The sequence below is a fragment of the Lissotriton vulgaris genome, chromosome 4_1 (genome assembly GCF_964263255.1).
Source record: "Lissotriton vulgaris chromosome 4_1, aLisVul1.2, whole genome shotgun sequence".
Classification (NCBI taxonomy): Eukaryota; Metazoa; Chordata; class Amphibia; order Caudata; family Salamandridae; genus Lissotriton; species Lissotriton vulgaris.
The window spans coordinates 325565620-326142335 of record NC_141691.1 but is presented as its reverse complement, the minus strand read 5'-3'; the positions used below and the strand labels follow the sequence as shown (position 1 = coordinate 326142335).

At 46.0% G+C, this 576716-nt stretch overlaps 2 protein-coding genes across 2 annotated transcripts; both read left to right on the top strand.

Annotated features, from left to right (window-relative positions):
• The first annotated feature begins 210237 nt into the window (after positions 1 to 210237).
• Positions 210238 to 477233, top strand: CCDC160 (coiled-coil domain containing 160). Its single transcript, XM_086918696.1, has 3 exons — positions 210238 to 210315; positions 271837 to 271897; positions 476157 to 477233. Exon 3 carries the CDS (start codon positions 476180 to 476182, stop codon positions 477146 to 477148), a length of 969 nt encoding a protein of 322 aa, XP_086774822.1. The 5' UTR covers positions 210238 to 210315; positions 271837 to 271897; positions 476157 to 476179; the 3' UTR covers positions 477149 to 477233.
• Positions 210243 to 356707, top strand: LOC147718712 (coiled-coil domain-containing protein 160-like). The gene is made up of 3 exons (XM_086918697.1): positions 210243 to 210315; positions 271837 to 271897; positions 355663 to 356707. The coding sequence occupies exon 3, from the start codon at positions 355682 to 355684 to the stop codon at positions 356576 to 356578; it is 897 nt and encodes a 298-aa protein (XP_086774823.1). The 5' UTR covers positions 210243 to 210315; positions 271837 to 271897; positions 355663 to 355681; the 3' UTR covers positions 356579 to 356707.
• Positions 477234 to 576716: the final 99483 nt, after the last annotated feature.

Sequence of the window (576716 nt, the reverse complement as noted above, 5' to 3'; positions counted from 1 at the left end):
GCAGCTGCGCGCGCATCCAGGCCTCAGATTTCTGCTGACATTACAAGATTCTGCTTTGTTGCCACCCACTTGTGACACCTACCTGTGACGTTTCTAGCACACACCTCTATGTTCACGCCTAGTTCACGCCTTCTAATTACGTATCACTACCACGTGTGTGTTTTATCTTGTTTCTCTCAGCTGTTACGCCTACTGTATTGGTTTCTATAATGTGACTTAAGTATATAAGCTATGTATTGTCAATAAAATATTGCTCTATCCCTTCCTGCACCCCAGTGGTGGCAGGAACATGATATCCGGTCTGACCATTCCTTTTTAAGGAATAAAACCCCTAAGAACTCTAACACCACGGACTCTGCCTCTTTTTTTCCGATTGAGTTATTATTGATTAAGTACTTACCTGCATAGAAATTAGGACGGTAAATCAAATATTTACCACAACAGGAGAAGAGAAGAGAGCAGGGAGTTAAAGAAGGAGGCGGGTGGAAGGGAGCAGCAGATCAGCACAGGAGAAGAGAACAGGGAGTTAGAGAAAGAGGTGGGTGGAAGAGAACAGCAGATTAGCACGGAAGAAGAGAACAGGGAGTAAAAGAAGGAAGTGGGGTGGAAGAGAGCAGCAGACCAGCACAGGAGAAGAGAACAGGGAATTAAAGAAGGAGGTGGGTAGAAGAGAACAGAAGATCGGCACAGGAGAAGAGAACAGGGAGCTAGAGAAAGAGGCAGGTGGAAGAGAACAGCAGATTGGCACAGGAGAAGAGAACAGGGAGTTAAAGACGGAGATGGGTGGAATTGAGCAGTAGATCAGCACAGGAGAAGAGAACAGGGAGTTAAAGAAGGAGGCGGGTGGAAGAGAACAGCAGATCGGCACAGGAGAAGAGAACACGGAGCTAGAGAAGGAGGCGGTGGAAGAGAGCAGCAGATCAGTACGGGAGAAGAGATGAGAACAGGGAATTAGAGAAGGATGTGGGTGGAAGAGAGCATAAGATCAGCAGAGCAGAAGAGAACAGGGAGTTAAAGAAGGTGGTGGGGTGGAAGAGAGCAGCAGATCAGCAGAAGAGAACAGGTAAGTTAGAGAATGGGCGGGTGGAAGAGAGCAGCAGATCAGCACGGAAGAACAGAACAGGGAGTTAAGGAAGGAGGCGGGTGCAAGAGAGCAGCAGATCAGCACAGTAGAAGAGAAGAGAACAGGGAGTTAAAGAAGGAGGTGGGGTGGAAGAGAGCAGCAGATCAGTACAAGAGAAGATAACAGGGAGTTAAAGAAGGAGGCAGGTGGAAGAGAACAGTAGATCAGCGCGGGAAAAAAGAACAGGGAGTTAAAGACAGATACGGGGTGGAAGAGAGCAGCAGATCACCACAGGAGAAGAGAACAGGGAGTTAAAGAAGGAGGTGGGGTGGGTGGAAGAGAGCAGTAGATCAGCACAGGGGAAGAGAACAGGGAGTTAAAGAAGGAGGCGGGTGGAAGAGAGCAGCAGATCAGCACAGGAGAAGGGAACAGGGAGTTAAAGGAGGAGGCCGGGTGGAAGAGAACAGTAAGTCGGCGCAGGAGAAGAGAACAGGGAGTTACAGAAGGAAGCGGGTGGAAGAGAACAGCAGATTAGCACAGGAGAAGAGAAGAGAACAGGGAGTTAGAGAAGAAGGCGGGGTAGAAGAGAGCAGCAGATCAGCACAGGAGAAGAGAAGAGAACAGGGAGTTAGAGAAGGATGTATGTGGAAGAGAGCAGCAGAGTGGAAGAGAGCAGCAGACCAGCACAAGAGAAGAGAACAGGGAATTAAAGAAGGAGGTGGGTAGAAGAGAACAGAAGATTGGCACAGGAGAAGAGAACAGGGAGCTAGAGAAAGAGGCAGGTGGAAGAGAACAGCAGATTGGCACAGGAGAAGAGAACAGGGAGTTAAAGACGGAGATGGGTGGAATTGAGCAGTAGATCAGCACAGGAGAAGAGAACAGGGAGTTAAAGAAGGAGGCGGGTGGAAGAGAACAGCAGATCGCCACAGGAGAAGAGAACAGGGAGCTAGAGAAGGAGGCGGTGGAAGAGAGCAGCAGATCAGTACGGGAGAAGAGATGAGAACAGGGAGTTAAAGAAGGTGGTGGGGTGGAAGAGAGCAGCAGATCAGCAGAAGAGAACAGGTAAGTTAGAGAATGGGCGGGTGGAAGAGAGCAGCAGATCAGCACGGAAGAACAGAACAGGGAGTTAAGGAAGGAGGCGGGTGCAAGAGAGCAGCAGATCAGCACAGTAGAAGAGAAGAGAACAGGGAGTTAAAGAAGGAGGTGGGGTGGAAGAGAGCAGCAGATCAGTACAAGAGAAGATAACAGGGAGTTAAAGAAGGAGGCAGGTGGAAGAGAACAGTAGATCAGCGCGGGAAAAAAGAACAGGGAGTTAAAGACAGATACGGGGTGGAAGAGAGCAGCAGATCACCACAGGAGAAGAGAACAGGGAGTTAAAGAAGGAGGTGGGGTGGGTGGAAGAGAGCAGTAGATCAGCACAGGGGAAGAGAACAGGGAGTTAAAGAAGGAGGCGGGTGGAAGAGAGCAGCAGATCAGCACAGGAGAAGGGAACAGGGAGTTAAAGGAGGAGGCCGGGTGGAAGAGAACAGTAAGTCGGCGCAGGAGAAGAGAACAGGGAGTTACAGAAGGAAGCGGGTGGAAGAGAACAGCAGATTAGCACAGGAGAAGAGAAGAGAACAGGGAGTTAGAGAAGAAGGCGGGGTAGAAGAGAGCAGCAGATCAGCACAGGAGAAGAGAAGAGAACAGGGAGTTAGAGAAGGATGTATGTGGAAGAGAGCAGCAGATCAGCACAAGAGAAGAGAACAGGGAGTTAAAGAAGGAGGCAGTTGGAAGAGAACAGTAGATCAGCGCGGGAGAAAAGAACAGGGAGTTAAAGTAGGAGGCCGGGTAGAAGAGAGCAGCAGATCAGCACAGGAGAAGAGAACGGGGAGTTAAAGAAGGAGGTGGGGTGGAAGAGAGCAGTAGATCAGCACAGGAGAAGAAACAGGGAGTTAAAGAAGGAGGGGGTGGAAGAGAGCCGCAGATCAGCACAGGAGAAGAGAACAGGGAGTTAAAGAAGGAGGCGGGTGGAAGAGAACAGCAAATCGGCGCAGGAGAAGAGAACAGGGAGCTACAGAAGGAAGCGGGTGGAAGAGAACAGCAGATTAGCACAGGAGAAGAGAAGAGAGCAGGGAGTTAAAGAAGGAGGCGGGTGGAAGGGAGCAGCAGATAAGCACTGGAGAAGAGAACATGGAGTTAGAGAAAGAGGTGGGTGGAAGAGAACAGCAGATTAGCACAGAAGAAGAGAACAGGGAGTAAAAGATGGAAGTGGGGTGGAAGAGAGCAGCAGATCAGCACAGGAGAAGAGAACAGGGAATGAAAAAAGGAGATGGGTAGAAGAGAACAGAAGATCGGCACAGGAGAAGAGAACAGGGAGCTAGAGAAAGAGGCAGGTGGAAGAGAACAGCAGATTGGCACAGGAGAAGAGAACAGGGAGTTAAAGACGGAGGTGGGTGGAATTGAGCAGCAGATCAGCACAGGAGAAGAGAACAGGGAGTTAAAGAAGGAGGTGGGGTGGAAGAGAGGAGCAGATCCGCACAGGACAAGAGAACAGGGAGTTAAAGAAGGAGGTGGGGTAGAAGAGAGCAGTAGATCAGCACAGGAGAAGAGAACAGGGAGTTAAAGAAGGAGGCGGGTGGAAGAGAACAGCAGATCGGCACAGGAGAAGAGAACAGGGAGCTAGAGAAGGAGGCGGTGGAAGAGAGCAGCAGATCAGTACGGGAGAAGAGAAGAGAACAGGGAATTAGAGAAGCATGTCGGTGGAAGAGAGCAGCAGATCAGCACAGCAAAAGAGAACAGGCAGTTAAAGAAGGAGGCGGGTGGAAGAGAGCAGCTGATCAACACAGGAGAAGAGAACAGGGAGTTAAAGAAGGAGGTGGGGTGGAAGAGAGCAGCAGATCAGCACAGGAGAAGAGAACAGGGAGTTAAAGAAGGAGGTGGGGTGGAAGAGAGCAGTAGATCAGCACAGGAGAAGAGAACAGGGAGTTAAAGAAGGAGGCCGTGGAAGAGAACAGCAGATCGGCACAGGAGAAGAGAACAGGGAGCTAGAGAAAGAGGCGGGTGGAAGAGAGCAGCAGATTGGCACCGGAGAAGAGAACAGGGAGTTAAAGAAGGAGGCGGTGGAATAGAGCAGCAGATCAGCACTGGAGAAGAGAACAGGGAGTTAAAGAAGGAGGTGGGTGGAAGAGAGCAGCAGATCAGCACAGGAGAAGAGTACAGGGAGTTAAAGAAGGAGGCGGGTGGAAGAGAACAGCAGATCGGCACAGGAAAAGAGAAGAGAACAGGGAGCTAGAGAAGGAGGCGGTGGACGAGAGCAGCAGATCAGTACGGGAGAAGAGAAGAGAACAGGGAATTAGAGAAGGATGTGGGTGGAAGAGAGCAGCAGATCAGCTCAGCAAAAGAGAACAGGGAGTTAAAGAAGGAGGCGGGTGGAAGAGAGCAGCTGATCAGCACAGGAGAAGAAAACAGGGAGTTAAAGAAGGAGGTGGGGTGTAAGAGAGCAGCAGATGAGCACAGGAGAAGAGAACAGGGAGTTAAAGAAGGAGGCTGGTGGAAGGGAGCAGCAGATCAGCCCAGCTAACGAGAACAGGGAGTTAAAGAAAGAGGTGGGGTGGAAGAGAGCAGCAGATCAGCACAGCTAACGAGAACAGGGATTTAAAGAAGGAGGTGGGGTGGAAGAGAGCAGCAGATCAGCACAGAAGAAGAGAGGAGAACAGGGAGTTAGAGAAGGAGGCAGGGTGGAAGAGAGCAGCAGATCAGCATGAGAGAAGAGAAGAGAACAGGGAATTAGAGAAGGAGGTTGGTGGAAGAGAGGAACAGATCAGCACAGCAGAAGAGAACAGGGAGTTAAAGAAGGAGTTGGGGTGGAAGAGAGCAGCAGATCAGCACAGTAGAAGAGAATAGAACAAGGAGTTAGAGAAGGAGGTGAGGTGGAAGAGCGCAGCAGATCAGCAGAAGTTAACAGGGAGTTAAAGGAGGAGGCGGGGTGGAAAAGAGCAACAGATCAGCACAGGAGAAGAGAATAGAACAGGGAGTTAGAGAATGAGGCAGGTGGAAGAGAGCACCTGATCAACACAGGAGAAGAGAAGAGAACACGGAGGTATAGAAGGAGGTGGGTGGAAGAGAACAGCAGATCAGCACAGCAGAAGAGAACATGGAGTTAAAGTATAAGGTAGGGTGGAATAGAGCAGCAGATCAGCACAGGAGAAGAAAAGAGAACAGGGAGTAAGAGAAGGAGGTGACATGGAAGAGAGCAACAGACCAGCACAGCTGAAGAGAACAGGGAGTTAAAGAAGGAGGTGGGGTGGAAGAGAGCAGCAGAACAGCATGGGAGAAGAGAACAGGAAGGTGGAAGAGAACAGCAAATCAGCACAAGAGAAGAGAACAGGGAGTTAAAGAAGGAGGTGGGTGGATGAGAGCAGCAGATCAGCACAGGAGAAGAGAACAGGGAGTTCAAGAAGGAGGCAGGGGAAAAGAACAGCAGATCAGTACAGGAGAAGAGAACAGGGAGTTAGAGAAGAAGGCGGATGGAATAGAGAAAAAAGATCTTCACAGGAGAAGGCAACAAGGAGTTAGAGAATGAGTCAGGGTGGAAGAGAAGAGCAGATCAGCACAGGAGAAGAGAGCAAGGAGTTAGAGAAGGGGGCAGGTGGAAGAGAGCAGCAGATCAGCACGGAGAACAGAACAGGGAGTTAAAGAAGGAGGCGGGTGTAAGAGAGTAACAGATCAGCACAGGAGAAGAGAAGAGAACAGGGAGTTAAAGAAGGAGGCGGGTGGAAGAGAGCAGCAGATCAGCACAGGAGAAGAGAACAGGGGGTTAAAGAAGGAGGCGGGTGGAAGAGAACAGCAGATCAGCACAGGAGAAGAGAACAGAGAGTTAAGGAAGGAAGCGGGTGCAAGAGAACAGCATATTAGCACAGGAGAAGGGAACCGGGAGTTAGAGAAGGAGGTGGTGCAAGGGAGCAGCAGATCAGCACAGGAGAAGAGAACAGGGAGTTAAGGAAGGAAACGGTGGAATAGAACAGCATATTAGCACAGGAGTAGAGAACAGGGAGGTAGAGAAGGAGGCGGGTGAAAGAGAACAGCAGATCAGCATAGGTGAGGAGAACAGGGAGTTAGAGAATGAGGTGGGAGGAAGAGAACAGCAGATCGGCATGGGGTAAGAGAACAGTGAGTTAGATAAGGAGGAGGGTGAAAAGGGAACAGCAGGTCAGCACAGGAGAAGAGGGCAGGGAGTTAGAACAGCAGGCTGGGAGGGAGAGGGCTGCAGATTAGCAACTGTTGCCAATTTAGCTCTGTCACTTAAACGATTGGTTTGCCCCTCTGCCATGATGTGCAGCCAGTAGTTTGTTTTCCTGCCTGGCTGTGTCTTCCATCCTTCCGAGGTTGGTATTTGAAGTATGATTAAAAGCTGGTAATAGCAGTAATGGCTATTTACAGCGCTTACAATCTGCAAACCGTACAGACAGCAAATGTGTATTTGAAACATTTTTGCTATGTTGTGTCCTAAGCCTGTTGGTGTAGGCAGGTATGAATTTGTTGACAGTTCAGTCCATAGTAGGGATGACATTCATTATAGACACTAAAAGCAACAAGAGAGACGAACTGCCAGGAGCAACGAGGAGCCAGCACGCAGGAGGTGTGGGTGGGAGATACGACAGAGGGATTCACAGGGAGGGAAAGCACCGTGCAGTTCCTCTGAGTGCTAAATGTCAAATTCTGTGCGTGATGATTGCATTCCACAGAGGCAAAATCGCCCCTCATGCACAACAGGGCAAAGACAGGGGCTGGGAGGCAACCGCAGGAGGGTGGAATAGGTGGTAGCAACAAGGAGCTGACATACAGGGGAAAAGGTGGTGGTGGAAGAATACACCTAGATGTGGACACACAAAGAGCCGTAACCCCCACTGAGCGCTAAAAGCCAAATGCTATGTGGGATGGGAGTGTACGTCATGGAGGTAAAATCAACCCTCGATCATTACAATAGAGGTAAACTCAATGTGGAACAACAGGGAAAAGAAGGAGTGGTGGGAGGAATTACAAAATGGAGCGACGGTCAGATGCAAAGAAGAGCTGCCACCCAGGTGAAAAGGAGGGGAGGGAGAAACTGGATGCAAACAAGGGAAAAATGAAAGGGCCATGCGGGTTCCACTGAGTGCATAAGGCAAATGCATTAGGAACACGCAAAAAGGACAAGGAGGCAATCAACACATGCCATGTAAAGAAGGGAAAAAAATGGATGAGGTTCAAGAAAGGGGTCACATGGATGGTAAAGGAGAGTTCCATGACGAGAAGTACATATGGTCCAGAGAGCTAAACGGGAAGAGGAGGAACTATGAACAAGCCCTCACCCAAAGAAAAAAAGGAAAAAAACGCGCAGCCGCTAAAGTGAAAAAAAATGCGGGGACTCGAAAGTGATCGCGATCAAGCTTGCAGTGCATGTTCGCGAGTGTGTGAGCATTTCGCAGCTGCTTTGATGTTCTCAGTGGCCACGTGGCTCACTGAGAACATCAAAGCGGCCGTGAAATTGCTCCCAAAGCTGCAGGCATACAGATGGTGTGCGCGCGCCCGGCGCACATGCCCTGTGTCCGATCTGCAGACTTTTGGAGCATTTTTGGAAGCCCTACTATACTCACACAGAAGCAACGCATGCGCGTTGGCTTCATCGTGACCTAAAAACGAAGGCTGAGATGCAAGCAGGTGAAGATCAGTGTACTGTGCCAACAGAGGCTGGGTGTGTGCTGCAGAACTTCATTCAGCTCGTCCAGAAAGTCCACAGTAGGGGAGAAATGTATCACAGAGCGAACATCCCCTAATGTGTACCACTATTGCAGAAACACAGGTGTTACAGGGCTCTATTGTATTGGACCATGCTTTATCAGACATTTCATCATTTAAAAAGAATGAGGAAGTAACAAACGTGGTATTATTGCCTGAGACGCTCAAGAGGTTGAAAACACATTTAAAAACTATTTCTAGTACCCCAATCCACACAGCCTTTGTCTTATGAAATATTTCAGGGTCCCCTGATTTGTTATTGACCCTGTTGAGTATTATCCCACCAGATTATGTGTTTCTCTAACTCATTGATAAGCCTTGAACATGTTTTGTCATACATTTTTTCTATACTGGAAAAAACTACTGATAGTTCCGATCATATCTTAGATATTTGGTCAGTGATACTCAAGGAATTTCCCCTAAAGGTGAGATTAGCGTTGTGAGTGTTGAAAACTTGGGTCCAAGTAGTAGGGAGATGGAAGTCAAAACCTTGGTCCCCGAATTGGAATTCTAAATAAGGGCTAACAAGTGTGAAATGTAAGCTGACCTATCTCAGATGGAATCCTTGTTTAGATAACAAAATTGTTCAGGAAAAGATGGCTCCAGGAAGGGGGAGGAACGCCCAGATCCTATACCGGATATAAGGAAAAATATTAAAAAATATAAAAAAGAGTAAGAAGTCAGAACCTGTTAGCATGTCAGGCATACAAAAGAGAAAAGGAAAATTTTGTAGGCTGAAAAAGAAAAGAGGAAGACTACCGTCTACTGGTACTCTTTTCCTTAGTGACAATCTCAACTTAAACTGGTTTTCTCTCTCAAACTTAAAACAAACTACATCTGAGTCTAGCATCAGGTTCCTATTGAGGTAATAAAACTCTTGTTTCCAAATTAAAAGATTGTAGACTAACTATACTTATAAGTCCCTTTTCCCTTGATGGGCGTCTGTCTTAATTTTGTCTCCTTATCGCAGGCAATGGTCTCCTCCCTTATTGGAGCAGTACTAATAAACCAATGTAGTAAAATAAGAAAATACGCGCATAATGAAGTGCCTCCTGATGCTGTCTTTTTAATTTTGACTTATGAGTTCTACTCGCTACCACCATCCCCCAGATTACTTTATTACGCACCTGGGTAAGCCACGTCTTCCTAGAGCATGGACAGATTGAACTCTCCTCTGGCGGTGGTCTGTCTGTTGCACGCCTTCGTCCTCCTCTTTAGCCGATAGGGCTTGTTCAGCAGGGTTCTAATTCAGGTCTGTAGGCTTCGATTATGCTTCACCTTCCTTTACTGCAAAATCACAGCAGCCAACTGTATGAAAGTGGGTTTCTGTTGCAGTAACACCCCACAAACTTTTTTCCAGATTGCTGCTGCACTTTACTTGATGTGCGCTGGGTCCCTGCCAATCAGGTTTCCAGCGCGTGGGTTCTTTCCCAAAACTGTACCTTTGTACCCACAATTGGCACTTCTCTGGCCACAGGTAAGCCCCCTGTAAAAGGTACCATGGGTACTAATGGCATTGTAACCAGGGAAGGCCTCTAAGGGCTGCAGCACCTATTGTACTACCCTTAGAGGCCCTGTACCTTAACACCCACAAACTGCCATTGCAAGCTGCGTGTTTTGGTGTAGAGAAAAGTGAAGAGTCGACATTGCACACATTCATGTGTGCCATGCCTACAACCTACTGCATGAGGCCTAGGTAAGCCACTCCTCTTGCAGGGTACACAAGCCCTCTGGTGAAGGTACAATGGCACGAGCCCTGTACCCCTACAGTGTCTAAGTCTATTCTTAGACATTGTAAGTGTAGTAAAGCCATAAATAGTATATGGTCTGGGAGTTGGTCATTATGAACTCCACAGCTCCATAATGGCTTTACTTAAACCTGGGAAGTGTGATAGCAAACGTGTCAGTACATTAAACCCACGCTAATGCCAGCATGGGATTTATTGTACAATTCACTCAGATGGCATCTTAGAGATGCTTCCTGAAAAATGACTAGCCCTGGTGTGGTTCCTTAATGGCTACCTGCCATTTGCACAACCAGATGAGTTTCTAGACCCCTGGGTAGACAGCCTCTGCTCTCTGCGTCCAGAGAAAAAGCACATCCTGGGCAGAGGTGTTATGCCTCCTCTCCTAGAATGGGCTTTGTCCATGAAGGGGAAGCTTCTAAGGCTTGCCACCTTTAGAAGCTGTCCTTGCCTTTTGCTGCCCCCAGCAACTGGCTCCCACGGTTCTGCCCCCCACTTTGGGTGGTAGAATTGGCAGAAAAACCAAGCTAGGAAGAGAGGTGTGCCTACCTTACTTCCCCCTCCCAGGAGAGGGAGGTGAAGCACACTTCTTAGTCCCCTCCATCTTGAAGATGAGGGGAGTCAGCCAATTAGGAAGAGGCTCATGCTCCCTCCCACTGGAGGGTGGCATGACAGGGGGTGTACCCACATCAAGGAAGGTAACCATTTGTCCCGACCTTCACACCCCTGTTAACGCCCCTAAATTTAGTATTTAGGAGACCCTGAACCTTGCCTCCTCAGATTCGAGGAAGAAAGTTGAAGGACTGAAGAGGAAGAAGAGGATACCAACTACTTTTGCACCAGCCCTACCGGCCTGTCCCATCTCCGACCCGCCTACAGCAGGACACCCTGCGAGGCCAGCAACCCCTAGAGCACAGAGGACCTGCCCTGCAATCCCCTTAAAGATTCTGTCCCCTGTGAGCACAGGATTTGCTCAAGCCAAGACTCACCCCCAGGATCCGGATTCTGCACCCAAAGCCCACGGCCCGAGTTCGAGTGGCCCAACACCCCGAGGGCGTCTTCCCTGTGATCCTGACCTGGGGTCTGGTGATCCCTTATCTCCCTTAAGCCCCAAGATGACACCTGTAGCCTCAGCCTGAAGGGTCTCCCCGACCGCAACCGGAGCTGGTAAGAAAACCCAACGCCAGAAGACCCCCCTGCACCCAACGCCCCACGGCCTTGAGTAGCCAAACCGACGGTGTCTAGGCTTTCCCCAAGAATCCAACTTACCTCTCCAATTAGTGGTTGCTTTCAAGAAGTCTCCCTGCCCGAGCCTGAAGCAACTTTGCCAACCGAAGGTCTCCATTGAGAATCCAGAGTCCCTGATGTCTCCTTGGCGCATTGAACCCGGCTGCTGCAGTGCCTCTGGTGGTGTAGCTCCTGTGCTGATTGTTGGCCCCTGAACTGCTGACCTTAACCTCAGGAGCTTCTCTCCCATGCCGAGTGACCTGCTTGTAAGTTGCTCCTAACCGAAGGTCCCCTTAGCCCAATTGCTAACATTGGGCCCCTGCACTCTGCACCCGGCTCCCCAGTACTGCTGGTGGTGCAACTCAAGTGCCTACCTGGACTTTGGGAAGTCTTGGTCCTAACCCCCAAAACTCCCACTTGTTATGTTTACGTACCTGTGACACTGATAACCATTTTTCTCCCATAGAAACCCATGTTTTGAGAAACGTTCTATGTTGAACTTTTGTTTTGTATGGGGAAAACAGTAACTCGAATTCAAGCCAAGAAAAGTCTTACGTACCTTGTATTGTGAGATTCTTAGGCGTGATATCAAGGCATACCACCCGCAGTACTCCATTGAATCTAAAAGTAATCAAAACGTATTCTAAAAGTAATTACTGTGTAATATAACCTGCTTTTTAAAACCATACCAGCCTGTAACAATTGCTAATCCATTCCCAATTGAATAAATGGTTGTAAAGGTTCACAATTGAAAGTACATTTTACCTATGTGTACCAAGTTGTGCTTTGTTCTAGAAATAAAATATAAGTACACCTTTTTTATACTTACCCAATTGGTCTTGATTCTGTTTCTGAGTGTGTGTGTAATCAGTCCATGAGTGAGTGAATCCAATAAATGCTTAGGACACCCTCTGGATAAGCCTAACTGCTCGTCCACATTACCACAAAGAGAGCTGTTAGTACTTACCTAATTTAGCCTCTGCTATACCTCTTGGGACTCCCTGTACTCTGTGCACAGTATACTTTACTTTGGTATGGTATATACAGAGCTAGCTTCCTACACCAATAAAAACGTTTTAACAATAAACACAAACTAAATCTTCCATGAAACGCCCTCAATCCTGGGCCAGTAGTCGATACAACAGAGTGCACCACCATCTTAAGAGCCTCTTTTTATGCTGCTCACAGCCGAGATAAGTGACTTTTATGATGTTGCTCTTCTGCCTTGTGGATCATTTGTTATCATCATTTCTTAAACGTAAATGATTGTGGTCATAGTTTTGAAATGTGGATTTGCTTTACTGTGTGAAGATGCCAGTTTTCACATGGCACTCGCAGTACAGATAAAGTGAGATTGAAAATCCACCACCTGCAGAAGGGTTTGTCTTAAATAGATCAGATTCTCTTTACTGAGGAAGTAAAAGAAGAACACCATTGGTGGTTGGGACACGTGGATGCATGGAACGGCAGACATCTTCGAGTCCCAACCAGAGGTAATAATAGAGTTCGATGCAAGCCGTTGGGGATTGGGAGCGCGTTGTGGAGATGTCTCCACGGGATGCAGGTGGTCTCCCCAAGAGTTATCCCTTCATATTAACTGCCTGGAGTTGTTGGCAGGATCGTTTGCGATCAGAACACTTTCTCCCAAGAAAAAATCTTGTTACATCCTTCCTTCTAAGGATAGATAAGATATCAGCAGTGAGGTACATGAGTCATCAAATTTCAGTGATAATGGAGTACAATCCAGGGCAGTCCAGTGTGGTAGCAGATTGGAACTCCAGGTATCTGACAGATTACAGCAATTGGCAGCTCCAGGCACCTTTGTTTCAGGAGAGACAATCGATTTGGGGTCCTTGCACAATCGATCGTTTTGTCTCCAGACTGAACCGGCAATTGGAGACTTTCTTCAGCTGGAGGCCGAATCCGATGGCGAAAGCGATGAATGCGTTCTCTCAGGATGGGTCAGGGATAGTGAATTGTGCCTTTTCCCCATTCGCACTGATACCCATAATGGCGACTCAGATCACCCGCCAAACAGTAGAAGAGGTGCTGGTCACACCCCTGTGAAAGCCACAGTCCTTGTTTCCAATTCTTTTGGAGAGGATGAATGATTACCCTCTTGTTCTGCCTTGGTCTCAGACGATGCTCAAGGGCCATCTGGGAGAACTGCGCCAAATGGTAACATCGGGCAGTTCTACCTGATGGTCTGGAGGCTTTCAGGTGACAGTGGAGTCTGCCAGGCATTTCGGAGGCAGCTTCAGAATTCATCAAACGAGTCTGGGCACCCTCCACTAGGAGAGGTATTTCTCAGCATGGCAGAGCTGGATGGGTTGGTGCTTGCAACAGCACGTGGATCCCGTGGCTGCAGAATTATCCATCATTGTAAATTTCATGACTCAAAAGGCTGCGATTGGTTTATCTTACAGGTCTGTGAATAATTTTCATTTGGCTACTTCAGCAGGTCAAAAGCAAATTGATGGTAAGCCGGTAGGAATGCACCCTATCATTTGTAAACTTCTGAAAGGTATTAGAGTGGCTAAATACTCATTCCTATGGGATGTTTCACTGGTGCTGATTCTTCTTTATAGATGACTAGATAAGGCTCATCTATCAAGAAAACAGTTGTTGGCTAAATTGACTATCCTCTTATTCTTGACTGCTTGTAGACGAACTTTGGATGTGAGAGTTCTGGATTTAGCAGGTAACGTTTTTTCTCTGAAAGGGGTTTCATTTACCATTACTGATTGAAAAAGAAGTTTTTCTGGCTGTATTGAATATAATGCCTTTCCTAATAACGACAAATTATGTGTGGTTCAATGTTTGAAAGTCTATGAAGAGTGTACTTGTACGTTGCGACCAGTTGGTATTGCACAACTGCAAAATCCATTTAAACCGTTATCCTCTACCACTGTTACAGATGGCTGAAATCAATTATGGCAGAAGCGGGTATTGACACTAGCGTTTTTGGGGCTCATTATGTTCGAGGGACTATGGCATCTAAATCTGTTATGATGGGTTCAGTCAAGTATAGTTATCAAAAAACAAGGGAACCCGTAAAGGTAGCGAAGGACCCCGGTAATACCATCACGCTGACCCGTCTGGTCAGCGTGATGGCTGGTCACGCTGACCAGACGGGACCCATCCTTTCGTCCCAACACGTTCACATTGCGGTTCGTCTTGAAGAGGCTCACGCTATTCAGCGCATTGCCTAAACATCCAGTATTCACTGATTAAGGTTCTCTGAAACTCCAGGAAACATGTTTGCGGTCCCAGTCAAAACCGCGACGATGCCTACGCAATAAAGCCAGGCACCCTTGAAGAGACATTGCTGCACCGCCATCCAAAGACGTGAACGCACTCCAAGTGCGACGGCTTATATAATTGCAATCAATCAGGCAAAGCTCTTTATTGTAGTCCTGAAGATGATCCCAACATAACCTTGGAGATAGGGATCGAAACGTTCGTCGACTGTTTGTACAGTACTGCTCCGTTTGCAATTTGTAACTTGTGTTTCAGTTACTGTGGGTCAGAGCTTATTTAAGTTTTTATTGTATTGTAAGCCACCTCTTTCTCTAATTTGTTTGCCTGTTATTTTCTCCTCTCACTGCTCCTTCTTCTACTTATTGTTCTCCTTTGACTCGGTACAGGCTTGTTCAATGTGTGACTTGCTTCACTTTATAAAATGTATGATTTTGTCAAATCTTCTAAATAAATACTTCTATGTCCGGCTGGACCCTGAAGAGAAAAACACACAGTCCTTATTCTAAGCCTGTGTTTATCATTTTCTTAAAATATTTTTGAAGCCCAGGACCTTTGTTAACTTAAAAAAAGGGTTCAGTCAAGTAGCATATTATGAGGTTGGCTGATTGGTCGTCTGAGTCTACTTTTAAACAATTTTACTATAAACCAATGGGTGATATCACTTCTTTGGTTTTCGATAAGTGTTAAACTAGCATAATTTGAACCTCCGGTCCTGAAATAGAATATATAATGTGCTAGCATTCGCCCCAAGTATTTTCAATTCTATTACGGACACGGAGGCGAGGATTATCCCTCCCAGTATTATCAGTAATTCATTGATTATCATGATGTCATTGTATTTTCTCTTGATATTTGCCCACCAATATATAGTCAGTGATATTTGGATATTAACGATTTGCTTTTCCTTCCAGGTATGGATCAGAAATCAGAGTTACCTGTTGACAGCCTTCAGGTTGATATCAGCATTTTGTGCTCCAGTTCCTGGATGAGCGAACTCTTCCATGAGTGTTGACCATTGAAGTGGTCCTGTGGAAGCCATTAGTTTCATCTTACAGTTTCAACTGATGGACTGTTCGGAACAGCACAAGAGTCTCTTCAGATGTTGGTGCCTACTGTTATATGGACTACTGAACCATGATTAGTGGGTGTGAGCAGGGTTTCATATGAGATGTAATTTGTGTGTCTTGTTGAAACGTTTTTTATCGGCTGCTGTGATTTTGCAGTAAAAGAAAAGAAGCATAATCCTCGTCGCCGTATCCTTAATAAAATTGAAAATTCTTGGCGTGAATGCTAGCAAATCTTTTACTCTCTTCAGTAGAGCCTGTCTCTCTTCGCAGCAATTCTTTCAGCATCTTCTCTCTTGAAAGCCGCTTTCAGCGTTCTTTTCACTCATTTTTGACTTATAACTACAGCCCTTCTCCTGATCCCTACTTTCCTCTGGTCCTATCTCGCTGTCTTCACTCTCCTCTCCTCCCTGTAAAAGTAATAGTCTTTTCTCTGATTTTGTTCTTATAGTCGGCTCTTGTCCATCCTCTCTGCTTTTAGCCCTTTCCTTCTGTGATTGTCCAAGTCCAACTTGGGAGTTCCGGTAACTCCTCAGTTTCTTATCCTGGACCGCATCATGACAGGAGGTGTCCAATTTTATGCTGCTACGAACGGAGAGCATTAGTGCACAAACAGAAAAGAGTGAGGCAACAACAAGTAGTCAGTTGAGAGTAGAAACATATTTGGCAAGGAGAAAAGTGTTAATTCAAATTCTACGGATGTAACTTTTGTAGATTGAGATGCATACATCAGAACAACAAATTCTTTAGGTAGTCATTTAATTACTTCAAAAAATAAATAATTTGGGGAGGTGAATATATGGAGGCTCAGCAATGGAATAGACTCCCGCGGGGGCTTCGAATGGAGACATCAGAGGTGACCTCCCGTAAAAAGCTGAAAACTCCCCTTTTGCCAAATGAGTAGCTTCTATTGCTGCCATCTGATAGAGAGGTGACCTGAGAATGATGTTTTTCCTTGGCTTATGTACCGCAGCGCGGAGACACACTAGTAAAGTGTAGCCAAGCGCTTTATAAATGTCATTATTACCATCATTTATTTAAAGTACTTATCAGAGAAATACTGGCTAAAGAGGGAGCAAAAAAGAATAGAGATAATTAGCAAAGAGGCTTAAGTTGCAAGTAGACCTTCTTTGTATCAGTATATCAAAGTCTTTCTTCATGCCAACATGAGTTTTAGTGGGTTGGCATGGTTCATATATGATGAAGCTTTCAGAATCTGAAAAAATGAGATGATAAGTGTCTGTTTAGGTCTGAACGGTTGCTCGTAATCCGATCTGCTGCTCGATATACAGGTGACTGTTTCCTGAAGCCACAATGTCACCACATACTGTAATATGTGGAAGGCAAGTGCCTTCTAAAAGCTGCTACCTTCTCAGGAGGTAAAAGTCAAAGATTTAAAAAACTCCTTATCAGGATGATGAAGACTGCAGCAGAGGTTGGAAAAAAATTAGCAGTTCGGAATCCAAAATGGAATTCTACAGGAGCGAGGAGTCAGAATGAGCAAGTGGAGGGAGCAAGGAAACCAGTGAAGGAACACAGCTTTGTTACAATGCCCCTTCTCCTCAACCAGACTTTAGCCTTTATATAATCAAAGAACAGGAAAATGCAATGACATCAAACATCACACAACAAGCAATACAAAGGAGTCGGAAAACCAGAAAATATAAAAGGAAAAAACATCCGTGATGAAAAAAGGAAAGAAACAGGAACGGAAAGCCTGAACTGACTAGCTGTGGAGCAGCTTAAAAAGGCTGATGCAAGCCCTCAGGTAAGTATTTGCCTTTTTGGAGCTGGAGGAACAATGAGCATCAGTTAAAAATTCAGGAGCACAAGGGACGGTGTCCCTAGGTGAGTAAAACCCACATCCCACAGCTACAGGCTTCATGCAGCATTTCCCGAGACCTAGGAATCATGCTAGGTACCGTGGTTCTCATATGCCACTGTTGCAGCGGTGTCTGGTTTTGGAGGACAATGATTTAAGGTTGTGTGCATGGCTCTAACACAGCATTTGCCAGCAATTCCCACTGTGGTTTGCTGCTGCCAATTCTCTCTCTCTCAATCCTTTGGAGTGTGCTCCCCCTAGGGAAGGGTAGTATATTTTTGAAATGCGGGGTTTCAAAGCAAAGGAGCTGTTGTTCTTTTAATAGAGTATTTTGCACCCGTTTACAATTTACATTTAAACATGTATTTTCAAATTGCATTGGAAGAAGTCACATGGTGCTCTGCTTTAGAACAGCAAAGGGCAGGTTCCTGGGTGACCGAGGGGGGACTGGGGATAATTGAAAAATATATTACTAGAAAACGATGATACTCCAGTTAAGTTAGCGGCTACATTAAGTTGGTTAGAAATATAGTCCAACAGTTCGAATGCAATTAAATTGGAGGAAGGTTTTATGATTTCCCATTAGGATCCAATGTGAGAAGATGGGCTAGTATTTCTTCAACAATTAGAGCACAGGAAAGTTTGCTGCTGGAAAAACTTCGGAAAGGAACTAAAGAAATCAGAATGGTGGGTATTCACAAATAACTACCTTTAGAGAATGTGATTGTTTCGCAAAAAGGCATTATGCTAAAAAAGACATACATAGAATAGAGTTTATGTTATAATTTGGCTTGGCCATTGTGAGTGTCCCCTTGAGGGCCAAAGTATGCCAATGGGAAACTCAATGTTGTGGCATAACTAAAATATTCAGTTCTTTCCTAGAATAGGCTGTGAGATTTAATAGAGGTTGCAATACAATAATTCATTTTTAGATTGTTTTTGTGCTTGTGGAGAAGAAGAGTATTATAGAGTAGTGTAGACACCAATTTGAGAGTTTGTTGTATTTAGCAGATACACTTGGAATACCTCCAGTGGCAGATAAGAAGAGATGACAGAAGGTCCAGTGAGTATTTTAGTATGTCTGGGCATTTTTAGACTGCCCAAGGACGGAGTCCGTCCGACATTGGTTAGGAACTGGATCCAAACTATCTGTGTCAGAAAGGCGAACACAAAGAGGCTGTGGGAATCTGCCATTGTAATCCCTCGGCCGGAAAGAGCTAGCCAGGATTACTAAAGGCTGTCCGAATAGCATATGGGCTCTCTGAGCCCATCGAATGCCATTCGGAAATCCGATTTGGATTCCCTTCCGACCGACCCCATCAAAATGGAAAGAAATCTGACCAGCCGATTAAGATGCGGGCTGAAGGGCTCCGATCGACAGTCTGAGCCATTTCAGCCCGCATCATCGGAGCCATTTCAGCCCGTATCATAATCGTGCCCTATGTGTGAGTGACAGAAAGGATAAGAAAGGACCTGAAGTTATTGCATATGCTACTGAGTATTTTAATGGAAGCATGTGACTTGATGAAGAAATACACTAGTGGCAATGTGAGATTAGTTTGGCAGTATCTAGAGACGAGGAACAAGCAATATTGGAGGAACGGGATGTAATCCTAATCTTCAATCTGTCCTCCTTTAAGCTTGAGCCCTCTGATTTGTCTCTCCTGTCCAAAGGCCTATCTTTCGTCCCACATACAAGAGTGAACATTTTTGAACTTTATCAAGATATCCACTCTTTTCTGAGAAAAATAAGATTAAAGAAGTTTTTCCTACAAAATGATCCCTTGGATCTAGATAATATAAGCAACAATATTGTGGCCTTACCATCAACCTTTACTCCCACACTTCAGCAGGTAGGACCCGAAGTAGGTATTTTTGAGAAAGTCATCTTGAGACGACTTGACCAAGTTTTAAAATTCATACCAAAACCTAGATATAACATATCCAGAGAAGAACATGAATCCCTAGAAAGGTTAAAAAATAATGACACCATTATAATCAAGAATAGCGACAAAGGTGGAGGTATAGTCCTAGTGGACTGTAATGTATATGAGGAAAATATGAATAAAATGCTTAATGATCCTTCATTTTATAAAAAAATCAGGACTAACCCTACTGAGAAAATAGTGAAGACAATAAATAAGCTAACCACAAAAGCGTTAAATGAAGGCATAATAAACAAGAAAGAGTTTGAATTTTTGAACACATCAGAGAAAAAGGTTTCCTGTATCTATGGTCTACCTAAGATCCACAAGGACCAGAGAAATCCACCATATCGACCAATTGTTTCTACAATTGGTACCCCTTTGGAAGCCCTGTCAAAATACTTAGATCAAATATTGCGCCCCTATATCTCACTATCAAAATCATATGTAAAAGATACTGGCGACATGATCGTCAAAGTTGAGAATATAGCTTTTAATGAAGGTAATGATATCCTCGTAACCCTTGACGTGGAGTCATTATATAGCAATATACCTCAGGCAGAAGCAATAGAGGCCACAATGTGGTTTATTGATCAGCACAAAATTCCTTGCTCCAAGCCATTCATCAAACATTGTTTGACTTTGGTGCTAAAAGAAAATTTCTTTGAATTCGGCGAAGAATTGTTTCTACAGATCAAGGGTGTAAGCATGGGGGCCTCTATGGCCCCATCAATAGCGAACATCTATATGATTCTGTTTGAAAGTAAATTCATCCATAATGAAGTTGCACCGCTCTTCGAATCTGTCTCCCATTGGCACCGCTACATCGATGACATCTTCTTTGTGTTGACCGATGGGAGACAGACTTTGGATGAATTTCTGTTGTGGCTGAATTTAACAGATGATAATCTCAAATTCACTGCACATACCAGTGAATCTAAAATCGAGTTCCTTGATATAAACATTAAAAACAGAGATGGGATTCTGGAAGTGGATTTATACACCAAGCCCACTGCCCGTAACACCCTTTTGCACTTCAAAAGCTACCATCCACGTTGTCAGAAAGACAGCATTCCCTTCTCTCAGTTTCTGAGAGTAAGGCGAAACTGTACCAGCATACATGACTTTGACATCCAAGCTGAGATCATGAAGCGCAAATTTATTGATAGGGGATACCCGCACAGGTTAGTCAGAGGAGCATACAAGAGAGCCCGATTTTACGATCGGGACTCTCTTTTACACTCACAGAAACAAAAAACAGATCCTAAACTAGTATGCATAACGAAACATTCAACTATGGACTCTACTATAAGACAAATAATTAATTCGAATTGGCACCTACTGAATGTTAATGACAACGACCAAAAATTACAGAAACCCATGTTCGCCCACAAGCGAAATAACAACTTAAATGATCAAATAGTCCATTCCCGCCATAAAGGGAACATTAGAAGTACCCCTTTTGTTCAGAAATCTATTAATGGAGCAAATGCCATTAAAGGAACATCTCGCTGTGGTTCCTGTCAATTCTGCGAAAGCATTATTGTAGGCGAAAAAATGGAATTTAACAAAACAGAAATCAGAGCTAAGGAACTCTGGAACTGCAACACAAAGAACGTTGTATACTTAATTGTCTGCCCCTGTAACCTTGGTTACGTTGGCGAAACATCCCGTGCGATAAAAACCAGATTAACAGAGCATAAGTCAGCCATCAAAACTGGAAAAACATCTGCACCTTTAGTGAGTCATTGTCTAGAGTACAACCATAAACCAGAAGAACTTAAATGGCGCATTCTGGAAAGGATACAGCTGCAAAAGAACCAAGGTGGGGACAAAATCCGCAAAAAGAGAGAGGTCTTTTGGATCTTTACTCTTGGTACCTTTAATCATGGATTAAATCATGAGTTACCATGGGAGAATGCGATAATTTAGTCCCATTATAATTTTAATATAAGTAGGATCAAGTCTAGATAGATGGATTTATATCCATATGCTGAATCGTCACCTATGACTGGTCTCTCGAATCAGAAAATACCTCTGTGGTTTTCCATAGTCCAGAGTTTAAAATTAGCAACCCCTCTTCCGTTTTTATTCATAGGTAATATGCTGCCCAATACTGGCGCTTTTAGTCAAGACACGCATAAATAGAGTATTGCTTTAAAAATGGGCGGAACATTCCCAGGACGCTGTTAGGGAGGCGGAGCCTATCCAGGAAATAAAAGAGTGCCTCTTGTGCACCATAGCCAACCATTACCGCTGTGACGAGGAGGTGGGAGAGATCGATGCGCTACAGCACCAAGACTAAGGTAATGACTCAGAGATCTATGCGGGAACCCCTGGCTAGCGGTATCACTACTTGGTAACCCGCACCCGCACTCGCTAGCTCGGACTTTGTTGTTTTTTTAAAAGCCCCACTCCGTTTTCTCGGCTAAGTCCGGGTTTACGGAATGCTCTGCTCAAGCTGAGCTTGTTTAATTCTTTTAAATCCAGTTTGAAACTTACAACTCGTACTCGTGATTTTGGAGGTTGTTTACTTAAAGCCCCGATTTGTTGTTAGGCTAATACCGGCTTGACGAAATGCACAGTCAAGGCTGTGTTTTTATTTTATTTTATCCTAAGAATCCGTCTGAAAATTACCTTCCCGGGTCTCCAATCCCTCATGGATATATCTTTCTATCCTCAGAGGCCGTATTCTAACCATAAAAAATAACAGAAGAGTGCCGTCCGAGAACCTGGGCGTGTGTGAAAGCACACAACGGTCTCCTTTGCGTTGTCACGCTTCAGATTACCGACAGCAGCATTTGAGGACTGCGCCTCCCTACCCGAATAAAACAAATGTAAGAAACAAAACCATAATATCCAACTGGTAATATATCATTCGTGAAGTATGTTCTTTTTACAACTATGATTTTATTTTCAGCCACAAACATCCCTGTGCACTATTCGCTATAAGACGACCTAAGTGGATCTGAATGCCTGAGACCTCTCTCCCTTGTCTTTACATTTTTAAAGGAATGACGAAGAATAATGATAGGTAGTAGTAAGATGGAGGCAGTGAACACTGACTAAACAGGTGAGATCAGCACCTAACACAATCAGTTTATTTTATAAGGATGAATAATGTGGAATTAAGAAACTTTAACAGTAATCTAAATATGTTTTTTCTATTTAGTTATCACATACCGAATCCAAATATTATGAAGGAAAGGTGCCTTACTCCCTAGAACTACTGTATATCCTTCTGGCATTTTATCAATTTTGGTAAGAAAAGTTTTATGTGGATGATTTAGCCAAACCATATGCAGAAAATATGCCTTAGCCTCATCTTTGACTAAATATTAGCCCAACTCTCTATAAATTCAGGGAGTTTTTAAATAATTTAGAGAACAACAGATGCATCTCCCTTAATAAACAACTGTCCGATTCTACCTATAACCCATATTTATCTACAGATAAACTCAGGTAATTTACAAAAATTAGACACAATCATATATAGGCCGCCTTTTCATATAAATGACTTTAAATAATTTGGCAGATGTACTAAAATAGGAAACATAAATTGGGTTTTGAACTTAATAGTTTTTTAATAAGCTTTAGGGTGACCTTTTTAAAACATTAGACTTTATGAATGACACACCGACTTCTATGAAGTCACAGCACATGTCTGCAGTTTAACTGCTAAAGATAAGGTCTTTCTTTGATTAATTGTGGCACAATGATCAATGTATGCTCTTTTCCAACCACATCTTTAAAAATGCTATGTATTATTACATTAGTCTGGCTGAGATATTTTGAAAATGTCTTATAATAATTTTATTATTCATAAAAAAGCAATGCACTGTGATTTTAAATCTATTCAAATATTACCATTGTATATCTTTCTTGTTTAGAAAAACTGGCTGAACATCCGTTTCTGTCCTGACGAAGACAACCAAGTTTGTCGAAACGCGTTGACACATGATATACAGCCATATGTTATGAAAGAAAAGGATTTTAAAAAAAATACTTTATGAAGATGTTTTGATAACAAACAAATGAACTTCATGAAATGTCTATTGTGTAATTTGTTTACTTTTTATGTATACGTCTACCCTATATTTATATTAAAGTGTATTTTTTGATATCATTTCAGTCCATTGCTTAAATCATTCTTTATATCAATTTTGTGCTATTTTAACACTGTCTTTACAGTCAGCCAGCTTTTGTATTTTTTCAGTCTGCCTGGGTATTTATCCCTACATGAGATTAGTTTGGCTGCATGTGCTCAAGGATTTGGTGTATTTTGAGATAGAGCTTGGGGTGCAGAAGAATGTCCGGAAGAATGGAAAAGATATACTAACAGTATAGCCGATTTAGAATTCCATTCAGTGGTCAGTGCTTTTTATTTATGAGAGATACACTGGTTAACGTGAGCATGGACATGGGCAAATACAATTGTATATGTGATCAATACATTTTCAACACAGATGAATGGATGGAAACGATGATGCATAAAGTCGTTTTGATTTGTTTGAACAGAAATATTTTATTTCATGCTAGACATTAGCCATGAAAAAAAAATTTTGATAGCTGATGCTCTATCGTTTGCTGTGGGCAAGATTCTGTCGGCTCAAGTAGTAGAAGTTTAAATGGCCTGTCCAACTTTGGGTACATTTTGGCGTTCCTAGACAGAAGTCATATATGGTGGAACAAAACAGAGAGGTGGTGACCAGAGAAGTTTGAGAGGAAAAACGATTTTGAGTTCTGTCTCTTGGGATTGTTTGGCAGACATCTGGCCCCCGTCACAGTTGCTGGGAAGATGTCAGTTATTTCATTTTGGGAGGAAATGGGAAGGGGCTGTAACTTGATGCAAGGTGAAGTGCGTAAAAGGGTGGCCGAAGGTTGGTCAAGTATGAGGGGTAAAAGTGCTGATCCTAGAAAGACACTTTTGCTTAGTTTATTGGAAAACATTTTGAGTAATATGTTGAAAGTTTGCATTTCAGATTGTAAATGTTGTTTTTTGGTACTTTAACACATTGTTTTCTGGGAGGTTTCTTGTTTCGGAGATGATACAATGGAAAAAATTACCAGGTTGGCATGTTAATGCTTTAATTACTGTGGGTAATCCCCATTACTCTTAGTCCTACTCGTCCTCGACCCAGTCATAACACATGAGGTATTCCACACGACAGGAAACCAAACAGGAAACACTTTTAGACTCCACCCACCCTCCTGTCAGGTGCTATAATACACCTCACCACCAGAAGCAAATCCTGATGTACCAAGCACCAAAGGCCCGGAAAGGGAGGGCGGGCGGGATGTATGACTGGGTCGAGGACGAGTAGGACTAAGAGTAATGGGGATTACTCCCAGTAATCAAAGCATTACCTCTACGTCCCTCGTCCTCGACCCAGTCATAACACATGAGGCATACCAAAGCAACCCCAAAAAGGCCTTTGGCACACCACAAACAGAAACAGAACAGACACCAAGGAGTGCAGCAAGACAGAGTTTAATAATAAACAGAAACAAACAGAATCAAACAGGGGGGGGGACCCCCACAGCTTGCAACACTCCAGAACCAAAATTAGGGCGGCCAGACAGAGCACAATTTAAACGATAATGTCGCACAAAAGTGGACTCGGACACCCAGGTCCCCGCCCTACAAATCTCCTCAAGGGGAACTCCATGGAAAGTTGCCCAAGAAGCAGACACACCCCTGGGAGATCTCGCCTGAACATCAGACGGGCAAGGCAAACCAGAGCCCTGGTATGCCAAAGAGATCACAGCCTTGATCCAACGACCCAAAGTAAGGCGAGAGGTAGCTTTACCCCTACCAGCCAAACCAAAGGTCACGAAGAGGGAGTCAGAAGACCGAAACCCAGCAGAACGTGCAACATAAAAAGACAAAGCACGCCTCACATCAAAAGAATGGAGCAAGATGTCAGAAGGCGAGGAAGGAGAAGGACAGAGAGAAGGAAGAATCAATTCCTGGGAGGAATGGAAACAGGAACAAACTTTAGGCAAAAACCCAGGGTCCAAAGAAAGGACCACTGCGTTGTCCATAAACCTCAAAAAGGGGGGAGAACAGCGCAATGCCGTAAGCTCGCCCAACCTCCGAGCAGAAACAACAGCGACCAAAAAGGCCACCTTGAAAGACAGGAATTTCAATTCCACGGACTCCAAAGGCTCAAAGGGAGGGGACTGCAAGGCAACCAAAACCAAAGAAAGATCCCAAGGAGGAACCGGAGAGCGGACAGAAGGAGCAGAAAGAGAGAAACTCCTAAACAGACGGGAAACCAACAACCCGTCCGAAGGCAGAAGAGAAGCCGGATCCCGAAAGGCCCGGATAGCAGCCCACTGACCCTTCAAAGTGGACAACGCATAGTGTTTATGAAAGCGATCCAAAAAAAACTGAAGAACAGAAGAAACATCACAGGAGGCAGGGGACAGGCCCAGGGCAGCACACCAAGAAGAAAAGGAAACCCAGTGCTTGGAATAGGAGGAAAGAGTGGACTTCCGACGAGAAGCCTGCATCACAGTGATGAGGTGGTCGGGCAAACCCCGGACTCCAAGAGACAGCCGTTCAACCTCCAGACCGCCAAGGCGAGAGAAACCAACAGGGAGGAAGACGGGGAACCCAGAGGGACGGGTAGCAGGGCAGGCCCCACGGAGAGCCCACCGACAAACTCAGCAGCAGAGGAAACCAGGAGCGGCGAGGCCAATAAGGGACAACAGCCACCACCTGAGCCCCCACCCGCTGAACTTTCAGCAAGAAAGCAGGGATCAGAGGAAAGGGGGAAAGCATAGAGGAACCAAGGAGGCCAAAGGACAAACAAGGCATCCACTCCCCAAGCCCCCAACTCCGGAGTCCTGGAACAGAACAGGGGAAGTAGGGCATTGGACCGGGAGGCAAACAGGTCCAGCACTGGAGTCCCGAACCTCCAGCAGAGCAACCTGAAAATCCGAGGGGCCAGACACAGGGAGAGAGAGGATGGGTTTAAAAAAAAGTATTTATGGGGTGTGTAGATGGCCATGTATTCATGCAAAATGTAAATTACATTTTATCTACACATGCCTGTTGGCGGGGAGGGTCGAGGTGGCTCCTAGAGTCCAGGCCCATGTATCCAGACATTTATCTCCTGTTGCTCTCAGCTATCTTCATCCCTATGTGCTTGCCAACGTTTTTTGTGAGTTGGTGCATGAGTGAGATTGTTGAATATTGTGTTTTGTATGCACTGCCACGTTTAAAATTATTTTGGAGGGCTAATTGATGTTGCCTTGGGCTATTTGAGGCGAGAGCATTTTTAAAGTTTATTTCATCTTCTTTTCTTATCTGATGTTGTTAAATAACTGATGATGGGGAAGGCCCAATGTAGTCACATGGTTGGGCCTAGGCACATTTTGGGTATCTATAATTGTGTAATTTGTTTTACAGCAATGATATATGATTTGTTTTTTGTGTGGGTGAGTGAAGGGGGTGAAGGCACTTGAGGCAGGATAGGGCCATCTTGTCCTTTGTTCTCCATGCCTCTTTCTTTGCTGGCCATACAGTGACCATCATTTTGTGGAGCTACTCAGTGTTTAGTGGCTAATTTGAAGTTGGCTGATAAAGGAAGCGCATGCCATTTTTGTTCATTTTTTTGTTTTTTTCCTGATATACTTATCTATGTTTGTGGCTAATTGTAGTAGTCTGCAGTACACAGATGTTGTTTTGATTAATGTATTCAATTTTCCCCTGCTTTCCAGGTGTCCTGGAAGGATAGGAGAATGCCAGATATTTTTTATTGATTTATTCAATTTGTACCTGCCTCACACAATAAATTATTTATGTAATTTATTCAATTTTTTTCCTGCCTCTCAAACTGGTTCCAAAGGCCCTTGAGGGACACCAGCACTTATTTATTTAATTAATGTAATGTTTGCGTGCCCCCCTTACCATTAAAAGGAATCTCTTGGGCCCTGGAGCAACTCCAGCATATTGCAATATATCTGTTTATTCCTTTATATCTAAAACTAAACAGACAATACAACACAGCGTTCCAAACAACACAGCTTTCCAAACCTTTCATGTTGGTGACACATCGTTTTGTAATTTTTTTTTCAGGCACACGGTAACGCGAGCGAGCGCAGCGAGCTAGCCCGAACCACCCACAACCCCACACACAACCCAAACACACAACCCCACACAACCCTGTGAAAGTTGAAGGAATTGATGTACATAGACAGCATTCATTCCCCTTCTTCTCCCACTCCTCTCTCTGTGAGCACCATGAATACCGTAAATTATTGACCGTATCACTCTGCCAGTAAGAGCCCATACCCCTATGCATATGTACAGCCATTCTAGGCACCATGGCCTTTTACCCATTGGAATCCCCGGCTTCCCTCCTGCGCATATCCTAAACCCCCTCTCTCATGCGTAGGCCATGAAACCCTCTCCCCCTGTGCGACCCTGCTGCGAAAGGCGACTCTCCTGCTTGACCCGCACAAACCCCCCATTCCCTCTTGAAGAGGCATCCTTCGCCTTGGCTGACGTAGCCCTCTCCAGCTGCACCTGACTGCCCCCGCTCTCTCATGTACGGGTCATCAGATCTCTCTCTCTCTGTGTGACTCTGTCCCTGTGTCCACCCTGGCTACCCCTCCCTTCTCCTCACATGGGCAAGTCATAAGCCTTCTTCTTCTGCAAGGCCCTGTCCTTGAGAGTCACGGCCGCGCCTGACCAACACCTCCTTCCCTTCCATGAATGCCCCTCTGTTGACAAGCCTTCCCTCCGCGCTCGATTGTCCACGCGGCATGAATACCACTCCTTTGATGACCCCTTCCCCCGAGTCCGGCTGACCACACATGTCCGAGGCCATCGCCTGAGCCAGGAGATACCATTTACTGCCCTTATTGTATGAAGTCACTCCTCTTCAAAGGATCCACTATTGGTCCTAGCCACCCCACCCCCTGGGCTATGATCAGGCGTACACATCCTACGGAACACTCAGCTGTGTGATTGCCCTCCCCTCTTATCAGCAGGTCAAGGGTCCCCATTGTGAACATATGTGGGGTAGGATTGACACGAGGATTATAGGGATGTCTTTCTTTTGCGTCACACTGTCCTGATTGTACTATCAAGTGTTTTGTAAGGTATAAAAGCAAGAGTCTCAGCTCACTTGTTAGAGCACCTCCCGAAAGACACTGTGTTTCGTGTCCGAAATGACTGGCTCTCCTCATGAGAATTAAACTCTGTTCTTGATTCCTGCTGCCAGCGCCCGTCTCTTTATTTGGTAATTATTCAACATGGGAACTAAGAGGCGGTTTGCGCCAGCGGCCTGGGCATCGATAGAATTATGGGCTCATTTTCCACAACCCCACACACACAACCCCACACACACACCCACACACACCCACACACACACCCCCACACACACCCACACACAATCCCACCCACAACCCCACACACACCCCCACACACACACCCCCACAGCCTCACACACATCCCCTCCCAGATAATTTACGTATGTTTGTATGGATCTGAAGAAAACCCACATGGTTGGTAACAGTGCATGAACAGGAGATTTGAACATTTGTGATATTACATTTTATATATTTACAATCACGTTACATTGCACACATATTTACAATTTTATGCACAGTGAGGTCAACTAATTTGCCCAGTTTAAAGTAAGTGCCAGAGCTGGAATTAAAACCAAAAGTTCCAGATCACTAGGTCACCAGTTTCGGCACTAGACTAAATCTCTGTGGTCTAGACTCCCAAAATGTTGCATGTTCTTGGAGGAATTCTGTCTCGTAAAATTCTGCTCTTCATCGCCACACTTTTGATCTAGTATCCTGGCTGCAGCTGGGTTTGCTTTTCCACACAAAACTCAAGCCTATTCTTGCCACATAGAAGTAGGACTACGGTTTGAACTAACCATCGACATAAAAGTAGGACTATTCGACAGCTATCAGACATAGAAATCTGAGAGACAGTGGTTATAGAGACTTGAGGGGCACTGTTAAAGGGTACTAGTGAGGGAATCAGTGGCGGAGGTGGCTTTTCCCTCCATCTGTCTCCCTCCGACTGTCTCCCTCCCTTTCTGTCTCACTCCCTCTCTGTCTCCCTGCCTGTCTGTCTTCCTCCCTCTGTCTTACTCCCTCTCCCTCCGACTGTCTCCCTCCCTCTGTCTCCCTCCCTCCCTCTCTGTCTCACTCCCTCTCCCCCTGACTGTCTCCCTCCGTCTCCCTCCGTCTCACTCTCTCTCCCTCCGTCTCCCTCTGTCTGCCTCACTCTCTCTGTCTCACTCTCTCTGTCTCCCTCCCTGTCTGTCTCCCTCTGTCTTACTCTCTCTCTTTGTCTTCCTCCCTCTTTGTCTCACTCCCTCCTTCTCTGTCTCCCTCCCTCCCTCTCTGTCTCACTCCCTCTCCCTCTGACTGTCTCACTCCGTCTCACTATCTCTCCCTCCGTCTCCCTCTGTCTGTCTCACTCTCTCTGTCTCACTCTCTCTGTCTCCCTCCCTGTCTGTCTCCCTTCGTCTCCCTCTCTCTCTCTGTCTTCCTCCCTCTGTGTCTCACTCCCTCCTTCTCTGTCTCACTCCCTCCCTCTCCCCCTGACCAACATATTCTGTGGGTTCCATAAGGGCCTGTGACAAAGAGGAAAGCATGTTGCTTTCATTCTTAAATCGTTTTAATATATTCCTGTATTGGTGGTGCGCAGGTGCACAGCGCCCCTCCCCACTCCCTCCCCCGCACTCCTCCATGCCCATGGCTCACAAGGGCATTCTCCATTGAACTGAATCGTTTATGTTTTTGTTTACGTAAGGTCACAAGCCGCAGCGTGCAGAATCATGTAAATGTGAAAGCTTCTATAGGGCTTCTTGGCAGCTTTTCTTTCCAATGCACCCCGATCCCCGGGCTGCCCCAAACACCAGGTCAACCCCCTGGACCCAATAACCCACCGTATTCGCCCATTGAAGGGCCCTTTGCCAAATGGACTATCCACAAATGAATCCCTCCCCCCCAGCCTCCCTCCGTCGTGGGTGTTAGTCCCGGCTCAGACGGCTCCCGGGCACACACACAGGTCTTTAAAAGACCATTTAACGTGCCAATAAGGCTATGATATTAATCATATTAGAGCCCCTGTAGCGCCACTCTGCCTGTTGGTGGAAGGCCGGCAGAAGTGATCTAAACAGTATGCTAATCGCGCGACACACCTACGCATGGGGCGCGACACAGTAACGTGTCGCGCCACACAGTTTGGAAAGCTGTGAAATACAACAAAGGTAGAACATCAAGGCAGCATATAGCAAGAATGTAAAACAACATTGGCTTACATCAAGACAACCGGACCCAATTAGTGATGTAGTGATGTACAGTGTTAAGTTTCAAAAGAAAGAGTCTCAATCTCTGTCATTTATAGAGCCTGAACGCCATGGGCCCCAGATCTTTTGATTCTTGGAGCCACATCCTCTCCATTTGTAAATTTCTTTTTCTGCTCTACAACAATAGCCCATTCAGGGAGCAAGGGGTCAAGGGATCTCCAGCATCTGATAACCAATTCCGGCTAACAGCCTCGGTATCTAGTGTGTGCCCAGCCCTTAATTATCCCCAGTAGGGCCACTCTAGTGTCCATCACCTCCATAGTCTGTATGAGGCATGCAAGTGGGTTTTGAATTGTGTACCAGCATGTAGGTATGACTGGGAAGGCCCATATGACATGGAAAAAGGACCTATCTGGATACCTACATTGTAGCTGACTCAACCCGCCTCGTTTTCCACAACCAGTCTGAGTTGTAGTATATTCGGTGGAAGAAATTAAACATTATGGGCCCGATGTAGGTAATCTCGATTTACCTACTCTTAAATACCGAATCATACCGATTCGGTATTTAAGAGTAGGTAAATTGGAAGTAGGCAGATGTAGGTAATTTTTCTTTTTCAATTACCGAATCTGTAAGATTCGGTATTTACCGATTCGGTAAATACCGAATCAGTATTTGCTATTGATTCCTATGGGCCTTGAAGCCCATAGGAATCAATGGCAAATACCGATTCGGTAATTACCGAATCGGTAAATACCGAATCCTGCCAGGGGGAACGGGGTGTCACTTTGACACCCTGTAGCACCCCAATGTCAGGCTTGTGTGCCATGTGGCACACATACATGCCCTAAGGGCATGTATGTGTGTCACATGGCACAGGTGTACATGCACAGATGTGCATGTACACAGAAATTCGTTATTTACCATGCCATTGTATTTCATGGTAAATAACGAATTCCTAAGGGCCTGTGGCACTGTTTCCAGTGCCACCTACATCCCATATTACCGATTCTGTACATTTACCGATTCGGTAAATTTACCGATTCGGTAAATATACAGAATCTGTAATTTTCTGGCCCCCTACATCTGAAACTACAAATACCGGTCGATAACGGCCAAAATCGGCCGTTACCGACCGGTATTTGGCCACCTACATATGGCCCACTATGTGGTCATAGTCCCATAGATCACCCAGCAATGAGATCCCATTCAGATCCCACCTGTGAAGGCCCATCAGCTGAGTCACATGTTCTTGCCATGTCCCAGTCGACAGCAGAGTTTGGGCCATTGACCTTCCCAGTCATTTAATATGGGACAGGCCAGATCTCCAACACAATAGTGGGATCCTAGAGATGTCGGGGAGAGAGGCAGAAGGGCGACCCCATAGGGCACACCATACACACTCCAATGTTCAAGGATTGACAACTCCAAGTGTCAGGAGGAGTTGAGGCGTTCTTTAAATACCCAGTCCCCTAGTGGGACCATCTGTACTGCCCAGTAATTCAAGCTCCGGTGCACCCTGTTCATGTGGTTGGTTGACTAGTGGAAACGCTGCAGCTGTGCATCAATCCTAATCCACACTGCCAGTGGCTCCATTATGAGGACAAGGAGCAAGAGAGGGCAGCCCTGCATTTTCCATCATTGAACGTCAAACAGGAATGAAAGCCTCCCATTTATGTGCGCCCTTGCACATGGAGAGTCATAGAGTGTCTCAAATCAGAGTTGAAAATCTTGGGTAAAAATGAATTTTGTGCAGAATGTGGAGGATGAAGGGCCAAGGGACCGTATTGAATGTTTTTTTCTAATCAACCAGAAGCAGGGCAGCTAGACCTTGTAGTTGGTCAAGCTGTAAAAGGGCAACCTGGAGCCTGTGTAAGCAGAGATGCTTCCCTCTGCCAGACATAAAACAATGTTGGCCCTCATGAACTAGCAATGTGATAAAGCTGGCCAGTCTAGAAATCATCATTTCGGTTAGGACCTTGCATTCAACATTTGGAAGGGAAATAGGTACACCATCACGTTTTAAATATAATGTATTTAATGTTTGACTGCCTTCCCTTTGCTCCCCAGGGGTTCCAACATAGGTCTTCCTATTTAATGTCTCGCAAAAATAAAGATAGGTGATGCCTGGGTGCACTATTGTGAAGCATTTACAATGATTGATGACAGCTTCTAATACATTAACTAGATTGCCCAAGTCTTACTGACTTCCTGCTTAATTCTTTTGCCTGTAGGTGCATGAGATTTCCGGCACGGTACTCAGATTAAAAGAAGTCTTCAAATTAGAGGACAGTGCATCAGAGTCTTCTGCTAAGTGCTTTTCCTTCTGCTGAGAGCTAAACTATGCATAAAGTAAGGAATTGGCCTCAAAGAAGGAGGTTCCTCTCAAGAAAGTGGCAAGGAAGGAGAAAAAGAAGTCTGTTGTCACCACTAACATCTAGCCCTCATTTAGCTAGAAACACAACACACCTCCTGCATCCTTGGGGCAGAAAGAGGCTGAGAGGAGATTCATTCCTGAATCAATGGTACCACCACCAAAACAAAATCCCATGCCTCTCAGCCGCAGTGGCTTCAGTCAATGAAACTAGCAGTAAGTCTGAAATGTATTTCTACTTGTAGCAAACTGAATATTCACAGGAAAGTTAAGTAGAGAACTCCAATGAGCACCTATTCTTCCAGAAGTAGGAGCAGAGCAGTAAATTGAACTTGCTGCTGAGCAATTTGTTGTTATGACTATTCTTCCATTGGACACATCAGCTTCACAAACTACTGAAAGAAAAGGAAAGAGCACAACTACATCTTCCCCAGGCCCCACTTCTGGTGATCAACTAATCCCTGTCATGAGAGACGAGGGAAAAGGAAGGTTACTGATAGCCTTTGAAGTCATGGAGGTGATCATGAACCAGTGATTGTTAGTGTAGAGAGTGGCACAGAGGAGGCACAGGCCACCTCTATTCAACCCTGAATAATGTAGTTTCACCAACACCACCTTCTTTCATCTTTCCAGAAAGACCCCAAAACATAAAGCAACTAACATCACTAACACAGTCACAGCCTTCCCTAGAGAAAGGCCAAACCAACTGTATAGTTCCATCTCAACAAGTTCTTCATGCATTGGCTCAATAAGAAAGCTCTTCACCTCAGTTTTGGATTTCTGAATGCTTAGTCCATGTGAGGAGCATATCACAAAATGCTCAATTTGCCTCAAAAATGTTTGTCTTGATAAGCCAGGTGGACATGATAGTACCAGGGCCAAGTGGCCCAAACATAATTAATGGTGGTGAGGAAGAAGAAGAAGATGTTAGCGTCTTCTGGGGTAGCCCTTTGAATGTAGCTTTTAGCGAGCAGGTTTCACCAGAAGCAACCCCAGAATGGAGCAAGAGACAGAGGGATACAGACACCCCAAATTTCCAAAGATGCCTACCTGCTCCCCATAGGTCCCTTGTGAATGTATCAAAAAGATAGCAATCATCTAACAAGGCTATGTTTACCAAGAGTTACTGTACAACCAAACCGATGAGAAAGCCCATACATACAATGGGAAGCTGACCAAAATGTTAGTAGTTGACTTCCTCCCTTTTCTTTTTTGGTAGGAGAGGGGTTTCCTGAATTTGAGGAGACCCTCTGACTAAAATGGAATTTTCCAAACCAGCACTACAGCATCAAGTGCTGTAATTGATTGGAAAAGCTATGGAAGAGAGCGCTGTTTAGTCCATCCACCGCACAAAGCCATTTTGCAACAGGTTACATGTGTATCACCTTTTACTAGATCCCCTTGAAAGGAGTGGAGCAACTGCTAACTGCTTATCTCACTGCTAATTATGCTCTTTGGACATTCAACAGCATGCAGCAGTGCGATGTTCACCATGGAGAAATTGCATACAGCTGCCAATATTTTGGAGAAATTTCATATCAATGTCTATAAATGTCCTCATCCCATAGTTTAAAAAAAATGTATTTAAGGAGTTTTATTTAGCGCTGGCCCGACCCAGGGGTATCGGAGCGCTTTACAGCAGTTTTTTGCAAGAGTCATATGATAGAGCCTGTTATCTTGTTATACATATTGGTTCGGAAGTCCAAGTGTGCTGTACAGTATTGAGGTAGTACGTGAGTCCTGAGATAGCCTCGATTAGTGCGCGTTGTCTTGGGTTGAACCACATCAGTTTTTTGCAAGAGTCATATAATAGAGCAGTGTTATACATATAGGTTCGGAGGTCCAAGTGTGCTGTGCAGTATTGAGGTAGTACGCGAGTCATGAGATAACCTCGATTGGTGCACTTTGTCTTGGGATGAACCTTTGGGGGGGGGGACAGGAGGACGTCAGAGAGCAGTTTTATACATATAGGATTGGGAACTCCAAGTGTGCTGTGAAGTATTGAGGTAGTACGTGTGACCTGAGATAACCTTGGTTAGTGCATTTTGTCTTGGGATGAACCCTTAGGGGGGACAGGTGGTGGTCAGAGAGCAGGTAGGTCTTTGTGATACAATGTCAGGGAGCAATGGCGAGTAGTGATTTGCGTTGAGGCAGCGGCTATCCCTTCTGGAGGCAGCGGTTGAAGAAAAGGACTTTGAGGTGTTTTTTTTAATTTTGTGAAGGACGAGATAGTTCTGATATACGCTGGGATTGAGTTCCAGATTTTAGGAGCATTTCCGGCAAAGGGTCGTGCAGTGGTTTTTTGTTTGTGTGTTTTCATAGGGATGAGAAGTAGGGTATTTGAGCTCCTGAGGTTTCTACTCTGACCAGCCCAGTTGAGTTTGGCGGCCCGGTAGTCGGGGTTTCCTGTGTGTAGAGCTTTGTGCGTGAGGCAGGCAGTTCTGAAGCTGGCACGCAGTTCGACTGGGAGCCATTTTAGTTCTCTGAGTGCTGGTGAAATCTGATCGTATTTCTATTGTACAGTGACCATTCTGGCTGCTGCCTTGAGTGTTGTTCTGAGGGGAGCTTGGTGGGATTTTGTTCTACCAGTGAGGGTTGCATTCCCATAGTCAAGTCTGGATAGTATCAGTGATTGGGTGGCTTGTTTGAGATCTTTAGTAGGGATGAATGGTTCAATTTTGTTGAGTAGCTTCAGATTGAGGAAGGCACTCTTGGCGGAGTGTTTGATGTGTTTGGCCATGTCGGGTTTTGGGTCTAGGGTGATTCCTAGTAATTTTACGGAGTTTGCCAGAGTGAGATTCCAGTTGAGAGCTTCCATCCCTTTTAGCCATTTTTCAATTTGAGGGTTCTCTTCTTTGCTGGAGATGAAGAGGCTCTAGGTTTTGTCTTGATTGAGTTTCAAGTGATTTAGAGACAGCCAATGTTGGATTTCTTTTAAAGTGTCATTTAGTCTGTGGATGTCATCTAAGGAGGAGGTTTCTAGATAGATCTGGATGTCATCCGCATATAGGTGGAATGGGATGTTGGCATTTTTAAGAATGGTGGTGAGGAGTTTGATGTAAATATTGAACAGTTGTAGTGAGAGCACTGAACCGAGGGGGAGCCTCGGTTGATGGGGTGTAGGTCGGAAGTAAAGTTTTTGATTTCTATCCTCTGCTAGCGTCTGTGTAAGAAGGGGGAGAACCAGCGTAGGACCACCTCATCAGTACCTACCCTTTCTTGTAGAGCCTTGATGAGTAGTTGGTGATCAACCGTGTCAAAGGCTGCCGATAGGTCCAGCAGAATGAGTAGGCAGCATTGATCGGTATTGAGGAATTTGTGGATATCGTCTGTGATGTTGAGGATCTCGGTCTCGGTGCTATAGCCTTTTCTGAACCCCGATTGGTAGGGGTCTAGAAGGTTGATGTTGCCCATATGCTGAGTCAGTTGTACAAGGATGCATTTTTCGAGGATTTTGAATAGGAAGGGGAGATTGGCAACAGGTCTGAAATTATTCAGATCCTTGGAGTCGAGGCGTGTTTTTTTTAGTAGTTTTATTTAGCTTGACTTGGCCAACTTTGAGGCATTCAGGTATCATGCCGGTTTCCAGGGAGCTGTTTATGATTCTGCACCAGAAAGGGGCTATGGAGAGTTTCAGTTTTATGGGCAGTTGGGTGGGTATAGAGTCAAGGACGTGGGAGGCGGGTTTGGAGGTATATATCAGCTTGAGGATCTCGGCTTCCGGGACAGGGGTCGAAGGACTCCCACGTTTTCATTGGGTGCATACACGTGCTGTCAATCTTCGTGATTTTTTCTTCAAAGAAGTCGGTGAAGTTTTGCACAATTCTTTGGAGGCCTGCATAGAGGATTCGAGAGACCTGGAGGTTTATTGCTTGATGATTTTAAACAGTTCGTTGGGCCTATTTTTTGAGTTGTCCAGTGCAGAGCAGAAAAAGGTGGATTTCTTGCTGCTGTTGTGTTTTTTGCACTTCCTTCGGGCTGCTTCGAGTTGTTCGAGTAGGCATGCGGAGGGGTTGCTCCTTCACAGTCTTTCTGTAGCTCTAAGTTGTCTCCTTTCGTTATTAATGTCCATGTTGAACCAGGATCTAGATGAGATGTTCCTGGGTTTTTTTAGTTTGTGGGTCTACTTGGTCTAGAATGGATGTCAAGGTTGTGTTGTAATGGGTAGTGAGTTCGGTGGTGGATAGCTCATGTGCGGAGGAGGTGAGGAGAGAGTTAACCCTTTCTTTAAGGTCAGTCATGTTGATCTGAGTGAGGTTTCTGGTCCATTTGGGAAGGTCTTGGGTGGGGGGGGTTGGAGAGTGATCAGTTGAGTGAGGTAGAAGAGGATTAAGGGGTGATCTAACCAATCCATGGGCAGGGTGTGGTTTATCGTGATTGCATTGCGTTTGGCGATAATGGCATTTAGGATTGCTCCTTTATTGTGAGTTTACTCTGTGCAGTGTTGAGTACGGTTGTTGTGTAGCAGCTCGTTCAGGTTTTGGATTAGAAGGTTGTTGTCTTCATTCCAGTGTAGGTTGAGGTCACCCTGAATTAAATTGTTCGCATCTCAGAGAGAGCAGTAGGCAATCAGGTCAGACAGGTGTTCCGTGAATGTGGTGGTGTTGCCTGGGGGCTGGTAGATAAGGTGGCAGATTAGTGTTTTGTTGTTGCTAGTGTTAATGTTGACAATTAGGCATTCAAAGGTAATATAGTTGAAGGTGTCTGTTTCCATCACTGAAATATTGTTTTTGTGGATGATTGCTATGCCTCCTCCTCTTTGGTCTTTTCTATCTTTGTTGGTGATTGTAAAGCCTGGGGGGGACAAGAGTATCCAGAAAAGGTAGGGAGGAATCATTTAGCCAGGTTTCAGTGATGAATGCTATGTCTATTTTGTGAGTGAGGATAGATTCCGCTAGCTCTGTGGTGTGCTTGGTGGCTGATCTGCAGTTTATGAGCATGCAGTTGGTGGGGGTCGTGTCTGTATTGGGTTTCTTCGCAGGGGGGGCCTTGGGTATGATAGTGCGGGTGACCGGGGTCTGGGGAATTTCGGAAGCGCCTTGTATCTGCCTAGTCCGGTGATCACCTGGATTTTAGATTGGAGGGTGACAGTAATGGGGTTGTTGAACGAGTAAGTGAGGTCTACTGCTTCACTCTCAGACATTGCATCTCTGATTCTTTGGGGTCTCTGTGTCTCCTTGGAGAGGGGGGTAGAGATCCATCTCTGGTGGGGGGCCTTTGAGGGCCTTTGTTGAGTAAAGGTGGGGAGGGTGGGGATACACGAGTTTTATGGGGCACGGTGAGGTTGGATAGGATTATGCTAAAACCCTGGATTATAGTTGCTATCTTGGTTTTAAGCAGGGTGAGTCACTGCCCAGTCTCTAAGTCGGTGTGGGAGTTCTGGGCAGGAATGTTAGACCTTGGGGGAGAGTCTCACGTTGTTGGGTTGCTGTTTTGTGGGTGTGCTGACCGTGTGGGTTCTGGGCGGGGCCGTGAGTGCAGTGCATAAGCCACAGCATTGGATTTGCTGTCACACACAAAAGCAATAATATAGTCAAAGTTATTGCTGATTGAGGATACGTCAGAGTCCTGTGTTTAGCATATTGCATAAACCTAACTGTGCCAGACTTCCAGAGCCAGCAACATACCGGTCACCCCCATTGCAAAATTGGCACTCATTTTAAATACTTGTTAAAAGCGCAGAGGCATATGAGGATCATTCAGTGTGCTATTAGAGTACATGTAAAAACATCATTCAGGATGTGCCGATGTGTTGGAACTCCACTTACTACATGGTGCAATGCCTGTATGAGGAGTAAAGGCTTATCATTGATTATGTTCTTCAAATGAGAGGGAATGCAACTGCCAAAGCCATGTCGATGAAGGTGAACAAATGGGGACTAGTGGAGGGCCTAATCCAAATACGACTCCCTTATTTAGAGTAGAATACCATGAGGCAAGTGATCCCATTGTTGCACCTGCTGCAGGAACATTTGCAAAAAGTAGAACAAACATTTAGCAATGTCAGTAAAGAATTAGCTGCCTAATCCTTTGCTTGATCACAAATCAAAGACTAAAAAAGAGATTGTGTCAAACCATTAGTCCATCTGTGCCACTATACTGGATCCATGGTTCAAAAATGACGGCCACTTTCGTTCCTTATTCAACATTAGATACCTCAATTTACAAGAATTGGATGGTCAGGAAGGCAAGTGATCTAGACTAAGAACGAGTGACGGGCAGCCTTCAATCTCAGGAGAGGGTGTTGAATTTGAGTCTTTCTGAAGCATAATGTCACAACTGTAGCAGCATTACCAAACACTATTGCTGACTTCTGCTGAACCGGCAGCATCAAACAGCTTTAATTCCAGCATCTGCAAGGGGTTGGTTTTAAATGGCAGGACTTAATCGAGAGTGCAGGCAACACAGATACAGCAAGCGGCAGCATCAATTATAATTGAGAAGATGGTCCAATACTATCTGGATGAACCAACAGAGGTGTACCTGGATCAAGACTCAGTGACCTATTGGTATGGGAAGAAGGAACATTGTCCACAACTCAGCAGGCTAACAATAACATATCTAGTTTGTCCGTTAGCCAGTGTGGGCCTGAGTCACAAAGGTAAACTTAGACCAAAAGTCTAAGTTTAGACCTGAAGTCTAAGTTTAGACCTAAAGTCTATCTTTACTACTTGTAAAGTTAGACTTTTGTTCTAAGTTCAGACCAAAAGTCTAACTTAAAACACAATTCTAACTTTACTACTAGTCTAATTTTAGTAGTAGTAAAGTTAGACTTTTGATCTAAACTTTTGTTGTGAATCAGGCCCTGTGTGTTTGAAGTATGTGTTCAGTGAAGCAGGGCAGTGGTCATGATCAGAAGGACCAGTGTATCTCCTCGAAACATGGAGAGACTTTGATAATAACGGGGCAAATGTGGTTATAGCTACACTAACTGTTACAGGAGGAGATGCCTAAAATTGCAAATTTGCCGACCTCACCGCTCCTACCTAGACAAGAAAGCGACATCATAGTGCAGAGAGTAAAGTTTAACAATGATTGGCCAATCATAGGTATTGTGCACATACTTCCACAATCTATTTCCCTTGGATTCTACTGCAGTAACATTCTACTGAGATTCGAGGGATTCATTATGCTTACTTTAGTAAATAATTCTACAATATGTTGCTAGATGCTTTATCATAATGGCCTGAGTTGAATTATAGACTCACTCTGTGTTTTCTTTTATTCTAGATGCCTGTAGTGCAGAATCCAGCATCATTCAGAATAAGAATACCCTTGTTTTTCCTGTGCTGCCTTGCCTTTTAGCAGCAGGCCACCATCAGCATTAAGGCCTTTAGGAAAAAGCCTGCATCAAAGCATACGGCTAAGTGTGGAGGTAGCAGACCTCAGTTTTTCAACTCTGGTGAAATAAGAAGTGCTAAGATTGGGGCAAGTAGCAAACATCACCTTTTCTACTCAGGTAAGAAAAGAAAGTCTAAGAACTGAAACGAGGGATTGGTGTTTTGGCTCTTTGTTGGCTGACGCCATTAGTAGTCAATATAGGTAAGAGGGTAGGGCAAGGGTAGTAAATACATAACTATTACTGATGGTAGGGTGGGTGATGCTTAGTCTCATCAAGTCATAATGTGGTAGCGTTGAGCACGACCATGATTAGTTTTCAAACACTTGTTTCAGGGGGGTGGATTGAAGGAGGCAAGGTAATCTACCTGACCTGGCAAGGAAGTGAGCACAGGTAGAGAGAGTCTAAAGAGTGGATGATGGGAATTGACGCAGTTGGACAATTACTTTGTGATTGGGCAGGGGCGGAGCTCAGCCTCTGTCATTACTACATTGGTGGAGCTACATTAACTAGTAATGCCTTGTAGCAAATTAAAAAGACATATTCAAGAAAAATTAAACCCATTTATTTACATAAAAAATAAAATGTAACTGACACACACAACTCACCTCACCGCTCCTTAAACTTTCAAAATTCACTTAAATAAACTAGAAACTAAACTACCTACCCCACTCCTAACTATTTTTCCAACCCTCAACTCACGCAACAGGCCCACCCTCTCCCTTAAATTTGCCTAAACTACTCAATCTATCCCCAACTGTCCTTCCTACTCTCACCTCCCACACAGTCCCACCCCCTCGCTAAAAAAGGTCCCTCTCCTGAGATTGCCTCTTGAGAATGGTGCACTGGTGCTTTGGAGGGCCTGCTGGTACTCCTTCTCCTCTTCTAGGCTTTTGATGACTTGCTGCAGGAGGGCCTCTGTGGTTATGGGGTGGCTGCTTTGGAGTTTGACGGCCGCTGCCTACAGTGGCGGTGACGGAATGGCATAGGTGCACCTGGCTGGTTATGCAAGTAAGCCACAGTCGCAGAGGCAATGGTTTCCTCCTCCTTATCCTGGACTCCGGGGCATGGCCCCAGAAGGAACAGCTAAATGATCCAAGGAAAGAAGAATAAAAACATACATTTTAGTAATCACCATAAATACTTGTTTGTGTATTCAAACAATCACACACCAATACAGCTCCCCTAAGACCACTGGAAATGTTTAATGTCATTCTTTATCACAGGCCAAAAGTCAATAAATTCCCTTCTGTCCTCTCATTAAATTTCAGATATCTTATTCACTCAACAAACACTGTAGATAGTAAGTGAGCGACATCTTTCGAACTGCTTAGAAATATGGACGTGTGGATGTTAGTTTGATGTTGGGATGTTAGGTTTGCATTGGTGTTAATAAGATGCAAATATAACGTCTTGGTTGGGTTTGATATAGGATCGCACTAGGTGAAGATGGCGCTTATACAAGTGAGGGGGGAACGGTTTTAGTGACATTACTCATTGGTCAGCAGTTCATATGTTTATGTTAATGAAATATAGGTGAGAGATTAGCCCCTTTAAATTTTGTTAGTTGTGAGCTGAAAATGCTTTTGGAAGGCAATGTTTGAAGGTCTATGAGAGAAAAAAGGCACGCTCTTGCTTGTTAGTGATTATTCTGTGTTGCTTGCAAAAGCAGGTTAGAAGGATGTGAAATTTCCATATAGCTTTTTGATCATAACTGTTGAATTTGAGCGTCAAGTGTTTTAATATTTTTAGGCGTTAGCAATTAAACTTTAGGTCACAGGAGAATATTCCTTCAGAATGTTTTGCTCATAGCAGTTGAATCTGAAGATTAAGTGCATTTACAGATTTTAGGTGTTAGCGGTTAGACTTTGGCTATTTTAGAAGTGGAGTAGGAGGATGCAACATATACCTAGAGCTTTTTGGTCATTGCTGCTAATTTATGAGGATTAAGTGCAGGAAGAAAGTCGTGATATAGTCCAAATGTTTTTTTGCCTCTAGTTGTAGATTTGTGAGAATTAAGTGAATTGATCGGAGATGAGATAAGGATTGTATTTTTTTGCCCCACGTTAGATTTTAGTTAAGGAACGCCACTGTTCAGATAGTTTGAACAATCGGAATATCTGGGTTTTAAGGCAGTTAAAGTGGTGTTCATGTGTGATCAGTGTATTGAGAAATGGTTTAATGCACATATTACTTTTTATAGGTATGAACTGAGGTTTGGCTATGATAGCTAAAGGATAGTAAGCCGTGTTAATTGATATTCTAGCTAAGTACTTCTATAGGTATTAACTGATGATCCAATATTTGACACTTTTCAATCATACAGAATCTGTTGACAGAATGTTTGTATCTAGAAGATATCTTGGTCTGCGACCTTGTTGTCAGACTCGGAATTTTGGTAAAGCTGGAGTGACAGATAGGGGGCAGTCCAGGGTCTGTCAGATCCCTCGAGTACGGTCGAGGGAGAGGTCTTTGAGGAGCCTCTTGAATTTTGAAAATGAGGAGATTGTTCTAACGTGGGGAGGAATGGAGTTCCAGATTTTGGGAGCGTTACCAGCAAAAGAGTTGGCTGTAGTTCTGTGCTTGCGAGATTTGGGCGGGATGAGTAGTAGAGAGCTGGATCTCCTGAGGTTTCTGGACTGGCCTGCCCTATTGAGTTTGGCGGCCAGGTATTCTGGTTTACCTGTATGCAGGGCTTTGTGCGTGATGCAGGCTGTTATGAAACTGGCTCGCATGTCCACTGGGAGTCATCTGAGTTCTTTGAGGGCTGGAGAGATGTGCTCAAATTTCTTAATTCTGGAGACCCTTCTTGCTGCTGTGTTGAGTGTCGTCTTCAAGGGGGCAAGGTGAGATTTTGACGTCCCTGTCAAGGTCACAATTCCATAGTCTATTCTGGAGAGGACTAAAGCCTGGGTGGCTTGTTGAAGGTCCTTGGGTGGGAGGAAGGGTTTTAGTTTGTATAGTAGTTTAAGGTTGAGAAAGGCACTTTTATCAGATCTTGAGATGTGTTTCTTCATGTCGAGTTTTGGGTCTAGGGTGATCCCTAGAGATTTCACCGAGTCTGCTAGGGAAAGGTTACCATTGAGGGCATCGATGGCTTTGAGCCATTCTTTGATTTGAGGGTTATCTTTGTTGGAAATAAGTAGTATTTCTGTTTTGTCTTGGTTCAGTTTCAAGTGATTGGTTGAGAGCCAGTCTTGTACCTCCTTGAGCGTGTTGTTTAGTCTCTGGATGTCCTTAATTGAGGTCGTTTCCAGATAGAGCTGTGTGTCGTCCGCATATAGATGAAAGGGGATGTTGGATTTTCTGAGTATAGAGGTGAGGTGAGGGGTTCGATATAGATGTTGAAGACCTGTGGGGAGAGTACAGACCCCTGAGGAACACCTCTGATGACCGGGTGGTGGTCGGATTCGAAGTTTTTGATTTTTATTCTCTCTGATCGGTTGTGAAGAAAGAAGGAGAACCATTGAAGGACTGTCTCTTGTAGACCAGCTCTTTCTTGAAGGACCCTTAGTAGTAGATTGTGGTTGACTGTATCGAATGCAGCTGATAGGTCTGGGAGGATGAGCAGGCAGCATTGATCCGAGTCGAGTGATTTGCGTAGGTCGTCAATGACGTTGAGGATTGCAGATTCAGTGCTGCATCCCTTTCTGAATCCCGATTAGTGGGGATCTAAAAATTTGATGTTTTCAAGGTGAAGGGTTAGCTGAGGGAGAACACATCTTTCCTTGATTTTAGCCAAAAAAGGAAGGTTTGAGACCGGTCTGAAATTGTTCAAATCTTCTATGTCTAGACCTGGCTTCTTTAATAGTGGTGTGACTTGCCCTACCTTGAGGCAGTCTCGAACGGTTCCAGAGCTCAAAGAGCTATTGATGATCTTGCACCATATTGGAGCTAGACTCGCTTTAGGTCTTTGGTCAGGAGAGGCGGTAGCTGGTCCAGGGTGTGTGCTGAGGGCTTGGCTTTGGAGATTAGATTGACTATCTACATTTCCTAAATGAAGGTCAGATTACATAAGTCATCTGCTTTATGAATTGTGGCATTTGATAGAATCTTGATTCTACTAACAAGAATTCTTTATAAAATAAATATTGATATTACACTATTTCAGTGATAATTTAATGAAGTTAGGTGTATCTAAAAGATATGTCGAAAATGGGTCTTCGTAGTATTCAAGTCTGATAGTTTGCGAGTCAATAATATAAAAGTTTGAATGGATGCAGATCATGTGTTATTTATTTAATTAGACGCCTGTGGGTGTTTAGTGTTAGTTATTGTTTGGTGTGGGTCATTTAAAGTTTATGTGAAGAATGGCTTGCTTTTCCTGTGAGTGGACATGCACTTTGGTGATATTTGTGTAACAGGGAGTTAGATTCTTATGAAAGGGTGTATGCAATGAATATGATATTTTATTAGAGGGTGAATGTTTTGTGCATGAGTATGTTGATTTGTTGTTTTATATAGATTAAATTCAATTTGGTGTCAGTGCAATATCTGTTTTTAACTGAAAAAAATTTGAGACACAATTGAATGTTTTTGGGAAAAACTATTATGTTTTGTCCTGCTGGGATTATACTTTATAATTATACTTATATTTATACTTACTTTATAACTTATGTTATAGATCATACTTTATATTTTGTCTTATGATAAGACATCCAGCAGGTTGTTGACGGGGCAATACTGCAGCATGGACAATGCTGGATCTTAGTGAGGCCTTCGATACTGTGTCCTACAGCCGTCTGCTTGAACATTTGTGGAATGGCGGAATCGGAGCTAAGGGCCTGCAATGGATAGAATCTTTTGTACAGAACCACATTTTCCATGTGGTTCAGAAACCTTTTTCATCTAATGTTTTTGCGCTGCAGCAGGGGGTGCGCCAGGGCAGAGCGGTGAGCTCTACTCTATTCAATCTTTAAATATGCCCAATAGACGTTATCATTGAGCGTTTCAGCTTTAACATTGATTTGTAGGCCAATGACACACAGCTTATTATCACTCTGTCACAGGATAAAGATAATACAGCGGCTCTGCTGAGATCCTGCTTGTCAGAGCTGGTTGAGTGGATGGACCTCAGTTGTCTGAAGCTAAATGCAGGAAAAATGTAGGTCCTTATCCTAGTAAGCAATCATCGCTTTGATCCTCTGCCTGGTAGCCAGATTCACTGGGGCCACACCCTGACCCTAAGTCAAAAGTCAAGAACCTTGGCATCTGTTTAGATGCAAGGCTCTGGTATGATAGTCAGATCACTAGTCTAACAGGAAAATGCTATGGGATTTTGAAAACTTTAAAAAAGATCCATGGACTTCATCCCAATGGCAATAGAAAGTCAGTAGTTCCAGCTCCAGTAATGCTCAGACTGGACTATTGCAATGTTTTGTGTCTGGGAGTCTCACAATTCAGACTTTTGAGACTCCAGAGAGTGCAGAATGCTGCAGCTCGACTCCTGCTGAATCTCCCGAGGCGATCGCCTTCACCATACTACATTGCCTGACTTTGGAAAAAGGAGTCTCCTTTAAAGCCATGTGTTACTGCCATTGAATCTTGAATAGAAGGGTCCCTGATTTCTGCACTCTTTCGTTAAACCTTATCGGTCTGGCAGAAATCTCAGATCTGTAGGGGTCTTCTTAACTTGTAGCCCTAAGGTGAAAAAAAGCATGCACAGAAGATGCTGTTTTTGTTTCCTAGCCTCCAAGATGGGAAACTCTCTGCCTCTGTCACTCAGACAGGAAGGTTCTGAATTAGCCTTAAAAAATAAAAATAAAACCTGGCTGTTCAGACGGACATGAATAGTCAGGTTTTGAGCGTACCTATCCGGTCCTGTTTCTGAAAGTAAAACCTTAGCGTGAGTAGTAACCAAGTGCTTTATAAATTAATGCATTGTTATTACTATTATTATAATACATCACAAACATTTATTTCTGTATTGTGTAACATGTTTCTAAACTATAAGGAAGACACATATTGGCTTAGTCCTAAAGAAGGTGGATTCTATCTACACCTACCACCAAATTGCATCTACAATATGATTTCTAACATTATCTACAAGCACTGGCCGTTGTCTGCATAGAAATTAAATTGTGTAAATGTCCAGTGACAGAAAAGTAGATGTGTATGTACCAAAGACATATTGATCAGTCTGCCTTAGTTCGTCCTTTTATTGTGTTATGAATTTCATGTATTGTCCCTTTGTGCTTTTTTTTCCAATTTTGAATAATATGGATGTATGATTTTACCAGATTTAAAAATATACATATATTTTTCTAGTACATTGTCATTCAAAGGTGGCTATATGATTAAGAGTTTATTTTGTGAATGAGGAGTGCTTGTGGAGTGAATGCGATACCTATCTGAAGTTTAATGAGTGGACTAAAGTAAATGTATTGATTTTTGTTTCTGATAATCCTCATTTCCTTGATATTGAGGGGTTCCTCTGTATTAATTGCTTGATTTTTTATCACACAGTGTTTTTTCCCATACAGAATTCACAAAATGTGCTATGTGGTCAGATTTAATCCATGGCCACCACCGTAATCAGAAATAGATATTTTGCTAACATGGATGAAAAGTTAAAAGTAATTAATGGGGGAAGACTTTCACCACCCCCTTAATGTATTATTAAAAATGTCTGTTAGGCCTCTGTGCACTATAACCCTGCTATCCAGTGGTAAAGCGCCTGTGATCCCCCTTTAAACATTGTTAAAGGCATATTCCTAATTCGTATATTTAACTAACACATATGTCTTTAGTATATGGCACAAAATGTACCCATTAGCTGTAAGTTAAATGTCACTAGTGGATTGCAGCACCTATTGTGTCATCTACTACAGTGACAGTGTAAAACATGGCTTCAGGCCTCCCTTTGTAGCCTGACTGTGGCAATTTTAACAATGCAATTCGACTTGTCACAATAAACCCTTTTGCAGATGAAACCTCCCTTTTAAATTTTTATGAAACATCCCTATGTAGGCCGTGTAGTCAGTAAGACAGGGTGTGTGATATATATAAAAGCAGTACAAATAATAATTGAACGTTCATATGTTTTTACAGTGACTAGCACTCTTAAGCAATTTTTCTCTGTGGCAGCCCTACCTGTCCTATGTAGCAAAAACCAGAGTACAAGTTATACATACTAATACTGTTTATCAGGAATTGGACTACCTAGTAAAACAATTTTTAATAGCTATTAGAACTATAATTCAATGGCAAAGTCAGAATTTTAATATATATTAAGTCAAAGTAACTTTTAGAATATTACCTTTTCCCTGCCGTAGGTTTCTTGAGTTCCTGAAGTTGCATTTGATCTCTAACTTCTCCCAGCCAAGGATTAACATTTGAATATGTGTGGAAAAGGTACGAAATGCCTTCCAGGATCAAGTAATAAACTGACCTGGCTATGCAGAGGCGACTTCTCTGATCTTAACAGCAAATGAAGAGAGTAGGCTACAAGCATTATTTTTGACATTACAGTGTCAATCTTACTTGAGTGTCAAATACTGCCTGACAAGGCTGCTGGGTTTATGTATAATACTGCAGGTTGTCACAGCCCCCTCATGCGCCCTCTGTGTAGTAGGCCTAGTGCGCATAGCTTACGATGTATTATCTCTGTGGTGTTTAATGGCATGCTATGATACCATGACTGATGTTCCCCAGAGCACTTGATTCCATTGCACTTGAAGTCTCTGTAAGCTTCCCCCAGAATCCTGTGACCTTGCACCCACTGTTGCTAGGTTTTTGGTGTTGTTTTCCATTACACGTTCAAGCGAAAACCATATATTTGTGTCCTGTTATTTGGTTCGAATAATTTATTTATTTATTTATTTATTTATTTATTTATTTATGGGTTTATATAGCGCTAGAATCGACTCCCGAAGGAACATCTCTGCGCTCAAACAACAGAAAATGAGTGGATGGTCTTGAGATCCTAGGGAGATGCTAAGTTTGAAACAAAAATTGTTTAAACAGTTTTCTAAATGCATAGTGATCTATACATAACCTGAGGCAGGCAGGGAGTTTGTTCCAAAGGCAGGGGCCAAGGTAGGAAAGAGCCTTTCCACCCAGTCTTGCCCTTCTGATTGGGGAAACTTGAAGAAGGGATTGATTGCTAGAGTGGAGAGCACATACTAGGACGTAGGAGACAAACTTCTCCGCCAGGTACGTGGGGCCCAGGTTGTGTATACCCTTGTGACCGACACAGTAGGTTTTGAATTTAATCCGTTGGCGGATAGGCAGACAATGGAGCTTTTTCAACAGGGGGTGTGATGGAGACCTAGGTGGTGCATTCAGGACTAACCTCGCAGCGGTGTTTTGGACCACCTGAAGTCTGCTAAGTAAGCTGTGATAAGTAGCCCATTACAATAATCCAGGTGACTGAGCACCAGAGCCTGGACGAGGGTTTTTCTGGTAAAATCCGGTAGTAACGGAAACACTCTTCGGAGTAGTCCAATTACATGAAAACAGGAGCCAGCTGTTTGGTTGACATGCTCTTTTAGAGATAAACCTTGATCCAAACGGACACCCAGTTTTTTCACCACCTGCTTGGGGATGGGGACGGGGCCCAGATCTAATGGCCACCAGTCCGGTGTCCACAACAGTGTGGCTTCCCCAAAGAGCAGTACCTCTGTTTTCCCTAAGTTGCACTGCAGGAAATTCGAGGCCATCCATTGTGATACAGCCCTCATGCCATCTGAAAAGGACTGTTTAACCGCCATGGTTAATGTCTTAAATGGGAAGAGAAGCTGAGTGTCGTCAGCATACGATACGGGGATGAATCCGTATGATCTCATGAGACTGGCAATGGGGGCCACATAAATGTTGAAAAGTGTGGGGCTCAAACATGAGCCCTGCGGCACCCCCTTGGTCAGCTCCACGGGTGCAGATCGGAATGAGCCCATACTGGCACTCTGTGTCCGGCCAGATAGGAAGTTCCTCATCCAAGACAACGCCGAACCCCGGAACCCCACCTCCTCCAAACGGCTGGGCAAAATATCATGGGATATAGTGTCAAACGCTGTGGACAGGTCCACCAGCACCAAAATCATGGAACTCCCTTTATCCTGGGACATTCTGATGTTATCAGTCACCGAAAGGAGCCCTGATTCGGTGCTATAGTTGGGGCTGAATCAGGACTGGGATTGATCTAAACGTCCAGATAGCTCAATAAAGTACGACAGATGAGTGTTAACATGCTTCTCCGTTAGCTTGCTCGGATACGGAAGAAGAGAAATGGGTCGGAGGTTGGACAATTCGGTCCAGGGAATGCTAGAGTTCTTGCGGATAGGTCTCACCTGAGCCATCTTCCACTCCTGTGGTACCTGGCCCTCGGAGAGGGAGAGATTGACTAGGGATTGGATCATGGGACCGAGTAACTTGCCCAAAGATGGAACAACTCTTGCAGGGATAAGGTCAACGGGGGAGCCAGACTTGACTTGACCAATTAATATTTCAACCTCAACCAAGTTGCATCTGCCCTTCCTGTGAGGTCAAAATGAGTATACCAACACTTGTTTTTTTCAAGGGTTCAAGAACCTTCCAGGCGGCCATGTGCCTCACGCACCACACGCGATCTAGCTACATACGTTGAGCCTTCAAGAGGGTGTATAAACCTCGCCCAACCCCAAGTTGTGGCTTGGCCTCGCTCCCTGCCGAACAAGCTTCACCCTTCCCAGTCACCTGAAGAATCCAGCCAGAACCGAGAAGGGCTCTAGTCTACTTTGAGTCCAAGCTGAACTGATGGTTTTCATGACTCCTGTTCCCTTTGCCTCCTTCAGCTCTCCCTCCTACACAGCTACTTCTGTCCCCTGCGATTCCCTGAGTCAAAGCTTTGAGTACTTCTTCGAGCTTCAGAGAAGTGGAAGAACTAGTCTAAGTACTTGATTTCAGGTTAGTGCACACTAATCCTCCTATAGTAGTAAGCAGGACTGGACAAAGTATCAGCATCACCAAAGACTAAACACTTTTCCTCCCATGCCCTCTCTGTGATTACCTCCAGCGCCTCCTGTATGTTCATGCTCCAGACCCCTCTTGCAACCTTGGCACTTGAACTGTCATTTCTCTGATGAACAGTAGTGCCGAGAGAAGGCACTATAAATCATTTGATATTTATGTGAACTTTGTACCAATCTGTATTCCAAGTTTAATCTTTGGGAGTACCAGTAACTCCAATCTGTGTTTAGATTTTAATCCTTGGGAGTGCCACACTCCAATCTGTGATTTTGGTTATTCTGCTCTCATGCAGTGCTGCTGATGAAACCTATAGGTGTAATACACTGAGGTCAATGCATGGTCATTGTATGTAGAGGCCTGTTAGTGTACTGATGGCAACTGCCTCCTCTTGTTAATTCAAGTGTATTAAACCAGAGGTTCTTGTCCAGTGCATATCCTCACAGACACAGAAGGTCTCTGAAGAGACAAATCCTGTTATGTATGCAGTGTCGAAAAGCTGCTGAGCAGATCCAGTACAGTAAGTCTCTCTTTTCTTATTTTATCCCAACCCCCTTACCCCAGGGAACAGTGTATGATATAAGGTTTGGTTCTTTGGCATGCGCTGTCCTCAGGAGGGATCGGCTCCAGTATTGACTCCGCAGTTGGGACTAGGTGAGTGGATGACACAGGTGCACTTGAAAAGAAGGGAAACCGAATGCCATGAGAATTCTTGTGCATTCAGTGTCTTGTTGCTATAAAACCCTGCTTTTATTCTACCGGACTTCTGTTTCTGGGTTTATGGGGGATACAGTGGCTGCCCCAAACTGGATTTTAGTGTTAGATGTAGGACACTAGAAAATTCCCCACACATACCAACTACCCTCAGAAGCCGTGTTGAGCATGGCAGAACACTTTCACCATTCTGAAAATGCAAAAAAGTGGGTAAGGATGGCTCAGGAATGTTTAACACATTAGTTAAGACAAGTCCTGAAGTAATTTATATCCACTAGCTTGTGCAAGGCATAAATGTGGCATCACCAGAGACCCACTTCAGAACACTCCTGGACCTGAGGAAGAACAGAAGAGGACTGAACCTGCTGTCTGTGACCTGAGAGGGTCTATGAAGGATTGGACCTTCTCCCTCTTATACTCAGGACAAGATGTGGACTCCAAGGGTCATAAGGCTGACCTCCTGTTAAAGCTACAGGGATGCAAGAAGCTACAATGCCTTTTCCTGCAACTGCCCAGCTGGCCAGAGGCTGTGTGCCTTCCCGGAAGTCCTGGGGAGGCTTTAGAAGTATATTCCTGTGGTGGATTGGGGCTTAAACGTCTAAGTCATGAAGTATAATAGTTGACCAAGATGAACCTGGTTAGTGTATCCAACTTGTGTTACATTAAACACACAAAAGGTGATAGGAGGAGGCTTGCACTAAGTCTAACCAATGACAATCACTTGGGGTAGCATTCCAACCCATCGTTCTTTTGCCTACCTTGCCACCTCAGATTAGACCCAGCCATATGTAAATCAGTCTTGACTCTGTTCTGATAGGGACAGTCCAGCCCGAACTGCTAAGCCAGGTCTTTTCGAAACCAGGACACAAGCAACCCAAGATTGATTTTGCCCTGATTGGGACTCTTCAGCCGGGTATAGCTTATTTCCAGTGGCAAAATGTACAAGGGAGCCGGTCACCCACGACTGGGCATACCCTTTGCCACTTAGGACGTTGCATCAAACAAATAAAAGGTGAAATAAGAATGTTTGCAGTAAGTGTAACTACTGGCAAGTGCTCGGATAGCATTTCAGCCCATTGCTCTTTTGCCTAATATAGTGTACCCTTGTATAGTAGGTAGGAAAACGTTTTGTATTACCAAAAAGGTACATTAAATCAACCACAATCGTAACAATGCTGTACAACCTATTGCTAAGTTTTACTATGACAGTCTAAAGCCCCTAGTTGTGAGGTTATTATTGTATTGCATTTAACTATAAAATATCAGCTTTTCTTTGCTCAACATTTTTTTAATACAAAATGCTTAAAAAATAGATATTTGAAGTGCAAAATCATTGTCATATAAAGTGCAATAATACCACCTTAATCAATTCCACAAGTCTCTATAATAGGTACCGAAAATGCTTAAGCGCTGGTGAGGCATCTGGAGTATAAGTAACCACATAATGTATTCCATAACATAACCATTTCATGAGAGGATTTGGCTTAACGGCTAGGGCGGTCGACCTCGAATCTGGGAAATGGGGTTTATGTCTCGGCAACAACGCTGGACATAATGTGATCCTGGGCAAATCACTTAAGCCCCCCGTGCCTAACAACAACAAAAAAATGAATTTGTCCCTATGGTGCTATGTAAAGTGCTCTGATACCCAATACCTTCAGGTCAAGTTTGCGCTTTCTAAAACTCTGTAAAAAAAAAGAAAATTAAGGGAAATCAACATCAATTAAGATTTATTTCTGTTCCCATTCGCAGCATAGTCTTCTTACTAGTAGTCTCCTTCTATAAATCAATAACTTATTAGGCCATTTTGGTTATCAAATATGTACCATTTCCAACGCAATCAACAATAAATTAGTAAAAGTATTTATAGACATGTGTGTGAAACCCAAACATTTTTCACATGGCAAACAACATTGAAACATAAGCTTGCCACGTTAGCCATGCAATTAAATATAATTGTTCAAAGGAAAATGCTAAATTATTTACAAAAATCCTCTTTTTTATTAAATAGCCTGTTGGACCTTGCCCTATCTGCAGGGTCACCCCAGATATTTGCCTGTGCAATTCTAAACTGCATTTCAACCTAGCAAAATAAAACTTTTTCCATTCTTAAACTTTCCATTTCAATACTTATTAGTATTTAAAATGTGGGACATAAGTGTTCAAGTTTTACATGTTCTGACAGTGGAAAACTCCTAAAGTTGTGTTTCACTGTTGTAAGGCCTATCTCTCAAATTGGGGAAACGGCAAATGCCACGACCAACGAACAACTTATTGCCTTTGCAAAGTGGGTGGTACAACAAATACGTCTGAACCACGCATTCAGTTTACAATGCAAGTCGTAACAACGACATGCGTTAGGCCAAGCGGCTTTGAACTTTAAAGTCCAAGGCTTTTTCTACTGTTGCAGGGACCAGATTTGGAATAGGAAATTATTATATTCTAAAGTCCAGGGCCCCCTAAGGCAAGTTGGTGTAATGACTTACTTTGTAAATGTAATGTGTTCCACCCGCGTTGTTAAGGAACAAGTGAGGAAGGAAAGCGTGGTTATGTCATACAACCACGCAAAGACTACCGTTGGGTTGTTTTATTACACTTAATAAGTCCTAACTTCAGATTGGGAGCAGATAGAGAAATTATGTTTACATTCAAATTAATTGTAATTTAAAATCCTCTTTCATGGTAAAGCTGGATTTCAAGTTACAATTTTGAAAATGCCACTTTTAGAAAGTTGGCTTTTATTTGCACAAACCAACTGTTCTTTTCTGCCGCTGTCAGGGGTCACATGGCTGTGAAAGGCTCTGTTGTTGTGAGTTGTGTATGCTTCTATACAGTGTGGCAAAGGAAATCTAGGTATGAGGGGAGAGGGTCTTCCTGACAGGAGGACTGGGGAGGAGCTGTACCCTTCCCTGATTACACTTCAAAGGGCTCTGCCTGCAGCACACACAAATGAACCTGACACCAGGCCTGCCCTCACCTTTGTTACCCTAGACAGTTTGGAGCTAATCCCAGGGGAAGGAAAAGACCTGACAAGAATGAGTTTTGTGGGTAGGTTAGGAAATTTCCCCACACAAAGGCTGGCGCCAGATATTCATGTTGCAACTTCAGAAACTCACATCAGAGCACTCCTGGACCTGTGGAAGAATCAGAAGAAGGACTTCCCTACTGTCTGAGAAAGAGGAACTGCTGTGCTGATTAAAGAAGGAGGGGAACTTTAACCCAGGCTACACAGAATTACTCCAACGGTCAGTTGGCTAATCTCCTGGGTGAGCTACAAGCACAAAACAAGCTTCCAGAAGCCTCCCTGCAACTGCCCAGCTGACAAGCACCAATTGGACCTGACTGAGCCCTGCTTCTGGCTTCTGCTGTTGTGAGGCCTGAACCCAAGAGGTGTTGATCCTAAGATGGCATCAGTGAGAACCCCTCTTGAAAAAAAAGTGAAATTCATAGGTTTCGGGCTCCTTGCGACTGTGAAGTGAGCTATATGTGCTGAGATTCAACCGGCCGCGCCAGCGCAAAGGTCTAGCAGGACCTTCTCTTCGCACCGACAGTGACCATCTGCACTGATCAACCAGCATGAAGCTCCAGCGATGACCGGCTCTATGCCCTAAAACATTGACCAGCCCCGATGCTAGACCTGCTCCTCATGCCAACAGCCTCCTCCTTGCAACCCCTGCCAACGCGAACTGTACTCTTCACGCAGACTTTGAAAAGGCAACTCTTCAGCAGGACCAACCTGGTCCCAGTATATCACAGTCAGCCTGAACTTGTGACTTTTCCCCAGCCTAGCACGACCAGATAACTCCAGGTGGTGCTTTCTGCTTCTTGGCGTTATTTTCACCTAAAACGTTTATATCTCATACATCTGGTGGTACTGATTGGATTTTTGACATTTTGCTGCCATTTATATTTATTAAAGTTTACTCTATTTTTCTAATTTGGTTTTGGATTTTTCTTGTGTTTTCACTTTACTACTGTTTGAATGCTGTATAAATATTTTACACATTGCCTCAAAGTTAAGCCTGACTGCTTATGTATCAGGCTACCGTAGGGTTAAGTACAGGTTAATTTAATGACTTTTTATGGTTCACCCTGACTGGATTGTGTTCATTATATGAGTGGTTCTCCTCCCCCCAAAAAATAACCCAATCTCTTACACCTCTGGTTCGAAAACCTACTTTTTGTAAAAAATGTAGATAGTTTGTAAAGAACCATCACTCATTAAACCCAGACAAGTTCGAACTCCTACGGCATTTCTAATTTTTCTACAACGGGAAAAATGTTCTCGAAGTGAATCAATATTTGTAGAAGGCTGTCGCTGAACCTATTAAGCAGAGTTGAAATTTATTAACCACTGTAATTATTCACTCCTATTTACACAATCTTAAAATTAATTAAAGAAAGGCATACATCCTAATCATCTGAGTCACCCCGCTGGTTAATCTCAGATGGTTTGTTTAATCACTTAGGGCCATATGTATCAAGCACAAATGCGTTCCGGCGTTTGCAAACGCATTTTTGCCAAATGGTATGTATGTAGCAAATCTGAGTGCAAAAAAAGGAATCGCAAATTTGCGATTCCTTATTTTGCGATTGCATTTGAGGAATCACAAATTTTGCGATTCCTTAAATGCAATGTAAGAAGCACCAGAAAAGTGCAATTCCGCCTTAAGGAATCGCAAAATACCACCAATTCCAAGTTGGGATAATTTGTGATTTCTTTCCACAAATGCACTTTTTTGCATTTGTGAAGGTGCCTTGTGGCGCACATTGCACCTTCCTGGCCTATAGAAATGAATGGGAAATTATTCCTTAATTGTGATTCGAATTTGCGAATCGCAATTAAGGAATTTTAAGAAATCACAAAATAAATTTGAGTTTCTACATACATCCCTATTTACAAATCTCAAATAGCGATTTCTAAAAAATCGCTATTTTAGATTCGCAAATCAGGATGTTGATACATCTGTCCCTAGAGTTATAGAATATTTTCCTGGGCAGGTTGGAGCAACCCCCAAAAACACTGCAAGCGTGAACTGAATATCCAGTAGAAGACATATAAAAGGAAGTACATGTTAAATTTTAAAAGGACCCATTAATATTAGGGGAATAGACATGACCTTGGAGTTATCTCCAACAGCATTCCCAAACTGATAATAATTACTAGACTTCCTGCATTAAATCTTTAAAAGAGCCTGCATTGAACGGGTGCTAATACAGCTCACCTAATATAGGAAATTACCTTCATTTTGTTCAGTGAACTAAACTGCTTCTCCATGAGCAAATATAAACTAATTTGGACACAGGAATTCTCATTATGGGTCCAATTTAAGAGACAAGCGCAAGGGTGAGCTGTGCAGGGGCGGCTCTAGGCTCATGGCGGCCCTGTGCAGGGAGCGTAGGTAGGGTGGCCCCCAGAGGAACGCAGGCGCGGAGGCCAGTGAAGGGGGGGGGGGGGGGTCATGGTGTTTGGAAGTGGAACAGATCCCTGCCAGGGGCCGCCACGCAAATATGTATCTATCCTCAGAGGATTATTATATTAAGGACATATATTGGCGTGGCGACCCCTGGGGTTTGGCGACCCTGTGCAGGTGCACAGCTTGCACATGCCTAAGGCCGCCCCTGAGCCGTGCACAAATGCAGCGTCACACAAATATAATTTGAGTGTAGAGTTGCTGAACTAGAACGAGTCTTCAGATACATGCATGAGCCATGTGTAAATGCCACAGGAAAAATCGTTAAGCATCTACACCAGTTATTTCAATGTCTGTCCTTATAGCTTACCACATGTAGGAAGTGGCATTTATACTAATTGACATTATCTTAATTTTTGAAAACTAAAGGGCTTCAAGAACAGTCTATGTTTATACGATACCTGTTAACGAAAATATAATGTTTTTGCTTTGGTGAACCTTAGTTAAGTGTTGATATTAACATTTGTCGTATTTTATAAAAGCAACGTATATCCATTTCAAATATTGTCATAAATCTTGGATACTTCTGATAAAATTACATCAACATTATCGCAATTGCCTACATCAAGCATATTGTGTATTGTAATAGGGCCACAACAAGAGTACATCAATATTTTCTCTGTTGCCTATATCAAACACATAGTAGATTTAAAATAGGCCACTTAATATGAACCATTTTTAGAGAAATAGTCAGAAGACATCAGCTAGATAAATATATCAATTACATCCTAATGCACAGGTTCTTGCAATAGCATTCTACAATTATTTCATCATAACAGTCGATATTTGTCCATGTGGAAGATGGATCTCTGACACATAGGAGATATCGTCTGTATATTGAGCCACTTATCTGCAGGTTCTATCCCCATACATTGCATTCAGTAACCGAACATAAAAACCAGTGGTCTAATAAACATGGCAAATAAGATTTGGAAGCAGGACGTGGCCAACTAATATCCTTCTGTCTTCCTCTCCTAAATCTGGCCCTGGAATCAGTATACAATCATTTTATCCAGTTTAATGTGTATGCACAAAAATCATCTTTTGAACTACCTGGAAGCAAAGGCTTTCTTGAGGACAACTGATGATACTGCTAGCCAAGCTCATCATATGAACCATCTATCACTTTCATTACATAGAAGTGTCTCCTCAAAGAATTTCCCACTGGGCTCCCTTGCACAAACACTGACTTCACTTTGATCTACCGCCCCTGTTGACTAAGACACACACTCTCCACAATCAACAACACCATTAATTATTTACTAGGCTTCTAGGCTCCCTTTCCAACCCATTATGTGCCTTTCATTCCATGGAAAATTCATAAAGAAGCAGTAGCTCACCAGCTTCAAGCTCACTCCTCGAAAACCTACCAGCCTGATTTTCGCCTGCAGTGTAGTATACAGACTGCCACTGCCAGGCAGTAGATGGTAATCTATCAACCACAAACAGTGGTGACCCTTTGATGTAAAGTTCATATGTTTCCTGCTTATATAGCCGGCATTGCATTTCATTTATTCATTTGTTTGAGTGTACATTTATCATTTATAAACGCATATTGCATTTAGTATTGTTAGCATGCATATATTGTTTAATATTTATTTCAATGTGATCTGTTAGTTCACCAATTGTTTATATAAGTAATTCACACAGTCAATAATGTTTCAAAGTCAAAAAGTCTTTTATTCGATTAATCATTTTGATAATCATAAAAAGTACACAGGTTGTTTAAAAAACATCATCATAAATAAGGCGCATAATTGTTATTACAATACATTATTACAGTACAGATTAAAATGAATAAATGAGAAAGAAATACATTCGGGTTCGCAAAACATGATAAATACAGATATACAGATATTCAAGTAGGGGTCAGTTCTATAGCTTTGCGAGTTGATAGACTTAATTTCAAAAACATAGCTAAGCTTTTTGCCACATATTGAGTATCAAGCTGTTGTAGCGCTAGAAACGCCGGGCGACAGGTCCTCAACCCCAACTGGCGCAGCACTGGTAAAACCCAGCGCCTACGTATTTCAGTGTAATAGTGGCAAAACAATACTGTATGCATGGTTGATTGCGAGGATACTTTATCACAAGGACATTTCCCCAGATCGTGAGTCCAAGTTGACATTTTTGGGAAAGAAACCAAACGAAAAAACAAATTAAATCGAAACCTGGTTAATAAATACCTTTCGTGATTAGTTATGTAATATGTAAGGTAAGGCTGTATGCCTGGCGACACTTGAAGCATCAGAATATGTACATTAGATTGCTTGGAAACTTCACCAGACAAGCGCAATTCCCTTAAATGACTGAGACATAGGTTTTTCAAGGATTTTCTGCTTATCCCACTGATAGAAGATGGCTCGATAATATACTCAGTAAGATCCAGATCTTTCAGGAAGTTAACCACGTACGCCAGCCACGGGATGTTTTTCCAGGCTGACATCTCTAAACATTCAGAGATCAGGGCACGTGTAAGATGACATTGTGGTTTGGACCAAACACGATGCCACAAGAGTACAGGTTGGCATTTGATGTAATCTACCAAATAGTCAATCCCGAGCTCGATGTGACATCCATAGGTGGGGGCACTCTGTGGAAGGGCCAGCAGATATTTGGTAAAGACATTTTGGACTTTTTGCAGTTCCATAACATTAGCGTAACCCCATACCCCAGCTCCGTATGTGGCGATACTCTGACATTTGGCTTGGAAGATCTTAAGGAGCGCTGATGGAGATGGTTTACCCAATTTTCTGGAAAATGAAACAAGGGCAGAGGTAGCTCGTTGAAAGAGTAATTTTCTGGTTACCAATGCCCTTTTCCATGTCAGGTGGTCATCTATTAAGATGCCCAAATAGGGGTATTCCCTCACACGTTCCAGTTTGGTAAGCTCGATACAGAGATGTTTGGAACTTTTTACCTTGGGCCCGGAGTGCATGACAAAGGTCTTGGTCTTGTTCACCTTTAGCCCAAGCGAAAGCATATAGGTACAATATTTGTCCAGCTGTTTCTGGAGCTGTACTAGGGTCCTAGCAAAGAGTACAGAATCGTCAGCGTAAAGTAACGCTGGAATAGGGCGATGATTAATGGTGGGTAGATCCTGACTCCCTTCTAGCATGGCTTCTTCCAAACCGTTAGTGTATAAGTTAAACAAGAAGGGAGCCAGGACACAACCCTGCCGTACTCCACGAGTTACTGGAAAGGAGGATGTTAACTCTCCACCCCTACCATATCTTACGCAAGCCGAGGCATCTGTGTAGAGCTCGCGCAAAAATTTGATGAGGGGAGGATCAACACCCAACTCCTCCAGGATGGACCACAGCTTGACGTGAATTACGCAGTCAAACGCCGCACTAAGGTCGACGTAGACCATGAATAGGTTGCCACGTTTTACTCCCACATATTTCCCAATAAGAAGGGTGAGATTCAGAGCCTGTTCAACAGTACCCAGTCCCTCCCGGAATCCATATTGGAGGTCAGTAATGATGTTCTTTTCTGCCGCCCAATCCTGTAAACGTTCCAGAATTAGGCGACCCGCGACCTTACCCAATGAATCCAGGAGGGAAATGGGTCTGTAGCAGGCGGGGTTGTTTCTTTCACCCTTCTTAAAAATTGGAAGGAGTATCGAGGAAGACCAAGAATCCAGAAGGCCGATGTTTAAGACTGCGGCCATCAGCTGCGTGATGACTGGGGACCATAGTTCCAAGTTACATATGAATATGTCGAGCGGTGCACCATCCGGGCCCGGCGCTTTACCTGTTTTAGAGGAAGAAAGTGCACTTATAACCTCTCCTAGGGTAAAATGAAGATCAATTGGATAAACCCTTTTTGTTGGGGAGTCGGTTATTGAGGTGGATTGTGCAGAGTGTTCCGGGGGTTGATCACTAAAGATCTTGGAAAAGTGAGACACCCACTCGTCGGCAGTCACGGCCACGTCCAGGTGTTGGTGTGAGCTAGCCTCCAGCAGGAATGGGGATTTAACAATCTGCCAGAACTGAATGCTGTCCTTACTCTGGCAGCTCTCATGTAATTGGGCCCACAGTTTATTTTTATGATCTTTTTTGCAACTCGTTTGGGCCTGTTTGTATTCTGTTCTTAATTTAGCTACAGTATCTTTATCTCTATTTGGATTGTGTAGCTCTTTTTTTAAGGCGGTTAGGGCTTTCCTACAAGCCACGTTGAACCATCGAGGCTCAGAGTGGTTACCTGGGTTGGGCTTTCGGGTTAATACCTTCTGGATGGTATTGAGGATTTCTCCGAAGCTAGTAATAATTTGCTCGTGGGAGGAGTCCTCATCAAGACAGGTGGAAATCCACGGGAGAGCCTTAGCTATGACCTTACTTGAGGTAACTGATGGGTCAACACTTGACCATTTCACAGAGTAACCATTTGTTTTATCCATAGTCAGTGCTTTTTGGGTCAGCAAACTCTTCTTCGGTGTATTGGAAGCAGTCGTAGGTAACTTGATCTTAATACTGTTAGGAAAATGATCGCCGGCTATTTCTGAGCCTGTAGTAAATTGGTGAAGCGTACCCATTACAGAATAAGAACAAAGTATAAAATCTATGGTACTACAACAACCTCTGCCATGAAACGTAGGTTTAAATTCCACAGGTGGGTTTACGAGTTCATTTGCGAACATCACTTCTAGGGACATTAGGCTATCATTAAAAGAGTCTCCTACAGGGGTATGGGTAAAGTGGGTCAACGGGGAATCATGTTCATCTAAGAGGCCACAGACAGTTTTCTTATAGTTAGGGCACAGTTGTACGTTAAAATCCCCTCCCCATATTACATTGCTCATAGCTGATGGATATCTAACACGTTGTTCAGTTATATACAAAGAAATATCAGACACAGTCTTTGCACAATCTGCTGGTGTTAAATTGTTGTAAAAGTTTATAAGAGTGTAAGATATACCATTTTTAAAAGTGAGCAAAATAATTTGATAATTTGGTGTAGTACGTAGAGTTATGGTTTTCTTTGCTGCTAAGGTGTTAGAAATATAAACCACAAGGCCCCCCATGGGTCTACCATGTGTTGTTGGACTGGCTGGGGAATGAAGTGTTATGAATCCTTGTATATGCAGTGGGTTAATAGTCCAGGTCTCTTGCAGGCAAATTATCTGATGCGTGTTGACAAAGTCTAACCAAGGTGCCAGTACGATCTTGGATCGGAGACCTGCAACATTCCAGAATATTATCGAAACTAGGTGGAACGACGGGGTTTCAGTACCATACGCTGGGCATCCTATATGCGAAGGAGTCTTAGTTGTTACGCATGGATCGGGATTTGGAGAGAGGGACAGGATGTCCCCTTGCGTGTTACATATGATAGCGGGACTGGGCTGAATATCAGAGCCTTGACAGAGGTTTATATCATCTGTGGCAGTTGTAGCTAATGTGGTTGATGGTGACTTTATTTGAGTCAATGGACTTGGGAGTTGGGAGGAACTTACAGGCGACAAGGATAGAGGGCTGGAGGGGGATATATTCCTGTCTTCCAAGACGGTGGAGAGTAGTGGTCAGTCCACCATTTCTAGGCAGTCAAACCTATTATAAGTAGGGACACCCCCCCAATCTAGGTATGGCATGTTATCTCTACCTCCTTGTCCTGCCCAGTTTGACCAATCCGAGTTACCATTCCAATTGCCTACCTGGGTCCAGTTCCACTCAGGGTTTGGTTGCACGGGTTTAGCTGGAGGATAGAAAAAGGCTAGTCTTTTAGTGCCGATTCCCTCAGGGGATGTTTGGGGACCCCAAGAGGAGATCAACTCGACAGTTTGGGGATCCTCAAAATTTATAATTATGCAATCTCCTGGGATCGTTTTTCGCTCCCTCCCGATCCACGGGACTCTGCGTACCGAAACAATTCTGTTATTAGAATATGGAGGAAGTGGGCGATTCAGTGACAACCAGTGGATTATTTTGTTTTTTAGGGACCATCCTGGTTCTTCAGAATTGGTACGCAAAACTGGGACCCCGGTCATAATGATGATGTACGGGGTCGCTTCTGGGGGAAGGTGAACCGGCCGGGCTCCGTTACGTCTTGTGTTATAAGAGACGTTTTTTAAGGCTGGGGTTTTTGTCGAGGATTTTGCCGGGGTTGTTGCGGTTATTGTGACGGGTTGGGCCTTTGCTACAGTAGGAGCAGGACGTGAAGAGGTGGGAGTGTTTTTAGCTGCGTTATTGGTTGGTATTTGCTGCGCTGGTTTGCTAGGTGATTTGGTGGGATTCTGGTGAACCACCACTGTGGTGGTCGCCACTTTCTGTGGTTTGGATGTTTGCAGAGAGTTGGTTTTACCTGCATTTTTAGGTTTTGAATTTTGAGGTTGAGGCACTGGGAGTGAGGGGGTTGGGATTATGGTCGGATTTTTCTGAACTTTTAGGTCATTTGTTAATGAGGCTAGGGATTTTAGAATTTTCGAAAGTGTTAGCTCAATGGGTTTCAGATGTAACTTAATTAAAGCCTCTATAGACACCAAAGAGAAAGTCTCATGTGTACTGGGAGCCAGTTCGCTATGTAAATTGCCACTTGGGTTTTGGTTAAGTGTGCCTGACGAAAGATTTATTATTTCAGGCGCAGTGATAAGCGTTGACTGTTGAAACAGTGCTGGGTAAGATGGGGATAAAGCTGAAGGGAGGGGGTGATCTGAGGGGGGTATCAGGGGATCCTGTTGTATGATGACGTTATTATGGGGGGGGTTTTTAGCACCCTTTTTCACTTTCCTCTTTTTCGGAATAGCCCCCTCCCTCTGACCCCTTGCATTTAAGGAGGGAGAAGAAGGAGAATCCTCCTCGGGAGGGATAGTAAAGAGAAGTGGAGTTCTCTCGAGTGACGGGGGAGTATGTGGTGCAGAAGGGGGTGAAATGTGAGTAGTGGAAAGATCGGTGGATACTGATAAATCCACTATTCCAGGGACAGTATGAGTCTCCGGTTGTAAACCAGCGTCTACAGAGCGTTGCGGAGTTTTGGCTGCCGCCAGTAGTCCCAAGGAGGAGCGTCTGGCTGCGGCCAAATCCTGGGAGACTCTCCTTTCAAGTAACAGAACACCTTGATTTATGGCATCGTTTGCTTTAGCAATAAATTGATCTATAGGCCCTTTGACCTGTGCAGCATGGGTAGGCTTGGTGTTTCTAGTAAGCCTAGGTGACATGATACGAAATTAATAAGTATAGCGCTAAGTTAATTGACCGGAAAGTCGGGGTTTACAATACAAGTGCTACAATCACAGCACAGGGGATACGCTATCAAGGGGGTGGCCCAGTCCAGTCTTACCCGGTCTTGAACGGGCTTAAACGGGCCCGCCCTTGGCCCGGGCTTCGCCCGGCGCCCTCCCGCGCGCTCCCGCGCAGCGGCACGTGTAGCTCCTTTTATAATGATGGGGAGAGTTTATGGGCGGGGTGGGCGGGGCCAGCAGGGAGAGCAGCCCAGGTGTTGCGAATAGGGCTCGCAGGGACTCCTGGTAAGGCGAGTCCCTGCTTCCAAGCTCGCAGCCCTGCCGGCAGCTCCTCACGCCCAAGATGACAGCTCCTCTCCCAGGAATGGCACAGGCTCCGAGTGCGGCGCTGCGGGACCCGCGCAGCGGGTCCGGCAAGGTCTCTCTCGCACACGACGGAAGTCAAAGGGGCAGCAGGTCAACACAGTTCAGCAGCAGGAATGGCCAGAAAACAGCAGGCTTGAGGGTCCCGTGTAGGCAAGTTCCTCTCCCGCTTTTCACTCCGTGGGCGGGTGGGCGGGGCCAGCAGGGAGAGCAGCCCAGGTGTTGCGAATAGGGCTCGCAGGGACTCCTGGTAAGGCGAGTCCCTGCTTCCAAGCTCGCAGCCCTGCCGGCAGCTCCTCACGCCCAAGATGACAGCTCCTCTCCCAGGAATGGCACAGGCTCCGAGTGCGGCGCTGCGGGACCCGCGCAGCGGGTCCGGCAAGGTCTCTCTCGCACACGACGGAAGTCAAAGGGGCAGCAGGTCAACACAGTTCAGCAGCAGGAATGGCCAGAAAACGGCCAGAAAACAGCAGGCTTGAGGGTCCCATATGTTTCATAGCAGCAAATGTAGGTGAAGGTGTATGTTGATTGTTATTCTTGATAACATTCAATAACAAGTTTGATATGTTGATTGTTGTTTTAGATAACATTCAATAAGGGGCTTGTTCGTTTCAAAACAATCTGTAAAGAGTAAATTAAGTTAAAGGTAGGCAAATATTAGGGAGAAAGGAATCTTCACACTCCCATGGAGGAGAGATACCAGGTTTGCACAGATGTAATTTGTAAATATCTGTTCAGAGGCCATGGGACTGCCAGACAAGCCTTTTCGGCTTGCTGAGTCACAAGCGATACAGATAGCTGTTGCATGTAGAGAGAGAGCCAACAGCTATACAGAACAGTGAGCCCTTTCCACTAAGGTATGAGAGTAAAAGGCAAGGCCACCTAGGAAATTGGTGCGAGCTCCTTTTGATGCTAGGATAGTTTGTAAGAGGTAAGAAGGGAGAGATTGGAGAAAAAATACAGGGAACTTCTAAAATGCTGTTGTAATATTGCAATTATGTTAATATTCTATTTATTAGCTGCTATCATTCCAATTATTCTGTTTGTTTTAATAGTCACAACTAATATGCATTAGCATAATACTTTGATTGTAATAACAGTCATGAAAATGTATTCTTAGTGTCTATTCTTGAGTGTATCAATTCATGGAGAAAAGAAGTTTGGATCCTACTAAGAACAGATACTCCTGTGGGCCTCAGAGGACTAATCGTTGTCCAGAACACACCATTCTGATATAATGTGCAGGTGGTACATGGGTGACAATCCACCAATTTCTCTAACTCAAGTTGGTATTATGACAAATTCTTTGATGCAAGAGGGTCTAGAGAGCCTAAAGCTCGGACCATATTTTGGAGAAGCTCAGAAAATGTATCACCTTGTCTCTTGATGGTGCTTTGTGTGGTACTTTTTTTCGTATGATTACATACTTTGATGAAAGGTATCCATAGAATTTGACAATCATTATTGCTTACTATTTGGTAACAGTGGAGCTCTGAGCCTCTACATTCCATACTATCTACCTGAAAATCTTTGGACTGCTCACCCCACTACCCCACACCATGGTACTGCGAACTCAGAACACACAACCAGATTAGCTGGCTGCAACATTAAAAGACATGGGTAAAACAAGTCTTACCCATCTTGCCATTAGAAAGGGAAAAGGTTTTAACATTAGAGCTGTTGTTGCATGCTTTGCACCTCCCACATTTGTGGAAACCTGGGAGTTCCCTCAACCAGGTCCCAAGCGTTTTAGACTTAGTGGAGACGTGGCTGTGCACGAGCATGTCCTGTAAGGACTGGCACTTTCTGTATGTCACATGCGGTATTGGGCTGACTAGTTTCCCAATTGTAACATCCTTTCTGACAATGTGCCAATGCTTCCATACTATCTGGTGGACAGTTTTATGACTTGGGGACTCGATATCCATGTGGAGAAAAAAAATAAGGAAAAGGGACCAGGGTAGGGGTACCCTGATGCCCTGTCCCTTGTGTTGGAGTCGCAGAGGGACACACCCTGGACTTAAATTCAAACAAGTTTTTTGTGTGGTGCCACTGTACTGCAGTACTACTGCGTAGCTAAGCACTGCCCTTTGTAATTCAACCGTAGTACTGCGGCACAGCCAAAAAAAGGGTGTTACCTTGGTGGGGGCTGCAGGACTATGGGAGTTGGCAAGCAACAGGTTCTTGGTCATCTGTGGGGGTTGGGCACAGGGCTTGGCTGCAGGCCAAACACCAGTTATTACCTCATGTATTGCATCACTCATGGCATGTTCTATGATATCATTGATAACATTAGTGTGACACCTGAAATTACATCATTTATGACAACACTGTGCATTGCAGGGGCACGAGTTATAGTCACTTCCGTTAACTGAAACTGGTTGAATTCAGAGTTTATTTTAGTTTAAAATGTAATGTTTTAACTGACAGTTTCACCCAACTATAACATTACTTTAACCTTTGTTTTTTTCAGTGAAAAATAAATAAATATATATATATATCATACCAAGAAACTCCTCTCTACATTCCTAGCCCACCCCATCGAGGGGTGGCGCGAAACCAGCGGAGAAGACCGATAATCAATATCCATTCAAAACGGAATTCCACTCGCGCTCTCAGTCCATTACTGACATCAAGGAACCACAAGAGTTTGGCAGCAAGTTGGGGGGGTTTATTGAAGTCATAAACCCGCTGTGACTCGTTTCACCCTCAAAAGGGCTTGTTCACACCAAACAATGTCAGTAATGGACTGAGAGCGTGAGTGGGATTCCGTCTTGAATGGATATACATATATATATATATATATATATATATATATATATATATATATATATATATATATATATATATATATATATATATATATATATATATATTCAATGAAAAAACCATAGGTTATAGACCATATATAGTTAGGAATTAGCATTTTCAAAACCATATTTTACTCGCATAAAACCATTGAAATTCCATATATAGTTAGTTGCCCTAACTATATATCGCGCACCCGCAATCCACTGCTGATGATGTCACATATTACATCATTCATGACATGGTCAGTGACATCGCTGATGACATCACTGATGACATCACTGATGACATCTCAAATGACATCACTGATGACATCTCAAATGACATCACTGATGACATCGCTGATGACATCTCATTTGACATTACTGATCACATCACTGATGATATCATTCATGTGATAATACGATGAACCTCTTCAGACTCTAATATAACCTTAGATACAATCAGTGTAAACAGACACTCACAGACTGTCACTCATCCAAGGAGTTACTCACACACCTAGTCAGTCATGCAAAGAATCTATCACACCTCCATTTCCTCAACTATACAGTTATACAAACTTTACTTATTCAAACATATACTAACACATATTTACTCTCTTATACAATCCCTGATACAAGTTCACAATGATCCATACAGCCGCTCACACATTCACTGGCTCTTATGCACAGTTATTTATATATGTCAACTCTCACATGTACTGTGTTTTACATATGTACTTACTTTGACATGTAGCACTGAGATATCCATTCACTCACCAATACACTCATGCACACAGTCAACCGCTCATACAGCTGTTTCCACATGCACTTTTGAACCCATACATCTAGTGAATCAACTGCTCACACATCAATGCACAGAGTCATACCCCTCCCAGCCACCCACACACACACTCAGTCTCCCATACAAATACTTGGGCAACCAATCAATAACCCATATACTTAATCATAAAGCTACTGATCAACACATGCAGCAGTTTACAGTACAACAGACATAATGATGCACAAATTAAGACAGTTTAGTCACTAACCCATGCACTCAGTGAGACACATTTAATCACTCACTCATACAGTCAGTGATACACCTACTAAATCCTTCATCCAGACACTTATTCATCCACTCATTCTTCAATATGTAAGACATATTTTAACTTTACAGAAACATACAGTCACAGGATGTTGTCATCAGTGATGTCATCAGTGATGTCATTTGAGATGTCATCAGTGATGTCATCAGTGATGTCACTGACCATGTCATGAATGATGTAATATGTGACATCATCAGCAGTGGATTGCGGGTGCGCGATATATAGTTAGGGCAACTAACTATATATGGAATTTCAATGGTTTTATGCGAGTAAAATATGGTTTTGAAAATGCTAATTCCTAACTATATATGGTCTATAACCTAAGGTTTTTTCATTGAATTTCAATGGTTTTTTAAAAGCTAATATCTGTAGCTGTAAAATGTCTTTTTCTTTATATCCCAAATTATATTTTATATGTTTATGATTATTTTTTTGAAAAATATTTTTCAGGTTCGCTCCTTTTTCGCGTACCGGGAAGCTTTCCGTTAGCTCAATTTGATGCCGCGACCCGGTCCGCTAACCGGTAAACGTTCCGTTCACGCAACTACCGCATCAGAAATCAACATCGTGACGCGTCGCGGAAACGCGACATATCACGTTGTCGCGTAATACGTCTTATGACGCGCCGCGTTAGCGCTCCCGAAAGTGCTCCGGAACGCGAACCGGAAGCGATTCGAAGCGCGGCGCGCTCCGCGTAACGTGAGCGGAACAGGTCATGTGACTTATTCATTAAAGTTTTCATTGGTTCATTTCACTTTTGGTTCCCTAATGATGTAACACTAGGTCATGTGACCTAAAAATAACACTTTTCATTGGTTTAGAACTATTTCTTTTCCCAAATGATGAAAGCCCCCACCTTTTGTCTCACTCTGACTTTCAACTTTGAGAAAGGAAGACCTGAAAATTTTCTCTGATGGCTTCAATAGTAGCTTCAGCTTCTGCACCCCCACCACCACCACCCCCATCTCCTAATAGGAAGAGAGGACCCCCTGCTCAATTTATTGGAAACATAGAGGAGGAAGAGGAAGAAGAAGACGGAGAGGAAGAAGAGGGACCACAATTTCTCCAAGAGTTACCCCGGTATCTCATCGGAAAGAAAGCTTCATCTGGCAATTTTTTAGCATTCCTTCTGGAGAAAAAAAAGTCAATGCACGGTATGCTACGTGCCTTATCTGCAAAGAGAAGTTATCCAGGGGAACAAATAAAAAATACAGTTTTGGAAATCACACGATGCACCGACATATGCAGAGGTGGCATCCAATTAACTATAGTCGTGCAGAGATGCGCGAACTACAACAAAACCCCCCAACTTCAGTGGCTAGAACATCTTCTGATCTCTCTTTGACAGTGGCAGAGGCGAACGAAACAGTGCCAAACATACAAAAAAAATTTGTGCATATGAAGCTGACATGCTTGTATTGTGGAACACTAATTTCATGCGCTAACATGAGTGTGAAATTGATTAATCTGGCTTTTGAGAAACACCAATGTTCCAAACGCAAGAAGTTTTAATTTTTTTTTTTTGCTCCTGTTGAGCCATTTTCAATGCCTCTTTCTGTTCTTTCCCTTTAAAAAAACAACAAAAAAAACAAAAAAGTGTTCAAAAAATACAAAAAAATGAAATAATGTTCAAAAAAGTAAAAAAATCTAAAAGAAAAAAATTTAAAAAAAGTTTTTTTCAGAACTACCTCCCCTTTTTACAAAAATTGCTAGAAAGTGTAACACTCTGGCAAGCTGTTTTTTTTAGTTCGCTTTCCGGTTAGCTCGCCGGTACGCGAACCGGGAGCTAACCCCAAATTTAAAAAAAAAAAAAATAAAGGAGTAAGTACAAGAGAAGAAAACAGAGAGTGATGTAAAAAGAAAGACAGCTATAGGATTTAAACCAGAAATGGTGTTTAATAGATTTATTTACCTAAGAAGAGAAGTAAAAGGATATAATTGTGGAAAACAAAATACATAAGGAAGTGAAAGAATGAAGCATTGAAAATGCAATAGGTTTCACAATAGAAGAGTTTGTTCGTTTGGTTTTGCAAATGGATGAGTGGCGTTGTGTGGATGAGAGGCATTGCATGGATAATTGGCGTTGTGTGGATTATTGGTATTGCGTCGATGAGTGGTATTGCGTGGATTAGTGGCATTGCGTGGATGAATTGCGTGTGTGAATGGCATAGTGTGTGTGAGTGATGTTGTATGTGTGAGTGGCGTTGTGTGTGTGAGAGGCGTTGCGTGTGTGAATGGTGTTGCGTGTGTGAATGGCGTTGCGTGTGTGAGTGACGTTACTGTGATGGGGGGGGGGGAGAGGAGAAATGCACACGGCAGACAGGAGAGGGGACGAAAAAAGGACAGTAGAATGAGAAGGTAAAGCAGCCGGGGCGTTTATAGTGAAGCTAAACTTCACTTCAAAGGTGTGGGAGGAGTATGCCTGAGGAAACAGACGGCGATTTGGTAATGTGCACACGCATTTTACGTCAATGCACTTGTGTATTGAACCAAAACCCACGGGCACAGCTCCAAATTTGCACATTTAAATACTCTTTGTTTAAAGCTCTATAGTCTGAAGCCCTAAAGTAGGTGAATGTGATTGAAATGTAACAAAAAGAGTAGAAATCATTTACCTTATAATTCTTGTTAATTGTTTCAATTCTTTTTTCATACTTTCAATCTGTGAAAGAGAGAACAAACATTTCCAAAAATATTAAAACATGTATTTAAAAATTAGAAAAGAGAAGGGAAAAGGTTAAAAAACAAACAGTTTTTCAACAACTTTGACATTTACAGAAGCCTCTGCTTCTCTACGTCCCCTACACAATCCTAAAGATATATATTTTAAACAAACAGTATCTTCATGCTGATGAAGTGAGGCCTTTTTTGGAACATGGTGCATCTTTTGCACTGCTGATGTCTCACAATAGCAGCGCAAAAGAGATGTAAAGCCATCATAAAATTGTGTTTAACATTGTAAATGATTGTTTCATGATGCAAATAAGATGTGTACAGTACCCAGAAGTGCAGCACTGTAAGCATTAACTTTGACACTTACAGAAGCCTCAGTTTCTCCATATCTACCTCACATTTCTAAATGTATATCATAAGTACAAAAAGTAGAACATTAATTATACATGTTAAATGGTTTATTTTTGCTGTTCTCAGAATGTATCAAATTTCACTTAAATCAGTGACTTGAAGGTATTCATCATGTAACAGCGGGGAAAAAAAAACACAATCAAAATGATTGTGTTTAAAAAACCCATAAAACCTAAGAAATCTGAATTCAAAACTCCTTAAAATTAACTTACTTTCCATAACGTCGAAGGATGTCCTATGAACAGCGTCCACTCTGTTGTGCTATAAATATTTTCAGCCCGCCACTTTCTGAAAGAAAACCTCCATCGTTTTGAAAAATATGTTACATACGATAAAAGACTTCTCACATTCTACCACATGTTTCCACTTGGCCAAATCATGTTGCAGCGATTCACAACTCTTGTAATTCTTCCAATCAAATCCCGTCATTTTCTATTTTCGCAACTTTCAAAAAGAAAACATTTAAGATTATTTTCACAATCCTGGAATACTAATATCTTACCCTTCTTTCTCACTCATGTTCTCCTTTTCCTATGACACTGATTCTGCTTACTAAGAAGCAGGCTTACTTGCATCAGGTTTATATAGTTGGATTTTTAAATTGACATTATAATTAAAAGTTTTGGACCAATAATCTAGATAGTATTGCAGACTTACATTCCCTCTACTGCATGAACCTTTTGCAATTCCTCAGAGGAAATCCCGAGATTCTTTCCTTAAAATTTTGGTTTTAAAAACACCAGGTAAGAATTTTTAAGGTCAAACGCAATTTTTTTTTTAAAGTTACAACAGAATCGTTGCAGAATGACCAGCCGTTTCGAGACTTTAAATAAGCTGTGTAATGTCCTGATGTTGTTGAAGGACCATCGTGATAGATAATTGCTACAGTTACAAAAGTCCTTCCTGATATTGACAGCTGAGAAGCCACAAATTTTTTTATTAAAGTTGACAATTTTGATCCATCAGGCCTACATCGTTGGATCATTAAAATGACATACTGGCCATATCTACGTATAAATAATGTTGACATCATTTTAGATTTACATTGGCTACACTCCATGTTGTGATCCGCTGCATTTACTAGCTTATTAAAGGAGACTGATTTACTGTCTGGCAAAGTTAAATATATAAATCTTTCTGAGTCTACACTAGTAGTACTTGATACCATACAGTTCTCGCAGTCATGCTGCCATAGATAAGAAAGCCCAAACAGGTGATCTACATCTACACCCTCATCTTGCAATACATCAAGCATATACATTAAAAACTCCTGACAATCCTGCTGATTATTTTCAGAGAAGTCTGTTTGACCTGAACATTCATCTAACAGATAACGAACTTCAGACACACTTTCTACTTTTGTTTGAGCAGTGCTACATTTGTCTAACACAGAATTCAACAAGCAGCATAAACTTTGTTCCGAATTGAACACAATCTGTTCTTTTAAAGTCTCTAGTGAAAAGAGAACATTAACCACTACATTTGCATAGCAGTTGACACCAGAACTGTTTTCAAATTGAAAACCTACAACATCTTCAACAGAATCCACTTTCTTTCTGCTTACAATTTCGGCTCATCGACTTTTGGGCTTTTTGCTACAACCTCCCTACTATTACTGATATTTCTTCGTTTCAGGCCTACCACACGTTTCTCAAACAAAGGATATTGAGGCAAATGTGGCGCATACTCTTTTCTTAACCTATTGTATTCCTTAACACAATCTAGATCCGCACAAATGTTTGTGACATCACAGTCAATCAGGTACAATCCCGATAAAGTTCTAACTCGTGACAATGCCACATATGCCATACCCTCCTTGAACACAGAACTGCCAATATTCACCAATGCAGTATCTACACTTAAACCTTGCGATTTATGGATTGTCACCGCATATGCCAAGCAAACAGGAAACTGTTTACGGCGAACATATAAATCTTTAACAAGCAAAAACCTAGCAGAACAACGACCAATTAGCTGTACTTCCTCAATGCCATCAAATTTAATTTTTAAAAATTCAATACCATCTCTACTTCTGTATTTCTCAAAATCAACAACATTACCCATTGATCCATTTACCAGACCTCTTTCAACATGTAAATTCCTTCTCAAAATGATTCGGCAATTTAAACACACATTTAAATACGTCTTGTGTTCCCTTCTTCTGCCCATTCCCACTTTCAGCGCGTGGACACGCCGGTGTGCGTAATCGCAGCGCTCAATAAATGTCCCAATAATAATAATAATAATAATTCAAAGTCTTTTCAAAACCCGCTGTTTTAGATATAGTCTTCTCTAATGAATCCAATTTTGATTTCAAATTCTCAGACAAAATAATTGTTGATCCAATATGCTCTATTTTGTCAATAGCTTCAAGTTTTACAATCTCTTGCTTTTCTAAATTCAACATTTTGTTGTTGAAGATGGCACATTCTGCAAGAGTTGGCATCAAACATATTCCGGATTTCTTCTCAGTAATTTTCTGAAAAATATTCTCAGGCCCAATGTCTTGTTCGGGATATAAATTTGACAGTAATCGTGCATTTAAAGCTTCTTTCCCATGCTCGGTCACTTTTCCAATTCTAATATCTTGTAGAATATTCTTGTAATCTTCATCCTTCGCCTGACGCATATTTTCATGCAGTTCAGCATAATTGAAATTTAACCATATATTAACGTTGCCAATGCTCCCTAGGCACTTCCTGGTATCTTCATGCGTGAGTATTTTGAACACAGGTTGTCCTTTCACTGGTGTCAGCTGCAGAAGATCTCCAAAAACAATGATGTGTTTGCCACCAAATAACACATCATATTCAGTTTTAAGAACTTCTTGCATTCTCAAATGCACAAAGGCAAGCATGACATTGGAAACCATGCTTACTTCGTCAATGATAAGAAGTTTCATTTTCCTCAAGATTCTTGAAACTTCACAACAAGCATCTCCAGATAACTTGTGGTATTGTAATTTGTTGTCATGCTCCACCGGCAGCATCAGTAGATGATGCAAAGTAATCCCTTTAATGTTATGTGCTGCCAATCCAGTAGGAGCAGTAACAACACAAGACAACGATGTCTCAGTCCTTTCCTGCAAATAACAAGAAATTGCTTTAATGAGGAAACTTTTTCCAGTTCCCGCTTCTCCACTCACGTACAGTCGGACAGGCTTCAACGATGTACATGAGCACTCTTTCTTCTCATGACTTAATCCATGCTCAATTTGCTTGGTAACTTCTTCATATATTTTCCTCTGCTCAACGTTGAGTTGTTTTTCCAAGTCTACTAAGTTAACTGCATCCTCCTGAGCATGTGCCATGGCTCTTTCCACTTCATTCATAGCAGTGGCAGCTTCATTTTCGATAATAGGTCCTCCTAGTGGATCCTGACTCAATGAAACAGAACTCTGACTGTCCTGAGAACTGTCTCTGGCAATCTCGGCTGCAATCGTTGCTTCCTGCTCAATTTCCAAAGTCAACATTTCTTGATATTTGGGAAAAGCAGGACATTCTATGGTCTCCTTAGCAGCAGTGAAAGAGTCTTCGTAACAGAGGAAATCTCCAAGCAGTTCCTCTTCTGCACGCCAAGGCTTGAAAAGTTGCAAAAGTGCTAAATAGAAGAACTCCTTTTTTTCTGAAGATTCGCCACTCAATTTTCGATGGTTTACTAATTGGCATTTTCTTTGCTTGACCAGACATCCCTCACTTCCAATTACAGCATACACTCCTTTCTCAATATCTTCTTTGATGTTCCTCTTGAATATATAATTTTGTAGAACCTCATATAGACAAACATTCTCAAGGTGCCTGCTTCGATTTGGATAATATGTATCCAACATGTTGGTCTTCAAAATGTCGGTACTGTTTGGTTCCTTTTCTGCCAAATACTCAATTTCCCGGACAGGTTTTAGAACTCGATTTCGCGTTGCAGCAAGACCAAGACTCGCCCAAACGATACTCCTGGATTTGGCATAGAGACTTGCTGAAGACAACCGGTCACAACATTCGTAAGCTCCGATTTCTCGATGCGACAACATCTTCAGACTGAAACTGTACAACTTCTTGCTGAGGCTCTTTTCATGGGAAATGTCCTCCCACATATCCTTCAATTCTGTCTTTTCTTTTTTGGTGATGTAAGATGTCACATACCGAGCCACAGCCATACAGTTGTCAGCCACAAACTGTATATCCATGTTAGCATTCCACATGGACAAAATCACTGGGTTGTAGTCGTTGATGTACATGGACTCTTCGTTCCTTTTCAAATTGTATGTATTTTTGGGTGATTTCCTCGTCACATTATGTCGCAGCGAAGACATCAAACTGTTCACTCTTCCTTTTGAAATCACCGGTCGTGGAAAGTTGAAACGACATTTGGTGTAGAACTTGTCCTTGTTTCTGAATTTACGACGACAGTACTTTCCACAACGATGGCTTTGGAAACGTAGAACTTGTTCTCTTAGGCTTTTCTTCTCCGTTGTGTTTGGAACAGCACACGTTCTATGAAATTCATCACTAAGTCATCCGGATCTGTTCCAAATTTAGGTGCATCCTTGATCCACAACAACATATGTATATGAGGAGCACCTCTTGCTTGGTACTCCTTTCTCCAGAAGAAATCCAACACCTCTCCAAGAGGTGGATTCTTGTTATTTGTGATGAAAGACATCATAGCTTCAAATCTATGATTGAAGTACCTGCATACATTCACTGGATCCAAAGAACACAGTTCTCCAGGTGTCTTGAATTCAATGTTTTCAATATTTCCATTTGCCTCTCGTAGAAATTCAAGTAAGTCTTCCCAGCCATACTCGGCACAGCTCAGAGTAAGGAACCATGTTGGAGTTCCTAAGTTCCTCAGCATACATTTTAAATCACCATGACGACGGTACCAGTACTCATTAGTACCACGCTGACACGCCATGAGATTAATTAAGTGAGAATCCAAAATACTGTCTTGGACATTGACTTTATGCATAAAGTCACTTGCCGAGATGTTTCGCATCTGTATACCACTTTTTAAGATGTGGTTCACTGCATATGACAGTCCAGACAGATTGCTTTCAAACAGGAGATGAAACAAATAGGGAATGCATTGACGAAACCTAGGATCTTCTGCATACAATCGTAAAGTCCGGTATTCAGACGCAGGAATTTGATGAGGTCGCTCATCATATCTTCCTCCTCGACCTGTGGGAAATAGCTGTGGGAAACACCGAGCTTCCAAACTTTCCTCCCAAACACTAATGGGACTCCCTTTGGCTTGTTTCATTTGAAACAACTCAAATGCATTCCCCATGACTTCCTTGGAATGCAAAGGATGAACACTATAATGTTCATATATTTCTTCACTTTTAGAGGCCTCTACTTTCTCAATTTGGCCAGCACACAAATCGCTATCCTCTTCATCACTTACTTCCTCTTCTGCAACATATACATTTATATAGTACTTATTATTTTTCTTCAAATACAATGTTGCCTTTTTGACTTTCCTAACATCCACTAAATCTTGCCATATTTTCTTATTCTTTGTCGGAACACCATTAACCAAGATAACCAAAGGTTCCTCTTCCACTTTTTCTACTCCAATTGTGTTAATGTTTTTGTTCAAATCTAGAGGCAAATAAACAACTCTTCCCTTTAATCCTCTCTGTAAATCTGCTGGAGGCAACTTCCCTGTCTTTGGCTCCATTCTTACAATAGCCTGAAAGGGATGGATACTTTGAATCAAAATAGATTCATAAGTATTTAAATCCTTCAATTCAGAAGGAATCTCAACCAATTCAAGATTATTATGAACTGCCCTAGCAGGCATCTGGTTTTTGTTTAATTTGTTACAACAATAAGTACACACACGTTGATCCGATCCCAAATTAAAAGAATTTTCTACCATCAAGTATGTGGCAAAATCCTTCCATTGACTATTATTTTCCCTTTCACTTTTTGCATATAAATCCACTAACTTAATCTGATTCTTGTAATAAGTGCGTCGACAACACACACAAGTGAAATTAGACCTCTCACTTGATTTCATCTGAAACGTGGCAATTTCCTTCTGAAAATTATCTGTACTGGAAACCTGTACATTATCTTCAACATTACCCTCTACTTCTGGGTCAATTTGAACATTCTCATCTTTACTACCAAAGTAACAAAACTCAATTTCTTCACAAATATTCTTCACATCTATTTCAGAACCATGCAAAAGAGCAGCACATAATTGTTTAAGCATAATTGCTGGACTCTTAGCATAATACAACATTCTCACTAATTTTCTCACTTTATTATGATGCACTGCTAGCATCCTGAAATGATGAACACTCTGGCATACTCTCCTGGAAAGACAAGCCAGTGAATGACCACGCAAACCTGTCATTTGTCTCACTCTGCAAGGATCTAAATCTTGCAACAACTTCATTTTCTGCTTCAAACTTTTCGTATTAAATGTCCGAATAAAATCACAAAGCAAATTGATGGAAACCTGTCGCACACTGCAAATAGAACTACACTTCCAAATGTACACAGGACCCTTAGGACGTCTTCCTAAAACCTCATCACTTAGCGCCTCTTCTGTCTCTGTTGTCACAAGTTTTTCTTTTTCAACTGTACAACCATCCTTCACTTCATAAGCTCGACCACTGGTGTCAACTGCAAACACCAAATCATTATCCTGAAAATAACTCTCCTCATTAAAAAATGCCTCACAACTTGAACTATGCATCCATTCTCCGGAAAAAACTTCACAAAAGTTACTCCGATTTACTACTCTCTTCCATCTACTTTTTGTTTTGAAATCAGAAATTACCTTGCTTAGTTTCCTAATTCTATTGATTACCAAAATAAACAACTTTCGCTTAATTTCAAAAGCATGATCAATAATTTTCTCTACATTTTTCTTCTTCTTATAAAATGCCACTTTCTGTTGGCCTTTCTTAATATTTTTTAATAAATTAACTATTATCCTATTGCGGAACATTCGTTTTCGAATGTCCCTAAACTGTTGTTTCCTTCTACTATCATGCACAGAGTTATCTCTTGCTCTACCAGTAACATTTTTGATTGGTCTTTCCTTACCATTTAAATTGCTTTTCTTTTTCTGAACTGAAACATTTTTTGGATAAATACTTTTTTTACTACAAATATTTCTTAAGAATGATTTCGTGCTCTTACCCGGAGCTTTCTTGGTGATTTCAAAAGTATTTTGGGAAGAGGACTGCTGCAATAAAAGATCATCCTGCTGTCTTTGACGTTTTCTAGCCTTTCTAATTCGATTTTTAGTTGGCATTTTTCAAATTTAGAAAAGATCTGCAGTTGAATCTGTGGAAAAATATAATATAAAATGTTATTAACCACTATTACCAAACAGTAAATGAATAACAGTCATCAAAAACTTAACGCCCTACTTATTATTTAACATAGCAAATCTTTTGCACCAGCACTGCGTCACAAAAATGACACACAGTGGTACAAAACAGGCATACACCTATCATAAATCTCTCCCTAACATTTTAAATGATTAATTCAGGATGATGAAAAGGTGTGGCCTATCTAAAGGTTTGTTTAGGCCCAGATCTTTGGACTGGGGTGAATGTGTGTCATTGATCCACATTCGGTCCATCACCTGTTTTGTTTGTTTGAGGTGAGGCCAACACATGGTTGCAGATAAGATTTTCACTGAAGAAAACAAAGGAGATAATACATGTGAAGGCCTACCAATGAAGTAAGTCATGTCCTCTTCACTCTTGAACAAAGGGCAGACCTCTTTTGAATCTGTGGTCACACCTAAACTTCATCTGCACAATGTCATTCATAAACTTAGGAAACACTAGTGATGTAATTGAAAAATGTGGAGTTTCTTTTCCTCATTTCAGAATTACATCACCTGTGTTTCCTCATTGACTTAAAATATCCTTAATACACATGAAAACGTTTTTTGGAATGCCCTAGCACCATTTTTGGGACATTATTAAAAAGGCTATGTAACTCCCATAATCAAAATCTAAATTTGCCAACCACAGGTGGGAGCGTATTTACAAGAAACTTGCCCCATGAGGAACGCTTTCCATTTAAAAAGGGTAAAATAACATAATAGACACTCAAATGCCTTATAAATATGACCCAAAACAACCTATGAAGCTCTAGCAGTACATATCCAGAAATGTAATTGATTTCAAAAAATCGTTTTTAAACACAGCATATAAATCAATTGTATACCTGCATTCAAGAGGAAATGACTGAAAATGTCCTTGAGACACATGAAAGCGTTTTTTGGAATGCCCTAGCACCATTTTTGGGACATTATTAACATGGCTATGTAACTCCCATAATCAAAATCTAAATTTGCCAACCGCAAGTGGGAGCATATTTACAAGAAACTTGCACCATGAGGAACGCTTTCCATTTAAAAAGGAAAAATAACATCATAGACACTCATATGCCTTATAAATATGACCCAAAACAACCTATAAAGCTCTAGCAGTACATATCCAGAAATGTAATTGATTTCAAAAAATCGTTTTTAAACACAGCATATAAATCAATTGTATACCTGCATTCAAGAGGAAATGACTGAAAATGTCCTTGAGACATATGAAAGCGTTTTTTGGAATGCCCTAGCACCATTTTTGAGACATTATTAACATGGCTATGTAACTCCCATAATCAAAATCTAAATTTGCCAAGCACAGGTGGGAGCGTATTTACAAGAAACTTGCCCCATGAGGAACGCTTTCCATTTAGAAAGGGAAAAATAACATCATAGACACTCAAATGCCTTATAAATATGACCCAAAACAACCTATGAAGCTCTAGCAGTACATATCCAGAAATGTAATTGATTTCAAAAAATCGTTTTTAAATACAGCATATAAATCAATTGTATACCTGCATTCAAGAGGAAATGACTGAAAATGTCCTTGAGACACATGAAAGCGTTTTTTGGAATGCCCTAGCACCATTTTTGAGACATTATTAACATGGCTATGTAACTCCCATAATCAAAATCTAAATTTGCCAAGCACAGGTGGGAGCGTATTTACAAGAAACTTGCCCCATGAGGAACGCTTTCCATTTAGAAAGGGAAAAAATAACATCATAGACACTCAAATGCCTTATAAATATGACCCAAAACAACCTATGAAGCTCTAGCAGTACATATCCCGAAATGTAATTGTTTTCAAAAATCGTTTTTAAAAACAACATATCTGTTTCAGCTTACATAAGAGACCATGGAATGGGCTCCATGTACAACAATAACTTGTGTTACTGCATGCCAGAATGCTACACCGAATATGCAATTAAAATTTAAAACCAAAATCTATTTGTATATCACTAGAGACAAAGTCACATTTCAAAAACACAGCTTTCTTCATCATTTTCTCCTTAAATCATACTATTCTCTATCTAAATTAAATAAATCTTTTCTCACCTTAGCAAATACTTTTTGAGTTTTGAAAACAGTCTCAGAAATACACCAAATTGTCTTCAGCAGAAGAAAGAGGATGCACTCCAGAGGCTGCAGCTATTGAAAGCACAGAAATACAGATATTCATTTCACATATCTCTCATATTAGCCAATCATAACTCTTCCCTCACTTTTTTCAAATCAAAACCCTTCCCCCCTCTGCCCTCTCTGCCTTTTTTCCATAGCAACCACCCCCTGGAAGACCTCTCATGTTTGCAAGTTCACACAACAATGTTTCAATTGAACTCTGAACTCTCAGTGCACCTGCGTATCCAGTGCAATCTTTCATTAAATGTTTCTTCCTTGACCATTCAAATTACATCTTTGAAAGAACACATCCATGCACCCTAACTTTCTGTTTTCAGAAATGGAAATGAACCAATCACTGCTAATGAATCATTAGCACTGGAAATCCACAGTTTTTTTTCTTTACAAACTCCTACTGTTTCAACTGCCCTTTCATTACCACACTTCATCTGACTGCAGCACAACCTTCTCCCACAATGTTTAAGGTCTAGATTGTTGGACATAGTTACATCCACTGGGCTCAAAGGTATGCTGAGAACAGAAATTTACCTAACCTCAATTTACAAGATGTGGAAATTAAATGGTTGGGCCAAAGAGGATTAAAATGTCACCAATTGATACCATTGGTGAAAACCTTTATGCATTTGCCAAAACCTGACCTGTTAATAGTGCACTGTGGAGGTAATGATTTGGGCACTTTGACTGGGGTAGGTCTGGAAATGCTTTTAAAGGACACCTTTGAGCAATTAATGGCACTTTTTCCTCAAACTGCCTTGGTATATTCCAATATATGCCAAAGACAGAAATGGAGGTGGTCCAACCAATTTTGTCCACAAATTGAGAAAGCGAGGAAGCATGTAAACAAATCTGTTTCAGCTTACATGAGAGACCATGGAATGGGCTCCTTGTACAACAATAACTTGCGTTACTACATGCAAGATATCTACAGAGGAGATGGAGTTCACTTCTCAGATGAGGGCAACAGAATTTTCATTCTGAATTTAAGACTGTGCATTGGTACCTACTTATAAGTACCTAAATGTACCATAAACCCAAGAGCTCTTCTCAGAGCTACCCTTCATCTGATCACTCACAATTATTATTTTTCTCTAACTTTTTTCTGTAATTTTCAACAAACTACGCTCAAAGAGCGCTACCCGGTACGCGAACTGGAAGCTAACCGCGCAAAATTTAAAAAAAAATGTTTTTTCTCCGCACATATGGTCCTCCTCAGCCACCCTCAGAAAACCTAGGGGGTCAAAATACTTGTACTGTGCCCCCTTCTACCCATTCTGAACATTATTTGCCCTCCATTTTATATCTTAATTCGACCGAAACACAAAATGGTGGACTCCCGTTACGCCCCTAGTTCGCGGACCGGACCGCTTCCCGGGAAGCGGTCCAAAAAAAAAGGTGGGAAAGTAATTCACAGAAAAACGACTGGAGACACTCTCACCAAATATAGATTAGCTTATACTACATAACAATCCCTTTCATTTTCACAACTTTGATTGAAATTCCATTTAGCCATTAAGTCTGTAGACCTCTCTAAATACCGTGAGGTAAATTACTTCACAAAACACATCTGAAGTGTTGGAATTGACAACCAATGAAAATGTTACTTTCATTTTCTACTGATATTACCTGACATTTGATTGGTTATATACCTGAATATATATAAAGGAAGAGAAGAAAACACAGCCATTTTGACTACTACTTCTTGTTGTACATCACATTTGAATAGCTACCAAACACTTCAACTTGTTTGTGAAGGTAAGTTGTTATTTTTAAAACTGAAGTATATTGTGCACTATAACTTAATATGGTAGACTTTTTCTGATAGATATACACTATCCCTCTGTAGTAGTTATGGATTTAGATAGACTTCTCTGTTATAGTTATGAATGGAATTAGGCTTGTCTTGGTTAAATCACATACACTTTTTTATAGTCCTATTTCCACTCTGATACTATACACTGCCAAAAGAAAAATTCACTGATAAAAACTGCCTATCTAAAATTAATCCCAACAGTGCCCTATCTCTACTAATATATATTTTTTAATCATAATTTCAGGCAAAATGGAAGGCGAGCAACAAGTTAAATTTACAATTCTACTGGAGGAGAGCAGCCAAGACAAAATTGATGATTTTATGGATCAAAGTAGAGACCAGGAACTATTACAATGTGTTGAAGCAGTGGATAACCTGCTTCAAAATGAGGACATGTTACACCCTATATTCAATTTTGAAATTTCTGACACTGAAATGTTAGAAAGTTTAATGAATTATGAAACACAATCAAAATAAAAAAAATACTTTAAAAATAAAGAAAACAAAAAAAACAACAAAAACAACAAACAATTAACATACAGTATTTGAAAAGTCTATCATTCTTTTTTCCTTATAGTACGCTGCCCAGAACGCTTTCCGGTTCGCGTACTGGGCGCTCACCACGCAAAAAAAAAAAACTTTTTTTTTTTTGCCCTGCTGGGACCTTTTAAAACCTCCACATAAAACCTAGGGGGTCAACGAGGATCTACTATGCGCCCTTATGGTAATTTCCCCCTTTATTTTGGCCTCCTCTTGTCTCTCGATCCTACCGAGAGACAAGATGGCAGCCGCTCCGGACTGTTTAGAATGTTGACAGACACCGGAAAGCCAATCAGCTTCGCATCGCAAAGTTCCGTTACGCGAAAAGTACGCGAACCGGATCGCTACCCGGAGCGCTGTTACAGATATATATCTTACTTTGAACGTTAAATTCTCAAAATCCACTGGAGCACATATATTGAGACCTAGCAAAGGCACATCGGGCTAACAGTCCCTACAATTTTGCCAAGTTTCGTGCAAATACATTCAGCCGTTCGGGCTAAAAGTGAGGCCAACCGCCCTATGGAAATTAACATGGGAAGAACGCGTTTTGGGACCCCCCTTTTTTCTCGGCACCCCCTTGCCAAACACCCCCCAAATTTTCAGGGGCTGCTCAGAAACAAAATGTGCAATTTTCGTGAAAATTTCAGCCAATTCCGTCCACAAACGCCAAAGTTATTAGACATAGAATTTTCAGAAATCCCATAGGGAAAAAATCCTAACTATATATACCTACTGGCGACCGCCAGTAGGTAATATATATATATATATATATATATATATATATATATATATATATATATATATATATATATATATATATATATGTATATCCATTCAAGACGGAATCCCACTCATGCTATATATATATATATATTCACTGAAAAAACCATAGGTTTCACACCAGTTATAGTTAGCTGGAAATTTTACTGATATAAAACCATTGAAATTCCCACGTTATAGTTAGTCGGACTCACTATAACTTGCGCGTACAATGCACTGCTGATGACATCACTCATGACATCACTGATGAGACCATCCAGTGAATGTGTGTCTTTCTGAAAAATAAATTTGTTTTATATATGTATTTGTAAAGGTCGATGGAAGAATAAATGTTTAAATAAGTGTGTAAATGGATGTTTTTTTAAAAAAAATTGGTTGGGTAACTGGCATATTATGTGTATCTTAGTGAATACATATATTAGCGAGTATTGTTTAAATATTTAAATGTTTGTATCAGTGTTTCTCTTTGTGTATAAGTGGCTGCATGGGGTTGGTGACTGACTCACTGTTTGTATGTGTTTTGAAGACAGCATATGTGCAGGACTGTATGGGTGGATGAGTGTATATATGTGTGTGTTAGTGAGTGAATGACTGTCTCACTAGTGTCTTCATTAGTAACGACATATGTTTTAATCTAGTATATGTGAGTATTGATGTATATAAGTGAGTATAGTATATATAGTGAGAGATTGTAGGAGTTCCTGTGTAAATAAGTATGTGTTTCTATAAGTGATTGTTTAAGAGAGTAAGTATGGGTAAGTTTCCTTAGAAGTAAGGTGGCAGTGTGTGTATAAATGTATATGCAAAGAAATGGATGTTTAATAGTTTATTTGCATGTGTGAGTATGTGTGTGAGTAACTTTTGGATGATTGCTGATGTGTAACAGGATGTGTAGGTGTATCACTACATATGATGAGTGAGTATATGTATGAGTGACTATATAGAACTGTTGGTGAATGAGTGGATGTGTATATAGATGGTGGAATTACTGAATTGGTTGTTGTTACTGGTTTGGGTATCTCCATTTTTTAGAAAATGTTTGTTTCTATTTTTGAATATGTGTTTCAAGCGTTACATTACACTGAAATTAGGTCTGTCACTCTGTCACAAGGATGGTGTCATCAGTGATGTCATGAGTGATGTCATCAGCAGTGCATTGTACGCGCAAGTTATAGTGAGTCCGACTAACTATAACGTGGGAATTTCAATGGTTTTATATCAGTAAAATTTCCAGCTAACTATAACTGGTGTGAAACCTATGGTTTTTTCAGTGAATTTCATAGGTTTTTTAAATGCTAATTCCTAACTATAACTGGTGTGAAACCTATGGTTTTTTCAGTGAATTTCATAGGTTTTTTTAATGCTAATTCCTTTGTATATCGAGTTTCTAACCTTTTTTTTTTTACAATTTGCTGTTTTTTTTAAGTATTCATTTTTTTTATAATTTTTTTCTTTTGCGCTCTGGGTGCGCGCTCCTGGAAGCTTTCAGCTAAGCTCTCCTGTAAGCTTCTCCGAGAGCTCATCTGAAAGCGCACCCAGAGCGCAACTGTCGTTCGTGAAAAAAAAATATGAATGAAAAGTTAATAATAATGCAAAACATTTCGTACCATACAAATAAAATTTGTTTTTTTTAATATTGAAAATGATTATGCATTTCTATTAAAGATTGATGACGTCACTTCAGCGCACAACGTACGTGCCCTCGGAAGCGCCTACGTGCGCGGCTCCTAAACGCACGCAAAAGCGCCTACGATCGCGCCACGTGTGCGCCCCGGAAGCGCCTACGATCGCGCCACGTGTGCGCCCCGGAAGCGCCTACGATCGCGCAGCGTAAACGCACCCGGAAGTGCACCCGAGCGCGCAGCGTAAGCGCGTCGAGTCATGTGACCCTAAAATAACACTTTTCATTGGTTGCTAACAGTTTTTTTTTACAATGAATGAAATCCCCACCCATTTCCTTCACTTCTTCTTTCACTTTTGTGACTGAAAGACCTGCTTTTTTGCTGCTCCTTTTTTCTTGGTTCATCATGGCTGCCAGATCATCCAGCAGTGAAGATGACTTCATTGATGAAGAGCCACCTACCCCAAAGGTGAAGGGACATTTCATTTGGAAATTTTTTAAGTTTCCAGAAGGCCAGAAGAAGGTGAATGCACCAAAAGTAGAGTGCAGGATCTGCAAAAAGGTCCTGTCACGGGGTAACCCCCTAAAAAAATACTCTTTTGGCAACTTCACGATGATTCGCCATGTGGAGACCAGGCACCCCCAGAATTTTGCCCGAGAAAGTGTCAGGGCTCTGGCACAGGAGGTTCCCTCTACATCAACAGGAGGAGCAACTTCTTCTGGAAGAGACCAATCTCAGGGGCAGGTAGCAAACATCCAACCTGCATTCAACCATGGGGTCGTCAGATGCAGATACTGCAATCAACTCCTCACCTATGGGGAGCAAAGTGTCCTGCTCATGGTTCGGGCATTAGAGAACCATCACTGCCCTTCCCACCCCTAATTTTTTTCTTTTCTTTTTGCTCCTGTTGAGCAGTTTCTATTCCCTGTTTTTGTTCCTCTTCAGTTAAAAGAAGAAAACCAAAAGTTCTTTTCAGAACTACCTCCAATTCTCATCAAAGAGCTATAATCTTAAAAAATGAAGAGTAAGTGAAATATAGTGCATTGATAATTGAAAGGAGAATGAGTAAGAAAGAACAGAAAGGTATGAGAGGTGAAAGGAAGTGAAGTAGGAGGACTGAAAGAAGGTGAGTGTTAGAAAAGAAATTTAGGACACAGTGAATAAACTGGAGGCCTCATTTCTGAAAAGTGACGCATCGCTACGTGAAAATAGCGATGCGTCACTTATCTGGACGCACTCCTTATGACATTCCACATATGTCATATTTAATATATGACTAATCAATTCGCAAGGAGTTACAGATATGTCAGTATTTCTGACATATCTCTAAACACAAAAGTAACGCATTGCAGGAGTGCGTCACAAAAGTGACGCAACTCCAGTAATGTGTCCTTTCACATGGAAAAAGCACCATGTGAAAGGTTTGCTGAGAAGCAGGCGCAAGATTTTGGCGCAACTGCATCCTAAAAGTGACGCACTGCGTCATTATTAGCAAGCTTTTTGCAAGGAACACCCCCTCTGCATGCATTATACCTGACACTATTTTTTAAAAAGTGACGCATCTAGGTACATGGGTCACTTTTTAAAACTCTGCGCCATATTGTATCTGCATCAGGTATAATGTATGCAGAGGGGGCAATCCCTCGCAAAAAGCTTGGTAATAACAACGTACTGAAATCTATGAGATTTCCCTGCGTCATTTTTTGGATGCTATTGCGTCAAAATTTTGCGCCGGCCTCGCATCACTTTTATGTTTACACATATGTCAGAAATACTGACGTATCTGTAACTCCTTGCAACATGATTCGTCATACATTAAATATGACACATCTGGAATGTCATAAGGACTGTGTACAGAAAAGTGACGCATCACACCAACAGTGTAATAAAATGTGCCTCGTTGCACTATATTTAAAGGATGCAACAGCATCCTAAAAGTGACGCAGTGAAATCTCAAACATTTCACTGCGTCGCTATTACAAAGCTTTTTGTGGGGGAACACCCCCTCTGCATACATTATACCTGACGCTATTTTTAAAAAGTGACGCATCTAGGTACATGGGTCACTTTTTAAAACTCTGCGCCATATTGTATCTGCAACATGATTCGTCATACATTAAATATGACACATCTGGAACGTCATAAGGAGTGCGCACAGAAAAGTGACGCATAACACCAGCAGTGTAATAAAATGTACCTCGTTGCACTATATTTAAAAAGTGACGCATCTAGATAGATGCGTCACTTTTTGAATATTGCATAACAATGCGCATTTTTTTACACCGCTGGTGCGTCACAAAAATTGACGCACAGGAAGCGCAAAACTAACAGCGCAAGGCCTTCATAAATATAGTCCTGGATTTAGGGGGTCAGAGGGGGTCTACTCTTCCCCCTTATGATCCAATCAGCTTCCTGCGCGCAAGTCGCTCGTCGCGCCTGGAGCGCTCTCCCGTGCGCGCACGGGAGAGCGCATATGCCCGCGCAAAACGAAAAAAATTTTTTAATGCCCTGCAGGACCCTATTTTAGTCCCTACATCAAACCTAGGGGGTCAGAGGGGGTCTACTCTTCCCCCTTATGGTCATTTGCCCCTTTTTTTTTCAAACCCCTTCTGTCTCGATTTTACCGAGACACAAGATGGCGGCCGCTCCGCACTGTTTAGAATGTTTACAGACAACTGAGATCCAATCAGCTTCCTGCGCGCAAGTCGCGTGTCGCGCCAGGAGCGCACTCCCGTGCGCGCACGGGAGCGCGGCTATAGATATATATATTTTTTTGAACCTTAATTACTTAAAATCCACTGGAGCACATATCTTGAGACATAGCAAAGGCACATCGGGCTACCAGTCCCTACAATTTTGCCAAGTTTGGTGGAAATCCATTCAGCCGTTCGGGCTAAAAGTGAAATCGACCGCCCTATGGAAATTAACATGGGGAAAACGCGTTTTGGGACCCCCCTTTTATCTCGGCCCCCGCTTGACGAATCCCCCCCAAACTTTCAGGGAAGGACCGGACCGCCATGAGACCATTTTCCTGAAAATTTCAGGCAGATTCGTCAACCGGCGCCAAAGTTATTCAAAATAGAATGTTGAGATTTAACATTGAAAATTATCCTAACTATAACTACCTACTGGCGACCGCCAGTAGGTAATATATATATATATATATATATATATACATATATATATATATATATATGCAAAATGTCTCATGCTGCTGAGGCGCAAGGAAGGTCGCACACAGGATTTCTTTGTTGCAAGAAAGTATTTATTGACTTGGCGCGTTTCGACAGCACGGTCTTTGTCAAAAAGTCATACAAAGATCAAAGGAAGACCATATCTTTTTAAAGCATTTTCAGGATAAACAATGGACATAGAAAACATATGCATTTCCTGTCTGTGTGGTCTATAGGAAAAAAGACTCGCACAAAACGTTATCAGTTCATTCTTGATAAATCAGGTGAGCAATTTAAAAATAACATATAGAAAGTGCATCATGATAGCTTTAAGGTTAGTGAAGTCAAAGCGTGCCCTATTCAAAGCATGAGGTGGTTGCAGCCCAGTGGCAGGCAACCCTCGGGGATGCAAACGCTAGCTCGCTGCAGAGCAAGAGGGGCACGCTGGAAGGGCAGGGCACAATTGCAGTAGTGCTCAATAGCCTTATGTATCATGTGTTATACAGAGTAGTGTGCCCGGCTGGAAATATCCCAATACAGATCACAGGCAGTCCAAAGGATGCAAGTCAAGGGATAAGGCCAACTATTGGTCTATTAAGGGGTTTGTAAATGAACATCGGATTTGCGGAGGAGCAGTGAATTCAAAAGTTGGTGGGGTGGGTAAGATGGCAAGACGCCTGGGGAAGTTAAAACAGTACTTTGTCAAGGTAAACAATAAATAATAAGGAATGGAGACTGACATGGGGGTAACAATAGTATATCAAAACTCACTGACGTGAGCAAGACAGTAACGTGGTACGTAGTAGCGCTTGAACATTATCAAGTATGTGTGAGTCCGAAAAGTTGGTGGGTGGGTACATGGCGGTATCCAATGGGTTACACATGGTAAGGTTGAGGGAGAGATGGTGAGCCCTCAAATTGCAGTTATGTAACTGGTGGACAGAGAACAGGTTAAGTATCAGCCCAGGTGGACATGGAGGTCCTCCTCATGGTTGAGGCCTCCCGGGGTCTTGCTCTGCAGTCTCACAATGCACTCAGATTCCAGGCGCCACAGATGACGTTCCCGATCTCCTCCTCTCGCTGACATTGGGACCCTGTCAATACTAAAGTATGAAATTTTAGTACTCATGTCCTTCACATCCGCATGTACCAGATCGCAGTGTTTCGCAATGGCATAGGCCATATCGCCATTTTTAATTGCGCGTAAGTGCTCTAAAACGTGCTTCTTCACTTGGAAGATTGTGCTTCCCACATAGCGTAGTCCACAAATACATGTTAAAATATAAACTACAAAATCAGTGTTGCAATTGATGAAATTCATGGTCTTACCCATCTTGCCATTAGGAAGGGAAAAGGTTTTAACATTAGAGCTGTTGTTGCATGCTTTGCACCTCCCACATTTGTGGAAACCTGGGAGTTCCCTCAACCAGGTCCCACGCGTTTTAGACTTAGTGGAGAGGTGGCTGTGCACCAGCATGTCCTGTAAGGACTGGCACTTTCTGTATGTCACATGCGGTATTGGGCTGACTGGTTTCCCAATTGTAACATCCTTTCTGACAATGTGCCAATGCTTCCGTACTATCTGGTGGATTTCCTGTGAAGCATGGTTAAAAGTGGTGATGAACCTAACTTCATGTTTCCCACCATCTTTTCCTTTGGGTATCAGTAAGCTGTTTCTGTTCCTTTTCTCCACTTTATCTGATGCTATCCAGATGTTTTTTCTAGAGTAGCCCCTACTTTTAAAACGCCCCCTCATGTTCTTGGCTTCCCTTTGATAGGAGTCAGTGGTGCTGCAATTCCGTTGGGCTCTTATTAGTTCACCATAAAGGATGATGTTCTTAAGACTAGTAGGGTAATAGCTCTGTGCATGTAGGATGCTGTTGCTGGATTTTGGCTTTCTATGGAGGCTGGTGTGTAATGTTCCCTGTTTTACCTCTACTAGGATGTCGAGGAACTCTATTGTGGTCTTGTCAGTTTTTACTGGTGAATTGTAAGTTTAATTCATTCACCGAGAGTCCTTGGATGAAAGTGTCCAAGGTGTCCTGTGGACCATCCCATATCAAAAAAATATTGTCTATGTAGTAGGTCCACAGGATACCAGTATTCATGTGTTGGGTGATGCCATCGTGCCACAGGTGCTCCACCTCCCACCACCCCATAAACATACACAGGCGTACAAAGGAGCAAAGCAACTTCCCATGGCAGTACCAGTGTTCTGTTCATACCAGTCCTCTTCAAACAGAAAGCAGTTATTATGTAGGCAAAAGTGTATTATGCGTAACAGTAGTGCCGTATGGTCATACATGGTGGCGAGTCTGTCTCTAAAATAGTATTTACATGCTTGTAGGCCTAGGTCATGTTCAATGCAAGTATACTGGGCAACAACATCTATTGTTGCCAAGATGTAGGTGTCTTTCCATGGATTTTCTTGCACTTTGGACAGGAAAGCCATGGTATCCCTCAGGCATGATGGTAGGTTAAGGACGTAAGGGCACAGAAAGTAATCTAGATAGATGGACGTATTCTCCAAAAGACTTTGGCTGGCCGATATGATAGGTCGACCAGGGGGGTCGATGGGATGTTTATGCACCTTTGGAAGCATGTAAAATACCGGAGTCACAGGTTTTTTGGCGAGTAAAAACAAAAATTCATTTTGACTTAGCATGTCGTTCTCATGCCAGTCATTCAACATTTTGTGATACGCCAGGATACTCTTGTTATACCTTGCCAGGCTGGATCTCAGGTAGCATCCCGAGAATTCAAGTTGCCTTTTGGCTTCTGTGCGGTATTTGTTGACATCCCATAGGACCATGTTGCCCCCCTTATCAGAGGGCTTGATTACGAAGGTGGACGCAAGTTTCAGTGACTGCAAGCCCGCTCTCTGTGCCGCCGTTACATTTTTGGCAAAGTGATTCTCATCTATTTTCCATAAGGATTATAAGACATATAAAACAGCTTCATGGAATGTATCTATTCCATCATGTGGGATTACCGGATTGAATCTGGATCTGGGTTTTATATCATTTCTGGATCTTTTGCTGATCTCCATATCCATGCTGATTAGGAGATCATCATCCGTCTCCCAGTTTCTTGTTTCTATCTGGAGTTCCCTCATGGCTGCCAGGGTTCCGATATCACCAATGAAAACAGTGGCATCCGTGGGGGTAGGGGATTGTCTGACTGTCTTGTGCCTGTGACATGTTTCAGCGAGTGTAGTTTCATGAACTTGAGTTTGCGCATGAATAAAAACAAATCAATGCAAATTTGGCAAAGTCCAAATTTGCTGTAGGGCAGAAAGACAGGCCTAATTCCAAGACAGATCTTTCTTCAGGGGTAATAATGTGAGGGGAAAGGTTGATGATAGTAAAGTTAGATTGCTCACCCATCATTTGTTCCTCTTCGAATATATAAGACTAAGAGACAAGGTCCTTTTTCATGGGACCACGAGCAATGCAAACGCTATTTAAACAAGTATTTAAATGGCAGGATTGCATTTTTTATGAGCAGATGTAACAGTGCTTTTGAAAGTGAAACCAGAAAATGGATGTTTTGACCACAATGTCCTCATGAAGGAACTATAAAAGGGAAAACGAATTGCGGTGGTGCAACAGTAAAGTGACATAACTTTCCTGGTGCATGTTGGGAATTGCAGTTTATTTGACGACTACATTGAAACCCAGTAGTCTGTGTGAGTATTTAACCACAATGCTCTGCTGCAACTGACAAAATGGCTCACCTGTGAACAATGCTTTCATCTAAGCCGAAACGCATCAGGACAGATAAGATCTAAATGAGCCTGCCATCATTCTGTGATTCATTAAAGTACTTGATTAGCTCCAGGTCCTGGTATGTGGGGCTCTTCTTTGTGTGTGGATGAAGAAAATGTGTTAGAAATGTTATATATAAATATATATATATATACAACAAAAGAACCCTGCAAGGCTCCCATCGGCGTACCAGATTCTCCACAGCACAGACAGCGTCCACGAGGATTTCTTCTTTTTTAGAGGTACTTTATTGTAACAACACCATTAGTGCAAATGTGTAAGGACGGTCAACGCGTTTCGGCGGATGCCTTCAACTATATATATATACAGCAATTCCAATTCCATGGTTGCAAATCTTAAGTGAAGTGAAACAGACGGGCACAGACTTCACAATTCGTAAGTGCTTCTTTATTGGAATGATTTCCGCATGTCCATGACGCGTTTGGACCGCCACACAGCGGCCTTGCTCAAATACGCGCTGCATCCTCATTCAAGTTTTTTTTAATACATTTTATAACCACACTAGCAGCCCGCCCCAGCGTTGCCTGGGGCAGAAGGGGGCTGGGGGCAGCATTTCTGGATTGCGGCAGCCTTGCCCGGGGCAGAAGGGGGCTGGGAGCAACATTTCAGGCTTGAGTGCACTCCCGCCCCGGCTCTCGCCCTCCCCGACATTGCCCAGACTGCCTATCGCCTCCCTCCCGCCTCCCGCCTGCCTCCCTCCTCCCGCCTCGCCTTTGCCTTTGCCTTACCTGAGCCACCGCTCTTCCCTGCGCTCCGGACTTCAACGCCACTCCTCGCTGCTCGTCACCGCACCTCCCCGCCTGTCTTCATCACGCACGTTGCAGACATCGCTAGGTCGCGGCCGGCGCTACTTTTAGGGGACTACTTTGTTTTTAAAGTTTAATTTTTTAATTTACCTTTTTTTAAATTTTATGCAGCCTATGTCCATCTACACACCCTGAGGATTACAACATGTATTGGGTGTGTGGATTGGCGCTGTGGTTCCCGAGTTTACCTTGCCAAAAGGTTTCTGTTCTCTCTTTATAATAGTAGTATAGATGAATGCTAACAAACTGCAACAGCTATGGACAAAGAAACAAGACTCATGTCTTCACCAGATCTTAGTGCACCATATCTATGTAAAATAAATATAGTCATTGTTCAATATATATCATGTTGAATAATCTAATATCTAAACATGAAAAAAACTTCAATATATATAGAATTCTCTTTTACAATCACTACCTGTGTATTAAATTGTCATTAGAAAATATTTATCGTTGGCTGAATATTAGTTTTGTCATCGGTATAATCTACATGTTTGATATCACAATACCATATGGACTGGCCCAAATGTGTCTGTGATATACTACCTAATTGCCACTTTACAAATGCATTAATAACGTGATTAATATTACTTAATATATCATATGCTGTGTGCGCAAGTCGTCAAAATTGAGCCCATGATTGACTTACTACATTCTTTATTGGCCTAATCTTCGACCTAAGGTAAATGGTATTGTAATTGTAATTGTAATTGTAATTGTAGTCACACTTATTGAGCGCAGCTGTCACCCAAAGGGTATCCTGACACATACTATACTACACAATGCTCTAGACCAACAATAAACTGCATCAGATTATTGTGAATCCAACTTACTAGCATGTTCTGTAGAGATAAGTGCATATCATTATATTATCAAATATACATCCTTGCTGTAAGTCGTTATCAAAATTGCTATGTGTTTAAAGTGCAACAACGTAGAGTCCATATACATAATAAAATTAAGCAGCAGTTATTTCTGTACATAATATAATAACTTACAACTATTGACCACATGCATACTCCAAATATTTAATGTTATTTATCTCTAGTAGCTATTCTCAAAAACTCATAGGATTAAAAGCCTGCAAAATTATCGATCCACCGCTGCTTCATGCCTGTTCTCTGCCGCCCGCCTTTTTTCCTGCTGTGACCGCTCCTCCCGCCGCTGCGCGCCTGCGGCCCTGCCCCCTGCTTTCCATTGGCCACCCTGCTCCCGCCTCCCAGCTGCTCCTCCCTCCCTCTCCCCCTCCTAAGGAGGCCGCGCAGCAGGCGCACCACTGGCGGCCAAAGGCAAGCCCATCTGTGCCCATCCGCACCTGGACCGCACCCAGCGCCAGAACCCCTGGACCCCGCGAACGCGACAACACCAGACTTCACTACGACGCCAGCACCCTCTACGCACTCAACACCGACCAAAACCACATCTGCTTCCAAGCCGCCCCGAAACGGACTCACGGACCTTTCTCCTTTCTGCAACACCTGCAGCTTCACCTACGACAGAACCACCAAACCTCCTAGGACTGGACCCAACCACCTCCACTGCATACTCCTCAACACCCGCTCCACACGCAAACACGCCGTCGAGCTCTGGGATCTGCTCGACACCTTCGCCCCAGACGTGGCCTTCCTGACCAAGACCTGGTGGAACGATTCCTTGGCACCCGACATCGCCATAGCCATCCCGGATGGCTACAAGATCACCTGCAGGGATCGCGCCAACGGAATTGGAGGAGGAATAGCCATCGTCCACAAGTCTACCCTCAAGGTCGCCACCCACGCAGACGACACCCTCAACACCGCCGAACACCTGCACTTCCGAATCCTAACCGACCCCAACACCACTCTCAGAGGAACACTCATCTACAGACCCCCCGGACCCCGGGCTCAGTTCAACGACTCCATCGCCGACCTCACCAGCACCCACGCACTCGCCTCCATGGACTACATCCTCCTCGTGGACCAGAATTTCCACCTCGAGAACAACAACAACGCCAACTCCGCCACCCTGATCGACAACCTCGCCAACCTCGGCCTCAGACAACTCGTCACCGCACCCACCCACGCCGCCGTCCTCACGCTGGACCCCGTCTTCTCCACAGGCACTCACGTCGCCTTCAACCTACCAAACCGAACTCCACTGGACCGACCACCGCTGCATCCATTTCACCTTCAAGAAACCAACCACGCACCACCGCACCCAACAGCTACCTCGCCGCTGCTGGAGCAAAGTCACCGAAGACCAGCTGATCACCACCCTCGCCCAAAACCCACCCACAATCACAATGATCTGATGCAGTTTATTGTTGGTCTAGAGCATTGTGTAGTATAGTATGTGTAGTAGTTGAACAATACCATTTACCTTAGGTCGAAGATTCTACACCCCCACCCACCAGCTCAGCTGCGCCAGGGGATCATCATCGACGAGGCTCGGATCCGCGGCGTGAAGGAGCTGTGTCCTAGATATCACGTCTGTCTGGTGCGATGTCCGGGTTGAACCGCTGGCCCTACCCCACTCGTCACTCAACCGTGGTCAATCTTCTGACGAGAAATGCCTTACTAATGACGACTTAACCCCTGACGTCCATACTGGACAGACTATCTGCCCCACATAAGAATATCCCGACTGTCCCCAGCTGTACCCCCTGCTGGCCGGGCTCAGAGCACTCAACGGCCACCTCTGCACTAGCCGCCCCTCATCGAGGAGGCGTATGATTGTTTCTACCAGGCATACTTAAATTGTACAGTCCTGATGATGTTCCCCTTGTAACCTTGAGCGCGGGATTGAAACGTCGACCTTTTACAGTAGTTATACAGTAAAACCATTGTGTATCAAAATCCTGTGTATACTACTCTGGCAAAACACTTGTAACTTCAATCCAAAAGTGTCCAGATTGCTCACTGCTCTCTTGCCTGCGATATCTTCCTCTTCTTATAACTATCCTTTATTCTTCACCTTCTCTGTTCTGTGGTTAAAGCACAGGATTGTGCTCTCTAAATGTTTTTTATGCATTATACAATTCCACTATTACTATGTAAATAAAATCCATGTCCGGCTGGACTTGGATAAAAATATAAGCAGCTCATCACGGCTTGTCTTATTATCTTCATTGTATATTTTTGAAAGTGCTCTGGACCGTTGTCCTTCCGAAACTGTTTTGTTTATATAAGTAATTCACACAGTCAACAATGTTTCATAGCAGCAAAAGTAGGTGAGGGTGTGTGTTGATTGCTATTCCTGATAACATTCAATAAGAAGTTTGATATGTTGATTGTTGTTTTTGATAACATTCAATAAGGGGCTTGTACATTTCAAAACAATCTGTAAAGAGTAAATTAAGTTAAAGGTAGGCAAATATTAGGGAGAAAGGAATCTTCACACTCCCATGGAGGAGAGATACCAGGTTTGCACAGATGTAATTTGTAAATATCTGTTGAGAGGCCATGGGACTGCCAGACACGCCTTATCGTCTTGCTGAGACACAAGCGATACAGAAAGCTGTTGCATGTAGAGAGAGAGCCAACAGCCATACAGAACAGTGAGCCCTTTCCACTAAGGTATGAGAGTAAAAGGCAAGGCCACCTAAGAAATTTGTGCGAGCTCCTTTTGATGCTAGGATAGTTTGTAAGAGGTAAGAAGGGAGAGATTGGAGAACAAATACAGGGAACTTCTAAAATGCTGTTGTAATATTGCAATGATGTTAATATTCTATTTATTAGCTGCTATCATTCTAATTATTCTGTTTGTTTTAATAGTCACAAATAATATGCATTAGTATAATACTTTGATTGTAATAACAGTCATGAAAATGTATTCTTAGTGTCTATTCTTGAGTGTATCAATTCATGGAGAAAAGAAGTTTGGATCCTACTGAGAACAGATACTCCTGTTGGCCTCAGAGGACTAATTGTTGTCCAGAACACACCATTCTGATATAACGTGCAGGTGACAATCCACCAATTTCTCTAACTCAAGTTGGTATTATGACAAATTCTTTGACGCAAGAGGGTCTAGAGAGCCTAAAGCTCGGACCATATTTTGGAGAAGCTCAGAAAATGTATCACCTTGTCTCTTGATGGTGCTTTGTGTGGTACTTTTTTTTCGTATGATTACATACTTTGATGTAAGATATCCATAGAATTTGACAGTCATTATTGCTTACTATTTGGTAAATGTGGAGCTCTGAGCCTCTACATTCCATACTATCTACCTGAAAATCTTTGGACTGCTCACCCCACTACCCCACACCATGGTACTGCGAACTCAGAACACTTTACCAGATTAGCTGGCTGCAACATTAAAAGAAAGTTGTGGCCATCAGTTTATGACTTGGGGACTCGATATCCATGTGGAAAAAAAAATAAGGAAAAGGGGCTAGGGTAGGGGTACCCTGATGCCCTGTCCCTTGTGTGGAGTCGCAGAGGGACACACCCTGGACTTAAATTCAAACAAGTTTTTTGTGTGGTGCCACTGTACTGCAGTACTACTGCGTAGCTAAGCACTGCCCTATGTAATTTAACCGTAACAGCCAAAAAAGGGGTGTTACCTTGGTGGGGGCTGCAGGACTATGGGAGTTGGCAAGCAACAGGGTCTTGGTCATCTGTGGGGGTTGGGCACAGGGCCTGGCTGCAGGCCAAACACTAGTTATTACCTCATGTATTGCATCACTCATGGCATGTTCTATGATATCATTGATAACATTAGTGTGACATCTGAAATTACATAATTTATGACAACACTGTGTATTGCAGGGGCACGAGTTATAGTTACTTCCGTTAACTAAAACTGGTTGAATTCAGAGTTTATTTTAGTTTAAAATGTAGATGTGATGGTGGGTGTGTCGCGGGCCGGAAAATCAGGCAAGGAGGCCGGATGTAGTGGGCTATGCCGGGGTTTATTAAACACAGTAGTCAAGAAACAGGAGAACTCCAGAATCCGTAGGATGGTCCGGGTCTTCCGTCAGGTCGGTTCTGCCTCCGGTCCGGGTGTTTCTTCGAGTCGGGTCTGTCGGTGGGGAGACACCTCAGAGGGCAACAAGAGACAATAAAGGCACCGTTAGTCCGTACGAGGAATCGCCAGTATGCCAACACCGACACCGGGACAGTGAGGGAATGAGAGAGAAGGGAGTCGTGAGGTAAGGGGATACCGCAACTGGGCGAGGGGAGGTCGAAGAAATAGGGGAACAGCAAGGGTGTCCGAAGCGTGAGTGAGGGGAAGAAGGGATTAATATGGTGAAGATGCTTTATACAACTATACAGTGTCCTTTCTACGTGCCGTTTAAAATGTAGATGTGATGGTGGGTGTGTCGCGGGCCGGAAAATCAGGCAAGGAGGCCGGATGTAGTGGGCTATGCCGGGGTTTATTAAACACAATAGTCAAGAAACAGGAGAACTCCAGAATCCGTAGGATGGTCCGGGTCTTCCGTCAGGTCGGTTCTGCCTCCGGTCCGGGTGTTTCTTCGAGTCGGGTCTGTCGGTGGGGAGACACCTCGGAGGGCAACAAGAGACAATAAAGGCACCGTTAGTCCGTACGAGGAATCGGCCAGTATGCCAACACCGACACCGGGACAGTGAGGGAATGAGAGAGAAGGGAGTCGTGAGGTAAGGGGATACCGCAACTGGGCGAGGGGAGGTCGAAGAAATAGGGGAACAGCAAGGGTGTCCGAAGCGTGAGTGAGGGGAAGAAGGGATTAATATGGTGAAGATGCTTTATACAACTATACAGTATCCTTTCTATGTGCCAAGTGACTAAGAGAGGGAAGGTCTATACACGATATATACACTGAGCACCTAGCGTGCTCTGAGGGAGTTTACTGGTACTCACACGGTTCGCCGTAGCTCTCCAGTGAGCTACGCCCGCTCTTCAGCCACCTCCTCAGGGACTCCACCGATCCTCCGACCACTCGTCTTCTTCGGGGTTCTCCTCTTCTCCAATTTCTGCGCAAGTCCGAGTGTCCTGCCACGATCCTCCGACGGCGTTCTGGCTGTTGTTGTCGGCTTTCACTGGTTCTGCCGCTGCCTCAGGGGTGGGACTTCCGGGGTCGGGACGAAGTGCTTCCTGTCGACGGCGGCCTCTGGTTGGCTCCTGCAATAGAGAGAGGGGCGGGGAACTTCGAGTCATGGTTACCGCTCTGGCAATGTTGTGGGTCACTGGAGGTCGGCTGAAAGGGCTTGTACTTGGCGCGCCAGATAGCGGTATGTTTCTAGGGGGATCCAGTCCTGGCGGGGGTGACAGCGGGACCGGATCACAGTAATGTTTTAACTGACATTTTCATCCAACTATAACATTACTTTAACCTTTGTTTTTTTCAGCGAAAAATAAATAAATATATATATATATCATACCAAGAAACTCCTCTCTGCATTCCTAGCCCACCCCATCGAGGGGTGGCGCGAAACCAGCGGAGAAGACCGATAATCAATATCCATTCAAAATGGAATTCCACTCGCGCTCTCAGTCCATTACTGACATCAAAGAACCACGAGAGTTTGGCAGCAAGTTGGGGGGGTTTATTCAAGTCATAAACCCGCTGTGACGCTTTTCACCCTCAAAAGGGCTTGTTCACACCAAACAATGTCAGTAATGGACTGAGAGCGTGAGTGGGATTCCGCTTTGAATGGATATACATATATATGTTTTTGCCATTGATGATTCACTCATGTAAATATTTGTACATATATCTATGACGCTGGTATCTACTAAAGGTATTTTACTGTTATGTAATTCATTTTATAAGAAGTTAACGCTACCATTCAGTAGCTGGAAGTATATCTTCCATGTCCATGCTAATGATATTCACAGGTGATACTCATTATTTATCGTCACTAGCACTTTAAAAGGGCTGTCCTACTATCAAAACGTTGTCATGTGAACAAGGCTCCGCTGAGCCGAAACGTCTTTGACAGTACCTCTGCAATAAAAGGAAAAGCAAGAGCCCATTTGGTCCGTGTCCGAGTTTCTTTTGTTGGCTGGCGAGACTCGTTGCAGCGCAATTCGAAAGCGGCATTCCTGATATATAGCTGGTTTTTCCGAACCAGCTTACACGGGACCCTTCTCAAGTTGGTCGGTGCTCAATCGGAGGATTTTTTCGAACTTGTTCGGAGAAGATTGCAACCCCGGAAGGAGTACAGCACCTGACCCCCACTCAACCGGAACTGGAAAAGGAATAAACAAAAACTACGGTGAACTGGTCGAAGAGGAGGCTCCTCAGGCGGAGAGCGGAGAGCGCCCGGCAGGGTGAATCGAGACCCGGCGATCAGAACGCGACCAAGTAAGCACCGCAATTGTATTGAGTGGGTGAGGAGTACGGCTAACAAGCGGGTTGCGCTAGCGGATATAATACAAAACACGAAGTGCAACAGCGTCCCAAAAAATCACCGTTTAAACGGCAGAGGGATGTCAGGTGATAACGTAAGGGACCGGGAAACTATATATATATACAAAATGTCTCGCGCTGCTGAGGCGCAAGGAAGGTCGCACACAGGATTTCTTTGTTGCAAGAAAGTATTTATTGACTTGACGCGTTTAGACAGCACGGTCTTTGTCAAAAAGTCATACAAAGATCAAAGGAAGACCATATCTTTTTAAAGCATTTCAGGATAAACAATGGACATAGAAAACATATGCATTTCCTGTTCTGTGTGGTCTGGTCTGTAGGAAAAAAGACTTGCACAAAACTTTATCAGTGCATTCTTGATAAATCAGGTGAGCAATTTAAAAAGCATGTCATGGTAACAACAACTGAAAATATTGGTTATTTAAACAATAACATATAGAAAGTGCATCATGATAGCTTTAAGGTTAGTGAAAGTCAAAGCGTGCCCTATTCAAAGCGTGGGGTGGTTGCAGCCCAGTGGCAGGCAACCCTCGGGGATGCAAACGCTAGCTCGCTGCAGAGCAAGGGGGGCGCGCTGGAAGGGCAGGGCACAATTGCAGTAGTGCTCAATAGCCCTATGTATCATGTGTTATACAGAGTAGTGTGTCCGGCTGGAAATATCCCAATACAGATCACAGGCAGTCCAAAGGATGCAAGTCAAGGGATAAGGCCAACTATTGGTCTATTAAGGGGTTTGTAAATGAACATCGGATTTGCGGAGGAGCAGTGAATTCAAAAGTTGGTGGGGTGGGTAAGATGGCAAGACGCCTGGGGAAGTTAAAACAGTACTTTGTCAAGGTAAACAATAAATAATAAAGAATGGAGACTGACATGGGGGTAACAATAGTGTATCAAAACTCACTGACATGAGCAAGACGGTAACGTGGTACGTAGTAGCACTTGAACATTATCAAGTATGTGTGAGTCCGAAAAGTTGGTGGGTGGGTACATGGCGGTATCCAATGGGTTACACATGTTAAGGTTGAGGGAGAGATGGAGAGCCCTCAAATTGCAGTTATGTAACTGGTGGACAGAGAACAGGTTAAGTATCAGCCCAGGTGGACATGGAGGTCCTCCTCATAGTTGAGGCCTCCCGGGGTCTTGCTCTGCAGTCTCACAATGCACTCAGATTCTAGGCGCCACAGATGACGTTCCCGATCTCCTCCTCTCGCTGACATTGGGACCCTGTCAATACCAAAGTATGAAATTTTAGTACTCATGTCCTTCACATCCGCATGTACCAGATCGCAGTGTTTCGCAATGGCATAGGCCATATCACCATTTTTAATTGCGCGTCAGTGCTCTAAAACGTGCTTCTTCACTTGGAAGTTTGTGCTTCCCACATAGCGTAGTCCACAAATACATGTTAAAAAATATAAACTACAAAATCAGTGTTGCAATTGATGAAATCCATGGTCTTACCCATCTTGCCATTAGGAAGGGAAAAGGTTTTAACATTAGAGCTGTTGTTGCATGCTTTGCACCTCCCACATTTGTGGAAACCTGGGAGTTCCCTCAACCAGGTCCCAATCGTTTTAGACTTAGTGGAGAGGTGGCTGTGCACCAGCATGTCCTGTAAGGACTGGCACTTTCTGTATGTCACATGCGGTATTGGGCTGACTAGTTTCCCAATTGTAACATCCTTTCTGACAATGTGCCAATGCTTCCGTACTATCTGGTGTATTTCCTGTGAAGCATGGTTAAAAGTGGTGATGAACCTAACTTCATGTTTCCCACCATCTTTTCCTTTGGGCATCAGTAAGCTGTTTCTGTTCCTTTTCTCCACTTTATCTGATGCTATCCAGATGGTTTTTCTAGAGTAGCCCCTACTTTTAAAAGGCCCCCTCATGTTCTTGGCTTCCCTTTGATATGAGTCAGTGGTGCTGCAATTCCGTTTGGCTCTTATTAGTTCGCCATAAAGGATGCTGTTCTTAAGACTAGTAGGGTAAAAGCTCTGTGCATGTAGGATGCTGTTGCTGGATTTTGGCTTTCTATAAAGGCTGGTGTGTAATGTTCCCTGTTTTACCTCTACTAGGATGTCAAGGAACTCTATTGTGGTCTTGTCAGTTTTTACTGGTTAATTGAAAGTTTAATTCATTCACCAAGAGTCCTTGGATGAAAGTGTCTAAGGTGTCCTGTGGACCATCCCATATCAGAAAAATATCGTCTATGTAGTAGGTCCACAGGATACCATTATTCATGTGTTGGGTGATGCCATAGTGCCACAGGTGATCCACCTCCCACCACCCCATAAACATATAGGCGTACAAAGGAGCAAAGCAACTTCCCATGGCAGTACCAGTGTTCTGTTCATACCAGTCCTCTTCAAACAGAAAGCAGTTATTATGTAGGCAAAAGTGTATTATGCGTAACAGTAGTGCTGTATGGTCATACATGGTGGCTGGTCTGTCTCTAAAATAGTATTTACATGCTTGTAGGCCTAGGTCATGTTCAATGCAAGTATACTGGGCAACAACATCTATAGTTGCCAAGATGTAGGTGTCTTTCCATGGATTTTCTTGCACTTTGGACAGGAAAGCCATGGTATCCCTGAGGTATGATGGTAGGTTAAGGAAGTAAGGGCACAGAAAGTAATCTAGATAGATGGACGTATTCTCCAAAAGACTTTGGCTGGCCGATATGATAGGTCGACCAGGGGGGTCGGTGGGATGTTTATGCACCTTCGGAAGCATGTAAAATACCGGAGTCACAGGTTTTTTGGCCAGTAAAAAGAAAAATTCATTTTTACTTAGTATGTCGTTCTTACGCCAGTCATTCAACATTTTGTGATACGCCAGGATACTCTTGTTATACCTTGCCAGGCTGGATCTCAGGTAGCATCCCGAGAATTCAAGTTGCCTTTTGGCTTCTGTGCGGTATTTGTTGACATCCCATAGGACCACGTTGCCCCCCTTATCAGAGGGCTTGTTTACGAACGTGGTCGCAAGTTTCAGTGACTGCAAGCCCGCTCTCTGTGCCGCTGTTACATTTTTGGCAAAGTGATTCTCATCTTTTTTCCATAATGATTATAAGACATATAAAACAGCTTCATGGAATGTATCAATTCCATCATGTGGGATTACCGGGTTGAATCTGGATCTGGGTTTTAAATCATTTCTGGATCTTTTGCTGACCTCCATATCCATGCTGATTAGGAGATCACGATCCGTCTCCCAGTTTCTTGTTTCTATCTGGAGTTCCCTCATGGCTGCCAGGGTTCCGATATCACCAATGAAAACAGTGGCATCCGTGGGGGTAGGGGGATTGTCTGACTGTCTTGTGCCTGTGACATGTTTCAGGGAGAGTAGTTTCATGAGCTTGAGTTTGCGCATGAATAAAAACAAATCAATGCGGGTTTTGGCAAAGTCCAAATTTGCTGTAGGGCAGAAAGACAGGCCTAATTCCAAGACCGATCTTTCTTCAGGGGTAATAATGTGAGGGGAAAGGTTGATGATAGTAAAGTTAGATTGCTCACCCATCATTTGTTCCTCTTCGAATATATAAGACTAGGAGACAAGGTTCTTTTTCATGGGACCACGAGCAATGCAAGCGCTATTTAAACAAGTATTTAAATGGCAGGATGGCATTTTTTATGACCACAATGTCCTCATAAAGGAACTATAAAAGGGAAAACGAATTGCGGTGGTGCAACAGTAAAGTGACATAACTTTCCTGGTGCATGTTGGGAATTGCAGTTTATTTGACAACTACATTGAAACCCAGTAGTCTGTGTGAATATTTAACCACAATGCTTTGCTGCAACTGACAAATGGCTCACCTGTGAACAATGCTTTCATCTAAGCCGAAACGCATCAGGACAGATAAGATCTAAATGAGCCTGCCATCACTCTATGATTCATTAAAGTACTTGATTACCTCAAGGTCCTGGTGTGTGGGGCTCTTCTTTGTGTGTGGATGAAGAAAATGTGTTAGAAATGTTATATATAAATATATATATATATACAACAAAAGAACCCTGCAAGGCTCCCATCGGCGTACCAGATTCTCCACAGCACAGACAGCGTACACGAGGATTTCTTCTTTTTTAGAGGTACTTTATTGTAACAACACCATTAGTGCAAACGTGTAAGGACGGTCAACGCGTTTCGGCGGATGCCTTCAACTATATATATATATATCCAGCAATTTCAATCCCATGGTTGCAAATCTTAAGTGAAGTGAAACAGACGGGCACAGACTTGTAAGTGCTACTTTATTGGAATGATTTCCATGACGCGTTTGGACCGCCACACAGCGGCCTTGCTCACATACGCGCTGCGTCCTCATTCAACTTTTTTTTAATACATTTTATAACCACACTAGCAGCCCGCCCCAGCCTTGCCTGGGGCAGAAGGGGGCTGGGGGCAGCATTTCCGGATTGCCGCAGCGTTGCCCGGGGCAGAAGGGGGCTGGGGCCAACATTTCAGGCTTGTGTGCACTCCCTCCCCAGCTCCCGCCCTCCCCGACATTGCCCAGACCGCCTCCCTCTTCCCTCTGGCCTATATTAGTTTTGTCATCGGTATAATCTACATGTTTGATATCACAATACCATATGGACTGGCCCAAATGTGTCTGTGATATACTGTCTAATTGCCACTTTACAAATGCACTAATAACGTGCTTTATATTACTTAATATATCATATGCTGTGTGCGCAAGTCGTCAAAATTGAGCCCATGATTGGCCTAATCTTCGACCTAAGGTAAATGGTATTGTTCAACTACTACACATACTATACTACACAATGCTCTAGACCAACAATAAACTGCATCAGATTATTGTGAATCCAACTTACTAGCATGTTCTGTAGAGATAAGTGCATATCCTTATATTATCAAATATACATCCTTGCTGTAAGTCGTTATCAAAATTGCTATGTGTTTAAAGTGCAACAACGTAAAGTCTATATACATAATAAAATTAAGCAGCAGTTATTTCTGTACATAATATAATAACTTACAACTATTGACCACATGCATACTCCAAATATTTAATGTTATTTATCTCTAGTAGCTATTCTCAAAAACTCATAGGATTAAAAGCCTGTAAAATTATCGATCCACAGCTGCTTCATGCCTGTTCTCTGCCGCCCATCTTTTTCCTGCTGTTACCGCTCCTCCCGCCGCTGCGCGCCTGCGGCCCTGCCCCCCTGCCCCCCTGCTTTCCATTGGCCACTCTGCTCCCGCCTCTCAGCTGCTCCTCCCTCCCTCTCCCCCTCCTATGGAGGCCGTGCAGCAGGCGCACCACTGGCGGCCAAAGGCAAGCCCATCTGTGCCCATCCGCACCTGGACCGCACCCAGCGCCAGAACCCCTGGACCCCGCGAACGCCAGAACACCAGACTCCACTACAACGCCAGCACCCTCTACGCACTCAACACTCACCAAAACCACATCTGCTTCCAAGCCGCCCCGAAACGGACTCACGGGCCTTTCTCCTGCAACACCTGCAGCTTCATCTACGACAGAACCACCAAATCTCCTAGGACTGGACCCAACCACCTTCACTGCATAGTCCTCAACACCCGCTCCACACGCAAACACGCCGTCGAGCTCTGGGATCTGCTCGACACCTTCGCCCCAGACGTGGCCTTCCTGACCGAGACCTGGCGGAACGATTCCTTGGCACCCGACATCACCATAGCCATCCCAGATGGCTACAAGATCATCTGCAGGGATCGCGCCAACGGAATTGGAGGAGGAATATCCATCGTCCACAAGTCTACCCTCAAGGTCGCCACCCACGCAGACGACACCCTCAACACCGCCGAACACCTGCACTTCCGGATCCAAACCGACCCCAACACCACTCTCAGAGGAACACTCATCTACAGACCCCCCGGACCTCGGGCTCAGTTCAGCGACTCCATCGTCGACCTCACCAGCACCCACGCACTCTCCTCCATGGACTACATCCTCCTCGTGGACAAGAATTTCCACCTCGAGAACAACAACAACGCCAACTCCGCCACCCTGATCGACAATCTCGCCAAACTCGGCCTCAGACAACTCGTCACCGCACCCACCCACGCGCCGGCCTCACGCTGGACCCCGTCTTCTCCACAGGCACCCACGTCGCCTTCAACCACACCACCGAACTCCACTGGACCGACCACCGCTGCATCCATTTCACCTTCAAGAAACCAACCACGCACCACCGCACCCAACAGCTACCTCGCTGCAGCTGGAGCAAAGTCACCGAAGACCAGCTGATCACCACCCTCGCCCAAAACCCACCCACAATCACAATAATCTGATGTAGTTTATTGTTGGTCTAGAGCATTGTGTAGTATAGTATGTGTAGTAGTTGAACAATACCATTTACTTTAGGTCGAAGATTCTACACCCCCACCCCCCAGCTCAGCTGCGCCAGGGGATCATCATCGACGAGGCTCGGATCCGCGGCGTGAAGGAGCTGTGTCCTAGATATCACGTCTGTCTGGTGCGATGTCCGGGTTAAACCGCTGGCCCTACCCCACAAGTCACTCAACCGTGGTCAATCTTCTGACGAGAAATGCCTTACTAATGACGACTTAACCCTTGGCCTCCATACTGGACGGACTATCTGCCCCACATAAGAATATCCCGACTGTCCCCAGCTGTACCCCCTGCTGGCCGGGCTCTGAGCACTCAACGGCCATCTCGGCACTCGCCGCCCCTCATCGAGGAGGCGTATGATTGTTTCTACCAGGCATACTTAAATTGTACAGTCCTGATGATGATCCCCTTGTAACCTTGAGCGCGGGGTCGAAACGTCGACCTTTTACAGTAGTTATACAGTAAAACTATTGTGTATCAAAATCCTGTATGTACTACTCTGGCAAAACACTTGTAACTTCAATCCAAAAGTGTCCAGATTGCTCACTCCTCTCTTGCCTGCGATATCTTCCTCTTCCTATAACTATCCTTTATTCTTCACCTTCTCTGTTAAAGCACAGGATTGTGCTCTCTAAATGTTTTTTATGCATTATACAATTCCACTATTACATGTAAGTAAAATCCATGTCCGGCTGGACTTGGATAAAAATATAAGCAGCTCATCACGGCTTGTCTTATTATCTTCATTGTATATTTTTAAAGTGCTCTGGACCACTGTCCTTCCGAAACTGACTTAAACCCTTGGTCCACAGCCACATATAGGGTCCCCCTTGTTGTTCTTAGGATCTTCGAGCAGTAGCGGCACCCCCTCCCCTCAGCGCCTTGAGACCCTCACGGGTAAGTAGCGTGCTTTACAAGTACTCTGATTGATTGATTGATTGTGCTTGTTTGAAGTGATGAGCCACAGGATAAGAAGGATCAGAGTTAATAATGGCTCTCAAGTGTTGTAATATTCTCAGGTGCACTTGCAGCTTGCTAACCCCACATACCGAAGCCGTCAAACGCATTCCAACGCATAAACAGCATCATCTGTTCTGCAAGTAAACAACCTAGCAGGGCTGATACCAAATCGGTAAGCCCTGCACGAACTACATTTAAAAAATCTCTTTCTAGCCGACAGCCATTTGGTGGTAGAGATTAGTTTAGGGCTACTTTTGACAAGTGTGTCCTTCATCGAATATGCTTGCCGGGATGTTATGTCAGGTTTTTTGCAGTAAAATGTGACCTAAAGTGGAATCAGTTAGTACTATCTGCCATTGTTTGTTTAGAATGTATCTAATACATTTTTCTTGTTTATTGTAGGTAGTTATCAGTCTGACATTTACCTCATCATGATCACTCATGATCTGGGGATTCGGTCTGTGCTCAGTATCCACCACTTCCCCGAATAAAATAGATTCTCTAGATTTTCATTGGCTTTTTTGATCGCTCGATCAATGTTTTTTTTCATATAACCTCGCTCTGACATTTACCTCATCATGATCACTCATGATCTGGGGATTCTGTCTGTGCTCAGTATCCACCACTTCCCCGAATAAAATAGATTCTCTAGATTTTTCATTGGCTTTTTTGATCGCTCGATCAATGGGTTTTTTCATATAACCTCGCTCTCTAAATCTTTGGGTGGCCTCAAGTTGGCATTGAACCTAATCACTACAAGACTGCATATTCTATGTAATCGCAGCATCTCCCCATTGGGATGCTGTCTAATAAGTGTCTGGGGTGGAGCTAGATGCATGGAGTTGCCTGCAGTGGGGTTTGCAGTGTAGTTTGGATTCTAATTTGTTCTTATTAGCATAAATCTGAACATCTAAGAAATCAAGGGTATGTGCGTTGATATCGCCCATGAATTCCAAATTCATAGTGTTATCATTGATTCTGGCCACAAATTTTTCTGCGCTTTCTTTTGTTCCTTCCAGACAACAAAAACATCATCTATAAATTTCAACTAACATACTATATGATCCTTCCAATCTATATGATGGTCCACCTTGAGTACCTCCCACCAGCCCATGTGTAAACACGCGTAACTGGGGGAGAAGCAGGCACCCATGGCCTTAATTGTTGAAGAACTTCCTTGCCAAACATAAAAATATTATTGTTCAAACATCAATTAAACCGTTGCGTGAGTCGGACGACCCCCAGCTGTCCGACGTCACAGTGGGCATGTGCAGAGGACTTCCGGGGGCTGTCCTAAACACACCCACTCATTAATTCCCCAGCACCGCAGCTGAATTTGCACCACGGTCAAGTTAATCATAGCTAAAATCATTCTGTTGTGATTATAAAGTCATATAGATCTATCTCTAAGAAAATATTCACAAGCTCTGAGTATATCAAGGTTTTGAATACTGGTGTAAAAGGATGTAATATCCAATGTCATCACCACATAGTATGCTGACCAGGTTATATCTTACAATTTCTTTAAAAATACTCTGCAGTATCTTTATTGTACATGGGTAATTTGATGACAAATTCTTGAAGGAAGTAATCCACATACTGTGAAATCCTTTTGAATGAACCATTCCTGGCTGAGATGATTGGACAGCGAGGTACTGGAGATGTTCCTTTGTGTATCTTCAGAATTAAATACATCACATGCATCACATGGAAATTGTTGCTTAAAAATTGAAATTCTTCCTTATAAAGTAAACCTTCATGTTTCCACTTGGTTAAATCAAGTTTCAAGTTATTTTTTATTTTCCCCACTTCTTGCATATTAGATCTTTTGTAGCACGTAGGATCATCCAGATGCCTAAACGCTTCCTTGAGGTACTCAAATCTTGGTCCCAGTACGATATTACCACCTTTCACTCATTTGTTTATGGCCACCTGGTTGTTTTTCAGTAATTTACATGTCAGATCAGTATTGCTTCTCTTGAAACCTGTATTTTCTCATTCTCAATTCAGTATTGTATTTAATGATTACATTTCTTCTACCACTACATCATTGATGATATCGACCGCATCTCTAGGCATCATTGGTATAAAGGTAGAAGCCAGTTTGAATGGACTCCTAGTAGAACCGGAAGTGACTATCATCTCTTGTTCTTTCAAAATTTGTTGAGTAGATTTAGTTGTTGTCAAATTATCCTCTTCAGTTTGTAAATCATGTAGGACAAGTATGGTTTGGATGTCTGATACTTGTAGATTGGCAGTGTCTACTTCAATCACTGATATTGCTCCATAAGACACAGTGCTCATTTGTTTCTTTTTAAAAAACTTTATTAACTTTAACTTTCTAATAAACTTAAATATGTCTATAATTGAAACTGCTCTCTGGACAAAACGTCAAACCCAAGGATGGCAATTGAGTCTCTGCATGACTGAGTGTAATATCGGAAAAATTAACCAGTGTGGTGTCAGGATTATCTACTTGCTGATTTTGCTTCTTATCGAAACGCTTTGGCTGTATTCACGAAATGCGCAGGAGCGCTGTGCAAGGTCCATAGATCCCACACTGGATGTTGGGGGTTCTAGATAGTAATTAATTCCAGAACATATACAATTTTGCTTTTCTTTGCTGTATCGGTCGTCTTACATCTTCTTCATTGGAGAGGCCTTCCATGTCCTAAAAACTGCCATGTTGTTAGTAAGTGGGGCAAGACTAATAGAATTAAGAATCTATTTACAACTACTTATGGATTTCTAATCAATGGTCTTTTCTCATCCTTACCTGCAGTGATCCCTGGGTAGACGACTCCTATTGCTTCTGTGAGGGTCCATACTAGATGACACCAGAACCCAACTACACGAGACGTCCCTATCTGGCAGTAGTTTATTATTTTATCCACTTCCCTTTTCCCTGAGTGTTCATGTCACTCTATGGGTGCTTGCTTCCTGGGGAAGAAGGGGGAATATCTGCGTATCATCGTTTCTGCTGATGTCAGAGGTTAGTGGTTATATATTTTGGGCCATTAACATCGTGACACCCACTTGCTGCCCAGCCTGCACAGAATGGTCACACCAAGGCACAGAATTCCATGGCCCCTGCAGCTCCCTTCCATACGCTCCCCACAAGACAGTCGACGACGTCCTGCTGAATTCTGCTGCCTGTTACCCTCAGAGGCTGCTATCTACTGCAAGTGGATTGCCAGAGGCTAGGTTGAGGGTTCGTTTCTGCAACCAATGTGCTACTTAGCGTGGCGGAGAGCTTCCAAGGGTCATATAGGCACAGTGCTCCAACCTGCAGGACTGGGCCCCTGTAGAGTGTAGACGCGATCCAAAACCGGGGCTGCCTGGACTCAAAATGGCACCCGAGAGACCTCACGTTTGAGACGGACTGGGAGAGGTGATACAGCCCACTCCGCGAGGACACCACAGCAGAGCTCGGGAGGTAGGCTGTGAGACCCCCTTGAGACGCCTGATGTCTCCCGTACGACCCCCCTATACTGACCTAGACTGGTCAGAGGCACGGCAGGAGGTCATCGCCTGACCTTAAGATGGCCGCCGGAACGACAGGTCTTCACCCAGCTTGATGCAACCTCCCTCCCCACTGATATCTTTGGAGTGAGGCCTCCCAGCGCCTGCCAGATGGACTGAGTTCCTGAGGCGCAATCCATCACCCGCGCATTGAGTACCCACGGGGAAGTGGGGTGTGGACTAACCTTGCCCGGAAGTGACTACTGAGGAGGAGGCCACACATGATTTTCTGAGCTGGGGAACCGCACACACAACAGACAGTGCACTACACTGGACCATCAGGTGACACCAGCTCCACACAGCATAATGGGGAAACCAAGGTTCTTACAGAATGCGACGGGACCAGAAACCACACCGGAAAACCAACCAAATACCTGCGCCTCATCAAGTCACCAGCGACCCCCTCGGACCCATAGTGGTCCTCTACCACGTTGTGCTACTACTATTGGTCATCGACCAGTCCTCAAGTATATCCCCAATCCGGCTCACCCATCAAGACATTGAATCTGCGAACTTGCCGCCGACCGTTGAGACCTAGCAGTTTGGCCGATGCCCAGTGGAGCTACCTTGATAGCTATAGAGGAGATGGGCTGTGGGCTCCCCCTCGGCCGTCACTTACCCAGCCGGACTTTGGACAGACTTTCCTTCGTCTCTCCGCTGTATCTCCCTCCTCCCTGCTCTACTCCTCTCCACTTTCCTGCTACTGACCTCTGCCCTCTCCTGTCCTGGCCCTTAGTCCCCACCCTGCTTATCTGTGAATTTTCCCTCGTCATTTGAGAGCTAGCTATTTTGTCTGATGCCCGATGGAGCTACCTGGTTTAGCTATAGGGGAGACAGGTCGGGGTTTCCCTCCTTGAACGTCACCTACCCAGTCGGTCTTTCGCCAGACTTCCTTTCGTCTCTCCTGTCGTCTCTTCCCGCATCTTCCTCTATTTATGTCACTCCTTCTCTCCTCTCTCAATGTATTGAGACTGAACTATTTTGTCTGATGCCTGATGGAGCTACCTGGTTTAGCTATAGAGGAGATGGGCCGTGGACTCCCTCCTTGGTCGTCACCTACCCAGTCGACCTTTAGACAGACTTAATTTCGTCTCTCCATGTTGTCTCTTCCCCTATCCTCCCTTTTCTCACCTTCCCTGCCTCCTTCCCTCTACGCTCCATTTATTTTGCCCTCCATGTTCTTTAAATGTTTCCCCATTGAGACCTAGCTATTTGGCCAATGCCCGGTGGAGCTACCTGATGGCTATAGAGGAGATGGGTTTTGGGACTTCCCCCTTGACCGTCACCTACCCAGCCGGACTTTGGGCAGACTTTCCTCTGTAATTCTGCCGTATCTCCCTCCTACCCCTTTACCCTTACCCCTTCACCTCTACACTTCTCTTATCTCGATTTCTATGCTCTTGTAATTGTTTGTCTAGCAACTGATGTAAATTGGAACTGATGTAATCTTATAATTTTGTAGAACCTCATGTAAAGCTCTCTGATACCTCCGGGTCTAGCCAGCGCTTTATAAAACTCTTAAAATAAATAAATAAAATTAATTTGTTGCCTTGTTGTTTCTTGTTTTTTGTACTGCTTGCATTTTCTCCTTTCCCGTCGTCTCTGGTTACGTCTCTGCCTTGATTGTGATTTGGAGGACGTAGACGGAGCGTTTACCGACGATCGCGGCATGAAAAATCAAGTTCTTCAGCAAGTGTTAAATTGCCAGGGCCTGCCACTCTATGATCAGCTGGACATCTACCGTCCTTGATGCTGTCTATTAAGTGTCTGGGGTTGAAGCTAGATGCATGGAGCATGGCGTTGCCTGCAGTGGGTTTGAAGTCTAGTTTGGATTTAAATTTGTTGTTATTAGCATAAATCTGAACATCTACACCCAACATACTATATGCTCCTTCAAATCTATATGATGGTCCACCTTGAGTACCTGCTCCTCTCACCAGGCCACGTGTAAACACACATAACTGGAGGAGAAGCAGGCACCCTTGGCCACCCCCCTCAGTTGTTGAGAACCTTCCTTGCTAACCATAAAAAAATTATTGTTGAAACACCAATTAATCATAGCTAAAATAATTCTGTTGTGATTATAAAGTCATAAAGATCTAGCTGTAAGAAAATATTCACAAGCTCTGAGTCCATCATGGTGTTGAATACTGGTGTAAAGCGATGTTATTTCCAATGTCATTAGCATATAATATATATATGTATCTAATGCAATAAAAAAACAAAAGGTTACAGGGACGTTTTAGTTAGATTCAGATTTTACACACATAAAACCATAGAAATGCATCAGTTATAGTTATCACAAATACTTGTGTCCTATGGTAGCTATAATTCACACCCCCGCCAGGCATAGTTTTCTCATCAATAATTTTACCGCAAATGTTGCAGTGATATTATCAATGATGTCATGAGTAATGCAATATGTGGGGTAATTAGCAATGCAAGCTGAGGTTGCGAGTTCTAGTTACTTCAGGGCACGAGTTATAGTTACTTGAGATAACTATAATTATAAACTGCTGAATTTCTATGGTTTTGTGTGTGTAAAATCTGAAACTAACATATAATATCCCTTTAACCTTAGTTTTTTTAAGTGAATTTCTATGTTTTTTGTTAATTCTATTTCCTAACTATCATGTCCCTATAACCTTTGATTTTTTTGGTGAATTCTATGGTTTTTAAATGCTATTTCCCAATTATAATGTCCCTGTAACCTGGGTGTGTCAGTGCATGTTTGACTGGCTGTGTGGGTCTGTTAGTGGGTATGAGTGGCTGTATGGATGTGCATGCAGTTGTGTGAGTGGTTGTGTGTGTACCTCTGTGAGTGGGTGTGTGAGTGGTTCTCTGGGTCTCTGAGTGGATGTGTGAGTGACTGTATAGATGTGTGAGTGGTTTATTGGGTCTTTGAGTGGGTGTGTGAGTGGCTGTATGGGAGTGTGAGTGGTTTTCCGGGTCTCTGGGTATTTGAGTGACTCTATGGTGTGTGAGTGGTTGTGTGGACGTGTGAGTGGGTGTGTAGGGGCATGTGTGATGGACTGGGTGGGTTTGTGAGTGGTTGTCTGGGTCTCTGAGTGGCTGTACAGGTGTGTGAGTGGGCATGTGGGTGGTTGAGGTGCCATCGGTGGATCAACATTTCGAGATATAAATACTTCTTTTTTTCCCTTAATTCACCAAAATGTACACCAAAGTACATAAAGCACTCTTTCTGGACCAAGATTTAGCTTTCTGCCACATATGGTGTAATTCCATTCTGTGGTTCGGACTGTGTCTAAAATCCCTGTGAGAAATTGCATAGGGAAAACATGTTTTGGGACTCTCCCTTTTCTCAACCCCTGCTTGACTAATTTACATAATACTTTTGAGACAGCAACCTAAGTGAGTGGTAAATTAATTTGGGAAGTTTCATGAAGATTCATTAAATGGTGCCAGGACAGGACCACACAAAACTGCTCCAATAATAAATATCTTTACTGGCAACCGGACGCGTTTCAAAGCACTATCTTCTTCCTCAGAGGTCACAGTAGATTTCAACGGTCCACAGGGAACTCCGCTGGTTACGTTATGTAACCTCTCCAACTGGCTGGTGCAGCTTGCAGTGAGTGCACCCTCACTCCTAAGTTGCCAACAAGCTGCGGAGCACCAAACCGAGAGGCGTGCCAGTATTCAAGCACCGACCACATATACTCCACCAATCCCGCTTCCAAGTAAAAACGGGCTGACACTTGCTCAGGTACGCTTCATGCTATGTTAAAAATTTGCCATTGCTGTAACACCTGGCAGACGTGTTTCGGCTCCTTGCCTTCCTCAAGTCCAGCTATGTGTGATGGAGAACGCAGTCGGGGATTTTGAATGGTCTCACATTAACTCCCATTTGAGGATACTTGCAGCCATAGAAAGAGGACTGCAGGTTCAAGTTAGTACTCACACCACCAGTTGTACGTATTGCCCCCTTTAACTCGCAATGTTCCAAAGTTCCTGAATGCAGCAGGATGTTGGCCAAGTCATGCCGCTTGTGAGGTAAACACAATCTAAATCCATGGACATAGTTCAGTAACTGTGTACTATGCATACGATAATGCCCTGAGTTCGTCAGCTGTCAGGCTGCATTCTACCCACTGTGGCAAATACGATGGTGATTTGGCTCACTCCGAAGCGTCCTGTCAGCAGACAATCTGCCGCTCTCTCCCCATCGTAACAACATGGATGCCGCTGCTGGGAGGGTGCCACGGTATGATATATATATCGATTCCGGCTTCCAATGTTAATGAAAAAGTACGCCACTATGTGTGCTGTCGCTTCAGTAAAATGTATTATGCTGAAAAAATCTGATCAAAATCAGGTCAACGCTTTACTGTTGGGGATTGGTTAGTGGTAACAATATCACAACCATACCAGGTGCACAGCTGATGTTTACGTTATTTCCCCCTCTTCAATAATTCTTCTAATTCAATCTTTGTTCTTGATTCTCATATGTATTCTGAGATTTTGTTTCACATGAATTACTTCAAATTGTATATCATTACATTCTTATTGCTAACTTAGCACAATGTTTTCCAATGCATGAAACTCAAAATCAAAAATATTATAGTACGTTTGTAACAAATAATCGACGATTGCTGAATTTGTTGGCCCGATGCATTTCGGGACCAGCGTCCCTTCTTCGGGGGCCTGTATGTGTTTGCAATCGTCTATATGAACCTCATTTTCTAGATGATGGGGCTGAACCGGGTTTCTATTCTGCTCTTCGTAATCCTAACAGCGTATCGGTAGTCTTGAAAAACGCGTTCGTAAAAGTCTTCCTTGGCTCTGCCTTTCGATCGGTGAGTTGCAGCTTTACTGTTGCCAGCTGCAACCTTGTTCACAATAAGGAAACCATGTTCATGATCAACATAAATACTTTGTATACGGTCATCATCAAAAACGAAGGACTGGATTATGCTACCTAACATAGTCGCCATCTTTAAACATACGAATATTCGTGCAATTCATCAGAATTAAACTATCATAATACTTAGGTATTTACCATTGCGGTACGATACCTTTTGATTAACAAATGATAACATCTATCAGATTGGGAATAACTCATTGGATAATTTGAAAAAAAATATATGTTCATATGCTGTTCTTATTAAAATACAAGCTGAACCATTCCTTACAATATTTCATAAACAGACCACATGATGGCCTGCTATGATGCACTATTATCATAAAGCCTGTCCTTTGGATTATTTATAAATGGCGTTTGACACATTAATCATCATGTAGCATTTTTGTGTCACTGAGACAGAAATACCAAATAAACAAATGACGTAACTTCAGAAGTCCTAATCATTCCACATCATCTTTATGACATTTAAAAAATGCTTATTTTTTTATTCACCTTCAAATTGCATTCATTACAGGTTTCATTATCAAGTGGTGCATGGTCAATACACTGTAAAAAAACATTGTAACTAGCAGTTGAAATGACTACTACCTGGATGGCAGAATTCTGTGTCTGTACCCAGAAATGAGCCAGATCGAGTAAGGATTTTTTGTTATAGCCCCTGAAATAATCCAAAAAGCATGTGGCTCCTTGCTGGATCAGACTTGTGTGCGTATGTGCCAGCAAGAAATCAAACACTGAATGGTGTATTTTTGCACCCCCTCACCACCAAAACCACCCTCCTCGAAGGAATGAAAGCCGTCGCAGAGTGGATGACGTACAGTCGCCTGAAGCTGAACTCGGACAAAACTGAGGTCCTCATCCTCGACTCCACCCCCTCGGCCTGGGTCGACCACACTGGGAGCAGCACCGACTCCCACCGACCAAGCACTCAACCTGGGGTTCATCCTCGACTCAACTCTCTCCATAACCAAGCAGGTCAACGCCGTCTCGTCCTCTTGCTTCAACACCCTCCGCATGCTCCACAAGATCTACAGGTGAATCCCCACCGAAACAAGAAGAACAGTCACCCAGGCCCTCGTCAGTAGCAGGTTGGACTACGGAAACGTTCTCTATGCAGGAGCCTCGGCCAAACCCCTGAATCAACTATAAAGCATACAGAACGCCTCTGCACGCCTGATCCTTGACATCCCTCGCCACCGCCACATCACACCCCAACTGAGAGACCTGAACTGGCTTCCAGTCAACAAGAGGATCACCTTCAAGCTCCTCACCCATGCACAGAAGGCACTCCACAACACCGGACCTGCTTACCTCAACAGACAACTCACCTTCTACACCCCGAACCGCCAGCTCCGCTCCGCCGACCACGCCCTCGCCCCATCCCCCGTATCCGAAGAGCACCCACTGGCGGCAGATCGTTCTCCCACCTCGCTGCAAAGACCTGGAACACCATCCCCATCCTCCTACGGCAGACCCAGGACCTGCTAACCTTCAGGAGGCCTCTCAAGACCTGGCTGTTCGAGCAGTAACAGCAGCCCTCCCCCTCCCTTCCCCAGTGCCTTAAGACCCTAATAGGTGAGTAGTGCGCTACAAAAATATTCTGATTGATTGATTGCAGTAAGAAAAATAATTCAGTGGTGGCTTGTCATCAGGGGTCTTAAAGTGGTGCCCCACTATCTCCTGTCAGTAGTCAGAGTGACACTTGCACATAAACCCATTTTGCCATGTTCAATATATGTGAATGTGCTACTGAGCCAAGCCACAGTGCAGAGGTTTAAAATAACAATCCAGCCACTTCGCAGGAGGACTGGTGCTACTGTCACCTGGAACTCTAGTACATACAGCGAAGCGCTGAATGATAATTGTTGTAGTGTAAATGAACTAAAGAGTGCATGTCAGGTAGAACGAGACAAGGCCAGTGCCAGTCTGGCATTTGCCCTTCAGTATCTTCCAACCTGCTCTGTTTCACAGAGTTGGAGGACAGAGAAGCAAGCTCTCTTTGTCTTGTATGGAGTGCTTGGTGTCCTTGCCCCAGCCAATCCAGATGCCTCTCTTAGACTCTTTATTACAAGATAGAACTTGAGAGAGGTATTGTGATTGGGTGACTGCAACACACCGGTCCTGTGCACGTGTGTGTGACTGACAAGCATCACAGGGCTGTGACCAACAATAACATTGCCAATCACTCTGAGGTTTTATTTTAAAGCTGCATAGTTATTGGCCATCTTTATTCTTTTCTGCCTCACAACTGCCTCCCTTTAAACCTTTTGTGAGCAAAAGATCCGCTATCTGCCTCCTCTGTCTCAAGGTGTGACCGGATCTGTTTACTGCCAACTTGTTAGCCCTTTAACACCTCATGACACAAACTTGAAGCAATTGCTAATTCTTCCTAGGGCTTCAGATGCAGGGAGAAACTCTCTGGACTCAAACACTGATATGACTTTTTGTAAGTCCATCAAAAAACACTCCAAAATGTATCGTTACTAAACCTTCTGTAAGTACAGACTAAATGCCAACTTACTAGCTAGAGCCAGGAAAGCCGATGGACTGTAGTCCAGGAGCCACCTAAGTATTACATGAAGATGGTCTATTCAGCTTAACGATCGGTCCTGTAGGTCTTCACATGTTTATTTGTTAGTAGTAGGTTCCAAATCTCTTTGCACCATGAATAGACATACAGAAGAATGTCAAATAAGAATTTGTTTTTTGATTTTATGAAATTCAATGTTGTGTCCTAGAGCATAAAATGTATATAGTTGTAACGGTGGCAATGAAAGCCATTAATAAACAGTATATTAAAAAGAATTGCTACATTGTAATGGTTCAGTATTCAGAATGCTCTTGCATGCAAAGGATAGGGTCTTTCTGCAACCTCCATCCCTTTTTGCGTCTAGCTAAGCTGTTTTAATACAGAAAACGCCTGGTCAAGTTTCCAAGGTGGCCTCTCAGCCGCATACCTTGATAGAACAACAAAAGTGTGAAGAAGGTTGCTATCTATCTCTGCTCAGTAAGTATGGCATTCCAGCAAGCTAGTAAGGCCGGGCTGGCTCTGAAAAGACTATTCCTGGCCTCCACGAATAGTCTTTATAGTTTCTGGTTGCTCAATCTAAGAGTCTCCCAGGAAGCTGAAGATTTATTCCTACCTTCCACTCATTTTGTGCCCACCTTAAATACACCCTTCTCATTAATATGAAAAGAGCAGACCTCACATTGAATGATGGCAAATGCAAGGATTAACATATTAATCCTCTTGCACCTTCACTTAAATCTATAGAGCTTATAAATCATGTGAATGCATACATGCATTATTACTCAACTATCAAACGTTCACAATGTACCAATGATGATGGTGTATTGCAGGGATAAATTCATAAACCAATATTCATGCCACAATGGAATAATTATTTGTTACTTTGATGCCGCTAGTATCAAACAACATTACATTAGTTGATTAATTAGACAAGCCTGTCAGCGTATCTTTTTCCATTCCATCATCTTTATAGATCTCAGGACAATGATAAGACAACAACGCAAGGTACAACATACAAATATAAGGCGTCAATACTTTTTACATCAATATAAATAGCCACAAAATCTCTGGACAATTTAAAGACAACGACACAACATAAAGTGTCATCACGTTTACCCTCAGTGCAAATACCCTCTAACAGTGGTCAAATTCATTATTAAAAAAAAAGTTTGTCTCCTTGCTGCCTTAGTGTTTTAAAATAAAGGTAGATGCAATGTTAGTAAAACTTTTATTCCACTAACAGGTAGCTGCAAAATAAAATAAGTCCTTGGGCAATGCCTCTTGGAATTCCCTTTATGACCGTACTATTCAGAGCTCCTTTGATTTTATTGGACACCCCCAATTGTACAGTCGATGTGTTTCGGCAATCCTTAGTAAAGGCCTCTTCAAGTCTAGTAAGACTGGAGAGCCTAAACTAAACCAATGCACATTTCAAGCATATATGTATGATTTATATATGTTAAGGGCACATAATTACACCTAACACTAATTCACCAAAGATCTAAAAAGTGCCAGTATTGGTGCCCAGCCTCCATGTACATCTCTACTGCCTTGAAATGGGTGTGACATATGTAAGAGACCCTTACCAATACACATGCTTGCATGCCTATATACAAAGCCACACTAGTAATGCACCCTCATTGTGAATAAGAACAAATATCAATATTCAAGAACAAATATCCAAATTACAGCAAGACATCTCCTTTTGGCCGCCCTTCCCCCTGTCTCTGTTGGGCAGGGCCGCCATCTTTAAAAAGGTGACATTGCCACGCCTCCTATACCAATTTTATCACTACCCCTTAAGGTCCCTGGTAGTGCCTTCAAATTAATTAATTCCCTCATGAAATGGAAGCTCCTGTTTGTGAACTAAATGTTCACTCATTAAAACCATAAATCTGATATAAATATTCTTAAACATGATTATGTCTTTCTCCAGCTTTTAGGAAGCTGAAAAAAAAACTAATTATGTTACCCTTCGTCCTTTTATTGGTTTCTTGCTTTCGTGAGTCCCAGCACACCTGAAAGAGTAGTCCTGTTCAGCACACCACACAATTGTTAGAGTTGTTTATTCATAACCCCTGGAATAGTAGCCAAATTATATTAACATTTTGCGTAAAATCACCATTTAACCCTTCTTTTTCAACATCCTACAGGAGGAGACATTTACTCCACACCACTATCAAAGTTTGCTGGTTGTCACTGGAGAAAAAAACAGCATCTACATCCTTGATGGAGCAGAGACATGTACCTCTGTGTAACACGGTTTCACCACATAATTCACATACACCCATACACAAACATGCCTCGGAGTAGACACTTGCCTTTGAAAGCTGAAAATTACACATTCTTTCAGAAGATGCCCCCCCACAACAGGCTGTGAGTTGATTTAGAAGAACTCCCAAAATAAGTTATATTTTGTTCCTCATTTTTCTGACAAACGCAGATTTCATCCTAAATTATATATATATTTTTTTTTACAGGATGGATTTATAACTGACATGTTAAAAGGACTCCTAGCGAAGGGTTTAGTATGACAGGTCACATAATACTTGCAGCATGTTTCTTTAAATGTACACTTTCAGTTCACTGCTAGATGTCCGACTCCTCTCTGTCTGGCTTCCGATGACATTCAAATACTTATTTAGCCTCTATTTTCTCGGTGTTAGGTCAGTCATGATAACTTTTTAACCATCCCCTGAACTTACTTCTAGACAAGTGATTATCTTCAAATGTAAGTTCTTGCCACTTCCTGTGCTAATAATGCACTCCTACCTTTTATGTCCATCATTTCTCCAGAAATGTCTTTCCTCGGCATTATTCCTGTCCCTCTGAAGTACTTCATTATTCTTCTGTTGACTCCAAGTATCCCTGAGCAGCACTATTCCCTCCATGCCTTGTACTTACTATAGAAGGGAGCCCCCAGTTACTCAATGCAATCCCTCTTAAATCCTCTATTTATTAAGGAAATATTTCACGGGGCACACTTATATTACTGTTTTCTATTCGTTCCACTTGTTTGAAACTTTTAGAGCTAGGACTATTCATTTATACGGACATAATAAGGTGTGAATCTTCAGAAAACCTTTGATAGAAAGAAATGTGCTTGCTGTTTTAAAGTTGCATGGCAATAGTCAAAGCAAATCCTAAAATACTGAAATTCACTCTGCTGAGGAGGGGAATGTCTTCAAACTATACTAATGCGTTTTTCTGTGAGCTCAAGTCGGGTATCATAAATTTGCTGGCCTTACCAACAAATAATGAGTACAGCTTGGAAGAGTCTCTTCAAAAGAAATTCAAAGAGAAGGACTGTCTGGGTTGTCTTGTCTCGACTGCTGGCTGCTGCTGGACAACTCAGCATAAGTCTCTGAACCCCACCAAAAACTGAGAAAGGCAGAAAAGAGAGAAAGAAGGGCGAAGAGAAAGATGGAAAATAGTGACAAAATGCGGAAGTATGTGGTGAAAAAGAACAAACATTTGCGAGATAAAGAAACAAGAAATGGAAAAAAAGAGTCAAATAAATGGTGGAATCAGGACTAGGCAGCCTTGGCCTTGGCCTCTGGTAACTCTGGGCCTCTGCACGTATGATTTTCACAAGTTAAGCATTGGCGTCTGCTTAAATGTTCACAGTACAACTCAACAAACGACTAGAGACCTGTTAAGATTGTTCTAGGCTATTATGCTTCCAAATTGGTAGGGCGCAGAAGTCCATATGGTAGGTCTAGCTCAGACCGCACTTGCACAAATGCTGCCTGCAATTTCTGTCAGAGGCCCCGCTTTTCAGTGTTCTGTGACCTCCGGCCCAGGGTCATGACCTGGATCTTCAGAAACTTTACTTGTAGGTGTTAGTTTTTGTGAGGTCCTCATTCACCGTGGACTAGCCAACTTTTTTTTTATTACCCATATTCTGAGGCCGGGAGAGCCCAATCTATTTAACGGACGAGTCTTTTTAAATGGAAATTTCGGGATTTTCTAAGAAACAGGGATTTTATTGTCAATCCTCGGTGCCCCTTGGAGAGGCTTATTTTTCAGCACAATAGTGTTTCTTCGTGTCACCACCCCTTTGATTTCGCATTTGTCACAGGCTCCTAAGGTCATGAAAAGTGCACCCTTTTGTTGGGAGAGGGCTCTTTTGAAATAATGCACGGGCAGTAATTTGAAGGTCCTTCTGGCGCCAAGTGATTACCCCGTTTGAATCTATCCAGGCTCTCTGCGAATTAGGAACTTCGGAAGCTGCTACGAGATACAGGGCGATGGTAAAACTATTGCTTACTTGAAATGTACTTAGTGTGTTTCATCTTTTAGGGGTCGATTGTCAACACTGGCTTCTGTAGAGGGGGCCTGTGCCCAAGCTGTATTTGTCCTGGCCCGGCTTGGGCCTCACCACCACAGCAGTGTTTGAATGTGCGAGGAGCAACTAAGAAAATAAAGAAGACACTACATCTTGCACATAGGTCAATTTGTCTAACTACCTTTCACTATGATCAGTATTGCTTAATATGTTCAAATCATATATATGCTGGGGGAGTCATGAGCCCCCCACTTTAGAAATTTTATCAGGAGGTGGGTGCCACTGTTCTGATTAACATAAAACATTAAGATTTTCGTTTATAGTTCCTTTTCCTTCGATCCGAGAGTGGTGGCATATAAACACCATCCCGGACACACCCTGGGCCTTATTTATGAAGCACTTGCGCCGCCGGTGCGTCACTTTTTCCCATGTTAAAAGTGACACACCGGCGGCGCAAGTGCTTCATAAATAAGGCCCCCTGTGAGAGGATAGGATAATGCAGCTATGGGGTGAAGGAACATTGAAACAAGTGAGAGAGGGGGAAGGGATGACAGATGGTGAGATGGATAGCTGGATGGATGTAAGCAGATATAAATGAGGGATGGATGGAGAGAAGGATAGATGGATAATGGATTGATGAGAGAAAGGATAAAGAGAAGAGTGCACACATGTAGAGAGATAATGGAGAGTAGAGTGGAAGGGTGAGATGGAGAGAAGAGTGGATGGATGCAGGAAAGGATAAATTATGAAGAGAGGGTCAGACAGATTTAAAGAAAACAGGAAGGAAAGATGGATATATTTTTGGATGGATGAATGTATGGGTGGAAAGAAGGAAGAGCGGAAGCACCTGTATGTATATATGGATGAATGAAGAAAGGAAGAGAGAGAAAAGATAGAAAGAGGGATATAGAGAAGGAATAAAGGATGAAAAAAGGATGTCGAGATTGAAGGATGGATGGGAGAGTGGAAGAAGGACAGAATGAAAGATGATAGAAGGAAGAAAAGCAGGTAAAAAGACTGAAAGAAGAATGGAGGGACTTAAGGACATTCCAGATTTCCCAAAGGGTAAGCAATCCACTGAATGATTGCTTGGCTCATCGCACTCACACGCTTATTGCTGTTTCCGATATCTTCCAAAGTGGGGGTATAATACCATCTGAACAAACCCCCAGCTCGATAGAAACCACAACCAAGTCCCCGGAAAGAGATGGGCAACCTACAAGTCTTAGATATTGGATTGTTGGTGGAACTGGAGACTCTCGAAAGAGAGGGTGATGGAGAGTCTGTCTCCGAGGAGGAGCTGATACTAGAACAGCTCACTCACGTTATTTAACTGAACTCTACATTTGTCTGAGTGCTACCCAGGGACTCCATATTTTCTTACCTAGTCGTGCAAGATCTCAAGTATCTGCACAGCAGTGTATATTGAAGCACGAGTACTACTGAGATTTCTCAGATGATCAAGTATGGCCAACTAAAGGAGAAATTGAGCAGAAGGAAAGGCATGCTTGTGCGGCAATCGCACAAGGGTGGAAATATTGTCCTGTGGCCACTGGAGATGTACACTATGAAGGTACTTACAAAATTGAATGATTTGGATTGTTATTGTAAAATTGACAAGACAGAGGTAGTGAATGTGAGAAAAGCATACCAAATCGAATTGTCACAGTCTAAAACAACACCACTGGGTTTGGGCTCCCAACAGCACAGCTTGCCACAAGCTAGTAATAAACAAAAGAAAATGCCCGTGCTGCTATTTGATTAATTGTCCTATTTTTGGCTAAACATAAGAGATAGAACAAATGTTTATTTCGATCAAAAAGTATTGTTTTTTTATTTTATTTTAATTTCAATCATTTATTCATTTTTTTGTTTGGAAAATTAAATTTGACCCAGTTCATCTTTTAAGACCTTATGTACAACAAAACAAAGAATGACATATATTCAAATGTCTATATACAATTAGAAAATTAGAAAATACATATCAACATAATCTCATTCACACAGTCAGTCAAACCACTTTCACACCACAATATATACAAAATATGTACAAACAGATAAACAAGAAAATATGTGAATTATTTCCAAATTGTAATCTGATAGATTACAATGAAGCCATGAATATTTCTTATATTTTACAACAACTTATTGATATTTTCACAATTTGTGGTTCTTTTTAGGCTTATAGAGTCTACGCGCTTCGAACTCATATGATTATTGAGTTCTCATCAGGACCAAAGTCTCTCAATCAATTCGAAACCAGAGGAGGTGTGGATATCTCCGTTGAAAAGAACAACCATTTGGTGTGTGGACACCCGGATCCAGCGTGTGTTTAGGAAGTCCGTGTGTTGGTTTATGTGCTCTTGGATCGGGGATTCAGGCTTTTAACCGAAGTGTGTAGCCTGCGCCGGCGAATCTCCGTTAGGCGCGTCAGTGTACAGCAATCTTCTCCGTGGATTTTGGTCGGCGTCTTCGTTCACCGATGCTTCCGGGACCGCAAATGGTTGTTCTTTTCAACTGAGATATCCACACCTCCTCTGGTTTCGAATTGATTGAGAGACTTTGGTCCTGATGAGAACTCAATAATCATACGAGTTCGAAACGCGTAGACTCTATAAGCCTAAAAAGAACCACAAATTGTGAAAATATCAATAAGTTGTTGTAAAATATAAGAAATATTCATGGCTTCATTATAATCTATCAGATTACAATTTGGAAATAATTCACATATTTTCTTGTTTATCTGTTTGTACATATTTTGTATATATTGTGGTGTGAAAGTGGTTTGACTGACTGTGTGAATGAGATTATGTTGATATGTATTTTCTAATTTTCTAATTGTATATAGACATTTGAATATATGTCATTCTTTGTTTTGTTGTACATAAGGTCTTAAAAGATGAACTTGGTCAAATTTAATTTTCCAAGCAAAAAAATGAATAAATGATTTAAATTAAAATAAAATAAAAAAACGATACTTTTTGATCGAAATAAACATTTGTTCTATCTCTTATGTTTAGCCAAAAATAGGGCAATTAATCAAACAGCAGCACGGGAATTGTCACAGTGGCAAGGAACTGGGCTAATCAGTCAGGAAGAATATCAGTTCTTGAGATCACATTCAACCATGATGCATATTTTACCTTATACCTAAGGTACGTAGTATGCGAAAGCACCCCCAGCAGACCCATTATTTCGGCCATTGGAGGGCTTTATGAAAGAACTCTAGGTATATTGATTTCTTTTTACCGAACTATGTTCAAAATTTGTCCTTCTAGTTCCAGGACACTGCAGATTTCTTCAGAAGGGTGTCTGACATTGCATGGGATGAGGTGTACGTCCTGGTTATGAAGGACGTTACGTCCTTATACACAAGCATTTCACAATGAAGACAGTTTGAGAGCTGTATAGTACTTTCTGAGCACCAGACCGATTTTCTTTTACAGACATACACAGGTGCTGCTTACAATGGTGCATTGGTGTCTTTACAATACTTTTTTCCTGTTTGGAAATTACATCTACAAACTGGTGAGAGGGACAGCCATGGGTACCTGCTTCGTCCTCACCTATGCTAATTTGCATTTGGCTGGTAGAGGAGCAGATGCTCGCGAAGGAGAATGAGCATGAATGCAGAGAACATAATTCTGTGGATGTGCTCATTGACGATTTATTCATCATTTGGAGGGGTACAGAAAACTCAGCGTGATCCTTCACTGAGAAACTGAAGGAAAATAACTTGAATCTGCACTTTGCAACTAACATTAGCAAGCAGCAGGTGCAATTTTTGAATCTCACATGTTATGTTGAGCAAAGCAAAATTCACACTAAAACCTACAGAAAACCCACAGCAGGCAACACAGCACTTCACATTCACAGTTTTCATCCCAATAAGCTTAAGCATAGTAGCCTTAATGCCGAAAATCTGCGCTACTTTAAAACTGCAGTAATCATCAGCAACTGAGGAAAATACAGTGCTGTGCAGTAGGTTCACAGACAAGGGATATAGGGTGGTACAGGCTGCCAGGAGCAAAGCCAATAGGAGGGTCCAAGCTTCAATCAAATAGAAAATGTAAAACAATGATAACCACAGCTCCATGAAACCACCCTATTCAATTATCAAAAGGTACAATTCCGATCCTCGGGGGACATCTCGAACTCCACCTCCCACACGTAAGTATTGTTTTTGGGATTGAAGCACTCTGCAATGTTGGGGTGGCAGGTAGTTGGGAATCCGTCTTGCAGGGGAGCAGGGGGTGAGGGGTGCAGTTTACGTTTGTGTTTGTTGTTTCTACGGTAGTTTTAAAAGAGTATTCACAGCTGATACACTTTGCCATCAGATCAATGCCACAAGGAGACATTAGAAACCCTATGTTCCCATGTCGACTGCTCGTTTACAAACGCTAGGGCACGTAACGCTCAGCCCTCCCCGGCCACAGCCTAAATACCAACACATACAGGGTTCCCCCCTAATGGTAATATCCTGGAATGTGAATGGACTGGGTAACAAAATCAAGAGGGGATTAGTATTACAATACCTTAAGCGACATGCCCCATCAGTCGCCCTCCTTCAAGAATCACACCTGGTCGGCACGGCGACTAAGGCGTTGGACAGATGTGGCTTTCAAATGGTAGTCCATGCCGACTTCACATCTAGTTCGAGAGGGGTGGCGATCCTGATCAAGAAAAGCTGCCCTCTAATAGTAATCAAGACCTGGACGGACGATCAAGGGTGCTTTGCAGCACTATCCTGTCAATGGGAGGGGCAACCGTACAATCTGATGACAGTTTACATTCCTCCGGTGCTCCACAGCCTCGTCCTCCTATCCTCCGGTAAGTTTCTGTTGGCACTGCCACCCGGGGAATTAATTATAGGAGGCAACTTTAACACCATCATGGACTCAGCACTAGATAGATACCCACATAGGGGCAAGAGACGCCACATCGCCCCTCCGGGAATTCCTGGACGCAATTGAGCTAGTGGATGTGTGGCGCACATGGAATCCCGATACACTCCAGTACACCTTCCACTCAGGGTCACACAATAGCATATCACGTATTGATTATGTATTTGCTTCCCCCGCAAGTATGGAGGGAATAGTAGAGATAAAACACCTCCCCAGAGGTATCTCTGATCATGGGCCCATATTTATGACATATACGTCGGACCTCATGGGAAGAAGACGTAAATACCCCCTACACCCGGGCTACCTCAAAGAACCCAACATTTGGAAACGCCTCCATAAGACCTCTGAACATTATTTTCAAGAAAACACACACTAAGTGGCCTTGCCTGTCACCCTATGGGAGGCTTTTACAACAGTCCTCCTCGGGCAAGCCATTTCATTAATCACTGCCCACAAACGGGACCATACACACCAGGTGGAGGAGCTTGAGCTGGTGGTTGGCCGAGCTGAAAGCGCGCATGCCGCTGATCTCACTAACAGCACGACCCACTCACTCAGCCTGGCGACACAAGCTTATAGAGACTACGTATGGGAGGGAGCCAAGGGGAAATTTACGAAAACGCAACACACCATCTATGAAATCGGGGACAAGGCGGGCAGGCTGTTAGCCTGGTTAGATGAAAAAGAACGGGCCAGTCGTTGGGTAGCTCACATTCGCCTGCCCTCTGGGGAAACACTAACAGACCCTTATGATATAGTCACAGCATTTGCACACCATTATGAAACAGTCTATACCCCCGTAGCAACGACCTCCATAGAAGAGAATCTGCATACATCAAAGACATACGTATGCCAAAATTGACATTGTAGGACACCCAGGTGTTAGAGGCGAGCCTTAAGGTTGGGGAAATCACTCAGCCATTAAAGGGCGTCAATCCGGGAATGCATTAGGTCCCACGGTATCCCAATAGAACTCTATAAGGAAGATTCCGACATGTTAGCACCCCACTTGCTGAGGATGTATGAGACTAGCCTTGAGAAGGGGATACTCCCTGGTGACCAGTGAGTAGCAACACTTATTGCAATTCCAAAACGGGGTAAGCCCCCACAAGACTGGGCCTTCTACCGCCTGATTTCGCTCCTCAACGCAGAGGCGAAAATCCTTGCGAAAATACTGGCAACCAGGCTGCAGCCCCACCTCACAACCTTAATACACCCCGACCAATTAGGCTTCATGCCGGGCAAAAACACGGCAATGAATCTCCGAAGACTACATGGGGTGTTGGCCAGAATACCCCCAATACAGGAAGATGCGGTCATTCTCTCTCTGGAAGCAAGTATGGCCTTCGACCGGGTTGAGTGGCCTTTCCTTTTTGCGGTACTGCAGCACCTCGGTTTCGGGGCCAATTTTTGTGTTTGGATTCGGCTGCTGTACACAAGACCAATGGCGCAGGTGGTAGTCAATGGGTGTCTGTCGGAGGAGTTCCTCTTGGGGCGTGGCACCAGGCAAGGGTGTCCCGTGGGTCCGCTCCTATTTGCCTTAGTGCTCGAGCCTTTGGCGGCATGGATTAAGTGAGACCCATTGATACAGAGGTTATGGTGGGCAGAGGGCTGGGAAGACCGTATATCCCTCTATGCAGATGATATACTGCTATATAGGGCGAACCCCCGAAAGTCCATTATCTGCCTACTGGACATCTGCGAATCATACAGCAGAGTTTCAGGTTACACCATTAACTGGGAAAAGTCGGTGCTTTACATACTTAGGGGTCTTCCCAGCATCTGCAACGGGGCATGGAGATATCGGTAGCAACGGAGGGATTCAAATATCTTGGTATGCACATCACGCCACACCCCACACAATAATTTTACGAGCGCAATCTCCTGCCACTACTGAAGAGACTCCGTAGCAATGTGAAATGATGGCACTGTCTGCCACTGAAACTACCGGGGAGAGCAGCCCTAATCAAGATGATGGCTCTGCCCAGGTTTTTATATGCACTGCAGAACACCCCCGCCCCTGTCCCTAACTCCTACTTCAAGGCAGTTGAGGTGGCAGTGGGACACCTCCTTTGGGAAGGAAAGCCCCCACAGATAGCGCAGCGTAAAATTACACGGAGTTGGTATGACAGGGGCATTGCCTTTCCAAATATTCAGCTATACTACTGGGCCTCGCAGCTTATAGTGATTAATCAGTGGTTACATGCTTTCCAAGAGGAACCTGTATTGCGTTTGGACAGGCACACTCTCGGCACAGATGGAATCATGGGGCCTTGTATGATAAAACGCAGAAACAAGCACTGATACGTCCCACTGCACACACTGTGTATGTCTGGTCGGTGGCACAGTGCACTTTTGGATGGGAGTGAGTGATAACATAACAGACACCTCTCTGGGACACCCCTAGGTTGGGTAAACTACGCACCAGCAAAGGTTTCTCCCGGTGGAACCAAATAGGCATCTCCACGGTTGAGGACTTGTGGAAAAAGGGAGAGGTAGTGACGTTTGCACAGCTACAAGCAACATACCAAATGGTTGAGACGGAGCATTTTAGATACATTCAAATAAAACATGCACTCACGATAACCATATCCCCTGGATCTGACCTCCCTGAGTCCTCACCGTCAGAGGACCGATTGTTGACGGAGCACCTCACCAAAAAAGCAACCTCCTTAACATATTGCAAATTGATCAATAACCAGACTGACCCCACCCAGGATCTCAGGGAGAAGTGTCAAGCCGAGATAGGTGACATGGATAAACAAGATTGGCAAGAGGCCCTTGCTTCCCTGCCGGAGGTGGCAATCCCGTCCAGATTGAAACTTGTGCAACTTAAAATACTGCACAGAACATATTACACCAGGACCACACTTTACAAAATAGGAAGGGCTGAGTCACCACTTTGCCTTAGATGGTGCAGAGCTGAGGGCTCTTTCTAGCATACACTATGGGACTGTCCCCATAATACTTCATATTAGATGGCGATCATGGATACTCACCCGTGTGAGTGGCCATGAGATTTCCCAGGAGCCGAGAAGATGCCTACTCAATGTGTGGGAGCCAACAGACCTTAATCACGCTGAGCAGAGATGGGCGATCATGGGTGTGGCACTAGCAAAACGGAACATTGTTCGGCTCTGGGGTGCACAGACAGTCCCCTCCCACCAACAGTGGTGTTATGACCTAGACAGCACAATGGTGGCTGAGAAATCGGTATTTGTCCATAGAGGATGTCCATGGAACTGGACGAGGGTGTGGGGCAAATGGAACACATAGCGTGGGAATGTGTGCGCCCCTCCTCCGGAGGACTCTGACTTGGACTTGAGCGATTACCAAATGCAACGGGAGGGCGCTGGGGTCGAAAATTAGTATTGCATTGTTTAGGTGGCTGAGAAACGTGGTAAAACTCATTTATTCATGTGTAACGTTCTATGAGGCAATGGGAAAGAGGACACTGGGTCCTTTACGAAACATGGTGCACTTGATTGTAATCAGCTGTGATCTGATGCTAATGTTAATAAAAAATATTTAAACATTTTTTTAAAAAGGTACAATTCCATACTGACGTATTATGTGAAAGCCACATAAAAACTATGTATTAAGCCCAAAAGGTCGAAGATACATCTAAACAAAGTAGTTACTAATTAGAAATACAAATAGATTAACATTAATTAGAGTATTTGTCAAGGTATTTCATTGTAAGTGAACAGAATATTAGTACTTTAACCACTACTGCACGTCACATCCTTTTAGCTACATTGGCGCTAAACAAATACTCATACATACTTACATAATCATCTACTTATTCTGCAAATAGATCCCTAAAAGTAGCGTTTTAACATTCTGCACCCTGCTTCCTTAAGTATTAAGTGCAGGTATTTTTTCAAGCATTTGAGGGAAGCTAGCTATGGACAAGTACAAGTAGTGTGGGCAACAGTTTTTGCAAATTGGCCATGTAATCATCAAATATATATATTTTTTTGTATACCGAGCACCTTCGGATTTGAGGATCGGAATGTACAATAGCCAGAAGTATAAAAATGAATGTTTGTCATGCACATCAAGATTAGATGTTAAATAATGCTGTTTGCTGATGCTAAAGGGATCATTCAAATAGGGAGAAAATCCATTACAATGCATGCTTTTACAATGCATGCAATTACATCGAAACAACCCTTACAATGTATGCTTTTACAACGCATGCCATTACAACACAATGAGCTTTACAACGCATGCTTTTACAACGTATATGGTAAGTGATTTGGTAAGTATTATGTCTATATTTGTTTATATATGTTTATTTTGAACCTTTTAGGATGGTAGTATTAATGTTTTTATTTAATACATTATTAGAAATAAATATAGAAAGTATTTTGCAAAACATTTCTGGCATTGGATGTTAGGGAAATAGGGGTTTCAGGTGGGGTAGTGTATTAATACTTGGGTATTTTTTTTATAATAGCAAAGTATTCATTTTTCACACTTCAGTTTGATTTTTTAAAATTGTTAATATATAAAAAATCTCGTTTATTTTAATTTTATGATTTAAAATGAATTTAAATAAGGGGATTTTTTTATTTTTAAAAGAGGTAAAAGGGGATAGGAGTGTTAAGAGTGTGGTAGAATATTAATACTTGGGTATTCATTACATTATTAGGAAAAACATATACAGTATTTTACACATTTTGTCTGGCACATGATGTTAGGGAAATAGGGGTTTGGGTGGGGTAGTGCATTAATACTTGGGAATCCTTTTTAATACCCAAGTATTAATTGTATGATTTACTATTTTTTTTTAAGTTTTATTTTTAAAAACAGTTTATGTATTTAAAATCTATTTAATTTTAATTTTATGATTTAACAAATATATAAAGGATTCTATTCTTATACTTATTTTCAATGGCACCTGATGGCACAGCAAAAGGGGATAAGAGTTTGGTAGAGTATTAACACCTGGGTATTTATTATATTATTACACTTACCACTGCTGTTGCCACCAGGGACTATGCTGACCAGAATCCCAGACTCTCCCAGGATGGAGGAGCCAGACCTCAGCCTGGCCTGTCAGCTTGGGCTCAAGAGCGTGTGAAATCTCCTGTGGCATGGGTCACTTACCTCTGCTGTTGCCACCAGGGACTACACTGACCAGAATCTCAGACTCTCCCAGGATGGAGGAGCCAGACCTCAGCCTGGCCTGTCAGCTTGGGCTCAAGAGCGTGTGAAATCTCCTGTGGCATGGGTCACTTACCTCTGCTGTTGCCACCAGGGACTACACTGACCAGAATCTCAGACTCTCCCAGGAGGGAGGAGCCAGACCTCAGCGCTGCCTGTCAGCTTGCACTCAAAATCTCCTGCGGCATGGGTCACTTACCGCTGCTGTTGCCACCAGGGACTACACTGACCAGAATCCCAGACTCTCCCAGGAGGGAGGAGCCAGACCTCAACCTTGCCTGTTATCTCGAGCTCAAAAGCGTGGGAAATTTCCCGCAGCGTGGGACGTGCGTGGGCGAAGACCTGGCCAAGGGCGGGCCCGTCTGTGCCCGTTTGAGGGCGGAAGAGGCTGGGTTTGGCCACCTCCCTTCCATTTATCCCTGGAATTCCGTGGTATAATCGACGTTTACCATACAACCATACAAGGTACTGTCCTATTGTCCATGATTACACCAAGGTTTATACTTGTCGCCAGAAGTCACCAGTATACCACGAGTGAAGGTGTTATTTTATTAATCCAATTTGAACTCTATGCTTACTCTTAACCATTGTTTGTGGACATTGTTTGCTTGTGGCAGAGTATAGCTTGGATGTCAAAAATGGGGAAAAGAAAATTACCCTGCACAAAGTCTGCCAAACAGTGAAGTAATCCTGATGATGTGAAAATGACTTTGTTAAACTACCTTATGGGTGCAGTGAGTGTCATAGAAAAGCAGATCTCCTCAGTAGAGGAGTCATTAAGTGTAGAAGCGCAGGGGCTAACAGGGAATAACTAAGAAAATATTCAAGAAAAAAGTATCTCATGTAAAGAGAATGTGGAGAAACGCCCACTAGAAATCCCGAGTAAAGGGCTGAGCAGAAATGGCTGCATCCAATTGGCTGATGATGATATTGACGATGCTTCAGTCAGTAACCAGGACATTGACACTTTACTCCCTCCAAAAAGACAGTGTAATTCAAAATTGCCAAAGATCCCTGATAATACTCATGCAGAACTTTATCAGGCTCCCCTTGACAACGGTCTCTCCAGAAATATCCCGATTAAACAGGGGAAAAAAGGTAATTCCCAGAAAGAAAAGGGAAAAGATAACACTCCATGTTTAAAAAATAAAAGTAGCGCACAACCCTTAATTGATAGTAAAAAAATGGAAAACTTACTTATAGAACTAACAAGTTATGTTAAACTACATATAGGAAGCTTGGAAGCCAAACTAGACTGAATCGAAAAAGGACTAGAGAAGTTCACGTAAAATTAGAACCCACCCAACCACATTGAACAAGAGCCCACACAGACTAGGCATTATTAATAATTCAGCCACTATAATTAGTTGCCAAAGCCTTAACTCTATTAGCAAATCATCAGACATGGCTAGAAATCCAGCGGATAGGGATGGGGTACAAAAGAACACAGCTGTAGGCACACATAATAGCGTTACAAGAGACGCAGGAGAAGTATGTACACTAGGGAAGAGAACATCAGACAAACTAGATCCAGCTTAGTCACTCCTAAACCCCACGAATGTCCACGTCAGGTATACAACCTAGACTTTCTGCCGGCAGCAACCCCTTTTACAGTGATCCTGGCAAATGTTCCAGTTCTTAAACCAGGAGTACCCGAAACATGGACTACACCGAGAAATAAGGCTATCCACTGCATGGGGAATAGAGTAGGACTGACTGTGGAAATGTTTAGGGCCTTTAAGATGGTAAGGCATGTGCCTTGAGTAGGAAAAAGTAATAAAACCTTTAGAGGCGACTGCGTTGTCCTCTCTCTTGCCTACCATCCCTGGTTAGGGAAGTGTTGAATAGAGTAGAGGAAACGAATATCACTGAAACAGGTATAAATTTCCTCCCATTAGGTTTCTTTTATCAACCGAGTTGAACTAATAGGCAACATGAAATCCATTGCAGACCACAGCCATCGTTTCAAGCAAATTATAACCTGGAGGTGTTAAATAGATTTGAAACCCTTCAATCGTTAGATGAGAATGATTGACTGTTGGTCAAGAGAGGACAGATGGTTGATCCTAGGAAGAATGATAACCTAAGGCATCATGAGGATGGTAGGACTACTATAAACACAAGTCTGAATTCTGGCAGGATAGAGTACACGGACATAAAGGATGGTGATGTCGGGCCGGGGATTAGAACCAGTGGTTCATTAGAGTCAAGCCAGCTCAGTGTTCCTAGTCATGATGAGCGCATGGGGTCTGAACTGGTTTGTCAGATTGAAACTGTCACAGAAACAATAAGCACGAACAAACTAAATACCCAGATGGCTATTATTTGGAATGTGACTGGCCTCCGCAGTAAAGAAAATAACACAGCTTGGTTTGATTTTATTGATAGATTTGATATCTTGTGTTTTCAGGAGACCTGGTTTGCAGAGGAATTCCACATTGAAGGATATAAGACATACATACCATACGCTGGCAATTCAATCAAATCACGGTAGACATAAGCAGGGTGGGCTCTGCATCTACATTTCAAATTTACTGGAGGTGCAAAAAAATGTCCCGATAAAATCCACAAATTATTATCAGATAGGACTGATTCACGTGGTCTCAAATTGCATTTTAACTGTGATAAACTTTTATAATAACATAGAGAAGGTCCATCTGGGGGACATCTTAAGGCAGCTAAGCGACGACATTGGCAAACTGAGAATTCCAAATGGCATGGATATGATTATCATTTGGGAGGGTGATTTTAATGTCAATCTATGCTCTAAATTAGGGTCAAGTTTTAATGGAGTGACCCACGTAAAACTACCAGACCACGGTCTGTTAAGGAGTACAGTAAAAGATCTGGTTGTGGTAGAAAATTGTAATAGCATAAAGGTACTCACCACTCATTATTTTTGTATAATGCTCTAGTCATATTTTAATTCAAAGTTTTGACAGGCATTAAATGCCAAATAGATTCTAAGCATTTTGATGGCAACACAGTTGCTCCACAGAGTAAAAACAGTGATATTGTTATTAACAGTGCTCTTGAAGTGGAAAAAGAGGAAAGTGTGGGGTAGGAAGTGCTGAGTCAGTGGGTGAAAGACAGGAAAAAGGTAAGGTGACATATGTACATCTTTTACACATGAAATGAAACCTTTCTAGCCTAACATAGGTCAACTGTTCCTTTGAATGAACATAACTCAATTATACATGTTATTCATCACATTTAATCCATTGTGCTTGTAGTGAAGGTGGTAAGTAGTCTATGTTTCGACCCCAGATTAGGAGGGTAGCTTGCGTCCTCACGTGGGGGTCTTCTTCAGGACAGGGCAGTGAAGAGCACCTAAGGGTAAGGTGGAGAATATGTTAGAGAGGCAATGCTATTTGGGAACGGGTGGGTGAATGCTGAGGTAGGTAAGGTACCTAATACCTACTTGTGATCAATGCACGACAATTGTGTGTCCGGAAAGGTGCAGAGCTCAAAAGTAGCTTTGCGTCCGTAGGTGAGGTCATCAATCTCTCAAAGGGGGGAATGAATCCAAGCAGCGTCTAGTACAGGGGGAGAAAAGGTCGACGAATTGGAGTACCCAAATAGCTTTCTGCTATTTGGATCCGAATCAACAATTCATCGGCCAGTCTTTTGGCCGTGTTGATAATCAGTATCAGGAGATCCCTTGTACACTTCCATGAGATCTGTGACCATTCTATCTTAAATTGTCCATCTTCCCAGAAGATCCTGGGGAAGTTCTTAACTATGAGGCAATTTGGTAAAATATTAGCCCTGAGGTACTCAGTCATTAAAGCACCATGCAAGGTGATTTTGACCCATTCCTCTTCATAGCTGAAAGTGACTGCCAATCCTCTGATTGACTTCCTGTCGCGCCATCACTGTCAATACCAAGAATTGAGGGTGTCCTTAGTATTTCTGCTGCTTGGTCCTCTCCATAACTTAGACCCTGGCCTTCCATCACACTAAACGACACCTTCTTGTGGGAGATTTTTATTTATTTTCATTTAAAGAGTTTTGCATAGCGCGAACAAGACCCTTGGGCATCAGAGCGCTTTACATTACATGAGGTAGATTAGAGACAAGTCTAGTATAGTATAACGATTCACAGTGATATGACGTAGGTAAGCATACATCCATAAATGGTTAAACAAAATTAAACGGATAACACAGTATATATAGTGACATGAGGTAGATTTGGGATATAATTATATATATGGTGTACTGGGACTTCCTGAATGCAAACGTTTTTAAGTGTCTTTTCCTGTTCATTCTATCTTATTCAATTCTGGGTCAAGGATAAGTATAGTACCGATCTCGGCTATCCCCCATACAGCTGTAAAACTATAAGTAAGAGGTTAACACAGTATATACAGCAGGGTTCTTCAATCTGTGGGGCGCGCCCCCCTGGGGGGGCGTGGCGCCATCCCAGGGGGGGCGCGGGCTCCACTTCGATCTTCCCTTTGTGCCCGTTTCTTTTTCTGGGTGATTCTCCCAGGAGGGGCCAATTCACGGAGTCGACAGCGTGCGAGGCAGGGGTCTCCTCTGCTAAAAACGAAAGCAAACAAACAGACACGCTTTCAGTTTTAGCAGAGGAGACCCCTTGCCTCCCACTGCAGCTGTCAGCTCTGTGAATTAACCCCCTCCTGGGAGAGTTAGTTCTTCCCAGAAGGGAGAGAAGGTTTCGCAGAGGTTTTGAGGCACGGGCAGGGTGGGCTCTGGTCCAGGGCCCCAGCCTTTCAAGGGGGGTGGGAGTGAGGGGGAGTTGGGGGGGCGGGAGTCCTTCAGTTATTTTGGGAAGGGAGGGAGAGGTTGCAATCCGGGTTTGGGCCATGAATCGGGACAGTGGGCTCTGGTCTGCGGTCCTCAACTCATGAGGATCTTTGTGTGGGCACCTGGTGTTCAGGGATGTTTAATCATAAAAAGATGTGAGGGTGGAGTGGTGGATGTATGGGTGGGGGGTGGATGGATGAATGAGGGGATGGATGGATGGTGAGTGAAGGGGTGAATGGATGGTGGGAGAGAGGATGGATGCATGAGTGGAGGGATGGATGGGAGTGGATGATGTGTGTATGGTTGGAAGGGTAGATGGATGGGTGAAGGGGTGGATGGATCAGTGAAATGGTGGATGGATCGATGGGGGGTGGATGGTGGACGAGTCGGTGGGTGGATGGATGAGAGAGGTGATGGATGGATTGATGTATTGATGGGTGAAGGGATGAATTAATGGATGGATGAGTGAAGGGGTGGATGTGGGGATGGATGGGTGATTGAGGAGGGTGGATGGACGGGGGGATGGATGGAGGAGTGAAGGGGTGGATGAGTGGTCAATGGATGGATTCATGAGTGGATGAGTGGATGGATGAGTCGGTGGATGGGTGAAGGGTGGATGGAGGGATGGGTGGCTGGGTGAGGGGGGAATGGAGAGAGAGGGGGAGGATGGATGGATGGATGAGTGATGACATGGATGAATGATTGGCAGAGTGGATGGGCAGGTGTGTGCATGGATTGGTGAGGAGAGGAGCATGGAGATGGATGGGTCAGAGAGTGCATGCATGAGTGGGGGGGGAGGGTGGAGAGCGGGATGGATGGGTGGATGGATGAGTGGGGGGTTGAGTGGGTGGACGGATGAGTGACTGGGTGGATGGATGAGTGGGTGGGGGATGGCTGGATGGGTGAGAGGGTGGGTGGTTGGATGGATGAGTGGATGGATGGGTGGAGGAGTGGATGGATGGGTGGAAGAGTGGGTGGATGAGTGGAGGAGTGGATGGATGAGTGGAGGAGTGGATGGATGAGTGGGAGGATAGCTTGGGTGAATGGTTGGATGGATGAGTGGGTGGATGGATGGGTGGAAGAGTGGATGGATAGGTGAGGGGATAGATTGGGTGAAGGGATGGATGGATGATGGATGGATGGGTGAGGGGGTGGATGGAGGGATGAAGAGGTGAGATGATGGATGGAGGGATGGAAGGTGGATGGGTTTGCAAGTGGTGAAGGGGTTTGGATGTGGATGGGGCTCAGATGGAGGGACGGAATGAATGGCGGGGGAGTTGGTGGATAACAAGGTGTACATGATGGATGGGGAGGGTTGTGATGACTTCCTTTGCTTTCTTGGTGCCATGAGAGCTGTGGTTCAGAGTGGAAGGTATTTGAATTGTTTGGCTGCTCCCTTGCCTATGTGTTACTGTTCTGTATTCTATGTGTGCTCATGTGTGGGATCTATGCTTCATGCGTGTGACATTTTGCGTGACGTCCAGCTGCTACTTGAATGCGGGGGCCCCCATGGGCAAGGTCGGGTTCCATGTTTTGGGTTCCGCTTGGTGAAGCACCCATGGTGTGTTCCTTATAGTGGGTTCATCACGGCGGTCCTCCCTTTGGTTCACTTGTGCATGGTGCTTTACATTCTACAATGTATTTGTTTATTTGTTGGGGAGTTTGTGAGATTGGGTTCTCAGCACTTGCGGTGTTGAAGACTAGGTACCGTTTAGAACTGGATGTGGAGCACAGCCTGAGGATGGCAGTGGCAGGGATTCACCCACAGATTGAGAGTCTAGGTGTGGCTGGGCACCGACACACCCGTCACATTCATGTTGGTGGTGTTGTTGTTGATCTGTGTCCTGTGTAAGGCAGGGCATCCTAGTGGGGAGAATTTGCGCACATTTTGTCTTGGAGGATTGTTTTTTGAGCTGTCTGGTATGCCTCTGTCATTTCGTCACACCCACTCACAGGCCTGCAGTTTGCTAGGCACTCTTGTTGTGTTGAGCATTGTTTGCCGGATATGGCCCGTGGTGTGCGCGTGGCAGTCGATCATGTGGTGTGCCGGATTCCCGAGGTTTCTGTCGGGTGGTGGGGGAGCCCAACATCTGGGGGAATTCAGCTGGGGGGGCTCAACCTGGAAAAGTTTGAAGACCTCTGATATACAGTGATATGAGGTAGATTTGGGATAAACCTAAGTGCAAAGGTTTTTAGTTGACTTTTCCTGTGTATTCCATATTCTCCAATCCTGGGTCAGGATTAGTGTAGTACCAACCGTGGATATCCCCAAAAAGCTTGTGTATTTCTTTTCACTTTCCTTGTTGTTATGTATTGGTCAAAACTATGTCACACTGCTAAAGATTAACTGTCTTGTCTATGGAAGGAACGTACTCATTAGAAATATCTTATTTTCCCTCTTAAAGGTTGCTGTGTTTGGAGTTTTTCTAATGTTTGGCGGAAATGAGTTCCAGATTCTGGGGGCTGCTCCTGAGAAAGCTCTATCATAAGTTTTCTTCTACCGGAAAATGGGTGGTCTCAGTACCAGATCTTTGGCACTCCTAGCTGGTCTATTTCCTCCAGATACTTCAATTTTCTGGGCAAGGTATCTTGGTGTATTGTAGTGAAGCGCTTTGTGGATGATACATGCAATTTTTAGCTGAATTGTGGCTTTGTATGGTAGCCAGTTTAATGCTTTCAGGTGTGGTGAGATATGGTCGAACTTCCTTGATCCGGTGATAATTCTTGCAGCTGCATTGAGGCATGCTTTTAGTGGTGCTGTGGAAATTTTGGGTAGACCTGCTAAAGTAGTGCATCCATATTCAATCCTCGAGATAACCAGTGATTGGACTGCTATTTTGAGATCCGCCTTAGAGATGAATGGTTTCACTTTTCTAATGTAGTTTAAATTAAAACTGGCACTTTTTGCCATTGATTTGATGTGGGCTTTCATGTCTAGGTTCTCGTCGAGTATGATTCCTAGTGATTTTGCCGAGTCAACTAGGGTAGGGGTGCAGTTAAGCGCTGGGATCATTTTGGAACATTTCTTCACCTCTATGTGGTTATTTGGTGGTGAGATTAGTAGGAAATAGGAATTCTGTTTTTTGTGCGTTTAGCTTCAGATGATTGTTAGTTAACAATTGTAATGAAATTTTTAAGGCCTCGTTCATTAACCTGATGTGTTCCAAAGACGCGATCTTGATGCATATCTGTGTGTCATCCGTGCACATGTGAAAGGATATTTTGGAGTTTCGGAGAGTTTCTGTAAGAGGTTCGACATACAGGTTAAACAGTGATGGAGATAATGTAGATCCTTGAGGGACTCCAATTAAGTTAGGGCACGATGGTGAAAGTGATTGGTTGACCAAGAATCTTTACATTCTATGCTAGAGGTGGGATTCAAACCATTTCAGCACATTACCCGATATTTCCATCCTGTCATAGAGCTTGTTCAGTAATTTTACATGATTTACCGTGTCGTCCAGTAGCGAGAAATTGGCTATGTGTTGGCTCACTTGTTTTTGTACACATTTCTCTATTTGTTTGGCAAGTACAGGAATGTTGGTCACTAGGCAAAAGTTATTCGGATCTGCCGGGTTCGCTGTAGGTTTTTGATGATGAGGACGACTTGACCTGTTTTTAGGCATTCTGGAAGGATCCCTTGAGATAGAGAGGCGTTTATAATTTTCATCCATATAGGAATCATGATATGGCTGATTTCTTTCAGGCATTTTGATGGGAGTGGGTCATTATAGTGGTTGTTAGGTTTGATATCTAATAAGCGTTTTGGCAATGGTATTCTGGTCCAATAGTTTGAAGGTATCCCATTGTGTCTTGTTTTTTTCCCCATCATCGTTAATATTAGAGTTGGTATTGCTCATTGAGGGTGTTTGGTTGTCCAGGTTATCCGCTGCTCTCCTGAGCTCACTTTCAAACGTGTTGGCTTTGTCGGTGAAGAATGTTGAGGATTCTTCACAACTTAGTTGCGTTTTTGTGATTTCTTGGGCCGATTTGGCCAACTTATTGGATTGTTGTTTTAAGATCTCGAATAGTTTTGTGGTCTGTTTTTGGAGTTATCCAGTTCTGATCTAATAAATTCATTTTTAGAGTTGAGGATCTTTTTGTTGTATTCTTTTCTGATGTTTTGGAGGGATTTCAGTTCGGGGGATAATGGGTGTTGTCTCCATTTTCTTTCCGCCAGGCTCAGTTTCCGTCTTTCCTCATTCAGTGTCCCATTAAACCATGGATTTTTAACCTTCTCTGTAACTCTTTTCAGTTTTAGAGGCATGGTGTTGTTGACTATATTTGTTATTGATGAAGTGTAGTGGTCCGTTAGATCATTCACGTTCTGCAAGTTGTTAGGTGGATTTAGGTCCTTCAATGTAGTTCAATGTTCAAGTCTTTAGTGTCCCGCATCCACTTTTTGAGCTTATGAGGTTGTGTGTTCTTGTTCTTTTTCCATGTGGGTATCAGGAAGGTTATGGTATGGTGATCTGTCCAGTCCCACGGCTCTATTGAGAGAACTGAAGGGTTATTGTTTTTTGAAATTATCCAGTCCAACGTAGCTCCTTTCGAGTGAGTTGGTAGTGTGCATGCTTGGGAGAGGTTTAGCTCTGCTAAAAAGTCTTTGAAAGCGTTGACCTGTTTGTCGTTGCTGTTGTTCCAGTGTAGATTAAAATCCCCTAGGAATATGTTATTTGCGTCTGTGTTAGAGTTAGCCGTGATGATCTCCATTAGTTGGTCTATGAATGACACATTGTTTCCTGGTGGGTGATAAAGCGCATGCACCATTAGTTGTTAGCCGATCTTATATTGAGACCTAGGTATTCGCAGGATTTTAGTGGTTCTGATTGTATTTGGCCTACCTCTATATCCTAACGGTGGATGCAGGCTATACCACCCTCTTTCTTTTTTAGTCTATCAAGTCTCACAATGTTATACTGAGGGGGCACTAGTAGATCCATGAATGGAGACGATGATTCTGATAGCCTTGTTTCCGTAAGGATTGTCATGTCAATTTCCTGGCTAATGATGAGGTCAGCTATGTCTGAAGCATGTTTAGCTGCGGACATACAGTTGAGCAGTAGTCATTTCAGCAGTTTCCCAGCCCTACTTGGGTTCAGATTTTGCGGCTCGGTGATTAGCTGGACTTGTTGTAGTTTGTTAAGGTTGGGTTTCCTCTCATTCTGTCTGGATGTTCTATTAGCATCGATCTGGACTGTTCTGATTTCCTCCCCTCTATGCGGGTCCGACGTCTCATAATCCCGTAGTAAGGATAGAGTTTCTTCGTCTGTTAAGTATTTAAGCTTCCTATCTGGTCGATTCTGCCTATTTGATATTGGTATCGCCGTCTCCTTGCTCTTTCTTTGAGAGTTATATACTAGTTGTCTGATGTGCTCGACTTTGGTGTAGGTGCTTTCTGTAATTTCACGTAACTTTTAGAGCGCCTAGTATGTCCTGCGACATGTTGTCTATTTTTGTTTGCAGCTCTTTGATTTCTCTCAGAGTCTGGGGTGATGTATTAGGGGTGCCCCCCCGCTTATTTCGGGATTCACATTTTGCGTTCCTATTTTTTAGCTCTGGTCTATTCATCGGGATCCTTTTTTTTACAGTAGTTCGGTTGTCTGCTCCGCTTTTATTTGCAGTGTAGGATGCGCTATCAAAGCTTTGTGCTCTTAATACCACGTTTGGCTGATATACTTTTTGTACGGTTCTATTTGTCCTTTGTGCTGGAGTAGAGTGGGGTATGGAAGGGGTGGTATCTTCCATATCTGTTATTTCCCGGTTTTCAAAGAGTAGCCTACTTGTCGGAGATGCTCCATCATTGAGGAGAGGTGTTGATTCTTCCCTCTGATGAATCTCTATGTCGTTTTTCGTATATCGTGTAGATATTTCTGATCTTTCTGTATCATTCCTAAGCGACGTGCCTCCTACTCCGATTGTGTCTCTTAATTGCGTAGACTGTTGTGGTTCCTGAGGGTCTTTAGTTAGTATGCTGTCTGTGGTGGTAGTGTCACCTGAGTCTAGAGTGACTTCTTGTGGACTCAGGTGTTGTTGAGATCTTGAGTCCTCTACATATCCTTTTAAGGTTGGGTACATGTTGTCGAATTTTTCTAATTCGATGTTAGCAGCTTGTACCAGCACTATTCCGGTCTTGTAAATAGTTATGCAGAGGTCTGCTCTGCACCTTGGGGACGAAATGGTCATCATTGTTGTGCCATGTGGGATATTGGTTATAGTTTTTATGTTGAGCATATTAGTAATGACATTGTGCCATTTAGCCGTTCTTCTGGTAAAAAATATCAAGTCATTCACAATACTGCCTTTAACTGTGTTAAATGAGGGGTCAGAGATCAGCGTGTCTGGGTTTTTCCTCATAAGGTTATGCTTGAATTTTTTGGCTGCATTCTTGGGTAGTTTGGTTGGATATTTTATGATATGAGCGTTCATGCTTACGTCCGCCATATTTGTTGATTGGTAAGGAGAATTATTTGATTGGTATGGAGAATTATTTAAAGTGCCCTCTTCTTAAAAGTTACTAACTATGATGAGGGTTCAAGTATTCTCCTTGTATTGCTAGATTTGGTTGCATTTTTATTTACATTCTGCTTATTCTGTGTTGCCAGCTCAATGTTCAGAGTTCTTTCTTTTATCTTTCCTTGATTAAAAGTTATTTCAAGATGGCCACCAGTTTGTCAGCACACAAATTGCAACACAGCAAATTGCATATATTTGCTTACATGCCCCTGCAATCTGTACCTCGTGGGGATGATGACTCACCCCATCAAATTGCGCATCTCAGAACATTGTAGCAACTTTCGTTGCCACCAGAACAATACTAAAATGTGTAGGCGCTATCTTGAAAAAAAAACACTCACCAGACTCCTTGAAATGGGTAATACTGGAAGCCACTCCTAACATATCCAAGACCAACCTCTTTGTGAAAGAGCAAAGATGGATACATCGATTGTCCCCACATGAAAGGAGACTTAATGAAGATATACCATGGAGCTCGATCAGAATTTAATTAGAACCATAGCACTGCGTTGGCCATTTGGGCAAGATCTACTACTACAAACAGTTAATCACCAGTATGACTATTGGTGAGCGCCGGATGTGTATCTGGGTTCCCAACCAAATAACATTGCCATTAGCAACTTGCCTAACCACTTAGGAATGGCCACCATAACTGAAAAGAGCACCTCGATTTGAAGTGAATAAAGTACAAAGAAAATGCAGGCATTAGACATCACCTTTAACGCACATAGAGGAGCGGACACTCCAACAATAACATACACTCAAGCGCGCAAGCTATCGATATATTTATAATATCGAGTTCAAACCTGCAAGGTACCTTCACAAACACCTTTCAAAGATGGCCACCAGGCCGAGATCTGGGTTCATAACCAAATAACATCGCTTTTAGCAATTTAACTAACCTCTTAGGAATGGCCGCCAAACTGAAAAGAGCACCTCGTTTTAAAGTGAATAATGTACAAAGAATATGCAGGCAATAGACATCACCTTTAACACACATAAAGAAGCGGACACCCCACTAACAATAACATGCACTCAAGCGCGCTAGCTATCTATATGTAAATAACACCAAGTTCTAACCTGCAAGGTACCTTCACAAACACCTTTCAAAGATGGCCACCAGGCCGAGATCTGGGTTCATAACCAAATAACATCGCTTTTAGCAATTTAACTAACCTCTTAGGAATGGCCGCCAAACTAAAAAGAGCACCTCGTTTTAAAGTGAATAATGTACAAAGAATATGCAGGCAATAGACATCACCTTTAACACACATAAAGAAGCGGACACCCCACTAACAATAACATGCACTCAAGCGCGCTAGCTATCTATATGTAAATAACACCAAGTTCTAACCTGCAAGGTACCATCACATACACCTTTCAAAGATGGCCACCGGCCGAGATTTTCCACCAAGAGGTTTGGCTGGCCCCACCCGCTGTCACATGACAAATCGAGGGGATAAAATCATAGCGCCACTGACCTCACCACCTCCCGGACCCGGTGGAGTGGGTAGGTCGTGGATGAAGCAATATGTGCAAAACCGTGAGTAATTTCCTTGTAGACAGCTGTGTTAATATTGCAAGTGTGTTTTCTCACTCACACGCCGCTAGCAGGGCGCCGAACCATCTTCAGTGATTAGGCGAGTCAGCTTTGAGTCAACACATATCGCAACTTGCCGAGTTTAAGGAATCCGCAGAATGTTCACCGCGCGGCCACTGAGCGCGTTGGTAACACTTGTAACCGACAGCGCGTAAACTAAACTTCGACCAATGAGTGGAAAACACGCGCTTTCAGGTCAGCAATAAAAAGGCTCACACACAGGAAGGGCTCTCGAGTACCAGCGGACATGGTCACCGCACAGCCTCTGAGTGCTTTGTTATTTGTTAAGTAATTGATTGATACTATGATCGATAGCGTACAACAGAACCCATACCACTGCACCTTTACAAAGGCATGCATAGGAAGGTAAACAACACACGCGGCCTGGCCAACAAAGAAAAGAAACTCTCACACACACAAAGGGCTCCTGAATAACAGCAGTCGAATCCGTCGGACCGTAAAACATAACACAGCAAGACCACAGTTGAGACAGTGGACATAAAACTCAGCATTAATCACTGAGCGGCAAGCTCATTTCAAACAAATGAGCACTAAAGGGTGCCGATTGTAATCTTACCAGCAGCCCACATCACAAATCTGCGAATCTGTGTAAGTTCATGCATATGGATGAATGCGGTAGAGAGAACCAATGCCGTTACCTCAAAATATCTTGAGTATATATTTTGTCCAAAGTTTAAACTGTGTAGACATTTACCAAAGACCCACACCACCTAATGGTTTAACCTTTTGCACAGCTAACGATGGCATGAATGAACCAGGAAAACGTAAAGGAGGAAGGGCCTCTGTTCTCTGTATATATACTTTTATCTGATTTTTTCCTGTTTAGTCAAACACACATAGGAGCAAAGTCCTATGCGTGATCCACCGGGTACTGTTGATGCCTGGGGTTTCAACTGAATTGGGCGAGTCCAGACCAAATGTATTTCTGCTACACCACTGATTTTCCACAGGGGCAATAAGTCAAAATAGCTCACTGTAGAGACTCACCACTTGTTTTTAACTTCGCTGCTTTTAAAATGTCCTCAAACGCGATTGCGTTCACTTCACATGAGTAAAAGACAGTAGTCAGAGTCACCACAAGACTGTGTCTTTATTTGTTATGTACAATATTAGCCTGAATATTACCAACTTTTTTGTCTCCAAATACAGGTAGATCCAGGTTGTAACCGTAACCGGAACATTAATTAATAGACACTATTACTGTGCGTAAACCAGAATACCACTAACTCTAGGTGTAGATAATTTAATCTCTCCGGTCCTGTAGAATTGCTAGTATAATTGACTTAAAGCGAGAACAATGTTGACCCACACTTTCTAACAAGGACACCCCTACGCAAGACATTATTCTCAGGCGAGTGCCTTGTTCTTTGTTTTTACTTAGGGTAGGAGACCCCTAGAATAAAAGTTTGTCCTTCTAGGTACTCCCAACCCTATTTTAAACCACCTTACCACATCTATACAGTTCTGGCCCCACACTAGCACTTCACCACACGGCTGTTGGATAAAAGATCTCCGATAAAGTGCCCCTACCAAAGGGAGCCTGTTGGGTATTGCACCTCCGACCCAACGAGGAGCAACCCAAATGATGAAGTATGACACCTGAAAGGGTGTGCAAGCGCATTACAATCCAACATATGGATTCCCAACTCTGACCCCTACTGGGGCACGGTTGATACCAGTCTTCGCTGACTCCGCAAACTGTAACACTAGAGGAACAGCATAATTCAATTTTTTGAATTCTTACACTGGGGCCCCTTTATGTTGGACCTTCCACTCCGTTGAGAGTGGAGAAAGGCCCCCCATGTCCCCCTTTTTGTATACAAATTGAGCAAGAGACGCACATCTGGGCATACCATACCAACTTAGGGCAAACAAAGCAAACACATGGATAGGATGGACTGAGCGATGAAACTTTTCAGACACTCATCCCCAGTCACAGATCTTGGTTGAATCCAACATCGTTCTTTAGCTCACTTCGCCACCCCAGTTTAGACCCAACCATATGCAAATCAGTTTGACCCAGTCCCTCATGGGAGCAGTCCAGCCCGAACTGCCAAGCCAGGTCTTCCCTGGACCAGAAACAAGCATCCTGGGACCGGTTACAGGGTAACTGAACTGGGGTGGCGAAGTGAGCTGAAGAATGATGATGGATTCAACCCAGATCTGTGACTGGGCGGGAGTGTCTGAAAGTTTTCAGTGCTCCCTCCATCATCTACTTATGTTTTCTTTCTTCATAGCGAAGGGCTGTTCCCTCAGCTGTCCCCCAATTGCACATTGCACCTTACCAAGCTGTCAACCGTTGAGCAGGGGGAGATTTCCAGTGCAGTTGGCCAATAATAGGGCCAGGACAGTGAAACAAATGTGGTTGATGAGCTTCTTCCTACATTTAAAAATTCCAAGGGCGCAGGCCTCCCAAGCATTTCATTCAATGAGTTCAGTGACCTCTGAAGCCTGACAAGAATATCTCAACAGTAGGTGGTCAAGCAAGATAAGACCATAGCATGTGCTGGAAGTTCGCATTACCAGAGGTAAAGGGGGGTGCAGTGCAAATCTGCTGTGGTAAAGTAGCGATTGAGTTGTTCTAGGGTAAGGTATGCACGGTGGAGGATATGGAACTGAATATTTTTTAACCTGGCATTTCTCAAGACTGTGTGGGTAAAGGCCAGGGCCAGAGTCCATTTAGTATTATTTAGCACCCTCAATAGATCTTCTTCCTATGTGGCATGAAGGGGTCCTACGGAAATGCCAATGTGACTATGGAGTGCCCTATAGAGCCATCTAATCAAGTGACTACCCTCTCCCGTGGTAAGGAGCGCCAGCAGTACAACATGTGTAGGGGGTTCCTCATCTCTAGTCAGCCACAGTGTATGACAAGTGTTATGAAGTTGTGAGGAACTGTCCAGCAGGAAGATTAAAGCGTACCTGGAGCTGTGCAAATGAAATAAGGTGGCCTTCTGAAAATAGGTCACCAGTTGAGGTTAGGGAGCAATCCTGCCAGCTAGGCAGAGCTGAAGCAGTATATGTGCCAGGGTAGAGTGGGAGGCCGTATAGTGGGGACCCTGGGGCATATGGAAAGACTTGTTGTTTTAGAACGTGTGCTCTGGACAAGCATTTGTAGGCTTTCTGTGCTTGCAGCAAGTGCTGAGGGCAGCCGGTGTCTGTTGGAGTAAGAAAAGTCTAACAGAAGTGGAGGTGAGCAGTGAGAAATGGTGCCATGTTTCACCTAATATGCGGTTGGCTATCTATTGTGACACCCATCGTGATTGGGCCGTGGGAAATAAGCTTCAAATGATGGGCACCTATTCTGCCCTCCCCAGTTGGCAATTGTAACTTCTTCAAGGCTTTTCAGTAGTGGCTGCTGCCCGCATAGGTTTGGTGAGTACAGTGTTGAATTCACAAAAGAAACTGCAGTAGGTATCACTGGGAGGTTAGCAAAATAATATAGAAATAGTGGTAGGATCACCATCTTCAACAGTGTGATCTTACCAGTAGGTGCCAGCGAATGTTTGTTCCCAGGGCCGGACTGGCTACCGGGCGTTTTGGAATGCTGCTGAGCTGGGGGCTGATTTCATTGATGGGGACCTGCGTGTGCTGAGCGAAATTCGTTTGGCTTTGTTTATTTCAAAGCACACGCAGGTCTCCATCAACAAAATCAGCCCCCACCGCAGTGAAATCAGCCCCCAGCTCGGAAGCCTTCCAGAAATGCCGGGTAGTCAGTCCGGCACTGTTTGTTCCAGAAGGATATCAGGGATTCTAATGATGCAAGCACAGGACACAGATTACCATTAAACAGATCAGATGGGGTATGGTATAGGTGAATTCCCAGGTATCGAACTGCCAAGTGATGCCAGGTGATGGGAGCTTCACACAGTGTGATGTCTCGTGGTGTTAGGTCATCATGAAGTAAGTAAAAGGAGTTTTTACCCCAATTGACCGTTAAGATGGAAAGTCTTAGCGAAGGACTGCAATGAGATTTGGACGAGGGTGAGGTACGCGCAAGCACTGCAAAAGAAAAGCAGGAGATCATCAGCTTACAAGGACACTGAATTTGTCCTCTTATGAAGGGGGGTGCCCCAGTGTATACCATCCTTGCAGAGTCGAATGGCCAGGGGTTCCAAGGCCATCCCAAAGAGGAGGGGTGAGAGAAGACACCCCTGCCGAGTGCTGCTTTCGACCAAGAAGGTTTTAGAGACATATCCACCCACCCAGACACGCGACAGGAGATTTGTGTATAGAAGTCGAGTGTAGACTAGAAAGCTGTTGCTGATGCCCATCCGCTCAAGGACCTGAAAAAGATATCTACAGTCCAGCGAGTAACACACCTTCTCGAGATCCAGGACCAGGCACACCGTGAACGTGAACCAGAACCTGAATCAAGAACAAGTGCCAAAGGTTATGTGAAGTGTTGCACCCGGGGCGAACTCATTTTGGTCCAGATGAAAAGGCTCTGGTAAAATTTGGGCATATCGGGCAGATAAAATCATACCTGGGATTTTATCGTCTGCCCGAAGTATGGCTATTGGGAAATAAGAGGCAGCATTAGTGGGATCTCGGTCTGGTTTGTGGATAGAAACTAAGAAAGAGTCCCGAAAAGAGGACAGTAATTTGCCCAGCTGGATGGCCTCGTTGTATGCCGCTGCCAAGCAAGGTGCCATACTGTTAGCCTGCATGCTATTATATTCAAAAGACAGACCATCATGGCCTGGGGTCTTGTTTCTGGCTAGGTTCTGGATCGCTTCATTCTTAACTGTGAAAGACTTCAGTTCCAGCTAGGTTGCTGTCAATCCACGATCGAGATCTCGCTGATTGTCGACTAGGTCAGAGATTTGTGCCTCGGCTTGAGTTGGTGTTGAATAGGGTTGGTCCTCACATTCTTGGAATCTATCCAGGTGGGCAGTCAAAGAGTCCATTTTGCCATCAATTGAACTTAAGCTTCCTTTAAGTTCTTTAAACAACGCCGCTACATTGACATCCACTGGATCATGTGAGTCCACAGTCAGTTGTTCACCTTTAACAGTGCACTGGTGCTTGTCAAAATGTGATTTGACTTGGCGTTGGTCGGTTTTATCTATGTTGAAAGGTACTTTAGAGGTGCAGTGGGGGGAAACAGTAATTGATAGGTGGCCCTGGAGAAAAGGAGTATGGCTCTTTTTATTTCTGAAAAGCCCCATTGTCTCAAACCACCCAGCAGAGCTAGTGATACAATAATTTGCCAAGGATCAAGCAGCAGGGCAGCATGGGCAGAGTCTCAGCCTCACTGAGTATTGTTTGGGCAGGTGCCCGCTTGAGTGAGGGTCACCATCTAGCCAGCACAGGACACTAACATAGTTGTCAACATTTGAAAAATTCCCGGGATACTTTGCAGCACAGGGCTGCTGCAGATACAAAGTTCTTGTTTGCGTACCTGTGTGTAATAAAGAGGAACAGTTTCTACAACAATATCAACAGGACAGTCTCCAACTTGCTGGACTGTCCCTGCAAAAATGGGACCGTTGGCAACTATGCACTAACAAACAGCATTAGGTAAGGGGGATTGGCTCAGCATGTGAAGAGGGGCAACATTGAGGATAGTGCCTGAAATATAAATCTGCGAGTCTGAGCCTCAAGCCCAATCACAGGGGAGCAGATTCAGTGTTGTGCTAGCCTTCAGTAGCTCTGCCACCCATCAGCAGACGAGAAAGGTAGCCTCCAGTGTGATCTGTCCCCCACTAAAGCTGCTGAGGTGCTGGTCTGTGGTTTGCCGAATCCCTTTGGGGGGTTCAGCTGGCCAGCCGCTCAATAGTGGAGAAGTGCCTCCTCGGCAGGCTCCGTCCCGCAAATGAGGGTGTCTGTGATTTCAGATATCTCAGAGGCTGCAGAGATGCAGGGAGCCAGCAATGGTGATGCAGAAGGAGTCAGTGTACGCCAATCTGCCAAACTTCTCCCCTTGGGCCCACTAGAGCTGCATGGACTCCCAAGTGGATAAGAGGCCTGCCATGCGACAGCAGTGACAGGCCTTGACAGGCCCCAGCCGCAGTAGGTGCTCTGCTCTACGCCCGCGGGGGAACATGTAGCAATTGTCTCGGGTGGCTAGAGCAGTCCCCAAGGGTGGTTGTGCATTGGAAGTTGCCACTTCTCCCCACGATCGGTGGGTCCAGAAAAAGCACAGGCCTAGAGACCTGTCGGTATACCGTAAAGGTAGGTGAGAGTGCCACAGGCACTCTCAATCGCAAGAGAGACAAATGCGCCCTTGCAGGGGGACCAGTCTCGAGCAGAAGGGTACAAGCAATGTCAGGGGTCACCCGTCAGTGGGCCCAGTCACCAAGTGAACAGCTGGCACACATTCAGTAAATCTGTATAAATCCTACGCCCCACAATGGCCATGCTAGCCACAAGCTGCCACACTGTCACTCCGATGCAGTGAGGTGATCAATGTGGCACGGTTGGCATCATATATCAGTGTAGGTGTGGCAACTTTATTCAGGGTCACCGGAGCTATTGGTACAGCCAGCCATCTATGTTGCCGGCTCTCTCGCGCCCCCTTTTACACATATCTTTGAGTGGAAGGATTGTAGAGTGCTCCTTGCTATGATGGAGTTGCAATCCCCTTTTATTGGCAGATTTAACTTTTGATTACATGAAATTCACAGCTATTTATTCTGGAGAAGTAATTTCTACTATATTTTGTGCATGGGCTAGCGACTGAAAGGCAAAAGGTCTCCAAAAATCTGCTGCAGCCGCTACAGGTAAGAGAGGTGGGGCGGTGGGGCCGGCTGGGGAAGGACTCGAGAGACGACCACAAGGGAAAATTAAATAAATAATTAATTTTCCCTTATGGGCATCTCTCAAAATCCCCCCCCCCCCACCCAGCTGGCCCCACTGCCCCACTCCTCTTCTGCGGCTGCTGCTGTTATTCATCTTTATTTCCTTGGATGTACTTGCTTTGGTCCCCTGCTGGATGATTTTCTACATAAGTAATTTAGAAACAGAAAATGTGCCTTATCCTCTATTTTCAGAAATGTGTTCCTTCTGACTCTTCCAAATCTTCCTTCAATTCTGCTGCTTACAACGCTCTACCCATGCTCAGCCAAGAGGTAGGGCCAGTTGCTTTAGAAGCAAGAATTTGTGATCTTCTAATGAGACTTTCTCTGATTTTTTTCCAAACCTGAGCACATGGTTTAGACCTCTACTGAGGTCAACAATAAAAATACCAAAAGAAGTACATTGTTTCTGTAGTAGGCGAAGGTTTCAATTTTTTATGGACAATTGGAAACTAGTTATTTTTGATGCCTGGGCTTTAGAGGTTGTTTAAAATGAGTTAAATTCAGCAGGTTGCATGTACCTTGCCTCCAGATTCCAGTCCTTCGATCACCCCATCCTAAATCTTAGCAAAAGAACAAGGGACTTAAATCAAGAATTCAATCCCTCTTGGACAAAGGGGCCATTGTTCTAATACCCTCAAACGATCAGGGCAAGTGGATTTATTCCTATATCTTTGTAGTTCCAAAAGTGACTGGGGGTTTCCGTCTTGTCATCAGCCTGAAGTGAGTTAAGCTGTTTGTGAGACCTGCTAGAGCGGGAATCAGTTTAAATAAACTCGGTTTACCATCACACAGGCAGAAACCCCCTTGTGAACCCTTTAGGTCTGATGGACCATTGATGTTGTGTTAGAGAAGATCAGGAGCAAATCATCACATACATTATAATCACAGGACCAATTCTCAAAGGTAAACTTAGACCTGAAGTCTAAGTTCACACCTAAAGTCTAAGTTTAGACCTGAAGTCTAACTTTAGACTCAAAGTCTAAGATTAGACGTGAAGCTTAAGTTTAGACCTAAAGTCTAACTTTAGATCTGAAGTCTAAGTTTAGACTTAAAGTTTAACTTTAAACCTGAAGTCTAAGTTTGGAACTAAAGTCTAACTTTAGACCTAAAGACTAAACTTAGATTTTAGGTCTAGAGTTAGACTAACTTACACATTAGGTCTTAATTTAGACTTCAGGTCTAAAGTTAGATGTCAGGTCTAAGTTTACCTTTGTGAATCCGGCCCACAATCTCTATACTAAGTTCAGTCAATAATGAGAATTTGGGTATATGTTTCAAGGGTTGTATTAATTGTTAAATCTTTTTAGTAAATCATCTTTATTCAAAGTGATAGGTTTTATTGAGTTTCAGTAAATCAATCATGAACAGATAACGATAATAGTTGGTTAATTAGTAATTCATAATAAATGCACAAAGCATGTTATAAAAAAGGATAGAACCCCTATCTCAAGAATTGGGGAAATAGGTGTCAGTTAGAGAGAGTGAGAGATCAAGCATAAACCTTACAAATGAATTAGAAAATCAATAATCTATCAAAGCAGAACTTCCTGTGAAGAGAGGTTCAAGAAACTCAGTAGAGTCTCAGATCAACAGAGAATAAGCATCTGGATAAGTCATGAAGATAAACAGTATTTTGGTGTGAAGAGGGCAATGGAAATGGCTTAATGGCATTAAACTACTCTAGAAACATACACTAATATAAACAGATGAAAAGGATGTTGCAGTTAATGTTGAATCCTCTCCTCCTCTTGTCCAATCAGCTTTTGGTGCTCACCTGGGAACAGGAATACTTCTCTTCTTCTCACACGGATACAATAGACCACAAACAGAAACGTTAAACTTATTACTTTAAAATGGCAACTTAGATTCTTGCAAAACATTTACTCATGTGAGACTACTTTTCTCACACGTCTATATGTCTAACCTTCTAAAATATCAACTTATACATTTTGCTAACAATGATCTATGTAAAGCTGGACCATTCAATGAAAGAAAACAGTTCTGCACATCATCAGCCTTTGGAAATAAAACAGTATTTTAAAAGAGTTCACATTCAGTTTAAATGCTTTATTTTATATTAGATTTTATTCATTATTTTACTAAATGAAAATTCCGATTCAAATATTCACCTATCTTCTTTGTGTAAGTAGAAACATTTAGCATAGTCATGTAAAAACATTTGTGTTACTTTTTATTACAAGAAAAAATATGATCATTGAAAGGTCAAGAATTAAACATTTTATGTGTACTTCAGCAGAACTAGTCAAACTACTTTCAGACAGTAAACAACTTTAGCAGTTTGAGGCCTAATACGAGGGAATATGAATATTTGGTGCATTTTCTACACTTTAAAGCATTTCAGTTTCAATAAAGTTTGCACATTGATTTTAGCAATGTTATTTTGTGATTTATTTAAAAACACGTCTCCAAATCCCCCCTCTGATGGTTATCTTAACCATCTCAGTTTAACCAGTGAATCTTTTAGAGCACACTCTCATCTTCAGTTGAGTCTCTCCTCTTTCTTTTAAGCTTTCGTTTTGTTTTAATTTTCTGTATTGTTCATAAATGTGATCATTTAATGCTATTTCTCTCTCTATTCATTGACTCATTTCTGTACTTGCTTTTGTTAATGCAGTATTTAAAGCCTTTGAATAAAGCAAACAAAGTCAATAAGTGAAGGCCTACTATTAATATAGGCATTAAAAAAAGCCTTTAGAATTTCTCATCCAGCAGTTGCAAACCAATTGTCAATAGTTGTATTCCCCTTTCCAACATTTTCTAAAATCCCTGGTATCTCTAAAGGTTCTAATTCAGGTTCTAAATCAGAAATTCTGTTTGCAATACTTGCACTTTTCTTACTTTTGTCTGTAATAAGTTCACAGCAACGCTGAACTTTCAGTTGTTTGCAGATGCTGCCTTTTTCTGTGAGCAAAATTTCTAATACTAGGAGATGTTTCAAAACCATTGATCTAATAGCTATTTATTCAGTTTTTACCACTAATAAAGCTCCAGAAGTACTGTTTGCCAACTTGTTGACAACTGTTGAAAGCTTTCTAATCTTTCATAATCTATTATGACTCCTTTGATGGTATGATTGCACCAAAAATGCCTCCCACTACTTGGTTTCCATCTTCTGCACTATACAGTGTATTCGAACAACAGAATTACAGAATACAAGTGAGAGCCTCTTCCGACTTAATCTGATTTACATTTAAGAGGTTTCGGTAATGCATGATTAATCCACAAAGAGAGGCAACAGATAAGATCCACCCCCACCTTCTCACAGCCCTCCATAGCCCTGCCAGTTCCCCAAGATCTTTTCCCATTTCTTTGAGCATCATCTGCTCAAATAAATTGAACACTCTGCTTGTCAAGATTGTTTTCCCAGTCTACCACTTTATGCAAGGTTGGGACCCCCAGTAATGTGCAATGATCTGTTTTGTCACTATTGCAGCCAGAGCCAGCCAGAGCTTTGTATGTTTAGGCCAAGCCTCATCTCCCGGGATCAACAGCAGGAGCCACTTTGGGTCTATTGGGACCTCCACCCCTGCAGCCTCTGCCATAATTCTCCCAACTGCCTTTCAATAGTCTTGTATTGCCAGGCATTCCCACAACATGTGATAATAGGTTCCCTCCTGCCCATACCTTTGATGACACAGTGCATTACCCACATGACCTAACTGATGTTATAATGTTCGGGGTAACATATTAGGTGAAATAATTTTAGTTAAATGAGACAGAATCGGGACCGTATCGCTGCTTCTCTGGGGCCCTGCATAGCGTCTATCCACTCATCGTCTACAATGTGGCCTAGATCATTTTCCCATGCTGCTCTCAGGGTAACCTGGGGATCCAGGGCATTGTTTACTAATTTCCTGTATATTGTAGTGTAGTTCCTATATCCCTGATAGGCTCTGCGCATTGGAATAATATACACTACAGTTTTGACAGGGAACTGAGGTCAGTATGTCTCTATCTAGTACATTAAACTTAATTACTTGTGTGTGCCAGCTAACTCAGAGGTCACTAGAAACTTCTCGAATGAACAAGAAGAGATTTGTTTCTGACAACCGCATAAACATGACAACTTTGTTTCCCTAAGAGTCGGAACAATCTCAGAATCGTGGAAACAATAGATAACCATTTCACTCAGTCAATCATGCATGCTTCGTTTCTACAGAGTTGCACAGAAATAGATAGACGGGCGTTTCAATAAAAAGGGTTTATTGAACAGTCTTGTTTCTCATGCAAGAGATATGAACTGCTACAGTCGTAAGACAGAATGCGATGTATGATACGTACAGTGTTAGCAGTAGGATTAAATAATACTGCAATAGCGTGGTCTGTAGCTATGAAATATATTCATAAAAATAAATACATAAATAACAGAGGCTAAAATACTCATCTGGTGCTTCTAAAATAATCCTCCTCCGATGTACCTAGCCTAAGTGTAGTACGAGGGAAGAAATAGGTGCTGTTCAGCTACAGTTTAGTTTAGCTATAGTTTAGTTTAGCTATAATTTAGTTTAACTATAGTTGCCAAGAGTCCCTCTAGGTCCTAGTCTACTCCATACCTTAGAATGAGAGAGGTTGGAATCTCTTTACCGGGTCTCGATCTCTAACACCCCGCAAGGGGAGTCTGAAACACTGGAGCTGGATTCTCGGCGAGGAGAATGGCAACGTCTGGTGAGTGCGTCAGTTGGGGACTGAACTTCCTTCTGAACTTGCCGTGGCGAGCCCTGTCCTGCAAGTAGGCAGTCGAACCCTGGACCGAACCGTGGTTTGCCATGGCAAATGAAGGCATATTTATACCTTGAAGGTGTTTAGGAATGCCAGTATTGACGTAAAAGTCGGGCATAAGAATGTCATGAATGAACCCCTAAGGAATAGATGTTCATGCATAATAAATGAGTTCTTGGAGAAATCAATATCCAAGCAAGGGGAAGTCCTAAAGGCTTAAGAGTCTGGTTTTCCAAGAACTCGTTCTGACATAGATGAACGGATGTAGGTGGCCATGCCTGTATTTGGTTAGCATGAGCAATGCCTAAATAAGGGCTGGATTTCTATGCCTAAATAAGGGCAATGTGAATTGTACCTATATAGGGGCATAAATCGGGAGATACATACGGAATCTAAATCGACACACAACAATATTAGCGACATTGCCTTTTCCTCAAGCGGTTCCGTTAATAACCGGTCTTCCAGGGGAAACGCCTCCGACAGTACCTCCCACTCCCGGATATAGTTATGTAATGCATGCCATAACTACATATATCTCAGCACTCACCTTTCCCCATCTCGTATTCCCTTTGTAGAGTATCAAACTTGACATACGCCTGCCCTCTCAAGACGTCACCTAGGGACTTTAAATCAAAAGGTCCCATTTACTAGCGCTATGCAACCCACCCACTTTGTTGAGTTTATCACTGTCCCAGAGCACAGTCATCGCCATTAACTTATCGTCCCAGCACAGGTATTTTGTGGCCACTCTCCATGCTCCTATCACTGATTTTGTATGTATTGGAAGGCCTTTCTCTTCTTTCCTGTTGTATAGCATTGGTGGTGGCCTCTGGCTCACATGACAGCTCTATCAATTCTGTATGCTGTATCCCCTCAGCCTCCGAACACCCAACTAGTTGGGAGGCCAAGTAATATAGTTTGTCATCGGATATCACCAGTCCCCCATCGTATAGCCCTCTCTGCAACTTACGCAGGGCAATATGCAACGCACCTCAACCCCAAATCAGGGTTTGCAATTCGGCCTCAAGTTTCTGGAAGAAAGGTAGTGGAACCTGATAAGGTGTGTTCTGCACGACATTTAATATGAGGGGCAGTGTCAACATCTTGAACAGGGCCGCACGGCCCATCAAGGTGAGTGGGAGCATCCACCAACGCGGGGCATCACTTAAAATTTCTCTAGTTGTAACACCAAATTCCGTTCAAGGAACTCTTGAGGATTTTTTGATATGGATATTCCCAGGTATTTGAACCCCATCATTCTAAATGGGACATTACACCTAGATGTTAATCTTGGGGAGGGTTGCCTACCAGCAGAAACAACAGGGATTTGTCCCAATTTATTCAATACTCCGAGTGACGGTGTCATTGTTAAAGCATCTATCCTATATACATTTTAGGAAATACCCTTCCAATCAGCAGCTAACTGGAAGTAAGTGTCTTGTCCACAAACAAAATAGACTCCTAGAATGACTGTTTCTTCTCCATGTATCTCTGATCATTTCAAGTGTGTTCACAACTACTAATTCCCACATGTCTGATTCTACTTTGTAGTTTCCCTTTTTGTCTTCTGTCTAATTTAAATTTTGGGTAAACCATTTTCTTTTTCAACTCATCTTCTTTCTTCCGTACAGTTTTCAGAACATCTTCCTCTCTTTTCCTTCTAGTGTCTTAATGAATACTTTCTCTAAAGGTCTCATTAAGTAGGTTGTACTGTTTTATTGAGCCACAACACTATCCATAGGCATCAATCATCTAAAATAATACCAAGCAGTGTCTATTTCCTTTCCCTGCGGGTGTGCATTCATGCTTTGCTGTAATGGTTCTCTAGAAAGAACTAAATCCTAATTTGAATAGAAATATTCAAAGTGTTCTCTCTTATATACTAATGGAAGCAAAATACTACACGTGATTGCATATGCTAAAGGTATGTGGTGATAAGTCACCTCTTCTGAAGCAGATGAATGTAAGTGGGCGCAAGCATGACTAGATTTTATGTCCATAGCCTGATGTATTCTGGAACTAATCTAGAATTTACTTTAGTTGAATAATCCTCTCTTATGTAATTTGCAAATGATGCTTTTAATTATTCCTCATCTGTTGTGTGTGTAAATATCGTAGGTGCATGTGAAGACCTAATTCCTTTATCAGGTGTGAAATAAAATCCTACTAACAGTATTATAATCGCTATTACTACCAATGTAATACCAATAATTATCTTGCATCTTTTTCTAAGACAACACTTTTGTCTGTAATAGATAATTTACGCAATAATATACAGCAATGTCAGTAGTTCAGTTTTTCCTCAACAGTTTTCTTGTTTTCCATTCAACAGTTCATTTTCTTTAAGTAGTCTCTTTTTACACAGTCTCTTTGTTTTTAAGAAATCTTCAAATAGTCAGCCTTAACCCTACTTTGCATTCTTCTAACATGTTATCTCTATTCTTCTACAGCAGCCTCGGGCAAAGGTAAATCTTCTTAAAGTAAATAAATAATATTTCATTACAGTCTTTTGCACTTTCTATATGGTCTCTCAAAAGTTTTTCAAACTTTTGTTTCTTTTCAGAAATCTTTCCAAACAGCTTTATCCAACTTTTGTTTTAGAATGACGTCATGGGGGGTTTCAACTGATCAGATTTCACACCAATCAATTCATCCACTGACCTATTCAGCACATGGCTTACGTAGACAGTGCATTCTGTTGCAGAATACCTTTGACATGGGACACTCGCTCTTTTCAATCTCCTCAGTCTCTATTGATCCTCCTCTATGTCCCTTACACCATTTAGCTCTGTCTCTTCAGTCAGTGGTATTCAATCAATTGATACACTTGTGCTCGATCTCCTTTGACCATATTTACGTTCTCATTTAGCATTACGGGTGACTTCTTGTTTCAGTGGTCATTTCTTCACTGGTATCCTGTGTTCGTTCTGGTGCTGTTTCAACTGGTTTTCGTAAGTAGAGGTTTGAGTTCTTCTTCTGTGTTAGAGACTTTAATGCCACTTTGTGAAAGGAACATGGATGGTGTGACATTCTGCTGCTCTTCACCCCTTTCCCCTTCTTGTTATTGTGGTCCTTGTGACACTGCTCCTTGTAGTTGTTCAGCTCGTGGTGATGCATTTCAGGCTCAAAGATCACTATTTCCTTGCATGGGTTCCTTACTCTTTAGTGTGCGAAGCATGCATCACGTTGGTACTCCAGCAGACGTAGCAGAAGTGTTCATGATTAATATCACCTTGAAAGGGCCTTTCCATCTCGGTTCCAGACAAGTCTTTTGAACGCACTATGTGATCACTACCCAGGTACCAGGACTGAGGTCATGGCACTGTTCTTCTTGCAAATCTGATGTAGCAGCTTGAAGCGGGTGAGAAACATTACACACCACATCAGCCAATCCTTTGCAGTAATCTAGTATCATGTCATCTGTGATGCTCACGTTTGCATTTGCAGGTACAGCAGACAGTCTCATCGCATGCCCCATCAAGATCTGGTGAGGGGGTAGACCAGTCTTTCTTCAGGGCCGGCTTAGGCATGTGTAAGCTGTGCACCTGCACAGGGCCACCAAATCCCAGGGGCCACCATGCCAATATATATCCTTAATATAATAATCCTCCGCGGATGGATACATATTTGCGTGGCGGCCCCTGGCAGGGATTTGGCGGCCCCCAGCTCTGTTCCACTTCCAAACACCCTGACCCCCGCCCCCTCTTCAATGGCCTCCGCGCCCTGCCCCGCCCGGACCCCCTCTTCCGGGGCCCCCTACCTACGCTGCCTGCCCAGGGCCACCATGAGCCTAGAGCCACCCCTGCTTTCTTTCACGGAAACTTTGAAGACTAATCAAAACACAAAAGGCAGAGCATTAGACCGCTTCATCGCCGTGGAAGCATAAACTCTTTCTAATCAAGACTTTATGGTTTCATTGAGCCTTTCAACAATGCAAGAGGCTTCTTGTTGATAACTATAGTGCAATCTTTGCTCAGTCTGTAATGCTACACAAGGACCTCATTATTGAAATGAGTCCAACGATCTGACTCCAGAGAAACCAGCATTCTGTACCTTAGTATTAACTCTCTCAAAAGCAGTTTTGCTGCAGTGAGACTGTCATTTTTCCTCATTGGGTAGGCTTCCACCCATCGAGGAAAAATGCACACTATGACCAGGACATATCTCAATCTGTTGCAAACAGGCATTTTGATGAAGTCCATTTGCATCCTGTTGAAAGGACCACCTAATCTCCCTATCTGACTCATTGTTAGAGATGTTCTTTTCCCTACATTTATTTTTTGACATGTCACACAATGATGGCAAAATTCCTCTGCAAGCATCTTAAACCTGGGATTAAACCAATTCAGTTTGAATAACCTCACCACTGCATCTCTTCCTATATATGGTGTGTCCATGGAAATGTTGTGTCATGGGAAACAACAAACTGCCAGGCAATATGGGTCTTCCTCTGCTGACATGCTTATGTCATTTGCATTTTTCTCCCAACCTGCTCTGATCAAACCCTGCTATTCTGATTCTGAAACATTTTCCTATAATCTTTTGGCTCTTACCGTGTGTCAGCTATTGACAACAACATAGAATTGGCAGTGTCCTCTTATTCGTTTGTGTAAGCCCCATTAAATGTGCAGGCCACAAGTGCACAGTACCATGCAACTTCAGCAGCATATCTGTTTCCGACTGCAGTGTAACCATTGCCACTTTGGTGAGCAGCTCATTTAACCACTGCAACCTCTGCTGGCACATGAAGTGTTTCGAGAAAATTTCTTACATGTTCTACATTTCTTAAGGAGGTTCCAGACAAGGTCATAAAACCTCTTTGTGACCATAACTGTTCAAAATCATGGACAACACCAAAGCCATGCTGACTATTTGTAAGGATAGTCACTCTCAGCTGGCCTGTCAATCAGTAAGCTCTGGTAATGGCAGTCAATTCTGCAACTTGTGCTGAAGTAGTACCTCGAAGCCATGAAGCTTCTCCCACAACTTGAATGGTACACACAGTGGAAGCTGCTCTCAGAGTACCTTCATTGTTTTTAGACATAAGCCAACCACAAAAAGGACATAATCAAGTTTTTTCAGGGGTTCATATTTAATGTATGGCCTTTGATTGGTGCATAAGTCTATGATATCTAGACAATCCTATTCAATTCCATCATCATTACCACCTTCTATGAAGGGCAGTCGGTTAGACGAATTAAAAAATGTTGACACCTTTTTAAAACCACATTGTGCGTTGCTAAAATCAATTTCTCATACTTAGTGAGCCTACCTGTTAGAAATGGGGTTTCTGATTGCAGAGGTATGCACCCTGTCCAAGCAGGAACCACAATCCTATTCAGTTTAAGTCAGATACACACCCTAAATTAATCTGGGCTGCCCACTGGTAGGCTGACACGCAGCAGTCAGGCTTAATTTAAGAGGCAATGTGTAAAGTATTTGTGCAACACTTCAGTAACACTGTGAAAACACCAAAAAGAGAAAAAGAGATTATGATTTTATAAATGAAACCAGGTCAAAACGACAAAAATGCAATGAGTAGAAGTCGAGATATACATTTTTATAGAATAAATATATAAATAGCGCTTAGAAGCAATGAGCGCCTCTTGGGGGTTATCTGATTGTGCTGGACCGGAGGAAAGTCAAGAGTTTAGGCCAACCTCGATGGAGCATAGGCCAGATACAGGAGCCATGCAAGACCTGATGAACAAAGCACCTTGATCCTAATCTCAATAGTGAGATGCAGGGTGCAGCCAAGAGATGCAATGGTGTTGATCCTGCAGTCGAGGTGATTGTCGATTTTCTCGATGCAACAATGGCGATGCACTGGTTCCACAGCCGAAGTGCTGAAGCCAAGATGCCCCGGTTCTGAAGCCGATATGCTGGGTTTCTCCATGCAGTCAAGGGGATGTGTCAATTGTCTCTTACAGCAGTGCAGCCGTTCCAATGCATCGGTTCTGGAGGCGATGGGCTGGTTCCGAGTTGCGGAGGTTGGGTACGCGACCCCAATCCCTGGCTACATATGGCCTCTGGACTCCCTTCCAAGGTACCTGGCCATAACTCAATGGGGAGAGGTGCCATGTGTACCCCACCTGGACCAATTTCATCCCGAGGTACCCCTGGGGCCTGCCCTTTAAAAACATGTCATTTAAATGGATGAGGGGGTCACACAGCCCCCCTCCCCGGGCAGATTTTGGCCCTGGAAGCCCCATCCCCTGGGGCCTGGTCATAAACAAATGGGAAAGAAGGCCATCTACCTCCTCTCCCTGGGCCAATATCAGCCCTGGGACCACATCCCCAGTGCCGGCCCTTAAAAATGCCTGTTTTTATTAGGGAGTGGGGCACTGAGACGTCATTGAATAGGGAAGGAGGCCTGCCTCCCTGGACGGATTTTAGCCCCAACGTCCCCATACCCCGGGGACCGACCATGTCTCCTGGGTGTCCCCAGGGCACCCTGTGTGCAATAGAATCACTGGGGAGTCTCAAGACCCCAGCAGTCCCAGCCTGCTCCCTGCCTCCTAAGCGTTAAATATCAGTTGCCTGCTTGCAGGTGCAGTACTTTCATCTGTTTCCCTGCATGCATAGTTGCATGCAAGGCAACAGATGAAAACTTCGCTTTCTGCAAGCAAGAACTGTTTGACAGCTCGCGCTTGCAGAAAGCGGAGTAATGTTTGCTTTTGCTTGGAAGAGCTGTCAGCTCCTGTACCCACTGCCTCGGTGCTCCTCTCCCGACGCTGGTCACGTTGTAGAGGCTCCCAGGAGGTGATCCCAGCGCTGCGCTGTGATTGACCTGAAGGGCTGACTTGGCACTCGCTCAGGCCCAGGGAGCTTGGGTCTTTTCTCAAACCCGGCTGTTGCAACACAGCTGGGTTGGAGGAACAGGAGTGTTATGTTATGTTATGTTATGTTAAAATAAACTTATATAGCGCACAGCTACTCTAAAAGAGTGTCCCGGCGCTTTCCACAGGCGGCTCCGTGTGTAATAACATAACAAGAAAAAACTAATACAGAAAAGAAAGAAAGAACCCAGCAAAGGCACAGCCGGCCAAACATACATGCACACTTATAAGTGCCCAAAACTGCTCCCTAAAGCATGTCGCTCTGCAGTATGGCCATGCCCTCACCTTAACCTCAGCTGGCAGTAATAAAAAAAATTACAATGAAAAGGTTTTATAATAATTTTATTTTTCAGTGAGGTGACGCTCCTCTGCTATAATGGAGGAGTCACACCAGTTGAATTGTAGTATTTAGCCCCGGTGAAGTGGTGGTCCCTGGGGCCTAAATAAATTGCCCCGGGGAGGTGACGGTCCCTGGGGCTTCTAGATGCCATTTCTGATGAGGGGTCATTTATTTTATTTTATTTATTTTAAAAGTTTTATATAGCGCGAACAAGACCCTTACGGGTATCAGAGCGCTTTACAATAAATGTGTATAGGTATAACAGATCGATAAAAATAAGCAACACCATAAGAAAACAAGTGCATTACAATCAATGTGTATAGGCATATCAGAACAATAAAAATAGGCAGGACCATAAGAGTGAAGTCAAAATGCTTAATACATGAACACAGGATAACTCAGACATTATGGGTAAACGGGACAATATTGATTGGTTCCAGAGCCAAGCAGAGATAGAAGGGAAAGTTAAAAAAGGTGTAAGACCTAGCCTGTTGATATTGAAGGATGATGGCACAACATAGAGATAAGCAGTCACAATCAGTGGAATAAAGTTGTACATATAAAAGATAAGCATTTGATTAGTAGTTAGGCAAAGTGGAATAAGAGTTCTCCATTGACATATAAGGCAATGTTTATGTAAATTTTGCCATAAGGATGCCTTTTACTTCCAGTTTGAAGAACGGGATGGCGAGGGTTTCGTCTAATTTCTGGTGGCAGGGCATTCCATATCCTGGGTGCCATTCCTGAAAATGAACGATTATACGTTTTTTTCTTCTTGAATTTTTGTGGTTTCAGAAGGGAGTTTTCTGCACTTCTTGTCGATCTTGATCCTCCAGAAATTGTGAGTTTTGTGTGAGATAACTTGGTGCACTATGATGTAGGGCCTTGTGCGTCAGGCAAGCTATTTTCAGGTGGATTCTGGCTTAAAATGGCAGCCAGTTTAAAGATTTCAGATCCGGGGAGATGTGGGCCCTTTTTTTTGAGCCAGTGATGAGGAGCTGTGGAGGATAAGGGAAGACCGCATAATGAGACACTGCCATAGTCTAGCCATGGTAGAACTAAGGCCTGCACCGCTAACTTGAAGTCATTTGGGGGTAGGAAGGGCTTAAGCTTCCTTAGTGTGTTGATCTGAAAGTTTGCTCCCTTCATTGCATTACTAATATGCTTCTGCATCTTAAGGTTACAATCCAAGGTTATGCCCAGTGAGTTTGCCGAGTCCACAATAGTTGGTTGAACATCTAGTGCTGTAAAGTATTTTATCAGATTGTGCATAGTGGGGACTTTGCCGGGCGGAGCAATGAGGAGGAATTCCGTTTTTGAAGCATTCAGCTTGAGGTGATTCACTGCCAGCCAGGTTTGGGTGGTCTTAAGTCTATTGTTGAGCAAAGTAATGTCGTCCAAGGTATTGATCTTGAGGTAGAGTTGGATATCGTCTGCATACATGTGGAATTGCACGTTGGATGTTTGTAGAAGATCGGTAAGAGGTTCCATGAAGAGGTTGAAGAGTGTAGGGGATAGTGAGGAGCCTTGTGGGACTCCTAGTGTGACCAGAACTGGTTTGGACAGTGTGTTGTTGATCTTGAATTTTTGAGTCCGGTTTTGCAAAAAGGAGGCGAACCAGTCGAGCACAGGCCCTGAAAGACCTATTCTGTGTTTCACCAGATCTAACAAGTGTTCATGTTTGACCGTGTCGAAAGCTGAGGAGAGATCTAACAGGATTAGGAGACATGCTTCGTTACGATCTAGGAGTTGAAGTGCATCATCAATAATGTGTGTCATAGCTGATTCCGTGCTGTGATTTGCACGGAATTCGGATTGGTGTTTATTTAGGAGGTTGAAGTGGTCGATATGATTTGTCAGTTGGTGATGAACACATTTTCCATCAGTTTGGCCAGGGTGGGAATATTGGAGATAGGGCGGTAGTTGTTGAGGTCCAAGGGATCAGCTGTGGGTTTCTTAAGGATGGGAGTTGCTTGCCCTATCTTTAGTGAATCAGGAATGCAGCTTTGTTGAAGAGAGCTGTTGATGATCTTGGTCCATAAAGGTAATATTATCGGTGCAAGATCTTTAACCGCCTTTGCGGGGAGAGCGTCAGTGAGGTGATTGGAAGGTTTCAAGGTGCTGAGCAATTTGCCTATAGCTTCTTCCGAATAGGAGTGAAAGTATGCCCATGTTGCATTATTTTTCACTGTAAACTTGGGTGGAAGTTGTTGAGAAGCGTTTGGTGGTAAGGAGGGGAATTTGGTGAGGGGGCAAGATTGAGAAATCAGGTCCTTAAGGAGATCTTTCTTGATGTTCGCCGTCTTTAGGTTAAATTGGTTAGAAAAGTCATCACAAGATGGTTGTGTATGAGTTAGATCAAGAGGCCGTTGAGGTAGGTCCTTAGATTGCGATATGATCAGTTCAAAAACATTTTTGGGTCGATTTCTTGCCTGGTCAAGTTGTTGGCTAAAGAAATCTGCTTTAGTTCGTTTGACCTTGCAAAAATAAGCATTTCTCTTTCTTTTTAGAGTCAGGAGGTGCTTGGTGAGTGGTACTGATCTCCAGTTGCGATCGGCAGTTCTGAGAGAACATCTGTCCTCGTTAAGGAGACCGTTGAACCAAGGTTTAGAGTCTTTCATGGAGACTCTCTTTAGTTGCAGGGGAGCAAATTCGGTAATTATCGTGGTCATGGAGTTTAGGTAGTGATTGGTGAGGTAGGTTACGTTAGAAGTTCCAGTAGGGGTAGAATTTGAATCTTGCTAGTGAGGTTCTTCGGTTTTCGACTTCGTCCCGTATTTGGCCGCCACTTTGTGTCCCATCGCCATTTTGTGTTGCCCTCACTCAGACAGCACGGCGAACGGAGTGTTTTTGCCTTTTCCAGCTGCTACGTGTCTCTTCTGTTAAAAAGTAACTCCCTGCCCTTGTTTACAAAACCGGTGTCAGGGTCTGGCCGAGTCCACTAATCCATGTCTAGATTGATTGATCCCTGTCTCGACTGATTGTTTGGCTTCCCCTATTCTTTCCTTACTTTATCTTATCCGACTGGCCTTCACTATTCTCTCCTTGTATTCTCTTGTAACATAACTATCCTTTGAGGCACACAAATACGTCCTGCCACCTGCAAATTGGATTGTAGGCGCTAGCACTGATTAACTTGTGGGGAGGGGTGACACACAGGGTCTGAAAGAAGGGCGTATTTGGGACACTTGATAGCTTGTTTTCCAACTTTTCCTATTGGTTATCCTTGTATGTATAGGGAGTATACGTTGTAAATATGTGTGCTATAAAAGATTGTGCACCACTGAATAAAGTGGCAGTCTCCTGAGAATCTACTCTGTACTTCCGGGACAACTGTGCTTAGCTGCAGCTAATAAACCTGGTTTTCTACGCCTAACAGAGTGTCTCGTGTCTCTGTCCCACAAGGCAGGTGAACTCAGAGATTTAAGGCATACCCTGCGCCGCCAGGCCCATAAGGCCCGGTTCTTCAACTGGCGCCCAACGTGGGGCGGCTTCAGTGGTAGCGGTTCAACCCGAGGGTCGTGAGGAGCCTCGCAAGAAAATTCTGTAGGATTCGCGAACCACGTCAAGCGACCCCTGTATGTCGAAGTGGACCGAAGGTCTTTTGCAGCGCGGCTACTCCTTTCCGATGGCTGCTGACGACTGCTGCCCTGACTGCCGCCCTGCCTTGGCCCATTTGATGATGAATGGTATTGCGAGACGTTAGACGGACCTCTGTTGGCGTGAGAGAACACTTAGTTAAGTATTCGTGGGTAGCGCCCACTTCTTTGTTTCGGGGTTTGTTATTCGACCATCACAATAGCCGAAGCCAAGGGGTGAGTATGTTTGTGCTGTGTTATTTGCTTTAACCCCTTGAAGTTTGTAAACAGACCAGTGACTTAAAGATGCCTGGTCTTAGCAAATTTAGGAAGTTTTGTTGTCTTGGTTGCGATAGGGATTCCCGGCTGAAGGACTCTTGTCCGATTTCTCCGGTTGGAACTCCTACTTATGAGCTCTATTCGAAACATGGTGTTGGCCCCATTGCCTTTAACGAGGCATGGATCTGATACACAAAGAAAGATGGTGTTCTGCAGTGGCCACAAAATGGTTGCTTTGAGCCTGACATATTAGACAATCTAGAAGCAATTTTGTTCAAAAGAAAAGCCCGGCCGGCAATGTTTGACTCTTTCCGCCTCTGGCGTAAGGAAGCCAAACAAAGAGAAATTAAGCAGGCAAAAAGAGATAAGAAAGCGAAAGGTTTGACGATTATACAGGCTGCCCAGCAGTTTAAAGAAAATGAGATTGATCAGGCGATTGAAGTCTCAGAAAGACAGCATCGTATGGCAATAGATAGATGTTACCCTGTGTTGCCTACTTCTCCACAGAGTAAGGATCTTGAGGAAGATCCCTTAATGTCCCATTTGTTGAGATTGCCTCCGCCCTACGTACCAGGTGCTAATGCATACCCATTGTTACTACTTGTCCAGCAACCTGTTGTTCAGCCAGTTGATCCGGCTCTTCCACAATTGCCCCTTCCAGTATTGCCACCCCGCCTCCTTTGCCACCGACTTCTGTACCTCAGTCTCCTTTACCCTCGGGTTCTCTTGTAACTGTCAGCCCCTCTCCTGCTGTGCTTAATACCTTGTCTCCCGTTTTACTGTCAGATTCTCCCACAGCATCTTAAACGATTGGTCGATACTGTTTCTGGTCTTTTCTCCCCACTCTTTGGGTCTTTTAAACTGACTCCTACTCTTTCTCTAAGGAAATCCCGTAGTCAACTTCCAGGTTCTGACGAGCGAATTACGTTGGACTCTCATGCTCATAAATGGATCATGAGTGGTCCACAATATAGTGTGCACGATATCATGAGCACCTTTCTCCAGTGGAATAAGCCCACGCAGAGATATGTTTTTAATGTATGTGTGACAATCTTGTCAAAGGATGGGAGGATATGGATTTGGGTTTAGCTCCCCAAGGTTTGTTAGATGTGCAGGCTAAATTTGATAAAGGACTTGTTGTGGATTCTGAAGTTGAGGACGCCGTAAGGACACTTGTCACTCTCAGGTCTTTATTTTCTTCTCAGACTATTCTTGAACCTGATCCTGCAGTTAGACAGAAAATGAAACATTATCCGATGAGGGAAGTTCCTCCAGTATGGAGAGAAGAGGTTCCACAGGCAGGCAATATTCTGCGTGTCCCTGCTCATTTCCAGCGTATATGGGTACATGTCCCCTGGAAACTATCTGAAGTTTTGGCGCTTAAACAGTCTTTACCCGACCCTCGTAAAAATCCTGCTGGGTATTATAAAGAGCTGTCCCAGACTGTTGATGCGTGTAACATGAATTTGGCCGATATTGACATGCTGATGGGAAATGTAGTCCCACAAGCGTTATGGGCTCGGATTCCTAGGACGACCACGACCAAGCTTTAGGTGGTAATTGGGCTGCTATAACTGCTGCAGATGCAGCACAATTAGGTGGCGCTAAACCAGATGATTTGATTTCACAATTGCCCGGTAGGATCATCACTTTAATGAAAACGATGATGCCTGCCTTACGTGTTAACTGGGATAAGTTAGCTGCGTGTAAACAGAAGAAAGATGAGAGTGTCTCCGATTTCTTTACCCGTTTCAAGGAGACGTTCATCGACCACAGTGGTCAAGATATGAGTACTGAGGGTGGACAGCGATTATTCGTGGATACATTTGTATTTAATTTACTTCCATAATTATCGTATAAATTGAAAGACTCCGAAAGTTTGTGGGCTGTTTCTTCGTCTGCCCAGATATTGGCCACTGCTCAGTATTACGAGAATAGGGATAAGGAGGAAAAGGATAAAATGGAGAAAAAGACTAAAGAATTGAAAACGATGGTTCTTTTGCAACAGGCTTATCCCCCTGGTTCTGCTCAGCGCCAATTTCAACAGCCTCCCCAGTTCCAGTGGTTGTTACAGAAGCCTGAACCCTTTGTTCCGCGACCTTTGCTAGGTCCTAATCAATGCGCCTATTGTAAAGAGGAAGGTCATTTTAAGAAGAGCTGTCCGGTTTTATTGCAGCGTAATAGTGGATTCTCAGGGCCGCAAGGCCGTGGTGGTTTTCAATCAGCACCCAGAGGTAGAGGGCGAGGTGCGTTGTCTCAGGGACAGCGTTCCTTTCCCCATCAGAATTCTATGAATTATTTCGACCAGCAGAATACTCAGTCTGCGCAATATTACAATGACGACTATTGTGTTGAAAGTGAGGATCAGGATTTTCACACTAGCTAGGACAGCCATGGACAAAGCAAGGGAGTCGTATCAGTTCCAGTGGATCAGAATGGGCCTTATGTTGAAGTTGTTGCATTGGGTGTTTCAGAGCCATTTGCCCTTTGCCTATCTCGATTGGTCCTTATGATTTGGGGGCCCGCTCATTTTAACGACTGATTGCGGCGAGAATTTGTTGGATTTGGACTTATTGAAACGTCTACATGCAACATTGTATTGTTCCCTCTCTGGTGCACATCTTACTCTAGGTGAGAAATTGGTTTCTCCTATGTATTTGTCTAAGGACTAACTCCCAACCGAATTGCGTTCTCTTCCTGCTACGCTTTGGGCTATAGGTCCGAATGATGTTGGTCTACTCCAAATTCCACCTTACGTGGTTACTGTCAAGCCTAATACTAAATTACCACGCATCCCTCAGTATAAAATTTCCAACGATGGTGAAATAGCTTTGTTGGCTATCATCTATGATTTAGTTCAGAAGGGTGTGGTCGAAGAAACAAGAGGAAATGTTTGCAATAGTCCTGATCCTTTTCAGCCTCCTGTATATCGTTTTGTGATCGATCTTCGGGAGGTCAACAAAATTGTTGTCCCCCAGTTTCCTGTCGTTCCAGATATCACTGCCTTGCTCACATTGATACCTGCTTCAGCTGCCTTGTTCTCAGTTATTGATCTCAAAAATGCTTTCTTCAGCATTCTTATTGCTGAGGAGAGTAGGGATATTTTTGGCTTCTCTCTCGGCGTCCGAAGTTTCCGATTCAAACGTGCACCTCAAGGCTATTGTGAGAGTCCCTCCATTTATAGTCAGGCTCTGAAATCTCAGCTGGATGCTTTTACTTTGCCCCCAGGTTCTACTCTTATTCAGTATGTGGATGATTTGTTAGTTGCTGCTGATTCAAAGGATGTTTGTAAGACTGTGACTGTTTCGCTGTTGCGTCATTTGTCTGACCTGCATCACAAGGTGTCACCCTCTAAAGTACAATATTGCTGCTAAGAGGTTACCTACTTAGGTCATCTCTTGTCGAAGGAGGGAAGGCGATTGACCCCAGAACGTATTCAAGCAATCGCACAAATGTCTGTGCCATCCACACAAAGGGAGGTGCGTGCCTTTCTGGGCATTACCTCTTATTGTAGACAGTGGATTCCAAATTTTTCTTTGTTGGCTAAACCTCTGCTGGCACTTACTCTGAAAGACACACCCCAACCTCTTCCTTGGACTGACGAATGTCAGAAGAGTTTGTCTGACTTACGTGCTGCCTTGTGTTCTGCCCCTGTGCTAGGTACTCCGGATTACAGTAAGCCTTTCACACTCTACCTTCATGAAAGAGAAGGTTGCGCGTTGTCAGTTTTATCGCAACAATTTGGAGACAAACAGCGGCCATGTGCCTATTTTTCGGCTACATTGAATCCATAGCCAAGGCATTGCCTAGTTGTCTCAAAGCTACAGCAGCAGCAGCGATCTCCATTCGTCAATATGCTGGATTGGTACTGGATAACACTCTTGTCGTTATGGTACCACATGCAGTGGATACTCTTTTGAACAGAACGAAAACACAACATCTCACGAGTGCCCACTTGTCTGGGTACGAGCTGACGCTCTTGGCTAGTCATATACACATCAAGCGGTGTAATACTTTGAATCCAGCAACACTGTTACCCATTCCAAAAGAGAAAGACACCCAAGAACAGCATGATTGTTTTCTCCGTACAGAAGAGGAAACGAAAGGCAGAATAGACTTAAAAGATACACCACTCGTGGACCCGGATGGGATTCTATGGGTGGACGGGTCTTGTTTCAAGCTTCCCAATGGCGAGACGACTGCGGTCTATGCTGTTACCACCTTGTATACAGTAGTAGAGACAGCACGCATTACACAGAATTCAGCCCAAGCAGCTGAGATGATTGCCCTGACGAGAGCGTGTGTGTTGGCTAAGGGAAAGAGAGTGAATGTTTACACTCATAGCCAATACGCCTTTGGCGTGGCTCATAGTTTCGGTCGTTTGTGGAAGGAAAGAGGATTCTTTACTTCCTATGGGACTAAGATACAGCATGGTCAGTTGGTAACTGACCTTCTCGAATCACTTGCTTTGCCTACCCAAATAGCAATAATGAAGTGTAGTGCACATAAAAGGATCACTGATCATGTGGGTCGCGGGAATGCTTTTGCAGACGAGATAGGGAAAGAAACAGCGAGAGATGCTACAAGTCGCATGTGTGTTGCAGGCCCTGCAAGATGGGTCAGAGAAGGAGGAATGTGTGAGGACACAATATAAAGTGTGAGAATGATTCAAGAAGAGGCTACAGAGAAGGAATTGAGTAAGTGGAGAGAAAGCACGGAGCGACAGGGTGTTGGACGGAATTGTCAGAACATCAGCGTTGGCTGTTACCAGACGCCTATGCACTGCCTGTAGTTACTATGGCGCATGGTCCAGCCCACATCAGTGCGAAAGGGATATGCAAACTTCTGGCTCCAGTATGGCATGATGAAGGAATTCCTAAATGTGCGGAAAATGTGGTGAAACATTGTATCGTTTGTTTGATGCATAATCCAGGAAAGGGAACCCCAACTCCGGCAGGTCATTTTGCTCCCCCTACGTATCCTTTTGAGGTATTATAAATTGATTACATTCATATGGAACGTTGTAACAACCTTAAGTATGTTCTGGTGGTGGTGTGTGCCTTTTCCAGATGGATAGAGGCCTACCCCCTAAAGGACAATACTGCTTTGTCCACTGTCAAAGTCCTTTTGAAGGAATTCTTCCAGAGGTTTGGTTTGCCGCGAATTATCAGGAGTGACAATGGAAGTGAACTTGTAGGCCAAATTATGCAGAAGGTGTGTGCGGGTCTTGGTATTAGGCAGAAATTCCATGCGGCAAACCACCCCCAGTCAGCCGGTTTGGTAGAGTGCTATAATGGCACTCTCAAGCTCAAACTGGCAAAGATTCAGGCCAGCACAGGTCTTGCTTGGCCCGATGCTTTACCTTTGGCACTTTCATCTACAAGAACAGCTGTACATTCTCGCTTAGGACTCAGCCCATACGAGGTCGTTTTTGGGCGCCCAGCTAACGTCTGGGGAGTCCCTCGACCTAAAAAGTACTCTGATATTCCGTATCCTATGTTGATTGACTACTTACATGACCTCACCACTAAATTGCGTGTTCTTCACCAACAGGTTCAAAACGCTTTGCCGGAGGCCTCCGCAGATCCGGGTCATTCCATCCAACCCGGAGACTGGGTTTGCCTGAAGAATTTTCAGCAGAAGAAGAATTTGGAACCTCGTTGGGGGCCACCTCGGCAAGTTTTTCTAATGACACGTACAGCAGTAAAGGTCGTCGGAAAGAAAATTGGATCCATGGCGTGCACTGCAAAAGGGTATCTTTGCCTTTGCCTTTTGACCAGTGGGTCCGCAAGGGTGTAGGTGATAGTGAGAGCGAAAGGGTCCCACGGTTGGTACCTTTCAGTAGTGCACGTCTGGATCGGACAAGGTCTGAAAAAGAAGACGACGACGTGTTGCAAGAAGCTGTACCATCACATTTGCGATTGAACACAACAAACTCAGAGACTTTGTTTCGAGAGCAAACGGTACCTGGCAAGACCCGGTACAACCTAAGACTAGACTGATTAAGAACAATTGAACTTTTTCTCTTTTCTTTTCTGGTTATATTTTTGAGAGACATTTCTTTTCACTATCCATCAAGTTGCAGGGTCACAGTAGGAGTCTTAGGCTGTGACCTGAGTAGTGACAGTAGGTCTGCAGGACTTGAAGTGTCATAGGACGGCTAATAACCACAACTAAGTGATCTAGGAAGATTACCGTGAGCAACGCTTTAGAGAATGGATATTAAATTGGAAAAGAATGATAAAAAGCAAGAAATGAAAAGTAAATATAAGAAATTGTTGTTTAGTACATGTGGCGTAACCTTGTGCATTTTAATATGTTCATGTTTTTATTGGCTTGTGTGGGTTAGGTTGTTCACACTATGCAGCAAGCACCTGTTCCTACTTCTGTTTCTTTGCCTTTTCTACTACTGCCTTCCCGCATCAGTTTCATACACTCCCAGAGCACGAGCAAATTAGGAGAACAGAATACTTCAACAATTCATTCATCCAGCTGTTGCATCAGCATCAACTGGTAGTCAATACTACTGACTGTTGGGTTTGTGGACTCATGCCCCATAACACAGAAAGAGGGATGCCATATTTAGTCCTTCCGTTTTCTCACGAAGGTTCCGCTCGGGCCTATTTGGCCATGTTTTCCAATGTATACCAGAATCAACTTCGATATCCTCCTGGTGGTCCATATAGTGGTGGAGCAGATTTTGGTCATAGTTCTTTGATAAAGGGAATAGTGGCCATGGCTAGAATTGCTGAAATTGGTAAGATTCCCGTTGATGAGAAATGAGCATATGATGGTTGGAACGTGACTTGTTACGTTACTAGCCTCACAGATAAGGCTAGACGAAGGAGATCTCCACCAATTTGGACCGTACCTCATCGAGGTAATTTATGTCTACAGATAAATGGTCAAAATATTAAAACCCAACAGGAAAAGAGTGTTTGTTCCCATATATACATCTATTCACCCCAGATTTCTTCACCGTTAGTGCCATCTCAAGGCACATATTTTGTCTGTCACAACAAGGCCTACACGTGGCTTCCCACCTATTTTTCAGGAACATGTTATGTGGTTTTTCTTCTCCCTCCGACATACACTGCTCCTTCAGGTCATCACAGAAAAAGATATGGCAGAGGGGTTATCGATTCCAAAGACACAACAGAACTAGGTGACTTTATCAAAGGGTTTCTTCCTTTCTGGGGTCCAATGGCCAATAGCAGAAACATTAGACAGTTAATTCATGTTCTTGAGGCTACCATAAATGTGACTTCTGGAGCCTGAGTAATCTAACAGCCGAACTTCAGGCGGACCGCCTTATGACTTTGCAGAACCGGATGGTTCTAGACATTGTCCTTGCAGATCGTGGAGGAGTCTGTAAATTGATCGGGTCTAGTTGCTGCATTTATATTCCTGATAAAGCCCCTACGGTATACCAAGCTATCTCTAAATTGCATGTAATTTCCGAGTCTATTCACCAGGACATAGGAGATTGGTCTGTGATAGGATGGTTTTGGGGACTACTGTCCACATGAGGATGGAAGGTATTAACCTTCCTTGGAATGGTTTTGGCCATCATTTTCTCTTGTTGTCTTTGTTTACAGTGTGGCCCTGCCATCTGCGGTCTTTGTGCCACCATGTGTGACCCAAGGCCTGTGTCACAGAAAACACAGAACATTAAAATGATGTTGCAGCAGCAGTTTGACGACCTCATGGCCATTGACATCGACTCAGACTAACTTGAGTCCTTTGTGTTTTGCCTGAGTAATGGCAAAAGGAGGGTCTGAGGTTCTTCGGTTTTCGACTTCGTCCCGTATTCGGCTGCCATTTTGTGTCCCGTCGCCATTTTGTGTTGCCCTCACTCAGGCAGCACGGCGAACGGAGTGTTTTTGCCTTTTCCAGCTGCTACGTGTCTCTTCTGTTAAAAAGTAACTCCTTGCCCTTGTTTACGAAACCCATGTCAGGGTCTGGCCGAGTCCACTAGTCCATGTCTAGGTTGATTGATCCCTGTCTCAACTGATTGTTTGGCTTCCCCATTCTTTCCTTACTTTATCTTATCCGACTGGCCTTCGCTATTCTCTCCTTGTATTCTCTTGTTACATAACTATCCTTTGAGGCACACAAATACGTCCTGCCACCTACAAATTGGATTGTAGGCACTAGCACTGATTAACTTGTGGGGAGGGGTTACACACAGGGTCTGAAAGAAGGGCGTATTTGGGACACTTGATACCTTGTTTTCCAACTTTTCCTATTGGTTAGCCTTGTATGTATTGGGAGTATACGTTGTAAATATGTGTGCTATAAAAGATTGTGCGCCACGGAATAAAGTGGCAGTCTCCTGAGAACCTACTCTGTACTTCTGGGAAAACTGTGCTTAGCTGCAGCTAATAAACCTGGTTTTCTACGCCTAACAGAGTGTCTTGTGTCTCTGTCCGACAAGGCAGGTGAACTCAGAGATTTAAGGCATACCCTGCGCCGCCAGGCCCATAAGGCCCGGTTCTTCACTAGAGGTGGGTAAAGTGTTTGTGTTGAGCTTTTTCCAGTCTCTTTTCCAACCCTTGGGTTTTGTAGCTTGGGCAGGGGTCAGCTTAATTGTTTCATTGATGAAAAAGGTGATGATGTTATGATCAGACCAGTCACAACGGAGGATCGATTCAAGATGGGTGGAATTGATCTTAGAGATTATTAAGACCAAGATTGCGCCTTTGTTGTGTGTAGGACTATTGCATAATTGGATGAAGTCTAAGGCGTTGAGGAAGTTTTTGAGGCTGTTGACCACTGTGTCACTAGGGTCGTTCCAGTGGAGGTTAAAGTCACCAAGGAAAATTTGTGTATTTTGTCGACCGGTGAGTGATGTGATCAGGTTCATGAGGTGTTCAGTGAATAGTAAGTTATCGCCAGGTGGATGGTGTATGATGTAGAGCGAGCAGACAGGTTTACCATTACTATTGAGGTCGAGGCAGACGTATTCACAGGAAGGGAGTACCAAGGGTATGGCTCTGTTTATGGTGATGCTGCTCCGGTGTATGCATGCAATACCCTCTCCACTCTTGCCCCCTGCCCTGTCTGGTCTGATGATGTCATAGTTAGGGGGAACTAGGATGTCGATGAGGGGCGAGGAAGAGTCTGTAAGCCATGTTTCGGTGAGAATGATGAGGTCAAGGTTAGCTGAGGTAATGAGGTCGGCTATGTCAGTTGCGTGTTTCGAAGCCGATCTACAATTCAGGAGTGAGCATTTAAGACGAGGGGTTACAGGGGATGAGGTGTATTCCTTGGTGAGTGGGACATTACAAAGATTATTGACAATGACTCCTCTGTTATTGTGAGTTGCAGGCCTGTGGGGGTTTGCAAGTAAAGGAGGGATGAGCTTATGTGTGCGAGGATCGGTGGTAGTAGAGGGCTGTTCATTGGCGAGCAAGAGAGAGCGGAGATCGGTCTCGGAGAGATGAATGTTAGTACGCGATGGACGGGAGGGTAGGTTGCGGGAGGGTACTGATAACCATCTAGGAGCCATGTGTTTGGTGCTATGGGGGTGTGTGGGGGACTTGTTAAGCATGTAGGATCTTGGGAGACAAAGAGCGATGGGTGTGTGTGTCTGGGGTGTCCTCTGGATGGGTGAAAGTGCTGGTGCCGGGGTGCGTGCGATCATCTGTGTAGCTGGGTGTGTGTGTGGTAGAGATATTGATGAGGATGGTTGGGTAGAGGATTTGTCATGCCGGTGGACATGGGTGGGAGGAGGGGAGGGAGGCCTATGTTGATCAGAGGGCGACCTGGTGTCTGGGAATTCTGGGGATGGACCGAGGCGTGTATGCCACAGAGTTGTGGTTGTCTTATTGGCTTGTGTCAAGTACCTGAAAGGTGTGGTATAGCGAGTGGGGGAATGAGGGGGGACTATGGTGGTTCCCGTAGTGGGTTCCATTGCAAAAGGGGGTAGGTGATTACGATAGGTCGAGTTGGAGGGGGATGGGTTGAGTTGTGTTAAGTCGATAATAGATGTGGTGTTGTGGGGAGAGATGATGTGGGGGGATAAAAGGGGAGTAGGGGTGGGGAGCTATAGTCAGGCCTAGAGAGGTAGCCGTAGAAGTGTGAGGTGCAAGGGTGGTCTCGGCCATGATGGGTAGAGGGTAAAACAAAATAGGGTTGGCTCTAATCAGCAAGGCTGAGCCTACATATCACATAACAAATGGGATTGCCAATACTGATAACATTATTTCAGTAAATAAACTCGTCATCCACATCAAGAGAAATAATTCAAGATAGGGTATTGCTACTTAATCGCAGTTTTATTTTATAGAAATTCAATGATCATAACATAGTTTGTTTTTTCATAAAAAAGAGAGAAGCATTAGAAAAGTCATGGACACACCATACTACATTCAATAGAAACTTCAATCATTCGAAAACCTCAATCATATCACAGTCAAAAACATTCAACACACTCATACCTGATTATTATCACACATACCACATACTGACACTACAGTAAAAATGAAATACAAACTGGGTCTGCAATGATTATGCACTAGTTCACTACAAATTTTTGAAACAGTACAAACCAGTAAATCTTTCGAATTTTGCACCATTCCATAAGATTGATTCAATGTTAGGTAATGTACAAAAAAATAAGGGATCCAAGAGTAGTAATATCTCCTAGATGCTCAAGCAGACCAGTTGAGACATGGCCTACGCGTTTCAAATCCCTGACTATTCGTGAGGGATTCTCGTCAGGGCCTCAAACACTGCAATGTGGAGAGAGAAAAACATAGAAAAGAGTTTTCAGAAAAGAAAATTAAAAGAAATACAAAAAGTGGGTTACTGCCGTAAACGTGCAGTTGTTGAAAAAACCACATCAAGAGTCTCGCTTACATGCAATACACCTGTCATAGGCTGAGGCTCCAATTTAATTGTAACTCTATGGAAATCTCCTGTTCTAATGATAACCCTACTGGGGACAGGATGGATTACGGAACAAGGTAGATTAAAGAACAACTATCCTAGATTTGGCGTCCTGGGGATTGTCACTGCACCTTAATTAACACTGTGCTTTAACAAATACTAACCAACAAGATGACAATGATATGGTCACAAGGGGGTGAGTCTTGGATGGTAAGAACAGGCTTCTCTGGGAAAACGTGCCTGAAAATAAAGGATTTGAGGTGTTTAACTTGACTGTGGCATCAAGTATGGGTTGGGAACGGTTTTGCGTAGGAAATCAAAGCAGAATCTTACCACTACGAGAGGATATGCTGATGTTAGTGGCTAGAAGAAATAGGCTGGCAACGCGAGACGAACGATGGATGAACCTGCACAGAGAATTAAAAAGACCCTTAATACGAGGCCAATTAGCCCAAGGCACTACACAGGGTTAGAGCTCGCTCGGTGGAAGAATAAAATACCTCGTATGAAGCTGAACCTGCAACGGAAGATATCTGGCATATGTCCTTAAGAACCAATTGCTGCTCTGGGTGACAAGAAGCTATTTTTCTGCAGGAGGGGAAAGAATAATGCCCTGATGTTAAACCAATAACTTATGGGCCCCAAAGTAATTAAATGAAAGGTCTAATGGCACTTGCGTTTACCTTTCGAGATGGTTTTGACATAGGAATTTACACGGTGACTGTCTCGGTCAGAATACCGGGTTTGGCAGAGTCAGCACATTCCTGCTCCAACACGGGTGCTGAAAAAGATGTCAAATGGGAACGCAATTAATTGCAGTTCTACTAGTATGGCACCAGCACTGGGAGCATTACGGGAGCATTATAGGAGGGACCAAGGAAAATCTACGAACGGTAACCCTCACGGCAGCAACACTTACCGGCAGGCGTTATATCTTCGGCGTCTCACTTCGCACTAACTTCTCACGCAGGCGCGTTACCCTGCCGTCAGGATCTCTATCTTATAACGAGGCGGTCACGATGGCAACTCGTTACTTTTGGGCGGTTCTAGAGCTGCGGACTGACCTTATTGGTCTAAAGGAGGGGGGGTGGTATACGTAGTCGACGCTGTTGAGGTTCATGGATCTCAGCCCGATACTAGTCATTGGCGCATGCGCGTTACCGGCCATAATGGAACACTCTCTAGAAAATATATTTCACTGCTGTAACTACCCAATTGAAGGGACTTGGCTCATGCGTGGTACGTCATGATGCACTATACCAGGACTTGAAGCCACAATAGTTCATTATAAAGAGTGTGCAAAGAGGTGGACAGAAGTGAGGGCACAGGACAAAGATCTTATCAAATAGAAGGAAATGCTCTTTCCATATGTACAAAAATATGGCACATCCAGTACCAGTTGTCATAGTTTAAATATCTCTGATAATTCATTCAAGCCTGACACAGCCGTGTCAAACTTAACAATCAGTAGTGCCTCCCTTTTGGATAATTTGAGGCTCAAGTCACCCCCCCGTGGGTCTTTTTCTATCCTCGAGATGACTGTCCATTTGAACTCATTAAGACCATGTCGCATGCTAGTCCAGTGGTTAACTAACGGATCGTTCTCTACGTTTCTTTTCAGTCTGGACTTGTGTTGTGATATGCGTTGGCGCACTTCTTGTTCAGTTTTGCCAATGTACAAGCGGTCGCACGGGTAACTTATCCCATAGACTACGAATTTGGATTTGCAGTTGCTAAATACCTCGTGCTTCCAAGAAATACCCTTATGCTGAAAAACGGTGCCCTGTATGGTGGTTTCGCAGCAAAGGCATGTGCCACATTTGTGGTGCTCCAGCAAGGGTGCCAATCCCATCATCTGACGAAGGGATGGTTGGATTTGAGATGGCATCGCCGCTCTCACCAAATGGTTTGCAACACTGTTCTCTCTTTTAAATGCAAACAGCGGTGGGTCTCTAAGATTTTCGTCTAGATTCTTCACTAAGTGCCAGTTATGCCCAATTATGCGTTTCAGCTGATTGGCATTGGGACAAAAAGTGGTTACACAAACCTGACGTTTTTGTTCTGGTTTCTTTTTTCGCTCCAGGAGTATTTCTCTGGGGGTCCACCTTGCCCTTTTCATGCAGTTCTTAACAAGTTTTTTGGGGTTTATATATACAGGCCTATCACACCAACATAAATTATCAAGCAAGCCAATTTTTCTGCATATATTGAATTACACAACAATACAAGTCTGTTAGAAATTAGAATTCATTTAATCTTTGAGGCTTTCCCCAAGTCCAGTACCTTGGTTGTCTGATAGGTAGCGTCTGGATTCCAATTTGATATAAAAATCAGGCTGTAAATATGGATATATATTCTCCAATGAGAAACTTTTTTTTATCCTTCTCAAACTGATTGGTTTTTTGTGTAACTGTGTAATCCTTGAACTCCTGTATTTCCTTTTCCACTTTCTCTAACAGTGCTTTGGCGTCTGCCTGTTACCTCGGTAGATAGCGGTGTGGGGTTTTCCAAGAAAAACATAGTTAACCTTAATTGTCTACAGAATTCGATTAATTCTGTCTTCATTCGGACAAAGTCCGTTCTTTTGGAAGGCACAAAAGATAGTCCCTTAGACAATATGCCCTCTTCCGCTTTGGTTAATACTCTTTGTGAGAGATTAAAAATAGGGGATACTTTTAGTTCTTGTAATGTTGTCGACGGGTCTTCATTTCCCATGGGATCGTGTATCTCACCCGGGCTCTCGGTCTTGTTTGGCCTCTCCCTAAAAAAGAGTTCTGGGCCTGTCCTTGTTGTTGCTGGTTGGAATTCCAGTTTCTATTCCTATTGGGACGATTGATGTTCCCGCTAGTGTCACTATCGGAGCCTGAGGATGAAGAGGTTTCCCCAAAAGAAATGAAATGTTTTCTAGACCTACCTTGGTTGTCTGATAGGTAGCGTCTGGATTCCAATTTGATATAAAAATCAGGCTGTAAATATGGATATATATTCTCCAATGAGAAACTTTTTTTTATCCTTCTCAAACTGATTGGTTTTTTGTGTAACTGTGTAATCCTTGAACTCCAGTATTTCCTTTTCCACTTTCTCTAACAGTGCTTTGGCGTCTGCTATCGTGGGATTGATACTGATCTCAGCTTCTAATTTAGCTACTTTGTCTAGTTCAATTTTGGAAAGTCTGGCTGCTGTCTCGACTGTCAAGACCATAAGGTCCCTACTACACTGTGACGAGGAGGACCCGGACCCGGGCCCTCCTGGCTTACCTTTACCGGTGTCCTCTCTTTTCGCCCAGCATGCAGACGCCTGGAAACCTATAACAGACTGGCGACAACCGTCCCAAGAACCGGAGGAGCCGTTTTTCTTTAACTGGGCGGAGCTGGATCCGGAGACCGCCCACCATCAGGAGGTAAAGGTGCTCCCAAACAGGACTCAGGTGTGCATTACACCCGGAGGGAGTGGAGAGTGGTGGCGTGAGAGAGGAGCAGAGTGGAGGAGAACCGAAGACGAAGAACCGAAGATTGCAATTGAGGAGGAGGCGTGTGAGCAGTGGAGGAGGACGGGAGGCGAAGCAAGCAAGGAACATCGGCTGGAGGAGGCGTGTGAGCAGTGGAGGAGGACGGGAGAGGAAGCAAGCGAGGAACAGCCGCAGCAGGAGGCGGGTGAGCTGACGAGGAGACCGGGAGAGGAGTGGAGAGCGGACCAGCGGAGAGAGGAGGCGGTAGACGAACATCGGAGGACGGAGCCCAGTGACAACGGAGACAGCGGACCACGGACCTGGGAAACCGAGGGAAGAGAGACCCGCGACGACCACGACAAGCCGGGAGGCCAACGAGGAGGCGCATCGCCCAGCCACACTTCACACGAAGTGTGGCTCGAGCAGGTACGGTCAAGGTTCACGGGGTGGGCGGGACGTAAGTGGGGTAAACCACCATAAAACGAGCAACCGACCCTCTCTGCACCATTACCTTCCCTTCACCTCACCGGCACCTTGAGAGCAACGAGCACGTGTGGTCCCTCACTACCCTACCCTGACAAAAACCTCCAAAACCTGGATCTAATAGTGGTTTCTTTCTGTTTTGGGTAATATCTTGAACGAGAGACAAGACGGCGGAGACAAGGCCTACAACGCCCAGAAGGCACCGGGAGAGTCGGAGATTGGGAACCGCTAAACAAGCTAAAGAGGACGTTGACAACCCGTTGCCTTTCTATCGAGTACCCGTACAAAAGAGGAGGCTATGTAAAATAATAAAACCCTCATTACCTCGCATCCCAGTGTCAGTGAATTTATTGGACAGCCCACCCGAAAGCCCACAAGTGGTGGAGAATGCGGGCATAGAAGAAACCATCCAGGATACAAAGATGGAAGCCATACTTCAAGCCCTAGTAAAAGGACAGGAACAGCTGGGGTGGGCTGTGGAGCAACAGCTCGCCTCCGCCCAACTGGACCGGGATACTTTCCGTTCCACAGTAGTAACCCAACTAGAAGGGCTGCAACACACTACTGACCCCGCGAGCAACCCAGTGCGTGAAGCCAGACCACCTCCTACACCGGCAGGCATCTCCCTACAAAAATACATCCCTGGGGAGGATCCGGACGCCTTTCTATTGAATTTTGAAAGGGTGGCGCTGGCATGCGGATGGCCAGTGGAGAAGTGGCCTTTCTTTTTGGCTCCCCTGCTGACGGGAGAAGCCCAAGCCGCCTATCAGGTGGCCAACAGCAGTGGACAGACACCATATAGACAAATCAAAACGATAATATTGGACCATCTTGGCTTAGATGCGGAAGCATACCGAGTGCGCTTTAGGAAGGAAAGGGGCCAGGGAGGGGACAACCCTAAAACCCTATTCTTCCGCTTGAAAGCAGCAGCAGATAAGTGGTTGACCCCCACAACCAGTTCCAAAGAAGACATTATGGACAAGATATATCTAGAGCAGTTCCTAGAGGCACTGCCATACGGGACACAACTCTGGTTGCGACAGCATTCCAACCTAACAACCCAGCAAGCCATGGAGATGGCTACCACGTTCGTCCGGGCCCAGCCCCGCCTACACCCCAGTGAACCAGAAAAGACCCACAAGGCAATCCCTAGACCGGAACGCAGACCCAGAGCACCTCCTGGATTGCCAAACCCCCGTTTTATGAGTCCTGAGGCTCCTCCGTTCCGGGGACCGCAATGTTTTGATTGTGGGACCTGGGGCCACATCGCCCGCTTCTGCCCACAGAAACGCAATCAGGAAGAACCGATGGAAGTGGGATACATGCCAAAAGCGGTCCTGTACTCCGCCGAACTGGGAGGCGCATATCACGTGAGTGTGACCGTAAATGGGACCGTAATCCAGGCCCTGTTGGATTCCGGGTGTAAGCAGTCAGTCATGCGGGATGTTTATGTCATGCCTCCCCAGGTAATGCCCAACGACCAAGTGTACATAAAATGTGTCCATGGGGATGTGAAGGGGTATCCGGTGGCATACGTCCCCATAGACCTGGAAGATAGGGGTCCATTGGTAGTGAAAGTGGGGGTGATGAGTTCTCTACCTGAACCACTCATACTGGGTACCGATAATCCCCATTTCCTAGAACTGTTCGAAGACCAATTAAGGAAGAATAAGTCCCCGAGTAAATCCCCTGTCCCGGCCTTGCTGTCCTCTGATCCATGGGAAAGTGACAGGAGCTTCAAGTTTGCCCAAGCGAATGATTCCAATTTGTTCAATGCGTGGGAGAAGGCCCATGCGGAACAAGATAGCCTCCCCGTGAGATACCCTAGATTCCTTATAAAAGACGACCTCTTGTATCGGCAAGCTAAAGCAGAAGACCCGATACAACTCCTGGTACCAACTTGCTTTCGCGAGCAAATAATGTTCTATGCTCATAAACACTTACTGGCAGGACACACCGGCAGTGAGAAGACAACCCAGAATGTGCTCCGTAACTTCTACTGGCCGGGTGTGTATCAAGACATAAAGAGCCACTGTCAGACTTGTGACATTTGTCAGCGGAAAAACACCCACCGACCAGCTGCAGTACCCCTACAACCCCTCCCCATTATAGGAGCCCCGTTTGAGAGGGTCGAGATGGACCTGATCGGCCCACTCCCCAAAACCCGGAAAGAGCATCAATACGCTCTGGTAATTGTGGACTATGCCACGCGATTTCCAGAGGCTTTTCCCCTGAAAGCCCCCACCTCGAAAAACATCGCCGAGAAGTTTCTAGAATTATTCTCCAGGGTGGGATTTCCCAAAGAAGTCCTAACGGACCAGGGCACCCCATTCATGTCCCGAGTCATGAAGGAAGTCTGTCAACTTCTGAACCTCCACCAGATCCGAACATCTGTGTATCACCCTCAGACAGACGGACTGGTGGAGAGGTACAATGGTACCCTGAAAACCCTGTTGAAGAAAATGCTCACTGTTAACGGGAGTGAATGGGACCTCTTGCTGCCATTGGCATTATACGTCATACGAGGCCAAACTCAGAGCAGCTTAGGCTGTTCTTCTTTTGAGATGTTATACGGGCGACAACCCCGCAGCCTTCTGGATGACCCGAGAGGTATGGGAGCACGAGAGTGACGGTGACACAAGATCCTTGCTGGAATACAGTCAGAATTTGAGAAATAAACTTGGGAAAATATGAGAGTTGGCCTTCACCCAGCTGGAGTCCAGTCAACAGAAACAACAGGCCCACTATAACAAAGGAAAGAAGTGGCGACACCTAGCAATAGATGACTGGGCTTTGGTGTTGATGCCCTCTATGTCAAAAAGATTCCAGAATGAATGGCAAGGCCCCTTTCGGGTCATTGAGACTATTGGGAAAACCACTTATCGGCTACAAATGAGTAGGAAGAAAAACCAGGTTTTCCATATAAATCTCCTTAAAAAGTGGTTGGGGCCAGTCCCTCTGGTATCAATGGTAACCATCACGGAAAAAAACAATCAAAGTACCACCCTGGACGAACTAGTGATAAGTGAGGAATTGTATGATAGAGAACAAGATGAACTGCAAAAAACCCTACGTCCCTTCAAGAAGATCTTTTCTAACATCCCAGGGGCTACTACACTAACAGAACATCGGATAGAAACCCCCGAGGGCGTCACAGTAAAACAAAGACCCTATAGAATACCAGCAGCTAAGAGGAACGCAATAAGTAACGAAGTAAAGGAGATGTTGAAGCTGGGGGTCATCCGGCCCTCGCGCAGTGAATGATCTTCACCCATCGTAATGGTGCCCAAACCCGATGGTAGTAGCAGGTTCTGCATGGACTTTAGGGCCTTGAATGCAGTGTCATCATTCGACGCCTACCCAATACCCCGCATTGACGAACTGATCGAGAAACTGGGAAATGCAAAATACATCAGTACCCTTGATTTAACAAAAGGGTACTGGCAGGTCCCTCTCCGAGAGGAAGATCGGAAGAAGACGGCCTTCGCCACCCCGGACGGACTCTATGAGTTTAACGTCCTTCCCTTTGGCCTCCACGGTGCTCCGGCCACATTCCAGAGACTTATGAACGAAGTACTAAGAAAGCATCAAGAGTATAGCTCGGACTACCTGGACGACATCATTATATTCAGTCCTTCTTGGGAAGAACACCTGAGGCATCTACATAACGTACTACAGCAACTGAGGGAAGCAGGGCTTCACGTCAATTCAAAAAAATCTAGAGTAGGCTTTCAAAAGGTCAAGTATCTAGGGTATGTCCTGGGGCATGGTGTCATAGAGCCGCAAATTGAGAAGGTCAGGGCAATTGCAGATACCCCTTTTCCCTCCAGTCAGAAGGAAATGAGAGCCTTCCTTGGCCTCGTAGGCTACTATAGAAGGTTTATCCCCTCCTTCTCAGATATAGCTGCCCCCTTAACGGACACATTGAAGAACCACACCAAAAGTCAGGTTCTGCTTAATCCAACCGTCGCTATGTGGAACGCATTTCAAACTCTGAAGCGTGCCATCACGACTAGCCCCGTCCTTACCTCCCCGGATTTCAACAAGCCCTTTCTCCTACACACGGACGCATCTGATTTCGGTATTGGGGCGGTGTTGTCACAAGAAACCGAATCTGGCATTGAGCGCCCCATACTGTACATCAGCCGCAAACTATTCCCAAGGGAGGTAAAGTACCCTACTATAGAGAAAGAATGTTTAGCGATCAGGTGGGCAATAGATACGTTGAGATATTACCTGGAGGGGCATTCATTCATCCTCTATACTGATCACGCCCCGCTTACCTGGATGAGCCGAAACATCTCGAACAACCCGCAAGTCCTGCGGTGGTTCCTGGCCCTGCAACCATTCCGGTTCCAGGTCCGTCACCGTAAGGGGAAGGACAACGCCAACGCGGATTACTTATCCCGTTATCCTCTCCCCGATCGGGAGAATCGTAGGGGGGAGGGATGTGACGAGGAGGACCCGGACCCGGGCCCTCCTGGCTTACCTTTACCGGTGTCCTCTCTTTTCGCCCAGCATGCAGACGCCTGGAAACCTATAACAGACTGGCGACAACCGTCCCAAGAACCGGAGGAGCCGTGTTTCTTTAACTGGGCGGAGCTGGATCCGGAGACCGCCCACCATCAGGAGGTAAAGGTGCGCCCAAACAGGACTCAGGTGTGTATTACACCCGGAGGGAGTGGAGAGTGGTGGCGTGAGAGAGGAGCAGAGTGGAAGAGAACCGAAGACGAAGAACCGAAGATTGCGATCGAGGAGGAGCTGTGTGAGCAGTGGAGGAGGACGGGAGGCGAAGCAAGCAAGGAACATCGGCTGGAGGAGGCGTGTGAGCAGTGGAGGAGGACGGGAGAGGAAGCAAGCGAGGAACAGCCGCAGCAGGAGGCGGGTGAGCTGACGAGGAGACCGGGATAGGAGTGGAGAGCGGACCAGCGGAGAGAGGAGGTGGTAGACGAACATCGGAGGACGGAGCCCAGTGACAACGGAGACAGCGGACCACGGACCTGGGAAACCGAGGGAAGAGAGACCCGCGACGACCACGACAAGCCGGGAGGCCAACGAGGAGGCGCATCGCCCAGCCACACTTCACACGAAGTGTGGCTCGAGCAGGTACGGTCAAGGTTCACGGGGTGGGCGGGACGTAATTGGGGTAAACCACCATAAAACGAGCAACCGACCCTCTCTGCACCATTACCTTCCCTTCACCTCACTGGCACCTTGAGAGCAACGAGCACGTGTGGTCCCTCACTACCCTACCCTAACAAAAACCTCCAAAACCTGGATCTAATAGTGGTTTCTTTCTGTTTTGGGTAATATCTTGAACGAGAGACAAGACGGCGGAGACAAGGCCTACAACGCCCAGAAGGCACCGGGAGAGTCGGAGATTGGGAACCGCTAAACAAGCTAAAGAGGACGTTGACAACCCCTTGCCTTTCTATCGAGTACACGTACAAAAGAGGAGGATATATAAAATAATAAAACCCTCATTACCTCGCATCCCAGTGTCAGTGAATTTATTGGACAGCCCACCTGAAAGCCCACATACACTTAGTTTCAATGAAAGAGAAACCCTTTTTAAAGATGGGGTCCTCAGTAAAAATTACTGGGATATTTTTAATCTGTAACCCACCTGGGATCGTACCTTCTCTCAAATGTTGTAATAAGAAATGACCATGTAGGTCTGTTCTAATTTGCTTCTTCTTAAGACGCAAAAGTCTATCTGATTCGTTCTGGGATGTCGCAGACACACTGAGGGAGACTGAAGCAAAGACTGGTGGATCGCTAAGCAGGCCCTTGATGTGCTCCTCACTGTAGGCAAACGTGTCCTTGTCTGCAATTACTAGAAAACAAAAAGGAAATTAATAAAGAAAATGAAAACAAGATATAACAGAATGAAATAGAAAACAGTTAGGATCTAAAGGCAGCTAGTCAGTCAACCTCAGATCAAGAAATGGGCAGAGCACTAAGTACACTTTATCTCCAAATGGAATGGAGTCACGCAAATTCCTCGCGGGCAAACGCCCGCTATAACAATGTAAAACAAAATAGGGTTGGCTCTAATCAGCAAGGCTGAGCCTACATATCACATAACAAAAGGGATTGCCAATACTGATAACATTATTTCAGTAAATAAACTCGTCATCCACATCAAGAGAAATAATTCAAGATAGGGTATTGCTACTTAATCGCAGTTTTATTTTATAGAAATTCAATGATCATAACATCCACGTACTTGGCAATAGGTTCCAAGAGAGAACCACATCCTGCCACGATGGGTCTCCCTGGGGGTCTATTCTGGTCTGTATGCACTTTTGGTAGTACATAAAACATCGGTATTTTAGGATGCTTGATCTGCAAGTATTCGCATTCTTTGGTGCCGACAAAGCCTTGTTCAAATCCCTCCTGAATAATGGCAAAAAGTTGATTTTGCAGTTCACTTGTAGGGTCCTTGTCAATCTTCCGATAGCATCTGGGGTCATCTAGTTGTCTCCTTATTTCATTGGTGTAGTCTACGGTGTCCCATAGTACTACTGACCCGCCTTTATCGGCTTGCTTTATCACAACCGTGGGATCATTTTTTAGAGTAGCTAGAGCAGTCATTTCTTCTTTCGTGGTGTTGAATTTAACAAAATTTGTATCTCTTTCCATTTGCGAGATAGCGGACAGCACACTTTTTCAAAGATAACCAATTGTTTGGGAATCTTATTGCCAGGTGGGCAGAATGTAGACTTATTTCGTAAGCCTGTTACCTCGGTAGATAGCGGTGTGGGGTTTTCCAAGAAAAACATAGTTAACCTTAATTGTCTACAGAATTCGATTAATTCTGTCTTCATTCGGACAAAGTCCGTTCTTTTGGAAGGCACAAAAGATAGTCCCTTAGACAATATGCCCTTTTCCGCTTTGGTTAATACTCTTTGTGAGAGATTAAAAATAGGGGATACTTTTAGTTCTTGTAATGTTGTCGACGGGTCTTCATTTCCCATGGGATCGTGTATCTCACCCGGGCTCTCGGTCTCGTTTGGCCTCTCCCTAAAAAAGAATTCTGGGCCTGTCCTTGTTGTTGCTGGTTGGAATTCCAGTTTCTATTCCTATTGGGACAATTGATGTTCCCGCTAGTGTCACTATCGGTGCCTGAGGATGAAGAGGTTTCCCCAAAAGAAATTAAATGTTTTCTAGACTTACCTTGGTTGTCTGATAGGTAGTGTCTGGATTCCAATTTGATATAAAAATCAGGCTGTAAATATGGATATATATTCTCCAATGAGTAACTTTTTTTATCCTTCTCAAACTGATTGGCTTTTTGTGTAACTGTGTAATCCTTGAACTCCTGTATTTCCTTTTCCACTTTCTCTAACAGTGCTTTGGCGTCTGCTATCGTGGGATTGATACTGATCTCAGCTTCTAATTTAGCTATTTTGTCTAGTTCAATTTTGGAAAGTCTGGCTGCTGCCTCGACTGTCAAGACCATAAGGTCCCTACTACACTTAGTTTCAATGAAAGAGAAACCCTTTTTAAAGATGGGGTCCTCAGTAAAAATTACTGGGATATTTTTAATCTGTAACCCACCTGGGATCATCCCTTGTCTCAAATGTTGTAATAAGACATGACCATGTAGGTCTGTTCTAATTTGCTTCTTCTTAAGACGCAAAAGTCTATCTGATTCGTTCTGGGATGTCGCAGACACACTGAGGGAGACTGAAGCAAAGACTGGTGGATCGCTAAGCTGGCCCTTGATGTGCTCCTCACTGTAGGCAAACGTGTCCTTGTCTGCAATTACTAGAAAACAAAAAAGAAATTAATAAAGAAAAGTGAAAACAAGATATAACAGAATGAAATAGAAAACAGTTAGGTAAACGCAAGTGCCATTAGACCTTTCATTTAATTACTTTGGGGCCCATAAGTTATTGGTTTAACAACAGGGCATTATTCTCTCCCCCCCAGCAGAAAAATAGCGTCTTGTCACCCAGAGCAGCAATTGGTTCTTAAGGACATATGCCAGATATCTTCCGTTGCAGGTTCAGCGTCATACGAGGTATTTTATTCTTCCATCGAGCGAGCTCTAACCCTGTGTAGTGCCTTGGGCTAATTGGCCTCGTACTAAGGGTCTTTTTAATTCTCTGTGCAGGTTCATCCATCGTTCGTCTCGCGTTGCCAGCCTATTTCTTCTAGCCACTAACATCAGCATATCCTCTCGTAGTGGTAAGATTCTGCTTTGATTTCCTACGCAAAACCGTTCCCAACCCATACTTGATGCCACAGTCAAGTTAAACACCTCAAATCCTTTATTTTCAGGCACGTTTTCCCAGAGAAGCCTGTTCTTACCATCCAAGACTCACCCCCTTGTGACCATATCATCGTCATCTTGTTGGTAAGTATTTGTTAAAGCGCAGTGTTAATTAAGGTGCAGTGACAATCCCCAGGATGCCAAATCTAGGATAGTTGTTCTTTAATCTACCTTGTTCCGTAATCCATCCTGTCCCCAGTAGGGTTATCATTAGAACAGGAGATTTCCATAGAGTTACAATTAAATTGGAGCCTCAGCCTATGACAGGTGTATTGCATGTAAGTGAGACTCTTGATGTGTTTTTTCTCAACAACTGCACGTTTACGGCAGTAACCCACTTTTTGTATTTCTTTTAATTTTCTTTTCTGAAAACTCTTTTCTATGTTTTTCTCTCTCCACATTGCAGTGTTTGAGGCCCTGACGAGAATCCCTCACGAATAGACGGGGATTTGAAACGCGTAGGCCATGTCTCAACTGGTCTGCTTGAGCATCTAGGAGATATTACTACTCTTGGATCCCTTATTTTTTTGTACATTACCTAACATTGAATCAATCTTATTGAATGGTGCAAAATTCGAAAGATTTACTGGATTGTACTGTTTCAAAAATTTGTAGTGAACTAGTGCATAATCATTGCAGACCCAGTTTGTATTTCATTTTTACTGTAGTGTCAGTATGTGGTATGTGTGATAATAATCAGGTATGAGTGTGTTGAATGTTTTTGACTGTGATATGATTGAGGTTTTCGGATGATTGAAGTTTCTATTGAATATAGTATGGTGTGTCCATGACTTTTCTAATGCTTCTCTCTTTTTTATGAAAAAACAAACTATGTTATGATCATTGAATTTCTATAAAATAAAACTGCGATTAAGTAGCAATACCCTATCTTGAATTATTTCTCTTGATGTGGATGACGAGTTTATTTACTGAAATAATGTTATCAGTATTGGCAATCCCTTATGTTATGTGATGATGGGTAGAGGGAGCATGAGCTGATACCTCAAAACTAATCCCAGGATGCTTGTTTCTGGTATAGGGAGGACCAGGCCTGGCAGTTCGGGCAGGACTGTTCTTGTGGTGTGCAGGGTCAAGACTGATTTGCATATATCTGGGCTTAAACTGGAATGGCATTAGGAGCAAAAAAACTATGGATTCAGGCCCAGATCTCTTGACTGGGGGCGAGTGGTTGAAAAGTTTCAGCACTTCATCTACCATCTTGTTGTGTTTGCTTTATAATGCTGGAACATCTTTATAATGAAAGAAAACATTCCGGCACAACATCATACTTTGGAAATAAAACAGTATGTTAAAAGAGGTCACATTCATTTCAAATGATGCATTTTATACGAGAATCATTATTTTACTAAATCACAATTCCTAATCAAACATTTAAATGATCGCTGGGAGGTCAAGCATTAAACCTTTTATGTGTACTTCAGAAAAACTAGTCAATCTACTTTCAGACAAAAACCAGCTTTAGCCGTTTGAGGCCTAGTACGAGTGAATATGACTATTTGGTGCATTTTCTACCACTTAAAGTTTTCAGTTTCATTAAAACTTGCACGTTAATTCTGCATGTTTATATTAGCAATGTTACTTCGCATTTTATTTAAAAATGCATCTCCAGAACCTTTCACTTCAAGACGGACACACTACAGTCCATAAATCCTCTGATCTTGCTGGGAGAGTTTCTAGTGGCCCTCAACTTGGAAGATACCTGTAATTATGACCACATTTGTCTCTCCACCTAAAGTTTCTGCTCTTTGCAGTACAGTCTCACCATTTTCAGTAGGCACCATTTTCAGTAGGAGTTCCTTTCTTTTATCCTGAAATTGCGCTGAGAGTCTATACCAAGGTACTGGCAGTGGTGCTGACTGTTCTGCACAACAAAGGAATAGCCCTTCTCAATATCTGGATGACTGGCTGGCAAACAAATGTGGGTATGGTGTTCATGCTTCCAGACCATGCTTGCTGAATTTGTTCCTGCACTTGATGTCCTTGAGGGCTTTCCTGTCAGTTTCTGCTCAGAGCTGTACGTGAATCCATTGGAGATCTTACTTCTCTTTCCTGTTTTCTGCTGTCTTGATCCATGATCTTTGCTGTTCTGCTGGCACATCTCCACTATAACTCCAATTCAAGGACTTTAACAACCGGTACATCCCTTGGCTAATAATGTTTTTTTTTGTGCAGATTTATATAGCCCAAACTCGACCCAAAGTTATTGGAGCACTTTACATGAGCACTGATTACGTTACACAGGGACACATTCATTTGTAGGTCTTGCCTAGTGTTGCAGTGCATGCGCTGCTCGCTTTGCGAGGCATGTAGTATACACTATAGCATGGAAGCTTCGTGGAAGCTCCGCCCACTCTCCACCCATGTTTTTCATTGGCTTAGGTCCTAAATCCTGCCTTCCGATTGGTTCTAGGCTTGGTAGTCCCTCCACATGATGACCATGTTGTCATTAGTATCCTTCCACGGCTACTGCCCCTTTACTCCTAACACTATTTTCTTCCCTGTCTTCCCCCACCCCCGCCCGCAGTCTGTATCTTCTCGGTACCCCACAACTCCCCCCACTCACGTTCATGCTGTCTCGCCCCCCACACTTCCATTTCCAATGCAAGTCTTGCGTAAATGCGAGTCCTATAGCATTGCAAATGCTTGTTTGCCGCGAGCAGTGCCATCAGGGCAGCACTTATTTTCTGTAGCTCCGGTCATGCACAGCAGTCCCACATTTGTGTCGTGACTCGCACGGCTACGTTACCCAGAAGCGGAAGTGCGGCTGTCAGAAGGGTCAATGTCAGCAGCATGGTGTCTTTAATGCTAAGGAGGGTTTGGGGGGCAGCCGAGCCGCGAGGTCTGCCCCCCCCGGGCAGATTTGGGAGGGGGAAGGGGGGAGAACAAGCGAGCGGCCATTTTGCCGCGTTGGGCTGGCTGGGGTCGGACCAAAAGCAGCCCAAAAGGAGCCCAAAGCCCAAAGCTTAAATAGCGTTCCAGAGTGTTCCCAGCCACCATTTTAGATACTGAGACCTGGTGGCTGGGAACGGGTTTAGTCAGGAGCTTTTTGTCTAGTTTTGTCTTTCTGGTTAAGTTTATTGATATTGTTAGTTCTTCGGCGGCTTTCGCTATTTTTAAGGGGCTTGACGAGGGGCGAGTCCTCGATGCACTACACGGCTGGGCGAGGCGGGCGGCCATCGCCTGCGCGCCGCCACAGAAGTTTTCGCTTTCCCAGGTAGGTCTGTGACAGGCGGCGCGGGAAACAAAATGATGTAGGGAGGGCGACGAGGCGCGCTGCAGCGGCGCCCCGCAGTCTTTGGGAATGGAATCGGCGGGGAGGGCGGCGTATTGGTTCAGAGCCAAAGGACAATTTTGTAATTCTGGTTTTAGGATGGAATTGAAATGACCACACATTGTATGTAAATGGAGCATGCACAATGCGGTTGTAGGCTAATGCACGCATGCATAGTACTCCTCAGGCACTGCCGGCTGAGGCGCGTGTGTCCCGAAATAAAGCAGGAATAGCCGATCTGTCAAGAAAGAGATAACGTTTTGGGTGAGAAACAATTAGGTCTACTCTGCGCCACTTCTATATGGAGGGCTCAAGTGCATCTTTGTACATTGTCTGCTCTGGAGGACGACGCGAGGTCGGGAGGTGGCTTGAACAGCAGCCCAGTCAGACACCCCAATCATCGTCCATTTTGATAGAAGCCCGCCTGCTTTCTCTTTTCTCCTAAGTCTGAATTTGTGTGACACCACCCATTTCACAGACACCAGTGTCAGTCACAGCCAGTGAAGCCCCCCTTCGTGTGACCACCCTGACTAGTGCAGGGATGTGGGAAACAAAATTCTATTAGGTATTTCTCTTTAGAAACACCACATAACTGTATGAAAACATTAAACACACAGCACAGGCAGGAACACCGGGGGTAAGGGGGGTTAACAGGGAGAGGGTACGAGGAGGTCGGGGGGAAAAAAGGGGGGCGGGGAGGGAGGGGGGCGCGGTTCAGGGTCCCAGTACACCAGCAGTACTTTTCTTTGGCAGGGGGGCGGCTGGCGTGGGGCTCCAGACTTGGTATGGCTTGGGGCGGCCCGGCGGCACCAAGGAGAAGGGAGGGCTGTGCTTCCTGCAGCAGGCCCGGAGTACGCGAGGGTCTCGACGCGGCTGGTTATGAAGGCCCCAGGCGGGCTCGCCAGTCCCACCACCCACAGGGCTCCCAGCGGCTTGGGGAGTAAGAAGGCCCCAGGCGGGCTCGGCAGTCCCTCACACCCACAGGGCCCCCAGCGGCTTGGGGATCGACAGCAGCCATGGAGCAACGGCACAGAGGAATACTTGACTAGTCTTGGTATCAAAGATGAAATTGTGTTTACCAATCAAATCAGCGGGGGACTTGGTGAGGGCGTCGCCTCTTTATAAGACAATGCAGGTGACATTGGGGCTACAATGGTGGAATGCTCGCGTACAAGCTTTACATGCCTTGGGGCCAAGGATATTCAATTCATTGTCCTGTGCTTTCCTTCTACACGAGTACAATGCAGATGACATTGGGGGCTACAATTGTGGAAGGCTCGCATGCAAGCTTTACATGCCTTGAGGCCGAGGATATTCATTTCATTGTCACGGGATTTTCCTTATACACGCTTAAGCACACTGGTACTATATCTAGCATAGGAGTTCGTCATTACCACATCAGGCTTTCTGGGAACCTCAACGTATGTCGCCAGTGGGGTAAGATGGATGGGCAACCTGCGACAATCAGTCTAACGGGAGGATTGGGTGGTCCTTACGCGGGCAGCAAGGGTAAGGCGCTCTTAGATGGAACGAGGTGGTGGTGTTAGCTGAGACAATATTTTGTATAGTTGTGGGAATAATGGATGAGGCCTGTGGTTATGCAAAGCTATGGGTGGATGTTGAACTACATTGGACGGGAGGTTGTGGTATATTTCTTTTCCGACACATTAGTTCCAATATATACGAGAATAAGCTAGCGCGAGATTTACAGATGGAGGACGCGGCGTATGGTCAGTGTTCCTTTTTCGACAAGCGGCAGTATGGGACAGGAAAAGGGGCTTTTTGGGGATCATGAGTACCCCTGAGTGGGTAGCAGTGGGTAGGTTGTTATACAGAGGTTGTGGCTCGCAAGGTCGGGCAGGAGTGTGTGGTAATCGCCGGTGTGAGGTTTGGTCTTGCAGCCACGTAGGAGATCTCTATTGCAGGTGGGAAGGGAGACATTAGACGGGGTAAACGGCGACAGTAATGCTATGCCTTTAAAGTGGTCCAAAGTTGTCGCAGTGAAGTTGGGGATATTGGGGCTATTAGCCACATGCCCGTTGTGTTAGAGGCAAAGTCAGACATGGGACTCCATACCATTATGGCCGACACGTTTGCCGTGCAGTTGGGTCACGTAATCGCAGGAGCGACCATAGCGTAGCTGCACCGCACCAGCGAAGCACTCGACGGTTGAAGCGAGTTTCGTGAGAGGAGGACTGATTCAGGCAACCATGCGTCTGTAAGTTTTCTACCGTGGCTGGGGGTTTTTTGTGGGGTTGTACAGCGCTATGCACGGAACTCGGTCATTATGTTAGTTTATCACGTTCTGTTCCCTTGCGAGGTTGCACGGGCAAAGTACGGGGGATGCACGTACAGTTGGATTCATTCATGGGGGCGCTAAGGTCTCATAACACGATAGAATATCGGTACTGTTGAGGCATGTGTGCAATTTTAGTTTCTGCTCAAAGAGAGGCGGAGGGTATAAGATACGGAGTGGTGCATGGTTACACAGCATTAGGACGCGACGTCAATTCAGGTGGTTGCGGTGGCGGTCGTTGGTTCCTTTTAGGAGCAGACGTTAGGTCTTCGTTGCCGGTCGTGTTGGTGAGTAATGAGGAGCAAACATGGATGTTAGAGGAGGGTGCATTTCGCCTACTAGTATGGGGCGGCACCACGGATGGGACAGCCGTATGGGACCTGGGTTACGTTTGACTCCACGAAGCTGTGATGGGGTAGTGGTGTTCGGACACGTTGGGAGTGGAATAGGTGAGGGACATTATGAATATGCGCTTGGGGCATTCCGTGTGGGGTGGGCAGACGATACATATACATGTTCTTAGGAGATGGGTCGTAAATATGTTCTGGTTGGTGCATCTGTGATTTTACAATAGATTCATGGTGCAACACTTGTCCTGGCGAGGGTATCTGGGATAATGGTGTGTGAGAACAAACGTCAACGCTATGACACTCTTCCATGGATAAGACTACTGTGCAGGGTATTGGGTTTAGGTAGATAGGGGGGAATAAGGTTATATGGCGAATGGCACATCCGGGTAAGTAGTGCGCTCTATAAATGTCTGTGATTGATTGATTGATTGACCACATAGTGGGGGGGAAAGGGTCAAACACCGCTGCACTTTGTAAACCCGAGTAGCTTGGATATTTGAGTCGCCAGACATGCATGAAATATGGCTTAACATTGGTGATGTACGTAAGATAGGCTCTTAGGTGGCTTATGAACACTGCAACATTTTGATTTGATAATAATCCCTGGAGCGTTATGGAAGGTTGTTCACTATGGTGACACAGTTGAAAGAGTAAAAAAAAAACAAAAAAAACAAAAAAACTTTAAAATAATTTCCTGAGGACCACTTTTTTATTATAGTTTTTGACTAGGCCCAGTTCCTGGGGAATATTGTTTTGCCAAAGGTATGTTCATTAGGTAGGTGGACACGGCATTGCCGATGGGCTGCGCGAGGTCCTGCGCGGGGTTGAAGGTTTCGTAGGTTCCAGCAATGGCTTTATGGAACGAACGGGTCACTGGGGAGTTTCAGCCCTACCTGGATGACTCTTTTTCGTGGCGGGGCCCCGGACTCCACGAACTGCCAGGTGGCGCTGGACAGGTTTCAGGAGATCACGGAGGTCTTTGGGGTGCCATGGGCGCCGGTTGAGGCAGTGGGGCCACGCACGGCGCTGTCACCTTTGTGTAAGGAGCTGGTCTCGTTGTTGCTGGAGGCACGGTTGCCGGCAAGCGAGCAGCGACAGATGTTGAGGCGGCTCGAGGTGATGGAGCCAAACCACAAAGTGGCAGTGTGGGGAAATTCAGAAAGACAAGTGGGGCCAGGCACGGCGCTATCAATTTTGGGAAGGAGCTGGGCTTGGTGTTGCTGGACACACGTTTGCCGGTGGACAAGCAGCGGCGGATGTGGAGGCTGCTAGGGGTGAGGGAAGCAAGGAACACAGTGCCAGTGTGGAATTTCAAATGACAAGTGGGGCCAGGCACGGCGCTGTCAATTTTGGATTTGAGCTAGTCTCGGGGCTTACTGGAGGTGATGGAGGCAAGGCACAATGTGCCAGTATGGAAAGTGAAAAGACAGTGGGGACGGCATGGCATGGACAAATTTGGGTATGGAACGGGGCGTGGGTTGCTGGAGACACGGTTGCTGGCAGACAGGCGGTGGCGGATGTTGAGGCGTCTAGAGGGGATGGAGGCAAGGCACGAGGTGCCAATGTTGGAACGTCAAAAGACAGTGGGGCCAGGCACGGAGCTGTCACTTCTGGGTATTGAGCTGGTATTGGTGTTTACTAGGAGCACGGTTTCCGGCAGGCAAGTAGCGGCAGGTGTTGTAGCGGCTCGAGATGATGAGGCATGGCACAAAGTGCCAGTGTTGGAAATTCAAAGACAGTGGGGGCCGGCTTGGCGCGGTCAATATTTGGGTTGGGAACGCGGGTGTTGCTGGAGGCCTGGTTGCCGGCAGATAGGCAGCAGCGGATATCGGGGCTGCTAGAGTTCTAGTGGCATAGCACATGGGGGTAGTGTCGGAAACTCATGTGCTGGGGGGACACCGTGGTTTTGCGGGCGAGTGGTACGTGTCGGGGAGGTTAGCGGGGTGGAAGCCTCAGGTAAGGGCGGGGGAGGATAGCAGTGGTAGGGCACGTTCCGGCTTCGGAGTTGTGGGGCGTCGGAAACGCATGGACGGTGGGGCGGCCGGGGGGACATTCACGCGTCGGTGGTGATGATCCGCAGTTGTATCGGCGTCATGTGCGCAGCGAATTTCTTTTGAACGCGCACGGAAAGTGAGGGGGTATAGTTATTGACAATGGTTGCTCGTGCAGGTCGGGAATGGTTTCTTAGCCCGGGACGTGTTGAGTTGGATGGCGGAGCTTTCGTTTGTAAAGAAGGCCAAGTGGCAAGCACGGGATAGCTTACTTGGTGGTAAGCTGAGTCTCAATCCTGAATGGTTGCAGGTTGCATGGGTCAGGGAGGCCCGTTATTGGGGGGTGCGCCGTGAGTTGAGGGCAGGCGGTTGACGTCTGAATTTTTGCATCAAAAAAGGGGGGGGTGGGGGGGGGGGCAGGAAAAGGGGGAGGCGGTGTAAGCACCTAACCTCCGCCTTTCCCTGGGTGGCGGAGTTGTTTTTGATGTTGGTCAAGTTTGGCTGGATTTCGGTACTTTCTCGTGAAGTTGGGGAGTTGGGAAACGGAAGCGGGGAAAGCGTAACCAGTTTGGGAGTTGACATTAGAGGGTAGTTAGTTACAGTTGCAAGAAGGCAAATAGGAAGGTAGGTCTTGGGAGGTTTTGGAGTTAGGAGGTAGGGGATAAAACTGGATAGTATTATGATGTAATTGAGTTATATGTTTGTATATTGCAGGGTGGGGGATTTTATCATGTGGGGATCGTAGGGGTGGGGGGAGTAAAACAAAAAGGGGTCAGGTAACTCGATGTTTAGAGAGGTTTCAGTTTTGTAAGGCAGTTGCCAGTTTAATAAATGTGATGTGCACCTGTTTCAATAAAGCGGCCTTTTACACACACAAAATGGTAGTCGGTGTGCTTGCCCCCCTTCCTCCCTCCCAAGGGGGGTTTGGGGGGCAGCCGAGCCGCGAGGTCTGCCCCCCGGGCAGATTTGGGAGGGGGAAGGGGGGAGAACAAGCGAGCGGCCATTTTGCCGCGTTGGGCTGGCTGGGGTCGGACCAAAAGCAGCCCAAAAGGAGCCCAAAGCCCAAAGCTTAAATAGCGTTCCAGAGTGTTCCCAGCCACCATTTTAGATACTGAGACCTGGTGGCTGGGAACGGGTTTAGTCAGGAGCTTTTTGTCCCCGCCCACCCTCCCCAGGTTTTGGCTTGGGATTTTGGTTGTGCTGGGAAGGTGAGGACAGGAAGGGTTTTTGTGTCAGGTGGCTGGGTTGGGACAGGTGCACAGGGGGTGTTTATATGTAAGTTGTCGCTTGGAACAGGTGCTGGCGGAGTTGTTTTTGATGTTGGTCAAGTTTGGCTGGATTTCGGTACTTTCTCGTGAAGTTGGGGAGTTGGGAAACGGGAGCGGGGAAAGCGTAACCAGTTTGGGAGTTGACATTAGAGGGTAGTTAGTTACAGTTGCAAGAAGGCAAATAGGAAGGTAGGTCTTGGGAGGTTTTGGAGTTAGGAGGTAGGGGATAAAACTGGATAGTATTATGATGTAATTGAGTTATATGTTTGTATATTGCAGGGTGGGGGATTTTATCATGTGGGGATCGTAGGGGTGGGGGGAGTAAAACAAAAAGGGGTCAGGTAACTCGATGTTTAGAGAGGTTTCAGTTTTGTAAGGCAGTTGCCAGTTTAATAAATGTGATGTGCACCTGTTTCAATAAAGCGGCCTTTTACACACACAAAATGGTAGTCGGTGTGCTTGCCCCCCTTCCTCCCTCCCAATGCACGTCCTGCAGTGCGCTTTACCGAGGGCAGGCGGGTGCCTGAGCCTGCAGGCCCGGGGGATGAGGGAAGGTACGTGCAGCCTGTGCAGGGCACCTGCTGGCAAAGGGAAACTGGCCCGGGCGCTCCTGGCACAGCTTGAGGGCAGTAAACGATGGTACAACTGTCAGTCCAACTTCTGGTGCGCTGTGATGGTTTTCGAGCTGGCTGGCTGTCTAGTCACAGCTTCTCTGTGCAAAACTTTGCTGTGTGTGTACATATATTCCCCCCTCAGACAGTGAGGGCTTTATTACTAGCGTCTTTCGCTTCAGAAAGGGGGGCGCTGGCGCGGGGAGGTGTAATGCTCCGGAGTGAGCCTTTTATCCCGACTGTCCTCCCACCGACTGAGACATATTTATGAATGTCATGAATTTGCTGGCAGCGAGGACGGCTCAGGTTTTACCAATCTCGTTCTTTCTGCATTCAGCTTTTTTTCCTTGTGTGTTTCTTTTCCACCTCACTGTGAACGCTAAAAGATCGACTCTTCACGGAAGTGTAAACAGTTCCTTGTACTGTTGTGGCTTATTGTGCACGTGGGTGACATATTAGTGTTGGGTCTCACAGGCTCACATGCTTGTTTCTCAGAACTCGCCAAGTATCGAGTGGCTTCTCTCCAATCCTGAAGAAAACGAGGACTTGAATGATAGTGCAAAGTCCATACCTCCCTCTGTACAGACCTATTTCTAATGTTGTCTTGTAAGCTGCTGCCCCTGTTCGGTTGGCTTCAAAGAACTCCATACCATTGCTACCAGTAATGGCAGATGCAGCCTCCCTGTGCTGTTTCCAAACTCGCACTCTTAAGAGGCTGCATTTGTTTTTTAATTCTCTTCATTTTATACCGACCCCATGATCCTTGATGTGTCCCTACTGCTCAGTACCAATCAAGAATCTATCCTGCTGGTGTTGGGTTAAGGAACAGAGTGAGGAAATACACAGAATCAATAGTGTTTGGGACCTTGGAACAGCTGGGCATGCGCCTTTGGCCAGAATGCTGCTGCTGCTTTGGTACAGTTTTCTGTATAGTCCGTGAGCTGACCTTGATGTGAATTAAGGAGCCGTAGCTCAAGGGGGACACAATACTCTAAACCAGGCAAAGAGCACAGTCTAATTTTGTGAGGTTTCAGGCTTTATAGATTATCCAAAACCGGTATTTTCTCCAAACCTACTGGGTACTCAGTGGTGCATTCCAGCTGCACCTTTGCTCTTTACTAGGAGAGATTGGTGGGTCTGGAAAACTGATAATCTTAGTCAGTAATGCAAGAAGCAAATATGTGTACCAGTTTTCACTTGTGTTGCTGTCTCATTTAATCCATTTGTTGGAGTTGAACTGATGAGAATGATAAAACTAGTGGAAAGTGAAAAAATCTTAATTGGAGTTTCTGGTCAGACGAACTTAATGTATTCCCTGGATTTGTTGGTTTCAAGAGCCCCCAAATACAGAGAGTTGATTGGTGTGAGAGACTCCGGTCACTTTCTCTGGTACAATGTGTATAGGTGTGTAGAATAAGGGGGAGAGATGTGCAACATCTGCAGTGTTAATAATGGAACTTTACACCAGCAGGGTCATGAGCAACTAGAACTGCTCTAAAAAAGCTATGCAGAAGAGTGCTTTTATTCCACATGGGAGGCAAAACAGGGTACGGTAGTGGGTTGATATTCCTGGTGCAACTGGATGCAGAAGGCCTGGAACATCACCAGGAAAAGGCCTGCAATTCCATATCCACTTCACTCCCATACTAGGTTTCGTCTTCCATAAACAAAATACTGGAAAATGCGTGCTGTTAACTGTACCCCCTTTAATGTTACATAAACAAATAGTTGGTGTAACATGTGCTCCCCTGGAAAGCCCTCTGACATTAACTGGAGGCTTTCTCCACGCTTTGCGGTAGTACTTTCAAAATGGCTAACTTCAACACCTCCATTGCAATACATGAATATTTACCCATCCATATATTTATATTGAAGTTCACATGCAAAAACTGAGGATTACCTTCCCTTGTAGGACTTGTGGAGTTGTTGTTCAAATGAAATGCAACATGACTGTAGAGAGAAAAAGCTTCAAACATTAGGGGCCACATTATGATGTCTGGAAGATCTGAAAGAGACACGTTAGTGATAGATTCCTTACCTTAGAATATCCCCAGGCGTCAGACTGGATCCGGAAAGTTTTGCGTAGCAGTACCCTTGCGCGTCGGTAGGCGTCGTCTGCGGCTCCGCGTCCGTCGTCGTGGGCTCCGTGATGACGTCGTCGGAGTACTTAGACGCCGCCTCCGCGTGCTGACGTCAGTTCTTCTTTTTTCCGCGCCAGCCAGCGCAGATCTGGAAAGAGCAGTTCCCTAGTCACTTTTTGACTAAACTTTTGTGATCTTTTTTGATCCATATCGAAGTCTTTACGACTCCGACGGTGCCGTTAGGGATGCCCGGCTTCAAGCATTGCGACGAGTGCGACCGTACCATGTCGGTTACGGATCCCCACCGCTTGTGCCTGATGTGTTTGGGCGTCGACCATGACGACGAGGCCTGCTCCGACTGTCGGGCCCTCTCGAGAAAGGCCAGGCGGGAGCGGTCCCGCAGGCGACTCGAGATCCGCCAGTCGGCCCCGCGCCGTGTGAGGTCCCGGTCCCACGGGAGGTCGAGGGACAGGTCGCGGGGACGGAGCCGTCACAGCTCCGGGAGTCGGCGCCACTCCTCCGGGTCCAAGTCGTCAGGTAAGAAGCATAAGAAGTCGAATAGACATCATCGCTCTTCTGACTCCCCCCGACGCTCGCTCGATGCGGCCGGGGGTTCGGGTGACACCGCCCACGCGGCTCCTTGCGAGTCGCGGGCGCCGCGTTCGGCCCCATACCCCCCGGTCCCTGGGCTGAACGTGACGCCGGAGGAGATCGAGCGCTTCCTCATGGCCATGAGGTCCCTTTCTCCTCCGACGGGTTCCGTGGCGCCTTCGGGCCCAGTGAACCCGTCTGGGGGCCCTAGAAGGTCGGGGGCTACGACCCCGACGCCGTCGGGTGCTTCGGCCTCGACGCCGCCGGCGCCTTCGGGCCCGGCGCCGCAGGGCCCCATTATCCCAACGCCGCCGGTGCCCTCGGGCTCGGCGCCGCAGGGTACAGCGGCCCCGGCGTCGTCGGTGCCTTCGGGCCCGGCGCCGCAGGGCGCCGCTAGACCCTCGTCAGGCGCTGGATCGTCACCGGTGGACCTTACGACCCCCCCGGCGTCGGTCCGTGTGGTGTCCCCTCCGGCGTCGTCCTCGGGCGGCGCCGTCCCCGATGCCTCCTCTCACTGGGTTCCGACGTCGGAACGACGCCTGTCGGCGCCGCTCTCGACGCCGTTTGGAGAATTTCAATTCTATGAACCCACCTCATTCGCTTATGACCCTGAATCTCAGGAGATGGGGGACGAGGAGAGTTGGGAGGGGTCTGAGGACCCTCTGACAAGGGAATGTCAGTCTAACATGGACTGGACAGGAGACCTTGGGAAGGCCAGTGGCCTGGACACCTCTCCAGACACTGGATTCGTCTCTCCTCCGACCGTGGCTTCGGAGGAGGGCGCTACATATAGTGTGGTGTTGATGAGGGCTGCTAAGGCCTTGGGCCTTGAGCTCCCCGTCGTGGCCGTGAGGACTAACCTCCTCACTGAGGTCCTTAAGCCGAAGTCATGCTCCATGGAGCCTCTGCTGCCGTTTAATGAGGCCTTGACGGACGTTCTTTTTGGCACTTGGTCCAGGCCCGCTACAAGTTCGCCTGTAGATAGGAACGTGGCCAGACGTCACCGGCCGGCCCCGGGCGACCCATGTTTCCTGTCCACCCACCCCACCCCCGAGAGTCTGGTTATCCAGGCCTCTAACTCCCAGACCGCCTTCCCGACGGCTCCCCCTGATCGGGAATCCAAGAGGTACGAGGCCTATGGCAAAAAGGTGTTCTCGTCCCTCAGCTTGGGACTGCGGTCTTCCAACACCGCATGCCTCTTGGGCCGTTACACCCACTCTCTATGGGAAACGGTGGCGGAAGTGCTGCCAGAGTGTCCGTTGGAGGTACAGGCCAAACTCGGCCAAGCCCTACTGGAAGGCCGGGACGCAGCGAAGTATAATATCAGGTGCGGACTGGATACTACTGACTCGCTGGGCAGAGCAATGGCTACGACGGTGGCGATACGACGCCACGCCTGGCTGAGATCCGCCAACTTCTCGGCAGACGTCCAGAATACACTCATGGACATGCCGTTCGATGGCCGTCGCCTCTTTGGCGACAAGGCAGATCACGCGCTTGAGCGCTTTAGGGACTCCAGGGCTACGGCCAAGTCCTTGGGCCTCTCGGCCCCGCGCCAGCAAATGGGTGCCTTTCGCCCCTTTCGTGGCCAGGGAAGGGGCGCCCCCACACGTGCCGCCAGCCAATCGCCACAAACTGTCGTCCAGCGCGGCGGCGGCCGTGGAAACCGCCGTGGAGGTGGTCGGGGAAACAGGCGGAGCCAGTCCACACCTACCCCCGCAGCATCCGCCTCTAAACCCTCCTAGTCCGTGCTTTTCGGCCCATGTGACGCCAGTGGGAGGCAGGGTTCGCCATCACCTCCCTCATTGGCGCACAGTCACTTCGGACAGGTGGGTGCTGCAGATCGTCCGAAGGGGCTACTCCCTCCCCTTCGAGACAACCCCTCAAGCCATGCCACCGCAACACCACCGCGTATCGGGGGATCACTTGCGGCTCCTGCAGGAGGAAGTGTCGGCCCTCTTGGCCAAGGGGGCCATCGAGCGCGTTCCTGGGCCAGAAGTAGGACGTGGTTGCTACTCCCACTACTTCCTGGTACCCAAGAAGGGCAAAGGGGGCCTACGCCCTATCTTGGATCTGAGGAACGTCAACGGCTTCCTCCGGAAGGAGAAGTTCAAAATGCTGACGCTAGCTCAGGTCTTGGCTGCCCTAGACCCAGGAGACTGGATGGTAGCGTTGGACTTGCAGGACGCATATTTCCACATCCCCGTCCTGCCGGCCCACCGGCGTTACCTGCGGTTCACGGTAGGCCTCGAGCACTTTCAGTTTACCGTGCTCCCCTTCGGCCTTACCAGCGCCCCACGGGTGTTCACGAAGGTGATGGCGGTGGTCGCAGCTCACCTGCGCAGGTTAGGGGTTTCAGTCTTCCCCTACCTAGACGACTGGTTGTTGAAGGCGGGCTCGCCCCAGGCAGTCTTCAACCACCTCCAGACTACGGCGGATCTCCTGCACCGGCTGGGATTTTCCATCAATGTGCCGAAGTCACACCTGTGCCCCTCTCAGAAGCTCCTTTTCATCGGAGCAGTTCTCGACTCGGCGCAGTTTCGGGTTTACCCACCCGAACAGCGGGTTCGGGATATACAGGCCCTGATTCCGATCTTCGGGCCGTTATCCCGGGTTTCGGTCAGGTTGACGCTGCGGCTTCTGGGGCTGATGGCCTCCTGCATCCTTCTGGTGCATCACGCACGGTGGCGGATGCGGGCTCTGCAGTGGGACCGGAAGTTTCAGTGGGCCCAGCACCGGGGCAACCTGTCCGACCATGTCCTGATCTCGAAGGGCACTGCGAGACAGCTGCAGTGGTGGCTCACGGACCGCGATTGGGTCAACGGCAGATCCCTCTCCCTTCCCCAACCGGAGCATGTAGTTGTGACGGACGCGTCCCTCCAGGGCTGGGGAGGCCACTTGGGAGAGGCGGAGATCAGAGGACTCTGGTCTCCGGCGGAGTCCCGGCTCCATATCAACCTGTTGGAGCTGCGGGCGATTCGTCTGGCACTGAAAGCATTCCTCCCGTCTGTCCGAGGGAGTGCAGTGCAGGTGTTCACGGACAACACCACCGTCATGTGGTACTGCAACAAACAGGGCGGGGTGGGGTCGTGGACCCTATGCCAGGAGGCTCTGCGCCTCTGGCAATGGCTGGAACATCAGGGCGTGACTCTGGTGGTTCAACACCTGGCAGGTTCTCTGAACGCCAGGGCGGACGAACTCAGCCGTCGGTGCTCGATGGATCACGAATGGCGTCTGAACTCGGACGTGGCGCAAGGCCTCTTTCTGCGATGGGGAGAGCCTTGGTTAGATCTATTCGCCACCGAAGAGAATGCGCAATGTCATCAGTTCTGCGCGTTGGAATTTCCAAGGCAGCACTCGCTCGGAGACGCTTTTCGTCGCGAGTGGAGCTGCGGTCTGTTGTACGCCTTTCCGCCTATACCTCTTCTGCCCAGAGTGCTGAAGAAGATCAAGCGCGACCGGGCACAAGTCATCCTTGTGGCTCCGGACTGGGCACAAAGGTACTGGTATCCCGAGCTACTCAGTATGCCAGTCGATCCGCCGGTTCGTCTGCCTCTTCAGGAGGACCTTCTGTCGCAGCAGCAGGGGACGGTCCTCCACCTGAACCTGTCCAGTCTCCACCTCCATGCTTGGAGATTGAGCGGCGACAGTTGAGGCCATTTGACTTGCCTCCTGAAGTTTGCAACATCATTCTGGCAGCCAGGCGTCCCTCCACAAAGACGGTATACGCCTGCAGGTGGAACAGATTTGTGGCATGGTGCACAGCAAAGGCTGTGGATCCCCTCAATGCCCGAGTGACCACACCATTAGTTTGACAGTCTTAAACCTTTGGGCTGTCATCTTCACTTTTTTACACTACTATTAGAGTGTATCTTTGCAGTAGCAACATTCCATACAATTGGCCCTGACGAATGCCGGTGTAGTGTCACCTATTGGCAGAAACATGTTGGCCTATTTAATCACACAGCAAAGTAGACCGTGATTTTGTCACACTGTCTTGCATCTCTTTTTAATCTGACGTCCAGGTGAATACTAATAAAAAGTTCTTCTTTTGCCTTGACCGTCATTTTAACATCACTCACACACTTTTTTTCTTTGCACTGCACTGTACCAGCACCGCCCAGTGGCGTGGACACTTCTATTGTATGAACCATAATTGTGTGTTGTCTAGCCAATTCATCTAGGCTTGGACACTCCAACTTGGTTCTAGACGTCCTACATGACGAGGCTCCGCCAAGTGGGTGGGCTGATAGGATATCTATTGTACACCTAGTGTCTAGTGACCACTTCGGTCTGGTTCAGTGCAATCCAAACGTGTAGCTCTCAGTGAGGACTTTTCAGACTTGGTATTTTGCTTCACAGACCCTCCAACTCTTGTTCTTGATAGTTCCTTAGGGGTTATTCGAGTTTGGACGGTCTATAAATATATTCCCCTTGACCCTCCTTTAATAGTTGTTTTTCTGATCCCCTCAATGCCCCTCTCTCTGAGGTTCTCCTCTTCCTTCTTTCTCTTGCCCAGCAGGGCTCTGCTCTGGGCACTATCAAGGGCTACCTTTCGGCTCTTTCAGCCTTTCTGAGGCTGCCTGACCAGCCTTCTTTGTTCAAGTCCCCTATCGTAAACAGATTCCTGAAGGGCATCACTCATACCTTTCCTCCTGTTCCCTTCGTGATGCCTCAGTGGGACTTGAAACCTGGTTCTAACATTTCTGATGTGCGCTCCCTTTGAGCCACTTCACAACTGTCCACTTCGCCTTCTTTCTTTGAAGACTGCCTTCCTGGTAGCCATCACCTCTGCCAGGAGAGTGAGTGAGCTCCAGGCTCTCTCTTGTAAGCCTCCTTTCCTTTCAGTCCATCCGGACAAGGTTGTTTTGAGAACTAGGCCCTCCTTCTTGCCTAAGGTGGTCACGGCCTTCAACATTGGGCAGTCCATCACATTGCCCACCTTCTTTCTGCCTCCGCACCCCTCGAGAGAGGAGGAGAGGCTCCATCGTCTGGACCCAAAACGTGCGCTCTCGTTCTATCTGGATCGCACACGCCAGTTCCGGGTGGATGATCAACTCTTTGTTGGGTACGCGGGCGCTAAGAAAGGGAAAGCGGTGCACAAGAGGACCATTTCTCGATGGATTATCATGTGCATCCAGGCATGTTACTCCTTGGCTAAGAAGGAACCCCCTGTTGGGCTGAGGGCTCATTCCGCTCGAGCCACGGCCACTACAACTGCTTTGGGCCGAGGTGTGCCCTTGCAGGACATTTGCCAGGCAGCTACGTGGGCCTCGTTGCACACGTTTGCGAGGCACTACTGCCTGGACAGTCAAGTCCGGAGGGACGGCTACTTCGGCCGTTCAGTTCTCCAGGACTTTCTGGTGTAAATATTGGTTTGCAGACCCACCACCACGGGGATGGTATTGCTGGGGTATCTATTCTAAGGTAAGGAATCTATCACTAACGTGTCTCTTTCAGATGCACAAGTTACTACTTGTGTAACGATATATCTGTAAGAGACATTAGTTAGTGATAGATTCCTTACCGACCCACCCATCCTCCCCGTTCTGCGAACCGATATCTAGGGTTAAGGTCATCCCCTTTCAGGGCCCTAGTTTCTTGGCACCAGTGTCGGTTTTTGTCATGGCTCTGCGCTTCTGGCGCGGAAAAGCTGTGGCTAGGAACTGACGTCAGCACGCGGAGGCGGCGTCTAAGTACTCCGACGACGTCATCACGGCGCCGACGACGGACGCAGAGCCGCAGACGACGCCTACCGACGCGCAAGGGTACTGCTACGCAAAACTTTCCGGATCCAGTCTGACGCCTGGGGATATTCTAAGGTAAGGAATCTATCACTAACTAATGTCTCTTACAGATATATCGTTACACAAGTAGTAACTTGTGCATCGCTACCAACAGTCCGTCGGTCGCTAAATACATATATGGTCCAAAGGGCCAAACCGATTGCATTGCAAATGCTTGGTTTTTTTTGGTAGGCACGGTGAAATTAAGTGATTTGCCCAGAATGACAGGATGTGGAAGCGACCCCCAGGCTTGAATGTTGCTTTCCTAGCTCCAAAGTCGGCAGTCTAGCCGTCAGACCACATCCTCTCCTCTAATTAAGCAGAACAAAGACAGAAAAGATATGTTAATTATTTATACATACAATTTTATGTACAGTCGTATTTAGTATCACGTCCAGGCCTTTGTAGGGTTAAAACAACAGCAAATGGGCGCAATTTTTCGCTCGGAAAGGTGGCAAATCTAGTTGCAAGCCAATTGGAAACACGGAAATCCGAAACGTTTACCAATGCAGAGCAACTGCACGTGGGCCCGGAAACAGAAGAGATCACGAAGTGCGCTCTTAATAAAAACAGCCTGTATTTTTTGTTCCTGCGTGTTGCGGTACCGTTTTTAGAGCTAGTGGGCGCTGTAATACGAACAGGCAGCATTGTGCAGACAGCTCTCGTACCAGCTCCCTGTCCCTTTAATTTCAGCCATTATGTGTCGAGCTGAATGGCGTTGCCATAGTAACTGAAAACAGCCATGCCTCACACTTCCGGACCTGCTTAGAGCTCATGCTCTCCTGTGCCTGTTTCATAATACATGGCAGCAGGGTGAGGATACCCCCGGGAACATCAACCTTTTTTTGCCTCACGTAATGGAGTTTGTTCGTGAAGAAACAGATTAAGACGAGAATGGAAGGCAAGATCGACCCTGCAACAAAAGGAACGCATTTATTTCTACTGCGGCGGAAATCATCCCACGTTGACGTTTGGTATGTGCTTTGGTGTCGTAATAGTGTTGACAAAGGAATTCAAAGTTAATGAGGAGGACGTCACTCCTTTCTAGTTCTGGGTTGTCGTTTAGATTTTGGGGTTGTAGTTGGGCTTGATTACACCGCCGCACGTTCCTCACATGCTAACGCTCTCGCTTTAAGTTGGAGACTTTCGTATTTTTTTTTATTAATATGTTATTTTAGCTTTATCCCGCTTTTATTGCCTTCCACACCAAGGCAAGTAAATGTTGAAACCAAATTGACATATAAGCCAACTTTCTCAACTTAGCCTGGAGACTCACGATCTTTTTTTTAAAGCTGGAAATGATGCCGTTTTAGCTCTCTCGCCCTTAGAAATTCCTGCGATGCAAGGTAATTTAATGAGGTAATCAAATGACCATGCATGCCAAAGGCCGTTCTTTTTTAAGTCACCAGATAAAGTCAGCCCCCCCCCAGGTTTCATTTTTTTCCTCTTATTTTCCCAAACGCTATCCTGCATTAGTTCTCCAGATGTTTGATTTGCAAATCTCCCATTTAAGATGTTCCCAAATTTTGACATGTACGATTATGATGCTGCTTATACCAAAGGACCATTAAGTAGCAAAACCCGACCAGAAGGGGTTAAATACTTGTGTTGATATGAAGTCTGACGATGTACCTGAAGCCATTTTAAACAGTTGAAAACTATTTGTTAAGCTGATCAGATGCAGTAATATTCATAGGTGTATAGAAGAAATGTTGTTGGTTGACTGGGGTGTGAGCCCTAGCCAAGCAGGAACCACAATCCTTGTCGGAGTATTGCACACGCAAACCTCAAATTGAGCTGTGCTGAACCCCGTGGAAGCTTGGCACAGAGCAGTCAGGCATAACTCAGAGGCAATGTGTTAAGTATTTGTGCAACACTTCGAACTGTGAAAACACAACACAAAGAGAATCCCACTCTGTTGGACCTGCGCGGGCAAGCCCAGCATAAAGGGGGAAGGTAGCTTGACTCGAGTGGCTAGGCAGGTGAAGGCTATAGTGTTAAGCCAGCTTGGACCCGATAATAACCCCCTGTACACCACACAAAAAGAAGGACACCACACCACTGTTATGGAAAAATACGATTCATTTATATAAAAGTTCTCTGGGTTTGTAGCAAATTCACTTAGGGTTTCACAGTTACATTTCTGGTAAGCATTTGTTCAATGGAATACTGGTTTCTCATAAATAAATAAATAGTTGGACTCTAAGGAATAAATACACTGGATAAATAGCAGATATGAATACAGTAGAATAAATATTAATTTAGCATTGACTGGAATAAATAGAATAAATAATATCAATGACCAGAATAAATATCACAATAAATATCAGCAATGTCTAGCACAATAATGACTGGACTAAATATCACTTTAGTTATCACCAATGACTGGTATCGCTGCCACCAATTAATCACTTTTAAATACAGTCACTTTTCCAGTGTGGAGAAAGGAGAGATTACTCTTACAGTTAGTTGGACAGCCCGACAGGCTTTCAGGCTTCTCGGGATACAGAACTACTTTTGGGACTCTTTTGTAACCGCTCGATGCACACGCGTGTATCTAGAAAGCAAGGAAATACATTTAGCAGCTCATTCACACTCGGCTGCCACCGGGAGAGGACCTATACTTGGCGCTGGGGGTCAATATTCGCCTACAGGGCTGGTTCACCCTCAGAACCCTGGCGGCACCAGTTCAGAGTCTTAAGACGACGAACGGGCTGCCGGGGAGGTCGCAAAAACTCCACAGTTCAGTCAAAGTAATGCCGCTGTTTAGCTCTCACACACCGCAGTCTTTTAGCGGAACACACGGCCCACCTCACATCAGCTGTAGCGGACGATGCAGTCAAGCACAGTACTTCTCTAGCCAGCAACGGGGCTCGCAGGGGCTCCACAGACCTCCCTCCGACTTCCTTCTTCGGGGTGGTTCCCGCCCACAGCTTCAGCTCCCGGGTCAACAAGGAGGGGCTGACTCGCTAGTCCCGCCCAATGCAGGCTGGCCTTCCCCGCCCCGGCGCACCACCTCACCTTCGGTCCACGCAGGAGGCGCTCTTCGCAGATGGGGCTCGGAGACGTCCGAGCTCCTCGCGGTAGGCGCTATTCACGAAGGGGGCACTTCAGGGGGGATCACGATCGCGGCGACGTCACTCTCGCCTAGCGACTCGCTTCCACAGCCGCTTCAGCCACCGGGGGGGGCGGAGAGGCACTCGAACTTGGCCACAGTCTTTTGGGGAATTCAAGGCGGTCGCTGGGCAGGCGCTACAGGCGCTAGGTCACCGCCCACGCTGTTGACTGGAACGCCAGTCACATCCAACGCCAGCAACCTTAGCTGCACTATTGCCTTTGTCACCAGCTGCCTTAGGGGTCAACAGGGCAGGTGTCAATCTGGTGTCAGTCTAGAACTCCTTCCTTGTCAAGGTCAAATCAGGAATCAGGAATGATCTTCATCTCTCTAATGGCCGCCAGGGTCTGGTCCTTATATAGCCAGTGCCCTGGGGTGCTAGCACGAGCCAGAAGGTTCTAGAACCTTCTCTGGGTAGGCCCATGACATGGCACTTTTGAGGTACTTTCTGGTCCTTCAGAGCCACCATCCTGGGGTTCTGGAGCAGCCATTTTGTGTTCCTGAAGAAACTAAAGGAATTCCTGTCAGGAATGCGCGCCAAGCAAAAGGGCGCCAAAACCTCAAAAGGCCAAAGTTCATGTAGGCTCCAATGGGAGTCACTCACATGAGAGAAATATGTGTCCACCATTTTAAGTTTGAACACACACACAGGTTGTCAACCTCCGTTTCCAGGCTCACAGGTTTCGCCAGGTGCCTTGTACATAGGTGCCAGAAACCTCGTGAGTAACTGAGTGTCAAGGAACATCTAGCCCCATGAGACAATCACACAAAAAGTCCTGGTAGACAAAAATAAAAAGCGACAAATTTTTGGAGGTACAGGGGAACAAAATAAATCATAGTGGTGAGGGGACTCTCAGAAGCAGACGGGTCCAACACGCGTCCCCCCCAGCTGAAAGTGGGGAGAGCTACCCAACCCCTTGGGAGTTCTCAACACTAAGGCGGAAATACCTGGAGAGACCGTCTGCATTGGCGTGGTCAACTCCGGGTCGGTGTTCCACCCGAAAGTCCATTCCCTGTAGGGAGATAGACCACCTCAACAGTTTGGGGTTTTCCCCCTTCATTTGCATGAGCCAACGAAGGGGTCGGTGGTCTGTCTGAACCAGGAAGTGCGAGCCAAACAAGTATGGTCGCAACTTCTTCAGTGCCCAGACCACCGCAAAGGCTTCCCGCTCAATGGTACTCCATTTCTGTTCCCGGGGAAGCAGTCTTCGTGACAGAAAGACCACGGGTTGATCCAGACCCTCTTCATTGAGTTGCGATAACACCGCCCCAATGCCAATGTCGGATGCATCTGTCTGGACAATGAACTCTCTCGTGAAATCTGGAGCCTTCAGGACTGGAGCTTTACACAATGCTTGTTTCAGAGTGTCGAAGGCTCGCTGGCAAGCCTCCGTCCAAATGACTCTCCTGGGTTGCTTCTTGGACGTGAGTTCTGTAAGGGGTGCCACGATAGTGCCATACCCTTTCACGAACCGTCTGTAGTAACCTGTGAGGCCCAGGAAGGCTCGGACCTCAGTCTGGGTCTTGGGGGGTTTCCAGGCCATGATTGCCTCAATCTTTGCCTGAAGGGGTTGCACCGCTCCCCTGCCCACCAAGTGACCTAAGTACACCACCGACCCCTGCCCAATCTGACATTTGCTGGCCTTGATCGTTAAGCCAGCCCGTTCCAGGGCCTGGAGAACAGCCTGCAAATGCTGCAAGTGATCCTCCCAACTGTTACTGAAGACAGCGATGTCATCTAAGTAAGCAGCTGAGAAGGACTCCATTCCGGTGAGGATCATGTTCACCAGTCGCTGGAATGTTGCAGGAGCGTTCTTGAGCCCAAAGGGCATCATACAGAACTGGTAGTGTCCATCAGGTGTGGAGAAGGCTGACCTTTCCTTGGCTCCATCAGTCATGGGAATCTGCCAATACCCTGCGGTGAGGTCAAGGGTACTGAGATATTGGGCAGCTCCCAACCGGTCAATCAATTCATCCGCCCTAGGGATCGGATGAGCATCGGTCTTCGTGACCGAATTGAGTCCTCGGTAGTCCACGCAGAATCGCAATTCGGGCGTGGTGCCAGGTGGCGTAGGTTTGGGAACCAAAACCACCGGGCTAGACCAAGGGCTACTTGAGGGTTCGATGACTCCTAGCTCCAGCATCTTGGCTACCTCGCTTCGGATGCTGGCCTTCACCTTGTCAGACAGCCGGTAAGACTTGGACTTCACTGGTGGGCTGTCTCCTGTGTCCACATCATGGGTACACAGGTGGGTCTTACCCGGAACAAGGGAGAACAGAGGAGCGAATGACCCCAAGACCTGGCGACATTCCTCCTGCTGCTCAGAAGTCAAAGATGGTGAGAGTTTCACTCCCTCCACTGACCCATCCTTCTCTTGAGACGCAAACAGGTCGGGGAGAGGCTCAGTGTCCTCTTCCTCCGATCCATCAGTCACCATGATTAACGTGACTTCGGGCCTCTCGTAGTGGGGTTTGAGGCGGTTGGCATGTAACACCCGATGCGGATGCCGAGGGGTTTTCACGTCCACCAAATAGGTGGCCTTGCCCATCTTTTCCAACACCTCAAAGGGGCCTGTCCACCGATCCTGGAGGGCACTCAGCTCTCCAGGCTCCATCACCCACACCTTCTGGCCAGGCTCCAACTCCACCGGGTGAGCATTGTGGTCATACCACGCTTTCATCACAGACTGGCTGGCTTCCAAGTTGTTAGAAGCCTGCTTCCACAACTTAGCCATTTGGCTTCGGAAGGCCAGCATGTAGCTCACCACATCCTGGGGGACTTTCCGGGGAGACTTTTCCCAGGAGTCTCGCACCAGGCTGAGAGGTCCACGTACAGGGTGCCCGTACAGAAGCTCGAAGGGGCTGAAACCCACTCCCTTCTGTGGCACTTCCCTGTAGGAAAAGAGCAAACAGGGTAGGAGGACGTCCCATTTCCTCCGCAGGCTTTCGGGTAGACTTCTGATCATACCCTTCAACGTCTTGTTGAATCTCTCCACGAGGCCATTGGCCTGTGGGTGATAAGGAGTGGTGAACCGGTAGGTCACTCCACACTCCTTCCACATTGCCCGCATGTATGCTGACATGAAGTTGGTCCCCCTGTCAGACACAACTTCTTTGGGGAAACCCACTCGGGTAAAGATCCCCATCAGGGCCTTCGCCACCACCGGTGCAGTGATGGTTCTCAGAGGTATAGCCTCTGGATACCTTGTGGCATGATCCACCAGTACCAGGATAAACCTGTGACCGGATGATGTCGGTGGATCAAGGGGCCCAGCAATGTCGATGCCCACCCTTTCAAAGGGGGTGCCAACGACGGGAAGTGGTTCCAGGGGAGCCTTTAGCTTCATCCCTGTTTTCCCACTGGCTTGGCATGACACACACGTCCGACAATATGTGTCGGACGCCACCCTCATCCGAGGCCAATAAAAGTGGGGGACAAGCCGGGCAAAGGTCTTGTCCTGACCCAAGTGTCCTGCCAATGGAATCTCATGAGCCAACTCTAGCAAGAAGGCTCGGTAACACTGTGGGACTACCAGGGCCCGTGACAATCCGTGCACTGGCGCCCTGGGCTCACTGTAGAGGAGACCATCCTCCCAGTAAACACGATAGTTCCCAGACTGGTTACCTGCTGCCTGGGCTTCAGCCTGTTGCCTCAGACCCTCGAGGGTGGGACAATCCCTCTGTCCCTTGCTCAGTTCCTCCCTGGACGGTCCTCCTTCCACTCGCCACTCGGCAGGGATAGGCAGGTCCTCCAACGGAACCATGTCCTCCTCCGCGGACTCCGGGTCCACCTCCTCCGGTGGCCTATCCGTCTCACGGGGCATGGACACCGAGGCAGGCTCCTCCTGTCCTCGAGATGCTCCCTCTTCGGCAGCTGGGTGGGCCATTGTTCCAGGCTCCAACCCACGCGACTTCTCCTTCTGAGCAGCCGCCGACCTGGTACTCACACAGGCCCATTCAGGTGTACCCAGCATCTCAGAATGAGTCCGGTATTCCACCTCCTTCCAAGCATTGTGCTCCATATCATTGCCCAGCAAACAATCGACTGGCACGGCGGGGCTTACGGCAACTCGAAGTGAACCTGCAACCCCTCCCCACTCAAAGGGAACCTCGGCCACAGGATAGTGGCTCGTTCGGCCGTCAGCCATCGCGGCCGGATGAAGTACGCCTGGAATCACCTGCTCTGAGGATACCAGATGACTCCTAACTATAGTCACACTGGCTCCTGTATCTCTCAGAGCCTCCCCTCTATGGCCATTGATGGTGACCCATTGCCCATACTTGGCAGTATTCGCGGGCACCTGGATCTTTGGAACCATCTCCCGATTACCCAGGGACACTAAGGTGACTCCCGCCCACTCCCTTCCCTTACTCAAGGACATCTCCTCCCCAAGCGCTGCACTAGCGACTCCCGGGGCCTTTCCTCCAGTGGGAGGGGGTGGTCTCTTTGGGCATTTCACGTCTCCCTTATAATGTCCAATACCACCGCACTCAAAGCAATGGACAACCCTTGGCTGCTGACTCTGGCCAGGATTAGGGTTCTTCTGCGGGTTAGCCTTAGAGTTGGAGAAGGTGTTTTTCCCCTTAAAGCTATTTTGGGGGCCTTTGGAGAACTCCTGCTTCTTGTTATCTCCCCCCTCTTTCCTCTGGGGAGCGCCCTGTCCGGACTTCTGAGTTTCTCCTCCCGTCCCCCTTGTGGACACTCTGGTACTTACCCAGACGTCCGCCTCCTCAGCAAGCTTACGGGGGCAAGTAAGTTTGCTGTCTACCAGGTGTTGCCTCAGCTCGGGAAGACATTTCTCGAGTAGATGTTCCTTGAGTATCAAGTCATACAACCCGTGATAGTCCTCCACCTCACTACCTTGGACCCACCCTTCCAGGGCTTTCTTGGCATAATCCAGGAAGTCAACCCAATTTTGTGAGCTCAGCTTGTGGCTGCCCCTGAACCTTTGCCGGTATTTCTCGGGGGTCAACCCAAACTTCCTGATGAGCGCCACCTTCATGGCGGGGTAATTTACCTGTTCCTCCCGGTCGAGGGCCAATAAGGCATCCCTACCTGTCGGAGGCATGTACCGGTACAATCCACCACCCCAATGCTTCTCATGGATCCCATGGGCTCTTAAGGAGACCTCATAGGCTGTCAGCCATTTAGCAATGTCGTCTCCAGCAGTGTAGCTGGCGACCACGTCCTTAGGTAAATGAGGTCTGGGCTCCCTGGCAAATTCCTGAGACTCGACACCCTCCGGAGTGTTGTTACGGGACTTGAGGTCAAGTTCCTTTAGCCTGAACTCGTGTTCCATCCTCCTCCCTTCCAGCTCCAACCTAGCCAACTCTAACCTCAGATGTCTTTCTTCCCTCCTGTCGGCCAATTCAGTTTCAGACAACCCTCTAGAGGATACACTGCTGCCCTCCCGTGAAGTTTCCTTGGGGCTAATTGACATTTCACCCACCCCCGGGGGACCTGCAGTCACTACCTCAACAACAGTATCTCTGTCAAATTCCTCCTCCTCCACCGTTCCCTCCATGTGTGCCTCCACCCAGGCTCGCAGACTAGTACGGAGCTCCTCTCTTTTGGCCCCTCGCCTGACGAACACACCCCTTTCCTGACAGAAATCCTTGAGTTGCGCCACAGTATAGGTCTCCAACTCTGACATATTGAATTCCATCTCGTCAGCGAAAAGTGTGGACCACTACCACGAAGTAGGTTGTAAGGTAAGGACAACTGAGGGTCACTTCCACCCACCACCAGACAAGAATTTAGAAAAAACAAAACGATAAATTAGAGGGCCGCTGGGAGAAAACTCCGGGTGTGTACCTGTGGGGCACACTGAATTATTATGGGGTTCACAACAAGCACGGCTCGCAATCCCACCGCTGTGCCACCAATTTTATGTTGGACCTGCGCGGGCAAGCCCAGCATAAAGGGGGAAGGTAGCTTGACTCGAGTGGCTAGGCAGGTGAAGGCTATAGTGTTAAGCCAGCTTGGACCCGATAATAACCCCCTGTACACCACACAAAAAGAAGGACACCACACCACTGTTATGGAAAAATACGATTCATTTATATAAAAGTTCTCTGGGTTTGTAGCAAATTCACTTAGGGTTTCACAGTTACATTTCTGGTAAGCATTTGTTCAATGGAATACTGGTTTCTCATAAATAAATAAATAGTTGGACTCTAAGGAATAAATACACTGGATAAATAGCAGATATGAATACAGTAGAATAAATATTAATTTAGCATTGACTGGAATAAATAGAATAAATAATATCAATGACCAGAATAAATATCACAATAAATATCAGCAATGTCTAGCACAATAATGACTGGACTAAATATCACTTTAGTTATCACCAATGACTGGTATCGCTGCCACCAATTAATCACTTTTAAATACAGTCACTTTTCCAGTGTGGAGAAAGGAGAGATTACTCTTACAGTTAGTTGGACAGCCCGACAGGCTTTCAGGCTTCTCGGGATACAGAACTACTTTTGGGACTCTTTTGTAACCGCTCGATGCACACGCGTGTATCTAGAAAGCAAGGAAATACATTTAGCAGCTCATTCACACTCGGCTGCCACCGGGAGAGGACCTATACTTGGCGCTGGGGGTCAATATTCGCCTACAGGGCTGGTTCACCCTCAGAACCCTGGCGGCACCAGTTCAGAGTCTTAAGACGACGAACGGGCTGCCGGGGAGGTCGCAAAAACTCCACAGTTCAGTCAAAGTAATGCCGCTGTTTAGCTCTCACACACCGCAGTCTTTTAGCGGAACACACGGCCCACCTCACATCAGCTGTAGCGGACGATGCAGTCAAGCACAGTACTTCTCTAGCCAGCAACGGGGCTCGCAGGGGCTCCACAGACCTCCCTCCGACTTCCTTCTTCGGGGTGGTTCCCGCCCACAGCTTCAGCTCCCGGGTCAACAAGGAGGGGCTGACTCGCTAGTCCCGCCCAATGCAGGCTGGCCTTCCCCGCCCCGGCGCACCACCTCACCTTCGGTCCACGCAGGAGGCGCTCTTCGCAGATGGGGCTCGGAGACGTCCGAGCTCCTCGCGGTAGGCGCTATTCACGAAGGGGGCACTTCAGGGGGGATCACGATCGCGGCGACGTCACTCTCGCCTAGCGACTCGCTTCCACAGCCGCTTCAGCCACCGGGGGGGGCGGAGAGGCACTCGAACTTGGCCACAGTCTTTTGGGGAATTCAAGGCGGTCGCTGGGCAGGCGCTACAGGCGCTAGGTCACCGCCCACGCTGTTGACTGGAACGCCAGTCACATCCAACGCCAGCAACCTTAGCTGCACTATTGCCTTTGTCACCAGCTGCCTTAGGGGTCAACAGGGCAGGTGTCAATCTGGTGTCAGTCTAGAACTCCTTCCTTGTCAAGGTCAAATCAGGAATGATCTTCATCTCTCTAATGGCCGCCAGGGTCTGGTCCTTATATAGCCAGTGCCCTGGGGTGCTAGCACGAGCCAGAAGGTTCTAGAACCTTCTCTGGGTAGGCCCATGACATGGCACTTTTGAGGTACTTTCTGGTCCTTCAGAGCCACCATCCTGGGGTTCTGGAGCAGCCATTTTGTGTTCCTGAAGAAACTAAAGGAATTCCTGTCAGGAATGCGCGCCAAGCAAAAGGGCGCCAAAACCTCAAAAGGCCAAAGTTCATGTAGGCTCCAATGGGAGTCACTCACATGAGAGAAATATGTGTCCACCATTTTAAGTTTGAACACACACACAGGTTGTCAACCTCCGTTTCCAGGCTCACAGGTTTCGCCAGGTGCCTTGTACATAGGTGCCAGAAACCTCGTGAGTAACTGAGTGTCAAGGAACATCTAGCCCCATGAGACAATCACACAAAAAGTCCTGGTAGACAAAAATAAAAAGCGAAAAATTTTTGGAGGTACAGGGGAACAAAATAAATCATAGTGGTGAGGGGACTCTCAGAAGCAGACGGGTCCAACACACTCCATGTTGGAAAACTAGAGCTTAATTTAATTATTAAAACAAGACCAAAATGACACAAATCCAATTAGTAGAACCGGAGATATTGAAATTGAAAGTTTTTTGAGAAAATAGTGCCAAAAGGGGTAAAGTGCCAGCTGTGGATATCTGCTTGCACCAGACCAGGACAAAGTCACAAGTTCAGGCCGACCACGATTGACTGCGGGCCAGCTACAGGGACCCAGTTAGGCCTACTGAACATGTGTGGCCCAGTGGCAGTTCTGAAGGCGTTGCAGCGGTAATACGGGTCTTTGCGACGGGTGCAAGCCACGCAGCAGTTAAAATGTGTTGGTTCTGCTGAAACAATACAAAGTCATCTTTGAGTCTGGAGTACGATCCTTGAAAACAAAGTAATCTTTGAAGGATGCTAAATGAAATAGTCTACTTCTTACACCACATATACGACTTTCTAGCAGCATTGTAAGGTTTCAACCTTTGATCTACACCACTCATGTGCTTGTTGTAGTCTAGAATGCACACTGTTTTCCACACTTCTGCAACCCGACCCCAGTCTCAGGCGCAGTACTTCCATCATGATAAGTTGTCAGCATGTGGACATCTCTTCTGTCTGAATATTTCACAGCAAGAAATTCATTACTACGCAAGCACAGCTCTGTCCCCTTTCTAGTTTTTTACACACATCTCTTTGGGGTAACCTTTATGATTAGAGACGATTGTGCCACATGACACAGTGCACACTCTGAACAAGTCTTTAAATAATTGCACACCTTTATAGAAATTGTCCACGTATAAATAGTGAACTTTGTGTAAAAGTGCTCTGGCAAGTTCCCACACAATTTCTTACTGACTCCAAAAGAGGAAGGACAGCCAGCGGGGTCAATTGAAGAATCCCTACCAGTGTACACCTTGAAATATGCATATTCAATGGTACTTTCACACAGCAAATACAGTTTAATACCATAACATGCTGTTTGGCTGGGAATGTATTATCTGAAAACCAAAAGCCCCTTGAACAAGACCAGAGACTCGTTCACAGATGTATCTTTCCATGGTACATAAATCTCTAAGAAATGATTTACTAAATTGTCAAGGACAGGCCGAATCCTGAAGAAACAGTCACAATCCGGGTTATCTCGTGGCAATGCTGTAGCATTATCCACAAAATGTTGTGTTTGCTGCAGAAGCAAATACTGATCTCGAATAGTAGTTGCTGAAAATATAGGGAGAAAGGCAACAGTATATCATAACACAGACCAATATAAAGACAGGAATGACTTACTTATCAATTCCATGAGTAAAGTTAAGCCCCAGAACTGCTTAACTCACCTCGGGTAGCTCGGGAGTGGCTGATAAGGGTGGCACTTGCCCCTCAAAACACTGTTCTGCTTACAAATTATTCTGCTCAACAATATCATCCTAAAACAGATAATCAAAACACAGTTGCAAGAAATTGATAGGTAGGAAGTTCTATGTTTTGACTTTACACCCTGGAACACAATTAAAGGTAGGCTGATCAGGCTGAACTATATTAGGGGCAACCCAGGGTTCAGTATTCTAAATGGGGAGCCTTCCAGCCCCTGGTTGCAGTCCAGCTTCCTCATGCTGCACAACCGGCATATCACCATCCTCCTCTAAAAGCGGCACTTCCATCAGTACTGATAGTACATTAATCATCAGATGATCACTCTCGAACAGAAAATGAACTGCCAGAAGTTGTCCTCTGCCTCAGATGCAGAGTCCTGTTCCGAGTCCTGTTCAGAAGCAGATTGCACCCTACACACAACCTGCTGGACGATCAGCTTGCAGGCAGCCATAATGTTTATTTATAAAACTAACACAAACAATAAGACAACACTAAACAACACTATGTCAAATTCAAACTCCGCTGTATCAAACAGTAAATATAATTATGACATACAATTATCTGGAAAAAACTATCACTACAATGCACACAATGAACTTGATACTCTAAAAATATACCTCTAACTTGCCACAGACAGCTAGACTGAGAATCAACTGCACCTACTCTGCACAGCTACAGCAAGCACCAACGATATCCCACTCGAAAGAAAAAAAAATACACACAAGACAACACAATACAGATCTTTCACACATCCAATCGTGAATTTCAAAAAATAAATAAACCATAAGCTAAAAATGCTACAGGTATTACAACTGAAAAAAAAAGTCACACAGGCCAATGATACTCATTTGATGTAATTACTACAAAAACGTTTCAGGAGTCACCAACAATGAAAACGAAAGCTTTGCACTGCAATAAACGAAAAATAAAACATTAACATCACAAATGCAAATGATGACCAGAATAAAACAGTTAGCATTATAAAACACTAAAGTCTACCCCTGGGGCAGGTCGGCATCACAAACTTCTGATCTGCCCCAAAGGGCAGCACAAAGCAAAGGCAAGAACTTGGCACCCCAGAGGGGGGTGACCCTTACCAAGCCAAACACCAGTTCACACACACACACACACACACGACTGTCCAATTGCCAGCCACCCACATCTCCAGTCAGAAACTAATCCACATACACGACCAGCAATATCTCCAGTTCAAACACACTATCAGCCAAACGCCAGCCACAGGACATGTGTGGACAATACTAAAGCAACCCTTGGTCAAAGGCCGCTGCCCAGCATACATATGCAATCAAATCCCTAGTGTCTAGTTGTTTTCTGCCACCGTTGGGGTAGATTGGCATAGAAAATGGCCGATCTTCTTCCAGGGGAGTGGAAAGCAGTCAAAACATGCTTTCAAATATTGAGAGATATATATTCTCGTGAACAAGCTCTCTGGGAGACCGAAACGCATAGAGAAGTGCTGCTGGTAAAAGCTGTTATGAAATAAAACAACGTGAAATGCGTGGATTTGTTGGCCGTCATTGAAAGGAAGCCGAGAGTGCGCGAGAAAATGCCTTGGCAAATTGGGAAATTATATATATATGTGTATATTTTTGTTTTCCATTGCTGGTTCCCTTTGCCGCTCGTGCAGCGCTCAGAACGGGTGCGGCGCCCTGCAGCTGAACCACGCTGCTAAACATTCACCACTATTCCTCCAAAAGGAACAAAATGGGTCGCACTCCACCGGTCAGTTTTGCAGTTTTTAAAATTTTCCATTACATTCCGATCGTGAGCAAGGTATTTGTAATACCGAAACGCGTAGATCGAAATATCTGCCCCTGTTGTGGAATGTAATGGAAAATTTAAAAAACTGCAAAACTGACCGGTGGAGTGCGACCCGTTTTGTTCCTTTTGGAGGAATAGTGGTGAATATATGTGTGCATATATATATATATATATATATATGCGCCGATGGGCCACAAACAAGGGATCGAGGAAAGACACCGTTCACTGCGGCCCATCTGCGGGCTTGAAAGGAAGATAGAAATTAGTGCAACCTTGAGGGATGTAAATACCGGGACCTCAGTTTCCATAATGTAGCAGTCATTGACCGGCCAATGGAGGGCGTAATCACAACATTAAAGGGACTGAAACAGTAAATGCACACATTCAATTCTGAGAAGCCTCTGAAGAAGAGAGAATGAACTTTCGAAACGTGACAGGCAGAGGGATTGGCTGTCCTATGTGGGCAGCAAACTGAAGTCCTTCCATACCCGGATTAAAGGTTTACCACCTTATGTTTGTGGTTGTGTGCTGACTCAACGAATGGGAACTGGTAATTTGACTAATCTTCATGAAAGTTTCCCCAAAAAGTGTCAAAGTAGGTTCTGTGTGTCATGGAAAGTTTCGTGGCGATCCGTGCAGAAGGGACTGAGAAATTGGGGCACTAAATAAGGGTGCCTTTATAATTTTAATTCCCATCGGAACCGTTAGCCACATCTACAGCCTGAACCACTTAAAGGACTTACAGCAAATTTGACATGGAAGTCAAGGAAGGAAGTGCCTTTTGCTTATTTGGTGTAAATCTGTTTAGTGGTATCTAAGAAATGTAAGTTGAAAATTATAGTGATATCTCTGGTTCTGAAGCCTTTGCGAAAAAAAAGACGAGCTTGTGCAGAAAAAATGCACTGCTCTCAGTGGCTGCCAACACTTCAACCAGGAAGTGTTGGCAGCCATCATGGGACCCTGCTTCACCAAGTCCCCCCAAAAAAATGAAAATAAAGAAAAGGGGGCAGAGTAGGAATGCCCTCATCCCCAAGCCATGGTTCTGGGATCCCCCGGGTGGACCAGGTCCTGAGGGTATATAATAAATAAAGGAGGGGGTGCATTGGCCTCCCTCCTAGGGCTATTCAAAGATCCGGGGACCGCAAACTCACCGGGGCACTGTTTTATACAATGCAGGGGCCAGCTCAGCCCCCCTGCCCCGGGGACCGCCTCCTCCCAGGGGCTAAAATAAATGATGTGTGGGGGGACTTTGGGCCCCCCCTACGCAGCCTAAGGGACAGCAGCTTCCCCAGGCACTAATACAATAAAGAAGGGGGTCTGTTGTGGGGTCCCGGGGACCACCACCTCCCCGGGGTTCACTTAACAAAGGAGTGGGGCCACACGTCACTCCTCCAGGTGCCCTCTATGAAGGCATTACTGGAGCCGTCCCTGGGGGTGGCAGTCTTGGGTCTATACCTTACACTGCCACCCCCAGGGCCGGCTCCAGCAATGGCCTGGAGTGCCCACCCCGGGGACATTGCAGTTTGCTATGGCTTGGCAGTAGCGAAGGCCATAGCAAAAAGGCTCTTGCTTGCTGAAAGCAGAGCATGTCTGTCTCCCTGCTCGCTGTGAAGCGAGCAGGGAAACAGACATTGCTTTGAGATCCGGGGAGCTGCAGGTCAGCAGCTCCCTGAACCTCAAAGCAGTGCCAGCTCCTTCAGGAGGCATGGTGCCAGAAGGGACTGCAGGCCTTCAGGGAATGCAGGGGCCCTCAGGATCCCCCGTGGTCCCTAAAAAAGTGGCCTGGCCCCAGTGATGGGCTCCTCGGGCTGAAAATGGCCCGGGTAAGGGGCCACTTGGTCCTCCTCCCCCCTTTTATAGAAAATATTGGGGAAAAAAAAGAAATGGCCTGGCCCCAGGGGACGGTATCCCCGGGGCAGTAATCTGCCTGGGAAGGAGGACCAGCGCACCCCCTCAACTTAGAAAAGTTTTGTATATAAAGGCCTGGCCCCGGGGCATGGGATCCCGAGGCCGAAATCTACCTCAGGAGCGGAGCTGTTCGGCCCCCTCCCTTTTAAAAAATAAAAATGGGTTACGCTGCGGGGGATGGGGTCCTGGGGCAAAATGGTCCAGGCAAGGGGCACCATGCAGCCCCCCCTTCTAAAAAAAAAAACAAAAAAAACTGGCAACTTGCTAGAGGCTCTGCCCCCTTTCTCCACTACTCCTTATTCCTTAGGGCCAAGAAGACCTCCTGTTATCTCCAGTACGCCCCACACAGTGGAATTGCTGAGAGGTAGTCAGCGGCCACACCCTTTTTCTCCACCACTCTGCAAACGCACCTCTCACGCACTTCTGTTTGGTGGATCAGGTCCCATTGCCTCTTGAGGGCCACGAGTCTAGTAGTAGTGCACCAGGAGCCACGTTTGCTGAGTGGTGGAGAAAGGGTGTGCGGTCTTGGACAACCTCTCAGTAGTGCAACTGTAAGGGTCTAACTGGAAGTAACTGGAGGGCTAATTGGCCCCCAAGGACCCTCAAGAACCAAACTAGTAGTGCACCAGGAGACAAAGTGGTTACCGAGAGCTGGTCAGAGGCCCTGCCCCCTTTCTCCACCACTCTGAAAGCGTGACTACTACTTTAAAAGTTGTAGAAATTCAATGAAAAAAGTAAAGGTTGCAAGGATCTGGTAGTTCGGAATTAGCATTTAAAAACCTTAGAAATTCAGTGAAAAAAACTAAGGATACAGGGGCGTTCTAGTTAAGTTGACATTTCATTCTGAGAAAACCAGAAAAATTCAGGAGTTATAGTTGGCTGAGGTAACTATAGCTCGCGCCTCCGCAATGCACTGCTTATGACCTCGCATATTACATAATTCATGACAAGGTCAGTGAGATCACTGCAAACATCATTGATGACATCTCAAGTGACATCACAGAGGAAGCCTTTTGCTAAATTCATGGCTGATCTACCTGTATCATTGTGTATAAAACTTCCATTGTTTCTATTACTAGTTTAGTACCCGTACCTCAGATGTCATTAGTTTAGAATTTAGCACATTAATATTCGGTTAAAAGCTAGTGGCTGAAGAATAGCATTAGATGGCGTTGCATAATTCTGTATTGTGATTTGGAAGTTCATTGTTACATTTGCTCACCCTATACTGACTGTGCGATATCCATTGACTTCTTTTGAAGATGTATTTAAAAAAATGATGCATTTTGGATGTAAGTGAGGCTTCTGATTCCACAATTTTGGAGATTGAACCCTTGTTGGTTTGTGTCGTACTTTACACTTTAAGTATTTTTGCTTCACTTCATGTCATTCTCTTGCTGCATTTGATTAAGCCTTACGCCTATTTCCGACTGCTATTTTTTTACCCTCTGTAATGCTCTTGAATTATTCTTAATAAACTTTCATGGTTTAAAGTTTTATTATTGATTACAGAGAGTTTCTGAAATGCTACTTCAGTCATTTTGTGTCGTGTTGCCATCAGCATCACTCAGCACCACCACAGCACCACTCGGCTCCACCCTAGCATCACTCGGCCCCACCCCAGCATCACTCGGCGCCACCCCAGCATCACTCGGCGCCACCCCAGCATCACTCGGCGCCACCCCAGCATCACTCGGCGCCACCCCAGCATCACTCGGCGCCAACCCAGCATCACTCAGCGCCACACCAGCATCAATCAGCGCCACCACATCGTCACTCAGCGCTACCCCAGCATCACTCAGCGCTACCCCAGCATCACTCAGCGCTACCCCAGGATCACTCAGTGCCACTCCAGCATCACTCAGCGCCACCCCAGCATCACTCAGCGCCACATTGGAGTTCTGGACTTTTTGGTTCCGTCCAGAGGTGTCAGGGATAACACCCGAAGACCCCGGAGTTCTACCTGTCTCGGTGCACAAATAAACAGAAACACGGGCTTCTCGATGGTGGCGTCAAAGACCAAAGGTTTATTACTGCAGGGACACAGAAGTCACAGAAACTACACACGGGCAGTATCTAGGAGCCTGTTCGATTTGTACAAAGAGGGTTGCTCCTTATATACTAAAAATTGGGCTTGAGGCAAATTCTTTACATGTTAGTACATTCCCAAACCTTTGTGTCCTAAACAATAAATATTTGGCGTTGCACAGGAATCGTCGACAATATCTGATGTCAAAACATTACGAACGAGGGGTTCCCACTTTTCCATCATAATCTCATGTCAACTTTTCATTCAAGACCCGGACCGCCTCATCGTAAATTTCGTTACCTCCCCCTAATAAAGGCCCAGAAGGAAAGGAGCAGAGCCAGGTGCAGAAGATAGAAAAGTAGGATAAGAGATGTTTGTGGGTCGTAAATGGGCAAGGCTACCAGCTTCGGCCGCCTAATCATGATCAGGCCAACGAACACGAGAACCAGTATAGCAGGACTGGCCTCGGGCAGAGGAGGCAGCTTCTGTCGAGTCATGCAGCCATGGCGTGTTCTGTTCTAAGGTGCACGTGTCACTAGCAAGGTGAATCTCCGGCTAAAGCTTACGTGTCCTTAGGTGAAAAGGGGTCACTGCGTGTCCATTGTCTACGTGAGGGCAAGAAACACAAAATGGCTTCCGTGATCTAAGATGGATGCCATGGGTAGATCAGAAATGTGTTCATAACAGGAGTGCTCTTGCTCGTAGCATAGCGAAAACACCAGGATATGCTAAATGGATCATTTGCGGTTCACTGATACCAAAATTATGTATTTACGACAATGTTGAAAACACGGGTTCAAATCGTCACGGAACCTCAGACCCTCCTTTTGCCCTAACGTAGGCAATTACTCTATGTCCGAGTCTATCTCTATGCTCATTAGGTCAGTGACATGTTGCTGCATCATCATTCTTTCTCGCGCCTTTTCTCCAAACGCAGGTGGTTTTCTGAAACATGTTGCAGCACAGAGACTACACAAAGCGGGACCACACTGGATAATCAGGCAGCATGAGAATAGAAATACTAAGATGACACCAATGACCATCAGAACCTTCCATCCCCACGCTGATATCAGAGTCCAAAACCACTCCATGAAGGACCAGTTTCCCTTGTCTACGTGTATAGAGTCGGAAATCTTGTGTAGCTTAGAGATCGCCTCATAGACAGTTGGAGCGTTATTGGGAATAAAAACACAGCAGCTCGATTGGATCATTCTGCATACCCCACCTCGATCTGCAAGTATTACGTCTAGAACCATACGGTTCTGCAACGTCATGAGTCGATCCGCCTGAAGCTCAGCTGTCAAGTTGCTAAGGGCACCATCAGTTTCGGTAATAGTAGATTCAACTACCCGTGTTAGCTGACGTAGATTTCTACTATTGGCCATAGGCCCCCAGAACGGAAGGAAACCTTTGAAGAAGTCTCCAGCTTCCTGACCAGCGGTATCTTCCTTGCTGAAAACACCTCTTGCTACTCTGGTCTTGTGATAGTCTGAGGAAGCAGTGTACGTTGGAGGCAACAGTCGAGCAATATAACATGAACCTGAAAAGTCAGCAGGCAGCCATGTATATGCTCTGTCTTGACAAATTAAGTAGGTACCCCTAGCAGTAAGGAAGGCAGGGGAAGAGTTAGACGGAAACACGTAAGTCTCAACGCACTCACTCCTCCCTAGCTGAGCTCTCGGATTTCTCCCATTTCCTTGCAAACAGACCTGACCTCGGTGAGGCACGACCCAGACTAGAGTGGAGCTTTTACGCTTGCTTTCTCCCAAACTAAGGCGATACTCTGTAGAATTCCAACTCAAATATACCCGTAATTCGTCTCTAGGGTAAGATGGAGTATTATTGACGTCCTTAATCATGTCAATAATTCCCTGGACTAAAGCTTTGTTGGCAGAGTTGTATTTAGTGGAACGTGGTGGACGCGGAGGATAGGTCTCAAGAGCATAGGCAAAAATGGTCTGAAAGGCCTGAAATGATCCATTATAGCGAAAAGGCAAAACCAGATAGGGAATGCCTTTATCCATAGTGTGGGGTATCAAGCCACACACCCAGCAGTCTGTAGTGTTAACTACCAGTTGGTGTTGGTGCAGAAGCTGTACAAATGTGTTGTTAATGAATTCTGAGCGTCGAGCTTGTTCGTGTTCAGGAAACGAGTGAAAAGAATGCATAGAAGAAACAGTAGAAGTAGCAGGATCAAGGGGAGGTACTGTAGTTACCGGCATAAAAATCAAATGCACACCAAAAACGATTCCACCCACCAATGTTATCAAAACAATTAAAAACGTAACTGCTCATTGCATTAGGAAGCATTTGCTGTGAAGAATTCTGTACAGTCTATTTCTGCGAACATAAATTACATTTTCTCGTTGAAGCTCAGGAAGCTCCATCTTCTACAATCCGCTCGCGACCACTGATGATGTGTACGTAGATGAAAATGCCTCTATCAGCCCTATGAGTTCCCAGAACTAACAGAAAGATCGACCTTGTGTCTGACCCCCGCAGATTCAACTAGGCACACAGCCACGACCCTACGGCTACCCAGACGGCAAGGCAATTTTAAAACAACAAAACAATAGCAAACTTCCTGGCTGGAGGCAAAGTGTCAAAATTCAAATGTGTAAAATAGGCAGTTTTCTGCTTTATTTGTCCATATTGCGAGATCGTAAATTGTATCTCAGTTTTGCAGGAGCTGTTTGATCTGGAAACAGTGTATTTTCAGCAGACGTTGCAATGTTTAAGTTCGCAGATGGCAAAGTTTCTTCTGATGCAGAGGACAAATGTTCAGAATTCAAAGGAGTAATTTCAGGAGGAGAGCCAGAGTTCGATGTGTCAGTTATTAGTTCGGCATCGCTGAAAGGGATAAACCTGGGTATCTGTTCAAACTCAGAGGCACCGATTCCCTTCTTCACCCAGTTATCGTAAGGAAGTGGCAGGGGCACACGTTTGACGTGCGTCGTGTGAATCCAGTTCTTCCGTCCGGCCACACGAATAGCAGTTCTCGTCGCTAGCAGCACCTGGAAGGGGCCAACGAATCTGGGTTGAAGATTTTTCGTTCTTGCAAAATTCCGTACAACAACGTGGTCCCCTGGTTTCAGCTGATGACCTGGACTCTCCGGTGGCTTTGGCAATGCATCGAAAACCTGTTGGTGAATAAGACTCAATTTAGCAGTCAAGTCGTAAAGGTAATCAATCAACATTGGATATTCCAGAGAACAGAATTCTTTTGGCCTTGGCACTCCCCAAACATTAGCGGGACGACCAAAAACTATTTCATAAGGACTAAGCCCTACTCTAGAATGTACAGTCGCTCTCGTAGATAACAAAGCCAAGGGTAGTGCATCTGGCCAGGACAAACCCGTGGATGCCTGTATTTTAGCAAGTTTTAGTTTGAGGGTGCCATTGTACCCCTCAACTAAACCAGCAGACTGGGGATGGTTCGCACTGTGAAATTTCTGCTTGATCCCTAAACCGGCACACACACTCTGCATAACTTTCCCTACAAACTCACTTCCGTTATCTGACCATACAATCCGTGGCATTCCATACCTAGGGAAGTATTCTTTGAGAAGAATTTTGGCAGTGGACAAGGCAGTATTGTCCTTCAGTGGATAAGCTTCGATCCATCTGGAGAAAGCACAAACTACCACTAGGACGTATTTTAGATTGTTGCAACGATCCATGTGAATGAAGTCTAACTGAATCACTTCAAAGGGGCAAGAAGGAGGAGCGAAGTGACCAGCAGGTGTGGGAATTCCCTTGCCAGGATTATGCATCAGGCATACCATACAATTTTTCACCACTCTCTCTGCACACTTACTAATCCCATCATTCTTCCAGACTGGAGCCAACATCTTACAAATCCCTTTAGAACTGATGTGCGCTGCTCCATGCGCCATCGTAACCACTGCAAGCACATACGCAACAGGCAACATCCAACGCTGTTGTTCCGACAAATCAATCCAACACCCACTTGAGTCCAATTTACCCATACTCTCTTTCCATGCAAGCTTTTCCTCCTCAGTCGCTTCCTTCTGAATTTCTTTCACGCTTTCTACTGTGTCCTCACACATTCCAGACTCCGAAATCCATCTTGCAGACGTTGCAACATACATCCTACTCATCATATTTCTAGCTGTCTGTTTAGCGGTCTCATCAGCAACAGCATTCCCACGACCAACATCATCCGTGATTGCTTTATGAGCGCTGCATTTCACAATCGCAACTTCAGTCGGCAAGGTTAGAGATTCCAACAAGTCGTTAACTAGCTGACCATGTTGAATCTTAGTCCCATGGGACGTAATGAAACCTCTCTCTTTCCACAAACGGCCAAAACTATGGGCCACGCCGAACGCGTACTGACTATCTGTGAACACATTCACTCTCTTTCCCTTTGCTAAAACACACGCTCTTGTTAGAGTAATTAATTCTGCAGCTTGGGCAGAATTCTGACTCACTCTTGCAGTCTCCACAATCGTACTCAAAGTCGTTACTGCGTAAGCGGCAGTCACATCGCCATTCTCCAGTTTAAAGCATGACCCATCAACATACAACGTGCCATCTGGATCTGACAGCGGAGTGTCTTTTAAATCAATTCGTCCTTTTGTCTCTTCCTCGGTTCTGAAACAACAATCATGGGGTTCAGAATCACTCGACTCCTGATTAGTCGGCAACAATGTTGCTGGATTCAATACATTGCATCTTTTGATCTGTATATGACTCGCTAACAGTGTCAGCTCATAGCCTGATAATCTAGCACTGGTAAGGTGTTGCGTCTTGGTTCGATTCATGAGTGTGTCCACAGCATGAGGAACCATGACCACTAGCATGTTATTCATCACTAAACCAGCAGATTGTCGAATAGAAGCCGCAGCTGCCGCTGTAGCTCTCAAACAACCAGGCAACGCTCTAGCTACCGGATCTAATGTTGATGAAAAATACGCACAAGGGCGTTGTTTATCACCAAATCTCTGTGTCAGAACACTCAACGCACAACCTTCTCTCTCGTGAACATAGAGCGTGAATGGCTTACTGTAATCGGGTGTACCCAATACAGGAGCTGAACATAGTGCATTTCGTAACTCAGAAAAACTCTCCTGACATTCAGCAGACCATGGCACTGGACTCGGAACATTTTTCCCAGACAAAGCTACCAATGGTTTTGCTAAAAGAGAAAAATTTGCGATCCACTGCCTACAGTAAGAGGTAATACCTAAAAAGGCACGTACTTCTCTCTGTGTGCGGGGAACATTCATCTGCGTAATTGCTTTTATTCTCTCTGGGGTCAACTTCCTTCCCTCCTTTGACAAGAGATGACCTAGGTAGGTCACTTCTTGGCAACAATATTGCATTTTCGAAGGTGACACCTTGTGATTCAGATTAGACAAATGATGCAATAACGAAATTGTAGCTGCTTTGCAAGTTTCCTTGTCATCGGCAGCCACTAGAAGATCATCTACATACTGCACTAAAGCAGAACCAGGAAAAAGTACAAAGGAATCTAACTGACTTTTTAATGCCTGACTGTAAATGGACGGACTTTCACAATAGCCTTGTGGAGCACGTTCAAATCTGAAGCTTCAACCTCCTAAAGTGAAGCCGAAAATATCTCTGCTTTCCTCGGCTATCGGAATGCTGAAAAAGGCATTCTTCAAGTCGATAACTGAAAACCATGTGGCTGTTGCAGGAATCAACGTTAACAATGCAGTGATGTCTGGAACCACAGGAAACTGTGGAATCACAATTTTATTAGCCTCTCTGAGATCGATAACAAACCTATATACTGGAGGCTTTGAAGGATCAGTACGTTTCAAAATTGGCAATACAGGACTGTTACAGACATTTCCTCTAGTTTCTTCAACCACGCCTTTCTTAATCAAATCTTGCACAATCAATAAAAGTGCACGTTCACCTTCACTAGAGATTTTGTATTGAGGGATTCGTGGAAATTTGACATTCGCTTTCAAAGTAACTACATATGGTGGAATTTCTAAAAGACCTACATCGTTAGGACCAGTCGCCCAAAGAGTATCAGGGAGAGAACGCAGCTCTGGTGGGAGCGCATCCATCGACAAGTACATTGGAGAGGTGATTCTTTTACCCAATGTAAGCTGTACTCCTTCCGGAGAACAGTACAATGTCGCATATAGTCGTTTTAACAAGTCTAACCCAAGCAGATTTTCATTACAACCTGTCGTCAAAATCAAAGATGCTTTCAATTGACGGGGTCCAACAGAAATAGACAAAGGACCAGATACAGGGTTGTAAACAGGGGCGCCTGAAAAACCTACAGAAACATTTGTTAAGCCAGACAAAGGTGCGCCAGGGAGTTTTTCATGTATGATAGAACTTTTTGCTGCACCAGTATCCAACAGAAACGGTTTGACTACACCTGATGTTGCTACTGCGACATAAGGCCCACTTTGATCCACTGGAACTGATACTACTCCCTCTCTTTGTCCATGGCTGTCCTAGTACTCACTTTGCTGAAATCCTTCATTAGTTTCACAATAGTCTTCAACGTGATACTGTTGGGATCTATTTTGTTGGGCAGACTGTCCATTTCGCTGATCAAAATGATTGGAAGGGCGATCATTCGTCTGTGGAGGCATAGCACCTCGTCCTCGACCCCTAGAATTTTGCACAAAACCACCACGACCTCTTTGAGCTGCTGCAGCGTTATTCTGTGCTAAGACTGGACACTCATTTTTATAATGACCTTCTTTCTTACAATACGCACACTGATTCCATTGGTATTGCGGTCTCTGAGAACCATAATCTGTCCTTTGATATGACCCTTGCTGTGTATTAGTCTGATTTGTGCGAGGCGGATATGCTTGCTGTAAAAGAACTTTAGTTTTGAAATCTTTCGTTTTCTTCTCTGACTTTTCCTTCTCCTCTTTATCCCTATTTTCATAGTACTGGGCAGTCGCAAGAATTTGCGCAGTCGTAGAGACAGCCCACGCACTTTCGGAATCTTTCAATTTATTACTAAGTTCTGGCAACAAATTGTGTACAAATTTATCAACGAATAGTCTCTGTCCTCCTTCTGTGCTCATATCCTGACCACTGTGATCTACGAAAGTCTCTTCGAACCTTGTGAAAAAGTCGGAAACACTTTCGTCTTTCTTTTGCCTGCATGCGGACAACTTGTCCCAGTTAACGCGTAATGCTGGCATCAGAGTCTTCATTAAGTCAATTATCCTACCTGGCAAATTAGCAATTAGAGGTTCGGGTTTGGAACCACCTGTTTGCTGACCATCTGCCGCAATTATAGCTGCCCAATCACCACCTAGAGCAACTGGATGATTCTCTTTACGAATTTTAGCCCAAATTGGTCGCGGAACTACATTCCCAAATAACATGTCAATGTCCGCTAGATTCATCACACAAGCCTCAACTGTCTGTGCTAACTCCTTATAATATCCGGCTGGAATTTTACGCGGATCTGGCAAGGCCTGCTTTACTGCTAACACTTCAGCTCGCTTCCACGGAATGTGTATCCACACTCTCTGGAATTGCGCCGGAGCGGCAGCAATACCATTGACAGCATCAGCTCGTACAGCTTCGCGCCAAATTGGAGGAACCTCCCTCATTGGATATTGGCGATTCTGTTTCTTACTACTCTTCTCTAACTCCCTCGGTGAACGAAGGGATGGATCATTCCTATAACTTAAAATTAGTTCCATCGCTTCTTTTATATTCTGACCAACTATCGTACCAGCAGCAAACTCTTTCTGAACACTAATTAACTCTTCTAAATTTGATTCAGAGTCATCTTCTTCTAATTCATCACGTAAAAGGGAGCACATTTCGTCGAACACATATCTTTGTGTTGGTTCATTCCATTGCATGAATGTATCTAATACATCTCTAGAACTATATCTCCTACTCTTCGAAATCCATCTAAGAGCTGTGGAATCTAATATTCCCCGTTCTTCAGTACTGGGAAGCTGACTACGTCTCTGTACAGAGTCAGAGGTAGGAGTCTTAATCAGAGTTTTATAGAAGGGAGATAGAATATTCGAGACAGAATCAGTGATTCTCCGACGAACAGAAAGTGGAGTCATAATACTAGCAGAAGCAGAAAACACAGTAGCAGTGGGAACAGATAAAGCAGAAACAGTAGGAGTATCAGGCAAAGTAGCTTGTGAACTAGCAGGTGTAAGTGATACAGGTATAGGCAAAGAAGCCGGCAACCCTGGAAGAGGGGGTGCCGAAGGAACATTAACATTGACCACAGGAGGTACAGGAGCTTGATTCTGGGGAGCAGGAGCAGGAATACCAGGTTGTCCAGCAACCGGTAAAGGTGGAGCCGTAGCACCCTGTGCATACGGTGGAGGTGACCGTAACAAGTAAGACAACAGAGGATCATTTTCGGGGTCCTCTACTATCTTAGCTGCACTCGATGGCAAGGCAGGATAGCACTTGTCTATCGCTAAATTACGCTCTCTGTTGGCCACCTCCATTGCTTTCTCGGATTCGTTGACTTGCAGCTGCTTGACAGACTGCTCTAAAGTCAACTCTTGCTCTTTCTGTTCTTTCTTCAACTTTTTAATTTCTCTCTGTTTAGATTCTTTTCGCCAATAACGAGGAGAATCAAACATTGCCGGCCGGGCTTTCTTCTTGAACAATTTCGTTTCTAAATTGTCAATAACTTGTGGTTCAAAACTACCATGCAGTGGCCAACTAAGGACACCGTCTTTCTCTGTATAACGGACCCATACCTCATTATACGATATAGGACCCACACCAAACTTACAATAAAGATCATGTAGAGGAGTTCCGATCGGAGGAACCAGACATGAGTCTTCCAACCGGGAATCACTGTTGCAACCAAAACACGACAACATACAATTTTTCCGACTTACCATTTTATAACCCGGAACACAGAACAAACAAAAACACGAACAGAAATGTGCACTCGAACCAAGAACTTAGGCCTACCAAAAGCGAACAAATGTATCGATACCCAAAACTAAACCAAATGATTATCGTAACTAGAACAACCAGTGATAATCTTACGAAACCAAACCAAACCAAGAACTAAAAGGATTTTATCCAAACAGGAACAACCCTTACGAAGTAACCAACTAGCAACCACTTAATACTTAACTGAGGCACTGAAGACGTCACCAAGGAGAAACCCGTCACGTCTCGCCGTACTAAGGACTGCACCTCGGGTCCAAGACAGGGCGACGGTCAAGGCAACGGACCACTGCAGCCGTCCTGAACGGGAACCCTCGTGGAAGAGAACGTCGGGCCACTTTTGCGATATGCCGGGATCGATGAAGTGGGGCGCCTCCCTCAGGAATCTTCACACGAAGCTTCTCGAACTCTTCAGGCTTTTGGACCGGTACCGAATGACGTCGCCCCACGTTGGGCGCCAATTGGAGTTCTGGACTTTTTGGTTCCGTCCAGAGGTGTCAGGGATAACACCCGAAGACCCCGGAGCCCTACCTGTCTCGGTGCACAAATAAACAGAAACACGGGCTTCTCGATGGTGGCGTCAAAGACCAAAGGTTTATTACTGCAGGGACACAGAAGTCACAGAAACTACACACGGGCAGTATCTAGGAGCCTGTTCGATTTGTACAAAGAGGGTTGCTCCTTATATACTAAAAATTGGGCTTGAGGCAAATTCTTTACATGTTAGTACATTCCCAAACCTTTGTGTCCTAAACAATAAATATTTGGCGTTGCACAGGAATCGTCGACAATATCTGATGTCAAAACATTACGAACAAGGGGTTCCCACTTTTCCATCATAATCTCATGTCAACTTATCATTCAAGACCCGGACCGCCTCATCGTAAATTTCGTTACCTCCCCCTAATAAAGGCCCAGAAGGAAAGGAGCAGAGCCAGGTGCAGAAGATAGAAAAGTAGGATAAGAGATGTTTGTGGGTCGTAAATGGGCAAGGCTACCAGCTTCGGCCGCCTAATCATGATCAGGCCAACGAACACGAGAACCAGTATAGCAGGACTGGCCTCGGGCAGAGGAGGCAGCTTCTGTCGAGTCATGCAGCCATGGCGTGTTCTGTTCTAAGGTGCACGTGTCACTAGCAAGGTGAATCTCCGGCTAAAGCTTACGTGTCCTTAGGTGAAAAGGGGTCACTGCGTGTCCATTGTCTACGTGAGGGCAAGAAACACAAAATGGCTTCCGTGATCTAAGATGGATGCCATGGGTAGATCAGAAATGTGTTCATAACAGGAGTGCTCTTGCTCGTAGCATAGCGAAAACACCAGGATATGCTAAATGGATCATTTGCGGTTCACTGATACCAAAATTATGTATTTACGACAATGTTGAAAACACAGGTTCAAATCGTCACGGAACCTCAACCCCAGCATCACTCAGCGCCACCCCAGCATCACTTAGCGCCACCCCAGCATCACTCAGCGCCACCCCAGCATCACTCAGCGCCACCCCAGCATCACTCAGCGCCACCCCATCATCACTCAGCGCCACCCCAGCATCACTCAGCGCCACCCCAGCATCACTCAGCGCCACCCCAGCATCACTCAGCGCCACCCCAGCATCACTCAGCACCACCACAGCATCACTCAGCACCACTACAGCATCACTCAGCACCACCACAGCATCACTCAGCCCCACTCAGCGCCAACCCAGCATCACTCAGCACCACCACAGCATCACTCAGCACCACCACAGCATCACTCAGCACCACTACAGCATCACTCAGCGCCACCACAGCATCACTCAGCACCAACCCAGCATCACTCAGCACCAACCCAGCATCACTCAGCACCAACCCAGCATCACTCAGCGCCACCCCAGCATCACTCAGCGCCACCCCAGCATCACTCAGCGCCACCCCAGCATCACTCAGCGCCACCCCAGCATCACTCAGCGCCACCCCAGCATCACTTAGCAGCACCACAACATAACTCAGCGCTACCCCAGCATCACTCAGCGCTACCCCAGCATCACTCAGCGCTACCCCAGCATCTCTCGGCGCTACCCCAGCATCACTCAGCGCTACCCCAGCATCACTCAGCGCCACCCCAGCATCACTCAGCGCCTCCCCAGCATCACTCAGCGCCTCCCCAGCATCACTCAGCGCCACCCCAGCATCACTCAGCGCCACCCCAGCATCACTCACCACCACCCCAGCATCACTCGGCGCCACCCCAGCATCACTCGGCGCCACCCCAGCATCACTCGGCGCCACGCCAGCATCACTCGGCGCCACCCCAGTATCACTCGCCGCCACCCCAGTATCACTCGGCGCTACCCCAGCATCACTCAGCGCCACACCAGCATCACTCAGCGCCACACCAGCCTCACTCAGCACCACCACAGCATCACTCAGCACCACCACAGCATCACTCAGCCCCACTCAGCGCCACCCCAGCATCACTCCGCACCATCACAGCATCACTCAGCACCACCACAGCATCACTCAGCACCACCACAGCATCACTCAGCGCCACTCCAGCATCACTCAGCGCCACTCCAGCATCACTCAGCGCCACCCCAGCATCACTCAGCGCCACCCCAGCATCACTCAGCCCCACTCAGCACCAACCCAGCATCACTCAATGCCACCCCAGCATCACTTAGCAGCTCCACAACATAACTCAGCACCACCACAACATAACTCGGTGCCACTAAAGTATCAGTCAGCACCACCACCATATCAGTCAGCGCCACGCCAGCATCACTCAGCGCCACGCCAGCATCACTCAGCGCCACGCCAGCATCACTCAGCGCCACCCCAGCATCACTCAGCGCCACCCCAGCATCACTCAGCACCACCACAGCATCACTCAGCGCCACCACAGCATCACTCAGCGCCAACCCAGCATCACTCAGCACCACCACAGCATCACTCAGCACCACCACAGCATCACTCAGCACCACTACAGCATCACTCAGCACCACTACAGCATCACTCAGCGCCACCACAGCATCACTCAGCACCAATCCAGCATCACTCAGCGCCACCCCAGCATCACTCAGCGCCACCCCAGCATCACTTAGCAGCACCACAACATAACTCAGCGCTACCCCGCATCACTCAGCGCTACCCCAGCATCTCTTGGCACTACCCCAGCATCACTCAGCGCCACGCCAGCATCACTCAGCGCCACGCCAGCATCACTCAGCGCCACCCCAGCATCACTCAGCACCACCACAGCATCACTCAGCACTACCACAGCATCACTCAGCACCACCACAGCATCACTCAGCCCCACTCAGTGCCAACCCAGCATCACTCAGCACCACCACAGCATCACTCAGCACCACCACAGCATCACTCAGCACCAACCCAGCATCACTCAGCACCAACCCAGCATCACTCAGCACCAACCCAGCATCACTCAGCACCAACCCAGCATCACTCAGCACCAACCCAGCATCACTCAGCGCCACCCCAGCATCACTCAGCGCCACCCCAGCATCACTTAGCAGCACCACAACATAACTCAGCGCTACCCCAGCATCACTCAGCGCTACCCCAGCATCTCTCGGCACTACCCCAGCATCACTCAGCGCCACCCCAGCATCACTCAGCGCCACCCCAGCATCACTCAGCGCCTCCCCAGCATTACTCAGCGCCTCCCTAGCATCACTCAGCGCCACCCCAGCATCACTCAGCGCCACCACTGCATCACTCAGCACCAACCCTGCATCACTCAGCACCAACCCTGCATCACTCAGCACCAACCCAGCATCACTCGGCGCCACCCCAGCATCACTCGGCGCCACCCCAGCATCACTCGGCGCCACCCCAGCATCACTCGGCGCCACCCCAGTATCACTCGGCGCTACCCCAGCATCACTCAGCGCCACACCAGCATCACTCAGCGCCACACCAGCCTCACTCAGCACCACCACAGCATCACTCAGCACCACTACAGCATCACTCAGCCCCACTCAGCGCCACCCCAGCATCACTCAGCGCCACTCCAGCATCACTCAGCGCCACTCCAGCATCACTCAGCGCTACCCCAGCATCACTCAGCGCCACCCCAGCATCACTCAGCGCCACCCCAGCATCACTCAGCGCCACCCCAGCATCACTCAGCGCCACCCCAGCATCACTCAGCGCCACCCCAGCATCACTCAGCGCCACCCCAGCATCACTCAGCGCCACCCCAGCATCACTCAGCGCCACCCCAGCATCACTCAGCGCCACCCCAGCATCACTCAGCGCCACCCCAGCATCCCTCAGCGCCACCCCACCATCCCTCAGCGCTACCCCACCATCCCTCAGCGCTACCCCAGCATCACTCATCGCTACCCCAGCATCACTCAGGGCCACCCCAGAATCACTCAGCGCCACCCCAGCATCACTCAGCGCCACCCCAGCATCACTCAGCGCCACCCCAGCATCACTCAGCGCCACGCCAGCATCACTCAGCGCCACGCCAGCATCACTCAGCGCCACGCCAGCATCACTCAGCGCCACGCCAGCATCACTCAGCGCCACGCCAGCATCACTCAGCGCCACGCCAGCATCACTCAGCGCCACGCCAGCATCACTCAGCGCCACGGCAGCATCACTCAGCGCCACCCAGCATCACTCAGCGCCACCCCAGCATCCATCAGCGCCACTCCAGCATCACTCAGGGCCACCCCAGCATCACTCGTGGCCTCCACAGCATCACTCGTGGCCTCCACAGCATCACTCGCGGCCTCCACAGCATCACTCGCGGCCTCCACAGCATCACTCGCGGCCTCCACAGCATCACTCGCGGCCTCCACAGCATCACTCGCGGCCTCCACAGCATCACTCGCGGCCTCCACAGCATCACTCGCGGCCTCCACCGCATCACTCGCGGCCTCCACAGCATCACTCGCGGCCTCCACAGCATCACTCGCGGCCTCCACAGCATCACTCGCGGCCTCCACAGCATCACTCGCGGCCTCCACAGCATCACTCGCGGCCTCCACAGCATCACTCAGGGCCACCCCAGCATCACTCGTGGCCTCCACAGCATCAATCGCGGCCTCCACAGCATCACTCGCGGCCTCCACAGCATCACTCGCGGCCTCCACAGCATCACTCGCGGCCTCCACAGCATCACTCGCGGCCTCCACAGCATCACTCGCGGCCTCCACAGCATCACTCAGGGCCTCCACAGCATCACTCAGGGGCACCACAACATCACTATGCACTACCACTGCATAACTGAACTCCACAGCATCACTCGTCGCCACCACAGCATCAATCTTTGCAACCATTTAACAACAACTGGTTCAAATATGTTCTCTCAATGTTTCAAGCTTTATTACAAATGCCACAAAAAAGATATTAATATTTCACTTCTGTTCTTGGATTTTCGTCACAATAAAATACACTGAACATTAGCTTCACTGCAATGTAATTATGTGGCGTGTAATTATGTGGCACTGAGTGGTATTTGGAGTGTATGTTGCATGGAGTGCAGTGCAGTGCAGTGTAATTATGTGGCGGCAGGGGGTGTAAATTTAATGTAAGGTAAAGAAGGGGATTAATTGAGTGTAAAACGGCGCATTAGGCATGCAAAAACGAATAAAAGCAGATTTGTCTGAATCATTGGAGTCAAGTAAGAGGCACGCTGCTGTCAGTAGGACTTTAATGCAGACAGCGTCTAGCGCCCTTATAAACAAGCAGTGAAGGCTGAGGAATGCGCACAGGCCTTCTTTATTTCCACCATCACTCTTATAAGCCTGGTCAGTGCCCACATGCAACAGCCAGACGTTTAGGCTCATGTTTCAGGGAAGTTCTTGCAGCTGAAAATAGGGAAAATCTAACATTCAATGGAAATGGGTCTCGTGAAACATCCATGGAAAGGGTTACATCAATAAAGCCTGGTAGAGAGCTTTTTCTAGTGACCAGACTGGACTTGCATATTTGATTGTGAACTAAAAAGCAAAACACGTTGCCGAACATGTTGTTGAGAACCCAGTTGTCGTATGGCATCCATTTTCCAAAAAGCAAATTCCAGCCCACAGAGGCAATGGTGGTTGCTTTGAGGGCATTTACTGTGCAGAGCAATGAACACGCACTGCAAAGTAACAAAGACAAGATTTAAAGGCTTGTTTTATTTTGCATTCTCACTGCCTATGGATTTTGTTTTGTTTACACACTCTTGCTGTCAAGCCGGATTCTGGGACAAAGTGCACGATTTTTCGGAGAAAAAGCGGCGCCCCCACCTTTAAACCGGCTGCTCTCATCTGTGCTGTGGACTAAGGTGAGAACATGGCAAAGAACATGCGTCTTTGCACAGAGAAGAGATGGTGTTTTCAAGCGGCCAGAGAGACCGGGACTGGCCAGAAACAGACCTGTTCCTGTAAGTTCAGGTGAGGCTGGTGATGCCTCGTTAATTACGAAGTGTTCTGGGGCTTGCCTTCCGGGGGGGGGGAATTACGCCATCTACTGCCAAAAAATACAACTAAAATCCCGTAATTAACGCAAGCCCGCTCCATGTGCTCACCCTAGTGGTAAATTAGTAATGTAAGTCTTGGAGCACAGGCTGCAGAAGGGGCAGGGGGAGGAGGCTGCGGTCTGCGGGGGAGCCCGGTGCCCACTTGCAAGCACGGTCAGTGAGTGACTCACTGTGCAGCCGACTTCAGGAAACAACAAGTTTTGCCACGCAATAGTGCTATTAAATCCTGTTGTGTCAGTAAAGTAAATACATCAGAGAACACAAATGGGATTTCAGTTGCAAACTATGCATTTTGTCGCACCGTCTTTCTAACCAAAGTAGTACTTGGTAGCCAGTCACTTGAACGTAATGTGAACGCACAAGGGGCATTGTAGCCAGACGTGAAACAAGCAAGGACAGTGCTGTTGTGGTGCTGAGGGATGATGTGGTTGGGCTAAGTGATGTGGTGGTGTATTAGAGTGATGTGGTGGTGTCCCTGAGTGATGTGGTGGTGTCCCCTAGTGATGTGGTGGGGCCTTGGCTCAGATCTCCCGGAAGTGTCGGCCTGATGGCCAGTGAAGAAGTGTCGTAGGAACAGTCCAAGCGTTACTTAAAGCGGAGGAGTTAAAAAACACGCATTTACCCCGCGTGAGCGATGGGCACGTGCAGACAGGCGCGGTGCGCTGGCACCAACAGCAGGCCCAGATTTGTCTCCCACTGGCCTCACAGCTGCGAGTTCGATGGTTCATGGATGCTTTCGTGGCACAACGACGGCGATGACAAGTTGATCGCTTTGTAGCGAGAGGAGTGTAGGATAAACGGAGGGGGGATGGAGGCGGGCAGCCGCAAAGATGTCTGCTGACTGGGAATTCAGGAAATACAGTCCCCAGCAGCAACCTTGCGCAAAATCTTGCTTTTCTTTCCTATTTCGAACTGAAAGGTCCGTTCAGCCGTAAAAAAAGAAAAGTTTTTTTGCCAGCTTTATTAGTGTTCACCTAATTAGCTGTAAAGCTGATGGATTCCTGACAGCATTGGTGATTGGAGATGACAGGCTCCACGCAGTGTCATCCCGCAGAATTAGGTTTGCAGCTAGTTTGATGTAATCAAGTTGATATTACACAGTCCTGGTTGCCTTTAGTTGTGCATTAACTCAATTTTCTGCTGCAGGGAAGGCATGGCTTGGCAGTTCGGGCTGGACTGTTCCCATGAGGCACAGGGTCAGACTGATTTGCATATGGCCATGTCTGAACTGGGGTGGCAGAGTGGTCTAAAGAACGGTGATGGATTAAACCCAGATCTGTTGACTGGGTGTGAGTGTTTGATTGGTTCAGATCCTCCGTCCCTCACCATTTTGTACCGCTTTGTTCACCATAAGTTGGCTGGGTATGCTCAGACGTGAGTCCCATGCTCACTTTGCCACTGGAGTCAAGCAAGCCGGGCTGAAGACGGCTGAAATGCCAAGAAACCGGTCCTCGGAAGCTTGTTTCCGGTCCAGGAAGGCATGGCTTGGCAGTTCGGGCTGGACTGTTCCCATGAGGTACAGGGTCAGACTGATTTGCATATGGCCATGTCTGAACTGGGGTGGCAGAGTGGGCTAAAGAACGGTGATGGATTAAACCCAGATCTGTTGACTGGGTGTGAGTGTTTGATTGGTTCAGATCCTCCGTCCATCACCACCCCTTTTGTACCGCTTTGTTCACCATAAGTTGGCAGGGTATGCTCAGACGTGAGTCCCTTGCTCACTTTGCCACTGGATTCAAGCAAGCCGGGCTGAAGACGGCTGAACTTCCAGAAACCGGTTCTTGGAAGCTTGTTTCCGGTCCAGGGATGGCATGACTTGGCAGTTCGGGCTGGACTGTTCCCATGAGGCACAGGGTCAGACTGATTTGCATATGGCCATGTCTGAACTGGGGTGGCAGAGTGGGCTAAAGAACGGTGATGGATTAAACCCAGATCTGTTGACTGGATGTGAGTGTTTGATTGGTTCAGATCCTCCGTCCATCACCACCCCTTTTGTACCGAAATTAAAAACAAATCCTATGTCTCTTGCGTCCATAGCTTAATCAAGTCTACCTGATATTTCTATCTAGATGAATACAAATAGCAATTAACAAAAAAAAAGAGAGGACCAAAACTCTGAGAATAGTAAAACCTATTTTGTTCAGAAAGTGCGTTTGATGCAATTTCATGAAGCTTTTTACATTTAAGTTTATAAGCATTACGGAAATCCTAAATGAACTCCCTTCTGGTTAATGCGTATTGATCAACAAGAAGACCACACAGGAATTAAAACCGACATTCCAAAAACACGGGCAGAAACAAAAGAAAAAAAATAGTTCTCTTAAACAAACCTATATGTGCAAAAGGGCAAGACAACAAATAATATGGCCATGCTCCATGGGAGGGATCAAGACACAAGAAGAGGGGACATATAACAAACATTGACCACAGAGAAGCAAGACTTTGCAAAGCACACACAAGCAACAAATAAAAAGTAATGGGCTAGCTGCAAGCCCACAGAGCGGACCCTCGGGGTAAGAGGGCTTGTATCTCTACTCTCATTCTGTTTTTACACTGCCTCCTGCATTTTAAATGTATTATTTTGCACTCCTCTTTCAAATGAATTGCTGCTTTATTTTACCTATCGACACACTTGCTCTTTGCACATTCTCTCTCCCTCTGACGCCCTTTGGTTGCCTCGCGCTCCCCGGTCCACCACGGGTCTTACCCGATTGATGTGGAGGGAGCTCCAGGCAGGCTTTACTTCGGGGCTAGAGGGTGGACGCTTTACATAAATACCAGTGATAGCAGATTCGCGCAGCGGACGCGCGCTACGGGCGTGCCGAAGGCGCGCCAAAGGCAAGTCAGTCTGCACCCGTCTGCGCCTGGACCGGGCCTAGGGCCGGAACCCCTGCCCCTCCTAAAACATGTTTATTTCACTACAATACCACAGACCTTCTACGCGTTAACACGACGGACTGTAACTGTTCTAAGCTATTACCAGGCAATTTAAAACAGCCTGTGCATGCGGCGTTTCCCTTCCGGAACCTCAGAATACCAGCGGTTTCCAGATAGCCCAGCACCCCGGAAATAGCAAGCCTCCCCCATCTAGCAAGATTACCACCTTGCAGGGAGGACTTGTACACGTCAGATCACTAGCTAAACATAATTACGAAATCTCCCAACTCATCTCCAACCACGATCTCGATTTGCTGTGTCTGATTGAAACCTGGGCAGATACAGGGGCAGATACAGCTTCTGACCCTGACTTTGTAACCGCTACCCCGGCAGGTTACCAGGTGCTAAGGGTGGACAGGCCTCTCAAATGAGGTGGGGGAGTGGCCATTATCTTAAGGGATCACTTCCCGGTAAGATTTTACTCAACCTCCACACCCTTCTACGAGGCCTTACTCTTTTTTATCGGGCTGAACACTAAACAAACTTTCAAGGGTATTCTCCTATATCGGCCTCCTGGCTTCAGGAGCCATTTCATCTCTAACCTAGATAGCCTCCTAGAACCCACTTTACAAAATGACAAATTCACCATCTTAGGAGATTTCAACTTCTATCTCGAATATAGGAACAATAGAGACTGAAGCCCTATTGGAGACCCTGGAAGCAGTAGGTCTCAAGCAAAAAGTCCAGACCCGACCCACGAAGCTGGTCACACGTTAGATGGCATCTTTTCTTCAGTTAACAACCTTGCCCCTACTGAAACCCTGGCTCTAACCTGGTCCGAAAACTCATTCATTAAATTCACCCTTCCTTTCACCTCCCTGGGATCCTCGAAGGCACCCAAAACTGCTGCCACAACAAAAAGAAAGTGGGAGTTAATGGATAAACAATCCCTTCGCTCCCTGCTAGGCGTCCCGTCCCCTATTTTTAGGGCCACCTGTGGTCTCAGCCCCGAAATATCTTAAATGGCTAAACTACGCCTTTAATACAGTCGCCCCTTTTAAAAAAACTCAGGAAATAGGCGAAACCCCTCAGCACCCTGGTTCACCGAAGATCTTCGAAAAGAAAAACAGATCTGCCGGCAACTAGAAAGACACTGATGGTCCAACTACTGCCCAAACGAGAAAATTATCTACAAAACAGCCCTATCCCATTACAAAGACCATCTTATAGCCAGCAAAAAAAGGTTTTATACCAGACAAATTGAGTAAGCAAAAAACTCATCCAAGGAACTTTTCCTAGTGGTGAACAAACTCTCCACGGCAAAGACTCCAGGGATCAAGAGTGACCAAGAGTTTTGTGACAACATTGCAGCCGCCTTCAAACCAAAAGTTACAAATATTTTAATAGCTTTCACGATTCCACACATTCATCCCCAAAAGAGTCTGCTTGCAGGGAGCACAACGCCAACACGCTGCTCACCTTCTCACCCATCTCCTCTGATACCGTAGCCAGATATATTCAAGAATCTAAATCCGGATCCCCCACTGACCCCTGCCCACCAAAAATTCTTTAAAAAATCGCTTAACTGGTCAGTCCAGGTCTCACAGAAATTTTTAACTACATGTTCAGTTCCGGATCTTTTCCTTCCATCTGGAAAGATACCTCCATCTTACCTTTACTGAACCTTTGTTGGAGCCTTTGTACCCCAATAATTATCGGCCATTGCTCTGCTACCACTACCGGCTAAAATAATTGACAAAACTATGAATTCTCAATTGACCCAATTTATTAATGAGAACGATTTGCTGGACTCCTCTCAGTTTGGCTTTCGCCGTGAACATAGTACCGAGACAGCTCTCATCAAAGCTACGGAAGAGATTAGGGCGTTGATGGTTCGGGGTGGCACAGCCGTGCTGATACTCCTCGATCTGTCAGCCACCTTTGATACGGTTGACCATTCTCTCTTGCATGAGCGGCTCGAGAGAATAGGGATCGGGGGCGCAGCACTGGCTTTGCTATCCTCTTTCCTTAAAGATAGGAGGCTCACGGTCGAGATTGATGCCTTCCACTCACACTCGTATACCCTGTCCTGTGGAGTGCCTCAGGGCTCTTCGTTAAGCCCCTCACTCTTTAATATTCATGTTTCAGAGCTGGCCCCATCAATTCGGAGCTTTGGATTCTGCCTCACGTCTTATGCCGACGATATTCAGATTGTCGTAACAGTGCATAAAAATGAGACACCTCCCACCGCACAATTTCAAAATTGCATGCGCACCATTAATCATTGGATGAACACCCACTGCCTCAAACTAAACTCTGACAAAACAGAGATTTTGACCTTTGGCAACCTACTACCGAGCTGGGGCAACCTCTGGTGGCCAGCGGAGAAGAGTGAACCCCCAAAACCGGTGGCGAAAGCCAAGAACCTGGGGGTGTGGCTGGATCACAAACTCTCTCTCATCCAACACACCAACGCTACCGTGTCGGCCAGTCACTTTCTCATCAAAAAGATTAGGAAGATTCTTCCATACATTCCGGTATGATCTAAAAAAACGGTAGTGACAGCCTTAATCAAGTCTAAGCTGTTCAGAATTCAGCGGCACGACTTCTTCTCAACATCCCTAGAAACAACTCAGTCACTACCGAAATTCGAAAGCTGCATTGGTTCCCAGTGGAGCAACGGATCAAATTTAAGGCACTGTCTTTAGCCTACAAAGCCCTGAACAATAAAGGGCAGATCTTTCCTCAGAAACTGTTTTCTTGGTACGAACCTTCCAGACACCTTCGTTCCTCTGGCACAAAACTTCTGCAAGTACCAAAAATCTGCACTGTTCAATGGGGCGGGCGCAGTTTCCACTTTTATACCTCCAAGCTCTGGAACTCTCTTCCTTTTGAGCTTAGAAACGCCCCCACTCTCATCGCCTTTAGGAAGGGCCTGAAGACCTGGCTATTCCAGAACTAGCTGCCAGTGTAGACCCCTGCTGTCCATAGTGCCAAGACACATACGGGTATACGCGCACTCTATAAATTAAAATAACATAACATAACAACATGTCTCGAAGCAACAGCGCATGCGCTGCCTAGGCGAGGCCTAAAAATTTGGTAGTTCGTTTGAAAACTGCACTTTACATGTATAGCACTTACCCGTAGAAACAGATGACTTTTACATTGATATCCTGGCAAAATTTTCCAAACTATATTAATTCTCTAATTTGCATGTGTGATAGTCAACTTTTGCACTCTTTCTTTACACTTTTTTAGCAATATTACCTTTGGAGAGGGTTGGGTATGTGGGGCTGAGTTGTGTAGGAGCAGGTTGTCTGTCATTCTTTGTAAAGTTCCTTAATGTAACTAGTGATCCCAGTATGATGATCAAATGCTCATGCGGTTCCCATGAAATAATTAATGTATACATGATGGCTCATATTTTCTTAATTCGTTTTTTATAGCTCACTTGTGGTAGCAGGAACTGCTGGCATTCTTTCACACTGCGGAATGTGTACCAATTCCACCTCCGTTGCTTTAGGAGCCAAGTGCTTGGGAGATGGAAGAGAAATGGGAGGTAAAGTCAGCCACTATGGTCTTATTGGCTGGCCTTAGGCCATAGATTCTGAATGACTGGATATGTGGGGCAGGGCAACATAATGCAGAGAAATGGGAGGGGAAGTCAGCCACTCTTATTGGATGGCCTTAGGCCTGGATTCCGATTGACTAGATATGTGAGGTGGGGCAACATTATGCAGATGAGTGGGAGGGGATAAACTTTACCAGGGGGAAATCAAAGGCTGAAAACTGAACGTCTGACCATGGCATGAGTATCTATCCTGCCAAAGGTGTGTGGGTTCATAATGCCTTGTAAGTGAGGGAATCGGACACTGAATGCACATGTACCACGTCACCAGTAGGTATATATAGTTAGGACCTAGTTACCATAGGAAATTCCGAACATTCTATTGGGAATAACTTTGGCGCCGATTGAGGGATCTGCCTGTAATTTTCCTTAAATTTGCCTCGCTGCGCTCCGCTCCTTCCCTGAAAGTTTCGGGGGGATTTGTCAAGCGGGGGCCGAGAAAAAAGGGGGGTTCCAAAACGTGTTTTTCCCATGTTAATTTCCATAGGGACATTCTGACAAGGCTACAGCCCGAACGGCTGAACGAAATTACACCAAGCTTGGCAAAATGGTAGGAACAGGTATGCAGTAGTGCCTTTTCTATATTTGGTGAAAATCCCTCCAGTAGTTGTTGAGAAAATGAATTTGAGCAAATTATATATCTATATGCACTCAACATCCTATTGGGAATAACTTTGGCGCCGATTGAGGAAAATTTTCCAGAATTTTGGCCAGCTCCGCTCCACTCCTTCCCTGAAAGTTTCGGGGGGATTATTCGTCAAGCGGGGGCCGAAAGGGGGTCCCAAAGCGTTTTTCCCCATGTTAATTTCCATAGGGACCTTTGGACACGGCTACAGCCCGAACGGCTAAATGGAATTACACCAAACTTTGCAAGTTTAGTGTAAGGCTGTTGATGGTAGGGCCTGGTATGTAGATGTGCCTTTGCTATGTTTGGTGAAACTCCCTCCAGTAGTTCTTGAGAAAATTGAATTTGAAATTTTTCAAATGGCATTTTCTATGGGACCTTTAGACACGGCTACAGCCCGAACGGCTGAACGGGATTACACCAAACTTGGCAAAATGGCAGGGACAGGTATGCAGTAGTGCCTTTTCTATATTTGGTGAAAATCCCTCCAGTAGTTGTTGAGAAAATTGAATTTGATCAAATTATATATCTATATGCGCTCACCGTACGCGCACCGCACGCGTACGGTACGCTCACCGTACGCGTACATGCGCGTACCCTTAAGTGCGCGAGCGAGTTTCTGATTGGCTGGCAGTCGACTGTCAACATTCCAATCTGTCCAAACCAGGAAGTGTTGGCCACCATCTTGTTTTTCAGGAGAATTGAGGCACAAGAGAGCCCAGTACAAGAGTGGAAAACACGAAAAGGGGGCAGGGTAGAGACCCCCCAACCCTCTAGCCCTTCTCAGGGGGTCCCAAAAGGACCCCCAAGGGCAAAAAAATGAAATCGCGGGGTACGCGCACTGTACGTGTAGGGTACGCGTACAGTGCGCGTGCCCCGCGATTAAAAAAAATATATTTTTTTTTGCACTTGGTCCTTCTGGGACCCCCTGAGAAGGGGTCAGGGGGTTTCAACCCTGCCCCCTTTTCGTGTTTTCCACTCTTGTTTTGTGCTCTCTTGTGCCTCACCTCTCCTGAGAAACAAGATGGCTGCTCAGGTGGTCCCAGAAGGATAATAACATATATAAACGTTATCCGCTAATAGAATTAGCATTTACAAAACCTTTGAAATTTATTGAAAAAAAATATAGGGTTCACGCCTGATATAGTTAGGAATTAGCATTTAAAAAACCTTGCAAATTCACTGAAAAAAACATAGGTTTCAAGCCTTATATAGTTAGAAATTAGCATTTAAAAAATCTTGCAAATTCACTTAAAAAACCATAGGTTTCAGGACTTATATAGTTAGGAATTAGCATTGAAAAAACCTTGCAAATTCACTTAAAAAACCATAGGTTTCAGGCCTTATATAGTTAGGAATTTGCATTTTAAAAACCTTGCAAATTCACGTAAAAACCATAGGTTTCAGGCCTTGTATAGTTAGGAATTAGCATTTAAAAAACCATTGAAATTGCTCCTATATAGTTAGTTGTACTAACTATATTTCGCGCACCCGCAATCCACTGCTGATGATGTCACATATTACATCATTCATGACATGGTCAGTGACATCACTGATGACATCATTGATGACATCTCATTTGACATCACTGATGCTCCTGCTTGGCATGGACTGTAAAGTCCCGGCAGTGCAGGAACTGGTGAGCATGCACACAGGGGGGCACAAGTTGTACCCCCCTGTGTACAGCCACATGGCGTAAGGCCCCAGGGAGCCATGTAAGGCCCTTTGTTTCCTCTCCGCCATGGTTTTCATGGCACTGCCAGACTCGTAATTAGGCCATGTGTAGTCTGCGTGATGTAAAGTGCTTTGACACCCGACACTGGTATGAGTGCCGCTATAAAATTAATTAAATGCATCTGAGAGAGCGTGGTTATGGAGACTTGAGAGGCAATGTTAAAGGCTGTATTGATGGAATCCATGGCGGAGATGGTCGTTGGGGGGCACCAACAAACATTGTTAGACTTCGGGCCATCAGTGCTAAAGCTGGCCTTGCCCATGTTATCTTTGCTGCGATACCTGATGGCTCCATGGCAGACTGTGCTTTTGAATGGATTGCACTATCATCAAATATGTTTTTTTTTTTAAAGACCGCTACCTCATATTCATGATACCCCCATAGCTATCAGACAATTATGCAGGCCATCTCCAGATTCAGAGGGTTCCAGATCGCTTTTTTTCGAGACCCCTGGCCATAATTTGAAGCTGAAGTGAAGGTGTGTGCTGAATGAAAATGACTGCAAAAAACACAGTTGATGGACAGAATGTAGAACAATGTCATACATTCACCCCAGTACAAGGATCTGGGCCTAAATCCATCATTTTTTTGCACTCCACACCACCCTGGGTTAGACACTGGCTATATGCAAATCAGCTCTGACCCTGTGCCTCATGGGAACAGTCCAGTCCAAACTACCAAGCCATGTCTTTCCCAGACCGGAATCAAGCATCCAAGGACCGGTTTCTGGCTATCAGCCTTCATCAGCCTGGATAGCTTGACTCCAGTGGTGTGGAGAGCCTGGGACTCACGTCTGAGTATACCCAGCACACTCGGGGTGAAAATTGCAAAAAACACAGTTGATGGACAGAATGTAGAACAATGTCATGAATGAAAATGACTGCCTTATAAATTAATAATACATTTTTCCAAAAATGAGTGACATACAATTTCTTTTAATAAGAGCCATTACAGAATGCATGGCTGCCATGGGTTTTCATATAGCATGTGTGTGTGTATGACTTTTTAATTGTTTTATTGTACTTCTGTGGGCCATTCTGTTGCCTGTTTTGTGCAAAGGCGTAGCTTCCATTGGTGCAGCAGCTGTAGTGGCACCAGCGCCCACATGTGTGAGGAACCCACCAAACCCTGAATATTGTTGTAGGCTATCATTCAAATAGCAGCCAGGGGCCCCCTTTCCTTCTTTAGGGCCATGACACACTGGCTACGCTACTGATTTTGTGACACTTTGTGTGTATCAGCAGTAAAACAAAGAAGTGAAACTCGTATATAGGGAAACATATCAAAAGTATCCCCTTTTTCGAATCCATTGAGAAATGCTCTTAAACAGCCTCACCCGTCAAGTGCTTATGAAAGTCTACACACCTACTTCTTTCTTACATGGATCTTACTGGAAATAACTTAGACATTTTAATATTAAACAGGCATTTCCAACAAGTCTCTGATGCTACTTTTCTCATAGGAAGGACACCCACATATACCTTTGTTATTTAGATAAGTTTGCTACATTTTGGTGGCACGCATTTTTAAAGACTGTTCTATGTGTTAGGCAGCAGCACACTGTATGTCTTCCAGGTACTAGCTCGAAATTGATCCCCTGCTTCATATTTTTATACACTTTTAATCGCCTTTGTTGTGAATATCACTCAGTTGCTAGCTAGCCAGCTATGGTGATGCGACAGAAATGGCAAATATGAAATACACACGCCTATACATACTGTGCTGCAAATTATCACTGCAGTTTGGGTGATATCTCTTCAGCTTAGCGGAGGCCGCAGCTACACGTCTCCCACTGCAGGTTTATTACTGCACATCATGAGGACACAACTAGGATAGTGCTAAACGTTGCATTTACACTTTTTATTTAAAGTATGATGGTTCAGTTAGATGATTTGAACTATGTCACGAATCCAGATCCCAGCATGCACAATATGTATGCATGTTTGAATGGGAGCAGACTGCCTCAAACAAATCAGTGACATTACTAAGATATTGAGAACAGGAAGTGCATGCTACAAAGAGGTGATGGTGGACCTGTGTTACATCCCCAACTGTGCCATAAAGAAAAGCACAATTTTTAGTCCACTATGACTTGCATGTTTGGAGCAGGAACCAAGCCAGGTCCGCAACCAGCAGGTACTACACAACCGTTTTTCAGGCTCTGGTAGAGATCTTGTGTGATTGGGGAAGACTCATTCAAGCAGGTGAAAGACACAGTCCCATGTGCTCACTGGCGAACGAAGGGTGCCCTTTGACTACTGCTCTTTAGCAGTCGGACATGGTGCTCGTCTGCGTATTGAAGCCTGGGTCGTTCTTAAATGTTGCCATGAATGTCCCTCTTGTTACCCTATCTTTTTCTATGATTGATATTTGTCAGCAGTCTGTCACTCCAAGGTGACTGTGATAAGGTAGCCCAAAGCAGACATAACTTGGAGATTTTAAGTCACATTGGATATTGTGACTTTTTCTGGGAAGAGGCAGTCGTTTGTGTGTCATTTTACATACATGCATGCTATTCTTTGGTGACTAGCTGTATACCAATAACTACAAGTAATAAATGCAACTATGTAATGCGATCTACCATTTCTCTGGTCTCTCACGTTGATAACATGTTACTTATGAATACTCAGTTTCATCGTGCACGTTGTGTCGACCCCAGAAGAATTAGTCGAGCCATCAGTATACAAATTTGTGACTCTCAGATTACATAAAATCGATCTCTACAACTGATGCATTAATCTCCAGAGTTGTAAAATTACATCCAACAGTAGTCCTAGGACAAGGGTACACTGTGTTAGTGTCGGTTACGCAGTAGCTTCCTTAAATCCGGATATTCCAACTGAGGATTTTCATGATTATATAGAGGTGCATACATCTGAGATGGCTAGAAATAGCTTCAATATGTACTTTGCCTTTTTACATAATGTTCTGTTGTATAGAACACTTATACACTGCTAGGCAACTCTTTGCAGCTGAGGTAGCACTTGTAGTTTTTGTTCTCAACTTTCTGTTTCAGGCCCCTAAACTTGATGAGCTATCTTGTCAACAATGCATGGGTTTTAGGCCCTTTTTTAGCTATTTTGTCGTGCAGACTGTGCCCCAAAACGGTGTGGTGGCCCAGAAAATCCTTTCTGTGATGACATCTGCATATAAACAACCAGTGTCAAACTGTCATCTAAAATGCTGTGTTCCATGCCTTCCAATTCCTGCTTTTCACTCCCACTAATTTATATATTCACCCATAGATTGCATTCCCTTGGTCCCGTGGTAATGTAAGCTCCATTTTGTATGTTTTCTATGGCAAAAAAGTGTCCTTAGGAAACATAAAACTCAAAAAAGGAAAGGGAAGACAAATGCTATCCCTCCCAGTTCGCTAATTAAGGGCATTATTTTCAGATTAATTAAATCAAATTCACTCCAATAATACTTAAATCATATTTTTATTAATGTAATGTTTTAGCTGCCTTTCCATGCTTATGTTACAGACAGACTCCACATTCTACAAACTAAAAGTGATACAGTTTTCATAAAGACATGCTGGTGGTGCATGACATTAAGACTTGGTACCTTTTCGAAGCAAGATGGCAACCGTGTAGCACACCCAGCAAATCGCTCCCTCCCAGCTCTAGTAGGCTTTCTGTTGTGGACCCATAGGAAAGGAAGTAGGGAGAAACTGACAAGTCTGGGGCATGTGGAGGTATTTCTGCTGGAGAACGCAAGTACCACAGTGAGCATTACGGCAATGCACTCAGGGAACTCTGGATTCTGGTTGTTTTAATTGTCGTTACTGCCATGGCTGTATGTAGGGGGGCTGGAGCCCTCAGCGGCACTCTGGGATGACATTTCCTAAAGGCAAACAGGCCTCCAAAAGGCATAAAACAGCTTGGGATCGTACATAAGCTGCTCCTGCACTTTCACAACGCACAACTGGACAAGCTCACCCAGAGAAAGTTTGTGGAGCGAGGCAACCAGTGGGCAGCCTGCATAAAGACCTGGAAGCAGAGGGACAAGCTGTTGTTCTGAAAAACTTAATCAACTGGGGTGATTCTCGGTGAGCGCAGCCAACCTCAAATTGCTGACTTCTTAACTCCTGCGGAGAATGGCTCCCGCCTAATTACTGCAGTGAGTGATTCAATCTGTAGGCGTACTACGACTATGAAGGTGCTCCCAGGACTACAAGTGTGGCATCATTGGATGTCCTACTTTCAGTACACCTCCCTGGCAGTGCAGAGTTTACTGTGAGATCCACGCAGGAGGTCCTAGACACATCCTGGAAACGGAGACAATGGACGCTATTCCAATCCGTGTGGGGCATATGGTGGTGGGGGAAAATGCTGGTGGGGTTCAACAACAGAGATGCAGTTGCATTGGTAGAGGGTTACTCATCCGCCCCCACAGTGCGTGAACTGGCTAATGGGACTCAAAAAGTGGCGTAACTTTATTGCCCCCAGATGCCCTAGATTACCTTCCCCCTGGTCAAGATGGTCAGGGTGTTTTCCCTCCAAGAGCATTCGCAGGAAGTTCAGAGGTTGTGGTAGGTTCCCCGATCACGTGGATTTATTCTATTCACTCACCGAGGAGTCAGAATCCCCTAACCCGATTTTTAGCTTATCTGAAGCTAGCTCACCCTCTTGGGCCTCAGGTGGCAGCTCAAATAGTGCACCGGATGAGCTTTTTATGACAGCAAGACTGGTGAAGCCACAGGAAAAAACACAAAGACAGGAAACAAAAGGGTGGGGTTGCACTGGAAGCTGACTCTCACATTGCCTGAAGCTTGAAACAGGACTACTCGGCAACTCAGCAAGTCTACCCTGATGAGTACAAGGGGCAGAGTTTGTCTCGGGGACAGGCGCATCCGGTCGCTGTAGTCAGATCAGAAGAATTAGAGGAACCTTCACTAGAGCTCATCTATCACTCCATTAGATGATAGCCGGTGGGCCCAACTCGCTACATGAAAGCTACAAGGGACAATCGGGAAGATCAACAAAACTTGTTCAGAAATCTGGGATTGGATTGCCTCAATGGAGGAGTGTGCAGCGGATATTGAAGTGTGAGTCAGTGCTTTGAAGGGTCAGAATGAAGCCCACAAATCACAGTTGATTGATGTAATGTGGAAGATGGAAGACATTGAAAACAGGCAATATAGAAAAAATGTAAGATTTTAGGTGGTAGCAGAAGGTGTGGAAGGGAGTAATATCAGGGCTTTAATGCAAACCTGCTCAATGGGCATTTCCCTGATCTCACAACCTGGAACTGGACTCGGAGGTCCAACTGGTACATTGCTTCCCACTAATGCCCCACAGTGCTACTTGGTGATATTATTCATTTTGGTTGAATTCTCCTTCTAGTGGTAACATTGAAATATCTCCATACCCCCATATGCTGTTCTCATTAGTTGAGGGGGAGGGTGCTGCGAGTGATATCTGGAACCATCATTCAGGTCTTGGGTGACCTGACTGCTTCAGATGGTGGGGGAGAGCGTGAGGGGTAGATGGGTGTGCGGTGTGTTTTGGGCGGATGGTGGTAGTGCTCTGGGGTGAGCTTGCCTGGCGATCAGGTTCAAAACAAGAGGAACATCACAAAAAATGATCATTGCCACACTCATCCTTAGAAAATGCACACATGTGGAAAGAAAGGAGCAGTAGCTGCCGTGTTTTTTCTTTTTGAGATTATTTCATGAGTAAATTTTGCATTGCTACTCTGAATATCTGTGGTCAGAATGATAACCTGAAGAGGGTTAGAGGGTTGCTTTAGACCTGCAGATATTGCAGGCTGATATACTATGTCTCCAAGAAACGGGTATCGAGGGGAAAAGGAAACACATGCTGGACTCTTTGGGTTTCCAGGTGATTGGGTGCACGACCCAAAGGACAAGAAACCAGGGGTGGGGGTGGGGGGGGGGGGGGGTAGTTGCTATTATGGGGTGCAGGAACGTTTGTAGTTTTAAACGGTCCAGACAGACACCTTAGGCAGATGGGCGATTACTGAGTGTCCTTATCCTAGTGGGGTAGTCACCTTATGTTCAGTATATGGCTTGATCACCGATGATCCTGCAGTCTTTAATTGGCTGAATAATGAACTAGCACTCTGGACAACCCTGATTCTCATATGCGGTGATTTTAATATAAGTTTAGTGGGTGGGTCACTGGGTCTGAATTTTATTCCGGTGGGAAGACCAAAGTATTTAGATTCATGTGTTGTCTGAGGAGGGATGACGAGTTAGTGGATGCCTGGAGTAAGATGAACAGTACAGACCCAGGGTTCACATACTTCTCTGCGCCAGACAGGACACATGCTTACCTGGTTTACTTTTTTATTTCCCATGGTTTTCTCCAAAGTGGTAAAATTGAAAGAATTCCTTGTGTGATGTCTGATCAAAATCCATTGAATTTCGAGATTCCATTTTTGGGATTTGCTCGGAATGCTCTCAACAGGACTTTCTAGCGAGCACTCCTCCTTGACAAAGACTATATCGGACACATAAGCAATTGGATTCCTGTATTTATGGCGGATAATCAATAGAGGGAAGGCCACCGACTGGGTAGTGTGGAATGCTTCAAGGCGGGTGTACATTGGGAGACACTCCGATTCATATTTAATTGACGAAAACTACTGGAGCTCTATGGTGTGTTGATCAAAGCTGAATCAAGATTAATACTAGCTACATCTGTAGGGGTGAATATGGAAGGGGCACAACATAAAATAGTACTTGCTAAATATGCGATCATTGAAATTTCCACCAAAAAGACAGTGGATAAATATCTTGCTTGGAAACAAGTTTGTTATAAGTATAGTGAACGCGTGGACCATTTACTCCCTATCCACACTAGACGGAAAGTGATACAAAGGAAGATAGCAGAACTTAAGGAACCCAAAGTTAGCTTAGTTACTGACCCTGAAAGTATTCAGGTGATTTTCCAATGTTATTATCAGAGGGATATAGCGAACAAGGTGACTCGGGAAATGGGGATATATTATAGTATTTAGAGTCAATTTCAAGTACGAATGTAATGAAGAACATCAAGAATTTCTAAAGACCTCCTCTTGTGGGAAGTAATCATGGCTGTCGATTTCATAGCTGGTGTGCAAATTGCACCAGGCCAAAGATGTGATAACCAACAGATCCACAGTGTGTCAATCATCGGACCTATATCATTGTAATCAACAGGCTTAATCCAGTTGAATCCATTTTTAGCGTTTATCACTCTTCTTTCTTCAAAAGCTTCTTTAATATTTACACCCAGACACCGCAATTTCTATGTTCAAATTGATATAACATGCCAATTCTGGCTTCTTTTTACAGCATGTTGAAATTCGCAATTCACCTAATAACGATAATGTTATAAACCCAATGCATATCTATGATAGGCCCTTCTTCCTGGGTAACTAATATATCAAAAAAGGCACATCAGTACCAGCAGATAACCTTTGTTTCCGTTAATGAGCAATTAAGCCCCAAGTTAAACTATCACCAAGTGACTAATGTGCAGTCCCAAACTGCATCATCAAACTCTCCAGGAATCAACAACCGTTGCAACAAATACCCTTTTAACATAACTTGCAATTGGTGCAAGAAACATAACTCGTACAAATGTAGAAAGATAGAAATCAACAAAATATGTGAACCACCCTTACGAGTGACATAGAAGAAAAAATTAACATCATGCTACCCGTTAATGATGAAGTTCCTAATTATACTGATATTACACACAAGTGTTTATTGACTATGAGGTTGAACCCCATTATAGGTAAAGTTGTCTCACCTAGGCAACATGGTTTCATATCAGGGAGGGGGAACCATGGATCACATTCACCATGTTATTGCTCTCTTTGATGCCTCTGCTGGGGACCGTATGACTTTAATATTATTAGATGCAGAATAAGTGTTCAATAGGGTCTCATTAGGCCCAGCTGTATAGATGCAGTATGAGCATTATATGAAATGAAATGAAATGAAATGAAAAGCGATTTTATAGAGCGCAACAGTTGCCCTGAGGCGTCCAGGCGCCAGAACTAGAACAGTGTCTTCCAGAGAGACGAATCAGGAAGGGTCAGAGTTAGTTGAATAAGATGGTCTTGAGCTGTTTACGAAAACTCGCCAAATTAGAGTTGCTTCTCAGATGACATGGAAGAGTATTCCACAGTCTGGAAGCGTTGTAGGCAAAAGAGCGGCCTCCTGATCTAGCTCTGTAGATCCTAGGGACTTTTGCCAAAAAGGCATTTGATGAGCGGAGTGATTTTATTGATGAGCGGTCAATCTGGACAAATTCAGATTCAAAGAGTAACAAGGCAAAGGTGTCCCTACTCCCAGCTGCTCTTTGCTCTATATCTTGAACGTATAATCCGAAAGCTTCAAAATAAATCCATAATATTACCTTTGTAATATCCTGGTTACGATACAAAAATTCTAGCTTATGCTGACTATGTCGCAGTTGTCATGTCTAACCTGGGGATAGTGCAATAAGAGATTAAAAGGGAAGCTGGTCTCTGGCAAGGCATCAGGATATTCTTTAAATCAGGATAAAACCCAAATGGTCATCAACAGGAATGTTCAATTCAATGATATTTGTGTGGTCGAGAAAGCCTTATAGTTGGCTGTCATCATACCAGCAGAGGTGGATCTCATAGTCGAAAATAACTCAGCCCAGTTATCGGAAAGACAAAAAAGAATCTGGCAAGGACGGGAACACTGCATCTATCTATAAAAGTCAGCAGTAATGTAATTAAAATTATTTCCTTGCCCAAGGAGTTAGTTTTTTTCGGGCCATCCCAATCGAGTTCGGGAATTATCGGTTTAAAATAATTGCTAACATGGTGGGCATATGCTAGAACCAAAATGGGCTCTCAAAAGTTATGATACTTCCTAGAGAGAGTGATCAGGCCGGGCTGGGCAGTCCCGAGTTTCAAACTGTTCCTATGGCTCTTCAAAATATGGCTACTCGACCCGGGGAGGAGGATGGAGTCCATAAAGAAGCTAGAGAAACCCCTTCCGTGTTTGATCTGTTACTGGGAGACAATGCCAAGGGTGAGCTCCTTCGTCTAGTAGAAACCAGTTACTATAAAAAGGTTTGCTTTAAGACTCTCCAGGGAGCTCACAAAAGTGGAGAAGTGTGGCTCAATGCTTAGAGCAGCAGACCTTGATGCAGAACGCTGGCCAGGGCCCAGGGTTCGATTCCCGCCTCGGCGGGTTTCGGGCTTAAATTCCTCTGACCGGATATTCTCGCCTCAGTGCCGATTCTAAGCATGGGTCCCACGCTGCAACTCTGGGCAATAGCTTGCTTAGTCTCCACAAAGGCCCCCTGATACACAAGGGATGCCTGGTTTCACCATGGGATGCCCAGGAGTAGACACCCCACAAGGAAAAGCCAGGAGGGGTTCCCTTGTGGTAGGAGTACAAGCGCCGGGATGCCTCCGGGTCACTGTTCGCGCTATACAAATACGCCACATTTACATTTACATTTACAAAATATGGACCACACCCTGGATGAAACTGGGCTTAGAGAGATTTAAATATTACACTCCCCTGCAAAAAAATCCCTCTCTTCCGATATCTTTAGGAATTCCTATATCCTCCATGGGAAGGGTTGTGGACCTAAGAGAAGTGGGGATTTTTACTCTAGCATGGGAATAATTTCTTTTGAGGAAGTCGGGGCAACGTTTAAGATAAATCGAAAGGAATTCTTTAAATATTTGCAAATCTGAGATTTCCTAGTTAGAAAAGGCGAGGGCCCATGTGTTTTTTTCTCCTATGCGTTTGGTTGATATGCTAGTGAGGGGGAGAGGGGGGACACTACACAACAGGCGAAAATGTGGCTTATTAAACTCCCTCTTGCAGGATGATCTAGGTAAGCAGTCTGTGAAATGGCAGGAGAAACGTGGTTCTCCAGATCGTGTATTTTTGGAATCTCTCGAGCTAACTTAATCTGTTCTACTTTCAGCTAATTTACAGGCACAACATTCCAAAACTGTTTTTGACATATACTGTACTCCTGGGAAAATTGCTAAGTGTGGGGGGTGGGTGGTTACCAGTTGCCCTTGCTGTCAATTTTTAGAGCAGATTTAATACATGTTTGGTAGTTGTTCCTCATTCGATCTACTTAGGAATGAGATCACACAGTTCTTTGACACAAGACTCAAAATGAACATCTACTTAACTGCCCCCCTATTTTACATTATTGAGAGTAGATAACTGTTTTGTCCTCTGTTCCTCTTAATTCTTTACGTATGTGGCTATTGCCGTTTATCGGCTCTGCATTGCATCCCCCTTGCTCAATTGTATTCCACCTTCTTTTTACAAATGGTTAGCTCGCTTACTGGCACTTTATAATCTAGAGATGTCTTTGTATTCGTGGCAAGGCAAGAAGGCCAGTAAGAAGGAGAAATGGATATGGGCACCTCTGGAGGAATGAATAACTTCCCAGCAGGACATGAAGGACCATACGGGAATTAAATACAAGGCAGCCCGCCCCTAAGTGACTAAAGAACGAGCATGGGTCACTTTACTATGTTAGATGTAATCTTATATCTGAGGATAGTTTACATTGCTATTTATAAATATTCATTATTTCATTCTTTTTAATAAATGTAAACGTATACATAGCCATAATAAGTGTACTTGAGGACTTGCGCACACCTCAACGTAATCATAACCTTTAAGTAGAACTTGTTCTTTACCTATTCATAGCTGTTTTGTATATGGTCACCTCCGAACTGTGGGATTAGGAATATAATCTGCTGGCATTAGGTATGGCATTGTATTTAGCTCTCTATCTGCTCTTTGCACAGTTTAGGATTTGATGGTTAGGATTTGCATATGTCTTATTGATCGAAGTACAGGTTTAAATGACAGTATGCTGCAGGCTATAATCGTATCATATTGCTCTTTCTACTGATCTTCTGATATCTTGTTTTCTCTAATGAATTTGAACCTGTCTTTTTTATCTAGCATGTCCGTGGCTACTGCCTTTTGTGTTGTTTGTGTATATTAAAACTCTGCAATAAAGATTTTTTTTTTTTTTTTAAAAGGACGTGGTTACTTGATTGTACGTGTATGATGATGCTAATTTGTTATACCTGAACCTTACTGTCTTGTCTTTCAGTCTGGTCTTCCATTCCCTCTTGTGACCACACTAAACTAGTCAATAGGCTAAATGTCAATGGACATCAATTGGGGGCATTTAAAGGTCGCAACTTACTACTTTCCCATATTTCTTATCTCTTTAAAAATCTTGCCTTTTTATTTCCCTCTGTATCCCTTCGTTTGAGCCGCTGTACAGTTTAATCCTTGCATCAAAGGCTGCAGTGCTCCATTTAAAGTGTCCTGTGGTATTTTAAGGAATAACTAAATGAGAGAAAGCACCATCTGTGCACTCCAATCCTACATAGTGAGCAGAATTACACCCGATCTTGATCCTAGCTAGAAGTTGAGGCCTACTTAATGACTAGGAAATGCTCAATTTACCAATGAAATTACAGAAACACTATATTCTCCTGTCAAGATAAGCTAAAAATGGTGCACCTGAATGAAGTAACACTATCAGCACATGACTAGTGTTTAGAAATATACAGGCCACTGTTTATTCCTCTCTCTATTAGTGATTGAGTTACCACATACTCTTATTATTTGATTTCATGGCATATATCCTTCTACATTCTGCAGCCCCATACTGACTTAGCAAATGTATCAGCCTACTCCGCTGGAGGTTGGGGTAGGACAAAACTATACAAAGATGAGACAAAATAGAAAAGGGTAATGGATGGGCCTGTCTGTTTGCCCCAACTTGCAGTTGGCCATGTAGCTCGCACAGCTGTCAGAATTACATAGCTTTACCCCTTTCGTAATATATATATTTTTTAATTTCTTTTTATTGAAACAAAAATCAACAAAGAAAAACATCAGGTGACACATTACAAAATAGTACAGGTTATTTGATGACATTCCATACATTTAACATATTGTGCGTTTATAACAGTTGGTGGATCAAGGGGACGTGTGCTCATCAGCCTCTTCGGGACCTGTCTGGGAGTACAGATATCCCCCCTTATAGTGATTCCAGACCTCCCAGATCTTACCCCACTTCCCCGGGCAGCCCCTGGCGGAATAAACTGATCTTTCCCTAAACATACACCAGTCCAAATCCTACCTCCATTTCTCCATACGGGGAGGCTGACTGGCTCCTCACAATTGGGCAATATTGTGCTTTGCTATCATGAATGCCAATGTTGCCCATTGCTTTTTGTATGCGTTAATGTCTGTTTGCTCCCAGATATTCAGAATACACCTGCGGGTTTCCAGCCGCATTTCTGTACCCAGGACAGCTCGCAGCGTGCGGTTGACCCCCCCCCCCCCCCCCCCCCGCCCCCCCAAAAAACCTCTGCACCCTTGTGTAATGCCACAAAATATGTGTGAATGTCCTCAGTTCCCCACACCCCCTCCTGCATTCCCCGCTCACCGAGCGGCCCATACGGACCAATCGGGGCCCCGTGACATACGACCTATGCAAGATCTTTAGCTGCACCAATCTGAGCTTCATTGGAATTGCCACAACTCACTGGGATGACACCGCTTCCTGCCAGTCCTAGTCTACCAGCTCCAACCCATCCTCCTGCCATTGCTGTCTAATAAGTTCTAGCGGGTCTTCCATATTATTTATAAGCTTCTTATATAGTAAAGAGATAGTTTTCTCTGGAAGATGGCTGTCTAACACTCTCCTCTAGAGGAGAGTCGTCAGGAAGTGTCGTGCCCCTGGGAATATGCGTGAGCAGTGCATGTCGCACCTGAAGATAACGGAAATATTCCGCATCACTCAGGTGATGTTGTAGTTTAAGGGAGTCAAATGAATGAATCGTACCGTCCCCCCCCCAAAACATCCTTCATACATGTGATTCCAATGAGGTCTCATTTGTCAAAACCTTTGGACTTTCATAAACTTCCCAACCTCTCCGAACTCCACAGCAGAGTAGCGAGTGTGAGTTTCCCCCCCACTTAAGGTGCCTGTTGGCCGCATGCCCTACCTGGACGGCATGTGCTGTGGGTCCTGTGAGGGGAAATCTAGGGGGCCCAGCATAAAGCGCTCTGGTATAGTCGCCCCTTGGCAGTTGCCAACGGCCCATGGCGTACCCTGTGGTTTACTGCTGCTAACTGAGAAGCCCAATAATATTTATTGAGGTCCGGCAGACCTATGCCCCCGTCGTACCAGGGAAGGGTGAGCTTAGAAAACGCTATGCTGGGTTTACCGTCCCAAAGTAGCTGTCTCTGGAGGGACTCTATTTCCTTAAAGTAGGACGCAGGAACTGGGTCCCTAGCATTCTGAAGTGCATATAGGAACCGGGGCAAAGCCAACATCTTAAAGAGCACCTCTCTACCCAAAAGGGAGAGTGGGAGCTCCTTCCAGCGCGCCGCATCGGCCCTAAATCGCATCAAAGGGGGGGGGGGGGGAACAGGTTATTAGTGCAACAGAGCTTTGGATCTAATGTGATATAGATACCGAGGTACCTAAAGCCCTATGAGTTGATTTGTATCGGGCAAGCATTGGGAACGACTGGTGGGTCTCCCTTGAGGTTGAAGAGAACCGATTTGGACCAACTAATAGCGAAGCCTGAGAACCTCCCAAAAATAGCCATTACATCCAAAAACACCTAAGGGACCACCTGGGGTTGGTGAGGTAAAGCAGCGTAGAGTGAGATTTTATCCTCCCACTCCAGAGTCCATCGCATCCCACGTATTGAACGGTCCTGCCGGACCCATGGCGCCAATGTCTCCAAGGCCAGAGCGAATAGGAGTGGGGACAGGGGGCATCGCTGTCTGGTCCCTCTGCTCAGATAGAAGTCGGGGGGCTTGCGGTTATTTACCACTACCCGGGCCAGTGGGGCAGAGTACAAAAGGCACCGCAAAAAGGTAGGGTAATTCGACTCTGTCAAGTGCCATCGTAGCATCCAATGACACCAGCACCGCCGGTTCCTGAATCGTTGGGGCCCGACCCAGGACCCCGTGAAGTCGGCGCAAGTTGAGGGCAGTGTTCTGTTGCGGCATAAAGCCTGACTGGTCAGAGTGTACCAAAGGGGTGATGACCTTGGTTAATCTCATATTCAGCAACTTTGCCAGGACCTTAGGTTCCATGTTTAAAAGCGAGATTGGCCTATACGACGAACAGCACGCCCTGGGTTTACCCTACTTGTGGATGGCCACTTTGTTGGCAATTCGCTGGTCATACGGAAATTGCCCCCTATCTTTACTTTCATTAAACATAGAGCGATGGAATGGCGCTATTCTATTGGAACTCAATTTATAGAGTTCTAAGGGAATGTTATTCGGTCCCGAGGCCTTGCCGGAGTGTACTACTCTGATAGCCTGCGCTACCTCGTCATTTGTGAGCAGGGAATCCAGATATTTACGGTCGTCGTCGGAGAGCATGGGCAGTTGGATGTCCCTGATCCTCCCCTTATTATCCTCCTCCGTGTACACCCCCTCTGAATGATACACCTCACTGTAGTAGTCTGCAAACCTATCGGCGATGGCCTGCGGGTCAGTGATCATTTCAGAGTTCTCCCCTTGTAATTCAGGCACTAACTGTGACGCCCACTCTCTCCTCTCCAGCCATGCGATCAACTTTTCCGCTTTGTCCCCGTGCTCATATACCCTACTCTGGGTTTCGCTGCACTGCGCCCTGGCTCCCTTCCTCGCAAGACTACCAAACTCACCCTGCCGTAATTTAAGACGGTGGAGACCTTCTGGGGTTACTGCTTGGGATATTTCCTTTTCCAGTGTTATCACTGCCTTCTTCGCTTTCTACAAGTCGGCCTGTTGCTCCCTCTTTTTCTTTACGATCAGGGATAGGACCTCTCCCTGGATAACAGTATTGAACTCCTCCCACCCCTTTCGTGATATTTAACTCTTGAATATTTTCCTCCAGCTATGAGAATGAAGAATCCATTACTAAAAAGTCAAAGTCTGAACGGGAGCTGTTGTTTCTTGGTCACTAATTGAAGAACCTCGAATGAAACTTCAACTGGCTTCATAAAATACCTCTAAGAACAATCTACTTCTTGCTTTCATGAAGCCTGCCAGTTGTTGCTTCTTTCACAGATCACTTCCACCATGCAGTATAGTGTGACCCAGACCTCTCCCTAGACCTGCTTGCTTGAAGTTATTTGCAAGCTTTTCCGAGGTGATTTTGATCCTCATGAATTCAAGGTGTTCTTTGGAAGTCACTAGGTCACATTCCAACTATGTTAGAATGCATATGCTGAATTAGAGAAACAAGAATTGTCTCAATTTAAAAACTGAGATGAGTGAAATCATGATCATGATCAATGGAAATATGATTTATGTGAGCTCACATTCTAGTACACATCCTATATGTACAAATGCCAATCCCATGGACATCGATTAGGGGGTAGGCAACTTTATGTGACCCCTGCCAGTTTGCTTGAGACTCCTTGCTCCCATTCATTAATATTTGTCAGGCCAAGCATGACACTGGTTCAGGTTAGAATTGCACTGGCTTTAAAATAGTTAATATGGCTTTAAATAGTTGTGGTGGGCGAGCTGCCCTATAAAGTACACTTACATCTGGATTGAGAGCAAGACAAAAGAGCTTCAAAATACCAGGTTCTGCTTCAATGCACCTGGATACCTTCAACTGAGGAGGCAATGCATGAGAAACGGTCTTTATTTAGTCAGGCCAGGCGCACCTAGATTTTATGGCTTACCCTTAATGATGTGCTGCAGAGATGGCACATTTATCCCCCCTCTACTATTACCCTTATTAAAAATGGAAACTAGCCTAATTTATCATGCTAGGAGGTAGAAATAATAAGCATACAAAACAGTGATGGATGGAATGGTTGAATTATTCTCAGCCACTGGTAATGACGCGGGCTGCATCCCAATCCATTGTTATTTTGCACACCATGCCGTCTCATTTTGGATCCAGCTACTACTCATGGATGCATGGCCAGGTGTACACCTTATCAAAAGATCAAATATTGACTCACTCTGTCATGTTGTAACGGACTGTGCTCAGCTGATAAATGATGAAATATTGAATCAGGAGAGGTCTTACTTAGGATACCACAATTAGTATACAAAACATTGAACAATTAATCTAAGCCCTAAGTGGGACGAGTATGCCCAGACGTGGGTTCTGTGTGCACTGTGTCGCTGAAACCAAGCTATACCCGGCGCATGAGCCCATAACTAGGGTGAAACTGGTCCTCAGTTGCTTGCGTTCCAGTTCAGGAAGGACCTTTCTTGGCAGTTCCAGCTGGATTGTTCCCATTGGAGCAGGGTCAAGACTGATTTGCATATAGTTGGGTCCAAACGGAGGTGGCTTGGGGTGCAAAATAACAATGGATTGGGATGCTGCCCAATGTTTACAGTGTATGCTTGTAAAGTGAGCAATAGCTCTGCAGTAAATATTATATAGCTTGCGGGACGGCATTTGGGCTGTTCCAGTACTGGTGACCTTGTGAATAGGATTATATTACTTTTTGGTCAGCCCAGTAGTAGAATTTCAGTCTCTGGACAGCCCCCCTTCAGGACCTTGGCAGACTGGCGGCAGAGCCAGCAGTGAAGTTGAGAGCACTCCCTTTCCCACAGCCTCTGTGCCCCGCCCCTAGAGGGGCGATGATTTATTTTTTAAGCCTCAAAAACGTAGGGCAAAGTTTATAAGCAGAAGGGGTATTGATGCATCCTTTTCAGGCTACTTTGTGCTCTGGCTCATGTTCTCCTTTTCCCCCCAAGGAAGAGTGTTAGCATACTTCAAATATGAGCATCTCCTATTCTTCTTTTTGCCCTCCTTCTGGGTATGGAAATTATAATTAGATTTGTTATGGGGTTGATTGCAGAAGAAACAATAAGATTTCTGTTCACACAAAGTGGAAGTGGGGAGCTTTTATGCAACATTTGTGTTGCCGCCTTGGGTCACTCTAAGATGATCCAAACAAGCTAATGGAAAAAACTCAATGCATCCTAGTCTGCAATACCATGTTATTTGAATTTTGGTAATTTTTTAAAAAAATGTTTAGCTGCTGTACTAAATTCATCACTTGATAAATGGTCATCCAATGTTCAGGTATATTAATAAGATCAGCATGGTGCATTGCTAAGCCTTCACTTAGGTTGTAAAGTTGGGGTTACATTTGGTTTCATTCAGTGTTACCACAGCTACACTACACTGCAGTACGCTTTATTTTGTTTGGAAAAATATGCTGTAACCAGTGCATTTAGGCATTAGTTTGTATGTTTTTATTAGGTCTCGTGGCGTTAACCGCGCAAAAGCGCGGTCTCGCCAGAGACCTATTGTCAGCTGCTCAGCTTCCCAGGAGACCAGAGATGGCCACGCGCATTTTGAAGAATCGGATCGGAGCGGGCCGCGCGCGAACGTGCTCGCTGTGGCCATCTCCTGTCTCCTGGGAAGCCCCAACACACACAGCCACACCTCCTCCTGCTTTCAAACACGCATGCGCACACAGAAACACACACACACACACACACACACACACACACGCACATACACGTACATACGCATATAGAGACACACACACCACCCTCCCCCCACACACACACACGAGCGCACAGAGACCTCGCCGCCGCCCCCCTCCAACTAAGCCCCACTCACAGCATCGGCGCCACTCCTCCCGGCCCAGGTGGGGCAGGGGATTCTGACCCACCAGCCACATCGCCTAGTTCCCGGCGCCCCACTAGCGTTAGTCCGGCTTCTTCCGTGGAGAATGCTGATCACACTGGTATTTCCTACCCAGGAGAGGGGCATCACGGGGGCGATACGGGCACCATGAGCGTCCTTCTGCTGGCTGAGCCTTGAGGGAGCTCACCCTTCCCAGACCACTGAGCCCAAGCTCTGCCTCGCGCCGCTGCAGTGGGAGGGCAGGACAGTGCAATACGATCACACGGGCATACGGGCAGGAACGTCAGAGCATCCGTGACGTACGACGCGGTCGTCATCTGAAGGGAAAAAAGCACTTGCATGCTGGTATTTTTAGTCTCCCTATTTGGCCAAAGTACTTCAAGACCCACAAACACTTTGTGCAAGCAAACGAAGAATAATGGTAGAATACTAATTTATCCTCTCCTATAATATTTAGGGAACTTATTTGCCTCTCTTTCGAGTTTCAAGGAAGGCTCAGAAATACAAGCACTTTCAGGAGGCGTCAGCCCCGTGAGTGAGGTGCATCATCAGAGCTGTGTGAATAATAACTGCGTCAGCCCCGTGTGTGAGGTGCATCATCAGAGCTGTGTGAAAAATAACAGCTGTGAGCCCCTGGGTGAGGTGCATCATCAGAGCTGTGTGAATAATAACAGCTGTGAGCCCGTGCCTGAGGTGCATCATCAGAGCTGTGTGAATAATAACAGCTGTGAGCTCGTGCCTGAGGTGCATCATCAGAGCTGTATGAATAATAACTGTGTCAGCCCCGTGCCTGAGGTGCATCATCAGAGCTGTGTGAATAATAACAGCTGTGAGCCCCATGCTGAGGTGCATCATCAGAGCTGTGTGGATAATAACTGCGTCAGCCCCGTGCCTGAGGTGCATCATAAGAGCTGTGTGAATAATAACAGCTGTGAGCCCCGTGCCTGAGGTGCATCATCAGAGCTGTGTGAATAATAACTTCCGGCAGCCCCGTGCTGAGGTGCATCATCAGAGCTGTGTGAATAAAAGCTGCGTCAGCCCAGTGCTGAGGTGCATCATCAGAGCTGTGTGAATAATAACTGTGTCAGCCCCGTGCTCAGGTGTATCATCAGAGCTGTGTGAATAATAACAGCTGTGAGCCCGTGCCTGAGGTGCATCATCAGAGCTGTGTGAATAATAACAGCTGTGAGCCCCGTGCTGAGGTGCATCATCAGACCTGTGTGGATAATAACTGCGTCAGCTCCGTGCCTGAGGTGCATCATAAGAGCTGTGTGAATAATAACAGCTGTGAGCCCCGTACTTGAGGTGCATTATCAGAGCTGTGTGAATAATAACTGCCGGCAGCCCCGTGCTGAGGTGCATCATCAGAGCTGTGTGTATAAAAGCTGCATCAGCCCAGTGCTGAGGTGCATCATCAGAGCTGTGTGAATAATAACTGCGTCAGCCCCGTGCTCAGGTGCATCATCAGAGCTGTGTGAATAATAACAGCTGTGAGCCCGTGCCTGAGGTGCATCATCAGAGCTGTGTGAATAATAACCGTCACCCCCGTGCGTGAGGTAAATCATCAGAGCTGTGTGAGTAATAACAGCTGTGAGCCCATGCCTGAGGTGCATCATCAGAGCTGTGTGAATAATAACTGTCAGCCCTGTGCGTGAGGTGCATCATCAGAGCTGTGTGAATAATAACAGCTGTGAGCAACAGAATACTCTTGCACACACTCTCACTGCTCACCAATTCAAAGTTTTCTAAAAAAAAATGTATGCAACGCATTGTCATACACAATGCTAATAATTAATGCTGCGAGACCTATTGCATTGTAAATGCTTGTTACAATTGTTTTGATCCTTTATGTTAGAATTGCCTTTCTTTTGATTGTCTTGTTGTCGCTGGATGTTGACTTACGCCAGTCTCGTTCAACATAGGCAAGAGGGGTGGGGCCAGTGGGGCCCGAATCCCACGTCCTCTATTGTGTGTTACAATTGTCTATCAGTTAACTGCATTAGTAGTGCCTGTCGTCCCACTGTGATCTGTCAACTTGGTCAGCATGGGAGGGATTCTAGTGACCAGCGGCCTTCCCAGACAACATAGCAACCATGGAAAGGCGAAGTTGAAAGAGAAGCAAACTCAACTGGAGTGTATTGGTCCTTGCACTCCCAGCCCGGATGACGTGAGTGCTCCTAAGATCTGTGAGAGTGATGGTCCAGAAGGTTGGCGTTAGATCCCCTGCCCTCTCAGGGTGCAGAGCGGAGCTGTGGAGCAATTCTCCCATAACACCCATAGATATTATTTTTCTCTGGATATAAAAAGAATATGTGCAATATATTGTACATATGCATCATGAACTTATTGTTGATATCCCTGAATTATGTCAAGATCACTTACCACATATATGGAATTTATATTTTATTTCTTTTTATGCATTTCAGGTTATCAGACTTGCATCCCTGAATTCGCTCAGGCGCACTGACTAATCATCTCTCTGGAAAGGTAATTTCTTCATGATGTCATTTCAGGGGTAAAAAAAGCAATGAGAGAACATTAAAACATTAACTGCATTCTTCAGGGGTGTCAATAAAATTGTTCTCATTGGGCAAAACATGCTCAAATGTCGAGCGCAAGCAAAGATTAACCTTGTGCAAAGCTCATACTTTTTCTGTCACAAAAGTTATCGAATGATGTTTAGAGTGCAACCTCCTATCTTCACACAGAATTGTTGCTAAATAACCTGTAATGTCAATGGCGTTCTAACGCTACCATGGACAATTAATGGTTTTAAAATAAACGCATACCAGCTCTTTGTTAGACTATTCTGAATCACTTGAGGTTTCACTCACAGTCCTTCCATACACAAGTCAGACAGAGACAGGATTAACATATCCTGTACTGCATTGATTAACATTTACAAATTCAGATTTTGTGCAATCTAACCTTCAGCCTTAAGCAATGTTTTTAAGAAAGAAGGTCTTGTTGTCCTGTCTCATGCGCATCTCTGATATCATCTTACAAGTATTTCGTATAAAGCATTATTTCAATGTATATTTCCCGCCATATTATTCCCATTCTGGTTTTTCCCCTTGAGTTCAGAAGTTATTGCTACTTGATTTATTTCTCTTGATGGTTTTGAAATTGCTTCATTTGCAGAAAGTGCTTTTGCGCCATTAGTGTTAGACACTCGCATTGATTTTCCTGGACATAATGTTTTAGGAAACGGAACTATAAGCATGCTGGGCCTTTAGTTTAGCAGTTGCTTTTTTTGTCTGATATGATGTAGTCCAGCTTTAAAATAAGCAGAAAACTAAAACCTACAAAGCAGCTACACAGAGGAGAAAATATTACCCTTAAAGCACACACAAAAAAGAGTTCGGGTCGGGAATGAAATGGGCCCAGGAATTTTTTTGCAAACCAGGTCCAGATGACAAATTATCAGTAAGCTTGACAAGCGAACCCACGCTTTTGTATGGTTTTGCCCTGATAGTGCGTAGTAAACATGGACCATGTAGTGGCTTTTATGGCACAAGTTCTCCAATTTATTGACTGAAAAGCCACAGGATTTTTTTTCATGCTTATGGTAAAGGTCAATAATGTAACATTCCAATATTTTGTCCACCAGATTAACCAGGAAAAACAGAAAATCAGCTAGGTGCTTAAGAAGACATTATGTGCCAGATGCAAAACATTAGATGCGCGTCTTCTTTGCCACAGTGAACACAGTACTATTCTGGGAGGCACACTCATTATTCTGAGTGTGTCTCAGAAAAAAATGCAGATACAAAACCTTCTGCCAGCAGACTTCGGCTGCAACAGATACCAGAAAGTTGCCAGGCTGAAGTGGCTGTCCACCCATGAGGGCATGTCTGTCTGTCACATGGCATAAGTGTGCATGCAAACATGTGCATGCACACCTGGATTCTGTATTTTACCACCCAATTGGATTGGGTGGTAAAATACCGAATCTGAAAGGCATTTGGGACTCAAAAGAGTCCCACCTACATCTAGGAGTTACCAAATCGGTAAAAATACCAATTCAGTATTTTACCTATTCGGTAAATTTACCGATTCGGTAAATGTACCGAATCGGTAAAATTATGCCCCTACATCTCAACCACCAAATACCGGTCGGTAACGGCCGAATTCGCCTGTTACCGACCGGTATTTGGGCTCCTACATCTGGCCCTAAGTGCTTATGATAAAAGTAAATTGACCACAGAAAGAGAAGGCATGCAAATGGTGGAAGGGAAGCAGAGGGCAGTCCTGCATTTTCTTTTCCTTCCACACTCATCCTATCTTTTTTAAGCAGGGAGGTAGTGCTTTTTTGAAGAAAAAAAGACGTGACAACAATAAAACCTTTTGAGTAAAGGACGGTTTTTCATGCCAGATTTTGGAAATGCAGAGGATTTCTTTTGTGATGGCATGCAATTTGAGGATGCAAGACTGTAGGAAAAAAGCTTCAAACATTATGTGAACATTGTGCTATTTTAGGTATTTTTGATATGATCCTTTCCCGGCCGCTTTTTTTTCTTTCTGAAGAATTGTAGTCCGAAATCACATCCTAATATTGACACGAGTAGACAATGAAAGTGAGTTTAAACACTGAACACTGCACATTGTTATAGCGCTGACCGCCCTCTTGACTCTACAATATTAATGCGTGTCATTCGCGTCTGCTGGAATGCCTTGTTTTTTTCGCAGGTTGATGTAGCGCGAAAATGACTGGAAGTATGTATGTATATAAGAATGACTGGAAGCTGTATGTGAGCACCAGTTACATTAGATTCGTAGTACGCTTTCTTTTCTAGTTGAGCAAGCGTCCCAAAACTAATACGAGTCCGAGCAGGTTCATGTCATATGCTTACGGGATCTCTGTACAGGAGTATAAGGGTTGAAGTACCTTCAGCAGGAATTGACGTATTTGAAGCGCATGCCTTCCTCCACACCTATTTAACTCCGTCCACTTAAGACTTCTCCGGTGCTTGATGCTCACAGTTCTTCTTTCGCAGCCTCCTCGCCGCAGGCTGTATACTGCCGGCTATTAGTTATTAGACCTCCACATCCTTGGATCTTTGAACGCGCTCACCTGGGCTCACGGATTCAGTCCGTCTGCCTCATCCTCACCTCTCTGAGGCAGAACTACAGCGTTTACTGCAGACTGCCTTTAGCATGGATGCAGGGAGGAATGTTTGATTACAGTGTAACCGGTTTGGTGGTACACTCCAGATAAACATACACCTCAGACACAAAATTCCCATTCGGGCTTTCATTTTAGATACTTGCAGCGCTGTAGGGGTCTGCTCCTCGGTGTACTTCCTGGTGGACTTTCAAGTTTTAAGTGCGTGTCGGGGACAGGTTGCTCTTTTGAAACTGTCTTGGATTTTTTTGTACTTAGAAACAAGACGTTAACTGTCCCTGTCGGAAAATACATGGTCAGTAACAAGGCCCACAAGTGGGAGGAAAATGTATTTCATGAGGTGATAATAATATTAGTCTAATAGAACTGTATAGACAAGTTTTGATCCCATGTGTTTTGTTATTTTGATTTAGCTAGCGGTTCCCACTGCAGAACATGGATGTCAGTACTGCAATTTATTACCAGTATTCTCCTGTCTAATAAGCAGGGCTGCTGCAATTATGCAATTGTTTAAGCTGCTGCAATTTTTGCATAATTATTATTTTGCTGCTTTTGCCACATACTCCGTTGTCTTCTGCGTAATCTGCAGATTGTAACGGGAAAAACATTTTTTCTCTTCAAACTGCTCAAATGTTACTGAAATGCAGCTACACGTGTTGCTGCAGTGGAAGGCCCTTTGCAAAGTAGGACTGGTCACCTTTCGGAGGCTTCTGGCTATATTTGGGTGTTAAACCATTACTAATAATGTACAAGCAATGGCCATAGAGAGTTACCTTGTTCAACAATGACAAACTAATTAAGTAACACCATCACGAAAAGAGCTGCATTGTGCCACATAATTTGCCTTTTCTTACCACATATTTGACTCAACCCTGCCACATAATGTGACCCTCTCTTGCCGCATAATTCCAGTGTGCCTGTTAATGAGTAAGTTACCTTGTGTTCAATAAAAATACAACTATAGTGTTAGTGAGCCTTTCTACTAGGCCTCCATAGAGAGTATGTCAGACTTTTGCTCATGTACTGTAGTGTTTTCATAGGAATCATGTATCGACCAGTGGTGGAATTTCTCACTGTGTAGTAAAATGCATGGCCTCTCTCCTCTTGGGTGATTTTAACATCTGCCACCCGAAGGTCAGTGTTCCTGATACCACTTTTGTCTACAACAAATGGACATCTACCAGCCAGTTGCCAGTTAGTTGTATTTTATTTTTTGATTGGTCCATTATTTTCCTTTCTACGGACCTCTTTCCCGCGCCCTCAGCACTAGCGCCCCCACTCCCTGCTTCTGGACTCTAGAAACTTTGAGGTCAGTGATTTCCACAAACCCGATAGGGCAGAGCAAGGCAAAGCCATGCCGTCTCGAAAATAAAAAATCCACATAATATTGTTCGACAGAGGCATCTGCTGCATGCATTTCTGTGCACGCAGATGGTTCACACCCTTGCGTTCAGGTAGACGCCTGGGAAAGGACATGCGGCCCCCTCCCTCGCCGCGCCCCCCTTGCCAGTTAGAGCTGTGGTGTGAAGAGACTCCCGGGGAGCAGGTATTTGCATACGGAGTGTGCCAAAAGGTGACAACGTTGCCGCCCACGGTGCAGATGCCCGCCCAGGGACCCTCCCCGACAGAGCACACAACCCAGGGGTTTCATCGTGAAGTCATGCATGGTCACGGGGCTGCAGGCAACCAAAATCGCATGCCTAGACTCGGTCAAGTCAAGTCAAGTCAATATATTTGTATAGCGCGCTACATACCCAGAGGGTCTCAAGGCGCTTGAAGGAGGATGGGGAGTTATTTGTCAAATATCCACGTTTTAAGTTGCTTTCTGAATGCTAGGTGGTTCTGAGTAAGGCGAAGGTGAGTGGGAAGTGAGTTCCAGGTTTTAGCTGCCAGGTAGGAGAAGGATCTACCTCCCATGGTGGTTTTGTTGATGCGAGGTACAGTGGCCAGGGCTTGGTTGGAGGAACGTAGCTGGCGGGAGGGGGTGTAGAAGGACAGTCGTGTGTTGAGGCATTCAGGTCCGGTTTCGTAGTGTGCGTGGGTAAGGAGCCGGAAGGTAATCCTCTTATTGACGGGGAGCCAGTGGAGGTTTTTCAGGTGAGCAGAGATGTGTTCTTTACGCGGGATGTCTAATATGAGCCTGGCTGAAGCGTTCTGGATGCGTTGGAGTTTTTTCTGGAGTTTAGCGGTGGTACCGGCGTAGAGGGTGTTTCCGTAGTCCAGTCGGCTCGTGACTAGGGCGTGGGTGACTGTTTTTCTAGTTTCGGTGAGGATCCAGCGAAATGTTTTTTTGAGCATGCGAAGAATGTTGAAGCAGGATGAAGAAACGGCATTGACTTGTCTGTTCATCGAGAGTGAGGAATCCAGGATGACGCCCAGGTTCCGTGCGTGGTCCGTCGGGATGGGTGCTTTTCCAAGGGCCTCTGGCCACCAAGAGTCGTCCCAGGCGGAGGGGGAGGTGCCTAGAATGAGGACTTCTGTTTTGTCTGAGTTCAGTTTCAGACGGCTGTGCTTCATCCATTCTGCTACTTCTTTCATTCCTTCATGCAGGTTGGTTTTGGCAGTGTTAGGGTCTCTGGTGAGTGATAGGATCAGTTGAGTGTCGTCGGCGTAGGAGATGATGTTGAGGTTGTGTTGGCGTGTGATGACCGCGAGGGGGCTCATGTATACGTTGAAGAGGGTGGGGCTGAGTGAAGAACCTTGAGGTACGCCGCAGATGACTTCAGTGGCCTCTGACTTGAATGGTGGAAGGCGGACTCTCTGGGTTCTTCCGGTGAGGAACGAGGTGATCCATTCCAGTGCTTTTCCTTGGATTCCGACGTTTCTGAGGCGTTGTAAAAGGGTGCTATGACAGACCGTGTCGAAGGCTGCGGAGAGGTCGAGGAGGATGAGAGCGACTGTGTCTCCATTGTCCAGTAGTTTTCGAATATCGTCTGTTGCTGCGATGAGGGCGGTTTCAGTGCTGTGCTTGGCTCGGAAGCCGGATTGTGAGGAGTCGAGGGATTTGTTGGTTTCGAGGAATGCGGCGAGCTGGTTGTTGACCGCTTTCTTGATGACTTTGGCCGGGAAAGGAAGGAGTGAGATAGGGCGGTAGTTTTTGAGTTCGGTGGGGTCAGCTGTGGGTTTTTTCAGGAGGGCGCTGAGTTCGGCATGTTTCCAGCTTTCCGGGAAGGTTGCGGAGTTGAAGGAGCAATTGATGACGTCTCGGAGGTGTGGTGCTATGATGGAGTCTGCTTTGTTAAAGATGTGGTGAGGGCATGGGTCTGTGGGGGATCCTGAGTGGATGGAGTTTATCAGACGGATGGTGTCCTCAGTGGAGATTGGCTTCCAGTCATTGAGGATGTTCAGGGGGTGTGGGGGTCCTGCAGTGGGTAGGGTGGGTTGGTCTTTGGGTTGGTTGTCGAAGCTGTTGTGGATGTCTGCAATTTTGCTGTGGAAGAATAAGGCTAGGGAGTCGCAGAGGGCTTGAGAGGGGGTGATGTCGTTGGAGTTGGCAGAGGGGTTGGTAAATTCCTTGACGATGTTGAATAATTCTTTGCTGTTGTGGGCGTTGCTATCTAGTCGGTCCTTGAGAGCGGCTTTCTTGGCATTCCGGATCAGTTGGTGGTGTCTGCGGGTGGCGTTTTTGAAGGCGTCCTTGGTGCTGGTGGTTGGGTCTTTTTTCCAGGCCTTCTCAAGGGAGCGACAGAGTTTCATCGAGGTGCATCGAGGCACTTAGTCCCTGCCCTGAAACAGTGGCGTAAGCATGATGGCGCCCTCCTGCAGAATGTGAGGAGGGCCCCCTGACTATTGCCACTCTGGAAACATACTTACGGTACTCCTGCCCATGACATGAGAATATCTGTGAATTTTTCTCTCCTATGAAACCGTTTGCAAGGGATTTACATATAACAACAAACTTGCAAGCTTGTGGCCATTCATCAACTTTTGCTAGTAAGACATACCTGGCTGCCCACAAGTTTGACTGACCCCAATTATGGGAATGCAAACATTCTCCATCAAAAAGGGAGGAAGAAGGGGGGACAAAGGAGCCAGTTAATGGTCCAGTGTCCATGCTCCCAAAAGTTATATTACAACAAAAATGTGGGCACTGTTCCAAAGATAGGGTCCAGAGATTGCCCCATATGTCATAATTAAGACAAAAGAGAAAAAAAGGAGAAGTCCTAAGTTGGGACAGACCCATCACATAGCAACAAGAAGCACATGTCTTGCTTCTTGTTGCTATGTTATAATAGTAAACACTTCTATGTCAATCAATCAAATGCATCAATCCGTGCAACCATTCTACAACAACTGGTTCAAATATGTTCTCTCAATGTTTCAAGCTTTATTACAAATGTAACAAAAATATGTTAATATTTCTCTTCCCTTCTTGGATTTTCGTCACAATAAAATACACTGAACGTAATCTTCACAAAAGTTATTTACAAAAGTTGAAGCTATTGACATTATAAATTACAAGAACTTTTATTTAAGTATTAATTATTTAACAAAAATAAAAGCCATTGTTATTTGTAATATCAATACATCTAAGTCACGTAAATACAACACATATTGCATTACAAATGCTATAGGTGTCACATTTGCGAAAACTATTGGCATTATAAATGACAAAGCTATTAATTTAGCTATTTTCAAAACCAACACATAAATACAAAATTTGTCATTTACAATACCAATAGCTCAAACTTTCCTAATGCTAGACCTATTGCATTGCAAATGCTTGTTTACTTGGCCACCAACCTCGACCATTTTCTCTCACCAACTTTCATGCAGTATTGCGGAACTTCTATTGGTTAATCCCCATCTCAATATGATGATTACCTGTACTAGGTACTTTATTGTTTCAACTTCACTATGGTATTTCCTCCTCAAACCCTCACACCAACTCAATGCTCATTCTACCAGACCGCTCATTATCCCTCCTTTGTCTGTTATGTTGTACACTTTAGGTGTTTTGGGGAGTAGTCTGTTCTTTCTCCTCAGGCTCTCTGACTTCTTTGGACAGTTAGTAGATTTGACAGGAAAGGTATGTTCTTTATGTAGATGGTGTGTATTTTTAATGCGATGCAGAAGATTTTAAATATGACCCTTGCTTTTAAGAGGTAAACAATGCAAGTCTCACAAGATCAGTAAACTATGGCCACATTTTATCATTGGTGTAGGGAGTCTTGTTGAAGATCACTTTCAGAGGGGCAATGGGTGACTCTTGAATACTGGCCAGAATGGTGTTGCCATAGTTCAGTCCAGAGATTCTGGCGGTTTGGGCTATTGTTTTCATTATGTTTCCATGCATCATTGGTCGACTCCTTCACAGCACATGCTGTAGGTAGATGTGCACATGCTGTAGGTAGATGTGCCCTGTAATGAGAGATCTGCCATACCAGTACAAGGACTTATTTATTTATTTTAATTTTATTTAATGCATTTTTATAAAGCGCAGACTTTACCCGAAGGTGTCAGAGCACTGTACAATAGAACCAGTTACGGTACATGAGAGAACTGTTGCAGGAATAGAACAAACAAAAATAGCATGCCATAGAGTCGAAGCAACGCAGGCAAAAGGCACACAATCCCAAGCACAGCATGAACAGACTGTACAAGCAAAAGTAAGAATAAATATGACAAATTTTACAATGACTAAAAAACTTCCTGGCGAACAATAGCAGGCCATAGAATCAAAACAACGCAGGCAAAAGGAACACAATTTCAAACGCAGCAAGCACAGGATGTACAAGCAAAAATATAAATATATGTGACAAATTTACAATGACTAAAGAACTTCCTGACGGGGTCTGAGAAGGAGGGAATTAGTTCTGAAAGTGTCTTTGGAATAAAAGAGATTTGAGTCCGCTTTGAAGATCTGGATGGAGGTGATGGCACGGAGCGAAGGAGGAAGTGAGTTCCAGGTTCTCACCGCATTACCCGAGAACGATTGTGCCAACAATTTTTCTCTTTTGAAGGAGGGGGGGTTCAAGAAGGAACTTTTCCGCATTCCGAGAAGGCCTTGAGCCTCCAGACAGTTTGAGTTTATTCGTCAGATAGCGAGGGGAGGAAGAGTGCAAAGCTTTGTGGGTGATACATGCTGTTTTGTAGATAGCTCTAGCCTAGATGGGAAGCCATCGGAGAGAAGACAGGATAGGAGTGATGTGGTCACTTCGTTTGGACCCTGAAATGAAGCGAGCTGCTGAATGGAGGGCGGATTTGAGGGGGAAGAGGTGAGATTTGGGATGGCCAGTCAGAAGAGAATTACAATAGTCAAGTCTAGAGAGAACTAGCGATTGGACCAAGATTTTTAGGTTATTCTCTGGGAAGAACTGACAAATCCCCCATAAAAGTCGCAGTTGATAACGTGCGCTCTTGGCCATGGAGTTGATGTGTGAGATTAGGTTGAGTCTTTTGTCAAGTATGACACCTAAGGATTTAGCGCAGTCCACAATGATGGGTTTACTGTTGAGTAGATTTGATTGATCCATCCAGGCTTGAACAGGAGGAGGAGATAGAAGTTAGATATAAGGAGGAATTCCGTTTTGGAGGGATTGAGAATGAGTTGGTGAACTAGCATCCAGTTGTGAATAGTGTTGAGAGTAGAGCTGAGTAGTGAGAGATCATGAGGGGAAAACACCTTGTGGTAGATTTGGGTGTCATCCACATAGAGATGGTAGAGGATTCCAGATTTGCTTAGAAGGTCCCCTAATGGTTCCAGATAGAGATTGAACAGAGTGGGAGCAAGGATAGAACCTTGAGGGATGCCTTGACCAACCACCAGTGGAGACGAGAGACTATTTGCAATCTTGATCATTTGGGATCTGTCTGAGATGAAAGAGGCAAACCATTTGAGTACTGTGCCTTCCACGCCCATTCTCTGTTGAAGAATGTTAAGGAGGGTGTTGTGATTAACAGTGTCAAAAGCTGCAGAGAGGTCAAGAAGAATCAGAAGGCACGATTCTCCCGAATCGAGAAGATGCAGCGCATCATCGACCACTTACAGCAGGGCTGTTTCAGTGCTGCAGTTTTGAATAAAGCCAGACTGGAACATGTTGAGGAGATTATTGTCCATAAAGTGTTGGGAGAGTTGTTTTGCAACACATTTTTCTGTGATCTTTGAAAGAAAAGGGAGATTGGTGATGGGGCGAAAGTTATTGAGGTCATTTGCATCTGCAGAGGTTTTTTTTAGAAGGGGGTAGCCTATCCTGTTTTGAGCACAACTGGGAGGGATCCTTGACTGAGGAAGAGATCGACTACCCTGGTCCAGTAGGAGAGAGTGTTAGTATAGAAATCAATGGCGATGCCACTGGGAATGGGGTCAGAGGAATGGCTGGAGGGTTTGGTTTCGCGGATGCATTTGAGGAGATCAACCTCTGAGATGGCGGCAAAGTTCTGCCAAGTGACTAAGGATTTTCGCTCCTCGATGGGGGTGGGGTGGGTGACCTGTTCCACCAGAGATTTTACGTTTTGATCAAAGAATATAGCGAACTCAGTTGCTTTCTTTGATGCATCCTCAGGCTTGATGGTTTGGGGAGAACAATTTGGGTTTTTGATGAGGTCGAAACGTTTTTTGGGTCTGTTTTTAGCTGAGTCGAGGAGGGATCTGAAATGTGATGTTTTTTCTTGGAAGATGTGTTTGTGGTATATGGATCTTGCTGAACGTAAAGGAGAGAGGTTGGGGGTTGTTGGAGATTGTCTCCAGTGCTTCTTCAAGATTCTAAGGTTTTTCCTTTCGTCATAGAGAGCTTTGTTGAACCAAGGAGCTGATGGGGTGGGTCTTTTCCTCTTGCTTTGGAGTGGAGCAACCTTGTCGATTTCGACTGCGAGGATTGAGAGTCAAAGGGGAGTGAGATCATTGACATCCGTATTGGGGTAGACTAGGAAGCGACTGCATAGCAGAATCACATAGAGTCCCAAGATCAATGATTTTTGTGTTGCAGAACCACGTAGAGGCTCTTTTCGGTTGGGCGAGAGTTAAAATGTGAGAGAGGTGAATACAGAAGGGAATGAGGATATGGTCAGACCAGTCCACACGGATGGGTGAAGCAGTGGCAATCTGGTCTGATTTGGAAATCACAAGGTCCAGAATTGAGCCCTTGGCATGTGTAATTTCCGAGCAGTGTTGTGCAAGATCGATAGCGGAAAGAAAGGTTGCAAGCTTGTTGGTAGCCGAGTCTTCCAAAGATCCAAAATCCTTACTCATGGAGGTTGGATGGCTGTATGCCTGCTAGTTTTCTCTTGTGCAGGCAGATGTCAGCTTTACTTTTCTGGTTACTCAATACAATTTCCCCTAATAGTAACACTGGATGGTTTCCTGATAACAAATTATGCCTATCTGTGACAGTCTTCTGTAGCCATTCCCAAAACACTTAAGTGTTGGCAAACCGTTTGGGTCACGACTGCCGAAGGTTTCTAGTCAAATATTTGGAACTGCTTGGTATATCTTCATAATGTAAGGACTGTGACGAGGAGGAGGGATGAAGTGTTACTGCTCTGATTTCTTACGGTAAATCTTCATTACAGTAAATCTTCATTACACTGAGCACTACTCATCCTCGTTTCAATCTTATTTTCTCTCCATCATCTTGAGCAGTCTGTCTACAACGGCTGAGGTACTCCTTAGGTTTTGCAAACAGGCCTTCTGAGTCGCAGTCCACTTTTTACATCCTCTTGACCAATATTTTCCTGTTATGACTCGTTCTCATAATGTAAGGTTTGTAACGAAAAGTAAGACACAGTGTAGTAAACATCATCGGTAAGTAGTTGCAACACTCTTAATGTGTAGCCTTCATTTTTATCTGCACAAATAGATTGTCAAGAAATAAGAGAAGAAAAACTGGATATGTTCGATAGAAAGTTATGTTTGTGAGGTATTCGGCTGCAATCTCAGAAGCATATTTTGAACCCTATGCCACATTTACTAATCAGAATAAATAACCAGTACACTTTTTCAGATAGTTGTGTATTTGGCCTATATGTAATAGGAGATTATAGTGCACCAAGTGAGGCTTATGTCTTAGGCTTTTGGAATAGATTGTGGTGTTTGGCATATTTGTTCAATAAAGGAAACCGTTAATATGTAAAATCACGGCTTATAATTTACCAGGTATGAACTTCCAATAGTAATCATTTCCCTTCATTTAATTAAACTAACATCTTCTTTTATTTTTCCCTCTGTCAATGGGGTAAGCATGTTCCATCGTGCCTGCAAATGAAAGTAAACATATGATTCGAGGCATGTGGGCTGCTGAATTCATATCTGTGCATAGATCGCCGCCTAGTGTTGGGTCCAGATGATTGCATATTGTTGTCCTGGAAGAGTCTTCGAAGTATCACGAGATAGGTGGCTCCTCCCTCGGACTACAGTGCGCACAGGCAACCTCTCCATCCTCAGATTGTTTTTCGCCATTGTGGCAGAGATGGAGTATAGTAAAGTAGGAGATGTCCATGCAAGAAAGAATGAATGCTACAGCTGCGACAGGCACCGGGGAGGAGGGTGGGTGATATGAATGTTCCGTTCGAGGCATGTGGGCTGCTGAATTCATATTTGTGCATAGAATGTATAGCAGTCTCTCCCTTAGTGGTGGCTACCTGTGCCAGCTGCAGCAGTTTGAAAAAGAGTTTTTAGAACAGCCTATCCTACAGCAGCTTGCTGTATGGAATGTACATCTACACTACAGTGTTTTGTGAAGGTATGTATGGTAGACCATGTGGCTGCTCTACATATTTCCTCTAGACTAATGTTTCCCAGGAAAGCCATAGATGCCCCTAGTTTGCGTGTAGAATGCGCTTTTGGGGGAACTGTTAAGGTGCGTTTTGCTTTTTGATAACATATTTGAATGCACTTAACAATCCATCTGGCTAACCCGGATTTTGAAATTGGGTTGCCTTTGTGTTGTGGTGAAAAGGCAACAAACAATTTTTTAGTTTTCCTAAAATCCTTAGTTCTGTCAATGTAGTAAAGAAGAGCTCTTTTGACATCTAGTGTATGTAGTGATCTTTCAGGTACTGACTGTGGATTTGGAAAGACCACTGGCAGTTCTATTGTCTGATTGATATGAAAGTGGGATACCACCTTTGGCATGAATTTAGGGTTTGTTCTAAGCACCACCCTATTTGCATGTATTTGGATAAATGGCTCTTGACTAGTTAGGGCTTGCAGCTCGCTAACTCTTCTAAGCGAAGTAATCGCTACCAGAAAAGCCACCTTCCATGTTAGAAATTGTAATTCACATGAATGTAACGACTCAAATGGTGGTCCCTTCAGTCTGGTTAAAACAATGTTTAGGTTCCAGACTGGTGAAGGTGGGTGTTTTGGAGGAATGATTCGTTTGAGTCCCTCCATGAATGCTTTAATTGCTGGCACTCGAAACAGCGAAAGATGCTGTCTGTTTTGAAGATATGCTGCTATGGCAGATAAGTGTATTCGTATAGATGAGTAAGCTAAATTGCAACGATGTAAGTGCAAAAGATAGCAAATGATGTTATGTGTTGAAGCATCTAATGGGTTTATGTTATTATTATTACAATAAATGACAAAACGCTTCCACTTTGAAGCGTAACATGCTCTGGTAGCAGGTTTTCTTGCCTCTTGGATAATATTCATGCTGTCTGGAGGTAAGTTTAGGTACCCAAACTCTAGGATTTCAGGAGCCAGATTGCAAGGTTCAGCTGTTGCGGATCTGGGTGCTGTATGTCTCCATGGCTCTGCATTAGAAGAGCGGGTGTTAGATGCAGTCTTTGATGAGGCACCACGGAGAGTTCTAGAAATGTTGTGTACCACGGTTGCCTCGCCCATGTTGGAGCAACTAGGATTAGTATCATTGGATGCTGGCGTAGTTTGCGTGCCACCAGCGGTATTAGTGGTGCTGGGGGAAAAGCGTACGCAAATCTGCCTGACCAGTTCATCCATATCGCATTCCCCTGCGACTGCGGATGTGGGAACCTGGCGACAAAGTACTGGCATTTTGCGTTTTCCTTTGTGGCGAACAGGTCTATGTCTGGTTTGGACACAGAGGAAGATGGCAGCCTAGAGCATATCTCCTCCTGTGGCGAACTATCAAGCAAGGGACTGGAACCCCTCAAACCAGGCTAAAGCTACATCTGACACCCAATAAGTGCACAAATATGAATGTCAGCAGCCCTACATGCCGAGAACAGATGCATACTGGTAAGTAGCATATTCCTTGCCCTATCAGACAAATGTTTAAGCAAATTGTCGCACAGCATTTGTTCTTTAGGAAAAGGATACCATGTCCAGGGATTTCAGCGGTCGTGTTGGGAGAACTTTTTGGAAGAAATAGTTATTGGACTATAAATTTACTTGTGTGGCAACTGCAGAAAGAAAAGCATTTTCAAATACAATGGAATCGTATGATGTTAGGATGCTGTACGTTAGCTGCACTCCTGACCTCCCTACAAACATATCACATATGAAGCTTTTTCACGGCATATCTTGGGCTTCAAATCCTTGTTCGCACAGAAGGAAACCTTTCTGGTGATTGTATGGGAACGGCCCACAAGAAAGCGAAGGAAGATTGTATTTTGCAGCCTCAAAAAATGGTTGTTTCAGACATAAGGCTACTAAAACGATGGCTAATCAGGAAGCCTTGCCTGTCGCCCTCCACAGCTCTGAGACTTTCCAGGATTCACCCTGCTGGCAGAGATGAGTGAAATGAGGGCTATACTGGTTTCAAAGGTGGGCACTATTGAAATTAAACAGGACTTAAGGCAAAAACACTTGGAATCTGTAACTGGTTCACAGTAGTGGAGAGCATGGTGAGCACTGCTTAACATTGCTGTCATCCTCTGGAAGAAAGGTTCAATACATGGACTGGTACCTCAAAGTAGCTCAAGATAACTTGGAGGATTGGTGGGTGCTCGGAGGAATATCATTCACCTTTTGGATATGTTTGAGAGGGCCATGTCTGGATCCATGGAGCCATTTGTGGCGAAATTGAACCAGGACCGCCTTCCTGGTGAAAAACTGAGTGATGTCTTCTGAACTGCATACAAATCACTTAGACCTAAGCCCAAACCTAGTGACAATCCTAGCCTTGTATCGCAAGGACCTTCAACTACAAGGACAGAAACTCCACATTGTGTGCTGCAGGAAAGCTGGTTGTTAAATGGAAATTACAGAGTGAGGTGTGGCCCAATGTTACTATTGTTGTGCAACAAGCATGTACACATTTTGGTACGGGCTTGTCACAGTGACTCACTACTAGCCAGAAACATCACATATGCCATGAATCACCCTGCCAAATTTAGGATTATAGTTCAGGATAAGGCTCATGTCTTTACAGATGCCAAGCACAAGTTTTGCAGGGAAACTGCAATTATTGTGCTCTATCCGCCCCCCCCCCCCTTTCATTTTTGATAACACTATACCAAGATTGATTGACTGCCACTATCCTGGTGTGATGAGCAACTAACTGATCTCAGCAAATTGGAGCAGCACCAATGTGAACTGTTGTTTCCTCGAGTTCCTTCTTGGACCTGCCGGCCGCTGTAATGGCTTTGGGTTCTTCTTTATTTCTTTCACCAGGTTTGCTGACGTGAAAGTGCTCTGGCCCCTTGCCATCACCAGACGTTCCAGTGTGGGGCTGATTGAACAAGAACTACTGAGTTTCGCCTGTGTGGACTTTATCTCCACCTGTTTATGTTGTTTCACTTAAACAGAGTGGAGCTGCGAGGGCTCTTCAGGGAGAGGATATGTTCGTCCCTGGTATATTCGGAGCCCTAAGCCAATTGGAACTAGTTACTACCTGTATGTCTCGCTTCGAGATGCTGGAGCAAGCACAGATGGCGGGCAATAACTAGGCTCTAGGCTTTTGGCATGACTGAACAGTAAGGGATCTACCTGAATTGAATCCAGTGGACATTGTCTGCTCATTCCCATAGTCATTGGGGGCTTTACTCCTTCTATGCTGTGCTTCCTGGCTCTGGGTAACCAAGAGGAAGACAGTTATGTTTAGATCAGTGCAACTTGTCTCTCTTGTTGATGTGTGCCGATGTTGATTCCTGGTGTTTCACCTCCCTGCTGTATAGACTTGGGAGATGAGAAGCGGGTCTCAATGCTCTTAAAAGCCTCATGTAGCCTTATGCCCTGGTTATTGTACATGTTCAGCCAACCGTTTGGGTGTCTCCCCTTGCCCTTTTTAGGTCTCGGCCTAGCGTACACTGTGCAGCAGTGTCGCGCAGCAGAGATTTTATGTTTACAAGTATGGGGGCTTGAACCCGCCCCTCTTCTCCATTGGCTGGCTTCCTAAATGGAGGCCAGCCATTGGAGGAGAGGGGCGTCACTTCGTTCAAGCCCTGTCTTTTTCGGATTCAGGGCGTGTTTTTTGCAGTTTTTAACTCCGTAACATCATCCGTCACTCAACAGCAAAAACCACGCCCCCGAATGCAAAAATGGCGGCGCTTTTCTGACGCCATTCCTGCCCAACCACCGCGGGAAGAAGTCGAGAAGCTGCAGAGTCCTCTGGTGAGTGCTCGCTTTTCTTCCCTCTCTTCCCTGATTGCGCCCGTGTTATTGCCTCTGCCCCCTCTGTTGTGCGTCTGCCCCCTCGTTGTGCTTGCTTTCCGGCCCCCCTCGCTGTGCTTGCTCCCCTGCCCTCTCGTTGCTAGTGCCTGCTATCCTGCCCCCTCGTTGGTTCTGCTTGCTCTCCTGCCCCCTTTGGTTGTGCTTGCTCTCCTGCCCCTGCCTCCTCGTTCGTTGTGTGCCCTACTTGTGATCCGGTTTTTGTGCCTCTGTGCCCCCCTGCCCCCTTGTTGCTTGTGCTTGCTGCCCCCTTATTGCTTGTGCTTGCTCTCCTGCCCCTGCCCCCTCGTTGCTTGTTGTGCCTTTGTGCCCTGCTTGTGATCCGGTTTTTGTGCCTCTGTGCCCCCCTGCCCCCTCGTTGCTTGTGCTTGCTGCCCCCTCATTGCTTGTGCTTGCTCACCTGCCCCTGCCCCCTCGTTGCTTGTTGTGCCTCTGTGCCCTGCTTGTGATCTGGTTTTTGTGCCTCTGTGCCCTACTTGTGATCCGGTTTTTGTGCCTCTGTGCCCTGTTCGTGCCTCTGTTCCCTGCTTGTGCCTCTGTTCCCTGCTTGTGATCCGGTTTTTGTGCCTCTGTGCCCTGCTTGTGCCTCTGTTCCCTGCTTGTGCCTCTGTTCCCTGCTTGTGCCTCTGTTTCCTGTTTTTGCCTCTGTGCCCTGCTTGTCATCCGGTTTTTGTGCCTCTGTGCCCTGCTTGTGATCCGGTTTTTGTGCCTCGGTGCCCTGCTTGTGATCCGGTTTTTGTGCCTCTGTGCCCTGCTTGTGCCTCTGTTCCCTGCTTGTGATCCGGTTTTTCATGCCTTTGTTCCCTAGTGCGTTACTGGGCATAGAGTCTGTATGTGTGGCTCTGTCTGTGTGTGTGGCTCTGTCTGTGTGTGTGGCTCTGTCTGTGTGTATGGCTCTGTCTGTGTGTGTGGCTCTGTCTGTGTGTGTGGCTCTGTCTGTGTGTGTGGCTCTGTCTGTGGGTGTGGCTCTGTGTATGTGGCTCTGTCTGTGTGTGTGTGCGGCTCTGTCTATGTGTGTGTGTGTGTGTGTGGCTCTGTCTGTGTGTGTGGCTCTGTCTGTGTGTGTGTGGCTCTGTCTGTGTGTGTGTGGGTGCCTGTGGCTCTGTCTGTCTGTGTGTGTGTGTGTGTGGGTGCAAATGCAATAGGTCTCGCATTTGCGAGAGATTAAGCTATTGGCATTGTAAATAACAATGCCATTTATTTATATGTTTTAAAAACAAAAATAATGTCATGATCAATGCCAATAGCTCTAACTTTAACAAGGACGAGACCATTGCATTGTAAATGCTTGTTGCAAGTAATTTACGTTCATATCTTGACACTTTGATATCATGGTTGTCAACAATATGGTAGGAACTACTACTATTACGCTAGGGCCAGGAGTACATTAGTATAAGCAACATCATGCATGTGTCCACAGTATGTCATGAATTACCAACACAATGGAGGGACCAGCAATATATTGGGAGTTTCATGGATGGTCAAAATATGTAAATAATTAGCACCACTGTGTAATGGATGCCTGCAATATGGCAAATATTACCAGAATGGTCACAGAATTATGCCTGGAAAATCTGCTCTTTCCTTTTTTAATGATGGAAGCGTGTTGCAGTCTAAATTTGTGAAATGTTGCTGATCTACTTCTAAATGCCAAGGATGAAAAATGAGATGGGTGCAGGAAAAAGTGTGCGTACATGTGGTTCTCCCTGAACCTTGGGTTGCTGGCCAGAGAGAACGACACAACATGCATGAAACAACAAAAATCTGTCTGTTTTGCTGGTTCACCTGCAGAGCCAATCTATACATTTGTATACACCAATGTTTTGCCACACGTGGTTAAAACAAATTGGTTGGTTTTAACTATTTCGCAGTTCAGAAAAACTATCATTGTGCAATGGATGCCCAAAGTATGCTAAGAATTACCACTTTTGTGCCAGGGAGTAAATTATACCAGGGTTGGGCATATCTGTGCACTGCCTCCCCAAAGTATGCTAAGAATGATCACCACACCATACTGCCTTGACCATCATTGTTGCAGAGATAGGCGCCATCATACTCTGGGTTCCCAAAATGTTTCAGTAATTACCATCATTATACCAGGACCAGCATTTTCCCCAAACTGGTCAACATTCAGTAGATGCCTACAGCTTGCCAAGAAATTCCACGATTATGTGACGTACAGTATCTGTAAAATAGTTGTCACCCCATGGATACTCAAAATGTGGCAAAACTATTACCATTTTGTGAAGACCATCATTTTACTAGGGCTTCTGGTTAGTGGGCATCATTCAATGGGGGTAGTGAGTTGCTGAGAATTACCACCATTTTACCAAAGATGGGCATAAGCATAATTGTATGGATGGAAATTGGCAGGAATTATCACAATTATGCTAAGGCCAGCATTTCACCAAGGTGGGCAGGTGAGCACCATGCACTTTCACACTGCCTACTTTTAAAAAAACTTACATTACCCTACCAGGGCAATGCAAATGAAAGAAATGTATCTGATCTGAGCTGCTGCTTCTCTTCTCACGCTTCCGGCTGTTTCTCCAGGTAAGCGCTCCTGGGGGAAGGAGGCTGATATGGCCAGGGGACAAGGGGGAGCATCTGCAGAAGAAGTGGGATATGGGGAAAGCAAGAGTGACTGGGGAAGGAAAGGAAGGGAGCAAATGGGAGTACTTTGGGAAAGGCCCCAGTCAAGCCGATGCATCTGGGTGGAAGGGCCAAATGGGTGACTTGGGTGACCTGGTGACCACTTCAAATGAGAGTTTCAGGGGAGGGAGCAAGCCGGAGACACTTGTGTGATAGAGGCTATCAAGTAGAACTGGGCGAACTTGAGGACAGTTCATCAGACGGTCATGGTAATTTGTGGGAAGATGGCTATCCTTCTCTCCAGTGGCAGAGTTTCTCTCTTTCGCATAGGAATAACGTTTGTTTTCCAGGTGAAATATGTCAATTAGTTGATACTGTATCATATGCACTGGCACTTTTCTTTCTGTGGCTTGTCCCTCCTGCGTATGGATCCCCCTTTCTCATTCATAAGATTTGCAGAAGAGCTCCTCTTCTCCCAATATTTTTACTCTATTGGTAATGCTGGAACACCACCTGGTGGACAGTTTTCCAATGCAGAATTAGTTACTAAATAAGAATAGAGTTGCGTTTCACAGACACTTTTCTTCCATGTGATCCATTGACAGTTGTGTGTAATGAGCAAAACAAGGTGAGCTGAGCGAATGGAGAGTGAGAGTAATTTAATTTAGCATGTTGTATGGAATGCGGTAAACAACCTTTACAACGAAACTTTTACAACGCACTACCATTACGACGCAACTTTTACAACGCAAACCATTACAACGCATTGCGCTGGGGGGCGCTCTAGGATAGGGAATAGGTTTAATTTACTATCCAACACCTGCCCTACTATCCACGGGGGCTGGAGTTGGAATAGTAAATTAAACTATTCACTATCCAGCGCCCCAAAGCACTATGCGTTGTAAAGGCATGCGTTGTAAAAACCGCGTTGTAAAGCCATGCATGGTTAAAGCATGCGTTGTAACGTCATACATCCATGGAATGCTGAGATTTCCTCAGCCAATCAAAATATTAGGGTGCTGGCGCTAATTATACTTGTTTGCCTGCATTCTATGTTCAGTAATAGCAGGGGCATCGCTTAGTCATTGAGATTCGGGGGTGTAAATCTCAAATTTTCCAACTAAACAAGCAATAGGCCACAGGGTGAATGTGTGAGGTGACCAATGTTCGGTGTGTACTGTTCTCATGAGGAGCAGGGTTAGTACAGATTTGCATAAGGGTGGGCTTCATGGTCTTATTTAGAGTTTGGTGGGCAGGTCCGCTGTTGCAACGGTGACTAAGTACCCTGTCCGCCAAACTCAAGGTCTGCTCGTCCAATTTTGAGTCAGGTAGATCACAAGTGTTACGCTGATTGAGTGAAACTTACCGTCAGTGTAAAACTTGCTTTGATGACCCGACGGAGTAGGTGCCATCTGAAGTAAGATTTGACTATCCACCCTGTTTAGAGTGGATGGGCAGGTGTCGTTTTTCTTTTTTTTTAACTGACCGTCACCACCAAACAGTAAAAAAAGGAAATGGACTCCCACTTCATTTTTTGCTTTCCCTTTCAAAAACAAACTTCAGCTTTTGGAGTTTGTTTTTGAAAAATAAAAAACGTTGGAAAGGTTTTGACTTCCAGCCATCCTACTTGACGATGCTGTCAGTTACACCTTTCCTACACTGAACGGAACCTCCATGATGGCGGTTCCTGCCAATATATAGAAATATCCTCTCGGCTGGCAGGCATCTATAAATATGACAGGCAGAGTAAAGGCAATAAAGTCCTCAGTCACCTTGTCGGCCTTTACTCCGTCTGCTAAATCCTAAATCAAGCCTTCTGTCTAGAGTGGCACAGTGGATGAAAAACAATGGTTTGGAACGCTACTCCAAAGGATTGCCAGTGGGTAAGACCGTTTGCAAGCATTTGTCCCTTCACTGTTTGGGTGTGTGATGGCCAGTTCTATTATTGAAAACCCGAGACTGGTGCAGCTTTCCAAGCCCTCTACTACCAATGTTTGTGGATTCTAAAAAGTAGTACGTTTGCATCCATTCAGGAATACTTCTATGGGTGCAGATTTGCTACCTTTTTTGGTAAATCCGTCATTAAGGAGCCATATTTACAAAGAAATAGCACAAAGAAGCACATCAAGCACAGTTGATGCATTGCATTGCATTGCATCACCTGAGGAAGCAGAACTATGCCATCTCTACAACGAAATGCACAGTTCTGCTCTTTCAATGGGTTGGCCACTTAGAGCTGCTGTGTGCCAATGAAGGCCCCCTTCTGCCATGGAGCAAGGATGTCTGCATTATGTTCAGGATAGTTATGTGCAAGAAACTATCCTTGGAGGCTTTTTCTTCTTTGTGTGTGTGCTGCAAAATGCAGCATGCATGCAAAGAGGAACAACCAGGAAAACTAAAGGTATTTCTGCTTATTATACCAGCCTCAGGCAGGCACACCAATTAGGTGTAAATCCATGTCTGAATGTAAATGTGTTTGCGTCAAAACCCATAGGTGAGTGCATGGGAATGCCTGTGCGCCACCTATTAAAGGCTTACCTTACTGAAAGTAACTCCAGACTGCGTAATGCGCTGCGTTACATTACTTTTTCTTACACAGCTACGCAATACAACAATCAAATTAGAATGCAACCCCAACATACAATCTTTCTAAATCTGGCTCTATGTAAGGATTTTGCGTCGTCGAACCACGTCAGAAAATCTTTGTAAATTTGGGCCTAAATACATTTAAGTTCTTGATTAAAAAAATTAACAAGTTAAAACCTCTTGTTGAAAACAGGATAACAAGAAAAAACAATAGACATAGTGGACCCGACTCAGGGCCCCAGACCCAACTAACAACCTGAGAATACATTTATTTGGGGCGTGCCACACATACACAATCGCCCTGCCCCCCATTCCTACACCCCTCCCCCGAAGCTACGTCCCTGAGTAAGTGAGTGAAGCGTGGACATAAAGCAGACCAGGACAGTTGGACTGTTTGCCTACCTGTGGTGGCTGAAATTTGTAGATGGCTTGTAATAGCCCTGTTGCACACATCAGTCCTTAATTTGCGTTGTGGGGTCACAGGTGAGGCCCAGCAGCATTCATTTTTTGGATACTTATTTTTCATCTACGTTTGACCCCGTGCAATCGACAAACCCTCCTGGATGTAGTGTATTTAGATTTTGCCGAAAATCGCAAAAACTGCCCTTTTTTGTAAAAATCCTGCGATTTTATTTTATTTTTTTAATTTATTTTAATTTTTTATTTTTGTTACAGTTTAATATTTCCTAGCAAGTCGTTTTATAACCTTATGGCATGGAGCTCTGCCTGAAGGGAACAGCCTTTACTCCGAAGGCTGAACAACGAGATGCCTTTTCAACGAAGGCAGAACAACAACAACGTCTTTATCACGATTGTTATTACAATCATTTTTTTTACGAGCTAGCCTTTACCATGAATGCCTTAACTAATTTTGTTGTAAATGCATTAAAGGTAAATATATATATATATATATATATATATATATATATATATATTACACACTGGCGGTCGCCAGTAGGTAGTTATAGTTAGGACCTATTATCCATAGGAAAACCGCAACATTCTATTGGCAATAACTTTGGCGTTGCTTAATGAATCTTCTTGAAATTTACCAAACTTTTGGCCAGCTCAGTTCCGCTCCTTCCCTGAAAGTTTGGGGGTGATTGGTCAAGAGGGGGCCAAGAAAAAAGGGGTGTCACAAAACGTGTTTTCCCATGCAATTTCCCAAGGGACCTTTAGCCTGAACGGAATTACACCAAATTTGGCAGGGAGGTAGTCCTCAGTTCCGACTTGTGCCTTTTGCTTATATGGTGTCAATCTGTTCAGTAGTTCCTGAGAAAATTACGTTTAAAATCATTTATATATCTATGTGCGCGGTGGATCCGCGGATTGTGATCGTAGTATAAGCACACCGTCCCGATCACGCGCTCCTGCTAATTGGCGGTCAAGCGGTTATAAACATTCTAAATCAGGAACTGTTGGCAGCCATTTTGTGCCTCGGTAGAAGCAAGGCTGAGGAAGTCAGTGGAATATGTGTTCAAAACGGAGAAAGGGGGCAGGGTAGAAATAATGTTACCCTCTAGACCTGCTTAGGGGGTCCTAGAAGGACCCCCAGGGCCCACATTTTTTTTAAACTGGATGCAAGTAGGGTGCTTGGACTGTGCCGTAAAATAAATAAAATAAGAATTCGTTTTTTTTAAATAATTCGTCTCCGGGGGGTCAAATTCCGGGGGCAAAATTATTACATTTTATGTGGGACCCAGAGGGGCCCCCCAGCCTTGGGGATCGTCAGCGCCCGGGGCTAAAAAGAAAAAAAATGGTGGGGGGAGGGGTCGAAGGTCCTGAAAGCCGCGGGGACCATCACCCGTCGGGGTTTATGTATTGTGGAAGGGGGACTACGTAGCTCCCCGCCTGGAGCACTCAAGGGCCTCGTTACCCCCTGGGGCTACAAAAAAAAATATGGCTATGGAGGGGGCGGGCTGTAAGGTCTCCAGAGCCCCGGAGACCACCACTTCCCGGGGCTTTATGTATTGTGGGAGGGCCAGTTACTGCAGTGTTCTGGGGTGTCCATCCCGCCCTCCCATAGCAAGGAAATCTGTTCTCTCTTTCAAAATCAAAATAAGATTGCTTTTCCACATGGGGAATTGTATGTTAGTAGCTCGTGATGTGGAAAAGTAATGCTGAGTCCCAAACACGTAGAAGTTGTGCATCAAAGGTGATGGAGTCGCGCACCCTACGGATTATGAGTCATGCATCCAGCGCGTGAACACCAGGGGGCCGCACTGAGCGCTGCGCTGGGTGCGCGACTTGTAATTTTACCGTAAAAAAATAGCCCTATCAGTAATTTCTAATATCTCCGGGGACCCTATACCCCGGGTCATATAAAAAATGTTGGGGACCGTGAGGGGAACTACAATGCCCCCACGGTCCCACCGGCTTCCCGCGTTCTTCCGGAGTCTGCATTGCTTTTCCGCAAGGGGAGATGCTAACTTGTATGTGGAAATGCAATCTTATTTTTATTTTGAAAGTGAGAAAAGATTTCTCTGCTCTGTCTTTCAAAATGCAAACTAAGTTTGCTATGGGAGGACGGGAGCCGTGGGACTCCCGCCCTCTCAAAGCAAACAGCAGTGTCCCAGCGGTAGGCACCCCGGAACACTGCATGAGACGGCCGTCGGGTGTTGCGGTCTCCAGGGCTCTCGAGGGAGCTCGGGGGGGGGGTCATTGAGGCCCACACACTTCTAATTTTGTAGGTGGGGAGGCGCCTTGGACGCGAAAGTGGTGCAAGGGGGTTGTAAATCTGGTACACAGTGTTTTGTTTTACTTTGCTTTCCTTTTTGGTCTTGTAGAGGATTCAGGGTTAATATAATGGTTTTTGTACAGCCAGTACCTTTCAAGTGTACCCCCAAATGGCTTTCTGCCTTTTACCATAGTAACCGTTCATGGAACACTTAAATGAGCACAGAGGTTAGAAGTTCACCATACTATGTTGGTAATGGAAAAAAGTTACTATGCTGAAGCTTTTAAACTTTTCAATAGGAGCGGTTAGTCGTTGGTATAGACTCTGGTAAAGAGTTAGCCTCAGAATTATACTTCAAATTATAAATATAATTTCTATTGGGGACCGCTTACCCTTCTCCCCAGCCCCCCCAAAAAAAGACGTATATACTTTTTTTAATTAACTTTTATTAAAACAATAAATAACTGGAAACGTAACATAAAGATAACAATACAATAAATAACTAGAAACATAACTTTAACAAAACAATATAATAAAGAAAATGTGATATGGAGTCCAATAGAAGTCTGGTAGGTAATCTGCAAAACAAAAAAGATAATTAGTGTTTAAAATTAGATCGATGTGACTAAATGAGGTCAAACATTACAAGTCAAATTAACAGTTGAAGATATTTCCTTCTTTTAACGTGTGTAGTGTGCCTGATACATTTCACTTGTCTTATAGGCTTGCGTTCAAGCGGGGTCTGTATGAAAGAGCCTACTGCGTCAGATTTACATTACAGATCAACAGGTCTTTAAAATGATTCAGAGATGAGACAGAATTAGGTGAGAAATCAAGTCATTATGTAGGACAATATTTTTAGGGCTTATTTACAAGACTCTTGCGCCAGTTTTGTGTTACATTTCTCATGTTGAAAGTGACCCAAAAGTGGTGCAAGGGGCTTATAAATAAGGTCTTTCATTTCTAATGCATTTAATCAGATACATTGTATATATAGGTCGCTCTGCTTCCCTTGTGTAAACACTGTGGCCAACAGAGTTCAAAACTTGAACTCCGCTTTGGTTGGTCGCGGCAGAGTGGACAGCTGCATCCATAACTTTAAAAGAGTAAGAGAAATGATGTGAGATGGAGAGCGAGAAAGAGAGCAAATGAAATTAAAACTGTGAGAGAGTGAAAGTTATAGATGTAGCATTTAATAGTGGAGAAAATACTCGTAGCTCACCTTTTGCCTTGGTTGTGTGTCCAAGTATGTGCTGGTTCATAGTGCACCCTCAAGTTTAGTGATCTGAAATATAGTATATAGAGTTAGTCATAGTATAATACATACAAAAGTGGAGTAAGGGGCTTGTAGCTTTGACTCTCAGACTGTTGTAATCTAGCTATTGTCACTGCTCGGAGGTAATTGTACATTCCTACGCAGTGAAGCTGCTGCATACTACCCACTCTCTCCTTTCACAGATGACTTGTTGTCGTTTCAGAAAGAAGCTTTTTTGCTCACCTTGTGTCATTGGCGTGATTCAAAGAGGGTGCACCATATGTCGTAGCAGCCTTCTCAAAAGTTGTTACGATGACCACGCATCATCGCAGAATCCTCGAACGTTGAGTTTTAGAGGTGTTGGGTGTTAAGGGTCCTCCCCTGTTGAGGAGGATGGAAGTCCACAGGAGCAAAGATGAATGTCCCCCACACTTCCAAACAGCACCGACCCAAGTGAGAAGAGATAACTCAGTTGCTCCCAAAAAGTGTGGGGGGAATTTCCCTGGGAGTATACCAACTCTCCCCCAGCAGGGACGTTGTAGCTGCAGTCTCGATGGCAGGAGATGGCTGTAACCAAACATACAATAGGACTAAACTCTCTAGTAATTTGCAGGACTAGTACACAAGTGTTCAATATAGAATTCCACTTACCGCACCAGGTGAGCGTCAGAGCATAAGCGAGTAGTCAAAAGTCACGACCCAGGAGGTAGTGAAGGGAACCTGGATGACTACTCAGCAAGGGATACCTCCAAGCAAGAAGGTAAACAATTCCAGTCCTGCTCATAAACTGAAGACTGAGCAAGACTGGGCCACCAGAGCAGCAGATGACAGACTCGTACCACTTATGGAACTAAAGACAAAGTGACACGGCAACAACTCCCACTTCCGACTCATAAACTAAAGACAGAGCGGAGTGGGTAAACACAGAACACACAACAAGCACAAATACACACACCACGTCCGACTCTTGGAACTTATGACGCAGCGGATGTACACTCAACAAGACAACACGCGGAGTACGCACAATGCGTCCAACTCGTAAACTGAAGACAGAGTGGAGCGCGTGGACATGTACAAACACAGAAACGCTAATGCCCAGAGAAAGCCTTTGTCCACTCATAAACTGAAGACCGAGTGGAACGGAGCGGAAAGAATGGCCCGAAGACGAACCAATCACCATTAACGGGGCGTAGGGACAGAACAATTCGCTAAGGCGGAAAGTCGAGCAAGGCACCAGGGAGAACTGAGAAGCGGGAAGGGAGACAGGGAGACTAAGTATCAGTAACAGATTAGGCAGCGAAATTCGGGGTAAAGGGTAGGGAAGAAATACCAGGAATCCAACCGGGAAACAAAGAAAATACCACGGGCTCAGGAATCAGGGAACAAACTTGAACAGGAAGGCAGACAGGAACCAAGAACGCTACGGGAACCTCACAAAGCAGGACGCTGAGTAAAGAGGGGCGTGGTCACTAACCAAGCAGTAAGCCAAGCAATGATTCGCAGGTGAGACTCCCTTTTCACTTAGTTAGGGAGCGTCTCGAAAGTTTGCCAACACAACCCAGCACGCTGTTTAGGGAATGTCACAAAAGGACTCAACATAGTTCTCATGGAGTTCAATAGGAAATGCTGTAAGGAGAACTCTGATTTAGCCCTGTGGAATCTACGTTGAACACTCGTTTGTGAGGTCAAATCTGACCACCCCTAACATTGGGGGGTGAGGACGCCAATTTGTGAAACACAACCTGTAAGATAAAAAGGAAGTAATTTTTTATCAAAGGAGAGAGGAAGTGAGAGAGTGACTGCAAAGAATATTCGCAGCTCAACTTTCTGTCACCTGTGTGTTTTTCACCACGTGCTGGGACATAATGCACCCTGAAGCTCTACTTCTAAAAGATAGTAAAAGAAAGATGTTATGTTTGGTAATTGTTACTATCTTAATGTGGAGTTGAATAACATTGACCTTTCACACACGATCCCTCTCACATTTAAAATAACTATTTGTATAGTTTATATTCCAGACGTTTGAGCGATTATAAAAACGTTCCTGCTATTGGAAAAAAAAATGTACATATAATTTAATAGACTATATAGGACTGCGTTTGTTTAAATCGCTGCTTCGCCTTTTTGTATCCAGTCTGCTACAGCCCTTCAACTCCCTCCGATGCGCACCCAGGCCTCACTGCTCACCTTTTCGTAGACAGGACACCTTCTGCCTCATGTAGTCCCGATCTGCCACTAAGAAGTCCCATATATGGTGCAGAGTCTTGATATTGGTATGGCTAACGACATACTCGTGCTCCCATCATCATTGCAAGTTCCTCACCCACTTAGTGCTTCTGATACCACTAACTCGGTGACCAAAGAGGCCACACTTGTAGTGGTGGGCCCCCCTACTCTGTGGTTCTGGCCTACATGAGGTGTTTGAATCACTAGGACGGGCCATCACAGCGCTTGGGATGGGAGCAACTGAATGGCGTAGAGCACGTGAGCCCTTCTTTTTTATTGGTACGGTCACGTGTGTAGAGACGGGTGCTCTGGAGGGGCGTGGTGTTGGTGTTTACCAGCCAAGAGGGAGTGTGTGTGTACCGTTCTGACAACTAGACCTGGAACTAAGAAATGACTACAATTAAATCTAATTCTAGTTGTGTTCTCCTGGAAGTGTAAGTGGAGTCGACTGGCCTGACGTATGCCAGTGCTGCGCGAGGCTCTGAATCATGATTCCGGAGCTAACGGCGTGGTCTCGTCATGAGCTATATGAGACAACGTGGCCAACATGGAAGGTCCGGGGTATTACTGACTATATATTCGTTAATAGTTGCACACATAAAAGATGGTGGACATGACGCATTTCTGCGATTATGAATGTTTGTTGTACATTCAGTGGAGTATTGTAGCTGTAGTAATACAGGGCTGTGAAAGGTTTAAGTTGCAGTTTTTGGCACATGAAGGGCAGATACTATATATATACGTATGTAGTTATTCAGGTACACTGTAGAACTTGGTGCTAGAAATCAGTGTTCGAGCCTCGGAGTTGCGTCCACATCCTGTTAATGTAGAGTAATGACGTAATGTACGCGTGCCTGAAAATGTATTCGTTTTGGGTTGATTTTGCGCTATATATATATGTTAAAAAAAAAGAGGAATAGCCCACACTTACTGTCACAGGTAAGATGGTTGCATACGCTATTTATAGCACAATATAATGTGGTAGGGCGGAGGAGTAGCATTTTACAAACACAATAAATACACAGACACAGATAGATAGTTGAAGCGGGTACAGGCACGTGTGCTCGACTCCATTTTATTACATTGTTGGTAAGGAGTAGAATAGTAATCATGAAACCATATACAGATATTTAATCATAAACGGTTTACAAAGGTAGGAGCATTGTATGTCAAATAATACAGAGAAGATACTATTGTAAAGAATTCATGACTGAGGTAGGGGCGGTTTGTGTGGAGCCTGCGATGATGCGTGGTCCAGGCAGACCGCACTGGTAAAAATGTGTTTTGACTATTGAATCTTGCCTTAAGAAGGGCTTGTGGCGATGTACTGAGTTAGTGGTACGTCTGGTGTTTATCGTGTGCTCACCCTGCGATGATGTGTGGTCTGAACGGGCTGCACCGAAATCATTCACTGTTGCATACTGGACTATATGAAATTTGAGGGGGGGGACACCTGGTTATGGTTATCAATTGCTGTGAAAACTAGGTGTACAGATTGCTCCTCATAACAAATTAAAAGATTCCTCTTCATGCAGTGCATTGTAACTTTCACAAATTGGGGACTTATGTCGGGTGGCGATGTTGAAGGTGATACCCCACTAAAGTCTAGGGAATTCTGCTTTAATAATGCTACGGGGAAAAGACTTGTGGTGTAGTGATTTAGTGGTACCGAAAGAACTCAGCGAGTGTGTACCCTGTGATGATTCGTGGTTCGGGCGGGTCGCAGTGGTATAATGTCTCGTCTACTGGAAACCGTCATGTACAATAGTCATTCTATCTGAAAAAATCTGAACACATACAATACAATTGTCTCTGCATTAAATTAATCAAGGTTGAATTCCTTATTGTCCGTAGTATACATGCAAAGGTGACTTCAAGTAGTGAACCCTGCTCTCCGCAGAGTACATCAAAGGCTGTAGTTGACACAGACATCGAGGAATTCTTTTTTTTGTTACATACTTTAACAAAATCTGACGGCACAGTACTATTTTTCTGCCTTAAATAAATCACAAATTAATTTTTTGTTGTCTGTAGTGCTTTAGCGCCACTGGTATCAAGCGGTAAACTCTTGATCGCAGTATTCATTTGAAAACAGAACTCACTACAGTCATTGAGGACTTTTTTTGTGGCATCCTTTAACAAAATAATCTTTGCGTTACATAAATCAACGATCTCTTGAATGCTGTCCGTAGTGTAGATGGAAAGCTGAATTCAAGTTGTGAACCCTGTTGTACGCAGTGTAGATTTAAGGCAATAGTCAACACAAAGATTGATGAATGTTATTTTGTCACTGTTAACAGAATCTGAGGACACAGTACAATTGTCTCTGCCTTAAATAATCCAAGGCTGGATTAAATGCTGTCAGTAGTGTTGATGCAAAGCTGAATTCAACTGCTATCAAGTTGTCAACTCTACTGACCGCAGAATAGATTGAAGGCAGTTCTCAGCACAGATACCGAAGACAAATTTAGATCCAAAGTTAAATTAAAGTTGTGAACCCTGCTGTCCGCAGTGCCGATGGAAACCACTAGTCGATACAGACATAAGTCTGCGGTGCTGTGGCACTGAGTTCGCAATCGGCCTGTATCGAGGAAGCACGCAGTCATGGCAGCAGCCACGTGGCAGGGTTGGGACCTTCGCTGCGGCGCAGTCTCTTCTTTTTGCCGAAGTGAACCACGCCCAAGTCATAGCCTAATTATTTATAGTCGTACGTTAACGTTGTTTACATTGGACTAGCCTACTCCGCTTCTGTTTCAAAGGGGGGGGGGGTGAACAAAGCTTCATGACTCAAATATTCCCCAGTGTCTGAGATAATATGGTTGCGTCCACTATTCAGTACACTACACGTATCAATGGTATATCTACACACTGAAATATTTTTGATTTCTCTAGTGAATTGTGTATAGTATTTCACCGGTAGTCTTAGCTTTGTGTACATTATTGTTGATGTTCGAGATTTTTCCCTTATACATACTTGGTTGCCACATCTCTGTAGATTAAGCTAGTGTGCTGTTGAGGGGATGTATTATTTTGGAAAGGTTCCTTGTCCTGTTTTGCGCTGCCTTTGAGGTAGTAGGAAGGAGAGGTCCGTGGGGGTGGTTATAGTGGTAGTGGCGCTGAGTATTGTGATTTTGTTGGGTGTCGGATCCGAAGTGTATAATTACAATCTCTAACACATATTGCTCTTTTAACATGGGTGTGAGTTGGATGTAATTTATGTAGTACATGTTCGACATTCTTACAGTAGTTAAATGTTGATGTTAATTTGTTAGTGGTAAGTGGAACTATTGCCTGATTTTTTACGTAGCATTGCAGATTGGTTTCTGGTTGAAAATATGGGGAAGTGGTCAACATAATAAGTAGAAATTGTCATGTAAAAACGTTTGAAATTCACTGAAAAAACAATGGGTTTCAAGCAGGTTACAGTTAGGAATTATCATTTAAAAAACCTTTGAAATTCACTGAAAAAACCATCAGTGATGTCATTTGAGATGTCATCGGTGATGTCATCAGTGAAGTCACTGACCATGTCATAAATGATGTAATATGTGACATCATCACCAGTGGATTGCGGGCGCGAGAGTTACAGTTAGTACAACTAACTGTAACAGAGGAATTTCAAGGGTTTTGTAAGAGTGAAATGTCCAGCTAACTATAACATTCCTAAAACATATTTTTCAGTAAATTTCTAAGGTATTTTAAATGCTAATTCCTAAATATAACCTGCATGAAACCTATGTTTTTTTTCAGTGAATATATATATATATATATATATATATATATATATATATATATATATATATATATATATATATATATATATATATATATATACACGAGTCACCAACAGCGCAAGAAGGTATGGGGAGAAAAAAAACATGCTGAATTTGTAAACACAGAGAGGGACAGTGAACACTTACCATGAGTGAGGACGAACTATGAACTCAGGGAATATGCCTATATGGAGGCTTTATTGTGAACGATGTGAGCCATGCAGGGGGGAGGAGTGAAATTGTGTGTTTCCTGGGAACACCAACGGACTTTGAAATCCCTGTGATAGAGCGAAGGGGGAAAGGACATTTGGCCGAGAGAAGCAGTCCTCTCTCTGTGTTTATCTCTAACATCCAATAAGGTGCAGGTAACCTGTTTAAATACATCATCATGCCAGTTAGCGTTGATTCATGTTTTATAAAACTAGCAGGAAGAAGGCTGAATTCCGAAACGCGTCCTTGAACTAAAGCAGATTTGTTCTTTGGAACGGTAGCTTTAAGATATATATATATATATATATATATATGTATATATATATATATATATATATATATATATAGATATATATCACAGCTCCGTTGCACCAGGTAACCGGGTCACTCACAGACGGGTGCCTCTCGTGGTGGCGCTCCACGTCATAAATTGCCGCTCCGATTATCTCTCGTTTGTCAGGATTCACCGAGTAGCCACTGTAGCTTCCCCTAGACGGTTGGTTAGCTCCCTGCCTTGGCCCCGCTCTGCACGAGCTAATGTGTGGTTTCCTTGTCCCTCTGGCAGACTGAGAAATTCCAGAGGTAATCCGAGTCATTGAACTAAAGAACTGCTAAGACTGTATATAGTTCCCCTCCCTAAGATGGCCGCTCAATGTTCCATTTACTGCATTCAATCGATGCGCCCTCTAGTGGACTTCGGGAAGGCGCGCGCTCCTAACTGCGCACTTCAACGAAGATTCCGTTCGAGAAGCTAGTTCTTGTCGCTGCTCCGCGTCAACTATTCATGACGGGAGATTAACAGCAATTATCAAAGACTTTCTAAGTATCACAGTATCAGAGTTTCCAGAGACTTTCGTGAGAGAAATCCTTGTCGTGCGCTCTCATTGCTCGTAGAGGCACCTTGGTCAGACGAAGTTCCCCGTCGCTGTCTAAGAGCTTTGACAGCTGTCATCCACTGTCCAGCGGTTCTTCAGAAGAAGACGAGTGTCAACGAGGATTCAACCTGACAAGACGTAGTTGAGTATTCAGCCTGAAGAGAAATTTGAACTCTACAAGTAAGGTGTTTCATCTTCTCGTCAAGTCAACCTATATTCGAACTGTATTGCTTCACTCGCATTCCCCCGCAGTTCATTCCCCCGTGCGCTTCTCCTTGCCTTTCCTCCCCTTTGTACCTTCCTTTTTCCCTTTTTGCGTGCTTCATGGAAGTCGTGAACTTTTGCTTGCACTTCTGACCCGAAGACATCTCAGCACAGAACCCCAAGACAAAGTCTGACGAAGAACTTCACAGGTACAATTTGGGTTCCCAGTGAGAGTGTGTGCCAGTGTAGTAATATTCTGGGGAGAGATACTAATGTTCGTATATGTCTTCACTGCAGGAAGTTCAGTCAGATAACATTCCAAAATATAGAAGAGAGGCAAATACCTGGGCAGAAACTGGTAGGACAAGTTTCGTTTATCATTTATGAATAGTCCGCACAGTGTGAGAAGGTTTGTGGTATATTCTCTCTCTCTCCCCCTTCTGTGTATTAGGCACCTATTGAAATGGCGGCAAGATGAATAGCAGTCGCTGGAAGTAGGGTGCCAGTCGAAGTACAGGTATTCTCTTCTCTGTCCACTTCCCCTTTCCCTGCTGCTGGTGGTCTTGCTCTTGTAGCGAGGGTACCGGTGGAAGGGTGATCGGGACATTCGTCAGTACTGCCTCTGCGAAGCGTTGGAGCACCTGGATTCCTGACAGTTTGAAGTGCCCACGTATTTTACCTTCGCCCGGGCAGTATGACTGAGGGAATGGACTTGAAGGAATTAGGCGCTATTTTAGTAGGGATTCAGAGAGATTTGGGAGCCGTCAGAGATGAAAACCAAAGTTTAAGGTCAGAGTTAGTGGCGTCCCGTCAAGAGGCTAGGTTGTTAGCACAAAAGGTAGATGGGTTAGCTATGGGGAATCCCGTACAGAGTTCAGCGTTACCCGCCACTAGTGGTGCTGCAGTGGATCCAAAATCTGTAGCTCAGGTAATTCATTCGGTATCTCCGTTGATCCCATTGGCAACTCCTGAAAGGTTTTCGGGAGATCCACAAAAGGCTCAATATTTTTTGACCCAATGTTCCCTTCATTTCATGTGCAGACCCACCTTGTTTCCGGACGCCCAATCTCGAGTGGCATTTATTCTGTCATATTTAAGTGGTGATGCTGCCAACTGGGCTATGCCTTTAGTTAGTGAGGATGATCCTTTGCTCAGTGACTTCACTAAATTCAAGGCTGAATTTCTTAGAATTTTTGATCGGAGAAGGATATCTCAGGCCACCGATAACGAATTATTGGAGCTGCGTCAAGGATCTAAAGATTTGATTACTTACCTCACACAGTTTAATAAACTGATCTTAGAGACTAATTGGCCAGAAGAAAAGAGAGCTGCCTTGTTTTATCGTGGTTTAAGAGATGAAATCAAAGACACCCTGGCTCAAATTCCCAATCGACCCACCGAGTTGTCAGCGTTGGTAGATTTGGTTTTGGAATTGGATTTTCGGAACTCGGAACGCAAAGGCGAGAAGAAGAAAGATTGGAAGATAAATTTCCCGCGCTTTGACAGAGCGAAGAGCGAAAAAGGACCCGGAGGAAATTCAGAGTCGGAACCCATGCAAATAGGGACGGTTCGAGGCCCTTTGAGCAACGAAGAAAAAGAACTACGGAGACAAAAGAAGTTATGTTTGTATTGTGGTACGGCCGGCCACTTTGTGAAGGATTGTTTGAAGCGTCCGAAGACTCCGTTTAAGGGAAACGAGACGAGCCGCCAGTAGACGGGGTCGCTCTGGTGGTGACAGAAGATAAGACGACTCCAAAGCCTCATTTGGTTCTGAATACGCTACAGACCATGACTCCTCATGTCATCCTTCATGTAACCATGCGATTCCGTGAACACCAGATTTGTGGAGTGGCCATTATGCTCGATTCTGGGGCCACTGGAAACTTCTGTGATATCCGCTATGCTAAACAGATGGGAATTAAGGCCATCGCAAAAGAACATCCCGAGCCAGTACGTGCGGTAGACGGGACCAATTTGACCTCCGGACCCATTACTAGTCACACCGAAGAATTGGAAATTACTCAAGGAGAGGGGCATCGGGAAGTGTTGCAGTTCAATTTGATCGATGCCCCCCAATTTCAATTGATCCTGGGACTGCCCTGGTTAACCCTCCACAACCCGACTATCGATTGGGAAAACCGGACAGTCAGTCTGCATTCGGAGTTTTGCCGGTCCCACTGTTACGGAGTCAAGAATACGAAGAAAGAGCCTACGCCGTCCATGCTGTTGTCATTTGGTGGACAGTCTATTGGAGCTATTGTGACGGAAGAGATTCCTCCTGAGTATCGAGATCTCAAGACGGTGTTCAGTGAACAGGAAGCGGAAGTATTGCCCCCCCATCGTGCTTATGATTGCACCATCGACTTGGAACCGGGAGCTGCTCTTCCTTGTAGCCGAATTTATGCGTTGACTGAAGCTGAAAATGTGCATTTAAAAGAATACCTGGATCGATATCTTGCGAATGGATTTATCCGGCCATCTCAGTCCCCAGTTTCCTCACCTCTGTTCTTCATACCGAAGAAGCAAGAAGGTAGTCTCAGAACTTGCATAGACTATCGTGCCTTGAATCAGGTCACCATTAAAAATAGGTACCCATTGCCATTGATTTCTGTTCTTTTGGATCAGATTAAGGAAGCACAAATTTTCACCAAACTGGATTTACGAGGAGCTTATCACTTGGTTCGAATGAAGGAAGGGCATGAGTGGAAGACCGCCTTCCGAACCAAGTTTGGTCTTTTCGAGTATTGTGTTATGCCATTCGGCCTTTGTAATGCTCCTGCAGTGTTTCAACACTTTATCAACGACATTATGAGCGATCTAATGGATAAGATTGCCATCATCTACCTGGATGATATCTTGATTTACTCGCAGAACCCTCAGGAACACACCCAACATGTCCGTTTGGTTCTGGAACGATTGCAAGCAAACCAGCTATTTGTTAAATTGGAAAAGTGTGTTTTTCATGTGTCACAAGTGGAGTTTTTGGGATTCGTTATTTCGCCTCAAGGAGTGACCATGGACTCAAGAAAAGTACAAGCAGTGGAAGATTGGCCAGCTCCCAAGAATGTGAAAGAAATTCAAAGGTTTCTGGGGTTTGCCAATTTCTATCGGCGATTTATTCAAGGATTTTCACAATTGATTGCTCCCATCACAGTTCTCTTGAAGAAAGGAGTAAAATTTGAATGGACAGAGGAGTCAAACTCCGCTTTCCTGAATCTGAAGAAACAATTCACCTCTGCCCCTATCTTACTGCATGCGGATCCTGCTGAACCATTTTACGTGGAAGCTGATGCTTCAGATCAGGCCATCGGGGGAGTTCTCTCTCAACGCCATCCAAGGACTGGGCAGTTGCATCCCGTGGCGTACCGCTCCAGAAAATTGAACTCTGCTGAAATAAATTATACCATCACAGAGAAAGAGCTATTGGCAGTAAAGGATGCTTTTGAGGACTGGAGACACTATCTGTTGGGGGCTCGACACACAGTCACCGTCTATTCTGATCACAAGAACCTGCAGTTTTTGAAGACGGCTAAGACCTTGACTCCTCGTCAGTTGCGTTGGTCCCTTTACTTCGCGGACTTCGACTTCGTGATTACATACCGACCTGGCCCCAAGAATGGGAAAGCAGATGCGCTATCTCGACTACAAACTGAAGAATCTGAGCATACTGTAGAAGCAAAACCAATCATCCCAGAAACAAAGATCGTGGGGGCGCTTACGTTGGACAATTTCAAAGAAGAGGTCAGTAAGAGTTTAACCTCAGAAGAAATTCAACAGTGGGTGCTACTCGGAGAAGAGCGTCAGTGTCGACAACAGTTACCATATGTCAAGGAAGCCTTATACCTTCCAACCCTTGAGCTTCAGGAAAAGGCTTTGCGAAATTGTCATGACCATCCTCTAGCGGGTCACAAAGGAATTGCCAAGACTCAAGAATTGGTGCAACGTTATTTTTGGTGGCCTGGAATGTCCGATCAGATCAAAAAGTATGTTCAGTCTTGCGAATCTTGTGCTCGGAGTAAACCCACTAGACAGGCTCCCCAAGGGTTGCTACAGCCTTTGCCCACTCCCCCTTCCCCGTGGCATACGATTTCCTTAGATCTCATCGTAGACTTACCCTTGAGCAAGGGATTTGATACCATTCTGGTGGTGGTAGATACATTCACGAAAATGAGTCATTTTGTCCCTTTGTCAGGAAGTCCCACGGCAGTCCAATTAGCTAGAATATTCAGTGAAAATATTGTCAAAATTCATGGTGTCCCTAAGATAGTGGTCTCAGACCGAGGTCCCCAATTTATTTCCCACTTCTGGAAGGCCTTCCTAAAGGGGATGGGGATAGAGGGTAGATTGTCCACTAGTTACCACCCAGAATCCGATGGGCAGACAGAGAGGACCAATCAAGAATTAGAACAGTACTTGAGGCTATTCCTGTTGGATCAAGGTGGGGAATGGTCCGAAAAGTTGTGGATGGCCGAGTTTGCCTGCAATAATGCGAAGAGTGCATCTACTGGTTACTCTCCGTTTTATTTGAACTTTGGTAGACATCCTAACTTTATGGTGCTACAAGAGGAGTTAGACGTCCCTGCAGCCAAGAAGGCCCTTTTAGATTTGAGTTCTTTGCATAAATCAGCTGAAAAGAATCTAGAGAAAGCTAAGGCGTCCTATAAAAAGTTTGCAGATTCACATAGGAAAAAACCCCCACAGTACCAAGCAGGAGATCAGGTGTGGTTGTCCACTAAAAATTTACATTTGAAAGGTAACAGAAAATTTCAGCCTAGATTTGTGGGTCCTTATACTATTGAGAAGGTGTTAGGACCAGTTACAGTAAAATTGAAACTCCCGGCCAAGATAGGTGTACATCCAGTTTTTCATGTATCCTTGCTGAAAAAGGTTCAATGGCCTATACGGCTTACAAAACCGCCAGATCCACTTACAGTCCGAGGGCATCCAGAATATGAGGTTAAGGACATTTTAGATTCCAAGTTTGTAAAAGGGAATTTGAAGTATTTAGTGGATTGGAAAGGGTTTGGCCCAGAAGAAAGGTCTTGGGAACCAGTCAGCAACATTCACGCCCCACAACTGTTGAAACGCTTTCATTCCAGATTTCCACACAAACCAAGACCGATAAATCGGTCCTCGGGAGGGGGTACTGTCAGGATTCACCGAGTAGCCACTGTAGCTTCCCCTAGACGGTTGGTTAGCTCCCTGCCTTGGCCCCGCTCTGCACGAGCTAATGTGTGGTTTCCTTGTCCCTCTGGCAGACTGAGAAATTCCAGAGGTAATCCGAGTCATTGAACTAAAGAACTGCTAAGACTGTATATAGTTCCCCTCCCTAAGATGGCCGCTCAATGTTCCATTTACTGCATTCAATCGATGCGCCCTCTAGTGGACTTCGGGAAGGCGCGCGCTCCTAACTGCGCACTTCAACGAAGATTCCGTTCGAGAAGCTAGTTCTTGTCGCTGCTCCGCGTCAACTATTCATGACGGGAGATTAACAGCAATTATCAAAGACTTTCTAAGTATCACAGTATCAGAGTTTCCAGAGAGTTTCGTGAGAGAAATCCTTGTCGTGCGCTCTCATTGCTCGGAGAGGCACCTTGGTCAGACGAAGTTCCCCGTCGCTGTCTAAGAGCTTTGACAGCTGTCATCCACTGTCCAGCGGTTCTTCAGAAGAAGACGAGTGTCAACGAGGATTCAACCTGACAAGACGTAGTTGAGTATTCAGCCTGAAGAGAAATTTGAACTCTACAAGTAAGGTGTTTCATCTTCTCGTCAAGTCAACCTATATTCGAACTGTATTGCTTCACTCGCATTCCCCCGCAGTTCATTCCCCCGTGCGCTTCTCCTTGCCTTTCCTCCCCTTTGTACCTTCCTTTTTCCCTTTTTGCGTGCTTCATGGAAGTCGTGAACTTTTGCTTGCACTTCTGACCCGAAGACATCTCAGCACAGAACCCCAAGACAAAGTCTGACGAAGAACTTCACAGGTACAATTTGGGTTCCCAGTGAGAGTGTGTGCCAGTGTAGTAATATTCTGGGGAGAGATACTAATGTTCGTATATGTCTTCACTGCAGGAAGTTCAGTCAGATAACATTCCAAAATATAGAAGAGAGGCAAATACCTGGGCAGAAACTGGTAGGACAAGTTTCGTTTATCATTTATGAATAGTCCGCACAGTGTGAGAAGGTTTGTGGTATATTCTCTCTCTCTCCCCCTTCTGTGTATTAGGCACCTATTGAAATGGCGGCAAGATGAATAGCAGTCGCTGGAAGTAGGGTGCCAGTCGAAGTACAGGTATTCTCTTCTCTGTCCACTTCCCCTTTCCCTGCTGCTGGTGGTCTTGCTCTTGTAGCGAGGGTACCGGTGGAAGGGTGATCGGGACATTCGTCAGTACTGCCTCTGCGAAGCGTTGGAGCACCTGGATTCCTGACATCGTTTCGCAGGAAAGAAAATCCGGCACACACAGGGGAAGTGTTCAGGTTAGTTTAATTTCAAACACTCAGCAGACAAACGCGTTTCGGTTTTCCTTCGTCAGTGTCTACCATTGACACGGAAGGAAGCAAGTTTAAAAGCATTTCGTCACATTTTGGCATGTACATAGAAAGAGGACTGACGTTTAGCCCTGTGAGAGAATTATTTACATAGTATATTACTGTTTTCTTTACATTTCTCAAAACAATTAAAGGCAGTATGGTTGAAATTCATATTACAGTTTCACACCCTAATTTCAGAAATGTTAAGTAAACAATTCCTGAAAATATTTACATTATATGCACATTTTTACACATTTTTTGTTATTGAGTTGCCTTTTTCTGTGTTGTGGGTTTTATTAAGCCGTGGATCGGCATTGCTCACGGGGTGTGGTACTCTTAACTGGATATTTCTTTCAGAGTCTATGCCTTTCCCAAATGAGATGCTTGTTCTTCGCTCTTGTTCAATCCCAAAGGGGCCTTTGTTTGGATGTCTATTATATAACGGGATTCTAGCCTTCTCAATCTCCGTAATCTGTCTCCACCCCTTGGATCTACTGGTATGTGGTCCAGAGCAAAGTATTGCAAAAGATCTCTGTTGCTATTATGTTTTAGGGCAAAGTGTTTCGCTACAGGATAGTTGAAGTCCTTATTCATAATTGCACGTTGGTGCTCCAGTATGCGTAACTTGACATTCTTTACTGTACTGCCTATGTATTTAAGTCCACATGGACATAGTAGGCAGTACACGACATGGGTGGTATTGCATGTAAGAAACTTAGATATTCTCCCTTTCTGTCCTGACCCTGGTATTTCAAATGTTGTTCTCCTTTTGCTTTTTTCGCAGCCCTTGCATTTACCACAAGGGAAAAATCCTGGCATATCCATAATTCTTCCTGTGGTTGTTGTTTTGTCAGGCAAATGACTATGTACAATTTTATCTTTGATGGATCTTCCTTTCTTAAAGGTAATTAAAGGAAAAGCTGGAATTTCTTTTCCTATAATTTGATCCGTCTTCAAGATATGCCAGCTTCTCTTCAGTATATTTCTCAGATGATTTGAATCCTCTGAGAAAGTGGTGATCAGTCTGAATTTTCCTTCATGTTTTTCTGTCTGTTTTCTGTCTCTTTGATCTTTTCCTTGAGTAGTTGGTCTCGGGGAATTCTCTCTACTCTTTTCAGGGTATTTTCTAAGAGTATTTTATTATATCCCCTCGCTTGGAACCTACTAATGCTGTCTTTAGCGGCCCTTGCAAAGTCTGTATCCCTGGAGCAATTCCTCTTGATTCTGAGAAGTTCTCCATATGGGATAATTCTGATTAGGGTCGGGGGTGACTGCTTTCGGCATGTAAAACCGAATTACCGGCTGTTACTTTCCTAAACAGTTCTGTTTCAATTTTCGTACCATTCAAGTTCACTTTTAGATCCAGATAGTTTACTGTTGATGCGTTAATATCAGCTGTAAAATTCAGATTAAGTTCATTCGTATTCAAATGTGCCACAAACTCTTCTGCCGAAGTTACTGACCCCTCCCAAACAAGGAAGAGGTCATCGATGTACCTGTACCAAATTTTAAGGTTTCCTGCCCATTTCTCGAAGCCCGGGCTCCGGGTAACCTGCTCCTCCCACCAGCCCACGAATAGATTTGCGTAGCTGGGGGCGAAGCAGGTTCCCATCGCCGTCCCGGTGACTTGCCTCTACAATTGTCCTTGAAATAGAAAAATATTGTTGAAAAGACCATATTCTATAAATTCTAGTAACATTTTACTATGTTTTGTGAATTTCATGGGTCTTTTATCAAGGAAGTACTTGATGGCTAATAGTCCCTGATGGTGATCTATGCTCTTATAGATGCTGGTAATGTCCATTGTTATTAATATGTAAGATGGATTACATTTCACATTTTCTATTTTATTTACAAAGTCTTTGGTATCCCTGATGTAGGACTGCAATTGTAAAACACGTTGAAAAAGAAAATGGTCGATATAAATGGACATATTTTCAGATACACTTCCTATGGAAGAAACTATCGGTCTTCCTGGTGGATTTCTGCTATTCTTATGTATTTTAGGTAACTGGTAGAAGGTGGGCACAGTTGGGTTGTTATTTTTCAAAAAGAAATACTCCTCAGTATCCAGCATGTCATTGCTGTGCCATTTATTTATCAGTGTTTGAAACTTCACAATACTTTCATCATATGTCTTTCTGGTTGTTTTCTCGTAGGATGTTCTATCCTCCAATTGTCTGTATGTTTCTTGGCAATACTGTTCTCTTGACATCACCTCGATATTACCACCTTTATCTGATGGCTTGCAGATAATTTCTTGATCATTGTCTAAGGCTTTTAAGATTTCTCTTTGTTCCTTTGTCATGTTAGGTATTTTCTTTTTCATTTTCTTTTGTTGTGCTCTGAGTTTCACCAAGTCTTTTGTCACAGCCTCTGAGAAGGCGTCAATATCTATATCTATCCTACTGATGGTCGCCAGTAGGTAGTTCTAGTTAGAACCTAGTTTCCATAGGATTTTTTTTTTTGATTTGCTAATAACTTTGCTGTTGTTTGACTAATCTTTGTGGCATTCTCCCAAAAAAAGTCTATCCAGGTCAGCTCCTATACTGAAAAGTTTGGGGCTGTTTTTCAAGCAGGGCCTGAGAAAAAAGGGGTGTCCCAAAACGCGTTTTCTCCATCTTAATTTCCATAGGAAATTTTGTAAGTAGTTACAGCCTGAACTGCTGAACTTAATTACCCCAAATTTGGCAAAAAGGTAGAGCCCAAATTTGCAAAAAGGTAGAGCTTGGTTCAGAAAGTGACCTTTTTTATAAATGTTGTAAATCCGTTCAGTAGTTATTGAGAAAATCAAAAAATAAGAGTCAAAAAATCAATTTCCCATAGGAAACTTTGGGCAAGGCTACAGCCAAAACTGCTGAACGGAATAACCCCAAATTTGGCAAAGAGGTAGTGCTTGGGTCTTAAAGTGACCTTTTTAAAATGGTATAAATCCGTTCAGTAGTTGCTGAGAAATTAGAAAAATAAAGGTTTTGATATCTGGGCGGAGCCCAAGTCCAGAGCACAAGCTTCACTGTGATTGGCTGCCAACACTCCAAACCAGGAAGTGTTGGCAGCCATCTTGTGACTCGGTAGAAGCGAGTCACCAGAAAACTGAGAAACAAAGATATAAAACAAGAGAAGGGGGCAGGGTAGTAACACCCTGACCCCCTACGCCTGCTCAGGGAGCCCCAGAAGGAAACACAGGGCCATAACAAGCATTTAAAAAAAAATAGAAATTGGTTCAATTCGCGCTGGGGTCGAGGATTCCTGCGTTTTATTTTAATGAGGCCCCTAGGTGAACTAACACATTTCGAATCAAAACAATGAAGTATAGGAACACAATGGAATGCTATACGTTCTGGTTTCCTAACCCAGCCGGGTAAGGAATTTATTTCCAACAAACAATGTTAAATATACAATGTAGAACAAAAGTGTGACACAAGCCTGTGCCGTACTAAAAAAGAAAAAGGAGGAATAAGAGTAGAGTGAAAGGGGTGCTTTTCAGGCAAAGGAAGAGAGCAAAAACAGGGTACTGTGAAGAAATTAATGAGTGCTGACAGTATCGCCTGGAATGGAGTATACACAATTTCATAAACAATATCGTGAGTGTAACCCCACTCGTGGGTGTCGACGTTTCGATCCCCTGGAGGGAACCGGCATCGACCGTGTATCCGCAGTAGAGGCGAGTCGTTATCTTGACTTGTATCGAAGCACCGCATCGTCGGTGCACTGCTCGAACGGCCATTGATGCCGATTCTGCAGAGTCCGATTCCCGCTTATTCATTGCATAAAGTGGAATTTACACGCAACATAAACGGGAGACGCGCTGAACGTCTATTGTGAAATTCCAAACTGGATCCCATTAAGGAATTCTTTCACAATTCTTCATCACTTGGTCCCAACCTGGCTCCAGTAACCACCGTGCTATATACCCAGAATTGCAGAAAACCTCACATGAGAGGCTTCTTATCTCCAAACCAGAGGCTCTCTTACTTTCAGGCATGTCTTGTGTATCTCTAAGTCCTGATGATGATCCCATGTAACTAATTGAGCAATAGGGATCGAAACGTCGACACCCACGAGTGGGGTTACACTCACGATATTGTTTATGAAATTGTGTATACTCCATTCCAGGCGATACTGTCAGCACTCATTAATTTCTTCACAGTACCCTGTTTTTGCTCTCTTCCTTTGCCTGAAAAGCACCCCTTTCACTCTACTCTTATTCCTCCTTTTTTTCTTTTTTAGTACGGCACAGGCTTGTGTCACACTATTGTTCTACATTGTATATTTAACATTGTTTGTTGGAAATAAATTCCTTACCCGGCTGGGTTAGGAAACCAGAACGTATAGCATTCCATTGTGTTCCTATACTTCATTGTTTTGATTCGAAATGAGCTAAGTACCTTTGTTTCTTATAACGTAGTTATACCCATGGTCCTTAGCTATCATATGGGTTCCCCTTGTTTATAAAAAACAACCCTAGGTGAACTAAGTCACGGGGGCATTTCTTAAAAGATGATAGCAGGGGCCCGCTGGGGCCCCCCGCAGCCCCTGGGCTTCACTCATGTTGGGAGGGGCTTTCAGTAGGTTGTGGAAGTTATATCGGGAAAAGAGCAATGCGCCGTATTGCAGCCTTCCTGTAATATAATGCGTAATAATGTTTACTTATTATGCAGGAGGAGCTTCCAGAGCTTAATGTTGATTGGTTGCGAACTATTGAAAGTAGAAAGTAGAAGTGTTGCCAGCCATTTACTTCCCCTCTGCGGAGTAGGAGGGACATCTAATTGGCTTTTTACAAACAATTTCAAGGTAGTAATGTAAAGGAGGTGCACCTCATATACAAGTATAGTCAGAAGGAAACACACATTCAAAGGATTCAAAACTTCATCTTTTTCTAAGGTATCTATTGAAATTGGTGCCTCTCAGGATAAATATGCACCCTACTACCTAGATGCTCGATACATAGTTTTTGCCAAGCAAATTCTATGAAACAACTTCTTGATATACAAATATCCCGGTACTCAAAAGTAACTTTACGTGTCAAAATGTATTCAAAAGAAGATATTGAGTATATTGAATCAAATATCACTGGCAATCCACAGTGTTTGGTTCTCACAAAGAGTTTTAATACCAGGAAATGTGCAAATCATTATCATTTTACAAGAACATACGTTTTTGAAACAAAGTTCATAAGCAAAGGCCAACAGAGGACAAGAAATGTCATAAATGAATGTTGATAGTCTTTGAGTCCTCTTCTTCTTGGTCCACAAACGACAACAGCTGACACGTGTTTTTGTCACGTCATGTGACTTTCTCAAGGCTTATTCAATTCCAAAAGACGGAATGTTGTAACTTGGCTATTACTCGTGGTCTAGTATCAAGGCTAAGATGATAACCAATGATTTATTAAAGAAATTTCAAGATCCTATCCATGCGTCCTGGAAGTTGGATACAATGTTCTTCAAAACATAGTGAAATTTCTAATAGTCCATGTGAATCACCCCAATAAATTAAGCAGGTGCTTCTGCAGGGTCAAATGTAGACCCAAGAGAACAGTTTGCCTTACTATTTTGTAGCATATATTCGCACAGTGTTGCGTGTAATTAACTGTGCTTAGTGTTGCCGTGTTTAATCGCCAACTTCAGTAAAAATTCAGGCTTCCCATATCACAAACTAGTTATCATTTAAAACATGTTCCCAAACAGTGGAGAGACAAAGAAGGCTTTGATAGGCCGTGATTCCAGATCCAGATTCCAGATCCAAAGTAGCGAATTGCGCTCGTGGAACACAAAGCAAAGTCCACTAAAATCACACACCCAGCCCGACGCGTTTCATGTCCAGCACTTCATCAGAGGCTCCGGGTAAGTAGTCCAAGTACTGGCAATTTTGGGCGGCATATTAGTAGAAGAATTCCCCGCCTCTGTGGGCGTGACCAATCATCAGGGCCTTATGGGATACGTAGTGCCTCTGTGTTGCTGCAGTGAGCTGCCGTACCTTGGTCTCTATTAAACTGCCAATTGTTGCATCCAAGTGGCGTGTGGCACTGAACTGAGGTACCACAAGAGCTTTCATTTTCCTCCAAATAAGGCACCTGTTCCATCAAAATCCCGCCGTTAGGACGGAATCACACGAGTGTCTTCGGACACCAGGGCTTTCTTCCACGGCTCAGGCAATCCATTTAGACATCCAAAAGAAAAGTCCCTGCTAAGGAAGAGCCCATCACAGGGAAGTATCATCCAGAACCTTTATTTGCAGGAAGCGCTTGTGCAACACAAAGCAAAGTCCACTAAAATCACACACCCAGCCTGACGCGTTTCATGTCCAGCACTTCATCAGGGGCTCCGGGTAAGTAGTCCAAGTACTGGCAATTTTTGGTCACATATTAGTAGAAGAATTCCCCGCCTCTGTAGGCGTGACCAATCATCAGGGCCTTATGGGATACGTAGTGCCGCTGTGTTGCTGCAGTGAGCTGCCGTGCCTTGGACTCTATTAAACTGCCAATTGTTGCATCCAAGTGGCGTGTGGCACTGAACTGAGGTACCACAAGAGCTTTAATTTTCCTCCAAATAAGTCACATCAAAATCCCGCTGTTAGGACGGAATCACAGGAGTGTATTCCGACACCAGGGCTTTCTTCCACAGCTCAGGCAAGCCGTTTAGACATCCAAAAGAAAAGTCGCCTGCTAAGGAAGAGCCCATCACAGGGAAGTATCAGCCAGAACTATTATTTGCAGGAAGCGCTCGTGCAACACAAAGCAAACTCCACTAAAATCACACACCCAGCCTGACACGTTTCATGTCCAGCAATTCATCAGGGGCTCCGGGTAAGTAGTCCAAGTACTGGCAATTTTTGGCGGCATATTAGTAGAAGAATTCCCCGCCTCTGTGGGCGTGACCAATCATCAGGGCCTTATGGGATACGTAGTGCCGCTGTGTTGCTGCAGTGAGCTGCCTACCTTGGACTCTACTAAACTGTCAATTGTTGCATCCAAGCGGTGTGTGGCACTGAACTGAGGTACCACAAGAGCTTTAATTTTCCTCCAAATACGGCACCTGTTCCATCAAAGTCCCGCCGTTAGGACGGAATCACAGGAGTGTCTTCAGACACCAGGGCTTTCTTCCACGGCTCAGGCAAGCCATTTAGACATCCAAAAGAAAAGTCGCCTGCTACGGAAGAGCCCATCACAGGGAAGTATGAGCCAGAACCTTTATTTGCAGGAAGCGCTTGTGGAACACAAAGCAAAGTCCACTAAAATCACACACCCAGCCCGACGCGTTTCATGTCCAGCACTTCATCAGGGGCTCCGGGTAAGTAGTCCAAGTACTGGCAATTTTTTGCCAAATATTAGTAGAAGAATTCCCCGCCTCTGTGGGCGTGACCAATCATCAGGGCCTTATGAGCTCAAACTGTCTAGATTCCCACCAGGCAGGTTTTCGCCCTGCCCACTCAACTGAGGCAGTGGTAGTCGCGGTCCTTGCCTCGCTCCGTGACTGCGCTGACAGACACTACCCTCAGGCCCTGGTGCTCCTAGATCTGTCAGCCGCTTTAGACACGGTCGACCATGACATACTGATCGACCGTGTCAACCAGGCTGGTATCCGGGGCCTAGCGGCAGACTGGCTGAAATCCTTTTTGGAGAATCGTTCCCAGTTGGTCCGTCTTGGTACCCTGGTTGGCCCTAAACGGTCCATCACCTGTGGAGTTCCTCAGGGCTCATCACGGTCACCCCACCTGTTTAACATCTACATTCTCCCGTTAATCCAGGCCTTAAGAGACATGCAGGTGTCTGTATTTAATTACGCAGAGGACCTGCAACTGCTCTTTACGATCGACAACTCCACACTCTCCATTTCTCATTTCCAGTCTACCATGCGGTTCATCCAAACCTGGATGAACCAAAATCACTTAAAATTAAACCCTGGAAAAACCGAGCTGGTGCTTACAGGGTCAAGTGCCAAATTCTGGGGCCCTCACTACTGGCCATCCGATATGGGCAACGCCCCTACCCCTAGCCCTGCCGCAAAGACACTTGGAGTGACCCTGAACAGCGACCTCTCCTTAAAAACTCAAGTGGTCTCCAAGTGTTTCTTCCAGCTCAGGAAAATCCGGAAGGTGCGACGTTTCTTCACTCCTGCAGCCATGACCCAGGTGGTGATTACTACGGTTTTGTCCCACCTGGATTATGCAAATTCCATATACCTAAGCCTACCCCTTTATCTCTTAAAGCGCCTCCAGATGGTCCAGAATTATGCAGCCAGGTTAATCACTGCGCAACCCAGATGGCACTCAGCCTCTCCTCTGCTTAGGGACCTCCACTGGCTCCCCCTGGCCCAACGTTGCTCTTTTAAAACTGGTTGCATGATCTTTAAATTGCTCCATTGCAAAAGCCCTAAATTCATAGACAATCTCCTCACCAGGTACAACCCCTCCCGCAATCTGCGCTTTGCGCACCAAGCCCTCTTCCAGACACCTGCCTTCAAACGCAAACGCACTGGTGGCTGCAGTAATGCGGTTCTTGCATCTCGCCTTTGGAACACCTTCCCCTTTGAGATCAGATCATGCCCAGACCTCTTGTCTTTTAGGAAAGCCTTAACAACATGGCTTTTTAAACAAGCGTATCACTGATCGCCTTCCCCTCCCGCTTTCAGGATTCGTTTTCTGTCTACTCTAGCGCCAGGAAACCAACCGGTGGCAGCGCGCTCAATAAATACTTTTTAACATTAACATGGGATACGTAGTGCCGCTGTGTTCCTGCAGTGAGCTGCCGTACCTTGGACTCTATTAAACTGTCAATTGTTGCATCCAAGTGGTGTGTGGCACTGAACTGAGGTACCACAAGAGCTTTAATTTTCCTCCAAATACGGCACCTGGTCCATCAAAATCCCGCCGTTAGGACGGAATCACAGGAGTGTCTTCCGACACCAGGGCTTTCTTCCACGGCTCAGGCAAGCCGTTTAGACATCCAAAAGAAAAGTCACCTGCTAAAAATTGCCAGTACTTGGACTACTTACCCGGAGCCCCTGATGAAGTGCTGGACATGAAACGCGTCGGGCTGGGTGTGTGATTTTAGTGGACTTTGCTTTGTGTTCCACGAGCACTTCCTGCTTTCTTTTTGAGGTGCTGGGTGAAGATTGGGAAGGGTTACTGGCCAGTTGTCTCACCTCTGCCGCAGCATAGTAGTTGGGATGCTTGCGCTGCATGTGGCGAATCATGGTGTTATTGCCAAATGAGTATTTTTTGTTAGGGTTCCCCCTTGAAAGTTCCATGTTACAGATTAGGCAAGTCACCTTTGGCGCATTCACCTTTTTTTGGCCACTTGGGATGGAAAAAAATTCCCATACAATGTGTGGCTTTGGCCTATATGGGGTATTGTCTTCTGGCAGGAATGTCCTCCTCCCCTCCTCTTCCTCTTCTTCATCTCCACCAGTGTGGTGTTGTGGTGGTCCTCTTGGTAGTGGTGGTGGTGGTGGCTGAGATGCTCCTGCTGCTGAGATGCTCCTGCTGCTGCTGCTACTAAAGCCATTTTTCAGTCCAAAAAAGTACAGAGAGGTCTTTCAACAGGTCTTCTTCACTCAAAGTACAAAGTGAGAATGAGAAAAAAAGGTGGGGGCTTTCATCATTAGGAAAATAACCTGTCCTGAACCAATGAAAAGTGTTAATTTCAGGTCACATGACCAGGGCTTTCATCATTTGGAAACCAAAACTGTCCTGCACCAATAAAAAGTGTTATTTTTAGGTCACATGACCCGACGCGCTTACGTTACGTGCCCGCGGGCGCGCCCAGGGGCGCGTCGCATAAGCGCGTCGGATGCTTACGTTGCGCGATCGTATGCGCTCGAGTGCTTCTGGGTGCGTTTACGCCGTGCGTATCACGCGGACGTGGCTACGCGATACGTCACGATTATGTTTTCGTTCGCGGAAAAAGCGCTAACCGGACGCTCACCGGTACGAGCCCTGGGGCGTGCCGCAAGACTGCACTTTCCGGTGTGCTCACCGGGACGCGCACCGGGAGCGCTCCAGGGCAAAAAAAAAACCATGAACAATATACATAAAAAAAATAGTATTACATAAATATCCATTATAGGATTCATTACATTTCATAGATATAGAAATTTGCTATTAAAAAACCTATGAAATTCACTGAAAAAAACAAAGGTTTCACCGCAGTTATAGTTAGGAATTAGCATTTAAAAAACCTATTAAATTCACTGAAAAAACCATAGGTTTCACACCAGTTATAGTTAGCTGGAAATTTTACTGACATAAAACCATTGCAATTCCCACGTTATAGTTAGTTGGACTCACTATAACTTGCGCGCATGCAATGCACTGCTGATGACGTCACATATTACATCACTCATGACATGGTCAGTGACCATCACTCATGACATCACTGATGACACCATCCTTGTGACAGAGTGACAGACCTCCTTTCAGTGTAATGTAACCCTTGAAACACATATTCAAAAATAGAAACTAACATTTTCAATAAAATGGAGATACCCATACCAGTTACAACAACCAATTCAGTAATACCACCATCTATATACACATCCACTTATTCAGCAACAGTTCAATATAGTCACTCATACATATACTCACTCATCATATGTAGTGATACACATATACATCCTGTTACACACCGACAGTCATCCAAAAGTTACTCACACACATACTCACACATGCAAATAAACTATTGAACATCCATTTATTAGCATATGCAACTATACACACACTACCACCTTACTTCTAAGGAAACTTACACATACTTACTCTCTTAAACAATCACTTATAGAAACACATACTTATTTAAACAGGAACTCTTACAATCTCTCACTCTCACATATACTCACTTATATACATCAATACTCACATATACTAGATTAAAACATATGTCGTTACTGATAAAGACACTAGTGAGACAGTCATTCACTCACTAACACTCACATATACACACTCATCCACCCATACAGTCCTGCACATATGTTGTGTTTAAAACACATACAAACAGAGTCAGTCATTGATGCATCTATGTGCTAAGTAGCACCCCCACCAAACCATACAGACACTCATACTGATACAAAAAAAATCTAATAACCCATATACACACACATGTAGCTACTCACTAACCCATGCAGCCACTTATACACAAAGTGAAACACTGATACAAACATTTAAATATTTAAACAATACTCACTAATATATGTATTCACTAAGATACACTTAATAAGCCAGTTAACCAATCCATTTAAAAAAAAAAAACATCCATTAAGGCACTTATTTAAACATGTATTCTTCCATCGACCTTTACATATACATATATAAAACATATTTATTTTTCAGAAAGACACACATTCACTGGATGGTCTCATCAGTGATGTCATGAGTGATGTCACTGACCATGTCATGAGTGATGTAATATGTGACGTCATCAGCAGTGCATTGCAGGCGCGCAAGTTATAGTGAGTCCAACTAACTATAACGTGGGAATTTCAATGGTTTTATGTCAGTAAAATTTCCAGCTAACTATAACTGGTGTGAAACCTATGGTTTTTTCAGTGAATTTATTAGGTTTTTTAAATGCTAATACCTAACTATAAGTGGTGTGAAACCTTTGTTTTTTTCAGTGAATATATATATATATACATACACATACACATACACACACAAACACAGTCCAGTCTTCTCCTTACAACATGGACACTGACGCAGGGGTTCAAATCCTTTGAATAAAATCTGTTTATTCAGTTTTTACGGTAACACGTTTCGCCTGATCTGCAGGCTTGCTCACACAATATTACCTACTGGCGGTGGCTAGTAGGTAGTTATAGTTAGGACCTACTTTCCATAGGAAATCCGCAACTTCTATTTGGAATAATTTTGGCGCCGGTCCGCGTATCTTCGTGAAATTTTTAAAAGCTATGGCCTGCTCCGGTCCGCTCCTATCCTGAAAGTCTCGGGGTGATTCGTCAAGCGGGGGCCGAGAAAAAAGGGCGGTCCCAAAACATGTTTTCCCCATGCAATTTTACATAGGACCCTTTAATCGCAGTTACAGCCTGCACTGCTGAACGCAATTACACCAAATATGGCAAAGAGTTAGTCCTTGGTTCACACTCGTGCCTGTTGGTTAAATCGTGTAAATCTGTTCAGTAGTTTTTTAGATAGTAAAGGAAAAAAATACATATATATCTGGGCTGAGCCTAACGACATCTCATCGTGAGATTTGATTGGCTGTCAGCACTTCATCCAAGAAGTGTTGGCAGCCATCTTGGGACCAATATACATGATAGCACCTCATTAAAAAGCATTGCAGTTAATAGAAGGTTTTAAGACTTAAGTTACATTATAAATCATTTGTTGATGGCACCATACTCATTTTAGGAATTGTACTGTGTCCTAAGGTGATTTTACCATGTGAAAAAGCTTCAGCTGGGATATCATGAATTAAGTTTGAGAGAAAACTATTTTCTCATGCTTTTCCCACTGAGGTTTGGAAGGTGATCTAAAAGCTAAACTGAGAGCATATTTTCTGTATATACACATTATCTTTCTCAGTCATGTGAGAATGAAGTCTGACATTCTCAGTAAAACATGTACACCCAACAAGGGCAGAGACTGTCAGTTGATCCCTTTGTGTTCTACTGCAGCTTCCCAGAGTGTTCTAAAGAACAACTAGAGTTCTAACAGCCTTACTTATGACAACAGTAGTGTGGCTCACTGGTTAGAGGCGGCAGACCCGAGAGCAGAGGACGGCCCGGGACCAGGGTTCGATTCCCGGCGCGGCAGGTTTCTGGACCAGGGTCAGCGGACTCGATAATTCTCTCGCCTTGGTGCCCACTCTGATCAGCAATCACACTCGGCAACTCTGGGCATTAGCTTGCCTCATCTTCACTAACGGCCCCACCAGACCGCCGGGGATGCCTGGTCTCACCCTGGAGATACCCATTAAGGGACCATCTCTCAGGGAAGCCAGGAAGGGTTTCGCAGCGGTCGAGGCGCCTTGGGACCCTACGGGTAAGTAGTGCGCTATATAAATGCCAAAACATTTACAATACATTTACATTACACACCTGAAGCCATCTTGATTGGAATAAAGTGGTAACTCTTAAAACATTTAATTTAAATAGGAACAGCATGAGGGGGTTCATTTTGCCATAGAAATTATGATTAGTTCTGCAGAAAGAAAAATTAGGGCACATTTTGAGTGACTTCTCAAATCCTTTTCTATTTCATTAAAAATAATTCTGACATGCAGACTGAAACATGTACTTTCAATACCAGCAGCAGACTTCCCTGGTGAACAGTAGCTTTACTACAGTGATCTAATGAGCAACTCGAGTGCTAACATTCAGAATTTATGGCACATGTGTGACACATCTGAATGCCTTCTTGTTGGAACCAAAGTAAAACATTGAAAGTATTTCCTACTGAGGAGACTGTAGTAAATGAGGAAATTAGAAAACTTCATATCAAATAAGTCTCCCAAGATGGCCACCTGAGATAAAAGAGCCCAAATGTAGCACAAATATCGCCCAAATGTAAAAAAGTATAGCCCAGAGTGTTCTAAAGAACAAATAGAGCGCTAACAGTCTTACTTATGACAAAAGTATGGAACAACTGAAGCCATCTTGATTGGAATAAAGTGGTAACACTTGAAACATTTAATTTGCAAAGGAACAAAATTAGGGGCTTGATTTTGCCATAGGAATTATGATTAGTGCTGCAGAAAGAAAAATTAGGGCACATTTTGACTTCTCAAATCATCTTCTATTTCATAAAAAAATTCTAACATGCAGACTGAAACATGGACTTTGAATACCAGCAGCAGACTTCCCTGGTGAGCAGTAGCTTTACTACAGTGATCTAATGAGCAACTAGAGTGCTAACATTCAGAATTTATGGGAAATGTGTGACACATCTGAATGCCCTCTTGATGGATCCAAAGTGAAGTCAATTAGGCCCAGATGTCTGTACTGGGGTGAATGTATGACATTGTTCTGCATTCTGTCCATCAACTGCTATTTTTGCATTTGTCACCCCGAGTGGAATGGGTATGCTCAGACGTGAGTCCCATGCTCTCCACACCACTAGAGTCAAGCTATCCTGGCTGAAGACGGCTGATAGCCAGAAACTGGTCCTAGGATGCTTGATTCCGGTCCAGATAAGACATGGCTTGGCAGTTCGGGCTGGACTGTTCCCATGAGGCACAGGGTCTAGGCTGATTTGCATATGGCCATGTCTGAACTGGGGTATTTGTATTTGTAGTTAGACTTATAAGGCGCTCAGCTGGTCTGTCTCCTGGAGCCGCTTGAGGTGGCACTGAAAGCCCAGCAACTGTTACTGAGGGAAGAGCCAAGTTTTGAGATCTCTTCGAAATTTCATCCAAGATGGTTCGAGTTTCAGCGCGGCAGGGAGAGAATTCCACAGTTTAGGAGTCAGACAAGAGAAGGAGCGTTCGCCCATTCTCGTCAGTTTAAAACGTGGAATCCGAAATTCCCTAGGGATGAAGATCTTAGGAGGCGAGGTGGAGAGTATTGTTGGACCAGAGATTGGAGGTACGCCGGAGCACACCCCAGCTCCAAGGTAAAGCACATTACCGTAGTCCAGGCGAGAGGTGACCAAAGCCTGGACTACAGTGCGCCTTGTGGAGTCCGGGGGCATCCAGAGGATTTTCCGGAGCCACCCTAAGATGGAAAAACAGGTGGCTGCCACTCTGACCACTTGGTGCCGCATAGAGAGCGAATCGTACAAAGCCAAGCTTTCGCACCTGCGCGACAGGCAGGGGTAACTGACCCATTTCCGGAGGCCAATGTTGGGGGCCCCAGAGATGTTTATGCTTGCCCAGGATGACTACCTCCGTCTTATCGCCGTTCAATTTCAGGAAATTTGCCTGCATCCACTCTGCCACTCGGCTGAGTCCCTGTTTGAGAGCAGATGGAGCACTAGGCTCAGCCGAGGAAAGGGAGAAGATAATTTGAGTGTCGTCTGCGTAGGAGTAGAGGGAGAGTCCAGCGTCTTCCACGATGGTTGCCAGGGGTCTCACGTAGATGTTAAAGAGCATAGGAGGACCCCTGGGGTACCCCATGCGCAGACGAACGAACAGAGGAAGAGGAGTTAGAGGAAGCAACCTGAAATGATCGGCCGCTCAAGAAAGAGGACAGCCAGGCCAGCGCAGAGCCAGTCACCCCAGCCACTTTTAGTGCGTTCAAGAGGACAAGGTGCGAGACCGAATCAAATGCGGAGCTTAAGTCTAAAAGTATAAGCGCCAAAGTTTCGCCCTGATCGAGGCGAGAGCGTAGGCTCTCAGTGACCCCCAGAAGAGTGGTCTCCATGGAGAAATGGGTACGAAACCCAGATTGGGACAGATGCAAAAATCCTGTAATCTCCACGTGGGAGGTTAGATGTGTGTTAACATGCCTCTCCAAGATCTTTGAGAACATTGGCAACAAAGAGATGGGGCGGTAGTTAGAAAACGTCCTAGGATCTGCGCCGGGTTTTTTCAGGAATAGAACCACCATGGCTCTTTTCCATTCATCCGGGACGATGGATTACCGTAATGAGGAATTAAGGAGCTCTTGAATGACCAAAAGTAGATCATGCGATAGCTGTCTAAGAATATCAATAGGGATTGGATCCAAGGGAGAGCCTAAGTTTACCTTGGCCATACAATCTCGAAGCGAGCTCTGATCTAACTGGGGCCATTCCATAACCTGTGTCATAAATAATGGAGATTCATGTGTTCCCAAAATGGGAGGATCCTGAGGTATCCCGGTGGGGCGGATGAAAGGGAGTTATAGATTTTATCGACTTTAGATAGAAAAAAGTCAGCGATTTAGTTACATTGAATTTCCCCCAAAACCAGGGGGCGGGGGGGTAGGGGAGGTATTTGAGCCCGCTAGCTTCTTCATCATTGAAAAGAGGGCTTTCGGCCGACTAGTGGCACTATTGATGGACTCCGAAACATATATGGCTTTCGCCTTTCTGCAGGCTCGATGGTACTGCCTGAGCGTTGAGCGATATTTCAGTTTATCACTTGGGGAGTATATTTTCCTCCAGGTTCTCTCCTGATGTTTACATTTGGACTTCAGTTTTTTCAGGGCGTCTGTAAACCACGGGGCTGGGGGGAGATGGGGGAGATGTGTGATGGGACGTCTAGAGCATAGTGGCAGATGACGGTTAATGTTAGAGGATAGCCAGTGAAAAACTTCCTGATTCAAAGAAGTGCACTTCAGCTTGGTATCAGGGCGGCTAGCCGATAGTGAGGGTGGTGTGGAGTGCAAAAAAACGATGGATTTAGGCCCAGATCTCTGGGGTGAATGTATGACATTGTTCTGCATTCTGTCCATCAACTGTTATTTTTGCATCTGTCACCCCGAGTGGGATGGGTATGATCAGACGTGAGTCCCACGCTCTCCACACCACTGGAGTCAAGCTATCCTGGCTGAAGACGGCTGATAGCCAGAAACCGGTCCTAGGATGCTTGATTCCGGTCCAGGAAAGACATGGCTTGGCAGTTCGGCTGGACTGTTCCCATGAGGCACAGGGTCAAGGCTGATTTGCATATGGCCACGTCTGAACAGGGGTGGTGTGGAGTGCAAAAAAACGATGGATTTAGGCCCAGATCTCTGTACTGGGGTGAATGTATGACATTATTCTGCATTCTTTCCATCAACTGTTATTTTTGCAAAGTAAACCAGCATTGAAATTGCAATAGGTCTCGCCCTTGTTTAAGTTAAAGCAATTCTGTTTGTAAGTAGGTGGCTTTTTAGCTTTGCTTTTATTAGTGTTTTTCAAACTTTCATGTACATAACATGCATATGTATGCATATTTGTATATGTATGCATGCATTTATATTTGTATTTATATAGCTATGCAGAATATATATATACGTTTATGTATGTGTGTGTATATATATATATATATACACACTTACATATATATAAATGCATATGCATATATATATGTGTGCGTGTAGAGAGAGGCTAGAGGTAGAGAGGTAGAGGTGTAGAGGTAGAGTGGTAGAGAGGTAGAGGTAGAGAGTGAGTAGTAGAGAGAGTAGCAGAGAGTGAGTAGTAGAGCGTAGTAGAGTGAGTAGTAGAGTGAGTAGTAGGGAGTGAGTAGTGGAGTAGTAGTGAGTAGCAGAGAGTGAGTAGTAGAGATCAAGTAGTAGAGTGTGTAGTAGAGAGAGTAGTAGAGAATAGTAGAGAGCGAGTAGTGGAGGGTGAGTAGTGAGTAGTGGAGAGTGAGTAGTGGAGAGTGGGTAGTAGACAGTGAGTAGGAGTGAGTGGTAGAGAGTAGTAGAGTGAGTAGGAGTGAGTGGTAGAGAGGAGTAGAGTGAGTAGTAGAGAGAGTTGTAGAGTAGTAGAGAGTGAGTAGTAGAGAGTAGTAGAGTGTAGTAGCGAGTGAGTAGTAGAGAGTGAGTGTAGAGCAAGAGTAGTAGAGAGTGAGTAGGAGTGAGTGGTAGAGAGTAGTAGAGTGAGTAGTAGAGAGAGTTGTAGAGTAGTAGAGAGTGAGTAGTAGAGAGTAGTAGAGTGTAGTAGCGAGTGAGTAGTAGAGAGTGAGTGTAGAGCAAGAGTAGTAGAGAGTGAGTAGTAGAGTGTGAGTGGTAGAGAGTAGTAGAGAGTGAATAGCAGCGAGTGAATAGTAGCGGGTGAATAGTAGCGGGTGAGTAGTAGAGAGTGAATAGTAGAGAGTAGTCAGTCAGTGTCAGTCAGTCAGTGTCAGCTAGAGCAGCTCTGATGACCTGGTTCTCTGGCTCTAAAGCAGCTCTGCTGACCTGGTTCTCTGGCTCTAAAGCAGCTCTGCTGACCTGGTTCTCTCCCTCTAGAGCAGTTCTGCTGACCTGGTTTTCTCCCTCTAAAGCAGCTCTACTGACCTGGTGTCTCTGGCTCTCCAGCACCCCTCCTGATCTGGTTCTCTGGCTCAAGAGCAGCTCTGCTTACCTAGTTCCTAGGCTCTAGAGCAGCTCTGCTGACCTGATTCTCTGGCTCTACAACAGCTCTAGTGACCTGGTTTTCTGGCTCTAAAGCAGCTCTTCTGAACCCGTTCCATGGCTGTAAAGCAGCTCTGCTGACCTGGTTCTCTCCCTCTAAAGCAGCTCTGCTGACCTGGTTCTCTGGCTCTAAAGCAGCTCTACTGACCTGGTTTCTCTGGCTCTAGAGCAGCTCTGCTGCCCTGGTTCTCTGGCTCTAGAGCAGCTCTGCTGACCTGGTTCTCTGGCTCTAAAGCAGCTCTGCTGACCTGGTTCTATGGCTCTAAAGCAGCTCTGCTGACCTGGTTCTCTCCCTCTAAAGCAGCTCTGCTGACCTGGTTCTCTTGCTCTAAAGCAGCTCTACTGACCTGGTTTCTCTGGCTCTACAGCAGCTCTGCTGCCCTGGTTCTCTGGCTCTAGAGCAGCTCTGCTGACCTGGTTTTTCTGGCCCTAAAGCAGCTCTGCTGACCTGGTTCTATGGCTCTAAAGCAGCTGTGCTGACCTGGTTCTCTGGCTCTAGCGCAGCTCTGCTGACCTGGTTCTCTGGCTCTAAAGCAGCTCTGTTGACCTGGTTCTCTGGCTCTAGAGGAGCTCTGCTGACCTGGTTCTCTGGCTCTAAAGCAGCTCTGCTGACCTGGTTCTCTGCCTCTAGAGCAGCTCTGCTGACCTGGTTCTATGGCTCTAAAGCAGCTCTGCTGACCTGGTTCTCTGGCTCCAAAGCAGCTCTGCTGACCTGGTTCTCTCCCTCTAAAGCAGCTCTGCTGACCTGGTTTCTCTGGCTCTACAGCAGCTCTGCTGACCTGGCTCACTTGCTCTAAAGCAGCTCTGCTGACCCGGTTCACTCCCTCTAAAGCAGCTGTGCTGACCTGGTTCTCTGCCTCTAAAGCAGCTCTGCTGACCTGGTTCTCTGCCTCTAGAGCAGCTCTGCTGACCTGGTTCTATGGCTCTAAAGCAGCTCTGCTGACCTGGTTTTCTGGCTCTAGAGGAGCTCTGCTGACCTGGTTCTCTGGCTCTAAAGCAGCTCTGCTGACCTGGTTCTCTCCCTCTAAAGTAGCTCTGCTGACCTGGTTTCTCTGGCTCTACAGCAGCTCTGCTGACCTGGCTCACTGGCTCTAAAGCAGCTCTGCTGACCCGGTTCACTCCCTCTAAAGCAGATGTGCTGACCTGGTTCTCTGCCTCTAAAGCAGCTCTGCTGACCTGGTTCTCTGCCTCTAGAGCAGCTCTGCTGACCTGGTTCTCTGGCTCTAGAGCAGCTCTGCTGATCTGGTTCTCTGGCTCTAAAGCAGCTCTGCTGACCTGGTTCTATGGCTCTAAAGCCGCTCTGCTGACCTGGTTCTGTGTCTCTAGAGCAGCTCTGCTGACCTGGTTCTCTGGCGCGAGAGCAGCTCTACCTACCTGGTTCTCTGGCTTTAAAGCTGCTCTGCTGACCTGGTTCTTCCGCTCTAAAGCAGCTCTACTGACCTGGTTTCTCTGGCTCTAGAGCAGCTCTGCTGCCCTGGTTCTCTGGCTCTAGAGCAGCTCTGCTGACCTGGTTCTCTGGCTCTAAAGCAGCTCTGCTGACCTGGCTCACTGGCTCTAAAGCAGCTCTGCTGACCCGGTTCACTCCCTCTAAAGCAGATGTGCTGACCTGGTTCTCTGCCTCTAAAGCAGCTCTGCTGACCTGGTTCTCTGCCTCTAGAGCAGCTCTGCTGACCTGGTTCTCTGGCTCTAGAGCAGCTCTGCTGATCTGGTTCTCTGGCTCTAAAGCAGCTCTGCTGACCTGGTTCTATGGCTCTAAAGCCGCTCTGCTGACCTGGTTCTGTGTCTCTAGAGCAGCTCTGCTGACCTGGTTCTCTGGCGCGAGAGCAGCTCTACCTACCTGGTTCTCTGGCTTTAAAGCTGCTCTGCTGACCTGGTTCTTCCGCTCTAAAGCAGCTCTACTGACCTGGTTTCTCTGGCTCTACAGCAGCTCTGCTGACCTCGTTCTCTGGCTCTAGAGCAGCTCTGCTGACCTGGTTCCTAGACTCTAGAGCAGCTCTGCTGACCTTGTTCTCTGGCTCTAGAGCAGCTCTGCAGACCTTGTTCTCAGGCTCTAGAGCAGCTCTGCTGATCTGGTTCTCTGGCTCCAAAGCAGCTCTGCTGACCTGGTTCTATGGCTCTAAAGCAGCTCTGCTGCCCAGGATCTTTGGCTCCAGAGCAGCTCTGTTGACCTGGTTCTCTGGCTCTAAAGCAGCTCTGCTGACCTGGTTCTCTTCCCTCTAAATCAGCTCTGCTGACCTGGTTCTCTGCCTCTAGAGCAGCTCTGCTGACCTGGTTCTATGGCTCTAAAGCAGCTCTGCTGACCTGGTTCTCTGGCTCTAGAGCAGCTCTGCCTACCTGGTTCTCTGGCTTTAAAGCAGCTCTGCTGACCTGGTTCTCCCGCTCTAAATCAGCTCTACTGACCTGGTTTCTCTGGCTCTACAGCAGCTCTGCTGACCTCGTTCTCTGGTTCTAGAACAGCTCTACTGACCTGGTTCCTAGACTCTAGAGCAGCTCTGCTGACCTGGTTCTCTGGCTCTAGAGCAGCTCTGCTGACCTGGTTCTCTGGCTCTAGAGCAGCTCTGCTGACCTGGTCCTCTGGCTCTACAGCAGCTCTGCTGACCTAGTTTCTCTGGCTCTACAGCAACTATGCTGACCTGGTTCTCGGCCTCTAGAGCAGCTCTGCTGACCTGGTTTCTCTGGCTCTACAGCAGCTCTGCTGACCTCGTTCTCTGGTTCTAGAACAGCTCTACTGACCTGGTTCCTAGACTCTAGAGCAGCTCTGCTGACCTGGGTCTCTGGTTCTAGAGCAGCTCTGCTGACCCTCTTCTTAAGCTCTAGAGCAACTCTACTGACCTGGTTCTCTGACACTACAACTGCTCTACTGACCTGGTTCTCTGGCTCTAAAGCAGCTCTGCTGACCTGGTTCTCTGGCTGTACAGCAGCTCTGCTGACCCTCTTCTTAAGCTCTAGAGCAGCTCTGCTGACCTGGTTCTCTGGCACTACAACGGCTCTACTGACCTGGTTCTTTGGCTCTAAAGCAGTTCTGCTGACCTGGTTTCTCTGGCTTTACAGCAGCTCTGCTGACCTGGTTCTATGGCTCTAAAGCAGCTCTGCTGACCTGGTTCTCTGGCTCTACAGCAGCTCAGCTGATCTGGGTCTCCAGCTCTACAACGGCTCTGCTGACTTGTTCTATGGCTCTAAGCAGCTCTGTCCACTCCTCCAATCATCCTGACAGAAGCATGTCCTTATCTAATCACTCTGCTGAAACATAAGTGCTTATAAACATATCATGTTGTCAACTACTAGCACTCTAGGAACCGAGCCACTGTTTATGCACTTGCAGAATGACTCCGGCATTGAGACCATACCTAAGTACTTATAAATTAACTGAGCACTCTGTTTGCAGAACTGCCATCATTGTAGTTACTAGTGATGTTCTTATAGAATGACCTAGGCACCCACACAGTATACGTACAATATTCTGTGCACAATCCCTACAAACCTCTAAGCAGATACATACTTTTGGCACACTCCACTAAATACTGAAGTAGTACTCATGCAGCCTAGGATACCTCCTGTCAGTCTCATGCAGTTCGTCAATCAGCCATCCAGCACTATGTTCTTATTGTATCACTCTGCCAATACCTAAGCACTTATGGGGCAGATTTATAAGCCCCCTGCGCCACCAGCACGTCACTTTTTGTAATGTAGGGATGGCGCTGGGGAGAGGAAAAGCCACCCTGCGTGGCCTTTCCTCTCCTTGAAAATACGACCCATTCAAACGCAGCACTTTGGGTTGAAGGGGCATTCCATGGGTGTTGCTGTGTCTGTTCCCACACAACACCCATGGAATAACACATCACGAGAAAGTGTAAATCTGTAGATACGTGTGAATGGTGCACCACGTAAGGCACAACAAGGAGAAATGTTTTCATTTCTCCTCGTTTTTAGGTCTCGGCTAAGCGCGCGGAAGCGCGTGCTCACCGAGAACCTATTGTTGCCGTAGCTGCTTTCCAGGAGACAATACTGGCCACGCGCATCGCCTTGAGGCGATTTGAAATGCGCACGCGAACGCGCTCGCTGTGGGCAGCTGCTGTCGCGCATTCAAACAGACACACACACACACGAGCGCCCATGCACGCACTCACATACAGACACCCCCCCACACATACACACGCGCACACACACACACACACACACACGAGTGCTCCCCCCTCCCCGTCGCACACAGACACACGCACAAGTTCACCAAGACCCCCCCAGCCCTTTTTAACTTACCGGGCCAATCTCGGGGGACTCCGCCGCTGCAGCTCTTGCCAGCTCCTTTCACGGGACTCCCTCTTGGTCAAGGGAGCCCCGCAACACTTGCGTAACCGCCTGCTGGCGGCCCCGGGGCTCTCCACCGCTCACAGGAGCCCCGGGCCGCGATACGCATTTAGTCCGCCTGCCTCCTCTTCCGGTCCGGACGCGGCCCCGCCCCCGTCAGTCGCGACATTGCCTGACTTCCGATGCGTGCGCCAATGGAGACACAACACTGCAGAAAGTTGTGTTTTGAAGGAAGTTCATGTATGTTTTTTACTTCTTACTTTTATTAATATGCTAACCTTTTTTTCTACCATCCACTATTTTATGTTGTCATTCGTAATAATCTGTGCATTCCTTATCTTGTATTACCTCCACTCCCTGTGTTCATTCGCTTCCCAGGTCTTGTCTTCATGCAGTTTCTAATCCCATATTCTCGCCCTATCTCAAACCACTTCTCAACTCTCTTTCCCTCCTCATTTAGCTTCTTTGCCATTTTCTGGCTTTTGTTGTCTTTCACTGTCTGACTGACGTAACTATCTATCTCCCCTTCTGTCTTACTTTCACTTTCAAACTCTACTTTTCTACGTCCCTTTCTTTTCTTTCACCCCACTGGTTTTGTCGTGTCTTCCGCTCCTTCGCCTTGCCTTCCTTAACTTAACCGCCTGGCTCTCTATCCCTCCCTTTTCTCTAAATCTGCCTTGCGTTGTTTTTCTCTTTTACTCACCTTCCCTTGCTCGCTGCACTTTTACTGCATTTCACAACCATCGCTCTCCCATGGTCCCAACAGATGACGTACCTCGGTGTATGCATTGGATAACAGGCTGTTTAGATGCACAGTCGGCCCCCTAACGCAGAGGTGCCAGTAAGGGAGGAGTGAGCCTGGGGGCTGCGGCCTGCCGTGTCCGGCCACACACTGGTTAGGGGGGGGGGGCAGCTGACAGAGTGGAAAGTGCTTTAGAAAGCAGGGTGGTATTGGGAGGTCGTGAGTCGGCGGCGTGAGGGAAGACCATCCCAAAGCAAGGGGTGGACGTGTTTCTGCAGATTCGTCCCTCCCTGCCCATGCATGCACACCTTGAAAAGGCCTGCAAGCTTGTCCCTCGAGAGACAAGACGGGGGTATGGCGCCGGACAGCTCGCCACCAAATGTCGGTCCATGCCACTAGTCACTCGGGAGATTATGCATACCTTCACTTCTGGAGGAAGGGACTTGGCAGTCATGGAAACAGAACTTCATTTTTCTTTCGTAAAAACTTATAGAACATTGTTCTCTCCTGATGCACTTCGAAGTAACATGTGGGCAGTCGAGTAGTCGCAGTTTACAGCTGAACTATTTGAGACTGTCTGCAGAAGTGCTCTCCGTGGCTACCATTTCTAATATTTCTCTCTTATCTCTGTTCGACCCCTTTCTCTCTTTTTTTTCCTGTCTATCCCGCCTTTTTCTCCTCGCCGCTCTTCTGACGGTCTCGTCCACCCTCTCATTCATTCTCTCCTTTTCTGCTCCCCTATCTTGTTTTGTGTGGTCTCTTGATCTATACCTGAACATTTACCCATATAGTTGGACGGAGCTCAATAATAGTCCCTAGAAGATGCAAGAAGGGGGCCATAAGGCTTGCACTTTTGTAACAGGTAGCACATATTTATACTGTTGAATGACGGCGTGAAGTAAATAAAATGTGTATAAGGATGCCTGTTGCCTAAAGACAATGCCATTTATTTAACGATTAAGCTATTGGCAATGTAAATGACAATGCCATTTATTTATGATTTAATTTAAAAAAAAGTCATGAGCAATGCCAATAGCTCTACCTTTAATAATGCCGAGACCATTGCATTGTAAATGCTTGTTTCCTCTTTCACTGCATGCTGCATTTCACAGCACACATTGAAGGAGGAAAATGCCTTTAAGGATTGTTTTTGTGCATGACACAGATATCCTTGCACCATGGTGCAAGGTGCCTGCATCACTGCATGGCTGCAGTTTGTGTGCTAGTGCAGAGGGTGCACAGAATTGTGACATATTCATGTAAATATGTCACTTCCCTGTGCTTCAGAAGTGCCACAGCTCAGTGCAGCTAAAGGGCTTGCAGTGTCACGCTGCAGCACTTCCTCATAGATCGGCCCCTATAAATTCACCATACAGTACTAATGCATTCTTTCAGTCAATCATGCTTAGGGCTCCCGGTGTTATGGTATTTATTTTTTTGCCATTTCCGTCTGTATTTATCCATATTTATTTTTTGGGCATTTTTTCTGTATTTATCCACATTTATTTTTGCCACAAGCAAAAGACGACGCTACAGCTAGTATTTTTCCACATTTATTAAAATTGACAATTTTATTTGTTTTCTAGTACAATATATTCTATATTGTACTAGAAAACAAGTAACAAGCATTGGCATAGCCAATAGGTCTCGCCTTTGGGACCTTATAAGTATTTAGTTATGCAGCACAATATCCTTGGTGCAACAACATCAACTGTTGCATGGATAAACACTTATAAGGTCCCAAAGGCGAGACCTTTTGGCTATGCCAATGCTTGTTAAGGTTTAAGGTTCGATAATGGGGCCACTTTTATGTTTGTGCCAAGATAGGAAGGAAGTGCAAGTGAAAGCGGCTGATACATGAATAAATGGGACTGTGCCAGCCTTGGCATCAGGCTATCGTGCTGTGCCAGGCCTCGCTACTACTTACTAATTGTAACCACTCAGTTATTTCAATGTGAATAAGCTAAGCACATACTTACCTCAACTAATGTGGACCAGCTCATTCATGCCAACAGCATACGTGCCAAGGGAAACAAAAGGGAATGATGGACGGAGCGTTTGAGCAAATCAAACACTCACCCCCAGTCAACTGATCTGGGTTTAATCCATCACCATTCTTTAGCTCACTCAGCCACCCCAGTTCAGACATGGCCATATGCAAATCAGTGTAACCGTGTGCCTCATGGGAACAGTCCAGCCCGAACTGCCAAGCCATGTCTTCCCTGGACCGGAAATAAGCATTCTGGGACCGGTTTCGGATTCATAATCCTCATCAGCCAGGCTATCCTGAATCCAGTGGCCAAGTGAGCAAGGGACTCACGTCTGAGCATACCCTGCCAACTTAGGGTGAACAAAGCGAAACAAAAGGGGATGATGGACGGAGCGTTTGAGCAAATCAAACACTCACCCCAGTCAACTGATCTGGGTTTAATCCATCACCATTCTTTAGCTCACTCAGCCACCCCAGTTCAGACATGGCCATATGCAAATCAGTCTGACCCTGTGCCTCATGGGAACAGTCCAGCCTGAACTGCCAAGCCATGTCTTCCCTGCACCGGAAACAAGCATCCTGGGACCGGTTTCGGATTCATAATCCTCATCAGCCAGGCTATCCTGAATCCAGTGGCCAAGTGAGCAAGGGACTCGCGTCTGAGCATACCCTGCCAACTTAGGGCGAACAAAGCGAAACAAAAGGGGATGATGGACGGAGAGTTTGAGCAAATCAAACACTCACCCCCAGTCAACTGATCTGGGTTTAATCCATCACCATTCTTTAGCTCACTCAGCCACCCCAGTTCAGACATGGCCATATGCAAATCAGTCTGACCCTGTGCCTCATGGGAACAGTCCAGCCTGAACTGCCAAGCCATGTCTTCCCTGCACCGGAAACTAGCATCCTGGGACCGGTTTCGGATTCATAATCCTCATCAGCCAGGCTATCCTGAATCCAGTGGCCAAGTGAGCAAGGGACTCGCGTCTGAGCATACCCTGCCAACTTAGGGTGAACAAAGCGAAACAAAAGGGGATGATGGACGGAGCGTTTGAGCAAATCAAACACTCACCCCCAGTCAACTGATCTGGGTTTAATCCATCACCATATGTTAGCTCACTCAGCCACCCCAGTTCAGACATGGCCATATGCAAATCAGTCTGACCCTGTGCCTCATGGGAACAGTCCAGCCCGAACCGCCAAGCCATGTCTTCCCTGGACCAGAAACAAGCATCCTGGGACCGGTTTCGGATTCATAATCCTCATCAGCCAGGCTATCTTGAATCCAGTGGCCAAGTGAGCAAGGGACTCGCGTCTGAGCATACCCTGCCAACTTAGGGCGAACAAAGCGAAACATACAGCATACGTGCCGACAGACCTGATTCAGGAGGAAGAATCCAGATTTTTCATGCCAAAAATGGCCCTCCAGCAATAGTCCCCAATTCAATACAAGTCAATGGGGAAAATAAATACCCCCTATTTCTTTTTAAAACTCTCTCTTCCCAAATGTTGGTGTGTATGCAATAGATCTAATTCAGATTGGAGACTCCCAATTTTTTAAGCCTGAAGCAGCTTTATTTTAGCTGCCTCCTACCTAAAATTACCTGTGTTCCCATGAAAGTCAGTTTGGGAAATAAATTTTACTAATTTTGTTTTCAAAATCTACCGCTTTGCAGCTACAAAATGTTGGCATGTATGCAACTCTGTTACAGCGCATGAATCATTTGAGCAATGCACAGCTTTCTGAGTGGGCACAGCCTCACCACAGGGGCCTTTCCCCACCCTCAGAGTTAGTCCTCCATGGCGGGGAGTACCGAGGTGATGGTACCAGCAGCAGGTCTGCTGGGTCCCCTACCACCACCAAGTTGGCTGGCACACATGAGGTACAGGAGGCTCAGAGCACAGTGACGCATCCTCAAATGTCAACTGTGTTCAAAGTTTTTAATTTCACACCATTCAAAGTGGGATTTGATCACAAGGCCATCAATCTGTAGTGGCACAAGAAAGTACTACCACTGACGGCCCTGGAATAAAAATATTGGCCTGCGCTACACCCCTTTGCCCTCAGCTTAAAAGTTCCCGCTATGTGCCTCAGGTGCCAGTGATGGCCTGCACAGAAAGCCCAGCCAGCCAGCAGCTGCATACATTAATTCAACAGTCACAGTCCTTATATTTCCTTTTTTAATGTAAAAAAGTTAATACAGTTAATCATTCAGACACTGTAAGTTCAACATATTTGCTTGAATAATAATTAGATATCTTCTTCAAAATGTGTGTGACATACATGTTTAGTCACGGCTCGACAAATCTACTCTACCGCTCGCATTTGCGGGTAAAATTTTATGAGGTCGAGCTATTTTTAGGTCCTACTCGCCCTTTTTGGCGAATAGGAAAATATACTAACTTTTGTCCTCTGTCTTTGAAAATAGAGCAAATGTGACAAGATAACAAGATTTAAAGGCCTTTTTATTGCTCACAAAGCAAATGAGCAATAAAGATGCCTTTAAATCTTGTTATCTTGTCACATTTGCTCAGCTTTCAGAGACGGAGGTCAAGTAGGTCGAGGAGATTTTTCAAGGTACTAGACCTGCAGGACTAGTACCATTTTTAGGTCGAGCTTGAGTACGCATGCTAAGCATGCGTCTAGCTCAACATCTATTGTCGCCGGTCTCCTGGGAATCTGAGACAGGGGTCGGGCACGCGCGTTGATTGCACCTCGTGGGCGCGCACGTCCAGGCCGGCGCCGTGCCCATCCCCTGCCTCAGATTCCCTGAGGTGCGCAAACACACACATACACACACGCACGCACACACATACACGCACTCGGGGGCACACATACAGCCGCGCGCAGACACACAGGCGTTCCCTCCCACCCCCCCACTCACCGGGGCTGTTGGACTCCTCGCGGTGACCGTCCACCCACTCACTCGGGCTGTGGAAGGAGCGAAGACGTAGGCGCTGCCCGGCTGTAACTTTGCAGCCTCTCTCGGCAGGTAATCTCATCGGGCAGCTTCTTTCTGCGGAAGGGAGTCTATCGCAGTCACAGCGACCTCCACGGCTGATAAGAGCGCGCACAGGAATCCGGGGAGATGAGACTGTGCGCGCGTGGTCACGGGACCACAGCGAACCAGAGGCCATGCAGTTGGCAACGCGACATGACGCGGAAGAGACAGGGTGGCTCTTAACCCACGGGTTGCCCAACAAAGAAGGTGTTGCGTAGTGAAGTTATTTTACTTGTTATTAACTCTGACTGTATTGATGGCATGCATTTACAATGGTGAACATCTTGATCGCATTCCGACATCTGGGCTGTGCTCGCTGCCGCCCATAGGAGCCACTGGACCTCTGCTGGACATTTGATAGAGGAGAAGAATACCGACCCTCCCTTTTCGTGGTCTTTACGGCTGTCCGCGTTGCAACCTCGAGGCAACGGCCGCAGTGGGGGTGATTGGCAACTGGGGCGGTTGAGGCAGGGACCTCCAGGGCTGAGTTGAGTGGTGCTACGCTGTGAATGGCGAAGGCGACAGTGGTGCTAGGCAGGCAGGGACAGCAGGGCAGGGAGCTGGCGCCCGATTTCCACACCCATCGAAGGCATTGTAAGGACCCTATTCCCACGCTTGGTGTTGTGACTGCTGCGAGTGCAGGAACTGTACTGCAGAAAGAAAAGACCAGAGTGACCCGCGAAGGCGGGCGTCCAGGGCTGGGTGCAGCTTGTTTTCTTTAAATGGCATACCTTTGCAGGCAGGACATGCTATTTTGCAACGGCCTTTTTTTAGCAAGTGTTGTGCGCCTTAACAAATGCATTTTTTTAAAACACTGAAACGTCGCGCTTTTACTTTAAATAATTCTTTTTTTCATCCTTTGTTTTTCTTATCAACATTGGTAAAAAGCCGCACTTTAACTTTAACAATGGCGCAATTAAATAGAAAAAGGCGGCGGCCGCCTTTACATCATTCAGAAAAGGGGGTGGTGATGAACAGAGTGTCTGAATTAAGCAGACCACTCTTACCCAGTCCAAAGATCAGGGCTTGATCCATCACCGTTTTTTAGCTCACTGCACCATCCCAGCTCAGAACCTGGCTATATGCAAATTAGTCTGTCCCTGGCCCAGTGCATCATGGGAACAGGGCAGACCAAACTACCAAGCCAATTCTTCACCGGAAAGGAGACAAGCTTCCGGGGACCGGTTTCTGGCATTTCAGCCGTCGTCGGCCCAGCTTGCTTGAATCCTGATGGTGCAGTGAGCAAGGGACTCATGTCTGAGGATACCCTGCCACACCTATAGTGGCCAAAAACGATTCAGAAAAGGGGGTGGTGATGAACAGAGTGTCTGAATCAAGCAGTCCACTCTTACCCAGTCCAAAGAAACCGGTCCCCGGAAGCTTGTTTCCTTCCCAGTGTAAGAATTGGCTTGGTAGGGTATACTCAGATGTGAGTCCCTTGCTCATTGCACCATCAGGATTCAAGCAAGCGGGGCCGACGACGGCTGAAATGCCAGAAACCGGTCCCCGGAAGCTTGTTTCCTTCCCAGTGTAAGAATTGGCTTGGTAGTTTGGTTTGCCCTGTTCCCATCATGCACTGGGACAGGAACAGACTAATTTGCATATAGCCAGGTTCTGAGCTGGGATGGTGCAGTGAGCTAAAAAACGGTGTTGGATCTAGCCCTGATCTCTTGACTGGGTGAGAGTATTCTGCTTAATTCAGAAACTCTGTCCATCACCACCCCTTGTTGTTAAATATTTTGTCCACCCTAAGCGTGGAAGGGTATACTCAGATGTGAGTCCCTTGCTCATTGCACCATCAGGATTCAAGCAAGCCGGGCCGACGACGGCTGAAATGCCAGAAACTGGTCCCTGGAAGCTTGTTTCCTTCCCAGTGTAAGAATTGGCTTGGTAGTTTGGTTTGCCCTGTTCCCATCATGCACTGGGACAGGAACAGACTAATTTGCATATGGCCAGGTTCTGAGCTGGGATGGTGCAGTGAGCTAAAAAACGGTGTTGGATCTAGCCCTGATCTCTTGACTGGGTGAGAGTATTCTGCTTAATTCAGAAACTCTGTCCATCACCACCCCTTGTTGTTAAGCCTTTACATCATTGCCGGCTGTGCAGCTTTTACCTTGGCTATACCTTCAAACATGGTGACCGCCACCTTCCTTTTCTATTTGTTTGCTTTTCTAACATTCACGGCACGCATGCAGTGGAAGCTATTTAGTGTATGGTGGCGAGGTGCTTCTGGCTCCTGTTGACGCCTGCTTCCCCTTCCAGGTGTGAAGCTTGCAGAGGTTAGGACCACTGGGTGGTGGGGAGATGATCTGTTGTGTGCTGTCTTCTACAGCACTACTTCCTTTCACTAATAATTCTCTCTTCTGTGGCGATTGCCAATGATGCATTGAAGTGCTGCCATGAAACTCTTACAATATTTCTCTACACTTCCTAATGCAATCATGAAATACTGCATTATTACAAGTAGTAATCTTCACAAAAGTTATTTACAAAAGTTTAAGCTATTGCAATTATAAATTACAATAACTTTTATTTAAGTTTTAATTATTTAAAAAAATTAAAAGCCATTGTTATATGTAATATCAATACATGTAAGTCACGTAAATACAACACATATTGCACTACAAATGCTATAGGTGTCACATTTGCGAAAGTTAAAACTATTGGCATTGTAAATGTTAAAGCTATTAATTTTGCTATTTTCAAAAACAAAACATTAATAAAAAATTTGTCATTTACAATACCAATAGCTCAAACTTTTTCAGATTTGTCGAACCCTGTTCGTGTATGCCCCCCCCCCCCCACAGCAGCAAAGAAGGGGACCATACACTAAACACCAGTGTGCTTCCTGGCTGGAAGCCGCCACCGCAGTCAGCTCCCAGAGACAGCTATTTACTCTCGTGGGGGTCCCTCAGCATGAGCCAGCAAAGGAGGGGTCATACTCTAAACCGCAGTGTTCTTCCTGGAAGGAATCCGCCGCCGCCGCAGTCAGGGCCAGGAGGTGCCCATTTACTCTCACAGGAGGTGAGATAACAAAGCGGACAAGCCTCACCAGAGTACTTCACAGGTCTTTTAAAAGACCATTCACATGTTAACGAGGCTTTGTTGTTTATTTCACCCCTTCTTACTAGACTGCAGGCAGTGTCTACCCCTGTGAGAGCTGCCTTTTACATAGGACACGGGTGGGAACTACGTGCCCATATTCTTTTTTTTAAATTTAAACAGAAACAGTTGCGGTGCTGTTTGCGAAAGAAAAGAAAGACATCCCTGAGATGCTTGGTCTGAAAGGAAACGGGATGGGTGCTGTGAAGCCGGAGGACAGCAATTGACAGAGTGACATGAATGTTCACAATGCATCGAGCGCAGCTAGGAGCGCATGTGTTTCTACTCAGTGCCCTCCTCTCCAATGCCCTTGCCTTATCTTATCGCGCCTTATTTTCCATTCCAAGTGCCCCGTCGGTAGAAAAATACCGACGGCAGCGTGTCAAAATTTGCTGGTAATTTGCCGTTTATAAATATAAATACAAACAAAGGAAATATAGATTTCCGTCTGTATTTATATGTATGAATCCGTAAAAACGGAAAACCGGGAGCCCTAATCATGCTCTATACATACATTCAACCAAACTTTCAGACATTACCATGCAAGTATAGTTTTTTAAAACCAGATAAGGTAGTCCTGAACTTTTTTTTTCTACAGTTTTTTGTTTTCTATTTTTATGGTAGTTTTTTAACAATGTTGTACTTTTTAGGGTGTTTTTAAAAATTTAACAAAAAAGGAACGAAGCTTTTGGAATTCAACATCATTCCCCAAAAAACAAAATGTGCATTTGTGGTTCCGTTGAGCTGCACAAATAGTGTCCACTGACTGTTCACCATAACAGATGATGGTTTTGCACTTAGTGCAGTGCTGCTGCAGAAAAACAAATTTTGGGCGAATGTCTACTGGTGGTGCTGAAGTGGACGCTCCGTAGGTGCTAGCAATGCCTGGTGATGGATTTTTTGCTGCATGCCTCATTTCTTCCCGTGCCAGATTCTTCAGGTGAATGGTCCGCAGATGTTTATACATACTCGCTGTTCCACAGAAGTATTTCTTGTCACTGCCTCATGACAGGACCCTGTCACACAGCAAGCATGTGACTTTTCTTGCGTTGACCTTTTTTTCTCCGGCAGGAAAGGTGAACATTTTCCATACCACTGTTTCAGGCCTCTGCTTGGGTAGATCTTCCTCCAAGATATCTTCATCTGAAGAATGATGAGGAACTTGCGAACCAGATGCCATTTCTCCAATGCAATTTTTTAAAAACACCCAAAAAATTCCAAAACCCACTCTGGAAGACAACGAGATGTCTCTCATCAACTGCTCCAAACAGAATATTTTGAAATTCACTGAAAAAACCATAGGTTTTAGAGACGTTATAGTTAGGAATTAGCATTTAAAAAACCTTTGAAATTCACTGAAAAAACCATAGGTTTCATGAGTGTTATAGTTAGCTGGACATTTCACTCGTACAAAACCAAAGAAATTCCTTCTTTATAGTTAGTTGTGCTAACTATAACTCGGGCGCCCGCAATGCACTGCTGATGATGTCACATATTACATCATTCATGACATGGTCAGTGACATCACTGATGACATCCTCCATGTGACAATCTGATACACCTCGTCACACACTAGTATAATCTTTGATCACTCACTGTAAAATACAGAGTACCATATTTGAAAGCATTGACACACACATACCAGTTAATACATATGCACTCACTGATTCCTAAGTCTACACACACAACTGTCCATTCGCCCACAGAATCACTTACACATACTGTCACTGATCAATGGTAACACTATCAAATGTACTCATACACCTATATAGACATTTACACATCAGCAGTCATCCTTGTCGGTTATGCAGTGATGCTACTCACTCATGAAAAGAATCAATCACACTTACATTTAATCACCTACACAGTTATACACACAACACCTGATGTATACATACACATAGTAAATCATAGTTACTGTGTTAAAAAATCACTATTACAATTATACACAGTTACTCTCACAATCACGGACTCTTCCGTATACTTATTTATATACACCAGCACTCATATACAATGCCTTTTATTTTTCTACTTTATTGGAGATGTACCGCTGACACATATATTATTATTAGTTATAGTTAGCACAACTAACTATAACAGAGGTATTTCTATGGTTTTGTACGAGTGAAATTTCCAGCTGACTATAACACTCATGAAACCTATGGTTTTTTCAGTGCATATATATAAACATACACACACATAGGGTGGCAAGTCTATTTTTAAGGGTTTAGGGTGAGTATGTGTTTCTGGGTGGCAAAGGTGTGTTTAGGGTGGGTGTGTGTTTTTTTGGCGGCAAGGGTATTTTTAGGGTTTTGTTTGGGTAAGGGTTTTTGAGTGGCAAGGGTAATTTTAGGATTTAGGGTGGGTTTTGGTGGCAAGGGTAATTTGAGGGTTTAGTGTGGGTGTGGGATTTTAGGTGGCAAGGGTAATTTTAGGGTTCAGGGTGGGTATGGGTTTTTAGGATTGCAAGGGTATTTTTAGAGTTTAGGGTGGATATGGGTTTTTGGGTGGAATGAGAATTCTTAGGGTGGGTGTGGGTTTTTGGGTGGCAAGGGAAATTTTAGGGTCTGGGTAGGTATGGATTTTTGGGTGGCAAGGGTAATTTTAGGGTGGGTGTGGGTTTTTGGGTGGAAATGGAATTTTTAGGGTTTAGGGTGGGTATGGGTTTTTGGGTGGAAAGAGAATTTATAACATTAAAGTATAGGGGTGTGTGTGTGAGTATGTAGATATGTGTGTATTTATATATATATATATATCGAAACAAAATCCTGTCACCTCAGCCTTCGATGCTGCGTTTTCCACAGATACGGATCACTCAGATACAAAGCGTTCGTGAATATTCAGTGGTTTATTTTCTACTCTCTACCAGCATGACGCGTTTCGGCTGTATTACAACAGCCTTGATCACATGGCATCAAATTACCAATGGGAGTGTTTAAATACTGTGCAAATTAGGATTGACAACAAGCACCTGGTTAAATGACATAGAAAAAATGTTTCAACTGCCCAAAAGGTTACAAAAAGGGAAAAACGAGAAATAATTCATTAACAAATCACGCATAAAAACGTTATTGTCAATAGCCCAATAAACATTACTAAAATCACAGTAATGGGTTCCAACAATCAATTCCCGTATTGTAGATAATCAATTATAACAATACTCAACATAGTTTGTGCGCTCATATATGAAACCATAGCGATAAAATAGTATTCTCTATTTAAAATGAACGCCACTGAAAAAGTGTCGGACATCTAGCCTCGTACATCCACAATAGTAAACATTGACTTTTGTAAACATTGACTCTATTCTATGTCATTAAAAAACAGAACCCGTGCTTAATGTCAAATTTAAGTGCAAGTGCAAAAAATATTTTTAAAGTGCATAGTGACTGCGCAATATCTATAAATTTGCAATAAAAGGTAAATATTAAAACCATCACAAGTTGATAAACAATGGTAAAATTTGCTCTAAAATTTCATATATATACACAGATGTAAACACTGATGGACAGATGCTGATCATGAGAACCTTACTATAGCCATGGTGACTGTATTAACCTGCATCATCTTCTATTAAAGAAAATCTTTTAAGATGTATATGCATGACCGGCTTGTGAGAACCCACACCTACTACCTTGCAGTGCAAATGCTCTGTCAACAATTCAAACTAAGGGCCCAACATAGAAGATGAGAAAAGCAGGAAATTTAGAAAAATAGAACAATATAGACCTTAAAATGATATGGATCCATCATTGATAAGTTCTAAGTGTGATTGGGACTGATAAAGTTTGCCTAGTCGAAGTTAATAATACATGTTTGGTCATCGACCTAGGTCCTCAGCCTATTGGCACGGACACCCCAGAGGCACATTACAACAAAGAGGGATAAATAACAAGTCCATAAAGGAAAACCTGAAGGTCCTCCCCCCTGTTCAATCCATTGGGGATCCTGGTATCTAGAAGCACAATGTACTTGCTTTCTAATTGCCTCAAGTGTCTTTCCCGGTCCCCTCCCCATATGTTCTTGGGCACAGCGTCAATAATGAAATATTTTAGATCATTCAGGTCTTTAGCATGAACCAATTCAAAGTGGCGGGCAACTGGGTATGTTACATCTGAATTAACAATCGCTCTCAGATGTTGCAGAATGCGAATGAATGCCTGAAAATTGGTGCTACCCACGTATTTTAACCCGCAGGAACACTAATACATATACCGCAAAATCTGTGCGGCATGTGTATAACTCTTTGATCTGAATGGGTATAGGGTTAAAGGCTGAACAAAATTCCGAGGTGTTTACCCCAAATTTACACGCCCTACACGAGATACACTTGTGGAAGCCTTTTTTGTTAGAAACCATTTCTTTTCACTTGTTACCTCTGGACTTGTTTTGACCAAAGAGTCCCTCACAGAGGGTGCCCTCCTAAAGACAAGGGAAGGTTCTGCCGGTAACATGGGGGCTAGGCTAATGTCAGTTTTTAATAGGGACCAATGTTTCTTTAAGATTCCCCTTTTTTACGTTCCTCTGTGTTGAAAGTGCTAATCAAACTGACTTTCATCTCCTCCTTGCCCCTGCTGTCAGTGCCCTCTGTGTCATTGTCCGCCGCTCGATTAGCCAGACAATCCTCCCTACTACTATTGGCTTTCTCTTTGGCTACTGTATGTTCTTTAGCTGAATAGCCACGTTTCAAGAATCTCTTGAAAGCCTCGTTCTGGCACAATTCTAAATCCTGCTGAGAACTACAGATTCTACACATCCGGGTAAACTCCCTATAGGGGTGCTTTTTATCAAGTGACCCAGATGGGCACTAGTAGCGTGCAAAATCGAATTGCTCGCAGTGCTCTTCCTATGTAGCCTAGTTTCAAGGGAGTTATCATGGACATAAACTTCCACATCAAGAAATTGTATGCTAGTAGTACTTATTTGGGAGGTAAATTTGAGATTAAGGTCATTGATATTCAAGGCTTTCACAAAGTCCCTGGCTGAATTTTCTGACCCTTTCCACACCATGCAGATGTCATCAATGAACCTCCAATAGTGAATGATGTTATTGGCAAAGCTAAGTGTGTGCCTGAGGACATGCTCCTCCCACCACCCAACGTGTAAACACGCATAGGTTGGGGAAAAGCATGCCCCCATAGCCACTCCCCTTTGCTGCTGATACACTTCATTGTTGAATAAAAAATAATTATTCATCAAACATAACTGTGTCATTCTTATCAGCATATCATTGTGATTTTTAAAACTCACATTACGTCGGTTCAAGAAATGCCTAACTGCGTTAAGGCCATCTGCATGTTCTATACTAGTGTATAGGGTACTTATATCAAGAGCCATTAAGATTTAATCAGGTTCCCACTTAACCTCCTTCAATTTCATTAGGAAATGTCCAGTGTCCTTGATATAAGAAGAAAGTTCAACAACAAAGTTCTGGAGGAAATAGTCAACATATTTGGAGATGTCTTCTAAAAGGCTACCTTAGGCTAAAATGATAGGTCGCCCAGGTACAGGAGATATGAGTTTATGAATTTTAGGAATGAGGTAAAAAGTCGAAATCAATGGAAAATCCTTCTTTAAAAATGCCAGTTCTTGTTTGGTTAATAATCCTTCTCTTTTCCACTGATTTAGCTCCTTATGTACAGGCTCTTTGACGTTACGGATCTCATTGAAATTTCCTTTTCTGTAACATGATGTGTCCGCCAGGTGCCTATGGGCTTCTTCCATGTATTGGGTCTTAGGCCAGATGACAATATTGCCTCCTTTGTCTGCTTTATGAATTATCAAATTAGAATTGTTTCTCAATTTTTTCATTAACATGAAATATTGCTTCTCCATATACTTAGCTTTTTTGATCTTTCTGGAGACTTTTATCTGTAATCCCTTCAGATCCTCTGTAACCATGTCATTGAATGTGTCAATAGCATCCTTGGGCATGAGGGGTATGAAGTGGATGGTACCTTAAAATGCGTTTCACAGGATGCATTAATATTGACCCCCATTCTGTTGCATCTGACTTGAGTTGAACTGGCACCTAGATCTTCGTCCAATGCCAATTCATGTGCAGTTTGTAAAGCTTTAATGTCAGAAACTTGAAACTTAGATGAGGGTTGGGACTAATTCGTGATGTTTTTAGCTCGGTCCTGTACATTGGCTAATTTAAAGTGTTTCTTCAACTTTAATTTCCGAATAAATTTAAAAACATCAATCCGGGTCTGTACATAGTTATAGGAGTTTTTAGGGCAAAAAGAAAGACCAAGCGATAACAGCTGTGTTTCTGCTTTGGAGAGGACAACATCCGAGAGATTTACAACTGTGGTGTCAATTTCTTCATCAGAGATTATATTAATTTCAGATGTTTTATCTTTATCTGATATTGCTCCATCAGTGATCGCTTGCTTAATTCCTACCATTTCTTGCTTTTGCCTCTCTTTGCGAAGCCTCTACCTCCGGTGTTTCCTCCTTTCGTTGCATTTGATGTTTTTGCATTTCCGGTTGTATTCCGCTGTTGCTGGGTTTTTGGTCGTAAGATTTTGAACCTGTCCTCGATTAAAAACCCCAATTCCTCGGATGGTGCAAAGTGAGTTGGAACTTGTGCTCGCATAGATGCCCCCGCCTGCTCATCATCCGAACACGCACTGCTTGTGGTTGAACTCCATTCCGCCTCTGAAAGACCCGCTTCTGGTCCTTCACTGGGTACTTGCAAGGCAGCTTTGGGGATGAGCGCTTGTCTCTTCATTGTGTCGTATTTACGAGCAAAAGTAAAAATTCTGCCCGTCTCATAGTCCTGTTTATCCCGGGCAAATGTATACTGTTTGCGTATACTGATCGTTTCCTGGTGTTTAGCTAGTCTGGCATCTATGTCATCTCTGTATTTTTTGATGTAATCTTTATCCTTGTGTATGTCCAGTTCACTGTTCAATGCATCGATTTGTTTTAAAATGTCATTCCTATCAATCTCCGCATACTTTATCAATATGCAAATCCTATTTCTGGAAGCCTCCAGATTGTTGGTTGCCCATTCTTTCAACATGAAAGTATTGGGGTTCTCAAAAGATGGAGCTATGAGAACCCTCAACCCCCTCGGGACTCTGCCCACTTCTAAACACTTTTCAAGCGAGCGTTTTTCCCACCACTTGGTGGTTTCAGTCCTTAACAACTTTTCCAACTTTTTCAGTTTTCCCTTTAAATCGGTGCTGAAGTTACTTTCCTCCGTGGTTTCCTTGTCGGTTCTCAATGCCGGAAGGTTCACAAACATAGCATCCGCTAGTCCCTCCCGGTTTTTCAAAGCCTCCGCTGGTGTGGACATGATTATTTCAGGGGAAAATAAACGATGCACTGCTCCTAACCGTTGTCTAATCACGGAAAAAAGGAGCCTAACTATTAAAGTGTCAATATCCTTTCACCTGCACAATAGGATGTTTCACACAGGTGTGTGTCAGCGTGCCCTCTCCGGCTTACCGCAGATACCTCGTAGTCCCTCGGGGTCCTCCGACTCCTGTAGGGTGTTGCTTCGGAAACCTACGTTCCTCGGTGAGAAAGCTTGCCGATATATATATATATACACACACACATATGTATATAGTGTTAATACTTCTCAATATTAATTTTATAACGCATATGTCTTGAGCATGCATGCCTTTTCCACGAAATTTAAGGTACATACAAACCCATTACATATATATATACCTGCAGAGTATATACATTAATGGGGTAAAGGCAATCATGGTAAAGGCATAGTAATCGTAAAAATAGTTGTTAAAACTTTAGTGATTTAGACTAAGTAGTGGTTAAGGAGTCCTTGTTTAGACTGTAGTTGTTCAAGTGGTTGTTTTTCCCAGGGCCGGCTTTAGCACTGGTGGCGCCCAGTGTGACAATCACTTTTGTCGACCCCATTTCCCATAACCAGCTTCTCGTATTCTCTCCCTACCACCTGCAAAAGTGCCCCTCATCTCTCCTATCATAAGATATGGCTAAATTGAGTGTAGGGCGCCCCCTCCACAGGTCAGCGCCCAGTCCAACTGCCCTAAAGCCAGCCCTGGTTGTTCGATCAAACAGCCCTGCCTGCCAGTAGAAGTCTGAAACTGTATGCGTCTTGGTAGAAAATATTTGAATAAACAATAGCTGCTTGTGTATATATGAAGCTTCCTCGTTATAAATTTGAAATCAAAACACAAGGCTTTGCCTATGATCTGTCCGGTGTTAAATTCAACAGACATTCTTTATCGATACACAATGAATTTCCTTTCATAGTAGCAGGACATATTAGTGTAAATTGAATTACTCGCAACTTTTTATCAAGATGGGAAAAAACATAAAACAATCAAGGTACATATCAGGTTGTGCAGTAAAAGAAATTAAGCTGTACGCCCAGAAAACCAGATCCAAGATGGCATTTGTGCCACCAAGGCCCATGATCCTGATAACACAACAGGTAGGAATAAGCCTTAGCGATTGAATTGGGGATGGACCCTGAAACAGAGAAACTGCAGGGCTTGATCAAAGTCTTATTTAAATGACACAATTGTTGGCAGCACAAAAGGAGGGGGAGCAATTAATCATTCCCAGAGTTATATAGTTAGATAGCACAGACTCGAAACAAAGGTATTGAAGCACTTTGCATGAGCACAAGTTACATTAAATAAGGACACATTCTTTTGTTTTAAGGCACGAATCCCAGAATTACAGGATGTTTGTTGAGCCGACGCCGTGACTCAAAACTGGTTCCCCGGTTTCAATTCGGCATCTGGCCCAAACGCCACATCCTCTCCTCTTGCAGGGGATCTTTCCTTTTCTTTAGACAATATTCATCGGATTCAAACCAATTATACATGTATGGCATTTCCATTCAATGGTTAAGTTCTAGATTTCCGAACATTTTATATCTGAAGAACCTACCAACGCATGCAGCCTTTTTCAGACCCTCGCAATAAATGCTTTTGTTTTGAACTGAAAGTGCCTCTTCCAATCCACAACCACAAGCCCAAAAGTAAGTTGGGGCTGAAGCGGTCCCCAGTCACGAATTCCCACTCAAGGCCCTCCAACGCACTGTAGCTCAAAACGAAGGGGGGCCTGCAATGGGGCCCCAATCCCCTCTCACCACCACGGCAGCAGTGTCCCGTCCACACCACCACCCAAAACACTATCCTCCATCCTGCCAGCCTACACCCAAACTAGTTGTGCCCCCCCTGCAGAATGTGATTATGTACTCCTTTGTCTCCCAGATAGCACTGATATTGGTCTTGGGCTCAATAGGGGCCCCCTGAACGGCCCCTCCTCTTAACACCCCCCCCCCCCCCCCCCCCCCCCCACACACACACTTGCTGCCAGGGGCAGGCTCGGGAACGTAGAATAATTATCTAGATTGTTTAACTATTTCTTATTCTAAGCCTTTGCACGCATTTTGCAAGACATGCAATGTGATGGCTTAGAGAGGGTGGAAAACACGGAACCCTTGGGGCCCACCCCTGTGAACCACTAAAGTAACTAATTAAATCTGAGCTCAACCCTCTGGTAGCTATGGCACAGAGCAGACAGGTTTAACTTGGAGGCAATGTGTAACTATAGCAAAACACATCGACTCTAAAATGCCCCTAAATTTCAGTTTTTATGCCTCTAAGTTCCCGTTTTTGTGCTGCTAAATTTGATCTATGCATCAATATCCTGGATGTTCTGAATAAAGAAAAACACAAAAGGTGGAAAGAAGAAGGACGAGAAATATGTAAAAATGGTGACAAAGAATGGAAGCAAAGATGAAAAAGAACGTGAAAGAGTGAAGTAAAGAGGCAGGGGCGTCTGGCAGTAGATTAAAGAAGCATGACATGGGATCAAGGCACATCTGCCTTGGTATTCAGCACACACGGTATTCAGTAGTTTGGGCTGCAGGATTGTGAGCAAAGCTCTTGGCCCGGCACGTATGCATTTAACAAATTAGGCACTGTCCACTATGCTGTTGAGCATTAACAGTTTTAATTGCCCTTCCAACTCATGTTTCTTCCTGTGCTTTGGCCAATCTTTAACACCCCATATTTAGGCTCTGAGCAGTGGGAAATGAGGCCTAATTATCATCCTGCTGGTTACTTATTTTCATATTTTTTTAATTATTGTGCTTCTCCCTTGCTGTTTCTACATTATTATTTGGTTGTTTTTGCACAGTTTGGTTGATAAAAAGCTATACGAAGTTAAAAGAGAAAAAACCCACCGCCTACGTCCTTCAGGTATGGTGTAGTTATGGCAAATGTTAAAGTAGACTAAGGGGTTTTATATAAACGTGTATACTTTCATTTCTGCTGTTTAAAGCCGTGTGATCCATGATGCGGTGCCATTCAAAGTAATTCTACTTAGTGAAGTTAGTTTCGACCTAGCTTTGTAAATAACATTTTGTAATCCTGGCTCCTTCATATTTCCATCTAGCAGATATTCTGCGTTTGTTGAGAGACAGAAGCTAATTTTATCAGCTCAAAATGAGGAAGACCACCAATTGGCTCCAAATAGTATCTATAAATGCCTTGTACCAACAGGGCTTCACAGTTTCTTTTTCACCCTATGCTTAGGCCCGTAAGACACTTTGAGACTACTAAATTTCCACTTGAACTGGAAAAATTGCAAGTGTGTTCACCTACTTGTTTTTCTCTTTGTTACCCTTTTCTTTATATAATTTAGCTCTTCAAAGAAAAATTATGGTCTGCTTTAGGGGCTACTTAAGTTCTCTTTGGGTTGCTCACAAAATATGATTTAAAACAGTTGTGTAACAATAGCCCCTGTGGGGTGATGGGCACTAGCTCCAGGGGGCTTCCCCTAAGCAAATGTGATAGGTGGTGTGCCGGGGAGAGGGGCCCCCTTCCATGTACTTTGCAGGGGACCCCCCTCCAGTTTTGTTATGCCATTGATTTAAAAGGTAATTAATCATTAATTCTTCAGACCGGTCCAGTACCAGAAGAAAACACCAGTCTCCTTTGTCACTGACAATGTGAGACTCTGTACAGGATGCAGTATTAAAGCGGTCACAGTAAAGCTGTGCAGGTTGAGAGACACAAGTTTGTCACCTCAAAATTCTCATTCTGCTTTCTTAATTTCAGTTGTGAAACACTAGCCTAATATGCCTAGTGTAATCGCTTAAAGGGGATTACATGGGAGTATTTTAGATAAACCATAAGAGACGTTTAAGCTTTTCATCCTACTTGACTGACTTCCAGCACTGAAGATTGCCTTTGGCACTTTTAGAAATCAGTATCTAGGGCTTGTGGCTGAGATAATAATTTTGTACAATATTATAGCAGTGCTCAGTGTGTCAACGAGAGAATAAAGTCTCAAAAGTTATTACATATGACTATTTTCTAGACTATTGTCTAGAATAGGGTATATAGATGAGGATTGAGAAGTAACTGGTCGCCTTGGTGTCTTTAAAGACATTCTCTCATCTTTGAAAATCACGAAAGATGTCTTCTATTCACAAAGCAGGATATGTTGTCACTAAGGACACTCATGTTGAACACAGAGGTGAATAAGATGATCTATGTAGACTAGTCGCTGCACAGGGATTTTTCCTTGAAAGCTTCTCATCAAATGCAAAAGGTAAAACACGTGTACCATAGATTTGCTGCAAAACCAAATTCAGAAAATTGACCCACAGAAATACCAGAGGACCAGAAATAAAGAAGTCCCACTTACATAATGCAGAATTGGCATAGAATATGCTAAGGGAGATGGGAGAGCAGTGATAATAGTTTATGGTTACTGGCTAAGCAAAGACCATTGCTTGCTCCATGAAAAGTACTGATGGAGATGCTATATTCAATCATGGCATAGTTTTTCCTTACCGGGGGGTATGAGATGATATACCTCAAACTATAGAAAAGGAAATCTGAGAAATTGAGGTAGGATCCTAGTTTGTGTTCGGTAGATCTAAAAATGTAACACTGCAAAACCAAATACCGGTCTTCCACAGTTGTGAGTAATGAAAGGGCATTGATTCAGTCATGATTACCTTCTGTAATATTGTGATAGAGGCTAAGATAATTTCATCCAATAACTATGTTGAGCTTTTTTATTTTTCGGACAGTTGTGGAGATTAGAAATACGCATCTCAGGAGTGCAATAAACCGTTTTCAGTACCTTGCACTATATTATTATATGATCTAATAATTTCCCTCTTGTTGGTGGGGCTGCCTTTTTATTTTACTCCTTTAAAAGTAACAAATATGTGAAACCCATCTCTTGTAACATCTCTGGCTTGCAGATATCTCTCAAGCCTTCAGAAAAGATTAGTTTGTTTTCTTACAAGTTTGAACTCAAGCTACTTCCAGAACATACGTTGTGCAATCGAGATGGTGGGGGCTATTCCACATCACTAATTTCGTCTTACTCTTTATCCAGTTCCTCTGCGCTTCCTGAATTCATAGATGGCTTGGAAGCTGATTAGTAGGAGGTTGTATTACATTTATTGACCAAGATCCATTCAACCAAAACTTATTAAAAGAAAGCTTCAGGCTATGGCTGATTTGTTTACTGCTTGCAACCATGATGTAGGTGATATGTCTCTTTAAACTTAGATTTCTTATGATTCAGATGACCACTTCTGGGAGAAAGTTGAGACACCCTCAGCCTTCTAGCATGTTTCTAAGTAGTATACACATCTTTCAGCCTTCGACAGTGACACAATCTAGCTGTAAATATCCCATACTCTTCAAGGATTGTGTTCCTTCCACCATGAAGAATGTTTCTTTAAAAAAGTCATGATCTGGCATATGTCATTCTTGAATAACTTTATCCTAAGCCTTATAATTTTCCCTAACTCCCCTTCTTAGTCCTACACAATAACTTCAGCCTCTTTGTATTTGCATTCAGTTGGTTTTAAAAGAGCGTGTTCCAGATCTTCAAATAATGAAAGTTTATAGACCTGTGAAAAAAAACACCTGCAATATTTTAGCCTTTGTAAAATGAAGTCCAGTATCTGTGAGTTTTAGTGAAAGTTAATTGTTCATTTTCTGCTGGCTGCAAAATCCTGGTAAGATTCAAGGTATTCAGTGGCAATAGCTCACTTTTTGTCTGTTGGTGACACCAAGAGTCTGTTTTCCTCTGAGATGTTCCTGCACAGGCTTCTAATAGGAACTCCAGGGAAACTTCTAATGCTAGGTTGGATGCCTGATTTGGCTAGACTCCTCCACGTCCTGTTTACTCCAAGCATTACCTTGTCTTACCATATATCCTCATCTAGTCCTAAATTCTGAAAATTGAAAGGAGACCATGACGCAAGAGGAAGGAACAATTACTTGTTACATAGGTTCTTTTGATCTTTATACTCCTTGAGATTGCCAACCCTCTTCCGCAATCTCTTATCCAAAGTGCATCCAATGCAGAGATGAACTGCTTGAATATTTATTGGGGACCAATTGGGCATCCCCTAGCTACTTTGTTCCTTTTGAGCTGATAAAACAGAATTCCAGTTGTCTTCTTGGCAATCCAGGATTCCTTGCTGGTTGGTAATCGGAAGGAGTCTATAGATCACGAAAACCTATGTTACAAATGTGTAACTTCCTTTTCTTTAAATTGCAGGTATTAGGATAAATTAACTATGATGGCCAAGGAGGAACATTGGGTTGAGAGACTTTTGTCCCCACATGTCACTGTTCAGGAGTTTTCATCTCATCCCCAACAGCTCGGATCGTTCTTATGGGACAATAAGTCCAAGAAAAAAGCTAAGCGAGTTGGAGAAATCTACAACATTATAAAGTTTAAAGATGAACAAAACTTGAACATCTCTCAAAATTTTGCAAAGCAGGTTGCCGGAGCGCATGAACGAAAATGTTCTGGAAATGTTCCAGTCTGCATTAAATTATCAAAGGCAGGTGGGGACACAGTTGGCTGCTTTGGAGAGGCATATCTTCTGAGTGGAATAGACGAAAATACCAATCTCTTTATCTCGAAACCGAAGGAAAAAGAATGTTTGCCACGACAAAAGCATAAACATTGTGACGAAGAATCCGATAAGATGCAGCTGTTCATACTGAAGAGTGAGATGTCAAAACTGAAAGGTAAACTACAACAGAGAGAATTAGACTTTGAAAATGTACAAAGAGAACTGTTGGAATCTAGGAAGAAGGCCAGCTGCTATGCTTTCTACATCGAACAGAGTGCGAAAAAAGATGCAACCATTCAGGCTTTACAGGAAGAACTGCATGAAAAATCTAAAACTGTTAACAAGTTAAACAAGGATGTGTATATGGAGAAAAAAGCAAGTGCAAACTTGCAGCTACAAAACAAACATTTACAACAGCAATTAAGTGAGTTGAAACAGCAAAATGAACTTAGAGGTTTGACGTTCAAAGAAACAGTGAAAATGCAGTACAATTCAAAGTTAAATAAATTGACTAATAAAATAGAAGCTGTTAAAGATGCAGTACACGCAGACTATGACCATAACATTCCAAATCACAGTGCTTATGACATATACAGAAATTCTTTGTCCTAAGCATCACTCACGGAGGTACCTGGCAGTTTTTAAGGAAATTGGCAATGAGAAGGAGAAAAAAGTTGCAGTTTGCGCTCTACCCAATACGATGTAATGTGTTGTTACAAATAAATATCTGTTTTCAAACTCACAGATTTCTATGGTGCCATTGAACATACACCACAAACGTGTCTTAAGTTTCATAAATGTAACCAATAGCTTTGGATATTTTCTTTTCAAGTTGAGTGGTAAAGTTAGTATCCTGTGATTCACTCATAGAAAATCCCTTACACTTAAAATATTCAAATAAATCATGAAGGTAACTTCAATAACTACCTCCCGACCTACAAGTGTTTGGTCAATAAGTATCCAACCTTGCCCTCCCAATACTTTTTTGTTGGCACTGTACCAGCAGCTAGATGATTTAATATAGAGGACTGAGATTTAAAATTCCAAAGGCGGACCTATATTTGAGAATAGCTAGGAGGATGAGACCTCTCGGTCCATAAGAAAGAAAACTATGTTGCTAAGCAGCCCCCAAATTAGTAGGGATTTCTTTTTTCAGACAATCAACTAATTATTTGGGGTTTTTAAGGGTCAAATGATCCTCCACTTATCTAGAACTCTCCTGATTCTTCCGCCTCTGTAGCTTAAATAGTTGGCCTAACATGTTCACTGGTCCACTGCAAGAACTCATGCAATGGTCTCAGCTGATGAATGGCTTCTTTACTATCCTGTCCTTACACCAGTTGCACTTGTCCGCAGCATTCTGCCTGATCACAGATGAGCTGACTCAATATTTATGCAAATGTGTGATTACTTTGGAGTGGCTGCAGTTCTGATAATAAAGGTACTTTGGCTACTGACACAACGCCAAGCATCATTTCAGTAGAAGGGTGTTCAATTCCTAACTTGAAATGTGGTCCTGCTTGTTAAACCATTACAATAAAAAAAAACAGGCTTACTAGAAAATCTTTAATACTGTATTGTAATTCACATCCAAAAAACTATACCCTCAAGGTCCTTTGGAAGACTATGCCATTACCCAAGTTTAGCATGCTACACTACCACAGCTCTTCATGTATTTGTCTTGTATATTCAATGAAGAAGGACAGTTAGTACTTGCTACTTGTTGTTCACTGGTTACAATCATTTTGAGAAGCTTTCAAGAAGTGCAGGCGATGATGTAGCAGTTGTTGCTGGAGAGCACGGCAGTGGCTGAATACAGAACTTGACTTTTATTCCAGTCGAAGGTAGTTGCGCACCAATCTCATATACATGCAGAGTTAGCCACGCTTGCATGCTGCCCACGAGGTGCCATCTTCTTATTCCTTCTGTCACAGCATACATCTCTTAGGGTTGAGATACAATCTCTAGGAGGTCCGTGCACCGGTTCTGGGGTCACTACAGACTGACACACTGAGGTGCGCTCTGAAAAGCAAGGATCTAACTATCGAGACAGTTGGTAGGAGTCTAACAGAAATACTGTGGTGAGCAGTAAAACCCTGAAAAACATTGCAGAAATGCTGAGGGGGATAGTGGGATCCCACCGCACACACTTAAGAAGCCTGTGAGAGCCAGCAATAGACATAGAGGGTCATCTATTGATCTTGTCACAGCCAAGCACTCTAGTACCGAGATTACTGAATACATGAAATTGTGATTATATATATAAAGGCTGTAATAGGCCCTACCACCAAACACATAACTGGACAAAACTAATAAGTCTTAAACAAACAATTCTTTACAACCTGACTATTTAGCACAGCTTCCATTCAAATCGCTCCATACCCAATTCCATCCCCTAGGAGAGGAATGGTCTCTTATTCTGTGCTGCTTTCTTAGCAATTTATGTATGCGTTTTGCAGGTAGGTATTCTTTAATGTGTAGTTTTAACTTAATGTAAATAATTTTAAATTTCCAAACATTAGTTAACCATATACATTTACTGGCTTCACAAATTCCTTATCAAAGTTAGTCAAACAATTAAAGACATCACCATTAACCTCTTCGCCGCTAATGACAAGGGTAACTCGTCATGGACTTTCCATTGATTTCAATGGAAAACAAATAAGGAGTAAAATAATGCCTTAGCAGCCAAGTGGTTAAGACTTTGACATTGGTAAGTTAGCTTGATGAGTAAGGTGCTTGTTGCTAAGCTGTATATGCAAAGGATCTCAGCGCTCACACTGGGCACACCTAGCTAGCATTTCACCCTTCCAAGGTCAATACAATGAGTAAAGTTGAGTGATATGAACTCGCAAGGTGAGAGAACTTAAGAAAGGTGTACCTTGGACTAAATGACCGTGATTAGCAAACTAAAATGAAAAGCATTGGCAAACACAGTAGGTGCCACCTTTTATAATTCCAGTTCCAAGCTAGCTAAATTTAAATAAATAAAATTAAAATACTGGAGGAAAAGCAAACGTATATCTTCAGGCATCGCAAAACTGAACGTGAAATTCAATATTTGCAATGTTAAAAAAGTGGCTCGTTCATTTTCAAATACCTTTTCTGCACGAACATCCTAACAGAATTTTAAAAAGGTGTTGTGATCCAGCTTAAAAGTAACACATAAAGCTAATTATGTAAGTGAATAGTACAGAAGAAATGTGGATAAAATGCCTGGAACCATTCTGGCTGCATCTCTGTCCATGGAGAAACAGGTGGTTTCATGCATTTGTTGTTCCCTGAGAGGTGTATAACGTCTGTACTTTTTGACTTTTTTAGTGCAAAAGATATGCACATTGCTAGACTAGTGTAATGCACTGAAACAAGTAACCGACAAATCTTTTCATTAAACCTGCATGCTACAACATGCTTGATCATTCAGATATAGGCTATGTATTAAAGAAGGATACAAGTTACTAATTTAAATTACTAATTTAAAGTTTTAACTGATGTTTTAAGCTAGTAATTACTACATTGCGGATAAAATGATAAATAATGGAAGACTTGGCTTAGGAACAATATAAAGAAGATGGGTTGATGCACAGCTGGTTCTGGTAAATTTATTCAGGCTAAATGTGCTTTATTCAGGTTTATTGGTGCTCAATTAGGAGGCGTCGAGAGCCCCACGACGTCTGGAAAATTGCAAAGGAAGTGAAACCAGATGGTATCTGGTGTCATCCCTAATTGGCACACACTTAGGTTGTGTTCTCTTGAGTCAGAAAAACACTTTCATTCAATGTTCATTTAGATCGTGTTTTATTCAACGGTTGTTCATAATTTGCGTTGCATTTTATATTATTTTGTATCAAAGTTCATCAAATTATTTCATGTTTCAACATCAGGCAAATATCAAGGCGTGTCCAATGCATTTCGGGCACTAACATAATGTGCCCTTCATCAGGGATGACACCAGATACCATCTGGTTTCACTTCCTTTGCAGACTTGGCTTAGGAACATAAAAGAATTCGGAAGGCAGTGGGAAAAAAAGTTTCTACAGCGTTTCAGATGCTCATCTTGGTGCAAGGGATTGCATTAGTTTTCAATTTATGTCTGCCACTACTTTGACACAATCTACCTCATTCCCCCTCGGAGGAGCAGGGCAAAGGAATCTGTTTGGGATGGGCCTAAATAAAAATAAAGGATCTTGAATCGTAGAGTTGTATTTGAGGAGTAAAGTATGGGGCATTCTGAGACTTCGATGATCTAATTCAAACACACAACTCCAGACGAATAGCAGCAGGCAGTGAATTCTTGCTATTCATGCCAGAACCAAGAATGTGCTACCTCACAGATCTCTTGCTGTCAGGAATTAACAGCCTTCTAGTCTCAGATCGTTTGCTGGGTATTGTAGTCTGTGGCACATACTTTGAGGCTGAAACTAATACATTTATTTTTGTACTAGACACAAGCTCTTAACCCTTATTCTTTCCTGAATATGAAACCAGTGCAGAAATGCCAATGAGGGTCTTGCATGGTGTTAGCAGCCATTGTTTAACAGGTTCCTTACCTCATACTACATTAGCTTAAGACAGCCTATAATGCTTCAATTACAAGGCGTTCAAATGTATTTCAGGCCACACAATAGCCCTGCAAATAGGGTTTCTTGCTGGTATCTCTCACAAAAATTCAGCTATGACAAGTATTTGTCTCTGGAATGGGGAACATGTGGCTCCAGATCCACAAGTGGTATCTGCATTCCAGAGACAAATACTGCTGTAAGCTGGTGATAAATGGAAGCAAGCAGGTGGGTGCAGGGTAGGGTAGTTAGGAGGGTGTTGGGCCAGGGCAGAGGCTGTTGGCCAGCATGTGGAGTGTTCCATACACCCCTCATGCTTTTGAAGGGGGCTCAATCCAAGCTGCACTGGCAAACCCAGCCTTGTGATCTTAGAGCCTAGATTTTGTGGCCAGTAATATTGTTTTTGGTGTTCCCATCCCTGGAAAATCCAGATCCAGGAACATCAGGGTGGTTTTGATTGTGTGGAGTGGTTTCTCACCCGAGGTTCTGCTCTGCCCAGTTTATGATAGGGGCCTAGGTATTGTAGGGAGGAGCTGGTGCAGTAATCCAGCATAAGTATATCTATTTATTTGTGCCCTTGTTTTGCGTGAACCACACCCCAAGGGATATCTTAGTACATTTCATAGGGCAACGTCGTGAGAAATGAGAAGTTCTGTAACATTACAACTAGACATAAACATGCTCAAGCAATCCCAAGTGGTAACCGGAGTGCTTTACATAGATCATCGTCAATAGAAACATGCATAAGCCTGTTTTTTACAGGGAACACTGCCTATATAACATATACATTCATATGTAGTTATCCAATCAGGATGTGACATAGAGGGGGGAAAGACCATACTTGTAGATGGAGGGGAGTTAGCATAAGTCCATGATTGGTCTACCAAAACCATGATTTTGAAGGAAGTGTTGCTGCATGAGATGAAATAAACTTTTTCTTTTAAAGGAGAGCGGTGTGGGGTTGGTCCTGATGGAAGGTGAGATGGCATTCCAAATTTTGGGGGCCACACCTGAGAAAGCTTGTTCCAGACTTTTTGAAGCCCAGGGTTTTAAGCCGTGGGCAGTTATAACTTCTTTATTAGTGAGCTAGTTTGGTGCGCCAACGTGGAATGATTTGTGGAAGATGCAGACCATATTGAAAGTGCAGCTTGCTTCAGTTGGAAGTTGGCTGAGAGAGGAGAGGGTTGATGTGGTCATTTCATTTTGTACGCAAGGCCAGGTTTCCAGTGGAGTTGATGGCTGCTGTCATCAGGGCAAACTGGATCTTTGAAATGCTCTTAAGAAGGGAGTTGCCATAGTCTGGTTTCGAGAGGATCAATGATTGGACTACTGTTTTGAAGTCATCAGCTGGAATTAGTGGTTTGATGACTCTGAAAAAGCTTGATTCGGAACTGTGCTCCCTTTGCAGTGGTGATGATGTGGATGTTTAGATTGAGGGTGTTGTCGAGAGTGCGGTCCAGGGATTTTGCTTTGTCCACAAGCCGCAGGTTAGAGCCAAGTAACTTTGAGGTGGATAGCAGGACCTTTGCTGGTGTGATGGGGAGAGAATGTTGAGGGAGTTGAGTTTGAGGTGGTGGAGAGACATCCACGATAAGAGATCCAAGACTCTTATAGAACGGTTAGTTAAGTTTTCTGGAGAGAAGACACTTTGGTATAGCTGAGTGTTGTCGGCATAGCGATGAAAAGAGATCTTGAGTTTTCAAGGAGGGCGCTCAGAGTAGAGATTGAATAGTGTGAGAGGATTGAGCTGTGGGGTATTCCTTGGCCTAAAGGCTTGGAGTTAAAATTAGAGTTGGAGAGCTTGGCCTGTCAAGAGCAGTTGAAAAAATAGGATTTGAACCAGTTCATTACAGTGCCTTTGAGATCCAAGCTATCTTCTAGAATTATTAAGAGAGATGAGTGTCTGACTGTATTGAACACTGATAGGTCTTAGAGAATGAGGAGACAGAAGTGCCGCTTTCCATTATGCGGAGGGTGTCGTCATTGATTTTTACAATTTGGGTTTTGGTGTAGCTGTTGGGTCTAAAGCCAGATTAGTGGTCATCAAAGAGGTTGTTTTTATTTTTGTCGGCGCTGAACTGTTGAACTGCACAGCTTTCCAAGAGTTTGGCCATTATAGGAAGGTTAAGATAGGGAAGTTGTAATGCTTGGAGGGCTCCACATCAGTTTTCATTAGCAGAGGAGTAACCTGGTCTGCTTTTAGGCAATCTGGAACTGTGCATTGGGTTATGGCTGAGTTGTGTCTGTGTGTGTCTGTGTCTGTGTCCAAAACAGAAGGTTTCCCTCAAGTGAAGACGCCACTCATGTGAAGAGGAAAAATCTTTAATGGAGGATTTCAGGATAGCAATCTTCCACTTCCAAATCACTCTTCAGAACCCAACGCGTTTCAAACATCGTGTGTCCTTCATCACAGGCTAAAGGAAAGGAGCAGCGGCGGGTATCATGCAGAGCACCTGATAATAACACAAAGTGCCACCCATTGGGTGTATCCTGAATCAGCATGCTGGGGCTTGTAGTTCTGCACAATTCTTTCCCCAGTGGGTGCCGACTTCCCGCCTCATAATAGTTCCAATAAAATCCTCAGTGGGTAGACAGGAGCATAGAAAGACTGCCACGCTGTTGATTTTATGTCCGTCAACACAGATTCCACATTCCATCAGCGCTTGGCATTTCCAAACGCAGAATCTGTACAGGTAACAGCTGGGCGTCTCCGCGGCTGAGCAAGCCGCTAAATATCCAAAGTGAAGACGCCACTCATTTTTTAGTTTGAATATATTTTATTAGTTTTCCAGCATTTATGTCCACTACACACTTAGTTATTGAACAAGAGGAAATGATAGACATAATCTGCACAACACCATAACGACTATGCAACACAGTGGTAATATATGGTGAGTTGTTTAACACACATCACATTGCTTTGACAGGATCAATGGAGAATATGAGAAGAGATGGTGACTTGCTGTACCTGCAAACGTGACGTCGTATGGTGTCTTGTGCATTGTAGTTTGAGATATGGGGATGAGATGTGATGTGATGTGAGGCGGCGTGTTCTCTCGTTTGTGCGCCTTCCCCTGATCTCATCTATTAGTTAGCTTGTGGTGTCTCCCCCAACGTGAAGTTGCAGTGTGAAATGATCCTGATTAGACAGTTATTTATAACTAATATTATATTCACAGCTTCATAACGAACGTGTCAAAGGGGAACTATTTTGACACCCAACTTAACCGAAAGAGAGAGAAACCGAAAGAGAGAGAATAAGGAAAGGAAGATGGCTTAAAAAGGAAGGGTGAGGGTAAAGGGTTGGTGTGTTGGGAAGAGTGTCAATATGTGTCCGTAGAGGTAAACTTCTAATTCCGGGGAAAAGGCGCGTGGTGGTCAAGGTCACATGTGGGGTAGGTCCCTCCCATGGCGTTGGTGGGGGGAGGGGAGGGAGCGGTCCGGCAGAGCCCGATGGGCACGGGGGGGTCGGTGTCATGGTGGTGGGGGTTCTGGGCAGCTGTCATGTCAGCTCTCTGCAACAGCGTCTCGTCATACAGGTGCGAGTTGTGTCTTCCACCAGGTTGGGCCGGTGGGGCGTCAGTGGGGGCATGATGTGTTCTGTCTCTGCCGTAGCCTAGGTCCGGCTTAGAGATGGGTGCTACTTAAGTAATCCCCTGGTCCAGGCTCGCCTGCTGGAAGGATTTCAGGGTTTCGTCCCAAAGCTCTGCAATGGGGAATTTCCTCAGTCCCACCGTCTCCTCCCTGCGCAGCACGATATACTCCGCTCTCGCCCAGTTGTCAAAGGAAGCGTACCAGTGTTTGGCGTGCGGGGGTTCATTCTTTTTCCACCGCTTGGTGAGCAAGCGCTTGGCTGTGACTAGTCCCAGATCCCGGAACCTAGCCGGCACCCTGTTTAGTTTGGTGCTCTTGTATAGTCCCAGAATGCAAGCCTCCCATGTGTGTGGCAGGTCATTGCCGGTGCTCTGCTTCAGCAGGGTGGTCACTGTGTCCCAATATGTTGATATGATGGGGCAGGCCCAGAGCATGTGTAGGAGGTCTGCATCGATCTGGGGCACGCAGTGTTAGTTGCCGAGAAGTATGTGTTGATCTTGTCTGGTGACAGATAAGCACGGTGTAGTATTTAAAATTGTATTATTTTAAAGCAGGAGTTGTGCGGGATGTTAATTGGGCTGGCCAGTACCACTGCCCATTCTTTGTCCGTCCATGCCCTCCCTCTATCCATCACCCACTTATCTCGTAGTTGTTGGGTAGGGTGTTGTGTCTGTATCAGGAGGGCTTGCGTCAGCCAGTGGATTACGTGGGTGCCATTGCCCATGACATGGAGATATTGTATGAAGTGATATGTCGGCAGCTCTTCAGTCATGTCTCCCCAAGGGCGTGCAAGTGTGTGTGTTATGGACGCATGTAGGAGAAATTGTCTGGCTGGTAGGCCTGTGTCTCTCGCCAGCGCCTCAAAGGAAAGTAATGTGCCGTCCGCGTACAAATCGCCCAGTGTCTCCACCCCAGCCTGCACCCACCTGTCCAGCATTGCCTCCGTGACCCCTCCACCGTCTCTGGGGGTGCCCAATAGTGGGAGTGCCGGGGCATAGGGCTTCACCTCGCGTGTTAATTTCAAGTTACGCAGGAAGCATCTGCGGGCTACAGCCACATGTAGCTGCGCTGGGCAGGGAGCTCTGGTCAGCGGGTGAAACAACGCGCACACCTGTGCATGGGTCCAGGTCGTAGAGTCCGTAGCGGTATCATCTAGGTTCCTGCCACTTAGTCATCCCGTCACCCACTGCATCTGGGCTGCCAGGTAATACAGTTCCAAGTTGGGGACCGCGAGGGCCCCAGCCTCCGTGGGGGCATAGAGCTTTGTCAAGGCTACACGGGGTCTGCCGGTGTTCCAAATGAGGTTCCGGAGTAACGTCTCTAGCTCCCAGAATAACCGAGTTGAAACATATGTTGGGATATTGGCATAATAATATAATAGTCTTGGCAAGACTATCATTTTTGGGAGCGCAACGCGGCTGGGCACGTTTAGAGGGAGGGTCTTCTAAAACGTTATCTGCGCCTGTAGGGAGGAGATAGCTCTGACCAGGTTCCCCTCCAGTATGTCCAGCGGGTCTCTGTAAATGTGTATTCCAAGGTACCTGAACATTGTAGGGTACCAGGTGAGTCTCCCGCCATTGATGCTGATGTCGCACTCCCGTGTTTCTGGGCTGAAGGAGTACGCTCCTGATTTGGCCCAGTTGACTTTGAGTCCCGACATGGACTCAACGGTCCGAAAGATATCAGACAGGGATTGCGGTATAAGGGTCAGGTCTCTGATGTATAGGAGTAAATCGTCCGCGTAGAGCGAGACCGTATGCAGGCCATCCGCCAGCAGGATCCCCCACTCCACTCCCTGCACCCTTAACAGCGCTGCAAGGGGTTCCATGGCCATCGAGAAGAGCAACGGGGACAGGGGCAACCCTGCCTGGTCCCTCTCCGCACTCGGATTGCGTCCAACAACAGCCTGCCCGTGCGCACAGGCACGGTTGGCCTTTGATAAAGCAGTCTCACCATGTCAATGTAGTCGTCCCCGAGGTCGTATTTCTCCAGCGTCGCCCTGAAGGTCCAAGACAAGGCATCCCGATCGGGCCACTGGTGGGTGGCATAGGTTTGCACTCTAAACAGTCTACGTATGTTGTGGGATGTACTACGCGTGGGTACAAAACCGTTCTGGTCGTGGTGCACAAGAATTGAGACCAGGCGGGCCAGGCGCTGAGCTAAGGTAGAGGCGAGTATTTTATAATCGGTATTCAACAGAGCCAGTGGCCGGTAAGAGCCGATTTGTGTGCCATCCCTGCCGGGTTTTAGGAGGGAGATGAGGGTGGCCTCATTCAGCGTGGGGGGGGAGAGTGGAGTTCTCAGCGGCAGCTGCATACATTTTTACCAGCTCAGGAATCAGAACGTCTGAGTAGGCTTTGTAGTATTCGGCCGCTAACCCATCGGGCCTGGGGATTTACCATTCGACAGGGCCAAGATGGAGCTGCAGAGCTCCGTGGGCGCAAGTGGCGCCCCTAGGTCATCCCGCTGCCAGCGGTCAGTCCCGGTAGCTGCATGCCCGAGAGATAGTTTGCGATATCCGCGGCGGAGACCCGGAGGTGGGAGCGATATAAAGTCCGGTAGTGGCCCGTGAAGGCCATGTGTATTTGAGCCTGCGTATATACCACCTCGCCCCTGTCAGTGCATATCGCAGATATAGGCGCTGAGCGATCTTCCTCCTTGATAAGCCATGCCAACAATTTTCCGGGCTTATCACTGAGGTGGTGCGTGCGCGCCGAGTGGGCCGCGTAATTGCCATGGCGTAGCCGTTCCAGTAGCCGCGCATGTTCTGTGCGTGCTGTAAGTAGTGGTCCATCTGCGCCTCCTGTTCCCGCCGAAGTAGGTCAGCCTCTATGTGCGCCAGGTCCCTCTCTAGCTGCTTCTGTATGTGCCCCTGCGTGCCCAGGCAGTATCCCCTGATTATAGCCTTAAAGGCGTCCCATTCTATCTGGGGGGAGGACGCCGTGCCAGTATTTTCTTCAAAATATTTCATTGTTTGTGCGGAAAGGAGCATCTAGGAGTAGAGCCGGCTGCAATCTCCAGGTGGGGACGGGCGGGGGTGCGGGCGATCCCATGCTATTTTCAGGATATGTGGGTTGTGATCGGAGTGGGTATGACCCATGTAGTACGTGTCTGTGACAAGAGGAAGAAGGTCCGTAGATATCATGTACCCGTCTAATCGTACGTGTAAGGTGTGTGCTCCCGAGAAGGAGGAGTATACCCTGGAGGTGGGGTTGCGAGTGCGCCAAATATCGTGTAGTCCCAATCGTATTGCCCAGCTAGTGAGAGCCTTCATGGCTCCATGCGCCGGCGTGCCGAGGTGGGGTGGGGAGGAACGGTCTAGTGCGGCATCAAGTATGCAATTATAGTCGCTTAGCACAAATCTGCCCCCAGGGTCTATGTGTGAGTGCATTACTGTGAAGGGGGTCCCGGGTCTCACCCATAGCAGCGCTCCGCGGGCATAGGAAGAGTATTCCATGGCATGTAATTGCCCGCGCCATCTACGGCGCAGTGTTTGCACTTCCGTCTTATTTAAATGTGTCTCCTGCAGGGGCGCGATGTGTACCCAATGACGCTTGAGGTAGGAGTAAATTTGATACCTGAGCGATGGCGTGCGCATACCCCTGGCATTCCAGGTGCATATGTGTATCTCAGTCATTTTACCACATTAGGTAATCCCCACATCCGCCCTTCACCCCATTCCCGCCCCAGGAGCCCAACCCCATAACTTCTGCGCACCTCTGCCGTCCATCCACAAAGACTTCTTCATTGACACTAAAATTGTTTCCTCAAAAGGGCAAAAGGGTCGGAGATCAGAGAACTTAACAGGCCACAGAGGACTAAACCAGTAAAAAATACCAAAAGGTCGGTTGCTGAACATGCCGCCGTCCAAACTCTCAAGTGAGATATGTAACCTTTGAATTCAGGGGGTCGTTAAATGGTAGGCACAGCTGTGGCGTTAGAACAGGACAGTCAACGAAGAGGGCATCGCCCCTCCCCAGGCCTTAGAAAGCAGGTAATGCCCGGCTAGGAATCTGCTGGTCTATCGTGTCATGAGTCACCATGCATGTGTCCATTCGGATCAGGTCATAGCTGGGCTGGTGGGATAGTTCTGTGTGCCACGCCCGTGGTCGGGCCGCCAAGAGTCAGGGCCCAGCAGGCAGGGGCAGCAAGGGGCCAACACCAGTGGGGCACCGCACCACCGGGGGAGCATCGAAAGGTAATACTCACTGCGTACCGCGTCCATGGTCGTGTACTTCGGAAGGACCCCCGTTCCGGGCGCACGCCAGTCCGTAGTCCAACAGGGATATCTATCGGGCTCATGTCTGAACCGCACTGGTCGGATGCGTCCTGCCAGAGATCAATGTCGTCTGTCAATTGATCAGATCTGCCGTCTGTGGTGTTACATCCGGTCGCTCCATGGATTGCTGAGAGTCAGGAATTCCGTAGATAGCTTCGTCATCACTCGGGAAAGCCCTGGGGCTGGTCTCAGGGCGGGATTTGATGCTAAGGAGCTGCTAATTTCCGTGACTTTGCGGAGAGCGTCTTGCTGCTCAAGGAGAACAAGTTCTGCGGATGGGGAGTGCTCTGTTGACCCCTGTGACCGGTGAATTGGTGGTGTCTTGTGTTTCCGGCATCGCCGCGGTCCGCGAGCGCGTACTGTTGTGGCGGACCCGGTGCTCGTCTGGGTGTCGTATCCACACCATTGTCCAGCCAAGCCTCAGTGTCCTCCGGGCTGGTGAAGAAGTGTGTTTTGTCTTGTGCTACCACCCTTAGTTTGGCTGGGAAGAGGAGGCTGTATTTGAGGCCGGCATTGCGCAGCCATTGCTTCACAGCTAGGAAAGAGTGTCTCTGGCGCTGTACCTGGACTGTGTAGTCGGGAAAGAACATTACTTTAGCGTTGTCTATCTGGACGTCCCCAAGCTTCCTGGTTTCGCGCAGTATTGAATTCCGGCCACGGTAATTCAAAATTCGGAGGAGCAGTGGTCTAGGGTTGGATCCCGTGGGGAGGGGTCTCGTCGGCACTCGGTGTGCGCGTTCCACCGCGAAGTGCGGAGACAGGGTGCCTTCTGGCAGCATTGCCCTCAGCCAGTCCTCCACGTGCTGCGTAGAGTCCTTCCCCTCCCATCATTCCGGGACACCTACCACTCGGATGTTGTTTCTCCGCGCCCGTTCTTCTGCATCCTCGGCGCTGTCTTCTAAGAACTCGACCCTGTTCAAGAGATCCCGTACATGCTTGTCCGTCTGACTGACACGGGGCTCCAGATCTGTCATTGCGCTTTTCAGAGACGTAGTGTGTTCTGCCAGTTTCTTGTGGTCAGCTCGGAGGTGGGTGAGATCAATCGCCACACTGTCGATTTTAGTCTCTAGGGAGGTGTGGGTAAGCTGTAGCGATTCTTCCAGTCGTTCCATGGCGGCTAGCACAGTGTCCAGTTTCACTGCCACCTGGTCTGCGTCTGTCTGTTTCGGCAGTCTGTCCATTTTCCCCTTCTGTTGCGCACCTCCAGTGCCAGTCCTTGTCTTTACTCCCCCAGATATGGGCAGGGTGATGGGTGACATAGTTTGTGGTGGCTTGTGGTGTGAGCCAGAGCCCCCAATGGCAGGGGCTGCTGTAACCTGGGTTCGGGCAGCGCAGGCCCCGGGGTTTGGCAGCGCAGAGGGTTTTCCGGGGTGGTTGGTGCTCTATCACAGCCACCGCACCCCGCCTCCGATTCCAGATGGTCGCAGCTGCTGTGGGTCCGGGCATTAGGTGTCGTCAGTGGTATTGTTGTCGTATCTGTGGGTCTGAGGCCGCCACTGAGCGTGGGCACACAGCGTGCAAGTGATCACCGCGTCGAGTGTGGCACCAGTCTGCGTCCACCAGCTCGTCCGGGCACTCGTCAGGGTGGTCCGCGACGCAAGGCCGCCGGCGCGGCGTGCCGCGAGGGTCCTCAGGTCGCTTGGGGGGGAAAGGGGGAGGAGAAAGGGCAGCCAGCTCCCGTGTCCAGGGCCAAAAGTGGGTCGCAGCGCCTCAGTATCGCCGCCCCCTGACTGCCATAGTGTGGGCCGGCTCCATTGTCTGCCCCCGCCACTGTGCGTACCGCATCGTTTGGCCGCGCAGGTTCTTGCATGCTAATGTGTTGTGCCTCCCTCAGTCATGGCACTCCGTGCGCCTCCAGTGCAATCCTGCGTCCCGGGTCCCCCCCAGGTGTTGGGCGGTTGGCGGCGTGGGGCGTGAGAGCCCCGATCTCTGCCTGTGGATACCAGGGTCCCCAGGCCTCCAGCGCGCTCAGCTAGCGTTGATTATGGGTCCGCAGGGGGCCCCGGCAAGGCCGCGTGCGATGTGGTAGAGTCACCTCCAAGGAGCCCCGGGTCTCCAAGAGCAACGGGTGGCGTCCGGTCGCTTCTCTTGTGGCTCACCGGCAGTCGCGTGTCTGTGAAGGCGCTGGTCAGTGCATGCCAGGGGGGGCGCCGCTGTTGTGTGCCCCCGCCTGCTCTGGGCCCCAGCCCGATCTGCGGCGCGGAGCCGCGCTCACCACGAGGTCGCGTCTCCCCCAGTCACAGCTCACCTCCGCCGTCACTCATGGCATCGTGGTCCGAGACTCCTCTCTGCGGTCCGGCCGGCGGATGCGCAGGGCGCCGGGGCAAGCAGTGATCAGCGCTCCCAGGGTGCGGGCCCGTCCTTCCCAGTCCAGGACCGCGGCCGCTGGATGTCCCCGGCGTAGGCCCCACCTCCAGGCCCGGCACCACAGCGTGATCCCCGGCCTCGCGTAGTGGCGTCTGCCGATCACACGTGCGCAACGCAGCTGGGAGAGCTCAGGAGGGTCCGGAGCGGCCCGGGGTGTTCAATCCCCCCCAAAGTTGGTGGTCAGGCAGGGAGCAATGTCAGGGCGCTCCGCCTGCAGTTTGTGTGGAGAAGTGTGGCTCACTGGTTAGAGGAGGCAGACCTGGAAGCAGAGGTCAGCCCGGGACCAGGGTTCAATTCCTGGCTCAGCGTGGTCTTGAGCCCTAAAATGTCCATGGACTCGACAATTCTCGCTCCGGTGCCTACTCGATTCACGGGTTCACACTCTGCGACTCTGGGCATTAGCTTGCTTAATCTCCACAACGGCCCCTCGCGGCGGGATGCCTGGCTTTCACCTTGCGGATACCCTCCTGGGGTTTTCTCACAGGGGAATACCAGGACGGGTTCCCTAAGCAAGCGCTTAGAAATCGCTCGGTGATTTGCGCTATATAAACTCCTGTACATTTACATTTACATAAGACGGTCTGACAAGTCTACAGCCCGAACCGCTGAACGGAATTACGCCAACCTTGGCAAAATTGTAGGGACAGGTACGCAGATGTGCCTTTGCTATGTTTGGTGAAAATTGCTCCAGTGTTTTTTATGAAAATTAACTTCAAAAACACATATTTATCTATAGGCGCTCTCCAAGCGTTCACAGGTGCGCGTACCGGGGAGCGCACCCGGCGCGCTACGGGAGTGCGCGTGCGGAAAGCTGACAGGCTGTCGGGTGTCTGTCAACATTCTAAACAGTCCGGAGAGTCCGCCATCTTGTTTCTCGGTGGAATCGAGACATAAGAGGTGAAAAAAGAAAGGGGGATATAATTAAAAGGGGGCAGAGTAGACACCCCCTGACCCCCTAGGTTTTCTGAGGGGGGCCTAGAAGGACCTTGAAAGGCAAAAAAACGTTTTTTTTTTTTAAATTTCGCGGGGTAAGCGATGGTGGCGCTCCCTGGTACGCTCTCCGGTACGCGCACCCTGAGTGTACCACGGGGAAAAACAGTGCAAAAAAATAGAGTAAAAAAATAATGTTGAGTGTTTAGAGGAAAGTGATGCATTGCTGGAGTGTGTCACAAAAGTGACGCAACTCCAGCAATGCATCCTTTCACATGGGGGAAAGTCCCATGTGAAAGGGCCTGTGTCAGTCTTACGGCTGCAGTTGAGCAGGCGCAAGATTTGGACGCAACAGCGTCATAAAAGTGACGCAGTGATATCTTTTAGATTTCACTGCGTCACCTCTACAACCCATTCTTGCGTCAATACACCCCTTTTGCATACATTAAAGCTGACGTAGGTATAATGTGGCGCAGGGGTTTACAAAGTGACGCATCTTTCTAGATGCGTCACTTTGTAAATATAACTCAACAAGGTGCATTTTATACAGCACAGGTGCGTCACATAAAGTGACGCACTGGTGGCGTAAAAGTGACGCATGGCCTCATAAATGAGGCCTTCAGTCTTGTACTCACGCGTCATATTAAATATATTACGCATTATGTCGCAAGTACTTACAGATACGTCAGTATTTCTGACGTATCTGTAAGCGCAAAAGTGATGCATTGCTGGAGTGTGTCACAAAAGTGACACAACTCCAGCAATGCATCCTTTCACATGGGGCCGGGCCCATGTGAAAGGGCCTGCATCAGTCTTACGCCTGTTGTGATACAGTCGCAAGATTTTGACACAACGGCGTCCTTAAAGTGACGCAGTGAAATCTCATAGATTTCACTGCGTCACTTCTACGACCCTTTCTTGCGACAATACACCCCTTTTGCATACATTACACCTGACATAGGTATAATGTGGCGCAGGGGTACCTAGATGCATCACTTTGTAAATATGACTCAAGAAGGTGCATTTTTTACAGCACTGGTGCGTCACCAAAAAGTGACGTACCGGTGGCGTAAAAGTGACGCATGGCCTCATAAATGAGGCCTTCAGTCTTCTACTCATGCGTCATATTAAATATATGACGCATTATGTCGCAAGTACTTACAGATACGTCAGTATTTCTGACGTATCTGTAAGCGCAAAAGTGATGCATTGCTGGAGTGTGTCACAAAAGTGACACAACTCCAGCAATGCATCCTTTCACATGGGGCCAGGCCCATGTGAAAGGGCCTGCATCAGTCTTACGCCTGTTTTGATACAGGCGCAAGATTTTGACACAACGGCGTCCTAAAAGTGACGCAGTGAAATCTCATAGATTTCACGGCGTCACCTCTACGACCCTTTCTTGCGACAATACACCCCTTTTGCATACATTACACCTGGTGTAGGTATAATGTGGCGCAGGGGTTTACAAAGTGACGCATCTACCTAGATGCGTCACTTTGTAAATATGACTCAAGAAGGTGCATTTTTTACAGCACTGGTGCGTCACGAAAAGTGACGTACCGGTGGTGTAAAAGTGATGCAAGGCCTCATAAATGAGGCCTTCAGTCTTCTACTCATGCGTCATATTAAATATATGACGCATTATGTCGCAAGTACTTACAGATACGTCAGTATTTCAGACGTATCTGTAAGCGCAAAAGGGATGCATTGCTGGAGTGAGTCACAAAAGTGACGCAACTCCAGCAATGCATCCTTTCACATGGGGCCAGGCCCATGTGAAAGGGCCTGCATCAGTGTTACGCCTGCTGTGAGGCAGGTGCAAAAATGAGGCCTTCAGTCTTCTACTCGTATTTTTTCTTTCACTTTCTTTACTGCCTTACTTACCTGGTCTCACACTTACTTGTCTTTATACAGTCTGTATCTCCACTCTTTCCTAAACATCACTGCTCTTTTCTTACCCTTCCACACCCCCGTTCCTTTACTACATTTTCTTTGCATATCCACATTCCCCATGTTCACTCTCCTTCTCCTCGCTCTCCTTCTCCACACTCACCTTCTTTCAGTCCCCCTACTTCACTTCCTTTCTCCTCTCATACCTTTCTGTGCTTTCTTACTCATTTTCCTCTCCTTTATCAATGCACTCCACTTCACTTACTCTTTTTCATTTTTTTAAGAACATAGCTCTTTAATGAGAATTGGAGGTAGTTCTGAAAAGACCTTTTTTTTCTTTTTTTAAAACAAAAACAGGGAATGGAAACTGCTCAACAGGAGCAAAAAAAAAAAAAAAATGTAGGTTTGGGAACGGCAGCAATGGTTCTCCAATGCTCGAACCATGAGCAGAACGCTTTGTTCCCCATAGCAAAGTAGCTGATCACAGGACGCCTTTGTTGAAAGCAGGCTGAATATTCGGAACAAGCTCTTGCGATCGCCCCCTCACCGATGTTGTTGGTCCTCCGGTTAATGTAGAGGCCCCATCACTGGGAACCTCTCGTGCCAGAGCCCTGACACTTTCCCGGGCAAAATTTTGGGGGTGCCTCCTCTCCACATGACAAATCATTGTGGAGTTCCCAAAAGAATATTTCTTTGTGGGGTCCCCCCGTGACAGGACTGTGTGACAGATCCTGTACTCCACTTTTGGAGCATTTACCTTCTTCTGGTCATCAGGAATTGAAAAAAACTTCCAAAAATAGTGTTCTTTAACTTTTGGCTGAGGAACCTCTTCATCAAGGAATTCATTTGAGTCATCTTCACTGCTGGATGGTCTGGCAGCCATGATAATCCAAGATATCCAACAAAAACCCGAGAGCAAAAAGGCAGGTCTTGCAGTCACAAAAGTGAAAGAAGAAGTGAAGGAAATGGGTGGGGATTTCATTCTTTGTAAAAAAAACTATTAGCAACCAATGAAAAGAGTTATTTTAAGGTCACATGACTTGACGCGCTTACGCTGCCTCAAGTCATGGAGGACATTCATACCCAAAGCATTCAGCTATTTACTTGAATTGGAGTGCGGCTCTTTGCTGGGGCAAACTTGGAGCGTGATGTTAAGGCGGCTGTCCCGCCACCGAGTTTGCACCATCCCGCGAAATCAGGGGTCCATTTGGTGTGGTATCCACCATACCAATTGTGGATTTGAAGTAAGGGATTGAGAATGGACTCTGTCTCCCGAGGTCCATTTGCGGACTTGAAATATACGCAAGACAAGAATTAGTGCAACCATTCAAGGTTTTATTTCTCCATATATAGCAATAAAAGATTTAGAAGTTTTGGCTGATATAGGGTCTGAAAAGTGTGAAGAGGGCTTCAGTGCTGGGATGGGGTTTTCTAGTGTAGATTTAAAAAAACATGACAATTCTGCTAAAAATATACATGGTAGTGGGTCTAGCGGGAGAATATGGCTAGGTTTTGTGATGGATTGCTCAATTATTTTTTTTTAAGTCTGAGAGGTTTTTGCAGGTGTTTGTTGGTAGGGAAGTAGTCAGGGGGTTGAGGGACTCCCTGACAGTGTTGAAAAGGTTCTTTATTTAGTTTTTTTGCTGACCTTATTTCCCTTCTAAATAATTCTGCCTTTGCTTCGAAGATGTGTTGTCTCTATTCTTTACTCTGATGCCAGAGTGTTCTAAGGATTTCTTGGAGAGCTGTTGTCTCCATTCGCGTTCATTGGTTCTAAGGGTCCTCCATTCCTGTAATAGATGTTTGGAGAACCATTGCTTTGAGGGGTGTTGTGGAGTTCTTTGTGCTTTGTTGGCGCAAGATCTTTGAATTCTGTCAGAATGGAGATGACGGTTCGAGGCATATGGGCTGCAGATGGTACATTATGAATAGATCGCCATCTGGTGTTGGGCTCGGATGATTGCACTTTGTTTTTCTCTTGGAGAGTCTTTTGTATCTTAGTGACTCCTCCTTTGGTTGGTAGTGCGCATGGGCATCGGCTCCATCCTTAGATTGTTTTTTTCCGCCATCGGGTTCGGATGAGGATTGAGACGCTCCAGATCGACTTCGAAAAGAAGTGACTTATCGGCGCGTATTCCCTTTCCAATTCGACGGTATTGTTACCGAACGCGTTTCATTTCCATTCCGGCGCGTTTCGACTTCAACATCGAAGAAAAAACTTTGATCTACGTCGATGAACAGGAGGCCTTTCGCTACGCAGTCAAGCCCGGAGTCCATGGAAAGGACTCCATTCAAGAAATGTCCAACGTGTGGTGCTAAGTTCCCACACAAGGACCTACACGAGGTGTGCAACCTCTGCCTATCGCCTGAACACGAATCCAGGGACTGCGAAGCCTGCGCAGCATTCTCCTCCAAGTCGACGATTAGAAATCGTCGAGCTCGAAGACACGAGGTTTCCAGAATGCAGTTGGAGGCGATCCCGGAGCTGTTCGGAGACGAGCAACTTGAGGAAGAAGAGGATCATGAGGATCAGTCGGGGTCGGAAGGGGACGAGTCGGATGTCGAAGAACTCGACGTGCAACAAACCGTGAGTGACGACGTCCCCTTACCAAAAAAACCGACCCCGTGTGGTAACGACGCCCCGCCTTCGGGCCCGGCAACGAAACCGAAACTGAAACCGAAACACTCGGTCTCCCACCATGTCGGATCCAAGAAGAGGTCGACATCGACTTCGACGCCGAAGATCCATGCAAAGGAAAGTTCGGCATTGAAACATTCCATGTCGAAACAGAAACATGATTCGACGTCGAAGACTCACTCGACACCGAGAAAGTCGAAATCGAGTAAACACTCGGTGCCGAAAACACCGAACATTGACGATCGAAAACAAAGGCACCTTTCGGAACCAAGGCCTTTGGTACCGATACAGGAGCAGCAAACAGATCCCAAACAAAAGATTTTGTTTATTGATCCACAAACTGGCAAAGTAGTGACGAAGAAGAGGAAGAATGAACAGATAGAAGACAAATCTCTTCCTTCAAAAAAGAGAACACTGGGGACAAGTACAACTCCTCCTACTTCTCCTCGACCCAAAGTCACACCCTCTTCTCCTATTCCTCACACTATGCCAAATATTCCTGCACCTTCTACACCAAGACCATCTACACCTCAGTCTGATGTAGGCAGTGATCCAGGGGAGGGAGAACCTCAAGGGGATGATGAAAGTATCCCAGATGAGGATGACCCATGGGAAAATTATAACGTAGAGTCAGATGATGACAACGACCCACAGTTATATCCCTCAAAGCCTTCACCACCTGATGATAACACAGGGTTTGTACAGCTCATTAATAGGGCAGCAAAATATCATAAGGTAGATATACATACAGAACCTCAAATAGAGGACTTCCTATTAGAGACGCTACCTAATGCACAAAGAACATCAGGTACTCTACCTATGCTGAAGGGTCTTCTCAGTCACACAGAAGAAATATTCAAAGACCCAGTGAAGGCTAGGGTGTTAAACCCAAGAATTGATAAAAAATATAAGGCGGCTCCAAAGGATCCAATATTTATCAAAGGGCAAGTACATCTGGACTCGCTTGTAGTTTTAAACGCTCGTAAAAGAGCGAACTCATTATCTACAGGAGAGGCTCCTCCACCGGATAAAGAGTCAAAATTAATAGATGCATCAGGCAAGAGAGTAGCATCACAAGCGACAAATAGCTGGCGTATAGCCAATACACAGGCACTACTTGCATGTTATGACAGGGCACATTATGATGAATTAGAAAAACTCATCACACATCTCCCCAAAGAACATCAGAAAAGGGCAGATCAGTTAATACAGGAAGGAAAAATAATAACTAATACTTCCATTAAGTGCGCCCTAGACGCAGCAGACACTGCAGCAAGATCAATCAACACCAGTGTCATGTTAAGGAGACATGCATGGCTTAGAATCTCAGGATTCAAACAGGAAGTACAAACATCCTTATTGAACCAACCATTTGACCAAAAAACACTTTTTGGCTCAAGCACAGATGAGACCATAGAAAAAATGAAAAAAGATACAGAAACGGCTAAATCAATGGGAGCATTGCAACAGCCAACACAAAGAGGTTCCTTTCGTAGATCCACCTACAGAGGAGGCTCAAATAATACAGGAACAAATCAACAATCCACCTCTTTCACACCTACATCACCCAAAGGTAATTCAAGAGGTAGTTACAGGGGTAACAACAACAAGGGTAGAGGCCGCGGAAATAATAACAACCGCAACGCCTCAACCCCAAAACAGTGTCTTAATAGAACTTCCCCCAGACCACATAACACCGGTCGGGGGACGTCTATCACAGTTCCTACCTGTCTGGGAAAACATCACATCAGACAAGTGGGTGAGACAAATTATCCAACATGGTTATTGCCTAGAACTCACAGCTACCCCACCAAACATCCCCCCCAAACAGCGTCCAATGAGTCAAGATCATCTAACATTGTTAAAGGAAGAAGTACTATCACTGCTACAAAAGCATGCAATAGCGAAGGTTCCAAAACATCAACAAGGGACAGGAGTATACTCTCTATACTTCCTAATCCCCAAAAAAGATGGGTCTCTAAGACCAATCTTAGACCTAAGACCTCTCAATGCATACATAAATTCGGAACATTTCCACATGGTCACGCTCCAACAAGTACTCCCTTTACTGAGGAAAGGGGACTTTCTTTCTACACTATATCTAAAAGACGCTTACTTTCATATCCCAATTCACAAAGCCCACAGGAAATACCTAAGGTTTGTAGTGGAAGGACAACATTATCAATTCAAAGTCCTTCCGTTCGGGGTCACAACGGCACCAAGAGTGTTCACAAAATGCCTAGCTGTGGTGGCAGCACACCTAATAAGACAACAAATACATGTCTTCCCCTACTTGGACGATTGGTTGATAAAGGCCAAGTCACAAGAAGAATGTCTTCACAACACACAGAAGACAATTCAATTGCTGCACCACCTGGGGTTTACGGTGAACTACAAAAAATCACACCTGCAACCAAACAAGATTCAGCAATACCTGGGGGCTACTATAGACACAGAAAGAGCAATAGCATACCCCAATCTGATCAGGATACAGACAATGGTCGGGTTAATACAAAGATTTCAACCACAACACTCACTACCAGCACGAGTGTTTATGCAACTGTTAGGCATGATGTCCTCCTGCATACTGCTAATACCACATGCCAGACTACAAATGCGTCCACTACAGGAGTGTCTAGCGACACAGTGGAATCAGGCTCAAGGTCAGATTACAGATCTGGTGTTGGTGGACGACCGTACGCATCGCTCTCTGAAGTGGTGGAACACAACAAACATTTCCAAAGGACGGTCGTTCCTAGAACCGATTCCACAAGTGATAATAACAGCGGACGCATCGCTCTCCGGATGGGGAGCGCATATGGACAAATACACAGTGCAGGGGAAGTGGAGTGTGCAGCAAATAAACTGCACATCAACTACTTGGAACTATTAGCAGTATTTCTAGCACTAAAAACTTTCCAAATACAAATAACGAACAAGGCAGTCCTGATCAGAACAGACAACATGACTGCAATGTATTATATTCAAAAACAGGGGGGGGGACACACTCTCTCCAACTATCCAAACTACCACAGGACATTTGGAGATGGGCCATTCCTCAAAAGATCTATCTGCTAGCAGAACACCTACCAGGAGTTCAAAATCAGATAGCAGACATCCTAAGCAGACAGTCAGAACAAGTACACCAATGGGAGCTGCACGACCAAATACTGCAGCCATTCTTCCAAAGACGGGGGCAACCAGAGATAGATCTGTTTGCCAATCATCAGAACGCAAAATGCCAAAACTTCGCATCCAGGTACCCACATCAACGGTCCCAGGGCAATGCACTGTGGATAAATTGGTCCAACAGATTTGCTTACGCTTTTCCCCCTCTCCCACTAATTCCGTTAGTGGTTCGGAAACTGCAGCAGCACTCAATGACAATGATACTAGTGGCACCAACGTGGGCAAGACAGCCGTGGTTCACCACGCTACTACAACTCTCACAGGTGCCACATCAAAAGCTAAAATTATTACCCATGCACCTTACACAGAACCATGGAGAAATAATGCACCCAGATCCCAAACAATTGAACCTAGCGATCTGGCTCCTGAGGTCATAGAGTTTGGATATTTAGATTTACCACCAGAATGTATGGAAATCATTAAACAAGCAAGACGTCCTACCACCAGAGCATGCTATGCAGCAAAGTGGAAGAGGTTTGCTATGCACTGTAACAGTAAGCACATCAACCCTGTGGACGCATCCACTAAACAGATCATTTGCTATTTACTACACTTGCAGCAATGTAACTTAGCATACACCTCTATCAGAGTTCATCTCGCAGCTATAGCGGCGTACCTACAAAACAGGCAACATCTTTCCCTGTTTAAAGTACCAGCAATTAAAGCTTTCATGGAGGGACTCAAAAGAGTCATTCCACCAAGACGACCACCTTCCCCAGTCTGGAATCTCAACATAGTACTTACCAGACTAATGGGGCCACCATTTGAACCTATGCATAGGTGTGAAATACAATTCCTCACATGGAAGGTGGCCTTCCTCATAGCGATCACGTCACTTAGAAGAGTAAGTGAGTTGCAGGCTTTTACGATTCAAGAACCATTCATGCAGTTACACCAAAATAAAGTGGTTCTTAGAACAAATCCAAAATTCCTACCAAAGGTAATTTCTGCATTCCACATCAATCAGTCAGTGGAATTACCGGTTTTCTTTCCAAAACCACAGACGGTAGCGGAAAGGGCCCTACATACATTAGATGTCAGAAGGGCAATATTGTACTATATAGAAAGAACACAAACTTTCAGAAAGACAAAACCGCTATTTGTTGCGTTTTCTCCTACACATAAGGGCAATCCCATCTCTAAAGCGGTCATTGCCAGATGGATTGTAAAATGTATTCAAATATGCTACTTAAAAGCGAGAACATTAACTGTTCCTCCTAGAGCTCACTCTACACGTAAACTAGGAGCATCTATGGCATTTTTGGGAAACATTCCACTAGATGACATATGCAAAGCAGCTACCTGGGTTACACCGCACACCTTCACAAAGCACTATTGTGTAGATGTGCACACAACACAACAAGCTAGAGTGGGACAAGCTGTATTAAAGACTTTATTTCAGACAGTTGCAACAGACACAGGAGACCACCGCTAGGGAGAGAACTGCTGTATAGTCTATTCATAATGTACCATCTGCAGCCCATATGCCTCGAACGGAATATGCTACTTACCAGTATGCATCTGTTCTTGGCATAGAGGGCTGCAGAGTGGTACATGCCCTCCCAGCCTCCCCGTAAACCTGTGTCTGTTCCAACATTATCTTATTTAGATACACTTACATGGGCATTCCTATCTGTACTCTATCATACTACTCCATCTAACCCTACTATGGCAAAACAATCTAAGGATGGAGCCGATGCCCATGCGCACTACCAACCAAAGGAGGAGTCACCAAGATACAAAAGACTCTCCAAGAGAAAAACAAAGTGCAATCATCCGAGCCCAACACCAGATGGCGATCTATTCATAATGTACCACTCTGCAGCCCTCTATGCCAAGAACAGATGCATACTGGTAAGTAGCATATTCCTTCTCTACTAGTTCTGTTGTGTCATTGGACGTTTATGAGGGATGGAGTTTAACTGTAATTTTGGAGCTTAGAAGAGAATGGTCAACATTATTGAAGTTGCTGATCCATACCTTGTTTTGTTTTTTGGTTGACCGCTTGAGGATGTTTTAGTGCAGTGGAGGAGTGGAAGGAGAAAGTTACAAGAAAGTGGTCTGACCAGTCCACAGATATAGAAGGTCAACCAATGAGGTCACTATTGGTGACAATGAGGTCGAAGATGGAGCATTTTATGTGAGAGAGACAGAATTGTTTGAGAACATTGTTCAGGAAAATAGTTAGTTTGGACATTGCTGAATCGGAAAGGTCTCCCCCAGTGTAAGTTGTAGCCACAGAGAAAAATGTGGTTGGAGTTGTTCATCAGTCTTTCTGTAATAAACTCCATCAGATATTTGACAAAGAGATAGTTCTTCCCCGGGGTGGGTGGGGAAGGGTTTATATCATGTGAAGGAACATGGGTTTGTGATGTTTTGTCTTCATCTCACCAGAGAGACTATTGTATCTCAGTGCTTTGGTTGATTTTAATATTTTCCTTTGTAAGGAGGCACTGCGGATAAGGTAACTCTTGTTTCCCTTCTCAGTCTTAGCAGATGATTGCACATCCTTTGGGGACCCGGAGGTCAAGTTAGTGCTGGGAGGAGTCGGATAGCCATGTTTCAGTGAGGAATCGAAGGTTGAGGTTTTGTGAGAGGTTCAAGTCGGAGATTTGTTGGCTGCTGATCTGCAGTTGTGGGGCATGCATTTTTAGTTGCATGGAATGAACTTACTTAGTGGCGAGAAGCTGATGGGAACTTGTACGAGATTTATAGGGTTGATTTAAGTGTTTATAGGTCGAGTATGTTGGAGGCTATTCATATTTTTGTTAGGAATGGTGTGAGGCGGGTACTGAAAAATACTGAGGGAGGTGGGGTAGTGGTTGATGTTTGAAGCAGAAGAGGGTGCAGGCAAGGGAAGAATGGTCCACTCCTCTGGGCTAGAGGAGTGGGACCTAAGCTTGGTAGGGAATGGGACGGATTCCCTAACAAGTGTGATGGTGGAAGGGCATCAGTGTTTGAACAGCTGAGGAGAGGAGGAGTTATCTTGGGATCTTATATAAGAGAAGAGAGGGTTAGGAGAGGTGCACTGTGTGTGCTCTAGGAACTTCATGGTCCTAAAAAGGAGAAGATTTGAGGAAGAAAGGAATGTAATCTCCGAGAGTAGCGTCCAATCTATCTAGTAGGGCATAGTGGTCTGTGGTAGGAGATGGTGTGTGAGGTTGGTTTGGGTAGTAGTGTTGTCTGGTCGGAGACTGATTTGGATTGAGAGAAGGGTCTGGGAGCAAAGGGGAGATATGAGGAGGATATAATGCAGAAAGGAATGGTAGTATACACTCTGTACATGATTGTCTTGCGTGTAAATGAAAAGAACTTAAGCAGACCTCAAAGAATTGTGAGCTTATAAAAGTCAGACCCGAAGATGGCCTTTATCTGGAGTTCCAGTTATAGCATGGAATAAAATTTCACTCCCAGATTTTAATACTCACTATCAAGTCTGCATAGTGGTCCTGATAACAAGGCTCGAAGTAAATGGACCATAAATAGCAGGGTGAAATACAAGAAAACTCCCAAGTATTTGCTGCCATTGAACTTAAATCTAATAATGTGCATTGAGGAGTCCTTAATGATCAGACAATGCACAGAATTATTAACTATTAAAACTATATAGTCCATCAATGTGGAGGAGGATATTTTTTTTTGGCATGCATATAAAATGAAGGATTTGACCAATACAGCCAAAGAGGTGAACAGAATATAAATTTGTTTCCAGTTTGAAGGAAATGTTGAATCTGCATCATTTTCATTAAGGAACAGCAAATCATGAGGTAATTTAATCTTTTCTTCACAAATGTTTTATCTGAAAAAAATAGGTTAGTATTAGATTCCTTACCTTAGAATATCCCCAGGCGTCAGACTGGATCCGGAAACTTTTGCGTAGCAGTACTCTTGCGCATCGTTAGGCAACGTCTGCGGCTCCGCGTCCGGCGTCGGCGTCGTTGGCGCCGGGATGACGTCGCCGGAGTACTTAGACGCCGCCCTCGCGCGCTGACGTCAATTCTTTTTTCCGCGCCAGCAAGCGCCGATCCGGAAAAAGTGGTAACCTCAGTCAATTTTTGACTAAACTTTTTCGATCATTTTTTTTGTAAATGTTTTTATTGACACAACATAAAATAAAAGGGGGAGCAGTTATAGAGAGAAATGAAAGTATATGCATTGAATGGACCATGTGAGCAAAACAGGCTTATCTGTTACACAAATTATCTATACAGAATGCATTAGTGGACACACCAAAAAACATATGCTCCACATGTCTATACATTATTAGTCCAAGTCACTATCATTTCCTGTGGTATCTGGAGGCTCACAAATATTACCACAAAACTTATTCCAAGCCCCCCAAATTTTCTCCCACTTCTTGGGGCATCCCAGGTGCAGGAATACCGCCTTCCCCGCTGCCATCATTTCGTCCATGTCTTTGCACCACTTACGGAGGGTAGGCAGTGTCTCTGAGCCCCAAAGTAAGGCGATGTTACGTTTTGCCACCATCAGGCCCAACATGACCCAATCCTGCTGACGGTGATTTAAGTCGTTTGGCTCCCACACATTCAGTAAACAGCGACAAGGCTCGGGCAAAAGGGAAACATCCATAGCCTGGGAGATTGTACGCATGACTGCCGTCCAGTAAGCTGCTATGTGCTTGCAGTCCTTTTCCATCATTTTTGATCTTTCTTTGAAGTTGAACGACTCCGACAGTGCTGGTAGGGATGCCCGAGTTCAAACCCTGCGTCGATTGCAGCCGACTGATGTCGGTTACCGACCCCCATCGCCGGTGTCTACATTGCCTGGGGCCCGACCACGATGACAAGTCGTGCCCCGACTGCCGGGCCTTGACGTCGAAGGCTAGGCGGGAGCGGTCCCGCAAGCGCCTCGAGCTCCGGCAGTGGGCCCCACGCCGTTCGAGGTCCCAGTCCGGAAGGAGATAGAGGGACCGGTTGCAGGGCCGGAGTCATCACAGCTCCGGGAGTCGACACCACTCCTCAGGCTCCAATTCCTCAGGTAAGAGGCACAAGAAGTCGAAGAAGCGACATCGCTCTTCAGAATCCCACCGATGCTCGTGCGACACGGCCGGGAGTTTGGGCGACACCCCCCACGTGGCTCCGCCAGAGCCGCAGGCGTCGCGGCCTGCTCCATACCCGCCGGTCCCTGGACAGAACGCGACGCTGGAGGAGATCAATGCCTTCCTCACGGCCATGAGGTTGCTCACTCCTCCGTCGGGTTCTGCGGCGCCTTCGGGCCCTGCAGTCCCGACTGGGAGCCCAAGCGGGCCGAGTGCTGCGGCCCCAGTGCCGTCGGCGACTTCGGTCCCGGTGCCGCAGGGCCCCGCTGGTTCCGGATCCGGGTCGTCGCCGGTCGACCTTACGACCTCGCCGGTGCCGGCCCCTAGGGTGTTGCACCTGACGCCGTCCCCAACGACCAAGTCCCCGGTCCCCCCCTCGCTCGACCCGGTTCCGATGCCGGAGTGGCGCCGCTCGATGCCCCATTCGACGTCGAGAGAAGACTTTTTCTTCTATGATCCGGCCCCATCGTTTGACCCTGAGTACCAGGAGATGGGTGGCAAGGCCGATTGGGAGGGGTCTGAGGACCCTCTGGCACGTGAGTGCCAGTCTTTTCAGGACTGGGCAGGTGAGCTAGGGGATGCCAGTGGTTTGGACACTTCGCCAGACCTAGGTTTTGTCTCCCCTCCTACCATGGCTTTGGAGGAGGGGGCTGCCTATAGTGTGGTGTTGACGCGGGCGGCCATGGCCTTATCCCTTGAACTCCCCGTCGCAGCCGTGAGGAATAACTTCCTCACTGAGGTCCTTAAACCGCAAGCAAGCTCTTCGGAGCCTCTGTTGCCGTTTAATGAGGCCTTGTCTCACGTTCTTCTGGGCACCTGGTCCAGGCCAGCTACAGGTTCCCCTGTAGATAGGAACGTGGCCAGACGCCACCGCCCGGCTCCGGGCGACCCTTGTTTCCTGTCCACCCACCCCACTTCTGAGAGCCTGGTCATACAGGCCTCTAACTCCCAGACCGCATTCCCTACGGCTCCCCCCGATCGGGAATCTAAGAGGTTCGAACAGTATGCTAAGAAAATGTTCTCCTCACTGAGTTTGGGGTTGCGGTCAGTTAACACCGTGTGCCTCTTGGGCCGTTATTCCCACTCTCTGTGGGACACGGTCGCGGAATTGCTGCCACAATGTCCGGAGGAGGCTCGGACTAAACTCGCCCAAGCCCTTGCGGAGGGTAGAGATGCGGCACGGTATTTCATCCGGTGTGGGCTGGATACAACGGACTCGCTAGGCAGAGCGATGGCAACGATGGTGGCGATACGTCACCACGCCTGGCTGAGGTCCGCCAACTTTTCAGCTGATGACCAAAACACCCTATGGACATGCCGTTTGATGGCCGTCGCCTCTTTGGCGACAAGGCAGACCGTGCGCTTGAGCGCTTTAAGGACTCCAGGGCTACGGCCAAGTCCTTGGGCCTGTCGGCCCGCACCAGCAAACTGCTGCCTTTCGCTCCTTTCGTGGCCAAGGAAGGGGCACCCCCACACGTCCTGCCAGCCACAGGCCGCAGACTAACATCCAGCGCGGTGGAGGACGTGGTAACCGCCGTGGTGGTGCCCGGGGACAACAGCGAGGCCAGTCCACATCCACCCCCGCAGCATCCGCCTCAAAGCCCTCCTAGTCTGAGCTTTCAGGCCCACGTGACGCCAGTGGGGGGCAAGGTTCACCATCACCTCCCACACTGGCGCGACATCACTTCTGAGAGGTGGGTGCTGCAAATCATCTGAAGGGGCTACTCCCTCCCCTTCGAGGCGACCCCTCCAGCCATGCCACCGCAGTACCACCGCATGTCGGGGATCACTTGGATCTTCTGCAAGAGGAAGCTAGGGCCCTCTTGGCCTAGGGGGCCATTGAGCGCGTTCCTGGGCCAGAAGTAGGGTGTGGTTGTTACTCCCACTACTTTCTGGTTCCCAAGAAGGGCAAAGGGGGCCTACGCCCTATCTTGGACCTGCGGAACGTCAACGGCTTCCTCCGGAAGGAGAAGTTCAAGATGCTGACACTGGCTTAGGTCTTAGTTGCCCTGGACCTGGGAGACTGGATGGTAGCGTTGGACTTGCAGGACGCTTATTTTCACATCCCCGTCCTGCCGGCCCACCGGCGCTATCTGCGGTTCACGGTAGGCCACGAGCACTTTCAGTTTACCGTGCTCTCCTTCGGCCTTACCAGCGCCCCACGAGTGTTCACGAAAGTGATGGCGGTGGTCGTAGCTCATCTGCGCAGGTTAGGGGTTTCCGTCTTCTCCTACCTCGACGACTGGTTGTTGAAGGTGGGCTCGCCCCAGACAGTCGTCAGCCACCTCCAGACTACGGCCGACCTCCTGTACCTGCTGGGGTTCTCCATCAATGTGGCGAAGTCACACCTGTGTCCCTCTCAGAAGCTCCTCTTCATCGGAGCGGTTCTAGACTCAGCGCAGTTTCGGGTTTATCCTCCCGAACAGCGGGTTCGGGATATTCAGGCTCTGATTCCGATCTTTCAGCCGTTATCCCGAGTCTCGGTCAGGTTGACGCTGCGGCTTCTGGGGCTGATGGCCTTATGCATCCTTCTGTTGCATCACGCCAGGTGGCGGATGCGGGCTCTGCAGTGGGACCTGAAGTTTCAGTGAGCCCAGCATCAGGGCAACTTGTCCGACCATGTCTTGATTTCGGAAGGCACTGCACGACTGTTGCAGTGGTGGCTCATGGACCGCGATTGGGTCAGCGGCAGATTCCTCTCCCTACCCCAACCGGAGCACGTAGTTGTGACGGACGCGCCCTTCCAGGGCTGGGGGGGGCCACATGGGAGAGGCGTAGATCAGAGCCCTCTGGTCTCCGGCGGAGTCCCGGCTCCACATCAACCTTCTGGAGCTGCGGGCCATCTGGCTTGCACTGAAGGCATTCTTCCCCTCTGTCCGGGGGAGTGTAGTGCAGGTGTTCACGGACAACACCACCGCCATGTGGTACTGCAACAAACAGGGCGGGGTGGGGTCGTGGACCCTATGCCAGGAGGCTCTGCACCACTTGCAGTGGCTGGAACATCACTGCATGACCCTGGTGGTTCAACACCTGGCAGGTTCCCTGAACGCTAGGGTGGACAAACTCAGCCGTCGGTGCATGATGGATTACGAATGGCGTCTGAACTCGGACTTGTAGCAAGGCCTCTTTCAGCATGGGTGAGAGCCTTGGTTAGATCTATTCACCACAGAAGAGAACGCGCAATGTCATCAGTTCTGCGCATTGGAATTTCCAAGGCGGCACTCGCTCAGAAACGCTTTTCGACGCAAGTGGAGCTGCCGTCTGTTGTACGCCTTTTCGCCTATACCACTTCTGCCCAGAGTGCTGAAGAAGATCAGTCGCGACCCGGCCCAAGTCATCCTTGTGGCTCCGGACTGGGCATGAAGATACTGGTATCCCGAACTACTCAGCATGTCTGTCGATCCCCCAATTCGTCTGCCTCTTCAGGAGGACCTTCTGTCGCAGCAGCAGGGGACGGTCCTCCACCCGAACCTGTCCAGTCTCCACTTACATGCGTGTAGATTGAGCGGCGGCAGTTGAGGCCATTTGACTTGCCTCCTGAAGTCTGTAATGTGATTCTGGCAGCCAGGCGTCCCTCCACAAAATCGGTATACGCCTGCAGGTGGAACAAATTTGTGGCATGGTGCACAGCAAAGGCTGTGGATCCCCTTTCTGCCCCTCTTTCAGAGGTTCTCCTCTTTCTCTTGCCCAGCAGGGCTCTGCTCTGGGCACTCTAAGGGCTATCTCTCTGCCATTTCTGCCTTCTTAAGGCTCCCTAATCAGCCCTCTTTGTTCAAGTCCCCAGCTGTAAATAGGTTTTTGAAGGGCATCACTCATATGTTCCCTCCTGTTCCTTTTGTGATGCCTCAGTGGGACTTGAACCTTGTTCTGACTTATCTGATGTGCGCTCCCTTCGAGCCACTCCTCTTAAGTCTTCATCTCCTTACTCTTAAGACTGCAATCCTGGTTGCCATAACCTCTGCCAGGAGAGTGAGTGAGCTCCAGGCTCTTTCTTCTAAACCTCCTATCCTTTCTGTCCATCCGGACAAAGTTGTTTTGCGGACGCGACCCTCTTTCCTGCCCAAGGTAGTCACAGCCTTCCACATCGGGCAGTCCATCACCATGCCCACCTTCTTTCCGCCTCCGCATCCCTCGAACGAGGAAGAGAGGCTCCACCGTCTGGACCCAAAACGTGTGCTCTCATTCTATCTGGATCGCACACGCCAGTTCCGGGTGGATGACCAACTCTTTGTCGGTTACGTGGGCGCTAAGAAGGCACCGGTGGTGCACAAACGGACCATTTTTTGATGGGTCGTATTGTGCATCAAGGCTTGTTACTCTCTAGCTAGAAAGGAGCCTCCTGTGGGGCTATGTGCCCATTCCACTCGAGCCACGGCGGCTACCACTGCCCTGGGTCGGGGAGTTCCCTTGCAGGACATCTGTCAGGCAGCTACGTGGGCCTCGCTTCACACGTTCGCAAGACACTACTGCCTGGACAGCCAAGTCCGGAGAGATGGCTTTTTTGCCCGTTCCGTTCTCCAGGACTTTCTGGTGTGATTATTGGTTCGCAGACCCACCACCGGGGTTGGTATTGCTGGGGTATCTATTCTAAGGTAAGGAATCTAATACTAACCTGTTTCTTTCAGATGCACAAGTTACTTACCTTCGGTAATGATATATCTGTAAAAACAGTAGTTAGTATTATATTCCTTACCGCCCCACCCAACCTCCCCGTTCTGCGAACCGATATCTAGGGTTAAGGTCATCCCCTTACATGGTCCTAGTTTCATGGCACCAGTGTTGGTTTTTATCATGGCTCTGCGTTTCTGGCGCAGAAAAGCTGTGTATAAGAACTGATGTCAGCGTGCGAGGGCGGGGTCTAAGTACTACGGCGACGTCATCCCGGCGCCAATGACGCCAACGGCGGACATGGAGCCACAGACAATGCCTACCGACGCGCAAGGGTACTGCTACGCAAAAGTTTCCGGATCCAGTCTGACGCCTGGGGATATTCTAAGGTAAGGAATCTAATACTAACTACTGTTTCTTACAGCTATATTGTTACCGAGGGTAAGTAACTTGTGCGTTATTCCATCAAGGTATTACCACAGTCATTCATGAATGAGTTTTAAGTTTTCCCTTGTATCCCAGTGTAGCATGCTGTAGTGGGAAATATTCCATTTATGATGCAGAATATTTGGGAAATGGATCGGGTCCAGGGAGCCTCTTTTCTTACCTTCAAACTCTTACACCAAATTAACCTTCCACACTATTCCTCTAAAGCCAGAGAATTTGTGGTAAATCATTTTTGTAGACTTAGCAGGGGAGGGGTACCAGTGGTGAGTCTCCATTTTGCTATAAAGATGGCAGCTTTTGAATGGACGTAGCTCTTAGTCGTATAGAAGCTAATAGTAGTCAGTCTCGTTCTGAGATATGAAATTCTAAGTTACTGTGTATTTCGCCACTGGCACCTTGAGGGTAGGTATACAGCTTAGTTTTATCATAGCGGTTCTCCAGATAAGCCAAGAACATGTGCCTCATCTTTGGTCAAATGACTGGTCTGGGCTTCAATACAAATCCCTTTGTTTCAGAATATTTCAGAATCCTCAATCAAATCTAGATACATCTGGGTAGAATGTGTGCTGCATCCATAATTTGAGAACAGTATCCGTATACACAGCAACGTTACAGTACTTCTTGCAGCATCACCTATGAAGATCAACAGAAAACTCAGAATAGTTTACTTCTCCGATCATGCTGCTTCATTCTCTGTTCTGCTTTGGCTGGAGCAGTAAAGCAGCAGCTTTGTGAAAGTGCTTCAGATCTCCATCTTGAGGAGAAGCCTTTGTTGTTGGTGTACAATATGACAGAATGAAAATATTGAACATGTCTTAGTTTTTATCTCGATGAGAACCTACCTTTAGTTTATCCTTTGGAAAGAATTTTCCGATTAGTTTTTTTCCCTATTTTGACTACAAGTAATGGGATCAACATGAGTTTAGCTCTAAATGAAGCGCAGACATTCCTGCAGTATTCCCAGCTGAGCTAAAATCCCTCCAATCTCTACTTTTGTATTTGGAGTAGAGAATAGTATGGAATAAAAATACACAAATCAGTCGCTCCATATACAAGTAATTCATAATAGTAATAAGGAGACATTGCAAAGACAAGCAATATAATGTTATAATATTTCGGCATATTACGCTACCTACCATCAGACATAAATGCACAGAGATTGAAAATCGAAATTACGAATACACATCTTTCATTTGAATTAAAGACTCCCGACTTCACTGAATTCGATTCTTGCCTTCTATACCTTAAGCATGTTGAGCAGCTGCCTCAATTCCATATACTCTGTATAACTCTTTCCACCATTTATCAATGCTAGGTGCATTAGAATTAATCCAATTTTGGGCGATAGATACTTTCCTGTGACTATTGTAACATATACACATTTGACATTTTTACATGAAAATGTTAGATCAATACCAAACACAATACTCTGAGAAGCCAACATGAGGTTATGCTACACAATCCAGAAATATTCTCTGTAGCCCCAGTCCATGACTCCCTTAGGCGGGTACCTTCATCAAAAGTATATGTCGTCAGTTTCCAATTGATCACAGCATGGGCATTCTGAATCTGCCTGACACCTCCACATATGTAGTTTACTTGGTGTATAATATAACCTAGTTACTGCCTTAAACTGTTGTGGTCGAAAATAGGAACTCTGAATGTTCTGTTACCTACATCAATTGCCACCAATGTACATTTTTTTATTTATACTTATGCAAAGTTTTTGTGGACCATTTGGTGTACAGTATTTGCAAACCGTCATCTTCAAAGTTGATAAAAATGCTATAAAATTCACATAAGTGTACTTCTTTTGGGGGGCTAACCAAATAAATATCATTTCAGTTTTATCAAACAGTAAAGTTAACATTATGTTTAAAGAAGAAGTCTCTGATTTGCAAATATTTATAGCGGTATTATTCTGTCTCTATAATTCTAAAATGGAACCAAATACACCATCAGTATATACTTGTCCAACAGTTATCAGTCCTTTTTGTGCCCATTTTTATTTTACAATAACACCCTGAAAAATAACAAGGAAAGAGGACCCCCTCTATGCCCCCCACAAGGTTGCAAGTATTTCTCATTGTGATACTAAACAATTTGCTGCATGTCTGTCACACATAGTGGATGGCTTTTATGACCTGAAATGGAAGCTTCAATAACTTGGGTCAAAATATTTCAACAATGTAATCTTGTAACTTGTGCCAAAGCAACGTTGCATCTCTATAGAACTGAGGTCATGATAAGCGGCCTGTTCTCTGTAACATTGTAACCCTATAATAAAATGTAACATTATGGAGGCATAGTTGTCCCATTTTAGGTCTCGTGTGCGTTGCAGGGCAGAGCCCTGCTCCGCCTCTGCGAGAGATTTTGTAGGAGAGGATTTTCAGAAGAGGGCTTTAAGCCCCGCCCCTCATTTCCATTGGCTGTCGTCACCGTTCATGCTAAACAGTGGCCAGCCATTGGAAATTAGCTATCTATGTTGCCTCGCTTTGGCTTTTTGTGCCAGCCCACTTGGACTGGCTCGCCTGCTTTCCTTCTGTCGTAAGCGATTTCTTATCTTTATGGGGCCATGTGTTTAAACACATGGCCCCATAAAGACAAGCTCCGGCGCGATCCTCTTTTGCTTTCAGAACCGCGCTTGTTCTTAAATGTATTAAGCCGATTGAAAAAACAAACAGGATTGGCTGTCTCCGAAACCTACACTCTTTCTTGGAAGCTTGTGCTCATTTTTTGTTTTTTATTTTGTAAATGTAAATAGCAGAAATTTTGCTTCACAATCACTCTTTGCTGGACACTGTAAAACGCCACCAGCCAGGGGCGAGTGTGCCGAAGGAGCAGGGCGGTGGAAACCTGGGAGTGAGTTCCAGGGAGCAGCAGGTTGCGCGAGCCAGGACCCAGCCCTTTTTATCTATGAAACGCTACGTTTATCTAAATAATCAGAACTATGCTAGTTATGGAATGCAGTTTGTTGGCGGGCGGGGCGCTACGGGTTGATTGGTAAATTGAAACACATGGGTGGCTGAGTGAGAAACGCGGCATGTAGGAACACACAGCCGGCTCTATCATTTGCCTTTTATTGGTTCATCCCTAATAGGAACCAGCTGCTAATAAAAGCCGAGAGTTCATGGGAAGCCTCCCTTTGTTGGAAACCGCCTTGGTGTCAATACTGGAAACACACGAGTACAAAGAAAACAGATGTAATTGGCTTGTTTCAGGTCAGGTTATGTAAAGAGCAGGAGTAGAGAGGAGGTGAGGCTTCGGTTGACGAGAGTGACTGTGTGAGGAAGCCATTGTTTTCTATCCGTGACGGGGGCATGTGGCTGCAAACACTGCAGAGCTCGCGAGCTGCCCGGAGCTCATCCGAGTTGGCCTTTACCTGTGCATTATGGGATTCGTAGTCCCATTTATACCAATATAGATTCCAAAAAAGATAGTGTCGTCATGAATAAACGATCTGTTATAATGTCTAGGAGGGAGTGAGGAAATGAGCAAAGCAAACTCTCCTCTTGGGTTATTGCAACTTGCAAATTGGTCAAGAAATCAATCAGGAAGGAACGAGCTGTATCAATCTCGAAAGTTCTCAGATAGCGGGAGGTGTCAGCCGTCACTCAAGTGACGGCTGACACCTCCCGCTATCTGAGAACTTTCGAGATTGATACAGCTCGTTCCTTCCTGATTGATTTCTTGACCAATTTGCAAGTTGCAATAACCCAAGAGGAGAGTTTGCTTTGCTCATTTCCTCACTCCCTCCTAGACATTATAACAGATCGTTTATTCGTGACGACGCTGAAATTTTCTAAAAACCTGCGAGGTGTGACAAATCAATAGCAAAATTTTAACTGCTTGTGCCCCCGCTGCTACAGAGATTAATCCCTTCCCAGGCTTTATATATCATTTCTTCTCAACACATGAAGAGAGTCTTTTTCGTTCTAAGGGAGTTACAATATTAACTTTCCTTCGTCCTGATGATGGTCTTAGAGAGTTGCCCATAAAGACCGAAACGTCGACTCCCAGCCTTATCCAAAGGAAAATTGTTTACATCTTTATTTTTGGATAGGCGTTCTACAGGCTTTACAGTGATTTTGATTTACTGTCTGATATTCATCCTGTATTCCTGTTTTACATATTTCGCGCTATTGTATATTTATTTAAGCTTGACTCGCGCTGTGCATTTATTATTTATTTCGACTCGCGCTGAGAATTAATTAATTATTTCGAGTCGCGCTGGGATTTAATTATTTATTTACAGTTGCGCTGGGATTTATTTAATTAATTGTACCTAACGCTGGAAACTTATCTGTGCCCCCGGTGCCGTGGTGCTTCTGCTGCCCCTGCCTTAGTCTCCCTTTGACCCTCCATCTTGTTTACTCGCTCCCTAGCCCGCCCCTCCTCCCTGCTACCGCCTCCCAGCTGCTGCCCCTCCCACCCACGAACAGAGGGCTCCCTACCTCCTCTGACGCGCTGTGACTATCTGGACCTGATCCAGCACGGTCGCTCCCCCCACACTCCCTGACCCCAGCTCCTGCTCACGCTCTGGCTTACTGGTAAGACCGAGACTGCAGATTTGGAAGTGAATCAATTTATTTAAATAACCTCGCGCTATTGTATATTTATTTAAGCTTGACTCGCGCTGTGCATTTATTATTTATTTCGACTCGCGCTGAGAATTAATTAATTATTTCGAATCGCGCTGGGATTTAATTATTTATTTACAGTTGCGCTGGGATTTATTTAATTAATTGTACCTAACGCTGGAAACTTATCTGTGCCCCCGGTGCCGTGGTGCTTCTGCTGCCCCTGCCTTAGTCTCCCTTTGACCCTCCATCTTGTTTACTCGCTCCCTAGCCCGCCCCTCCTCCCTGCTACCGCCTCCCAGCTGCTGCCCCTCCCACCCACGAACAGAGGGCTCCCTACCTCCTCTGACGCGCTGTGACTATCTGGACCTGATCCAGCACGGTCGCTCCCCCCACGCTCCCTGACCCCAGCTCCTGCTCACGCTCTGGCTTACTGGTGAGACCGAGACTGCAGATTTGGAAGTGAATCAATTTATTTAAATAACCTCGCGCTATTGTATATTTATTTAAGCTTGACTCGCGCTGTGCATTTATTATTTATTTCGACTCGCGCTGAGAATTAATTAATTATTTCGAGTCGCGCTGGGATTTAATTATTTATTTACAGTTGCGCTGGGATTTATTTAATTAATTGTACCTAACGCTGGAAACTGTTCTGTGCCCCCGGTGCCGTGGTGCTTCTGCTGCCCCTGCCTTAGTCTCCCTTTGACCCTCCATCTTGTTTACTCGCTCCCTAGCCCGCCCCTCCTCCCTGCTACCGCCTCCCAGCTGCTGCCCCTCCCACGCTCCGCCCCCTTCCACCATCCATTTATCGCCAATGCCCCCACGCGCAGCGTCCACGCGCTTCGGCCACGCCGAAGGTGCGCCAAAGGTAAGCCCGTCTACGCCCGTCCGCGCCTGGACCGCGCCCAGCGCCAGAGCCCCTAGTACACGTAATGCCCACCCCTCCCGCATTACCTACGATGCCACCACCCTCCTAGCCCTTAACCCCGGTCGCGCCCCCAACTGCGTCCAAGCCGCTCCTGGACACACCCATGGACCTTTCTCCTGCTACTCCTGCAAATTCAGCGGCACCGATAACATCTCCGCTACGACCACACCACAGATTCCCGACCCCAACCACCTACAATGCATCCTTCTCAACACCCGATCGGTCCACAGACACGCCATTGACCTATGGAATCTACTAGACACCATCTCTCCAGACGTCGCCTTCCTAACAGAAACATGGATGAACACTTCCTCCGCCCCAGACATCACCATTGCCATCCCTGAAGACTATAAGATCACACGCAAGGACCGTACCGGCCACTCAGGAGGAGGAATCGCTATCGTCCATAAAAAATCAATCCACATCTCAACCAGCTCTGACGTCAACCTCGCCAACTCTGAACACCTTCACTTCCAGATCCACATCGACCCCAAGACCACACTCAGAGGCACCCTCCTCTACAGACCACCAGGACCCCGCGCAAAATTCAGTGAAGACATCACGGACTTCATCACTCCACACGCGCTCCCCTCCAAAGACTACATCCTTCTGGGAGACCTCAACTTTCACCTTGAAAAGGACAACGACCGCAACACCACCACCCTTTTGGACAACCTCGCCAACCTCGGACTTAAACAACTGGTCACCTCCCCCACCCACATCGCAGGTCACACACTCGACCCCATCTTCACCTCCAGCAATCATGTCTCCTTCAGCCACACTACGGATCTCCTTTGGACTGACCACAGCTGCGTTCACTTCACCTACAACAAGCCGAAACCCACCAACCACCTCCAACCAACTCTGCAAAGAAACTGGAACAAAATTACCATCGACCAGATCTCCTCATCGCTCCTTCTAAACACCCCAGCCCACTCTTCTAACCCAGACCAAGCCGCCGCCAACTTCACCCTATGGTTATCCAACACCGCCGACATCCTAGCACCACTGAAAAAACGTCAAAGCAAACCTGGCAGCAAGAAGGCCTCATGGTTCAACGATGATCTTAAGAAGTCCAAGAAACTCTGCCGCTCTCTTGAAAAGACCTGGAAAAAAGACCCAACCACTAGCACCAAGGACGCCTTCAAAAACGCCACCCGCACACACCACCAACTAATCCGAAAGGCCAAGAAAACTGCATTCAAGGATCGACTAGACAACAACGCCCACAACAGCAAGGAACTTTTTAACATCGTCAAGGAATTTCCCAACCCCTCGGCCAACTCCAACGACATCACCCCCTCTCAAGCCCTCTGCGACTCCCTGGCTTTATTCTTCCACAACAAAATTGCAGACATCCACAACAGCTTCGACAACCAACCCGGAGACCAACCCACCCAACCATATGCTGAACATTCTCCCCCCTTGAACACCCTCAACGACTGGAACCCAATCTCCACTGAGGACACCATCCGCCTGATGAACTCCATCCACTCAGGATCCCCCACAGACCCATGTCCTCACCACATCTTCAACAAAGCAGACTCCGTCATAGCACCGCACCTCCGAGACGTCATCAACTGCTCCTTCAACTCCGCCACCTTTCCAGAAAGCTGGAAACACGCTGAACTCACCGCCCTTCTGAAAAAACCCACAGCGGACCCCACCGAACTCAAAAATTACCGCCCCATATCGCTCCTTCCTTTCCCGGCCAAAGTCATCGAGAAAGCTGTCAACAACCAACTCGCCGCTTTCCTCGAAGCCAACAAATCCCTCGACTCCTCACAATCTGGCTTCCGAGCAAAACACAGCACTGAGACCGCCCTCATCGCAGCAACAGACGACATCCGAACTCTACTGGACAATGGAGACACAGTCGCCCTCATCCTCCTCGACCTCTCTGCAGCCTTCGACACAGTCTGCCACAGCACCCTTTTACAACGCCTCAGAAACATCGGAATACAAGGAAAAGCACTTGAATGGATCACCTCGTTCCTCACCGGAAGAACCCAGAGAGTCCGCCTTCCACCATTCAAGTCCGAGGCCACCGAAGTCATCTGCGGCGTACCACAAGGATCCTCACTCAGTCCCACCCTCTTCAACGTATACATGAGCCCCCTTGCGGCCATCGCTCGCCAACACAATCTCAACATCATCTCCTACGCGGATGACACTCAACTGATCCTTTCTCTCACCAATGACCCCAGCACCGCCAAAACCAACCTACACGAAGGAATGAAAGAAGTTGCCGAATGGATGAAACACAGCCGTCTGAAACTGAACTCAAATAAAACAGAAGTCCTCATCTTAGGTACATCCCCCTCTGCATGGGACGACTCTTGGTGGCCAGAAGCCCTTGGAAAAGCACCCATCCCGACAGACCACGCACGGAACCTAGGCGTTATCCTGGATTCTTCACTTTCAATGAACAGACAAGTCAGCGCCGTATCCTCATCCTGCTTCAACATTCTTCGCATGCTCAAAAAAACATTTCGCTGGATCCCCACCGAAACCAGAAAAACAGTCACCCATGCTCTGGTCACGAGCCGACTGGACTACGGAAACACCCTCTACGCAGGTACTACCGCTAAAATCCAGAAGAAACTCCAACGAATCAAAAACGCCTCAGCCAGGATCATATTAGACATCCCGCGTAACGAACACATCTCTGGCCACCTGAAAGACCTCCACTGGCTGCCCGTCGATAAGAGGATCACTTTCCGACTGCTGACCCACGCACACAAATCGCTCTACGACATCGGACCAGAATGCCTCAACTCACGACTGTCCTTCTACACCCCCTCCCGCCAACTACGTTCTTCCAGCCAAGCCCTCGCCACTGTACCCCGCATCAACAAGACCACCATGGGAGGAAGATCCTTCTCATACCTGGCAGCTAAAACTTGGAACTCACTCCCCACTTACCTTAGCCTTACCCAGAACCACCTAGCATTCAGAAAGCAACTTAAAACATGGATATTTGACAAGTAATCCTCCTCCCCTCCCTAAGCGCCTTGAGACCCTCTGGGTATGTAGTGTGCTATATAAATTCTTTGACTTGACTTGACTTGACTTGTATACCACTTTCAAATAACTAACTCAATCTTATCAACAAACTCCTTTGGAGGCTACATTACCCATTCCTATGACATGATAGGGGACTGTGCAGTGCCAAACATCGCAATGGCATTGTTAATCTGCATTGTGGTATCCCATCCAGTTATAAAATGTGTTGTTCGATGCTGATTGATTTGTTCTTTAACACAGATTTTAGCATTTGTTGCACACTTCCATTCTCATGTATTTGTGTTCTAGAAAAACTGCAATATTTATTGAATTCCGTCATGATGGAGTCTTGGATCATCTCTCTAACTTCAAGTGTCTTCACAGGGGATAGCAGCTGACAAAAAGTTTGATAAAACTCAGCTGGAATAGTGTCATCTCTAGTGACTTTGCCACCAGTTAGGTTCTGTATCGCAACTATAACTTATTGACGTGTGATCTCAGTTTCAAGCATATTTATATCAGTCATCGTAAACCTGCAGAAATTTCCTTTTTTCCAACGTATTAATTAATGGCTCTCGGGTTAGGATGAGCACTATTAATATTTTCAATATTCAAATAAATTCAATTTCTGATAATAAATCTGAAATTGCCGAACAGTGTTTTCTAAGGTATATTTGTCCAACTTCATCCAGGATATGAGCTGTACTTGTGGCATTTCTGCTCTTTTCGAGAAGATGATCGATAGACTTTCCATAATCGATCTCATGCACTTGGTGATTGAAATATGGCACTGCCGCTTGTTCACTGACCTATTTACCAATTCGAAGTTGACCTATAATCATTTGCCTATGTATCTGTGTTATATTGCCCAGTAAGCTGATAACTTCATCTGCAGATTGGATTTCAAGTGTACACAATTTAAGTACATTTTCGTGAACAGCTTATTTCCTAGCCCCAATGCTGATGCTAGCCTATGCAATAGTGATGCCACAAATAGGAGTATGAATTGTCTCACACTAAGAAAAGGCAATAAAGAGTGTTGGTCTTGCACATATTAACATATATGCGCTGTTGATGCGGTGTTAGGTAGTCTATAGATTTTAGAGATAGCAAAGTGGTCAGCACGATCTGGCAACATCCGCCTGCTGGCGCCACCCTACAACAACCGGGACAAAAACAGAGAGTACTTTTTTTGTCTACTTGTAGTGAATTTTGCATAAAATTTTACAAAATGGTGGTTGTTAAATTCGAACTAAGTTTCCTTATTCACACTTAAGTTGTAATCGATACATAGTCAAAGCAGTGTCTTTTACCATTGCATCCATGTTTATCTGAGCACAGAAGGATTTTCTTGTGGATGATTTTGCCACAATAAGTCACAACGCTGGGATGTCAGTTTTGAATGTTAGGGACAAACGTGGTACCATTTTTGTATTTTTACCTGCAACCTGCGATTCCTCTCCAGAAAGTTGTTTTTCCCATCATTTATTTATTTTACTGTACTGTCTTATGTTCATTTGTGATGTTGTCCCTAATTTTAAGTTTTTTGGATTTAAAAGGTTACTCGCCTGTCGAGGTGAGATCAATGTCACTAGCTAAATGTGCAAAGTCCCTAAAGACGCCCCAAATATCGTTTCATGAGAGAGCAAAGAAAATTCTCATACATGCTTTCCCACTTTTCCGGATAGCAATGTTAACCCAGGAACAATGGGTATTTAAAGTAATGTACGAAATATTAGTACATAAACTGCACAGACTACTATAACATGAAGCTGTTGTCACTAGACATGTTTGCCACCGAAGAGAACACGCAATGTTATCAGTTATACGCGTTGGACTTTCCAAAGCGCCGCTTTTCTTCGCGAGTGGAACTGCGACCTCCGTTACGCCTTTCCGCCGGTACCACTTCTGCCCCGAGTGCTGAAGAAGATCAAGCGCAACCAGGCCCAAGTCATTCTTTTGGCTCCGGACTGGGCACGAAGAGTCTGGTACCCCGAGCTTTTGAGCATGGCCATCAATCTTCCGATCAGACTATCTCTTCTGGAGAATCTTCTGTTGCAGCAGCAGGGGAGGGTCCTCCACCCGGAACTGTCAAGCCTCCACCTATCTGTCCAGCCTCCACCTCCTTGCATGGAGATGGAGCTGTGGCAGTTGACAGCTTTTGACCTTCCACCTGAAGTCTGTAATGTCATCTTGGCAGCCAGGAGTCTCTCCACTAAAACAGTATATGCCTGTAGAAGGAAAAGGTTTGTAAATGTAAATGTAAATTGATACTTGTATAGCGCACTACTCACCCGCAAGGGTCTCAAGGCGCTTGTACGAATACCACTGTGGAACCCGTCCTGGCTTTCCCTGTGAGGCGTCCACTCCTGGGCATCCCCAGGGTGAAGGCCAGGCATCCTTAGCGTTGTGGGGGCCATTGTGGAGATTAAGCAAGTTATTGCCCAGAGTTGCAGAGTGGGACTCTATGATTGAAATAGGCACCGAGGCGAGAATTATTAGGTCCATGGAATTTTTGAGCCCAAGACCCGCCGAGGTTGAACCCTGGTCCCGGGCTAGACCTCTGCATCAGGGTCTGCCGCTCTAACCATTGAGCCACGCATGGTGCACAGCAAAGGCTGTGGATCCCCTTTCTGCTCCCATCTCTGAGGTTCTCTTGTTCACGTATTGTATTGTATGTATTGTATTTTCGTTCTTATATAGCGCAGACTGTCACCCTATGGGTATCCTGGCGCTGTAACCTGAACAGATGGACTCAACAGAGACGGGCCTGATTGTTAGTGGAAGGCATTACTCTCATTTCTGGGAAATAGCCAAGTCTTCAGGCACTTTCTGAAGCAAAGCAAGGAGCTAGCTTGTCTGATGCTTTGAGGTAGCTCGTTTGAAAAGCGTGATGCTAATGTGCCAAAGGCCCTGGCTCCCATCCGAGATTTCTTGAATCTGGTAGCCATTGCTAGATTTGCGCTAGAGGAGCGGAGAAGGCTGGTAGGCCTGTACCAAGTAAATCTCTCTTGCATAGAAAGAGGGCCAGTACTATGCACTGCTCTATAAACTATGCATAGGGATTTAAAGCTGAACCTGTCCCTAATGGGCAGCCATTGAAGATCTCTCAAAGCCAGTGTAGTAGATGAGCTACGTTGTCTGTTAAGTGCCAGCTTTGCATCTATAGACTGGACTCTTTGCAACCCCTGCCGGATATATTGTGGAGCTCCCAAATACAGGGAGTTACAATTGTCCAGCGTGCTCAGAATTATACTCCTCACCACCAGTGGTCTGGCCTCATTAGACAGCAGAGGAAGGATCTGGCGGAGCGCTTTTAGCAAGGCAAAGCAAGTACTGATCGTTTTATTAGCCTGTGATAGCATTTGAAGATCTTCATCCACCTGGACACCCGGGTTGCGAACAGTTTTGACTAGGGTCAGAGGGTCATCCTCTGGGGTAAGTCTGAACCCACACAGTAAAAGCTGTAATATTTTGGCAGCCGAGCAGTATACCACCTCAGTTTTTCCCCGTTAAACTGCAAAGAGTTTACTTTGAGCCAGCCACAGACTCGACGCATGCATTCCTGGAAGGTGTCCATTGACACCGTGTGCTTCCCTTCCAGGGAAAAAAACAGATGGGTGTCGTCTGCATAATTTTTTTTTTTTTTTTTTTGGAAAACCTTTATTTGTAGAAAAAAGTACACCGCTATTCAGCCATACATCCCGGAGGCCAGGCAGCATAGAGGAAGCAGGTAAGATCGTGTACAATACTGTACGCAGAAGCAATCAGGTTTAATTTTCAATAGCATTGAACTTAGTGATAAATAAACCAAAGAATGAGAAAGCCTCAAGAAGGCTAGGAGAAAGAGGTGTGCGCTAGGCACGAAAGAGAGTCAAAGAGGAGAAAGATAGGCTGAGGACAGTACAGAAGTAGTGGGCTTGCGTAGCGGGAGGGGGTCGAGGGCCGCACACCCAAGACAGCACACAATAACAGTGACAACAGTAAGGCACGTGGGGTGTAGCACACCAGGATAACCTATCTGGAATTGCGGGAAGGGGCTCTACGGGGAAAGCTGGACTTCAGAGTCAATCTCTACTGGGGGGTCGCAAATGTCACCTCTATAGGAGTTCCAGGCTCCCCACACAGACCTCCACATTTTTGGCTTGCCCCTGGCCACATACACCGTCTTCTCACGCAGCATGCACCAGTCCATATTGGTTTCCCATAAACTGAGTGAGGGAGGAGCAGGCGCACCCCATTTCTGGGCGATGTCCCTCTTGGCCACTATGTTGCCCAGGGTGACCAAACCGGTCTGGGCTACACTGTAATCATTCGGGCACCAAATATTGAGGAGGCATCGCCGGGCCTCAGCCGGTAGGGCCACTCCAGTCACTTCTTCCATCACCTCATGCACTCGTGTCCAATACCGGGCAACTCCAGGACATTCCCATATGATGTGCAGGAAAGTAGCAAGCATACCACAACCCCTCCGACACAGGCGTCCGTTGAAAGTTCCATATGTAGGAGTCTAGGGCCGGTGACATACACCCTGTGTAGTATTTTCAACTGAACAAGGCGGAGTCGTGCTGATATGGCCACCTCCCTAGGGGAGGAGACCGCTGATTGCCACTCCTCGTCGTCCATCTCTATACCATCATTCACCCAGTGCAATCTCAATCGTTCAAGCAAATCCACTCTCACATTGATGAGCTTTTTGTACGTCAGGGAGATAGCGCTGTCCGGCATGTGACCGTCCAACACCCGATCCTCCAGGGGTGATGACTCAGGGATCGCATCTCCTTCCGATATGTGAGGGGAGAGGGCATGGCTAAGCTGGGCGTGTCGGAAATATTCCGTCGCCGCCAGCTGGAACTCAGACTGTAGCACGGCAAACGACTTGATCCTCCCCCTTGCCATCATGTCCCCAACCTTAGATATTCCAATGGTGTCCCATCTGTCGAAACCCTTAGTATTCCACAGCTTTCCCAGTATGTCTGAGTCATATAAGGGGGTGGCCATGGTAACCCTATCTTTCCAGCCCAGGGTGTCAGTGTCCGAGCGCCATATATGCACCATAGTTTTGGTGGGGCCCGTCAGCTTCCGGTCCAAAGACCTGGAGTATAATGCTCTATAGTAGTTCCCGTCTTTCACGAGCCACCGATCCATGGCGTAGCCCGGACTGGCCGCTGGGCCATAGAGGCCGTGGTTGATGGCCGCAAGCTGGGACGCCCAGTAGTAGCGTCGCATATCCGGCAGGGCGATACCCCCGTCATAGCACGGTATGGTCAGCTTGAGCAACGAGATTCGTGGTCTACCATCCCACAACAGTGTTCGCTGCAGGGATTCGATCTCTCCAAAGTATTTGGCCGGGACCGGATCCTGGGTGTTCTGCAAAGCGTAGAGGAAGCGAGGTAGCGCCATCATTTTGAATAACGCAGCTCTACCCATTAGGGAGATCGGTAGCTTCTTCCATCCCTCGACGTCCCTGCGTAGACGCACCAGTGGCGGTAGTAGGTTGTGCGAGTATCGGGCTCGGGGGTCTCGTGACACATAAATGCCCAGGTACCGAAAGCCCTGCTGGGCTATCTGTATTGAGCACCCACGGGGGAGGCGCGGAGTGTCTCCACACAACGTGTATAATGAAGATTTAGACCAGTTGATCACCAAGCCGGAATGAGCCCCGAAGGTCCCCAGCAGGTCAAAAACCACAATGAGCGAGCGGCAAGGAGAGGTGAGATACAAGAGGATGTCGTCCGCGTAAAGCGACACTCGGTCCTCAAAGCCAGGTGACCACGTAATCCCGGAGACATCAGGGTGTGTCCTGATCCAAGCCGCCAGGGGTTCCAGTGCCAGGGCGAACAGGAGCGGCGAGAGCGGACAACCTTGCCTGGTGCCCCTGTGCAACGCAAAGGAGGCCGACAGCCGACCATTGACGGCCACATTAGCCAACGGTGCGGAATACAGCAGCCAGACCCAACCGATGTAAGTGGGCCCAAACCCCAATTTGACTAGGACTGCCCACAGGTAGTTCCACTCCAGCGAGTCGAAAGCCATAGTGGCGTCAAGAGAGGCGAGAACTGTAGGTTCACGAAGCAAGTGAGCACGTGCCATGACCGCGTGAAGCCTCCTCAAGTTGAGCGCCGTGTTCCGGTGCGGTATGAAGCCGGATTGGTCCGGGTGAACCAAGTCCGTGATCACTCCCACTAGCCGGTTGGCCAACAGTTTGGCCAGGATCTTAGGTTCAGCGTTCAGGAGCGAGATGGGTCTATAGGACCGGCACAAATCACGCGGTTTTCCCTCCTTGTGGATCACCACAATGGTGGCGAGTCGCTGGTCGAGGGGGAGTTCTCCCGTCTCGCGGGCTTCAAGGAACATATTTAGCAATGGTGCAGCCAGCGCGTCGGCCTTGAGTTTATAAAGCTCGACCGGGATACCGTTGGGTCCCGGTGCTTTGCCGGAGCGCAGCGAACGGATCGCCAAGGCTACCTCATCCACAGACAGGTCCCGATCCATGTCGTCTCGTTCGAGATCTGAGAGGCAGGGAAGGTCGATGTCTTCCAGAAAGGAGGCCGAAGCAGACTCTGGGAGAGGATTCGCGGAGGTATATACCCCTTCGAAGTATTCAGCGAAGGACCCAACTATAGCCGCCGGGTCCGTCAGGGATAAGCCATCTTCTCCCACCAGCTCTGGGACCACCCGGGACGCCAGCTCCCGTCTATCCAGCCACGCCAAGAGCTTGCCCGCCTTATCACCCGAGTCATATATCCTGCCCTGCTGTTCCCTGCTCAAGGCTTTCGCCGCGTCAGTGGCGGTCGCCCGGAGTTCAGACTGCTTGAGGGAGAGAGCGTGAAGTAAGTCGGGAGACGGGCCCAGCGCCAGTTGGGCACTCAGGTCAGCGAGATCGGACTCCAGCCGCACCACGTTCTCATCCCGGCGGCGGCGAGCTTCCGCAATCAGGGAGAAGGCCTCGCCACGAAGCACAGTTTTAAAGGCCTCCCAAAGGGAGACGGCTGAGTCAACGGAGCCAGTATTTTCGGCGAAGTACCGGTCCATAACTTTAGTCAGGAGTGCCCTGGTCTTCGGATCGCGGAAGTACCACGGGTTAATGGGAGCCACTCGCGAAGACGCGGGTATCTGGAAGTCAAAAGAGACCCAGACCGGGGAATGATCCGAAATGCCCCTAGCTAAGAGACGCGCGGTGGACACAGACTGCGCCTGGGCAGCCGGGGTGAGGACGTAGTCTATTCTAGAAAGGCTACCGTGGGCACCCGAGAGGAAAGTGTACTGCCGCTGGGTAGGATGTAACAATCGCCAGCAATCAACCATCCCCATGGAACTCAGAAAATCAGGCAGCCAAGACTGGGAAGGGCGGAGATCCCTGGACGGAAAGCGGTCCAAGTCCCCTGAGACTACAGAGTTGAAGTCGCCACCCACAAGCAACAATCCCTCGTGGAGACCTAAAATGGCGCCACCCAGGTCCCTGAAAGTAGTCTCCTGCAGCCCCGGGGGAACATAAACTGAAACCAAAACTAGCGTGCGGCCCTCACATTTACCCACCACAGCCACGTATCTGCCTCTTTCATCAGCAAGTACAGACTCCACCTCCAACGGGAGGGACGTGCGCATCATAATTCCCACCCCTCTGGAACCCGAGGAGAACCCTGAATGTGCCACCATTTTGTATCCACGTCTATTCAAAGCCTTACAGGCATGACCCACCAAGTGGGTCTCTTGTAGAAAAACCACATCAGGCGAGCAGCGCTTGAGCATCTGCAACACAACACCCCTCTTAATACGGTCCCCCAACCCGTTCACATTCCAGCTCAACAAATTAAGAGATTTACCCCCCATCATCAAGGACGATCCGCACCCCTTCCCCCACCCACAATGGCGCCCACAGCAATAACATATCAGTCCAATAGTTCCTCAGCTAGAACAAAGAGTAAAACAAAGAAAGAAGTCGAAAAAACACACCCCAACTACCCACCACCCTGCACCCCTGCATTAGACTATAATCCACCCCAACTAGCAGTGTGCCTGTCGCCCCTTAACTAACCTACAAGAAGCCCACAGAGGAGAAAGGAGGCATCCCATCCCCCCCCGTCATCCCCCATATTAATTACAATACGAGTCAAACCAACAGCAGCAATGTCAAAAGCCGATGTCCCTCACGGCAACCCAGCTCTCGGAAAGCAAGTAACCAAACAATTATTCCTGTGCTTCCGCGCCCCCGGTGGTCTCCTCCGTCTGGTCGGTCGGCTCATGTCGTTCCTGGGGCAGGGTATCAAGCCAGTGTCCCACCTCATCCGGGAAGTCAAAGAAGAAGGTCCGGTGGTCACGCTCGATGCGAAGCTTGGCAGGATAGAGCATGGAGTAACGCAGGCCCATTTCCCTCAGTCTCCGTTTCACCCCAGTGAAGCTCTGGCGCTTTTTCTGGACAGCCTGGGTGAAATCCGGGAAGAAGTTCACATCAGAGTTCTGGAAGCGGAGAGGGCCCGCGGTCCTCGATGCCTGCAGGATAGCGTCTCTGTCCCTGTAGTTGAACAGCCTCGCGATGATGGGGCGAGGGGAGGCACCCGATTTCGGCGGCCCACCCGGGATCCTGTGGGCCCTTTCCACCGAAAAGAACTTACTCAGGCCCCCCGGTGCCAAGTTCTTGAACACCAGTTCTTCCACAAAGAGCTCAGTCGAGTCCTCCTCGGCCTTTTCCGGTACTCCGGTGATGCGAACGTTTTGGCGCCGCGCGCGACCCTCGAACTCGTCCAATCGACGCGCCAGCATTCCATTAGCCATTTTCAGGTTGCGCACCTCCAACTGTATATCGGACACATCAGTGACCAGGCTGGAAGTCTTGAGATCCAGCGATTTCACCCGGTCATTAGTTTTCCCGAGGTCGGTCCTGATGAGGTTTAACTCAATCTTCAGAGAGTCAACCTTGCTGGACAGTTCCTCGCGGAGAGTGTGCATCTCCGTCTTCACCCCCGTTATCGCTCCCATGACGTCCCGAAGTGTTATCTCGGAGTCATCCGGCGATTCATCCCTCCTCGAGTCCTTAGTACGACCCGCCAGTACCGGTGATCCCTTAGACTGGGAGAATCGCTCCGGAATGGTGGACTGGGACTGGGATGGTTTCCTGTTGAGCCGCTGAGACTTGCCTGTGTCCGGGCCACCCTTGCCCGCCATGTTGGCACTCTCGGGACGGGGGGACACCAGGGGCGAAAAGGTCCAGTGTAGTATGCACAACGCACACAACGATATCTCCAAAGTCCTGTGTTGAGGCCGCACAGCAAGGCGCTCAAGGATCAGAAGCACCCATCGGGAAGACGAAGCATAGGCAGGGAGGTACCATGTGGAGACACCGCTGTACCCTTCTACGGCTGCCAGTGACGCGGGCGGAGCCTCCGGGATCCGTCGAGCTAACTGAGTCCAGGAATGTCAGATTTTCATTCCGAAAGCGGGTGCCGCCTCAGGACCAGCTTAGCAATCGATTCCCACAATCGTGGGACAGGATGGGTCGCAGGATTATTGCGGAGGATCGGGAGGTCTTCGGAGCTCCGAGCTCACGCGGCCATCTTGGTTACCGGCGAAGCTCCTCCGTCGTCTGCATAATTGACCAGATCTATCCCAAATGATTTTATAATAGGGATCAGGGGGCGGAGATATACATTGAAGAGAATGGGGCTTATTGCCGAACCCTGTGGCACTCCATGACAGACTGGAGACTTCGATAAGGCGAACGGTGTCATGGTTACCACCTGTTGTCTTTCTGAAAGATATGATTGTAGCCATTTCAGGGCACAGCCTTTCACACCCAGTCTCTCCAACCTGCCTATCAACACTGCATGGCTTACGGTATTGAATGCAGCCGACATGTCCAGCAGCACTAATACAGATGAGTTGCCATTGTCGGCTCACATTCGTAGTTTATCCAGTACAGTTACCAAGGCTGTTTCCGTCCAGTGGCCTGGGTGGAAGCCAAACTGATCCCTATCCAGTAGGTGATTAACTTCAAGATAGCTTGAAAGGGACTTGCTAACCACCTTTCCCAGGATTTTTATAGGATAAGGCAGGAGAGATATAGGCCTGAAGTTAGCTGGATTTGTTAGGTCCAGAGAGGGCTTCTTGAGCAGGGGGATGACCACTGCCTGTTTCCACACCTCCGGGACCGCGCCTTCTTCCAGGGATTGGCAACAGATCTGTTGCAACCAGGGGAATACTTCTGGGCCGAACTTCTTCCAGATCTTATGGGGTAGTGGGTCTAGGGGAGACCCCAAAGAGACACTCTGAGCAACACTGTTAAAGAGCTCTTCAATGAGTGGTTGAAAGCGCTCCATTGATGTTTCTGCCCAGGATTCCTCTGCTAATATCTGCGATAGTGTCTCCTGGCTGCTGGTATTCTCGGGATTAAAGCCTCCAACAATTTTGGCAATCTTTTCATCGAAGAAAGCAGCGATTTTGTCTCAAATATTCAGCGATGCAACCACTTTATTGCCCATACACACGGGACTGGAAAGATCTCTTATCTATACTACTATAATAAAGGAAGAACTTTCAGCCTTTGAGGCGGGTAAACTCGGGAACCACAGCGCCAATCCACACACCCGATACACCGTTGGAATCGTCAGGGTGTGTAGATGGTTATAGGCTATATACATTAAAAAAAACGTTATTTAAAAAATTTACAGTAAAAAAAAAAATAGTCCCTCCGAAGTAGCGCCGGCCACGACGTGCGTGCTCACGTCAGGAGCGTGGGGAGGAGCGGCGTCCAGGAGCGCGACGAGGAGCGGCGGACATGGCGCAGGGGAGGAGCAGCGGACAGGCCAGCGGCGGTGCGAGCAGCGGACAGGCTGGAGGAGCGGCGGCTGACGTAAGGGAGCGGCGGACATGGCGTGGGGGAGGAGTGCTGACGTGAGGAGCAGCGGACAGGCCAGCGGCGGTGCGAGCAGCGGACAAGCGGGAGGAGCGGCGGCTGAGGTAAGGGGACCCATGTCGGGGCAGGCGGGGGACGGGCTGGGCGGGGGCCCGGGCTGGAGGAGAAAACATAATGATCCCGTGTTTTTATGGTGAAACAGCAATCATTAACACACCTCTAGGCCAAAAAGATTAGCTATGATGTAAGCTTTCCCAGCCAATGTACACTCTGTAGAACGGATTGGTCAGCTGTACATCTCTGCAAAGAAGAACAGACATATTTAAAGCAGTATATCATCAGCGGACAGGCGGGAGGAGCGGCGGCTGAGGTAAGGGGACCCATGTCGGGGCCGGCGGGGGCCCGGGCTACTGGACAATGTCGGGGCGGGCGGGGGTCGGGGAAGCCTGTTGCTCTCGGACAACGTCGGGACGGGCTGCTAGTAATGTTAAAAAGAGCTTTTGTACTGTTAGGTGCTTGTAGAATTGAGCTGGCATAAAATAGTGCTTTAGACTTGGATATATTCATCTTATATTGAGCCTGCACTAGCTTCAATTGTTTCCTATTTGAATCTAAAAAGGACTTTTTCCACCTTCTTTCAGCCTGTCGGCATGTAGTCCGCATTAGTTTCAGCTCCTCGCTAAACCAAGGGGCCGAAGGTTTCCTTCTGTTTTTTATTCTTTTCATGGGGACAAGCCTGTCTAAGATATCCGTAATATGATTACAGTAGATTTGATCATTCTTATCCACTGAATCATCAGGAACAGAGAAGGCCTGATTGGGGAATATTCGGTCTGTGCTATTTTTATCCAGTCTAGCCCAGTCCCTACCCTTTCGATAGGTCGCTGAACAGTTTTTATTGTCTATATAGTCGAGTATAGTGATCCTAAAGTGGATTAATAAATGGTCATTCCAGTTTTGTGGCAGAATATCAATTACCTCCATCTCGGACTGATTTGCAAACACAAGATCCAGCATGTGTCCTCCTAAGTGGGTTGGTTCTTGTACTAGCTGGGTTAGGCTGAGATTCCCGCAAGTATCTCTCAGATCCCTCAGGGTCCCATTTTTCCATAGGTTAAAGTCTCCTAAGAACAGCATTCTGGAGTGTGACAAAGCCAGAGCAGCAATAGTATCCATCAGTGCCTGATACTGAGTGTCTGAGCCTGGAGGTCTATAGCAGACCATGCCGGTTAGTAATCTTCCTTTTGACTCCTGTAATGTGAAGCCCAATAGCTCAATCCCAGCAACTTCGTCTACCTGTAGGGGTGCAATGGGCACAACTTGTAACAAAAGTATTTCTGGAATAAATAATTACTTCAAAGGCATTCTCTGGACTCGACTCGACTCCCCGCCCCCCCCCCCCCCAGGGCCCCGCTGCGACCGACTCTCTCTCTCACCTCAGTTATTTTGGTGTGTGTCGTCGTGTCGCGCAGAGTGCCGCCCGCCCGCAGCCACACAGTGACAGCCCACAGCACAGGGTGGTGACACAGAGACACTACGGTCAGTGAGTACTGTAAAGCGCTGAACAGTGCAGGGGCCGGGCTGAGGGCAGCAGGGCCCCGGCCCGGCCAGGCAAGAAGAATGGTGGTGGTGAGGGTCGTCTCTCTCCACAGTCCACGCACTCCTCGACACGACGGGTCATGGGAGGGGCTGGGGCAGTGAGCGCGCAGCCGTAACGCGTCACAGGTCACACTGGCGCGGCGGCGAGAAGGCTGGCCCAAAATGATACAGTGCCGTCATTGGGTGCGGCTGTGTGCACTGCGCACGCTACCTGATTGACGGCCCTGGCCTCTGTGAGCGAGGCTGGGAGGTGGGGGCCCTGTTGATGACGTCGTGCTGCTAAATAATCGGAAGTGAAACCAACCGAACCGACAGGTATTGTACATTTAAATGCATCATGGTGTGTGCGCTACTGACTGTGTTAAATCGATGGAGATGGCCTGATGAGATGGATCTGATTTACTGTCACTGTCCGTCCCGTCCGACGGGTGTCACCGCACTGTAAAACTCAGATTTTTATGTGTAAAGCAGGCGCTGCCCTGCGCCACCGGCCACGGGCCACCGCGCCGCCCTATCACAGCTCACAGGCCTCCGCGGCCGCAACGGGCCTCGGCCGGGCCTCCTCCAGTGCCCGTGCGGCCGCCTCAAAAGTGGTGCCGCCTGGGGCGGACCGCCCCCCCCCAGCAACGCGGGTGTGTGTATGCGTGTGTGTGTGTATGCGTGCGTGTGTTAAAAAGAGACCGATGACTGGGGGGGGGGGTGTGTGTGAGCGAGCGAGTGTCTGTCTGTCTGTGTGTGTATATGCGCGCGCATGTGTGCCAACTTCAAGAAATCGTTCGCGCACCCAAATCCGCCTGAAAAGCTCGTAACACCCTCTTTCCCTAATTCCCCCGAAACGGGCAGCTATACGTCTCCAGCTGGACGCATCCTTCGGATGCTATTCCAGCGAGACCTAAAAAGGATGGCCTCGCCCCCACAATCCAACTTATCTTTGATGTAATCCATTACCTCGAGCAAGGCTGTTTCTGTGCTGCAGCTTGCTCTAAAACCCGATTGACAAGGGTGCAGCAGGTTGTTACTTTTGAGGTAACATGAGATAAGTGAACTGACATGTTTTTCCAGCACTTTTGAAAAAGCAGAGAGCAGAGAGATAGGTCTGTAGTTGGTCAGAACTTTATGGTAGGCTGACAGTTTCTTAAGCAGAAGAAGGATTTTGGCATTTTTCTTTTAGGAGGCATTATTTCAGATGCTAGAGATGCATTTAAAACTTTCTTGGTCACTGGATTAATAGTCTGAGCCACCTAGACCAGAAGCTGTGGCGAGCAAGGAACGGCAGGAGAGCCTGACTTCAGACGTTTAATGGCAGATGGGGACTGCTCCATAGACATAGAAGGCAAGTGATGGAGTGAAGGACCTTCACCACAAGGAGTTCATGGGGGGTTACGTAGTGACACAGTTGTCAGTCTGGGATACATTTTCCAGGGTGGTTTTAATAGTGGCATATTTTTACATGACTTTTGCATTACTTCTACAAACAAGGAGATACAAGATCTCAGATCCTGTCTCCGAAGGCGCAGGAAATATGGAGATGGGCATTAGCAAACCAAGTATCAATAGGAGCAGAACATCTGCCTGGGGTTTGCAACAGTTTAGTAGACACTTCAAGCAGAACAAATTAGAGCCGTCACGAATGGGAGCTAAATCAAGCCATTCTAAACACCATCTTCCAACAATGGGGCAAGCCAAACTTGGATCTCTATGCTTCTTGAGAGAAACAGAATGCCAGTTTTATGCCACCGGGACCCTCTAAAAGGGTCGTAGTGTAATGCCTTTTTGATCAGATTGTCAGGGATTTATGCATACGCTTTTCCACCATTTCCCTTCATTTCCAGTCTTCTCAGGAAAATGAAAAGGGAACCATGCCGGCTAATACTTAGCCCAGACAATACTGGTTCACAGAGCTTCTGATGTTATCAGAAGACAAACAAAGTCAGGTGGAGCCCCGTAAGGATTTGCTGCCAATGAACCGCAAGCAGGTCCTTCATCTGAGCCCGAATTCTCTGCACTTATCGGCCTGGCTCCTGAATACCTTGAACTGCAACATCTAGATATTCCAGAGGACTGTAGAGATATCTTAGCAAGAGCCAGAGCTGATGCTGCAAACAAGACATTATCGCCTAAAATGGAGATAGGAGCCACAGGGAAATTAAAAACATGGGGGGAGGTGGGAGACTTCAGGGTGGAGGTGAAGAGGACTGGGAAACAGAGACGAGAGCGGACAGATGCAAGACACTTTACTGCGGTCGCGAAAGTGAAAGCAACGTAACACAATACTGGAATGCAGCTAATTCAAAGGAAATAAACATTAAACAGGTGAGGGGAGAGGGGAAGGGGTCTGCACCTGTTTCCCTTGCGGGAGCGAGCAGGAACCATCTGTTAATTACAAACAGATGGATTTAAAGCTCGCTCCCGCAAGGGAATCACCAAACGTGCACTTGTTGCCATTGAAAGCAATGCATTGCGTGCACGTTTTTGGGACACAAACTGAATCGATTACTAAAGGTCTTCCTATGCAGCGCATGTGCGCTGCGAAGGCAAGACCTATAAATTAGCCACACTAAAAGATGTATCTAAACATTCTGAGCTCAGGCATACTAAACTCGTTTTTCTACCTTGTTTCCTGTGTCAGATAGGATTATAAGATGTTATAATCAAACTGCCCTTTCTGGCCTATGGGAACAGGTAGGGTTGCAAAAGTGAAATTGGCTTTAATTCACTATCAGGACATTCCACACATACCAGGGCATGTCCTACCTTTCACATACAATGCACTCTGCCCAAAGGTGTACCTTGGGCCTACCTTAGGGGTGGCTAACATGTAGAGAAAGGAAGGTTTAGGGACTTGCAAGTGGGTGCACTTGTTAAGTTGACATGGCAGTCCCAGACTGCACACAGGCTCTGCAATTGCAGGACCAAGTTACATTTACGGGCTGTTTGTGTGGGTGGCACAAACCAGTGCTGCAGCCCACACAATGCATTTGATTCACCGGCCCTGACACACTCAGTGCACGTTACTAGGGACTGACACATAAATCAAACAGGCCAATCTTGAAAGCGCCAATCCATAACACAATTTACAAGCAGAGCATATGTACTTTAGCACTGATTAGCAGTGGTAAAGTGCCCAGAGTCCTAAAACCAACAGCAGCAGGTCAGGAAAAAATAGGAGGAAGAAGCAAAAACTTTAGGGAAAAACCTACAAAAAGGGCCATCTCCAACAAAGTTCTATCTGCATCGTACAAAGCATCTACGTACTACAGATCAAATATTCGTGTCATATGGAAACCATAACAAGGGAGGTCATGTTTCTAAGGCTACCATAGCTAGATGGATTTCAGCAGCTTCAATCTGCTGTCCCAGACCACCTTCTTACCAACTCCTTCCCATCCCACCATAGTCAACCTGATTCCCTCCTCCCGCTGAACCCACAGCCTCAGTCCACTTTACTGCTCCCCTCTTTCACACCTCCCTCATTTTGCTCCTCTCATGCACACCACTACTATGCTGGTGAATGGCAGCCAGGTGCTGGTCAGCACCATGGCTTCAGTGGCAGTAGGAAGAGCAGGAGAGGCCACAAGTATCTCCGCCCTTCCGCGGCAATCTAAATCGTACCTCCCCTGGTGGGTTACTCCTCCCTCTCCAGCAGCGACCACCTGTTTACCTTTCTGTTCATGAAGGACCTGGCCTGAAAGATCGAGATGGAGTGGAATGCAGCCCCAGCTTTTGCCGGTGGTTGAGAGTTTAGTAAACATTTCACTCACCATATTTGCTGGTTTGTGTTCTGCAGTATTCGCAGCACTAGACAGTTCGGCGTTTGTCCCAGGCTAATACTCAAGGTATCAAGAATATTGTTAAAGTACTCCAAGTGGTTTTGAGTCTGGATTTTCATACGTAAGCAGCATATAAGTCTTTTCCCTGTGTTTCAATGTGCCTGAAATAACGCCTGCTCCATTAAAATAAATGTTTTAAATTGTTATGGGGATAGATTTATTTGGTACATGGGTTTGTATTTTCTTGTAGTATTTGTCCGTTTTGTCCTTGGAAGGAAACTCTTTTGTGTTTTATTTGGCTCACAGTATGAGGTCATAACATAATTACAAAAGAGAAGATGGTATGTTTATGGGATACAGGGGTCTTGAGAGCAGGGAGTTTGGGAAATTGCAAATTAATGTTACATTCTGAGTCGAGCCCAAAGAAGGTTTCCAGTGGATTCTAGCTGATTGCCAGTCTCGCTTCTTTCAATTACAATGTTTTGACTTGTGGTGCAGAAAAAGGTAGTTTTTTTTAGAAGGTCTTCAAACAATGTGTAAGCACCATACCCTCACTGCCTGTGAAGCCCAGGACTGACCAATCGCCAACCACAAGATGGGTTTAGTCCCATTTTCCAGTGAGGTTCGAAACTAGGGATGGTACAACCTGCAAGTTAATGAAATAGACTTCACTTCTCTTTTAGATTGTGGCAGATTATAATGTGTGGGGTCTGTAGACTCGTCCCCGTCTCGCTGGCTGGATGGAACACTGTTGCTGACCCTTCTTTTTAAAAAACAAAAAGAGGGGGTGTGGCAGGGCAAGATGGCCGAGCGGACGTAATTCGTCTAGGCTCCCGGTCAGCGCTTGAGTCTTGGGGACATATGTGCTGATCCACTGTACCATCGGTGATGCCAAGCCCACCGACTGAAAACTCTGTGGCTGGTGCAGGCATTGAGCCCCATCATTCGCAGTGGGACCTCCATTAAGGGTCACTACGGAGCTTTGCCGAGCCGCCCACGGAGCTCCTCAAAATGGTGGCCGCTACTTTCTGGGTTGTCCCTCTGTTCGTTCGCCCCACAGGAGATTGCAGGGATGGCGTTGTGTTGGACTTTTGCTGCCCTAAATGAACACCGCAAGTTGCGGGGTTCCCTTACAGCAGCTGTTACGGCAGAGACACGCAAGAATAGATTCTCCGCTACGTTCGGCTTGGACGCTTTGTGCCACGCCGACGATTCAAGTAGGTGTGGTGGGGGCCCTCTTTGCTGAGATGATGATGCGCTACAAATGTGGGAGGCCCAAATCTTGAACGATCCCATCTAAGCTGGGCAGCGTTGGAGGACACCTGATTCACGGGAGAGACATACTCCATATGCCTGACCTTAAAATTGCGGCCGAGGCATGACCCTGCAGCGATGGGAAGGCTTCAATGGGGCTAACGCACACCCATTGATCGGACCCCACGAAGAAAGGGTGAGATATCTCGGCAGCATCCCACACACAGCTCAAGCCCACCGGGGGATCTGAAGTGTCTCTGAATTACTGTGTCCCAACAGAAGGAAAATGGGCTTGCGTGCTTAAGAAGAATCGTACCTGGTGCACGAGAAGGACCCAGAAGCCACATAACCTCCACGACTAGAGGCGGTGAATAAGACAGCCACACAACCAGGGCGCCAAGTGCAGAGCACCCCCTCTTTGCGACAGGAGCGGGTAGGGAGCCCCGGCTTTGACTAATGAGGAATCTGGCAAGCTAGCACCTGTAAGGGGACAAAGATCACCTGAAGGGGTAAGCCCCGGGAGAGAGTTCAATACGCCGGCACCTGCACAGTGGCCCCTTCTCTAGAAGGCTGTTCAGAACGCTATGAGGGACCAGAGGCCTCCTGGAGGGGTAAGCACGGACCCCGCAGTAAACCCCCCAATATCCTGCAATGGCAACTTACGACAGGGATAGGAGGGTGCAGTAAAGGATTTTCGGTATGGAGGGGAGTAGCACTGGGTCCGTCTCTATGCCGCCAAAGAGGGTGTCGACTAAAACCACAAATGCAGTCTCCAACTTCTTCCCCCCTGCAGACAAATGTCTACCAGTTGAACGCGACGGAAGCCAAGACGTCATGGCCCTCACGAAAGACTATCTCATGAATTCCCTACGGGAACAGAACTTCGAAAAGAGCTTAGCCAGGATATCAAGGCATCTATTGACCAATTGAAGACCGACCTCAATGAGAGAATGGCCTCCCTCCAACAGGATGTAGTCTCTGTGGGAGTCAGAGTGGTTGATATAGAGACTTAGACTCAGGAAGTCGATAGACGACCCTTTGACATGCAGGACGAAATACGCGCCCTCCAGGACCAACTACGCCAAACCCAGTTGAAGGCTGAGGATCTGGAAAATAGGGCCCGGAGAGACAACTTACGGATCCGCGACCTGGAGGAGGGGGCGGAAGGCCCAGACCTTAAAGCTCTCCTCGAAGGCCTCTTTGCAGAGATCCTCAGCCCACAAACTCTTAAGATCAAGCTGGAACTGGCGCATCGAGTCGGAGGACTGCCGACTGGAGAACGGAGCCGTACACGTGACTTGCTAGCAAAATTTCACTCCTACAAGGTGAAATTGGCTGTCCTCATGGTGGCCAGGAAAAGCAATACGATCTCCTTTCAGGGTAGTACCTGCAGCATCAATCAGGACCTGGCTCGGACAACCTTAGTGAGGCGGCAGCAGTTCCAACCCATCACTGCCAAACTATGTGCTGACAAAGTCCGATACCGCTGGACATACCCGTTTGGTCTGAGCTTCAAATACAAGAACAAGCAACGTCACATTTCAGAACTGAGGGAAGGCCTGGAACTACTGCGACTCCCGGCACCCGACCCTGAGCCCTCACAAAACAAAGGGCAGGAGACAAATCGGAACGGGGTATCCCTGTCACACTGGTCTACGAGCTCCAAGGGGACTCACAAATGAGGCTAGAACAGAGAGTCTGCAGAGGGCGACGCCACAAAGACTATGCAGTTCTGTTATGCTCCACTTTGCTTGGATCCACGCAGCCGACCGCCAAGGTCACCCCACAACTTGACGACCGCTTCAGGGGGGCAGTGGGTACCAAACGGCCCACAATCAGAGGGCCGGCATCCAAGGTGACTTCTTATAATAAAATTTTTCCGAGACGGGCGCGGATTGGGACAATGGCCACGCCATCCACCAACGCGTCCTGATAATTGACTACATCTCTGGTCGGAGACTCACCATTGTTCCAACACATATTAATGTTGGTAAAGTTGTGGGTTGGGTTTTGTCTTTTTTTTTTCGTTTTGGGGGAGAGGAAAGGTCAAAGGAGTGGTGGCAGCTCCACTTAGAGCAGCAACACTTTGATTCACTGGTCAGGGAAGATCTGCTAGGACAGGCACACCGAGAGGTCAATACTGGTTCTCGATTAGAGCTGAACGTACTGGTTTTCATGTGAGGGATGTGAAAAGAACGGGGAGGAATAATATGGGAATATGGTAATATCTATAGGTTCCTGGAATGTTAAAGGCCTAAATTCGCCACAGAAGAGACAATCTGGAAATATCTCACTGACCGCCACTTTGATATAGTGGCACTTCAAGAGACGAGTCTCCGGAGGGCCGAAGAATCGAGGCTTAAACATAAACATTATCTACAGATAAACCTTATCTACAGATCCTCAGCACACACTAAGCATTGCGGGGTTGCGCTTCTATTCCATGCCTCAACGAAATTCCAACCACTGGCTGTCCACTCAGACAAGGAGGGTAGAATGGTAATGGTTAAGGGAATACTGAAAGGCAAAATATGCACCTTTATAGCAGCCTACGTGCCTAACGCCGGCCAAACAGGCTTTTTAGCTACCCTACTTGGCAAAATAGAGGATTTTGCGGAAGGGCTATCTGTCCTAATGGGGGATTTTAATCTTACCTGGCAAGCGGATATCGACAGCACCCACCCGCAGAGATCTGGAACCAGCTCATTCACCGCAGCCACTAAGCAATGAATATAGGACTCGGGTTTCCGGGATGCTTGGTCCGGGCAGTATCCACAATCTAGAGATTATACATTTTACTCTCATTTACACCACACCTACTCCTGACTGGATTATATTTTTCTCAGTCAAAACTTCCTAGGCGCCCTTAAGGAAGCTAAGATTTTCCCACTCTCCCTTTCTGACCACTGTCCGGTCTCGATTTGTTTACAATGAGGGGCAGCCTTGGGGACCACACCTAAATTGTACTTCCCTGTTTCTCTCACACGCGATAGGGTAATGTGCACTGACCGAGAAGCGATTACAGATTTTTTAACTTAAATAGACCCAAAGACACCTCCATGGGTAATACATGGGATGCTTTCAAATCAGTCATAAGGGGGAAATGTTTAGAGCTCACCTCCACCCTAAATTGACAACGAGAGAGAAAGAACTGGAATTGGCGGAAACGGCACACCAATCAAGCCCCAACAGAACTTCTCTTCACGACCTTACCGCACTCCGGGGAAAACTTTGATGTACTGGTACCTGTACACGGCCAAACTCAAACGAATCTTCCAGAACACTTCGGATAGGTGTTTGGGGGGAGGAGGGGGCAGGGGCTGTGGCTTGCTCGGATTTTCAACATATTTGGTTGGACTGCCTTACCATCAGACCATTTTGGGAGGAAATTCTTGCACAAATTAAATCCATGTTAGGCTCCCACATACCGACCACTATAGAAGGGGTCCTCTTAGGTATCCGTGATCCTTCTCTTGAACACCAAACCAAAGCTCCTAAAGCCATTATGTGGGCATGCATAGGAGCTGCAAAAGTAGCAATTGCAGCTGCCTGGAAGAAAACGTCAGCTCCCACGCTGTCCTTATGGCACTCGCGCCTCCGGAGGTTACTATGCCTTGAGAGAATGGCAGACATCTTCCGCGACGATTATAAGAGCTTTGAATATAAGTGGGAACCACTAGTTGCCTTTCTTGCAAGGGGTCTACTACTGGCGGTCTGTCCCCCCTCAGGGGTATCCATCTCTTCCAATTTTAACCAGCTAGCACAAGATCAGACAATGAAACATCATTCTTATATAGCTCTGCCACCATCTACCTTGTATTTGGGAGAGTGGTGGGCATTATTTTTATTTTAGTTGTCTGGGTTTTTCTTTCTTCTTCTTATGATTGTTTTTACTCCGGGGACCTTCTCGGTTGGAAGGTTTGGAAAAAACTCTGTCACAAAAGAAAGCCGGATTGTCTGTTCGCATCTCGAGGCAGGGATGTTCTAGGCCTGTGCATCATTAGAAACTGTACTAGACAATTATAGAAGTCACATGTAAGGCCTGGATCCGATTGAACAAGCAACTACAACCTCGCTACTTTTTCCGATGCATTATTATGTCTTTTTCTTTTTGGACTCTGACGCTTCCATTGTTGTAATGTAAGGAGTCTATGCTCTACAGAGATGCTAATAAAAATACGTTGGGCAAAAAAAAAAAAAAGAAATAGACGCTCCAACCAACAGCCAATAGATACTGCTCCTATTTAGTCAGGCGCTGAATGTTTGCGATATCTGTGCATTTAAATCTGTCCCTTGCGGTCCATATGCATTATTCATTTTCTTCAATTGCAACAGCCTTTTTTGTTATGTTTGTATCTACATGCTTAAAGTTTAGACTTTTTTTGAGTGTCATGAAAAAGCAGCTTCCATTCCTTTTTAGGTCTCGCCTATGCAGTGCGCATGCGTTGCATAGGAGACCTTAAGCCATCGTTCAGCTCTTTTTCCAAGCACATACTCGTGCTTGTGGCGGCATACAACTTGCGGGAGTGCGCCACAAGCACGAGTATGTGCTTCAAAAAACAGCAGACTGCTCTCCCCTGAGCGCACACACCACTTGCGGGCTCACCTCCTGCTCCCCCTCTCACAGTTAACTTGCAGGGCCAGGCTTGTATTTCAGTGCTTGTTTATTTTTGTTGAAGCACTGAGTATGAATTTGTTTCCCAATGTTTCCCTCATGTGCGTCTCATCTGCCTCCCTGTGATGCTCTTACCCTTGTGTGCTGCTTCTTTGCCCAAATCCCCAGCCCCGCTACTTTCTTGGCCGAAAGCCTCTTCCCCTGCTCCACGTTGCTCTCTCTCTCGTCCATTAGTTTTTCTGCCCCCCCCCCAATTGCTCTCTCGCCATTTCCTGCCTTCCATGCGCCCTCGTGCTGCTTCCTCCGACTTGCACCCGCTAGTTGCTCCCCAGCCCTCAGCTGCTTTCTCCCACCCGCGTCCTCCGTGAGTTCACACAAACCCCCACCTTGCTCCGCTCCCATACTACAAATAGATCCCCTCTTCATCTCTCTCTCCTCAACCCACCTCACTCTCTCTACTGCCCTTTCTAACTCAATCTCCCTCAAACACACTGCACATTTCCCCAGTGTTAGCGGCTATATATGCATCTGCAATGTCTGCGGGCTCCTCTGGGAAGAATTATACGAGTTTGTTTATAGATGGCAAGTTAACACATGTGAGTAATTAGTTTATTTCTTATTTATTCTTAACTTTTTTTATATTCTGTTTCTGGCATGCAGTGTTTTGTTTTAATTTGTAATGCCTATTTCTCATCTTTTTTTGTCCCTCATTTTGCCTAGTTAATCAAGATTTCTGTTTTATTATTTTATGTTCTGAGTTTGCATTTAGTCAATTTATCTAGAAACGTGGCGTTGTGGCAACTTTGGATCTCTTGATGCACATAGTACTTATTTTCTGTGTTGGAAGCACCTTTGGTTGGAATATCAGGTGCCGCCTGAGGAGTTTATTCAGCTGTGCTTTCATGGATGAGTTTTTTGTACGTGCTGCTGCTGCCTTTCCTCTATGCTCATATTTTTTTAAATTTTTTTTAAATCTTTTTATTAACTTTGCTCAGTGACTCAAAAGATACACGACAGTGCTTAAATGGCATGTGCAAGGATAACAATACATTTGCATACAAAAACAAAAAGTACAGTACCATATGACAACAAACAACATCAATCCTATCCCACCCCTCTACCCCCCTCAAGGCTCTATATCTACGCCAGGGACCCCAGACCTTCTTCCATTTCTTAACGCTACCACTCGTCTTGTAGACTATCTCCTCCTCCCTCTGACACCAATCCAAGTCACGCTGCCACTGGTCCCATTGTGGGGGTGCCTGCGCCCCCCAGCACTAGCAATATTCCTTTTGGCCAGCCCAGCCGCCAAGGCCAACCAGATTTCATCGGTCCCTTCACCATCAACAGGAGCCATAGAGGCTCCACAGGGACCGGGGAACCCACTACTGTTGCCATAGTCTGCACCACCCTGTACCAGAATGGCACAATATAGGGGCAGTCCCAAAGAATGTGGAAAAAGGAACCCTCCTCACAACATCCCCTCGCGCACACGGGGAACAGACTCCTGCCCCAAGCAAACAGGTGAGTGCGCGGGTAATACACCGGATGCAGGATTTTCATTTGAACCAGGCGGAACCTGATCCGTATGGCCACTTCGCGGGAGCTCTGCTGGGCGTCCTGCCAGTCGCTATCTTCCAAAACACCAATATCCTCCTCCCATCTCGCTCTCAAAGACACCAGGGGTCCAGCATATTGTTAACAAGTTTTCAGTAAATAGTCGCCGTGGGTTTCTCCAAGATAGGATCTATTAGGAGCCTGTCCTCCATGGGCGAGTGTTCCGGGATCGACGTGTCTGCACGTATATGTGTGCGCAGGGCATGCACGAGGCGCAGATAGTGATAATCCTGGGAGTCACACATTTGATATTCGTTCTGGAGATAGTCAAGGGATCTAGGGGCGTCCCCCTTCCATACATCTCCCAGATATTCAATCCCGATCAGTTTCTAGCCTCTAAAGCCAGTAAGTCGTTTTACCTCCACCAGCTGATCCCCAGACCACAGCGGGGTCCCTCCGTTGAGAGTGTCAGCCCACCCCAAGCATTTGTTGGCCTCCCTCCAGCATTGTAGCACCACCCCGTGTGCGAGGGCAGATCCCTGCGTTGTGTCTGTGAATACAGTAGAGGTTTGCAGTTGCCCTTCGGCATGGCGTATCTGTCAACCCTATAGGCCGGGTCCACCGTGTCCAAAACGTCCAGTCGTTAATGACCAGCAGCTGGGATGCCCAGTAGTACAACTGCCCGTCTGGGAGGGCCAGCTCCCCATCATACACCCCTTGTGTCAGCTTCCGTAATGATATTCTAGGGTTCCCTCCATCCCAAAGCAGCGTTCTCAAGCCCTGGGATGTACGCTCGAATCCCCCCCCAACGAATATGCTCATATATTTGGACCTTCAGGTATGGTGTGGTATGCTAAACCTCACGGCTTACTCAGTCGGTGGGTAGTGACTGGGTAGATGACTTATGCAGAGATCACAGACCTATGCTCCAGGACACCCTCCCCCAACTACGCCCACCTCGCCCGGACCCATGCTTCAGGACCCCCTAACTCGTGGTGCATTCGTCTTGTACGAGTTTGTTTATAGATGGCAAGTTAACACATGTGAGTAATTAGTTTATTTCTTATTTATTCTTAACTTTTTTTATATTCTGTTTCTGGCATGCAGTGTTTTGTTTTAATTTGTAATGCCTATTTCTCATCTTTTTTTGTCCCTCATTTTGCCTAGTTAATCAAGATTTCTGTTTTATTATTTTATGTTCTGAGTTTGCATTTAGTCAATTTATCTAGAAACGTGGCGTTGCGGCAACTTTGGATCTCTTGATGCACATAGTACTTATTTTCTGTGTTGGAAGCACCTTTGGTTGGAATATCAGGTGCCGCCTGAGGAGTTTATTCAGCTGTGCTTTCATGGATGAGTTTTTTGTACGTGCTGCTGCTGCCTTTCCTCTATGCTCATATTTTTTTAAATTTTTTTAAAATCTTTTTATTAACTTTGCTCAGTGACTCAAAAGATACACGACAGTGCTTAAATGGCATGTGCAAGGATAACAATACATTTGCATACAAAAACAAAAAGTACAGTACTATATGACAACAAACAACATCAATCCTATCCCACCCCTCTACCCCCCTCAAGGCTCTATATCTACGCCAGGGACCCCAGACCTTCTTCCATTTCTTAACGCTACCACTCGTCTTGTAGACTATCTCCTCCTCCCTCTGACACCAATCCAAGTCACGCTGCCACTGGTCCCATTGTGGGGGTGCCTGCGCCCCCCAGCACTAGCAATATTCCTTTTGGCCAGCCCAGCCGCCAAGGCCAACCAGATTTCATCGGTCCCTTCACCATCAACAGGAGCCATAGAGGCTCCACAGGGACCGGGGAACCCACTACTGTTGCCATAGTCTGCACCACCCTGTACCAGAATGGCACAATATAGGGGCAGTCCCAAAGAATGTGGAAAAAGGAACCCTCCTCACAACATCCCCTCGCGCACACGGGGAACAGACTCCTGCCCCAAGCAAACAGGTGAGTGCGCGGGTAATACACCGGATGCAGGATTTTCATTTGAACCAGGCGGAACCTGATCCGTATGGCCACTTCGCGGGAGCTCTGCTGGGCGTCCTGCCAGTCGCTATCTTCCAAAACACCAATATCCTCCTCCCATCTCGCTCTCAAAGACACCAGGGGTCCAGCATATTGTTAACAAGTTTTCAGTAAATAGTCGCCGTGGGTTTCTCCAAGATAGGATCTATTAGGAGCCTGTCCTCCATGGGCGAGTGTTCCGGGATCGACGTGTCTGCACGTATATGTGTGCGCAGGGCATGCACGAGGCGCAGATAGTGATAATCCTGGGAGTCACACATTTGATATTCGTTCTGGAGATAGTCAAGGGATCTAGGGGCGTCCCCCTTCCATACATCTCCCAGATATTCAATCCCGATCAGTTTCTAGCCTCTAAAGCCAGTAAGTCGTTTTACCTCCACCAGCTGATCCCCAGACCACAGCGGGGTCCCTCCGTTGAGAGTGTCAGCCCACCCCAAGCATTTGTTGGCCTCCCTCCAGCATTGTAGCACCACCCCGTGTGCGAGGGCAGATCCCTGCGTTGTGTCTGTGAATACAGTAGAGGTTTGCAGTTGCCCTTCGGCATGGCGTATCTGTCAACCCTATAGGCCGGGTCCACCGTGTCCAAAACGTCCAGTCGTTAATGACCAGCAGCTGGGATGCCCAGTAGTACAACTGCCCGTCTGGGAGGGCCAGCTCCCCATCATACACCCCTTGTGTCAGCTTCCGTAATGATATTCTAGGGTTCCCTCCATCCCAAAGCAGCGTTCTCAAGCCCTGGGATGTACGCTCGAATCCCCCCCCAACGAATATGCTCATATATTTGGACCTTCAGGTATGGTGTGGTATGCTAAACCTCACGGCTTACTCAGTCGGTGGGTAGTGACTGGGTAGATGACTTATGCAGAGATCACAGACCTATGCTCCAGGACACCCTCCCCCAACTACGCCCACCTCCCCCGGACCCATGCTTCAGGACCCCCTAACTCGTGGTGCATTCGTCTTGTAGTGAGATTTTCTGTGTGACAGACCTTGTATTCAAATGTGTGTAACAATATGTTTACAGTGCAAAACTGTGTGGTGTAGGGCCGATTTAGCTTTCAGGCCACAGCGGACGGTGAGTATTCGCCGGCTTTAAGTTCGGTGTTTCCAGAAGAGTACAGAGACCTGTCTAAGCAGGGGGTGTGAATGGGCACCTCGGTGCAGCAAAGGCTCCAGGGACCTCTCCTGGCTCTTGCCCTCTATGGTGCCGATTGGATACGTTCGCTATAACTTCACATGTAGTAGGCGGCAGCAAGGGTGGGTTGGAAGTCAGTCATAACGCACAGGTTCGTTTTTATGTGTGGTTTATAGTGCCTTGTTGAAGTACCCGCCCACAATGAGATTTCAGTGGCACTGAGGTGCGGGTAATTATCATGCTCTTCATACACTCGCCTGCGTCACCTTTTAATAATAAGCATGCAAACTTTACATTTACTTGTTTTGTTCTGTAGTGTTTATATTAGCAGAGGTGCTTCATTGAAAGAGGAATAGTAGGGTTTTGTGACCAGAGGCGACATACGGTGTATAGTGTCATAATTAGAGGAGATTACCTCAATGTTATTTCCATTTCATCACCGTCAACTAAGTTACAATACTGGCCTTGGCGCATCCTTCATTCACTGCCAACAATTCTGGGTTTCCAGATGGCTCTCACCCCTTAAAGCAGTGCTGCAGATGACATCTTTTACACATTTCTGATTTCTGCCTGAGTATCTTCTTGACTAGTCCGCATGTCTGGAACTCCTGCCTTTGAAAATCGGGGCTCCAACAAGAGTACTAATCAGAGCTATTTTAATGCACACATTTGGAAGTCTGGAGTGTAAGCCTTTGAGTAAAAAAGGAATTCCTGTTCCTGATGAGAATATTTCTAAACTTGTTGGAAGCACAGATAGAGCCATTGTGTATCTGTTGGTGGCTATTTTATTTCTCCAAATTATAATATTTGATTATATTCAGCAAAAGAAGCTAGTACGCTGCTTACCTCTTTGGCTGGGGGGGAACACCCCAGCCGTCATACATAAAAAAGTAAAGCTGCACCCGTACGAGTGGGTGCATATTTACTCCTTCCTTTTTAAAATTCACAGACGTTCTCAGTAGTACATCTGGAAAGTTATGAGGCATACTGTTGGAAATGTCATATGACATTCACAGCACTCTAGTGTATAATTCTGCATAGCATAGACTCAAGCAGTGTTGAAACTGTGCCCGATGTCCAATGGTACACACTTTTTAGGTCTCGCCTAAGCAACGAGTATGTGCTTTGAAAAAGAGCAGACTGCGCGTTCACTCCCTCTCTGACGTCTCCTCCTTGCTTTCTCTAGATTGTATACCTTTGTTTCCGTACAAGAGCAAACTGTGCGCACACTCCCTCTCTGACGTCTCCTCCGAGCTTTCCCTGGCGACCATCAGCCCTAGGCATATTTTATGGTCGCTTCCCACCATTGCTTTGTTTCTGAGGCATTGTTTCTCCAATAATATCCTTGCGTTTAACAGTGAACGCTGCCCGCTCACTCCACTTGCAGCCTGTTGGCGGTTTTGCTCTCAGTCACCTCATGGCGTTTATCGTCATCGTAAATGAACAGCGCAGCTCTGGCAACAGAAATCAGAAGATATTTTTCACTCCCTCCTCCAATGTGTTCTTTAAACCAGACCGAATAAGCTCCTACATTGGAAATCTTCTCCTTAAATCTTGATTCCTTGATAGCAAATCATAACCAAACACAGTATTCCATCCTTGATTCTTTTCTTTTTCCACTGATGTTATCCTTTGCCTGTCCTTTCTTTCTCTATATTCATTTTTTCTTCCCGTCATTCTGCCCTACCTCGCTCTCCTCTATCTCTTCTTCCGGTCTACTACTACCTTAGACTCCACACAAGACTTTTTTTAAACCTTACATCAGAATAAATCCCACTTCACCTCTGAGGCAGTGACGTGTTCATGAATATTCTACCTAACTGTACATATTAGGATAAAAAATAGTAAAGCCTGCTTATGTATTTAGCACTTCCTTTTTACGAGATGTCCCTGACCCCTCATTGGCCTAGCCTAATCATCTGTTGGGAACTTAAATGGCGTGTGCTGTTGTCATGGCATCTCTGTAAAGCTCTTTCTCGTCCTTCTAGACCACGTTTATACAAAACAAAAATAAAAAATATAAAAATATAACTTCAGAGGCTGATGTGCTTTCAGTAGCTCTCTTACCTGAGGCCAAGGAGGCGCTATACAAGCACACAAATCAGACAAGGGCAACAGGTTGTTTCAACAGACAATCTCCTCACGGTAGGGGCAGTGGCTACTGAAAGCACATCAGTCTCTGAAGGTAGATTTTTATATTTTTTATTTTTGTTTTTTTATAAACGTGGTCTAGAAGTACGAGAAAGCGCCTTACAGAGATGCCATGACAACAGCACACGGGCTTCCTCTTTTCTTTCTTCTTTTGTAATTCCCTACTTTATATTTCTCCTTTTCTCGCTCTATTGCTGCCTGCCCCTAGCTTCCTTTTTTACTTTTTTGTAATGCCCTACTTTATATTTCTCCTTTTCTCGCTCTATTGCTGCCTGCCCCAGCTTCCTTTTTTTGTAATGCCCTGCTTCATATTTCTTCTTTTCTCGCTCTGTTGACGTTAACAAAGCTAATAGCTATGTCTAAACACTTATAAGGCCCCAAAGGCGAGACCTTTTGGCTATGCCAATGCTTGTTAACACTTGTGCTTTGCACAGTCTGGTCAGTAATAGTACATACATGACGTAGCAATAGTACATCGGAGATTCAGTAATACCTCGTCAAAAGATGGAAAACCTTCGCCAGTCACCACCAGGAAAGTGGAAATACAAACAAAGGTCCAAAGAATATTATTTGCACTTTAGTTCTTATCATTACCGCCAAACTCTGGGGGTAATACTATGCATTAGCATTACTGTCACTGCTGGTCTTTACCCTTCTTTTTAGGTCGAGGACCGACGGCTGGCTTGCCAGCCGGAAGTCAGAGAATTATTGTCTTTCAGTGGGTGCTTAACCCCGCCCTCTCCTCGTCTCTCCTCCATTGGCTGGCTTCCTAAACGGAGGCCAGCCATTGGAGGAGAGAGGCGTCCCTCAAAAGAAGATCCGTCTCTTTCGGATTCGGGTGCCTGTTCGTGCTGTTCGTTCCACTTTTTAGCCACGCTCCCGAATCCGAAATTTTCGGAGGTTTGTGGCCGCCTTTTTTTTTTTAGGTCGAGGACGGGGTATCTTGTTGCCTTTGGGTCAAAAAAGCACTAGGATTTCACAATTAAAGATTTTAGAAATTCAATTGAAAGCGTGTATCTTCGTGTAAGTGTTCCTAAAAGAAAGTTGTTTTTTTCAAGATAGAACAACCATACTCTAGTTTTACAATGTTTCCTTATTTAGTGAATTAATAATCAGTATTATGACACTCATATTTATTTATTTATTTCAATGTTTTCGGTTCAAGCGTGCCACCCTATCATGCAATGTGGCTTCCGTTTTTCTGTGCATTGTGAATTTACCCCTCCTTTGTAAATTGATTTCACAATAGTTTCAGCACTTCGGCCATGTTGAAAATATATTTCCATGTCGAATTTAGAGTTGGCATTTCCAGAAATTGCATTTTTGCATTTGTGCAAAAGAGAAATTCTAGTGCTCACATCCACTGAAAGAAAATAAAGCCCGGACAACACTGCAGAAATATATTTTTTTACTGTTTACATGGCGCACAGTTGTTAACTACAAGAGCGTTCATTCTAGAGAGAAACAAATCCTATACATTTTATATTGACCATGCTTTCATTTTTGATGCTAAGTACAGAAGATTGCTTCAAAAGGCAGGCGACCTTTGAGAAAATACATTTAACGCAACTATGGTAAACCTGACATATGACCTAATTAGAATAGGTGGTCACACCTATAACCCTGCCTTAGTTCTAGGGAGTGTCTGGTCAGAGTTTCTTGCACTGCAGACCTCTAAGGTTTGCTGGGAGACACCCCAGGCACCCAGGCGGACGGTCAAAAGGTGAACCAGGTAATCCGGCGGTAACCCATAATTTACCAGGTGATCCCCCCCAACCAACCAAATTGAAGACATGGACACTGAGCCCTCAGTGGCCACCACAGAAGGCCATCCCCCAGCTGGACGCCCAGAAACCAAACCCCCTACCCCCTGGGGACAGCGGCAAGGCGTTGAGTAAGGAGGTACCCGTTGAAGTGGGCACCAGCGCTGGGAAGGCTGGCCCCCCAAGCCCATGGTACCCCAGGCCCCAGGGCCAAAAGCACCAGGAGGGCAAACAGGTGTCCCTGGAAACCCCAAGGCAGCCAAACCAGGGAGTGGAGGGAATGGTGAGGCAGGGACCAGGCAGGGGACAGCCCCTGAACCCTTCAATGTGTACAGGATCACTCACCGGCACACCCAGCTCATGCGGTGGGACATAAAGGACAAAACCGGACCCCGAATGGAGCGATCCTCATTCGTGAACAAAATCCTCAAGCCAGCAGGGGTCCAAGGGGACGAGGTACTGAGTTGCCAGGCATCCGCGTCGGGCATGATCTTCCTACTAAGCTTTTTCACCCAAGCACTCTTCAAGAAGTACTGGGACTTCTTTTAAGGAAAAAAGGAGGAGACACCCTACAGCAACTTCAGCGTAAAGGCAGGAATGGAGCCAGCAACCACGGAGAAGAGGATAACGGTTGAGATGACCAACCCCCACATCCCAGACAAAGACATCGCGTCGCTCCTTCAAAGGTACGGCACCATCCTGACAGGACCCACCAAGGTCAGGGACTCCAACGGAATTTGGAACACGACCTGGCAGGCACAGATCGACCTCCACAAGGACCCATCAGGAGAGATGGCATGAAACACCCACCAGCCAGCTTCTACCTAGGATCAGACATGGGGAGGATCAAGTACCCAGGACAACCCTTCACCTGCAGGAAGTGCGAAGGCACGGGCCACGCTGGCAAGGATTGCCCTGTAAAATTCTGCTAGATCTGCAAGCAGTCCGGACACGACGCAAGCTCATGCAAAGGTATCAGGAAGTGCAACCTCTGTGGAGAGGTGGGCCACACGTACTACCGATGCCCCAAGTCAGACTTGCCAAAGACATACGCAGCAGCCGCTGCAGCGAGCCCAGCCTGGAGCCAACCATGGAGGCAGACCAGGCTGACGCTCTCTGCAAAAGCCAACGCCAACCTGAACACCCTCCTGAAGGACGCCAGAGACCAAACGGGGAAAACAACAGTGACACCCAGGAAGGTAGACCAGAAAGGCCAGGATCCCAAAACAACAACCCCCACAGGACCAGGCCAGGCAACGCTGAGGGCCCCAAAGCAGGACCGAACACAGGACCACCACCTACTGTGACGGCACCAGCCAAGGAACCCCAGAACCCCAAAGGGAACCCAGAGGACGGAGTGTCAGTGAAGGCCCCGCCAAAGGAAGCCCTGAGGGAACCCACACTGGCTGAGGGAACACCGGCCAAGGAACCCCAGACCCCCAAAGGAGAACCCGAGGACTGAGTGTCCGTGAAGGCCCGCCAATGGAAACCCCGAGGATACCCACACCGGCCGCGGAATCAACAGCCAAGGAACACCCGGAACCCCCCAATGACGGAGCTCCATAAGAAACAGCACCGACAGAGGAGGCCACCGGAGAGACGGCACCAACACCAGAAACAGAGACCAAGGAGGCGAGAAAGGAGAAAAAGGACTCTGCCAAGGCAAAGGTAGCTAAGAAAACAGACAAAAAGGGAAAGAAGAAAGGAGGAAGGCTGGAGGAAGACAGCGAGGACGAGTGGGTGCCCATATAAGAGTCATGGGCGCAAGTACAATCCCAGTCGCTGCGCCAGAAAGCCTTAAAACTCGTGGAAACCAAAGAGCAAACACGCTCCAGCGCAAGGATCCAGATGGCGGCAGCACAAAAACCACCACCACCACCAACGGGACCCAAGCCGGAGACGCTGGAAGACGGGGAGATGCCAGACGGAACCCCCCAACGGACAGGCCCCCAGAAAAGGAAGCTACAAGGGAAGGAGGACTTCCTAAAGAGCAAGAAGGTGAACAACGCAGGCACCGATGAAGAAACAGGAAACGAAACCGCCATCATCATAGAGAGCGGCGAGGAGGACGAGAGGGAGGAGGTAGAAGGAGACGAGCAGGAAAGGGAAGGATCAACCCTCCAGGACCTCCACCACCAACTCAACAGCTTGGCAACCATACCCGTACCAGAGCATTGGGACCTGGTAATAGAACATGAGGAGCTCATCGAATACGGAGGAGACGCCTCAGTGGAGTGGGGGCCAACGGAAGAACAGGATAACCTACAAGCACAGTAGGGACGGTACCGAAACCAGACACTGACCGATAGCACAGAGACAATGGCTATATCATTGCTCACCCTAAACGTCAGAAGCATGAAGGATAAGGTCAGGCGGGTCGGCACGTTGCGCTTCCTGGCCACCCAGAACCGAGATGTCTGCTTTCTGCAGGAATGCGAAATTCCGTACACCCAGTCGTACAGCCAGCTTGAACGGCAGTGGACGCACGGGCCATCTTTTTGGTCTGGAGGGAACGATTGCAAATCATCTGGTGTGGCCATTCTGACCAGGGGAAGGCATTTCACCGCAGACAAAGTCACCAAGCAGGTCAACGGCAGAGTGCTGGTCGTGGACGGCTCGTGGGCCGGAGCCCGTTCTGGTCATCAACGTCTATGCCCCCCCGGAGAAGAATGAGCGACTCAAGATGTTCAGGGTGCTCAGGATGCAACTCGTAACCTCCAGAACCATTCTGATGGGTGGTGATTTCAACTGCATAGTAGAGTTGGATGGACGCAGTGGGCCAGGCTCTGCAGGGATGGATGTGACGTCCAGGCTGTTGGTGGAGATGATAAAGGAGGCGTCCCTCCAGGACATCATCGGGAGCATGGGGCCGAACGCCAGGAATTACTCCTGGAGCAAGCCGGACGGATCCGTGAGTTCACGGATCGACCTCCTACTCACCTCCGCAACAGTAAAGCCTGGGCGAAGCTCCATGGTCGCCGTCCACTTCTCTGACCACAGAGCAGTCAGTTTCGAGGGGGAACTTACAGGGAAGTTCCCCGCTGGCCCAGGTTCGTGGAAGCTGAACTGCTCTTTGCTGGACAACGAGGAGTTAGTGGCGAACCTCAGAGACGCGTACATAGAGTGGAAGGACATGAAGGGCCTCTTTCAATCCGCCAGCGAGTGGTGGGAATGGGTGAAGGTCAGGTTCCGAAGCTTCTTCCAGGATGCAAGCAGAGCTGCTGCACGGGAAAAGAAGAGGACGTTCAGGGGGCTGCAGAGCAAACTGCAGCAACTGTACAAACTCGAGCTCAGGGGATGGGACGTGGATGACGACCTGGAGGAAACCCGAAAAGGGCTCACAGAGCACTTTAGGGAAGAATCAGAGAAAATCATCTTCAGGACCAGAACCGAGAACCTCGAGAAGGGCGAGAAATGCAACTCGTTCTCCTTTAAGAGAATTCACGCAGCCCACACACCGCTGGTAGATACTTCGGGACTCGGAGGGCAACCTCCAAAGTGAGAAAGAGGACGTCATGAGAGTCGTAACAGACTTTTACGGCGAACTCTACTCACCGAAGGCGTCAGAGAGGGCCCAGGCGGACAGTTTCCTGGAGGGCATTTCAAAGACACTGGGTCCGGAAGAGAGAGAAGGCCTTGACGCGCCTTTCACCCTGAAAGAGCTGCACTTGGCCGCCACAACCTCCAAGAGAGGCAAGACACCCGGGAATGACGGTCTCCCAGTGCAATTATATGTCGAACTGTGGGACCTGATCGGGCCAGACTTACTGGGCCTCTACGAGGAAATGGTGGGCAAGGGCAGTATGCCGCAATCCCTGTGAGAGGGTATGATAACACTCTTGTACAAGCAGAAGGGAGAGAGAGAAGACCTCAAGAACTGGAGGCCCATCTCTTTCCTCAATGTGGACTATAAGATTCTCGTGAAGGTAATGGCCAACCGCCTAAAGAAAGTGGTAGCAAAGATAGTCCACCCAGACCAGACCTGTGGCATACCAGGACGGCAAATCGCGGACAGCCTGGCCCTGGTCCGGGACACGATCGAGTATGTCAAGGGCCGCAAGGTCCCGACGGCCTTTGTCAGCCTGGACCAGGAGAAGGCGTTCAACCGCGTTTCCCATGAGTTCATGGACCGGGCACTCGGGGCACTGGGCCTGGGGGACTTCTTCTGCGACGTGGTGAAAACAATGTATACAGACATCTCCAGCACGGCAACAGTGAATGGCTGGAGTACCGACCCTTTCCCGGTCCTATCAGGGGTGAGGCAGGGATGCCCGCTCTCCCCCCTCCTGTTCATCTGCGTAATTGAACTCCTCGCGGAGGACAGAAGCTAGGACTCTGGAGCCTCCGGAAGCTGACGATCGAAGGGAAGTCTTTGGTCCTGCGGAACGAGACCCTGCCAGTGCTCCAGTACGTCAGTCAAGTGTGGCCGGTGCAGACCAGTACGGCCAAGGCCATCACGAGAATGATCTTCTACTTCATCTGGAGCGCGAAGATGGACAGAGTGAAGAGGGCGGTGATGTTCAAAACCCACGACAAGGGAGGCAAGGGAGTGCCGGACATCGCCACCATCCTGAGGGGAACCTTCGTGTGCAACTACGTGAGGACCACCCTGAGGGCCGAAGACGAGAGCCATGCCGGCTTTCTGATGGCACCCTTCTTCCTGCTGCCAACGTTGAGACGCCTGGGAAGTGTGGCTGATGACCGTCCCGTACAACTGGGAGACCCCATGGTACTACAAAGAAGTGGAGAAGTTCGTAAAGGAGTTCGGCTTGGAGGCAAGTAGCCCCACCACATGGACCCCCGACTTGTCCAACGACAGATACGTGCCAGAGACATCAGTGAGCCGATCGGCGCCCTCCCCTCAGCAGACCACGTGTGGGGAAACGTTGCTTCCAAACGCCTGACAAACCAGCACAAAGACACTGCCTGGATGGCCATCCAAGGAGGAATCCCTGTGAGAGCCTTCATGCACGCAAGAAGACTAAACCGATACAAGTCCTGCCCAAGAGGGTGCACCGCGGACGAGACAACATACCATCTCTTCTTGGAGTGCACGTACGCACAGGACCTGCTGAAGGCCCTAGGCACGGAGCTTAGGGCCTGGATTCCTACGACCTGCATCACTGCTGACTCGGGGATGTATGGACTGTTCCCATGGACACATGCACTAGGAGACCACCAGGGCTGCTGGAGGCTCCTGTGCTGCTTCAAAGATGTTCTTCTGTTCTCTAGAAACTGCCTGGTAGTAGGGAAAAAGGAGAAATCAACCCTGGGATGCAGTAACATGATCCACAGCCTCCTGCGCGACTACGCAGCACTGGACGGATCAGATGAAGACAGCGACGACGAAACCTGAGGACCCAAAGGGGTCCCCCGTAACTCGGAGGGCCCAGGAACGTCCGGGCAAAGAAAGCAACCCCAAAGGTGGCCTACTTGTAAACGCAAGGGGCCCCGGAGGGACCACTAAACTGTTTTTTTTCCTATTTCTTTCCCTCAATCCAGGAACCAGTTTGGTGACCGGAGAGGGGAGAGTGCGGACGAAGACAGGTGGAGTAAATGTAATAATTTACTGTGTGTATTGTATTAATGTGACCTTTTCCCTTAACAGGTAAAAGGTCAACGGGATAGCTTGCGCACTTGTTGCCAAGTTTGTTACCAACGACGTACGAATAAATAGGGTGTTGTGGAAGGTGACGATTGATGTATCTGAACCAGAAACGACGCCCTAACACATAGGATTTTTTTTTTTTTTTAAACGATCCCTGACAGCTGCCAGCGCGCCTAACCTTCCAACCCGCCACCCGTCTGGATAATTATGGCATCTTCAGCAGCAGCACCACCCCCTGCAGTCCCTGTTGCACCTCTGCAGAGGGGCATCGTTAAAATGGTGAGAGAGGGGAATGGAGAGGGTAATAATCTGTTCCTGGCAAAAGCTTTTGGCACCATTGGCTGCCAGTTATCCTGCAAACCACAAGTTATTTCAACTATCTGCATAACTCTTTCACATCTGAGAAGTTCGTTTATATTTTATCGTTGCTAGTTTAGAGTTATCGTAGCAGGCTAATGATTATGTGTGCCGCCTTTAACTTGATGTACATCTCTTATAATCGCAGTCTGCCCAGACCCATGCTTCTTACTATGCGTGTAACTAATCAAGTATAGTGTTGACTACTATTATTGTTACACACACCCACATCACAAGCCCATCTATTCCTTGCCAGTGAATTATACATCGCCAGCATTCTCTGGCTTACAAAAATCACAATCCAGCATTTTGCAATTGTAGTTATGTATAGATCACTGTCATATATGCATAAATCAATAACGTTGCTAGCATATCTTCAACTTTTAAAATATCTTTAAAACGGTGTTTAAAAGAACGAGCCCCTTTAAAACTTAATGAAACATTTCCCCAGCCTATTCGACTTCATTGATAGCTTGCACTGCAGCACAAACGTTTGCAAGAGATCGCTCTACTCTTCCTTATCAACTTTTTGACAACATGTGTATAAGCCCTGTCACGAGTCAAACACTCCTTTTTTTCCTCCTTGAATTTTATATTTTACCTTACTCCTTCTTCAGATCTGGAATTGAATACTTCTAATCATTCAGTCATTGAAGGTAGTCGAGTCCACCAGGACTTCAGAAACTCAGGCAAATCATTGCAACACTTTATCCATTTCCCTCCAGGATTTGTTCTACTTTTTTCTTTAGTTGGTACGGGTTTTAAAGTGTCTTTCGATCAGTCTGTGCGCTGTGATTTAGTGTGAAACAATGACATTTGTTTATGGGGATCTGTGTTGTCGATTTTAAATATTGTATTTAGTACTTTTGTATGTCATTTTCCCATTTATGGAAAGACATAAGTTTGGGTAGTGCTGAGGATGCCATCTTGGTGTTTGGGATTTTTCAATGATGATCCACATTGGCAGATTGGTCCATATATGCAATTTGTGGGTCGTGGGCAGTGGAAATGGGGGTTCACCCTCCGATACCAAGGAGCTAAGGGTAGTTCAAAATTTGCAAACATACATGACAAAAATTTTCAATTCTATTAAGGACAAGGAGGCGAGGATTATGCTTTTCTCATTTCTTTATAATGAAATGCTCAGCAGCCAATTATGGTAACAACAAACTACATTCCCCATGAACACAAGGGAATAACCATAGAGTATACAGTATAAAAGGTCACAATGTTAGTCCTTCTTCCTCTTTCTTTGTTGAGGAAACAGTTCAAGTCCAATAAGGTAATCTTACTTCGTAATCCTTGAGACACTGCACAACGCAAAGGTTTGGATGAGTGGGAAAAGATGGATACGTAATCGAAGCAGTATTAGATTTAGTACGTCTGGAAAGACGAAATGTAACACCTTCTCGCGTAAAACTGCGACCCGCAAGGTCTAATGCACGGACATCCGACACACGTTTACAAGAAACAAGACACAACAACATGGTCAACTTAGCAGACAGCTGCTTGCGGGACAGCAACGGATTAGAGGGCCAAGCCTCCAAAAACCGCAAAACGATGGAAACATCCCATAAAGAGACATACTTAGGACTGGGCGGTTTCGAGAGACGTATACCCTTAAGCAATTTGGAAATGAAAGGGTGTTCACCAGTAGGCTTACCATCAATCTGGATATGTCCCACCGAAATAGCGGAATGAAAATTGTTGACAGTCCTATAAGCTAGACCTGAAGAGGCTAGGGACTCCAGAAAATTAATGATCAAGGAGACATCTGCTGAAGCGGGATCAATTTCCCGGTGAACACACCAATCACACCAACGCTTCCAAGCCCCTTTGTATCGTTTGTGAGTATTGGGAGACCAGGCCTCACTAATGAATCTGGAAGCGTCGCTAGAAATGCCTGGGATCGTCCAGCGGTCCCCGAGATCTGCCACGCCAGCAACTGGAGAGATCCGGACAGAATCAGGGGATGCGGATCTTTGAGAGGATCCAGCAAGAGTCCACTCCTGGGGAAGAAGGAGAGGAGCCTCGCAACACATTTCCAGGAGAACCGGGAACCACGCTTGAGCCCTCCAGAGCGGAGTAATCAGAATCAGATCCGCTCAATACCGTTTGGCGTAAGCCGGAACCCTGGGGATCATCATGAATGGGGGAAACGCATAGCACAGAGTCGACGGCCAAGCCTGAAGAAAGGCATCCGAGACTAGGGCTAGCGGATCGTAAGCCGGAACCCTGGGGATCATCATGAATGGGGGAAACGCATAGCACAGAGTCGACGGCCAAGCCTGAAGAAAGGCATCCGAGACTAGGGCTAGCGGATCCGGTCTCCAACTGTAAAATAGCGGAAGCTGTGTGTTGAGGCGAGAAGCAAACAGGTCTATGTGACACTGGCCCCAACGCCGAAGAAGGGAGCGGAATACGCGAGGGTGAAGCCTCCAGTCGCTGAAATCCCGAAGATGTCTCGAGTGCCAATCTGCAATCTGATTGTGGCGACCGGGAAGATACTCCGCAATAACAGTGATCTTCTGCTGCAGGCAAAAATGCCAAAAGTCCTTGGCTACCTCCGCAAGCACTTTGGACCGAGTCCCGCCCAGCTTGTTAACATAGCGGACTGCTGACACATTGTCCATTCGTAGGAGTATGCAGCAGTTGGACTGATGGGGTGTAAAGCACTTGATCGCAAAGGAACCCGCTAGGAGTTCCAGACAGTTTATGTGCAGAGATAATTCTTGAGGAGACAGGACCGCACCGGGCTCCCCAACCCCAGGGACTGGCATCGGACTCTATCACTAGTTCCGGCGACGCACCGAAGAGGGCTTGACCATTCCAGGCCTCCATGTGGTCTAGCCACCATTGCATCTCCCACCTCACCTCCTCCGACAGAGGAATCTGATCTGAGTACCTGAGGCCTTTCCGGAGGTGTTTGATTTTCAGACGCTGCATTGCCCTGTAATGCAGAGGACCCGGAAAGATCGCCTGAATGGAAGACGCTAACAGACCTACTACACGTGCCAACGATCTCAATGACACAGTCTGTCTGGAAATAACAGAAGTCAACTCCCTCTTGATGTAACAAATTTTCTGGCTGGGCAAGAGAAGCTGACAGGCAACCGAATTGATCCTGAAACCCAGAAAATCTATTGATTGCGTCGGTGTCAAACCCGATTTCTGAATGTTGACCAGAAAACCAAGAGATTGCAAAAGATCGATGGACCACTCCAGATGAGTCAGGAGCCTGAGAGGACAATCCGCCATAAGGAGAATGTCGTCCAAGTAAATAATCAGACGTACACACCGAGCTCGGAGATGTTCTACAACCGGCCTCAGAAGCTTTGTGAAGCACCACGGTGCCGATGAGGCAGAACGGGAGAACCTGATACTCGTACGAAACACCCTTCCTCTGAAACTGGAGGAACCAACGATGGGGCTTGAATATTGGAATCGACAGATGTGCGTCTTTGAGATCCAGACGGACCATCCAATCGCCCTCGCGAAGGAGATTCCGTAAGAGATGGATGCTCTCCATCTTGACGTGCCGGTACACGACCCCTACGTTGAAGTCTTTCAGGTTGAGGACAAGGCACGATCCGCCCCCTTTCTTCTCGACCAGAAACACTGAGCTGACGAACCCCGTCGGATGACGGACAGTGGGAAGAATCGCCCCTTTCTTGAGAAGAACGTCGATTTCCTCGGAGAGGCAAGCTTGATCGTGAAGGGAAAAACTTAAAGGAGCGGGAGGACGGGTCTGATGCAGGGGCTGATAAAACTCTATCTTGAACCCTTGAACGGTTTCCAGCACCCATGCATCGCTGGAGATGATGCGCCAGTTGTTGAGAAAAAACTGTACTCTGCCCCCCAAAATCACATTGCATGCATGAATCAGGCTCACCTGAAGCGTTGGAGTCTTGATAATGGCCTTGCTGTCCTCCGGAACGGCCTTTTCCATAACTCCCTCTACCCTTGCGGGAGGGATAAAAATTCGATCTGGTGGAAAAACCTGAGTCTTGACCTCCTCCACGCTGAGAGTTGTTTCCTCTGTGGGACTGTTGATGTGAACCTCGGCCGAACGAGCGTCCGCGATGTCGTCCGGCCTTGGCAAAAAACGGACGCATAGCGCGTTGCAATGAAGCTTGCGCCTTGTCAATGCCACTAAAGGTGGAAACAAATTTGGTCAGCTCTTTCAAGAAAGGCTGTCCGAACAGAAGGCCTTGCGCCTCTGGACCCGACTCAGAGGTATAGAGTTCCGCCATTTTAGGGTCTAATTTTAAGAGAATAGAACGGCGTCTCTCGCAAGATATAGCACAATTGGTATTCCCCAATTGGCATACAGCCCTATGAGCCCATTCAATCAGTTCATCAGGGTCCACAAGAGCTGAAGCCTCCTTGGCCTGGAAACCAAGATCCAGAATCTTGGTCAAAGGACCAAGTAAATCAAGCAATTTGTCTTGGCAAGATCGCCAAGACCTGTCAAGGCCCTTCTTGGGGTCCTTTGCGTACTTCTTTAAGTAGGTCTCCATCATAGGATCAACCTCCGGCGTGTCCGCCAGATGGTCAGCGAGATCAGGCCTCGGGCATTCTGAGCGGAGACGGGCCCTAACAGTGGAATCAAAAGGCTGACGGATGTGAGCCTGAACATACGCAGCAACTGCCGGAGAAGGCAGCCAAGATGTAGATTGAGGGTGAAGAATAACTGCAGGCTCAAAGGTCAAAACAGGGGGACGCTCAGGAGCATCAACAAAATGTTCTTTGCAGACTCGCTTCCGTGGAGGAGCCTCATCATGGTCAGACGAAGCTGAAGTATGAACCGGATCAGAATCATCAGTATCGTGAGGTGCAGAAGACTTGGAGGCCTCAGCCGCCAAAGATTTTGCCAATTTCTGGAAGTCCGACCTGTGAGGATTGGCGGGAGATTTGGAGGACTTCTTTGCAGCCAGCAACCAACCCTGTTGCTGCGCATATTTATTCAAGTGTCGTTTAAGTGGCATAATGGCACGCACCAGCGCCTTATTAACCGACTGCTGGACACCCTTGTCCAATTCTTCGACTAAATCCTGTTCCAAAGAACCTGAATTATCTTCCTCATAATAATAGTCATCATCCTCACCATAGTACTCTTCCATGACACACCAGGTGTATAAATAAAGCCCACAAGATGACTGGAAGGAAATATGGAGTGCCAAAGACACAATTCAGGGGGAGTGCAGTAAAACCCCACAGCAAGCCAAAAGAGCAGGCACAAACCTGGCTCAATACGATTCAAAAGTGGAGGGAGTAAGGCTTGCTAACACCAAGAAACACACTCTAGACAAAGCCTATGCACAAAGTAACAACCGAAGCCTTCACAGAACTCCGGCGTCGAACGGGGTCAAATTCCAAGCAGGCTGTGGGCTGTGACGGAGAAACGACTTTCCTCTAACCGGCTGACAGGGAAGCCGGAAATAATGCCAGTGCGCATGCGCGACACGGCTGCCCGCAATGAACCCTGCTCGAGAGCGCTCACGCTCCCATAGAAGCCGGCAACCCCTGCTCCCGCTCCATGAAAGGAAACAAGGGCGCACAGAAGCGCCCGGTCTCAGGGAGGTGACCACACGCTCCCGGGAATACAAGCAGAACGAGCCAAAAGGAAAAACGCCAACGGGCACGCAGGCAACCGGAGCCGAAGCGCTCAAGGGAGACGCAACACACAGCGCACAGCAAGCGCTAAAGTCACAGCATATAAAGTAAGCAGAATACCAAAATACAACAATGCAATCACAGTAAAGACAAGCAAATACTGGAAAGAGCACTTAACTGGCTGCGGAGCAGCAAAGAAAGAGGAAGAAGGACTAACATTGTGACCTTTTATACTGTATACTCTATGGTTATTCCCTTGTGTTCATGGGAAATGTAGTTTTTGTTACCATAATTGGCTGCTGAGCATTTCGTTTTAAAGAAATGAGAAAAGCATAATCGGAGCCTCCTGTCCTGACATAGAATTACTTTATGCCCATTGTATGCGGCAGTGTGCACTGGCTGGGCAGCCTTGCTTGTGCACATTGCCTGGTTTTAAATGGTGACCTCTGGTACCATTGTGTTCCTTGTAGTGGCAGGGAGCGTTTCTTGAGACTGTTTCACTTCACCAGAAAGGGGCATGTTTAAGGTGGTAGTGTAAGGGCGGAATATATCAACTCTGTGGTAATTCAATGATCCTTCTACCATGCCTCTGAAGGAGGATGCTGCTTCTTACTACGGTTGAACAATTTAGAAGTGGTACTTGTAGAGTTTGATGCAAATGAGTGTTAAAAGTGGAGCTGGATGCTAGAGAAGTTGATGGGTCGTTTCTAATACAAGAAGGGATTTGTCATATCGGTACTTGCGTTAACGGTCTAGTTCAGCATCATTATGGTTCTTTGCCATCCTGGGGTGTCTATAGAATCAGTGGCTTATCAGACTCTCTTTCTTGGGTAGTAAACCTTTTTGGAGCACAGATGGGCAGATTTACTGAGCATGCTAAGTTTTGTCTGAAACCACTACTAAAATGTGTGTCACAGTTGAATGTTTTACACAGTAGACACCATCCTCCTTTTTCAACAACTCCTGCATACCAAGCAGTCAGAATGTAAGAAACCAGGGGATAGGACACTTTCCAAACTTCAGAAACTGATTCATGCAGCTCTGCTATAGGGCAACAGGATAAATAGGCATTACTGCCTACTGCCAATGAGGGGTGGTATTGCACTGTTTTCCTCCTTTGAAAGCCTGTTTTGTATCAACATATGCGGAAGATGATTTAATTTAGGCTTGCAGCCTGGCTTCACTTAGTGGAGACACTGATGTCCGTCTTATTTACAAGTCCTCTTTTAGGTTTCTGGGAGACCAATTTGATTTTTTAATTGCTAACATTTTAGGGATTCTTCATCTTAATCCAGCCCACAGCTTGCAGGTTTTAGGTATCCTCTTTTGGACTGATGTAGTAGGTGTGGTCCTGGATCTGTTAGTGTTTTGCGTTTCTCTGACAAGTTATCAACATTTGGGGTGCCACTTGCTGCTGGCTGGGTGTAGTTGGAGAGCATAGGGTGGACTCTCATTGTAGTTGGGGCACACCTCTACACACAGACATTGTTTCATACCTACTCAGTTTGTTGAATCAGGTGTTGGACTAAAATCTGAATTTGCCTGATGGTCAGTACCTACTAACTTGGCAGTTGGGTCGTTGGTGTACCCTTATTCTACTGGGGTTAGTGAATACAGAATGGTTTTGGTGCAACACTTGGGAGTTTAAGGTCCTAGGCCTGGGTGGAGTTCTGCTACGTGGAACTCTGCGAAGTGGCAAAAAAACTCAGCGGAGTTCCGCGAGCGGCCGTTTGTGCTGATTTTCCCGCTGCTCCGGTAAAAATTCTACCCGAGCGGCAGCTCGTGCTCGCCAACTTATAGTTGACAAGTGCGAGTGTATTGTAGTTTTTATTTCCCTTATAGGCTCTGCGCATTGGAATAATATACACTATAGTTTTGGCATAGGACTGAGGTCAGTATGTCTCTATTGAGTACATTAAACTTAATTACTTTATGTGCCAGCTAACTCAGAGGTCACTAGAAACTTCTCGAATAAACTTGAAGGGAGTAGTTTCTGAAAACCGTATTAACATGACACCTATGTTTCCATTAGAATAGGAACAGTTCTCAGAATCGTGGAAACAATAGATAAGTTTCACTCAATCGTGCATGCTTAGTTTCTTCAGAGTTACACAGAAATAGGCGGGCGTTTCAATAAAAGGATTTGTTGAACAGTCTTATTTCTTGTGCAAGAGATATGAGCTGTTACAATCACAAACAGTATGCGAAATATAATATGTACAGCTTAAGTAGTAAGAAGAAATAATACTGCAATAGCATGGTCTTTTAGTTATGACATATATTCATATAAACATACATAAATAACACGGGCTAAAATGTGAATACTCGTCTGGTGCTTCTAAATAGTTCTACCCCAGTGTACCTAACCTAAGTGTAGTACAAGGTAAGTAGAAGGGGCTTTAAGCTATAGTATGGTAAGCTATAGTTTGGTATGCCAAGAGTATCTCTAGGTTCTAGTCTGCTCTATACCTCAGAATGAGAGAGGTTGGAATCTCTTTCTGGATCACAATTCCTAACACCCCGCAAAGGGAGTCAGGACACTGGGTTCTCTGCGAGGAGGATGACCGCGTTGGGTAAGTGCGTCAGGCGGGGACTCTAATTCCTTCCGAACTTGTCGTTACGTGCCCTATCGAGCTGTGTAGCCGAGCCGTGGTGTGCCATGGTAAGTGAAGGTATATTTATACCTGGAAGGTACTTAGGAATGCTAGCATTGACGTAAAGTCGGGCAGAGGAAGACGTCATGAATGAACCCCTAAGGAATGGTTGTTTGTGCATAATACATGAGTTCTTGGAGAAACCAATAATCCAAGCAGGGAAAGTCCCAATGGCTTAAGGGTCTGGTTTATAAGAACTTGTTCGTTGTGATGTGGGATGGACGGATGTAGGTGACCATGCCTGTATTTGGATAGCATAACTGATGCCTAAATAAGGACTGGGATATTATGCCTAAATAAGGGCAATGTGAGTTGGTCCTATATAAGGGTATGATTTGGAAAACCTATGTATGGGCATCTAAATCGAAACACAACAATAATAAAAATTCTACCTGAACAGCAGCTCGTGCTCTGCAACTTAACTCTGCTGCACTACGCAAACTGAGTTTTTTGCACTACGCAAGCTCCACAGAGAGCAGAAAACTCAGCAAATTTTCAGCGGAGTTCACCGTCCAAGCCTAGTCCTAGTTAGTATTTAGTGGAAGATTCTCTCTATTTAAGTTAGAGAGCTATTTGTGATCTTGAGTGTATCTGGCCGTTGTTCCGTTCAACTCAGACTATGCAACGTGGGTCCTCATGGACTATCAGGTTGTCATGGTCTGTTCTTTTTCAAGGAGAGGTTCAGTTGTTCTACTTTCTTTATTACTCAGCAGATGCAATTTTGTGTGAATGGTACTGCTGTACTATGCATTGCCCTACAAAGCATGTGCAGTGCCACTTTCTTTTAAACCATCTTTATTGGGTTTTTGGTATTTTCTTCAGACATTAAACCTGTTGAGTATCACGATAAAGGAGTATACACACAGTATTGTACAACGTAGATGTTCAATGCCAACATAGCCCTGCACATCGAGATAGAACAATAACTTAGAAACATGAAATTAAGGAAAACCTTCTTCAGCTTACGTGTAGGAGGATAGCGCACAGCCTTTGTGGGCCCTCTAGATTTGCATAGCTGGGGAAGTGTTGCTCCACCATTCTGCAGGAATCTAGTCACTGTTAGTGGAGTAATGTGTGCCAATCGGAGCTCAAACCCCGGTCGGGGTGTGGCAGCTGGGGATCAAAAGGAGCAAGAAAGACAGAGGGACACTATGCAGGGCTACCATCATTCTCCAAAATTGAGACCGACCATTGTTAATTCACATCTAATTGATCATTTGTAGGAATCTGATTAGCATTATTTCCTTAAATTCTTTTGATTCAAAGGTAGTTGCTGGACAGATTGGCTAGCTGGGCTCTTAATTGTTTCGGTCTAATGAGGTGATTTTGAAGCATGGTCCGTCTTTAGCCCTAAGGTTTAATACAGCATTGTTCTTGTACTGTTGCCAAACCAGGGAGAGAGGCTCTATTTGAACCAGAAGAGAATGGAGCGCCCGGTTACTATGAAGTAAACAAAGGGGTTTTCCCTTCAGGTAATTTTATAGCATCAGGAATAGGCACATCACAACCATTCACTCAGTCCAGTTCAACCCGTTACTCGTTGTGGAACACTTACAAGGAAGAATTACACATAAAATATATCAAAACAGACTGTTTATTACAAAGCTAAAAAAACATTCCTCTGAATGTACAAATATAAAAAAAATCTAAAAGAAAAATTAAAAACATTAGGTACAATCATACAAATTCATATAAGGAAGAAAAAATGAGATAATAAACTTTGTCTTATTGGTGTTAATTTAGATTAACTTGGCACAACCAGGAGTTGAGTTTCTTTTCCCTATAGCCCCACCACTGTTGACCACTCCAAACTTAACACATACAAAAGCGTTGACGCGTTTCGGTGGTCTTTAAATTGTTATAACCACCTTCTTCAGGACAATTAATGTTTCTCCTAATAGTTGATGTCACCTAATAAAAAGATAGGACAAAACATTATTTTATCTTTCAAGTATACAAACCCTATTAAAAAACAAGCATTTACAATGCAAAGGTCGACTTTTTTTTAAAATCATAAATAAATGGCATTGTCATTTACATTGCCAATAGCTTAATTGTTAAATAAATGGCATTGTCATTTACAATGCCAATAGCTTAATCGCTCGCAAATGCATGACCTATTGGCAATGTAAATGACAATGCCATTTATTTATGATTTTTAAAAAAAGTCATGAGCAATGTCAATAGCTCTACCTTTAAAAATGCCGAGACCATTGCTTTGTAAATGCTTGTTTACTACTACAACCTAAGTGAGCTCTTCTAAGCACTAGGCCAGTGTCGTGTAGTGAACAAAGACACGGCAGATGTAATCAAACTGCTGCTCCAGGTAACTTTCTGGCCTATTTTGATCGTGTGGTGAATAGACAGGAAGGTGTTGATCCTTGTCTTAAAAGAGAAAAATCTGATTCTCCAATGAAATCGCCAGAGATACCAAACTGCCATCTTCTCAGTTAGCCAGATTAGAACCTTGAGTTCAGGTGTAGGAGTTTTTCTTCTTACAAGTGTTTCTGAGTAGTAAAAGACCTAGAAAAGAGAAAGTAGGGGGGGTCTTTGAAAACAGAAGTGAAAAGCATTATTACATCATGCTCTCGCATTTTACAGCCATATGGAGGGGTTCTGCTATGCTAACCTGCAAGTCTCGCAAAATCATGTTTAATATGTTCCCACTTAGATGGATTTTTATCCTCTTTACTCTCGTTTTAAAGCTTAGTTTTACTAACAAAGCTGAGTATCTCCGTAGAAGTAATAACACGAACCAATTACCAAAATCAACTAGAATGAAGCTAGACAATATGAGCGCTCGTAAAATGTGCGTCCCATAGAATATGGACTCTCCAGGGGAGGAAGAAATACGTTGTTGAAGATGGACAGGGTAAATGCATCCGACCGGAGAAATGAACACGGTTTCATTAGAGACAAGTTCCACGTAAACTCACACAATTGTGCCGCCCCACAACACGTTTTATTGACCACCCAGCAGTGCACTGTATGTCCTTTATTTAGGACAAAATGAGTAGGTAGGAGATATTATTGCACTTTAGAAGTTAGCTTACACGTCAAGGAAACTTCAAAGTGGATAACATCGGGTGGAAGGTATCAAGTTACTTTTCCATAAGATTTCCTTCTGCTTTAAGCTTTACTTCCTTGATCAGTCTTGAATCCGATTTCAGACCAGATCTGCAGTTGCTATTCTACAGTCACTATTATAATAGAACATTTTCATTCCTTTCAAGGGCTCCGCCCTTATGACCCCACTTTGACAAATATGACCCACTTTGACTTTCATTGCTTTTTACCACCCATCCATGCATCTATTCATCCATGCACAGTCACTTGCTCAATAATTCATTCATCCGTAAATGCACTTTCACTAATGCATCTGTTTATTCTTTCATGCACGTAGGCATTTGTCAGTTCATGTATGCAATCACCCCATTCATCAGCTTATCTATCTACACAACCACACACCCCAAATTGTCTACCGATGAAAAAGCAGTTTCATTTATTAAAAGTCAGAGCTATTGGCTTTGCCAATGTCCTTTTTATTAAATCCATTTCCATAGACACTAGTGATCAGAGATCTGAAAGTTAGCGGGCCTGTCATAGATGGAGGCTTCATGCAGCAGGTCCATCTGTATGTAATACCCAGTATTTCAAATGTGAGTTTTGGAAAGAGCATTATCAACTCGTTCGGGAATAATGCAGCTTCATGTCGCGGGGAAAAAGAGGTTCTAGTTGTAAATTATCTACTTAAGTGGCATGAATGCAGTAAGGGTTATTCTGGCCCGTTAAACAATTTGTTTACCACTTTGTGAAGTATCTTTCATAATTCTGACCTCCCTCTTCATACAGAAATTAAATAAATATTAGGATGTGTTATTTATTATTTTGTTATGTATGTCTCTTACTGAGAGCCATTACAACAACAGGGGTCGAATTACAGAAAGTACCCCAGGTAGCAATGGGCCCGTGTGCCCCTGGGGCACTTTGATATTACAGAAGGGGCCGTAGATGCTTCTGCGTGCCTCCATTTGCATCGGCATAAAGATCAATTCATGAACGGAATGTTGAACAGTGTCAAACATTCACCCCCAGCACAGATATCTGGGCCTAAGTCCATTGTTTTTTACTGCCTGCCATGTCCGTTTGGACCCAGCCATATGCAAATCGGTCTTGACGCTGCTCCCCATGGGAAGATTCCAGCCCGAACTACCAGGCCAAGTCCTCCCAGGACCGGAAACAAGCATCCTGGGAGCAGATTCGGGATGTCACCCCTCATTAGCCAGGGTAGCTTGACTCCAGTGGCATGCAGAGCACCCCCAGTACAGAGATCTAGGCCTAAATCCATAATTTCTTTGCTCAACATGCAATGCCCGTTTGGACCCAGCCATATGCAAATCAGTCTTGTCCCTGCTCCCCATGGGAACAGTCCAGCACGAACTGCATTCAGTTCAGCATTTCGCCCATCATGTCTTTGCACAGCACTCTTTTGAATAGTGGCGTAGCCCCATGCCCATGCGTAGCCCCATGCACATTCTGTACCTGCGCAATATTACCACCAAGGGCGCAGAGGCAAACGTGCACTTATGAGGTGCACTGAAAGTGCGTCACAAAAAGGTTGGTTCACTGTCAGTGCATCTCCTGGAGGCAGTCTTCTGGAGGGCTGAAAGACATCCCCCTGCAGGCGGGTACAGTCACTCTCCTCAACCTCCTGCACGGGGATCTCTAACCCCCCTTGATTGCAGGTGGGTTGCCGCCTGTACTGTAAAACACACAGCAGTTTTTAAACAGCTGCTCCATATTTCACTTGAATGCGCTGCTCCCAGAGCAGCACAAGTTCTTAGCTGCCATGAGGACAGCGCATTCATCACAGTAGGGCACATTTTACCAGTTTGTGCCTGGCGCACCTGTTTAAAGATGCACCGTAGCGCCAACAGGGAAAATTTGCTTTTTTAGTAATAACTGGCAGGATTCTAAATCTGGGTATTTACAGATATGCTATAACATTTAGGGTTCTAAGTTATATCATAGACAACTAGAACTTATCTCTAGTTCTCTATTTGATCTCATTCAAAACACCTCTGTGAAAAATATCGTTCTTCACTGTTACCAATTTATAATTCTGTATATGATGCATGGGAGATTGCAGTCCCTGTATAAATCCTCTATTACAATTGAATTCTGATCCTTCTACACTCTTGTAAAAACAAAATATTGTAGTTGATCAGCTGTATTAAGTTATTACAGTAATGTTGTGATGTCATCAGTGCTTAATTTGAGCCGGTGGGGGGATTCAGTACTTATTTTTGGGGACCTGTACTTAATTTTCTGGGTGAGGCATTAGCAAAGAGCAAGAATGTGAACATGCAAACAGGAATGACAGAGGAAGAGAAAAATGGAAAAATCGTCACAAAGAGAGAAAGCTGGAACCTGCAAGAGTGAGCTGAAGGGGCGGGGAGTGTTTGTTAGTGGATTAGAGAGGCCTGAGGTGGATTTAGGACTTGGCAGCCTTGGAATTCTGTGCACGCACATTTAATTGCACCGGCCTCATGTTTTAGAACAGAGCTTTGGGCACAGGCACTCTTTCTTTTACAAACTAAGCACTGGACGTCTGTGGCAGTCGGTAATTTTGCCAGGGAGCAGGCGGGGAGGGGCCACACATACACCTCACTCACACCCATTCATTCACATACCCATTTATAACACTCACCAAAAAAACACATACATTCATGCATGCACACTCACATGCACCAAACAATCAGCAGCTGTCCGACAGAAGCCTCGGAGGTCCAAGGAGGGTTGGGACTCCTGCCTTCCCTCATTGGCTGACCTAAGGCAGTATTCCCAATCTCGTCACAGAGTAGGATGGGGCCAGTGAGACTGCTGACCCTACCCCACTCTGTGATGGGGTGTCACTAATTGGCACTTGGCCAGGGGCACTTCAGGGCTTAAAACTGAAGCACCCAGGTCTGAGGCCATCAGTGACCCGCCTCTTCATCACCATGGGGGGGAGGGGAGGGGGGGGGGCACTAGGCAATTTTGCCAGGCTGAGGTCATGCCCACAGGGCTGTGAAATCCTCTGCCTAGAAAAGTTCAGCTTAGGCACCCAGGAGCCTGTACATTTAGCCAGTCGCTGCCATTGCTCGTGGGTGGTGGGGTTGCATGACAAGATGGGGGGGGGGATCACGTGCAGGGGTTTGGAATTACATTTAAAAAACTTCTTACATCACTATGTGTCCTGCTTCTTCTCTGCTCCTGTCTCGGACAGGAACAGGAATCAGGCAGCCAAGCTCCCTCCCCTGACCAATCACAACGCTGTAGTGCAGCGTTGTGCTTCGCTCAGCCAGGAGCTGGAGGGGTGGGCATGTTCTCCAAACAGGCTGCAATGCAGCCTGCCTGGAGAAGGGGAAAGAGCCTCTTTGACTGGTTTGGGCGACCCGAGAGGGTCAAGTCATTGCGCAGTCAGGTGTGGGCAAACCACTCCTGCCTGCCCTGCTTGGAGAGCAGCCCCGCCCACCCGCCTGCCTCAAAGCACCAGGACATGAAACTTAAAATGACCATAACTCTAAGTTATTATCATTTTAGGTTTCTCACTGCTTAAAAGCAGTGGGACAATGCTCCTCTGCCATAACGGAGAAGCCGCCCCTGAATTTAGCACGGGTCTAGCTCCTTGCTGGCTGATCTGAACTAGATGATGTCTGTCAGGCAGACCTATATTCAGTCTGACTGACACTTTTCTTGCCTGAAAAAAGGTGGGGGGCGTGGTCCCTCAGCCCATACGGACGGGCTGCTCCTGCTCGGCATCATAATAACTCCTGGGCAGGTCATGGAGTAATAATTTCAGCTGCAGTTTAAACAAAGGAAATGAGCTCTGGCTTTTCATTCCTCCTAAACGCTTTTCTAAATTGGTCACTGAACAGCATGGAGGAGATATTTATGGCAATGTCTATGGCAGGCTATGGGTCATTAGAAGAAAAGATAGTCTCTTTGGTTGTTTCAACATATATTGCACTAAGGAACTTGGCATTTTTTAAAACTTATTTTCAGTAAAGTAATTCCATTATCGCGCAGCGGATGTAAGCGCTGCCGCGGGTAGGAAACATCACGGCCGCCATTACATCACAAGCCCACAGGCCACGCCCACTGCCGTGAGGCCACGCCACCTTCGTCCTGAACCTACATAAGCCGCGCTGATTTCTAGCTCGCGTTAGAGGACATCTGACTCCTGAGGCGGAAGCCGGGAGAGACGTTTGTTTATTTTAATAATTTGTACTTTGTACTTGATTGTTTTTACTTGCCTGCTTCCTTCTCCCTGGGCACTTCTCCCCTTAAGAACTTGCTGGACACCCCCGCGCAGCGGATGTAAGCGCTGCCGCGGGTAGGAAAAATCACGGCCGCCATTACACCACAAGCCCACAGGCCACGCCCACTGCTGTGAGGCCATGCCCCCTTCGTCCTGAACCTACATAAGCCGCGCTGATTGCTAGCTCGCGTTAGAGGACATCTGACTCCTGAGGCGGAAGCCGGGAGAGACATTCGTTTATTTTAATATTTTGTACTTTGCACTTGATTGGTTTTACTTGCCTGCTTCCTTCTCCCTGGGCACTTCTCCCCTTAAGAACTTGCTGGACATCCCCGCGCAGCGGATGTAAGCGCTGCCGCGGGTAGGAAAAATCACGGCCGCCATTACACCACAAGCCCACAGGCCACGCCCTCTGCTGTGAGGCCACGCCCTTCCTTTCCCCCTATAACAATGTGCATTTCTCGGGCGCGCAACGGGCGCGCCGCCAGCGCACCGAAGGCGAGCCAAAGGCAAGCCCGTCTGCGCCCATCCGCGGCCGGACGGGGTCAGGGGCACTGCATTATGCCCATTTCACTTCCTACACCCTCGATATGCTCTGTGCATACCAAGGTCCTTGGGACTTGAATCAAGCAGCGTTGGGGCATGTCATGGATGCCGGGATTTCACGCACTCATCCCCTACTCTCCTTACCACCCATCCTGCCTTCACTATCCCGACCTTCCACTTGCCCCAGTTCTCCTATTCCTCAAGTAAGTGATACATCGACCATCTCTGCTTTTCTATTAAATACACGGTCGGCTGTAAAACACCATCTCGACTTGTTAATTTTTTTGGACACTCAAAAACCGGACCTCCTATTTCTTACGGAAACGTGGTTTTACCAGGACTCCTTGCCCAATTAACTCGTGGCCCTGCCCACTTCATACTACGCTTTACGGGCAGACCGGCCTCCTGGCAAAGCAGTGGCTTTGATTATTCGTTCCAACTTACACTTTCAGCTATTATCCTACCCATTAATCTCAGCAGTTGATTATTTGGTGGTACGCTCTAACTCCTTTCAGACACCAATCACTTGTGTTCTGATGTATCGCCCTCCCCAAAACATGCCTCACTTCCTCTCGGCTTTTCAGGACCTGTTAGCTACATTGGCAGTGAATAACTCGGCGGTCCTGGTACTTGGAGACTTTAATTTTTGGCCATCAGACCCGGCCGAAGACGCCCCCTCCAGAGACTTCACGGAATCACTTCACAGTTTGAATTTTATATCACATATTCATTCTCCAACCCACGTTCAGGGTCATATTCTGGACCAAGTCTGGTCTCTCAATATCCCTATCCCTGCTCCTATTGTCACCCCTTGTCTGTGGTCCGACCACTATTTGATCTCCTTTTCCTTGGATTTAAGTTCAACCACAAAACCCCCCCTGCCCAAGAACACCTAAGCCCGCAACTGGGGCAAAGTTAATATTCCCTCTCTCTGCTCCTCTCTATTAGCCTCTAGTTCAGCCATAGAGGACCTTTCTACACCGCTTCAAGCAGAGACTTTAAATAAATGGCTGTCCAATGCCTGTGATCAGGTGGCCCTCCTAAGGCGTATTAGGTTAAGACGCGCCCACGACGTTAACAAATGGTTCAGCCCGGAGCTTAAAGAAAAAAAACTGGAGGTCCGCCGAGCAGAGCGTGCCTGGAGACGTACTTATTGCCCTGCCTCTAAATCACTGTACTCCTCGATCCAGGCTGAGTACAAGAAAGCCATCCTAGAAGCTAAAACCAGCTATTTTTCCAATAAGATCCTCCGGGCAGAGAACCAACCCAAAGAAATATTCGCCACTGTCTTTGAATTAGCCTCTTCTGACAGGACCACCTCCAAGCCTGTACCTTCCCAGCCCCTGTGTGACTCGTTGAATTGCTCCCCTGCGTCAAATCTGAATCCCCTTTTGACATCTGCCCGGCTTACATCTTGCGGGACATCTTCCTGACTTGCCCTTCCCCTCCTCTCACTTTTCTTAATGAGACCCTCAAGTCAGGAATTGTCCCTCTTTGGCACAAATCAGCCACCATCATCCCAATCCTAAAAAAACCAGGCGCAGATTCAACTGCGTTGGCAAACTATCGGCCCTGCTCCATGTATCTGGCCAAAATCTTGGAACGCCACGCCACTAAAGTCCTCAGCTCTTTCATCGAGGACAGTGGCTACCTTGCTATGCGCCAAGCAGGGTTCCGCCCTCCACTCCACCAAAAAAGTGGTGGTCTCCGTCATGGGCACACTTAGAGAGGTGCTGGATGCTAACCTTCCACAGCCACTGGTTCTTCTTGATTTGTCGGCCGCCTTCGACATGGTGGACCACACCATCCTTCTCTCCCGTGTCAAGGCGGCAGGCATTGGAGGTTCTGCCCTGGTCTGGCTCAGCTCATTTTTAAGCGACCGCTCACAGGCAGTCCATTTGGCGAACGTTTCCTCCCCTGCCCGCAAAGTGCAATGTGGCGTCCCCCAGGGATCTTCTCTTTCTCCCCTTCTTTTTAATCTATATATCTTCCCACTTATTTCTGCCCTGCAGAGGATGGAGGTCATGGTGTTTAATTACGCCGACGACCTCCAGCTCATTTTTAACCTCTCTGATTCTTCTGATTCTATCCACAATTTCCAGTCGGTGATGGTCTTTATCAGGGATTGGATGAGCTTTAACCATCTTAAACTCAACCCTGATAAGACCGAGCTGCTCCTCACTGGTGGTAAAATCAACCCTTGGTCTCCTATCTTTTGGCCCCCCTCTTTTGGTCCCCCCCTCCTTCTCCCTCTGTCATAACTCTGGGGATTACGCTCAACCAACATCTCACCTTACACTCTCAGATCAGCATGGTGGTCTCTTCCTGTTTCTTTATTTGCACACCATCCGAAAGATCGTACGTTTTTTTCCTTTTCAGCTCTGAAATTGATCCTTATGGCTATGGTTCTTTCCCGTTTAGATTATGGTAATGTTCTGTACAATGGTGCCCCCGCTTACGCTCTCCGGCGGCTCCAACTAGTACAGAACCATGCTGCCCGCTTTGTCTATGGCTTACCTAAATCACACCACACTACTCCCCTTCTTAGATCCCTCCATTGGCTCCCCATCAGAGAAAGGGCCCTTTTTAAGATGGGATGTATTATGTTCCAGGCCCTTGCGGGAACAGCTCCATCTTTTATTAAGTCCAAAATTGAACCCTATATCCCCAGCAGACAACTGTGTTCCTCCTCTCTGTCCCTCTTGGTGGTCCCCAGGTTCAAGAGGAGCAGAATGGGAGGCTCTAAGTTTTCGGTCCTGGCTCCGCAATTTTGGAACTCTTTACCTCTCCCAATGAGAGCAATGCCATCCTATCTGGAGTTCCGCAGCCCCCTGAAAACCACTCTTTTCTCACAGGCTTTTAACACCTAATCCGCCTACCATCTAACTCAGGATCCCTCCTCTACAGCGCCATGAAACCGCCTGGTAAACGAGCGCTCAACAAATACCCTTAAATACAAATTCAAATTACCTACTGCTCTTAGTTTGTTTAACTTCACAAAACAGATTTTACTTTTATTCTTAATGTCTGCAGCCATACTATCACGATTAAGTGAAAGAACAATATCATATGGATTGAAATAGTTTGTGGTAAGGATAATGGTGTGACTATGTATGATATGGAATATCATGCTGTACGTTAAAAGTATATTGAAAAACACCTGGGAGTTCCATGACCCCCTTAAAAGGAAACTGATGTCGGCCTCTTTTGTGTACATTGTCATGGAACTCCTCAGTGACTTGCAATGTATCAAAGCCTTGATTCTCCTAATTGCTTTAGAAATACCTGAAACCTATCCCAATAGCATCACCGTAGGGAAGTGTGCGCAATAGTCTTTAATAGTATGAATAAGGTTCTTATTTAGAGTTTAGTGGATAGAAAACTCTGTCAAAACCATTGTGTTATCCCGTCTGCCACATTAGAATGCATTATAGTCTACGGCACTTGTCATATGGTGGACGCAATATGAGCCATGTTTGTGACAAAGTATCCCTGCCGCCAAACTGTAAATAAGGCCAGACGACTTTTCTCCCTGTAAACCTGTATTAAAGGACAGAGCTATGCTAAGTGAAAGATGTTAGGGTGTTGACTCATACACCTATGACAAGTGTGACTTAATGTCATATCACTCATATTAAGGGAAGTCGGTATCTAGTACAGGTGATGTTCAGATATAAAGTGCAGCTTGTGTGCATCCGATACAGATGATAGAGATAAATAACACTTTGGCACAGCAGTACAGCCGATAGCCAACAGTGAGCGATTCCCCAATATCTGTACCTAACTGTCTCTTTGTGTATGATCTTGAGGCCTTTATCAAGTGCAGAGCTTGAAGACACAACTCCTGACCTCTCCAGCAAGTGTAGGTTTTAGAAGAGTTCTTATGGGGGTTCACCAGAGAAATGCAGGTTTAATGTTTGCCTAATGTCTCATAACCTAAAATACATGAATAAGTCAAGAGGTCTAGTAGGGCTCTCCTGGAATTGGCTTGTTCTATTGACTTCTTTTTTTCTATAGCGGTGCCCTAAATGTGTAAATACTTCCCTGATCAAAGAGTCCGCCTCAGCCTATTTTTAGCTGTGAGCAGAAGTAACAGGTAGTTTAGGAGAAGAAATTTGGTAAAGTGGTTGAAGTTGTGCTGTTTTCCCCATCTCATACTATGCTTTATTAGCAACTAACATGTCAATGAGCATGTGGGAAATGCAAATACTGGAAGCCAATGTCTTTGGAGCATGCCAGTCTCCTCCAAATCCTTTTCAGTCAAAAGATGCAGCAAATGAGGTAAAGGGTGAAACCAGTAAACTGGAAAGCATGCCTGAACTGCAGTGAAGTACATCTCCAGAACTGATACTAAAAAAGCACCCTTGGCAGAAAGCAGGGTCAAAATATTCTACTGCAGCTAGATTGCTCTCCTGGACCAGAGCATTACAATGGTAAATAAGAGGTGGACAGAAGGCATCCATGAAGACTGTAAATCCTAAAGGGTCGACCCTGGATCGATCCTGACCCTGGCAGCAAGACCAGCATACTGCAAATGTACAATCCTGAGAAGATATCTGACCTTCCAAAACACATCTGTAAAAAACAAGCACTGGCGTTGCCAATAATTTCGCATTTGGAAAGTTGGAGCTATTGGTTTTGTAAATGACATTTTATATTTATATATCGTTATTGGCATTGTCAATAACAATATATAAATATAAAATGTCATTTACAAAACCAATAGCTCCAACTATCCAAATGCGAAACCTATTGGCAACGCCAGTGCTTGTTTTTATGCCTAGTGACAAGATGCATTTTCAGTGAGTATTGTGCTGTTCCACAGATGTCACACCCACTCACTTGTACTGCCTCACCCCCCACACACACTTGCTCGAAGTGACGGGTGAACGCCGTTCTCGTGCCCAGAGTGACACGACACCTTCCATTTACTTTTCAGCCAACAGCACTTTGCTTCGGGAGTAAGGTAGAACAAAAAACGTTACACACTACAAGTCACATGAATGCAAAGTGTGGTTGGCTGCGCACACGGTTCTCTGGGGTGAGGTTGGCTACACACAGGGTCCTCTGGGGGAGAATGCTCCAGTTAGCTGATGCGTCATGTGTCAAAGGGGGGCAGCCATTTATCAGCTGTGCTAGATGCGCGTGGCATAAGTTCTCGGGAATGTCTGCTTGTCTACTCTATCCGATGTACAAGGCAGGTGACTATACAAAACGGACGCTGTTTATACTGTAGCTACAAGGGCCTGATCTTTAATCTACTTTTATTTATCAAGTAATAGTTTGACGATGTTACATTAGATTGTATAGATTGCACGGGGTTTACGAAACTAAAGCACCATTATATCGTAGGTATTTACATTTTACTATTCACCATCTTTATCCCTATAACTACGGTTGCCCTATGGCATCTATGTGTTGCTCATTTAAGCCTGCTCCGTGTTTTGCGTTCTAGGAGTTGTAGCTATGAAATTCTTGTTAGACAACAGTGCATTAAACTGACATATATATATACTTCGCATGCTGCGGGCTGGGGAGTGGGAGTGTCTGTACTTTTCAATTATTCCGAATAGTGAGTACCTGTACTACTGCAGTCCTTGTGCACGCACTGTACAAGTACCAGAATGCAAAAAGCATAACAACGCATCGTTCACCCACATGGAACAACCTGTGCTCCAATTTCTGTAAACTCATTACTAAATATTAGGGCATAACATTTGCAATCGTCGACTTTATTTTACAGCCCAATGCAATCGAATATTTAACTGCAACGTATTCAGTTAAAGTGCACCGAGACTGTAACTCCCAGAATGCATCAGCAAGTTAAAGTCCAAACCTGTCCCCATGATATACACCTGGTGACGTGAATCAAATGCCAACTGCAGTAATTAAAATGAAAAAAATCGGACATGAGCCTAATTGCGATGCAAAGGTGCTGTGTACATCCAACAAATAACCACAGTAAAAAAGCTGATCAAATTCTCACTTCAAAATACATGCATACCAGGAAGGCCGATTGTGAAGTCAGCTCTGGTGCTGGGAAAATGAGGGAGAGGAGATGTACCTATAGTCAACTCACCAAGGAACAGACAGAATCCGTTACGGAAAACCAGGCCGATTTAGTTAATGAATCGCTTCTTGAGTTACTTCCAAACATTTGACAGCAATCACATGGCTCCTGGGTTTAACCTGTTAAGTGCCATCCCACCGGCAGCTTGGGTTACTGGTTTGTTGTTTCCATGGACTTGAAACTGATAACAACGCGAAGGAAAACAAGGGGTTGGAGATATAAAAGGAGGCGTCGGGGATGGGTCAGTCTTGTGCAGGACAGAGCTTAAGGGAAGCCGGATGGGGGCGGGAGAGCCTGGTGGGGGGGGGCTGGAATAGAAGTGTGGCAGGCAGATGCGCAGAGGGAAGCTGGATGGGGCGGGAGAGCCTGGTGGGGGGACGGGAATAGAAGTGTGGCAGGCAGATGCGCGGAGGGAAGCCAGATGGGGGCGCGAGAGCCTGGTGGGGGGGCGGGAATGCGAGCCGCAGGCGGATTAGGGAGATGCGCGTGCTTGTGTGGTCACGTGACCCGCTTTTGTAGTCACGTGACTCACATGCACTGTGGAAATACCGCAGTGGTTTGACGAGTCGAATCGAGCACTTGAATTTTGGCCTATTACATTCGCAAGCGAATGATAATAGGCGAAACCTAAAAAGAGCTTGGTGGCTTTCTAGGCTTTGATAAACCCAGAGATTACCTCTGAGTGCAGATGTAGTTGATGCTGCAACTCAAATAGAGTGTGCAAAATTGGCAGCAGTGCTCTGCAAGGGATGAATCTGTCTTGATCAGCCAACACAAGTCCTTTCACAAGGGGAGGGTATGTCTGTTGGTCACTGCCCAGGCCAGAATCTTACTGACAGAGGTTGGTAAGATTGACACGGTGAGCTATAGTTGCCAAGGTTTGTGAAGGCCATGATAATCTCCTCTCTGGTAGTTAAGGAAAGGAATCCCTCTTCTATACACTGCTTGTAACTGCTTATAGATTGTATGCCTTAGAATTCCTTTGGGCCAGTTGCCTTTCGACTCACAAGACTACCAATGGCCTGCTTGAGGGCTTTTCTAGTAACTACCTGCACACTCCTCCAGTCGTGCCAGTATTACACCATCTAAATGACATGCTATGTTTAAGGTATTTGTGGGTGGCTTAATGTATCTAGTTGTTCATAATACGCATTGAAGACGTTCACTATAATTTCACTATCATCACCCAATTTGATAAATTATCTTTGATAGCTGTACCTATATGTACTGGTTAAGCTCTGCCGCAATTTTGCCGGGATGCACCCTTCCACTATACCATCTAGATTTCACTTGCTCTCCCAGGAATACCACCTTTCTGTTCTTAATGCTTCTAAATATTAGAGATGCAAAATTGAACTCCCCCAGCACGTTTCCACAGCCTGTCTGCCCAACTGTATACTGAAAGACCTGAGAACATCAGTCAGTTTTGAGATGCATACTAATTGCTTCTACCTTTGAACCTCAAACTCAGTGGGGTAAAACGAGCTGGCACGGTCACTCCATTGAATAGGAGTTCGGCAGAAATGCTACATTAAACTGGCTAAGTAGGGAGGAGAGTGGGGCTACAACTAGGATATGCTCTGCGCCACTGGTGGCATTAATTGCTAGACAATGCTAGCATAGTGTTTGGGAGGCAGGTCTCTCCTGCCTCACCCACCATATCTCTTTACTCTCAGGTTGGGGCATTCCTTGCTGTGGATACCCATCCCTAGAAGCCAGCTCCAGTGTGCACCTACCATTCTTTGGCACTGAGGGGGAAAGTAGAGGAACCTTTCATAAGAGAGACCGAAGGATGATTTTCACAAAGCAGCGTATCTTTCTCATCAAAGCTCCCTCACATCATTTGTCTATCGCAAGAGTGTCAAATCCGATTTGTCCAAGCCTGAGAAAGTGCCGAAAAAGTAGAACACGTGAGGAAAATCTTGAATTCCAGGAAAGGGTCCTTGAACCCGCAAACTGGGACATTTGTTTCCTTGTCCCATATAACTTTAACAGATTTTCATTGTAATACTCAGCCAATTTTGAACTTTTATGACAAGGCTTCATCTTATTCTATCACTCTCTTTTCACCCTGGCTGTCATGTTATTTCCATTATGATTAGTAAAGGTTTTACACGCCATCTCCTGCCCCTTGCTCCAGAAGTTATACTACAATATGTGTGCAGTATTATCTTTCTTATTCCAGTGAAAGCATTGTTACGTTTCTCTCTCTAAAGGCCCTCCTACGCTTGAACAAACAGCAACTCTAGGTAGACAAAGATATCTACTGACTATCAATCTTCATTTTTAAAATCTGAATCGGAGAATCTCAACTGCTGGAGAAGATCTGCTCCGTTCTGCTCTCACTCATAGCTTTATTTTATGGCTCAAACTGCTCCACTAAGTACCGGTAGTTATGCACTGCATGAGTATAAAAATCGAGAATTGATTACTCAATAGTATCCTAGAGGGTATTTCAGAGGGTATACGGTTATCAGATTGCAAATGCATATGGTCGTGACCATGGTCAACAAATAATGGAGGTAAATCTCCAATGTGGTAGACAAAAGACATTAAAAAGCCTTCCTTGGGTGACCAGCACAATAAACTATAAGAATAGACTGTCTTGGTCGGATGACTCAAAAAATTCATTCATGAAGACAGCATTAAAACTGGTCTGACAATACTTTACCAGTCATACGCTTACTGTAATTAGAAAATGGGCACTTTTACAAAGGAATTAATGGCAAAAAATTATAATAAAGCGCAACTTGAGATGAAAGAAAATGTACACTCTAAAGTAAAGTTATCCCTCAAAGGGTGTATTCTGAAACAATCACTTAATAGAATACTGAAACAAATGAATAAAAATGCCCGCTTATCTAGCTCTACATTCCAAACTAATAAATATTAACGAAGAATTGATAAAGTTAATTTGGCATGAAAATCAACTATAAAATCTATTCGGACATGGGCTGGATCATTAGGTATTAAGGTGCAAATGTGCGGTAAACAGTAGTTCCATTGTGCAAACAGGCTATAAATGTGCACCAGTAATTTCCATTGTAAACCAAATAACTTCATTATTTACATTTCTAATTGTTACCCTAGCAGCATAGACACTAAATTCCACAAGAGTTCATACGGTGCAAACAAGCTGAAAAAATGCATTCAAGATGTCTCTTGTAGCCATGGGATGTGATTATGATACTTCTTGAACAGTCGATACCAAATATTTTTCGGCAGCAACTAAAAATGTTATCAATTGTCATAGCAGCGGAATCGACTCGCCAGATAAACAAAGAATAAGGGCCTGGCGAGCCGATCTGACTACAATCTTCAAAAATAGGGGTTTTAAATATATGCGCCATATTTTAAGCAATTTTGGACGCGCGCATACTATATGCAATCAAGATAGTCCAACATGGGGGGCGCTAGAGGGCGCACTTGCAATATGGCCGCACATATGTGAGGCTCTTGCTGCCTGGAATAAAGAGCCTTCGTTTATCCTGACTAGGTGTCATCTGCGCCGCCAGGGACCGTGGGATTTGATTGGGGAGGACCTCGTGCACCGTCGACTTAAGTTTGGTGCAAATCCACCGCAGCTGTCCAGAGCTGCGGGAGTTTGACGATCCGCCCGTGAGGCGGCCTGGGACCGTCTGGAACTGCTGACCGGATCGCCGTGCTACTGTGGGCCGCGGCGCACCACGAGGTGTGTGGGCCCCTCTGTGCCTGCTCCTGCGGAGCTGCTGGGCGCCCTTCTGCGCCGGCCGCCTGGACTCATCCCCATGCTGTACGGCGGCTGACGGACCAGCTAGACACCTGCTGGACACCCCCTGCGGCATCATTGGGATCGGGCTGCCTTGTGCTGTGGAAGCCGGTCCCTACGTCTCCCCCTTGCCGCCGGCGGACCCGGGGGTCGTGGAAGTTGAGGCCGGTGTATGATTCAGGTGAGGCGGGGTGGTTTTACTGCCCGCTCGTGCCCCTGATTGCGCTGGCCATAAATAAAGCGTCCTCTCCTACTGCTCACCTGCTTTCTGGGTAATCGGCTCCTCTATTGCACGCTCCTCCGTGCTGCCAATCGTACTTGGACTCGGCTATGGTCCCCACCTGATATGCTGTAACGTCAGTGGTGCATTGGATTGAGGTGCGGAGCCAGTGCTTGTGGAAAGCTCACACTTGTTCCGTGTACCGCCGTCTCAGGGGGCCTCTAATGAACGCGAGCGACCTGATCTGGACATCCCCTACCGGCATTAATACAGACTGTGGGCTGTTGCTATGTGGTGGTACTGCAAGTCGCTGTCAAGTTAGGAATACCCACTGTCTGAACCACTGCTGTCTGTCATGTGTCTCCCACGCTGCATTGAGTTGGCTGTTGCCTCTTGGTGAAAGGACTGCGACAGCTCTGAAGTATTGCTTGCTGGAATTGGGGGTGGCTCCCAGGGCTGTGCTACTGCCTTACCTACTCATATTTTTTCCCTTTTGCTGCTCCGGCCACTGCATGTGCCCTAAGGGTCTAAGTCATGCTGTGGTGGACCGATTTTGCTGCCTCCTCCTGTTGAGCAATCCGCGGGGAGTGCGCGGTGCGCAGCTAAAGGGGGCGCTCTGGCCCTGGATGGTGTGGAGGCTGTGACCACTTTTGGATTACCGCGTTGCATTAGCCCTTGTGTTGGATTGCTCGCGATTGCTGGCCATGGGTAAGCCTGACAACAGACAACCGAAGTTGTCTTTCGACTCTCTGGCGGCCAAGAGAAGTTCCCGGGGCACGCAGGATGCGGGGGGCTCCCGCTCTCCCTCTAAAGCTCCGGACACTACTCCACATCCTGCAGCCCCGGACTTTCAGCAAATGTTGCAGGAAATGCGACAGGGGTTCGCCACCATTGTGGATAAAGTTGATAAGCTCTCATCACGGATGGATGCAGTGGTGCAACAACTGGACGTTCACGAGGAGCGGATCACTGCCGTGGAGCAGCGCGTTTCTGACCACGACGATACGGCGGCTACCCACACCACACAACTGGCGCGCATGGATAATGTCCTCCGGGTTATTGCTGCGAAGAATGAGGAGTTGGAGGCCAGAAGTAGGCGCAATAACATACGCGTGATTGGCGTGCCGGAGACGACCAATGTGGGTAAGATGGAAACCTATGTTGAGAAGATACTGCTCGGCGCAATTGGTACGGAAGCCTTCTCTAAGCAGTTTATTGTGGAGAGGGCGCATCGATCCCTTGGCCCGCGCCCGGCCACTGGCACTCGGCCGCGGCCGATAATTGCTCGCCTCCTTAATTATCGTGATCGAGACACGGCCTTAAGAGCGGCCCGCACCGCCCGTACACTCACTTATGACGGAGTCAACTTTACTATTTTTCCGGACTTCACGCCAGTGGTACAAGAACAGAGGCGTAAGTTTCTGGATGTGAAAAAGAAACTCAGAGACCTTCAGGTGGACTATGCCCTATTGTACCCCGCCAAATTACGAGTGACACATCAGGCGAAACAACATTTTTTTACCAATCCTCAGCAGGCAGAGGACTTCGTGAAGCGGCTTAAGAGGGAGCGCGCTGCTGACCGACGCGGTGGAGATGATGGACAGGAGGGACTCCACTCCGCCAATGAGGATGAGTGATATTGTGTTATAACTGGTTGTGAATAAGGTTGTATGCACATGGGGCCTCCTGGGAGATGACTTATCATCCTCTCGCCCTCTGGTTTGATTCCTCCTCTCAGTGAAACTCTATATTCTGCTTGAGATCACTGGCAGAGCGCCAGACTATGGTGGTCATATACTCCAGGCACCCCCCCCCTACCTGGGCCGTGCCTACTTGAACTATGCGGGTCAATGGTGAGGTGTGGGGGGTGGTTATGTGCGCCTCTAGATGGCACCCTGAAGGGTATTCCCCATTGACTTTGCTTTTTCTGAAGCTACTGTTGTGTTTGGGAATGGTTGTAGTGGGAGGGGGGAGGGAATGGGGTCCTGGCAAGTTGGGGTTGCTTAGGTGGGTGGTGGGTAGGAATGACTGTACTCCTGTGCGTTGGATTCATGGGGTCGTTATCATGCCCTTTGCTGCAGATCTTCCTGCTGTGCTTGGGGCTATGTATCTGGCCCGTGGGACTGGACTTACCATTGTGCCTTCAGGCCCCATTTGGAGGACTGCGCTGTGGCATGGTCCTCTGCTTCTTACGCAGATCCGACTCTTATCACCAGAATGTATGGGGTTTTTGTTGGTTGACTACTGGGAACTGTGATGTTGGTATTCGCGTGGGCTGCTGTATGTTCCTTGCACTAGTTCTGGGCTTGGCCCTATGTTTTGTACTAGTATGGGATTGTGTAGCACGAGGGTGGGGATACTGGGCTGGGGGTGGGGGGTTGTTGAGATGTGTTAGTGGCACGGATCGGTTACGGGTTGGACGGCATGATGTGTGCTCTTTATACTGTCATTTGCCTGGTGGGTGGCTTTGGTGTGCGGGTGGCTCAGTGTTGATGGTCGTCTGTATGGAGAATGGCTGATGGCACGTTGGATACCTTAACGATCCTGTCCTGGAATGTTCGGGGCCTTAATGATGCAAGAAAGTGTAGGAATGTGCTGGCATATCTGGATAGGCATCGGGTGCAGATTGCCTTCTTTCAAGAGACGTATTTGCGACCGAAGATTGAGTCTAAGTTTGCTGCTCGCTGGGCCTCCACTCGAAAATTTTCATCATACTCATCCTATGCTCGTGGGACAGCTGTTTTGATTAAGAAAACGCTTACTTTTCAGGAACTGGGGGTGCGGCTAGACTCTGAAGGGCGCTATGTGATAGTTTGGGGTAGGCTGGGGTCGGACACTGTTGTACTTATAAATTGTTATGCACCGAACACTGATTCCCCTGAATTTTTTCTCACCCTTTGGGGTCATGTTGCTGCCATTGACGCCACACACATAATCTGGGGTGGGGATTTTAACATTGCACTGCGGCCGGGGGCGGACCGCTCTGATGGGAGCAGCCAATATAACACACGGGCGAGGGACGTTCTACGGGGCGTCCTAGATGAGGCTGGATTGGTGGATAGCTGGAGGTTTACGCATCCTGATGGCAGGGAGGGTACTCACTTCACCGCGCATGCGCACACCTGGGCACGCTTGGATTATTGTTTCGTGTCACGAGGGCTTAGCATGGGCTTACACGGGGCACAACATCTCCCCAGGACTTATTCCGATCACTGTCCGGTTAGGGTAGTTGTGGCCATGCCGGGTCTTAACAGACCGCGACCACCCTGGAGGTTATTTCCCTCGGCCCTGCTAGATCCCATCTTCAAGACGGAACTAGGAGATGAGATAGCGGCTTTTTTTCCACGGAATAAGGGGACGGTGGATAGTGTGGAAATGATCTGGGAGGCTTTTAAGGTAACAGTTCGTGGGATTGCGATGGCCGGGAGTTGTGGGGTGCTTAAAACTATTGTCAACTCCATAACGGCACTGGAGGCAGACCTTAAAGATTTGGAAGACAGGATGACTACTGACGCGGACCCCGAACTTCGACATGCGTTTAGGGGGAAATTATCGGAATTTGAAGAGGAAGCTGCTCGGGAGGTCAAGTATAGAGGGAAACATTGGACAGCTAGGAAGTACTGTGAGGGTGATAGACCTGGTAAGGTGCTTGCTACGATCACGAGACACCCACGTTTTAGCACTGGGGTATTGGAGCTAGTGCTGAGGGATGGCACCCGCTGCAGGGATGCGTTGGGGATCCAGAGGGCTTTCATGCATCACTGCGAGCAATTATATACATCACAACAGCCGGGGGAGGTCCGTTATGGTGGGTTTCTCGATGATCTTGCTTTGTGTTGGCTCTCTGATGGTCATAGAGCGTTTTTGGGAGGCCCACTGGAAGTGGAAGAAATACGTGATGCCATAATGTCACTCAGTAATGGGAAGGCGACGGGGCTGGATGGCCTCCCCGCTGAGTTCTATAAATGTTACGTTGATATTATGGCCCCGGTTCTTAAGGAGGTTTTTGAGGAGTCGCTGGAGGTGGGCATCCTGCCCGGGTCGATGAGAGAAGTGGCCATTACGTCCCTATTGAAACTTGGCAAGGACCCCTTAGACACAGACTCGTATCGTCCCCTGTCGCTACTTAATTGCGATGCAAAAATATTGGCGAAGGTACTAGCGGGGCGATTGTCCCTACTTATGCCTACTGTAGTGCTTCCAGACCAATCAGGCTTCGTGCCCGGTCGTGCTACGTCTCATAATCTTCGCACGCTGTTCTCTTTACTTCCAACTATTGCTCCCGAACTCCCTGTTGCTGCGGTTTTCCTAGATGCCACTAAAGCATTTGATTCGGTTGAATGGAATTATCTGATCGACGTTTTGTGTAGAATGGGTTTTCCCAAAATGTAATTGCATGGGTGAAACTCCTGTACACCCAACCCGTGGCCAGAGTAGTGGTGAATGGTGTTCTTTCCCCTCACTTGCCTATCACGAGAGGCACAAGGCAGGGCTGTCCCCTTTCTCTGTTGTTATTTGCCATCGCCATTGAACCGCTGGCGTGCCGCATCCGGCAACTCCATAAACATAGTGCGTTTAACTGTTTCCAGCGCCAGATTGGGGTGTCACTATATGCAGACGATGTTACATTATATGTGAAGGATCCACGGGTGAAGCTTAATCCGATCCTACGGGAGTTTATTGCCTTCGGTGGTATTTCCGGTGTTCATATCAATTGGAAGAAGTCGCAATTCTTTCCGCTGACTCCGGCTGTCCAGAGGTTCCAACTAGATTATCCGCTAGAGTGGTGCGATACAGACCTGCGTTACCTGGGCATAATGATTTCTTTGGACAAGGAGGAGACTCTCAGGCTCAATTATGGGGTTGCTATCACTAAATTGGCTGATAATATTACGCGGTGGATGTCTTTGCCACTTTCTATGGCTGGTAGGGCTTCCTTGGTGAAAATGGTTGTGCTTCCATGCTTCCTTTATTTGTTTCAGAATATTCCCTACTACCCTGGGGCCTATTTTTTTAAACGCCTACGTTCGGAGCTGCTTAGACTGTTTTGGGGGGGCAAACAGCCGAGAGTGAAATGGTCCACCTTGACACTGCCCTACGAAAAGGGAGGGTTTGATGTCCCGGACTTTGAGATCTACTATCTTAGCGCCCAGGCGCAGTATGCCTATCATTGGATGCGTCCCCCCCCTTTATGCCGCAGATAGCAACAGAAGAATGGATAGTGCATCCCCTTCCACTGGAGGGCATGGTATTGGGAAGATCGCGTGATGTGGATACACGGTCCACCACGGTGCATTGCACTATGGATGCGTGGTCTCGCATTACGACCACTCTGGGGCTTGAGCAGCTTTATTCCCCGGCATTGCCTCTTGCATACCATCCGAAATTATCCCTGCTACAGGAGACTGGGTTTCGGACTATGTGCAAACGCCTCGGGGTATTCACGTGGGGCGACATCTTTATGGAGGGCACTCTTCGTACGAAGGATCAATTCTTCCGTGGAGAGCCACCCTCCCCCCTGGAGGTCTTCTACTGTGTGCGGCTTCGGCAAGGTCTACGTACTATACTCCCACAGTTTCCGACTGAGCCTGGGGTTGCCTTACCACTGCATGCACTGTTGGTGTCTGAAGGTAGACATCTGGTCTCCAAATTATACACCACCTTTAGGAAGCAGCGCGATACTCTACCTAGTCATGCGAGGGAACAGTGGGCTCTTGAGCTGGGCGTCGATATCAGTGATGAACAATGGGCATATTGCTGTGGTGTTACTGCTAATATTTCTTCGAGTTGTAAATTGAAGATGATACATTATAAATTTGTGCAGAGGTTTTACTATACCCCGGTTAGGAAATACAGGTTCCGCCTGGCGGATGATGATAAATGTGCCCTCTGTCAGGCGGAGGGGGCTGGTTTTCTGCATGTGGCCTGGGAATGCGATGCGATTCAGTCCTATTGGCTCCAAGTCCATGAGGCACTAGGCGCTATGACTGAAATGGCTGTGCCATTTGATCCATTGGTTATGCTGTTGGGGTACGCAAAAGACATACCTCTTACCTATCGCAGGTTTACGGATGTGGCCATGCTACTGGCCAAGCGCCGGATAGCCTGTAGGTAGGGTAGGGGCAGAGCTCCGAAATTCAAGGAATGGCTGGATGACTTGATGTATTGTCAGGACCAATATAATATCTACGCTGACCTGATGCCTGTCCGGTGCAGACCCAAAGACTTCTGGAGCCCACTGCAAATTTACCTGTTAACCAGGTCAGTCCACAGTGAGGGCTCTGATGTTGCTGGTCGTGAGGACCTACCGTAGGGGGTTTCATCCCTGCTGCCATTACAGCCCTAGTCTTTCAGGTTAACATTATTGATCTGTGTGCTGAATGCTCATGTAGGTGGGGATGGGCATGTCGTGATCAGTACCCGACGTGGCAGAAGCGGCGCTATACACCGCTATCCAACTTGGTATGATTTGCCCATGTGTGCGTTTGACAACTATTATCGGCTGAGGATTGTTGTTGCGTCTCGCTGACCTGCTTTCTGCCATGTTTTTGTGTGGGGCCTCGTGGGGTGTGTGGGTCTCCATTTCTGGGGTGACATGCTCCTACTGTACATTACCGCCTCGGATTTCCTGCTGACCTATGCCTCCATTTACGATATGTATTATGTGATCTGGGTTTACTCGCATTCCAAGTGCATTACTGGCTTTATTGTGTATCTGACACTGTGTATGAGTCTCTTGTGATCAATCTATGTATGTGCCACTGAATGGTTTCTCGTTCCTAATAAAGGTTTAAAAAAAAAGATAGTCCAACATTTGGACAGAATATCTCTCAAAACGTTTTATCAAAGCCATACAAATCATCAATTCTGCCGGAGTCGTGGAAAAGCGCTATAATATCACCTATTTATAAAAGCGGGGATTGGTCTTAAAGTAGTAACTATCGTCTCATTACCTTACAAGATATAGTGGCCAAACGTTTTGCCGGAACGCTCTTGACAGAACTGACGGAATGGGTAACCACAAACCATAAAATCCCTCCAAACCAATCAGGTTTTATGCAAGGGCTGGTAACAGTGACAAATATTCTAGTCCTTTCTATTTTAATTGATTAATATACAATAATGAATCAACCACTGTATCTATGCTTTGTGCGTTTTTAAATCCGCTCTCAATTATGTGCATCAGCAGACTCTTTGGAGGAAGCTGGACAAACAGGGAATACCAACACGCCTCCTAAAAGCAATTCAATCACTGAATATACACCCTTGGATTAGAGTCCGAATAGGTGATGGTTAGACCCTTTCGAAGGAAATCCCTACATCTCAGGGTTTAAAACAAGGATGTGTTCTCGCACCATATCTGTTTAACTTGTTTTTAGCAAATTTGACATACTGCTTGGATAAAGAAAATGCTCATCTCCCCAAACTAGCGGGGGAAAATATGTTGGAATTTATTAGATGCCAATGGTGTTATACTATTAAGTCAAACTAGGATAGGATTACGATTTATAAACGCAGTTGCAAACTATTCACTGTAAATGGTATGGAAATAAATGAGGTCACGACTAAGATAATGAAAGTAAACAACAGGAAACTGAAAATGTATAAATATAAATGGTATATGCAGAAGCAGAATCTGGAACAAATATAGACATATAAATACTTTTGTGTGCTCTTTGATGAAAACACCACGTTTCTGCAGCAAAAAAAGTATATTGAAAGGAGAAGGAACACCTCAATCATGGCATTTCAAACATTGCAAAAGTCCCTGAATGGATCCAGATACCTTCATCTTCTAAAGGTAATAAATGGAAAACTACTGCCAACTATTACAAATGTTAGTGAATGGCAGTGCAGCTTTAAATAATGCAATTTCTAAAATATTTAAGCTCCTTTTTTGCTGCTGAGCAATGCGTCCACAACCCAAGTCAGGTTAGAATTTGGGGTATCTAACCAGCTGATTGCAAGAAAGGATCAGTATATAAAAGTGTGGAAGAGAACAAAATCAAACAGATCAAACCCAATGTGTTGATGGCTTTTCCAAGAATTGCAAGCCAATCTAAAACAACTAAGTCCCAAAATTACTTGGAAATACCGTGGACTTTAAAACAAACTTTTCTTTTCACTGTAGCTCGTTTTGGCCTTCTTCCAATGTTATCGCATGCAGTGCCATGGCAATGTACAACAAAATCTATGCACTGTCCACTATTCAAAAAGGGAGAGGAAAATATTATTCACGTTATTTGCATATGTCCAGACTTGATGGAAGAAAGAAGGAGGCTACAACCGAATACATTTATTAACCTTGGATTTTGAACTTGTAGTCAAGCGCTCATAAGATGTTTTAATTCAACAGATATAGATTTGAATGTTGCTTTTGTTAAAGTCATTCTATTGGCAAAAAATAAATTAGTTTCTGATGAATAGTCTGACGTAAACATAGAAGAAGGAACCTGGGAAAAATGACTCTTGTGTTTATAATAGTAGAAATAGGAAATAATGCCTGTGTTAGGTTGTTTTTATATATGTGGGAATAGTAGGAAACACCGAAGAAGAATCGTAATGTTGTAAAACAAATATTAAGTTATTTTTTCCTAGTATATAAATTTTTTAGAGTGCTGAAATTTTAAATGCGTATATTGTATTATTTTAAATAATCAAACCAAGTATTCATTCATACTCTGCATGAGTATTGCGACATTTCATTGGTTAACTAAAACCTAAATAAAGTTAGGGTGTGCATTAATGCCTGTTTTGATTTGTGCTTTGTGTCTCAAAGACGTGAAGGTTGTTGAAGGACATGTATGTCGGTTGCTTCTAAGCATACATACATATACACACTTTATTCACTATGGGTCCACTGATCTCTTGTTCGATTAAACAATTGGCCCCACTAGACCTGCCAAAGAAAAGAAGACCTTGTGCCTCGTTGGGCTCCATAATAAGCTTCTTCCGTTGAGAACCAGTAAGGCTTAAGTGGGGAACAGGCCTGTGTTACCTATCCGGGTGCACAACAACTGCCTCCTCTCAAGCACCAATGCCTACATACAAACGTCTGTCTTTTGACAAGTGGGGAAAAGCCCCACGTGTGTAGACTCTTCGAAATGCTGATCTTCAGCGGCTCTTGTTACATATATATATATCATATGCCCTTGACAGCTCCTTTACTGTCCTTGGAGATTTTAATTTTCATTTTGATAACCTAGATGACAAGGATACTGCCATGTTCCTTGGGGATATGACTATGTTTGGTCTATCCCTAATGGTTAAATCTCCCACGCATGATAGGGGCCATACTTTGGATGGCATATTTTCCAACTCCAATGACCTCTCTATAACCCAAATCTTTCCGGTCACTTGGTCAGATCATTATGTCATCATGGCATCACTCAACCCGTATCTATCAGCTGTCCCCGTGAAACCTATCAATACTGATCAAACTTTTAAGGCATGGAACGATATAGATAGCCTTAATTTTAAAACATCTTTAGTAGCCTCCAGGCCCTCCCTGTCACAGGACCCTAATACAGCTACCTCTCAATTTTATGATTGGATTGATACAGCTGCATCCTCGCTGGTTCCCACTAAGCAAATATCCCGGAACAGATCTACTCCCTCAGCTCCCTGGTACTCAGCTGCCTTAAGACAACAGAAACAACGATGTAGACAAAACGAAAGGCTCTGGCGGAAAGATTATGCCGAAGATGCCAAAATCAAGTATAAGATAACGGTGGCTAAATACAAACAAATGATTGACGAAGCCAAGAAATCTTTTTTTAGTCAAAAAATTGAAACCGCAAAAAATTCACATAAAATCTTGTATGAGACTGCAAAACAACTAGCCGGTCAATCTCCTAACTTGACTCCACCTCCTTCGCAACTTCTTTGTGACACATTGGCCAAATTTTTCTTTAGTAAAGTTAATGACATATATGTTGCATTTGCCACCAAAACTAAAAACTCTTCCGAAAGTACTCTTAAAACACAGGCCGGTCCAATGCTCACTCAATTTGTTGAAATTTCGGAAGCTCAGGCAAGGGACATAATTAACACAATTAGATCAGGTTCAGCACTTGACCCCTGTCCTGTTAAAGTTCTAATGCCAGTCTTAGAGGAAATCACTCCGGCCATAACCGCCATATGCAACGCCATGTTTAAAACAGGCGTCTACCCCAACAGTTTAAAAAGAACCATCATAAAACCTCTGCTAAAGAAATCAAATTTGGACAAGGCTGAACCCAAAAGCTACCGACCTATAGCCAACCTACCAGTCCTGGCCAAAATAGCTGAAAAAGCTATGAATAAACAACTATCAGCGTTTCTAGAACAACACCAGCTACTTGACGAAACTCAGTTTGGGTTCCGCCAATGTCATGGGACTGAGACCGCTCTAATTAAAGCAGCTGATGACATCAGACTCATCCGTGACACTGGGGGTACAGCGGTTCTGATATTACTTGATCTGTCTGCAGCCTTCGACACGGTCGACCATACCACCTTGATTGACCGTGTCGATGGCCTGGGGGTACAAGGGATGGCCAGTAAACTTTTGGCCTCCTTTTTAGCTGACAGAACTCAGGTGGTCACTACAGGACCATTTCAATCGTCCACTATGTCACTGCCATGTGGAGTACCTCAAGGCTCATCCCTAAGCCCGACACTTTTTAACATCTATGTGTCGGGCTTAGCCAATGTCATTCGGGCTTATGGGATGAGCCTCACGTCCTATGCTGATGATACCCAGCTGGTTCTAGCCATTAAGAACAATGGCCATAAAGTGGCAGGTGACCTTAGGGCTGGTATGACGGCAATAGGAAATTGGATGGCCTCCAATTGTTTAAAGTTAAATTCAGATAAAACAGAGGTAGTTATCTTTGGACAATTAACACCAGAATGGTCATCTAATTGGTGGCCTTCCTCTTTAGGCCCCCCTCCTGAGCCTGTTAGCAAAGTAAGGAATCTGGGAGTCATCTTCGATGACCGACTCACGTTCCATCCACATGCCAACCAGATTACCTCCTCAGCTTTTTATAAGCTGAAGCTAATTAAAAAAATCCTCCCTTTCCTCCCTGATAAAGCCGGAAAAACTCTTGTTACATCCCTTGTGCTGTCCACCTTGGACTACTGCAACGCTCTGTTTCTCAGTGCACAGGAAGGAGTCTTGAATAAACTACAATCCATACAAAACTCTGCAGCGAGGCTTTTGGGAAATATCCCTAAACATCACTCTGCCTCGAAGACCATCAAAGAGCTGCATTGGTTATCCATCAGAAACAGGATAAAATTCAAGACCCTGTGTATTGTGTATAAGGCGTTGCACAACCAAGGACCAGCACATCTTGTCCGGAATCTGACCCCTTATCGTCCGCTCAGAACACTACGGTCATCTTGCTCAGGAGATCTTGTTATACCCCGGACAAAAACGGTCTCATGGGGCGACAGAAGATTCCTGGTCTCAGCCCCCAAGTTATGGAACACTTTGCCACCAACGATTAAAGCCAGTTCATCTTTATGGTCCTTTCGGAAACAACTGAAGACCTGGCTCTTTAGTCAATAAATTATTCATTCTTCAGGGTAAACACTCAGACACTTAGCGCCGAGACGCCCTTGGGCCATTGTATGCGCTCTACAAATATCATAAATAAATAAATAAATAAATAAATCATATAGCAATCCATTTTACCTTGCATGTCACCAGCAAGTAGGTCAGAGTTAATAGTTTGATGCATATTTGCACTTCAGTACCTTGACTCCATAGTATGGAACAATGCCAAATTTTAACAATACTTCATAAAGGGATTTCCATTAAAAATCTCGCCTCTACGCAGGGAAACAAGATGGCCGCATAAGCTCCCGGCTCCGCCGACCTCTGCCAGCAGCTCGTATATCCTGCAATCTATCCTGCTTTTACACCTGACTCCCGTGTACGTGAGGAGTTACTGACTCTGGAGGTTCAATCCCGAACTTTTTAACTTATCGGGTGACGAAGATACGCCGTGTTTAATTCTCGGCCTAGGGGCCTCGATTTCCAACCCACCCAGGCTGGAGTTGAACAACATCGGCTGTGGATTTTTGGCTTCGTCCGGTCTCTTGAACGGAGACACACTTTACTCGTTTCCAATGGCGATTTAATATCCTGTCTACACCGCAGACGCCGCTGCGTGGTTCCTTGGTTGCTGCGGTCCTGTATCCGATGCCCGGAGACATTGTAAGCCTCCCGGGGGTGACGGACCGGAGCCCTGACTAGCGGCGAAGGTGTAGAAATCATGAGGTGAGGGCGCCCATTGTTGTTGTCTGCTCCAGTTGTGCCTGCTACCCCGGTGTAGTCGACCTCCGGGGTTCATATCCTGCTCTGTCGCTTCGTGAGAGGAGATGGAGGGGATAGAAGGCACACCATCGCTGCATGCCTTAATGGCGGCCACTGGGGCGCTCCATTCACAGATCATCGTCCAAAGCCAGGCACTGTTTGCAACAGTGGACAATATCTGCCGGAGACCGGACGGCGACCTTTCGTCATTATTTCAGCCAGCTGTACTACCCATGGAACATTGTGGGCTCAACTTCGAGGACCCTGTGCGGAAGCCGGATTCCGTGTGCGCTGCTGATCCCTACAGGATGGTTCGCACCCCCGTGTACATTGTTAGCTTCCCCTGCTTGAGCCACAACCCACTGAACATCGATGTGGACAGTCTTGAGTGCCTCAACAGGATCACCAGTGATTACCGCAGAGCTTCATTATGCTTTCACGCTTTTCCTCACTTGCTTTGTGGATGCCGTGCACTTTTATCCTTTTTTCAACTCGCTCGTACTGACTTGAACTTTTATGAACGCTCTGCTGCTTTCACTGTTGTGGTCTGGACTATAAGTGTTCTGGTTAATAATCATACCGGCCAGGGTTAATTTGTGTCCTTTTTTGGGGTTGGCATAATAATTTACCTCGATGCTGGGATTGTGACCTGTAATGTACGAGAGTCGGGTGGTGTGTATCATACTTCCCCGGATTGATTTTATATTTCGCTGCATTCTATTTTGACCGTGTTTCGGGGTGGTTACATCTGGTGGGGGATAAAGGAGTCCGGGAGTGTGTTTTTATTTCTCCTCCTCCGCTTTTCTTTTCTTTTAGGGATGTTTCTGGGCGACAGGCACGTTGCTAGTGGGTTGGGCCGTAGCCATTGCAGGGGTGCAGGGTGGGGGAGGGGGTGTTATTTTGCCTTTGTTATGTTCTAGGGCCCCTTCTTTCTCTTTCTCTCTTTTTAGGGTATTCCTATGGGCGACAGGCACGCTGCTAGTGGGGTAGGCCGTAGCCATTGCAGGGGTGCAGGGTGGAGGGTGCGGGGGGGGGTTTGTTATTTTGCCTTTGTTTTTTTCTATGGCCCCTTTCTTCTTCTTGCAGTGTCCGGTAGCATTACTTTCTGTTTCATCCTGGAGTATACAGGTGGGTGGGGTCTGAGGGTGGGCGGCTACGACGAGAGATCGGTTGTTTTGTTCTTTACCCTCCTTGAGCTCGCTAGCGCTTGCGTCTTTACTGTCTCTTTAAGTTGGTCCGCGACTGTCTTCCTACACCTACCTATCTTTATTATATCTTCGACTGTGTGGCACCGGATATCCTGTATCTTCTTCTTTATCATGTCTTTGGGGGGGGGAGGAGTGGAGTTAAATTCAAAACGAAAACCTTATGAATAACATGCGCTCTGCACTGTGTTTAATGCAACGTATATCCTGTACCGCTGCCAGACCTCAGGGTTGCTGGCTGAAGAGCTGTGTTATTGAGCTTCTTATATATATCTCCTGAATGTGGTGTCCGGCCCCTGTAGTTGTAGGTCTACTCCTGTAATTTTTGTGAATGATATAATAAAGGTTTTAAAAAATAAAAAAAATCACGCCTCTAACACATATTTACATTTGAGAGATACAAAAACAGAGGTGGGCTGTGGACCTTAACAAATTGCTTCACCCACACTGTTATACTACCGAGTCAGTCAATATGAAAAGTATGTTTAATACCGTGTGCACTACCCTATATGCACCATCTGCCCAAAAGCATGCTCCCTACTCATAGGAAAATCATTAAGACATTATAGCCAGAAGTGCAACACGTACAAAAAAGTTCAAGTTGAATCGTGTAAACTAATTTGTAACCAGCTATTCAGAACTTTAAAAGACAGCAGCAAATGTATTTATTGCTTAGAACATACCAAAAAAAGTCTAACAGCAAAAATCTCACAAAGCATTCAAGGCCTATCACAGTCTTTGCTGCTCTTAAGAGTTGGGAGTATCTTTCTGGTTATCGTTAGTGTTTACGGACAACATGATCCCTTTCACCACAATCCTTTGCCCTGTAGAAGTCCACTGTTTGTTGGACGAAACGCTTTGGCTGGCCTTATCAGCATTTTAAAAGAAGTATCAATAAATGAATAATATAATGGAATTCATGAGAATCCGTTCTGACTAATTCTCTAAATTTTTGTGATTATCTTGAACTTTTTTTGTATGTGGTGCACCTCTGGCTATAATGTCTGTACCTATTTAAAACTGGAAACGATATTGAATGGCAAAAGGGATTATGTTGTCCGTAAACACTAATGATAACCACAAAGATACTCCATCTCTTAAGAGCAGCAAAGAATGTGATAGACCTTGAATACTTTGTGAGATTTTTGCTGTTAGACTTTTTTGGTACGTTCTAAGCAATGAATACATTTGCTGCTGTCTTTGCAAGGTGCTGAAGAGGTGTGTTACAAATTGGTCTACACAATTCAACTGCCTAATTTTACACTGTGCTTTTCCCTTCGGTTTATATATGAGAGACCTGCCCTCCAAATCAGCAACACTGTCACGTGATCAAATGCCATGTATGGGAGATATGAAGTAAAATGCCTGACATCCCACCTCAGAGGTTCTAGTCTTATAATCAGTATGTACTAGTAAAAATTATAAAGTTTCAACTGCTTCATAAATGCTCAAATGCTTTGTTAAAGAGGGCAAGGAAGGCAAATTCGGCACTATCGTGTTACTACTAGCAGTTTCTTTTCTCTGGAGTAGTACAGTATCCAATTATTGCTATTGGCATGAAATGTGTATTGACTTAAGGGTATACTAGAAAACAGGAATACCTTTCCCTTCTGTACATTTTAAAGTTTCATTTTGCAGGTCCTCCTCAGTGTCATGCTTAGAAATATTATTGCATAATTGTAGCCACAGGTCCAATGTGTTCAGTAAGTAACATTTTCTTTTCATCTACAGGGCACCGAGATCACACATGAAAGATGGCCAGAGAAGAGCATTGGGTAGAGAGACTATTTTCTCCGCAGTTTACTGTGGAGGACTTTTTTGAGCCACCTGGTGAAGAAGATACCAAGACCTTTCAGAAACGATCTAAAGAAAGAGCAAAGAAAGTAGAGAGAATTTACAAGTTAGCTACAAAAAAGATTCACGAAGAAGAAAAGCGAAAAAGAAAGGAGTACATTTCCAAAATGATTGTTAATGAGTGTGAACCAAAATTACATGAAAAAGACCCAGACAGCAAAACTATGACTACAGTAACTAAAAGCACCTCCCTCTATTCAGGGGATTCTAATTTTGGTAGCGGCACAGAGGATTATGAAGATATATGTATCTGGAAATCAAAAGATTTGGCCACTCTTCGGCAAGAAATGAGAAAGAAGCACCATGAATCTAAAACTCAAAACATTCAGCTAGTAAATCTGAATTCCGAAATAGTAGTACTGAAAAATAAACTTAAGAAGACAGAGGAAGCCTATGAAAATGTACAACGAGCGATTACTCTGTCGAAACGAAAATCCCAGTGCTATGCCCTCCATGTGCAGCAATTGGAAAAGGATAATTTAAAAAAAGATCTTGAACTTCAAGCTGTAAAGGAAGAACTGAGAGAAAAATCCAAAATTGTTAGTGATTTAAGTAGGGACCTTCATAAGGCAAAACTTGAGATTCAGAGCTTGGTTCTACAAAACAAAGATCTCCAAAAACAAAGTATTCAGTTAAAACAGCAACACGAGATTCAAAAAGTGGCATTCATAGAAAAAGAGAAATTGCAGTACAGTTTGCATTTAAAAAAATTACACCAGGAAATGCAAACCATCAGGGAGGAAATGAATTGTGAGAAACTCCTGCATGCTCGAAATCTTAGCGCATTAGAACTACTGAGAAAACATTTTTCATCACTCCCTAGTTCTAAAGCACCTAATACTTTTAAAGTACATTTTTTGCAAGAGTAAAATAAAGCAAAACACCTATTTTTCTGTATATAGTTAACCATGCCTATGTAATAAACAAACTACTTGAAAACATGATGTAAATATACTTGTCAGGACCCCTTTCAGAGGACCACAGAGCAAGCAGGGCCGTGCCTCCGGGGCCCAACCATGGGGTTGAGGACTTTCTATGGATCCTAACCAACTGGGTCAAGTACTCCTTCAGCATTTGAGTCTCGATGGGAGACGAGGACGAGCAGTCCAAGGTTCCCTCTGGGGGGGAGGTGGATACAGATTATTGGGCAACGGCTCGCAACTCCAAGCGCGCAGCAGCAATAAATCAATGCCCAGCCAAATGAAATACTCCTTTTATAAAAAGAGAAATATTTTATTTTTAACTCTACTCAATCAAAGGAAGAATAGGATATTCATAAACAAAAACACGTTTCCCCTTGAGGTCGAAGCTCTAGTGTTTAAAAGGCAGTTCCGTATCTCACTCGTTCCTTGCAGTGCTATTGGGGTTATTTTTCTATTCACTGATGGCCACATCCAGGGAACGCTCAGCTAGCTGTTCATTTCGCAAGTCAAGTCTCTTAAAGTCAAGCCAAAAGTCTTTTAGCAGCACAGTGCTTCTAGCAGAGAGTCCAAGTGTAGGCCCAAAACAAGTCTTACCCGGACCGGCAGGAGTAAATTGTGAGGATTGTTGGCGTGCACCCCGTCCACAGGCACTCACAGCAGCTCCAGCCCTGATCAGGTGAGTCGGCTGCACGTGGATTCAGCAGCTGCACTCTCCATCACAGTTGTGCTTCAGCAGATTTCCTGCATTCTTTGGAGTAAGTTTCTGGGCTCCTGAAAGGGATTAGTTGATTGCGATGCTCCTGTCCTTGATCCCTAGCTGGGTTGGTCATGGTCTCATGGTCCTCACTCATTCTCTGGGTCGCATCAATGACAGTCCTCGTTGCTCCCCGTGACCTTGTCGGTTACTACTGCTCGCAGTTTACAGGCTCCTACCCTATCAACATAGTAAGAGTACTCCTGGCAGCTCCTATTGGCATATGGGGTTCCTGCAAGTCAAGTCAAGTCATAACATTTATATAGCGCACTACATACCCAGAGGGTTTCAAGGCGCTTAGGAAGGGGAGGTGGATTATTTGTCAAATATCCACGTTTTAAGCTGCTTTCTGAACGCAAGGTGATTCTGGGTGAGGCGAAGGTAAGCGGGGAGTGAGTTCCATGTTTTGGCAGCCAGGTATGAGAAGGATCTGCCTCCCATGGTGATCTTGTTGATGCGAGGTACAGTGGCGAAGGCTTGGCTGGAAGAGCGAAGTTGGCGGGAGGGGGTGTAGAAGGAAAGTCGAGAGTTGAGGCAATCTGGTCCGATGTCGTAGAGTGATTTGTGTGCGTGGGTAAGCAGTCGGAAAGTGATCCTCTTATTGACGGGTAGCCAGTGGAGGTCTTTAAGGTGACCAGAGATGTGTTCGTTGCGTGGGATGTCTAATATGAGCCTGGCTGAGGCGTTTTGGATTCGTTGTAGTTTCTTCTGGAGTTTAGCGGTGGTACCTGCGTAGAGGGTGTTTCCGTAGTCCAGTCGGCTCGTGACTAGAGCGTGGGTGACTGTTTTCCTTGTTTCGGAGGGGATCCAACGAAATGTTTTTCTGAGCATGCGAAGAATGTTAAAGCAGGAAGAGGATACGGCGCTGACTTGTCTGTTCATTGAGAGTGAAGAATACAGGATGACGCCAAGGTTCCGTGCGTGGTCTGTCGGGATGGGTGCATTTCCGAGGGCTTCCGGCCACCAGGAGTCATCCCATGCAGAGGGGGATTTACCTAAGATGAGGACTTCTGTTTTGTCTGAGTTCAGTTTCAGACGGCTTTGTTTCATCCATTCGGCGACTTCTTTCATTCCTTCGTGTAGGTTAGTTTTAGCGGTGCTGGGGTCCTTGGTGAGAGATAGGATCAGTTGAGTGTCATCCGCGTAAGAGATGATGTTGAGGTTGTGTTGGCGGGCGATGGCCGCGAGGGGGCTCATGTATACGTTGAAGAGGGTGGGACTGAGTGAGGATCCTTGTGGTACGCCGCAGATGATTTCAGAGGCCTCGGACTTGAATGGTGGGAGGCGGACTCTCTGGGTTCTTCCGGTGAGGAACGAGGTGATCCATTCCAGTGCTTTTCCTTGGATTCCGATGTTTCTGAGGCGTTGTAAAAGGGTGCTGTGGCAGACTGTGTCGAAGGCTGCAGAGAGGTCGAGGAGGATGAGGGCGACTGTGTCTCCATTGTCCAGTAGAGTTCGAATGTCGTCTGTTGCTGCGATGAGGGCGGTCTCAGTGCTGTGTTTGGCTCGGAAGCCAGATTGTGAGGGGTCGAGTGATTTGTTGGCTTCGAGGAAGGCGGCGAGCTGGTTGTTGACAGCTTTCTCGATGACTTTGGCCGGGAATGGGAGAAGCGAGATGGGGCGGTAGTTTTTGAGTTCGGTGGGGTCTGCTGTTGGTTTTTTCAGAAGGGCGGTGAGTTCGGCGTGTTTCCAATCTTCTGGGAAGGTAGCGGAGTTGAAGGAGCAGTTGATGACGTCTCGGAGGTGCGGAGCTATGACGGAGTCTGCTTTGTTGAAGATGTGGTGGGGGCATGGGTCTGTGGGGGATCCAGAGTAGATGGAATTCATCAGGCGGATGGTGTCCTCAGTGGAGATTGGGTTCCAGGCGTTAAGGGTGTTAACGGGGGGAAGATGGTCAGCTGATGGTAGGGTGGGTTGGCTTCCGGGTTGGTTGTCAAAGCTGTTGTGGATGTCAGCAATCTTGTTGTGGAAAAAAGAGGCTAGGGAATCGCAGAGGGTTTGAGAGGGGGTGATGTCGTTGGAGTTGGCCGAGGGGTTGGAAAATTCCTTGACGATGTTGAAAAGTTCCTTGCTGTTGTGGGCGTTGTTGACAAGTCGATCTTTGAATGCTGTTTTCTTGGCTTTTCGGATCAGTTGGTGGTGAGTACGGATGGCGCTTTTGAAGGCGTCCTTGTTGTTGGTGGATGGGTCTTTTTTCCAGGCCTTTTCAAGGGAGCGGCACAGTTTCTTGGATTTCTTGAGGTCGTCGTTGAACCATGAGGCCTTCTTGATGCCAAGTTTGTGTTGACGTTTTTTCAGTGGTGCTAAGGTGTCGGCGGTGTTGGATAACCAAAGGGTGAGGTTGGAGGCGGCTTCGTTGGCGTTAGAAAAGAGGGCTGGGGAGGTTTGAAGGAGTGATGTGGAGATCTGCTCTGTGGTGATTTTGTTCCAGTTTCTTTGTAGAGTTGGTTGGAGGTGGATGATGGGTTTCGGCTTGTTGTAGGTGAAGTGAACGCAGCTGTGGTCAGTCCAGAGGAGATCTGTAGTGTGGCTGAAGGAGACATGGTTGCTGGAGGTGAAGATGGGGTCGAGAGTGTGACCTGCGATGTGGGTGGGGGAAGTGACCAGTTGTTTAAGTCCGAGGTTGGCGAGGTTGTCTAAGAGGGTGGCGGTGTTGCGGTCGTTGATCTTTTCAAGGTGGAAGTTGAGGTCTCCCAGAAGGATGTAGTCTTTGGAGGGGAGCGCGTGTGGGGTGATGAAGTTCGTGATGTCTTCACTGAATTTTGCGCGTGGTCCTGGTGGTCTGTAGAGGAGGGTGCCTCTGAGTGTGGTCTTGGGGTCGATGTGGATTTGGAAGTGAAGGTGTTCGGAGTTGGCGAGGTTGGCATCAGAGCTGGTTGAGATGCGGATTGTTTTCTTATGGACGATAGCGATTCCACCTCCTGTATGGTCGGTGCGGTCCTTGCGTGTGATCTTATAGTCATCAGGGATAGCGATGGCGATGTCAGGGGCGGAGGAAGCGTTCATCCATGTTTCCGTTAGGAATGCGACGTCGGGAGAGATGGTGTCTAGTAGGTTCCAAAGGTCAATGGCGTGCCTGTGGACCGAGCGGGTGTTGAGAAGGATGCATTCTAGGTGGTTGGGGTCGGGAATCTGTGGTGTGGTCGTAGCGGAGATGTTGTCGGTGCCGCTAAATTTGCAGGAGAAGCAGGAGAACGGTCCATGGGTGCGTCCAGGAGCGGCTTGGACGCAGTTGGGGGCGCGACCGGGGTTAAGGGCTAGGAGGGTGGTGGCATCGCAGGTAATGCGGGAGGGCATTTGACCCTTACTCCACAGCAATCTTTACCATGGTGGCTCCTCCTGTTGCGCAAGCTTTGGCCCTTGCCCTCAGCTCTCTTCACAGCAGCCTATCCACTGGCATACGGGGGTCGGCTACTCTGTTCTGCAGACAGATAACAACCCGAATAGTGCAGCACCTGTCTTCTCAGACCTTGCACCGGGAATCCACTTGACAGGGCTCCCAACTGGACCTTGCTCCCTCCAATGCTCTGCTCTCCTTTCCTCTTCCTCATAGGGAACACTGGTCTTGGAAAGCAAACAGGTGCTTGTGCTCCAGACTCCAGGGCAGGTGGTCTTGGTTTCCCTGGGTGATGTCCCCTCACACCGCAGGGATACTAGCTGGCCCAGTCTAGGTCACAGACACTGGCTGCACTAATTAGATCCTTTGATTCTAGTTGACGTCTTATGCAGATGACACACAAATAATTATGTACCTATGTCCTGGACAAGAGGCAGAGAAAGGGAAAAAGTTCCACGACTGCATGAAAGCAGTCAGGCTGTGGATGACAATGAATTGCTTGAAGTTGAACTCAAGCAAGACAGAGGTTCTCATATTTGGTAGCAATGCCAATTTTTGGGCACCGGATTGGTGGCGAGAAGAACTAGGGACGCTCCCGCAGCCAACCAGGAAAGCAAAAACCTAGGAGTCTTAATTGACAATAAACTGGCATTCGAAAGACCAAGTGAATGTGGTTACCTCGACTAGCTTCCATCTTAGGATGATACGGAAAATGATGGCGTTCTTGCTGGCAGACAGCCACAAGGTAGTAATAACATCCCTAATATTATCACGCGTCAACTACTGCAACAGTTTATATCTAAACATCCAAAAGAAACTTCTTAACAGGCTTGAACTTGTGCAGAACACAGCAGCAAGACTCCTGACTGGAACACCTAAATTTGGCTCAATAAAAAAAAGATTAAAACCGCTGCATTGGCTCCCTATCAAACAGCAGATTCAATTCAAATCCTTGTGTACAGTTTTCAAGGCCCTCCATGGAAGAGGCCCGGAACACCTAAAACAATGCTTTAAACTGTACGCTCCTAGGAGAGCACTAAGAACGACAAGAGCAAGATTGGTGGTAGTACCCTCCTTTAAAAAGGCAAAATGGGAGGGAAGAAGTTTCACTACTTGCGCCTCTAGGGCCTGTAATGAGCTTCCTTTCCACCTTAGGAGCACCACAGAACTGCTAACTTTTAGAAAGGGACTTAAAACCTAGCTTTTTACCTCCTAGGTTATTTAACACCCTGACAACCGTAAGGCAGTACGCAGCGCCAGGAGACACCTCTGGGTAACCGTTGCACTTAAGAAATATAAATAACATAACATAACAAGTCTTGCAAAGCTTCTCTAACTCACAAAGCTCGTTAGGTGATTGGCAGATTACACTTTTTGGTGTCTCAAACTTACCTTATAGTCCATTTTCTGGTGATTTAGGGCCCGGGTCTTTGAAGTTTTTATATTTGGGTTCTGCTCCTTTTAAAGTGCATACTCCTCTACTCTCTTTTCCTCTTGAAAAGACACAGTCTGTCACATCAGGAGAGACTCCAAAGCTAATAGCCCCACAGCACAGGCAATGACTAGAGTGACTAGAGTTCCCACCTGGAGGTCAGCCACAATGATATATGCATCAAAAAGTTAATCTTGGGCTCCCAGTCATACTCTTTGATTCCCTTATCAACCCCATCACCTTCCTGAGATGTGTCCTGGCCCCTTCCTTGTGACCTCTCACTGAATCAAAGAGCACCCATTGAAGTGTACAGGAGGAGCCTCACTCTCCCTTCCCCAGTGTGCCCCACCCAGCTCACTGGAATACAGCAATACACAAATCTGTCTGAGGGGGGATTCCTTCCTCTACCTTTTAGTGTCTTCACCATGCAGGCCTGGGTCTCCAGTGCAATGTTCCATTACAGGCACACTTGCACTCAATGCATGTACACAGCACACACACTGTCCAGCACTGTTACCTTCATGTATTTTGCTACTTGCAGGCACATATGCACTGAGCACACACATTCATCATGTGCATGCTGCACAACACTATAGCCTTCATGGACTGTACGCCTCGCAGGTTCAATAACACCCAGTAAATGCGCCCACTGCACAGCACTACATCCTTCATTTACTGTACTTCTCACAGATACACTTACACTCAGTACATTGGCAGCACTGCCCTATCCCTGTATTGTACCCGTCGCAGGCACACGTAAATCCAGCACAGAGTCACCACTCCTGCCCTGCAGAGCACTTCATATCCAACCATTAAGCACTCAGCAGTGGAACGTTAAAAAGGGAGTTAGCCTGTGGGGTTGACAGGTTAAGAAGGATCTGTTCACTCATACGGATCACTAATTGGTATGCTACTACCAGAGCACTCGTGCTGCTCAACAGTACAGGCAGTAGCCTTCCTCCAGGGATTAGGGTAACAAGTCAAGTCAAATATATCTTTATTACGGCCAACATGGCCCAGAAAGTACATTTTGCAGCAGACAGTTAAAAGACTGATTTGAAGATATGGTGTAATGGCTGGATTTTCTGAGTAGGTGGGATCAGCCCCCAGGGGCCCCTCCAACCCAGCCAGAACGTACTCACCTTCCCTCCTCAGGACCACCTATCCAGGCACCTGGTACCTACCTGAGGATGGGGAACTCGCAATATACAAGCTCATATTATTAAAAACACCACTAAATCTATAGGGATACTAAGAATACTCACTGATTACTAGGGATATCCATACCCTACACCACACTTATTTACATCAGTTGGTCTCGCGGCCACCCTGACCCAGACCGTTCTACCCTAGGGCAGATATGACACACAATCCGGTGCGTCTACACACGGGCCTGCAGAACCCAATGCTCCCTTTTCCAAATTGTTTGCAATCCTGCAAAACTACACACTAGTTCGACTACCTAGGGCTCTCATTTACTCAAGCCACAATCCAGTGGGTATCCACACTGATCTCATACTCAGTGCTCTCATTAACGCCGCATATCAACGACGACCACATTCCTATGAACACCTATACATATATATATATATATATATATTGGGAAGTCTCTTCACTAAGGGTCTGCTACTACAATAATATTATGGGATGGTGTACTAACTTCGTCCCTTGGTTGCAAGTCTCCTCTCTCCCTCACTATTACTTACCTGATCAGGGGTAGCATCTGTTCAAACAGTAATACCTACCAGGAGTGATTACCCTCACTGTATGGGGATAAAGATATACACACAATGTGACTGAGTTATTTCTTGATTTAAGCGCTCCTACCCCCTTTTTGATCCATCAGTGGCTCAACAGCAACTGGCTTGAAGCCAGGATAACTTTATCATAAAAGAACTCATGCACACTAATTCACTAATTAATGGGGTCATTTATTTAATCAATAATAAAACATACATATACAGAACTATGGGGGGGTCTCTATAACTAGCAGTAACTTTTACACACCGCTGAAAGAGAAGGATTAAACATAACAGGAACACTCCGCTGAAAGGGAAAAGATTAGACATAAAGTGTAAGTGTAACTAATTCAGACTACCTCACCTATTAGAAGGAAGATTTCTCTCTCTGCCTCTGGTGGGATTAGGGCTCTCTCTCTGCCTCTGGTGGGATTAGGGCTCTCTCTGTCTCTCCCTCCTTCACCACATCACCACGCCTCTGGTTCAGTTGCTCCAGCTGACAGCCTTCTTTGATGCTCTCTGCACTGCTTTCTCTCTCCTCATCTTCAGCAATCGTCTGCCTTCTTTCTCCATTCAAGAACTGCACTCTATTTTGCAGCTCCAGCAGACATCCTCTCTCTCTCTGCAAGCTGTTCTGAGCTCCAAGCTGTTCTGAGCTCCCAGCAGTTCTGTGCTCCAAGCTGTTCTGAGCACCACGCTGAACTGCACACCACGCTGGACTGACCTCCAAACTGAACTGAACTGAACTGAACACTCCTCCTCTCCTGTAGCTCACTAATATGGAAGCTTGTCCTTTCATGGAAAGCTACGGCCAGTAACCTGCCGCCCACCAAATTCTTGTACCTCCCCGTACCAAGGACACGTTCCCAGCTGGCCAGCCTGAAGTTGTGTCTTCGGAGTGGAGAAAAATACATTCCTTCGATAAGGGCCAGCCTGAACCGGTTCTCTCCAAGCGAACAACAGCCTTAACTATAAACTTTGCCTTTGCCCTGAAAAGCCTCTCAGCTTCATCAAGATGGAGTCCCTCTAGCTCTAGGCCTGTAGGCCTGAAAAGGGTGAAATGCTCCTTAGCTCTGTCAGAATACCTACATAAACCATACCAAAGTGTCTAATATGTCAAAGCCAATAGGCAATAGACAGGTTAAAGTCAAGAATAAAGGCATATTAAGCAGCTATCCTCTTCTAGATCTGGAAAAAAGGGCTTAAAAGGGCCAACACAGGCTATGAATACCTATACTAGATGCGAGCAAGATTAATGATCTATATCACTGCTAAATAAAGCCAAAAACTCTGCCATTACATTGCACCCCTAGATCCTTATCTTGCGAGCATCAATAAACAACAACAACCATCTAAACAAACATCAACATAATCTATCCAACATAGGCTAAAAATACCTATCCTAGATGTGAGCAAGATTAAGATCTATATCACTGCTAAATAACTCTGCCATCCACCCTTAGATCCTTATCTTGCGAACATCTTATAAACAATAACATTCAGATAAACAAACATCAACACAATCTATCAACAAATCAAAACCTAAAAAAAAAAACTCCCTAAAAACAATGACAACTCAAGGAAATTCCACCTGAAACTCAATTGTAGGGAATAGAAACCTAAAAACAAATCAAAGCACCCTTGACTTGAATGCTGAAACATATCTGAGATTGGATCTGATAACAACAGAAACTAACCAAAGCATCCTCAAACTAAATGTGCCTCAACTTCTAATGATAACTGGTGAAATCTAGTGATATAGGGACTTATGTGTTGAATGAAAACAGCAAGGGGCCTAAATGGGGCCTACTTCGGACAACTTAAGCCTAAATGAGGCCTACCTACTATTGTCAACTTAAGAACTAAATGTGTTTCAACTCCTAATGAGAAAACAACAAAGGGCCTAAATGAGCCCTACGTACTATAGGCAACTTAAGCTAATGATGACTCATGAAACTATTGGTGTAGGGGCTTGTTTGTGGGTGAAATCTGAGAAGTACTGTTTCAAGGTCTGGGCAAACATTAATACATAATCATACTAAAAGACACACCACCCAGAACAATCCAAATTTTAAGGTAACCACCCTTTGATCAATCAAGGTGAAAATGTAAGAACAATAAAAAAAAAAAAACCCATTTCTACAAGATAGCTGGTGTAACATCAAGCTTTTAAATCACACTGTGGAACACATGTGCGCACCACCATTCAAAAAAGTCCTTCATTGGCAAAAACTGTTTTGAAGAAAACAGAAAAACTATAATAGGTGACATGTTTTTTTGCTTTTAAAAGTGGGGCCTGCTTGTCCAAGGGATTATGCAACGAAATTCATTTATAATTCTGTCACAAATAAAACATGGTTGTGGTTTTTTTTTATTTAAAAGTGGGGCCTGCTCGTAGTGATGTCAACAAAAAATGCAGGCCAAGGAATTATGTAACTCAGTCCAAATTCTTCAGTGTAGGCCACCACCCTGCATCCTCGGTATCCGGACACTTCCTCCAATGCGGCCATCCATCACCCTTCCGGTCTGGTCTGGTCTGGTCTGGTCTGATTCCATCATCCAAAAATAATAAACTAAAATAAAAACATGAAAGTAAAAAGCTAAAACAAGAAAAGAAGTGGAAGGGGGAGGGACCCACGCACAACCACAACTTCAGCAATCCTAAAAACAAGAGAACAAGTATCATTAATCTTGCAAAATAAAATTTACCATTTAAAAAGCACCCCGGGTGCCTTTCATTATTGAAAAGAAAATATCCTAATTAATTAAAAACATTCAAAATGTAACTTTCAATAATAATTAGCAGGGCCTAACATACCCTAATCCTCACTAAGCCAGCCCCTCCCTTCAGAGCAGGAGCCATGCTACAGTATAAAGCTACTTGAAACACTGCCATATGATGAGCCTCTCTAAGCCATCCCCTCCCTTAAATAAACAAGCCATCCGCGGAAGAAAATTGGATTGTAGCCAATCATAACGAACAGGGACGTGATCGAAACCTGCAGAGCAAAGGAAAAAAAAACTCGTCTGCACAAACCAGCTGGTCTGCCAAGGTCGACAAACAAATACCTTTGCCTGTTCTCATGCCTGATTTGTGCTAACCAACGAAAGCTAGCATTTAAAAAAAAAAAAAAACAATTCTGTTACTTTTGTCCAACTAATTCAGCTAAAGGCAAGACATTTAAAATATGGGCACTTATTTAGAAAGGGGCAACTAACTTATGCACACAAGATTATACATTCTGCATTTGGGGAAAAAAACGAATTAACATGGTCCATTGTCAGCTGCTGAAAGAGAAATAATTTGTAAAACAACATAAAATGCAGATACATTTCAACATTGTATTTAATTTAAGGTTTTGCTGACACATTTATAAAAGCATACATTTTAATTTACATTTGGGAAAATAATAATGTTACATTTTAACATTTTTTTTTCTTTCAAAGGCACATGGTTGCCTTCCACTAATTAAAAGCACATGTTACCATGCACTGTCGGGCAAGATTGATTATTCTGAACCTGTGATCATTGCAACCAGCACATTCCTGTCTAGATGGAAACCCTCAAAGAAATAATTAATGAAAACAGCTCCGTAGCGTGCACTCTAACGGGCCATCTTTTTAACATTTCACTCATTTAAAAAAAAACACAGCTCTCTCCGTAATCCGACTGGTTGATTTATAACCACATCAGTTCCAAGGCAAACCCACACAAATTCGTAGACGCATTTCAAAAAGAATGTGAAATGAACAAAACCCTTTGCAAAGCACAAGATGGTACCTTTCCGTCAAGAAACTGACAAAACACATAGGCAGACCAAGGAATCAAAAAAAAAGTCAAAATCAAACCATCAAATAATCCTTAAAATAATCCACTGACTTTTATAGTCAGGTCAGATAACCATGCATGTTGACAGCATGTAAAAAATAAAGACTGCCATCTCAACTCAAGATATTAACCCTTTGGCAGCTCAAGCAGAATCATTTCCCAACGTCTGCAGATACATGGGAAAGTCATGAGCACATTTCTTCACGTTTACAGATGACACGTACACATATTTTCAAAAACGTTATCCCCAAGCACCCGAGAGAGATCCAGCTCTCTCCTGCCAAACGTAATGATAACATGCCCTGTCCAAGCCATGACCACATGGCGCTATTCACAAGCCATATTTACAAGACAAGCTTTTCACAAACAATATATCCAAGGCGCAATGCACAAGGAACACAGCAGATCAACATGAGAACATGCACCTCACAAGCCACAATAATATGGCGCTATTCACAAGTCATATTTACAAGGAGCTATATTCAAAGAACTTCACAAATCATATTACAATGAACACATTTCACATTGCACAGCATAAGCAGATGCAGCAAGCAATTTAATGGGCAATTTAAAAGCATTTTTTACACACATTTATACAATTGGACCATCACATAGATGTAACTGGCTTCCTCATGTAATGCCATCCTTCAACTCTGACCGTTTAAACACCACGATGAAAACCATTCCTTACACCCTGAATAAACCAAATGCCATGATGTAATGCAATCTCCTCACGCTGCAACTGTTCAAGCCCATATGTCTAACAGGCTACATAAACTGCAACATTACGCCAGATGGAACCAGCGTTCAGGGCACTCCCTCAGAACACATGGGAAACTCTCTAAGCACATGGCCAGATCACACAGGTTTCGTAAACTGTTCGTCGACGCCAGATGTAATGACTGGCGCTCAGGGCACTCCCACACCACACATGGGAAACAATCTAAGCACATGGCCAGGCACACAGGCTTCGTAAACTGTTCGTAGACGCTAGATGTAATGGCTGGATTTTCTGAGTAGGTGGGATCAGCCCCCAGGGGCCCCTCCAACCCAGCCAGAACGTACTCACCTTCCCTCCTCAGGACCACCTATCCAGGCACCTGGTACCTACCTGAGGATGGGGAACTCGCAATATACAAGCTCATATTATTAAAAACACCACTAAATCTATAGGGATACTAAGAATACTCACTGATTACTAGGGATATCCATACCCTACACCACACTTATTTACATCAGTTGGTCTCGCGGCCACCCTGACCCAGACCGTTCTACCCTAGGGCAGATATGACACACAATCCGGTGCGTCTACACACGGGCCTGCAGAACCCAATGCTCCCTTTTCCAAATTGTTTGCAATCCTGCAAAACTACACACTAGTTCGACTACCTAGTGCTCTCATTTACTCAAGCCACAATCCAGTGGGTATCCACACTGATCTCATACTCAGTGCTCTCATTAACGCCGCATATCAACGACGACCACATTCCTATGAACACCTATACATATATATATATATATATATTGGGAAGTCTCTTCACTAAGGGTCTGCTACTACAATAATATTATGGGATGGTGTACTAACTTCGTCCCTTGGTTGCAAGTCTCCTCTCTCCCTCACTATTACTTACCTGATCAGGGGTAGCATCTGTTCAAACAGTAATACCTACCAGGAGTGATTACCCTCACTGTATGGGGATAAAGATATACACACTATGTGACTGAGTTATTTCTTGATTTAGGCGCTCCTACCCCCTTTTTGATCCATCAGTGGCTCAACAGCAACTGGCTTGAAGCCAGGATAACTTTATCATAAAAGAACTCATGCACACTAATTCACTAATTAATGGGGTCATTTATTTAATCAATAATAAAACATACATATACAGAACTATGGGGGGGGTCTCTATAGCTAGCAGTAACTTTAACACACCGCTGAAAGAGAAGGATTAAACATAACAGGAACACTCCGCTGAAAGGGAAAAGATTAGACATAAAGTGTAAGTGTAACTAATTCAGACTACCTCACCTATTAGAAGGAAGATTTCTCTCTCTGCCTCTGGTGGGATTAGGGCTCTCTCTCTGCCTCTGGTGGGATTAGGGCTCTCTCTGTCTCTCCCTCCTTCACCACATCACCACGCCTCTGGTTCAGTTGCTCCAGCTGACAGCCTTCTTTGATGCTCTCTGCACTGCTTTCTCTCTCCTCATCTTCAGCAATCGTCTGCCTTCTTTCTCCATTCAAGAACTGCACTCTATTTTGCAGCTCCAGCAGACATCCTCTCTCTCTCTGCAAGCTGTTCTGAGCTCCAAGCTGTTCTGAGCTCCCAGCAGTTCTGTGCTCCAAGCTGTTCTGAGCACCACGCTGAACTGCACACCACGCTGGACTGACCTCCAAACTGAACTGAACTGAACTGAACACTCCTCCTCTCCTGTAGCTCACTAATATGGAAGCTTGTCCTTTCATGGAAAGCTACGGCCAGTAACCTGCCGCCCACCAAATTCTTGTACCTCCCCGTACCAAGGACACGTTCCCAGCTGGCCAGCCTGAAGTTGTGTCTTCGGAGTGGAGAAAAATACATTCCTTCGTAAGGGCCAGCCTGAACCGGTTCTCTCCAAGCGAACAACAGCCTTAACTATAAACTTTGCCTTTGCCCTGAAAAGCCTCTCAGCTTCATCAAGATGGAGTCCCTCTAGCTCTAGGCCTGTAGGCCTGAAAGGGGTGAAATGCTCCTTAGCTCTGTCAGAATACCTACATAAACCATACCAAAGTGTCTAATATGTCAAAGCCAATAGGGAATAGACAGGTTAAAGTCAAGAATAAAGGCATATTAAGCAGCTATCCTCTTCTAGATCTGGAAAAAGGGCTTAAAAGGGCCAACACAGGCTATGAATACCTATACTAGATGCGAGCAAGATTAATGATCTATATCACTGCTAAATAAAGCCAAAAACTCTGCCATTACATATGGCTATAGTTAAAATCTACTACAAGGGTAACACTTTGAGTGCTTCTCCCTGTGCAACAAGACCACAATCCTTGAGGTCTGTGTCATGCCGCACATGCATGGTCCATGTTTATCTATGACAGCTGAAATCAGGATTTGAGACACAGACAACAGTACAATTGGGCACACAGGGCAGGCGTACATGTCCATTAGGATCGTTCCATCCCTACAATACTAATGCTAGCAAACCCTACATTAAACTAAAGGTGATTTGATAATTAGTCTCTTGGCAGTACCACAAGCTGCATTGTTTTAATCAAATAAAGAATCCCATTTTTGGGTCATCAATTTACATCCATGCACACATAAGCATCCATTTATCTAGTTCATGAACTGATGGGTTTGATTCTCATGAGTACACTCTTTGAGTTACTTGGCTTTGACCATTCCCAATTCCTTCCCGATTACTGTGTACCCAAGTACCTTTTGTACTTTTTTTTAATGTATTCTACAGCTGGCTGAGTAGGACTGTTTCTAATCATACTGAATAACCTGCTATGGATTGCTTGGTTTTGAGTATTGAGCACAATCCTTCTTTTTTCTGCTTACCTTTTTTTCCCCACCCATTAACAAAATGATTCTGGCTAATTGAGCACTTTCTGTCTACTCAGATTATTTATCTTTTAAAATAGGAGCCGTGAAAGAGTGTTATTATTTGGAAGAAACGTGTTGTCATATCTGTTAGGAACCTGTTGCAATAAAGCAAATCTTATTTTGAAGAAGATTGAATATGTCCTTGTTCAGCAGTTCAGTGCAATGTAAAACCCTCTTGGATGAAGAATGGTGCATATTGTAAAACATTGCACAGTATTATTGCTGTCCTAGTCCAGGATAAACGAAGGTCTCTGGAATTATGATACAATCTCTAAATTACCATTTTGATAAGAGATGTTGGAGAAAATCATCTATATGTCCAGTTGTGTGAATGTTTGGGGTGGGAGGGGGCCACATACTGCTGCCTTGCTCTAGCTGTATTTCTAACAATGCATCATATTTTGTGCCGGGGCGCAACTAGACCCAAGTTTTTTTGGGTTGGGTGGGGGATGAGAGAACACTTCCAACAATGGGACAGAACAAGCTTTTCCAGAAGTGGGATTGGATCTATCCTCGTAGCCAATATAAGAAAGGGAGGTGACAAACTTTGCAATTTAAACATATTGGACAAACCTGGTATTATAATGAACTTGTTTTTTGTAGATTTGACACTGTTTCTAGGCTACCTAATGCGATTTTTAAAAAGCAGATTGAGTGCATTGACAACTAAAAACGGCTTCTACAGATTTTAATCCAAAGCGCATAAGACACGTTTTTGCGAAGTTATTTCAAGACAACATCCTTTTTGGCAATTAACTTATCCCTTCTATGCCAGGACAATTTGCTTGTGAAATATTTGTCATTGCAAGTCCAGAAAAATGCTCCTGTTCCATTAATGACTGAAGGTGCAATTTAGTTTACCCAGTTGTGAAAGTCAGTGCTGCTTTTGTGCCACAGTCATACCAGAAGCATATATGAGCAGGACATGTGATTGTGCTGGCCTGCAAGCTTATGCAGCCTGTGTTCACTAGGCTAAAGGTGAGTAACTGGTTGTTTTCATGACGGGTTTTCTAGTAAACTGCACAGCACTTCTAGAATTGTGAATGAGCAATGATTGAGCAATATAGAGGGAAATTGGGTCTGAAATCATTTGCAGGGTTAGAAGTAATCCAGGTGCACCAGGCACATATGTATGTACAACAACGAGTACACTAACAATGAGGTCGCTCCCACGACCTTGTCTAAACCACGATTCTTTTTATCATGCATTCCTTTACCATGAATTTTCGTTGTAAAGGCTTGCATTGTAAAATAAATGCATTCCAACTACTAGGCCGAACCCTTTGCCAACCTCCCCAATCCCTCTAAAAACTAACCCCAACCCCCACCCCCTTTAAACAAACACGATCCCCCTAAAAACGGACACAACCCACTGTTAACTAATCCCAACCCCTCCCACCACTGAAAACTAACCCTACACCCTAAAAACTAACCCCAACCCCTCCATCCCCTGTAAACTTACTCCAACCACTCCCACCCCCTCAAAACTAATCCAAAACACCAGATACCCCCTAACAAACCCAACCCCTCGTAAACTAACCCCACACCCCTAAATACTCATCGCAAATACCTCTTACCTGTTCCTGTGCGAAGCTCCTCTGAACTGCGCCCTACCCGAACACTAGACCGAATCTGCCTTAACCACGCACATGCGTGGTTAAGGCTTAGTCGTTGTTCAGACAAGTCATTGTTCTTCTTGTGTGGCTCCGGAACTTATTGTTCCGGAGTCATGGCAGAGGTTGTTTCCCAGAAGGGCCTTTGAGGCCTCTCACAGTGCTGCCAAGGCATCAGGATGTCCTAAGGTACTGCCACTTCAGGTGCTATGGTTAGAGGACCCTTTTTCATGTGAACTCATCTAGCCAGTCTGATATTGTGCATTGTCTGCTCTCCCTGTTCAGATCTCATGTTGCATGTTTAGTCGCTTGATTACGGTCGGCTCTTCAGCAGTAGGTCATCCCTCTATGACCTAGGACGGGTTCCTCTGAGGTAAGGCAGCCATTGGTTATCTTGACTCTAGTCCGCTTTCCCCGGCGTACGTGCACGTCATAGAAACGTTTATAACGTCCTTGCGGCCGCTGGTCTAGTTGAACGGTTTCCCTGAAACAGAAGCGGATCAAAGACACCTATTGCAGGTGAGAGGCCCCCCACCCTTAGAGTAAATGCCCATAACGAGTAGGTTCATAGACGCCTACATAGAACCAGGCCCATCTAATGCCTATGCATATTCCTTCCACAGTGACCTCACTGGCACTCTTAAACGAAGAGGAAGTCCTACCTCTTCTAACTGGGGTAAGTGCACGTTGTGCACCATATATGCGAATTGGTTTTATTATGTTCATTCGAACATTCTGACTCATGGAAGCTCCTCTTACTCTAAATTAGGCTCCTGCCCCTCTCCCATTAAAACAGTGGAAACGGCACACCATTACAGTGACCACACCATTTTCCCATCAGAAAAAGGTCGGATATTTCGAATTGGGGTAAGTGTTATTCGCCCGATCCACACTAATTGGACAACTCATCTTATGATGGATATTAGGCCCTAATTATAGCCTCTCCACACACAGATTTGGACGCAGCTACGGAAGAACATGTAGCTCTTGGTGAATGATATACCTGGGACATAGCTCCAGATGCCTTGTTTGGAATATTGATTACCTCGACTACCCTGATCTCCACGTGGGTGAGTCTCTGACATTGCCAGATTGTCCATTATGCAAAATCCTTATACCTTACCCTTTATACCTAGGAGGTTGACACCGTTCTGGTACTGAGGTTGCCCTTTTGTCCTGAAGAAGACCCGCAGGCTGAGGCTACTACTAACCCCTAAGCAATTAAGTCGTGTCGAAACGTCGACGCCCCCATATACCCTCTTAGACCACGTGTAAACTCCAATCTGAAAACGTGCAACAAATATAAATTTGATAATAATGTTCTATGTGTAAATATTATATGTGGCCAAGATATGAGTAACTGAAATTAATGAACTAGTTCATGTTTCTTTTTTTTTAAATGTCACCAACTCTTGCTCTTTTTACTCACCCAATTTAACTCCCGAGCACTTCTTCTTTGCACGTCTTTTTGAGCATCCTCCTTTTGTACCTAAGTGTCATGAACTACTTTTAATTTACAAAACATAAACTTGTTAGAATAAAAATCTGTTTATTCTCCATCAAGTCATGTTGGGTTGTTGCATTTTCTGTAAAAGAAATTGGATTGAATACTATGAGCAATGAAAGGAAAGCTCACAAAAAGGACCTTTGAATTATAAGTCTGATTAACTCTATAGTTCAATTGAGGTCTAGAACCATTGTTTCTTATACCGTACTGTACCCAGGTCCAGGACCATTCTGGGTCTCCCCATTTTTGATAATGACTTCCCTGCTACCTAGTGCTGTGTTCTTCAGAAGAAAAAAATGATACATATATGCTGCTCATCATATAAAGGTTTAGCAGCGGCCATTCTTGTAGGTGTGTGTCTATAGACATTGACAATTATTGAACAGAATATATATTGAGTCTAATGATTATATATTAATGATTCGATTGAGACACAAATATACATCAGTTTAGTATCCATGCAATGACACATTTAACAGAGTCCACTAAACATGTACGGAGTGAACAAACCATAAGAACGTCCTTAATAATTTAGGAAGAATATAATGTTGCATCAGTACGCTGTGTACTAGAAAGGATACATATTCCAATAGGATAACTGTGCACTATCTATCCAGCTCCATGTAGTCACTGTCATTCACTTACTAAGATTTCAATGGGAGTCAAAGGCACAATGGGTGAAATAGGTACTGTGAAAGATTATTGGCAATAAATGCAATATAGGAAAGAAATTAAAACAATATGATTTTGAATACTACTGAGAGGGTTACAAAACCACTGCACTGCTTCTTGATAATGAGTTATCTCATGGCAACCTGTGATGTAAATACACGTGGTAATCTGAAAAAATGTGGATAATTGTATAGCACAGTGATGTGCTTTATTTATAGCACCGTAGATTTAAAAAAAAAAATATTTATGCATTTTCACATGTAACCAAAATGAATATGAACAGTTACTGTCACAGTTCACACTTTCGAGTAGTACATAAACGAGGAGGTATAAACAAGTCATTCACTTTGACATCAAAGAGTCCCATCCGATAGTAAATACAAACAAAGTTCCATATTCGCGACCAGCCCCACAATGTAGGAGATTTGCCACCCGACCAGTTGTCACCCATCACACCCAATGTAAAATAGACACAAAAGCAGAATCGTAGCAAATAAATCATCATTACTAAAACATTCACTATACCATGTATCGAATGTGTTGAAATCAACGGACCGGTTAGCCCACCCCGGACGTGACTATGCCTTGTTCCAATTGGGTAACAGGGGATTGTCAATGTGACTCTACATATGCCGTGTATAGACCCCAGATGTCCCTGGGGCGAGATGAGGAGGGTAGAGTGCTAGCGTTTATCTCTCTATTTGTGTTGCATGATGCCAAACTGCACATCCAGCTCTACAATGTGGGGATTGACCTGCGGCCCCAGGGAATAGCCACCTCTCTTTTGGCCAATAATAGACTCAGGCCCGCAAACTACTCATCTTTTTGGGAATATTGACCACATAGCCCAGTAGAGCCACTTCTGGGGTGGAAACCAGAGGCAGATCGATCATTTTACCTAGAATCTTACGTACTGCTTCCCAATAAGGCTGTTGGAGTGGGCAGGTCCATGCAAGATGTGCAAAGTCAGCGTGAGGGGCCATGCATTTGCAACATGTATGGGGCCGGGATTGGTCCGGTTTATGGGACTTGGCTGGGGTACTGTACTTTCTGCTCAAGAATTTAAACTGTAGTAGCATGTGTCTGCTGTTGAGGGAGACATCCTTCGTGCCCGAGCAGCATACAGTACATTTATCATCCGTGATGGGGCGGCCAAGGTCGCCCTCCCAGTCGCTACGAATCTTGTCATTGTTCACCGGTATTATCTCTGAACAGGCTTTATATAGTTTAGAGATGAGGTGAATTCCTTGTTCTCTGTCTATGATCAGAGACAGAGGGGCAAACGATTTGGGCTCGATCGGGAAACCAGGCAGCACGGCACGCAGAGCTGAACGCACCTGATTCAGTACGAAGCTGTCCATAAACGTGGCTTCAGGGAAGTGGTCAATGTCCTGCACCAAGAAGGCTTGGCCATCAGGGTATAAATCTCCCAGTTTTGTAATCTCAAATTTAGTTAATGTACGCTGCACAACTTCTCCCGTGTTAATGGGAGCCACCGAACATGGGTAAGCGGAAGTAGAGTGGAATGCAATGTGGCAGTGCCAGTAACTCGCTTCCGCTTCTTCCAAGCCCAACTGGTGGTGGACACAGTTTGAATGTCATTTGGGTCCCTGGGAATGCCCTTAGGAAGCACCGTAGATAGTGTTTCAGGCAAGACAAAGTCAGATTCCGGACGAAGAAACGGGATCCTAGCATCAGGGTGGTATCAAGCATAGGCATAGCAGCATTGGGCTACAAGATGATATAAGTGGAGATCTGGGACTCTGTAACCCCTTCTCTCGTAGGGGAGTGTAAGTATCTGCCACCGAACGCAAGCATGTTTACCCCCCATACCAATCTAATAAGGAGGGATCTTAGTGTCAGATAAAAGCTGTCGGGAAGGGGAATTGGGATATTGTTAAAAAGATATAAAAACTTGGATGGTAAGCACCATCTTAAGAATCGCAACTCTGCCCGCAATGGACAATGGCAACCTCAGCCAGCGCTCTATTTGCGTTTCAAGGAAGCTGATTGCTTGCCCGTAATTGAGGCATATGATTACAGCTGTGTCTAAGTGGATATGAATGCCTAAGTATTTTACGGAGTCTGTGCACCACTCCAGGGGGAATTCACACACTCATGGCTTGGTACCGGGAGTCAAGGGAAAAATGACCGACTTATGCCAGTTAATGCCAAGGCCTGAATAAATCGGATTATTTCTCATGCGAGAGGTTCTAAATTGACCTGAGGCTCCCTTACATAAAGAACGGTGTTGTCTGCATAAAGTGAAACCAGGAGCAGGCCGATGTTAAATTGTAAGCCACGCTGTAAGTGCTTTTCTTGAAAATGGTGAATTAAAGGGTCCGTAGCTAGGATGAATAATAAAGGCAAGAGGGGACAGCCCTGGCGTGTACCCCAAGAGAGGGGGAATGAGAGAGAAGGCGTGCCATTCAGTCGTAGTCATGCAGTGCGGCAGCAATAGAGCAAGTAGCTAGTGGCAATGAAACCCATCGGTGCAAGACTGACACAAAAAAGGGCCACTCCAGGGAGTCAAATGCATTCTCAGAGGCAAGTAAGATGGCAGCAGCTGAGATATCTGGATTGATTCTGTGGAGCACTGAGAAAAGAGTCCTAAAATTGAGCGATGTAGACCTGCAGGGGACAAAACCGGATTGGTCAGGGGAGATAATGAATTCCATCAATTGAGACAGGCGCATTGCGATACCCTTCGCCAGGATTTTATAATCCAAGTTTAATAATGACAGCGCACCATAGGACCCGCAAAGTCTTTGCCTGGCTTGGGGAGGAGAATGATGACTGCCTCTCGCAGGGTAGGAGGAAGGATCTGGGTCTCTAGGGACTCCGCGTATACCTCAATATGTGGAGGTGCCAGAAGATCTTTATATGCCTTATTGAAGACTCCTGTAAAACCGTCTAACCTAGGGGCAGAGGAAGATTGGAGGTCTTCAATGGCACCCAGTAGGTTGGCTTCGGAGATTGGCTCCGCTAGGAAATCTTGCATGTGCTTCTCAAGGTATACTAATGCAATTTCCGATAAATACTCTTCCTGTGCTGTGGGATCATGACCTATTTTAGAAGTGTGAAGGGCCTTGAAGCGATCTAGAAATATGTCCCTAATGTCCGAGGTAGTAGTGAGTGTTTGGTTGGTAGAAGAGCTAAGTTCCGTGATGTAGGCCTTATTGTAGGGAGGCCGAAGCATTTGGGCCAGAAGCCGGCCAGGCGTGTCCCCCCTCTCTGTATCTCCTGGCGGTTTGGTACTTGCCCAAAAACAGAATTTTGCGATCAGCAGCCTACCTATAGTCAGAGAGGAGGGTGAGTCGTCGCCGCTCCAGCGCCCGATCTGGAGAATGCTCAATTGCAATGTCAAGTTCAGTCAGGCCTCTCTCTATGTGGGATAGTGTGTTGTGCAGGTCCTTACGCACTCCTGAATGTTTTGCAATGCAGACGCCCCTAATGTATGCCTTAAATCCCTCCCACAAGACATCCCAGGTGTCTACAGAGCGGGTATTATTAGCAAAGTATTCCTCAATGGCTCCCTGCACTTCATTGTTACACAGGTCATCAAGGAGGGCACGGCTGGGGAAGCGCCAATGGCGCTCAAACCGCTCCGGACAGGGGGATATTAAGAGAAAGTAGTACGGGAGAGTGGTCAAAGTAAATTCTCTGGAGTGTCGTGAGCGAATGGAACCAACTGGAGTTGTATTGGCCAGTGTAGTGCGTGTATTCAGTGTGGGTGGGGTTGCGTGTGCGCCATATGTCCAGTAAGGAAAAGTGATCACAAAGGTCCAAATATGCCCGGCGTGCGTGGGGTTTGGGGTCGAGGGAGGTGGAGGTGCTGTCTAATGCGGGGTTTGGAAGCAGATTGAAATCCCCCCCACAAGAAAAGACATGGGACCCAACTTCGCGAGTTGTAAATAGAGTGTGTGGGAAAAATCAGGGGAGTCAGTTTTCGAGGCAAAGATGCAGACTAGGGTGACCTTGTGTCCCATGAACGACCCAGCTGCAATGATGTATCTACCCTCGTTATCAGTCACTATCGAGCTGGGGCCGAAGGGAAGTCTTTGATGTATGAGAACATCCGAGCCCCTGCATAGTTGCTATATGGACTATCAAAGATGCTAGACTTACCATTGACGTCCCCCTCAGTCTAGCGGGATACAATATACCGTATTTTGAACTAAGATTCTTGAAGGTTGACTTGACCCCAGTGTACTTGCATCAGGCCTCTTGCACCAAGACAGTGAAGTCAGGATACAACGATTACTTGGAACCCTGCCAAATGGTTTCGCCCCGTTCCCTCGCGAGTCGCAGAGCTGTGTAATTCATGACTCGTGCGTTGATGGGCCTTGGAGGGAGTTCCGGATTGGTCCGCGGCCCTAGCGAATGATGGGCCTGCTCTACAACAAAACCAGGAGTGAAGGAGTCTTTACAAAACAGGTCGCCCAACAGTGATTCCACAAAGACGTCCAGCCTGCCGGTGGCTGTGGATTCCGGAACCCCCTAAATGTGAATGTTGTTGCGCCTACTGCGCGCTTTAAGATCTTCATGTTTATTGGCGACGTCTTTAAGAATACGTTCTAGCCCTCCAGTCTTTTGAGAGATTGGCAGTGCCGTCTTCGATGTTTGATATTGGGGCTTCTGCAACATCTAGGCGTCGATCATGGGCTTGAACTTTGGCCCCCATGTCTGCAAGGCTCTTGTTGAGTGCGTCAAAACGACCATCTAGCGCATGAAAGCCTGCTCTCATCTCCTGTAGTAGTGTTGTGGATTGGGGAGCGGGGACCTCTGTGCAATCTGTGTCCTGCCCACCCGCCGCGATGTCGCAGCCGCCCTCCAAGGTTGTGTCAGCAAGTTTCTCAAAAGGAAGTGTCCGCTGTTTGGGATCGTTGTGGCCCATGCCGCACCTCAGTATCACAGGAGGAGCAGTAGCAGGAGGCATCAAGCATACAACGCCCAGTTCAGGCTGAAGTGGGGGTAGTCGCAGTTCGGGAGTGGCACCAGGCCCTGCAAGCCAGGAAGTCGGGCGGCTTTCTCCAGAGTCGTCGGATGCGGTGTGCATTGCCCCCAGGCGGCAGGATGGGTACGATAGCAGAGATTTTATGGGGTGTATTCGCTGTGCGACCGTGCAAATGTAGATGAGCAGGCAACTGCCAATTACATCGGTAAGGTTGTCCGCAGGAACGCACCGCAGAATACGGGCATCACAAGAAGGAATGGTAGAGTCACAAGGGCCACAGTGCCATAATGTCAGCAGGGAGCCTAATTTGACCGCAGGGGTGGGGCCCTGTGCAGCCCAGCCGGCAGGAAATGTAGCGGGAATTCCGTTCTCCTACAGAACTGTGCATAGAGATTCGGAACCTCAGTGAATTAGGATGGCCCAAAACTCACCTCAGTACCCAAAATCCCCTTACCGAGCTAGCTACAGTGTCTCATCGGTCATAACAAACTCCCAATATTTAGACAAACCAGAACATGAACTTAGATTACCTCAGGTATCGTGGAACACATGAACACTCTTTCGCTATATAATCATTTCAAACCATAACGTGGAGTAAATGAGGACACGTGCATATTTGAAATATTTATTTACTAATGCAGGGTTCTCAAACGCAGTATCTTATATAAAACAAGCAAACATATTATAAGCAACAAAGTTATCAGCATAGTTACTAGTCCATAAAAGGCGAATGGTGACAGCATACTAAGATGCTGAAATGAATAGGAATTAACTACACCTAATTCTCACCCTCCCTATTTAGCATAGTATAATCATATCTATGAAGGTCTCATTTGGGTTTTAGCAGGGCGGGCCCATACCTCAAAATCTCAGTGGCAGAGGATCACATCATCTTCCACCAGCTCTCTGCATGCGAAGCACCATCAAGTGTTTTACATGTGTTTTCAGCAAAGCAATATAAAACCCGCTTAGAGCCAGATTTTGGCAGCAGCATGTGTGTTATGTCAAGGAAGGTGCGAAGATCAGACCTCACAACAACACTGTGCTGAATTATCCTTGGAGCCTTCAGCACTCACTGTGCAGCCCGTGTACCAAGCAAAGCTGATATCAGAGCAATAACATATTATTTCTCAAGTAAATCACGACGCTCTTCTGGGTTGATAGCTAAAATAACAATTATGTGTTGTGTGCAAAATGAAGCAAAAGGAAAAAAGGCGTTTAAACATTTAATAAGCTCATGCTAACTTAACACAGTATATAGAAACGAAGTAGCTATATGACACCCCCCAATGATCCGAGCACGGTCACAAATTAAGGTAAGGTAAGACCAGAACGGGGGCATAACATGAAAGTAGAGTTCAATAATAATCGAGCTAAGCTAATTTTCAAAAGCAGATATGATAGCCTTACAGCGGCCAAATAAAAAAGGTCTAAACTTTTCAACTCAAGGCCCACTTTCGTACAAGTCAATAGGCCTGGGGTGTAGAAATAAAATTGTTTGTACGCAAAAAAGCACCCCCAAAAAATGCAATCAGGAACGTGCTAATAGCAAAAGTCCAGAAGGCTTCTCAGGATAGGACTGACTATGCAAAATATGCAGCTACAGCCTCCAACATGAAATCACTGTCATCATCCGAAAACAGTTCAGCCATCCAATTAAGTAGTGGGAAAGAACATACGTGCTCCTCCAGCACTGGATCCTCTAGCATCATCAGAGGACAACTCGGTGGGTTCTCAAGAAAGCTCTGTGCCAAGAACTCATGCGCTGCTGCGAGTATGTCCCAATGACCCATTAGTCCATGCATCGCTGCCAAGGCCATAATCCTTTCGCCAGAACAAACCAACTCGTGAGCAACTACAGAGCTCATCAGATGATTAAAATCGACGTCAGGAGACACCGTCATGCAGAGACACAAATCAAGCGGTACATAAGGGGGTGGTGATGGACGGAGCATCTGAATCAATCACTCACACCCAGTCAAAAGATCTGGGTTTAATCCATCACCGTTCTTTAGCCGACTCTGGCACCCCAGTTCAGACATGGCTATATGCAAATCAGTCTGACCCTGTGCCTCATGGGAACAGTCCAGCCCGAACTGCCAAGCCATGTCTTCCCTGGACCGGAAACAAGCTTCCGAGGACCGGTTTCTGGCATTCTAGCCGTCTTCAGCCCGGCTTGCTTGAATCCAGTGGCAAAGTGAGCAAGGGACTCACATCTGAGCATACCCTGCCACACTTATGGACGGCCAAAAGCGGTACAAAAGGGGGTGGTGATGGACGGAGCATCTGAATCAATCAAACACTCACACCCAGTCAAAAGAGCTGGGTTTAATCCATCGCCGTTCTTTAGCCCACTCTGCCACCCCAGTTCAGACATGGCTATATGCAAATCAGTCTGACCCTGTGCCTCATAGGAACAGTCCAGCCCGAACTGCCAAGCCATGTCTTCCCTGGACCGGAAACAAGCTTCTGAGGCCCGTTTCTGGCATTCCAGCCGTCTTCAGCCCGGCTTGCTTGAATCCAGTGGCAAAGTGAGCAAGGGACTCACGTCTGAGCATACCCTGCCACACTTATGGCAGCCAAAAGCGGTACAAAAGGGAGTGGTGATGGACGGAGCATCTGAATCAATCAAGCACTCACACCCAGTCAAAAGATATGGGTTTAATCCATCACCGTTCTTTAGCCCACTCTGCCACCCCAGTTCAGACATGGCTATATGCAAATCAGTCTGACCCTGTGCCTCATGGGAACAGTCCAGCCCGACCTGCCAAGCCATGTCTTCCCTGGACACAAATCAAGGGCCCAGTCGAAATCGCAGCTCAGGCAATGAAACACAGGCTGGACACATGTGAAATAGGAAACCCGAAACGATAATCCAAATGCTGTGCCTTAAAGTCGGAAGCGGCAGTGTGCCATAGTAATCAAGCATCCGGTTGTGAAACAGTGGCAGGAGGGACATCCATGTTTAATAAAAACAAAATATCCCCAAAACGCCTGCAGCCAATGCTAGCAAAACAGGGAAGCCACCAAACAGACTTGAAAATATAGAATGAAAGAAGGCAGGGATGACTCCAAATATTTTCTCGATTGAAGTCACGAGACCACTGCTAACTATTTTAAAAAAGTGAGCAAGGCCAGAAGTGGAGGAGGCATTAAAGATTTGATGAACCAGCTCGCTGAAATGTAACAGCAAATCAGTATTTAAAAGCGCCTGCCCCTCTGTGCGCGTGTTAGCTATGTGAAGGACGAATGTTTCTCGGGCTGAACTCAGGGCCACCTCTTTTTGAGACAAAAGGGCTCTTATTCTACTCATACCATTGAACTCTGCCTTCAAGGTTGGGATGCGCGGCCAGATGGAAACATCTGAATTCCCATGCGTAGGAGGATACAGAACGTTTTTGCAACAGACTACACGTTCTGATACTGTTACCACATAAGCGATACCTTTAATTAACCCACAACATTCCTCGTTATTCAACAGTAAATAACTACCGTTCGCCAGTAATGTGAAAGTTGGAACGATTGCGGGAACCGGAGTGCCTTTCAAAACACAGGCTAAATTAGGCCGGTCCTGATTACAAGAACCATGCAACTGGATGTGCCTGCATATCAATGAATGGTCAGGTGACTCTGTGCATTCCTCCCCATTAAGATATACTTCTTTCTCGTCTTTCAGGCACCTATAAGTGAATGGAAGCGACCATTCCTCATGGAGGAATGAGCTACCTAATGGTTCATATCTCCCTATCGCAATATATCGCATACAATTAGTAAACTTGTACAGGGCAAACGGTAATGTGATTAACCCGTGGATACGCCACGTTGCAGCAGTGGCCTCAGCAACAGAGAACGGTAAAGATTCCAACCTCTCAATGTGCAACATAAAAAAAGATGCATCACGCATTGAAAGCATGCGCTGTTTGTATGTCAAATTAAATGGGGCACAGAGGGAGGACACGTTCATGTAATTCCAAGGCACTCTACCAGCCTTAAGCGTCTGCAGGGTCCACGCAAATTGCATTCTAGAACGCAATTGATTTTGACCATGGTATAACACAGACACCTCATCATGTACAATATCAACAACAGAAGATACAATATTATTCAACGTGTAAAAGCGGGAAGAAAGCATGTTAATACTGTTATCTACAACTGCAAGCACCTTTTCCAAATTAGCTTGATCAATTGCCCTTAGGCGCTTAGCAGCCTCAACCTGTGAAGTATTCCAGAATTCATTGTAAATCGCATAAATCCATCTTTTAGATCTACCACTAGCCGGGCCCTTTATGAAATCATTTAAATCCACATCATCAGTCAGCTTGGATAGATGTAATTTAACTGCAGCCAAAGTAGAATGCTGTAGCCAATTCTGACACAATTTGTCTACTGAGTAAGTGGTGACAATACGGTCAGTATCAAATCGTGGATCAGGCCTGACTTGTGTAAAACCTTCAGCTAAACCCAGAAAGTGATGTTGGCAAGAATCAGAACTTCTGTGCCACATCAGCCAACCCTTCGGATCCAAACGGAATATATTAAAGGATGAATTGTGCAACAGTGTTTGCAATTCTCGAATGGAAAACTGTGTGAAATTATTCCAACCGGAATATTCTTCCAAATCAGGGATAGTAGGGGTATTTAATTTTTTTGAAGTAGCCAATCCAAAGCATGTTGTTTGGAAAATGGTAGAATTTAAAAACAACATATGATTTGAGATGAGACATGCATGGTGCAAAGCCTCAACGCCTTGTACCTGCCAACTTTTGGAACCCCAAACCGATTTAAGGTCAATGGTTTCCTTCCATAGCTCGTAGCCCTCTACAGCCAATTTGTCTAGAAAGGACATCGAATACAATAATTTAGTATCAGTAAGTATAACTTTGGACATGGACTTCTGTGTCATTTTAAAATAAAAGGACTCGGGACTTGATTGATTAAAGTCGGTAAAATAAGTGTACTTTTTCAAAAATGTACTAGAGCTGCCCTGTAACGGTGCTGGGCAATGTTCCCACTGTGTGTAATTTACAGTACCCCTTCTGGAACTTGTTTTTGGCAGAAAATGGTTACCAAAATGTTGAAAGCAAAATAATTCACCATAATTAGCAGATTCTAAATATAAATCTTCAGCATCAAAGGCAGCATAATATTTCAAATCAGAGAATAATGATTCTATGGCCTGAACATCCCAATCATCAGAACGTATGTTTTGTTTCACCACATCCCCCATGTTCACTCTGAGTACATTAGGGACATTAACTACTTCCGTAGGGCCATGGATTTGAAATGTAACCGCATCCCACACAATCCCATCAAGAACAGGCCAAGCAGTGATGTTAACAAAATTCAAGTCTCTCTTCAGTCTGTGTGCAGAATGTGACGAGGAAAGGGGGGCCAAAGTTCCATTTAGATGTCGGATGCATGTTCTCTCCTCGACATAGTGCCCATCAATTAGACGGAAAAAATAAAACACAAAACCAATTGACATAAAAAGGTATACTGAAAAAAGCACCAGCCAAATATATGTCCATAGGGGGATCAAAAAATGTATTTTAAATAATGTAGCATAAACTGCAAAACGTGAGTTTTTTTTTTAATTAACTGAAACAGAGTAAAATGAGAATCTGGATTCCGTGGCCAAACGTGTTTGTAAATCAGGCATCGACAAATCATCAGGATAGGCGTAATCTAGGTCATCAATGTTATTAACTGGAAAAGTACTTAATAAAGGATTGGGAACAGCAGGCATCTCGAGGGCCACTTCTGGCTCAGCATTAGAAGTAGTGGCCAATACAGAATTTCTCACAATCGAAGGACAGGAGACTGCCGGTGTCATACTATGAAGAATCGGCCACCCTGTGTATCTTGACATTGTCAATAGAGATAAACCTGTTTTCCTTACGACCTGGAAGTGGTGGTAAAATGACTGTTCTTGTGCCCTTATCTTCAAGAACGGAAACCGGTGCTCGATAGGAAGGACCAAATTCTTTCTTGTTATCGATCTTCTATAGAACCAGTTCTCCAACTTTGGGTAGCCAGCCAACTACCGGGATCTGCAACGCATCATCCGACGTGGGGGGCAAATGTTCCTTTGCAAGACTGTCTCTGGTCTTTTGTAGATCCTGTAAAACATTGCAATGTTCATCTACGTCAAAGGCCGTGGCTTGGGCCACGCAGTCTAGACCGTTGAGGTCAGGGGCATACATCTTGATACCAAAGAGCATTTCGTACGGGGTCCGCCCACCCAGAGACCTTCTAGGGAGATTATTAAGAGCACGCTGCACGCCATTGAGATGGGCCAACCAGTTTCTGCCAGTGCCTATAACTCGTGCTGTCAAAGATTGCTTTAAGTCACGGTCCATTCGTTCCACTACACTATTACCCTCAGGTCTGTATGGAGACAAAAACTTGACTTGGACCCCCAACGAAATCATAGCATCCTTATACGCCTTAGAGGCGAAAGCCGGACCCTGATCCGAATGGAAGGTACCACAGGCAAAAATCCCTACAAAGACACGCAAATCTCTTATGACAGTCCGTGAATCAGCGCTGCGATGGGGCCAGACCCACACAAAGTGTGTGCATGAATCAACCGCTACTAAGATGTACTTATAAGCAGTATCAGAAGAAAAAGGTCTGCAGTGATCTAAATAAACGCAACCCAGTGGTTTATTAGATATGTACAACTGTGTCTGAGGCAGATGTGCAGCAGTCGAAGGCTTAATCGGCTGGCAAATGTCACATTGAAGGACATAATCGCGTGTCTGTTTGTACAGTCCCCGTCACCAGAAACGTTGTTGTAGCTGAGTCACAGTGGCCGAGACGCCCGCATGCGTAGACGCCACACCTTCATGCGCCGCTGTAATCAATGTAGCCCTGCGATCCAATTTGGGAATCAGCCGTTCCCCAACATCAGGAATTTTCACATAAGGAACCTTATCAGGACTTAAGTGGTATGTGTACTTCGAAGGGAACCCCGTAGGATATTTACCTCCCTTCTCAGTGGCAGCTACAACTGCGAAGATGTGATAATGTATTTTACTTTTGGACCGTGTAACTGCTGCAACTAAATATTTTGATACTGCAGATTTCGCCGCTTCATCAGCAAGCGAGTGACTGACAGCGTGAACTCCAACACCCTGATGGCCGAGAGTATGAATCACAAACACAAGTGGCAACTGCTCTTTAAGCTCAGCCACTCTGACCCAGATCATCTTATGTTTTATTGTGCTACCCTTGGAATCACAAAAGTCATTCTGAATCCAAAAGAACAAGTTCTCATTGTAAGACGGGACACAGTAGTAAGAATCACTTACGATAAGTGTTGTCACATTAGGATCAACGTACTCCAATGCAAGCATCAGAGCACGAAGTTCTGCTAATTGTGCGGTGCAGTCCCCTAGTGTCTGCGTGTGCACAACACTGGACTTGAACTCATCGTTCACCATGGCACCGACCACAATGGTGCATGCGGAAACGTAGGCATGTTTAGAGCCATGCGCAACCTGCGCCGAACCATCAGTTTAAATGATGCAATGGAAATCCTCCAAGGGTTGCATTGCTAAAGGAGCCGGATGAATGAATTCATACTGTAAGTACTCCTGCGACCATAATGAGGCGTCAAAAATAAACGTGACATCCTGGGATGTCAAGGATGCAGACCATTGAATCCACCGAGGGTGCAAAGCTTTGGAATTTGGTACACTGGCCTTCGTGACTGCCTCCGAGGCAGGACACGGGGTAACAACCAACATGCGCTTTCCCTGTGACAGATTCAGAAAAGGGGGGTGGTGATGGACAGAGTATCTGAATTAAGCAGAACACTCGTACCCAGTCAACAGATCAGGGCTTGATCCATCCCCGTTTTTTAGCTTACTGCACCATCCCTGCTCAGAACCTGGCTACATGCAAATTAGTCTGTCCCTGGCCCAGTGCATCATGGGAACAGGGCAGACCAAACTACCAAGCCAATTCTTTTACTGGAAAGGAAACAGGCTTCCGGGGACCGGTTTCTGGCATTACAGCCGTCTTCGGCCCGGCTTGCTTGAATCCTGATGGTGCAGTGAGCAAGGGACTCATGTCTGAGCATACCCTTCCACGCTTATGGTGGACAAAACGATTCAGAAAAGGGGGTGGTGATGGACAGAGTATCTGAATTAAGCAGAACACTCGTACCCAGTCAACAGATCAGCCACGTTACAATTGCCTTGTAGAGGATGAGGAGTAAATCCAGCCACCAAACCAAACTCGATGCTGCCAAACGTCAATAGGAACTTCCTGTGCCCTGTACGGAGTATATTCATTCGGTACAACCGTGGGAGTGTACGTGTGGAACACACCAGAATTAGCGTCCACCTGCGGAAATGTCACCCACGAATAAAACAGTTCGTAAGGGTAAGCAGCATCCGCACTCACCACCATGATCACAGCCAAGCCTTCTAAAGGTACATTGTAAATCCGCAAATGATCTCGCACCGCAATGCGACTATGCTGCGGAATGTCCACGGTAGCCATGACAGCACAGGAAATAAGAAAAACAAAGGTAACTCTGTAGCACAACTGGGTAGTAATTCAAGGAAACCATTTTAGTAAGATTCAAGCTTGAAAAGACCTATTTCAAAAATAGGTAGGTTTGTTCCGACACCACCGTTTTCCGGAAACGACAGTGAAGGGGTTAAGGATTGAATGATATACTACTCGAGTGTCATGATATAAGGCCAACAACGTATGGGCGCCATGTAGCGGGAATTCCGTTCTCCTACAAAACTGTGCATAGAGATTCGGAACCTCAGTGAATTAGGATGGCCCAAAACTCACCTCAGTACCCAAAATCCCCTTACCGAGCTAGCTACAGTGTCTCATTGGTCATAACAAACTCCCAATGTTTAGACAAACCAGAACATGAACTTAGATTACCTCAGGTATCGTGGAACACATGAACACTCTTTCGCTATATAATCATTTCAAACCAGAAAGTGGAGTAAATGAGGACACTTGCATATTTGAAATATTTATTTACTAATGCAGGGTTCTCAAACGCAGTACCTTATATAATACTAGCAAACATATTATAAGCAACAAAGTTATCCGCATAGTTACTAGTCCATAAAAGGCGAATGGTGACAGCATACTAAGATGCTGAAATGAATAGGAATTAACAACACCTAATTCTCACCCTCCCTATTTAGCACAGTATATTTATATCTATGAAGGTCTCATTTGGGTTTTAGCAGGGCGGGCCCATACCTCAAAATCTCAGTGGCAGAGGATCACATCATCTTCCACCAGCTCTCTGCATGCGAAGATCAGACCTCACAACAACACTGTGTCGAGTTATCCTTGGAGCCTTCAGCACTCACTGTGCAGACAGTGTACCAAGCAAAGCTGATATCAGAGCAATAACATATTATTTATCAAGTTAATCACAACGCTCTTCTGGGTTGAAAGCTAAAATAACAATTATGTGTTGTGTGCAAAATGAAGCAAAAGGAAAAATGGCGTTTAAACATTTAATAAGCTCATGCTAAGTTAACACAGTATATAGAAACGGAGTAGCTATATGACAGAAATGGAGCCCTGGTAAAGAAGACATCTGGCAGCACTCAGCTCACCCCCGTTGATGGCATCTAACGGCCGGCAGTCTTTTCCCGGGCTCACCCGCGGGCCCTATGGAAAAGGGTGAAGAGGGACTGTCCGGTTTGCAGGGGAAGAGCGAGGCCGCGATCTGTGCACCACGAGGGCCCGCTGCCGCAGACTTAAGAAGGGACGGGCACCCCAGCGCCTGAAGCACTCACCGCAGTGGCACCTCCTGTAGGTCGTTTGCCGGCTCCTTCAGGGCCAACTCGTCCCGCAGCTGAGGTTGAGTGGAGATGTCACGGCTGCTAATCCTGGCCGCTCCATTCACTACAGACGCCGATGCGAGGAATTCTGCAGTGGAGTCTCCGCTACGGGAACAGAGGGCTGCGCTGGGCTCAGGAGACTTTTAGGGGTCCAGCAGCATCAAATGACTGGGTGATAGCAGCCATGGAAGTGGGGGATGGCAGCTTCTGGGTTGAGATAGCTAGCAGAGCTTCAATGCCGCACGGCCATCTTGGTCCGCAGTTTGGCCACGCCCCCCAAAGCACCATAGTTAATGGATGTGTTTCAGGATTTCTGAGATTCAAAGATTTACTTTTTGGAACAGTCTCATGACCTTATGTGCTCTAACAAGAAAAAGAACTTTAAGAAGCATGACTGAGAGAGGGGCTTTGTCTCCACCCACATATTGGTTACTTTGAGAACAGTATTTGATTGGGCAGAAGGTGTATGCTGCCATTGAGAAACCGTGATTGGCATACTCCTGTTAGCTCCTGAAGTGGGAGTGGCCTCCTAAAAATCTTAAATATGTGGCAGTTGACAATGGGAGGACTACTAAACCACGCTGTGGTTTTGGCTAAAAATATTGCTAAAGTGTCATGACATGCTCACTGTGTGCAATAACTGAAGCCTGGAACATGTTTCTATTGATGGGCTAATCCTATTGGCAAATAGTCCTTCTTAATAAGCATGTCCCCTCTTACACGAGGGCTTGGCAACCACCATAATGCTGCAAAGCATCTGCATATTTTTTCTTCAAAAATGTACGCTTGTGCCATGTAGAATAAGCTGTTTGTTCGGCCCTTCCATCCTAGCACTTTGACAGACACGCCAGTTGCTGCATCCTCAACAGTTTCACGTGGATCCTTCCTTGTGCACCAGTCCACTCTCCCCAGCTGCAGCAGTCCGCACATGGTCAGCTCCCTCAGCCATGGGAGCCAGATTTAATGAGTTCTTGGGATAGCCAGGACCACATGGCCCAATTTTGACTATAAATCTGGAAGAAATACAAGTAGGGGAAGAGAGCAACAAGCTTAGTTACTTTTGAGATGTAAGCAAATATAGCCATTTTACGATTAGACAATGCTGTTATTTCATTGCCAAATATCTGCTGCTGTCCTTTTGGGAGATACAGTGCACTCTCTGTTCTTAAAATGCACCCTCTACACCGTGGCACTTCTGCTCACTAGTGTTGGCTAAAGATCTTTGTCAGTGGTTGGGAGTGGGGGGGGGGGGCAGATGATACTTCTAATTATTTCCAGCAAGCAGAACGACTACAGAGGCTTCTTATTGGTGGTTTGGGGGAAAGTGGACTCCTCCCAAGAGAATAAAAACTGATTTGGGGTCAAATTTGCTAAAACACCATAGATCCTGAAAAGGGCATTCATTAAAAATTCCAATACTTTTAAAGTGTGTGAGAGAAGCGTGGCCTTTCCTAGGAGTAGATCCCATTTCTTCGACTGCCATTAGTCAGAAATTACTTCCACTATGCCACAGTCTGCATTTTTTCATAAGTGGGCCCCTTATGCCGAGGATTGCATACAATATGCTAGTGCCAGAATTTTGCCATGGATTCTCCACTCCACAGTCATGGGAACCAATAAAAATTACCTCTGTTATACAAGGGTCATAATTTTGCCATTGGAACCGCCCCATCCAGTGCCCCATACAACTCGTACAACGTGTCTTATGACCAGAATTACCTCAAATGTCAGATACATAATTTTACTATGGATGCACACTGTATGCTAAGAATTATCTACAGCAGGCTTGAGCCTGCATTCTGCTTTGGGTAACACCTTATTCGTATGCCATTAGTGCCGCCATCCATAAGGCAAGAATAATCGCCAGTATGCCAGACCAGCAGCACACTTACGAGACCAACACTCGCACAGAAACATGCACTCATACACTGACATTCTCTCACACTCATTTGTTCACACACTCAATTTCACACACTCATTCCTATTATATCTCTTGCAATCTTTCATCCTTTTTTACTGTCATACTCACACAAACATTTGCCGCTCACACTCCAATTACTCAAATCTGCTTGTAGTGCATTAGAAAGGCTTGCACTGTTGCTCCCCCTGCTATAACTGCCTTGCTTTTTAGTGAAGCTTAGTAAAACGTTTAAATACATACACTATTCTGAAGTCATCACATATGGCATTGTCAATGCTTGTTACAAGTATGATGTGAATGAAAAAGTGCACATCCTTGAAAAAGCTGTAAAGGGTTTATATTTGGTTTTATGTGTGAATTATGCAGCAACACTATTCTCTAATCCACTTTAAAAAATGAATATCACAGTATGGTCTTATGAAATGCTTGACACCTTTGGCAAACGTGTTTTTTTTTATTCAGTAAAACTTTGCATATTGGGATTGTCAGTCCCAACTTACAACGTGAAAAAGAGGGACCAATGTGCCTGTGTGCGTTCAGGGTGAGCAGCGAAAGATAAGAATGAGCTGCAGGAGTGACTGGTGAATGCTTGGTTAGAGGAGTTAGTGCACGGTGGGTGGTGTGTCCCAGTAGTTTCCGGCAGACTACTGTGCTTGTGTGCAGTCAGGGTCAGCAGCGTGATTGATGGGTGAACAGAGTGCCTGTGCAAGTGCAGGCTGAGTAGTGTTTCTGTGTGAGTGAAGGATGAGATGTCTGAGTGCCTACATGAGTGCAGGGTGAGCGATGTGAGGGCAATGTGAGAGGTGGAGTGCAGAGTGAGTGATCTGCTCATTTGGGGTTGGGTGCTGGTGAAAGTGTAGAGTGTGAAAAATGAATGTATGGTGAGTTATGAGCTAGTTAAAGATTGAGTGCCGGGTAAGTGATGAGAAGGAAAGATGAGTGAAGTGCCATGTGAATGCAGGGTGAGTGGTGTGCTTATGTGAGTGCAGGGTAAGAGAAGGGTGAACGGCGTGAGTGCATGGTGAGCGGTGTAAGTACAGTGAGATCGCAATGATTGCATGGTGAGCGGTGAGAGTGACGATGAGTGGAGTGTCATGTTTGTGCAGGGTGAACGGTGGGCTCATGTGTGTGCAGGCTAAAAGAGAAGTGGCCGCTTGAAGAAGTACCAACTTAGTTTCCCTAAAGTTTCCAGGAATTCTCCTTTTAGTAGGATAAAGGAACTTTTTGGATTAGGGTTTTTGCACCCTTTAAGATCCAATGTGGCATTTAGCCATTGGTTTGGATATTTTTCAGAGACAAACTTATCAGAATCATAAGATCCAACTGTAATTGAGCAAGCACATTTTGCCACATCTTTGAAAAGGCATCTGAGACGTTAAAATAAAATACAACATGTTGGAAAGCCTATAGTCCAACTAATGTTTAATGCAAAATAATTTGCAGTACAGCAAAAGATCAAAGATTACTGCCATTTCAAACGACTAGGGCTCTTGCTTGAAGATGGTCAGTTGGAGCCAAAAGCTAAAAACACAAAACAGGTGTACACAAGTTTTCTCTTAATACAAGTCCATTAAGAATAATCATGTGACAAACTTGTCGCTGTAAGAAAAAGCTTACCTAATATGCTAGTGACAGGATATTCCCACAAGTAGAGCAAAACAGCCATGTGGAGAAGATATTTTATTTTATTTACTTTATTTCGGTCATAGATCATAATTGCAATAAGCATATAATGTGCAGTACAAATAAACTTCAAATCAAATCTAGAAACAGTGCATTAAAATAAGTAAAATGGGGCGTGGCCAAGATGTCGAGAGGGTAAGACGTGTTCTGCATCGCCTTCCCCGCTCCAGAACACCTCAATCTGCCCATAACTGCACCAGGCAGCCCCACAGGGTGTGAGACCAAGAGCGCTACGCAGTAAAGGAAATTTGGGAGGGAGGGCGAGGTGGGGGGTGGGGGGTTAAAGCAGACCAAAAAGCTTGAGTGTGGAAAAGGCCGCTTTATTAGGAACAGGTGCACATCACAAATAATAAACCTTGGCAAAGCCTTCCAAAACTAATCCTCACTAAATAAATAAAGAAACCTAAACCCCGCCCCCACCCCCTCCCCTAAAATTTTATGGCCCCTCCCCCACCCATACAATACATCAATTCAAACATTACAACAACATTATAAAACATTACATCATTATATAAACATAACGTCATCATTATAAAATATGTCGTCATCATTATAAAACATACGTCATCATTATAAAACTTACGTCATCAACAAACCCAATAACATTATGAATACTAGGCCCTCCTTAAACCAATCACCTGCCTGACCCTTCACCCCTGTCAAACCCCCACAAAACGTCTAAACGGTCAACCAATGACCAACTCATTGTTCCCTGACGATAAACAAACCTGACCATTAATCACCAAAAACTGACACAAACAGCCCTGAAACAACTAGACCCGCCACCCAGGAAGGTGGGGGGTGGAGGAAACTACCCCACCTCTCCTTCCTGCCCCCCCAGTAGGAAAAGAAAAAGTGAAAACCTGGAAAAATTACCGCTGCATCGTCAAGGACCTTGTTAAAACTTCTCGTAACTCCAACAAGTACAAATCCATACCGACTCTAGAAAGGTGGACCCCATCATCCTTGAAGAACTCCACTGACTCAAAACGAATCTCCCTATGAGAAATTCTCCCAAAACCAAGCTGACGGCAAAATCTAGAAACCTCCGCATTCACCTTCTTCCTGGCTCGATCAACCGCTCTAGGATTCACAGCTCCTCTCCAAATCCTACGTGGAATCAATTCCGACCAAAAAACATGGTAACCAGCCCAATGCTCCTTAATAAGAGCAAAATCCTTCTTGATGGCCCGCAAAAGCACCACTTCCTTAGTTGCGCAAATATCGTTTTCACCCAAATGTATCACTAGAATGTCCGGGCAGCAACCTCCCACCAAACCTTTATTAAGGCATGAAATCAGTTCCCTCCAAAGCATCCCACCTTTACCCTTACAAACAATATTAAACATTCTGATATTAAAACCCAATGTTTCTCCGAAATATCTTTTTGCCGCTTGAACCCGGGCCCATTTCACGAACGAGTGCCCCACAATCCAAACAGTCACCGCTGGAGAACGGGGCCCAGCAACTGAACCTGAAAAAGAAAAAACAGTAAATACTCATGCAAAGGAAGATGACGCAAGCGCCTCCTCCGTGTCACCTCTCATGTATCGCTGAAAGCATTTTGATGACCATCGCCCCAACTTCATGATGTCCCCCTGTGACCAACCCCTATTAAACGCTTCAGTCGCAGCGCCAATCCTAAAAGAGTGCATGCCATAATGCTCCCCATCCAGACCAATGCGCTGCAAAGCCTTACGCAAAACCATGCGAAATTGATAGGCTGTAACAGGAGATTTATTAATATGCTGGAACACAAGGTCATCATCACCACCCCCTGATAAAGAACGCCAACGGCGAGCCAAAAGCAATGGACACGTAACCCTAGGGGAACTCGCCTCCAACCACACTCCTTTACCCAACTTCTTGTGATCAGTTTTAGAGCCAGACTGCCACACATGAACACCTTCCTCTGAGCAAAAAACATCTCGCCAACAAATCCCTCCCCTGGATTTAGAACCCAACAACTCGGATACCCGAAAAGCACCAAAGAACATAAAGGCCATTAACATGGCAAACAAGCAAGCCTCGAAATCATCTATACAAACAGAAGGCAAAATTGCTAATAAACGCGCCAGAGTCTGCAAAGATAGTGGAGCCCTCAGCTTCCTATTACTCCCCTGTTCCCTGGCCCAACCCTCAAGCATTCTCCTGCCAATCTCACCAGCAGAGGGGGAGTAACCCCAAAACAATTTTCCCATAAAGGAAATGCCCGCCAACTTCCCAGAAATAGTCACTCTAGACAGACCCTTGTCCATGAGGTCCAAAATGAACTTAACTACATCCTTTGAACGACGCCAAACCTCTTCACGCCTGGAAGCTCCAGATTCCAAAAACTCCCTCCAAGCCAAGGAATATGCAGAACGCGTAGACACAGATAAAGAACCCACCACCAGTCGTAAGACCCGACGTTGCCTACATGCCACAGATGTATCGGTGTCAGTGATGTGTCCGCCTCCCAGGTCAGTCAACGGAATCTCTCCCACTGTGAACGAGACAAAGCATCCGCTATGTCATTGTCCACACCAGGGATGTGCAAAGCGCGAAAGTTAATGTCATGTATCAAGCAGCCCAGCACAAAGACTCTCATGAGTTTCAAAACCTGTTAATCTCTGGCAGATTGCCGATTCCCAATCTCCACCACAGCCATATTGTCAACGCGGAAAATAAATTTTTTGTGTGCCAAATCCTCTCCCAAACAAACAAGGCAACTAGCAAAGTAAAAAGCTCCAAAAAAGCTATGCTCCGACCACCATTCAACCAATCCTCAGGCCAGTGTTCCGCACACCATTTACCATTCCAGTACAGTCCAAAACCCTCACTGCCTGCAGCATCAGAAAACATTTGCACATCCCATTGGAAATCAACCTCTCTCACCAAAGGCACACCATTAAAGGAAGTGAGAAAAAATTCCCACATACGCAAATCTTCTTTGACACCCGATGACAAACGTACACGATGGTGAGGCAAATGCTGACCTGCCTAATCTGCGACAAAAAGTCCTCCCTGCTCTTACCACTCTGCACGCAAAATTCAGGTGTCCCAGTAGTACTTGAATTTCTTTCACAAACACCTTCCGTTTTGTCAACATAACACCCAACAACTCCAACATCTTCACTTTTTTGTCATCTGGTAAGCGAGCATCCATTGCCACTGAATCGATTTCAATCCTCAGAAATGACAAGGTAGTGGCAGGGCCCATTGTTTTCTCAGGAGCTAAGGAAACCCCCAAATCATCCATGAACCCTTGGAAAGTGTCCAGAGCTGTCTGGCACTCCGCGGAGCCCGGAGATCCAACAAAGAAGAAATCATCTAAATAGTGCGTTACCAGTGAATGACCAGACTGGTGTGTAAAATGCCACTGTAAAAAGGTGCTGAAACATTCAAAAAGGGCACAGGATATAGAGCAACCCATCGGCAATGCTTTGTCCACGTACCATTTCCCATCAAAATGGATACCCAGAAGACTCCAATCATCTGGATGGACTGGAAGCAGCCGGAAAGCAGACTTAATGTCACACTTAGCAAATCTCAGCAGCTGCGCCCGCGGTCACAACAAGTGACATGGCCACGTCAACTGAGGAATATGAAACCGAAGCAGCATCCGTATCAATAAAATCATTTACAGATGACCCCTCCGGCCATGACAAATGTTGAATAAGTCTGAATTGCCCCAGCTCTTTCTTGGGGACCATTCCAATAGGTGAAATAATCAAGTTACGGATCGGCCAGTCATGAATAGGGCCTGCCATCCTTCCTTCATGTACCTCCTTATTCAATTTTTCTTGCACCACTGCACTATGTTCAGACGCTGACTCCAAATTGTCAGCCCAACATCTCTGCCTTGGTCCCGAATAGCCCAATTAAAAACCAAATTGAAAACCCTCCAGCAATGTCTGTTTGACACCTACATCCTCAAACTCTTGAAGGGCAAGCTGTAACTGCGCCAGCTTAACTGGCGTTTGAGCCTTTGGGCCCAGTACCCTGTGCACCTCTACCTCCCCGACCCCCTTGAAACTGCTTGGGCGTCCCAGGACCACCTGCACTTGATTGATTTCCTTGCTGGCCACCCGCTGGTTTGTAACCCCAACATCTAACCAAGGGGTGTCGTCTACCACAGCCAGAGCATTCATGCTTATACCTGCAATATTCTCTACTGCACGACCCCTTGTTAAATTCCCAGCATGTGCCACTTCCTGACTGTGTATTGGACGCACTCCCCACCCCACCACGGGTGGGCTTGCCTTGAAAGGGCCGGTAAATCAAGGGTAGACCACTGGCTGTAAAGATTGTCTTACACCCTGCGGCAGCCCCCATCGTATGCTGCCATAAATCTGTATCCAGCTCCCCCCACTTAGCCTATGGATCCCATGCCATTCTAGCCCTAAATTCTTCATCATACTGGGCCCAAGCATATCCTCCTCCAGTTAATTGCACCTTCCGAATGACATCCATGTATTTAAAAATAGATACGCTGCGCTCTGGAAACTTTTCCCAATAAACACTTGCATATATAGGAAATGCTGCAGTCCAATGTTCAATAGCTAATGGAACTCTTGGACGCTTTGCAAGCTCATATTCTTCCTCCTTAGAACCCTCCTTGGATCGTACTTCACGATGAAGGAGTTTCAGTATTTCCACGTATTCCCCCTTCCAAATGCGTTCCTTTGTAGACAACATTAAATGAGCGCCCAAAGGTTTAGTAACACCCATGTAAGGCAATATTTTAATCTTCAATTCCTTGCTGTCAAGAGGCTCCTTAACGCCTCCAGTAGCCTCAGTATTTGTACTACTTTCAACTTTGCCCCCTGCAGACCCAAAAGCTTAATCCATGCCCACAGCAGTATCTTTCACATACCTCCCTTTCAATAACCTCCCTTCACCAACCCCAGCAAAAACCAACCACCTCCGTCCCCACAGACACCATCGCAGGTTTGGCCTGTGTAACTGTCTTCTCACCTGGCAACAAAGAAACAGCTCTTACAGATTCCGCCCGTGTTGCTGAAACATCAAGCGTATGCCGCCCTCGAGGAGCCCTGACTGGTGGGCCGCGCTCTCGTCTCTCCTGAACTGGCCTTGATACTTTCTGGTTCTGAAAAACACTACGAGATACATTAAAGGGCTCCCCCCCATCCACCTCATGCAATTCACCTTCTTCAGGAGTATCTTCGTCATAATCCAAAACCACAGCCTCCATATCAGGAGGGAAAGCAACACTTCGGGTCTTACCCAATCCTTCATCAACAACATTACTCTTAAAGTGATGAGAAGATCCTCCTGGTGGGGGAGCAGACTGTACTCGCCTGTACCTCCCCGAGCGTTCACTCTGTAGCTCCATAGCCAATGGTAAGGTAGAACACCTAGACCTGCTATTCGGCGGGGCCAGCGTACATGTGCTGACCGCGACGGGCTCCCTCGGTGGAACAGAAACGGCCTCGCTAGGCGCTCTCCTCACTTCACCTCAGCGAAGCTGGGCTGGGCCGCGCCCTACTGAGTCTGGACCGCCGCACCTATCCCTCTCCTGTAAAGAAAAAGTTTGGACTAGTGTGCTGGGTTCCCTAACAACAACACCTGACCCAAGCTCTGGCCGCTGGAATACCACAGAACCCACTGACCTCCCCTGCAACCTATCAAGTGACAATCCCCTACCAAAACTTCTCAGTGGCACCTCCCTCACCGGAGAAGCACCTACCACATCCTCTTCATCACTCCAATCCAATCTAGTATCGGAAACCGCCACAGAATCACCTCTATGCAAGAACCCCTCCGGCATTGCCTGTGCCTCAACCTCCCTGTGTGCGCCATCATGGCCCGCAAGCCCATGACCAAAACTGTTGAAACCAGAGTGATGTGCCTCCAAATGGGGGCCACCTGTACCCTCTGACCAATGAGGAACAGACCTATAAGACCCTTGTAATGCAAAACTAACTGCCTGCCCCAAACCCCTACCATATTGAGGAAGTGGACCAGGCATCACATCATCAAAAGCAACCTAATTCAAATTCTGCCAATCCCCCCCAGATCTAGTGGTCACTGGCCCTCCCATCCCTACCCTACCCTCACATTGAAGAGAAAAACATGACTTGCTGGCAGCCCTTGCATCCAAAAATTCACCAACCCCTCCCCCACTAGAAGTGTGCAGCTCTAAATCTTGAAAACCACCAAACTGGCCCACAACGCTGCCATGAGAGGGAAAAACATCAGGAACCAATTGATGTGCACCACCATGAACAAACTACTCTGGGCTGCTATTAGTGACCCACCAGCCCCAAATGACATGCCCTCAGCATCCAAAATGACTTCAGGACTAAAACCCCCTTCACTCATTTGTGCCCACTCCCCTTCCACCTAGAACTCCCCACCACAGATAATGCAACTGTCTGGGAAGCAGGGGTAGAGAACAACAAAGGGCTACCCACATTACCTTGCTCATCATAAAGCGCAATCCTGGCATCATTATCAGAATACACTTGACCTCTTTGAAAATCAAACTCTCCATGCCCCCCTGCCCCACCTGTCCCTTGAGTGACAATGCTACTCGCTCCCATGAGCTGTGTCTCAGCTACCAATTGCCTCACAGGATTTAATAAAGGCTCAGATGACTGCAAAAACCCTCGACCTACACCCTGCCCATCACCCAGCTGCAGAGAACCTCTCCGTGCAGCACCTTTTTAAATGCCTGCAACCGGCCCAGAAAAACGCTCCAGGACAGGGTCAGAGGCGGAGCGCTTCTTGCTCCCTCTCTGCCCCCCCCCGTTTGGCCACAGGCTTCGACGAAAGCGCTTCCACATGCCTCGCCTGCGCGCGAGGCGCCAACCCCGCCTGCTCCTCAACCGGCACTTCAGCCGGTCCCCCGACTGCCGCAGAAACACAAGAAAGAACGCCAGGCAGTACAAAAACCTCCCCGCTCCCTGCAACAGCGCACGCTGACTCAGGAGGGGCCAGCTTCCTAGTGCGAGACCGGCCCCTCTCACTCACCTGACCCGCCCGCTGTTTTTTCGGGGAAGAGCACGCTGCAACCACCGCAGCTACACCGGCAGGGGAAGCGCCGGCCCCACGCCGACCAATAAATCAAGTCGTCCAGCCTCCGATAACAGACGTATTGCCTCGAGGACACGAAAATCTTCCATAGTAAAGCCAATGATAAAACGCTAGGCTTAAAGACAAAAATTCACTAAATGCCACAATATTAATACAAGGAGAAAAACTTTTAACTATCTAACCTCCCAGACACCAGGTCACCAAACCTAAAATGGTGGCTGGGAGGCGGTGTCACGGACCTAAATAGCCAGGCTACCAAAGGCTACCAAAAATAGCCCAAAACAATCTAGAATGTTCTGGGCTTCAACCCCTACCCCCCACGCAGCCCTCCCAAACGCCCGGGGGGGACCTCCCTGGGTCGGCTGCCCCCCCCCCCCCAAGCCCACCTTGGGGCTGGAGGCTCGACTGTGGTCTGCTCTGCATTCTACAAGGCGGCTGGCCGGCTTGGAGAAAATTGCAGCTGAGCCCTGTTAGCGGAGACGGACTCCAGGTGAGAAACAAATGGTTGAGATCGGGACCCATGCGGGCCCCAGCAGAGCAGCCAATTAACCTGTCAGAGGTGAGGAGTTCAAAGGGACGTCCCAAGTGGAGTGGGGGGGAGGGGGGAGGGGAGGGAGGGAAGGCCTGGTAGGCCAATTGGAGATCGGGAGTAGTGCGGCAGTGACCGTGCTGAACAGGGAAGCCCCAAGCCAGACCAGAGTCCTATGGCATCGGCCAGAGAATCGACTGGCGCCCGGATCCACTCCGCGGCCGACGGGGATCTCTGCAGCTGGCTTTGCGGATCGGTGACGAGCGACGTAGTAAAGCCTGGGCCAGGGGTGGCCTTTGGGGCAGCGAGGGCCGGGCACCAACAGAGGAGTTGGAGTGGAGAGCTCTGGTGCCCCGAGCAGCACAGCGGCGCATTGAGCAGCTGCATCGGCTGGCTCCCACAGGCCTGGAGAATGGAAGTCAGGCCGCTAGGGAAGCAGCCCATCCTTGGTAGCAGCGGAGAGGCCGGCAGCCCCCGCTGACCTCCGCATTGCACAGGGGAGACCAGAGGCTCCATTGAGCCCAGGCAGATGCAACGCCAGGATGGGCTGCAGCGGCGGGGCTCAGGAAGCACCAACGTAGCCGGGTGCAGCCGGTGAGAGGAAAAGGCACTGCCATCAACGCCTTAGTGACTCATCAGATGGCAAGGAGCAGAGGGAGACAGGGCCCAGCAGTCACAGCGTGGGCGAGGACGAGGTGAGTCCTGGACCACACACATGCATGCCACAGCATGCGATAGTGCAGATTCCACGGAGGCTGGCAACATAGAAGGCCTCCCCCAGAAGGGGCAAAGTCCATTAACCGTGCGTAGCCCCAACAACAACAAGGGTGCCGCGGCAGCTCTCACCGGCGCTGGGCTGTCCGGGTGGGATAGCGGCCAAGTGGGTCGACTGGCGTGTGCACGCCTGAACACGGAAGGTGAAAGGCTACTATGCGTAGGCCACTGCATAGAGACTGGCGGAGGCCGCTGGCCATCCACAGAGGCCAGGCAGCTGGGGAGAGGCGTGTATGCCATGCAGCGGCAATTGAGCCTTGTTTGGCACCACAACGCGGTTTCAGGAGACCTGCGGAGCCAGGGCGCCTAGCTAAGCTTTTTTAAAGGCGGCCCTCTCTGACTTCCTGAGTGTGCAGGAGAGGTGGTTACTTATTAGGGGAGACCTCAATTTAGTCATGGATTCAAACCAAAGATACACTCAAACATGGGAACTGTCACCTGAGAGAAAAACCTGGTTACACACCCAAGGGCTAATGGACTTGTGGCGAACGGCCCATCCACACTCCAAGCAATTTTCTTTCAATTCACACGCCCACAGGTCATACGCGAGGTTGGACTACATGCTAGGTACCACAGAACTTCAACACCTGGTCCAGGACATAGATATAGTACCAGCAGCACTCTCAGACCACGACGCAGTGACGGTGACTCTTGGGGTGCCTCAACCACGGAACAGACCCGGGGGTTGGAGACTACAGGAAAGCATGCTATATAGACCGGAGGTGGAATTTCAGATTCCTAAATGCATCACAGACTAACTCGAGCTGAACGATTCCCTTGACATATCCCTGGCCACTCTATGGGGGCATTAAAAGCAGTGTTGTGCGGGGAACTGATTGTGATATCAGCTGCCGAAAACAAGGAGTGTAAGATTAAAAGAGAGCAGCTAACGGTTCAAGTTCTGGAACTAGAGAGGTTACACAGCAGGACAGGGGCACCTAGGGTTTGGTGACAGTTGAAGGCGGCACAGGCCCAACTGGCAGGCCTTGACTTAGACAGGGCTGAATATGCAGCGCTAAGGCTAAAACATTCATACTACATTAGGAGGGACAAAACGGGGCGTATGCTGGCAAGCGAATTACGGGCTTGCACATGGGGAAAGTAGAGGGCAGCGACGAAAAAATCGCAAAGGTCTTTCCGGCATTCTATGCCGAGCTACATCGTAGAGATACCCCACCTAGTTACCACATAACCACCTACCTACAAGGCACACACACGACTGTGCTGAACCCAGGGAATACAAAATCTTTAGAAGCCCAAATCAGAGTGGAGGATGTGGTAGGGACAAATTCTCGCCTCAAACTCATAAAAAACACCAGGACCGGATGGCTTCTCGGCTGGATTTTCCAAATCCTTCTGCCAGGTTCTATCTCCCGTTTTGATGCGCCTTTTTAATTCCTTCACGGGCCCAGGGGCAATCCTGTTGGATATGTTGACAGCCTTCATTGTAGTATTGCCAAAACCAGGGAAGGATAAAACGCTTTGTGGCTCCTATTACCCGGTCTCACTCTTGAACGTAGATTTGAAACTATTTATGGGTATATTAGCAGCCCGCTTGGGTCACCTCATGCGGGGCATCATAGAACTGGACCAATCCGGCTTTATCCAAAAGAGGCAAAGCAGTGATAGCACCAAACGCATCCTCCACCTGGTCGATAAAGCCCGCTGTACTAACATAAATGCTCTTCTATCAGTGTATGCCGAGAAGGCATTCGATCGGGTGGACTGGGACTACTTAGACCAGACTCTGGTACATTTTCGGCCAAGGGGAAAGGTTCAGGGCATGGGTGTTGAGCTGTTACAATGCGCCCACTGTTGTTATTAGGGTCAATGGGGTCTCATCCTACCCCTTTGAGATCCAACGGGGGGACGCGACAGGGATGCCCACTGTCGCCCCTCCTTTTTGCCTTCTGCATCGAGCCGTTGGCCCAGAGGATCAGGGACAACCCCACACTTCTGGATATTCCATTTGGGGGGGGGGGGAAGCACACGATTAACCTTTATACCAATGACATCATTGCATCCCTGGAAACACCTGACCAATTGGTCCCGGCATTTCTACAGGAACTTTGGTAAGATCTTGAGATTTAAAGTCAATTTGAGGAAAGCAATGGTTCTTTGGCTGAACCAACCGGGAACAATCTCTATGTCGGAGGGTGCACCTATAAGGGGATACAAGTCGTGACCTCTATGCTGTATCTTGGAATTGAACTGGCCCCATCAGTGGTACAAACAATCAAGTTAAATTACTCCAAATTAACCACTCAGATCACCACAGAGCTGCAACACTGAAGATACCACCCATTGTCCCTCCTGGGAAGAATAGTAGCGATCAAAATGTCCCTCCTCCCCAAAGCACTATATCTTTTTCAGACAATCCCACGGTGGCCCCCGCCGGGTACTCTCCAGAAATTACAGCAGGGGATACAACACTTTGTTTGGTTGGGGGCACGACCTTGGATGGGAAAAGAATTGGGCTACCTTCGGCCTGACAAGGGAGGATTAGGAATTCCATGTCTCCTGGAATACTTCAGGGCAACGCAGCTCTGGTACTTCGTGGAATGGCATCGGAAAAGAAGTGGCTGTTCCAAGATAGAGCACTAGCGAAACTCTACCTCTGGAAAGTTCCTTTCCTCAAACGCACAGATAGGCCCTTGAATCTAAAGGGATCACCCATCACACACACTACTCCAGGTCTGTGATGTAAATGTAAATGTGTTTGTATTTATATAGCGCCTTCTACCCAGAGGTCTCGTAGCGCTGTATTCATACCGCTGTGGAACCCTTCCTGGCTTTTCTATGAGATGTCCACTCCTGGGCACCCCCAAGGTGAAGCCAGGCTTCCAAGCGCTGCTGGGGCCGTTGTGGAGATTAAGCAAGCTATTGCCCAGAGTCACAGAGTGGGACCCATTATTAGACTAGGCACCGAGGCGAGAATTATCAGGTCCGGGGACATTGAGTCCAAGAGCTGCCAAGGCGGGAATTGAATCCTGGTCCCGGGCCAGACCTCTGCATCAGGGTCTGCCGCTCTAACCATTGACTACTTGTTGTGTTGGATTCGTATTTACAAGGAAGCCTGGATTGGCGCATGTTGATACGCAAAGTTTCCTAAAACGCAATTTGTTACATATGTGGACAAAAGTGAAAGTAAAGATGAAAATAAGACAAAACATTTTGATCAAAATATGGATTAACATTTAACATGGACAAACGGATTAAACATGAGTTGGATCTAGTATCCTATAGATGCAGTGCATCTTGGAGTGGAGCGTGACTTTTGCGCTCCCCACAGTTTATGCTTATGTAAAGTGCATGATGGCGAGGCACAATCCAGTTTGCACGCAAAGGACAAAGTAGTTTAAATAAATTTGGACTCAATTGAATATACTAAGTAACATGGTGTGCAGACCACCTCATTCATTGCTCTAACCATTGAGCCACGCTTCTAAAAAATAAAAAGGGACTGTCGTCTTTTCCCTCACCCATGACTCCTATGTTTGACAATAGGGACTTTACACCGGGGCTAGAGGAAGGGGTGTTTTCCGAGTGGAGGGGTACTAATAGCAGCTGGGCCTGATAGTCTTCCACAGGCGCTCTTCAGAATTCCGATTTGTAGGCACAGCATTCTGGATTCTATTATTTCCACTGTTCACGCCTGGCACAACCTACGAAACAGACAGCCTGGCGCCATTTTGTATTCTCCTTTGACCCCTTTGGAATGGTACACATGGATTCCTTCTACAATGACAGCGGTATCTCCCAGGCTATGAGCGCAGTCAACGTCAATGTCGTAGGCCACTTATTTCAGGGGGGGGACTCCGTAACTGTGAACAGCTGTCGGTGGGTGGCCTTTCTCCCACACCCTTGGTGCGGTTCCAGTATTTAAGACTTTGGCATGCCCTGAAATCTCTCTTGGGGAGCTCCCTGCAGGTGCCTTCTAAGGGTCCCCGTTCTCTCTTACATTATCAAGACCCTCTCACCCCCAAAATTGATTTCCAAAATATATAACTGTTGGACTTGGCCCTTCTGGCAGGTTCACCCCTGAACTTTTTGCCTTTTAATGTTACATAGTTATAGTGATTTCTGGTATTTGCGCACTTTGACACTTTGTCCCAGTGTAAAGTGCAGGCGCTCTCTGAGTGCGTGTGTGAGAATGGCCTGCCCTCCCATAGGAATGCATGGGGGATATGGGTGTCCATGGTAGTTCCTGATGTGTGGGGAGTGCAGGGGCGAGTTTGGTATGTGCGGACTCGTGAGATTGAATGCTGTGCAATGATGTGCGCGGATTTATTGTGTCTGGTGTGGAAGTGCCACTTCTAGAAGTTGGCATGTGTATGCAGTTCATGTGAATTGACTGTCTGGTTGTGATTGGCTGGAGCTGGCTGGTGTGCCTGGCTCCAGGAGTCAGGATGGGTCTGCCCCAGTGGTGAATGGAGAGATCTGCAGGTTGATGGGAGGGAGGAGTGCACCTGGGACCGGAATAGGGCTGGACCTTCCCTCCACAATGTTGATCCCCCCCTGTGGTGTGTCTGATGTCCCTGACCTACCCTGTGAATAGGCAGAGGGGCTGAGCAAAACAAAGTGCTCAAGAACCAGTTGCGTCTGGTTCGCCCCTTGCCTGCACCTTTGGTAACAAAGGAAATGGTGTATAAAAAGAGGCTGTGACCTCATGGAAAATGTTCTTGTTCCTGACTTGAATGCACCAGGGGTGTGCTGCTGCTGGGGCCCAGGGGAAGGCTTGCCTCCCTGGGCCATGCCCAGCCCTGGATGCCTGCAGTTCTTGCTGGATCCTAACAGGAGGGGGCTTGCTGTTGGTGGGGCCAAGGAGGGACCGCCATGGCGGCTGTCTCCTTGCTGGAGTGCCATGTGTGCTGGCCCCTGGGCCCTGCATTGCCCCTCCTGATGCCCAGGACTGCTGGGACCTCCTGCTTCTTTTCTTGGCCCCCAGAATATGAGGCTGCCTTTGGGGGCCCTGGGAGCGCTGAGATTTGGCTCCAAAAGGAACCCTGGAGCTTGGCAGCGCTATGCTGCCGTTTTCCCTGAAGAGATTCCCTGGGGTGGGGATCCCCCTGAAATGGCTCCCCTATGGGTGCCCACCCCGCTTATTTAATTATTTTTATTTACGGGTACCCACCCCGTTTATAGGAGCCTTAGCGGGTGCCCACCCCGCTTCTACGTTTTGTTTTAGTACCAAGGGTGCCCACCCCTCCTTTCTGCCCAAAAAATCACCGCCGCCGCTCTCGTGCCGAAAACAGGAAGTCAGGAACTGTAGTGCCTGACACTGGGCGGGACTTCTGGTTTTGAAGGGAAGTCCCGCACGCCGCCACGCTCTGTTATAACGGTGATGGATCAAGCCCTGATCTTTGGACTGGGTAAGAGTGGTCTGCTTAATTCAGACACTCTGTTCATCACCACCCCCTTTTCTGAATCGTTTTTGGCCACTATAGGTGTGGCAGGGTATACTCAGACATGAGTCCCTTTCTCACTGCACCATCAGGATTCAAGCAAGCCGGGCCGAAGAAGGCTGAAATGCCAGAAACCGGTCCCCGGTAGCTTGTCTCCTTTCTGGTGAAGAATTGGCTTGGTAGTTTAGTCTGCCCTGTTCCCATGATGCACTGGGCCAGGGACAGACTGATTTGCATATAGCCAGGTTCTGAGCTGGGATGGTGCAGTGAGATAAATAACGGTGATGGATCAAGCCCTGATCTTTGGACTGGGTAAGAGTGGTCTGCTTAATTCAGACACTATGTTCATCACCACCTCCTTTTCTGAAGCGCTCTGTTCGGAAGCTGCCCAGAAGGAGATGGCGGCCCGGAGCCTCGAGGGCTCTACACTAAGTCCCGGTCCCAAGATGGGGACCGGGTGAAGTAGGCGACGTGGGGCTCCCATGAGTAGGAAAGCCCCGTGCTGTGAGGAGGATAGGCCTCCCGGAGCCTTGCAGGCTCCTTCCAGAAGTCCCGGTCCCAGAAGGAGGGACCGGGAGAAACAAGTCGACCGCCGCAGGAGCAGCAGCGTGAGGTCTGCGGAGGGGGCGCGAGGCACATTGCCGGTGCCTGCCCCCGCCGCCTCCCAGTGGAGAGAAGCCAGGAGCCTGGTAAGGAGGGGGCCCGGGGTTGTCCCCTTTTGTTCTTCGAGCGGCCCCACTTGACAGTGGGCCGCTCCAACGTTGGTTAGCCCCCACTAACCCAGGCCCAGAGGGGCCCGTGGTCTCATGTTGTGTGCCCCAGTGTGGGGGCAAGGTTATTTCTAGAGGCTGACTGGCTCCTAGGGGCCCATTCCTGTATCACTCCTACGTTTGGGGGCATGTTGTTTGTTCAAGGAGCCCAGGTGGCTCCCTCGCCCCCCATTAGTTGACCGACCCATGCGTGGCTCCAGCGACTGCCATAATGATGTAGAAGACCCCAGGGGGGTCCCGAGGGCCAGAGGGGCCCGTGTTCTTGCCCCTGAGGGCCACAGTGAGTCCCAGAGCTAGAGTGCTCCACCGTTCTGCGCAGTTTTAATTTCTAGAGCCTAGAAGGCTCCCACGTGTGGCGGCTTTGTTCTGGAGGGCTAGTGAGAGCCCCTGTCACAGTTTTGAGTTCCCAGCTGCCCAGCGAGTAGTGGGCAGCTGCACCGTTTAGGTTTTCCTTTCTAGGGACATGTCTTTGGACTCAGGAGTGAGTCGCACTCCTTCGCCCCTACCTTGGCCTTCCACAGCTGCGCAGCACTTAGTGCCAGCTGCAGCGTTTAGGCCCTGTTCTTGTCCTCAGCTGCCCAGCAAGTAGTGGACAGCTGCCACGTTTAGGTTTTGGCACAGTGGTGCAACCTGGACCTTGATGTGATTTATGTGCTAATGCTTTGGGTGTTAGGAAATGTACTGTGTGTAGTATGTTTTGCGCACCATGTGCGTGATGCCTCTAGATATGATGTATGCATAGGAGGTTGTTTTACCTGTTTAGGTTTATGTTAAGGAGATTGTACTTCCCTGTGTGATTTACGCCCCTAGTGTAAGGTTTTACTTAGGTGGTGAGGGTCTAATGTAGTTAGACTGATGGGATACTATGTATGATGGATTTCATGGCACAGACTGTTGCAAGTGCAGTGATTATCAGTGTTTACTGACTGTAGGTTCTATGACCTATTTTTACTTGTATGTTTACGATCTAGTTCACCTTGGCCAAGTTATCTATTTTTACTTAGTGCTGATGCTGACAGTGGTCCATGTGGCCCTGTCAGGTGTACATAATCCCTTGTAAATATTGCCCATGCCAGTTGGCACAATGTATATGGTGTGATTACTATCTGATGTGTTTTGATAATACAAAGGCTATTTTTGGATTACCCATGTGTGGAGTTCCTTTTGTGGTGGGCCTTGAATGTTGTTGCTGGTGGGTGCGTGCGCAAATGCTTTGCACATTGCCTCCGGGATCAGCCTTACTGCTCGTGTCACATTGCCAAGGGGGTGAGCAGGGGTTATCTTTGCAGTGTAACTTCCTTGCCCTAACTAGAGTGGTAGTTTCTGCCTGGCTTTGGCGCAAGCCTCAGCCAACCAGAAATCCCATTTCTAACAATAACTCAGCGCAAGCGAACAGATCAGTACTGTTCTCTAAGCCTAGACATGCTTGGCTGGGGGACTTGGGCCGGGTTCTCGAGGGCAAAGAATGGCAATATTGCTGCGAGATGCCTAAGAAGATCTCAATGAATGGTAGGCATCGCCTAATAAATTTTAAATACATTAATAGAGTATATTACACTCCAGAGCGTCTACATGGATATGGTTTGCGTGAGTCTGCTTCCTGCTCTCGGGACCGGACCCAAATGCAGACTTTATGCACCAAGCCTGGTCTTGTCCTCTTAAATCCGAGTTTTGGGGGAAGATATTTAAGTTGAACAATGATGTCACTTGCCTTACTCTATCCCAGGATTGCCATAGATTGGTGCAGAGGCCCACTCCCTACAATCGAAGAGTGGATGAGGGACATGTTCTTCTGTAATACCCAATCTGGCTCATATATGAACTTCTTCCTCCCCAATCCAAGCCACATTCTTATTGGGGCTCCTTATAACAATACTTGATAGGAAAAGAAACAGGTGAACCAGAGGGAGTCACTCTCAGAGACCCTCTTTAATGTCATCATATGTTTATGGCACATCGATCACATCACCGCAACCATGAAGAAAACCCACTCAGGAGCCCAGTGGATACAAGGAGCCGCCCTCAACTGGATCCCATCCTTTCTCTCCGGCAGAACCCAGAGGATCAGACTCCAGCTCTTCCTCTCCCAACCCACCCACATCAACTGCGGAGTACCCCAAGGATCATCGCTCAGCCCCATGCTCTTCAACATCTACATGGCCCCCCTCGCTGCCATCATCAGACAGCATGGGCTCAGCATTGTATCCTATGCCGACGACACCCAGCTCATCCTCTCACTCAAGAAGAACGCCAAATGCACCAGACTCTGCTTCCAGGAGGGAATGAAGAACGTGGCAGCCTGGATGAAAGACAGCTGCTTTAAGCTCAACTCAGAGAAGACCGTGGTCCTCATCCTCAGACCCTGCACCTCTGCCTGGGACAACACCTGGTGTGCCCCCCCACCCTCATGAACCCACCCACCCACCCCTACAGACCAGGCATGTAACCTCAGCATCATCTTTGACTCCTCCCTCTCCATGAACCGCCAGATCAACGCCGTTGCGTCCACTAGTTTCAACTACCTGCACATGCTTCGTAAGACCTTCAAGTGGATCCCCCGACTGCAGAAGGACCGTCACCCACGCTCTCATAGCCAGTAGACTGGACTATGGCAACGCCCAATACACCAGAATCAACAGAGCTCTACTATACAAACTCCAAACCATCCATAATGCCACGGCCAGACTCGTCCTCTGGGCACTGCGTTACGAACACATGACCCAACACCTACAAGACCTCCACTGGCTCCCTGTTGAGAAGAGGGTCACTTTCAAGCTCCTCACCTACGCCTACAAATCTCTCAACAACATCGGACCCAAATACCTCAACAAGAGATTATCCTTCCATGTACCCAAGAGGAACCTCCGCTCTGCCGACCTTGCCCTGGCAGAGGTCCCCGCATCCGCAGAAACAGAACAGGTGTGAGAGCCTTCTCCTACATCGCGGCCAAGACCTGGAACAAACTCCCTGTGAACCTCAGACGCTCCCTGGCCCTGCAAATGTTCAGTAAGGACCTAAAGACCTGGCTTTTCGATTGATCCGAATCAGCTGCCGCCCCAAGCGCCTCGAGACCCTCACAGGTGAGTAGCACGCTCTATAAACCCCTGATTGATTGATTGATTGATTGATATGGGAGGTTGTTTGCTGCTTAATTTTCTTCCTTGGATATGTAAATCTTGTTGTTGCAAGGGGGAACGTATGTTTCATTGCCTTATCTTCGATGATTTTTTCTCTCCCGAATGTCTTTACAGATCATGATGCACTTCTGTCATTTTGTAATAGTTCTGTGCTTGCCAAATTCTCCTGTACTGTTTGCTTGATGTTTCAAATTTCATTGTTTTATGTTATAAAATCAATAAAGAATTTTTTTGAAATCAATATCCTTTTCCTATGCGCTAGGCTGCAATGTGGAATTAAGAAACATTAAAAGTTTACACCGAATTGGCTTGATGCTCTCTAAAAATTTGCCAATTGAGAAAACTATAATTGGGGCTGTGTCAGCTCTACAAATTCTTACTGCTACCATGTTGTGGCAGACAACTAAGAAATGGCATAGAGGAACTATCCAGCACCTTCTCTGCTTATAGCATTTTGAACATAAAAACAGTACATGCTCTGTCATTTCCTCAGCCTCTCCACATGCAGGGCAGGAATTCGAACCCCTGTGATTGGTTTTCCACTTGGAGGTGGCACTTGCTAAAGGTAAGGTGACCAACCTAAATCTGATGTACAATGCTTTTAGGGTCTATTTCATCCATGTAATTCTCTAGAGAGGGGAATGGCTTGAATTCTAGTTAAGATTCGGTCTGTTTCCCTAATCCCACCTGGTGGAGTAGTTCAGACCCTACCTAAGCCCAGTACAACGCCTTCAGAGGTATTATTTCGAGAGGGGAAATCGAACGTGGATCTGTCCAGTACTTTTGCAAGCCTCGTGTGTAGCATTTCTGTTTCACAAAAGCCAGCCACTGGAGCTTTCTCCCAGCCAGGGACTTTCCAAAGCATCTTAAAAGCCCGGTCTGTAATTAGCCAACTCGGGGGTCGACCAGACTCAAAATCAGTACAAGGTTGGTTTGAGTCGAATTAGTTGGGCAATGGGCCGGATTCCTAAGTCAAGTTTAAAGACTAAAGGGGTGCTTTTGGAGGATTTTAAGTACCATTCTCAAAATGTTTTTCTCTGCCAATTCCAGTGTGTCTAGGTTAACATGACCCCACAATTCTGCATCGTAGATGCCTGCAGCAACGGCTTCGGCCCTCCATGCTTCAAGGATTGGAGAGACTGGATGGATAGAGGAATTATTTGCAAATTTTAGTAATGCTGCAGCCCTGTGTTTCAGAATGAAGGAGCTTTTGGTAACTTGATTTACCCAGGAATTTGTACTCGACAAAAGAATATAGATGTACTCAAATTCAGGCACGCTCAAACCATTTCTCCTCAAGGAATAATGGGGCATATTATCAAGGACAGGTGTTAAAATTATCGCTGTTTTATCGGCAGGAAACTGCTGATAAAACGGCGATAATGGGCTTGACAATACGCCCTTGTTAATTGCCATAGAAGCCCATGTTCTGATGTTAACAAGGTGCTTCTATGGTAATTAACAAGGGCGTATTATCAAGCCATTTATCGTCGTTTTATCTGCAGTTTCCTGCCGATAAAACAGCTATAATTTTAACACCGGTTCTTGATAATATGCCCCATTGTTCCTATAAAGACTCTGCGCGGATGAATGGTCTTGAATTTGGTTTTACTCTCATTTATCATAAGGCCTTTGTCTAAACAAAAGAGACTAAACTTGCTCAGGAGGCTCTCTGGGCCTTTGACATCGATAGCATATCAACTGCGAACAACAAGGCTGGAATCTTAGGCTTCCCAAGAACTGGAGAGTCGTTGTCACAAGCCATGAAGTAGTCTATATATCCATAGATGAATAACAGAAACAATGTAGGGGTTAGTACACAGCTGTGCCGGGCTCCTTTACTAACCCCAAGTGGACCAGTTGATTCCCGATCGGGGTCTCATCAGACCTGAGCAAAATTATTGTGGTGAAGGCCTATGATGATGGTTAGAAGGTGTTCAGGAAGCCCCATTTCAGTAATGGTTCTCATTCTATCCCTGAGGACCATGTCAAATGTCGCTTTAAGACCTACAAAGGCAGCATATAGATTACCACCCCCCAAAACCACCTAACCAGCTGGAACCTAAAAACCTGATCAACCGTACTGGTCTTGGGGCGGAAGCCAGCCTGAAATTGAATCAGGATTTTGCTTTCTTCAATCCAAGAGAGCAAGCAGTCCAATATAATTTTACAAACATTTTCTTACTTGAGTCAATAAGACTAATTGGCCGGTAATTTGCTGGCTGGATCCAGTTTTTATTCTTTTTTTGTGCATGGAAATAATCTCTGTCCCCTTCCATGACTTGGGGATAGCTACACCTGCCAGAATGGCATTAAAAATGAAGGTGTGGTATGGAACCCAGAAGGATGGTTATGAGGAAAAGAGGTCCGCTGTGATTCAGTCCAGCCCAGTCCAGTCCAGCCCAGCCCTGGGGCCTTCCCTGTTTACTGGTAAATGATGGCAGATTTAACCTCAAAGTTGTGGGTTCTGCCTCAAAGAAAGAATCTGCATTAGCGTGGGATAGTTGCATTGTACTAACTGGGGATTGGCCACTCTAGTTTTGAGACTCACAGTTTGTAAGTTGAAAAGAACAACTATATAAGGTTTTAAAGTGAGTCATGTGGCAGAATGTGAGATTCTGGTTTCATCCTGGTGGACGTTGTGCCATGGGAAATTACATGCCAAAAAAAACTTTTGTTTCCCATGTCGAGAAGGTATCATTCATATACACAATACTTGCCTTATTATTCTCACAAAATCCTGCTTCCCTTGCCAGGTGTAAAAACGAAGTTAATGAAATGCTCAAGGGACAACCTGGAGCCCTGTGGTTTCTGAGCCTAATCGAGGCATGAAAGGTTGCAAGCATCTTCAGTGTTAGATGAAGCTTCAGCTAATATAAAACCACATCTTCATTTTATCCATAGGTGGTACTTTCAGGATTACATATTTTGGGCCCGATTGACAGAATGAACTTAAGACGCAATCCTAAACTTACTACTATTTTGGTATTTACAGAATGCACTTACTCTTTTTGGCATTCACAGAATGAAGTTACTACTTTTGGTATTCACAGAAGTTTGGATTTTGTCTTAAGACAAACTTAAGACAGACTTAAGATAGACTTAAGACAGACTTAAGATAGACTTAAGACAAACGTAAGACAGACTTAAGAAAGACTTAAGACAGACTTAAGACAAAATCCTAACTTAAGTCTGTCTTAAGTCTATCTTAAGTCTGTCTTAAGTTTGTCTTAAGACAAAATCCTAACTTCTGTGAATACCAAAAGTAGTAAGTTCATTCTGTGAATGCCAAAAGTAGTAAGTGCATTCTGTGAATACCAAAATAGTAGTAAGTTTAGGATTGAGTCTTAAGTTCATTCTGTGAATCGAGCCCATAGACCCCAATGCTGCATTACATAGGAGTATACGAACATGATACAGACAGATTTTAAGTTTATCACAGCTGCTAAACACTCAGTTGCACAAGCGGCAGCAGAAAGCTTCTCTGTTGCCATATATTCTTACAGAGAAGCAATCAGAAGAAGATATTGTTTTTCATGAGACACTTATGGAACATATTAAAGATCCATGTCCAAAGATATTTTCCAATTTTTGTAGCTAGTGCTTCCTCTATGAAGTGTAAGCTTGCACCATCTGATCCACCTGATTTGTCGACTCATCAGTCATGGAAAGTTTGTTAGTTCTACTTCAGGTTAAAGCTCCAGTTCAGTAGATGCTATGGATAGGGAGTTCAATAAATTGGAATCCTTTGGCAATACATATTTGCACTGGGCAGCGTCACAGTGTCTTCTTTGAATGCCGTTTGCTTTCAAGTTATGGTGATGTACTGTTCACTGTTGGTTCACAATCCAATTTTATTTATTGTTTCAGCTAACAGCCTTGCAATATTAAAAAAAACATGCGATATAAAAAATAAATGTATATACACAACAATCTATTAACAAATTAATCCAAAACATTAAAATAAAATAGATGAGATGCTAAGAGTACACATTTCTATCAAAGGCATACAACTTGAAAAAAGATATCTTTTTTAATGCAATAAAGTGCAAGTGCAGTGAAGCAATGCAAGTGCACATTACCATCGGAGGCAACATCCCAAGAGAGAGAACAACATATGAGTTATTGTCAGTTAAAATGCATAAGAACATTTTGGAGTTATTTTCTTTCCAGGTGTAAACAGTCTGCCAACACACTTAAGGAGATGAAGTGCAGTGTATACAAACGGTACAGAATTGTGCAATTTATGCAAAAGCTAGCAGCTTGTTCCATTATGGGAGACGCTCCGGTTCACTGAGCCTATCTATGCATATGCCTAGTGTGCAAGGCAACTCTCTCAAGCAAGCAAGACAACGTACCCCAAAAATAGGACGCTATGAAGGTTATCACATACATATCATCTGGTTTAATACATAGCGCTGTTGCTGGTTTAACACGTCTAAACTAATCATACTTAAAATAGGCGAGGGGCCACCTCTGCCCTGTAGAATCATATTTTGTGCAAAACAGATTAAAGTGGTTTCAATTGTCCAGACCACCGAAGCTACAATCACAGCAGTTTTATCTACCGTTGAGGATATGTATACATATGAGAAAATCCCTGGTCGGGAGGATACCCAACCAGAATGTTTGGTACAGTGTGCGCTTCAATTCACGGTACAGCACATCCAAATATTCTGAGCATGGGAAGCCATAGATGTTACTGAAATAATTCCTTGTGGTAAAACCTGGCTTCAACTCCCGGCATTTTTTATCTGCATGTATTCATGATTGCGTTTTGTTAATCAAATCTACAGTATCTTGTCCGATTCTACGAGGTGCTTCTAACAAGGACATCATCTGTAGCTCATTTAAAAACAATTGTACATGGGACGACCTCAGGATTTCTTACCAGTCTAACCCAGTAGAGAACTGGCCTGAGGGCAACAATTTCTGATATATAGTGGTATAATTTAGCTCTGCATAAAACGCCGCTAGAGGGGTGCCAAGACCAAGCCCCAACAAGGTTCGGAGGAAGGTATTCTCAGCTACTTGGAGTGGGCGGGCGTTCACAAACCACCACAGTTCCGCACCATACATTGCAGGTGCCACTGCCCTTTGCTTACATATTTGCAAAATAACACTGATACTTCTAGCACCAGCCTTATGCCTAAACTTTAAAACTACTCCAGCCAATGTTCTCAAAACTAGCGTAGCCTTCTCAATTTGGCTACCCCTGCGCAAATTCTGAGAATCGGATTCCCAAATAGTCAAACTGCTTAACAGTTTCCAGAGGGTATACCTTCAACCAAAGGCTTTTGATTTAAACAGGGAGAGGGCCATACTCTTTGTTTTGCTACCATTAATGTTCAACGACTTCTTGTTGCAATACTCCACAAAGTGTTAGAAACTTATGGGCAGCGTTTTCTCTTCGTGCCATCAGTAATGTGTCATCCGTGTATAATAATATTGGCACCTGCATCCCGGTTACAGAGGGGATATCTATGGGTTCTTCCATCAAATAATCAGCTAAATCAATTAAGACAAGCATTTGCAATGCGATAGGTCTCGCATTATTAAAGTTTGAGCTACTGGCATTGCTAAATAATGCAACACCAATAGCTCAAACTTTAATAATGCGAGAACTATTGATATATATATATATATATATATATATATATTTAGAAAAAAACGTCCTTTGATGCTTCAAAAAGGAAACAGAACGGACTCCACTTCAATATGTGCTTCAGTTCTTTTATTTAGTGCTTCTTGACGCCACGACGCATTTCGGGCTACTTGATCACATGACGTTGTATAAGTTGAGGCCCAGATTTTGTGTTGGGGTTGTGTCAATATTTTGTCACAACACCAATGCAAATTCTAATTTGTTAAATACTGTAATGCGCTCAAATGTACTCGATAGAACTGCTCAACATATGCAAGGTCTTAAGATTTGATGCTAATTCCTGTGATGTGATGGGTTGTGAAGCCACTTCTGTGATGCCATATGCAATGTCACATGCCGTGATGTCACACGCTGTGATGTCACATCCATTCTGCCTAACTTGGCGAGTCCACCCACTTCTTTTTTTTTTTTTTAGAACTTGAGCCCTGAGGGAAAATAAAAATCACAGTGTAGAACATGTTTAAAAAAAAGTTTCACACATAAAACGGCGTTACATACTGGGTACTTGCAGCGTTTAAAAACACAAAAACGAAGTGACAGGTCCATAAAAGCAAATTAAACCATATCCGATGCAGTACATTTTGAGACCCATCAGTTGTGTGGCCAATTAAAATAATGCATAAAAAAGACAAATGAGATGCAGACCGTAGAATATCCGCAGTAGTGAGGAAAAAATGTATTGTTTTTATAATAGCTAGAGCGTACTGCGCCACGTTGCCTGCAAGTCCTCGCCTTCCGGCGTATAAGTGAGCGGGCGGCTTGTCTGCACGCTGCTGCCTGTCAATCAATCAATCAATCAAGACACTTATAAAGCGCACTACATACCCGTTAGGGTCTCAAGGCGCTGGGAGGGGAGGGGTGCTGCTACTGATCAAAGAGCCAGGTCTTGAGGAGTCTTCTGAAGGCCAGTAGGTCTTTTGTCTGCCGTAGTTTTGTGGGGAGGGTGTTCCAGGTCTTGGCGGCGAGGTGGGAGAAGGATCTGCCGCCGGCGGTCGTTCTTCGGATGCGAGGGACTGTGGCGAGGGCAAGGCCTGCGGAGCCGAGCTGGCGGGTGGAGTGTAGAAGCTGAGTTGTCTGTTGGGGTATGCTGGGCCGGTGTTGTGGAGAGCTTTGTGCGCATGGAGGAGGAGCTTGAAAGTGACCCTCTTGTTGAAAGGAAGCCAGTGCAGGTCTCTCAGGTGGGGGGTGATGTGGCTGCGGCGGGGGATGTCGAAGATCAGGCGTGCTGAGGCGTTCTGGATGCATTGCAGCCGTCTTAGAAGCTTGGCTGACGTTCCTGCATAGAGAGCGTTTCCGTAGTCCAGCCTGCTGGTGACGAGGGCCTGGGTGACTGTTTTTCTCGGTTCGGTGGGGATCCACTTGAAGATCCTGCGGAGCATTCAGAGGGTGTTGAAGCAGGATGAGGAGACGGCGTTGACCTGCTTAGTCATGGAGACGGTGGCGTCGAGGATGACCCCTAGGTTGCGTGCGTGGTCGGTGGGTGTCGGTGCTGTTCCCAGTGTTGTCAGCCACCAGGAGTCTTCCCAGGCTGAGGTGGTGGGGCCGAAGATGAGGACCTCCGTCTTGTCTGAGTTCAGCTTCAGTCGGCTGTTCTTCATCCATTCAGCGACGTCCTTCATTCCTTCGCGGAGGTTGGTTTTGGCGGCGTGAGGGTCTTTAGTGAGGGAGATAATCAGCTGGGTGTCGTCGGCGTAGGAGATGATGTTGAGGTTGTGCTGTCGGGTGACGTGGGCGAAGGGTGCCATGTAGAAATAAGAGCCCTGGGGTATGCTGCAGATGATCTCGGTGACTTTGGAGCGGAAGGGGGGGAGGCGGACCTCTGAGATCTGCCGGAGAGGAACAATGGGGTCCAGTCCAGGGCCTTCTCTTGGATTCCGGCGTCGTGTAAGCGTGTTCGTAGTGTGTTGTGGCAGACCGTGTCGAAGGCGGCTGACAGGTCCAGGAGGATGAGGGCCGCTGTTTCTCAGTTGTCAAGCAGGGTCCTGCTGTCATCGGTGGCGGCGATGAGGGCAGTTTCGGTGCTGTGGTTGCTGCGGAAACGGGACTGGGATGGGTCCAAGATGTTGTTCTCCTCGAGGTAGCGGGTCAGTTGTTAGTTGACGATTTTCTCGGTGACCTTCGCTGGGAATGGAAGCAGGGAGATGGGTCGGAAGTTCTTGAGGTCCTTGGGGTCCGCCTTGGGTTTCTTGAGTAAGGCGTTGATCTTGGCGTGCTTCCAGCTCTCCGGGAAGGTTGCTGTCTCATAGGAGATGTTGATTATTATCCGGAGATGAGGTGCCATGGCTGTGCTGGCTTTGTTGAATATGTGGTGAGGGCATAGGTCTAATGGTGATCTGGAGTGAATGGTGTTCATGATTTTGCTGGTGTCCTCGTCATTGACGCTGGTCCAGGATAGCAGGCGGTTGGTGCGGGTGGTAGTAGTGGTAGTAGTGGGGGTGGTGGTTGTCGGGGTGGTCGTGGCGCTGAAGCTGTCGGAAATGACAGCGATCTTGCAGTGGAAGAAGGTGGCCAGTGAGTCTCACAGGTCTTGCGAAGTCGGGATGTCATTGGTGTTGGAGCTGGGGTTGGAGAGTTCCTTCACGATGTTGAAGAGCTCTTTGCTGTTGTGTGCGTTGTTATCTAGGCGGTCCTTGAAGGAGGCCCTCTTGGCGGCTCTGATGAGTTAATGGTGTCTGCGAGTGGCGTTCTTGTGGGCTGTGTAGCTGTCCGGTGATCGTTCGTGGAGCCAGATCTCCAATTTTCTGCATGTTCCTTTGGAGGCTTGGAGGTCTTCCGTGAACCAGGTGGCATTCTTGCTAGTGCGGCTGTTGGAGGGTGTCTTGAGCGGGGCAAGGGTGTTGGTGCAGTCGTCCAGGGCCGGACTGGGAACCAGAACCGGCCCTGGCAAAGTGCTCGGCCGGCCCCCCTCTCCCCCTCCGGGAGGAGAGGCTAGGGGGGAGAGGTGCGACCGCGCTCTGTGACAGGGCCGGTTTTCGGCCGTTTTTGTTTCAGGGACGTTTTTGCAGCATAACGGCCCTGTAACAAAAACGGCCCCAGGGGCCCAAAACCGGCCCCCAACCATGCGGCCCACCGGGGGATTGCCCGGTGCCCTCAACGGCCAGTCCGGGCCTGCAGTCGTCGATCCATTGTCTGAGGTTGCGGGAGGTGGTGTTGGGATCGGTGGAGTCGGCGGGCAGGTTCTTGGTGAGGGTAGCGGTTAGCTGGTCTTCGGTGACTTTGCTACAGCAGCATCGAGGCCTCTGTTGAGTGCGTTGGTGCGCGGTGGGCTACCTGAAGGTGAAGTGGATGCAGTGGTGGTCTGTCCAGTGGGGTTCGGTGGTGTGGTTGAAGGAGACGTGTGGGCTTGCGGTGAAGATGGGGTCGAGCGTGTGTTTTATCTATGATTGCGCATTCCATTTCAAATCCGGTCTAGCGTTATACGCCTTCAAAAAGAACTGAAAGTAAATGGGACCTGCTGGGCATTCTGGGATACTGAGAAAGTTCTAGAAAGTTTTCTTAAAGGCACGGTATCCCTTTTTGAGCCACATAATGGCAGCCTAGGGGGCTTGTCTGTCCTCCCCTTCCTCTCTATCTTTCCAGAGGCTTTGTTGGTAAAAGGGGAAGTTTTTCTCTATGAAGAAAACTAGGCTAGCTGTGCTGTTTGTGGTTTTGGTGGAATGTCTAGTTGAAGTACTGGACAGTGTAGCCTGTGGATATAGGCTGCATTATCTGTCTTTATATTCTCTCTTAAGTGTCTGTGCAGGACTGCATTTTTAGACACCTTAAGCGATTATTTTTGATTGCTCTGGGGACCACGCTCATGAGCAGGACTATTCACTAGATTATGACTATAATAGAGATACCCCTTCTACAGAACTGGAGTTACTAGACAGAAACTACTCGTTCCTTGCATTACCTCTGCCCAGGTCAGGGATGAATGGCTGTCAGATTCCCCGCAGAACCAAAAGACGAAAAAAACAGCCTTTCTTCCTGAGGCAGCAAGTTTCAATTCACAGCGCACATGGCTAATGTACATATGTGATGTGAAGGTTGCGGCCCTCCAGTCAGAGGGGTGAAGGCCGGAACAGCTCACAGGAAGGAAGGGGCTGTATCCGGCATCTTGGCTCGGTGCCCACGCAGAGATTGTTGAGAAGCAAAAGATAGCTGGTGACAGCAGCGGCAGGGAAAATAATTTTAACACGTGGTCGCGCATAAACTTAAACATGCTGGAAGCCTGAAACTTCTCCTGAAGTGGCAAAAGGCACAACTAGCAAAATCAAGTTGTGCTTTTACCTCTATGCGGTGCACAGAACCTATACTGATGCTATGTAAAGCGCTCTGATACCCAATTTGGGTCAAGTGTGTGCTATATAAAACTCTGTAAAATAAAAAATATACTGTCTGTGCTATAGTACCCTGTCGGAGACCCTGATTTGATGGGGTCCTACCCAAGTGTAACCTTCAATTTTGTCATGTCACTGACCACTTTCATGCAATGACCTTCGCAAACATGCCGCAAGTTAAATGGATTTCAGAGGAAAGTTCAATACGATGGGCTGTCATTTTTTAAAAAATATTTGAGAGTTACAGGCACTGCGAAGAAGACACTCTAACCACTGAATTAGGTAGGTCTTTGATATTTAAATGTTTTCCAAAGAAGACTTCCGCCTCCAGAAAACAAGTTAGCTCCTAATATCATTGTGGGCACGGGGCAGAGACAGAGTGAAACTGTTAGGGCATTTACACTTTTTTTAAAGCTTCAATAGCCTGTGTATGCTTTCAGGAGTTTTTTTTTAATTGTTACATAGCTGGTGTATAAGACATGGGGTGAAAGCCACCCGATTTAATTCGTATTTTCAGTTTCTGTGTTAACAAATTAAACAATACACATATGGCGTGATGCCAGTTAAAATATGACCAGAGTAACTTGCATGCAGGCCGGGTGTCGGTGAGCACAATAGTGGAAGGTAGTCTGGCAGGTCGAGAGGCCAATGATGCAGCATTGAGGCTGCACAGGCCGCAGGCTGCACATTGCTTGCTTACTTCCAATCCTCATCTGGTTTATGGGTTTTGAAGTCTGGAACAAATCTGCTGGCCTTCACTCGCAGACAATTTAGTCTGCCAACTAAAACAATTAAAGATAATTTGTCTACTGATCACTTGCACGCCACCATAAAGTGTGTCAGGTGATGAGACGGAAAAAAAAAGATTGTCATAAAATTTTACTATTTGAAATTCTAGCTCTGGCACAGGTCCAAAAGGCAAAGAGCAAGTCGTCTAGGTAGTAAAGGATTCAGTTGGTTGTGTCAGACTCGAACTCCCCAGCAAAAACATGCCATCTGGGCACAGGGTAAAAAAAAAGCCTTGGAATTGTGCAAAAAAACAAATATTAAGTGGTCCTTGGTTGAGTGCCCACAATTTCGTTAAACCATAAACTTACACGTTTAGCAGATTTGTGATCGGGTTTCTGTTTTTTTATTTAAGTACAACTCACTATTGCACAAGCCTCTGTCTCCCGTTATCCTAGAAGTAGTTTGCTGTTAGTGACCGAAATCCAATAGACAGAAAATTAAAAGACAAGCCAAATGGTCCACACCAAGATGAAGCCACTGAAAAGTACCCACTTTTACATTTGCCCTGACTGGTCTGTGACTGGCACAGAGCCTCAGATTCCACAGGGTAATCTTTACACAGCATTAGTGTGTTGCTCTAAAATCAAAAGTGACAGCAAGAGCATGGAGGGCGTCTATTGATCTTACTGAAAGTAGAGGTTACTTCCTTAACATGTTAGATGTACAACCGGTTTCCCCTATTGCACCCATTCTGAGCAGTGCTTCAACATCCTGAGTCTATCGTCTGTCTGTGATGGGTTTACACATTGAAGCGTTTGGTGCACGCGCGCACCACAGCGAGCGATCTGTTTTCAATTATTGCACCCGTATCTGGGGATGATAATTGAAAACAGATGTCGGCGTGTGGGTAACAGACACCAATAGGCCATGGGCGGAGCAACGGGACTGCCTTTAGCCTATTGCGTGCTGTCTTTCTAAAAAAGACGACTGCAAACGCCAATACCGTGGACCAAAAGGAATCGCACACGCACAAGCGTGTGCGATTCCAGGATCCATTATGGAACCCTCCACAAAAGGGCTCTCGCCTGCGCGAGCAATGCTGCACACTGCATCGCTAAGGGCAAGCCCTAAAAACAAGCATTTGTAATGCAATAGGTCTCGCATTTGCAAGAGTTTAAGCTATTGGAATTGTAAATGGCAATGCCTTCTAGTTATATGTGTTGATAATTAATACATAAATAAAAGCCATTATTAATTACAATGCCAATAGCTCAAACTCTTGTAAATAGGAGACCTATTCAAAGAAGCTGGCGCCATTTTCCTGGGATGCTTAGAAAGTGAAAGCCTGCATGGCGTGCTGAATGTTGCAGGGAAGCATGTCGTGTCTACAGTGGGAGAAACTATTTAAAGAATATAGGGCCATATGTATCAAGCAAATTAGCATTCGCAAAGGCCGAGATTCGCAGAATGTCGGCCTTTGCGAATGCTAATTTGCTAAATGGAATGTATGAAACTTTTTCGCAGCAAAATAAGGAATCACAACATTTTCCATTCCTTATCTTGCGATTGCACTTAAGGAATCGCAAATTTAGCGATTCCTTAAATGCAATGTATCAAATAAAAGATTAATGCAAAAATGCCCATAAGGAATCGCAAATTACCACCAACTTCTAGTTGCGAATTATTTTGAAAAAGCATTGTATTTAAAAACCAAAGGTGGCATATGATGCTCATACATGCCCTTAGGGCATGTATGTGCACCATATGCCCACACATGTCATTTTCAGAGGTGCAGCAGGGTGTTCTTGTGACACCCCTGCACCCTTGAAAATATTCCTAAATTGCGATTAGCAAATTGCTAATCGCAATTTCCCCTTCATTCCTATGGGCCTCCTGGCCCATAGAAATGAATGGGATAATTGGAGGCCCATAGGAATGAAGGGGAAATTGCGATTAGCAATTTGCTAATCGCAATTTAGGAATGTTAAGGAATCGCTAAAAAGAAGGGATTTCCTACATACATACCATTTTGCGATTTCTAAATAGCGATTCCTTAAAAATCGCTATTTAGAAATCGCAAATTGGCATGATGATACATATGGCCCATAGTGCTTACAGACTAAAAAAGACTCACCGTGTAACAACAGAAATAAAAGGGCCAGTCCCCATGGGAGGTTACAAATGAAGACAAGGAGCAACTAAGGAGGGACTAACAAGCCTATAACCGAATCAGAAGCCAGCATTTACGAAGGACAATGAGTTGCAAAAATGCTTTTTGCTGTGGTTGTGTTGTATTGTTTTAGTTGTGTTGGAAGTATGTGTGGGTAGTTTCTTTGCACACTTCAAGAAATACTGTCCGTTATCTCTCTGACCAAAAACAGCACATTCTGTTAAAGGTTCAGTGTAAAATCACAACAACTGCCAAAGATGGGAGCATAGCGGTATGGTGGCTCTACCACTTTATGTAATACCAAATCGGTCTAATAACAGACCATGCTTAAAGTACTCCTTCTCATGCTTGCTTGTGTGAACAACTCTGGGTGGACACAGAACCCAGGTCTTTGTCCCCTGGTGGTCTGAAGGCTGACAGGTTCATGCTCAATCTTGTCGACTTCCGTGTTGCCTTGGAAATGGAGTGTAACATCCGGTACACAACCTTGCCTAGTGAGGGGAGGGCATATAAAGGCCAATGTATATAAAAAACAAGACGCTGCAAATTTCTGCAGTAGAAACCATTTGAAACTGGTCAGTGTGCAAGTTTGGCAATGGTACGAGGCACGCCTCAAAGGGGCCTCTCTCTGACCCAAAAAAGGCGGAGTGGGCCTTCTCGCCTCAAAGTAACAGACTCAAGCTGCCACACTCGCTGGCAACCATACTGAAATAGCATTCATATAGCGCTTAATAGCCCCTCGAAGCGTTGAAAGCTGTGTGGCTTTGTGCGTGCAAGTCTACCAGTGAGCTCGCCAAAATACTTGAAGAACAGCACTGAGTCTTTATGTACCAAAGCTTTTCCCATCATTGACATTAAATGGAAAAATCTTGGATACACCAGGCCCGGATATCAGTATTGCGTTTCCGTCACGACTTCTGTTGCACCCTGCTCTAACCTGCTGTAACATTGTACCTGGATTTGAACCCCGGCCATCGATATGTGGGACTATTCGTAGCTAAAAGTGGCTGTCATTCACTCTTTTTGTTGACATAAAAGCGCAGAGCTCGTTAATTCCTAATGGCGTCTTTTGGGGGACTGTTAACAAATAATTGTTATTGCCACACAAATCAGTGGTACTCATGTTATTGACCTAATAAGGATGAAAGGCAGAGTGGGTCTGCAAAGATTGAAGCTGTGACCCTGGGGCCAAAAAGATCCAAACAGTGTATTGATTAATCCACCAAGCGACCAAAACCTGCACAGAAAAATCCGCCCTCCCACAATGTAATGTATGATAATCTGGCATGTTCAACTTTTTTTTACAAGTCAGAAAAGTAAAAGAAAATGCTAAAAGCTACAATTGAAGTAACAACAGTAAAGAAATGAAAAAAGTTGCAGAATCACATTCCGTACTAATAAAAGAGACCAACTGAGATGCCAAGAACCGCGTGAAAAAAAGATGTGACCACAAGGGGTACCTTGGCATCACAGGCAACGGGAGGGAGGGCGGGCGTGGGAGAAGCCATGAACAACGGGAGGAAGGGAGGGCAGGCGGGGGGAAGGCAGGGACAAAGGGAGGGTGGGCCTGGCGGAAGAAGGCACGACAACGGGAGGGAGGAGGGAAGTAAAGAATGTAGTAAAACATGTCATGCCTGCAGCAGGAGAAACTCATTAAAGAAAATAGTGCTCACAGTCTAAATAAAAAGTACCTTGTGGGGGGAGGAGCTTCGCGGGCGAGCAAGATGGCCGCGTAAGCTCGGAGCTCCGCGGATCCTCCGACCCTCCGCAAATATCCTTCAGATTATCCTGTTCCACGGTAGTGGATTTCGATTGGTGAAAGGTCGCAGACGCGGGAACTGCTTTCCGCCTCCAAATCCGTTGTTCCTAGGCGAAGCTACGTCGTGCTGAACTTTGTGCCAGGGATGCGCCATTGTCTCATGGGTGACTGATGATCGTGACGACAAGCCGCATGATTGAAATGCGAAGTGAGAACCTTCAATCCCTACTGGCGGAGTGCACGTAGCTGCGGAGTCGCCTGCTGTTGGCCTGGCTTGTGTGCTGGCTTCGCCTCGGTCCTACGCATCTGCCCGCTTTGTCTGGGCTGGATAGCCCTTGGTTCTCCTCGACTCCATCGTGGCCGGCAGAGGGGACCCCGACAGGACGGCGAACAGGGGCGTTCGGAGGACAACTCAGCCACAGTCGAATAAGATCGACTGTTATGCCCAGCAAAGGACCTCGCCTTCTGTGGTGGCTCCTTCTAAAGACTCTCTACGCACGGGCTCGCCTGACGGCTCGGAACCCACTTTGAGTGATATCATGGGGGCCATCGCGGGCATCAGGACTGAGATGCAGAAACAGCCTGAGGTCCTGACACACAAGGTGGACACCCTGGCTATTGATCTCAACCTGATCAGGGCCGACTTGGGCAAAACCAATGATCGGGTGAAATCCCTTGATATTAAGACCTCCAGCCTGACTACCGATGTCTCGGACCTGCAAGCGGAGGCGCAGACCCTACGATCGGTTAACGACCAATTCTCTAGACGGCTGGAGGACTTCGAAGGGCGTGCAAGGCGACAGAACGTCCACATCATTGGTGTACCGGAGGGAGCGGAAGAGGCGGCTGTAGACCTCTTCGTGGAGGACTTGATACAGACACATCTTGCACCAGCCGGACTGAGTAACTTTTTCTCGGTGGAACGGGCTCATAGGATACCTGGCGGCCCTCCGAAGTCGGGTGTCGCACCTAGACCCATCATCGCCTGGCTCTTCAATTTTAGAGACCGGGATGTGATCCTTCAAGCTTCCAGGAGACATGGGCCACTTAAATTCCAGAACGATGAAGTGCACTTTTACCCGGACTTCACCAGGGCCGTTCAGAGACAGCGTCAGATCTTTGCGGGGCTGAAACGGCGCCTTAGAGACATGGGTTTCAAGTACTCTATGCTGTTCCCTAATAAACTGCGGATCGAGTATGAGGGCCGATCTCCAGGACTAGGTTCTGTTGCGCCAACTCTGGCGGTTGGTGTTCCCGATGTCTGTGACTGCTAATGCCGAAGCTATTCCATTTTTTGTTTCTTCTGTTTTTACATGGAGGGTGGCGGGAGGGGATTGCGGGGATTCCTCACTCCTCCAGGGTCTTTCTTGTAGATTAGTTTATGGGGCGACAGGCACACTGCTGGTTGGGGGGGCTTTTTAGTCTGCTGCAGGGGTGCAGGGTGGGGGGTGGTGGTGGGGATGTTTGTTGGTTGTTTCTATTTTCTCCTTTTCTGTCTTTTAGGCAATGGGTCGTATGTACTGTTCTGTTTCACTTGTTGTTGAGGCTTTTCGGGGTCGGGTGGGACCTGGGACATGATGATGGGGGGTAGGAAATTGCAAGTTCTCAGTTGGAATGTCAACGGCTTGGGTGACCGTATTAAGAGAGGGGTTGTTCTTCAGTTGCTTAAACGACACATGCCGGATATTGTTCTCTTGCAGAAGACGCTCTTGGTTGGCAATACATGTAAAGCACTTAACCATAAAGGGTTTAAAATGGTGGCCCATTCGGGGTTCTCTTCGGGATCTCGGGGGGCGGGTGTTCTTGTGCGTACGTCCCTTTCGTTTGAGATTGACACTACTGTGATTGATGAGAGGGGGCGGTATGCCGCCGTTGCGGGTCGATTGGAAGGGCGTGCCCTGACATTACTTTCAGTTTACGTTCCCCCGGGCTTACAGACTAGCACTTTCCAGGACCTTGGTGGCGCCATTTTGAATTTGCCCGCTGGGCTGTTGATTGTGGGGGGTGATTTTAACTCGGTTTGCTCCGGTTCCTTGGACCGACATCTGCCTAGAGACCTCCGTAGCTCCCAGTTGTGGCTGCCCACCTTCCTTGAGACGCTGGGGTTGGTCGATAGTTGGCGACTCCTGCATCCCACCCAATGTCACTATTCCTTCCACTCTGGCGCCCACTGTAGTCTTTCCAGAATCGACTACGTTCTTACCCTGGCGGCTCACGCGCTTGCGGTTTCCGAGGCCCGTTTTTTGGCACGGGGTATTTCTGATCATTCCCCGCAGTGGGTCTCTTTCGACTTTGATATTGTTATGTCGGAACGAACGGTGGTCGTCAATCCGTGGTACTTCCGCAACCCCAAAACTCGTAGTCTCCTGGCCAAGGCCATCGATCTCTATTTCACTGAAAAAGAGGGGTCGGTCATGTCGGCCGCCACTTTATGGGAGGCATTTAAGACAGTTTTGAGGGGCGAGGCCTTTGCTCTTATAGCAGAAGCCCGTAGAGTTAGAGATGCCGATTTGGCGCGCATCGAGGCGGAGATCATGGAGATGGACTCCCGGTTGGAGGCAGAGCCCGATCCTGTTCTCTTGCATGATCTCTCCCTTAAACAGTCGGAGTACCGCGATCTCGCTACTAACGCGCACTCGTCCTGGCTAAAGAACAGCAGGGTCGGATTTACGACGTCAGCGACAAGGCCGGGAAGTTGCTGGCCTGGCTGGACAGGAGGGAGAGGGCCAGCCGTGTCGTACCTGAGATATTGGGGGAGGACGGAGTGGTGGTCACTGACCCGAGTGCCATTGCTGAGTCCTTTGCGGATTACTTTCGAGGTGTCTACTCCTCTGTCTCGGACCGGTCTGAGACCGATTCGGCCGCATTTCTTTCCAATATCGATCTCCCGTGCTTGTCGGACGAAGAACGTAATGACCTGGACAGGGACGTTTCCGTAAATGAGGTCGCACTTGCGATCCGCTCACTGCGGTCCGGCAAAGCGCCTGGTCCCAACGGTATCCCGGTTGAATTGTACAAGATCAGGCCGGATGTGGTGTCCCCACACCTGCGCAATGTTCCTGGAGGCACGGGAGAATGGTCTACTTCCCCTTGACCAGAGGTTGGCCACCATTGTGGTCATCCATAAGGAAGGGAAGCCGAGGCATTTGTGCCGGTCGTACCGTCCCATCTCCCTCCTGAACGCTGAGCCTAAGATTCTCGCCAAGATGCTCGCCAATCGTCTGGTTGGTGTTATCGGCGACTTAGTGCACCCGGACCAGTCGGGCTTTATTCCACACCGCAACACTGCCCTTAACTTGCATAGGCTACACGGTGCCCTGGCTAGGGCCCATACCCTTGAGGAGCCGGCTGTCCTGGCGTCTTTGGACGCCACAATGGCTTTTGACTCCCTCGAGTGGAGTTACCTGTGGGCAGTGTTGGCGAAGCTCAGTTTTGGCCCGGTGTTTGTGGGATGGGTTAAACTCCTGTACGCTGAACCGCTGGCTAATGCTGCCGTTAATGGCCGTGTTTCGGCGACTTTTGCCCTTCACAGGGGCACCAGACAGGGTTGTCCTTTGTCGCCTCTTCTGTTCGCACTCGCGCTCGAGCCACTCGCGGCCTTGTTGCGGACACACCCGGATCTGCATGGTATCAGGTGTGACCCTGGTTTCGAGGACAGAGTCTCCCTCTACGCGGACGATATTCTGCTTTACCTCACTTCCCCCTGCACATCCCTTATCGTGGCCTGTGATGTACTGAGGCTTTTTGGCCGGTACTCTGGCCTTGTTATCAACTGGGCCAAGTCATATCTGTATGCACTGAAAGGGGGAACACCGCGCCTCCCTAGGGGCTGCGGCATCCAGGTGGCCAGCCAGGGCTTCAGGTACTTGGGGATCTATATCTCCAGTAATTTTAAGGTGCGCTACGACAATAATCTGCTTCCCCCTCTTCTCCGCCTCCGGCGAGATGTGGAGGGTTGGCGCAAACTTCCGCTCTCTTTGCTTGGGCGCGCGGCATTATTTAAAATGATGTCCTTGCCCAGGTTCCTTTATGCCCTGCAGAATACTCAGGATCCGGTCCCCGCCGGTACTTCCGGGAGATCGAGGGCCTTCAACGTGCTTTGCTTTGGGATGGCCGTCCCCGCATCGCTATCACGAAGCTCACGCTTCCGTGGTACGATGGGGGGATAGCGCTACCGGATATGCGTAGATAATATTGGGCCTCCCAGTTAGCGGCCATCAATCACGGTCTCTATGGTCCGGAAAACAACCCTGGATACGCCATGGATAGGTGGCTCCTCGGTGGCGGAAATTACTATAGGGCGCTCTACTCGAGGTCTCTAGATGGGCGGATGTCGGGTCCAACGAAAACGGTGGTCCATATTTGGAGAGCAATTACCAAGGCGCAGGGCTGGAAAGGTAAACTGAACAGGCTGACCCCACTATACGACTCGGACATCCTGGGCAAATTGTGGCACACCAAGGGTTTTGATAAGTGCGACCTCATAGGCATCTCCAGGGTAGATGACATGTTGTCGAGAGGCGAGGTTAAGACCTTTCCCCAGCTACAGGATGAATATCAGTTAGGTACCTCGGAATTTTTCTGGTATGCCCAGCTACGACACGCATTGCTTTCTGCTAGGCCGGAGGAGGGGGCGATCCCAGAAAGCTCCCCGTTGGAAGATAGGTTGCTGGACGGCCATATGCCGGACAGCGCCATTTCACTGTCCTATAAGAAGCTTATAAATGTCCGTACCGACCTCCTCCTGGACGTGAGGGACCAGTGGGTGCGTGATGGGTTGGAAATTGATGACGAGGACTGGCAGAGTGCGGTGTCCTCCTCCAAGGAGGTTGCCATCTCTTCCCGTCTCAGACTGGTGCAGCTTAAGATCCTGCACAGGGTTTACGTAACTGGCCCCCGACTTGTGCATATGGGCTACTCGGTCGATGGGCTTTGTCGCCGCGGCTGTGGTGCCCTTGCCACTTTTATGCACATCCTCTGGGAATGCCCCGCCATAGCCTCTTACTGGAGACGTGTGCACCTGATTATGGGTGAGGTGACTGGGGTAGCGGTGAATGCGGAGGCCAGGAGGTGCCTCCTCAACATTTGGGATCCGACAGACCACAACGTGGCTCAGACGCAATGGGTGACCCTTGGCAACATGGTGGCTAAACGTGATATCGCTCAGAAGTGGGGAGCTTCGGTAGCTCCTAAGGTTGTGCAATGAAAAGCCAATATGGATTAGTGTATGTTTAGGGAGAAGACTGTCTATGTTGCCAGGGGTAAACCCAAAAAGTGGCAGAAGTTGTGGGGGGCCTGGAATACGTAGAGGGGAGACATTTGCATACCCCCGGAGCCTGTCTCGCTGGAGGAACATCTGTCGCCGTAGCCTGCGACACCAACTGCAATACGCTGTGAATATTATCCTGTTTTCCTCCCTCCCCTCCTCGCTCCTGACCTCTTATCCTGTTTTCATACTTGTGTTCCCTATGTTCCCCCCTGCCCCCCAACAACGCCTCACTGGTTTCTTGTACTCCATTGCCTATCTCTTTGTGCCCTATCTGGCGCTCCTTTTTCTTCTCCTTTCTCTGTGTTCCTTTATAAAAAAGTAAAATCAACCTTCACTGTGCTGCTGCATTGATTCTTGCACTATTGTTCTCCTGATCCGTTATGCTGCCTTGCCACCGGGATGTCAGGCTGAATAGCTGTGTGCACTTTTTCGAATAAAGGTTTTAAAAATTAAAAAAAAAAAAAAAAAAAATACCTTGTAATACCGTGTAACAACCGAAGTAAAGGGGCAAGTCACCATGGGAGGTGACAAATTAAGAGGAGGCGGAACTAAGGTGGGACTAACAAGCCTGTTGATGATTCAGTAGCCAGCATTTGGGATGGACAATGACACAAGCCAATGGCAAATATGGGCGGAGAGTGAGTGGGGGTTCTATTCCCTACTCCTCTGCAATAAGTTTTGCAGTGCGCTGCTCTGGCTCGCCATAAAAAGGCTAAATAGCTAGGGAGCCAGCACATGCCCTTGCCGGACACCTTTTATGACCGGGAATGGTACGGTGCATTTCCCACCCGGACCATACGTACTTTAGCTGTGTTACTACTGGGTAAGGCCTGTATGGCCGTTACTAACTGGGGGTCAACTCCCAGGTCTACCAAAGATCTCCACAGCTTCTCTCTGATGACTAATTCAAAAACTGCTTTCAGGACCTCAATTATTAAATACAGCAATGGCTTCCTCACCACCGTAAACTTGTAGGAGATCATATAGAACGGGAGAGCCTGGTCAATGGTCCCGATGCAAGGCCTAAAGTCCAGCTTGCACTTCAGTCAAAATGTTGTAAGCATCAACCCACCCTCAGAGCAGTTAATCAGAACTTTCCCAAGAATTTTCCCTGCACCATCCAGGAGTGAGATCGGATGGTAATTGGATGGGCTAGATCGATCACCTTGCTTGTGGATTGGCGCAATAATAGCTGAACGCCTTGAGGGGGGTACAGCATTACAAGCAAGTGCCAAATTAAACATTCTAGTAAGAATGCTGGCCCACAGATGCTGCTCTTCGTGATATATGTCAATAGATACCATATCAGGGCCTGGGGCTTTATGTTTTTTTCGCGTCAGTCAAGGCTCTCACCACATCTAGTACTAAAACATCAGTTAAGCAGCACCCAGAGCGGATGTTCTCTCAGGCTGATAGGGAGACTGTGGTGTTAGCACTGTATAAGTTACTAAAGTGCGTAATCCAGACAGATGGCCCAACATGATTTTCTATAGTAAAAACCACCGCAATGGAGCGCACACCGCTAGCCCCTCCTCCGGATCGCCCCTCGGGATTCTGGTACTTGTAGTTCAGTAGTGGATCACCCAGGTGGGTGCAAGTCGGTACTTGTTGGACTGATGAATCTCTAGACCCGATACATGTCCCGGGTTTTTGGGTATCGCCCGAGACATGGCTCGGGTTTCGGGATAACTTCCCTCATCAGTAGAGAAAATGGTTTAGGGGTGGAGGAGAAGGCCGCCAAACAACAGTCAATGGCCTCGATGCCCGAACCGGCACGCAGGGCAGCATCCAGGAGCCCGTCGGCTCAAAGCTCAAGGGAGCCAATTAGTAAAAACCACCGCAATGGAGCGCACACCGCTAGCCCCTCCTCCGGATCGCCCCTCGGGATTCTGGTACTTGTAGTTCAGTAGTGGATCACCCAGGTGGGTGCAAGTCGGTGGTTTTTACTAATTGGCTCCCTTGAGCTTTGAGCCGACGGGCTCCTGGATGCTGCCCTGCGTGCCGGTTCGGGCATCGAGGCCATTGACTGTTGTTTGGCGGCCTTCTCCTCCACCCCTAAACCATTTTCTCTACTGATGAGGGAAGTTATCCCGAAACCCGAGCCATGTCTCGGGCGATACCCAAAAACCCGGGACATGTATCGGGTCTAGAGATTCATCAGTCCAACAAGTACCGACTTGCACCCACCTGGGTGATCCACTACTGAACTACAAGTACCAGAATCCCGAGGGGCGATCCGGAGGAGGGGCTAGCGGTGTGCGCTCCATTGCGGTGGTTTTTACTAATTGGCTCCCTTGAGCTTTGAGCCGACGGGCTCCTGGATGCTGCCCTGTGTGCCGGTTCGGGCATCGAGGCCATTGACTGTTGTTTGGCGGCCTTCTCCTCCACCCCTAAACCATTTTCTCTACTGATGAGGGAAGTTATCCCGAAACCCGAGCCATGTCTCGGGCGATACCCAAAAACCCGGGACATGTATCGGGTCTAGAGATTCATCAGTCCAACAAGTACCGACTTGCACCCACCTGGGTGATCCACTACTGAACTACAAGTACCAGAATCCCGAGGGGCGATCCGGAGGAGGGGCTAGCGGTGTGCGCTCCATTGCGGTGGTTTTTACTAATTGGCTCCCTTGAGCTTTGAGCCGACGGGCTCCTGGATGCTGCCCTGCGTGCCGGTTCGGGCATCGAGGCCATTGACTGTTGTTTGGCGGCCTTCTCCTCCACCCCTAAACCATTTTCTCTACTGATGAGGGAAGTTATCCCGAAACCCGAGCCATGTCTCGGGCGATACCCAAAAACCCGGGACATGTATCGGGTCTAGAGATTCATCAGTCCAACAAGTACCGACTTGCACCCACCTGGGTGATCCACTACTGAACTACAAGTACCAGAATCCCGAGGGGCGATCCGGAGGAGGGGCTAGCGGTGTGCGCTCCATTGCGGTGGTTTTTATGATTTTCTATAGTGTTCACTGGGCCCTTCTCCTCCCGTGATACGCAGACTGTTTTGGAGTTTTTTTTCCTGTGCAGCCTCCTACAGTCCCTCCCAAAGAATCAATTGATGCAGCATTTTCATTGGTTCTCAAAAGGCGTTTGTATTCACCCCTACAACGTCTAAATAACACTTTTCTTTGTGGACTATAATGGCGTGGTGCTAGGGCAGTTGAAACAACTTCCTTCCTTTAAGACACTCCTCGCATTTCCAGATTACCCTAGCGCTCCTTTCCTACCATCCAACAAGGTGTCTGCGGGACCAATGGGCCTCGACGACAAGGCCTTCAGCTCCTGTGCAATACCATTGTAGGCTGCTAGTATTACCCCTTTGTCATAGTAAGGGGAGTTCAAAATTGCAGAACCATAATTGATCCGTATACTCTCTAGCAATGGGAGTTCATGTGAATATTTCTCCCTGCTCCACCTTATCCTTTTTCCACTATTGGATGCGACAAAAACGTGTCAAACTCCTCCCCACTGAGCTTTTTACATCTACTCCCCGCCTCAGGCATGAGTCCAAGTAAAGTACCACAGGATCATTATCACTCTCCTGACATTAGTGTCATCAGGCACACATTCTCAGACTTCTAGATTAATTAAGATATAGTCAATTATTGATGAACATATCTCATTATTAAAAGTTGCCCTAGCAGTGCTATTTGAGGGGGTATGTCCATTGATAAAGAGCAGATGGTAAGTTATCAGAAGCACAGGGAATGCACCTCCCTTCTTAGTGGATTTAAAATTGTTCATAGCTGACTCAGGAATACCTAAACTACCATCTTCTAATATGACTTCATCGTTGTTGTTAGCATCTGATGGTTGTGTGTTAAAATCTGCCCAAATCCGTTACATATACTTTGCTCCTTTGTCCTCCCACGTTAACTTGTGAATAGCCTCATCCTTCCTAATACTATTGACGCAAGATACAAAATTCTTCCAGCTCCCCTATACCTCTGTGGACCACCCGGGTGGAATATAAACATTCACAATGTCAATTTCCCCACCTTCAGTGCCCAATAGCCAGATTTTCACTTGTTGGACATTAGAGAACATTTTAGCTGCCCCAGATTACTCTACTCTGCATTCCAGTTTACATGACACCCAAACAGTAAGCCCTTCAGAGGGCCAGCCACTCCGAAGTTGGGTAGCCTGACTGCTGCAATCTAAAACCCATGAATACTAATTACCTCAAGGGCCCATGTTTCTTGGAAACAGCATGTCATGTAGCGCAACATGAGGACTTCAGCCAGTCCTCATCCTTTATTGTGCAACACAAGCCTGCTATGTTCCATGATAGTACATACAAATAGTCATTGCTAAACTTGTTTGTAAGGCTGGCCCTAAATGACCTGGTAGGACACAAAGTAGCAGACTCTGAGGGCAGGCTCATCCATACCCACTCAGAATCGTATCTATATAATTTCAAGATTTAGTTGCCAGCACCACTGCTATCCGTGTCCTATCATTGTGGTCAGCCTTGGGTTCTTTGTTCCCAGGAATTAAGAGCCTAATTGACCTGGAAACGTTACAAGCCGTGACGCTCAGGTTCTCATGAGCTGCACCATTTATGTTCGGTTGGTCGCTCTTCAATACCCTCACAGATGGTTTATAATTAGGGGGGCAAGTTGCCAGGGAGGGGAATTTGTGGCCAATGTTGCCCTGATGGGGAGATGACTTCTCGATCTAAGCTTGGGCAGTGCAAGACATCCACCCCATGATATGAAAGTCACCTATATGGCTAAAAAACAATCTTGCAATACTGGGAGGAGCGAATATGACCCTGGAGAAGTAGGCACTATTTCCACTTAGACCTAGCCCAGGAGCTAATTAATCAATTTCACTATCCTCATGTCACTTGACAGGACCACTCATAGTTCTGGAATAGCGAAGAAGAGGGCTAGAAGTTTTTCTCTAATTAGAAATTTTCTTGAGCTGGTATCTGGGAAGAGATCAATAAATTCCAGGCAACATTCATTCATTTCTCTGTTGACTTTAATGGCTCTGGCTGCCAAGGAATTATTTTTCCCTGCGGTTGGAGCTCCTACATTTCATCCTGGCCTTGCAAAAATCGGGGCCAGAGGGTTAAGGCTGGACCCTGGCCTTGCATCCCCTGTGCAACCAACTCCCGGACTCCCCAGCTGATCAATCATCAGACTTTGAACTGAGGGCACTGGGATTCTGCGGCTTATTATCCTACCCTTATGGGGCACCTCAACAGCTCCTTTTGGAGACCGGCATCTCCATTTAGATTTATTTTCCCAATTGAGTGGAGCAGAGTGCTTTTTTGCTTGTAACATAATGGGTGGTCCGTGGCCACCATCATTCTATATTGGCGTGTCTACTTCCAGGACAGTAATGTTAATTGCATTACTTGCATCATTTGCCCCTCCACAGGGAAAAGTAGAAATTGTTTCTTGGATAGTTACACTCTTCTTTGTTTCTGTGCATTCCAGACTCTCGATTGGGACCTGAACTATCTTACAACCCTTAGTATTAGAGAAAAGCCACTTTAACAAGTAGACCGGGAAGGCACAATCCGTCCTTTTCTTTCTTTTGGTTTTAACTCGACACCCCTCCCCCCCCCCCCCCCCCCCCGTCCCCAATTTATCCAGTAGGACTAAGGCTGGTATCAGTAAAAGTTTTGTGGACAGGGCTCTCTGGGTACGTGACACTTGTGCCAGGAGGAACTGCGTTGGGAAGCTCTGGCCAATATCACTATCCTCCACAACAAGAGCGGATGTGGATTAGGCATGGGCGGAAAATCCGTTCCGCTCGCGGATTTTGCGGATTTTCGGGAAATCCGCAATCCGCGAGATTTGCGAATTTCCTGCAAAATCCGCAAATCCGCGAGCAGCGGATTTTGCTCGCACTGCTCGCACTGTTCGCGTGAGTTCGCGCCCCGCGAATAAGTGCGAAATTGCAGAAATATGATCTAAGCAAAACTGAAAGTAACTACTTACCAGGTTCAAACGTTCAGGCACATCATTAGTAGCCATTTCCTGTAGTGCTTCCTGAGGGGCCCCTCCAGAGTTCAGTTGCCAGTTGAAACTATTATGTGACCCTGCTCTGAACCTCAGAATAGTTACACATATGCCACAAAGGTCATGAATTACAGCTAAGGGAGACAAGCAGGAGCCAGGCTGGAAGTTAAAATCCATTAATCAGCCCCTAATTCATTATTGTCAGTTGGGGCAGGGCAGGTGTTGTAACTAATTTTGCAACAATGAAAGCACTTAGCAAGTGCAAAAGATCACTAATCAGGGCGCACTAAGGAAGCAGGTGCCAGCTAAAAAAATATTCTGTGACACATTAATCAGCCCCAAATTAATTCAGGTCACTTGAGGCAGGGAAGGTGTGCTTTGCTTTGCCGAAAATAATGTACACTGGACAACCAGAGGGTGTGGTGATGAAACAGAGGGTGGCATGGGTGGGCCAGAGGGTTGCATGAGTAGTCAGAGAGTGGCAGTGGTGACAGAGAGTGGCAGTGATGAAGAAGAGTGTCCCAAACAGGTTGGACACGTAGAAACAACAAGTTCGCAAAACTTGCGACCCGACAGGTAAGTTCGCAAATTGCGAAATTGTAAAAACCCTCGCGAACTGGCAGAAACACGGGCAAACACAAAAAAAAAAAAAAATCCGCAAATTCGCGGGAATTCGCGGATTTTGCGGATTGCGAGTTCGCAAATCCGCAAATTCGCGGATTGCCAATCCGCAAAATCCGCTCATGCTTAATGTGGATTCTCTCCTTTGCCTCCTAGGGGCATTTATAGGGCCATTAGGAGTAGTACTGATTTTTAGTTCCTCTTATAATTTAACTTTCGAAAGCACATGCTGCTTGGTTATGTCTTTACATTTTGGGCTGCTTTCAGCCATACTGCCAGGTCTAGTCGTAGAGATTGCCGTTTGGTCTATCAAATTACCAGCCACACTTGGGAAGTCCGTCGGTGATGCTTCAACAAGGATCTTAGCTGGCTTTTGGGTTATCAAATTTCTAGTCACACTTGAAAAGTCTGTCTGCCAGGCTTCATCATATTTCCTATCTGCAGGCATGAGGGCACGAAGAATCAGGGTTAATCGTGATTCTATGGGGGGGGCTGGGGAAAAAGGACGGTGAGCACTTAAAAGATGTCCGAGAGACACGTAGTATTGCTGCTAATAGTTACCTCGATCATGCAAGTTACATGCACATACATGACACAGTCAAAGGCTACACAGGTGAATACACCGGTGACTGGCAGCACAAAAGAGAACACACAGACTGCATGATCTATCTGCGGCCCATATTGTAACAAATCAATGGCAAATATATTTTTATGGCTCCTCCTTGTGCATCTCTCCACCTACTACCTCCTAGGCAGTGCACCAGGCGCTGACCACAGGGGGCGCTGTGTTTGGAAATAATAGCAGTAACTTATGGTTTAAAAGCTCCTGCTGGAGAGTTGCTTGTGTGTTCAGTAGTTTTCAGGCTACAATAAAAATGTCAAGATAAGTCTGGTGATTAATTTTTCTGCTGAGAGAGATTAGGGTTTTGTCTAGAGGCAGTTTTGACTCATCAGAAAGTAACTCAGAGGGTTAGCGTGCGTGCTGCAAAGAACGTGTATCATACAGATCACAGAACTGTATTTTATGTGAATAGATCAATGGGCTACTGCTTTGGTCACAGAAATCCTTTTGTCATTTGCAGTTCATAAATTACAATCCTAATATAGCAGTCTCCTTTGGACTGTTATCAAAAAGCTGCATGCAAACTGCATGGTATAGGTAAGATTCTTTTTTTGGGCCCAGTCTTTCATTATCCTAATGTTGTTACAAAGTTATTTTGGGTAGAATTAAATTCTTATTAGCAAAGTTAATCACTGTACCCAATCACTGTGGTACGTTTTAAATCATGAGTTAATTGTGCTTCTACAGTCAGAATACTCTTAAACGTCTACCAGTATGACATGTGGTTCCAACACCTTGTAATCCTCATTGTCTTATTTGTACTATAATGTGGCACTGGTCGAGCATAAGGGTGTCTTGAAGTTGAAAACAACCACTCATATGTAACACACCTGATAACAAAATATTTAACAAGCATTGGCATAGCCAACAACAGGTCTCGCTTTTGGGATCTTATAAGGGTTTAGTTACAATATCTATAGTGCAATAACATCAACTGTTGAAGGGCTAACCACTTATAAGGTCCCAAAGGTGAGACCTATTGGCTATGCCAAGTATTGTATCTGTCTAAGTCAAACTGTTTTTGTTGTAATGTATATACGTTCAGCATTAATATGCCATATATGCCTGGTACACTCAAAATATTTTTGCCCTGCTTTCGTATATGTTGGGCCGCGGCCCAGAATGTACCATGGAAATTCAATAAAATATGTTGAGAAGAAAAAAAAAAGCAGAACCACAATGGGTGCTGCACTCCACCCAACCTATGCCCTAGATCATTTTAAGGCTTAAGGTTAAAGTTAAATAGCCAGAGAGGCCACGGACTCTGCACTGGATTCATGAAGATACAGATTTAAGAGGAAATCCACATATATTATTGTCTTAGATTTTTGACTTTTCTTAGTATCCATAAACTTTTCTTCTCCAGACGTAGTACATGGAAATCTGCACAATGTACGGATTTCCAGAAGTACACCTTGACAGTGTTCCTGCAAAAAAAGCCACTACTTTTGTATGCCTTAGTGAACTGGCCAATAAACACCTAGAATGGCAATATTCATATAGAATTGGTGCAAAAAGAAACTACCTCTTCACTTTTACTGATGGAGACTATGACATTTTGGAGACGGTCACAAAGTCTTTCAACAGTACCAGAAGTAGCACTCCGGCTGAACTACTTCTACTCATAGAAACCTTTTTGAATAGGCACCACTGTTTCAATAACTTCAAGGCATTTCCTTTCATTATTTAATAACTGTGCGATTTCTCAATGTATGTCCAGTCATTATTTATTTATTTATTTATTTATTTATTGTAAAGTTTTATATAGCGCGAACAAGACCCGTGGGTATCAGAGCGCTTCACATAAAAGTATGATATAAATATTAACAAGATGATAACCAATTGAATACAAATAGATATGAGGTAGATTGTTATATAGCTTTGGAGAGTGCTTATGCAACTCGCTTTCATTCGAGGCACTCTTTTACACTACGTCGTAACTACAGAGCCTGCAATACTAGCATTTAAGAAACTAGCTTCCATTCGAATCATTCTTGTCCAGTACGCAGCAGGCAATAGTAACATTTAAGAAATTAATTTCCATTCGAATTATTCTATTCCAGTAAGCAGCATCTATAAAGCATGCAGCATTAACAGCTGTCGATTTCGACAAATAAATGAGGTAGGAGGTTATATGAATTAGGGATGTGAGATAATTATATACATTCACTTTGCCATGAGGTTGCAGCTGGTATACAGTTTAATCACCAGTGTCTCTTTAATTTCTATTTGACCGTTAAAACATATAATTTTAGTTGGAAACCACGTTTTTCAGTATGTTTTGTCAGCAAAAAATCTTTAAACCAATTTTAAATTTTTCACTTGCTTTGTCCCTGATTTTTCTACATAAATGATACTTGTGCCTTTTTGTCATCATTACCGAGGAAGCTTTATTTACCTGTTAAGCAGCTTTAACACACTATTCATTGTGGGTAAAAATGTAGGCGACTGTGACACAGACAATCACCAAAGCTACGCACCTATTCATCCGAAGTGCGAGATGATGTAATTGTATTTCCTCCATGTCCTCCGCAAGCTCGTGCCCCGCCCCTTTGTTAGTGGTTAAAGAATGCAATCATTAACCAGATGAAAAAAGCAACAGGCCCCACTCCCAGCCTTTCCTCTTTGGATGTCTGATGGAGTTTGGAAATCTCCAAACCGAGCCGAGGCAAGCTTGCTCTGTAGCAGGGGCGGCTGGTGACATTTGAAAGTGGTGGGCGTAAAAGTTCAGGATGAGCGGCATGTAGCGAGCGAGCGGAGCATACCTTCTAATTACACTTCCACCACATCCATCCATCCTGAATCCATGACATTCATCCATCCTGCATCAATTGCATTCATCCATCCATCCTGCATCCATGATTCATCCATCCATCCTGCATCTATGACATTCATCCATCCATCCATCCATCCTGCATCAATGACATTCATCCATCCATCCTGCATCCATGATTCATTTATCCATCCTGCATCAATGGCATTCATCCATCCATCCTGAATCCATGATTCATCCATCCATCCTGCAGCAATGACATTCATTCATCCATCCATCCTGCATCCATGATTCATCCATCCATCCTGAATCAATGACATTCATCCACCCATCCTGCATCAATGACAATCATTCATCCATCCATCCTGCATCCATGATTCATCCATCAATCTATCCATCCTGAATCAATCACATTCATCCATCCATCCATCCATCCATCCATCCTGCATCAATGACATTTATCCATCCATCCTGCATCCATGATTCATCCATCCATCTATCCATCCTGAATCAATGTATTTTTCATGTCATAAAAATAAGCTATGGTCACTTTAAAACCAAACAGTGGCCCTAACATTCCGTGCCCCCACCTTCCTACTTGCCCCAATGTATCATTATATTTGAGACTACTCGCTTTGCATATCTCTGCTTTCATTATGTAAAGCGATTCGCCGCACATCAGGCCAGGTTTATGTCCTGCAAATGCCTAAAAGATACTTATTGTATAGGTGGACACTTCAGTTCGTGGATTTATTACTGAAACAATAGCCCTGGTACCAGCCAATCAAACCGCACAGAGAACAGCTCGCCAGCTGTGAAACCCCAGGTGCAGATAGTTCTTGCCAGTACAGAAACACAGCCTTCCGCGCTCTGATGTTAAGGCAATAAACAATTATGGTTATACATGAACCTTCTTTACCCTTAACCCTCCTCCTCGCAGTGGGACATTTTGTGTGATGAGGGAGCGCAGCGCCTCCACACACAGACGGGAGGCAGGATCACCACCAAAGGTACAGCCCCTCTAAGCCAATCCTGGCAGCGCCAGGGCATGGCTACTCTTCGCCCGTAGCACGCCCATTAGGAGCCCAAAGGGCTCCTAATGGGCATGCGCAAACAGGTCAAAACAGGTCAAAACACAAGTGCGCATGCGTGGGCACGGTGCCCTCCGTCCCTACTCATGCGCACTTTTGTTGTGCTGATGCCTGTTGCCCCCCACTGGTCTGACAATCATGTTAGTCAACATGACGCGGACCGGGCGGTCCGGCGTCATGTTGACTGACATGATTGTCAGTTCAACCTCGGCGTCTTTAAACTTAAGTAAACTGAGAGTTTACTTAAGTTCAAAGACGCCGAGGGAGCTGCGGGCGGGGGGGCTACGCCCCCACGCCCCAATGGACGCACCGCGCCTGCTCTGTAGGCGTGGACAGTGACACACTAACGAGGCGGGAGTGGGACGTCACGTAAGCCGCGCTGCAGCCTGCACTCCTGACCTGCTTTGGGTAGCTGCTGGTTGGACAGTGCACACAACGCGGGACTTAGTTTTTGGCAATGGCAATTTAATTGAAAGCACTGTTGTTGCAGGTGGACGCTCCGGTGCTTTCAATTAAATTGCAAAAAATAAGTCCCGCGTTTGTGTGCACTGTCCTGTGCAGCCTGCATTTAACGAAAGCAGCAGGTCAGAAGGCCGGAGTGCAGGCTGGAATGCGGACGGCTTTGCACTTTAACTGTCTACTGGGCCACGGCACTGGAGGCCCGTTGCGGCTGCGGCCGCCTTTATAATTTATTTGGGGAGTGGGAACACTGTGTTTGTTCGTTCCCAATCCCAAATAAATTATAAGGGCCGCCGCGGCCGCAACGGACCTCCAGTGCCGCGGCCGCTGGCCGCCTCAAAAATGCTGCCGCCCGGGGCAGACCGCCCCCCTCGCCGACACCCCCCCCCCCTCTAGCTACGCCACTGGCGCTCCATCGCCAGTGTAAATAGCAATGGCGATAATGGGCAACCTTGCCTGGTTCCCCCCGGGAAAGGATAAACAGTATGACACGTCTGCCAATAGGTACCCTCGCCACAGGGCCCTGATATAGCAACCGCATGCCCACCTTCAACAGTACTTGCATTAGGAAGTCCCATGAACCTACATCTTGTTCTATATCAATCAGTGCCAATGCAGTTCTGGCATATGCATGACCAGGGAAAGCTGCCTCAGATTACATAGGGTGTTTCTGTGTGGAATGAAGCCACACTGGTCCTCGTGAACAAGGGACAGCAAGTAGCCCAGAAGCCTTTTTGGCAGAATATTGCTGAGTGTTTTAACATCTATGTTTAGCATCGAGAGGGGTTGATAAGAGATATCCCTGACATCTTTATTGGGCTTGGACAACATAACTATGAGTGCTTCTCTCATAGAGTCTGGTAGTTGCACCCACCCGTACGCCTCCTGATGCACCACCAACTGATGATCCGCAAAGGAGCCCACCCTCCTCTGATCAGGCGCGCAACACCCATTGGGCTCACGGGGCTTCAGCCCCCCACGTCGGGTGTGTCAGCCCAGGCTGACACAGCTTCGCGGGCTGGCGACCAACTAATTGCAGCCGCACCCGAGTACTTAAGAGGTCTTTAACCCCTCCCATGCTCATGACGGACCGCTCCGTCATGAGCATCGGCTGAGCTGTGCTCATGACGGAGCGGTTCCGTCATGGCCCTGCCGCCGCGCCTGCGCGGTGCGTTCTATTGAGCGGGCGGGGCCATGACGGAACCACTCCGTCACGAGCACAGCTCAACCGCGGCTCGTGACAGAGCGGCTCCGACACGAGCATGCGAGCGCCGCTCGGCTCCCCCCCCCCCCCCTAGCGCTGCGGCGGAATTGCCGCCGCAGCGATGGGGTTAAAAGACCATTTACTTGCAAATTAGGCTTTTGGTGCGTTTTCACTCCTTCTTGCAAGCACTCTGTCTATTTTTAGAAGAATTAGCCCCCCCCCCCGAAATATTTTTCAGCCCCCCCCCGAAATTTGGCTCTAGTTGCCCGCCTGCCTCTGATACAACTCAGCAGACAAGCAATCCCCTCCAGGAGTATTCGAAGTTTTCAATGAGTGGATAGCCACTATGATTTCTTGTTTAGTGAGGGGCACACCCAGGTCTGCTACAGGTGCTGTCTATAGTTAGGGTGCACACATTTGTCCAGCCTCTATCAAGTCTCAAGCAGCCCTCCTTTGAGTAGTTCCTTTCCACCAACATCTGTGGCTCCAGAGCCAGATACTCTTACAATACACCCACCCGCTTCTCCTGTACATCCAGCATACGTGTGAGCTTTATTTTAACCCCATACATAGTCTTCATGCATTCCTCCTGCATGATTACTTTCATAGTATCCCACTCCATGGCCTTAGTGTTTGTGCTCTCCCAGTTTTCATCAAAATAATGATCCAGTACCTTTGATGCAGTGTGTGCAAAGACTGGGTTTGCAAAGGCCTCCACCCTCAAAAGCCAAGGAGGTACCCTTTGGGGCCCTCCTACATGTTTCATATGAAAACAATAAAGGGGAATAACAGGCAATGAGCCAAGTAGGAAATAGTAGCTACATAATTGGAGCTTTCGGTTTTATGGTATTTATTTTTTTAACATGTCCCACTGTATTTATTCATATTTCTTTTTTGGCCATCTTATTGGTATTTATCCAAATTTATTTTGTGTAAGGAGAATAAATGCAGTCGTTAAATGGTATATTTTCACATTTATTTCACTCTTAGATGTGCAGTCATATGTGGATGCTGTCGCATTTTACCAAACTAAGCAGCACATTATAACAAAACACTACACCCACAAGTACATGTTAGCGTTATACTACAAATATATGTTAACCTATGCCAGTATTTAAGGAAATCTCATCCTGTTTTTTAGCTCCCCATGCTGTCTATCAGCTCACATTTTGCTTGGAGTTCATGAAAGGCAGCATGGAGATTCTCTCATAAGAACCACCATTTTCTGTATGTTTCTGCTTTTGCACATCGTTTTCGGTCTGTATTTAGCTGTAAAAATTAGTAAAAATAGGAAACTGGGATTCTTATACATAATGGAGTCGGCTACCAGGCATCAGGCAGTAATAAGGGTGATTGCATGTCCCAGTTGCTGGGATAAAACATGAGCAGGTGTAACTCTGTGGGTTATGTTCCCTCCATCAGGCCTGGAGTCAAAGACCCTGGTCATTGATGGTTTTGTATCTACTCTACGAGGGCAACAATAGAGCATACCATCCAGAACACAGTTAGGGTCCCCTGTGATTATTACCTCAGGACCTAAATAATCAGTTGCTGCCCTCATCATAGCACCATAAATATTGGCATCATCCACATTAGGAGCATAGCCATTTATCAGGCAGAGCACCCAGGCGTTTAACATACTGGATACAATGACAAAACTATCCTCTGAATCAATGGCCACCACTGTGTCCTGGGTGTCACCCAAATCAGTGGTGTAGGAGGTCTCAAATATATGTCCCCTCCATCGTCTAAGCTGCTGGCCTATGCAGTCCCCCAAGTGTGTGTTTCCTGAAGGAAGGCCACAGAGATCCCATACCTCCTCAGCTACGAATATACCCACTGCCTCTTAATGGGCTGCGTTAGCCCTGAACATTCCAAGTAAGGAACTTCCAGGTCTGATCCATCCTAAGTATTAAGTTCCTTGTCCTGCATCACCCTCCCCCCGGTTCCTACTCTCCCCTCATCCACTCCAGTCCTACGTCCAGCAACCTTCCTTGTACATTGTGGAGCAAACCTAACAACCCCAGTGCCAACAACAACAGAACCTCCCCACCCAAAGGCAGTATATCCAAACAACTCTGGTCCATAAAGTCCAGGCCAACACTCAGAACCCACCACCCCATTCAACCTTCAGAGGCCAAGGCCCTTGATCCTTCCCAAGCGCATCACGCTGAGGGACCAGCCTCTCGTCAGTACAGCAAGGCTAGTGGCACTCAAGCTGCCCCATTGAGACTGTAGCTCTCCATTGCTACCCACTCGCTTACTTCTAAAGGCTGTAATCACATTTAGTTAAATAACATCACATGAAAAGCGCTCCCCCATGAACAATAAAGGCACTTAAAGATCTGTCCCCATCAGCGCAACAGTGTGTCTGATGGCAGAGGTCATCAGTATACATTACTTTACATTAGACCCACATGCAGCTGCGTATTCGTAGGCTCTGGGAATCCCAATCGTCCTTGAGTCAGCATATGTTGTGAGTGTTTATGGCCAAACCCGGTACTAGGACACAGTCCAATGCAGCGCCCCTCTCACCAGAGCACCTCTCTTCCTCTGCTCTCGGTAGACCACGTCTGTGCTATCGCTCAAGCAATCACGATCTCCCCTGTGGAGCCAGAATGGCTCACAGGTGGCTAGCACGCAGTTACAGTCCTACAACATTATGGCCTGGCAAACCACAATCTTCCCCATTTTGTGAGCTTTAGCCCGGGCCTCCAAGCCCGTAGAGTTCCTATGCAAATAAGTTGACCTGCTGCTGCCATCACTGCCATCAAGTCTGCACTCGAGGGTATCTTCTGCTTCTCTCCTCCCAACGTATCTAGCCAGATATTTGCCTCCCATGTGGTAACAAAAAAGAAGACCTTTCCATTGTGTTGCACCCCATGATTCACAGGGATCATTAGGCTGAACCGGAGGTCTACTTCCTGCAGACTCTTTTTGATCGACAAATTCCTTGCATAGATGCTGCACGTTGCAGGTGTAATCCAGGTAGACCATAATGTTCCTCCCTTCGTACTGTGGAGCACCATGTACCAGAATATGCTGTAATAGTGTATCACGTCCCTGTAATTAAAAAGCCTAGGAATCATGGCATGGGGCAGCGCTCTAGTCTTAGGCTCGGATGCCGACGCCTGATGGGAACTTTGCCCGCCGTGCCGCTAGACTGCTCTTGGATACTTAATTGTTTAACATTGCTGCCTGTGCCTTGTCTGTTAATCAATTGGATACTGCTGCCTCTGCATTCGTTCTATTTGCCCCGCTGTGCCGCTAGACTGCTCTTTGGTGATTTAAGTATTTCACATTGCTGCCTGTGCCTGCTTACAAAACCGTGCCTGATTACGCCGATCCCACTGGTGTTTTTTGACCGCCATTACTTGACCTGTGCCCCTAGCTCGTCCCGGTCGCCTCTTGGCTTGCAGCCATCTTGTTGTTGTTGTGGTGACCCCCAGCCCGGCTCTCTGCCCCGCTCCCCGCCTCCCAGCTCATCCTCCCTCGCCCCTCGCCCCTCCCACTGACCACATATGACAGATGCCTCCGCGCGCAGCGTTCACGCGCATCGTTCGCGCCCCATGCGCGCCGAAGGTGCGCCAAAGGTAAGCCCGTCTACGCCAGTCTGTGCCTGGACCGCGCCCAGTGCCAGACCCCCTGGCCCTCGCAAATCGTACACATCCGCATAACGTACGACACCGCCACCCTCCTAGCCCTTAACCCCGGACGCACATCACAATGCTTCGAGGCTGCCCCAGGACATACCCACGGCCCATTCGCCTGCCACTCCTGCAAGTTCACCTGCACCAAGACCCCCACCAAATCCACTAACCTCACACACAGACCCGGCCCTAACCACCTGAAGTGCATCCTGCTTAACACCCGCTCGATCCACAGACACGCCACAGAACTCTGGGACCTACTCGACACTGCTTCACCGGACGTCGCCTTCCTTACAGAAACCTGGATGAACGCCTCTTCAGCACCCGACATCGCCATAGCCATCCCAGACGACTACAAGATCATCCGAAAAGACCGCACCAACCAAACAGGAGGAGGCATCGCCATCGTCCATAAGAACACCATCAGAATCATGACCAGCTTCGACGATAACCTTACAACCGCCGAACACCTCCACTTTCGGATCCACACCGACCCCAGGACCACACTTAGAGGCACCCTCATCTACAGACCACCAGGAACCCGTAAACAATTCAGCGAAGACATCACCGACTTCATCAGCCCACATGCCCTCGCCTCCGAGAACTACATTCTACTGGGAGACCTCAACTTCCACCTGGAAAAGAAAAACGACAGCAACACCACCACCCTTCTGGACAACCTAGCCAATCTTGGTCTCAAGCAACTTGTTGACACCCCCACCCATCTAGCCGGACATACGCTCGACCCAATCTTCACCTCCAGCAAGCACATCTCCTTCGATCACACCACAGCTCTCCATTGGACAGACCACAGCTGTGTTCACTTCAGTTACAAAACTACCTCGACCCACAACCCCCCACAACCTATTCCGCGAAGAAACTGGAACAAAATCACCACCGACCAACTCCTCACATCGCTCAATCAAAACCCTCCCGCCTTCCCATCGGAACCAAACCAAGCGGCCACCAAACTCAAACAATGGATCACTCACAGCGCTGACGAACTAGCACCCTTGAAAAAACCACCAAACCAAACAGAGCAGCAAAAAAGCCCCCTGGTTCAACAAAGACCTTAAGAAATCCAAGAAACTATGCCGTACTCTCGAGAAAACATGGAGAAAAAAACCAACCACTGACAACCTGACCACCCTCAAGACAGCCACCTGCAAACACCACCAACTGATCCGATCCACCAAGAAGTCAGCATTCAAGGATCGACTCGACAACAACGCCCAAAACAGCAAGGAACTATTCAACATCATCAAAGAATTTACCAACCTCACCACAGCCTCAAACGACATCACTTCCTCCCAAGAACTCTGCGACTCCTTATCCTCTTTCTTCTATAACAAAATCGCCGACATTCATAACAGCTTTGAGAACACTTCCAAAGAACAGTCCACTCCACCCACCTCCGAACCTAAACCGCCCCCTAACATCCTTAACGTCTGGAACCTAATCACCACTGAAGACACCATCCGCCTAATGAACTCCATCCACTCAGGCTCGCCAACCGACCCCTGTCCCCACCACGTCTTCAACAAAGCAGACTCCATCATCGCCCCCATCTCCGTAATGTCATCAACTGCTCCTTCAACTCCGCTACCTTCACAGAAAGCTAGAAACACGCCGAACTCAGCGCACTCTTGAAGAAACCCACAGCGGACCCCTCTGAACTCAAGAACTACCGCCCCATCTCCCTCCTCCCTTTCCCTGCCAAAGTCATTGAGAAAGCCGTCAACAGACAGCTCGCCGCCTTCCTTGAATCCAACAACTCCCTCGACTCCTGCTTTCGAGCCAAACACAGCACCGAAACCGCCCTTATTGCAGAGACAGACGACATCCTAACACTACTGGACAACGGAGAAACAGTTGCCCTCATCCTACTTGACCTCTCCGCCGCCTTCGACACGGTCTGTCATAGCACCCTCATACAACGCCTCAGCAACATCGGCATTCAAGGAAAAGCCTTAGATTGGATCATCTCGTTCCCCGCCGGGAGGACCCAGAGAGTCCGACTCCCCCCATTCAAATCAGAGGCCACCGAAGTCATCTGCGGAGTACCACAAGGATCTTCACTCAGTCCCACCCTCTTCAACGTTTACATGAGTCCCCTCGCTGCCATCGCGCGACAACACAACCTCAACATCATCTCCTACGCTGACGACACCCAACTGATCCTTTCCCTTACCAAAGACCCTAACACCGCCAAAACCAATCTCCATGAAGGCATGAAAGAAGTAGCCGAATGGATGAAAAACAGCCGCCTAAAACTTAACTCAGACAAAACGGAAGTCCTCATCCTAGGATCATCCCCCTCTGCCTGGGATGACTCATGGTGGCCATCGGCCCTGGGCACGGCACCCATACCCACAGACCACGCACGTAACCTGGGCTTCATCCTAGACTCCTCCCTCTCGATGTCCAGACAAGTCAACGCCGTCTCATCCTCCTGCTTTAACGTACTTCGTATGCTCAAAAAAATCTTCCGTTGGATCCCCACCGAAACAAGAAAGACTGTCACCCACGCTCTGGTCACTAGCTGACTGGACTATGGAAACACCCTCTACGCCGGAACCACTTCCAAATTACAGAAAAAACTCCAGTGCATCCAAAACGCATCAGCCAGACTCATATTGGACATCCCGCGCCAAGCTCACATTACCGGTCACCTGAAAGACCTGCACTGGCTTCCCGTCAACAAGAGAATAACGTTCTGTCTCCTCACCCACGCACACAAGGCCCTCTACAATCTAGGACCCGAATGCCTCAACACACGACTGTTCTTCTACACACCGACCCGCCAACTAAGATCCTCCAATCAAGCCCTCGCTGCAGTTCCACGCATCCAAAGATCCACCATGGGAGGAAGATCCTTCTCCTACTTGGCAGCCAAAACCTGGAATTCTCTCCCCACACACCTCTGCATCACCCAGAACCACATTTCCTTCAGGAAGGAACTTAAAACCTGGCTATTCGATAAATAATGCACCCCCTTCCCTCAAGCGCCTTGAGACCCTCTGGGTGAGTAGTGCGCTATACAAATTCCTGAACTTGAACTTGAACATCCTATTGTGAAGCACTTGGACAGTTTTCGTGGCTTCAGAGCATTTGTGATGCAGTCCTCCAGGAACAGCTCTACGGATTGTTCCTCTGCTCGCTCTGGGAAACCCATAAGTCTGAGGTTATTCGTTCTAGAGTGCCCCTCCACATCTTCAATCTGTTCTTCCATTTGGGCAGAGAGTGACTGGAGTTTGGCCACCATCTTTTTCAGAGTCACCACTTCCTGCCGGAGTTCAATGACGTGTCCCTTGGCCTCAGCGACCTTCTCTGACATGTTCCGAAACTCTGCATGAAGAAGGCCCACCTCAATAGCCACTGTATCAATTTCCACCACCATGGCCTCTTTTGAGCCGATTACTGCCGCCATAATGTCTGCCATTTTTGGGGCGCCTGTCTCCGCAGACGGAGCTTGGTTACTAGGCATTCCCCCAGAACCTTCGTTCAGCAACAATTGGTATATTTATCCATTTTGTTGTCCTGCACATTCTTGGGGGGCTTATCTTTTGCCACCTTAATAGTTCAGTGATACTGTTGCAGCACAGTGACCTCTGATCCCATGCGCCCATCACTTGTGGATGCCCTGCTCCGGACCCAGACACCCTCAGTTCTGCTCATATCTAATCCCTGGGGACCAAGGGAGTTCAGTCCATACACTCTGGCTAAATATGTTTGGCGTGGGGCCTACAGACTCCCTAAGCCTCTAGGTAGTACGCTCCTCACTGTCAGGTGACAGGATATTGGTATGTCTGCATAAGGTGGGGCCCCGCTGCCATGCCGATGGCAGTAATGCAATGTCTCCCTGAAGCTTGCGTCATCTGTTGCTGTTGTACTTAAGGTCACCCCGGGGGCATAAGTCAACCTCTCCAGCACCATGGGGGGTTTCAGCCCTTGTCCCCCCAGTTCTCAGGCAGTTCACTAACCTGTATGAATAATATGCCCGGTGGATGCAGGGGCACCAACCGGTCGCACTGCAGAGGCTGCCAAGGCTCATTGTTCATTGTGCACGGCTCCATCCTCGGGCCAATACAATCACCGCTTTGATCACTTCGATATATGTTAGTGTCTGCACCGGCGCCAATGCACCACCTTCGTCGGTCCCCCACTTTGCTGTCAGTAATGCTATGTCTCCCCTGACGCTTGCGTCATTTATTGTTGCTGTACCCAGGGGCACTTGGGGGCCGCAGTCAGCCCCCCTTGCATTATGGGAAGTTTTAGCCCTTGCCCTCTCAGTTCTCAGGCAGTTCACCAACCTGTATGAAATAGTATGCCATATTAATGCAGGCACACCAACCGGTTGCCCCACAGAGGCTTCCAAGGTTCATCGTTCGTTGTGCACAGCCCCACCCTTGGGCCAATACAACCACTGCTCCGATCGCCACGGTGTGTGTTAGTGTCAGCACCAGCGGCACCGCATTGCTTTCGTAGGTCCGGTGCGGTCGCCCTACAGGTGTGCCATGTCCCAAGGCCAGAGGGGGATATCTTCAAATGTGCAGGAACTCCTCACTCATTAACAAGGCCGGCCTCCAAATGCTGACTCAGCTGCATCTCAAGCCCACAGTCCAGGAGGCCCTGCTACCCCTCCCATGCACCAATGTGTCATCTTTCAAGGGTCCTACAATGCCTGTTGATGATGCATCCCTCACCCCGGAAAGACAGTGGCACAGGTATAGGCCGCCCCCTCCCCACAGGAATGTGCTTGTTTGTCATAGTCCGGTGCGGCCTAGTCTTGGGCACGCCGCTCAGCACTCTCTCAGTAGGCCCCCTCCTTACGGGGGCTACAGCTCTGGAATCGCCACCACTGCGTAAATGCTGGGGGGTTTTAGGTAGTTGTGGGGTATCGGGCAGTGACAGCAGCCACATGATTTGACAATATTAAGATTCGCTGGTGGGAGCTCACAGGAGTGTTTTTCTAGGCGGCCATCTTGCCTGTCTCTAGCATTGTATTTAACTCTATAAGTGCTTTTGAAATTGTAGCAATCCTTTCAACCTCTGTATACCACTTATGCAGCTCTCCTCTAAGCTTTAAAAACTGTTCGTAAATGTCAGAAGATCGGGTCTCATCCATGGGACATGCACATATGCTCCTCCATACACTTCTCTCACTCAGAATTACTCATGCTGGTTTCTTTTTCAGATTTCATTTGTTTCTGTGTATTTCACCCTTTGTTTTACCAATTATCTTTAAATTATCTCCAAAACCTTTCAAATCCTCCAACCCATTTATACTCCTTATTAAATGTCTAAAATGTGTTCTCATGGTCTCAACTCCTATATTTACACGTTATCTTCCTTAGTCTCCATTTTCAAATTTCTTTCTGTAATACCATTTTATACAAATCTACATTAAATTAACTAACCATTTCTTTAAAGGTGCCGTATGCATTATACATACTCCTTGCTGCTTCCTTACTCAGGTATCCCAATTCTTCATTATATGATGTTTTTACATTATTGGTACTGTAGGAAGGTGCCTCTGTATATACTATACCAAAGTAAGGTATAGTGTGCACAGAGTTTCCGTTGATCCCCAGAGTTATAGCAGAGGCTAAAATATATAATGCCTTACTCTCTTTTGTGGTAGTGTAGCAGAGCAGTCAGGCGTATCAGAGTGTAGTGTTAATCATTTGCTGTAAACAATCAGGCACGAAATGATGTCACACACTGAAAAGACTGAATTCAGACTAATTGTTTGTACATAAAGTTGTTACTTTGTTGTTTTTATTACTAGAACCAAAATTTCCTCAGTAGCAGGTAAGTGATACTTTCAATACAATAATATTGTTCAAGATATAGTGTATACTGGTTTTGTAGAAGCATACAAATTACTTTGCTGAAGAAAAATGGGTTGTAAGCTCTTAAGAATACTTGTAATTACTTTAGGGTACTTTCTAGTTACTGTGTAGTTACTTTTCTAGGTTGAGGTGAAATAAACGAATAACACAGTCTAAGCATCACAGTACATCAGTAAGCAGGTAAACTCTTTTGAAGACACTGAGTTACTTTTTTTAATCAGATCAAAAAGGGGGAACAGAAGCGGACAATTTTTAATGGGGTCCAATGTACGTGTCCAATGGAGTAGGGTTCAACAACAGTTGTACAGAGTTCCCCAGTTTAAGCCAACTCAGTGACTACATCTAACCTCTCTCTCGTTGAGTGTGACAAAAAAAGTGAATATGGTACACCCTTTACGGAAATAAGGATACCTCACACAAGTCAACGGTTGGACGACTTTTGTCATCCCACCCGATGATCGTCCAGTGTTACTTTTTTTTAAAACATATTTTATTGGGTTTTCCAGTTACATATTTCGAAATACACAGTACAATGTTATTCGTCAAACCACCTCTGTACATGCACAATATCATAGTGTCTCCAGGAGTGTCCGTTCGTGCATGTATTTCTTAGTACGAATAATTGCACAATGTACAGAATATAATGAGGATATCAGACAATACCAATAACAGGATTTGGTGTAATATTTGCAATACAACATACCAATAATACCCCAACTACCCCCCACCCGAGGTTACGGTCTGTGTCCTATCCTAGGCTATACTACCTGTAAAATCAAAGCGAATTTGAAAGGGTATGGAACACCTTATAATCCTCTAGGCTACACATCTGGCTACATCCCATATATCCACTACAGTGTACAGATCGTTAAGCTGCATATCTCGCATTCCCTATATTATCCACATCTTAGGGCATCAAATCTAATTCTTGTGTACGTATCCCCCCATCATCACCTCCCAGTCTAGGGATATTGGAGTCTTGCGCAGCCCTCTAGTCTCTTCTCGGCGCAGTGCTGCCCCTTCTGCTCTTCCCCAACGTAACAATGCAGTATGCCATGCATGAACTTCCGCGGATTTGCGCGATTTCCACCTCATGGATATGTTTATAATAGCTAATATAAAAGCAAGGTTCACAAACCGATATTGTACTTTGTGGGCGGTGATGCGATTATGGAGTTCCAGGATGCACTCCTCCAGTGAGTTGGCAAGAGTAAGTTTTGTGGCAGCTTCTGTCATTTGCCGTACCCTGTCCCAGTACCTACGTAGACGCGGGCATTCCTAAACCATATGAATGAGACCTGCTCCCTCCAAAAAGCATCTTGGGCAACAGTGTTGTGTCTGGGGGAACATCTTGTCAAGCCTGTGCGGGGTTAAATATGCACAATGCAGCACCATCATTTGGATAAATTTGAATTTGGCGTTGCGGGGGATTTTCGTGGGGTGCACCAATACTATCGCCCATTCTTTATCCGACAGTTCCTTCCCTATATCCGCTTCCCACTGGGTTTTCAACGGCAGTAAGGGAGCCCTTGTGTGTGCACTAATCCCAGTATAGATCCATTTTATCAGATGGCGCCCTCCCCCCATGTAATACACCATTTTAATCAACTCATTTTCAGGTGGGGCTGTTCTCTGAGGGGCCCAGTGTGTCTTAACAAACCTGATCAGTGCTGTCTGGGTTAAAAACATAGATGTCGGAGCGCCCGTTTGGCATAAGAACGCGTCATGATCCATCAATGTGTCCTCCCCAAACAAATCTGCCACCGTAGCTACACCCACCCCTAGCCAAGGCGCCAGTTTACGTTTTGTCAGTCTGCCGCTCGCCAACGTGATCCCTACCAATGGTATATTCCCAGCGTATCTACGCGCAGTGTTGGTATATTGTAATGCCGCGTTCCAGCATCGCAACGCCGTCTGCAGCAACAAGGGGAGCTCTGACGAGATCTTACTTCCCGGCCGCAACAAGGCATGTAACGACCCATTTTCCAAGTCTGCAGTGGTGTAGCCGATTTCTTGTAGGTTACACCCCGCTGTCCAGTATGACAACCATTGCAGTTGGCAGGCATAGTAATATTCACAAAAGTCTGGTACACCCAAGCCACCCGCCTCAGTTCCAACCTGCAGTTTCTTGAGGCTGATACGGCGCCTACCCTTGCCCCAAATGAGATCCGTAAGCAAAGTATTAAGCATGGCGAAGGTGCGTTGCGGCACGAGCAATGGCAAGTTCGTGAAATAATAAACCAAGGGCGGCAACATAACCATTTTAGCAATAGCTGCTCTGCCCGTTACAGAGAGTGGTAACGCACTCCAGAAAGCAACACTAGCTCTTAACGCTCTGATTGCCTTGTTCAGATTACCCTCCAACTCTCTGATGAGCTCTCGGGCAGTGTCTTGGTAAGTGCCTTGTTACTGTTTCAAGGCCCAGGGGAGGGCCCCCCCCCCACTCCCTGGGCCTCAAAGCACTGGATCAAGCTGCAAGGTAATGGTGTGCGAACCGCCTTCCCTGGGCCTTGATTGAATCCATTATGTAGTGTCCTGGTCAGTTTGGGAAGCGAGGTATTCAGCTGGTGCCCAAGGCCCAGTCCCTGAGGCTTCATGTGAGCCGTTTTTTTCTCATTTAAGTTCAGGCTTGCTCTGCTGCTGTGAACTCGAGAGGCCTCAAGTTCCTTCCAGGGCCCATTGTCATATAAAGAATACGTTTTTCGATTTTCCTTAAACAAAAGAAGTGAATTTAATTTTAATGTTGAATCTTGGTGCTCCATGTAAAATAAGCATTTGCAGTACGATAGGTCTCACATTTGCGATAGTTTAAGC

Excerpts from the sequence above, each read along its gene's own strand:
- LOC147718712 (XM_086918697.1), top strand. The coding sequence starts at position 355,682 with ATGATGGCCAAGGAGGAACATTGGGTTGAGAGACTTTTGTCCCCACAT.
- CCDC160 (XM_086918696.1), top strand. The coding sequence starts at position 476,180 with ATGGCCAGAGAAGAGCATTGGGTAGAGAGACTATTTTCTCCGCAGTTT.